The 465251-nt window shown below is 43.4% G+C and overlaps 28 protein-coding genes and 2 long non-coding RNA genes across 52 annotated transcripts; 14 read left to right on the top strand and 16 right to left on the bottom strand.

The window, feature by feature from the left end:
* Positions 1-3949: 3949 nt before the first annotated feature.
* pax1b (paired box 1b) lies at positions 3950-10863 on the bottom strand. The gene is made up of 5 exons (XM_086143188.1): positions 10826-10863; positions 9286-9888; positions 7641-7768; positions 6512-6740; positions 3950-4337 (listed from the first exon to the last, which is right to left on the bottom strand). Exons 1-5 carry the CDS (start codon positions 10827-10829, stop codon positions 4273-4275), a joined length of 1029 nt encoding a protein of 342 aa, XP_085999314.1. The 5' UTR covers positions 10830-10863; the 3' UTR covers positions 3950-4272.
* Positions 10864-28390: 17527 nt separating this feature from the next.
* nkx2.4b (NK2 homeobox 4b) lies at positions 28391-30800 on the top strand. Its single transcript, XM_086143101.1, has 2 exons — positions 28391-29149; positions 29829-30800. The coding sequence occupies exons 1-2, from the start codon at positions 28651-28653 to the stop codon at positions 30455-30457; spliced, it is 1128 nt and encodes a 375-aa protein (XP_085999227.1). The 5' UTR covers positions 28391-28650; the 3' UTR covers positions 30458-30800.
* Positions 30801-31087: 287 nt separating this feature from the next.
* Positions 31088-66552, bottom strand: xrn2 (5'-3' exoribonuclease 2). Its single transcript, XM_086143100.1, has 31 exons — positions 66355-66552; positions 65652-65779; positions 64932-65043; positions 64412-64523; positions 59797-59855; positions 59617-59706; positions 59236-59308; positions 59066-59116; positions 58815-58972; positions 58227-58301; positions 57875-58008; positions 57433-57490; positions 57185-57292; positions 56559-56603; positions 55805-55936; positions 55520-55564; positions 52761-52855; positions 51186-51321; positions 46740-46847; positions 46327-46416; positions 45842-45914; positions 45455-45538; positions 45202-45299; positions 44646-44725; positions 44446-44502; positions 43620-43688; positions 42303-42431; positions 40369-40484; positions 35360-35423; positions 33161-33395; positions 31088-31503 (listed from the first exon to the last, which is right to left on the bottom strand). The coding sequence occupies exons 1-31, from the start codon at positions 66427-66429 to the stop codon at positions 31441-31443; spliced, it is 2952 nt and encodes a 983-aa protein (XP_085999226.1). The 5' UTR covers positions 66430-66552; the 3' UTR covers positions 31088-31440.
* Positions 66553-91158: 24606 nt separating this feature from the next.
* LOC147213248 (uncharacterized) lies at positions 91159-93476 on the bottom strand. Of its 3 annotated transcripts, none has more exons than XM_086143155.1 (3): positions 93368-93476; positions 92243-92422; positions 91159-92093 (listed from the first exon to the last, which is right to left on the bottom strand). In XM_086143155.1, the coding sequence occupies exons 1-3, from the start codon at positions 93368-93370 to the stop codon at positions 91767-91769; spliced, it is 510 nt and encodes a 169-aa protein (XP_085999281.1). In that variant the 5' UTR covers positions 93371-93476; the 3' UTR covers positions 91159-91766. The 3 variants fall into 3 exon arrangements, with proteins under 3 accessions (XP_085999281.1, XP_085999282.1, XP_085999280.1); XM_086143156.1 differs by having other exon boundaries at positions 91159-92021; positions 92243-92473; positions 93368-93457; XM_086143154.1 differs by having other exon boundaries at positions 92243-92473; positions 93368-93457.
* Positions 93477-93998: 522 nt separating this feature from the next.
* LOC147213249 (uncharacterized) lies at positions 93999-102479 on the bottom strand. The gene is made up of 7 exons (XM_086143158.1): positions 102161-102479; positions 98401-98807; positions 97597-97650; positions 97351-97480; positions 96865-96977; positions 95425-95592; positions 93999-95307 (listed from the first exon to the last, which is right to left on the bottom strand). Exons 1-7 carry the CDS (start codon positions 102402-102404, stop codon positions 95059-95061), a joined length of 1365 nt encoding a protein of 454 aa, XP_085999284.1. The 5' UTR covers positions 102405-102479; the 3' UTR covers positions 93999-95058.
* A 52382-nt stretch (positions 102480-154861) lies between these two features.
* insm1a (insulinoma-associated 1a) lies at positions 154862-157867 on the bottom strand. The gene has a single exon (XM_086143143.1). It carries the CDS (start codon positions 157739-157741, stop codon positions 156260-156262), a length of 1482 nt encoding a protein of 493 aa, XP_085999269.1. The 5' UTR covers positions 157742-157867; the 3' UTR covers positions 154862-156259.
* Positions 157868-162372: 4505 nt separating this feature from the next.
* On the bottom strand, positions 162373-204391 carry cfap61 (cilia and flagella associated protein 61). The gene is made up of 24 exons (XM_086143017.1): positions 204249-204391; positions 203412-203562; positions 202499-202575; positions 202259-202326; positions 202064-202184; positions 201359-201491; positions 196727-196837; positions 196370-196464; positions 195464-195503; positions 194184-194320; positions 193967-194093; positions 189954-190031; positions 188615-188821; positions 185787-185915; positions 183153-183280; positions 174400-174489; positions 174117-174285; positions 172778-172955; positions 170223-170515; positions 169470-169797; positions 166475-166563; positions 166187-166386; positions 162960-163041; positions 162373-162531 (listed from the first exon to the last, which is right to left on the bottom strand). The coding sequence occupies exons 1-24, from the start codon at positions 204389-204391 to the stop codon at positions 162373-162375; spliced, it is 3333 nt and encodes a 1110-aa protein (XP_085999143.1).
* Positions 204392-205693: 1302 nt separating this feature from the next.
* On the top strand, positions 205694-213847 carry crnkl1 (crooked neck pre-mRNA splicing factor 1). The gene is made up of 14 exons (XM_086143086.1): positions 205694-205860; positions 206945-207097; positions 207559-207650; positions 207781-207939; positions 208094-208260; positions 209755-209933; positions 210020-210190; positions 210293-210484; positions 210664-210723; positions 210930-211010; positions 211913-212152; positions 212658-212759; positions 212880-213128; positions 213433-213847. The coding sequence occupies exons 1-14, from the start codon at positions 205813-205815 to the stop codon at positions 213829-213831; spliced, it is 2292 nt and encodes a 763-aa protein (XP_085999212.1). The 5' UTR covers positions 205694-205812; the 3' UTR covers positions 213832-213847.
* A 78-nt stretch (positions 213848-213925) lies between these two features.
* naa20 (N-alpha-acetyltransferase 20, NatB catalytic subunit) lies at positions 213926-218146 on the bottom strand. Its single transcript, XM_086143087.1, has 6 exons — positions 218067-218146; positions 217406-217430; positions 217118-217208; positions 216777-216912; positions 214749-214894; positions 213926-214176 (listed from the first exon to the last, which is right to left on the bottom strand). The coding sequence occupies exons 1-6, from the start codon at positions 218117-218119 to the stop codon at positions 214091-214093; spliced, it is 537 nt and encodes a 178-aa protein (XP_085999213.1). The 5' UTR covers positions 218120-218146; the 3' UTR covers positions 213926-214090.
* Positions 218147-219969: 1823 nt separating this feature from the next.
* On the top strand, positions 219970-237390 carry cd109 (CD109 molecule). Its single transcript, XM_086143018.1, has 32 exons — positions 219970-220129; positions 220223-220251; positions 220635-220871; positions 221338-221463; positions 221740-221779; positions 221983-222064; positions 222151-222244; positions 222438-222567; positions 223277-223386; positions 223669-223737; positions 224420-224521; positions 224673-224735; positions 225268-225441; positions 226185-226337; positions 227292-227378; positions 227726-227795; positions 227908-228016; positions 228815-228932; positions 230312-230425; positions 231238-231456; positions 231928-232060; positions 232420-232596; positions 232819-232900; positions 233027-233255; positions 233673-233844; positions 234322-234512; positions 234612-234767; positions 234879-234944; positions 235028-235164; positions 235896-236052; positions 236143-236245; positions 236340-237390. The coding sequence occupies exons 1-32, from the start codon at positions 219970-219972 to the stop codon at positions 236528-236530; spliced, it is 4080 nt and encodes a 1359-aa protein (XP_085999144.1). The 3' UTR covers positions 236531-237390.
* A 259-nt stretch (positions 237391-237649) lies between these two features.
* lyset (lysosomal enzyme trafficking factor) lies at positions 237650-240789 on the top strand. Its single transcript, XM_086143109.1, has 2 exons — positions 237650-237766; positions 239334-240789. Exon 2 carries the CDS (start codon positions 239342-239344, stop codon positions 239729-239731), a length of 390 nt encoding a protein of 129 aa, XP_085999235.1. The 5' UTR covers positions 237650-237766; positions 239334-239341; the 3' UTR covers positions 239732-240789.
* A 270-nt stretch (positions 240790-241059) lies between these two features.
* Positions 241060-253841, top strand: ubr7 (ubiquitin protein ligase E3 component n-recognin 7). Of its 6 annotated transcripts, XM_086143106.1 has the most exons (14): positions 241060-241158; positions 242957-243107; positions 243884-244017; positions 247895-247955; positions 248598-248693; positions 248766-248819; positions 248910-249015; positions 249093-249178; positions 249640-249804; positions 249898-250063; positions 250143-250204; positions 250767-250829; positions 250911-252892; positions 253572-253841. In XM_086143106.1, the coding sequence occupies exons 1-13, from the start codon at positions 241103-241105 to the stop codon at positions 252888-252890; spliced, it is 3180 nt and encodes a 1059-aa protein (XP_085999232.1). In that variant the 5' UTR covers positions 241060-241102; the 3' UTR covers positions 252891-252892; positions 253572-253841. The 6 variants fall into 6 exon arrangements, with proteins under 6 accessions (XP_085999232.1, XP_085999229.1, XP_085999230.1 ...); XM_086143103.1 differs by having other exon boundaries at positions 250767-252892; XM_086143104.1 differs by having other exon boundaries at positions 250767-252892; positions 253528-253601.
* Positions 253572-255068, top strand: LOC147213257 (cytochrome c oxidase subunit 8A, mitochondrial). Of its 2 annotated transcripts, none has more exons than XM_086143112.1 (3): positions 253572-253904; positions 254012-254416; positions 254777-255068. In XM_086143112.1, the coding sequence occupies exons 2-3, from the start codon at positions 254288-254290 to the stop codon at positions 254888-254890; spliced, it is 243 nt and encodes an 80-aa protein (XP_085999238.1). In that variant the 5' UTR covers positions 253572-253904; positions 254012-254287; the 3' UTR covers positions 254891-255068. The 2 variants fall into 2 exon arrangements, with proteins under 2 accessions (XP_085999238.1, XP_085999236.1); XM_086143110.1 differs by having other exon boundaries at positions 253691-253904; positions 254015-254416.
* A 4648-nt stretch (positions 255069-259716) lies between these two features.
* asb2a.1 (ankyrin repeat and SOCS box containing 2a, tandem duplicate 1) lies at positions 259717-270524 on the top strand. Its single transcript, XM_086143354.1, has 10 exons — positions 259717-259828; positions 260845-261117; positions 265357-265467; positions 265622-265791; positions 265863-266018; positions 266313-266558; positions 267586-267757; positions 268821-269403; positions 269823-269976; positions 270086-270524. Exons 2-10 carry the CDS (start codon positions 260852-260854, stop codon positions 270223-270225), a joined length of 1998 nt encoding a protein of 665 aa, XP_085999480.1. The 5' UTR covers positions 259717-259828; positions 260845-260851; the 3' UTR covers positions 270226-270524.
* A 1537-nt stretch (positions 270525-272061) lies between these two features.
* ppp4r4 (protein phosphatase 4, regulatory subunit 4) lies at positions 272062-288488 on the top strand. The gene is made up of 25 exons (XM_086143427.1): positions 272062-272566; positions 279630-279703; positions 279858-279960; positions 280049-280196; positions 280278-280351; positions 280483-280589; positions 280714-280821; positions 280915-281036; positions 281118-281240; positions 281970-282109; positions 282229-282348; positions 282805-282882; positions 283028-283111; positions 283404-283577; positions 283670-283775; positions 283942-284089; positions 284177-284321; positions 286149-286187; positions 286278-286349; positions 286429-286492; positions 286601-286678; positions 286836-286926; positions 287047-287108; positions 287213-287648; positions 288197-288488. Exons 1-25 carry the CDS (start codon positions 272459-272461, stop codon positions 288240-288242), a joined length of 2850 nt encoding a protein of 949 aa, XP_085999553.1. The 5' UTR covers positions 272062-272458; the 3' UTR covers positions 288243-288488.
* Positions 288489-288716: 228 nt separating this feature from the next.
* LOC147213260 (protein Z-dependent protease inhibitor-like) lies at positions 288717-295777 on the bottom strand. 2 transcript variants are annotated; one of them, XM_086143428.1, is made up of 6 exons: positions 295650-295777; positions 291464-291765; positions 291095-291388; positions 290727-291000; positions 290493-290640; positions 288717-289863 (listed from the first exon to the last, which is right to left on the bottom strand). In XM_086143428.1, exons 1-6 carry the CDS (start codon positions 295658-295660, stop codon positions 289678-289680), a joined length of 1215 nt encoding a protein of 404 aa, XP_085999554.1. In that variant the 5' UTR covers positions 295661-295777; the 3' UTR covers positions 288717-289677. The 2 variants fall into 2 exon arrangements, with proteins under 2 accessions (XP_085999554.1, XP_085999555.1); XM_086143429.1 differs by having other exon boundaries at positions 291464-291768; positions 295650-295752.
* Positions 295778-295989: 212 nt separating this feature from the next.
* On the bottom strand, positions 295990-301890 carry xrcc3 (X-ray repair complementing 3). Its single transcript, XM_086143430.1, has 7 exons — positions 301695-301890; positions 298107-298244; positions 297486-297683; positions 297267-297421; positions 296844-297056; positions 296735-296772; positions 295990-296644 (listed from the first exon to the last, which is right to left on the bottom strand). Exons 1-7 carry the CDS (start codon positions 301747-301749, stop codon positions 296401-296403), a joined length of 1041 nt encoding a protein of 346 aa, XP_085999556.1. The 5' UTR covers positions 301750-301890; the 3' UTR covers positions 295990-296400.
* A 272-nt stretch (positions 301891-302162) lies between these two features.
* Positions 302163-323012, top strand: brf1b (BRF1 general transcription factor IIIB subunit b). Its single transcript, XM_086143432.1, has 19 exons — positions 302163-302352; positions 303438-303626; positions 311285-311365; positions 311562-311735; positions 311819-311850; positions 312198-312270; positions 318301-318450; positions 318545-318638; positions 318728-318854; positions 318944-318983; positions 319523-319618; positions 319756-320052; positions 320135-320199; positions 320290-320371; positions 320491-320543; positions 320681-320955; positions 321081-321132; positions 321225-321405; positions 321488-323012. Exons 2-19 carry the CDS (start codon positions 303443-303445, stop codon positions 321523-321525), a joined length of 2094 nt encoding a protein of 697 aa, XP_085999558.1. The 5' UTR covers positions 302163-302352; positions 303438-303442; the 3' UTR covers positions 321526-323012.
* On the bottom strand, positions 304001-309792 carry LOC147213263 (uncharacterized). Its single transcript, XM_086143378.1, has 14 exons — positions 309631-309792; positions 309451-309528; positions 309158-309328; positions 308840-308936; positions 308530-308753; positions 308063-308228; positions 307646-307851; positions 307358-307475; positions 307054-307262; positions 306770-306887; positions 306452-306621; positions 306279-306376; positions 306086-306201; positions 304001-304020 (listed from the first exon to the last, which is right to left on the bottom strand). Exons 1-14 carry the CDS (start codon positions 309736-309738, stop codon positions 304001-304003), a joined length of 1899 nt encoding a protein of 632 aa, XP_085999504.1. The 5' UTR covers positions 309739-309792.
* Positions 312453-318588, bottom strand: LOC147213264 (BTB/POZ domain-containing protein 6-B). 3 transcript variants are annotated; one of them, XM_086143434.1, is made up of 5 exons: positions 318511-318588; positions 315459-315727; positions 315280-315370; positions 314435-314553; positions 312453-313937 (listed from the first exon to the last, which is right to left on the bottom strand). In XM_086143434.1, the coding sequence occupies exons 2-5, from the start codon at positions 315653-315655 to the stop codon at positions 312905-312907; spliced, it is 1440 nt and encodes a 479-aa protein (XP_085999560.1). In that variant the 5' UTR covers positions 315656-315727; positions 318511-318588; the 3' UTR covers positions 312453-312904. The 3 variants fall into 3 exon arrangements, with proteins under 3 accessions (XP_085999560.1, XP_085999561.1, XP_085999559.1); XM_086143435.1 differs by lacking the exon at positions 318511-318588 and adding an exon at positions 316708-316967 and having other exon boundaries at positions 315280-315342; XM_086143433.1 differs by lacking the exon at positions 318511-318588 and adding an exon at positions 316708-316963.
* Positions 321677-326189, bottom strand: LOC147213265 (activator of 90 kDa heat shock protein ATPase homolog 1-like). 2 transcript variants are annotated; one of them, XM_086143437.1, is made up of 10 exons: positions 326054-326189; positions 324955-325145; positions 324709-324791; positions 324514-324631; positions 324343-324434; positions 324115-324252; positions 323897-323998; positions 323755-323806; positions 323475-323673; positions 321677-323360 (listed from the first exon to the last, which is right to left on the bottom strand). In XM_086143437.1, the coding sequence occupies exons 1-9, from the start codon at positions 326131-326133 to the stop codon at positions 323516-323518; spliced, it is 1014 nt and encodes a 337-aa protein (XP_085999563.1). In that variant the 5' UTR covers positions 326134-326189; the 3' UTR covers positions 321677-323360; positions 323475-323515. The 2 variants fall into 2 exon arrangements, with proteins under 2 accessions (XP_085999563.1, XP_085999562.1); XM_086143436.1 differs by having other exon boundaries at positions 321677-323673.
* A 1373-nt stretch (positions 326190-327562) lies between these two features.
* Positions 327563-335235, top strand: vipas39 (VPS33B interacting protein, apical-basolateral polarity regulator, spe-39 homolog). Of its 3 annotated transcripts, none has more exons than XR_015104517.1 (19): positions 327563-327897; positions 329086-329188; positions 329268-329405; positions 329489-329527; positions 329618-329682; positions 329768-329824; positions 330405-330497; positions 330585-330618; positions 330747-330849; positions 331204-331231; positions 331410-331483; positions 331759-331834; positions 332093-332227; positions 332670-332711; positions 332793-332969; positions 333160-333249; positions 333361-333465; positions 333547-333695; positions 334532-335235. XR_015104517.1 is itself a non-coding variant. In XM_086143183.1 (18 exons), exons 1-18 carry the CDS (start codon positions 327805-327807, stop codon positions 333565-333567), a joined length of 1473 nt encoding a protein of 490 aa, XP_085999309.1. In that variant the 5' UTR covers positions 327563-327804; the 3' UTR covers positions 333568-334424. The 3 variants fall into 3 exon arrangements, 1 of the variants encoding a protein (XP_085999309.1); XR_015104516.1 differs by having other exon boundaries at positions 333547-333818; positions 334532-335234; XM_086143183.1 differs by lacking the exon at positions 334532-335235 and having other exon boundaries at positions 333547-334424.
* Positions 335236-337527: 2292 nt separating this feature from the next.
* Positions 337528-342250, top strand: LOC147213267 (putative G protein-coupled receptor 132). The gene is made up of 2 exons (XM_086143314.1): positions 337528-337634; positions 340597-342250. The coding sequence occupies exon 2, from the start codon at positions 340675-340677 to the stop codon at positions 341749-341751; it is 1077 nt and encodes a 358-aa protein (XP_085999440.1). The 5' UTR covers positions 337528-337634; positions 340597-340674; the 3' UTR covers positions 341752-342250.
* Positions 342251-345173: 2923 nt separating this feature from the next.
* On the bottom strand, positions 345174-379962 carry cdc42bpb (CDC42 binding protein kinase beta (DMPK-like)). 6 transcript variants are annotated; one of them, XM_086143438.1, is made up of 40 exons: positions 379659-379962; positions 377244-377335; positions 373981-374064; positions 373654-373749; positions 372210-372358; positions 371670-371763; positions 370455-370655; positions 369238-369486; positions 365662-365896; positions 365474-365581; positions 365254-365387; positions 364088-364330; positions 362275-362385; positions 361934-362178; positions 361481-361586; positions 361263-361387; positions 361075-361180; positions 360799-360861; positions 359761-359909; positions 359512-359609; positions 358577-358656; positions 358395-358439; positions 357430-357507; positions 357257-357328; positions 356164-356269; positions 355846-355982; positions 350796-350935; positions 350629-350710; positions 350320-350536; positions 350023-350085; positions 349659-349900; positions 349222-349576; positions 348340-348437; positions 348166-348250; positions 347964-348081; positions 347769-347886; positions 347332-347553; positions 346708-346816; positions 346225-346283; positions 345174-345984 (listed from the first exon to the last, which is right to left on the bottom strand). In XM_086143438.1, exons 1-40 carry the CDS (start codon positions 379825-379827, stop codon positions 345883-345885), a joined length of 5385 nt encoding a protein of 1794 aa, XP_085999564.1. In that variant the 5' UTR covers positions 379828-379962; the 3' UTR covers positions 345174-345882. The 6 variants fall into 6 exon arrangements, with proteins under 6 accessions (XP_085999564.1, XP_085999566.1, XP_085999565.1 ...); XM_086143440.1 differs by lacking the exon at positions 360799-360861; XM_086143439.1 differs by lacking the exon at positions 358395-358439.
* Positions 379963-383613: 3651 nt separating this feature from the next.
* Positions 383614-384050, bottom strand: LOC147213269 (uncharacterized). Its single transcript, XR_015104527.1, has 3 exons — positions 384022-384050; positions 383862-383940; positions 383614-383753 (listed from the first exon to the last, which is right to left on the bottom strand). It is a non-coding gene; the product is annotated as an uncharacterized LOC147213269 (long non-coding RNA).
* LOC147213270 (uncharacterized) lies at positions 383830-395779 on the top strand. 2 transcript variants are annotated; one of them, XR_015104526.1, is made up of 5 exons: positions 383830-383946; positions 384428-384496; positions 390876-392579; positions 394083-394243; positions 394328-395774. It is a non-coding gene; the product is annotated as an uncharacterized LOC147213270 (long non-coding RNA). The 2 variants fall into 2 exon arrangements; XR_015104525.1 differs by having other exon boundaries at positions 390876-394243; positions 394328-395779.
* On the bottom strand, positions 395743-399414 carry LOC147213271 (hairy/enhancer-of-split related with YRPW motif protein 2-like). Its single transcript, XM_086143369.1, has 5 exons — positions 399075-399414; positions 398119-398209; positions 397964-398047; positions 397104-397182; positions 395743-396673 (listed from the first exon to the last, which is right to left on the bottom strand). Exons 1-5 carry the CDS (start codon positions 399149-399151, stop codon positions 396240-396242), a joined length of 765 nt encoding a protein of 254 aa, XP_085999495.1. The 5' UTR covers positions 399152-399414; the 3' UTR covers positions 395743-396239.
* Positions 399415-408105: 8691 nt separating this feature from the next.
* On the top strand, positions 408106-435717 carry pex7 (peroxisomal biogenesis factor 7). Of its 2 annotated transcripts, none has more exons than XM_086143136.1 (11): positions 408106-408222; positions 408671-408792; positions 409304-409361; positions 409977-410127; positions 410253-410330; positions 410458-410566; positions 415705-415811; positions 421442-421555; positions 422711-422766; positions 431159-431258; positions 435535-435717. In XM_086143136.1, exons 2-11 carry the CDS (start codon positions 408684-408686, stop codon positions 435604-435606), a joined length of 954 nt encoding a protein of 317 aa, XP_085999262.1. In that variant the 5' UTR covers positions 408106-408222; positions 408671-408683; the 3' UTR covers positions 435607-435717. The 2 variants fall into 2 exon arrangements, with proteins under 2 accessions (XP_085999262.1, XP_085999261.1); XM_086143135.1 differs by having other exon boundaries at positions 408108-408265; positions 435535-435716.
* A 2231-nt stretch (positions 435718-437948) lies between these two features.
* slc35d3 (solute carrier family 35 member D3) lies at positions 437949-445193 on the top strand. Its single transcript, XM_086143152.1, has 4 exons — positions 437949-438439; positions 440128-440338; positions 440612-440769; positions 441687-445193. The coding sequence occupies exons 1-4, from the start codon at positions 438215-438217 to the stop codon at positions 442395-442397; spliced, it is 1305 nt and encodes a 434-aa protein (XP_085999278.1). The 5' UTR covers positions 437949-438214; the 3' UTR covers positions 442398-445193.
* A 9104-nt stretch (positions 445194-454297) lies between these two features.
* Positions 454298-462879, bottom strand: LOC147213274 (beta-taxilin-like). 2 transcript variants are annotated; one of them, XM_086143078.1, is made up of 11 exons: positions 462738-462879; positions 461385-461526; positions 461241-461310; positions 460771-460856; positions 458611-458697; positions 458195-458389; positions 457951-458070; positions 456884-456958; positions 455679-455771; positions 455490-455585; positions 454298-455378 (listed from the first exon to the last, which is right to left on the bottom strand). In XM_086143078.1, exons 2-11 carry the CDS (start codon positions 461514-461516, stop codon positions 454500-454502), a joined length of 1833 nt encoding a protein of 610 aa, XP_085999204.1. In that variant the 5' UTR covers positions 461517-461526; positions 462738-462879; the 3' UTR covers positions 454298-454499. The 2 variants fall into 2 exon arrangements, with proteins under 2 accessions (XP_085999204.1, XP_085999203.1); XM_086143077.1 differs by lacking the exon at positions 456884-456958 and adding an exon at positions 456984-457058.
* Positions 462880-465251: the final 2372 nt, after the last annotated feature.

The raw sequence follows: 465251 nt of genomic DNA on the forward strand, positions 1-465251 counted from the left end.
CCTCGGAGCGGCGAGCTGTTTAAATCTCCTCTGGTGTCCCTGAGAGCCATCGATCACCCGCCGTGTGACCCGGCTTCCTCTGCTGGGAGCTTTTAACGTGCACAAGTATTTTGCCGTGACCTGTGTGGTCCAGCATGAAAGTGGGTGAAAGGTGAGAGACTTAACAGTCCGCCAGCAGGTTGGTGGTCAAAATAAAATATGCTCCGTTGTAAAATACCTAACAATCGCTTTTACTATAGGCTTTTGTATCATTATTCTCCTGATGTTATTTAAAAAAATGTTTGTTCCTCTGATTTTTACAGTTGCAGCATGTTCCGTGCTAACCTCCTGCCATGTTGCCAGTAGTGATTTGCTTATTTTCAAATAATTTCATGCTGATTTTGCAGGGATTTCGTGCTCATTTGTAGGTCAATTCTTTGCTGAATTGAAGTCATTCTTGCAAAACTTTGGAAATACATTTAAATGAGTCAATCTAGCTCACATTATTGCATATTTTGCATCCCGGAAATTCAAAGTGGAGCTAAAAATTAGATATCCAAAGAAGTATTTGCCGAATGATTATTGCATTATTGATTAAGCATTACCAGTAATCGATTTCTCTGTATTCCAAGAAAGTACAAAAACACACATTAGTTATTTCTCTAGAAACAGGTTTTCTGACGGGCTGTGATTTGACAGTTTAGAAAAGGATCTGGTCAGCCTGTCTGCAGTTGATTTTTCAGGTTTTGTATGCACACGCCACACACACACACACACACACACACACACACACACATATCGCAATGAAGTAAATTACACCAATAAATATATTGGTTTTATATATATATATTTGTATATATTTGTATATATACATATATATGTATAAATATGCATATGTACACATATATACACACGTATACACACACACACACACATATATGTGTGTGTGTGTGTGTGTGTATATATACGTGTGTCTGTGTGTGTACATATATATGTATACACACATTTATGTGTGTGTGTATATATATATTCATTCATTTTTCATCTACACGGAGTTCACCCTGGACTTGTTGCCAGTCAACTGCAGGGTTGCATGAAGACACATACAACCTTCCTCTCATTCTCATACATACATACATATATACACAAAGACACATATAATATAAATATATATACTGTATAAACTTTTTGAAATGAGCTTATTTCTTATTTCATATGTTACATATATATATATATATATATATATATATATACATATATATACATATATATTTTTTTTTTATTTATTTATTTTCAAAAGATTTTAGATTTGTATCAGTTTTATTATTTCAGGCTGATACTTTGATTAGATTTGACTATTTCATGGAGACTTCCTGAATAAATTTGACCTTGTGGAGGTAATCAAAAACATTTTTGCTGTTAATTAAAACACATATATGTATATGTGTATGGGCTCTGACTTGGCTGATAAGAGATGTTGCGGCTCATCTCACCCTGCTGGAGATTTGAAAAGGAAGAAGAGCGTGCAGACGATGAAGGCTGTGAAGCCTTTATTTTGAAAGATTGTCACACAGCAAAGAGAAATCAAGCTTCTGCTCAGCACTGATTAATTTTCAACTGCATTTTCAGTGAGGTCAGAATTTTCAGCAATGATGTCAGACTTTAATATGTCAACGGTGTGATGCGTTCAGGGCCCAAAGGGAAAGGTCCATATTGTAACCCCTCACCCCTACTTTTCCTCGGCTACATGGCTCTAAAAGCCTCTCAGATTTAAAGCTTAGGTCAAATGCTGTGGGGGATTTATCTTTTATTTTTGGGAAAGTCTAAAGTCAGATTAATTACATTATTCAGTAATTTTCTGCCAGTGAAAAAATGAACAAACGTTCAAGCGTTTTTTTTCCGAGAATTTTTTTGAGTGATTTAATAGTTAAATCCTTGTTTATTTTGGGTAATCATTCAAATTATGTTATTCTTTTTTTTTTAAGTCATTACCAGCTTATTTTTAAGCAATTATCTGCTTTTTGTGAGACAAACTATAATTTGCAAATAGTCTGATTTACTTTTGCATGATCTGATTTGTTTAATAAGATAATGATAATTTGCTCCTCTGCTATGTGAATTATATTGTAGAAAGAAAAAAAATGTTTTCTTTAGCCTTTTAGCCTTTTCAGATGTCAGATCCGGCGGGTGGAGGTGGTGACTGCAGGAGACCGTGAAGTGAAATTCTGTCACGCCATCATTGATGTGCAGCCTTTGTTAAAATACCTATTGCTGTAGCAGAAATTAAACTTTCAAGAAACTACAAATTCAATGGATATATACTGGCTAACAGCCAAGTAACATAGCTCATCCATCACAAATAAGGTGGCAGAGCCGTCCAGATCTGCATCGAAAGTCATGCATCACATCATCTGCGTTATTTTGTCAAGTTGTCTAACTATTGGAAATGGGGGCCGCCCTCGACCCATATGATTACACTCGCCACTAAAGAGTAACATTGAACTACCAATAATCAGGTGGCATGGTGATCAGCGCCTCACAGCAAAAAGGTTCCTGATTGGATTCTGACTGGAGGCCTTTCCGGGGATATCCGTTGTCCTCCCACAGTCCAAGATATGCAGTAGGTCCATGGGAGGATTGCCCAAATGTGTATTAAATGGTTGTATGTCTCTATGAGTGGCCCTGTGATCCATCCAGGGTGAACGCCACCTCTCGTCCAATGACACCCCGAGTGCAAGGTAAGCGGCACAGATAATGAATGCATGAAAATGATGAATCAAAAAGGTCAAGCTTTATCTGAAAGGTCAAGCCTTAGCTGAGAACATAAATCAAAGAAAAATAAATTCTTACCCTTGAAAGACTTTGCTTTCAGTCTGAAATTTCTTGCAGATGTTGGTGCAGTTCTTAAAAATTTCTTACATAATAAGTTGATGCCATTGCCCAAAAGACCAAATAGTGAATTTGCTTGGGAAAACTAGGAATTAGAAATGTTGAAAACTGTAGTAGCTTAAATGTTGTAAGATATATATTTTTAAACAAAGAATACAGGGAGGTTAATAGTGGGAGGACGAGGGGTTAATCTGCTTTTGGAAGAGACGTTTTTTTCGCTCTCAGATCATCTCTCTCTTTTTTTTGCAGCTGGGGGAATGTTTTGCTCAAGCTCCTAAAGTGACAGATCATCAGCCTCTTGTGGAGAAACCCCCTGAATTTCATTTACAACAACAAATGTCTTCTGCGTGAAATCCAAAATATCTACCATAAAAGCGACACGGCAAATTGAACATATTTGTAATATTGGTTTCTCATGTCAAGCGGTCATAATTGTCAGTAAAATGCTCAAAAAAAGGGAAAGAAATTTGTATGCATGAAATGAAAGTGATGATGAATTATAAATATAAAACAAGGATCAAGAAGTGAGAAGAAAACTATCTTTAATTTTAAGATAATTAATCATAACAATATCAGTAATAATATTGATCCATTCATTCATTATCTGCCGTATATAGACAAACAACCATTCACCATTCACATGTGTCAATCATACATCTGGGCATTTTTTCATAATAATGCTTATAATTGCCATTTTTGTTATTATAATAAGTTATAATTATCTAATTATTAATCATCAGCACCATTATTATTAATAGTAGTAGTAGTCATAGTCGTTTGAGGTTGTCTTGCTACTTTTGTTCTGTTTGTTTTTTAAATTGAAGTTGGTGGAGTCAAAAATAAAGGAAAGGCTGATTGAGGCTGGTTCCATTATTTCGAAGGAAACGATTGTCCCTGTGTTCTGATTTCAAATTAATTTGGCAGACATTTTTAAAAATGTATGCTTCTCTTATTTTCACAGACCGTTACATTTGTCACAAAAGAGATTTATCAAGTTTCACACAAATATGAAATATTTGTAACCGATCTCAAAAGATCATTGAAGCTCATCATAGTTCACACTAACTCACAACTATGGGCCACAAAGTGCTTTATTAAGCACAGTTACATAGAAATACTTACAGCGAGGTCCAAATTTTCAGGGATAAAACAGATTCAGCTTGGTTACAATGTTCATTTTCAAAAAGAAATAAACACTTAAATACAAGAAATGTCTGTTTTGTTTTTGCACAGAAAAGGATTTTGTCTAGTCCTTCCTGCCCGACTTCTCTTAAGCATCACACCTTCCTTCTTCAGGTCTTCATCTTTGGGTCAAGCGGCAGAAAAGGTCCCTTTGTCGACTCGACCTCCTCCTGCAAATAAATCCCTGCGGTCTTTAAACGTCACGTTGCGTCCCCGGCATCATCACGAGGCTGTAAAGAGTCTGTGAGCTCCCGGCTGGTGTTTGTTCAGCAGGCTCTTCCTGTCGTCTGCAGAAATGGACGACAAACAACAAAGGGACGATTTATCTAAAAAGGTTAGGGGCTCCAAACTTGAACCGACAACCAAACTACAAGATCAGATCAGAAGAATGGTCGGAATTGTTCTGCTTAGAGGAAAGACCAAAGAAAATAGCAATTATTATATCTATATTTACGAACACTGCCCCCTTTTTTTCTCTCCTGTTCTTTTTCTCACATATCCAACATCATCACGGAGACGTGTCACACATCAATGTTTTACAGTGTCTAAAACAGAAGCCAAATAATCTCTACGTCAAATCTTCATTTCATCATTGTAGGCCATTTTAAGCTCATCATGACAACGCCTGTGTTGCTGCTGCAAAAAAAAAGGATGGAAAATAACCCGCACCCACCCACTCACCCAAGATGTGGGTGTTTTTTGTTTTTTTTTATAACCCAAAACATAGGATGTATCATATGTGGTTTATCTTGCAGGTCAGTTTCTAAAGTTTGTAATTTTCATCCTGGAAAAAAAAAAAACATCAACGTTCCCCTTCAGGTCCCAGACTCCAAAAGAAATATAAAAAAAAAAAAAAAAAAACCCAACATCTCAAATTGTCAGCTCTGGACTTGGAGAAAATTGCTGGAGCCGAAGGAATACTCCATCGGTTTGACTCCATCGTTCCTGTAGGAACCACTTCAGAAGGGATGACAGTGATTTATCTGGTTTGGGCACTCGCTTGAGTCCACGGACCTCCGCCAGGTCCCAGCAGCCCTTTCATTTCATCAGCCACGACCCATAACTGTCTGGCCCCGGGCCCGGATGGACGGCCAGGCCATGTGGACGTAAACATTGATTCCATGGAGATAAACTGAGAGGGTATTTTGGCAAAAATACGATGCCTAGAAGAATTATATTCATTTTAAACACTCTAAAAAGGTATAGTATAAAAGCAGAAGTGTAGTGAAAAAAAAGAAAAAAATTGCAGTTGAAATTGGAAAATTGGTGAAGACGCCCCGATTGTAACAACGGACACTGAGCTGCTTTTTGACATGAGGTTGCGATCGAACAGGAATTGGTCTCAGTCTATATTGCAGCACTTTCTCACACACACACACACACACTCACACACACACACACACACACACACACACACACACACACACACACACACACACACACACACACACACACACACACACACACACACACACACACACACACACACACCTTGCAGTTTCAAAGCACTTTAAACCTACTCGCATCCATCCGTTCACACACTGAAGGCTGCAGAGCTGCCATGCAAGGTGCTAACTGGGCCATTGGAAGCAACCGTGCGTGTTTCCCGAGGACACTTCAACATGAAGACACGAATAGCCGGGGATCCAAAACCCCCGACCTTACCGTCGGAGAGATGCCCTGTACACCGACTGAGCCACGGCTTCCTTTTCATTCCATACGGAAATGACTTGCCTGATTTTTAACCGGTTTTGTCACCATGGTTACACAACATTCATTACGTTTTTTTGTTTTTTTTGGGGGGGGGGCGGGGGTTTCTAAACACGTGACAAAAACTCATCCTACGCTTGCCCTGATGCAGACGCACATTTTAATGTGTGCATTGTGTTTTATCCAAAGTTATGGGAAGCGCAGTCTGGCCCCCTCCTAAAAAAATATGGTGAATAAAAAAACGAGGAGTTGGTGGCTCTTCTTGCCATGGTTACTTGAACATTAGTGAAACTCATCCTGGTCAGGATGGAGACTATTGGGGTTTGTGAGAAGCTGCAGGAGGAATGGTCTCCCAAAAATATAACAACATGGTTTCGGCGACTGCTGTTGCCATAGTGACTCACTATGTCACTAAAAGTTCCTGTATGACACGTGAAGCAGTGGGAGATGCAGCTCAAATCCACTTGTCTTTGTCACTATGGGTATTCTTAAACGATCCTGTGGTCATTTGTGTTGACGTGGTTGTTGACACGGAAAACAGCGCACTGGTTTTAGAAAGGACATTTGGGGGCTTATGAAAAGTCGAGGTTGGGGAATAGGTGCCATGTGCAGGTAAACGGTTGCTATGGATACGCCAACAGCTCAGGAGAGAGCTGAGGGACAACCTGCTGGGAAAATTTCCTTCTTCCACAAGATCACGCCACATGGAAGGCTAGCCCTTTGCTTTTACCATCGTGTCAGGTTTTCTCACCTTCCCTCGCTGCCAGTTTGAACGTGGTTTGTAGATTTGCGGCTTCCGGCAGGGGTGCGGCGCCGGGCTGAGCCAGGCCAGGGGCCAGACTGTGGGCCAGACCGGGGCCCTGAGGCTGCCAGTGTGGTCCGTGGGTCACATAGCTGGCCGTCGGGCCTCCGTACACGCTGTACTGACTTGGAGGAGAATACGCACATGCCGAGACGTAACCGGGCAGACAGGACGAAGACTGAGGAAAATTAAGGAAAGGAATCCATAAAAACTTGATCTCTGATCACGTCAAATTTAACCATTTGAAATGTGTTTTTAGAAAAAAAAAAAAAGATGTAAAAAAAAAAAACAGGATTATTTGTTTCTTCCTGAAGATCAACGGTTTTAATTTATGTGGTAGAAAGGGAAAACACCCCCCAAAAAACAACAATAAAGTTGAATCCTAAAGTTTTCAGAGGTTTGGAAAATGAGATGTCAGTTAAAAAAAAAAAAAAAAAAAAAAAGAAACATCAATAAATCAAAGGCATCTCTATTTTAATTATAGTACCATAAATGATAAAGTCAAAAACATCACAGGGCCAAATATAGAGACCACAACCATTCACTCACGTCACGGAGCTGCACAACCACGCACTCTCCTATTTGCACGTCTGGACAATTTAGGGTCTCTAGTGAACCTCCTGAAACCCATGCAGGCAAAGGGAGAACACGGAGGCTCCACACAGACAGGCCCCTCTGTTGGGATTAAGCCTCCTGGCTGTGAGGGAGAAGCGCTAGTCACTAACGCCATCTTTTATAGATGATCGAAAAACAACAAAAAAAATGGAAACCAGAAATGTTTTTTATTTTTAAACTGTGTCTTATCTACCTCTGCATTAGGGTCTGTAGCAGTTGTTTCCACACTGACTGAAGTTATGTGTTTTAACTGCCACTAGTGGTGCTAATTTTAAAGAAGTCCTCGAAAGAGGACAAGAGTCGGTCACAGAAATATCTGAAATGAAAACGACTTAGCGAGTTTTTGTTTATTGTTGTTGTTGTTGCATGGAAATCTGGTCGAAATACAAAAATCTTAACTTGAAAATTGGCAACAAATCAACAAGATTTGAGAGAAAACTAAGGAACGTCCAGCATCATCTACCTGCTGGGGGTATTTGAGGTCCGACTCGTTGATTTTATTGGTGCTGTTGATCCCGGGAGGAAAGGCCCGGCCACCCGATCCGGTCCAGTCCTCCACTTTGGCTGCAGATCCGTCGGAGCCTGAGAGAGCTGAGGAACACCGCAGACCGAGATTAATCCTGGGTTGACATCTAGATTTAACTTGAGAAAAAAGGTGTCTTTTTACCTGACAAGGTTATAAAATTGACGGAAAACAAAGTGGATTTTGGTTAAAGTCGCCGGTGAAAAAACAGCCATCGCCCAAAGGCTCCTGGATTTATGGATTTGAAATTATAAATCAATAAACATCGAGGCCCCTTGAGACAATTTCTTGTCCAGATTCTCTTTGGGTGAGGGTAAAATTTTCATGACCTACCGTCATTTAAATGTTTTCATCACGTTCAGTTACATGAATCAGAGAATAGATATTTGAAGTTAAAGATGTTTGAAATATAGTCAAACATTAATGACAGTTTTCATCTGTCATTAATTGAAAGATGCTTTCATATATATATATATACATATATATATATAAGTGTATATATATATATATATAAAAGTATATATATACTTATATACTTATTTCATATAAGTATGAAATATATTTATATCATATTTCTATATAAATAAGAAATATATATATTATATATAAGGAAATGAAATTAAACCATGCAAGGACAAATCAAATGCAATAATGATTATAATAATTTAAAAAATGAAAACGCTACTGTTTTAAAGGTTTTTGTCAGCTTTGAATTTCTATCTATGAGAAAGCATTTCATATTATTCTCATTTTCACACAGCAGTGTTGAATAGATGGGGGGGAATGTCGAAAATAAACAAAAAATGGAGTGAAAATGACATTCAAGCTGTCCATGAGAAGTTGGTAGAGATGAATTTTTAGCAAAGATTGAAAAAAAGTAAATGGAATTGAAGTGGAAAATGGAGGACATGCACCCACCAGCTTTTACAGAGGGAAAAAAAGAAGAAAGTGAACATATTAAAAAAAGGAATTCCTTCTGTGTGTGTGTGCAAAAAAAGAAAAAAACAGAGGGAAAGAAGGGAAAGAAGAGAAAAGAAAACAGGAGATGAAAGAAAAACAAGAAATTCATTCCAAAGACCGTTTGTGGAAATAATCTACAATAAACAGATGGGGAAATAAATTAAAATTGCAATCAACGAAAGAAAAGATATAGTCTAGAAAAGAAAAAAAACTGAACATAAAGAAAAGAAAGGAAAAGAAGTGAACATTTAAAAAAGAAGTTAAAGTTAAAGTGTCTTAAAAAGCTGCTGGGACAGAAGAAATGACAGTGAAATGAAAAAGAAGAAAATCCCAGACTTATAAAAGAAGACGATGACAGAAGCGATGTGACAATAAAGGAGCCGGAGGGGATGATGACGAAATTAAAATTGCAATCAATAAAATAAGATATCAAATAAGAGAAGAAGAAACGGGGATAGAAGAAAAGAGGGGGAGATAAATGATAAAGAATAAAATTAACCAAAGAACAAGTCGAAAAACAAAAAACAGAAAAAGATATGAAAATAAAGACGGGGGGGGGGGGTCATTAAGAAACGAAAATTGCATTAAAAAATGGAAAAAAGAAGACTAGTGACGTGACACCAACCCGCCGGGTCCATGAAGGCCCGGATGTCCAGGATGTTCCAGCCGCGGGTCAGACCCATCGGGCCGCCGGGGCCCCCGGGGCCGCCGCCCCCGGCCCGGGGCTCCGGGTACGCGCAGCGCTGATAAACATGTCCGTAGGGCAGCTGAGGCGGGACCGGCTTGCCGCCGTCGTAGGCTCCGGGGCCGTGCCCGGGCCCAGCCTGAGCTCCGGCGCCGGTCCGGTTCCGCAGGATCCGGCTGATGGAGCTCACCGACGGCACGTTGTACTTGTCACAGACGCCGTCGGACAGCAGCCGGTCCCGGATCTCCCAGGCGAAGATCCCCGGGTCACCGAGCTTGTAACGTCGGATGCTCTTGACCACGGCAGGCGTGGTGACGCGCGGCTTGCTGCCGCCGATGGCCCCAGGCAGCACGGAGCCGGTGTCGTTGTACCGCGCCAGGATCTTGGATACGCAGCCGTGGGAGACGCGCAGCTGGCGGCTGATGTCGCAGGGCCGCATCCCGAGCTGCGCAAGCTCCACAATGCGCAGGCGCACCGGGGTGGGTAGCGGCCGGCCGTTCACGAACACGCCGCCAAGCTGGTTCACCTCCCCGTAGCTCTGCTCTGCACCGGGAACACCGGAGCCGCCGAGTCACACACACACTCACTGACTTGTTTCTTTTTTTTTTTTTTACATTATTTTGAAGAACCGAAAAAGTATTTAAAAAGAATATTTTTTTTCTTTTCACTTTCCAAACTGTTTCCATCTACTTTTATAAAACTGAATGAGGCTGTTCCAAAATATTTTCATTGCCAATAAGATGAATGTATCTACCAGGACAAAATGACAATCTAAATGAACTGATCCCAGCTTAAATCTTGTTTTTTCTTGTTTCTTATCCATTAAAACTAAATTTATCAACAATAAAAAAATGGAAAAAAAAACAACTCACCATTTTCCCTCTTTCAATTGTATTATTGACTAAGCGCCTTTTATTTGGTCGTTTTTTTCACTCCAATGACGCTCAGAAAGCTATATTATTTTTATCAATTGTTCTGTTTATTGCTCATTATATTGACATTTCTCTTATTTTTTCTGACCTGTGATGCAAAATCTAGTGATCTAGGGAAACACAATTGAGGTTGTCAGTCAAAAATTTTAAAAATAGTTAAACACTGAATGTGTCAAATGTTTGAGGTCAACTCAGTGTAAAAAAATGCACTGAGTTGAAAACAAATTCAAGCGAAAAAAAAAATCTAAAATAAAATCCATCCTTTCCCCATTTCCATCAGGCTTTTAACTACATTTATTTCAGTTAATTTGTAATTTCATTTGATGTGACGCAGATCATTTTGTTTTTGATCCTTAAAATCATTTCTGCTAATTGGATGTTTCATTTCCAACGCAAAAACAGATGAAAATGTGATTACAACTAAAACCGTTCACTTTTTTTCTTTTTCAGTTTTCAGTTTGTAACTTTAGGATTCACAACAAAAAAACAAAAACAAAATGCCTCACAAATGTTGCCTGCACTTGCTGTCCGTAAACGCTGGTGCTCACCCATCAGCTGATGTGCTGTACGTCCCGCTGCTCCTCGCTCAGCCCTTCGACTGCTGCTCCTCTCCTCTGCTCCTCCTCACCTCCTCACCTCCTCTCCTCCCCTCTTCCCCTCTTTCTCTCCCCCTTGCATCACTTCCTGTCTGGGGGGGGGGGGTGATCATCTGGCGTGAGCAGCGGCAAGAAGACTGACGACTCATGAAGGCACCGTCTCCCCCTTTCCCAGACACACAGCCTGCCAGGTGACCTGTTTCAGGCCTCATTCCCCTGGGTTATGACCTTTGGATGGGTTCTGATAATCCCAGAGGATTACAGTGAGATTTGGCAGGTGGAGAAACTTTATAGAGGTTTTGTTCGGCTGCTGTTAGTCACTGTCAATAATCGATCAAACTATCAACAAGCCCCCTAAGCCCCCTGAACACTTTGGGAGAGGAGGAAGCTGTGTAGCATCAGATGGCTGCATGGACAGAGATGGATTGTAGAGAGAGAGAACCTCACCACCAAATAATGGACCATCAAGCAGGATTTCAACCAGCATGTGGGTTTTTGTGTTAAAATGTCATATTTTGAACGCAAAATCCCGGGATCGACCCTCGGCTTACCCTCTGACCCTGTGCTTTGTTCCTCAACACTAATTCTGATATGTAGACATATTCCAGATATTATTTTGGCACCAGGAATATGATCCCGCATCACTGAATTTCAAAATTGAAAAAAGTATTCCCCCCATTTGGCTAATTATCCAAATAAATAAATAAATAAATAAATAAATAAATAAATAAACAAACAAATAAATAAATCTGAAAATCTTTTTGAACCAATATTGAACACGTGTATGACATAACTATGCCTTTCTTCCCTCTCTCTCTTTCTAAATTTTTGGGTGATTTTTTTGAAAGTCACTTTTTTGCTGAAGTAATTATTTTGTAATTGAATTTTTTTTTATTTCAGATTGATTTCTTTCAAAAACATAGACCTTTTACCAATAAGAAATAGACATGAAAGTTATTGCAACGTTTTCCAGAAGTGAGCAGAACTTTAGTAGAAGGAATATAGGTGAATAAAGAATAACTACATGTGTCATCTTTAAAATTTTGCTTTTTCTTGTGAGAATAGTTATGATGCAAGGATTGGAGTGTGTTGAGACTCAGGTGTTGGCCGGTAGAGGGCAGTAAATCCGGGGAAAAGACAAACTCAATCGCCTAAAATCTACCTGCTGATAAATATAACGCCCACTTTAAAGATCCCTCAAACAATACATAAAATCTAGATTGATGTTGCTTTGAAGAGAATGGAAAAAGAAAAACACAAAATGTAAAACACAATTAATAAAAGAGGGGCCAGTAGTAGAATGATAAACATTTAAATTCTCCTGTGTGTGTGTGTGACATTGATGATGATGAAAAATGATAAAGGTGTTTCCCACAAATGTGCAATATATGAGTTTGATCCAATTGTGTCGAATGATATATAGAAACTAGGTTTTAAAAAGAAAAATGTTTTGGTCTATCAGTGAGGACACTATAGGCCAAAACCTCATACATTAATGAATCAATTCATTCATTCATCTATACCGTATCAATACTGTGTTATGGTTGCAGTGGGGCTGTAACTGGGTGCGAAGCAGGCCTCTACCTCTGTGAGAGAGGCCTGCCTCAAATTGAGACATACAACCATTCGCTTTCTCATTCACAAACATACAACTATTCCCTCATTCACTCGTCATGTAGCGACATACAGCCATTCACTCTGTGATTCACGTTAGGGTCATTTATAGTCTTAAACTGACCAACTGCATGGCATGATTTTGGATTGTGGATGAACCTGGAGGAAACCCATACCAACGCGTGGAGAACATGCAAACCCCGCGCAGAAAGCCAATCCCCCTTGTCGGAATTGAACCGGAGATCATGGAGGCAAGCGAAGTCCGAACCACCGCACCGCCCTCCTGCTGTAATCATAAGTTCTGTCAATAAATAAACAAATAAATAAATTAAAAAATATATATGTATTTTTCAATTCATCAAAAAGTGAATTTATTAAAAAATGAATTTTAAAATATTTTCAGTAACCATTTAGCCATTGGATATTTTCAAGACAGTTTTATAAAATGTACCACTAATTCTGTGGCCTTTTTCAATCAGCAAAAATGACTTTAATACAATGTCGCCTCCCTTTGGACAACATGCTGTATTACATTTTTCCGTCCGCTGATTGAACTTCTCATATTTTGCTTAACCTAACTTTGCTTAAAAAAATCCGAAGAAATTGAAACGACATTTAATTTATACAATTTATCATCCAGGATAATCAAGTCCTCTTCATGTCTCACAAAATTATAATTATTCCTTAGATTAAAATGGAGCAGCTCTTTCGAACAGACAACATTAAACAACTTAAATGATGGATTGAAAAGATCAAATATCGATTCATTATCAAAAATTGATATCGTAATTCTAATTTATAAAAATATCAAGAGCAAATTAATTATTATTTAATCAATTTACCGTAATAAGGAAGAGAAAATTTAATCATAATCCTAGAATCTGCCCTCAAATTTCTCCTTTGAAGCCTTTAAGATTCAAATCATTCAAAAAAATTGATTGAAATTATGTAAATATTGCTTTTTTCTTATCAAATTGAAAATCAAATCCTAAACGTGTTCGCAGTCCCTGGTGTGGCCAGCAGGAGACAGTCACAATCCAAGATAGAGGAGGCGAAGCTACATCCAAAAACCTCCTCAGCATCTTCATTTTGTCAGCAGTGATGAAATGATATTCAAAAATACTCAAAAAAATATTTTTGACACAATAAAGAAATGGATTTGAAAACAAACAAACGTGCTAGGCTTTTTTTAATTTTTATAAAATAGAACTTGATTAAGTTAGGTGAATGAGTTTAATGAATAAGTCTTACTTCCTCTATTAACTTTAATTCTACCCAAAATTTCATCTTTCCTTTGGGTGAAACATGTCTAAACAGTGAAGCTGCATTTGCCAAAAAAAGATAGAAAAATGAATAAACAAAGAAAGAAACGAGGCAAATGTGCATGTTTTTTAAGTTTCTTGCTGAAAGAATTTGTTGTTTTATTTCTTTTTTAAATGCTATCTTTTACATTCATTTTCATATTTTTCATATATTTAAAAACTTTGTTTATTAATAAAGTGTGTTTTTTTACTTAACATTACAACAAGAGGTAGGTTTTTTTTACTACATTACTTTTGATTATCTCAGGAAGTCACACTTTGATTTTTTTTTTTTGTTAATGCCGTTTGAATTTTAAGATATTAATGTGGGTATATCTCTGTCCCTTTCTCCCACTCTCTCTTTTTCTGTGTGTGTGTGTGGTCGGTCATGAATATAGAAATCTAATGAAAGCAACGGTTGGAATACCATGACAACTCCCAGCAGCTTCACATGTATTCCTAGCAGTTTGTGTGTGCGTGCATGCATGTGCATGTGTGTGTCAGGCCATTATAAAGTGCTCAGGGGGAATAAATGGGATAAATGCGGAGGCTGTGCAGCCTTTGTCGCTTTAGACTTGTCGTGTGTTTGTTTGCAGAGTCTGACCACCCAGCAGGATCCGACACACACACATGCACCCATGCACGCACACAACTTATGTCACACACATCACAGATACAAGACTAAAAACATCCAAACTAAACCAACAATTTGATTCTGCCATCACACGTTCTTAAAAATGTGAAAATTCTTCATGGTGTTCTGTGTGTGTGGAAAAAAAACAGCTATGAAAGTAAGACTGAAGTGTGTTTCTTGCTCACAGAGTTTCAGTCTTTTGAGGGATTTTCTAAGGAAGAGACACACAAGCCAGGGAGGAAAAAGGATCAGTGCAAGAATCAAAACAATCAAAAAAGAAGAAGATGAAGAAAAAGAAAAAGAAAAAGAAGAATTGAAATGCAATAGATTCAGAGGAACGGTCTCACCTCTCATATGGAACAGTCAGTATGGGTTTGGTCTTGTTTATTAATGGCATGAATAAAAGAAGACAACTAAATTGGTCAGAAATCCTGGCTTGGAGAAAGAAGGTTCCTGGTTTGATATTGAAGGGAGTTGTTTTCATGTGGACTTTGTATACTTGTGTCTGGATTTCTTCCATTTATTTCCTCCTGCAATATAGTTTTGATTAATGTTCACTCCAGCCTGTTCCAGTGAACTTCTGCTGGGCTACAGGGGTTTGCTGTTTTTTTTCAGCTCAGGGGAAATAGACCAGAACAATTCGTGAAATCTCAGGCAGGAAGTCAAATCAGAGTCCTGATCAGGACCTTCGTAATGAAGGTTCTTTCGGCAATGTGATCTGGAGGAACCTCCAGGTTTTGAAGGACAATCTACAGGTTCATCTTAAAATAGTCACGTCAAGCGCCTTCTAAAATTCACACATTTTTTTCAATGGAGTTTTGTATGTAAAATGATTAATAACATACCATAAATAAGCATTTTTAATTAGTAATTCTTGCATTACAAGTGGGGCAAAATAAATGTATCCTCATTTCCATCTTTATGTAATTAAGACACATGGTGAGTATTATATTGTTTGAAATTGAATAAATGCACTTCTTTTACATACTTTCCTTGTAGTTATACCACTTTTTTCAACTAAATGAGGATTGGAAAAGGAAATAAAAATAGCATTCGACATAATCCACAACATTATGGGTGTCACATTTATCTTAAAAAAGGTTAATTATTCCAATACTTAACTGGTCCTCTTTCACTTACTAGTGTGTAAAATGATTTAACTTTTTTGTTTTCCTGCAGCACTTCGGCATGATATTCCTGATGCTGCATTCTTTTTTTTCTTTTTTTTTGTCCTCGCTTAAGTTAAGACAGACTTCGATGATCCCACACTTGTCACAGCAGCACATCAAATAGTGCAAATAGTATGAATAGTAAAAAATTGTAAAAAAAAGTATACGAGGAAGGATAAAGATAAAAATGAACAAAGCCATGTACAATATAAACAACGTTTATCACTTTCACATTTCCACAGATAAACAAAATAATACTATAAGCGTGCACATTAGCAGTAAAGTGCACAATAAACAAATGAACATTAGACAGCGTAAAAATAATCAAGCCTAAAACCTTAAATCTATAAATATATGAAATCTGAGCATAGAGTAGCAGCAGTTATCTGTGCACAAAAGTCTTTACAACTCCCATGCAGACAGCAGAGGTGGCGGTAGTGCAAAATAGGGATTGAGGAAATGCATCTTGGGACGCTGGTGAGCATCAGTCCTGTGCTACAGGCAGAAAAAGTGTTGCATATTCATGCGGTGTGTAAATGTATTTCATTATAATAAAGCCTTTATTAACGCCTCTTCTGCAGGAACCGTTAGAATGAATGGAAACGAGTCTCCGCTCCGCTCTCAGCCTCTTGACTCCCGGGACCCCGCCTCCACCTCCGTCCTTTTTAACGAGTCGACCGGGACGCGTGGCGCACTTGCTGCGCGTCCATCCACCGGTAGTCTACCTCTCATGCCGCTGCACCTCCGGTCCTCCCGTTAACCCCCCGCCTCCAGCCCCGTGCATGGACACGACCCTCCCCGCTCCTCCATGGCTTTCGGCGCCAAGAGCAAAACGGGCTTCTCGGTGCGGGATATCCTGGACCTCCCGGACCCCGCCGGTAAGTTTGGCTCCTCCGGAACCGAGGAGGAGGACGCGGAAGAGGCCGTCGCTGCCGCGGGGCGGATGTTCGGTGGGAGACGGACGAGCGAGCGCGGAGGCTGGTGGAGCCACGGATCCGGTGACCTGCGCCTGTCAGGTGAGGAGATCTGTTTGCACCGATTAAATCAAACCCGGAAGCCCCCCCCCCCCATTTCAGCCTTAATCGTCCACATTCCATGTATTGTCATTTTTCTCAAATAAAATAAAAAATCATCGGCGTTTACTTATTAGAAAATAAATAAAATACACCGATAAATTCGAATACAACATTTATCGAAGATAGATATTTTGCTTATTGGGCATCTATCCTTTTTAGAGTTTAAAATAATGAAACCAAACATTTTACAGATGTGAGTCTGAGTTAAGGGTTATTCCAATCTGCTTAACCCTTGTGTTGTCTTGCGGGTCAAAAGTGACCCACTGCCATGTTTAGCTGTTGAAAAAACACCTTAACCTATTTTTTTTCAAACTTGAAATTTTATGACTTTTTCTAAAGAGACCCCATGATTAGAAAAAGTGATACTTCCTCTTTGTTTATGTTTCCATGTGGGCTGTACACCACTAGAGTACAAAGATGGTCTTACGGGTCATTTTTGACCCATAGGACAAGGGGAGTAAACACAATATTAAGATCGCACAAGGGTTAAATAAAGCCAATTGATGATTTAAAATGACTTCTTTTTTTTTTTAAATGGTCCTCTAAGTAATCAGGCTACCAGTTATCAGATTTACTTTCCCTAAGCCAATTGATTATTTAAAATGACTTTCTTTTTTTTTTTTCTTCAAAATGGTCCTTTAAATCTGATAACAGGTAGTCTGATTATTTACTTTCCCTACCTCCGTCTCCCTTGCAGTGAACGGTCTCCCCCTGCAGCCGCGCACAGAGCCCGGATGCCCGGCCGCGTCTCCGGCGTCTGAGAGCGGCGCGGCGGAGAAGAACCGCGGCCGGAAGCGGCGGGTCCTTTTCTCCAAATCCCAGACCTTCGAGCTGGAGCGCCGCTTCCGGCAGCAGCGTTACCTGTCTGCCCCGGAGCGAGAGCACCTGGCCGGGCTGATCCACCTCACCCCGAACCAGGTCAAGATCTGGTTCCAGAACCACCGGTACAAGATGAAGCGAGCCCGGGCGGAGCCGGTGCTCGAAGCGCTGCAGCTGCTTCCGGCGCGTCGCGTCGCCATCCCGGTGTTGATGCGCGACGGGAAGCAGGGCGACCAGTTGACGGCGCAGGAGCTGGAGGTGACGCTCCGGTCCGGGTTCGGCGTTCCCCTGTGCGGCATGTCCCCGCTGCTGCGGCCCGCCTTTGGCCCGGGGCCGCCCGGCATCTGCCTGCCAAACCCGGGGCCTCAGCCGCTGGCGTCCATGTTCCAGTGGGGCTGGTGAGGCGCTTTCGGAAGAGACTGTCCGCCACTTCCGGCCCGAACTTGAACTTCCGGCCCGACTTCCGTGAAAAATCCGATACAGATTTTTTTCTTTTCTTTTCTTTTCTTTTCTTTTCTTTTCTTTTCTTTTCTTTTCTTTTCTTTTCTTTTCTTTTCTAAACAAGTCTCAAAAGGAGAAAAAGTTGAAGCACTTTTACAAAATAAAAAAAAAAATAAACAACGACAACACATTTACTTTGTCTTGTTCCGGTTGTGAATCATTTAAATACTTTAAATCTTACCGATTAAATCCATATAGCTATTTTTTAATCAGCGGGCAAAAGACGTTCGATCCTTGATATGACTTTAAAAAAAGACTTCTGGAGTTTGTGACGTTTTTATTTGTGATTTTTTTCTGAGGAAAAAAATTTTGGTGTGTTTTATAAATATATTTATATTGTTGCTCGTTTTACTGGTTTTGTAATAAACTGGATATTTATGGCAGTGTAAATGTTTCATTTCTTTCTGAATATTCAGATTTGTTTATTTATTGACGCTTGCGTTGAGTTTATAATGCAGATTGAGTATTTCATTCCTGAGGTTAAGGTTTAGAGCGTTTTTTTTTTTTAACTTGACATTTATTTCTAATATATTTGTGGCCTGTGATGTGATAACTATCCCCCTTTGTGCTTGTGTCCTCGCCTGACAGTCCAAGGACTGAGTGACAGACGCAGGATTTAGGAGCTCGGAGGGCGTGACCCCTCACGGGTCTCAAAAAAACTCCAGCAGCGACAATCCAGAAGGGATTAGTCATTTTCTTTAATCCTCTGTTTTCTTTGTACGTACATTTATGTATTGTTGTATGTATGTTGATGTTGACAAAATCCCCAGAAATACAATGTGGTTTTTTTTTTGTTTTTTGTTTTTTCCAAAAAAAGAATCAGCACCAAATCTGGAAGGAAGGGAAGGTTTCATTCTAAGATTTGTTTTCAGTAAAACCCAAAATATAAAGAAAAAACAGGGTTATTGGTTTTAAGTAATAGATGAGAAAGTTATGCGGGACCTGAGAGGCGACTAGGCTTTTTACCCGACAACCGAATATTTACACAGTAAATTCGCAATGAACATATAGAGAGTGTACATTAAATACACCGGAAAGTGTTAAATGAAAAACCTGTTAATAAAAAAATAATAACTTTAATTGGCATTTTTTACAAATTGAATAAATCATATCCACCAGGTCACTTTCAAGAACCTCTGCATAAATTATTTTGTTCTATAAATAGATAAATACATAAATAAATAAATCAACACAAACATGCAAATTGACTGTTGATCACTACCAATTGTTGATTTGATTTTATATCATGAATTATAATATTTGACAGACTCCCTTGAGCTTTGGAGCTCAGTAAATAAACATTGCAGTGAGACATGACGACCATCACTCGTCAAGGTAACACGGTGACACGTATTATAACTACCATACATACAATGAGAAGTCAACTTTAACTAAAAAGTAGTATTGATGATGTGTTCAATGAATATGTGATAATCAATTAACACGAGGTGGGATTATGATTAGAAAAAAACAAACAAAATAAAAGACTATTTGAATTTGAGCTCATTTGAATTGTTGCTTTGTCAGTTTGTTTGACCTGATAAATACATTTGGTCTTGAGTGCAGAACAAGATATCCAATGTTTCTATTCCATTCTACAATGTTTAATTAATGTCATTAAGACATTTAAATCATTTAATCAAAGTCATGTGATCAGATTAAGTAACTGAGGCCTTCTTATTGGTCATTTAAGTCTCCAACTGGATTAAAAACTGCAGGATTAAGAATGTGAACATCCTGCACGTTGTTCGTTTCTATAATAGTCAACACTTTGAGTCAATGAAAATGACGTGTACATTTCAAAATCTGCACAGGATTTAGTTGTTTAACTATTGATAAATCAAACCACTGACAATTTAATACATATAAGTATGTGATATGCTCTTGTTTACATAAATATATAAACATATACATACCTCATACACAGCAAGTGTTGGATACAGTGTCATAAAAACAAATACATATAAAGTGTAAAAATGTACATCAGGGGACAAATACAATGAGATAAAATACATTAAGGGGTAAATATCTGAGCCATGAGAGGAAAACTGAATTTTAATGAAAATGCAATTCATGTTTTATACAGGCTCCTGGTTACAGATGTAAGTCCTCTACCCGCCACTAGAGGGCGTGTGAAGAATAGAAATGAACAGGCTCAAGACCTTCGAGGGCAAATTGACAAGATTTTTTTCAACAATTTCTATTTCTTTTCTAGACTAATGAATAATAAGACAATTATAATCAGATTATAAAGTATGTGTTAAGGATCTAGCCCCGCATGAATTCTCGTTAGGAAGCATGTCGATGTGTCCTAGGCCAAGACGCCGAACCCCAAGTTGCGCCCAATGGCCTGTTTAGTGCCTTGCATGGCAGCTCTGCAACATCAATGTGTGAATATTTGAATGGCTGAATGCACTCCAGCATGAAGCACTTTGAAACCGCAAAGTGTGAAAGCTCTATATACTTCTTTCAACACAACTTTGACCTCTTGTTTAGCATATAGAGGTAATATAGCGTCTACTAGTGGTAGCAACAATGAGCAACAGGATACATTTAAAACTATTCCTGATGAAAAAAAATTACCGACTTCCCTTATTTGAGCATTTCATCTGAGTAGTTTGGTCTGTACCAATTTGATCATCAGATAGTAATTGCAGCAAAGTGTTTGCATGTGTGTGTGCGTGTGTGTGTGTGTGTATATGTGTGTGTGTGTGTGTGTGTGTGTGTGTGTGTTTGTGAGAGAGAGTGCATTAGTGCAGGAGGATGTTAAAGGGTTTGCGTCACAGCGGTGAGGAAATTGCAGCTTTGTATTGTTTCGTCCACTGTGAGTGAACAGAAGAAAGAGGACAAGTAGAGTCATGTATTGAATCTTTGGTTTTAATAAATTTACAATTTCTACATCAAATTAAGAGCCAGTTCAGAGTGGCTGAATTTAATCCCATAAACCAGTAATACCGCCTTTAAATGTATGGTTTGAAATAACATTCTAAATATATGTATGAGTATTTTTTTTCCAATTTTCTGTCTTTTTAAAAAAAATCTGCTCATTATCTTAAACATTGTCATTTAATTTTCATTTAATTTTCAGTCATTTGTAATTTTTTCCTCTATATTTTGGAGAAAAATTCAACCAATGTTTCAGCAAAGGGAAGATTAAATTGGAGGAAGAGGGAGGGGATTAAGTGTCAACACGATATTTATCGACTAACACTGGAATCGTTTTAAATGATGAAGATGAGAATGAGGGTTTGTATTCGGCCAAAGAAGCCAAGGAACCTCAATGATTCTTTGCAATTTTCTCAGTCAAAGACGCAGAAAATGTTTGTCTCTTTCATCAGTTTGAGCTTACCAGCCTCAAGGGTTTATCAACCCTTAAAATACAAATCTAATTAAATTATTTGAATACTATTTCGGCTCATTGGTAAAATCAATTACTCTAATCTATTTTAGCCACCTTCACTATCGTGTAGAGGGTAACTGGTAGTTAGCGTTAGCATGTAGCGCCACACCATGGCTGCACACTAACTTTTTTTTTATTATGATAGGAAAGCCAAATCTTGTTTTTAAATTTCCTCTTAGAGTTCAGATTCATGTGTTTAATGCAGTATTGTAATAGCAAGATGTCGTTTTGGGTAAATCCCGTTTCACTTTGTTGCAGTTCTGCTATGTGACACTTGAGGGAGCTCAGTTACCATCATTTGTCCTGGTTGACAAAACGTTGATCTAATAAATACGCAAAGTGCAAGCGTGTGACCAAATCAAAAACTGTAAAAATAACAAACAACAAACAAGATACGATGCAAGAACAATTTCATAATTTCTGATGAGAATATCAATCCATAATTAAATAATCTATTTGTTTTAGGTCAAATTAAGCCCAGATGCAGACTTCTACTACAACCAGCACTGACTACTTAAGATCATAATAAAAATAATAATAAGAGGAATTATTCTTATTGCTTATGAAGAGGGTCCTAGGGATCCTGGAACTGATCCCTGCCGTCCCTGCTGGGCAAGAGGCGGGGTACACCCTGGACCATTCGCCAGTCGATCGCAGGGCCATATATGGAGACAATTCACTCTCGCATTGACACATCTCTGCAATTTTATAATTTTCCCATGTTTTTGGACTGTGGGAGGAAACTGGAGAAACCAACAAACATCCGAAATCCACGCAGAAAGGCCTGTTTTGGATGGAAGCCCCAACTATAAATTATATATATATATATATATGTATAGACGCTGCTTAAAAAACAAAAGGGTACAGTAAAATAACCATTCCAAGATCTGAATGAATGAATTTTTTGTATTTAATACTTTGTTTTTACATAGTTGAATGTGCTGACAACAAAATCACACAAAAATGATCAATGGAAATCAAATCTATGAACCCATGAGGTCTGGATTTGGAGTCACACTCAACAGTAAAGAGGAAAAATACATGACAGTCTGATCCAGCTTGGATGTAATGTCCATAAAACAAATCAAAATGAATCAGTGTTGCTTCCTAAATGACAGTTTGATTTCACTGAAGTGTATTGACTTGGGGTTACATTGTGTTGCTGAAGTATTCCCTTTATTTTTTGAGCAGCACATATATGAATATAAGTTATTTCTTTAAATATGTGTGTAAATATGTGTGTGTGTGTGTGTGTGTGTGTGTGTGTGTGTGTGTGTATGTGTGTGTGTGTGAATATATATATATTCTCCTTGAGATTGTCTGGTTTCCTCCCCAAAGTCCAAAAAAAAAATAAATGTGTGAATAAGAGGATGAATTGTTGAATATCAATGATGTGTGCATGAAAGCACAAATAATTTTTACAAAATTGAAAATAATGATAATAAAAATAACATCATCAATATTAATGATAATAATGATGAGTAATGCATATTAGAGTAATGATACTAATACTACTTCAATTATTATTCTTATTATCAATATTAGTATTATTATCATTGATACTACAACTAACAATAATGATACGTATATATATGTTACAATATACAACTACTATATTGTTGTTGTGATTATTATTATTATTATCAACATCATTATAAATGTTATAACTATGCCACTTTATAACTGGGGACATACTATAAACTGTATAGAACATAAGAATTGTAAATATATTGGTAATATATTGAGTTACATAAAGAGTTGAATGATCATAGAAATAAATTTGAAATCTCTTCAACCTGGAAACGTTGAAGTGCTGATTTGCTTTAGAAAGTTGTATTTTACTGATGCAACACTATGTAAACATTTGAAAATAATTACTTGGCAATGAAAACTGTCAGCATTTAACCATCTTGCAACATTTACAGTAAACATTCCAGATCAACAGCTTTTACATGACAGTGATTTAGCATGTTGGCTACATCCATGCTGGAAGGCATTGTAGCCACATGGTGACGCTGCAGAGCCTCAGACACACACACACACACACACACACACACACACACACACACACACAAGCACACATGCATAGCCACAAAAATGCACAAATACACATGCAACTCCATGTATGTGTATGAGAACACACACAAACCTGCCCTCTCCTTTACGCATATTACTCTAAACGGAGTCCTTCACCTGGTCACCATGACAATACAGTCCCACAAGGCATGCCACCCCCTTCCCACCCCCGGACACACCTACTTTCAATGTTCTCGTGTCTGTCTGAGTGTGTGTCTCTGACGCCGAGGCGACAGCAGTCTAACCGGGTGATTTCTGGAAACCACTTCAGCACCCTGTGACCTTTGACCCCTCAGTGACCTGTGACCAGGCGGAGAGGGAGCGTCTCTGCCTCCTGGTTAAGGAGCGCAAAGTCTGACGGGAGGAGACTTCTCCTGTTGCCAAGGACGACAACAGAAGGCCAGGGGGGGACTCAGAAAATGTGAAGTATAATTTAAATGAGCAGCTTGATTTAAATTAACATTCAAGGTTTCAGATTGTGATCATCTATTCTATTCTATTCTGGATCCTGAGGGATTTTGTTTTAGTCGCCTCTCATGGAACGACTGAAGCTAAATGGGAAAATAACAACAACAAAATGACATTGATGAACATGAAGTACTTCTGCAAAAAACAAACATCCTCATTTATGGACGGAACATTTATTCGACTGAAAAAAACAGGAAAATCAGTTCTAGAGTTCTAATTAACTAGATTGGAGAGAAATCCTGGATCATCGTAAATCAATCAGAGGCAGAAAAGACTCCCCAGTTGTTAATGGAATTTGAAATCGGAAATTATTGATCTTCAAATTAACTGTCAGTAAGAGCTGGATTATAATCAGATTACAATCCAGCCTCCCCATTGAGGACTTAGTTTTCCGCTGAAAGGGGGGGGTTAGGAGCCAGATGGTCTCGACGCCCCCCCCCCCCCCCATGCCCCCCCCATGTTCAAGAGGGCTTTGAGGAGAAGCAGCTGCTCGACCTGACGCTCCTGAGGGTCTGCAGGCAGCCAATCAGAGCCCACCATGATAGTAGAGACCTAGGAGGTTATAAATAGAAGCCGAGGTGAGCTACCCCCCCAAAGGTACGCGCGCACGCGCGCACACACACACACACACACACACACACACACACACACACACACACACACATCACACCCCTCCCTCTTGTCAAAGACGCCACAGGTGCTTCAGGCTCTGAGCAGCACCTTCATCATCCGAAGAAAACAGTATTAAATAAAATAGAATTTAATAAAAATAACCTTTTTCATTTTCACCAAATTATGTTGAAAAAACAAAGAAAATATAAAATGCTATCAAAGAAAATGAACCAGAAATACGAAGAAATCCCTGGTGAGGAGGACTATCACACGATTTTAAAGAAAGAAAAAGTATGGAGAAAATATTCAAGGCTGAAAATTATAAGAAAAATTATAAGAAAGCATATGTTGGAATTTTTTTATCACAATTTTTAGGCTGTTTCTTTCTGACCAGATTCAATCGAATTTGTTTGTAAATCAGCTCCTTAAATAGCTCTGAAAACAGACTAAAGGGTCGATAGCGTCCTTTTTTTTCCTCTGAAGCATCTTATTGAGTCGGATGGTCGAGGTCGAGGCCGACGATCTGCGCCAAGACGTAGCTGAAGGAGGACGATGCTCCGCTGCGGTCGTCTATTTCCTGCAGCTAGAAAAAAGAAAGGGAAAGAAAAAATAAGTTGTTTCATGTTTTCAAACTAAGATTGAAAAGCACATAAAATTATACAAACAAGAATTCAGAGATAAAGGAAGGAGTTTAGAATAAAATCTACAATTAATAGAGGGTATTCTGATGATAATCAGAGGGTCAAAAATTACATTAAAGATCAACAATGAGAAAGGAGGAGTCTAAAAATCAGAGAATCATTTCTGATCAATGATAAGAAACAACAAATCGACAATAAACAAACCCTTGATTTTACAGATAAATCAATTTATTGTTTCATTAAAATAGGTTTAAAAATGACATTGGTGCGGTAAATTCTGTCCTTTGGTAAAAAAAAAACCAAAACAATGTTTTCATTGATGTCTATTATTCTGAAGTCATGCGGGGCACAAATTAAATAGTATTGAGAAACTGTTATAACAAAGAGTAGACCGGATAATGGTTAAATATTTATTTATTCTCGAAATGTTAAAAGCAAACAGGGAATATTCAAGGTGAATTGGAGCTGCAGTTCATCCGGTTGCCTCTAGTTGGCGCTGTTTCTTCTCACTTGCATCCCGGACTTGAAGCGCTGGGTGACTCTCTTGTGCCACATCTGGTGAAAGCTGGTATGACAGGTGGTGTGGCAGGACAGATGGTCCTGCTAGCAGGGGTTTTCTTGAGTAGACTAAATGTGTTGTTTTCACGTTCAGTTTTAGGCTTTAAATTGTAGACTATTACATTGTGAACTGCACTGTTAAATAGAACTTCCTGCACGAAGCTACACAAATATCACATGGATTGAAAACAAGAAATTGGAAGAGGAAAAAACATATTTCCTGTCAAATTAAATGTAAGTTATTTATATATGTATATATATGGAAAATTTAAATCCATAAAACATATAATATAAGTTGAATTGTTTTTTGTTTATATTCGGATGTTTGTTATTGCGTCAGTTGTAGCAGCTAATAGTATTGTCATTATTGTTTATGAGACATCTTTATGATTTATTTATTTATGATTTACCAATGGGGGGAGGATAATCTGTCACATATATTTCTACTAACACATATATGTTATAGAATAAACTCTAAAGAATTCTATCAAATTTACATTTAGGTCACGTCTACATGAAAAGATATTTAAAGACATTCAAACTTAAAATAAAAATCTCTGAGTTTGTTGACATTGACGTTAATATATTAACAGGATAAAAGTAGATTTAACATTCAAACAGAACCTTTGGGAATAATTGTAAAAATATAAACTCGAAAGATTTTCAATTTAAGATTTGAGATATCCTTTTTTTAGACGTTAGTATAAACAACAAAACGAAGAGGCCGGATTCAGACATTGATGTAATAAAAACCCATTTCCTTTTTTTCTTTTCAGCTCTGGATTTATTGTTTCCGTTTGTGACCTCTCCCTCTCTCGGAAATCCTCTTCAAATTTCACAATAAACAAAAACATTCTCATCAGAAAGAGCTGGAAATAAAATCGGGAGAAAAGTTAAAACAATAAATGATCAAAAGAAACGAGCAGAATAAAAAGTCCATCAATAATAATTCAGGTCAAAAAAACTGAAAACAAGAGTGAAATCCTTCCGGTTTGTTAAAATACACACTTCCGATCTCCAGATCTTTTTTTTTCTTTTCAATCTCACCTAATCGATATCCGAACGTGTCACCTCATTTAAAAATATAGTCCTAAAGTAAAGAGGAGAAAAGTGACGCCATCGATTGTTAATGAGCGATGAAACCTCGCGGGTCTCAAAGGTTAAAAAAGTTAAACGATTTTCATTTTTAAAAAAATAAATATTAAAATCAAATGAGTTAATTGAATCCTTCTGACACTTTGGGTTGTATCGGCAATGGAAAAGTTAAAGCCCGCTTCTCTCTATCAAATCTTTAAATCCGCCAAATCAGTGGGCAAACACTTGGAAATCCGTTAAATCGCCATCAAACCCCCTCCGGTGCCGCGGGGCCTCCGGTTAATCCCACGCCGGGTCCCGGGGGTGTCCCTTTGCGATGAGCTCCCCAGGCGGCCCGGGGCTCGTCCGGTTCCTCCGCTCCCTCCGGTTCTCCCGTGACCCCCCGCCCCAGCGTCTCCCCGCCCCCTCCACGGCCGTCGGTCACCGGGGAAGCGGCGGAGAGACGGCCGTCCGTTATAACGCGCCGGCGGGAATGTGGCGCCCGAGTGCCGGTGACGCAGCAGGTCAGCAGGTGATTGGCTGCTCGGACTCCCCGGTGGCGGGAAATGAAAGGAAAACTCTGACTTCGGTGTAACGAACACCTGCGGGAATGTAAACCGGGTAAAAAAAAATTTCATCCTCGAATAACCCAGAATATTTTATAGTAAAAATCATCAAAACCATTTAGGTTCGATTCATTCAAATTGTGTAATTCCGAGTCAATTACATAAAAATATCTGTCATAAAACTGCTATTATTCTCATTTATTTATCAAATCAACGATAAGTGAAATCTTATAAGGTTTAAATAATGACATTGATATTTTTCCGATGCAATCAATTATAAATAACAACAAATACATTAACAGAATTGGAAAAATACGACTTACTGGTTAAACATTTTACAGTTATAAAATGGAAAAATATGAAATAAAAGAACCCTCTTGTTAATGTTTCCTTACTGCTGAAAACAGTTCGAGGGGAAATTAAGTTAAAGTGTTAATGTGTCGGGGAAAATAATTGCAAATCTGCTTAAACAGAATAACAACTTTATTGAAGTGATCAATACATTTGATCACATTGAGAGGGATAATCCTGTTTCGCGACATGAAAATAGAGAAAAGTAAATAAAGAAGGAAGAATATCCAATTTGTCAATCCTTTGTTTTCACTGAGCTGAACACAAAGTTGACCAGTTCAGAGATTAAAAAAATAATATGTACATAATTTGCAAATAGAAAGTCCAAATGTTTCATTTAAAATCCTCTTCAAAGAAACTGCCGATCAAGAACAATTAACAGTAACAGGTTGGAGCCAATCCGATCGATCACCGCTTCCGAAGTTTTTGCGAAAATGATTTTTTTTAAATACGACAACAAAAAAAAACCCAACTTTAAGACAGAAAACAGGGAAGAAAAAAATAGTTCGGGCAAAAAATAAAGTCGATGTTTTTTCTTCTTAACAAATCGTTAATCTTCGGGTATCGATCGGTCAATTGGACATGTGACTTCTCGTCCGGGATGGCGGATGCTCAGGTGCTTCTGTATTGTTTTCGATTGTCAGGCGGAAAGGGAGTTTGGAGGAGTCGGAGGAGCGAGGCGGCAGGAAGGAGACCCGCGTCCCCCCCGGTCTCCGGTGATCGTTGGCTGCGGAGGCGCGTCGCCCCGCCCCTCCGTGCGCGGGGAGTCCGGCGGGATTAAGGGGCCGCCGCGCCTCCTCCCGCAGCCCGATCCTCCGGACTCAGTCCCCGGGAGTCACACCCAGCAGGACGCCGGCGGGCGGGAGGAGGGGGGGACGCTGACCGACCACACCGGAGCTCATCCTGGCGCAACCGACATGTCCTTCAGCCCCAAACACTCCACCCCCTTCTCCGTCACTGACATCCTGAGCCCGATGGAGGACGGCTACCGGAGGTTCGGCGCCATGGACGCCGCCGCGGGGAGCCTCGGGCCCCCGCTGAGTTCCTACCGGCAGCCGCAGGTCTCCCCGGTCGGGATGATGCAGCATCAACCCCCGCAGCCCCCACAGCAGCAGCCGCAGCAGCAGCACCACCACCACCCGCCGCCTCACCTCCACCACCACCACCATCACCACCACCACCTGTCCGCCTCCTCGTCCACCTCCGCGGCGGCCGGTAACACAGCGGCCCTGGGCCCCGGCGGCGGCTCGTACCACGTGTCTCACGGCATGCCGCAGTTCTCCGGCCCGGTCAGTTTCTGTAACGAGCTGCCGTCCTACCAGGACACCGTGCGGGGCGGAGGAGCTGTGGCGGCGGCCGCGGCAGCCGCGGCGGCGGCGGCCTGGTACGGCGCCCCGGAGCCCCGGTATCAGACGAGTAAGAACCGGAACGTCATATCTTGAAATGTAGAGGGAAAGTTAAATATGTGGTTAAAAAACTTGTTTCAATTTAAAGCTTTTCTCCCACTTTTCTTCAATACCTGTTTAAATGACGCCTGTCATTTCAATTCATTTTTTAAATTTAAAGCTTTTTTTCCCACTTTTAATTTGACATACAATAGAAAAATACATTTTGAAATGACGTCAGTAATTTTCATTTTTTTGAATACAACTTTTCCACTTTAAATTTGAAATATGATAAAAACCGTACATTTTTTTATTACATCTAGAATTTCCTTTTTTTTAGATTCAAAGCGATTTTTCGTTTTTTAATCCCAAATACAATCCTGTGAGTTTCACTTTTCTACTTTCCTCAAAAAAAACTGTGATAATTGCGTCAAATAGTTATTGTTTTTGTTCGTTGATTTAAATTGAGTTTTAAGGCCTGAAGTTGAAAACTTTTTTTTTCTTAGGCTTTTATCGATCGTGTTAAATTAATTTCATGGCCGTCAAATGTAGTCGGTATGTTCGTGGAAATCATGTTTTGCTTTGAAACTATTAAACATGAAGTAAACGAATGAATAATATATGTTTGTCCTATAATGGAACCGCTTCAGCTCTAATCGAACTAATAGGGACAATCGATCATCGCTGTTATTTTTTTCCCCTCCTGTCAGTTTCCCGGTTCGTGTCTCCGTCCTCCGGGATGAATGTCCCCGGGATGGTCGGCGGCCTGTCCGGGATGGACTCCTCCGCCAAGTCGGTGGTGACTCTCCACGCCGCGCCGCGCCGGAAGCGGCGGGTTCTCTTCTCGCAGGCGCAGGTTTACGAGCTGGAGCGCCGCTTCAAGCAGCAGCGGTACCTGTCGGCCCCGGAGCGGGAGCACCTCGCCGGGCTGATCCACCTCACCCCGAACCAGGTCAAGATCTGGTTCCAGAACCACCGATACAAACTGAAGCGGCAGGTGAAGGACAAGGCGGCGCAGCAGCAACAGCATCAGGACGGCGGCCTGTGCGCCGTCTCCCGCCGCTCGTCTTCCGCCTCCCCGGTTCTCGCCAAGAACAAGACATGCCGGAGCGACACCGGGGCCGGGCACGGCGGGCCCGCGGGTGCCATGACGGTGTCACCGCTGCCACCGCCGCCGCAGATGAGCCAGCTGTCACCGGCGGAGGGTCTGGGGGAACTGTCGCCGAGCCCGCCGGTCGGTCTCCACGGGCACGTCAACATGGCGCAGACGGACGCGGCGTTGCTCGAGTACACGACCGGCGTGATCGGGTCCAGCCTGCTCTACGGGAGGACGTGGTGACCGGAGCCGCGCAACCGGAACGTGCGCTGCCCTTCGAAGGTCGTGCCGGTGGAGGTTTTTTTTTTTTTTTTTTTGCAAGCTTCTGGTTTGGACACGTACCTTTTGGACCATGGAAGGAACCGGCCGAACTTATTCAGTCAGGTGAAAAAAAAAAACAAAAAAACAATCCGGTCCTTGTTTCCATCTTTTTTTTTTAAACCCACATGACACTTACAGCGACCGGAAGCTGCAGCTCGTACTTCCGGACAGTTTAAATTATTTCAGGTGTGCGCAGCGGCGGGTTCCGGTTCGTAAAGGAAAAAAAAAAGTTCTAAAACCGGAAAACCAGTTCGTTCGTTCGTTGACTTTTTTATTACCGCTGATTTGAAATGTGAAAACATTTTTTTTTGCTTTATTTCCATTTTGGAAAAGTATGAAGGGTTTAGATTTTGTTCCCTAGTTTTCTAGATGTGTTTCTAAACTATTTAATTTAGAAAATAAAATTAAGGAGCGCCAATTGATACATCCACCCGTAATATCCAGGAAGCAAAACAGACCATTAACAAATAAATTATATTTAAGGTAAATGTGTGGAAATAAATGAATAAATGGAGCCTTTTCCCAGATGATGGAGAGAACAATCAAAATATATGATGTCACTGATGCTTTTATTTCACGTTTTCTCTAAAATCAGACAAGTTTGGAGATTCCTCTCAAAAATACACAGACCTTGATTTTAACCATGACTCACTTCTTTTACTTTTTTGTCTCCTCTAACAAATTTTACAATTTAGAAACTTAAAAATCACAAGTTGCATAAGAACGTTTGTTTTTTTAGAGATTAAAAAGGAGGGAGAAACCAAAAAAAAAGGAAAAAAAAACTTTCCGTTGGACAAGACGATGATGAAATTATAAGAAAAAGGAAAAATAACAAAACGACGATTATGTTTCTGTAGAAAGTGACACCCCAAAGTCCAGGGGAGTGCAAGGGGGGTTGTTTGGATTCAGTTCCAGTGGTACCTCCTCGAAGGGGGAGGCAGGGGGAAGCCTCGGCTTGAGCCATAGCCCTGAAACAAACACACACACATACACACACAATTTACTGAACCACTGGTAAACCAAAATCAATCAGTCCCTATTCACCCCAGCAAATGGGTTTAAAACCTTTAAATTGTTGTCTTGAATGTTGTCTTGTTTTATTTCAATTAATCAATTCACCAGATAAAATAATGGAATACACATTGGTGAGAAAAAATTGAAGTTCAGTCATCCAAAGCTGAAACGTCAAGAGTATAAAAAAAATACAGGAAATCATATTTTTTCCTGATTTTATTCTTATTTGTTATTGATATATTTTGAAAGTACATCTTTTCCTCACAGCAGCTTCATTAAAGGGTTAATTCACACATATCACAAGTGGAACAAACAAGTCGACCACCTCGTACCATCATTTGTGTGAACACACACAAAAATATTTGATTGTCTGTGTCAATTGAAAATGGTTAAGTAATGTAATTATTAAGACAGTTACAATGGAGGCTCTTTCTAGAAGAGGATTTATTTAAAAACTAACCAAACATTTTCTTGGAGACTGAATGCTAAAAAGACATCACTGAGGTTTGGAGGAAAATGTGATCAATTAAACATAGTAATTGCTTAGGTTGGGTGGGGCCAAACAAAACTCAACATGACTGTTCAATACATCTTGAAATGGATTAAACACTAAATTAGGAGAATAAAATATTGAATATATTCAAGACAAAAAAACTTGATTGTTCACTTTAAACTGTCGACCAAAGGCTCATTTCAAAATGCAGTTCAGTCCAGTTTCTAGACCACTGTCCTCAAACCGTTTCTCCTGAGCAAACAGGAAATAATTGCTTTTTATGTTTGAATGTAATAAATACAAATACAGTGATCTGCATGTCGGACAGAAGGGGATCAACCTCATTTTTACTGATTGACTTCCAGGACATTTTCACTAACAGGGTTCCGATGTGCTTTATATCTTCTGACATGTTTTTTTTTTTTTTGGAATCAATTGATCAACACATTGATTACTGGATGGAAAACACTTCCTTTTTTGGACCAGAATTAAATTATTATAAATCAATAACTTAAATGTGTTAATCCTGAAACTACAGGATAAACATTAATTTGATCAATTACCTTACTGTTCGATTTAATCATTTAAATCTCTCTTTTGGGAGATTTTTTTTAACTTCCTTTTTTCCCCCACCAATTTATCTCCATGAATGGATAATTGAGTTTTCCATTATGAAGTGGAGAAAGAGAAGCTCATTGGGTTTGGGAACTTGAGAACCTTGGAAAACAAAAGTATTTTAAACTGTGAGCAGTAATATCGCAGGACAAGTCCAAGTTTATGAATTTTTCAAGAATGTGAGGGAAATGTGTTCACCTTTTAAATAACACCACCTTATTTTCATGAATTACTGTTTCCAGCTGACAATGTTGGAAACTGCAGAGGAAAAAAAATCCTTTGCTCTTTAGGCAGTGATTCGGCAGGGTCATTTTTACTTTCAAGGATTTCCGGGACCTGAGGAAAGTTTTTTATTTAAACCATGTGATATCAGTGTGATCTCAGGTTCACTGCGGTTTCACAGGTTTTCCAGGAAACACCCTGGACCTGCTTGAATTGTTCAAAATCAGGCCTTAAAAAGTAGATTCCTCGTCACAGATTAGCAAGTAGCTATTGAGCCTTACCTGGTGCTGCTGGTCCCGACGGTCATCACGGCGATCCTGCCAGTTGTCTCGCCGCTGGTCATAGCGCTGCTGCTGTGGCTGATGGTGGTGGTGATGGTAGCCTCCTGGATTGCTGCCACCTGCACGCCCACGGCTCAAGTTTTGCTGGTAGGCCAACTGTTGGGACTGCAAGGCCCGATCCCAGCTGTGACTGCCCTGGTACTGCTGAGGCTGCTGCTGCTGTTGTTGTTGTGACCTGTGTACCCCCCCCCACACACACACACACACACACCCACACCCGCACACGCACACACACACACACACACACACACACACGCACACGCACACACACACACCCACAAACGACTTAATACAGTCCATGCCTTTAATTGTAAGTGTGTGTATATTCATCATTAAAAAGGTATAACTTTACTAAATATGGTAAAAGAAAGCAATTCCTATGATTACTTTTTTCAAAATCTCTGTAAAATCCAATAATTTAATAAACGCTGGTAATGTTTTGTTTATGAATTGAATGAGATTGAAAATAATTATAGAGTAATAATCTGATTATGTTAAACAAATTAATATTCAGAATTAAAACAACTTGATTTTTATTACATTAACAACAGACACTGTTATGGTATTGTTTTGTCTGATTATTATGACAAAAAGTTATTACCGATGACAAAATTGATACAACCGTTTCAGTCAACATGAGAACATTAGAAATGAAACTGTAATAACTGGCCAGTAACTCAAACTTGTCAAACAAATAATGCAATATTATATCAATGCAATTTCATTCTAAAAACACTAAAATTGCAAATGTTTATTTGTTGCTTATTTTAAGCTGTAAGCAGCAAAATTGTCAGATTTAAGTACTCGAGTCTCTGTGCAAAGCCGGCCATATTGGCGGCCATGTTGAATCTGGCTGGGACGTCCTGTCCAGCTGAGATGGAGAATCCCAAGTTTTCAAATTATATAGTTCAGATTATGTCTACGGATGGACATTACATCTGCGCATTAACAATAGTTTTGGAAAAAAAAAAATTACTTCATGGTTTATATAGATATATCAAATAAATTTATCAGGTGATTGTGCCATTTACTAAGCGTTTTTGTTTTTAAATCGTGGGCCTGTCATTTTTAACAATAGCAAATATAAAAATTACCTGAAAACCCAACCTGACCATAAGATTTTAGATAAAAAAGTAACGTGAATATTGGGAAATTCTTTGAAACGTTCCTTTAAATGTAAATTGAAAGAAGTTGAGGCATTAAAAAAAAGAAAAAATTGAAACCCTCGAAAAATAATGAAATATATTTTTTAAGGTCAGCCAATTGATGACGGCATCTTTGATTTAGAACACTGTTAGTGAAAGGGGCTTATATACGCACACACACAGTCGGGGACAACATCTTTCAACACCAGTCACATATTTTGGTCGATACGGATAGTTAGGGAGAAAAGCAAAAAGTGCGTCTGTATATCGTGACCCCAATTCCAAATGGGGACCCTGAAAAGTCCCTTCGTGGGGAGGAGAAACCACAGGCCTCCCTCATTACCAAACCGTGCTGTTACCCCCCCCCCAGGTTTGGGTCCTGAGTAGGTAAAGAAACAGTTTTCACTTGCAGCTAATAACCAGTGACCTCGGGGTGATGGCGAGCCACAATGGGCCAGAGAAGTTGAAGCGGGAGACTTGATTAGGACTTTGAAGAGGCCGGAATCAGTGGCAGGTCCGAGAGGCCCGACCACTGCCAGCATTAGTCAAGCCTCATTAAGTTCCACAAACCTCCTCGAGAGAAATTTGGATTTAAAGTGATGGAGGGGGATGTGGAGGGGGAGTGAAAAATTAATTCAGCAGCAGGATAAGGTTGGTGGGGAGTCAGTCAAAAATGCAGCATCAGAAAAAAAAAAAAGATCAGACCTTGATATGTTTTATTCTCACAAATATCTATATATTTTAAATCACATTGACTGAAAGAAAAAGATAAAAGGCCACGATACAATTTGACTCTTCAGTGCAGTGGAAAAACCTTGAGGGGAAAAAAAAATGAGGCATGGTATTTTCTACTTTGTTACTTTTTCTTTTTTTATATGCCAGACTTTTAGCTGCGTTTCCCAATCAAGCAGTAAATGTGAGGTGTGAGTGCTAGCACACAAGGTGTGTGTATGTCTGTGTGTGTATTGAGGGGTTGGGGGGGACGGGGGCTCACCTTGGGAACGTTGGATGGTGCTGGAAGGATGGAGGCCCCCCCAGGAGACTGTTCTGCCTGGGATCTGGAGGGAACAAAAGACAACAAAAGACAGAACGTTCACAAGTGTTTCCTTCTGCTGAGACTAGCTTAAACCACCAGCCGGATGGGATGAGTTTTTTTTTTTTTTTTTTTTTCAAGCAGACCTGGAGACTCCGAGCGAGTTTAACTACATCTCAGTGTTTTCTCCATGTGTCGCCAGTGTCTTCTCTCCCCTATTAGGTTATAATCATAATCACGGAGAATTTAGATGAGAATTGTAAACAGGGATGATTCAAAAATTAGCCAGAAATTATTTGAAAATTGAGCAGCAACTCAGTTCTAAGTTAATAAAGTTAAAACCAATTAAAAAGTTCTCTAGATATTTTGTAAAGACATTACCTTGCACCTAAAAAGAAATTGTACACAAATCAATACAAAATTATATACAAATCACCAGATTTCAATTTACAAATGAAGAATTAATAATAAAATAGAACAGAGTAGTCTTCTCCTCTAAATACTTTTAATAATAAACAGTATAATTTGTGATGGATGGTTTTGATGCAGTATTTGTGACATGAATACTCTGCGTTCATGTTTTGATTAAAACAAAGTAGAATCAAACACTTCAGTCTCACGACATGTAACAATACGAGTGACATGTCAGGGGGGAGGGAAAGCCAAATGTTTACACCTTGGACTGGAGGGGGTTGAATAGTCATCATGTGACTGAAAGTGGTCAAATAATTCCTGTGGAATGATTTAAAGAGCCGCCGTTAAATGCACGTATTAACGTAGAAAAAACAAAAAACACCCGATACTATTTCATTTACTCCATGAGAGCAGAGAGAATCAGCTGTTGTCATATAACTGACCAGTTCTTGGGGGTGTGTGGGGTGGAGGTGGTGGTGGGGATTTGCATTTTTTGTTCAGAAAATGAAATAAGCATTCAGCCGCCGGCATTGTGGACGGCTCGAGTGCCCCGGTTCCATTGCTGCCAGCTCTTCACAAAGACACACTTAAAATAAGAAAAAAGAAAAAAAAAAAAAAAAAAAAAGGAGGAGCTGACAGCTTCTTCCAGATTCGCTGTTGCCAAGGCAATGACAAGCTGCTAACTGCAGTCTTGTTTGTTTATAGGGGCAGACCTGCCGAAAGGCTGGGGGGGGGTTCCACTGATACCTGACTGGAAACTAATGAGCCGAACATCAACCTGCTTGTTTTTTTGTGGTTTACCTAAAATATGACTATCACAATAATTTCATGTTCACACAAACTGCGAAAAGTTAAGAAAACCTTATGATGACGACGACACAGCGTCATAAAACACACTGATATCTGTGGGGTCAAGTGGAGTCAAGGAGAGGATGATGATGAGGAAAAAAAAAAAAAAATGATGGTTATGCTATATGGTCTGGTGCAAACTGAATAACCAAACTGTTTGTGGGTTTGCTGTGTGTGTGTGTGTGTGTGTGTGTGTGTGTGTGTGTGTGTGTGTGTGTCGGGGGGGGGGGTATGGTGACTAATGACAGGCAATGCTTAGTGTAATCATTGTCACTTATGACACTTTACCAAGGGAAGATTGTTTTAGAGCTACAGATTGTGATGGAAGTAAAAAAACAAACAAAAAAAACGAAGGGGATATTCTTGAGGTGTTTAAGTGAATCAAAACTCATTGTTACATTTAGTGACATTTCCTGAAAACACTAAAACAAGCTCAGATCAGAGGAGTAGCAACAATGACATCTCCCAGAACAGTCACAATGATCAGTAACATTTACCAAAACCACCCGCCCCCCCAAAAAAAACATACAACATTAGCTAAACCTGCTAATCGACAGCGTTACCCTCTCATGATTTGGGTAATATGTTGCAAGTGTGACTACTAAGATTATTCTTATGTGTAAAGTAACTCATTGGTTTAATAGATAACTCATTATTCCGATTTCACTTTCCACAGGTGTTCTGTGAGTGTCGCTGTGTGTATTGGTAGTATTACAGTAGCTGTGTGCACTTGCGGTGTATAAATGTATGTATATAGTGTATAGAGTACGTTTGGGTCCTCTGTTGGTGTTGCAGAGGTAGACTTTCAGACTTGTGAGGCAAAAGCAACACAGGAGAAGCGATTAGTGGCATTTGCTGTAATTTTTTTGTATCTATTCCCTGGTAATTTTCTCTAAAACAAAACAAAGCAAAACTGCATATTTTTCTTCTGCTTATTAACACCTTTGACAATATTTTATGACAAGAATAATAACTAAAATGGCAGGATGGAAAAAAAAAAGCCTCGACAAATTAAATGGGAGGTCGAGTAGGGAATATTCCCCCGTTCTCCGCTGACCACTGTGGAAAGTAGTAAAGCCACACAATTAGCAGCAAGCAGGCGGACTGCTGTCGCCACACCATCACTTTATTATTGTCTTTCATTTTTCATGTTTGATTATCTCCTCCGCCAACAAACTTGGAGTGGACCACCCAGTTGGGCTCCAATTATAACTCCGAAACAGTCTGGCCTCCTTTCCCTCCGAGCCAGCAACAACTCAAAAGACAGAATTTACAAGTGGACATCTGTCAATCACCTTAATTAACGATGATCCCAACATGTATGGACCCTCGGTCTGCGGCGGACAAAGGCCGACAAAGGATTACGCCTTAAATCCTTAAAACGCGCTGTGGCCACTGCATTAAAGCGGGGATTACAAACGCGCTAAACAACTAAACGTCTCTCTCCAACTCTTTTCAATTAGTTCGGCGACTATTTGACTCAGATCCCGTCCAGCTGGATTTGGATCCAGCACCGCAAAGGAAGAGACTATAACTTTGCTGTTTGGGGCACAAAGCAGAGCTAGAATCCACATTGGTGTTTGGGGATTCAGATCAACCCCATGGAAGGTTCAACTGCAAAATCAAAAAAATAGATATGGGGCAAATTAACCCCTCTGCCCCACACTCCAGAATAATAAATATTGTTTTGTAAAAGATAATTTTCAAAAAAATTTCCATTGGCCAACACACACACACACATTGAGGATTTCTCAGTTTGGGAGTTTGAACAGTAACTTTCTCTCTCCAGTTCAAACGGGACTTGTTGAAATCCCTCCCCATCGCCACCACCGTTGGCAGTCGGACCGGCAGCTGCTGCGCGGGGCCTTTGTGTTTTCTTGTTATCCTGAAGAGGCTGCCGAGTCTTTGAGGCTTATCAGCCGCTGGATGAAAGTCTTGCCTTGCTGCCCCAGTTAAAATTTGGTGTCAGGAAAATAATGGTCACCAGCAGAGCCTCCCCCGGTTGGTTATTAAAATCCAGCTGGCGGGCCTGCGGCGCACAAAGTTGCCAGGCGTGTTTCCGGGGTGTTGTGTTGATACATCACCGCGGGAGGCTGCGGCACCGCCAAAGTGGGAAGTTAACTTTGGTTTCAGGGCTTGAAAGCAGTGTCGTACTTGCAATCAAACATGGGGATTTTATCGCCAGGGGCCACCGCGCCCCACCACAGCCACTTGACAGGCTCATCACTGAGCTGGTCCTCCCACAGTGCTGAGGAACCCCTGCCCAGAAACACAAAAGCCCAGTGGAGCAGGGCCTCCCCTAAGAGAAAGCTATCCGGACAAAGTGAGCCTCCAAACCAACAGCACATGGCCCGCTCAGCTCAATAATAACATTTCAGCAGACGCCAGCGTTTGCCTTCGCTTGCCACTGTCAGTGTCAAACACATTCATTTAAAATTCAATTTTGCACAGCACGCTAAAAAGAAAAAGCCAAAAGGCTTGAACCATAAGCACCCCCCCCCCAAAAAAAAAAACACAATCAGTACAAGCCAAATTGTCCATAAATGCTACTCTCTGTGGTGACAAGACCATTTTGTATACTTTTGCCACCTGCCATGATGAAGATTATAAACCAGCCAGAACCTGGGGTGGGAGACAAGACCTCGGTTTGCTCTTGATAATTCCCCCCCTTTTTTTTCTCCCTACAAATGATATAAAAAAAGCAGTGATGTAATAGGAAAAAAAAGGGCGTTCTTAGCTGCTAATTGGAAAGTTTAACACCAAGGACGAGTGGCAGAGGGGGGGAGGGGAAGGTCTGCTGCTGCCACTATCCAGGCAGGGGGAAAAAAAAAGAAAAACCCAAATTTGCATCAAGTGCCACCGAGATAACCGCTACTCCCCCACAATGCTATCAACCTGCAGACGAGATCATTCATCGACTTGCAAATTGGTACATCAAAGCAAACCTGGAAGATGGCGAGGACCCGGACACGTGACGGCGAGCATAATGCTGTGGTGCCTCATCATGTGATCTGTATATCAACTGTATGGTGAGGAAAAAAAATCTGCATTTTTCATCCGATATGATGTCAAATTTCAACCTTTTGAGACTATATGTTTTCATGTGTAATTTTTATTCTTTTCAAAAAAAAAAAGAATAAAAATTAAACCAACACATTGAATAGACCTGAGCTGGGCTTGTGTATAAATGAACTGGGCACCCTGATCGACTCTGATTTTTAGTAATTATCCATTTCCAGGCTGTCAGAGAACCTTGTTACACTCAACCGGAACCTGTATAGGCCCTGGGGTCTCGGGGTCGGGATGGTTTCAACATCCCTCAATCATCAGAAATCTAAAAAAAGTTCACCCAGGAGCAGTGGCTGACCTCCACTCTCCATTGAAAGAAGCGGTTTAATTACTTAAATTCAAGGCAAAGGGCCCAATTTGAGCCAGAAAGTTCCTGTGTGACCCTGGCGTTTTGGCAGAAACTTTTGAGACTCAAGGTTTCCCCCGCAGTGAAATTGTTGAAATCTTGTCAAATCTTCAAATTCAATCTTTTTGGAAAGCTGCATGGGTTGAAATTAAGATGTTTTTATTACTGGACATGTGCTTTTGAGAGAAGACTTTATAAAAAAATAAAAGTAAAAAAAAAGAAGAAAATCACTCCTCCCCCATCCAGCAAAATGACTGTTTGCACAGTGTGTCACCGATGTGTGTTCTCTTACGTTGGTAGGGCTGTTGTCTGCCGCCACCGCTGCGGTAGTTTCCTTGGCTGTAGCTGCTGGGCGGCGGCGTGCTGCTGTACTGTCCTCCGCCATGTTGGCTCCTGTTTAGACTGTGACTGAAAAAAGACATGAGGTGGCTGTCAACATCTGGCACAGTCCAACAACAAACGTCCTCCAGTTTGGGAACCAGTCCCGTTTTCTCACCATCCCTACGTCCTTTTTCTTCCAATCAAGGACAGTTCAGTTTCTAAATTTCTGGTAAAAAATTTTTTGACAAAGTTTTTTTTTTGCCAAAACTGTACTGTACATTCAGGATCTGTTAATAAAAAGATTCTTTTTTCACACTCCTTTACTGCAGGTGCCTTGAAAGGTACAATGCCAGTAATTTCTAATTCATTTTCAAGTAATTTCTCAGCATTTTTCAGTTAAATTTAACACATTTTTCAGGTATTTTCTCAATACTCCTCAATATCGAACACATTTTGAGGCTAATTTCCAAGAGTCTTGCAGTATGTTCTTGCATTTTAGTGTGACAAATATAAAACCTTTCAGCAGTGACAAATAAATCAGTCATTTTTGTCCGTTCTGTTTAAAGTTAAACCAGAGGACATGAGGGTCAACAGGTCAGTCTAGCCAATCAGAGAAAACATAGCACCCCCTAGAGTTTTGAATCAAAATTGTGAAAAATTCATCATACTAATTATATATACTGTAGTGCTATTCTTTGGATAAACACTACATTTTAGGCCTTAGCAAAAATTAATCATGTTTGAGGATGACAATATTTATTATCAAAATGTAAGGGGTAGATCATCTTCAAGAGATAAATTCTCATTCAACAGACATTTTTAAATAGTGGTTAATTCCAATATAATGATCATTCTGAAACTTTTTCCTAATCTTTCCCTCCCTTTTTCAGTGTATTTTTTGCATGAAATTTCTTTGACAAAAGTATTTCGATCATAATTTGCTTCACGATTAATAATTTAGGCTTGCTAGAAAAATAATCATGTTGTATCTAATCTATTCTGTTGTGTAACCATTTTTTGAAAATCTAATTATAGCACAAAGCAAGTGGATGACATAACGTGTGATTTCTCATGTTCTGTTGATTTCATTGCTATTTATCCCATCAACATTAAGTCTTTTGGAAAAAAAAAATGTGTGTGACATTGGAAAAGAAAAAAGAAACCAGTGCATTTTAGCAATGAGAATGTGATGTAGGAAAAAAAAGAAGAAACCAGTGCATTTTAATCCAGTTTGTTAACACTCAGTTAATGAGCGCAAGTTATCCGTAAGAAAGAAAATCAAAAATGAGCCTTCCTAATCCTCAATTAAGCTGCCCCCCCAAGTTGGCCCCCAGCGTTCAGCTCATTGGGCTGCTGTGATTCTACTGCCACAAAACAAAAACAGCCTTTTCTTCTTGTTTTCTCAGTTTTCTTGGAGCACCTGCCCATTTGGCCCCAAAAAGCCACATAACTGCTGGAATTAGCGAATTAAAGGCTCAGTTTAGTCTCTGCAAAAAATCGTAAATTTGCTATGTTGCATAATTAATTCCCTGACATGCTACTGTCAGATGCGGCCAGATGTTCAATCATTCCCATTCCCTTGATGATAATACAACACTGTGGAGGAGGGATGGGTGGGATCAATCAGGGAGCGATGGATAATGGAGACAGTCCTGTTTGCTCTGAACACCGACTCACAGCAGAATCAGCTGTCATTGCTTCTCTCACTCATGCACACACGCATGCACACACGCACACAGGAATGCAGGTGTGGTTTACATTTTCATCTGTGATGCTGTTTTGACAAGACGTGGAAATGGATTATTTATCCCATTCTATCATAGGAAATTGGTACTATTTGTCACTATTTGTCACTACTATTAGTGCTTGTGTCTATCAGGAAATGGTGTCTGTATCCAGTCTCACCCCAGAGCCCTGAAGCCCGAGTGGTCCAGGTGAGCCTGCTGCCTGTGGGGGTTGAAGCCCAGCTGGGGCCTCCAAGGCTCCCGGCGCCCATGCTCGTAGTCTTCTGGCTTCAGGACCTTACTTGGGATCCTGTTGAAATGGATGTTAAAAAAAAAAGCGACGATTTAACCATGGAGGTGGTGAACCTCTATTGGCTAGTGAATTAAAATAAATAAATAAATAAATAAATTAAACCCCCCCCCCCCCCCCCCCCCCCCCAAAAAAAAAAAAAAAAATTTAATTAATTAATTAATTAATTAATACTATATTACCATTTTACTTTCAATTACTATTAACAACTAATTACTATCATTACAATTACTAATACAATTAAATAAATCGTCTTTGGAACCAAACATTCCTGGTTGGATTCTTGGGTCCTTCGAGTGTGTCGTAGTGTTGTTGGGTAAGACACTGAACCCCTAACTGCTTCCCTGGCACTGATTAATGGCAGCCTACCGCTTATGATTCATCCATGATGGGTTAAATGCAGAGAACGAATTTCCCCACGAGGGATTGATAAAGTTTAAATTATAATTTAATAATTAAATTAATATTATTAAAGGCAGATTTCTTAATTGAAATCATCTTTAAATGGATTTGTGCATGAAAATCGGTCAAAAAATAAAAAGACGCTACCATCTGCAGATTAATGCTCATTAATTGTGGACATTAGAAAAAACTATAAAACAAGTTGAATCAGTCTCAGTTGTTTTGTGTTTGACTTGTTACTTAACTTCAAAAGATTAAAAAAAAAAGGTATAAGAATAAAGACACACTAGCCTTGTAAATATTAACTGCCACTGCTTACCTGTCAAACCTTTTGACTATTAAATATACTGGATATCATTCAGTTTTACTATTTCAAAGTCTTTTAGCTATTAAAACATTTCAATTATCTAAGGAATTATTGTAATAAAATGTAGCTAAAATTGCTTGAAAAATTTGGACTTCACGTATTATATTTTTTTCCAGGAGTGTTTGGGAAAATCTTTCCAGTTTCAACATTTTTTTTTTTCTTTTTAATGTTCAATAAAATCCACTGACTGATGTATTTTACATTTACAAAATAATGTCACCTAAACAAGTGACAGCTAATGAGACCATTAAGTTTAAGCAGGTCTCTGAGCTGATTCACTGAGATAATAGAAGAACCTGATCTGACCGTCTAATAACCAGGACAAGTACATTTTCCAAAAGGACTCAATTGATATATTGAAGTCAGAAACTAGAGGGAAAAAAAAAGAAAGAAAGAAAGGAAAAAAAAAAAAGCCTCACTTGGCTCCGGGAAGAAGGCGTGCCTTGAACACAAAGCCGTCTGGGTACAGAGGGTCCTTGAACCTCACTCTGGATGAACGAGGACCAGTTATTAGATCACATGGTTTTACATGACTGGATTTATAAAGACAACATGGGGGGTGAAAAGATTCGAAGAGGGGCAGGGATTCAAATGTGGAATTGTTTAAAATATACTTTATGTCCTTCATAGTTCTCAACATGTTACTCAAAGCCTTTTTAATACTTGATGACAGAGTTATGGTTTTGGTTAAAAGGAGCAGACGCACGCATATCTGAAAAAATGTAAATCCACCCCCTCTGTCCAGCTTGAAGCAGCCAGAACGAACATCCACAACAACGCAGTTTACACAAGTCCGCAGAATCATCATTTCTGAATTTTGTGAATCTTTACTTAGTAATGTAAAATGAGATTCATAGTTTTGTCTCTGCAGAGAGGGGAGGAAAAAAGCTCAAATGTTTGAATTCATATCCAATATGTTCTGATACTGTTGTGCTTTTTTTTTAATGGAAATTATTAAAATTGACATGCTTCCATAATCATTGGAAAAACATCCGACGGATTGAGAAGCAGCAAATCACTATTAAAACTCCATTCATTGCGGGAAAATCAGCAAGAAGTTTTTAAATATGAGAAACGTGCTAGAGTCACTGAGAATCATTGAAAAATATCAGAAGATATTTACTTGGTGATGGAAAAAACTAAATTAAGACAAAATCATTTAAGTTACATTAATGTATTTAGGGGATTTATGAATAAAAGGATATTTATTTTGACTAAGTGATCTCTTTACTTTTGAGTTCTTACCCAATGGAATGGTTCTCTGAAATATCATGCAGCATGGGGATGGGCGAGATCACGGTCCTAGAGAGCAAAGGTCAAACAACAGTGAGTGGATGAGCGGGTCAGTCGACACGCTGGACCGACCGCCTTTGGCAGGTTTGGGGGGGGGTGGGACAACATGGGCCAGAATGTGCGAGAGGGAGGAGGAGGCGGGCGTTCCTTACTTATCTGGTAGAATAGGGTCGTCATCAAGATTTAAAGTACCTTGGATTCCATGGCAGAGCTCGACAGGGATCTCAGTGCCCTGGGGTGGATAGAGGTCAGAGGTCAGACTCTCATTTCATCTGGAGCCGAGGCATAGTCAGTTCTTAGCTGTGGAGCATCTAGCCATGGTTGTAGAAATTCTTTTTTTGGTCCCGTTTCAGTGGAAGTTATCAAAAAGGCTGGCTTATCTGGTTACAGATGGGTTCAGTATCACCTTTGGAATTCAAATATTCGTTAGAAATACTAAGCTTTGGCCTGTTTTTAGTTACATTACATTACATTACAGTCATTTGGCAGACACTTTTATCCAAAGCGACTTAGTCATTTTCAGTCATTCTTGCTTGGGTTTTTTTCCCCTTTGCCAAGACATGCACTTAATTTATTAATTTATTTTAACCATTTTTCTCACTTCCTTGGTGCTGTAACTTTTGTTGTAATTATTTTCATCTCATCATGACAAAAAAGGAAACAAATATTTTCCACAAATGAGTTTTAAAATTCAAATGTGTGAGTTACCTCATGAGTTTCTGCACGGTAAAGTTCGTGAACAAAGTCAAACAGTGGGTGAGACTTTGCCATGAACATCATGTCGCTTCCCAGGCTATTTCTTTTCTCTGTGACAAAAACAGAAGTAAAAACACACCAGGAGGTCGTCAGATGAACGAATAATGTAGGACCAGGACAAACTCTATGCACAACCTTTCCAAATTACTAATTTTCTGTCTCCTCTGCTGTGTGGTTGCACAACTAATAAAGGAGGGGTTCTCACCTTCCTCAGGGGTGAGATCTGGATAAACTTCTTTAAGAGCTGACCTCAGGCGACGCTCGTCCACAAATGGCAAAAGGGCCACACCTAGAATACACACATTCACAACATTTTTCTAAAAATGAAAACAGGATATATGCATTAGGGATGTGCTGATGGGAGGAATTTATAAATCAATCTAATTTTAAAAAATCTAAGAAAATTTAAAAAAAAAGGTAAATTAACAAATTTACCTTTGGAATTCAAACGGATATGTATATTTTTAAAAACTAGACAAATTTAAGCAGTAATAACTTACTTAACTCAAATACGAGTGCGTTGGTCCAATTGACAGTTTTCTGGGTAAGAAATCAAAATATTCATTTATGGTCTTGAATTGCAATGACTCACCCTGCCAGGCGTATTTCTTCCCGTTGAGATCAATAGCAAAGTCGTCAGGGTAGAAGTCGATGATGGAGGAGTCCTGCAACAGAAAACCAAGAGGATGTTCTTGTAACTGCGGCGTTGACATACTTCCAGATGAAAATGCAGATTCATTAAACTCAAGATCCAGCCTCTCCAATTCAGAACAGGTCTATAGAGTACCCAATAAATTCTAGATTGCTGCTCTGGATTATAGATTGTGCTGGAGGTGTCCAAAATGAAAACATCAACATTATGGTACATGATAGGAAGAATCTTCAGATTAATACAGAGCTTTGGTCAGAAATAATAAAATCTGACTTTTTCAGGGCTTTATTCTGCAGATGACATCTTCAATGACTGCAATCCTTTACTGTGTTTTAATACAGCAGGTGACAGATATGACACTATAGCTCCTGAACTTCAGCACATTAATTGAATAATATAATGATGATAATAAAAATCAAACTTACAGGGCTGCACATGAGGTTTCGCCATGTTGGTGGCAGGAAGTTGCCACTTGCAGCAGGAAACACTCCCATCAGTTGCTCAAGGGGCTTGAACTGCAAAGGAGACACACTTACACGTTTACCAAATTTGATGTGGGAATATATTTGTGTGTTGGTGTGAGAAACGTCAAGATGATTGTCTTTGTTTCTTTGCACACTTTAACATGACTAAGGCCATGTCACTGTTTGCTTATAAGAGGTCACTGTCTCTTGTTATGATGAACTACACTGACGTTGTATAAAATGTAGAAATTAAGCGGGGTTTCCACAGTCAAGGGGAAATGGTATAAGAGATGGAGCGATATGTTCAATGGTTTTATTCCAGTGGCGAAACAAAAAAGGCCAGATGACTGAGGGAAGTTTCAATCAAATCTTACCGGTTTGGTTTCCTTCTCGAAGTCATTGAACATGCCTTGAATGTCCTTGAAGTCAGAGGCAAAGGGTGCGTAGTGAAACGGGAAGTACCACTTCCAGGAGGCGCAGCCCTGTTGGTCAAAGAGAAGACATGATTTCTCCATGAACACGGTTACATAATTTTCTGGAGTTCAAACACTCTTCTTCTTCTTCTTCTTCTTCTCCTTCTTTCGGCTTTTCCCTTCAGGGGTCGCAACAGGGAATCAACCTTCTCCATTTAACTCTATTCTCTGTATCCTCCTCTCTCACACCAACTACCTTCATATCCTCTCTCACTACATCCATAAATCTTCTCCTCAAGCACTATCTGTCCAAATTTGTTCATCCTTAGGTTTAATGTCTTCATGAGGAAGGAAAAACTAAAAATTCAGCAATTTTTGGAATTTATCCAGTTCGTTTTATAAAATATTTTATCCTTGTATTTGCCTCATTCTTTTCAGGAAAAGCTCCATGCTTTGGTTTGTAATGTAAACCTTTTAACCCAATTTAAAGGTACTATATGATTAAAAATCTGACATGAGGACAAAACAACTTATTTTCCTTGTGGCCTCCTTCAGGGGTCGCCCAATCGAACAGTCTGCCTCAACTCTCCTCTGCAGCCTCTTCTCTCATCAACTAATTTCAAGTCCTCTGACTATATCCATAAATCTCCTCTTCAGTCTTCCTCAAAACGTCCTGCCTGGCAGTTCCAACCTCAGCATCCTTCTACCCTTTTATTTGCTATCCGTTGCTTTGTAAATTTCCAAACCACCTCAGAACCCATTTACAGAACAATGTTTTTGGTCAAAAAAGCAAAGCTTTAGTTGCCTTTTCACTCTCCATCGACAGAAGCATGTCATTTGCACTACCTGAAAACAAAAAAATCCTAAAACGCTTACCAAAGTTGAGAGATTTGAAAGCTCCTCTGCCTCCATGTAGACCACGAAATGCAAAACAGGCATTCGCACTGAGGTTGCAGTCAATTGCCATGCAGGGGTGGGTGGACCATCACAATAATGGCCCTGAGACAGGAAGTGTCTCTACGCATGGAACAATTTGAAAACTTCGAATGAGAACAAAACAGACCATTGGCTTGTAAACTGGGCCTCAGTCTAGCCTCTCTGACCTCATCTCCAAAACATCTCAGGTGTGCTGTCCCTCTGATGGATTCATTCTGATCCAATCCATCCTCCTGGCAAACATTTCTTCTAAAGCAGGGGTGTAAAACTCAAGGCCCGTGGGCTGGATTAGGACCGTGAACAGGTTTAATCTGGCTCGCAAAGCTAAAAAATACCAGGTTTGAGGAGTGAATTGAACAATAGGTATGTAACAGTAGTTCATATGTCTTGATTTTACCCATCCAGCCCACCTTGGAATAGATTTTCCTCTGTGTTGCCCCTAAGCTAAAATGAGTTTGACATCCCTGTTCTAAAGAGTTGACCTTAAGAACTTTAAATTCTCCACCTTCTTTATCTACGCACACACACACTGTAATCCTGCAGCGAACCTCTGTTCCTCCTTTCCAGAGCATACCTCCGGCTCTCTAGATTTAGTTCCTCCTGTTCTCTGCTTTCACTAAAGGTTACCATGCCATCTGCAAACATCATTGTCCATGGTAATCTCTGTCTGCCTGTGTATAACCATGGCAAATAAACAGGGGCTCAGATATGAGCCCTGATGCACTCCCACCTACACCCTGAACCCCTCCATCACACCTAAACTGTGTCTTGTCGCTCTCATACCTGCCCAAACCCCCTCATACAGTACCAAAATACCTCTATCTGAACCCTGTCAGACACTTCTCAATCCACAAATGGCATAACGCAGCCTCCTCTGATCTTTTTTGTACTTTTCTATCAACATGTTCCGAACAAAGTACTTGTTCTTGGGATGAGGCCATACTGCTACTCTCAAATACTCCACCTGTTTGCTGCTTCCTCCACTCTTGTAAATTACCCGATGTTCCTGTCTCTTCTGGAAGAAAGTATTCACAACAGCCAATTTGCATCCTTTTTGAAAAGTCTACCACCATCTGTTACTGTGTATTCCTATCCTGGGTAGCAAATCCTGCACTCCCTTGTCATTTGCACAGACATTGTCCATTGAAGCCTGTGCCAATTACCACTCTCTCGCTTCTGATGATATTCTGGATCACTTGCTCTAACTCACTCTGGAATTTATTCTCCCTTGCTCACATACATCCTATCCCCGAAGGGCAACACTGAACATCACAACTATAGATTCAGACTCAGTCCATCTGACACTCTTTGCACCTCCAGAACATTTCAAACAAACTCCTTCAAGACAACCCCTACTCCATTTCTGTTCCCAGCAATACCATAACACTTTATCAAGCTCCCAAACTTTGACACCTTTCTACCTGGTCTCCTCGACAAAATATATCCACCTTCCCCCTTTGCATCACATCAACCCAAAATACAGCTTTCCCAGTCTTATTCCCAATATTCAAAGTCCCGACTCTAAGTTCCAGCCTCTTGCCTTTCCTCTTCTCTTATTAAAACGCAGATTTAATCGAAAGGAAATTTCGATTGAAATTGAAACAAAGAAGGCTTTTCTTTGCCCTTTTTGGCAAAAACGTCCTCTTTACGCACGAAGCTTAAAATCCAATCTATTTGCAATGCTGACATTTAGAAAACTCCATAGGCCTGAATTCTGATCAGACACCATTTCAAAATACAAGGCAAATTCCTTTTTCCTTTGAAAGAAAAAAAAAAAAAAGCTAAATCAGCTTCTTTCATCAAAACCACTATCGTTGTTAGGAGGACAACCAAGGGGGAAGCAGATGGAAAACACCTTCTGTTTTTCATGTATGCCTGCATGTGTTTGACATTTGTCAAAGCAATATCAGTTTTATAATGAAATATTCCAAAATATTCCCTGTGATTGTCAATTGACAAAATCAAAGAATCCTTGTAATTTTTGATGTGTTTCTTTCCCTTTTTTTTTTTACTGTTTAAGGAGCATAAGGAAGAGGTGAAAAACAAATTTTTTCAAATATTTGACAGAAAAGGTTTCCAAACATTCAGTTCAATGTTAAAAGTGGAGGGGTGTCTTTTTCTAAATGAACTATGGTTGGTGTCCAGCTAGGCAGACTGCTGCTGCCTAAGGAAGACAAAATATAATTATAGGATGGATAGTCAAACCCTTGTCAGGGGCAAGAGACACCAGGGAGGGTAAAACTGATTCACGGGACAAAGTGTGAGTCACGTCTCTGTGTTTTGGATAAAACCGTCCCTTGCCGCCCGCCGGCGTGTGCGTGATTGTAGCAACGATGGCAGAAGGAAGCGTGAATGTGTGGCAGCCAAGAGCAGACACGTCCCCCGGGAGGCACCCATTAATGAATCCCCCACCAGCCTCCCCCGCGAGCCGTCAGTGAGCGTCAGAACAAATCCCACCAGTGCTCAGCTGGAGAGGACCCTCTACTGATTATTTCATTTCAGATTAAGAACAATATTTTACAACAATAAAACAATTTAGGGTCTAATCACACACAAACAGTGATGAAGACACCTAGGGCAGTGGGACGAAGGCGGAACTCGGCCGCTACTTGACATTTCACAGCAGGGGGAGGAGAAAAAAATAGTTTATACCATCCACTTCTTTTATATGATAGAGGGAACTCAGGCGATGTGGAGATGTTAACACAGTTTAAAATGAAATTTGAAAGAAAAAAAACAACAAACTTTGATGACGAAGATGATTAACTGTGATGGAGTCCCTTTCAATTACAGTCCAATTAAATCCAAATTAGTAGTTTCATCACTGAAATTATCAATGTGGCTGCCATTAATTAGGTTCAGTCAAGTAAATGTTTCTATAAATGTCATGAATGTAATGCAGAATCAATTTCAATTCACTGGAGAAGTACAAAAGTATCACATTCAAGTAAAATCTGATCTCAGGATCATTGACTATTGAAAAAAATGAGATGAAAAACACATTCGCAAACACATTTCCTTAAGATGGTTAAGTCTTTTTCTGATTTAGATCTAGAGTCGACATGAAGTGCATTTAAAAAACGATAACGGCATCTCAATCTTACAGAGACAGCGATCAACATGCTGCAGTAAAAACTCTAACATTAACATTCAGACAACTTTTGTAAGTTATATTTAATATTTAAAATATTTAAATTTAAGTAATATTTAATATTTCTAATTTAATATTTAATACTAGAGGACATGCAGGCATTTTATGGTTTGAAATGGGGCGGTGAGGAGATTGGGGTTGAACTCAAGAGCGCATGGGTTGACATAAGCTGTGTGCAGTCTTGTTTGACGAAGAAAGCCTGCAAGGTCATCGGACACTTAAAACGCTCCATCAAGCTGGGTGATTCAAACCTGTCAGCAGGTCAGTCAGCCCGAACCTGTGGGTCAGGTAAAAGTTGTGTGGTGAAAAGGGTCACAAACCTGGTAATAATAGCGCAGCACCCAGCACAGACCCTCCACGTAGGACTTGACCACCTTCTGCCGGAACTCCTCGTCTGTCTCGTCAACGTCGAACTTGTTCTTGTAGTATCTCTGCTTCCAGCCCTGCTCCCAAAGCCTGCAGGACCCGTGCACAGCACATAGATATTTGGCATCACTGATAACTCGACAGCATGGAGTCAGAAAAGAAAACGGGCAGCGGCTCCTGTTTTAGCTCCTCAACTGAATCTTACGTTTACTGTGAAGATTGTGCATCAATTCCTAAAATTTACTCAAGTTTCTTATCATTACTTTATTAAAAGCTCTTCATCCACTATTGATTTCTGATTTGAGTCTTTATTTCTTAAACTTTACCATTTTCTTTATGGTCACTGTTAGTTTTTGTTTGCCAGTTGTTTGATTTCAAATATTTATTACCATCTATTTATAGGACTGCAATTATGATTACAATTTTTACCATCAATATAAGTGCATTCATTTAATATTTTTCTGTTTTAATGTTATGACACTGTAAGCTTGAAAAACAGTAAAAGCTATAATTCAAGGAACCAAAAACATTTTTTTCTTGAACAAAAAAAAAAAATCAATACAAATCCTCAAGCTGAAACAGACTGGAACATCTTCTTTGCTGCTAAAGAACACTTTAATGGCTTTGACTTCTGGGGAGATTTGGGTTGGCACTGTTGTTCTGCACACATAATCAGGGCCGTCCAGCATCTGTGCGCTGGATTGGAGGAGCGGCCCGCCGGGAGCGCAGGCTCCTGAGAGGAAAGCCTCCATGAATACCAATTTACCCTGGCGGATTTAGCAGCTTTGCTGAGCGCGTCACAGAGGAATGTACTTGAATATTCCTGCTTTCCATATCAATCACGCACAAGGAGCTGGAGATGTGTGTGTGAGTGTGTGCGTGCGTGCAAGTTACACAGCTTGTGCTGAAGCTTTGTATTAATTACTGCATCTTCCAGCTTTCATTTTAAAACAGATCCATCCTCATGGTTATATTGTGCACTGGTTAGATGATGAAGAATGAGCAACTGTAGAAAACACTATATAATTTTTTTTAATGACTAAATAACTTTATTTTCCGTTAGCATGTTGAAATTGATTATATTAGTTACAATTTTCATTATAACCATCATCTTTCAGTATTCTTATTTTCACTGTTAGAATTCTGACAATGATTATTAGTTTCATTTTTTATTATCGTTAAAAAAATGATATGCATATATTGGGGGCGACACAGTAATCAAGAATTCCTCCTGATTTTTCCAGATGTGACCTGTTTGTTGTTTGTCAAGCAGTCATCAATGCTGAATAGTTTGTAAAGCGCACATTGATGTCCGAAAAGACCTTCTCCAAGAGGTTTCTAGCAGTAGAAATGCACCATAAAGACCAAAGCACACACTTCCGATCTCACTCTTCAAGGAAGAGTACGGGTTTAGCGACAGCTGGTCGGAAACCCCTGGGATCAGTCAAATTAGTCATGACCAGGTTCTTTCTAGCTACTATAGCATCAATGCCCTCCGACACCACCCCAAGTCCCACTTGAATGTCTACCTGACGTTGTCCTCTGGTTCTGGTTCGTCGTCACTGTCTTCGGCTTTCCTCTTCATGCCCCTGGAGTCAGAGCTGTTGCTGGGTCCCGCAGATGACTGAGGGCGGCCATGAAAACACACAGCCAATGGCGAGACGAACAGAGACGCGGAGATGAGAGGTTTTTTGGGGGGAAAAGGACCGTAAAATAGTGTCTGAAAACAGTTTCGAGTTTGTAAAGCCTCCATCTTAACCATGACTTGTCTGAAGATGCAGCAACTTTTAAAACTGCTGCGCCTCTGTGTGTTCTCTATCTCTGTTTTTCATTGCCAATCGAGGCTTGGAGTCCATCGGCTACTTTACTCTTTGCTGTGATATATATTGATATATCCTTGCGCACACCCACACACAATTATGATAATTATTGCCAATACAATAGTTGTGGGAGAATCTTTAAGCAGATTTACTTTCAAATATTTCTTCTGGAATATAATATTTCGATCATTTGAATGAAATTTGGTGATTTTAGTTATTGAACCCAATCCTTAAAAATAATTACAATAAATTTTCGTCTTCTTTTCTTTTCAGCTTTTCCCTTCTGGGGTTGCCACAGCGAATCAACTTCCTCCATCTAACCCTGTTCTGTGACCTAACATCAACATACTTCATGTCCTCTTTCACCACATTCATAAATCTTCTCTTTGGTTTTCCTCTAGTCCCCCTGCCTAGCGGCTCTAACCTCAGCATCCTACCCTTTTTTACCGCCTTCCACCTCTATGTCCACCTTCCCTCCTCTGTACATGTCCAAACCATCTCGGCCTGGCCTTATCTCCAAACCATCTAACATGCACTGTCCCTTTGATGGACGCATTCCCAATTCTATCCATCCCTGTCACTCCCAAAGAGAGCCTCAACATCTTCATCCAGCTCTGCCTCCTGTCTTCTCTCAAACGCTATAGACAAACCACACATCATTATTGGTCGCACTACTGTCTTGTACACCTTTCCTTCCATTGTGGCTGATAATCTTTTATCAGACATAATTGATTGTTATATCATAAACATGAATATAATTAAACATGACTGGCCATCTAGGTGCTGTACGATGAGAAGAGATAAAAGTAGGACGCACATGGAAAAAAAAAAAACGCACATCCATTCATTTATTCTACCTATGCTGCATGAAGGACATTATGGAGCAGCAGGCTTCCAATTAACCTACAACATGATTTTGGCTGGTGGGAGGAAAATGGAGCACCACGAGAAAACCCATGTAGACATTGGGGGAACAAACTCCACACAAAAAGAACCCCTTTCGGGTTCAAACTGGGTACGTTTTTGGGGTGTAACTACGGACCGAAAAAGGAAAGGAAAACAAAAACTCAACCCCACCACTCAGGAATCCTATGCGTAGTAGGTATCCAGCTTTCCCTGCCCGATGTCAAGAGGCAGACTGTTCCCAATGTCGGTGCATGAAAAGAAAAGGCCCTCTTGCCAACAGTCTTTTTTTTTGGTTTTGGAACTTGTGGAAACAAAAAAAGGCTAAAACCCTGGGAGCGGAATGTAGGTCCAGGCACTCCCATGGACTACTCAGGAGGTGAGGAGGGAAACCTTAAAGTCTGCTCTGGCCCAGACAGGAAGAAGCCAGTATAGCAAGGCCAGCATCAGAGTGTAATCTATTTGATATCATTATGTTTATAAAAAAAGAAAGAAAGGTTTTTGATCAATTACCACACAATACAGCATTACTCAAGATTTGTTGCGATTTACTTTCGCTTTTGGCAGTAAACTCTGGCCAAAAAGAAAAGCTTTCTTGAAATGTTATCTAATAGGATGTTTGTTCATTTTCATTTGTTAAGACTATCAGCAGCATGCATTTGCTAGAAGACAATATCTGCCACAAGGTTGGAGTTTCACCCTCCTGTTTCAAAGCTAAACTGCTCTCCTCATTCATGTGCTAATGTATCGCTGAATCCTATTGGCTGATATATTTAATGCTATAAATGAAGGGGGCACTTAAATGCTTTACGGAGGAGATAAAAAGGAGGTACACTGAAGTGAAAAGGCAGTGTTCAAGTCGCGCACCCATGCATGCACGCACGCATGCACGCACGCACGCACGCACGCACGCACGCACACACACACACACACACACAGCTTATTTTGAAATAAGAAAATCTGAATTTTTCACTTCGTGTAGAATTAGGTTTAACAGAAACTGGCCCTTCGAGGTTGGTGGTCAACTCATTGTATGTCTCCAAAGCAAAGAGGAGTCGATGCACAGAGACAGCGTTCCATTTCCAAATGGCAGCACTTATCTGGTATAAGATACTTAATGCACTTAAACTGTTACTATTCCCAGCCAGGGGGAAAAAAAAACAGTTCAGTTATTGTATAAACATTGTCAAGAAATACTTTTCATTCTATATTAATATACATATCTTTTAAAACATCTAATACTGCTTAGCAAGGACATTTAATGGTGTCTTTGGTGAGTCACATCACTAAATCCGGGCCACACAGCACCTTCAGGGACGTCAAGTGGTTGATTTACTGCCTGTTTTCATTATCATTTCACAGAACAAACCTAGTTTTTGACCTAAACCCTTGACCTGAATAATAACTAGCATTCAAATTGTCCAGGAACCTTCAAACATTTATTGAAAACTCCTTTCATCTTAAACAGTCAGTAGCATGTATCCCTTTCACTACCCCAATGTGCTCCTGTGTGTCCAGGAAAACATCTGCTTTCACTGCGATTCTGTTTTTCAATGACAACTTACCTCGCTCCCATTTCTCATTAGAGCCTTCAGAGACTGAGCAGCATCCTGCATGGAGAAATAAATACAAATTCAAATAAAGACCACATTTTCTGCAGGATATTGCCAAAAAATCTGTATGAATTGAACTAAAATTAGGTAAATATGTAATCATATTAAAAATGTCAGGTTGGTGCTGATGTCACACATTAAATGTATATTTTTGATTCAGATGTCGTTTTCATTATCCACAAAATGTTTTAAACCCTGCTTGGGAGGGTGGGGGAATGTCCACTGAGCCACCCACACCTTGTTGTCTTGCATCCTCATGTCGTAGGCCTGCTGCCGGGCATTCTGAACGGGCTCCGGCATGCCTCGTCTGCCCAGGGCGTGGGGGGCGAACTGGCCAGAGGTTAGGTAGGCGGGTCCTTGCTGCTGCACCTAGAGACATAGAAGAGGACAAAGATGCACCGCAATTGCTTCTCTAGTATGTACAAAAATAATTTAAAAAAATAATAAAAACTGTTAAAATTCAAACGGCCAAATTGTGTGGATTTGGGAGGAGATGGAGACTGGAGACTGACTGGGACCTTAAATACTTTGCAACCAAAAGGAGAGCACTCACAGGACTTCACTGATGCTTGTGCACCCGGGGGAAAACGCAGCTTCAAAAAGAAAACTGTATTGGCCTTTCAGCTGCTGATACTGAAGTTTGAGATTTTACAGTTTCTGCTGTTTTTTTTGGTTTGTGTATGTGTGCGCGCTGCCAATGAAATGAGGCACTTTGAGGTATAGAATTTTTTTGAATTAAATTATTGAAAAATTGTTTTGCCGCATGTAAAATTATCTTTTACAAAGCAAGAGAATATAAAAAAAAGAAGTACTTCATTTAATCTTTAAAAAAGTTAAATTATCTTCACTTAAAAGTGTTATCATAACTAATCTGTTGTATTTCACGAAGATAGAACAGATATAGATATCTGTTACAAGTCATGGAGTCTCACATCCTGGCGGCATTCGTCCACCTTCACCAGACAAATGCAGCATCATGTGCTTGACTCACCTTCATCCTCTTCCGTTTCTCTTTCATCCTCCTTTTGAAGCTGTCCTGCATGACGGAAAACACATCAATTGACGCAGTTCAAACACAATATTCAGTAAACTATTTCTTATTCAATTGTGGCCCAGACACACTGTTTTTATCATTTATGGTGTTGTTCCTCAAAATTTGTGTGAGGGAAAAAAAATCCTGACAATGAGAAGGAAGAATATTTTGTTGTGGCTGAAGTCCCCTAGTCTCGCTCAGCAGGGGGAGGGGGGGACACATATTTTACTAAAATGTATTGAAAATGTTTACAATGCCCTAGAAACTTGTTCAGAAGTACCTATTTAATTCATTTAAAAGGACCTAGAATCAGTTAAATACCCCCAAAATCCCCATTTTTATTTGAAAAAGAGAAAAAAAATGAATGATGCGATGTCAAGCCCCTCAGGGTCCTTAGACTGGGATAGAAACTAATGAGAATTCAAGTAAGGAATAATTCCCGTGAGATATTTTAACCATAAATTTACATCAAACCAGCTTAGAAAGTATGATTTCAGGAACAAAGAAGCAGGGATAACAAGAAATAGCTGGTTTCAGTGAGGCCCTGACCGGCATCTGTGGCTAACACTCAGTATTCTATTTACCTCATCTTCCTTGCGTTTTTTGAAAATGTTATCCTCCGCGACGCCCACCGCCTGCATGATCATCTCCACACGCTCCAGCTTCACATAACCGTTCTCTGTCAAGTAACCCTGACAGCACGCACATAAACACACACGTCAGAGGATGTTCAAGCCGTTAGCACCGAAAGCTATAATTTGTGTGTCTTCAGCAGGTCAGTGGACAAGGAGAATGATCTGTTACAGGCAAGGTCATGTAACCTTGGACTTACTCCGGTTTTGTGCACGACATCTTTGTAGATGCCGACCAGTCGATCAATGGCTCCCTCTCTGAAACACACCATAATTGGATCATTAGGAATGAAGTGCAATACAAAGTCCTGCTGTCAAAACAACACTTTCATAGACAGAGTGATCTGGACTTACAGCAGAATATAGGCGCTGCATTTAAACTGTATCCTTTCCCATGTTAAGTCAAGGATCACTCGACTCAAATGATACATACACTTAAGGTAAACGTCTTTTTTTTAATTCAGCTGCTACAGGCTTGGCTAAAACAACCTTTTGTTGAAAGTACTTGACATTGGAACACTTAGGGAACGCTGGGATGAGGTGAACTTTGAAAGTATTTTTAAATAATTCATTGGGGGCAGGGCAGGCAAAACACAGAGTGCCAAGCAAGAGAGGTTGTGGTGAGCCAAAGGGAAACTCCACCTGATCTCTAAGGACGGCAAGTGTGGGAGGAAGTCGTTTCCCACGAAGAAGCACATGAAGACCCAGTCGTCGACACTTCTCTCAAAGTCGAAGGTAAATGGGAGGCTGGCCATGGTCAGCTCCCGGGACAGATACTGGAAAGATGATTGACAGTCAGACATGGAATGCTTACTTTACAACTTATCACTTCACCTGTCCATCATCCCCTATTATCGACCACCATGCTCTCATTCCCGCTTTTAATATAGTTTAGTTAAAATTACTCAGAACTGGCGTCAGCTGACTTGACTGTGTCAAGGACAGAAATTGCTCCATAGCAGATTTAAAACATAGGTAATAGAACAGGCCTTACCTCTCGCAGCACGCAGAGTCTGATGAAGATGAACTCCTGCTCAGACGGCGGAACGGTGTCTGCAAACTCATCATGCTGAGAGGGAATGAGGGATGGTGAGAGCAGGGATCGTCTCATTTACACAACATCTGACACACAGCCAAATTTGAAATTGAAAGAAAGTAGATCCTGACTCATTTTGGAATCACATAGGTCATTACATAGGTTATTTTAAAAAAATCCAATATTACGTTATTTAGATTACAAGAAATCACGATCCTATCGTCTTTAGATGAAGTACCTAAGCACTGTCAGTAAAATGTATCTGCAGAATCTAACATACAAATTAGTGTTAGTAGTGAATTGTTCAAATTGATTTAGAGTTTAAGTAACATACAGGAGATATGACCATGTTAAACATGATAAGGCTACACTAAAGCTGGACGTCATTCATTCAAATTTCAAAATTGATAAATCAGCTAATATTGCGTTACAGTCAAGTGTCGGAGTCAAACTCAGTGTGACAGTCAATATTCTACAGGTCTGGAACTTTAATCTGTCAGGCAGTCTACTACAGTCTCACAGTCAAACTGTAGCATGGAGTCTCACCTGCCCCTGTTTCTCTCTGGTCAGCCCCTCGCAGTCCTTGATTTCGTGTCCCATCTGACCACACAGAGCGCAGGGACGGGTCTTGTTGGGTTTGAATTCCTCTCGGATGATGGTGAAGTTGGGCTCGTGGGTCGCAAGGCCCAGCATGATCAGGTCAGCTGATCCACCGCCATGCAGACAGAAACCATGTTGATCGAGCAGGGCGCACATAGAACTGTATATTTAATCTGTGAGTGAATTGAGACACCTACCGTCAGCTCCACACAGGCAGTGGTGAGTGTTGGGGTCGTGGTTGGGTTGAGCTTTCAAAAGAAAAGAATGTCAGTACAAACAGTTCAGTTTGATTGATTCTTTCCAATCTATAACCTTTAACAGGTTTATCCTGTAATTTTCTGTAATGGTAAAAATAAAGCAGCACCACCTCTCTGTCTCCTGATAAAGTCCATGATCTTGTGTTCTCCTTCACCTGGAACACTGGCATCTGACAGGAACACCTGGATTGGAGGGAGAACAGCATCTAATCCAAAGGAGATACCTGAGCAGTGCGGTTTCGCAATTTCCCGATCCTGTTCTCAATATACTGTATACCATTAATGATTTTACGGCGAACTCCCTGACATTCTTTTTCAGGGTACTTGAGCAGATTTATTTGAAAGGTAACTTCTGATGATTTTTGATGTTGATTAATATTGCCGTTTGATTTTCTTACGTTTTTAGACATGAATGTAATGAATTCAAAAATTTAAAAACAGCAATATAAAAATGAATACTTCTGGGCCTGCAGCAGCAGAGGGAAACTCACTGTTATGTTTTTCCATCCCGGGTCATTGCTGAGTCTGTCAGCGACATAATATCGGAGACACTGCGCCAGGTTGTCCATGAATTCTGTGCCCTGGAGGAAAAACAAGTTGAAGCCCATGGTCAAAGAGGACACTTTGGTACACAAAGTGCTCTAGGTTTATGCAAAACATACTCAACTCACCGGAGTGATACAGTTGCTGTCAAATCTCTCCTTAATCTCCTCTGGGGGAAGGTAACCTCCTGTGTGTGAAAAAAAGACGAGGAGCAAAGTTGGCTGATCAAAACGTAAAAACACAGCTAATCACCCTATCGCAGAGGAAGAATGCCACCAATTAAACTGTTAATAAGTTTCTATGCTGATTTTAATATGGCATTCTGTGTTTAATCCAAACCTTCAGATTCTCTGCTGCTTCAAATAGCCAGAATGCTTTTAAAGTTGCTGGTCAGGGGGTTAAGAGCGCTGACAGAAGAACAAGCCTTTTCTCTCTCTCAAACAATCACTACACTTCAGGTGAATGAAAACACGGTTGGAGTCGGATTTGATCGCTGCACAAACATATCCAGGGGGCGAGCAGCAATGCTCCTTTTGTAAAAATGGAACTTTCAAAAGTAGAAAAAACAGGCAGCAACCTCTATTGTGTTCTGAGGCCAGGCACCATCCATGCAATTCTGCATAAAAGCTCTCAAGTGGCAATGTGTATTTGGTGCCCTGGAGCTCAGAAAAAAAATGCTTCTGCATAGAGGGAAAATAAGCCTTTGACAAAAAAATATAAAAGGCAGCACTGTATAAATCACCAATGTCATCAAATATATTATGTCGATAATCCAGGAAAAAGGGTAAAATCATTACCTGGTGTATGCAGAGTTACATTTTCATTTAGATAAAACCCAGAAGGTAATGCAGCCACAGGGCGGCACTGGCCTGTGTCTCTAAAAGCCTGCCTTGGGGGGCACGGAGCAGTGTCTCCCTGTGCCGGTCCCAAGCCCAGATAAATGCAGAGGGGTTGCGTCAGGAAGGGCATCCGGCGTAAAACTTTTGCCAAAACTAAACATGCGAGTCAACCCATACGATACCATTCCGGATCGGTCGCGGACCGGGTTAACAACGACCGCCATTGGTACTGATGACCTACAGGGTACTAATGGAAATTGGGTGACTGTGGGTCGAAGAACAAGAACACGAAGAAGAGGAGGAGTGCGTGTTCAGAAGCAGAGAGAGAGGAGGAAAGGAAAGAGCCTGGGACTGAGAGTAGGGACTCTGAATATTGGGACTATGACAGGAAAAGGTAGAGAGTTGGTCGACATGATGCAGAGAAGGAAGGTGGATATACTCTGTGTCCAGGAGACCAGGTGGAAAGGTAGTAAGGCTAGAAAGCTTCGGAGCAGGCTTTAAGTTGTACTATTATGGTACTGGCAAGAAGAGAAATGGAGTAGGAGTTATCTTGAAGGAGGAGTTTGTAAGGAACGTCCTAGAGGTGAAAAGAATGTCAGATAGACTCATGAGTCTGAAATTGGAAATTGAAGGTGTGATGTTCAATGTTGTTAGTGGCTATGCCCCGCAGGTGGGATGGGAATCTGAAGAGAAGAAGTTCTGGAATGAGTTGGATGAAGTGATGCAGAATTTTCCCAGAAATGAGAGAGTGGTTATTGGTGCAGACTTCAATGGACATTTTGGTGAAGGCAATAGAGGGGATGAAGAAGCGATGGGCAGATTTGGTATCCAGGATAGGAATGCAGAGGGACAGATGGTGGTGGATTTTGCAAAAAGGATGGAAATGGCTGTAGTGAATACCTTTTTCCAGAAAAAACAGGAACATAGGGTAACTTATAAGAGCGGAGGTAGGAGCACGCAGGTAGAGTAAATCTTGTATAGACGAGGTAACCTGAAAGAGATCAGCGACTGCAAAGTAGTTGTAAGTGAGAGTGTAGCCAGACAGCATAGGATGGTGGTTTGTAGGATGGCTCTGGTGACAAGGAAGATGAAGAGGACAAAGGCAGAGCAGAGGACAAAATGGTGGAAGCTGATGAATGTGGAAAATGAAAGAGAGGCAAGGGTAGAAGAGGTGACTATTGTAGACCACAAAGTAGCAAAAATTAGTAAAAATTAAGTGAGGAAGGCATTGAAAAGGATGAAGAGTGGAAAAGCAGTTGGTCCTGATGATATACCTGTGGAGGTGTGGAAGTGTCTAGGAGAGGCAGCGGTAGATTTTCTGACATGATTATTCAACAGGATCTTAGACAGTGAGAAGATGCCTGAAGAATGGAGACAAAATGTGATGGTGCCTATTTTTAAGAATACAGGGGATGTGCAGAATTTTGGCAACTATAGAGGGATAAAGTTGATGAGCCATACAATGAAGTTATGGGAAAGAGTAGTGGAAACTAGACTGAGAGCAGAAGTCAGCATCTGTGAACAGCAGTATGGCTTTATGCCTAGAAATAGTACTACAGATGCAGTATTTGTGTTGAGAATGCTAATAGAAAAGTACAGAGAAGGCCAGAGGGAGCTGCATTGTGTTTTTGTAGATCTAGAAAAGGCATATGACAGGGTGCCAAGAGGGGAGCTCTGGTATTGTATGAGGAAGTCTGGAGTGGCAGAGAAGTATGTTAGACTGGTGCAGGACATGTATGCTAGCTGTGAGACACTGGTATGGTGTGCTGTAGGGGTAACAGAGAAGTTCAAGGTGGAGGTGGGACTCCATCAGGGATCAGCTCTGAGTCCCTTCTTGTTCGCAATGGTGATGGATAGGCTGACAGATGAGGTCAGACAGGAATCCCCATGGACCATGATGTTTGCGGATGACATTGTGATCTGTAGTGAGAGCAGACAACAGGTAGAGGAAAATCTAGAGAGGTGGAGGTATGCTCTGGAAAGGAGAGGAATGAAAGTTAGTCGCAGCAAGACAGAATATATGTGTGTGAATGAGGGGAACTCGGGCGGAACGGTGAGGCTACAGGGAGTGGAGATCAAGAAGCTGGAGGATTTCAGGTACTTAGGGTCAACAGTCCAGAGCAACGGAGAGTGCGGAAAAGAGGTGAAGAGGCGGGTCCAAGCAGGTTGGAATGGGTGGAGAAAAGTGTCAGGGGTAACATGTGATAGAAGACTTTCGGCCAGAATAAAAGGAAAGGTGTACAAGACAGTGGTGAGACCAGCGATGATGTATGGACTAGAAACTGTTACAATGACAAAAAGACAGCAAGCAGAACTACAGGTTGCAGAGATGAAGATACTATGGTTCTCTTTGGGAGTGACCAGGATGGATAGGATCAGGAATGAGTCTATCAGAGGGACGGCACATGTTCAATGTTTTGGAGAGAAGGTCAGAGAAGCCAGACTGAGATGGTTCAGTCATGTACAGATGAGGGATAGTTAATATATTTGTAGACGGATGCTGGAATTGGAGCTGCCAGGCAAGAGGTCTCGAGGAAGACCAAAGAGAAGATTTATGGACGTAGTGAGAGAGGGTATGAAGGTAGTTGGTGTGAGAGAGGAAGATACAGAGAATAAGGTTAGATGGAGAAAGTTGACTCGCTGTGGCGACCCCTGACGGGAAAAGCCGAAAGAAGAAGAAGAAGAAAACCTAGGAGGTGATCAATCACAAAGGATCAGTTACATTATGTTAAAATGAACAGGACAAATTACAGAATAAAATTGATGGGAAAAAATATGATAAAATCTGATATACAGTCTCTTGGCGCTGTAGGGATTGATATAGTGACCTTGAATTACAGCAGGGATTTTATAACTGAAAAAGGTGTACAGGTGTTGATAAATTACAACTGCATTGGTTGGAATTGATCACTGATCATCAAATCAATGCAATCTTTAAATAAATAAATAGAAGAAAAACAAAGCAATTCCCTTAAAAATGAAAAGCTGAATTGTTTTCTTTGGGTTAAAAGCTTTCAAATTGACAAGATTCCAAATATGTTGAACCCCTTCAAATGGAAGTGCTTTTCCCCCAGATGCTCTGGTAAATAACCAGGAAATATTTTTGTTGTTTTCCAGGTTTTTATTTGCCTCATGTTTGTCTGTCAAGTTGATCCTGTCTTCACCTGGTGTTCCAGGACACATTAAAACCCTGTGAATGGATTGCTTCAGAGCTCTCTCTTACAAATTAGACAAAAGGAATGTTACAGTTATTCAGATTAAGCTGAACTTGCTGTATGTAATACGCACCCTTTTCAGGACAGACAAGCAATAAAAAAAATTCCCTATAAACAGATAAGTTAAATTGAGAATTCAATTCACTCTGATGTCCTGTTTAAACTCATCCTTAACTCAATTTAAGTAAAATATATCTGATTTGATAGATTTAAAAGCATTATCATGATTTCTGAGAGTTAAGTCAAATGAATTATTCCTGTTTATTTACAACAATCCAGAAAGGTTTACAACTAGACCTGGTCAGAAAAATCTGCAGCAGGTGTGAGTGACAAAAAATGTCATCAATAGAAATATAACAATTTCACTGTGATGAGTAAAATCTACTAAATGGCGGGGGTCAAAAAGAAATCTGACATGCTTCTGCAGAGGCATATAGTCACTGACAATCAAGCCGAGAGCAAATAAGTGAACCAAAGCAGCAGGGTAACAAGTGACAGGAATGAGAAGGAAAAACAACAGCTGCTTTTCGACGTCTGGGATAAAAACACTTCCTCCTTTTCCTTTTGGAAATAGAAATGTACATAGATAAGTACCCCTGTATGATTGCATATACATACGCAAAAACACACGTCTACCCAAACGCATGCACACGTCTTCTACCAAGCAAGTTAAGTGGAAATGCACAAACCTTTCTGGAGAATCTCCTCCCTGATGCGATGCTTCTCCTCCACCAACTCCACTCCCTCTTTGGAGGCTCTGAACCGCCGAGAGCGCTGCTGGTTCATTTTGGCACGGGGAGCCTTGACAAGAGGCAGAGGAGTCAGAGCAGGGCAGAAGTAGAGGAGTCAAAGGACAAAGAATCACTGTTACTTTTGTTCAAGACTGCAAAAGAAAACCCAGGATAAACCCAAATGTTTGTAGAGCTATATTTAGTGACAGAAATATTCAAAGAAACTGTGTGAGTAATAGTATAGTTTTACTACTGTGAATACTGAGACATAAAAATCATGCCTGCATTCATCTAAAATCTCAGATTATCAAACTCAGTTTGGGGATTGACAAAAAAGAACAAGTTTTCATAATGTGAAGCTGAATTTTCAGTGGTTGAATTAGTTGAATTAATATTTAAGAAATGTAATGTATGTTATTTCAGCCTTAGAACCAATCTTCCCATAATAGCATAATAGCAGTAGCTGAATGTGACTTACCACTCCATCAATGGCCATATAAAGAACCCGCCGAGGACGCACAATGTTGAACAGGCGGTCAATGTACTCAAAAATGGCGACCATCATCTCATCTTCGTTTTTTGGAGCTGGTCTGTGGTAGCAGAGTTCAGGAAATGAAGTGGAAAGACATTGATAAGCTCTGATGACTACTTGAGTGTGTACTCGTCTCAGCCTGCAATTAAAAGAATATCCTCTTCCATAAGACTCTAGAGTGCCTCTTGCGCAGAGAGATGAAGCTGATATATATTTTACTGTACAATTAATCTGTTGCTTATTATTCCCGACAAACAATTTATGTGTTTCAAATACTATCAGACAGACTAAAACTGTTTTCTTTCAAACTCAAAAAATGTGAATATCATTTAACTGCCCATGTAAAAGATCTCAAACTTCTTAAAATTGATAAAAACAAACAAAAAAAAAAAAGGTTGTCAGTCATGTAATTTCCATCCCTAACTAAGGATGATGATATACATGGGTATAAAAAAAAATCTTTGCAAACTTGATTGTGTTTTTTAACTTGCTATGGTAGAATTATTAAACATGATGTTTGTTACAATCTCCTTCTGGATTCTTGACACTTTTATTTAGTCTAACAGTCCAACACTCAATTAACAAAAATCATGTGATGACAAAATCAGAACCTTAAAATACACAGCAGCTGTTTATAATGTCCAAACAAAAAGAGTAGTTTCCTACTTGTCCTCTGGATGAGTACAGGGGTGAATTATCCCATTCATGTCCAAGTACAAGTTGTCGAATTCCACCTCATTGGGGTTTGGCTTGGTGGTATCAACAGGTATCCGGACTCCATTGCACTCTTTGCCCTGCAAACACACACACATACATCTGATAGTATACACCCATTTATTCAATCACAGTTTGCACCCTAAGCTTCTGCATTAACGCGTGTGTAAAAACAAAACATTCACTGAAAAAAATCAATATGAAAATTCGGAATAACCTGGACCAAAATCCTATTGGAACTAAGTTTCGATTAATCTTTTCGGCATCTTCAGCGATTTATGTCCTTAACACATAGTTTTGGAGGGAGAGTGCAGAAAGGTTTTTATAGGATATGTGACACAGTTCGTTAAACATGAAAATTGTTTAAATCCGCGCGGCCGTGAGATTTGTTTGAACTCGTGGACAAGGAGGGAAACATAACCTCTCTGTTTGTTTACAGTTTGACCACAAGTAGACGGAACTTCGGTAGTTTCCAGCTATTTACTTTTGAAAGAGCAGGACCATGAAAACACGGGGAAAATTACATTCTTATCGACCAGCTGAATAAGGACCATCATGTTTACATTGAACGCGTATTAAAAAGCACGCAAAAGATTACAATAATAAGAATTTCAATCTGATAGCTACGTTGCTAGCAAGCAAGCTAACCGCTTACCTTCTCCTCCACGCAGTGAACAATAATGGAAGGATATTTTCGGCTAAGCCAGCGGAAAAATGCAGGGACTCCCATCTCCAGCCAATGTCTTTTTTATTTTAAGTTTGCTTCACGTGAATCTGCGTAGAAAAGAAATAAAACAGCTCTTTTAAAACACGAGGTAAGATAGAAATTAGCTACAATGGCGACTGGCCATTGTGGACTTCTTCCAGTTCAAACTAACGGCTTCCGGAGCTTGTTTTACGGTCAAGCGGGACTACAGCGCCTACTATGGCCAAACACGGCACTAGAGGCGCTAAAGGTAATCTATGAAGGATTATTTATTTATATTTTCACACATTGAAGACAGTTACTCGAAATGTGCAAAACATTTCGGTCTTAAATAAATCTTCTTTTCCTTGTTCTTTCAGGGGTCGCCACAGCGAATCAACCTTCTCCATCCAACCCTATTCTCTGTATCCTCCTCTCTCACACCAACTACCTTCATATCCTCCCTCACTACATCCATAAATCTCCTTGGTCGTCCTCGAGACTTCCTGACTGGCAGCTCGAATTCCAGCATCGGTCTACCAATATATTCACTATCCCTCCTCTGTCCATGATCCAACCATCTCAGGCTGGCTTCTCTGACCTTCTCTCAAAAACATCTAACATGAGCCGTCCCTCTGATAGACTCATTCCTGATCCTATCCATCCTGGTCACTCCCAAAGAGAACCATAGCATCTCCATCTCTGCAACCTGTAGCTCTGCCTGCTGTCTTTTTGTCATTGGAACTGTTTCTAGTCCATACAGCATCGCTGGTCTCACCACTGTCTTGTACACCTTTCCTTTCATTCTGGCTGGTAGTTTTCCATCATATAGTACCCATGACACTTTTCTCCTCTCCTTTCCAGAGCATACCTCCACCTCTCTAGATTTTTCTCAACCTGTTCTCTGCTCTCACTGGAGATCACAACGGCATCTGCAAACATCATGGTACATGGAGATTCCTGTCTAACCTCATCTGTCAGCTGGTCCATCACCACTGCAAACAAGAAGGGGCTCAGAGCTGATCCCTGATGGAGTCCCACCTCCACCTTGAACTTCTCTGTTACCCCTACAGCACACCATACCAGTGTCTCACAGCTAGCATACATGTCCTGCACCAGTCTAACATACTTCTCTGCCACTCCAGATTTCTTCATACAATTCCAGAGTTCCTGTCTTTACACCCTGTCAAATGCTTTTTCTAGGTCTACAAAAGCGCAATAGAGCTCCCTCTGACCTTCTCTGTACTGCTCTATAAGGATTCTTTAAGAAAATACTGCATCTGTAGTGCTCTTTCTCGGCATGGAACCATACTGCTGTTCACAAATGTCTACTTAAGCGCTCAGTCTAGTTTCCACCACTCTTTCCTGTAGCTTCATTGCATGGCTCATCAGGTTTATTCCTCTAAAGTTACCGCAATTCTGCACATCCCACTTTTTCGTCACATCACTGCTGCCTCTCCTAGACACTTCCATACCTCCACAGGTATATTATCAGGTATATCATCATTCTTCATCCTTTTCAATGCCTTCCTCACTTGACTTTTACCAATCTCTGCTACTTTGGCCTCTACAATAGTCGCCTCTCTTAATTTTCTTCATTCATCAGCTCTTCAAAGTACCGTAATTTCCGGACTATTGAGCACACATCAATATAAGCCGCACCGGTTAGCCGATCTCTATCTCGGGCTTCCTGCTGCACACTAAAACCGTCAAAGTCGTCTTCTTCGGTGTCAGAGTTGAACGGACTCAGATTTTCACGGTCATTTCAGTGGTCCAATGTGATGACGATAAACGTTTTAGCGGCGTGAAGCTTGTTAGCGCCACCCCACCCAAAAAAGTTCATATATTAGCCGCATCGTTGTTTATGTGAAAAAAGTCGTGGCTTATCGTCCGGAAATTATGGTACTCTTTCCATTCTTCCCATCATTCTTCTAGCATCTGTCAATACATTTCCCTCTCTATTCCCTTTGGACCTGCTGTCCATCCTTTCCATCTCTATCTCTCTGTTTCGCCAACCGTTCTCCTCAGTTCCCCTCAGTGTCCCACTTCTTTTCTAACTGCTTTCTCTCCTTATTTTGCTTGTCTGCTAATAATGTGTGGAAACAACACTTTGGCCCCAGTTTCATGTCCATTGGTTAACTTTGGTAACTTCTGTTTGTTTGTTAGATTTTTTTTTTCTAAAATCAGATCTGAAACATTTTCTCATATGAAAAATCAAGCATGCAATTGGAGAAAAGATGGATCCATTAATTTAGGAAAGCACATTTTAGAATAAAACCTTTTTTTTTAAAAAAAGAGAGGTAATTCAAAACATGTCATTGCACTTTTAGGAATCAATTTTATTTTTGATAGATCTAATTGGGTCCATCAAGCTGACACATAAGCATATATTTTACATAACAATAATTTATGCCTTTACTTATTTTTTATACAGAATACTAATGTTATAATTATCATTATCGCAATGACAACTTCCAAAGAGTTTGAGCCCCTTTAACAATGCGGCTGTAACTTTAAAAAAACCCATTCCCTGTAATTGTTTGTCTGAAAACCTCCATCATCTCTCCTCTAGTCTTATGTAATGTCCCTTTAATGGCTCCTCTCTACCCCATGGCCTCTCACTTCCCCTGCACCATCATATTTAAGGTGAATTAACTTTTTTCCCCTCCTCTCGTCTTTGTGGATCACACAGCGGGGGTGTGGATAAGCGATGTGTGTGTGTGTGTTTTTGTGTGTTTGTGTGTGTCATAGGGGGTCTGATATCAACACCCGCGTATTATTACTGCAAAGAGCTGCTGATGGAAAACACTTGGCCTGTTTCAACGGGCCATTTCAATAAACATTTATGCTGGAGCTGCTGCAGGTAATAGGATGCAACAGACTCTTCAGTGTTTGTGCACAGAAGGGTGAAGGGTAGACAGGGAGTGGGGAGTGGGGTGGGGAGGAAGGGTTGTTAGCTGATGCAAATGGATCCAGTACACACCAACTAACTGGTGAAATCTGGCTAAAAAGATTTTTTTACCAAAGCTCAGGAATGTGATCCCCCACCACTGCATGATGCATTTTTGCCTTAGCTGCACAGTATACTAAATAAAGAGATGTGCCTTCAATAAAAAAAAAAAAAAACTTTATTTAAAAAATAAAATACCCTTAAAAATGTCAGGAAAAGATTTTAGTAAACATTCCCAAAGAAAATCAACAAGAAATGTCACTTAAATTCACTATCCAACCTGTGATCTGGCAGCTTCACATGATTTTTGTATTACACTGATAATTATTATTGCCTTCAACTGTCTTCAGGCTCCTTTCGAGAAAGATCCTGCCTGTTAAATAAGTATTTGATGAAATAAAGAATTTTCAACCTCATGTTTCTTTTCAAGGCTCCATCACGTTTTTCTCGCGTCAACAATATTCAGACAAAGGAGGAAACCAGTAAAAACCCATAAGTTCACCCACTGGATCCCAGCTCCTTCACTGAAACAAAATGAAAGAGGGGGAGCGCCCTCAACTGGTTGGCAACCATAACGTCAGTGTGTGGAGAGGAAGAGCGAGAGAGAGATCATCTTCATCCATGAAGCCAAAATATCAACTGAAAAATCTAGTTGGGCTCATATTTAATTACATATAAAAATCTGCTCCTGCTTCAATGATCTCCTCAGAATCATGGTATTATAGCAGTGGTGCTGTCTGAGGACGTCTGTAGTGGCAGAGAAGTATGCTAGATTGGTGCAGGACATGTATGCTAGCCATGAAACAGCGCTGAGATGTGCTGTCGGTGTGGAGGTGGGACTACATTGGGGGTCAGCTCTGAGCCCTTTCTTGTTTACAGTGGTGATTGACAGGCTGACAGCTTAGGTAAGTTAGGATTCACCCTTGGACATTGTGATCTGCAGTGAGAGCTGGGCGCAGGTGGAGGAACATCTAGAGAGGCGGAGTCTGAATGAAGAGGAATGAAGGTCAGCTGCAGCAAGACAGAATACACATGTGTGAATGAGAGGAACCCTAGTGGTGAGGCCACTGGCAATAGAGATAAAGAAGGTGGAGGATTTTAAGCACCCAGGGTCAACAGTCCAGAGCAATGGAAGTGGATAGTCAAGAGTATCATACAGAATGAAAGAAAAGATGTCCATGACAGTGGTGGGACCAATAATCTTGTCTGGTTTAGAGACGTGGCATTGAGAAAGAGACAGGAGGGACAGTTGGAGGTGAAGATGTTGAGGTTCTCATTGGGAATGAAGAGGGTGGATAGTTTCAGGAATGAGTCCATCGAGGGGACAGCACATATTAGATGTTTTGGAGATAAAGAGCAGGGACTATTGAGTAAAGGCGAAGAGGGATGCTTCGGTTTGAACTGCCAGACAGGGGGTCCAGAGGACGACTGAAGAGAAGATTAATGGATGGAGTAAGAGAGTACATAAGATTAGTTGGTGTGAAAGAAGAGGATGCAGAGGAGAGGGTTCTATAGAGGAAGATGACTGACCTGAAGGGAGCAGTCGAAAAGAAAAGATGACAAGTGTTCTATTTCCTGTGTTCTAATTTCCAAATAAAAACCACCTATCCCCTATGAAGGCTGACCTAATTTCTTTGAAAAAAATCTAATTGGGAAGATTGTGCCAGGAAAACTGAAACAAACAGCCAAAACACTTTTTACAAATATATACATATATTCGGAAGGATTGCGGAGATGAAGGCGAATTCCAACTTTTATTGGCCTAACACTGGACGTTGGACCTGTGGAGGCACTGCTGGGGTGCTGGAAGAAGAGTGACCTTGACGGGGAACCTGGAAAGGAAACACAACTTTGCCAGCCACCCTGTGTGCTGGTTTCAGCTGATCCAGCGTAACACACTCCCTACGCCTGCTCATATCCAGCACAAAACTTTTAATGCCTGTCTCAAGAACCTGAAATGGCTGATTGTATGGGGGTTAACAAGACGAGCATCATGTCACACAAACAGAGCCGACATGAGCTCTGCGGGGACAAAAGGCTGTGAAAAACAGCCTGGAACCCTGACGCCGGTGGGCAAGAGATTCACAGCCTAACGGAGTGGAGGAGCAGATCGCTTGGGCAAAAATCCCCCTGGGACTCGAAGCAGCTGAACAAGAACCATCTCGGTTGGCGAAGTGTTAAACTTGTCTTTAGGAGCTGAATGTAACCCCAGCAGAACCCACAGTAAATGGTTCAGCCAGGTGCCATGTGAGAGCGCAGCACGCAGTGCTGCCTTGAGGGACCAGTGGAACCGTTCACACAAACTGTCGGCTTGAGGGTGGTACAGCTTAGAATAATAAGAATAACTTTATTTATCCCAAAGGAAATTGTTGTGCCAGAGTTTCAAGTAAAACATAACAATAGTAGGAAGGAGGGAGAATAAGAAATACAAATAAAATATAAAGTGTCAAATTTAAGGCTATAAAGTATTTTAAGGTCTTAAGTATTAGTATGATTCACCTTCACCCCAATTGACCCCGCAACAGTTCGTGCTGACCAGAGCGCCGACATGAACTGTGGACCCCTGTCCCAAGAGATGTCTGATGGGCGACCCAGGAAGAAAGAAAGCCCCGAGTGTCACAACTCCTCGGGTCCCCGGGCAAGCTGCACAGCAATCATCCTCCGCACCTGGTGGCCACCCCACACCAGGAAACAATTCCACAAACCAGGCCAGAGTATAAAGGTGGACCCAAGGCTTCAGACATTGTCTGATCTCATTAGAATGAGAAGTTTGTGTTGTCTTCAATTCAACTTGTGTAGAACGGCCCAGACTGATAACTCATTAAACCACCTGCAATTCTAGGTACCTGTGTCTGTCCTCCTGGGAGTAAACCGTAACAGAAGATCAGACCTGGTATGGAGCCCACAAGCGCTTCCACACCTCAGCCTCCTCAGGTCATCCATGCTGCCCCGACGGCAAGCCCGGCCACCTACTCCGGCTCCCTAGAAAGCTGTAAGAGATTTCTACTCCAATGCTCTCTGATGTTTGAGATGCAGCCTGCTCGGTTCCCCACAGAGAAGTCAAAAATTGCCTACATCATCTCCCTCCTGCCGGGCAAGGCACTCCAGTGGGCTGAAGTGATCTGGAATTCCCCAGGCATGGTGACCGCCACGGCGCAGAGCTTTGTAGAACACTTCCTAGAAGTCTTCAGCCTTCCCGATGGGGATTCCTCCCTTCAGGCCCAGCTTTACAACCTCCACCAGGGAAAAGGGTCCATCACTGAGTACGCCTTGCAGTTCCAGACGCTAGCGGCCGCCAGTGGATGGAACGAGCCAGCCCTTCTGACAAAGTTTCAACAAGGCCTGAACCCCACCTTGCGCCTCCACTTGGTGGTGTAGGACTCCATGGGGCTGGAGAGGTTCATCCAGCTAGCAATCCGAGTATCGCATCAGAGGGAGGCCTGTTTCTCTAGCTCTGGAAGGTCTACCACTGCCACAGGGCCATCCTTGAACCATCCAGAGCAAGCAGAAGAGGCCAAGGAGTTGGATGCCCTCCCATTATCAACCGCCTCTACTGTGGAGATAAGGATCACCGGATCTCATGCTGCCCCATGAGACCTCCAAGTCCCTGGTGGGTGCAGAGACTTCCCCTGACGTCCATTTAACACAGTGGACTATCTCAGCCAAGCTTTGTGTGTCTGACTCTACCCACCTTGTGCGTGCTCTGAGACTCTGGGTCGGCAGGGAACTTCATCTCCGGTGCACTCTGCCGACAGCTGCAAATTCCCCAGATCCCATGTTCCCCCACCTTCATCGTACAATCAGTGATGGGGAAAACCTCTCTCCCAGGCAAGTCAACTAAGACCTCTTCCCTTCAGCTTAGAAAAGGGGTTCTACATGTTGAGGACATTTAGTTTCATGTCCTGGAGGAATCACAGATAGATCTTGTGTCAGGCAGACCTTGGTTGATGGCGCATGAGCCTGCAGTTTCCTAGGCCACTGGGGAAATCCTGCGCTGGGGTGAGATCTGCAAGGAGAAATGTTTTCCCCAGCTCCCTCTAACTAGAGTAGTGCCTCTCAATGCCACGTCAGTGGAAAGCCTCAAACAAGACCACTTGGCCCAGATCCCCTCTCAGTATACTGTCTTCAGCCCCCAACGGGCCACTGCACTGCCTCCACATCGTCCCTGGGACTGTTCGATAGATCTACTTCCAGGCCATTCTCTGCCAAACGGAAAGATCTACCTTCTCTCTCTTCCAGAACAAGCAGTGGTGGAGCCTGGATGAGGAAATCTGGGACGATCTATACAAGTCGAGTTGACGACAACACAAACTTCTCATTCTAACGAGATCAGACGATGTCTGAAGCCTTGGGTCCACCCTTATACTCTGGCCTGGTTAGTGGAATTGTTTCCTGGTGTGGCGTGGCCACCAGATGCGGAGGATAATTGAGATGAGAACAACTTTATTAATCCCGAAGGAAATTGTTGTGCCAGAGTTTCAAGCAAAAACATAACAGTAATAGACAATAGTGGAAAGGAGGAAGTATAAGAAATATAATGAAATATAAATTGTCTTAGCTATTAGCAGTGACTACAAAATTTACAAAATTGCTGTGCAGCTTGCCCGGGGACCCGAGGAGTCGTGACAGTGTTTTCCACTCATCACCTCTTCTGATGCGCACCAGGTTATAGGCGCTCCAGAGGTCCAGTTTGGTGAATATTTTGGAACCCCGGAGGGACTCCAAGGCACCTGGCACTAAGGGCAGGGGATATCTGAACTTGACGGTGGCCTGGTTCAAGATCCGGTAGTCCACACAGGGCCTTAATCCTCCATCCTTCTTTGCGATGAAGAAGAATGGCGAGGCAGCAGGAGCTTTCGATGGTCGGATATAGCCCTGGCGGAGGGATTCCTCTATATAGGTCGACATGGGCTGCAGACCCTGGGGTTGCTGTGCCTCCTCTCCTGGACGAGGATCCCATCTACGCAGTACGCCAGATACTCCAATCTCGATGCCGCCAGGGTCAACTGGAGTACCTGGTCAACTGGGAGGGGTACGGGCCAGAGGAATGCTCCTGGGTCCGCCGCAAGGACATCCTGGACCCAGGGCTGTTGGAGGAGTTCCATAGCGCCCATCCTGGTCAACCGGCTCCGCATCCCCGCGGTTGTCCCCATCGCCGTGAGCCCTCGTCCAAGGAGGAGGAGGCTGGAGGGGGGGTACTGTCACGACTCCTCGGGTCCCCGGGCAAGCTGCACAGCAATCACGGCAATTATCCTCCGCTCCTGGTGGCCACCCCACACCAGGAAACAATTCCACTAACCAGGCCAGAGTATAAAGGCGGACCCAAGGCTTCAGACATCGTCTGATCTCATTAGAATGAGAAGTTTGTGTTGTCTTCAACTCGACTTGTGTAGAACGTCCCAGACTGATAACTCATTAAACCACCTGCAATTCTACATACCTGTGTCTGTCCTCCTGGGAGTAAACCGTAACACCGAGCCACGTCCGAGGTCATCATGGAGGTCAGCGGGATAGCTACCGGCCACCTGATGGTTTGATCAGCCATGGTGAGCAGGCGTATAAAACCCTGCGAAGGAGGTAGAGGGCCCACCAAGTCGACATGAACATGGTCAAAGCGCCTGGCCATAATTGGAAACGGTCCGAGGGGCACCCAGACGTGCTGATGAATCTGCTGTCCCCCTTGATGTCCTTACGGATGACAAACTTTGAACTCATCAACTTCAAGAATGCCTGAATTCCCAGGTGTGAGAGGGAGTGAACAGAGTCCAAAACACACCAATGCCAGGCCACTGGAATCTTGGGTGGGGAAGGCCGGTGGAGATGTCACAGAGGGGAGGACTACCTTCCCGAACGACCACATTCTCCGCCAGTGCGCATTGATTACAGGGCGACGACATCTGGGTCACTGGCCTGGTTGGCGTCCATAGCTGAGAAATCCACCCTGATGTGCACAGGGCATACGTGATATGCAATCAGCAACAGGGTTCCACTTCCCACCCATATGCTGAATGTCCATTGTGAACTCCAAAATGGCTTTAAGGTGACACTGATGGCGAGCACAAGACAGCTTGGTCACTTTGGAAATGGCGAAAGTCAGTGGCTTGTGATCCACATAAGCCTTGAAGGAGCAGCCTTCCAATAGGAACTGGAAATGATGCGTCGCGGGGTGCAGGGCCAGCAAGCCCTGTCAGCCCCATCAAAAACACTACTTGCACTTGCAATCCCACAGTTTTTGGCTAAAGAATGGAAGAGCTGCGACACATTTGCCACTTGCTGTTCAACCACAGCTCCAACTGCAATGCCAGATGCATCAGTTGTGAATGCTATAGACGCTGTGGGTGCTTGATGGCTGAGGAAGGCAGCGTTAGCCAGGGCGTGCTTACCCCCATCAAAAGCTTGGACTCATTCAGAGTTTAGTTGACTGTCGCCCTACTTCTTGAGCTGCAAAGCCCCATAAAGTGGCTGAAGGAGCTGGGCAGCGTGAGGGTGGTAAAAGTTCACCATGTCCAAGAACTCTTGAGATGCCTTGATAGAGGCCAGGTGGGGAAATTCTGGCATCATTTGCACCTTCGAAGGCAATGGGACCATGCCTTGTGGTGAAATGTGATGACCCAAGAAGTCAATCACCGGGAGTCCAAACTGACACTTATCCAAGTTGACTATGGGGCCATGTTCATCCAACCAATGGGAAAACCTGTGTCACGTGCTCAAGGTGCTCATCAGTTGTCAGGCTGGCGACCGGTATGTCGCCAAGATAGACAAATGGGAAAGAAAGGTCATTCAACACTGAGTCCATGAGCCTCTCAAAGGTTTGAGGCTCTTCTCAAGCCAAAAGCCATGCGCAGGAATTCGAAAAGCACAAATAGGGTGATCACAGCGGTCTTGGGCACGTTCTAAGCGCGCTAGGGCACCTGGTGATAAACATGCACCAGGTCTACCTTGGAGAAGATGGTGATGCCCAACAGCTGTATGGAGAAGCCCTAAATGGGAGGGTTTGCATAGCAGTCATTCTCAGCGATGTTGCTCAACGGTGAAAGCCATCACAATGATGCCATGACCCAAAGACCTTGGGGATCATGTGGAGCAGGGAGGCCCACAGGCTGTAGGACTGCCACACTATTCCCAAGTGCTTCATGGGGGCGTACCTTAGCTGTGGCGAGCCTTATCTGTGGCCAGTTTAACCTCGTCAAGCCCGTATGAAAGCTGGCTGTCCCACCCTGGTGATAAACCCACAGTGTTTCGTAAACATGGTGGAAAAGGTAGGTGTAGTGAGCGACAGAAAATCCGCGACCAAATGTTAAAAAAACATCCCCTGATGCTAAAAAGTTAGCATGTGCTAGCAGCCCAGCTCCCTCTGCCATACATGGAAAGTGGCAAAAGACACAGCGTCAATTAAACAACAGTGTGTCACATCCATGAGCGGCAGAAAGTCCACACTGATGATGGGGACAGTGATGGAGGCGATCACACAGTCCCTACCAAAATGGCGGCCATGGAAAAAAACAGACACTGACCTTGAGCTGAAAGTCACAATAGACGAACTGTTAGTCGTGCTTGGTAGCGGGACTCCACCTCTGGCCTGTATGTCTGCGAGGAAGCAGGCTCCTCTGAGAGTCTACAACAAGGTGCCACTCAAACGCCAGCCTTGGGTCTCCTTGGTGCCTTGAAGGAGCACAGTGGGATGTGGTGCTGCTCCTTGCTGCCGAACCATTGGAAAAAGCAAAGGGTTGGTCCTGCGTTGCTTCTGGACAGTCACTCCGGCCACCACAGCTTGATCCATGTCTCCTGGCACCCTCTGCAGGGGCGACAGCATGGTGCTCCTCAAGTCCATGGCAGTCCCGTTGCCCAAACTGGACAGGGACTGCACCTCCAGAGCAGAAGCTATTTGAAGGTGGCGTATTTACCGTGTTGTGGTGGGTTGCGCAACAGCTGCCAAACTCGTCTTGTGGACCGTCAGTCCAGCACAGTGACTTCAAGGAAGTACCTGCCGTTGTCCGAGACAAGTCCACATAGGTGAAACAGCACTTTAGCATGTTGAAACCAGGAGGCAAGTTCAATCTGCCAGAACTTCGGGAGAATCAAAGCCGCAGCCGCAGCCGGCTGTGGGAGTTGGGACAACCTGGCTGAAACGCAGTTACACACTTGGGCCGAGTCAGACATGTCCAGAACGGGATCACCAATGTGATGTGAAAAGAAAGGATTGCAGAGACGAATGTGAGTTCTAACTTTATTCCTTAAACACAGACACCAAACTGACAGTGACCTTCCATGGACCATAATGCCCCCGGCCTGAACCACACCCCGGTCCCCAGTCCTGTGGGGTGAGAGGCTACCTCCCTGAGTATCTGTCACTCTATAGACATTTTGAGTTCTCTACACTTGAAGCTTACCATGTCTCAACTTTGACTTGTTTTTAGTGCCCTTTAGTGGCAGTAAAAGGGAACGACACCACTCATAGAAATGAAACAACCCGTGCAGCAGATTCTGATGTTGAAATGGACAATAAAGAAAGGTCAGTTCTAAAGTTTTGATTTTTTTTTTATTAACATTTGTTGTTTTGAATTACAAAAAATGAGAAGTGATTTGAATGAAAACCTAATTGACGAAAACCACTTTGACCACCTGCGGTGCCATAGAGCCTGGTGGCATCCTTTAACTATCATACAGTAAAATTAATTGTCCCCATATGAGTACATTTTCTTTCTTGCTGTTGTGAAAACCACCCAACATTTGAAGACTTTTAATTAATTTCTATTCTTATCCAGGTCCTATTATTCTCAAATAGCTTAACATTGCTTAGAAACACATTCCAGTGTAAAGCTGGACTCTTGGGGGGGCAACCCATAAACCGATGGTATGTTCTCAAATACTGGAAGAAGTCCAGCAAAACAGCATTTCTTCTCAAACAGATTTGTCAAACAGATTTGTCACCTTTTAAAATCAATGATCAACAATTTATATCAAATAAATTACCTAAACCAGTGAGTAGCTGCCTGAAATCATCAAAATTTTGCTGACAGATGCTTTAAAAAGTTTCTGGAAAGGTTACTGATAAATGACCTGAGAGAAATCATTAATATCTTAACAAGAATCCAGTAGGTAATTGACTCAAAGTCAATTTTTACACTATGAAATATAAGGAATTCTATTTTTGTGCGTCTCCTACGACTCAGAAAAAGTTGTATGAGTGCAGAAGCTGTAACTGTTTAAAATGTGCGATGATTCAGACTAGAAAAGAGAGCGTTAGCCTGCTTTTGTTGTTGTTTCCTGAGAGGACGGCGTGGCACATCGCCATTGTCACGCCTTGAAAATGCAGTTTGTCCTTTAGCCCAGACCAGCATACTGTATATACACCTAGGTGTTTGAGGCCGTGAATGAACGACACATGAAGGACAAAGACAAACTCGTCTTCTTCTTTTTTTTTTTTACATCTTTCGAGAAATTCATCTGTCGTCTCATGCAAATGAAGACACAGCTAAACATGTTAGTGGCGTGTTGCTGGCAACTTTGATCGGTGGCCCCCTTTAGTGAGCACATGAAAAGCCCGGCATGATGTCGTGGGCTAATAATGCACCAATTTGTGTCTCCAACGTTGTGTCCTCGGCATGAATGTCTTCACTTCTGAGTCGCTTTCCGCCCATCGTGGGATTGCCGCCTTCAGACGAAAAGACACGACAGGTTTCTTGCTCTTTATCCCGACGATGGCGCGCTTGCAGGCTTGTGTTTTGCTCCTCGTTTGTTTCCATTTTTCAATCCAGGAGCTCACCGCTTTTCCCTGCAACTGTTTCCTGGAGTTGTCAGGGGGTTGAGAGATCATCGGAATTAAATCTGCTGCCCTTATTTCCACAGCCAATAGATTAACCAGGTGGAAAAATAACCAACCAAACGGACACAGTTTGATCCAGGGTAATACAATATGTACACATTTCCTCCTGGTGCGGTCTATACAAATATCCACCTGTGAAATATGCAAAGATTCGCAAATAATATATACCAAATATTTCCTTGGGAAATATTTGAAAATATGTATCCAGAGTAACAAATACAAATATCCCCCTGCTTTAATAGAATATCCACCAAGAGAAAAATATACATACATCCGCCTGATGTAATACAAAATAGGATCCATCTGCTAACATATAAAGATATCCAGCTGGACATATGTGCAAGAAAAAAACTGTAAAAAACACAAATATCCACATGTAATATTAACAAAGCTCCATATGTGAAATCATCCACCCGGTGTATCATATACAAATATCCCCATACAGTAATAAATGTCCAAATTTCAACGTCCTTTTATATATAAACATTTCAATCTGGTAACATATAAAATATCCAGATGGTTTGATATCTTAAAATGGCCAGGTGGTAATATATGCAAGTATCAAACTGTAATAAACGCAAATAGCTACATGTGATATATACACATTTCTATATGGTGTAATATATACAATAATCCAATTGTTGAAATATATACAAATATCCTCCTGGTGTACCACATACCAATATCCACTGAGATACATATTCAATATGGAATATGTATAAATATCTACCTGGTGTAACATAAACAAATATCTGCCTGCTGTGACATATACAAATTTCCACCTATGAAATATGAAAGATCTTCATGTACTACATAAAAATATAAACCTGGTGTAATATATAACAATATCCAACTGGTGTAATTTATACAAATATCCACATTATGCCCTGTATGAAAAAATCTATCTGGTGTAATAAATACAAGTATCCACATGTAATATATCCAAATATCCATGTAGTGTAACATATTGCTATATCCACCTTGTGTGATGTGTACATACATCCACCTGGTGTATTGTAAAAGAAGTATCATATACTTATCATATCCTATAGTACCATATGCTATAGGGACATAATACAAATATCCATCTGGTGTCATATATACAGAGCTTGATACACTCCTTTTCCCATTTGCAAAGCATGTAGGGGTCATTTTGCATGACAAAATTATTTGATACATCAGAAAAACAGAACTTAATATTTGGTACAGAAACCTTCAACTGTCCGTCAGTAAATAGTTGTGCGTTACATACATCATGAGAAGATATTGGAATGAGGGTTCAGGTCTAGAGACTGGCCAGGCCACTCCAGGATCTTGAGATGCTTCTTACGGAGCCACTCCTTGGTTCCCCTGGCTGTGTGTTTCGGACCGTCCTCATGCTGGAAGACCCAGTCACGACCCACCTTCAAGGCTCTTACTGAGGGAAGGAGGTTGTCGGCCAAGATCTCGCGATCCATTACCCGATCCATTGCCACCCTCAATACGGTGCCGTCGTCCTGTTCCCTTCGCAGAAAAGCATCCCCAAAGAATGACATTTCCACCTCCCTGCTTCACGGTGTTCTCGGGGTTGTACTCATCCTTCTTCCTCCAAACACGGCGAGTGGAGTTTAAACCAAAAAGCTGGCTTAATATATCCACCTGGTAATATATCTAAATATCCAAATGTGATATATACAAATATCCACATTCAGTATGTGCACAAGTGCCCATCTTGTGTAATATATCCGAATAGCCACGCGTAATATAAACAAACATCCACCAATATTATACCGCCTGGTGATATATATATGTAGATTCCCACCTTTTATGATATATAAAATTATACATTTGGTAATATATACAAATATCCACTGATTGTACACCAATGGGTGTAAAATTTTCAATGAGCCACCTGGTAACGTATGCAAATATCCACTTACGTCACACTACCTGGTTTCATATACATGTACAAGTATATGAATATCCATTTAGATATCTATATAAATATCACCTGTAATATATTCATCTATCCATCTGGTGACACCTTGAAATATTTACAAATACCTACCTGCAATATATAAAAATTGTTACTTGTCATACGTACAAATATTCTCCTCTAATACATATGAGTATCCACCTAGTGCGTTTTGATAAAATCGATATGATTTTAGCATTGCAGGGAATAGTATATTTTTTTAGAAGCTAAAAACTGGTGACATTATGTCATAGTGACCTTTGATGTTTGACCTTCATTCTAATATTTATTCTTTAGTCCGAGTAGATGTTTCATCCACATGCAAATACTGACTCCTTTCAGATAGAAGGACGAGCTGAGAGGTCCTGTGTCTTTCCCTCACGTGTTCATCCAGTCGGTTTATTGTTTTTGTCGATCGACGGCCAACGAAAGTCAGCCGAATCTGTCCAATTGGGGCAAAGCCCCACAAACACTCTAGGAGAGAAAATGCTTTAATTGAGATAAATTATCGTGATTAAGGCGTCACTTGAATGCTGCAGATGTCCCCTTGGACAGTGGGGGTTGGGGGTCCTTACCTCCGCGTACAACGAGAACCCCGGCCACGACCCTCCATTTGCATCCAGAATGAAGAGGGTCTCAATTATTGTTAGTGGCAGTTCAGACGTTTTTTCTCATCAGTGACACTCAGTTCAAACACAAAATGGCCATAAATGTTTGACTTGTTTAGGTTAAAATGTAGCGCCGGTGCCAAATTCACAGCATTTATTCTCCCTTGAAATGAAGTGCATTTTTTTAAAGAGATGAAAACTGAAAAGTGATAAATGTGTCACAAGACTTCATTGTTTGTCACCAAAATCTTTTAAATTAAATGAAGCTGATTTAACCCTGGTTAAATGTCAGTTTCATTTAAAAAAAAAAAAATTACAACTAGAGGTGTCAGAAAATAATTCCACACTGGATCCTCTTTTATTGGAAGTGCATGCATTTATTCTTTTCAAATTAAATAAACCCAACCCAGTGTCATCAGCTGTTTGTCGCACATCGTATGGTGAAATTAAAATAAATGAACAAAATGTTTTGACTTGTAAACCAGGAGGATTTTAAGGCACACAAAGCCCTGATTCTACACACAGAAAACAAATACTTTTGTTTTTACTTTTAACAGCCTCACAAAAAGAGGGTTCCTGGTTCGATTACTGGGGTTCTTTTTTTTTTTTTTTTTTTTTGGTGGAGTACCATGACCGCATAATAAGCAGTATCGATAATGAATGAATAAATTAATGAATGGAATTGCAAATATGACCTTCATAATTTCAAACCTACTAAATATCCCCCAAAAATCATTCCTTCCCGAGGGCGCAATATGCATTCAATTCATCTGAACTCCCCATGGAGGAGCACCCCTTTTTTTTTTGGTTCCCGTCTGAGAACTCTCGGGAAAACGTGCACAGAATGAAGCCCTGGATTGGACATCCAACCTGAGTGTCAACCAAAATGACTCCATCGAGCCCTTCAATCTTGGATTCTTTTTCTTTGAGCACTCAAGAACCTGAATCTTGGGAGTCCACATGCAGAGATGTCTAGCCGACCCCAGATTGTGGATGCGGCGCGGCCAATTGTGATCCAGATAGGACTTGAACTGTGAGCTTTTTTCTAAGAATTTTACAATTTTCCAGCAGTTTATCTTTTTTTTTTTATCTTTTAAAAGTTCTTCTCTCGTTATTGTCGCTATGTTTCATGACCAGTTGTACATTGACGAACTGACCATTTGTTCAACCCCTTCTCGCCTCCCTCTCCTTCGAACCTTGACAAGCGATATGAAAATGTGCCGCATTTACTTGCATTAATCTACTAAACATTTTCATGTACCGGACAATGTCGACTTTTTCAGTTGTCTTTCGAAACGTGCTCCAAATAAAGACATAAAAACGGTGTTTCCGAGGCAGAAAATAATCCTTTGTTATCTTCCTCTCCTGTTAATACGAGATGCTGGAGCACTAACAGATGCCGTGCCAACCTTCTCTGACACTTCTGGACTCCGGCTGCCTCCTGGTGGGGAAATCTGCATCACTTGGCATTTTGTTACACGTCAGCAAAATGTATCTTATTTTAATGTAACTCGAAATTATTTCTAAAAAAAATATAAAAATTGTAAAAAACACTCACAAATCATTCCATTTAATGACAGAAAAATTGGTTGTAAATTACAGAACATACCGATATTGAATTAGAATTTGGGTTCGTGTTTAAGGATCTGTAGGAGACGTGAAGAACGGACACATAGCTCCCCCTGTTCACTCAGTTTTTAATCTTATTTTTCTCCCACAACAGAAAAATCAGAAAGAAAATGACGGTTAAAAATGGCGCCACCCTTGTTTCACTTGCCGTCACTTCCTGTGACGACGCCCGGCGCTCCCCCCCCCCCCCCCCCCCCCCCCCCCCCCCGCTGTGAAAAATCACCCGTTTAGAGTTTGCTGTCATTTACTCGGATAAAGGAGTCCACTGATGTGCAAAACAAACTTTCCGGGCCTCGACGCTCCGTCTCGACCCGGATTTGCACACCGACCGAGTGTTTGCTGTTCCCTTGTTGTTTCTGTGTCTCAGAAATATAAAAAGAAACTTGTGGCGACTTCAGCCTTCACTCGCCTTTTTCATCCCAGTCTTATTTGCCCATCTTTCCGTCTCACACTGCGACGTTCAAACGGCGCCGCTCGTCATTAGACCGGGAGATCACTCGCTGCCACATGAAAGCTCGATCATGATCAGTGGTGGACGGTGGTGGCGGCGGCGGCGACACTCCCCCCCCGGTGGGAGATCCGCCAAAGCCTGCGGTCAACGCCTCTTCACTTGTCCCCTCTCAAATAGGAGGCTGTTTAGCCGCAGATTTACAAATGACCCGGTGTTAGAAGTGAGGCCGGGGAGGTGTGTGTGTGTGTGTTGGCGGGCGTGTGCGGCGACACGGCTCATTACTGGGACTGATAATACAACGGGAGGGGAGGGCGGGCTGAGGTATAACGGCGAGGAGGAGAACTCCCCTGTTGGGAAATAGAGCGATCGGCACAGACATCACACTCCTGCTGGAGGGTGAGGATCACCTGAGTAGGAAGTGACCTGTTGCCTTAAAACAGGGCTTGTTTATTTGGAGGTGACCCCGCGGGAGCAAAGCAGAGGCGGAGGCGCAAACACATCCACGGACCGACTTGTTTCCTGTTGACGGCGGTGATTGACAGGTGGGGCCGTCGCAGGAAGCGGACTCTACCGAAACCGGAAGTCAGGATTCGTAAGGGCGTCGAAACGGCAATCACGTCAACGGAGGGGCCCGTCAACTTCCTGTTTTCTCACCTGAAAGGTTGTTAAAACGTGATGAGTCTCACGCTTGTCGTGATTGACAGGTGTGAGACGTGTCATTAAACAAGATCACGATGACGTGTATCTCATCGAGTTGATTAAATTTGGCGTACAGGCAAAATTTCCCTCAAATCTTACAGGATAACGTGTGAAGTTCAAAAAGGGTTGGATTCAACTCATGCCTCCAGATCAGACGACGGAACATGGACGGCGGCAAAGCAGACATCGTACCTGACACACAGTAGCTTGAAAGTCAAGTCTCTGAATCTCAGTGAAAGAATGTAATTGGCCTTTCGCAGCGGGAGGCCGAAGCGCCCGGGAACATTAATAAACAACTAACATCTTCTTATTTTTCCCTCTGCATCGTTTCAAATGAGGATGTTGTTGTTTTTGCTCTGCACCTAAATGTTTAATCATCTCAGTGACACACAATCCAGATCAAAAGCCACATCACAGATGTGAAATATCTCTTTCTCTTTTTTTTTTTCCCCTATAAGCCCAGTCAAGACTAACTGCCTCCCAGGAGGGAGGGAGTGATTGGGGAGGCAGGGGCAAGACCACCAACGCTATTCGGCCTCCATGCTGCGTCCACAGAGCAAAACAAAAAGCACAAAGCGGCAGCGGCGGGTCTTTGTAGACGGCCTTTAATTTGGCGGCTGCTGCCGTCGACACCGACGCCACTGGGATGTCAACGTGGAACCCGCGGCTGCTTTCGCGTTACTTGTGTGTTTGGCTCGGGAACCGGCGCGAAAACAAAAGAACAAAAGTGCCCCTTTGGTTTTTTGAATCCATCCATTGCTTGTTAGATTCTTCATGTAATAATAAAATTGATACAAGGAAAGTTACCTGTTTTTCCGTCCCAGAAAAGGGTCTTACTTGATATTTACATGCGATTGTTTTGTCTGATGTTTTTATGGTGTTTACCTTTCATTGTTTTATGAATTATTTTAATTTTTAATGCTACCCAAGCAATGAAGCGGTTGATTTGGATTCACTTAGAATTTTTGTTCTGTTTTTTACAACACAAGTCTTCTAATCAAATGTAGATTGAACTTTAAACCAATTTTTTGTTTGGATTATTGAAAAAGTCTCCAAATATTAATCACAAAACTTGGAATAGCACCATTACAAGTAAACATTTAAAATAATGAAATCGAGATGATGAAACTGACAATCTTGAGACAGTACTAATTTATAAATCATCAGTTTATTTTGCCGAATTAATTCATTTTATTCATTCTTGTGTTACAGTCAGACCTTACAGTTTACATGTTCAAATGGCCGGCACCAATCAATCAGTTTATCAGCTGTTTACCTCCAGAACACGAGAAATTGTAATTGCAACAGCTTTAAAAGTAACCCTGAACAATAAAACAATGAATGATACTAAATATTGACTGTAAAATTGTATAATTTCAGTGCTAAAGTATCATTAATAAAGTAGAAGTGCTTAAAAACACCATTTCTGCTGAAGTTGAACAAATATATATTGTGGCGGACACAAAGGGGTGTGGTCTCTCACCCCACGGGACTAACAGTCGGGGCGCATGGTTAAGCTGGGTATATTTGGATGATTCCGCATGTTAAAGCTCCAGTTGTATTTTGTTGGTGTTTCAAATTAAAGAACCGAACTCCTCTACGCCTCTTCCATTATTTCATCGTTGAAACACCACATTGGTGACCCCCGAACTGGGCATGTCTGAATCAGGTGACGTTTGCAATTCATCTTCATCTATGGCGCCCCATCCAGCTCAGCCGGACCCGACCATCCGGCTGCTGGAGTTTTGGCAGAGTGCCCCGGCCGCTTGGTTCCAACACGCAGAGGCGATTTTCCAACTGTGGGGAGTTTTATCAGAGGATGCCAGGTATTTTTTCGTCGTCGCAGACCACGACCCTCTGTGGCGCGGCAGGTATGCCATGTTGAAGGAGTTCCTACTCCAGAGGTACGAGCTCTCCGCTACGGAGCGGGCGGACAGGCTAACCTGCCGTTGTCGGATCTTATGGAGAACATGTTGTCGCTGCTGGGATCCGACAACGGCAGGTTTCTTTCTTTACATGTTTGTCTGTGTCAACTGCTGGCTCCTGCACGCGCAATTCTGGCGAACTCCCAATGTTTAGCCGCCAGCGACAACGAATTTCTTCGTATGGCCTTCGGGTTGAAGGGGGCCGCCCAGACCTTTCAACGGCTCATGAACTCGGTGCTGCGTGATCTCCCGTTCGTTTTCGTTTACCTTTATGACATTCTGGTAGCCAGCCCGTCGGCCAATGTGCACCTGGAGCACCTAACTCAGCTTTTCCGCCGCCTAGCCGAGCATGGCCTAATTATCAACCCGGCTAAGTGTCAGTTTGGTCTTTCGTCGATTGATTTCTTAGGGCACTGCATTTCACCACAGGGCGCAGTTCTGTTGCGGTGACTGATTTCCCGCATCCGGTGTCAGTCAAAGCGCTGCAGGAGTTCGCAGGCATGGTCAATTTTTACAACCATTTCCTCCCTTGTGCTGCTCACCTCCTTCAGCCACTGTATGAAGCTTTGCGTTCCCGATGTGCAAAAGACGAGGTTGACTGGACTCCGGAACGGGTTCAGGCTTTTGACGAGGCTAAGCGCGCCCTGGTGAATGAGGCCCTCCTCGCCCATCCTGCGCCCATGGCGCTGATAGTATTGACAACTGATGCGTCTGATGTGGCAGTGGGGGCTGTGGTCGAACAGTGGGTGGCAGATACTTGGCAGCCTCTTGCCTTCTTTAGCCGCAAAACTGAGGGACAGCGAATGCAAATAGAGTGTTTTCGACAGGGAGTTGTTGGCCCTGCATCTGGCTACGCGGCACTTCCGTTTTCTTCTGGAGGGTCGCTCCTTCAGGTGTATGGGGATCACAAGCCGTTGACTATCACCATCTCGAGAGTTGCCGAGCCGTGGTCTGCCGCCAGCAGCGACACCTTGCAGCTATTTCCGAGTTCACTACGGACATTAGGCATGTGGCTGGGAAGTTCAACCCTGTAGCAGTTTGCTTGTCACGGGTTCTCGTCTGTCATGTGCACGCCGGGATCGATTTTGCAGCTATGGCCGCCGACCAGCCCAGTGACACGGATGTCCTCGCCCTGCAGTCGTCGAGTACGGGTCTCGTGGTGGATGAGGTGGCTGTTCAGGAAGGTCGCCCTGCCCTACTCTGCGATGTCTCTTCTGGCCGGCCCCGACCAGTGGTCCCTGAGGTTTGGTGGCGTCGGGTTTTCGACTCTGTGCACTCACTCTCACACCCGGGAGTCCGTGCATCAGTGAAACTTCTGTGTGCCAAGTTTGTTTGGCTCGGCATTCGTAGTGATGTGAAAGAGTAGGCTGCCGCGTGTGTGGCATGCCAGTGCGCCAAGGTTCATCGGCACTTAAGAGCACCCCCTTACGGCGTTCCCGATTCCGGCCAGGCGTTTTGACTATGTCCATGTTGACCTGGTGGGCCCTCTATCCCCTTTGCAGGGTTTTACCCACCTACTCACCATCATGGATAGGACTACTAGGTGGCCGGAGGTGGTCCCGTTGTCCTCCACGGCTGCTGCAGACGTGTCTCAAGCATTTCTGTCTTCTTGGGTTGACCGTTTTGGTACCCCATCAGATATCACTTCGGACAGGGTTCCGCAGTTCGTGTCGTCACACTGGTCAGCGTTGGCTGGGTCTTTGAGGACGACGGTGCACCGTACCGCGGCGCAGCACCCTCAGACTAACGACTTGTGCGAGAGGTTTCACTGGTCCCTGAAGGTGGCTTTGCGTGCTGCACTCTCAGGCGACAATTGGATGGACCGTTTGCCATGGGTCTTGCCAGGGTTACGCTCAGCTCCTAAGGATGACCTCGCCCACTGAACTGTTGCTCTGTCAGCCATTCGGTGTGCCAGGGGAGTTTTTGCTTGAGAGTTCTGCTCCACTTTCCCGGCCGTTTGCACCCCTAGATTCGCGTTTTCTGGGCCCGGCCCACCACTGTTTCCCGCGGCCTTTTGTGCCAGCGGAGCTCATGTCGGCTCGTTTCATGTTCGTTTGGCATGGCACTCACCACTGGCCACTGCAACCCCCATATGATGGGCCGTTCTGGGTGCATGAGGCAGGTACCAAGGGTTTTGTGTTAGACATGGGCGGGTGTAGGGAGCGTGTCACGCTGGATCGGTTGTAACACAGGGTGGCAGGTGAAGATGTGTCCCCTTTCCAGGTACCCCCCTGGGGCCACCCCCCGTCCAAGCCTGCGGCAACGCCCCTGCAAACCCAGCATCCGGCGCCTCCTGTTGTCGTGCCCAAGGGACGTCAGAGCCGTTTCGGCAGACTCATCAGGACTCCCGTGCGGGGCTAGTTGTGTTTCCTGAGTCCCTTCTGGGTGTTCGAGGGGGGGGGCTGTGTGGCGGACACAAAGGGGCGTGGTCTCTCACCCCACGGGACTAACAGTCGGGGCGCTTAGTTAAGCCGGGTATATTCAGATGATTCCGGATGTTCAAGTTCCAGTTGTATTTTGTTGGTGTTTCAAATTAAAGAACCAAACTCCTCTACGCCTCCGCCATTATTTCATTGTTGAAACGCCACAATATATATATTTCAAATTTAAATCTCCATGTGATGAATATTATCTTTGAAAACATCAGAATGTTTCTGTCTGAATGGAATGTCATTTATTTTAAATTCATTATATCTTCATTTACTTTGTGCTCTGCTGAAACTCAAGTCAATCACTTGGTATGTGTTTTGCTGAACAGCACGCGCATGTGAGTGTGCGTGTGTGTGTATTTGTGTTCATGACAGTAAGCCATTTAATAGTAAAATAACGGTTTAGACCCCATATTATTTTAGTGGGCTGGAACTTTTTGCAGTGGCATATGAACTTACATTCCCACAGGAGGCCAAGTTGTGGTGTAATACTCGGGGTCTGAATCCTCTCAGGTTCAACAGCCAAAATACACTCACCGGCCACTTTATTAGGTACACCATGCTAGTAACGGGTTGGACCCCCTTTTGCCTTCAGAACTACCTCAATTCTTTGTGGCATAGATTCAACAAGGTGCTGGAAGCATTCCTCAGAGAGTTTCATCATTGACATGATGGCATCACACAGTTGGCGCAGATTTGTTGGCTGCACATCCATGATGCGAATCTCCCGTTCCACCACATCCCAAAGATGCTCTATTGAATTGAGATCTGGTGACTGTAGAGGCCATTTGAATACAGTGAACTCATTGTTATGTTCAAGAAACCAGTTTGAGATGATTCCAGCTTTATGACATGGCGCATTATCTTGCTGAAAGGAGTGGCACCCGGCGTGGTCTTCTGCTGCTGTAGCCAATCTGCCTCAAAGTTCAACGTACTGTGCGTTCAGAGATGCTCTTCTACCTACCTTGGTTGTAACCGGTGGTTATTTGAGTCACTGTTGCCTTTCTATCAGCTCGAACCAGTCTGGCCATTCTCCTCTGACCTCTGGCATCAACAAGGCATTTCCGCTCACAGAACTGCCGCTCACTGGATATTTTTTCTTTTTCGGACCATTCTCTGTAAACCCTAGAGATGGTTGAGTGTGACAATCACAGTAGATCAGCAGTTTCTGAAATACTCAGACCAGCAACCATGCCATCTGGCACCAACAACCATGCCACGTTAAAAGTCACTCAAATCACCTTTCTTCCCCATACTGATGCTCGGTTTGAACTGCAGGAGATTGTCTTGACCATGTCTACATGCCTAAATGCACTGAGTAGCCGCCATGTGATTGGCTGATTAGAAATTAAGTGTTAATGAGCAGTTGGACAGGTGTACCTAATAAAGTGGTCGGTGAGTGTAAATCTTTTATATCAATTGTCTATTTACATATAATTTCTCAATACCTGAATTTATTTGTTTGACATGGTTTGTTTCCATTGATATTTACACTTTAAATGGTTAAATTTTCCATAAAAAATAGATTAAAATAAAATAATGTTGACATTAGAGCTAGGGTCCTTTTTTTGTTTGGTTCATTTTCAAGACATTTGCTATGAAATACATTTGGGATTTTTAAAACATCTGGGAAAAAATAAAGTATTTAATACAAATTTTACATTTGATTTTTTTTTCAAAGCTAGTGAACAGACTCAGATTAACTGTGTTAGCACGCTAAATATTCCGTGGTCTCATTTTAGCCATGTTAGCATGTTAATACGCAGCCGTCTAAGACTAAATGCGTGCTGGCATGTTAATCCAAAGTGGTTTCAGGCTAGCTGTGTTAGTGTGCTAACATTCAGGGTTCCAGTGTTTCGCTGTGTGTGAGCACGCCACCGCAGTTAACAGCTTGCTATCCGTTTCAAAATAGTCCCTGATGGGAAAAACAGCTTTTCGCTTAGTTTGAAAATAGACAGTGACAAATACTGTAAAACTATTAGGGCTGGCAGTAAAACTTATCTGAACTTATTGTTCATCAAGATTAGTTCATGTACATGATTCCTTTGATTAAAAAAAATTAATGAAATCAATAAATGAACAAATGCCCCAAAACCCACTTGTTTTTCAATCAAAAAAAGATAAGCATGGATACATATATATAGTATATCACTGTATAATACTGTAAATTAATCTGATTAAAAGTTTTGACCTCCCTAATAAGTATATATGAAGACAAATATTGTTGAGAATATGTCAAAGATTTCTGGATGTGACCATCTGCTTGTCGCGCCTGCTGTGGAAAAAGGAAAGAGGCACTTCACGGAGTTTGACAAATTTATTTTCTCTGATGATTCAAAGCACTGATACAAACCTGACCTTCTGTCTCCGGAAACATCTGAATCACCAGTTATCATCTCATGCATGCGTTAACACCTGCCTTCCTATCTCTTCCCCGGTAGCCCCACCCCCATAGACCTTTTTAAAACAACACCCTGGATTTGAGCTGCAATTAAAAGCCTTAAGTCAGATTCCATCAAAAGGCTCTAAACACCCCCACACCTCCTGCAGCGCCGCCTTTCTCCGTCTAATCCTGGAGGAGGGGGTCTGTCTTTGTTCTGTCCGACCAGGGACTCAGAGGCCGCGGCTCAGTTTAACATCTATTAACAGGGACTGCCGATCTAAATGGCCGGCGCGGAGCAGGGGAGGGACCCGGACACACAGATGGAGGAGGGGTTTAAAAATAATGAATGACAGGTTTTTTTGTTATTCTCCTGAAAGATGTCAATATATATATAAAGACGTATTTCCTTCGCTATGGTCTAATGTAGAGCTGAACAGCATATTGGTTATACTGGATATTGAAAAATGTAGGGAAAATGGAAAATTATGGATTCATTTAGCAGGATTAAATAATTTTTTAAAGGTTGGTTCATTCCTCCACAGGTCGAGTCCGGACCACCAGCTCGGGGAAGCCCGTCCTGTGGTCCGGCTCCCGGCTGAATTGCAGCTCGGGCGCCTCGCCGACCACCACCTCCGCCGTGGTGAAGATCTCCATCCCCCCCAGGACGTGACCTCCCACCGTCTTCCCCTCAGCGTCTGCCAGGCAGACGTGCAGGTGGGCTTCGGGGTTCAGTGTCCCCACCAGGGAGACAATCTCAAAGCGTCCAGCGAGCTCGAAGACCCTCTGCGGAGAGAGACAGCGGAAGGTGAAGTGAGGGCGGTGCCTTGCAGGTTTCTTGGATGAACCCAAGCAAAGCTGAAAAAAATATATAAAATATATATTTTAAAATAATATGTCTATTTAGGGCGGCACAGTGGCACAAGTTAAGTGGAAAAAAAAAATTGGAAAATAAATAAAAGTAGAGGATTCATGATCAACTGTTCCACTGATGATCAAACAGTTACCTCATTTGTGCTGGTAGCCGTGGCATTGGCCAGCCGCAGCGTCGCCTTGGTAACGCTGCCCACACAGGTGAGGATGAACGGGGCCCTGAGCCTCCTCTCCTTCGCAAACTGCTGCAGGGACGCCAGCAGCTCCTGACCGGGGCCGAAGCGGACGGCGTGGACCCGCAGGGAAGAGGAGCTCTGGGGAGGGAGGGGGTTCGGTTCCCTTACACTGCAATTAATTTTATCCCCCTGTTTTTACAAATGAATTAAAGTAATAACTGAAAATCAGTCTGAATTGGCCCAGAAACAAATCAAACTGGCCTTTTTTCACAGTTTTCTAAAACTTATCTTTTTTTTTGGATCAAATTTGAGATTTTGCCTATCATATTGTTTTTGGAACATATTCTGCCTTTTTAAAAAAAATAACTAAATAAACAAAGAAGTTTATTCCCCTTGGTGTGATATTTTGCACTCGTTGGGTTATTCTTCCTTCATTTCCAACCCGTGTGTCCGCAACTCCCGATTGAAGGACTCGTGTTTTGTCCTGTGTGTGTGTGTGTGTGTGTGTGTGTGTGTGTGTGTGTGTGGTCCATTCAGCTTTATAACAGGATCAGGGTCTTTAACCAAACAGAAGCGCGACCTCTGACCCCACGTGGGGGGGCAGAGCCACGTGATGCAACATTAATGAAGCTCCTGCTGATCCTGAACTTTAACAAAACAGCTGGTGTCACATTACTTTACATGTATTCACTCTATCTTGCTGTGTGTGTGTTTCAACTGTAACAGATTATTTCAACAGAAACGTGACAATTCATGAAAAGACTTGGATGTGCGTTCGTGGTTTTACAGATAAAAGAGGATCGTAATGTTTCCTTTTTAATCTGGACTAAGAGTTTGAGTGAATCTAGCTTCTAAATAAAATAACTTTGGACATTTAATGAAATCTTACAGCTCCAAAGTCCATAAACAGTGTTAGGCTATTTAAAAATTTCTTGGAAACAGTGAATTCTGACAGTTAAGACAGGTTGAAGGGCTTTCCCGAACGCTTGAAACGAACAGATGAGTTTCTCTGCCCGTTTGCTTTTCACTTCTTTCATTTTATCATCTGATGTCTTAAAAAAAGAAGTGTCTTTTAAAACTTACCATTTTTTGCGGCGGAAGGTCTGCGGAGGCCTTAAAATCAAAACCACGAGTTAAACATTCGCTGAACTTTTGGTCTGAAGGTAAACAAGGACATCTGGTTCCCCTGGCGGGTTTTATTACTGGTGCTGTACTGTCACCCAGCGGCCCAAGCAGGGAACTGCAGTTCATGTCTACCTGAAGTGAGAGGATATTTGACAAAATATTTTGCACGTCGTTCGGATAAATTATATTTGTAAATATAAAATATACAAATAATCAATGAGATTAATTTTGCTGAAATAAGAAACATGTAGTTTCTAATTAATCTGCATTTAGACCTTATTCTGTGTCACCCGATCTAAGTGAAACAATTTAATCTGAAGATTAATAACTCATGTTTCTGTGTTTTGACAATATAAAAAGTAATCTAGTGAATTTTGCGGATGTTTGAATGAGTGGTTCCACTTTGAAAGGGTTTATTTTGGTGGGGATTTTGAGATCCAGTGTCTGGAAAAAATCCACTGAAAACTGCGGAGGATCTTTCTCAATAAAAGTTGACCTGAACATGGGGATTTTTTTCCTATTTTACTAACTGTAAAAGACCTGGATCTTTTATTTATCTTCAAAGTGATTTCATGTTGCGATAAACATGTTTAGAATAAAAATTCATTTATTTTTGCATTTGGTCAAAAAAAAGGCATAAAACACAGATTATTGAATTAAAAAAAAAGATGAAACCACAGTAGTCAAACCATTTTTTTTTCTTTGCCTTCAAAGAAATTGAAAGTACAAAAAAATTTACAATTCTAAAAAAAAGCAAAAAAAACCAAAGTGCTTGAAATATAATAAAGATCACAGACACAAGAGTAAAGAATGTAACCCTGATGCTCCGTGATATGAAGTTCATAAACGCAACAAAGGCAACTTCACAAGATTTCAAGTTCAGTCTATTTTAAAAGTGATGTTTCAGTTTTTTGAATCAAATAATCCCATTAATGTTCACCATTTGCGGGGTCTCAAACTGAGTCCCATTGCTTGACAGAGATGTTGTCATGACAACAGCTGGTCTCCGCCAGTACAAATGTTCTCCACTTATACAGCGCTTTCATAACTTGCGATTCAAAAGCGCTTTATGCTTGGGAGCATTTGCACACGCACACGCCAAAAAAAAAAACAACCAAAAAAACAGGTTACACTTTTAGCTGATTTTAGATATTTATTAGTAATAATTTTTATGGTATTTCAAATTGTATTTTCTTTTAATTTTTTGAGCATTTCTAGCTGTTTTTTTACTTGTTATCTCCCACATTTACCTCCTTTCACCCATTAGGTCATACATGATCTAATGTTTTTTAAAACATCACTCCAACCTGAAATAGCTCAACAAAAATAAACCTGCCACTTTTCTTACAAGTATTTGTACATGACATTGATTTTTTTTTTCCAGAATCTGCTGATGTTTTTTTAAAGTCTGGTTTCTTCTATTGATAAAAGTTCATCGGACACAATCCAAAGACTTCATGTCATTAATGTAGGAGAGTAAAAATCTCGAGAGGTATTTGTTAAGGTGCATTTCAAGAGCGCCCTGATATAAAACTTGACGATTTTTTTTTCTTTTTTTTAATCACTAAATCGTCCCCTCTCATTTAATAGAGAGCCACTCTGGAGGCGGATAAAACGCCCTTGGGGTCAAGCGACCGCCGCGGCAGCCGTCAGAGGGCTGAGCAGGTCCGGACCACCAGCTCTGGGAAGCCCGTCCTGTGGTCCAGCTCCCGGCTGAAGTGCAGCTCGGCTGCCTCGCCGACCACCACCTCCGCTGTGGTGAAGACCTCCATCCCCCCAAGCAGGTGACCCCCCACTGTCTTCCCTTCCACGTCCGCCAGGCAGACGTGCAGGTGGGCTTCGGGGTTCAGTGTCCCCACCAGGGACAGGATCTCAAACTGCCCGCTGAGCTCGATCACCTGACGGAGGAGGAGACTCGTTACTTAATCAAAGTGTTGCTCATCTGAGTTGACTATTTCCGTATTTGTTGCTTTTTTGCCGCCTTTTTTTTCACAATATGCGTCCACATTTCTCACCTCGTCCACGAGCCGCAGCGTCGCCTTGGTGACGCTGCCCACACAAGTGAGGATAAACGGCGCCCTGAGCCTCCTCTCCTCCACAAACTGCTGAAGAGACTTCAGCAGCTCCTGGCCGGGGCCGAAACGGACGGCGTGGACCCGCACGGACGAGCCGCCCAGTGAACCCTGGGAGGAAACGCTCACCATCATCATATTCCCTTCTTTTCTTTCGGCCATGAACATATTAAAGGGAACCTAACCTGGGATGACTTAAATGGCATTTATACACTTTACTATGTGTGTCGTACTAGAATATGTCGTTAAAAAGGCACAAAGAATTCTTATTTCTTTAAATATCCTAATTTTTAAACACATATTCTAACCCACATTGTTTTACGAGAGCAATGCATGCTGGGTTGATGATGTATGGAAGTTGCTTGTGTTTCGTCTTGTGTACCTTTGGCTTGGTACGGTATATAGGGCAATAATGCCACAGGATGCTGCTTTTGGGTGCAATTTCCAGCCCTTGGGGAAAAAGGGACTGATGCTAGGCTACGCAGCTTTCCAACGTACAAGAAAAGAAGAAAGGAGTTGGAAATTCGTTGTGAACGTAATCAACTTCCTAAGGATCCGCTTCTCTCCCAATGCATTCAGCTGAGCTGAGCTTCTGAAAGCGCTCACAGGTGATGCTAGTTTTAAACACACGCTAAAGTCAAACGTTGTGCCTACAGTTTTCTTTCAACTGTAGGAAAGGACTTCAGGAAACGAGTGAAGCCCGCTGGTAAAAACGCTACGGGCAGGAGACGTTGGACGTTCTCCTGCGAGGATGTGAACAGCCTCCTTTTGGAGAAGGAGCATCTGATGACAAAAGACGATCACGGAGGAAGCTGACGGCGAGTCACCAGGTCGGTCGATGCAGCGGTCATCAAGTAGACAGTGAACTCAGGAAAAAAAATGGAGCTCCTTACAACAGCTGGTTTCTCTCTGTTAGCATAGCAACACAGTTGGCGCACGCACACCGGCAACTTTTGCCAACTTTTGTCTCTTAGCATCTTTATTCACCATCATTTTGTAGCTCATTTGGACTCCTATCTTCAGCGTTATTCTTCTCGCTCACATCTCTCCCAGGTCAAAATGGGAAGGGTTGCTGAGAAGACACGTTTTTGCACCAAGCGGTAAAACAAACAGGACCGTACCCTGCGCTAACTCGTGACTTCATGACCCAGACAGTGTCATAAACAACAATCGCGGCCTACGAGTGAATTCTTTATCTTTCGCAATTTTATACAAAATACATACATTTTCTTAGTGTCTTTATGCTGCCGGTACAAATATCATCACATAGGACAATATTGTCTTGGTACCTGCGGATCCCTTAAAGTATATCACAAGAATCATAATAACAAATCAATAAGAAATGATCCAAAAATAAACAAATGCTGACCTTCTCACACTCACCGTCTTGGGAGCGACGTCCGGTGGCCTGCAGGGACTCCGAGGGGCCGGCTCTTTGTCCTGTTTCTGACGGGAATGAGCGTAATCGTGATCCCAGGGTTCGCCGCCGCTCGCATCTGTCGAATTAATTAATGATTTTGTTAATGTTATTATATGTTGTCACACAGACAGGAAGATTTGTCGTAAGTTTCACTGTACATATATAATGGATTATATTGACCAGGGCAAATTGTAGCTGTCTTTGTGGACGTAGCCGGGTCTTAATGTGAGCTGTCAGCTGTCAATCATGGCTTCATAGAGTGACTTTAAAAGAAATGATCTTGAAAAATATCAAAGGAATGTCATCATTCAAAACTTACATTAAAGTCAGCATAAACTCACCATAACACTGAAAACATTTTTTTCAAATATGTAGATAAGAGTATGTAAATTATTGAAATGATATTGCTGCTTTAGTTTGACGCTGAGCTTAGAATCTATTAAGAGGACCTTGAAAGACGGCTGTCTGTTTGTCCGCTGGCCTCGGTGTCTTCGGGTCAAAGGTCACCAATGTCTTTTTGCATCCCTTCCCATTATGAGCGTTTTGCTGTTCCTCTGGTTTTTCTGTGTTTCCAGTAACCTGGAGACGTCATTAAAACAAAATAACACAACGTACACCGGTGCTATGCTGCCTCCCTTTTGTTATAGATAAGCAATTACACAGTCACTTAGGTACAATGAAAGAGGATTCATCACCTTAATAGGATGAAGCACCGTTTTCTTCTTCTCATTTAACTGACGACATTTGACCTAAAAGACATGATACATTAGCTGTTATTTGTAGGACTGATTGCAGCTCCTGATGCTTTTCAAGTCATTCTTTTTAAACAAGTGAATCAATTTCAGATGTTTAATATTTGGTAATTTTCTAAGTGAATATCTTGGCTAATTTTTTATTTTGACTTGTTCGTACATCATCTTCACCAAAACTGCACCACTTGCTGGGCTCTTCCAACAACGCAGACGTCCCGAATGGAGGATTCCTACTGCTGGAATAACTTTCCCATGTGACCAATCCAACCTCCTGACAAGAATTTAAAATTATAATAAACATTCCTATTTTCCCTCTATTATGACCTTTAAAGAATCTTCCCCTTTGTCACTTATATTGTTTTTATTTGTATTTTTTGTACATTTCATGTACGTTTTATTATAAAACTGTATTTTGTGACTATGTATATGTTGTCGAGTAATGCGCCTTAAATAAACTGTATTCTTATTATTATCATTATTTGCTAATTAAAATATAAGCATATGAATACTTTATGGATTAACTAAATTTTTTGTCTCAATGCCAAGGTCTTACTTCTGGTCTTACTTCCCAAGTTTCTTATGATTTTGTATTTTAGCATCGGTTGTATTTGATTTTTTTTATTACTCAAGTAATTCAGTAATTTTCCCCCTTCATGCAATGAAGAAGTTTCTTGTCTTTTTTCATCTTGTAGTTTTTGTTTAATTTTATCAATTTTTTCAGGTCCAGCCCCAACCCCTGTCACTCACGTCCAGCTCATTCGTCAGGTGACTGTTCTCCTCCAGCAGACGGTTGATCTTATCAAGCTGAGGGTCGCTCAATAGACGCTCCTCGGTGCCGGAACCTCCGGGAGATCCTGCGGGAACAGTGAAACGCCAGACGCCGCTGTCCACTTCCTGTCCAGCAATGTTCTCCGCTTCCTCCCGCTCAGCCACCGCCTTCTCCAGCCCCTTCGCCAGCTCATCCGCTGCCGCTCTCTCGTCCACCTCAATTCTCATTGGTTCCTTGCCTTCCTGTCCCGCCGTCTTCTGCCTCAGGTGCCTCCTGATCCGCCGGGCGAACCTGTCCCTGTCCCGCACCTTCACCTCACTGTGGCCCAGGTGCAAAGACGGACTCCAGTCCGGGTGGGTGTCCAGCATCTCGTATGCTGGCTGGCCTGGAGAGAAAAGAAGCTGAGATCAGGGGGCCGGAGGTTCAGAGGTTATTGTGACATTTAAGAACTACTTCTTTCGTTTATCATAAAAAAACACTGGCTAGAACTTCAGATAGGACGTTCGATTTTCATCGGAGTGCTGCAGAAAAAACGAGTTGGATTAAGAAGAATAATACATTTTATTCAAGGCCCCTAACTCAACACTCAAGGAGACTGAATAGTCATATGCAAATACACAAAAAAAAACTTAAAACAAACATTAAAAAAAAAATTGTGACAAAGCGGTAAAAAAAAAAAAAAAAAAAAAAAAGACTACCAAAAAAACCTTGAACTGATTTACAGGAACTTGAAAACACAGCTATCAGACATTTTCCAGGTCATCTTTAAATAGTCTTCTGGAGAAAGGGGAAGATACCAGAGCAATGGCGATGGGGCGAAGGAGTATGGATTCCGAAGGAAGAAGGCTCCACCTGGCTTGATCAGTTCCGCATCATCTCCCTCCTATGCGTTGAGTCAAAGATCTTCTTCAGCACTATCGCCAAGAGACTGGGCTCATACCTGGCTAGAAACACCTACATCGACACATCAGTTCAGAAAGGTGGCGTGTCAGGAATGCCAGGCTGTGTGGAGCACACAGGGGTAGTGACACAGCTAATCCGGGAGGCTAGAGAGCTGAGGGGCAATTTGTCAGTGTTATGGCTCGACCAGGCCAATGCATTGGGCTCCATACCCCATAAGTTAGTCCAGCTCACTCTGGCGAAACATCATGTGCCAAGCAGATGTAGAGACCTCATCGCTGACTACTACAACAACTTCAGCATGAGGGTTTTCTTCAGGAGCAATTTCATCCAGCTAGCACAAGGTGGAGATTGGCATCATCACAGGGTGTACCATCTCTGTGACGCTATTCTCCCTGGCCATGAATATGCTCACCAAGTCTGCTGAGCCAGAGTGCAGAGGGCCCCTGATGAGCTCTGGACAACGACAGCCACCCATTAGGGCATTTATGGATGACCTAACAGTTACCACAGAATCAGTTCCGGGATGTCGGTGGATTCTGAAGGGGCTGGAGAAGATGATGGTGTGGGCCTGGATGAGCTTCAAACCTGCCAAATCTAGGTCGATGGTGCTCAGGAAAGGGAAGGTAGAAGACAAGTTCCGCTTCAACATCGCAGGTGCAGCTATTCCTACAATCTCAGAGAGGCCAGTCAAGAGTCTGGGCAAGATGTTTGACAGCTCTCTCAAAGATGCAGCATCCATAAAGACAGCTTGCGTTGAGTTGGATGTCTGGTTGAAGTCTGTGGACAAGTCCGGTCAACCTGGAAAATTCAAGGCTTGGGTCTACCAGCACGGCATCCTCCCTAGGATCCTGTGGCCGCTCCTCATCTATGCCGTCCCACTCTCCACAGTAGAAACCCTGGAGAGGAAAGTCAGTAGCCACCTCCGGAGATGGCTGGGGTTACCAAAGAGCCTGAGCAGCATTGCTCTCTATGGGCGCAACAACAAACTGCAGCTGCCCTTCAAGTCCTTGGAGGAGGAGTTCAAGGTAGCCCGAGCCAGAGAGGTGGTGCTGTACAGGGATTCCAGTGATCCGAAAGTGGCTAATGCTGGAACGGTAAGGACAGGCAGGAAGTGGAAGGCAGAAGAGGCTGTGCAAACAGCTGAAGCTAGGCTGCGCCATAGGACTCTGGTGGGAGTCGTCACACGGGGCAGAGCTGGCCTAGGTTCCTTCGCAAACCCCCCAAATGAACACCAGGGGGAAGGAGAGGAGGCGCCTGGTACAAGAGGAGGTGAGAGCAGCTGTGGAGGAATCAAGATCTTGCAAGGCGGTGGGCATGAGACAGCAGGGAGCCTGGACAAGATGGGAAAATGCGCTTGAGAGGAAAGTTACCTGGACGGAGATCTGGAAAGCTGAGCCCCATCGCATCAAATTTCTTGTCCAGGTCGTGTATGATGTGCTGCCCAGTCCATCGAACCTGCATACTTGGGGCTTAGCGGAGTCGCCAGCCTGCCCATTGTGTTCCAAGAGAGGCACCTTAGAACACGTCCTCAGCTGCTGCACCACAGCATTAGGAGAAGGGCGCTACCGATGGAGGCATGATCAAGTCCTGAAGACCATCGCTGAGGCACTCAGCACAGGGTTGGTTTGGGCAAAGCAGTTCAGCCCTGCCAAGAAATCCATTGGCTTTGTCAGGGCCGGGGAGCAGGCGGCCACAGCTAAAAGAACACCGTCAGGCATCCTGACATCTGCAAGAGACTGGCAGCTGCTAGTGGACCTTGGAAAACAGCTTAAGTTCCCTAGCCATATTGCAACCACCACCCTCCGTCCTGACATTGTCCTTGTATCAGAGGCCACCAAGCAAATGATAATGCTGGAGTTGACCGTCCCGTGGGAAGACCGCCTGGAAGACCGCCTGGAAGACGCTTTTGAGAGGAAGCTCTCCAAGTACACGGGACTGGTCAGGGAGTGCCAGCCAGCAGGATGGAGGGCAAAATGCTTTCCAGTGGAAGTGGGCTGCAGTGGATTTGCAGCCCGGTCCTATGCCAGCGCTCTGGGTTGTCTGGGCATTGTCGGGCAGCATAGGAGAAGAGCCATCCGCAATACCACCGAAGCGGCAGAGAGGGCCTCAAGATGGCTGTGGCTCAAGAGAGGAGAGCCATGGAGTCATGGTAGCTAGCGTGCCAACTGGACACAAGCCAGGGCCTGATCAGCCCTGGCTGGGTCACCTGGATAAAGGTGTATGATGTTGAAAGACCCGAAACACCCAATGATCCCAGGAACATCACTGAGGATGTGTCCAGGTGCATTAGTAGATGTATTTACACAGGTCTCTTATTTCTTGTTGGACTTCCACTAAATCCTTTCATAATAATTCTAATTTTTTTTAGACTGATTACTTGTCAATTTCTCACTGATCAGTTACATCCTACATGACTTTTATCTTTGCACTATTTACGTCTAGCTGAAACAGTATGATTATCATTTATTTAGTGCTACCTATCTGGCTTCATTTTAACTAAATTGCCTTACTGTTTATATGACAAGAAACACTATGAATCTTACTTACAGGTCTTATGTTGTTGATTTTCAAGATAAAAAAAAACAAATACGTAGCTAAATTCTTATGTTTATTATCATGTATATAAATTCATTATATGTAATTACTGTGATATCATTTACCTCTTTTTGATTTTTTCATCATTATCTCACACACACACACACACACACACACACACACACACACACACACACACACACACAGTTTATATTGAGTGAGTGGACAGAAGCAGGTGTGCGCGTTGGGGGGTGGCGTAAACCGTTTTTCCCGTCAGTAAACGGCGCGAGAAGAACTAACCGGTGTGAAAATGCAGAGAACACACTTTCATGGAGGCGGTGATCCGGTGGACGGTGATGTCCTTCCTGCCCACGGCGGCGACCCACGCCGTTCGCCGCCGGCAAGTCAGCTCCTCCACCTGCTGCCCTTCGTGTTTCTTCCACGTCGGGAAGGCGAAGAACCGTATTCCGTTGTGCAGCTTCCGCCCGGCGCGGTCGTGGGAGCGGCTATGACAGTTCCGGACGCAACAGCACTGACCCACCATGGCGCCGGTACCGGGGGCGACACACACAGAAACACGCCCCTCTCCGCCTCTTAAGATGGCGCCGCGTCCAGCAGTCTGGCCGTTACGTGGAGACTGCGCATGCGCGAGTGTCATCTTCCGGATTCCTTCTTCTTTTGTGGGTTTATTAGCTTAATTTTAAACATTAGCGCCCCACTGGTGTCCCGACTCCGTTAATGCAGCTTCAGGGTCTCCCTGCTCCGGTCCCAAGACCGGATAAATGCAGAGGGCTGCATCAGGAAGGGCATCCGGAGTAAAACTTTTGCCAAAACCAAACAAGCGACTATAGGGATAACAGAGAAGTTCAAGGTGAAGGTGGGACTCCACCAGGGATCAGCTCTGAGTCCCCTCTTGTTTGCAGTGGTGATGGACAGACTGACAGATGAGGTCAGACAGGAATCTCCATGGACCATGATGTTTGCAGATGACATTGTGATCTGTAGTGAGAGCAGACAACAGGTAGAGGAAAATCTAGAGAGGTGGAGGTATGCTCTGGAAAGGAGAGGAATGAAAGTTAGTCGCAGCAAGACAGAACACATGTGTGTGAACGAGAGGAACTCGGGTGGAGCGGTGAGGCTACAGGAAGAGGAGATCAAGAAGCTGGAGGATTTCAGGTACTTAGGGTCAACAGTCCAGAGCAACGGAGAGTGCGGAAAAGAGGTGAAGAGACGGGTCCAAGCAGGTTGGAATGGGTGGAGAAAAGTGTCAGGGGTACTATGTGATAGAAGACTATCGGCCAGAATAAAAGGAAAGGTGTACAAGACAGTGGTGAGACCAGCGATGATGTATGGACTAGAAACTGTTACAATGACCAAAAGACAGCAGGCAGAACTAGAGGTTGCAGAGATGAAGATGTTGAGGTTCTCTTTGGGAGTGACCAGGATGGATAGGATCAGGAATGAGTCTATCAGAGGGACGGCACATGTCCGATGTTTTGGAGAGAAGGTCAGAGAAGCCAGACTGAGATGGTTCGGTCATGTACAGAGAAGAGATAGTGAATATATTGGTAGACGGATGCTGGAATTGGAGCTGCCAGGCAAGAGGTCTCGAGGAAGACCAAAGAGAAGATTTATGGACGTAGTGAGAGAGGATATGAAGGTAGTTGGTGTGAGAGAGGAAGATACAGAGAATAGGGTTAGATGGAGAAAGTTGACTCGCTGTGGCGACCCCTGACGGGAAAAGCCGAAAGAAGAAGAAGAAGATATATATATATATATATTGAATGGTTATGTGTCTAAAACATTATTGAAACGATTATTTAAACGATGTACAAGTTGAAAATATATGGATATTCTCTGGTGTCCGTTCAGGAGCCATTTAATTTCAGTGATATGAGCACCGTATTATCCGGACCATAAGTCGCTGTTTTTTTCATAGTCTGGCCAGGGGTGCGACTTATACTCTGGAGCGACTTATTTGTGAAATAATTGAGCTCTCTTGCTCTGATGTGTGTATGTCTGTGTCTGCGTGTGTGTCTTTAATATAACAGCGATCGTCACACACACACACGCCAACCAATCAAAATTCAGTGGGGGCAGGTCATGGCAGAAGTGCGTTGTGAAAAAAGAAGCTACCAGCGATCTCTGTACCTATGAAAATTAATCATTTCAACATTTGCGCTAACTTATAAAAACAACTGAGAAGGGCTGAACAAAAATGGCACCGCAAAGAAAATCATATTCTGCAGGTTACAAGCTGGAAGTAGTGAAATATGCAGCCGAAAATGATGATCGAGCAGCAGAGAGAAAGTTTGAAGTTAGTGAGAAACTTCCAAGGGACTGGGGAAAAGCGGAGGTTACTCTTGCTGAAATGAAGAAAACTAAAAAAGCTAATCGCGGGCTAAAAGGCACGTTGAACAACGTGCTGCCGGTAGAGGCTTGTCAACAGGACAGTTGCGTCTGCCAAGGAGATGAGTATAAATGACTTTGCGGAAGGACCCTCCTGGTGTTACCGCTTCATGCAACGCAATTGCCTCTCTATCAGAGCAAGGACGCCATCCTGTCGGGATTCAGAAAGGCTGGAATAATTGGAACTGCAAGTGACGATGACTCTGACATAAGCGACGTACCGGAAGCGGAAGCGGCGCATTGTCTACCTTCGGAGTTGGCGGAGTTGTTCAGAAGTGACACGGAAGAAGATTTCGTTGGATTTAGTGATTAAGAGTGACACAGATTGTTTGGTTGTAGCATGTGCTATATTCTATCCTTATTCGAATGACTCTTACCCTAATATGTTACGTTAACATATCCTACCAGGCACGCTCTCAGTTCGTTGTTTATGCGTCATTTAGGCTATACTTGTTCAGCCTGTTATTCTCTATTCTATTTTCATTTTAAATTGCCTTTCAACATGAAATGTCTATTCTTGGTGTTGGATTTTATTAAATAAATTTCCCCCCCAAAATATGCGACTTATACTCCAGTGCGACTTATGGATGTTTTTTTCGTTCTTTATTATGCATTTTTGGCCGGTGCGACTTGTACTCCGGAGCGATGTATAGTCCCGAAAATAAGGTAAATGAATTTACTTTTCAAATTTAATTTTTTCTTACTTTTCTGTGTTAAAGATATTATAATTTTTTTTTAATGATTTTACGCCAAATCTTGACTTCTCAGGAGCTGCGGCATCAGACGAGTGCCAGTAGGCGGAGGCCAGCCACAAGCGCGCCACCCGGCTGCTGCAGACGGAGCTGCAGGACAGCAGGGCTCGGCTGGATAAGAAGAACACCATCCTGACCCTGTGGGACAAACTGTGGGAATCTGAGGTGAGTGGAGGACCCCCACCTCCCTCACACACACATCACTCTCATTGTCGTTGTGTGGCAGAAACACATCTTACTGGGTTCGTCCGAGCTGCCGAACCTCCAGGAGAAACTCCTGATAATGGAGGTGAAGCTGAGCACGGCGGACGACAGCCACCAGCATGAGTGAGACACCCTGAGATTTATCCTTAAAATACTAAAGGACCCTGAAAGTCACTGATGTGTGTGTGCGTGTATGTATATATGTATGTGTGTGTGTGTGTGTGTGTGTGTGTGTGTGTGTGTGTGTGTGTGTGTGTGTGTGTGTGTGTGTCCGTTCACCCGTCCGTCCATCGCCAGGATCCAGAGGCCGACCATAGTTCTGAAGGAAATGGAAGAGCTGGTGAGGAAGCTGGAGGAGACTCTGAGGAACTCCCAGCAGGAAGGGGAAGGGTCGTGTAAGTTGCTATTCTTTTTTTTTTTTTTTTTTTATATTTTAAGAATCCGATCACACCTGTCCCGTGTGTGAAAACCTGCTCACTGTGCATTTTCAGTCCTGCAAGGCAAAGACCTTCACGCCAGGCTGACCAAGCCCCGGGGTCAGGTCAGCAGCAGCGCGCTGGAGGAGAAGGTCAGAAGCCTTTGGCTCAAAATAACCGAGCTGGAGAGGTGAGTCGTGGGCGGGGGGTCCTTATAACCATGGCTTCCTTTCTCATTTAGGCTTCATTTTTAAGGGACTTTTTTGCCAAAAAAAAGGCCAGTTGAATCAAAACCACCAGTAAATAATAATAATTTATAATAATCAATACATGCAGGGGTCGCCACAGCGAATCAACCTTCTCCATCTAACCCTATTCTCTATATCCTCCTCTCTCACATCACCTACCTTCATATCTTCTCTCACTACGTCCACAAATTTTCTCCTGAGTCTTCCTCGAGACCTGCTGACTGGCAGCTCCAATTCCAGCATCCGTCTACCAATATATTCACTCTACCTTCTCTATACGTGACCCAACCATCTCAGAGCCAACTCAGGGGCTCAGAGCTGATCCCTGATGGAGTCCCACCTCCACCTTGAACGTCTCCGTTACCCCTACAGCACACCGCACCACTGTGTCGCAGCTAGCACACATGTCCTGCACCAGTCCCTCTATAGTTGCCGCAATTCCGCACATCCCCATTATTCTTGAAAATGGGCACCATCACCATTCTTCAGGCATCTTCTCACTCTCGAAGAACCTGTTGAATAATCTCGTCACACTCTACCGCTGCCTCTCCCAGACACTGCCACACCTCCACAGGTATATCATCAAGACCCACCGCCTTTCTGCCCTCATCCGATTCAATGTCTTCCTCACTTCACATTGACTAATCTCTGCTACTTTGTGGTCTACAATAGTAGACCTCCTACCCTTGCTTCGCTTTCATTTTCCACATTCATCAACTCTTCGAAGTACTCTTTCCATCCTCCCATCACTCTTCTAGCATCTGTCAATACATTTCCTTCTCTCTCTATCCTTAATCACCCGGATCTATTGTACACCCTTTCCATCTTTATCTCTCTGTTTCGCCAACGTGTATAGATCATTCTCTCCCTCCTTACTATCCAACCGAACATACAGGTCATCGTACACCCTTTGTTTTGCCTTTGCTACCTCTATCTGTGCCTTACGTTGTATCTCCCTGTACTCCGGTCTGTTCTCTTCAGTCCTCTCAGTATCCGACTTCTTTTTCGCTAACTGCTTTCTCTGTATATACACTTCCTCATTCCACCATCAAGTCTCCTTATCTACTTTCCTTCCAGGTGACACACCAAGTACTCTCCTACCTGTCCCCCTGATAACACTAGCTGTTGTTGTCCAATCATCTGGAAACGCTCCCTGACCACCCAGAGTCTTCCTCAACTCCTCCCTGAAAGCCACACACCACTCCTCCCTTTTCAGTTTCCACCACTTTGTCCTCTGCTCTGCCTTTATCCTCTTGATCTTCCTTGTCACCAGAGTCATCTTACAAACCACCATCCTATGCTGTCTGGCTACACTCTCACCTACAACTACTTTGCAGTCACTGATCTCTTTCAGGTTACTTCATCTATACAAGATGCAGTCTACCTGCATGCTCCTACCTCCACTCTTATAAGTTACCCCATGTTCCTGTTTTTTGTAGTAAAAAGTGTTTAGTACAGCCATTTCCATCCTTTTTGCAAAATCTACCACCATCTGTCCCTCTGCGTTCCTATCCTGTATACCAAATCTGCCCATCACTTCTTCATCATCCCCTCCATTGCCTTCACCAACATGTCCATTGAAGTCTGCACAAAAGACCGCTCTCTCATCTCTGAGGATATTCTGGATCACGTCTAACTGAGTCAAGAACTTCTCCTTCTCCTCAAACTCACATCCCACCTGCGGGTCATAGCCACTAAAAACATTGAGCATCACATTTTCAATTTTTGATTTCAGATTCATAAGTCTATCTAACATTCTTTTCATCTCCAGAACATTCCTAACAAACAACTCCTTCAAGATAACTCCTACTCCATTCCTCTTCTTGTCAGTACCATAATAGTACAACTTAAAGCCTGCTTTTAGCTTCTAGCCTTTCCACCTGGTCTCCTGGACACACAGTATATCCACCTTCCTTCTCTCCATCATGTCGACCAACTCTACCTTTTCCTGTCATAGTCCCAATATTCAAAGTCCCTACTCTCAGTCCCAGACTCTTGCCTTTCCTCTTCTCTCTTTGCTTCTGAACACGCCTTCCTCCTCTTCTTCTTCGACCTACAGTAGCCGCGCTTCATTGGTCCCTCAAAGGTCATCGGTACCAATGACGGTCGTTGTTAACCCGGGCCTCAACCGATCCGGTATTATGATTGTTTTGCATGTTTGGTTTTGGCAAAAGTTTTATGCCGGATGCCCTTCCTGACACAACCCTCTGTATTTATCAGGGCTTGGGACCAGCTCAGGGAGACACCGGACACACTGTTAGTTATATTAGAAGTTATAATAGAAATTCGAGTCAGTAAAGAGAATCCAGTTGACTGTCGCTACTGAGTGGGATGCTCCCAGAATAGCAATTTGACCAGCTATGCTGAAAGAAGAACCCAAACTTTAAATTTCTACCCATTCAAAAGTTGCTAAAAGTAATTATCAAATTGTTATGACTAATTGTTATAACTGTCATTTAAAATATCATATGCACCTGACGAGGATTTGAGAAAAACAAGGCAAGTCCTATCAAAACTACAACTTTTACCACTTCTTTTCATGGTAATAATGGAAATTATAATGATGAAAATGAAACAATAAAAACAGTAAGACTACAGATAAGACTCTATTGGCCAGCTGAGTAAACTAAAACAAACAGAAGAGAAATATAAAATAAAGGTAAAACAGGTTTCTCTATACAGACTGCATGCAAACAAAGACATTCCTTTATTCACCACTAGATAGCAACATAGGTCATCATATCCAACCGCCTTCAACGACAACCTTCATTTTCAGAATCAGGTTTTGACTCACATTTATTGGCCAAGTGTCTTTACACATAAAAGAACTTGGCTTTAGTTTTCCTATAAGTTTCACCAGATTATGGACATACAATAAAATATTTTCCTAATTATTCTAGAATCAACAGTACATTAACAAAAATATCAACCCAGTGTGACCTGTATATTTCATGCTTATCTTTGAGTGATTTCTTAAAGATGTGCATGCAGCTTCAGAGGCGATAACATGCCGGTCTTCCGCTCATCACATGCAGCAATGGATCTCAAATATGCGGTTAATGACATTTAGGTGAGCTCATGAATCTGTTCGCCCGGCAAAGTAATCCCATCATTTGCTTCGTAAGGTTGACGCACCCCTGGCCCCAGGACGATGACACATCCAGATGGGTCCTGCTTGATTGTTCTTGCTAGTTTTACAGAAGGGAAATACCAGGTTTGGCTTAAATGACAAGTTGGTTAAACTTGGTTCAGTTTAAAAGTGTCTTTTTTTTGGCAACAAAACAGTGCAGCTGGTTCAAAACACAGCATTCCCTGATGCCAGTTTTCCACACATCACCCCCGACTGATCTGGATAGCTTAAAAAAAGCCATTTGATGAAAATAGTCTGAGGTCATTTGCTAATGCGCTGACAGTTGATGATTTTTGGGGGTTTGAGTAAACATGAACTGATGAATCTTAAGTCTACCATTTTCTTGTGTTATAATTAGCAGATGGAATACGGTGGCGGTGTCTCGCAGCCCTTGGGAGACAATCTGGTACATGCTCTGCCCATTTGCTCTATGAGAGATTCCCTTGTTGTCGTCGCCCAGATTATTGTGAGGTTACAGCGTGTGCAACGGAGCTTCAAGCCGCTGATCAGATTATTCATTCGCTGCAGGCCGATTTCAAGTCCACAGGCGTCACACTTCAAGCTCTGATGGAAAAGAGTGGCTTAGACATGAATTGGAGAACAAAATTGAATCTATACTAGGTGAAATAATGAAATCTGAGGTTACAAATCTGAGGTTAGATGGAAGCTCAAGAACTGTTTGAATTGTCACAGTTGATGGTTTGAAAATTGTTTTTTTTTCCCAGATGATTCTCACAAACGGTTACTAAACTCTTTTGTAGCTGATGTTAAAAAATGACAACAATCAAAACAAATATAAAAATTCAAGAATATAACTAATAAACTTTCCAACATTTCAGAAAAATGTAATTAAAAAAAAATCAGTTTTTGCATTTCCTGTTTCCTGCATTTGCTCATGCATTCAGTGGAACACACACATATGGACAAAGGCAAGCACGCACACACACACACACACACATGCACAAACTCAAACACACAAACACACACGCACACACTACTTAATTAGGTTGGATTCTGTTCAACAAGCTCATCACCTCTGGGGCTCTTGCTGCCTCCTGCCGCAAATGTCTATCCGCTGCTCCCTCCTCCTGAAAACATCAAATTAAATCCAAATATAGAGGTTGACTGCGGCGTCTGACCGCTGACCCTAACCCTAACCAATGAAAAGAGATGATGGGAAATTAAAGCTTTCACAAGTGATTTTTTTTTTCTTGTAATTTGCAAGGTTCATTTTCAAGCAGAAACATGGGATGTAGTGGAATGGAATATTTCTCTCACTGGCCAAAGGCTGAAATGTTTTCACACTTTGAGTGTGAGTAGTGTGTTTGTGTGTGTTTATGCGTGCCTCCGTATTTTTGTGTGTGTGTGTGTGTGTGTGTGTGTGTGTGTGTGTGTGTGTGTGTGTGTGACTCCACAGTGTTTTTGTCCAAGATGCGACAAAGCAGCATGTTGGAATGACATGTATGAACATGTTTGTGCCACAGGCAGCTGCATGTGTCAGGTGCCACCAGGGAAGTGTGTGTGTGTGTGTGTGTGTGTGTGTGTATGTGATGCAATTACAATGTGTACGAGGATTTGCTAGAGATATTTGCCCAACAGTGGCACTCAAACGATGGTGCCACTGCAGTGCCTAAACTCCCCTTGTGGCACAAAGTGAAATTGCAGAAGAAACAAATCCAATACTTTAATACCTTGAAATACGAGTTGAAATCGTTCTGTGACTTAGCTTGTAACACAATTTGCTCGTGTATGGAATTCAATCTCCATTAAAATGAAATTTAATGATAACAAGCTGTTCCAGCCCCCCAAAATTCATGACGATTTTTTTTTTCTTTCCTGTTTTAAATTAGAAAAAACTTACTCGTGATGTACTTAATGCTACAATGTATTATTAAATTAAATTTGCACACTATGCTACACTTCATCATGTTTTTCAAAGATTTTGTGCTTTATATCCAAAGACATCATCCTTTTGTTCTTCTCAGCACTGCCCTTGCACACAATTTCTTAAGACCCATGGTTAAAACTAAGAATTTTTCCAAACAACCCTCTCTGCCTCCAATAAGGCTTTAGTGATCGTTTGTCAACCAGGCTTCCTGGTTGACAATCCACAACCAATAGATGAGCTCTGACAAAACTGGAGTTTTGTTGTGGTACATCATCATAAGACTGAAAGATCATGTCCATGACAAAAATCAGACATGTTTGATATTATCATAAACTCAACTACGAAAAGACTGATGTTAAACAGCTCAGATTACTATACCAGATTACATAACGGTTGAGATGACGGGAGCACGCTGCGACTCAATGAAAAGTCCTATAATTTCTATCTGACTTTCAATTTTTAGTTTGCAACTGTGAAAATCTTTTGTCGTTAGCCCAGCATTAGATAAGTTTGTGCACTTCTAAGAATCATTTTTAGGAACTCGGCTGTTTTTTTTTGTACATTCAGACAGCATTGGAAAATGCTGGACAATGGATCCCAGAATCACTTTAGCTCCTTCTACGAAGCAGGGTCTTTTATGGTTCAGTAGGAACTCGGGACTTGCATGGTGAATGGTAGAACTTGTACACCACACCCATTACCAGATACTTCTTGTGGATCGCGTAGCGCCATATTTAAGAAATAGTTGGTAAATATACTATCGTGGTCGCTGGTCAGCTGTTTTCTTACGACTTGACACAATGAACAGAACCAGCGAGAAATGGACCAACCAGGAGGTCCAAGCTCTTCGGATCTTCTGTGCCTAAAGGGATTTCCAGGGCTCGCAGCGGAACATAAACATTTTGGCCAAATTAAGTACAGAGTAAGCTATCGGCAGGGTTTTTCCTCAAGTCAAAGCAGTGCAGGGAGAAATATAAAAACACCCAAACCCATTTGATAGATCGTGGTTATTATCATATGGTTATTAACAGGAATGCTCTGGCAATCTCGCCCTTCATGTTGTCCATGTAATCCTCCTCTTACACCCCTTGGTTTGTTTAATAGCGAGGCATTTGAGGGGACGTCATGGATGCTTGGGTCACACCAGTCCCTGCCTCGGACGTGAGAAGGGGAGATCCAAGAATGAAATTCAAGCCAGACAGTTGTCAGACCTGCGCTTTTAGAAATGTTTTGTCCCAAAGCGGCTTTTGTTGGACTCCCATTATAATCTGTTCTACTGTTTCTGTGTATAAACTGTTTTTCTGTTTTTCATACTGAGCATGTTAAGGAGCTGTAAACCAAATCTTTTTGTACCATTCAACTTGTACCCTGCAATGATGATGAAGAAGATTCTATACTATCTTATTCCATGTTTAGGCACAACATTATGTCTATTTGCAAGGATTTCACCTCACTTGTCTCTCACTGATGTCTTTGCTCTGTTTTCTGATGCGGCCCCAGTTCACAGGAAGTGGCTCAAACTGGGCAGGAAGTAAAACACAAAAAGGGAGTAGATTTTCAAAATAAAATAAACAGGGCTCCTACTAAAATTTACCATCTGACAATAAACTTTGGAACGACAGACACAGATCCAGATGGATTTTCACCCAAGAAAAAGTCAAAACTGAGCATCGTCGTGATGTTGTTTTCCCAAAAAACATACACAGTACACAACAAAAAACACAAGTTATGAAAAAATATCTCTATAGTCATGCTGGAAAAAATAACCAACAAATGATTTAAGAAATCAATAAAACTTAGCAAGGGATTGCTCTAAATTAGCATTTTATTTTAACATTCTAAATTAGCATTTTGTTTTATCATTTGAAAAAAAAAGGGTGACGAAACCCTCACTGGGTGAAGTTTTGCAGAGCAGAAGTCGTTGATCTGGTTTCCAAGGAAACATTAATTTTTTTCAAACTTGGGGAAAACATTTTTTGGGAGGAAAAATTATGCCTTTTTTGTCCAGTCCGGATGTTATTTCATGAATATTGAGTAAAAGCAGCTTTTACAGACATTTTTCCATCATGCTTTTAATCCAAAAATGCCGCTGCTCTGAAAGCTTCAATTTCGCCCCAATTTCTTTTTTTTACTCTCACACTTCTTTTTTCTAGTGCGGGTGTTTTTTTTCTTTTTTTACGAGCAGAGTAATTTCCCCGGTAATACTTGCTGCTCTCAGACTATTTGCAGCGGTGCTTTGGAAGGAGAGTTGGCCCACGTCGGATCCCTGTCCGGATTAAAGAACGGAATTAAGGAGTGCTGACCTTTTGTTATCACAGAGTCATCCTCCAAGCCGTCTGAAATCAATAGAGGGCTCTGTGGGCTTTTGCGCATCCATCCACTCTCAGAGATCAATCCCCTCCCTCCGCCCTGCTCCGTGAAAATCCACTCCTGGCTTCAGAGGGAGCTCCAGGGGAGGCGGGGGGTGGGGGTGGGGGGCTTTTAGGGTGAAATTATGTGCTGGTTCTTGGGGAAGTAATGTGTTGACTTCACAGCTGCCTTCCCTTCCCCCTGGTCGTCCCCTGGAATTGGCTTTTGGACTTGATGCAGCTGAAGGACCCCCGCCCTCCATCCCGCCCCTGAAAAACACTTCCATCGAAGCATGCGGTCAAGATCGACTTTTTTAGCGGGGTCAGAGCCCGGCGATCCGCGGCCTCCTTTGCCTCAGGCTGAGCTGAGGGAGCAAATCCAGCAGATGAGAAAAATCCAGCATGAAAAAGTCTCCCATTATTGTGGAAAAAAAGTGAAAAGTGAAAATATGTCATAGAAAATTGAAAAAAAAACATGACTTGAAGTTGCATTTGAAATTGAAATATATGAAAATGTGAATATTAAGCATAAGCTGATGTGAGCTAGAAATGGGAACAAACAATTACATTTATGTCAAGGGTTCAGGAATCAACACACTCTTTGTAAAAATACAGGATAGATACTTTTAAAATGCAGTATTTTTTGTTACGTCGGATGAATTGATTGAAACTTAAAAAGCATTGAAAGGCTCAAATCTTTTGATTAAAAAAAATCTCTTTTATTTAGAGATGAAGGCAAGTTTGACACCCGACATGCCAGCACTGTGCACTTGCAGCTCTTTGTGGTTTGCAGGATGCAGGACACAGTGTTGACAGACACACAAACACACACACACGCGCACACACACACACACAAACACACACACATGCTGCCCCCCTCGGCCTGCCTCTCCCCTCCCTGCTTTCCCCGTTGCCTGGTTTAAAGCTAATCCCATTATCAGTGAGGCGGCCTGACGCTGATGTGGCTCACTAACTGACCAGCTGCTCCGAGTCTGGCCACCTCACACGTACTGCAAGAAGTGTGTTTTTTTTTTTCATCCTCTCCTATTTGGTCCCTGAAAGGACATCGAACAGGGATTCAATTCAAAATCAGTTTAAAATTAATGCAAAAGCGGAAGATCCGGTTGCTGAGGACAAAAATCTGCAAAAATGTGGATTTTTTTTATGGTCATCTATCATGCCAGGTGGCCCTGTTGTGATGATGTAGCCACTGCGGCTGTGATTTAGGTCCAAATCATGTTTTCCTTAACCTGCCCAGGCTTAGTTTTTTTCATTTATCAGGATGATATGTTATATATAAACAAATTGTTTTGGCCAAAACCAATTACTTCAATGTACAGTAGAACCTTGGCTCACAAACAGGCTGGCCTACCAACAGAGCTTTCAATCAATTTTGAACTGAACTGCGACCAAGCCATCGGTGCACTAACCCACAAACAACCAAGCTCACAGGCTTCCCGTGTTGTAGCGTAGCAGCAGTCATGTGTGGAACTCTGCATTATTTACATTGTTGTGTTATATCACTTTTTTTTTTCAATAAGGTAGCCGTCAAAATGGCTCCCAAAGATATTAAAAGTGCCATTGCTAGTCGTGTAAAGGAGAAGTTAAGACAGCTCTTTGGAGCTTGTTGGTGTCAGATGCAAGAAAGCTTTACTTTTGCTGATTTAGTGAAGAAGAAGTGCAAGAAAGAAGAGAGAGAACACCAGAAACACAGTCATAATTAAGGTTATCTTTAATTCCTTTCTGTATTTTTGTCACAAATAAACCCATCAAAAGTTTCAAAAGAGTATGTTTTTGGGGCTGAGAACAGATCAGTGAGATTTACATTGATTTCAATGGGAAATGTTGATTTTGTTGTTCAGAAGGAAAAGGATTTTAAATCTGCAAGCCGAGGCTCTACTGTTAATGTAACATTAGGATGCAGAGATCAGTAGATCTCCGCAAAGAATAAAGAGCCATAATTCAGTCCCGGGTGGATTTTTTTCACCTAATTCTGTCATTTTTTGCAGCGTGCTCTGGCACTGAGGCCCAGCAGCCCGGCTGTCCATCAGCCATGACATTGGCTCTGCCGCTGCCCTCAAGCCTGAGGCGTCGGGTCCCTCTTGAAAGGCAGCGTTGGAGTTCCAGGACGCAACACAATGAGTGACCAAGAGCGTCTCTAATCCAGCTTCCCCAACAATGGGATAAGGCTGCGGCAGGTAATGGATTCCTGGAAGCTGGCGATGTTTCTCTGTGCTCGATGTGACGAAAAAGTCACACGTTTGACCAATTAGATCTACCATTTATGGGTGACGTCGTGGCAGATATGATCTAAAATGAAATGATAATAACAATTTGATAACACAAAGAATGCCCCAATACAACACAACGCTCCAACAGGTGGGATAATGGAGATGCTCCCATAACTTTAGCAACGTGGTAGCATGCATCCTGCTATATAACAGCAAAAAAAAAGTGTTTTTTGGAGTTTAAATAAAATAAAAATAAAAAACAACCCACGGCACAGTAGCAAATAAAAATGTTAAAAAAATGAAACTCCATAGCCTACATGAACAATATAGTAATTCTTGTCAAATTATCTTCAATAAAAATCAAATAAACACAAAGAAAAAAGGTATTTTGGGATCTTTTCTATTTCTTGTTTCAACTAAAAAGTGCAATTAACAATATAAAGTCAATCTTTTAAAAGTGTCTTGAATAGGACTCAAGAGAGTCTTGTATGATCTTTCATATTTTTATCTTCTAATTGTCAAACCTGGGCCTGTTTGGATGAGCATCGGTCGGATATCCTGGCGGAAATTGAAGAAGCACACACATGAAGCTGTTCCTCATCGGCTCTCAGTCTCTCTCTGTTTTTAATTTTTATCGCACTTAGACCGGAGAGGCTCAGCTCGCACAGATATGTCTTGAGGAACGGGAACAAGGTCAAATAAGCTGCGTATGCCAGAACTGGGAACCGCTTGGCATCAGCCAACCAAAAAAACGGTCTAAAAGTTTAAACTACTATTTTGTGTCAATTCTTTTAATTTGAGTTTTCAAATGTTCACCCATTGTCTCGTACAATGCAGCAATTCGGTGTTTCAAGGTTGCCACTTTCCACATGTTGTTACCAAATTTGCACCTTTGGAAGGAATCCCATTATTTTATCTGTGCATTTTGTGTGTTTAGTTCCTCCGGTAAATGAAAAATGTCAGGTATGCCCTGGCACACCACTTGTCACGTGCAAGCAGCTTTTGCGGAATTGGACCTTTTCATTTGTCAGAAACATTCCGACTTCCTTAGGTTCCTTTATATGAGCGCAACATTTGGGTTTCCTTTCCTTCACGCTGTTCATTAAGCTGTTGGAGTGTCTGACTGTGGCCACAGCTCCACCAGTGCAGACACACGCAGTGCAGTTTTCATTGTCCTTTTTCAACATGTCTTGAAAATTTCCTCTCCTGTTATTTTTTCCGGCAATGCTGTGCAAAATAGGAAGAATTCTCTACGTCCATAAAACAAACATTGGCCAAGAGTTGAGCGTGTCCCACTACTATCAGTAGACTCATCAAGTTGCAAAGCAACCCACTGATATGGATTTTCTCCAAAACCATGCTTTCGCCATGCGCTGACATGTCATCGATACATCTGGAAATTGTGTTATCTGAGAGCTGGACTATTTCTTTAACCTCTTCAGGTCCGAGTATCTCATTTACATTGACTTTGCAGGCGGAAAGACTTCTTCGATTTAGCTCCGGGGAGCTAGCTTGACAAGCCCTTTCGTCTACTTTTGTGGTTTGTCTCATGCAAGTTGCCTGTACTTTGAATTCTTGTTTTGAAGTGAAGGGTTTTTCGTTTGGAGATGGCATTAGAGCCTACTTGGGACGAGTGGCGGTTCCCCGAAAAAATTATTGACTGAGGTGATCTGGTAAAAGTAAGAGAGGATGAGCCAATTGTTACAATTTGCCTTGTCAAAAAAATACAAAGCAATACAACTTGTAATCAATAGGTAGCCAGATAAACACAAAGACATTCCCTCCAGCTACATACAAGGAAGGCGCAGCTGAGATTGTTCACAAGTGACATTTTCTGCGTTGAGCATTCATTCAAAGATGTATTGTCAGTTTACATTCAGAAACACAAGTGTGAAGAGAGAAGCCTGTTTGTTCGATGAAAGTTGGCATGAGCAAGTCTGAGCAGGTTACGTCACACAGTATGTGTGAGCCCCCCTGGAACTGGTAAGCATGGAAGCACCTGGGTTTTGAAAACACGCTAGGGCGGTGCATCGCCTAGATAGGCTTGATGAACTAACGGCCCCTGCTCGGGACCACAGCACTGTTGGATAACTTGTATCCCCTGATGAAAGTAATTCCAAATGAAAATGGCTCGCACAAGAGACTTTGCTCGAGGCCGCCGCATTTGGTTTCTTTTGGCCTCCGTTCATACCAGGGCCTTCATCCGGCTAGGATTTTTGTTCAGGGCCCAGTTCAGATTTAACATTATTCCTCTTGTAAAAGTTCTCAACGCCACTGTAACCGACTACCCTCGCATCCATGCGTCACTTATTATCTTGTCTCAAAGCATGAGGCGATTGGCTACCTGCTGCTACCTACTTATGAGGCTATTACATGATTACCCTACTGGTCACTAGACACCACAGACATGCCACAACGGTGTATTATTTGGAGATCATAATTAATTCATTTTCAAAAATTGCTTTTTGGGTCAAATAAGGAAAATTGAACATTTCCTCAGTGAAAAACGCTGAGGTAGAGGACATAAATTGAAAAGTGACCTTTACCTTCAGTGTTTGGACACGAACAGTTCACTGTCATTTGGATAAATTTCTTTTAGGGCAATTCAAAAAGATTTAAGGGTTTTCCCGAGCAAAATCCATAGCCTGCATTGCAATTTAAGGGTACCCTTTAAACCCTTAAGTGTGATCCATGCCACCCAAAACTCATCATTTTTAGTATATTAAAATGAGAAACTATGCAAAATTACTTACAAATTCACGCATTCATTCAGGGTCGCGAGGGATTTTAAAATCAGAAAATGAACACGGATTAATAGTCCAATTTATTCTTTCACCCTTCAAGGATCATCCATCAAATGTATTATCTGTACCATTGTGTGTTTCTTCAAGTCTACATTTTTACACCATTGATTTCTCAGAAATAAAATTCTACAAAAATTTTGATAAAGGACGTTTTTGAAGCTCATGACCCCAAATGTAATTAAACAGCAAAATTCTCAAAAAATTGCTATCTAACCCTAAAGCTGTCTTTTTGTTTCTTCAATAATAAACTTACGATCGGTTGTAGAACCAGATGGACGAGTGGCGTCTCTGTCGGGAGTCTCTGCAGTGACCTCACGCCTCTTCCAGGCTCTAAACCAAACACTGATTAATAATTTATGGATCGTCCCATTATGGCACTTTACACAGTTCAAAGGCTCAACATTTGCATCCCGATTTGCTCACTCGGGTATGGAGACACGTTCAGCCTTTTTTGCATCACTATTTCTTGTATAAATGGAATTTGGATGCTCTGTCTTCACATCAGCGGATAAAGAAGATTAAAGTGCGGGGCATCCTACAATCCTCCCCACCACATACAAACGCACACACACACAGGAGGCTTTGATGTGTCACATGAAGCTTCTGAAGGGAGGCATGAAATACAGTCAAAATGCACGATACAAAGAAAACCCTCCATCTTTATCGCTAGATGAGAGAAGCACGTGTCGCATGATGCGGGAGATATTTTTTCTATGCTTGAATTTTTTTTTTACTGTATCATTGCCAATTACAAGAATGACATTTTCTATTTTTTGTAATTCATAATTGTCCAATCAGTGAGCAAAAAAAAGTCACTGCTCTGAAATTGTGATATAATTTTGCTTACCTGTAAAACTTGTCAGTAATGAGGATCATTGTGTCTTTTTAGATGATAGTATTCTTCTTATATCAGGATTATGATCCAAGATTAAATGTCAAAGTACAGAAAGGTGATAAGCAAGACACATAACTGTTACGGGTGATTCAAAGACTCAGGTGCGGAGCAACAACACATGAGCAGGACTCAGAAATTAGTAATAAATATTTAATGACTGCCAAAATGCAAACAGCAATGGAGCCAAAAAGAACTGAATAAGGAACAAAGGGCAACTAGCAACACTAGTGAACAGGTCAACTAAAGGCAGCTAGAAAATCTAGTGAACAGGCGAACAAACTGAAGGTGACTAGCTTTAACGCTAGTGAACAGACCTAAGTGGCGATACAAACAAACGTTATCAATTATCGAACGGGCTACGAACAAACAGGCGAACGAACGAACTAGCAAATTTAGTAAGGCAAGGATTCCTAATCTAAACAAACCTACGGTACTCAACTGGTGGGAAAGCAGTGAGTCAAGCAGGGGGTTCCAGGCAGGCAGAGCACAGTGTGTGGCGGCGGAGTTGGATGACGGTGTAGCAGACGGGTGGAATGATCCAGGGGTTCTGACGGACAGAAGCTGAGCTGGCGAGGGGGAACTAACAAATCTAGTAGGTGAACAGTCCAGGTGGTTGCATGTGTGACCCCAGTGGTCATAGTTGTGGAATGTAACATTCCGGCAATTAGACATCCAGTGTGTGCGTCTTTTAAGCTGCACAAGAAGGGTGTGGCCAATCAGCTGCACCTTGTTTGCTGATAGTCAGTTGCTTCCACCTGTCTGCCTCACCGCCACACACCGTCACACGCCCACCTGGAATCAGAGAAGGGGGGGAGAGAGGAACAGGGAAAACACAACAGACGTTGCTTCTAGCAAACATTCCTAGTGGACGTAACACATAACAAAATTAAAGTTACATTAGAAATCAATTTATTGTTATGCTGTCATATTATCAGACTCACTACATTTCATAACAGATTCCCTGACTCTACTACGAATCACAACTAATTGATAGTATGAGAGAGATAAACGCAAAAATGCAATGTTCACATGTCGTGATGGACTTAATGAGTGTATTTTATGATAAAATAATGTTCTGTCGATATACGTTTTGCTGTCCTTCGTGTCATATTTATCAGATGTTAATCTGACATGCTATACATGCTAGCACATTAGCCCTTCTGATGCTTTCTGCTCACTTTACTGGCATGCCTGACACAAAATTGACATACACAAAAATGAAACAACCCAACAAACTTTGGAACTTGAAATACTTTGAGAAAATCTATTAAAAAACTGCTTTAAATGTGTTTTTGCCTCCTGGGTTTCTTGAACTCTAGTGTAGTGTCAATGAGATCAAACGTCAAGATAATCTAGATGGGATTAGCTTGACTTGAGACATGTTGCAGGACTCAAAGCCAAAGCGGAACATCTCGTTCAAATCCCACAATCCCTGCTGACTCATTTACGAGAGATGACCTGAGTTTTACATTCGAAAAAATGACAGAAATATTTAATGCATGTTACAGTTTACTATAACACTGTGGTTCTATACTTTGGTAACATAATTTCAGTTGTAACTTCACAGGTTGCTATTTTTTTTTCTCCCACGTTTGATATTTTGCCTAACAACGTTCTCATCAAATGTAACTTTTTTTCTCACAAATCAAGACTTTTCTCCTAATGTTATTTTTTATTATTGAATTGTGGCATTATGCACAAATCTATTTTCTGCTGGTCCTTAGCAAAAAATAAAGTCATTGGCATAAATTGCTTGAATGTGAAGAAAGAATCATCAAAAAGGCTAATTTTCAGTTAACTCATTCAAATTATTGATGTATTTTCCTGTGGGAGAACTGAGGCATCTTCCCTTCACAGACTGAATAGAAGCACACTAAAACTATTTCCAATAAACAAAAGAAACAAGTCATCAGGGCCAAAGCAACAGGAGGCAAACGGAGCGACGCACCATTAGCATCCTGCTGAAAGGAGCATTAAATGTCACCACACACATCTGCTTTTCCCGCTTCTCACAAATGACTATTGATCGCATTTCAGGATGAATTCATGCCCCTTTTTTCATCTTTTTTTTTGTGGAGTGCTACAGCGCCTTTGGGTAAACAAAAGTGGCCGTCGGTCTCGGCCGCCGCCCCTGCTGCCATCACTTGTTTTTGTGAATCCCTCGCCATCTCCAGCATCGGGGGCAGAAATGTACAGTCTCATTTCAATTGGTCTCCATCTGTTTTGTCTATGCATGAAAAGGTCTATTATGATCCTCTGCTCTTTGTACAAATGGACTACTAAGCGGATAGGGACCCCCCACCCCAACCTCCCTCGCAACACACACACACCGCCAGCCAACCCCCCCCCCCCGAAACATTAGATTCCAAGAAGCTCGTCTGCTTTAATTACCCCGCGCTGGCGGAGGGATCTTAATTTTAATGAGTTCTAAAATGCACCACGCATCAGATTTGCTGCAAGAAAGGAGACGAGGTTCTTTATTAACCCTACGATGACTAGTTAATGTGATTGAAGTGGAACCACCTGGCTTGTGGGATGGGGGGGGCGAGGGGGGTTTTGCTGTATCGTCAGCTGCCACTGAAGGCCGGAGAATGGGTGGGTGGGGGTAGGGGAGGCGGAGGAGGAGGAAGACCAGGTGCTGCACTCCAGCCTCTTAATTGTTGCCATGTAATAGCTTGCTTCAGTGCACAGTACGGCTTGGGGCTAGGATTTAAAAAAAGGCTGTTGCTGCTGATGCTGCTGAAAACAGAAGTCAATCTTTTCACTACACGCACGCATGCACGCACACATAGTGCTCATCTTTTAAGCCCTTCCAGTGTAACGAAGACACATGGTCTTTCAGCGGTTCGCTGCCAAAAATTGTGGCACAGCCCATTTCTGCAATCCCCCTCTAAAACCGACCAATGGACTTTTTACGGTTCAGAATGGGTAAGAGTGAAGAAATTTGAACACGGGTTTTCACATTTTCTGAAAAAGATGTATTAAGCAAAGATAGATGGTAAGAGCGGGGATGAATGTGGAAAATGGAAAATGCAGTCCTGATGGGTGGGCTGGTGTTGAGGGAAAAAAAACAAAACAAAAAAACACAAAACCAAATCTGTATTGAAAAAATATACACCTGAAAACTAAAAAAAAAAAAAATGAAATGAGGGATCTAAGAGAAATTTGTAAGAAAATAAAAATGGGAAGATTTTAAAAAATAAGTATCTGGGAGTATTTTAAAAATCTTGAAAAATGGTTAATTTGAAAGCGTCACATTTTTTTAAATTGAAGAAAAGAGTGGAAAAGCAAAAGTAACATCAAGTTACCTTTTGCTTAAAGTTGCATTGCTTGTAGAATAAGCTTGCCTGAGAGATAGCCTCACAAATAATAAATAAAGACTTGTCTCCATTGTAAAGGCCCGCCAGCAAAGAGTTCCAGGGTTCGATCCCTTGAAGCTGGAATGCGAGATTCCATTTTCCTGAGACTCCTGGCAGAAACCTGGCGAAGGGGACTGGGGAGGAGGGGATGAAAGGAGGCCAGTCCCACTGCTGGAGGGGGTTATCTGAGGTGAGCAGCCGCCGGCCCTGACAAAGAAGAGGATCAGGAGCTGCTGGACGGAGCAGAGTGTCAGTCCTCAGTCTCGGGAGGAGCGGGCGGATAATTCCCCATCTTCACGGCGTCTGAACATGTGGAGAAAATAAATATTTTCTTCTAATGCTAAAGCTGCATGTCAATGCCGGATTGAGGAGGAGAGATGGTTTCCTCCATTTTTTTTGGGGGGGGGGTCTAACTGACTTCTTCGTTATTTGTTGCTGATATTAAATCAGATCTTGTCTGTTTTGGGGAGTTATTTCTATGTTTTTTTCATATCTATAGAGATTAATGATGCAACCTCAGGGGGGCACAGGCCAGTGTCTCTCTGAGTCGGTCTCAAGCCTGGGGGTTGTATCTGGAAGGGCATCCGACATAAAACTTGTACCAAAACCAAAGATGTGAATTAAACCTAAGAATCTCATGCTGGATTGGTCGAGGCCCGGGTTAACAACAACCACCATTGGTGCCGATGACCTATAGGGTACCAGTGGAAATTGGGCTACTGTACATCGAAGAAGGAGAGGAGGAAGGCATGTTTGGAAGCAGAGAGAGAAGAAGAAAGACAGAAGTCTGGGACTAAGAGTAAGGACTTTGAACATTGGGACATTGACAGGAAGAGGTAGCGAGTTGGTTGAGCTGATGCAGAGAAGGAAGGTGGATATACTGTGTGTCCAGGAGACCAGGTGGGAAGGTAGTAAGGCTGGAAGCTTAGTAGCAGCTTTAAGTTGTACTATCAAGGTACTGACAGGGAGATAAATGGAGTAGGAGTTATCTTGAGGGAGGAGTTTGTAAGGAATGTTCTGGAGATGAAAAGAATTTCATACAGACTTGTGAGTCTGAAACTGGAAATTGAAGGTGTGATGCTCAATGTTGTTAGTGGCTATGCCCCGCAGGTGGGATGTGAGTTTGAGGAGGAGGAGTTCTGGAAAGAGCTAGATGAAGTGATGCAGAATTTTCCCAGAAATGAGAGAGTGGTCCTTGGTGCAGACTTCAATGGACATGTTGGTGAAGGCAATAGAGGGGATAAAGAAGTGATGGGCAGATTTGGTATCCCGCATAGAAATGCAGAGGGACAGATGGGGGTAGACTTTGCATAAAGGATGGAAATGGCTGTAGTGAAAAATTTTTTTTCCAGAAAAGACAAGAACATAGGGTAACTTATAAGTGCAGAGGTAGGGGCACGCCGGTAGACTACATCTTGTATTGATGAGGTCATCTGAAAGTGATCAGTGACTGCAAAGTAGTGGTAGGTGGGAACATAGCCAGACAGCATAGGATGGTGCTTTGTAGGATGACTGGTGACAAGGAAGATCAAGAGGACAAAGGCAGAGCAGAGGACAAAGTGGTGGAACCTGAAAAGGGAGAAGTGGTGCATGGTTTTCAGAAAGGAGTTTAGAAAGGCTCTGGGTGATCGGGGAGAGCTTGCAGATGATTGGACAACAACGGCTAGTGTTATCAGGGAGCCAGGTAGGAGAGTACTTGGTCTGTCATCTGGAAGGAAAGTAGATAAGGAGACTTGGTGGTGGAATGAGGAAGTGCAGGATGTTAGAGAGTGATCCTAATTCATGCTGGTCTAAGTTGAAGCCTGTAAAGAGGAGACCGAGGTTATCACAAGAAATAACACAGACAAGTGACTATTCTTTTGAGCTCTGCAGAGGGGGAGACTCAGTGCGCTCTTTGGAGGCAAGAACCAGAGAATTCCACGGAGTCCCTCCTTGCTCGGCCTTTTATCGTGTGAATGTGTATTGGTGTAGTTGACAAGATCATATACAGGGAGAGGGTAAATCCTGTTTACATCCAGGGGGGTAGGTTCCTTATCAGGGGGTAGGTTCCCATTTGCTTTGCAGTCATTTGGCAGACTCTTACATCCAAAGCGACTTACATTGGAGGTGCCGGGGATTGAACCCAGGACCTCATGCATGCGCTCTACCACTGAGCTGCAACACCTTTATGCTTATTTGAATTTACGATCACGGGGGTAGATTCCTGTTTAAGGACAAAGGCCATTTGTGCTCACACGTCTGGCTGTCTTCATGTGAGTAGTCGAAATAACATAGCTATGAATATCGAGAAAAAACTCTAACAATTCCCTCCTGTTTATGAGACTATGAACAATGTTAAACACTTCATCATCATCACACTATGTTGGTACAAAGTTTAGAGATAACACTTCATACAACATCATCGTCGTCTTCCACAGTCGAATTATTATAGTTATCTTTTTCTAAATCACTCATAGGCAGTTGCTCATATGTTCGTCCAGTGTAGTGAGTCCTTGGTTGGGTCTGCACTGCTATCATCACCATCTGGACAAAGGCTACGGAAGCCATTTTAGCAATCATGCTTCACAAACAAGGAATAATGCTCATAGTAAACAAACAAAACAGGATAAGAATCACAATTACAGGTGTAAGGCATTTTAGAATTATTTGCCACCAAGTTCCGTTCACAATCCATCCAAGAGGGTCAAACTGTGAAAATGGTGTTAAAGTATCACTGCCCTCTTTACCCTCCAGCTGTTTCTTCACCATTTTGAGATAGGCCCTTCTTTCTCGTCAGTCTTGTCATCGTTTGTCTCTGCCTTCTCCTGCTGGGTTGGGTTCTCTTGCTTTGTCGGCTTATCCTGGATCCCTCCAACCTAGACGGCCAGGGATCTGGTGGTTTCTTCACTGACACAGCCAATGCCTTGAGACGAGTAAGACTATCCTTTTTACTTCCCTTTGTAGTCAGCCTTCCCCACTAGCCAGTGTTGGTGGGATCAACAGGAGTATCTTACAGTGGGATTGATGAGCCCAAGTGGATCGTTCCGCAATTTTCATTGCGGTTGGTGTGGTCAGAAGTACTTGGAAGGGTCCTCCCCAGCGTGCTGAACTCCATCAGCTTCTCTTTATGACGTTCACGAAGATCCAATCACCAACTTGGACCTTCACCTGTGGAGCAGTTTGAGATTCGGGCAGATCATTTGCGTCCGTTACATCTCGTTGTCTTTGTGTTTTTCTACTTTTTCTACTATGTATTCCACTATGGATTCTTCTGTGTGGGCCTTCTCTAGGTCTGGATGTGTCATCGGTACCCTGAATGATCTACCATGTATTATTTCAAAAGGATATTGTGGATCTGGAAACCCTCCTTTCTTTGGCCTTAAGTTTGCTTGAGCATTATGTTTAATGCATGTTGTACATTGTGCACGAAAATGTCTTAAATTGGAATTTAGGTAAATAGTATAGAAGTGTTGTGACATAAGTACCTCCATCCCTCCTGTTGACACATGGCAAGGTCCATGAGTAAAAAAAGAGCTGCTGCTTTAGATAATGATTTCGGTAGGATGGGTTTTTCATTTATCACCAATATTCCATTGAAGTCTGTTGCTCCTCTCTTGAGCCAGGATCGTCTTTCAGCAGCTGACGCATTCTCCTGAGCATCCTTTCGTATGTCATTGTCAATTAATGATGGTGTGGAAGGTGTTTGTTTTGCTGCTTTCTTTGCTATTTTGTCAGCAAAGGTATTTCCTTTTGTAACACCATCTGTTCCTGATTGATTTTATTACTGCTAATTTTTGTGGGAGCAGAATAGCTTCTAGTAGTTCTTCTTCTCCTTCATCCTCATCTGAATGAGGTGGAGTGCGTTCACTTGGTAAGGGTGCACGCTCCTCACTTCACCCATCTCTTCGGTCATTTCCTCCTTGTCTGTTTTGCCCACACTGTCGTGACCAGTGGCCTGTTTTACAACAATGCCAGCATGTCATCTCTCTGTCTCAGATGGACCGCCCCCCCCATTGCACCTTGTGGCATCTCCTGTGGTGGGGGTTGCTGCAGCACAGCTTTGACAACTGTTTCATTATGTTCTTTTTGTACGAACATAGTTTCTTTGCTCTGATCTCTTATTTGTTCTTTTTATTCTTTTGTATACTTTGTGTTCGTATAGTGGCTTGTTCTATCAATTTTTCAACTTTTTTTACTTTGTCAAACTTTTTGTTGCTGTTTTTCTTATTTTTGCATTTTTTGTGTTCATCTATAAGTTTGTCTCGTATTATCTTTAATGATGCCAATCTTAATTTTTCATCCCAGTTGTATTTCTTTTTCCATTTTCTTACATATTTTACATTATCTGGATCCAATCCGTGCATGTATTTCCCATCCCCTTCAAGGCTTTTTTCATTTTTACTACTGGAAGAGTTTCCCATTTTACACTACAGGTTGTTGTGGTTAACGATCAGTCACAATGTTCACAGAGATCATCGACTGTGGACAGAAGTATAAACCATCACAATCACACACATGTATCAGTCACAGACACACAAACACACACACACACACACAACCCAGTCACTCTGCTGTACTTTCTTTTAGTGGACAAAAGTATAAACCATATCTACTTTCTTTTAGTGGACAAAAGTATAAACCATATCTACTTTCTTTAGCAGAAAAAAGTATAAACCATACTCAGTCTGATAATTTTGTGTTTCCTCCTCGGCCTCCTTGGTCCGGTCAGATCCCGTCTATCCAGCAATGGCAGGTGTAAGGAGGAAGTTCTAACCACCGGCCAGATAGAGAATTCACTCTCCGGGTCTTTCTCTCAGATCACTAGATCTGGCCGTCAACGGGCTTCGGCGTGTCCTCCTCCACCGGCCACTCGTTGGATGTGTTGGGATCCGGGTCACGGCACCAAGTTTTGTTAGAGAGTGATCCTAATTCATGCTGGTCTAAGTTGAAGCCTGTAAAGAGGAGACCGAGGTTATCACAAGAAATAACACAGACAAGTGACTATTCTTTTGAATAGGAGTATATACAGAGAAAGTAGTTAGCAAAGAAGAAGTGGGACACTGAGTAGACTGAAGAGAACAGACAGGAGTACAGGGAGATAAAGAGTAAGGTAATGATAGAGGTTTGCAAAGGCAGAACAAGGGGTGTACAATGACTTGTATGCTCGTGAGAGTAAGGTAAAGATAGATGTAGCAAAGGCAGAACAAGGGGCGTACAATGACTTGTATGCTCGGTTGGACAGTAAGGAGGGAGAGAATGATCAATACAGAATGGTAAAACAGAGAGATGGAGATTGAAATATTGTACAGCAGGTCAGTGTGATTACGGATAGAGAGGCTGTATATTGGAAGATACTAGATGAGTGAGGGGAAGAATAGACCGAGTACTTAGAAGAGCTGATGAATGTGGAAAATGAGAGAGACGCAAGGGTAGAAGAGGTAACTGTTGTAGACCACAAAGTTCCAGCGATTGGTAAATGTGAAGCGAGGAAAGCATTGAATCAGATGAGAGTGGAAAGGCAGTCGGTCCTGATGATATACCTGTGGAGGTATGGAAGTGTCTAGGAGGGGAAGCGGTAGCGTTTCTGACTAGATTATTCAACAGGATTTTAGAAAGTGATGCCTGAGGAATGGAGAAGTGTGACGGTGCCCATTTTTTTAAGTATAAGGGGGATTGCAGCAAGGAATAAAGTTGATGAGCCATACAATGAAATTATGGGAAATAGCAGTGGAAACTGGACTGAGAGCAGAAGTCAGCATTTGTGAGTAGCAGTATGGCTTCATGTCTAGAAAGAGTTACAGATGCAGTATTTGCTTTGAGAATGCTAATAGAGAAGTACAGAGAAGGCCAGAGGGAGCTGCATTGCACTTTTGTAGACCTAGAAAAAGCATATGACAGGGTGCCAAGTGGGGAGCTCTGGTATTGTGTGAGGAAGTCTGGAGTGGCAGAGAAGTATGTTAAACTGGTGCAGGACATGTATGCTAGCTGTCAGACAGCGGTGAGGCGTGCTGTAGGTGTAATAGAATCAAAGGAAAGATGTAAAAGACAGTGGGAAGACCAGCAACGCTGTATGGTCTGGAAACAGTGACAATGACCAAAAGACTGGCGGGAGAGCCAGAGGTTGCAGAGATGAAGATGTTGAGGTACTCTTTAGGAGTGATGAGGATGGATAGGAATAGGAATGGGTCTATCAAAGGGACTGCACATTAGATGTTTTGGAGAGAAGATCAGAGAAGCCAGACTGAGATGGTTGGGTCATGTACAGAGGAGGGATAGTGAATATATTGGTAGACGGATGCTGGAATTGGAGCTGCCAGGCAGGAGGTCAAGAGGAAGACCAGAGAGAAAATTAATGTGCGTAGTGAGAGGATATGAAGGTTGTTGGTGTGAGCTGAGGACACAGAGAATAGGGTTAGATGGAGAAGGTAGATTTGCTGTGGCGACCCCTTAAGGGAAAAGCCAAAAGGAAAAGAAGAAGCATTTATTGCGATTAATGTTTCTCTTTTTTTTTTTTGGTAATGTATTGAAACTGCTTGCTAATTTTTTGTGGGTTTTTTTTTCCCTTTTGGTAGAGATTTCTAGAACTCCACCTTAGACTCCCTCAATTGAGCCCTGACATTTTTAGATATTAGATTAACTGACCTGTTGATGTATATATTATTAAATCAGACAGGGAACAGGAAACAATGAAAACAGTCGTACTTTTTAGCAAAGTCATTTTACAATGACAATCTTTTTTGTGGTCTGTAGGTGTAATAAACGAAGTGAAATTATATGTTTGTTTGTTTTTTTTCCTCAAAGTGCAATACATTGCCCATTCAGAGGACGTGGCTATATATTTTTTGATTTGAGTGAATGTGGGATACGTAACCCTTTCTGTTCAATGACAATAATGACGTTTAATGGCTTTTTTTTGAAAATTGCATTTCTCTTTTTTGGCCCCTGCAAAGAACAGTACCGCAGTGGTTGATGCCACACCCAAAGGTTTTCACCGAAGGAGCCGATCCTCCTGTGGCCCCTCGTCTCCGACGCTAAGTGGATCTGGATAATTAGCCCTGATGCAGCTGCTGCAGGAGGAGGATCATCAGGAAGGGGCTTGGGGACCACCGGCCTCCCTGCCGCCCCCTTGGCTGCCAGGTAACCGTCCGCAGAGTCCACACCACCTGATCTCCGGCGGGACCCGAGGAGCCGGGAGGAGCCAGATTATTCTACTCAGACACAACAACACGGGGAAGATTTGTTTTTAAGCTTCGTAAGATTGAGTCAACAGGTGAAATATCTCCCAAACAGTGGTGATCGGAAATACTTAAAAAAAAAGCAAGAAAGCAAGAAAACCGACTCATTGTCACTTTTAAGAAAAAAGTTTTCATAACAGAAATATGTTGATGCATTCTTCCTGTTTGAAATAACTGAAAGGGTAGGGTTTGATCATCGTGAACCAGTGCCTAGGAGTGAAAAGCAATAAATTCAAACGATTCAGGTGGAAAGATAAATATCTATAGCAACCGAGTTCAGTGGAAGAACATATTATATTATATTTTCATATTATATATTGTATTATATTTACTCTTATTCAAATAAAGTTCTTCAAAGTATTATGACAGAAGAGTAATCATAATAATAATAACAAATAATACATATAAATGAATGAATAATAAAATAATAGTATATAATTTCTATAATAAAAATTATACAATCGAAGGAGTGACATTCGAGTCACATTGAGTCAAATAAAGTTAGTTGAAAAAGTTGTGATTTTAAGTGTAAGTGGTTGAATTAACTTTACACTTTTGACCAAACTCATCATCATCCATCGTTTCGGGGACCTTCGACTGTGATGGAATATTTTGACCGTCAGTGGACCCCTAATACTCACTAAATAATACCCAAAGATCTACCAGCTTTTTTTTTACAAGGGCGGGATGGAAACGTAACCAAAGGACGACAACAGCAGCGAAGCAGAAAATCTGGGCCCTCAGGTATGAGCATTTTTGTTTTTTTTTCTTGCCCAAAATCCACAGACGCATGCATCGGCTGCTCGTCGGTCCGATTCTCCGCCAGCCCGTCCTCATCCGGCCGGTGCTCAGCTGCCCTTCGAGGGAGAGAATGTATCTGTAAAACGTCTCAGTGAGCCGTCGCTCCATTTGACAGCCCTCGGGGAGAACAAAGGCCCGGCACTAATAGGGCGCGGATCAACCGCCTGCTTTCCTATTGAGCGAAGGTGCCAAGACACTCAGGCTTTTAACGCTCGGAGATGCCCGACATCGGGTGCCGGGGGACCGTCTTCAAAGCTTAATGCTGGGTGAGTCATCCCACCTCCCCGTCTCATAATAAGTCCCCCTCCGAATCCGCTCCCTTTGGTTATTTATTTGCTGTTGTGTTTTAACCCATCTGAGCAAGTGTTAACGATCAAAAAAAATTGTCGGGTTTGACGACCTTAAAGAGCAGCTAAACGCGGGACAGCGGTGTTTTGGGGTTTCGGCAACGGGGGAGAGGATGGAAGGGGAGGGGAGGGTTGCGAAGCCATCTGTGACCCCAGCACCCCGCCAAACTAGCAGGCCCCATATGGTGGGCCTGGTTCTGTCGGGTGTTGTCCTCTTGTTGCTGTTTTGTTGTTGTTATTTATTTACAGGATGAGATGAGCGGAGAGAGAGCCAGGAGCAGCTTATACTGGAGAGTAGAGGGGTTTTTAACACGCTGTCTGATGATTTGGCAGTCACATGGTATCCAGCGGAGCGCCGGTCCAGCCAGAGGACAGAGGGGAAGCGGTGGACGGGCCATCTGTGGGACAGACATGGTAGACATTACCAGCTTGGCTGTTGGCTCCAGAGAGCGATGGCTGATATTCATCCTGCTCAGATCCAAGATTTGTTGGTTTGCACCTCGATTTCTTTCAAACGTAGATTTGTGAATATATCCATAAACGTCCCGTGCCACTTATCAATGTTTTTCAAGCCTTATTTGGTATTTGGGTCAAATCTTTTAATAATCGTGTAAAGAGAACATCCCTAAAAACGTTATTTTGTTCTGTTTCACATCCAGCTCATAAGTTAAATTATTCATTTTCTCTATAATTTATCCCTCATGTGATGAGGGCGGGGGTGGTGACACCAGTTCCAACTGTCATTGGGCAAGAGGAGGGATTAAACCCCCAGCAGTCAAACACAGAGACATTCATTCAGTCACTCCATCATTCACACCTACAGACAAGTCTAGGTTACCCACTGACTCACTTAGCAGGATAAATAGAAAGATGTATGTAAAATAGATTTATTCATTTATTCATATGACTCGACGATACTCCCATAAAGACAAGCCGTGGTTATGATGTGCTGAAGGGAGAAATAAAAATGACACACATTTGATAAAATCTGGTAGCTTGTTTGACATCTTGGAAATTAAACCAACAATGATTAGCTAAATAGCTGAAGGCTAACAGACTCTTACACTTCCACTGCATAGCCTGGGGCGGTGTCTGACTGCCTCAGTGTGATTCAAATAGAGACCTCATTTTATAAGATGCAGGCGCACCTCTGTGAAGGATCAAAATAAAGGATCAAAATATGTTGCTAATATAATGTGTGATAAAAACAAACAATGTAAATACAAGGTCCTTCTGACTTGAAATAATCCCAGTACGTTGTATCTTACGAGGTTCATGTTGATCAAGTAAAATGAGATTATCATCCACAAAGAAAATGCCATAAAAAGCAAACGTGTTATTAGCTTTCTGCGCAGAAAAAGAGACTGTTCTCAAAAGTAGCAGGGTGAAGAAGCAGCAGGAGAGCAGAGGACTACAGCATCCCACCGGAAATATTTTCAGAAACACATGTTGTATTGGTCACTCCATCGTCTGATAATCAGGTCGTCATCTGCAAAGAAAGCATGAAGAAAGCCGGACTGTTTTACGGTCAAAGCTCCTATTAGACACACTAGATTTCGCACTGAGTCAACAAGATTGAGTCACTCTTTTTAAGAGAGCAAAGTGTTCTCATCAACAGCATCACCATCAACATCACCATCCGCAGCAGGACGAAGCAGCACCAGGAGAGGAGAATGCTGATGTAGAGTGAGAGAATGTCCCGAAGGTTCAATTACAGCCTCCGCCACAGGTCCTCTCAGCCTTCATTAGCAGCCTGGTGCAGCAGACGCTTCCTCCACAGACCTGATGGGCTTGTTGCTTTGTGTCCAACCTTGGGGACGCGCCTCACCTCTCCCCTCTAATGATTGCACAAAAAGCTTTCCCAGAGCCAAGATGCGCCCCCACGTGCTGTTATGTGCCTCGTTAATACAGCGGGGAGGGTCTAGCTTGCCCCTGCTGTCTCGGAGCCGCCTCGGCACGCCACTGTCCCGCCGCTCCCGCCAGGATAGTTAACTAGACGCCTGAGCGGCATCAACATGCCCGAGCAGGGCGGAGGCGGATAGGGAGGACAGTACCGTGTTTACAAAGAGTAACTACGATGTCACAGTTCTAAGTGAAAGTGACATAAATCCCGTCGTTCCTCGAGGAGTTCTTTCTGACTCCCTGTGGTCACATTATATTCTCGCAATACTAATAATGCAAAAATATTTTAGTTGAAGACAAAACTAAACACGATAAACCAAAAATAATAGATTGGAAGCAAGGGATGGGAACACTGGAGAAGCCACCAAACAGGAGACAGGTGAATTGTGGAAAAAGGAGCTGAGTGGACAACGATAGAAAGGATTAGGGATGGACAGACAAGGATTAAGATCTAGTCCAGCGGTCGGGTACCTATGGCTCGTGAGCCATGTATGGCTCTTCTGGTGACGGCATATGGCTCCCGGACAATTGTTGAAAAAGATGAAAGAGTTGAAAAAGAATAAATCAGTTTGGAACTGATTTTAAAATACTTGTGATATTTCTTCATAATACTGTGTCATTTTAAAGTAAACAGAAATTAGTTTTGAAGATATATATCACAGGTCACCCGTCGGTCGGGTCCGGAACCAATGGCTTCCGAGCACGTCCGGGTCATCGTAAAGGTTTATCAGATAGCCAACCAGTTTATCTGCGTCAACCCTCCTAACGGAAAAGATGACGGAGAGAAGGAAAGAGGTCACATTAAAAGTAAGACATATTTAATTTATTATCTGTTAAAAATAATAAATGGCTCTCGAGGAAATATATTTAGAAATATTTGGCTTTTATGGCTCTCCCAGTCAAAAAGGTTCCCGACCCCTGATCTAGTCCAATCTGATCACACGGGAGGAAAACAAAACAAAATGGAGTGGGACACAAACTGTCAAAACTGAAAAAGCAAAGTGTGATAAACCAATGCAGCTGCCACAAAAATGGAATGCACTGGAACCTTGACCTACGGTTGCACCGTCTTATGAATTTCCGAGATGCGAGTCGTCTCTCGGACTTACGAGCGAACAGATGAGCATTTGATACCGACGTGGCTACCACTGTCCTTGAAGAGACATTTGAAAATAGGCAGACGCTGCTCTGGCCCCTAGGTAGCCCAGTGAAAATCATTGAAAACCATGAGCGAGGTGTGTGTGTTGTCAACTTGTTGATGAAGAGCTGGAGAAGGTGTCCATGAGCAACATCTTGAAGAAGGCCCCAAACCTTTACAGGGATTTGGGGCAGGAGACGGTGGGAACGTCAATGGACGAGGCCTCGTCGTTTGCAGCCAGTCGGGGATGCTTTGATAGTTTCAAAAAGGTCCGGTATTTCATGCTAAATTATGTTTAGCAGCAAAGTGTCGCACAGCGTGCAAGTTAAATTTAGCAATAAATTGTAGCATTAAATGTGTAGCGAGTAAGTTAAGCTAAGCGATAGAGCAACAAATGAAATAGTCGGCCAAACTCCCCCGACAATCTCCTCTGTTGTCGTTCGATCTTCCAAATAAATACTCTTAATAAAACCAGCTTATACCTTCACATTCCTTTTTATTATTTATTGCTATTTTGTATAACACAACAGAATCAAGGGACTGGAAGGGAATTTATAGTGTCTCAATTCATCTCAATGGGGAAATTGAATTTGATATATGAGGAAAGTGAGTTATGACCTTGGTCTAAGAACAGATTAAACTCAGAAGTCAAGGTGTGACTGTGTTCTAGCAGGGGGGCCAAACCCAACTACAAGTTCGACAGCAGTCAGAGAAACAGTCTGAGTGACGGACGACATGTGCAGTTCCGCGGTTTGGCCACTCGGAGTACCGTTGCGCAGCTCTTCCTGTGTCCTGCCTCCTTCATGCGCCCGTGATTGAGGCAAACTGGAGGCAGTTGGGTTTTTTCAATGCTCAATAACCCAATATGGTCAACACTGAGGATTAGCTACTTCCAAAAATGATTTAGGTCTGAACAAACATCTATGAGGAATAAGGAAAGCAAAATCAAAATTATGCAGAAAATACAAACTACCGTATGCCATGAATTCTGACACATTTGAACGAAAATATATTTTTCTGACTTTTCCGACTTTCCTGTTGCTCATGAATGAAATGTTGATTGTATAAGATATACAAGTGATTTTTTTTTTCTGGAGTTGTCCTTAAAGATGCTTTTCACCGACAGATATTGTCTCCCCTTTAGTTTCTGATCCAAATTGGTATAATGAGCCATTTAAAAAAAGGCACATTTCCATTCTTGCTGAATATCATCCCTGAGAAATGTGGCAATGAAACTCACATTTAACAATAATAGGGCCACATCTCAACATCAGTGGCGTCTTAATTTCCTAAACCCTGGATGCAGATGAAAATTTAATCTGCCCACTTAGTTGCGGTAATGGAGATGGAAATTAGATTATGCCATATCTCAATGCAGAGCCATCTGGAACAAAATCACCGCCACCGCCACCCCCCCCGCTCACTTCCCGGGCTTCACACCCCAACCCCCTGCCTTCACGGCAAAATAAGAGTGAATCAGGCTTAAACCACCTGATTGTGAAGGAGGATTTTCACCTCCTGGTCAGCTGGATGCGCAGGAGAGATGGGAGGAAGTGCCCCCACCACTTATCTAATGACCTTCAGTTGTCCCCATCATTAATCTGACTCCACTCTACTGACACTACAAAGAGTTAAACCAGCCCCCCCGACTCACACACACACACACACACACACACACACACACACAAACACACACACACACACCTCCAGCAGTGTGATTCCTTGAGTGTAAAAAAACGCTTTGTGTTGGAGGGTCTCCCACAAGATCTGCAAATCTGAAATGATGACTTCTTCGCCCAGATGTGTGAGAGTGGATGAAAATTGAGATTAAACTGCATTTAGATTAATCTGAAACACTTTTTAGACGTCTTAAAGAGATGGGGCGAACAACACAATTGGGGAACGAACTACCGTGATCGGCATGTTTCCATGTGGAGAGATTGATAGTGCACGCTTAAGCTGCACATACATTAAGAATTTGGAAAAGACTCGTGGAAATCTACCATCCCACAGCTATATATAAGGACTAGTTTTATAATGAGATTTTACAGAGACTGTGAGTTTTACAGGGTCACTATTAACAAGATATACAACTAGATAATCAGCCTCTGCTATTTCAGTCCATTGCTCGATACATTGGAGAGATTACATTGTCCAAGCTGGGCTGTTCTGCTCACAGCACCACCATCCGCTTCTCTTTCTGAAAGTCCTTTGCCGTTTCCGTTCATCCATACCGCCAACAAATACTGTTTCTGCCACCAATATCGCTCAGGTCATTGTTTTTCTACCAGGTTTCCTGTTTCCGGTTTTGTTAAAACTCATCTATTGGTTGTGGATTGTGTTATGTCACTGTAAAGACTGAAATACTTACAATGATTTCATATGCTGTCGTAAGCCCAAAACTAGCAAAAGACCAATCTAACAGCTCAGATTACCATCTTAAACTTAACGGCCATGATGATGGGTGCGCCCCACAACGCCAGAAAGACTCAAGTCAAACTCATCAAATTTCCTTCCGACTCAGAATTTAGTCTCCGACGATGAAAATTGTTAGATGTAAACACAGCATTAGTTTGCGCCACCAGCAAATGTGTTTGCCTCACAACATAATAATAATAATAACAATAAAATAACAATAAAATAATAATAATAATAATAATTATTATTATTATTATTGTTCATCCTTTATTAATCCCTATGGGGAAATTGGTTCCCTGCAATGAAGCCATCATGGATGAACCATGAGCTGCCATCCGCCAGCGTCAGGGAGCAGATAGTGGTTCAGTGTTTTGCTCAACAAAACTTCAACACCCTGGGAGGAGCCGGACATCCAACCAGGAATGTTCAATATAAAATGCTGTAATGTATAAGTTAGCGGACGCTATGGCACAGAGAGCTGTTCAAAAGTCATGAACGTGTCTCCAGGACGAAAAGTGATGTTGATGTGGGTCACTGAAGGACCGACTCCCACCACAAACCCTGTTCTAGCCCGCTCTCGAACCCACGGGACGCTAGGCTAACAACGAAAAGACATTTTCATGAATCATGATATGATAATTCTGTCTGATAATTCAGTTGAGACAGAAGGCTGCCAGAGTTGAGCGGATCTGTCCGCAGGGCAGTTGTTCCTCGCCATTGTCGGCAGGCGCTTGCTCATGGGGAATGTTTGTTTTTTTGTAAGTCATAGTGTTGTCCAGACCTGTTCTGTCATGTGTCATGAGAAAACGGCACTGTGTTAAAAAATAAACTCTCACTTAAAACAACAATTCTGTAGATTTACCTGACACGGACCGCACTGTTTACAAACGCTACTATTTATTGTAAATCCAAAATCCTATCTCCCGTCATGCAACGCATATTTGAAAATCGATCACTGTGGAATCTTCCCACACGTCAACGTGGGACACCGCCCCCCCCGTTCCTTTCTTCTATCGCAAAACAGATTTTTCTCAGCGGGTAGCCGCAGCAGGCCACGCCACGCCACGCCACGCCGCCCCCTTCCCCGGGAATAGCTTCATATTTACGGGGCCAATTATCTCTCTGGGGGAGGGCTGGCGTGACGGCGTGCCTCCCCAGCCTGTTACAGGAAGGTCAGCGGCGTTGATGAGGGCTAATTAGGCAACTGGAGCTGGAGAGGCGGTTGAGTGCGAGTCGCCACTTTACTAATCAGGGGATGTGTCTCTCATCTCGAAACCAAGGACACATCTTGCTCCTCAGACAAGACGAGGCATTTTTTTAACCTCCCCACCCACTCTTGAGCGCGGTGCTTGACCCGTGTCGCAAACACTTACAAAAAAGTCTCTGGTGGAATCTTCTCTTCTCCCCCCCTCCCCCTCCCCAAGGACAATTCAAAGTCTAAGCGAAATGGAAATCACGTCCGACAATAAATTATGGTTCTCAGAGATAAATGCGGTGGACGATAATGACCTGCCGGGGACGCAGGCGGTCGTCCCCGTACCTCTGAGATGAAAGGTGTCTCGTCATGGTCCGCCATCGCGGTAATCTGAGTGCCTGCAGAGCTCCATTAGGGCAATGAAACAAGTTGTCAAACTGTGAGGCAGGAGAGGGTTAATCCAGCAGCAGCCGCTGGGTGAAAGGCCTCAGCTGCCGCCGCTCAGACCCTTTCAAACCCTCCTGTCACTTTATGGGGGACTTCAGGCGGCCCTGCGTCCATGACCCTTATTGATTCAGTTCTCCACGTGTGCACGCACACACACGTCTGCACGCAGACACATGTCTGCACACAAACACACAGACACACAGACACACAGACACACACACACACACACACACACACACACACACACACACACACACACTCACAAGCTGTCTGTCTCCAAAGAACTCGAGCCCTGCAGCTACAGCACTGGGGTGCTGTAATGTTTCAATTACTGATAGCTGTCATTGTTTGGGCGTGACAAGAGCGCTCCGTTTGCAACCTCAGCGTCCGCCTTCTTCACCCATGCATTCTAGAAGTCTTCATCTGAAAGCATCTCTTTCATCGCGTTTTAGCGTGCAGTTCCTAACCTGGGTTAAGCACCACGGCGACAGATGTGGGAATATGAATATTGAGACAGAGGAGCTTTTTTTCTCCCCCATCCTCACTAAAGTCTTATTATGTGTTTTTTTTTCACTCCCCCGCCCCCATCTAGGGAGCTGCTTTTACTTCTCAGTACACGGACTCATTTAAAACAAACATGCAAAAATACATTGCATTTCACAAAGGGTTAAAACACTATGTTTATAAGTGTTGAATTTATTATTAGAGAAATACTATTAGCATGTTGCAATGGGTTTATTGGCATCAGAATATTCAGAAGGAATACTATAGATTTCTGATTTAATATTCTAATTTATATTCTTATTATTCTATTTATTCTTTGCAAATGACAGCTATCAGAATTCTAATTCAACATAGAGTTCAATATGGAATTCCACTTTAAAGAAGAATTCTGTTTTTTTTTCCAAATTGGAAATATAGAATAAGAGCGTTTTTTCATCGGCTTATTACACAGTACATTTTTAAGTACGGAAGAAAAAAAAGTGAAAGGAATCTAAGATGAAGGAAATGCATCTCTGGGTTTTTTTTAATAAAAGATGAAAATAATTGAAAGGGCCAGAAGACAAATAACAAAGAAAATAATAATAAAAAAAAAAAAAGACGTGGGAAGGGCGAATCAGACAATGTTTTTGCATTTGCCTCCGCACTTTCGCCTTTTCCTCATTTTTGATTTCTTTATCAGACTTCATTTCAGGGAAATGTTTATGTAAGAGAGCCAGCATTGCCAAAAAACGCTTGTCAATATCCACACAAAAAAAAAATGTCCTCTACTCATTTCTTCAAAGGGGTCAAAGGTCGCAGCCAGCCAGCTGAGGATTCAGGGGTAATTTTGCTTGAGGACACCAAGCGGGGGACGTCTAAGTCCACGCTTCGTATTTACGTTCCACATTTCCCGCACAGCTTTTTCTCTGAAAACGTGGATCAATACACAGCCACTCCGGGGAGCGTGCCTCCCCTCCTTCCTCCTAATCTGCGGAACGTACTGCCCACTCGTCAGCCGGCGGCTCATTTCTGTGAAACCAAATCTGAAAAAGCCGGAGTTTTAACCCAATTACTGTGCACAAACACACACACACACAGACACACACACACACACACCACAAACACACACACACAGAGGCATCCGGGGTAACTGCAGGTTCACCTGTTGTTATTTTTATAAAACGTGTGTCAGAAATACTGAGGATAGAGCTTTTGTCTTGTTATGTGAGTCATAGAATAAAAGCAATCCCATAATGCATTCACTGAAATGCCAGCAATCTTTTTTTTTGTTGTTGTGGAGTGGGTGTCAATTATTCGGTGCGGCTGTTTGAAAACTCCTAATTTCGTATAATTAGCGGGAAATGTCGTGGCTCTGCCCGTTGTTGTGCGGATGCATGGTTGTTGTCACGAGGCTGCGGTTGCCATGGCAGCCGAACCGTCGTGACCCTGATCCCGTCCTTAAACGATGAAACCGTTGCAGCCGGGAGCGACAAAATCAACAGGACGACCGTTTCTTCTGACGGAGATTCATCATTTTTCAAAATGAAACAAGTTGATAAAATCAAATCCTTACATGTATTTGCTAAATGCTAAATTCAGCAATTTGTGCTAGGGCGGTTTGTGCCTCATTTTGTCTTAACTTAAAGCATTTTATGCGGTATAAAGGTCACTCTGGACTTCCTGCTACCCTCTCAGCTTCTCCCCTCCGCTCCCCTCGCCTCCTGGAGGCTCAGGTGTTCCTCAGCTCGGCCTTGCCGATGTTTCTTTCAGAGATTCGTCACGCCCCCGCCGGGCTGCTGCGCCGGCGCGTGGCGGCCCCCGCCGAGGAGGTGCTGCGACTCTGGCCCCCGCCAGACGGCAGCTCGGCCCCGCCAGCCTGCCGCTGTCAGCCGGGGGCCTGGGTGTCACCGTCGGCCCTGGCAACCGCGGCCAACCCCATGGGCCCCGCCCCCGCCCCGCCCAATCGGACGACAAGAATAGGCGGGCGCACCCTCCCCTCCCTGCACTCGGCAGGCTTTTCATTAGTGGCAGTCATCAGGAGGAGAGGCGGATGAGCCTCACACACACACACACACACACACACACACACACACACACACACACACACTCAGCTGTGTCTGAGCCTGTGCGTATTGATCAGTGATTAAAGTCCAGGCGTGTTGTGAAGGTCACAACGCCATCAATGGGGCAAACAAGCCAATCAAGGAGAACCTGGCCGCTTCACCCTGGCGCCCCATTCCTAATGACACACTTCTGTCTCCATTATGTTTTTTAACCTCGTCCAACATCATTTAACCTTACGGTTAAAACACCCCTTGTCATTGATGCAGAACGGACCCGGCGGTTTTCAATTGTGAAATAACAAATGATTGAAAATATGAACAGGTATCGATTGTAAATTCTTTTAATTTATTGATTGCCGCACAATAACGACACCGGACAGACAGATTGCCGGGGGGCCTCTCCCACTGCTGGCGGTTTAAAACAAATGGTTAAATATTAACGGAACAGCTTCTGCCATTGTGACCGGATGCAAAGCATCATGGGACTTCAGATCCGATAATATGAAGAAGGAGCGTCTGGTTTCCTCTGGAGAATATGCATCTTCCATCACTGTCACTGAGGTTGAACATTTGCTGTGTTCTCATGTAACCTTGCTTATGTTTTTAAGATTTAAACATTTTTACAATATTGTTTTTTTAACTTTTTAAACTTGTCACTTTTATGGTTTTGGTTTAATTGTTTCTTTGAATCCATATTTTGGGTATGTACGTTGTCCTTGAGTGTTTGATAGGGCGACTCAAATAAAATGTATGATTATTAAAAGTTGATAGCCAAGGTTAACAGGAGCTGCTGAGAATTCAGTTATAATTCGTTCCAGATTGAGATAGCCCACAAATCCAAATGTTCAAAATGTTGTAATGTACAAGAAAAACAGGTTTTTATAAGTGGTAACGCCAAGATACATTTTCATCAGCTGAGCCAATGTGATCCAGGGCTTTAGGTTAATTTTGGACGTGTGTGTGTGTGTGTGTGTGTGTGTGTGTGTGTGTGTGTGTGTGTGTGTCTGTGTGTCTGTGTGTCTGTGTGTCTGTGTGTGTGTGTGTCCAGCAGACTGGCACTGGCAGAGGGGATCCACCCTCATTTACATAATTATGCCCCCGCTTCCTGCAGAGGCGAGGACAGGAGCTGCTGTGACCTCTGACGACCTTTTCTTCAGCTGCAGCTCGGGGCTGCTCGGGGACCGGAGCACATTATACAGCCAAGAACTCGACCTGGACCCCAACTGTGTCCCCGGGACCCCTCCTCATCCCCGCCCCACCCAAATCTTCTCCCGGCCCGCCTTGGACTGCAGGGGAAAAAAAAATCAGCACTTTGGGTTACTCATGTTTTACAAAACTGTATTTAAAGACAGAACATGAAACAGGATTTTATTCTAATTAATAAGTCAAAGTGCAAGGAGACTTTTTTTTTCTCGTGGCAAAAAATGTAAAAAAAAAATTCTTTTTTTTTAAAGTACAGCAAATTCATTCAATAAGTTGAAAAATAATGTCTATGAAAAGGACTGCTCTTAATCGGTCAGGTTATTTTGTCCACCCAGCACCTGACTTTAAGATCTAATGAACCCATCCAAGCTTGTGTCTGGACTCAATGACATGAAGCAGGAATGAAACAAAAGACAGTGAACAGAGATCAGCGAACGTTTGTGCAACACATGACACCACTTCAAGAGTCACTTGACATTTTCACCGACACCCATTCAAAAAAACATGTGAACACGAGCAGTTGGAAATTCTGAATCTACTCTTCTCTTCATCCTTTCTTGGCCAACCTCTTTCTCCTTGGGTTTTGGACTCAGGAGTTGATCAGCGGCATGTTTAAAACTTTTTTTTTTTAAACTTTCTCCTGGAGCGAGCAGAAAGTGCAGTAAAAGAACCACCGGTTCTTGGCTTATTGGGAAAACCCAGTTGGTAAGTTAGTTTCCAGCCTGATCTCAACTTAAAACCATTCCAATTCCCTAAAAAGAAGATCCAACTTGGTGGGAAACTAGGTAAAACTGTAATACGTGTAACAGGAAACACATCAATAGCCTGCAAAACATCATTAACAAAGAGTACAATCAGACGACCAATGTTAATTCATATGCAAAAGGATTATGGTCCAATCAAAAGTGACAGAGGGAAAAACATAAGGAACAAAATTACTCAATGAATGAATTCAAATCCAAAAAAATGCGCCAGAAAAAGGTTATTAAGAATGAATGTAGATGGTAATTGACAAAACACGCAAACAATGTAGCCTGTTTTTTTTTGCCTCATTTGTTAATTTATCAAGAAATGTGTATTGATGTTTGAGTTTTCTAATAGATATCAATTGATTCAACAATAATTTCATTTTTTTTTTTTAATTCTTATTGCAAATTTGGCATGCTGTCAAGCTTGTAGCATAATGCAGCCACAGGGCGGCACTGGCCTGTGTCTCTCCAAGCCTGCCTTGGGGGGGCACGGAGCAGTGTCTCCCTGTGCTTGTCCCAAGCCCGAATAAATGCAGAGGGTTGCGTCAGGAAGGGCATCCGGCGTAAAACTTTTGCCAAACCAAACATGCGAGTCAACCATAACTATACCATACCGGATCGGTCGCGGACCGGGTTAACAACGACCGCCATTGGTACTGATGACCTACAGGGTACTAATGGAAATTGGGCTACTGTGGGTCGAAGAACAAGAACACGAAGAAGAGGAGGAGTGCGTGTTCAGAAGCAGAGAGAGAGGAGGAAAGGAAAGAGCCTGGGACTGAGAGTAGGGACTTTGAATATTGGGACTATGACAGGAAAAGGTAGAGAGTTGGTCGACATGATGCAGAGAAGGAAGGTGGATATACTGTGTCCAGGAGACCAGGTGGAAAGGTAGGAAGGCTAGAAGCTTAGGAGCAGGCTTTAAGATGTATTATTATGGTACTGACAAGAAGAGAAATGGAGTAGGAGTTATCTTGAAGGAGGAGTTTGTAAGGAACGTCCTAGAGGTGTAAAGAATGTCAGATAGACTTATGAGTCTGAAATGGGAAATTGAAGGTGTGATGCTCAATGTTGTTAGTGGCTATGCCCCGCAGGTGGGATGTGAATCTGAAGAGGAGGAGAAGTTGGATGAAGTGATGCAGAATTTTCCCAGAAATGAGAGAGTGGTAATTGGTGCAGACTTCAATGGACATGTTGGTGAAGGCAATAGAGGGGATGAAGAAGTGATGGGCAGATTTGGTATCCAGGATAGGAATGCAGAGGGACAGATGGTGGTAGATTTTGCAAAAAGGATGGAAATGGCTGTAGTGAATACCTTTTTCCAGAAAAGACAGGAGCATAGGGTAACTTATAAGAGCGAAGGTAGGAGCACGCAGGTAGACTACATCTTGTATAGAAGAGGTAACCTGAAAGAGATCAGTGACTGCAAAGTAGTTGTAGGTGAGAGTGTAGCCAGACAGCATAGGATGGTTGTTTGTTTGAGAAGGCCAGAGGGAGCTGCATTGTGTTTTTGTAGACCCAGAAAAAGCATATGACAGGGTTCTAAGAGAGGAGCTCTCTTGAGAAAGTTGAGAAAGTTGGAGCAAGTTGACTCGCTGTGGCGACCCCTGATGGGAAAAGCCGAAAGAAGAAGAAGAAGAAGAAGAAGAAGTCAAGCTTGTAGCATGCAGACTCATTCTTGTATTAATCGATCTGTGAATGGCCGAAGTTCACTGAGTTTTCAGTCGAGATTTTGAGACGTCCTTCTGGGACCTGACCCCCCGGGCCTGTCTCCTGTTACCTCTCATGATTTATTTTATATTTTCCTCACTTCGGAAACACGATGCTAGCCAACACCTTGGCTCCCCCATCACTGGATGGAACTCCTGTCAATCAAATATTTCTTCATTTTGACTGAGCGCATTTGATAAAAGCTCGATTAGTAAAATTGTTCATGCAATATTTAAAAAAAAAAAAAAAAAAAAGGATTCGTATTCAAAAGCAGCCCAATTTTCATATCCAGCTTTCAACTTTAAAATCAAAAGAAGCTCTATTTGGAAACATTGATGGTGACAATGCTAATGCTAATGTAGCTGAAATCCAGTAGCTAACATTTGAGGGATGAATGGAAGGTACTGAATTTGAGATCTGGTTATTATAATTTTGGGGGGAAGAAATACTTCACGGCATCATCACATCACACCGCCAAAAACAAACAACGTCAGGATTTCTAACATTTTTCTTCATTTTTTATAAAAAGCAAAAAGTTGCTCATTTTGGTTAGCCTGGTACGGTTTAGTCTTTGAATCTAAGGCGTGAAATTTTGTCCGTGAGATTCCTTTGTAGGCAGGTCATCGTGTCCCGTCTCGTCTCTGCTGCCGCATCCCGTTTGCTTGTTATCTATCCTCCAGCTCTGGTTCTGCGGAGAACAAACACACGGATGCTAAACAGGCGGGTTTGGAGAGGCTTGGTTGTTGCTCATTAGAAATTCATTCTGAACAGCTTGTTATTATTTTTGGCCCCTGGATGTGTGAATAGATTTACAAGCATTAGGGCCGAGGCATTGTGTGGGGCATGTGTGGAGGAGGTCCTGGCCTCTTTGTGTTCGCCAGCCTGGGCCCTCAAATCAGCTGCCCCCCCCCCCCCCCCCCCCGCCCCCCACCCGACCTCTCACACACACACAAACACACACACACACACACACACAGCATCAGCGCTGGCCCCACCCATTACCTCGGCCCTCTGAACAAAAGCTTACAGAAAACTGATTCTCTCTCTCTCTCTCTCTCTCTCTCTCTCTTTTTTGATGGGCTTTTAAGGAATTACAGAACAGGGCAGACGTGTGTTTTCAACGATGGCAGATGCAGAAATCACCAGAACAATGCCACGATAGCGGTAATGAAGGCGGTTTTCTACTAAAGAAATAAAAAAGGTACCTCAGCCGGAGACATGAGGAATTTGAGGCTTGTGTATCGGATAATATTAAAATATGGTAAATGTTCTCTGGGGTTAATCCTTTGCTCACGTTATTTGTAATTAGGAAAGGATGGGACACACTCACACGCAATATTTAATGATTTCGTAAATCGTCATAGAGTTTCGCATGTTTAAATGTCAAGTTAGCTACTTGCTAGCTCTGGCGGGAGACCTTTTAGATCACCATAAGAAATAATTTGTTGTTAATGTCACTGAATGACACATTGTGATAAACTAATTTTCTTTCATAGGACAGCAAATGTTTGGTCAGGATTATTGGTTCCCGATCACACCGTCACAGTGGAAATCTAAAAAACACAACCGTTGTTGTACATCCAAGTCACCACGCCTGATTTCCCCCATGGCTGCAGAGAATCACCAGGGAAACATAGATTACTGCTAACCATACCTTTCTGTGATTTAACACAAAGCACCCCCTTATATTTTTTGCTTACGCTATTGTTTGATTTGAGTACATAAGAAAGCATGCTCCTTTCAAACCTTGTCAAATGTCACTGTCCACATATTTCCCATGCGTACTTTACGTTGTCGATTTTACATCCACTAGAGGGCAGTGCAGAGTTCACGTCCACGTTCCGTGCAGCGTTTTGAACGTGACAACTGTGGAGAAGCTGGTGCCAATCCATGTTCTGAGGAGATTCTAAAAAGAGCGGCGATGGGAATTGGGATGTTTTGTAAATCCAAAATAATTGATGGTCGCTTTATAACATATTTCGCAGCCCCGCGCAGTTTCTTCGCCAATCCGTGCACGACGTCACACACGTGATGAACGTAGAGGACAGATGGCTGACTCTGGTCTCTGAAGCTGCAAAGCTGCACTGCCTTCTACTGGCCTGGCATGTCCACTGCACTATTTTGAAAGGTGTGTTTTTCTTTTAAACATTGCTTTGTTTGGTTTTTTTAAGGGAAGACAATGTGTGGACAAAGCCTGAAACTAAACGTGAACATTATTTTGTTTGTTCTGTTGTTTTGATAAATTAATAAATGAGTCCTCACTCCGGATCCAGTTGTCCTCGAAAATCAACTGTCTATATGTTACTTTTCTGTTTGTGAAGAAACCCAGCTTCAGGCTCCGCTCCAATTGCGGAGGAAGATTTCAGCATCAATAAGGGGGCCAGTTAAGCTAACAAACAGAAAAAAAAACAAAACAAGTCATCTGTCAAGGACTATAGACCGAAAGCAAATAAAACCAAACTATGAGAGCGAGCCGGGAGCTGATTGGACGTGAAGGACTGATTAATCAACAGGTCAAAAGTGATTGCGGACAGAAAGCCGAGGCTGAAAATAGACAAGGACCAACATATACCCAGCCAAAAAACATTAAAAAGATTTAGGATTGATACAGATGACTCCTGTGGTTTCTGTGTTTTACATGTGGAACCTATTATTTTTATAATTGTTACTATTTCTTGTACTCACAACTACTTTTGGTTAGATGTACTCGCCTTAATCGAGAGGAGAACTGGATTCTCACTGCAACTGCAGGATGAGGACATTTTTCTTTCCTATGAAGACCGCACCAAGGAAAAGGACTTTGTTTCTTTTGTACAACTTGTGCTGCTCTTGGGGAAAATTTCACAAAAGGAAATGGATGAATAACAGACCTCACTTCACAGTGGTTCTTCAGGAAGCAGATCAGTACAGCAGCACTAGAAATGGCCTTCAGAACCAGAAGGCGGTACGAACAAATTTTATTTTGGAAACATTTATTTGAATATTTGGGTGCATGTGTATCAGCATAGAAAGTATTTCAGTTGTACTCTTTAGACGGCTGTGTGATTTTTGTATCTATGTATATTTTTGCGTTTCCACTGGCTAAACAGATTTGTTGTGAATACTGATTTGTGAATAAAAAAAAATAAAATAAAAATAAAAAATAAATATATATATATATATATATATATATATATGTGTGTGTGTGTATATACATACGGACTTCAGAACCCAAAGGCAGTTAAACCCAACAAAAAATAAAAAATAAATAGACAAGGACAGGAAGTAGTGGTGGACATGAATACAAAGTAAAGCATGATGACACGTATATTTTCAAAATAATAGCAGATTAACTCAGAAAATATCAAAGGCAGAGGCAAAAGCTAGGACAATAAAAGCGGAGAAAATAATCCAACAATACAAATTAGCAACAAACAGAGTCTAACCACCTGAAGCCAGAATGCTAACACAAATATGATTTGAGCAGTGACTCTGGGAAAAAAAAAGGCAGAAAAATTCAAATGCAAGGCGAAAAGTATTCCAGCGGGTCAGCTTTAATTAGCTTTCCCCGCTCCGAGAACCTTCTGCGTCAACAAGGCGATTAGGGCTGTAGCGAGGCCCCTCTAATCAGGGGGCGATGGGTATCACAGCCAGCTGTAGCCTGATCTGCAAAGCCGATCATCTCCCGTCTCCGAATGCGGACGCGAAGACACACGGTGCAGCTTTGTATTCTAAACAAACAGCTAAGTGTTTTTTCTTCTTGCACGATGTGATATTATACATGTTTCAAATCCACTTCAGGCGGTTCCTCTCAATCACATCCTCGTTTTGATGTAAATTATGGCCTTATTGCTACCGCCCCCCCGCATCCCCTGAATCTTTATTTCCAGTCTGGATTTAAACTCATGACCTTCTCAACACGCTCTCTGGCTGTAAAAACCACCACGTCGATGAGGTGGAGGCGAAGCATATAATACTTGCGGCTGTGCCGTGTGGGAAGTGTTTTTATGATTCATTCAGATTATCCAAATATTGGAATTTGCTCCATTAATGAACACAAGCAGAGACTGGATGATGATCCGTTTGGTATTTATTCCAGTCATTTATCTCGCTAATCTGTAAATCATCGTTTGCTGTCAGCTAATTCACTGCGTTTTTGGGGCTGACAAAATTCAAGAAATCGGTCAGATTTCAATATAATATATTCATGAAAGTACGTGAAAAGAACCAAGAGTTGGAAAACTATGATGCATAATCCATTACAGATATATGAACAGAAAATTCTCGGAACATAACCAAGACATTCTCAGAAGAAACCACCTTTTGTCATTCTTAAGTACAATTTCCCCAAACATGTCAAGAAATTATGTAAAACTCAGAATAATAGTAAATAAGGATTTAACATACTGTCAGATTTAGTGTGAAATTACCTAAAACTGGGGAAGAAATAACCAAACTTAAACAAATATACATGAAATTAACTGTAAATGGAAACAATTGGATTTAAAGGAGAGCCTAATCCCTGGATTGTGACTGACAGGAGAAAGACTGTAACATTGAAGAGTAAATTAAACAAGCGGCAGATTTTATCACTTCACAAACAGCCCGACATGCAGGGGAACAAAACCGGCAGCAGGTCTGGACTCTCTTCCCTGCCCAGCTCGTCTCCACTTGTTGATGGGAGGCGGCTGACAGCAGCACCTGCTGCCTGATGGGAAGAAGAAAAAAAAGCCCCGGGGTTTGTTTGATTTGCCTCTGCGATGTTTGTTCTCCCTGCTCATGCTTTCTCTTCTTTGTCCCGCCGTCTTTGTTTGAGTGTTGGAGATAAGAGGACGCTCGTGCAGCAGCTGAAGGCTGAGGAGGAGGAGGAGGAGGAGGAGGAGGAGGTGGAAGTAGAAGAAGAAGAAGCTATAAAGGGTGCAATGTCACTCAGTTGACATTTCCAGCCTGGAGACTAAACAGAAAGTGAGACTCTCAGTCTCGCTTAATTTACACATTTATTACAGTAAAGAATGTAAAAACAAAACAATAAAATGTGTCATAGATGAGACAAGAATTCAATATGATATGAGTGAATAGGTTCAATGGATGGATTAATGCAGCCACAGGGCGGCACTGGCCTGTGTCTCTCCAAGCCTGCCTTGGGGGGGCACGGAGCAGTGTCTCTCTGTGCTGGTCCCAAGCCTGGATAAATGCAGAGGGTTGCGTCAGGAAGGGCATCCGGCGTAAAACTTTTGCCAAAACCAAACATGCGAGTCAACCATAACTATACCATACCGGATCGGTCGCGGACCGGGTTAACAACGACCGCCATTGGTACTGATGACCTACAGGGTACTAATGGAAATTGGGCTACTGTAGGTCGAAGAACAAGAACAAGAAGAAGAGGAGGAGTGCGTGTTCGGAAGCAGAGAGAGAGGAGGAAAGGAAAGAGTCTGGGACTGAGAGTAGGGACTCTGAATATTGGGACTATGACAGGAAAAGGTAGAGAGTTGGTCGACATGACGCAGAGAAGGAAGGTGGATATACTGTGTGTCCAGGAGACCAGGTGGAAAGGTAGTAAGGCTAGAAGCTTAAGAGCAGGCTTTAAGTTGTACTATTATGGTACTGACAGGAAGAGAAATGGAGTAGGAGTTATCTTGAAGGAGGAGTTTGTAAGGAACGTCCTAGAGGCTTCATGCCTAGGAAGAGTACTACAGATGCAGTATTTGCATTGAGAATGCTAATAGAAAAGTACAGAGAAGGTCAGAGGGAGCTGCATTGTGTTTTTGTAGACCTAGAAAAAGCATATGACAGGGTTCTAAGAGAGGAGCTCTGGTATTGTATGAGGAAGTCTGGAGTGGCAGAGAAGTATGTTAGACTGGTGCAGGACATGTATGCTAGCTGTGAGACATTGGTACGGTGTGCTGTAGGGGTAACGGAGAAGTTCAAGGTGGAGGTGGGACTCCGTCAGGGATCAGCTCTGAGCCCCTTCTTGTTCGCAATGGTGATGGATAGGCTGACAGATGAGGTTAGAAAGGAATCCCCCATGGACCATGACGTTTGCGGATGACATTATGATCTGTAGTGAGAGCAGACAACAGGTAGAGGAAAATCTAGAGAGGTGGAGGTATGCTCTGGAAAGGAGAGGAATGAAAGTTAGTCGCAGCAAGACAGAATATATGTGTGTGAATGAGAGGAACTCAGGTGGAACGGTGAGGCTACAGGGAGTGGAGATCAAGAAGCTGGAGGATTTCAGGTACTTAGGGTCAACAGTCCAGAGCAACGGAGAGTGTGGAAAAGGGGTGAAGAGACGGGTCCAAGCAGGTTGGAATGGGTGGAGAAAAGTGTCAGGGGTTCTATGTGATAGAAGACTTTCAGCCAGAATAAAAGGAAAGGTGTACAAGACAGTGGTGAGACCAGCGATGATGTATGGACTAGAAACTGTTACAATGACTAAAAGACAGCAGGCAGAACTAGAGGTGTCAGAGATGAAGATGTTGAGGTTCTCTTTGGGAGTGACCAGAATGGATAGGATCAGGAATGAGTCTATCAGAGGAACAGCACATGTTAGATGTTTTGGAGAGAAGGTCAGAGAAGCCAGACTGAAATGGTTCGGTCATGTACAGAGGAGGGATAGAGAATATATTGGTAGACGGATGCTGGAATTGGAGCTGCCAGGCAAGAGGTCTCGAGGAAGACCAAAGAGAAGATTTATGGACGAGGTGAGAGAGGATATGAAGGTAGTTGGTGTGAGAGAGGAGGATACGAAGAATAGGGTTAGATGGAGAAAGTTGACTCGCTGTGGCGAGCCCTGAGGGGAAAAGCCGAAAGAAGAAGAAGAAGGTTCAATGGATGGATTACATGAATAGATTAAATGGATGGATGGATGGATGGATGGATGGATGGATGGATGGATGGATGGATGGATGGATGGATGGATGGATGGATGGATGGATGGATGGATGGATGGATGAAGGAGCTTCTGGTAACTATAGTCCAAATACATAAAACTTCTGTATTTGAAACGGATTTTCTCATGTTGCTGCAGTTAAACACAGGACATAAGACAGAGTCCATCATGTGCTGCAGGTAAACAAAGACATGCAAGGACACACACACACACACACACACACAATAACACACACACACACACATACACACACACACACACAGACACACACACACACACACACACACACACGCAAACGCACACACACACACACTCGCGTTTGCCTGTTCTTCACTAACGTGGTTACAGAGCAGTGGACATCACATTAAAGGCCACAAATCCAATCAGGCTGTGTCACTTTCACGTTAGATAGCCGCTTGTCTGACATGAAGGAAACACAGCAGCTGAAGTGACGAGGAAACAGACATCTATTGTGGATGGAGCCTGTCCATCATCTGCCCCAGCAGCGGATTCACTTAACTCTTAACCCTTCAGTGTCCTGATCAGGCTCCGAGTGGAACAGTGCCTGAGCCCACATGTATGCTAGCTGTGAGACATTGGTGCGGTGTGCTGTAGGGGTAAAAGAGAAGTTCAAGGTGGAGGTGGGACTCCATCAGAGATCAGCACTGAGCCCCTTCTTGTTCGCAATGGTGATGGAATGGCTGACAGATGAGGTTAGACAGGAATCCCCATGCACCATAATGTTTGCGGATGACATTGTGATCTGCAGTGAGAGCAGTAAACAGGAAGAGGAAAATCTAGAGAGGTGGAGGTATGCTCTGGAAAGGAGAGGAATGAAAGTTAGTCGCAGCAACAGAATACAGCATACAGAATATATGTGTGTGAATGAGTGGAACTCGGGTGGAACGGTGAGGCAACAGGGAGTGGAGATCAAGAAGCTGGAGGATTTCAGGTACTTGGGGTCAACAGTCCAGAGCAACGGAGAGTGCGGAAAAGAGGTGAAGAGACGGGTCCAAGCAGGTTGTCAGGGGTTCTATGTGATAGAAGACTATCGGCCAGAATGAAAGGATAGGTGTACAAGACAGTGGTGAGACAGCATTCCTGTATGGCCTAGAAACTGTCACAATGACCAAAAGACAGCAGGCAGAACTAGAGGTTACAGAGATGAAGATGTTGAGGTTCTCTCTGGGAGTGACCAGGATGGATAGGATCAGGAATTAGTCTATCAGAGGAACAGCACATGTTAGATGTTTTGGAGAGAAGGTCAGAGAAGCCAGACTGAAATGGTTCGGTCATGTACAGAGGAGGGATAGAGAATATATTGGTAGACGGATGCTGGAATTGGAGCTGCAAGGCAAGCGGTCTCGAGGGAGACCAAAGAGAAGATTTATGGACGTGGTGAGAGAGGATATGAAGGTAGTTGGTGTGAGAGAGGAGGATACGGAGAATAGGGTTAGATGGAGAAAGTTGACTTGCTGTGGCGACCCCTGAGGGGAAAAGCCGAAAGAAGAAGAAGAAGAAGAAGAAGAAAAAGAAGAAGAAGAAGAAGAAGAAGAAGAAGAAGAAGAAGAAGAAGAAGAAGAAGAAGAAGAAGAAGAAGAAGAAGGAGAAGCAGAAGAAGAAGAAGAGGCAGCTGTCGTATTCGCTTCAACACTATACACCCAAAACAGCTAGAATTACAATTATCATGATTTCAGTTACGGATATATGATGTGAGAAAAAGTGCTTCTAAAAATTAAACTGAAAAGGTTAAAATCAATATCCAGACATTGGATTTTAAAATGATTTAAACCTGCCGTGCAAAAAAATTTGATCATTAAATTTCAATTATATCATACAAATTATTGATATTAATTGATAGTATCAATTTTATTTAGGATGATCAACCCTAAATGTGGCTGAGCAACTATTGCAGAGTCGAAGGCTGATGCTATGCGATTGCTCGCAGCTAGCCTCCTCCTGTGATGCTAATGCTAGCAGCTACCTCCCATTCCGTCAGTTTTTACCATGGCTAACAGCTAAATTAGCATGACACGACAAAGAATGATCATCCAAGTCTGTTTTTCAACAGTTTTACATTTTCGATTTGAGTGTAAAAAGATAACTATTTACTTGTGGTTAGCTGAACAATGTCCTTGGCAAACCGAGGGATGACAGGGTCCGACGTAATTTCCTGATTCAGTTTTTCTCAGAAAACAAAACTTTAGAATGAAAGTGTCTCTCCATTCATTGTGAAGGCTCAGATACATTAAATATATTTTTTTCTTGTTTATTTACGGTGATATTGTCATTTACTTTGAAAGTATTGTATAAAAATTCCATGGCAATTGTATTCACATCAATTTCCATATGTAACTGTGTATTAGAGTGTGTGGGAGCTTACATGATGCTTCATTACGTCTTTTTTGTGCGAATTGAAGGTAAAATTGTATTTATTGTTTACCTTTAGTTTACAGGACTGAGCAGGTGCTGCTTTATTTCAGTGGAAATTTTGCTGGGTCTGTGTGTGTCTCCATGCATGTGTGTGTGTGTGTGTGTGTGTGTGTGTGTGTGTGTGTGTGTGTGTGTGTGAGTGAGTTTTTTTTGTTATCTGAAGCTCTTATCTGCAGGCTGCTCACCAGCTGGCTTACACCTGTCAGACACACTGTATGTGTGTGTGTGTGTGTGTGTGTGTGTGTGTGTGTGTGTGTGTGTGTGTGTGTGTGTGTGTGTGTGTGTGTGTGCGTGTGCAAGTGAATGTTCAAGGACAAAGGGTTCATATCCAGATGTTGCGATTTTAATTATCAACATCATGAAATGCTTAAACAAAGAGAAGATGCTTTTTTTGTGTGCTTCAGATGTGAGGCAAGATTGGAGAAAAACAGCGTACAAGTAAGAAATTTGGTCAAATTAATGAGAAATTACTTAAAAAGTAGCATGGTCAAATCTTTTTAACAAAAAAATAAGTCAGAGTAAAGATGCAACAGAAAACATCAGGTAGACAATTCAATAAAAAAAAAAGCCCCAAAATACCTAAATTAACATTTTAAGATCTTTAGTTGCATGGAGATTCAACTTTAATTCAATAATGGCGATTCAACAAAAGTAAAGAAATAACTTTAGAAAGTGTTTTTAGAAAGTGACTAGGAATAAGGAATTAGGAAATAGTTAATCAGTCAACTGATGGTCAATTGATTGACAGTCCAGTATTTTAAGTCTACGTTTTCAACTTGTCATTTGATTTCAACCATCATTATGATGAAATCTGTGTGTTCAGGTCACCCAATAAACAAATTTACATTCTTGATATTTTTTAAGACATATATCTGCCTTTTTATTTTCCCGGCTATCTAAATATGATTTCTGGATTCTTCTCTCACAAACACTGTTCCTATTGTCATTTAAAATTAACTTTTTTTAAAATATAATTTCTGATCATATTTTTCAACCTTCCTCAAAGTATATACTTCCACAATAGATATGCATATACAGTATATATTTATTAAGAGAGAAAGATATTTTTTAATAAAGTAGCTTGTTGCTTTTTTTGAAGACATTTTTTCAATTAAAAGTAAGAAAAAAAATATGTTTTTAATTTTTTTTTTAGTTTATGCTGATATTTAATTTGCTTATTTAAATATCTTTATTGTCAATCAGTGTAAAGTCTTGTGCATGACTGTGACCAGTGCTTCTCATGCAGGATCTGAGTTTCAGCTGCTGAAACACATCTGTATGACCTCTGGAATCCCATGGAAGGACAAAAAAGTGAGTGAGAATGAGAGAAAGAGATCGCTCTGTTTCTCAGTTTGGTTTTTATTATTTTTGGACATTTAGCAAAATACTGCAGAAACATCCAAAGCAGTATAAGAGCCCAGAGTTACAAAAACAAAATACATATAAAAATAAATAAATTCAACTCATGATTGCATTCGGTCATAACAATAGTAATAATAATAATAATGATAATAATAATAAAAATAACGATGAGGCTGATAAAAAGTCACTGATTGCTATAATATCACTTGAAACACATCGTTCAGACAATCGATATGTAAACCGAAAAAATAATTTTGGCTACGTTCGTGAAAAGAGCACAGCGAGGAAAGACCAAAAAAAAACAAAAACACACAAGTTTCGACATCACAGACCAATAACTTACACAAATAATTTAATAAATACATAAATAAATAAGGAAAAAAACAGGTCGTCAATTGGATATACTGTAACATGATAATACGAGAAGGCTTTGTGGGGGTAACAAATAATATTCAGACACCCATTATTTGATAAATAAATGATTAAAAAAACAACAACAATCAGTTCAGTTTAAGGCAGTTTTACAGCAGTTTCTATTCCAAAGGCATTACCGGCTACACTATTTTTACTTTATTTATCTTTTATTCAGGTTACAGCTACTGATCCACAGAATCATGAGCTCTAGTTTTAAAGCTAATCGAACTGATGAGATTCTTTTTTTTCCAGGCCTGTGATTCCTCTTTTATCCTTTTTTTTTTTTTTTTTTTTTACTTTTTTTTTATTTAAATTCCTCAGCTACAGGTCATCCCCTCTCTTAGGTCTAGAAGCTAATAGCACTTGTGCAGAGTCGCTAGAAAAATAAATTAACAGTCTAACGCTTTTGTTGACATTGGTGGTGGTATAACTATGAGATCCTTTAATGTGGTGGTGGGTGGAATGGGAGCTGCTGATGTGCCCTTGAGCAAGGCACTGGAACCCTGTCGGCTGCAGGGTGGGGATGGGGGTGGGGGCCGACCGACCTCTGGCAAGGGCGCCTTTTACTTATAATACCCTTTTTGAGTTTCACTGCAAACGTGGCCCTTTGTCGACTCCGACCAGGGGAGGAGGAAGAGGAGATCAGTGTTGGTGTTTCCACTATAATTAGACAAAACAGTTTCAAAATGAGAAAACAAAAAAAAAAAAAAACGTTTTTCTCTCCTCGTATCAAAGATATTGGGGAGAAAATCAAATTACATTAAAATATGCCAAAAAATGGGATTTAGATTATTTCTTTTCATTGACTAGTGTCAAAATGTTGAACGGGGGCAAGCGAAAGTGCAATTTCTTTGCTCTGATTTGATTCAAAGTTGGGATTTCAAAATCCACTTAGGTTGGGCATCTGGTGCAGTGAACTCTCGGACCGGGGCTACCGGACGGGGGGGCGGTGGAGGTACCGGGGATCAGCAGGCTGGGCGGAGCGGCATCTGCAGCAGGATCACCTGCCGGTTCTCGGACGGGTGGCACTTGTTGATGTGCCTGGTAAGTCCCGGCGAGCTGTACAGGAGGGCGGGGCAGTATTTGCAGGGGTACACCTGAGAGGAGTGCAGGAGCCGGACGTGCCGCTCCTGGCTGTCCCGACCAGAAAAGTTCTCCCCGCACACCGGACACACGTGACACGCGGAAGCGCTCAGGTTGAGCGGCGCCGCGCTCGGTTCGCACACCTTCCCGTCCCGGTCGTCCGCCGGCCGCGGGGAACCGTGCTGCGAAGCTGTGTGCTTCCGCAGGTAGGCTTGGCGCTTGAACTTTTTCCCACATTGGCTGCAGTCATATAGTCCCTCATCGGAACCGGACTCGGACAGCCCGGGACTCGGCGTGTCCCTGTCGCTAGAATCCTTCCCGTCCTCCGCGGGCGCTTTCCCCGCCACCGGCACCGCCACCGCGGCTCCGGCCGCGGTCTTGTCGCCCTCCCCCGCCGGCGCCCCGGAGGCAGACGCGCTCGGCGGTTTAGGCTTGTGCCAGCGCCGGTGAGAGGCGAGGTTCGCAGGGCAGCTGAACACCTTGTCGCACTCAGGGCACCGGTACTCGACCCGGACTATCCGGGAGCACTTGTGCTGCGCCAGGGCGAACGGGTCGGCGTACGCCTCCCGGCACAGCTGGCACACGAACTCGCCCAGCGGGATGTTGTCCGCGCCGGGCGGCGCCGGCGGCCGCAGGGGCTTCTGGTCCACCGGCGCCTCCTTGATCTTGAGCCCGAGCACCGGGGACGTGGTGACGTCGTCCTCGAAGTGCAGCTTTCGGATGGCTTTGGTTTTCTTGGATGGCGGTTTGCTTTTGCGCTCCGTGTCCCCGGACGGCCTCTTGCCGGCGTCGGCGCGGCTGCTGTTGCTGGAGGCGATTTTCAAATCCACCGGGGCGAACAGGTGCTCCAGGCCGGAAAGCGCGGCCGGCGTGGGGAACGACTCGGCGGACACCGGCGAGCCCAGACTGAACCGGCGCTCCAGGTAGGACCGATCCTGGTCGCGGCTCACCGGGCGGGTGGGACTGTACAGCGCCTGGCACACCGCCTCCGGGTTCCCGAACTGAACCGGCTTGGCGCCCCGCTCCGGAGCCGCGGCCGCCGCTTCGGAGGTGGGCGTGCGGGCGCGCTGCATAGGGGCAGCGGCCGCGGAGGGCGGCGGCGGCGGCGGCGGCGGCGGAGGAGGAGCATCGCCCGGCTCCGCTTCCTCTTCGTCGGAGCGGACCCGGTAGGACACCGGGTTTGGCTTCTTGTTCCGTTTCACCAGAAACCCCCGCGGCATGTCGAATGCACTTTTTTTGTCCCTTTTGCTAATGAAGAAAAAAAAAAAAAAAACACTTTCAGCCGCGCGGTGACAAAACCATCTGCGGTGCGTCGGGTCGCCTTCCTCCCGGTATCGATCCTCCGGTCTCCTCCCGTGGAGCATTCATCGCCAAATAGCTGCACTCTTTTTAAGGCGACATGATGACATTGTTCCCGTCCACCCACCCCACTCCCACCCAACCCACGGACCCCCTTCCCTCCCTCTTACCCACACACACACACACACACACACACACACACACACACACACACACACACTTCCTGCCATGTTGCCTCATCCCCGGCCAATCAGAGGGGACCCCCACACCCTCCCGTGGATTCAGGGGGGAGTGGGTGTGGGAAGATGGAGAGGCCGGTGGAGAGGGGGTGGAGGGAGGGGCTCGCAGATTGCAAAGCAGATGTACCTGAGGGTTTTATTGTGTTGCCCCCCTCCCTCCTCCCCATCCCCTCTTCCCTCCCTCTGCACTCTCTCCTCCTCATCCTCCTCTTCCTCCCCCCGCATGTCTCGACCCGGGCACACGCCGGGAGCCTCCTGCTTTTACGGTCTGATGGGTTTCTATAGAAATCTTACACGTGCCTCGGCTTTGCGTGTCTTTTCCCCCCGGGTGGGGCGATAGGGGGCGGTGTGGGGGTGGGAGGTGTTTGGGGGGAGTAGGGGTAAATTTGTCAGGGGGACGGAGACATCCGTCGAATGTAACGGCACCGTGTCCGGATGACTCGACAGCAGTGCAGTTGGAGAAGGGAAAGGAGGCAGGACCCCCCCCCCCCCCCGGATGTAAAGCAGGCTGCTGTCATTGTTGTTAGTATAAGTTAGGAGAATATATGTTTAAATGATCAGTCTAAGTAAAATAAAATAAAAAGTAAAAAAGAGAAATCATATTTAGTAATATTGATAATAATATAAATATATGAACAAACAAACATACTGATATATATACACACACACACACACACACACACATATATACATATATATATAAACTGGTGAGGGGGAGGCCATTATTTTAATAAATAAATTAGTTTCTAGTTTTTTAAGTGTTTTTATTTGTTTCAAGTTAGGAGCATATATGTGTGTGTGTTTATAATGATAATGTTTTTTAAAGAGTAATATTGTTTTTATCTATATTTGTATATATATATATATATATATATATATATATATATATATATATATATAAGCTGTTGGTGGAGGGGAAGAAAGCCAAATAAGAGATTATGTTTGTGAAAAAAAAGGGGGTGAAAAAATGATAAGAAGTATCGCACATAAGAAAAAAGACTATAATTAACTGGATTTGGACTGTTTTTTCGTGTGATAACAATTAACCGATAGTATTCTTATGTTTTAACAAAGTGGTTATAAAATAAAAAGTACTATATTTATGTTCCCTGTTATGTAAAAAAGTGTAATAACATGAAAACGCTTATCATTTATTGCTTTGACATTATTCCAACTTTATTATAGCAATTTGTTTCATAAAATGCACAATTCTTGATTACACCAATGTTAAAATAAAACAGTAAAAAAATTAAATTGTGTTATTATCGGAAAGTATCAGAATTATATATTGCAAAACCCACATATGAACGTTTCTTTGTCATAACTTTAAAATAAATTTTATTAAGTGAAAAACATTTTCTTACACAATAAGAACTGACTGTAACTTCTTGCTATGAAGTCGTTATTATGTTTTAATAAATGAAAATATTGTTTTCAACATTTCTATGTCGAAAACATCTACGAAAACATCTACATCTACGAAGTGGTTTCTTACTGTATATTGTGTCACGAAAATGAGTTTTTATACCATTAAAAAGGATCCTGTTCTAACAAAAATGCTTCTCATTATAAAATGAAAAACCTGTATTAGGTTAAATCATTTTGTTTGTTTGTTATGAACGTAATAAATATGCAATTACAACATTAGGACTTGTTACAACAACAAATTGAGACAGTGAACAGGTTGTTTGTTGTTTTGTTTTTTTTTGTGTGAGTATGTGTGGGGGACGCTGGACCAAACAGGAGTAGCCCTAAAAGAGTGCCCTGTGGCGCGTGCGCCGGCATGACAGTTAAAACCCTGCGCAACTTCGTGCGTGCGCACACAATGACAAGCACGGAGGAAGAGGTTCCCTGCTTTGCATCACAATGGCCCTGCTTGTGCAAGCTGCAAACCCGCCGTGATTGAAAAGGAAATTGCACAGTAGAGAAGGGAGGGTGTGTGTGTTGGGGGCGGGGGGTTAGGAGGGATGGGGGGGGCGGCAGGGGGAGCGAGGGCCTCTCAAAAAGCAATCTGGCCCCAAGATACCGTCGGCGCGTGCTGCGCGTAATCATTGCATCCCCCCCTTTCTTCATTTGTCGTCTCAAAATGGGACAAACCAAGATTATCCAGGAGTTAAAAAACATCGACCCCCGCCCACCCCAGTGTCCTGCAGGTCAGCCCGTCTGCTGCGGCCGTGATTGGACATTCCTACTGCACGCTCTTGGGTTTTGTTTTTGTCCCCAAAACAGAAGGACCAAGATGGCGTTTGGTGCCACCTTCGACTTTGACAAACACCCGCCTCCAGTATGGCCTTTAATTAAAATCCTCAAGAAGATGTAAAATTATTTCACATGTGAGTGAAGATTGTGTGTGAGCTCGTGTTTCGGATCTGCGGGGCTCAGGACGGCGAAAGGGTTAAAGTCAGGCTTTGAGGAGGAGAAGATGCTGTTAAGCGTCTGACTGGATCTTTTGGACACCAGCTGTTTGTGGCGAGGAGATGCTGACATATGCTGTTGTGTGTGCGGTTATTTCACCCGACGGGCTCCGGCTCAAGCCTCATTAGCATACAGCTGTAGAGTGACACCTCCACCCCTCAACCCCAACCGCCCCCCTCCACATCCACTTTCATGGGCAGCCGCTGCGGGGCATCCGATTGGTCACGGGGGCTATGGAGTCACGGAGGGTGGAAGGAGAGACTACAAGGGAAAATGTTGTTGGCTTGAAATCCATCGGTCACCGTTTGACATGTCCGTCTGGGAGCCCCCTTCCGCCCAGACGTTTTTAAGAGAAATTCTGAATTTTAGAGCGCTAAATGGGTATTAATTTGGTCATAATTAAGAGCAAAATGGATAAAAGTTCATACAGATTACTGTCGGATAAAAAAATCACATTTTAGTTTTTTAGCTGTAAAATGAACTGATAAGAGAATTTGATTTTCAGAAAAACAATACTTGGAAATTTGCCTGTCTTTGTGTGTGTGTGTGTGTGTGTGTGTGTGTGTGTGTTTGTGTGTGTATACATATGTCTAAATTTAAAGCTTTAATCCAGATAAATTAATTTATGTGATTAAGATGTTAACACGGTTAGTGCATAGACAAGATGCAAAAGCTGCTTTCACACGGAACAATTATAAAACACAGTTCTAAGAAATGTCCAGCTTGAATTATGTTCCAGGAGCTCTCCTTCTCCAGGGGAACCTTTTCAGTTTTGCATTCCCAGATGCGGTAAGGGACCACAGTAGGGACTGAAGTGTTGTTTCTTTTCTCCCTGCATCAGTGTGTTTAAAACCCTGCCGTTAGATAACTACTTATTTTTTGCCAAAATGTTTGCGTTACACTGCAAGCCCTCCATCCCTCGTTGGCATAGCAGGCCAGAAGAGCTTGGACCTCTTGGTGGCCCATTCCTTGTGGCTCTGTATATTTTTTCTGAAAAAACAACTGACTTGTGACCACAGTAGTTTTTAAAAAACGCGAGTTCTATCAATCGCCAAGCACTTGCGTCATACGAGTCCCAACGGACCCTTAAAAAGACCCTGCCCCGAAGTAAAAGCTTAATTGATTCTAGGAACTGACGGCCACGGTCCCACGGTCTGAAAGCATGAAGAAGTAGCTGAGTTCCTGAAAAGGTTCTAGGCTCTGCAAAAAGTCTTTAACGGCTAAACACTGAAAATCCCACAATTCCAGACATTGAGGTGGATTGATGCTCCCACGCTGTCTGATGGAAGTACCAACTCAATCAAGATGAGACATCTAAACGTCATCAGACTCTCAGTGGGATGTTTGAATCTAAAAATCCCGAAGACCAGACGATCCGCCAGCAAAAAGTAATTGTCACCCTCTGCAGGAAGTAGTCTTCCTCGTCGGGGATTCCTCTGCCAGGACGTTCACAACTGCGACGCCCAGCTTGCGCTAATTCCTCAGAGAACTTAAATAAGTTAGTCAGTCTCAGCAGCTAGCTAAAAGAAGGCCACATTAATATGGATATTTGTTTGGTTTGAAAGAAAAAGAAAGAATAATGTTGCTGGTAAATATGTTGTGGTTGTTGTGTGTATTTATTTATTTTCATCTTTCAATCTGGACATCATATTTTTTTTCAGTAAAAAAACGTATAAGGTGCATATGTATCATCTTGGTGTGAGTCATTTTGCCCCCACAATATTAAGAACAAATAGGTGTTGATCAATTAATCTAAATTAATCCACAGCGTTTGCACGATTAATCGGTTGCTTGACAACCAAGTGAAAACTGTTTTGAAATGGTAATATGTGACTTTTAATGCTCAAACAGTATAAACTCCAATACTAATGTTAATCTAAGATTTTTTTATTTACTTTTTTCTATTCTCTGGATTGTGACGTTTTAGCCGAGAAAAGAAACCGGCTGGTGTTTCTCAGCTCAATTTATTGAACCTTTTTCAGGAAAAGTCCATCGCAGAAACATTTGCGCCTGTCTTTCTCACAATGACCACACCTGTGAAGTCACAGCTGTCCCGGTGTGGCAAACATGGGCAGCAGGTTGCGGTTGTAGGCCAGATATTTGACAGCGTTGCTCCTCAGAGTGGCCCGACGTGCCAGGTCCTCCAGTCCGTGCTGAGGGACCAGCTTCGTCTCCTTGTCGTCGCTCGGCCGCACCTGACCCTCCGACTTACTGTCCTGCCAGGAACATAAAGAGACTGAACTTTAACTGGCTGTGTAGATGTTCGTCTATAATCCCTTGAGAAGATTTTTTAAACAGCGTTTGGACAGTTTTATTGCACTGTTATGGGAAGAGTGACACACGATGATCAAAACCCGTCGGAATTAAACCGTTAGGACAATATTCAGTTTGAAAATGGTTCAGATGCTGCAAATGCCGAAAAAAAACAGGTTTTTATCTGCTGAAGAGGGAAATGATGGAAGAGCTACGGTATCCGAGAGTGTTGAGGCGCAATGACAGGTCACTACAGCAATTTAAACATCACAAGGACAGAGAAATAAAGGCACTTATCAGATATAAAGTGATGAATGGATGATTAAAATGGAAATTAAACACAAGAAAGGATGGGAAAACAAACCTCAGGCAGGGCGGAGCTAATCTGTAGGAGCTCTTGCTCGAAGTCAGAGAATCGGTCGTGGAAGATGGCCAAACACCAGCTCTGTCTGAAGAAACTAGCAGGAAGAAATCAGACACACACACACTCAGGACTTGCACATCTGTGTGGGACAAATCGAATGAATAGTGGAGACAATTCACATCTCCGCAAAGATGTATGGGGTTTATTTGCATCACTTTGTTGTGAACCATTTCATTTTACGTCTTAAAATGATTTTCCCTCCTGATGTCTCGGTAATAGGAAAACAATTTCCCCCCCAAAATTGCCAAATCAAATGGACATAGATGTCTTTTTCTGTCGGTTGACTGTTTCCTGTCACACCGATTACTCTTTCTCAACACCCACACTGGCCTCTGCCTCCCTTGTTTTTGTTAATGGCAGCGAAGGACAGGAAGTGACATCATCTTTGTACACCAACTGCAACTCACTGCGCCAAATCACGTTTTCTGATAACCGACATGGTAGCTTTCTCACTCCTTCGAGGAGCCCTATTTCGACGAAAAATGTTGGGGGACACGGGTACGTTTTTTAAGGCTTCAGTTTTGAATACAAGACTTTTAATATGTCTTGTGCACGTTTTTAAAACTTAGATTTGGCACTGAGACACCAGGTTGTGCAAGAGCACCATAATCCAATTTTTTTAAAATACATGTTAACAAAAATGCAAATGCATTCAATATTAGAATATTAACATTTCCTCAAGAGGGTAACTGAAAAATCAACCACTAGTTTTTCTTGAGACACTAAAGTCTCAATTTAATTAAAAGCCCAATGCTGTGTTTTTTTCAATGTGGACAGTGAGGTGATAAATAGCCTTCACACTGTCTGTGAACTGGCCCTTTAAATGAAATATCATTGTCTGTAAAACCCTGTAAGGGGAAACGCACACACATGCACGCAAGCAACATGAACGGAGGCGGCGGCTGAATAACCCCCAGCCGTCTCCTGGTCAATCAATTATTTTAACTGCTTAGGATGCCCCGTCAGCGTCCACAATGACTTTACGAGTCAGCTGACCGAGCGCCATGACAAGGGCTGGGTCTCCGGTGGGGGGGCAAGGGGGCAGGGCATATGATGGAGGGTGTGTGTGTGTGTGTGTGTGTGTGGGGTGGGGGTGGGGGGGGAGGGAGTTGGGGGGGTTTGGCTTTGTCCCGACGCGGACTCGCCACAAAGACAGATTGGGTAGCTGCATAAACAGATTAGGAGGCAGGGGGACGTGGGGTGGGTGGGTGGGGTCACAATGGCTGTCCATGTCTGGGGGTCATTTGTATTGAAACCTCAGAAGCAGGTCACCCGCTGTTTGACAAACACGCATGCACACACACACACACACACACACACACACACACACACACACACACACACACACACACACTTAGCAAAGTCACATGAGTAAACAGAGAAAACATGAGGACAAAAGACATCGATGTCCTGAATGCCTCCCTGAAGCATCCTTCATGTCCACGTGCGAGGTTATGGGATGGTCCCCCACCTCCCACTTCTTAATGTTCTCTCTCAAGACTCAAAAGCTACCATTTAAATAGAACAAGTTTACAATTTTAAACTTTTACACCTGCCATCTGTTTACCCCCCTTGCAGCCATATTTACATCTATCTGGGACGCCTGCTGGTGACAGCCCCGACTTGTTGCCCCTGATGTAAACATCCAGGCCTCAAACTTTCCCCCCGTCAACAAAAAAGGCACGACAGCTGAAGAAAGGTCACTTACCTGAGAGAGGCCATCAGAAGTAAATAAACCATCAAAATATACAACTTTTTTTTGGTAAAACACTGAGCAGTATCGGAATGCATTGTTAGTATAAGACACATCAAACACAGGAAGAGCCCCTATAATATCCCATGACCTGGGCGAGATGAAAGAAGAAGAGGCCCCAGAATGGGACCTTAAAGAACCCCACTGGTTATATTTTTCCACTCAGATTACACTTTTAAGCCCATTAGGACCAACATGGCTTGAAGCCAGAGCTCAGAATTCATTGAAGACCTCTTTCGATCCCTCTACTTTCATACTATCCAATTATGCTCATTATTTATTGTTTTGTCCCGACTACCTTATGGCTTTCTCCTCAATGAACACCCTAGCAATGTATATGGCTTCACCGTGGACAGTAAAGTAAAAATTCTTGCGGAATACCTATTCGAGGCCAAAACATGGCTCTACAACCACGTCTACAACAATATGATGATATCCATTTAATATCTTTACAATTATTCTCTGACAGAAGTCGGTCTGCCTGGCTGTCCAAACAAAATCATCATCAAAACAAACATTTTCATCAAGATGGCTGCAGCTCACTGATGTCTCTGACAGTAGCCATATTTGGACAGAAAATTTCTGAGAACACAGTGCTCAGAAAATGTTCAGCTGGAATAATTTTCAAGTTCCTACCCGCCTAGAGGGGAACCTTTTAGTTTTGTATTTGCAAAGGCAGTAAGGGACTAGTTTGATGCAAGCATCTGTGCTGTATACCTTAAACGCTAGACTCAAAAGTAAGGAAGAGAAGGACAATATGGACAATGAGGAGAGTGAAGCTGCCACAGCATACGCGTTCTCTATGGCGGGAAACATAACCAAGGGACTGCCAAATGGGTTGATGTGTTCTCCCCTGCACTGCTTTGCCTTGTGAAAAGCACGCCATTAGCTAACTCCGTACTTATTTTGGTGAAAATGTTATGTTCTGCTGTGAGCTGTACAAACCCTTCCCCGGAGTAGCAGGTAAGAAGAGTTTGGACGTCTTCGTTGGTTCTCGCTGCCATTGTCCATTATTGTTGCGAGTCTCAAGAAAACAGCTGACCATTGACCACAGTAGTTCTTTAAAAATGGCGGTCCCCAAACAGTATCTGATAATGGGCGCTGCGTATGAGTTCCATCAAGCACTACATCGCAGGAGTTCCTATGGAAATGTAAAAAGACCCAGCCTCTTAGAAGAAGCTAAAAAAGTTCTGGGAACCGAGGTCCACGGTCCAATGCTGTCCAAAAGCACAAAAAAACAGCCTAGTTCTTGAAAAGGTTCTGGCAACTGCAAAAAGTTCCCATTGTGAAAGCACCTAATGTCAGAAACCGTGATGTAATTTTTTTAGCATGGTTCAGTCACTTCCTGTCAGGATTTCCCAAATGTTCGACTTGATAACTAAATATGGATTTCCCGTCATCATTAGGCCATCCCATGGTTCCTCACCTGTACAGGTCATGGATCAGGCCCTGATGGTACCGCAGCATCAGCTGGCCCAGCAGCTGCTCATGCTTCCCAAACAGACTCAGGTAGTTGCAGACGGGAAGGGGCTTGAGCGACAGGCAGGTCAGAGTCTCTACCCGCTCGTACGAGTCCAGGTGCAAGCAGAAGTAGTTCCCGGTCTCCACTCGCCCCGTCACGATGTCGTGCTGTTTCAGATGGACAAAAAAAATGGTCGGGCCAATAAAACAGTGGATTGGCTTGGCTTGAGTCCACAAGTCAGAGAGCATACATACGTACATGTTTAACCCCGGGAGGCGACTGGTTGGAGGCAGATGGTTTGGTGACGTGCAGGTAGTTGAATCCCCCCGGCAGCTTCCCTCCTGAGGGTAGGCGGAAAACTCGTGACCCAATGCGTCTTATCCTGTCCTGTGTGCTTGCACTCACCTCACGTTACCTCTCCAGTCTCAAGGAGCGGGAGGTGTTACTGTTCCGAAAACCGTTTGTGTGAAAACATTATCACTCTTAAGAGTGCTTGTGTTCTCCGTGAGGGCGGCAAATAAGAAAATGGTTAGTTGTAGGTAGGAGTGATGTTGCCCAAACCAGTCAAGTAACTGTCATCTAAATCTGTGGTCTTAACCTGACCATTGGTGTTGTTGGCTGAACTCCTGACCAGTTTTGTTGTCTAATCTAAAGCAACACAAGGGGCCATGACGATGTTTTTAAAAAATAAAGAAAACAAGCAGAGGCTGAGTCAACAAGCAAAATAAATAAGATGATTGATAAAGTAAGTCCTCTTTTCTTGGATGGACTTGCAGTACGCCAATTTGTTTCTTCACTTCACTGCCTCTCCTATTTCTTCCCCTTCAGGCTGCACCCTTCAGGGGTTGCTGCAGCAAATCATCCCCCTCCATTTAACCCTCTCCTCTGCATCCCCTGCTCTCACACCAACTAGCTTCATCCCTCTACTGGTATACCCGGGGTCAGATCACAGAAGCAGAGAGGCCCAGACCTCCCTCTCTCTGGCCACTAGGTTGGGCTCTTCCGGCGGGATCGCAAGGCGTTCCCAGGCCAGCCTAGAGACATGGTCTCTAGCCACTATGCCACTACGGACAGCTCATGTCCATAGGTGAGGGTGGCAACGTAGATCCATCGATAGAGCTCCGGCTTCTGGCTCAGCTCGTTCTTCCCCATCACAGACCAATGTCTTGCTCCATCCCTACCCCCACACTCAGAACTCGAGACATTTGAACTCCTCTACTTGGGGCAAGACCTCATCCCCAACCAAGAGGGGACACTCCACCTGCTTCTGACTGAGAATCATGGCCTCAGATTCGGAGGGGCCGATCCTTCACATTGGGCTGTAAATCACTTCAGCGAGAGCTGGAGATCGCGGACTGATCAAGCCAACAGAACCACAACACCTGAAAGAGCAGAGATCTAATCCTGAAGCTACCAAAACTGGAACTTTATACCCTGTCCACGCCCGGTCCGCTGTTCCACAAACTATCTCCATGTCTTCTTTCACTTTGTCCATGAATCCTCTCTTTAGGCCTCCTGCCAACCTCCAGCATCCTCCTACCTTGATCCGACACATGACGCCTGAAAGCTACTTTCAGTGATTTCATCAGTTGTCGAGGCTTTCATTTTGGGATATTGATAATAATACAGTGGCTCTCTTTGTGTTTTGTCTGTTTTATATCCGAACCATCAGATTCTGTCTGTTGGCTGGACAAACAGGAAATCTGAAGATGACCTTGTACTTCAGCATGTTATTGCGGTAAATCCTCTCTATTGTCTGACATTTTCAAGCTACGCATGTCAGTAATTACAATTTTTAAAAAAAGAATGTCAGTTTGTATTGAACTGGGTCAAATCAAATTAAGCGGTGCCTTGACAATGGGAAGAAATTAAAAAAAAAGTGCAATTTCAGAGCCGAAGAAAGCAGCGGTTCCGGCACAATGGCAGACACACCGGCATCCATCCACAGAGAGAAAACAGAGCAGAGGCAATGAACAGCGATGGGAGGCGGCGATATGGCATCTCCTATTCCCCTGCCAGGGGAGATACACACCCGCCACACTGATGTAACCCGAGCAGCCGGCCTTGGTTTGCCGTTGAATGCGCAACGGCGGCAAGCAAGCAAACAAACACACAAAAAAGGGCCATTGTCGTGCTCACAATAACTTGGACGCGCGGCGGCCACAAGGATGGCGGCGTTCCGGGAAAATAAAACATCTGCGGAGCACGGGCGGTCCCCGACGAAGGGACCAGACACGACCATGGGTGCGAAGGAATGATCCATTGAAAGACAGATGTTCGATTTGAAGAAAACATTTTAAAGAAAATTAAAGACTCATAAATATAAATGTTTTTTTTTTAAGTGTTTTTAAATGAATAATGAGATCAGAAAATACATTCCTTTGTGATTTGAAGTCTGTTAGATTTAAAGTGAGAATTCAATCTTAAAGTGCTGTTAAATGTAAATTCAGATCAGAAAATGCACTGCTTTGTGAATTTAAGTCCGTATGTTAAATTTAAAGAAACAAAAAAACAAAAAAAGGTTGAGTCACGGAAAAAGGTGAGTTTAGGACGACTCAACGGGAAAATGTTTTTGTAACTGAGGAACAAAGATTGAAAATAAAAAAAATGTGTGTGTTTTTAAATGAAAAATTGGAACAGAAAATACATTCCTTTGTGATTTTAAGTCCATCAATGTGGATTCAAGTTACTTTTTTTAAAATACTGTTCCTCAGATGTGTACATTTCTGCCTATTCATTCTTGTCCTTGTATTTCTGGTGAACTTCCTGTTCACCTCCTGATTATTTAAATGTATTTCTTTATGATCGTCAAACATTTCAGGGGAATTCTTTAATACCTTTTTTGGTGCTCATTTAATGGAATTTCTTCATTTTTTCAGGAATTTTTTCGATTCATTTCATCATAAGACTTAAGCAATTTTTCATGATTTTCATATACTTGAAAATTTAAAATTAATGTTTTGCTCATTTTTAAAGGGTAAGGAGCCAGCAATTTACTGTCACAACCTCCCCATATTTAATATCAATATCATAATTGCCTCTCATGCAATAAATCTCCCCTAAACAGATGAAACTGAATAATTTTGGTTTGAAATGAAGAGAAAATAACCGGCAGCCCTTCGCAATGACGTGTGACATCATTACAAGTACATACAAGACAGATAACTGGTTCGATTGGTGCGCGTGTGGCGGCCATATTTGTCAAGCAAATTTTCCGCAACAAAACAGGGCAAAACCTGGAACGGACCTTGGATCTTGGCGTGTTTGTAAAGAGGCACCAGGTGATTCATTTCGGGAGTCAACTCATCGGCAGGCTCCAGCGTTGGGTCGAAGAGCGGCAGGATGGTGGCTGCCAGGTCCTGACCCACCTCCTTGGAGTTGAAGTTGCCATGGGACCACTCGTCGCTATAGTAGCTGCGGGAGAATTTGGTGAGGGGCCCGGCTCCGTAGATGGCCGGGTCACTGGTGCTGAAGGCAGAGTTTATGACCAGCCTCCGATCAAAGACCAGGAAGGAGTTGTTGATGCTGCTGAAAGTGTCGTAGTCGACGCCTTTGTTGGAGAGGTTGATGAACACCTGGGAGGCAAAAACAGCAAAACATCAAAAAATAATGAAAAAAGAAACATGAATATAAGAATACATTTAACAAATAAAGTAAAATAAATTGCAAAAAATATGTTGGCAAAGAACACATTATATGATAACATCAGATCCCTGGGGGTCTGGCATTTTTGACAAGAAATGATTTCCATTAAGTTTCCTTGCCCAAGAAATCGAAGGTTATTTCCTCTCTTATACAAATTTCCCAATTTTAATCACTTGGAAAGGGTTTTCCAATTTGGTGTCTGAAACAATGTACATTATTCTGCTCATATAAAAAAATACAAAAACATCATCTATCTTCCAGTAGCCAAATTAACTTCCTAGTGAGACGGCCTGATACTCTGGCTGTCGACCACCATTATTTCAGGTCTTAAAGGCTGGCAGGAAGTCGGACTCACGCCGCACGGCAGGTGGAGGGGCTTGGAGTCGGTGCTAAAAGACGCAGACGTTAGGGGATCGGGATTCTCGCCATGGTTCATCTGTGCCAGCAGGCAGCGGCGGTGGACATGGACCCCTGCATCCTTCATGGTGGCGGTCACCGCCCTCTCCACGGCCTGGTCTCCCAGGCGCAGTGCGCCGGGCTCACAAGGGGGGAGCACAAGGTGGACGCGAGACCCCTGGATGCCGAGGCCGAGGAGCGTCTCCACCGTGGTGAAGACGTCGATGCTGTTTCCGTAGACAATGGCGTTTTCTGGAGGAAATAGAGATGGGAAGCACGTGTTCATATCCGTTCTGCTAAAAATAATCCCTCAGACTAGTGTGGCGGCGGTACAGCAGCAGCTCTGGGGGAGATAACAACAACTGACTGGGTTTTAGTAGTCAAACCACTTCCCGATTTCATTGAATTAATGTGTATATAACAGTGACATGCAGATCTCATGAAAAAAGTTGGTGCGGTGGTTCGCACTTGCGCCTTGTGGCAAAAGGTCACTGGTTAGATTCCGACTGGTGGGCTTTCAGTGTGGCGTTACCATGTTTTCCTTGTGTCTGCGCAGGTTTCCCCCCGGTGTCCACAAACCTGCCCTGATGTGTCAGTGAGAGATTGGACAGTTGCCCGTCGATATAAAATGTGTGAACGAGTGAATCTTCGTATGTTGATATGATGAGTGACTGAGAGTATGAATGGTTATTACATGTCTCAATATGACATATGAACAAGAGAGTGAATGGTTGTCTATATATGACTTGTTAATGAGAGAGTTATTTGTTGTATGTTTTCTTGCCATAAGCTTCTTGTTGTAGCAACTGGACTTGAATTTCTTTACTTGAGGACACTGCAGCCCTCATCTGAGAGTCGTCTTCAGTTCATGTTCTGTTTCTTCAGGTTCTTTCGTTTCTCCAGAATTGAAGAAGCCTATGGGACCGGCCCGGCTGCTACGAGAGGATTTGGACAAGAATTCACCATGCACCGGATGACCGGGAACCTCCACAGACATTGTTTTTTCTGTCTTTATATGACATGTGAATGAGTGAGTGAATGTTCATTTGTTGATATGATGTGTGAATGACAGAGTGAATGTTTGTCTCTAGCGTGAATGAATGAATAACAGTGAGCATTGACGTTTTCAGTGACGTTACTGTGACGTTCTCAGAGCTCCAAATTCTATTACTTGGTCAGTGTCTCTGTCCGCGGTGCTGAAAGGCTCAGGCCTGCTGCCTGAAGCCTCCAGACTGACAGGAAACGGTCGTCACTACCTCAGCATGTGGCCTATAAGCTCACATATTTCTATTTTTATTCCACAAGGAAGGGAAATAACTTGAGGACCTCAAAGAGTGAAAAAAGGCAGGTGTCAAATTTTCCTTCATTCTTTTAAGAAAAATCTCACAGGTACAGAGGCGCCTAATTTTCACCTGCAAGCTGTCTGAATTACTTTACAAAGAGGATTTGACAAAAAAGACAAGAAGGAGCTCAAAATAAATGCAAAGATGATAATGATGATGGTGATGATGATAATGACCGAGATGACTGTGATAACTGTCACCTTAAATGGTTCCACGAGAAACGGCGTTTTAAATCTGAGAAGATTAGTGAAACCCAATGAGAACATTGAATAGTAGGGGAAAACAAAAAATGCTGAAAGAATTCAGGTGTAGTATTATAAATAACCAGACTTAAATCAGACTTAAAACTCTGAAAACTAGTTTTAGATGTGAGCGGGTGTGAGATAAGATGTCTTTTCTGAATCTTTTCAAGGTCTTCTCCGGTACGTGTCGCTTTCAATTCGTCCCTTTCTTTCTGTTACTGGGAAACATTTTAATAAAGACGCTATCATCTTCCACCCCATGCAGAACATCTTTGCAGCACTGAGCAGCTCCTTCAACCCAAGTGAGTGAGGGAGGGATTTCACAGGTCCTTCCTTCCTGCTGCTTTTTGGCTGTTTGACACCCTGTTCTGCTCTCAGTAGACCCCTTTCATTCATTCTTTAATTCATCCATTAATTCAATTCACCCACACACCCATAGGTGTTGCTGCTGTAATCATTGTACACTGCTAGTTGCCTCTTATGCACATGATGATACTGATAATATGTTTTTTTATATTCTTTATTTTTTTTTGTGGTATTTATATATCTTAGTAATATCCACTTTCTGCTGTGTGAAAATTGAAATTTCCCCACGTTGGGATGATTAAAGGGGATCCGTTAATTTGTACGAACAAAATAAAAAAAACACTGCCACACCCTTCCTTAAGAGAGTGGATTCATTTTTTGTTTATTGTTTGTTTTGAAAAACCTGAGAAAGCAGGTTACATGATGATGTTGGTCGTGTTGGCTGAATGGAGGCTGTTAATGAGTTGCTAATTATAGCGAAGCACTTCAATGCTAACAGGCTTCATGATGGCAAACGGCTGCAGATTCATCGTAGGTGTTGCACATGTCTGATTCATCATAGGTGTTGCACATGTCTGTGCACAGGCATGGCCACGTACGGTCCCGGCGTCCATCTCACTTACCCCTGCGTTTGACAAAATTATTCTTGAGCCAGCGGCGAGCCTCCTTGCAGTCGTGCAGGTCATTGAGGGTGAAGAGATTGGATGGCACCAGTCCAGAGTAACGGCTAGGAGAGGGTGGAGCCTGCAGCTGGCTGCTGGAGATGGGCAGGGTCAGATCCACGCCGGTGGGACATGGAAGCTGAGAGGACGTGGCGTATGAGTACCGTCAAAAGTGAAAGCGGCTGGGCAAATTACAATGACGGACAAAGAGGTTGGCCGCTCGACACAACCAGAGAGGGTCTGCAAGGCTAATTCAGGGCCACGGTCCGAGGCGACGTGCTGCTCGGCCGCTGCATGGTTAGCTTATCGGGACAAAACCGCTTGATTGGGCTTTGTGAGTGTTTACTGGTATCTTGGCTCCAACCTCCAGCCATGGCTGCACTGAGTGACACCGGTACATTTTCTTCAAACATCAATGGAGAGAAAGCGACGTTTATCGTAAATTAATAATGACGCATGCCTTGAATGAGATCCTCAGGGCTCCGTCTAAAACCTTCTGATTAATATGTTTAGGTATAGATAAAACCCCCAATCTATTTCCCGAACTGCTGTTTGGCAGCAGCAGTTGAGGAAAAACGTGCAAACTCTGTAGTTGCTTATGAGGCGGCTCGGCAGATTCACTTTGTATGTGAGGGAGACGACATAGGACCGTTTAGGTTCAGGCAAAACGTTCAGGCAGCTAAGGCAGAGCTAGGGAGTTGATGACTGACCTGAATGAGCAGACGGTTATCCTAGCATATAGTTAGCACAGGCTACACCTGGAAATGTTATGGTCTGGGATATAGGGGATGGTCGAGTTTATCGAAAGTAAGTAAGCAGCTAGTTATACTGAGATGGCAGCGGATGTCGAGCAGCGAGGTTTGATAACCGGGGTACGGCCTGTAGAAGTGGGCTGCCATGGTTTTTAGCATGGTAGCCAGGGAGGTAGCTAAGGTAGGATTGATTGATTGTAGATTGGCCATGTAGCATGGAAGGGGGTGTTTCCAGGACGCTGGATTTCGTTAGCCTTCTTTTGGGTTTTGTATTTTAACTTAACGGAACATTGGTGAAGGAAGTCGCCCACTCGAAAACCCCAACAGCATGCTTCAAACTAGATAATTGGTGATATATTGGTGATTGGTGATGTATATTGTTTGTTAGCTTGCTTGTTGTTTTACTGCAGCGCTGGTTAGCTTCTTTATAATCTGAATTGGGCTTCTAGATGTGTTCTACGTTGGATATTGACACAAGGGACAGTAACATCTTGTCCTGTGTATTAATGAATAATTTTAATTGTTCCTGTGAATGTAGGGTACTCCACCTGGTACTGCAATCCCGTGCAGAGGACAAGGTGGTCGTAAGGAACCTTCCCGCCGCTGGACAGCAAGAGGTGCTTGGACTTCCTGTTGATCCCGACCATCTTGCCCGTGATCATGGTGACGTAGGAGTGCAGAGGCATCTGTGCCAGGTCACCGCTGGTGTAGGCGTGACTGAAGGACAAAGAGCGCTCGCCTTAAACAACCTCCCGTACAACCTCCCGCTGCTAAAAACTGAGATACCACTACACGCCCCTCTTTAGTGATGTCATCACAGCCCCCGCTCACCTCGTGGACAGAAAATTGCCCTTGCAGTCGTGGTCGCCAGGGAAACCGTGCGTCGAGACGAGGGAGAGATTGTTGAACCTCAGGTGAGGGCTGCGGAACAAGCGACATCAACAACATGAGGGCGCCTACACAGATCATTTATTAAACACAATGCTCATAGAGGGCCCAAGAGGGAGGGGAAGGATGCTCTTTTTGACGCACAAACTTTTATTATTTTGACTCAATAGTATAAATACAATTAATCTGAAGTGTCACAACTGAATTCTCTATTTTCTGCACCACAAACACACTGATGTAGCTGACTAACTACGAGCTGCTGCTTCGGCTGCTGAACGTAAACTTTGGGTAAAACTGTGGTCCAAGCCCAGCCGGAACTCCATTCAAAAAACAAGAAATTTAAGAGGAATTTGATCGTCATCGTGGCTCCTATTCATCGTACTGTTGAATTGTGCATTGTGATGTTGAATTTTCATGCGGTGCAGCTGGTTGTCAAAGGTATCTGAATTGTCAGGGGAATCGTTTGAATTACCCAAAATACACTGCTCAAAAAAATAAAGGGAGCACTTAAAAAACACATCCTAGATCTAAATGAATGAAATATTCTTATGAAATACTTTGCTCTTTACACAGTTGAATGTGCTGACAACAAAATCACACAAAAATGATCAATGGAAATCAATTGTATCAACCCATGGAGGTCTGGATTAGGAATCACACTCAAAATTAAAGTGTAAAAACAAACTCCAGGCTGATTCAACTTTGATGTAATGTCCTTAAAACAAGTCAAAATGAATCTGTGTTGCTTCCTGAGTGGACACTATGATTTCACAGAAGTGTGATTGACTTGGAGTTACATTGTGTTGTTCAAGTGTTCCCTTTATTTTTTTGAGCAGTCTTTAATTAAGAGTCTAGTGTCATTCTCTATTATTTTCAACAGGAAAAAAATGCAATCCCAAACTGAAACAAAACTTATCATGCAATACTGACCATAAACACTCCATGAAAAACAAAGATTATTTTAAAAATTCTTTTCTTCCAAGTAATTATTTAGGAAACTGAACATATGACTCTTTTTTTTTGATGCATTGATTTTTTCTAGCCCTCCTGACACTCTTCTTGTATGTCGGTAAGAATTTAATATCCTTGAAATCCACTAAATAAAATCCGGTTGAGGAACATTTATACCCCAGTGAAACATTTGTAGCCCTGAAAGCATCCCAGGTGGGTCTTCTGACTGCGAGTTTTCGGTCTGTGTAAAAAAAAAAAAAAAAAACGCTGTTTGTGATGCAAATGGATTCCTTTGTTTGCAGCCCGCAGGGCGTCATTCAGCCGATAAGAAGAGCGCCAGCCTTTGGTAAACCAGCAGCCTGTTCTCATCTCACGGTGTCCGGCCTTATCAAGCCCGGGTCTCTGATCGCCTCCTGCACCCTCTCCCCCGCCTCTCCTTATCACTGCATCTCGACAAATTAACGACCGCGAAATTATCGCCACAAATCTGCAGCGCCGGGCCCCTGGCACTCTGCAGGAGCCAATCTTATATTTCACTCAGCTAAGATGACACGCATGCAGAGTGAAAGGAGACGTAATTATACATCCCTCACGCTTTAGGTTATATCTGCGACTGGATGATTATTTATCCTGGAATAACAGAGCTGGTCAAGTGAACTCACCATGTATCATACAAACACAGTAACTCCTATTCACTTGTTTTATTTTAAAATATTGTAAGGAGTACAACACATGCAGTATTTGCTTTAAGTATGCTGGTAGAGAAGTACAGAGAAGGTCAGAGAGAGCTGCATTGTGCCTTCGTAGACCAAGAAAAAGCATACGACAGGGTGTTGAGAAAGGAACTCTGACGTTGTATGAGGAAGCCTGGAGTGGCAGAGGAGTATGTTACAATTGTGCAGTACATGTGTGCGAGCTGGGGGGACAGTGGTGGGTGCAGAGTACTGTAGGCATGACAAAGAGTTTCAGGTGGGACTACATCAGAGATCAGCTCTGAGGCCCTTCTTGTTTGTAATGGTGATGGACAGGCTGACAGATGAGGTTAGACCGGAATCTCAATGTACCATGATGTTTGCAGATGACCTTGTGATCGGTAGTGAGAGCAGAGAACAGGTGATGGAATATCTAGACAGGTGGAGGTATCTAAAAGAACCTAAATATGCATAAAATAAGCTTAAAAACTGGTATATGCTGCTTGTAAATTTGGTTCTGGAATCGGTGCCTCAAATGTTCAGTATGGCATGAAAAATAGCAATACTGCAAATAATTTAATTTTCTTTGAATGTTGAATTTGTAATGACAAGAAACAGAAAAACTTTCTTTGGACATTCTACTTTAATATATAAGTTTATATAAAGTTTATATGCATATATAAAACAAATATAAACATCACATTTTAACATTTTGTATACATTTCTTCAGGATGCATTCATCACCTTGTTCAAAATAAAGAATTTGGTCAAACTACATCCAGTTAAAAAGAAGACTGGTTAATAGAATAAATAATTGTATATATTCATTACTGAAATTATCTTTCTGTGTGGACTTTGCATGTTCTCCCCGTGTCTGCATGGGTTTCCTCTAGTTTCCTCCCACATTCTAAAAACATGCAGCAGGTTAATTGGAAAAATTTGGGAAAATTGCCCCAAATGAGTGAGCGAGTGAATGTTGTGTGTCTTTGTATGTTGCCCTGCGCTTGACTGGAGACCAGTCCAGGGTGAACCCCGCCTCTCGCCCCATGACAGCTGGGATAGGCTCCGGCATCTCCTGCAACCCTGAGTGGAGGACAAGTGGCGGAAGATGGATGGATGGATGGATGGATGGATGGATGGATGGATAATACTAATACTAGTAATTCAGCCCGCAACAAAAATAAGAAGGAGTGATGTCTTATAAAGTTATTATTTGAAATTTAATAGATACCTCACATATATTTCTGCCAAATCTATTCAATATAGTCCATTTTTGGCAGAGGGATTAATCCTATTTTGGTTTGTGTGTGTGATGGCATCTTATTGTGACGTGTTTGAGCTCCTCCTACTTTCATTCTATAGATTATTTCAACCGAGACGCAGGACTTTACATGAATGCAAAAAATGAGACTAAATCAATTGTGATAGGTGTGACGAAAATACAGATGATGTTCCTTGGAGTCCAAAGGTTGCTAATGTAATTATTTGTTTCCTGATGAATTACATCACTCCCTAGGAATGACACTGAAAGGCAATAAGAAACCTGATTGGTTGTCATTTCTCAGCGACTGACCTTGTTTCTGCCGATAGGAACAAGCAGATAAAACAACAATCGACAGTCGGACAATGAATGCTGTCAAACTTTTCCTCTGTAATCTTCGCCAGAAGGTGGATTTATGCCGCAAACGGCAAGGCATTAATGCGCATCATTGATACCTCCAATGCTAATGAGTCAGCTGCGGCTGTGGATTTTCCGCGTTATCAGCCGGTGACAGACGGCTACCATGACCCCGCAGCCTGACCGCGGCGAGCTGAGAGTCGGGCCACTGCAGAGCTCTTTATCTGTCTGACCCCGTCCCAGCCAGTAATGGGGCTAGGGGGTGGGTTGGGGTTGGGACGTTTGGGCAGGGCTGATAAAGCGGGCCCCAGCAGGCCGACACTGACCCATCATTCACCTTCTCAATGCCTCACTATTAGTCCAGCGGACACTAACTGCCTCATTAGTCAAGTCATTAGTGACAGCAAACACAGATCGTTGCTGAAGGGGTGGGTGGGGGGGCTGCGGAGTGGCTAATTAAAGAAAGGGGGGCCAGCGTTGACCCAGCTGAATGCCAAGCAGCTGCCATGCCAGCCTCACCAGCTCCATTGGCCCCCTCGGTCGGCACAATGTGAGCCCAGCCCCCACCCCATTCCCGGTTGCCCGGCAGCTATCGCCTTGCCTCTGAATCAGCCGCACCGCGCGCCTTCTTATTTGCCCGGAGCTGTTAATCGCACAAAAGCGAAGGACGAAAGCAAACATGTAAGACGGCCTGACCCGGAGTCAAGTGACATTTCCAGAGATTGGATTCCTGGAATAGAGGACGATAAAGGAGTGAAAGGGGAGCTTCATTGTGCGACTTCTCGCTTCGGGTCCAGAGTGTGTGCGGATACTGTGATTTCTGCATGGGTAGACAAACACCGCTTCTGCGATACCTTACAAAGGAACAGCTTAATTGGTCTTTCCAGGATTGTCATCCCAGCGGCAAAATCTCTGTTACTTTGCATGATTGTCACACCGTACATCCTGTCAGCTCCTGTGTTACAATGTGTGAGGGTGCGATAGCGGGACACAGGCTAATTAAAACCCTTTTTTTCTCCCTCGAATCAAAATTGAAAAAAAAGCACACTCTTTTCCGTCACTGTGGTCTGCGCCGAAAATTGGCCCCGCGATACGTTTTAATCTCGACACCTGAATCAATAGCACTCTCCTGCTTTCCCCCTTGACAGGCTGATCTTTGACCATATATCAACCAACCTTAAACAGCTGTAAATTGCTAATTTAACTGCCACAAACTGAAAAGAAGCTACTTTTTTGGTGTTTCAGTGTGAACGTGGTCTTGCTCATTGTCCCAAATGACGGCAACGGTGACAGTTTTCGAAAATGGAAAGCTAATGCAGCGAGCTACCAAGCAATCACCAGCCATTATCAATCAACCTAGCAGTTAGCTTAGCCTTAGTAGTAGCCATTATCGATCAACTTTATACAGCTGTTAGAATTTTACTGCCACAAACTGAAAATGAGAAGCTAGGTTTTTGGCGTTTCAGTGTGACTGTGGTCTTGCTCGTTGCCTTCAATGACGGCAACGGTGACAGTTTCCAAGATGGAAAGCTAACACATTCTCATTCTGGGGGAGATTCTGCATTAGCTTAGCCATAGTAGTAGCCATTATTACTCAACCTTAAACAGCCATGCTAACTTTACAGCCACAAACTGAAAATTAGAAGCAAGATATTTCACGGCCTTGCTCATTGTCCCAAATGATGCCAACGGTGACAGTTTCCAAGATGGAAAGCTAATGCAGCTAGCTAGCCACACAATCTCATTCTGGAGCAGATGCTGCATTAGCTTAGCCATAGTAGTAGCCAAGTGAGCTATCCAAGCAACTTATCAGCCATTATCAAACAACCTTAGCTATAACGTAGCCTTAGTAGCAGCCATTATCAATCAACCTTGGACTGCCCTGCTAATTTTACTGCCACAAATGGAAAATCAGAAGCTAGCTTTTTGATATTTCATTGTGAACGCAGTCTTGCTCGTCATCCTAAATTATGGCAACAGTCACAGCTTCCAAGATGGAAAGCTAGTGCAGCTAGCTAGCCACACAATCTGGTCCTTGGGGAGATGATGTGTTAGCTTAGCCATAGTAACAGCCATTATTAATCAACCTTGGATAGCCATGCTAATTTACTGACAAAAATGGAAAATCAGAAGCTCGGCTTTTGGTGGTCCTGTGTGAACGCATCTGCGAGACGCCCTGGTATTTTGAAAGAAAGTCAAATGCAGAACTCCCACCAAGTCCTCTTAGGCCTAGCCCACAGGTCTGGCACACTGTCAATTGGCGGAATCTGACAAACACAACAACAACAATGAAGAACAGTATGGTGGCAGGGGCAGCGTGAGGAGTGTGCAATGTGAGGATCGAGCCTCTGCAACAAGGTCCACAGCAGTGACGTGCAGTCGGTAGAGGCAGGTGAGGCTGGGCCTTTCCTGGCATCATGGAAAGAAAAAAATGTAAAATGAAAAAATAAATTAAATGGTTAGATTTATTCAGTGATTTTTATTATAAAGTTATTTGCCACCAAAAGTCACCATTTTTGGTGTTTTTTTTTATAAAAATCACTGAAAAAAAATCCCATTTAGCGTTTAGATATGAAGAAGAGACGTGCGGTGACGTGGCAGCCAGCGGAGCCCTCTATGGATTGCGCAATGATTCTGCTAACTGTGCTGCCATGCTATGCGGCTGAAACTGTATTGCTTTTTCTGTGGATGTCACTGTTAAAATTTTCAAACACCTCAAGCACTAATATATGAACTAAATTTCCATACTTTAGCTGATGTGTATGATTTTTTTCGTTAACAACTGTAACGTGTTTCTCGTACCGAGCGATCATAAAGTGGCAGCGAAGACACACTAAGTGACGGGGCCTCATGGTAGGGGGCTGATACCAGGGATCCTTTTTACTACTCGGCTAAAGAATAATAGAATTTGCAATAGCAAGCTACTGTAAACAGTTAGCAAGTCAAGTGCAGCTATCCAGTTATTTTTTCCTCTTGCTTGGCTTTATTTCCAAAATGGAGGATTACATAGTTAAACTGAAAGTATTTTCTAAACTGGACTTTCAGTCAAAGCAGGAGATGATTAGTAAGGGAAGACCGACGCCGGTGCTAACAGATTTGCTTCAGACTACAAGACAGAAGACTCGGCCTTTTCAAACAGAGTGGTACACACGAAAAAGGTGGCTGTGTGGATGTCCAGTAAGAAAGCGCCTTTTCTGCTTTTCTTGCATTCTTTTCTTAACTTCTGACAATGTCTGCAGTCAAATGGGATATTGTGACCTGAAGAATCCGCAAAGAAGCCTAATCAAACATGAGCGGTCAGCCACTCACATTCAAAGACAAATCGCACTAAAAACATTCGGGATATCCAGGATAGATTTGGCTTTGAATAAACAGCAAAGACTCAACATCAGCATCCACAATGCTAAGGTGAAGGAAACCAAAGATTCATTCTCTGCACTGAAAAGACTAAAAACATACAATCGGAACAGGACCGATCAAAGACGGCAGTGATTTCTATTGAGACAGACAGACTTTTAAAACTGGAGAAAGACAAGGACGATTTCTCAGAGCAAGTTACCGATGCTTTTCTTCAGAAGGAGCAGCGCCTGGTCTTCATTTATAAGTAAAGGTAAGAGATAGTAAAAAAATTTTTTAAATATACTTTTTTCTATGCAACAGTTTGTATATGTAAAGAATGCTGATATGATATTTTAAACAAAACACATTAACTGCTGCCAATAAAATGGTGAATAATGGTGATGACGTCAGTGCCTCACCAGCCATGAACCTCACCGCACGTCACTGGTCTACAGCGCTGTGCTTTCATTTCCACCCACCATCTATCTGTACACAACTTTTGGCCTTTGGGAATTTGTTGCGATGGTATCGCCATCTTTTGCAGCCAAGGCTCTTCTCGGTGCAAAATATTTAGATATATTTATCAGCCATTTCCTGATAAATGAATATATTTAAAATAAATATATCTATCAGCTATTTGCATGGGTTTTTCACCTTAGATGTGTTACATACATTTTCATACTTCATCCTTTCATCCTTTCATCCTCAACCTTCATGCACCAGCAGACACATGGGAATGACAACCCTTTGGCTTTGCCGCATCAACCACGCTCACTTTAAATTTCTGACCAATCAGTATCAAATTTCTACACTCAACCAGGGGAACCTTTTAGTTTAGCAATCTCACAGGCGGCAAGGGACGACGGTACGGGCCGATGTGATACAAGCATCTGCGACGTGTACCTCAAGTGCCACACTCAAAATCACTGTGGAGAAGCTGTGGAGAAGAGGATGACGACCAAGACAGCAATGAGAGTCAAGTTGCCACAGTGTTCATGTTCTACACGGCGGGAATAATAACCTTGGATCAAATAGGTTGAAGTGTTTTTATTTTCTCCCTGCACTGCTTCACCATGTGAAAACCCCCGCCACTAGCTGACTGCAAAGTTATTTCAACCCAAAACTTTGTTTCAGAAGAGCTTAGACCTCTCCGTCGGGGACAAGAAAGACGCTGACCAGTGACCACTATATTTTTATCGTGGATTTATATGATTGATTTTCTTTTTTTTTCTATTATGTTAGTCTTTAGGAAATAAAGGGATGAAAATGTGAGTCAGCTTGTGTTTGAACAGCACATTTACCTGATAATAAAGTCTTTTTTGCGAAAACAACAGCGGTTTTATGTTACTGCGACGGCACATTTTGGGGGTGTTTTCTTTTTTTCCACCAGATCAACTCACAGCTGGGTCTCATCTTTCAGGCAGATTTGTTGACAAAAGGTAGGTCACATGACTTTGGTCAGTTATAATCAATCAACACAAAGCAGCAGGTTGATTTTCCGCATGTTTGGCCCCTGGGAACCTGGAGACGACAAGGTGCATACACAACGCACAGATGGTGTGTCAGAGGGGTTAACGGGGGGCCAATAAGTGCCCCAGGACCTCTTGTAGCCTCTATTAGAGGACGTGTTGCCTTAAAAATAATCCAAACACATACAAACTCCCATAACACTCTTCGACTTTGTGACCTCTTTAAAGTTAACGCCCAAGAAGAAGTCACATCTTGTCAATCAAATCACTTTCTATTTCACGGGCACAGAATATCTGGACGTAGTAGCCACAAATTAACATTGACGAGTTTTAGCTTGAAATAAATAAAATGCGGGAACATGTTTTATATTTCAGGACCATGAATTAATTCATCTTTGATATTATGTCCAGAAAGACACTGGGATGGGAACAGCTATAGTCCAGAGGCACACGTTATTTAAGATTAGGGATGAGTAATGTCCTGTGGCAAAGGATTAAATCAAAAATGGTGTGTGTGTGTGTGTGTGTGTAGGGCGGGGGGGGAGCAGTCAATAGCAAAACCCAGCTGCTAACAACGCATTATGGGAAATGTGTAACACATCGGGTGGAAAGAGTCGACAGGCTCACCAGAAACAAAGCACCTCCAGGAAAGATAATCCAGTGTCGGACGCGCCAACCACCACAATCCTGGCATTTACGGTGACCTTCGGCTCCATGGTCAACTTCCTGCTGACCAGGCTGAGAGCGAACGGCGCCTGAGAGAGCAGACGAAAGACTTGGTCACATCTGAGCTTGAGACGCAGACAAGTTTATTTTTTGTTTGTTTGCCAAAAAAATTGAGTTTGAATGACAATAAAACACTGCAACAATATGAGCAAATAATGAATGCGTAATTACAAGGGATGTCCGGGCACAAATTCAAGGATGAATCCTAGAAAACACGATACCGGCATGAGTAGTGAACACAGCACATATGGAACCTGTGACCTGACGATTACCGATCACTTTCCCACAGTCATTACATCCCAGTGCCGGTGGGACTGGCACCCCCACCTCTGATCTGCAGCAGCTAATGGCTCCTTCATCATCTATAATTAGGCAGATTGGCTCCACAATGCACCTTGTTGGATGAAAAATGCGTCAAGTGAAAAAAAGAGGGGAAACCCGAGGGTGTAATTAACCTTTGTGTAATATTCAAATAATTTCTAGTGGGTCCTGGTCTGCCGGACATCTGCCGCTTACAAGACAGCCTCTGGTTTGGACTGTGGCAACAGCGCCGCTGGGGAGCCTGTCATTAAAACATGGCTTCTGGCGTGAAGAAAAGAAGTCATCCGATGCACAGAAAGTAAATAAAATAAATAAGTAAGATAAAATGCTTCCTGGCAAAGATCGGATGAATTTGTAGTCATTAGATGTAAATGATCAAAATCATAAAATTAAACAAGTCAAATCTTGCAGCTGAAATGAAGGTCGTTTATCTGATAGGCCACGATATATTTAAGGACATGTTGACAAGTGGAACATCTTGATGACAGAATAATCAAATTGCGGGAACGGGTAATATTAAAACATTTTTGCTGAAAAAGCCGCCCTCGAGACGATCCACGGATGGATAGAAGCAGTGTTAGCTGGGGAGCCTTGACACTGGACATCGCTGGAGGTATGAAAACGGCAAAAATCCTGCAGGAGATTGTAGGTAAACAACTGCGGCAGCCTCTCAGCTTTTTCCTGGGAAGCATGTCTCACCTCCCAGAACGCCATGTAACCCGATGCCTCGGCCACAGAACAGGTGCTCCGGATTGGATTAATCGTACCGAGGCTACCAACACGCTCATCTGCACCACAGTCTGGAAATTCTGTCTGGGAGGTGTGTGTGTGTGTGTGTGTGTGTGTGTGTGTGTGTGTGTGTGTGTGTGTGTGTGTGTGTGTGTGAGAGAGTGTGCGCGCGCGTGCGCACACGTGTGTGTGTTGCTAGAGTGAAAAAAGTGTCCCCAAGCACAGTTAAAGTACAAGGCATTAGATACATCATAATCAGTGAGGCCTGAAAGGTGAAACTCTGGGAACAACACATTCATTCACTCATTTATTCGCTTATTCACCAATTATCTATAATGTTTATCCTGCGGCAGGATTGCACGACGGCTGGAGCCTATCTCAGTTGTTTATTGGCTGAGAGGCTTAGTTCATCCTGTCTGATCATCAGTCACAGGGACACGTACAAAACTCACAACCATTCGTTTATTCATTCCCATGTCATACAGATGTCATACGCCATATAGAGACATACAACCAACTGTTCATTCACGTCATATTGAGATGCAACCGTTCACTCCCTCGTGCATCATATACACATACAGCCTTCACTCACTCATTCAAGTCAGATAAAGAAACAAAACCATTCATTCACTCATTTACACGTTCTCAATTAAAGAATTAAGTATAGCGGAGAACCCGGGCAAATCCACGCAAACACAGTGAGAAAAAGCAAACGCCACCTTGACGGAAATACAGGGACATTCTCGCGACAAGGCGGAAGTGCTGACCACTGCGTGAAGGAACTTTGTCCATGAGACCCGAACAAAATTTTGGACACGGAAAACTTTCAAAACTCAAATTTTCTGGCGTGAGCAAAGGTCAATGTCAAGGTCACCAAGTGTGTTTGTGTGTCAGTGAGTCTTTCATAGGTAAATCTTCAAACTGTGCATACTTCAATGTATACTGCTCTTAATGAATGCTTTAATATACCTTTTAATAAAGCCTTTGACCGAGTGAATCTCTCAGTATGAAAATGGGTACATGTGAAGGGTGTGAAGGGAGAGAACAAAGCAAGAATTTTATGGCACTGTCTGAATAATCATAATGTTACAATGTATATGACAATAAGAAATCGTGAATTTTGAATAATGTAAGGTAGCCAGATGGTAAGCTAGTAATGTATTAGGCGAGAGAGTGAGTCAGCGAGTCAGTCAATCAATCACTCAGTAAGTCAGTTGGTGAAATGTTAGCACGGAAGTCACGGCACTGAGTTCTAAACCAAAAGTAGCTCTGAGACAAAGTGAGCAGGTCAGCCAGTGGAGAAATAGGGAGGTAAGTGAATAAATGACAAATGAGTAAACAGTCGTGATGTCGATAGAAGTCGCTATCTGTCAATCAGACTGTCTGGTTTTTGACACGCTGCCATCTAGTGGTCCCAGCAACACCCCGCACCGCTCCCTCAGCTCATCTCCATCTCCTCCGCCCGCCAGCTGCCACTCGGCCCACCTGCTCCTCTGTGATCCGCCTGGAAGGCACGTTGATGCCAAGCTCCTCCAGCGGGTAGATGATCTGGCACCGCGGGCGAACGGGGACAGCGCAGTCTAGGACGAAATCCAGATGACAGATGCAGGAATTCTGAGAGGGGGGAGAAAAAAAGAAGAGAGAGCGAGGTCTCGTGAAGGCCATTTACGGACAGGGGACGAGTGAGAAGTGATAAGAAGAGGTCGGCCGAAGCGAGGTGTGACGCTGGGGACGTGACGTGACTGCGCAGCAGCGCTCCGAGGCCCCGCGCGGAGCTAATTCTCCACTTTCCACCGCAACTGTGCGTCAGCGCCTGTGGCCTGGGGCCTGTTTTGCGAAGGTTAATTAGCAGAGGAAGGGGAGGCCACCACACGATGAGGAAATGTCTTAATATAGCATGGAGGTGGAGCTGGCGGCGTCGGCGGCACCTGCTGCCCTCACCTCCGGGGGGTACGGGCGCTGTAAGAAATGCCCCACTTTACCATGAAATGCATTGGATTTACACATAAAGCTTTAAATCAGGGGCGTCAAACATACGGCCCGCGGGCCGGAACCGGCCCACAAAGGGGTTCAACCAGACCCACAGGATAATTTGAAAGTGAAAAAATGCATAAAAGACAAGGATTTTTTTTTTTGATTAAATGCAATTCAAGAACTTTCCGCTGGGGGCGCACTCCTTTGGTCAGAGTAGATGACAATCCGCATCACAGATGGACAAATCAGAAGACGTTTCAATGCACCACCTGCTGCTTGTTATGACGTTTTTTCTACCCTGTTCTCTACCTCCCCACTATGCCCTCACCAGCCAAAATGTCGTTATCAAAACAGAGAAAAGTAGTTAAAGAGTGTAGAATTTTCAAAGCGGTCCACTTTCACCCATAGCCGAGAAATCAGTGAAGCAGCGGTAAAAGCCAGCTAACTAATTGCTAAGGAAAATGTACAATTTAATGTTAGTCAGCAGCTTCACTACAAACGAGTATGATGGAATTGTACTGTTCATGCAACTCCATACATTTTCAGTATGTATTGTATGTTTATGCATGTTTCATGTATGAGGTTTACACATTGACAGGACAGGTGAATACTCTCATCCTTACACATTTAATAGCACCCTTTTTAGTTTGGAGGGTGTGGGCAGGGATTCAATTTAGATTTATATGCACATGTGTAAATGGTTTAAAAATCCCTTTCTTTATAAGTCTCATTTAATCTTAAAGTGCATATACTATATTTTTCAATACCAATTACTTGTTAAAGTTTTGTGCCTTTGTACGATCTGTGGGATTGCATGATCACATGATTGCAATGCATACATGTGAATGGTAGAAGTAAATTGCACTTTTGTCTAAGGAAATATGAGGTGTTTCATGAAATGTTTTTGGTAAAGGATTGTTCATTAAATTCCAAGATTCTCCTAATCTCCTTGTACTTCTTTACACCAAAACAGTGGAAAGATATGATATTTTGGTTATTTATTGCTGAGTATACTATTATTTTAAAGGTCCGGCCCACTTGACATCTACCTAGGCTGTATGTGGCCCGCGATGAGAAATGAGTTTGACACCCTGCTTTAAAGGGATCCCCAGCTGTTTACGGGGCAATGCTGTCTGGGTAGTGACGTCAAAAGGTGGGCACTTGGCAAGGTCTCGTTCATTTTGCCTGACGGTGATACAGCTGTTTTGTGCAACATTTAAACCTGAGAGACCTGAGTGAGGAGAATAACGGCAAAGACAGAAGTCAAAATGAGCTTCGAAATGAAGATGAGCAAAGACGCAAAGAGACAAGAGTTGGCAAAAATCGCCGGTGTGCGTGCGGCAACTCCGTTGCTGTGGTAACAGAAAGAGCGACTGTTGTAAGGAGCTCCGCTCATCAACTGTTCACTGTAGACTTACGTACCACTGGAGAACATCCAGCGTCTCCTGCATTCTTACCGTATACACCGTATTGTACTAAGCAAAAGTTAACGCTAGCGGAAATCTGAGTTACCACGAGCAACCTCCATACGTCATCAACCTAGCATGCATTGCAATAGTGTGTTAAATGTGTTAAAAATTGCGATTTTCAAAGAAAAACGGAATTCTTTGTACCTTTTTAACAATACATATACCTATTAGTCATCCCAGGTCAAGGGAAAGTTAACACTAGCGACCTCCATGTGTCATCAACCTAGCATGCATCGCGCTAGTAAAACAATGGCGGTGCCCCGGGTTAAAATTTGTGATAAAAAATGGCGGAGGAATTCTTTGTGCCCTTTAACAACACATATGCCTATTAGTCCTCCCAGGTGGAGTTCCCTTTGATAAACCCACCGGCGCCTGCTTGACCGGTGGCGTCTGAGACGAAGACCCCTGCCGCCCAGACGAAATGACAAAAGAAATATCTGGATTTTTATCTCTGAGATACAGATCAGACGGTGGACAGGACCTGGAAACATTATCTTTTTTCGCTTCTGTGTCCGAACCTTGGATTTAAATGAACACTGTGCGTTTTCTTTCAAAATCCAACATTAAGTTTCAGAAGATATTGATTTGTCCCAGAGCCCGAGCGAAAATTCATTCAGGGAGATTCTTTAGTTAGTTTTCAAAACTCACACAAATATTCGAAAAAGCTTTTGCCTAAAATCTGTCAAGAAATGACCTTGAAATTCAACTTTAAAATCAACAATTGTCCAAAAACTCAGAAAAGAAATTAAAAAACTGTCAAGAAATTAGCGAAAATTGACAGGTATATCTTGCAGTGTGTGTGACCAAAGAGGCTGGATGGGGCCCTGGAGGCTAGGGGCCCCCCAACCCTTCATCGAGCTAACGCCCCACCTCCTGGCCGCATCCAGGCGGGAAGCCGCGGTGATAGAGGCACGACTTGTGCGCCAGCCGGAGGACATCCTTGAACACGTGTGTGCTGAAGTGCTGGAAGAACGGCGCCAGAACCAAGTGGCGGATCTGAGCGTGCTCCTCGTAGCGATGGTGGCTGAAGTAGATGAAGTTCTCAATGTTGTAGTGACCGCGGATGTATTCCATGTCCTAATGGAGGGGGGGGCAGGGTGTCAGTGACCTCTTTTAACAACACGGAAAAAAAAAAACAATAGTCTCCTGCATTTTTCCATATTTTTAAATTTCCCATTTTCAGATATTTTTTGTTAAATACATTTCTGGTATTTTTGGCCATCGAGTCCTTATTACTATTTTTATATTAGGGCATTTTCTTGCTACTTTTCAGATTTTTAATTTGTCATTACATTTTTTTAAATTTTATTTTCTATCTCATTTCACTCTTGGGGATGTTTCCAAGTTATTTGTTGCTGTCATGGTTTTCACATACCTAACTTTCCCTCCATTTCAAACCATTTCTTGGCAAGTTTTTGGTGCTGGACGATTTTTTAAAAGTCTTGCATTCATTATCTATACGTTTTTTTCCCGCACTCGCAGTTGCTGGCATGCTAGAGTGTACCCCGGCACACTGAGACATACAACCATTCACTCTTTTACTCACACGTTAATATCGGCACCCTCCTGGAATAATTGCCGGAGTCGTTTTTTCACATTTTTTGGACAACACAAATAGCTCAACCATATGTTATTTAAGGAATTGGTTGAGGCAAATTATCTTAAGGTGATGAATGATATAGAGACATACCATTCACCTCCTCATTCACATCATATAGACAAATAACCATTCACTCACTGATTCACATATTTAGGCTATTTCGAGTCTCTAATTGACCTGCATGTTTTTGGACTGTGGAAGGAAACTGGAATGGCCACAGGAAACATGGCGAGAACATGGATGCAGAATCCAACCATGAACCTTTTGCTGTGAGGCAGAAGCACTAACCGCTGCACCACCTTCTGCTGAAATGTCTTAAAATTATTCTGAAAGATTCGGTCAGTGTCTAACAAATTTACATTTAGCTTTTTTCTGTCACTTGCTTCCCGTTCATTTCTGTCAGGCTTTTGTTTTGAGTTTCCTTCGATATTTCACCATTTTAATTCTTATTATCAGGTACTTAAGGTGTAATAATATTATTACATTTTTTTCTTTAAGCCTCTTAATGGTAAGCTTAACTTTTCTGATCACTGATCAATACTGTGCACGCAGAGGCTTCTGCTGTTCCCCGGTGAACAAACATGGCTTAGGAGGAGACTAAACACCCACCTGCTCGTCCCTGATGATCAATATCCCCACCACCTCCTCATCTGCCTGGGCGATGAAGGCCTGCAATGCCAACCCCTCCTACACACACACACACACACACACACACACATACACACACACACACACACACACACACACACACAGCATTCAGGTGTGAGTGTGTGTGTGTGAGAGAGAGAGAGAGAGAGAGAGAGAGAGTCTGGTGCCACAAAATGAACATCAAGTGGCTCCTTTCTCATTTGGAGAAGTAATTATCGGTTTTGGAGCGACAGCAGTGACAGCTGGCCGCGGGGCCGAGAAGAAAAATCTGTTCAACTGAAATCTCGGCAATCTGTTAGCTGGCGTCGGGTGACAATCGACTCCAAGTCCAAGAGCCAGAACTTCACACTGCTGGTTCCCTCCTCTGACAACATCACACACACTCTGGATTAGAGGTGAACCAGTCAAAGCTGCAGGGTTGCTACACGTACAGGTGTCACTTCAATGTCACATCAAGGAAATTGTTTTGTTTATTTTCATGTTTGTTCCCCTCGCTCTGCGTGGAGTGATAATCTCTATTTCTTATTTCTGCTACATGTTTTTTATTGATCAGGAATTGAAAATAAGGGAGAAGACTTGTGGCAACTATAGAGGGATTAAGTTGATGACACCATGGAAAAAAGGGTAGTGGAAACTAGACTGAGAGCAGAAGTTTGCATTTGTGAACAGCGGTATGGTTTTATACCTAGAAAGAGTACAACAGATGCAGTATTTGTTTTAAGAATACTGGTAAGAAGTACAGAGAAGATCAGAGAGAGCTGTATTGTACCTTTGTAGATCTTGAACAAGCATACAACTAGGTGCCAAGGGAGGAACTATGGTATTGTATGAGGAAGTCTGGAGTGCCAGAGAAGTATGTTAGACTGGTGCAGGACATGTATGCAAGATGTGAGGAGTGCTGTTGTTGTGACAGAGAAGTTCAACATGGAGGTGGGACTACATCAGGGATCAACTCTTGAGCCCCTGATGGTTGGCAGTGGTGATGGAGAGGCCAACAGATGAGGTTAGACAGGAATCTCCATGGATCATGATGTTTGCAGAGGACAATATGATATGTAGTGAGAGCATGGAACAGGTGGAGGGAAATCTAGAAAGGTGGACGTATGCTCTGGAAAGGGAGGAATAAAGGTAACAGCAGGGCAGAATATATGTGTATGAGAATAAGTGGAACCCAAGTGGTACAGTGGGGCTACAGGGAGTGGAGATAAAGAAGGTATAGGAGAGTACTTTAGGAACAACATCCAGAACAACAGAGAGTGTGGAGAAGAGGTAAAGACATGAGTTCAAGCAGGTTGGAATGGTTGGGGAAAAATGTCTGGAGTAATGTGTGATAGAAGACTGTCAGCCAGAATGAAAGTAAATGTGTATAAGACAGTTGTGGAACCAGTGATGCTGTATGGTATGGAGACAATGGCATTGAGGAAAAGACAGGAGGCAGAACTGTAGGGGGAAAATGCTAGATCACAGTCACCCATTCACGTATGCTCATATTCTCAACGTGCTAAACAGGCCATCAGGAGCAACTTAGGGTCCAGTGTCTTGCCCAAGGACACATCAGCATCCAACCTTCCAACTGGGTTGCCACCTGCTCAACCAACTGAGCTATGGTTGCCCCAAGTATGGTAATAATAACATTAAGAGGAAGCAGAGCCAGAGTCTCTCTGAGCCGGTCCCAAGCCTCGATTGATGCAGAGGGTTGCGTCAGGAAGGGCGTTGGGCGTAAAACTTTGCCAAAACAAAACATGCAAATCAAACCTAAGAATCTCATACCGAGGCCCGAGTTAACAACGACTGCCATTGGTACAGATGACCTACAGGGAACCAATGGACATTGGACTACTGTGAGTTGAAGAAGGAGAGGAGGAAGGCGTGTTTGGAAGCAGAGACAGAAGAGGAAAGGCGAGAGTCTGGAACTTGGAGTAGGGACTTTGAATATCAGGACTATGACAGGTAAAGGTAGAGAGTTGGTCGACATGATGCAGAGAAGAAAGGTGGATATACAGTGTGTCCAGGACACCAGATGGAAAGGCAGTAAGGCTAGAAGCTTAGGAGCAGGCTTTAAGTTGTGCTATTATGGCACTGACAAGAAGAGAAATGGAGTAGGAGTTATCTTGAAGGAGGAGTTTGTTAGGAACGTCCTAGAGGTGAAAAGAATGTCAGATAGACTTATAAGTCTGAAATTGGAAATTGAAGGTGTGATGCTCAATGTTGTTAGTGGCTATGCCCTGCAGGTGGGATGTGAGTTTGAGGAGAAGGAGAGGTTCATGAATGAGTTAGAAGAAGTAATGTAGAATATCCCCAGAAATGACAGAGGGGCAATTGGTACAGACTTCAATGGATATGTTGGTCAAGGCAGTAGAAGGGATGAAGAAGTGATGAGCAGATTTGGTATACATGACAGGAACACAGAGGGACAGATGGTGGTAGATTTTGCAAAACAGATGGAAATAGCTGCAATGAACACTATTTTCCAGAAAAGACACAAACATAGGGTAACTTGTAAGAGCGGAGGTAGGAGCACGCAGGTAGACTCCATCTTGTGTTGACGAGGGAACTTGAAAGAGGTCAGTGACTGCAAAGTAGTTGAAGGTGAGAATGTAGCCAGACAGCATAGGATGCTGGTTTGTAGGATGACTCTGGTCACAAGGAAGATCAACAGGACAAAGACAGTGCTGAGGACAAAGTGGTGGAAGCAGAAAAGACAGGAGTCTTGTATGGTTTTCAGGGAGGAGTTGAGAAAGGCTCTGGGTGATCAGGGAGAGTTCACAGCAGCTAATGTGATCAGGGAGACAGGTAGGAGAGCACCTGGTGTGTCACCTGGATGGAAAGTAGAGAAGGAGACTTGGTGGTGGAATGAGGAAGTGCAGGAATATATACAGAGAAAGTGGTTAGTATAAAGTATATAACAGGGTGCCAAGAAAGGAACTCTGGTATTCTATGAGGAAGTCTGAAGTAGCAGAGAGGTATGTTAGACAGGACATGTATGCTAGCTGTAAGACACTGGTATGGTGTGCTGTAGGGGTAACAGAGAAGTTCAAGGTGGAGGTGGGACTCCACCAGGGATCAGCTCTGAACCCCTTCTTGTTTGCAGTGATGATGGACAGGCTGACAGATGAGGTTAGACAGGAATCTCCATGGACCATGATGTTTGCAGATGACATTGTGATCTGCAGTGAGAGCAGAGAACAGGTTGAGGAAAATATAGAGAGGTGGAGGTATGCTCTGGAAAGGAGAGGAATGAAAGTTAGTCTCAGCAAGACAGAATATGTGTGTGTGTGAATGAGAGGAACTCAGGAGGAACGGCTACAGGGAGTGGAGATCAAGAAGTTGGAAGATTTCAGGTACTTGGGGTCAACTGTCCATAGCAACGGAGACAGCGGAAAAGAGGTGATGCAGGTTGAAATGGGTGGAAAAAAGTCTCAGGGGTACAGTCCGATAGAAGACCATCAGCCAGAATGAAAGGAAAAGTGTACAAGATGGTGGTGAGACCAGCGATGCTGTACGGTCTAGAAACACTGACAACGACCAGAAGACAGGAGGCACAGCTGGAGGTTGCAGAGATGAAGATGCTAAGGTTCTCTTTGGGAGTGACCAGGATGAATAGGATCAGAGGAACAGCACATGTTAGATGTTTTGGAGAGAAGGTCAGAGAAGCCAGGCTGAGATGGTTGGGTCATGTACAGAGGAGGGATAGTGAATGTACTGGTAGATGGATGCTGGAATTGGAGCTGCCAGGCAGGAGGTCTCGAGGAAGACCAAAGGGAAGATTTAGGGATGCAGTGTGAGGATATGAAGGTAGCTGTTGTGAGAGAGGAGGATTCAGAGAATAGGCTTAGATGGAGAAGGTTGATTTGCTGTGGCTACCCCTTGGGAGAAAAGCCGAAAGGAGAAGAAGAAGAGGACGAAGAAAAAGACAGTGGTGTCAGTGGTTCCACAAGGGACTATTTTCTTTCTACTGGAGGCGGCGGACTGACTGTGTCCCTGCGGTACTCGAAGAAAAGGTCCAGGTCCTGCAACAGGAAGTGGTTCAGTCTTACGTTCTTCACCAGCTCGCAAACAGCGGGCCGATCCGACGACACAGCCGTCCTCATCATCACAGACCTGCGGCAGACATCACACCATCAGAGGGTCGGCGCCAGCTATCAGCCACTTCCTGTCTGAACACGAACACACACATACACACACACACACCTGAGACCAGCACGGTGGAAAAGGTAAAGTTCAAAGGCCAGTGAGCTGCTGCATCGCGGTGCCACCCGGAGGAAGCTCTGCAGAAGTGGGAACTCGGGCGAGGACGTCGGGACGGTGATGATGCAGAAGTCCAGGTCCTGAGGGACACCAGGGAAACATTGGGAGACTTGTGACAATCCCCGGTCACACACACACACACACACACACACACACACACACACACACACACATACAACTGTAATTTCCGGACTGTTAACCGTTAATTTTTTTTACATGCTTTGTACACTGCAGCTTCAACAATGATGCGACTAATTTTGGGATTTTTGCGGGGATTTTTTTCGAGGTAACAAGCTTCATGCTGCTAAAATATTTAGCCTCGTCTTATCGGACCAATGAAATAAACACCACATAAACACCACAAAACACACACATGTGGTTAACGTAAGTGACGTTGAGTGCGATGACGAAAGAGAGACCAAGGAAATGTGTGAAAGAGGAATTCCGAGGCTGTTTTAATTCCGACACTGAAGATGACATTGTAGTGGCTTCAGTACTCACGCAACTATATTTTTTATTTTTTTAACCAGGTGCGTTACGGGCACTGTTTGTAAAAAAGCATTTATGATACGTATTGAATTAAAAGTTAAAAAAAAAATTCTGTGGAACAGCTCTGTGTAAATATCTCATGTTATAAATGGACACTTGCGGTTTATACACACATGCGCCCTCATATTCAGGTGCACTCAATAGTCCGAAAATTACAGTAAACGCAACTGACAAGAAGAATTAAAAACATTCTCTTGTTTTTTTTTTAAATTGACAATTTTCTTTAACCAAACAAGCCTGATTGTGAGTGGAAAAAAAAGGAAAAGTATTTCAGGCTTGTAATTCACAGATTTTGAACTTTTTGTTAGTCCCACATTTGTTTTTGCCAACTTAATCCCATTTATGTGTGTTTTGCACTTCCATGTCATAAATCTTTCAGCTTTTAGAAAATGTGTTTGAAAATATTACCAATCTGTAATTACATGAAAAAGACACTACAGATGCTATAACATAATTATTACATTATTTTTTTTAATCTTATTTATTTGCAAATTTCTCTTTTTCTTTTGCTGTTCAACACTTGTTTTACCTGATGAAGTTGCTGAATTTAAAAACCTGTTGTTGAAGTGTCTGACTTTTTCGTTGAAGCCTTTTATTTTGAAAATGTGAAGGAATTCAACCTTTATTTTTTAACAATGTAAACATCTGAAACCCTGTCGAGATTTAAAACTCACCGGGAAGAATTTAAATATGTAAGGAATAAAGTCCACCGATCTGGAAGAGAAGAAGAGGGAGAGGAAGCAGTGAGGCGGTATTGGGGCTGCCAGGACGTCAATCAGCGAGTGGGGGAACAACTGGCGTCTCAGTCTGCCACTGCTTCCAACGCTTCGCAAGCTGTCGCTTCCATCGCACCTCTCATTAATAACGTGTTCGTCCCCGGCAGGAAGCCGTTCACCTCCTCGCTCGCCAGCAGCTGGGCGGCACGACGGCGGCAGCGGAAGCCAACAAACTGTCAGAGAAAGCAACTGACCGAAGGGGGGAAGTATTTTGGGGAGGGGCACCGCCATCATGGAGGCCACTGGAAACTTTAAAAGATTCTAAAGGTTTCAATACATAAACAACCCTTTATGATCGCAAAGTGAGAGATGTGATCTTTCCCAATTTATTTAATACATTTGAGAATTTGATCTCGCACATTGACGACTTTGTCTACATTTTCAAATTATAAATGCATTTTCTACTTGTTTATGCAACTTTTTTCTAATTTTAAATTCACGGTCAAAGTCACTGATAATTGAGCTAGTGGAATGATGGATGATACTTTTTTTAATTTATGGGATAAGACTGAAGGACCTGAGTGGCAAATCTATGCGAAAAAATGCACAAAAATATGATTTTTGTCATTTTTATTCTTTTTTCAATCTGTTTTTCCAGAGGGAAGGGAGCTGGAACTTCCCATCTCTGATCTATACAATTGAGTGAAGCATCATAAGAGGTCACTTTCTGGCTCAGCTGTTCTTTCTTGTTTATCCATTGATTGTTCATTGGCTGCTCCATGGCCTTGACGTGAACACACAGGGCTTTATTTTTGACCTGAAAAGGAAATTTCGTGGTGGTATGATAAGAGATACTCTCCTCACCTGGTCTCAAAGCTCTTGTCAATGACAAAGAACTGGATGCAGAAAGCGTTGGGTTTCTCCATTAACTCCCCGGCTCCCGTGGACCATAGCGCCCCCTGCTGACAGGGGGTGAAAATGATTCGCTAAAGATGCTGTTTTTTGGTGGAAAAAAAAGAAAAAACATCTTCAGGTCTCTGTGCTGTTGCCTAGTGTGGTTAAGAGGACGATATGAGCCAAAAACATGGGAAAATAATCTTCCATTTTACAAATTTGTACAATTTTATTCACCTGAGAGGCCGACGGCCAGGCTTCTTCTTCTTCCTCATTATCGTCCCCTTCCTCTCCGCCTCCTCTTTCCCTAGGGCTCGGAGGTTGTACCGCACTCCTCTTGTACAATGTGTCAAAGTTGCTCAGGTCGAAGCTCTCCTGCAGCCGCTTCACGTCCACCTCGGCCGTGACGCTGATGAAACCCGTGACAAACCCCTCGCTCTGGGGTAGAGAGGAGTCATGAGGCGGCCATCACACACCCACGTTGAAATACAATCACCACAGGAAATAGGATTTTACTTAAGTTTAAAAAAAATCCATCTGAGAAAATTTGGCAAGTAAAAGTCGAAAGGTAGTTGGTTTGAAAAAATAACATGCAATTATTTTATGGTGCGTGGTGTCATGCACAATACAAAGAAAAGGAAAACACATTTAATACAAAGTGTAAAGTTTGCATTTTGCTCTGGGGACTCAATTACGCCCTAGTGGCTGAAGGATGCTGTAACGAAATGAAGTTACAATAGAAACTCTGCTTACGAATGTCCCTAATCATGAACAAAACAGTCTACAAACAGTTTTTGATCAAACTTTGAATTGAGTCTCGGTGCACGAACACAAACAACTCACAGGCTCTCTGCATTGTGGCGTTTTGGTGTAGTGGCAGTCGCACTTAACGTTATTTACATCATTCATCGTTGTATTCTCCAATTATAGCACTCATTTTTCCTTTTTTCTCAATTTGATAGCCCTCATTAAGGCTTCCAAAAAAGTTAAATGAAGAAAGAAATATTAGATAAACATGAGAGCGGTGTTGGTATTACTGCGACATGGCCAGGTAAACCATCTGTAAAATCTTGAAGACCAAAGATGCACTAAAAACAACTGCAGTGGCTAAAGCGGTGACTACGTTAATGAAGCAAAGGTCTCAGGTCTTGGAAGAAGGAGAATCTCACCATCCCGCCCCCCTTAGCACAGACATGGTCACCACCAGCCCCCACTCCCGCTGTCCACAAATAGCCCCCCCCCTCCAACCTCCAACTACATCTATGGGAACATGAACAAACACACAACCGCTACTCCCCTCCTGCCCATCAACAGTTTCCTCAGTCAGAATCACCTCACATCAACCCCCCATCCCCCCAAATACTGCCACAGACACTCCCCTCCACCCTCTAACCTACCTCATTCTCACCTCTTGCCAGGTGCAGAGGGAGTTCTTCAGGTTGAAGCAGAGCAAAGCCAGTGGGCTGGACAACATCTGCCCAAGGGTCCTCAAGGTGTGTGCTGGGCAGCTCACTGGGGTCTTCCAGCACCTCTTCAACCTCTCTATGAGCTTGCTGAAGGTGCCTGACCTCTGGAAAACCTGCATTGTCCCAGTACCCAAGAAGGGGCATCCAAGTGCTCTCAATGACTACAGGTCAGTTGTACTAACGTCACTTGTCATGAAGTTGTTCGAGAGGATTGTACTCCAGCACCTGAAAGACCGGCTATCTGCTTCCCTAGACCCTCTGCAGTTTGCGCACAGACAGCACTTGGGTGTGGAGGATGCGATCACCTTCCTCAATCATAGGGCCCTATCCCAGCTGAAGGGTACATGTCACCTTCTTTGACTTCTACAGTGCCTTCAACAGCATCCAACCCATCCTCCTCAAGGACAAGCTGCTGAATACGCAACTTCACCCTGACACCGCGCCTGAATCCTGCACTACTTCACATGGACGGCCGCAGTTTGTCAGGGCGGACGGCTGTGTTTCTGAGGCCGTGGCGTGCAGCACAGGAGTGCCCCAAGGTACTGTCCTGTCTCCATTCCTCTTCACCCTCTTCACCTCCGACTTCTGGTACAACTCAGATTCCTGCTACCTCCAGAAGTTCTCAGATGACTCTTCAATCATTGGATGCATCAACTATGATAACGACGAGGAGTACAGAGGTCTGATCGCAAGTTTTGCTGAGTGGAGAAGCCAGAACCACCTCCTACTCAACATCTCCAAGACCAGGGAGGTAGTTGTGGACTTCAGGAGGAATCGAAGAAGACAGGTACCGATCACCATCCAAGGTGAAGAGGTGGAAATAGTGGACTTGTACAAGTACCCTGGGGTCCACATTAACAATAAAGTGGACTGGTCACACATCATTGATGCACTCTACAGGAAGGGTTGAGTAAGATGTTCTTTCTGAGGAGTCTGATGTCACCGGTGCACTCTTCTACAGTATAGTGTGCTGTTGGGGCAGTGCCAGGACTGGGTGAGGTCAATAGCCCAGCCTCAACAAGATAGTGAGGAAAGCCCGCTGGGTGGTGGGACTGAAACTGGACCATCTTCAATCGATGGCAGCTGGGAGGGTGAAGGACAAACTGGGAGCTATCCTGGACAACACTTCTCAGCCCCTGCACCATGAGCTGTGGCTGATGGGCAGCTCCTTCAGCCAAAGGTTCATCCCACCCCGGTGCAGAACCAAACGTGTCATACACACCTTTGTGCCCACGGCCATCAGACTGTGCAACAGCAGTCCAGATGGCACACAACTCTGACCGGCCTGAGTGCACCTGTGCTGCCTCCTTAACCTCACTACCTCACCCTACTCACTACCTCACCAATTCACATGCCATGCCCTCACTCTGCTGTTTTTCTTATCCTTGTTGGTTCCAGCCTGCACACATCCTGCCTATTTTTGTTTACTTATTTTATTCTTGTCATTGCTATTGTTGTTTAGTTCTGGTTGAGTATTTTTCACCCTTACTGTTCCATTAAGATTTTCCATTATTATCCTGGATGTTGTTGCTGTTGTTCTCACTGCTGCTTATTTATTCATGGATGTCTTGCTATCGTCTGCTTTCTAACTATTTGTATTTATATTCATGTTTATTTATCTATTTATTTTAATTTTTGACATTATAACTGTTACACTGCTGTGACAAAGGAATTTCTCCTATGGGGATCAATAACGTTTATTTTATTTTATCTAGAAAAGTTATTGTTAGTTTGGAGTGATTAAGATGGCTTGCTGGAAATAGCATTATCGAGGGTCTATGCCAGAAGGCTTAACTCTGTGAAAGAAACACAAAGTACAAGTCCCAGAGAGAGGAGAAAGACCACCAGAGACACATTAATAATTAAGACTATCTTAAATCCCTGTCTGTATTTCACCATAATAAACCCATAAAAAAATTTCAAAAAGGGGGGGGATCAATGGGATTTACATTGATCTCTAGCAATATATGCACTATCCTTCCTCTGCATATATCCAAACTCTCTCAATCTGGCCTGGACTTTATCTCCAAAACATCTAAAATGAGCTGTTACATCTGAGGGACTTCATTCTCGTCACTTCCAAGAGAGAACCATGTACATCTCTGCGACCTCCTGCTCTATCTCCTGTCCTTTCCTTAGTGCCCCAGTCTCTGATCAAGACAGCGTCACTGGTCTCATCACCGTCTTGTACACCTTTCCGTTTATTCCGGCTGGCTCTTTTATCACACATTACTCCTGACACTTCAGCCTTTCCAATGTACTTCAAACAGTCTCTTCACCTCTTTTCCACCCTTTCATATCACAATGTCATCTGCAAACAACTACCGTATTTTCCACACTAAAAGGCGCCCCTAAAAGCCTTTAATCTTCTCAAAACCAACAGTGCGCCTTATAATCCGGTCGCCTGATGGTGCGGAAAATACGGTACATATCACAAAATGACAATAATACTCACAATGATAGAGAAAAACTTCAAGACCACGAATTGTAAAAAATACAGAAAACCCAGAGTTGCAAATGACTGCAATTAATAAAATAAAGAAAATAATAAAGATAGAAATAAAATTGTATTGTCTTCTGTAATACCTTAAACTGCAGAAAGAGGAAAATTAATGTGCATTTGACAAAAACTGCTTGAAATCTGCTTGAAAGAGTTAACCAAACACATGATCCAGATAAAATTATCGTTAAAATTTATAAAACAAAATTACCCCAAAAATTAACCTGAAAAATTGGTGATACTAGATTCTGTTTTCATTCTAACATGACATTGCCAGTCTGATTGTAACATGTTCATGTTAAAAGACAAATTTCATGCTTGTTCAAACTTAGAAGTTGTGGAAAAAAAAGTGGTTGCGGGATGGGAAAGAGTCCAACGCCCTGCACCAACGAAGCCGGAGTACCAGGCCGACGTCCGTCCTCAAACACTCGACACACTTAGACAAACCGCCCAGAATGCTTCAGATGTCTGGACACAGGGTGCAGAGTGAGAGCACGTCTTGGCCTGGAGTCAGCGCCTATCTGCCATATGCTGCCGCGAACACATGTCAGCCGGCCGGTTGAGGGTGGGGTGGGGTGGGCGGTGGTGGTTGGAGAAGGTCTGTCATCCCCTGGGAGCACCCCCTCCCACACACACACACACACACACACATACACACAGCTCCCATCGGGGTTTCCATCGTTCAGTGCTGCCATTACAGTTTTCCACTTAGTGACAGTTTCACAATAAAGACCGAGTGAATCCATTCATTCAATCATAGATGAACTTCTTTCAGTTAAACATCTGCTGTGAGGCCTTTCAAACCCCAGGGCTCAAGACAGCGGCACGGTTTTAAGAATTAACGAGAAAATTGAAATGAACCCAAATTTAATTTGAAATTAAATTGCACCATAAAAAACAAAAACAAAAATTGTATGTAAGAAAGTATTAAAGGATATGCACAAAATTGCTGTTGCAGTTTCTGGAGGAGGCTGAGTTTTCTAAAAATTTTACCTCGCAAACGGCGGCGTGGTTTTCCTCATCCTGAGACTCGATGAGCTCCGTCAGGAAGTTTGGTTGGTCGATGACAGAAAGGAAGGTCGTCTGCTGTGCAAACATGCGCATGACGTCATCGTGGTCTTCAACCCTAAGGTTCAAACAGGGTTTTTTCAGCTTAAAATCAAAAAAACTTATTCATCCAAAATTTGCAATAAGTTGGTTTGAAAAAAGCTGAGCTTTTAGTCAATGCGCTTTAATTTATTCCCCAGTTGATTATGTAAGGGTCCCTTTGCAGGTAAAGTGTAACTTATTAAAAAAAAATGCCAGTCTGCCCGGGTAGAATAATAAAAAATAAATCAGTAAACAAAAAACAATGAACATTTTGCAAAAACGTAGTAAAAATCATTTTTATTGTGTTTATTGTCTTACGTGTTTATAAGGAGAGACTTATCATTTGACCGACGGGCTGTTTGTCAACCGACTATGACTCTCTACTGCCCCCCAGTGGCCAAACTGAGCTAAAGACCTAAACCTGGAGCAACAAGCGCCTCGTCCACGAAATCCTGGTGGGAGTACCAACTGTGTGACTCTCAGGAAGTACTCTCTCTTTTACAGAAACCATTTTCCAGGAATTTTCCAACTGATTTAACAGACGCTAATATGTTCCATCTAATTGCTGGGTCATTTTGGGGTCATTTCTTGCAGATGTGCTGGACTCACCTGGCAGGACGCACATGAACTCGAGGGAAAAGATTGTGTCTGTAGCAGATAAGAGCAGAACATGGAGGTCTGGGGTTGGTCAGGGGCTGCAGGGGCTCAAACATTTCTCCCAGTGCAGGATCTTGAAGAGAAAATGACACGTTTATTTCTTTTCGGGTTAAATGAATTAAATGCTGAATAAGGGGTCAATGTCACCTGAGACTTTGGTGTTTGAGCAGATCAGGAAGACGAACTCCAGCTCCACAGTGACACAAAACACAGCCCTGCAGAAATTATTCACGCAGAAACAGGGGAAATATTCCTCTGCAGAGGCCTCACTTCCACATCATATTCATAGTCCAACAAACATTAACCAACCCCACAGGTACAATGATTAAAAAAGAGCTAATTCTCACATGTTTCAATTAGGTGATGTTTGGCATTGTTCTGTTATACCTCATTATCTCCTTTAAAGCTGCAGTGGAGAAGCCTGGCTTTGCCACAAACAGGTGGAGGAAGAGGGTGTTCACAGGCTGCAGAGGATTTAAACATTAGGCTTGAAATCTAATTCCAGGAATGCAAATCAAAAGTAATAACAGGAGAAGGAAAAGTTTCATATCGTAAAAAAGGACAATGGCATTGAGGGGGGATACCATAACATAGCAAAATACAGAAATTGAAATACATCCACTTATATGAAGTACAGAGTCACAGTCATAAGAGTTCAGCCTATGGTTTATGAAAAAAAAACAAAAAACTTCAAGTCAAATACCAAGTTTCTTTCGGAGATGTAAAAATCCAGTGTCAAAATATCAATTTTTTCATTCTTTTTATAATTTTTTCCCTATTTTTTGGGGCTCTTGTTAAGTTTATACTTAATTCTTTGTTAAAAACTTCTTCAGCGTCAAAATCCTTTTAAACAAAGCAATGTTGCACATATTTTTATAAATCAAGTTGATGATGAGGATATTCCAAAAAGCAAACTACTGCAATACATGTCCTTCATACAATTCATACATACGCTTTGAAACTGCAAATTGAGTGTGTGGTATCAGGCCAGGCTGCTCCTGAAAGGCACTGTGACTGACCAGGACTTCACAGTGTGTCCTCCATGCCATCAAAGATTGTGTGTGTGTGTGTGCATGTGTGTGTGTGTGTGTGTGTGTGTGTGTGTGTGTGTGTGTGTGTGTGTGTGTGTGTGTGTGTGAGAGAGAGAGAGAGAGAGAGAGAGAGAGAGAGAGAGAGAGAGAGAGAGAGAGAGAGAGAGAGAGCAGCGCGCGTGTGTGTGTGTGTCCTGTATGACTTAATAGAGGGTGAGATTTTGTGTTTCATAAAGTAAGAGTTTGTTTGAGTATCAATGGATGCCCACCGTGCATGCATCTGTGCTGAAGTGTGTGTGAAGGAAAGGTTCCCACTGGTCCTGGTCCACCATATCTCCCCCAGGGAAGTCAAAGAAGGAGGCGTGAGCCAAAATGTCGTCCTGCTCGTTGGCCACCGTCACGGCCAGGTTGGCCTTCTCCCTGGAAGAAACAAGGGCCAGAGAAACAGGCAGACATGTCACTTCTGAGGGATTTTAAAAGTAATTATTTTGGTAATTTTTAGGTAATTTCTTAGATTTAGTTCAGATCATTACAGCTTGAGGCAAGTTCTTACTGTTTTGGTCATTAAATCAATAATTTGTAGTGGTGTTAATATCATACAGCAAACTGTACCCCCTTGAAAAATAAAATAATAAAATATTTCTTCTTTTTAATTTTTCCAAAAAAGGGGGCATGATTGAGAGGAAGATGAATGGTTGCAAGCCATCAGGAATGGCATAAGCCGACCACCCGTAATGTGAAAGACTGGTGGACAGCATGCTAATATGCATGAAAACTGTGGCAAATATTGATTTCTGTTGAAACATCTAGCAATATGATTTTTTTTTTGCACTATCTAAGGTCTGAAAACAGTGGACCTCTAGGTATTTTGACCATTTTTCATTTTCTGAAATAAATGCTCTAAATGACTGTATTTTTATTTGGAGTTTGGGAGTTATGGTGTCAGTAACTTATAGAATAAAACAAAGATATTAATTTTACTCAAACATATACCTAGAAATGACAAAATCTTGTTTTTTTTTTCTACCAAAGCTGCATACATACACATACAAATAAACACACTGCATGTAAATATAAAATATGAATTTATTTCGTCTTTTTCTCACAGAAGGTGGATGACATTGATCCGGCCGAAGACCTCCACAGCTCCGAGGTCGATGAGGTCGCTGATCCCCTGAGCATCCGCGGATTCGCTCCTCCGGACGCTCACGGTTTGAACTTGGCCGTCGGCAGAAGTGATGGTTCTCATCTCCACCGTATCGGTCAACCACATTCAGTCTTCGGCTAAAACTAGATCACTAGAAAGATAGATAGATTGATTGATTGATTGTTTGATAGAGAATATTAAATGTATCCGGTATATTTCACAAGACTACACTTATAGACATACTCACATATAGTCAAAAAGATCGTATAGACAAATAAAAGGGAAGAAATATACATTTGCAAGAATCCTACTGTGAAATGGCATTGGAAAAAGTGCATACAGATATAAGACTATGCAGATGTGCAATATGAATCCAATGTGCAATGTTTTTGTTACTGCCTCCACAGGAGAAAGTAATTTTCCGCTCTCTGCCGATCGGGGGAAACACTGAACAGAGATATTGCAGACGGGAGAAAATACTTCCTCCGGTAGTCATTGTTACAGCGGAGTTGAATGAGGCTCGGGCTGGGAAAACCTCTGCCGCTTTTGAGGTAGGTGTGCAGTTTTTGCAGCATCTTCCTCTGGGCAGTCTATAGCACAGAGCCAGCCTTCTTAATAAAGATGGTTTGAAATCTCTGTGTCCCCAGCTCTGATGCTGCTTCCCTGACAAACCACCGCAAAGCACAGATGCACTTGTTACCAAAGACTGGTAGAACATGTGCAGCATCTTGTTGAATACATAGAAGGACTTCAGCTTCTTCAAAAAATAAGAGTCTGCTTTGTCCTTTTCCTTACACAGCCTTAGTGTTGCACCACTAGTCCATTTTACCATCAAGGTGGACTCCCGAGGTACTTGCACTCCTCCATCACCTGCACATGGTGATTTTCCTCAAGAGTGCAGAGTAACCAAAAACGTGGGTTCAAATAAGACAGGACTGTCACTTACCTTGTTTTCTTTTCGAGACAACTTTTCTTGTTTGTTTGTTTGTTTTCTGTGTGTGATGACATCACAAGGGTCCGCTTTGTGACGTCACATGTCACATTTTTCGCAGCCAAACCAAAGTCGAACATGAAATTTCATCAGATATCGTGCGTTTCTGACGCCGGTGGCCGAGCTGGCCAAGGCGGAAAATTGTGTCACTATGGCAACGGGACGCCGTACGTCACCGACCTGTACAATGTTGCTGCAAACCCGCCGATGCAAAGCGCAGTGGTTTAGGATTGAATTTTGAAGTTTTAAAAAAAGGTTACTTTAGTTGCCCTGTTTTTTGTGTGTGAATGGAACCGCTAAGTGGCAAAAACAGAATGATATCTCCGTCAGAAAGCTGGAAATTCTGGAAGTGCGGTCTTGAAACTGCCTGTGCGGATCCGAAGCAACCGAAGTTTCGCTCCGACGCGCGGGGCATGCCGGGCACTGACATGGTGGCTCTCGTTGGCTACACATAACGTGTCGGCGCCTCCCGCGATTTTCACAATTGTCCAGCGATTCAGTAAGATTTTGAAAGGATTGTTTCGTCGGCAATATGGCGTCCACGGCTGCGGGGAAACAGCGGATTCCAAAGGTTGCGAAGGTAAGAGTCCCGGACAGCTACACCCGCTGGGGCTAAGCTAATGCTAACAGCTAGTGCTAAAGTTAGGAGACGAAGGTTCCCAAGATGGAGAACGCTTGTCGACTAACCAAGCTTAGCAGATAAAAACGTGTAATAATTTTACTTCGTCTTACCAATACTTTGAACATGAATGTTCAAATTAAGCTTTAAAGCTAATTAAATTTGAGCCTAATCCCACGTTTTCATTTCTCCACAATGCTCTCCTTCATTTTTTTTTACATCCCTTGTTTTGTTTTTACACTGATGTAACGCATTATGTCACTTATTTTAATCTTATTTACAAGTTAAATACTCAAGTTACTTTCAAGAGTGAGAACAACTAATTATATGTCCAAATTGCATATATAGCTGGTTGAACAGGGTGATTAAGTCTCAGAAAGTGCTTATGTTCAACATAAATTATCATACATATAAGAATTCATAGATTATTTTACATTTAGTAAATTAAGTCTTCTCTGGATGAGTTGGAATAAAATCCAGTTGATGAATTGCAGAAGTTGCAGGATGTGCTCAAAGTCAGGAAGTAGAACAGAAGCTAATTAAAAGTTTTCTGATAATTCTGAATTATTTCAAAAAATCATTAGTGAATTAATACTAAATGTAGCACAATGTTTTATTTATTGAAGAAATCAACTGTATACTGTGTAGAGAGGGAGTCGCTTTAACTTTAACTAACTGCAATTACAGCGGCAATCTTTTTACATCATTATTTTATTCATTTATTCATTATCATTTTATTATCATTTTAAATGCCGCCAGTGGTTTTGCTTTCGATGCAGAATGATATGTTGACACATTTTGTCTTTAACAAAAATTGCTTAATTCACATAATCCCGAAAATAGTTTGACTTTGATAGAAAAGGTTATAAATACTGTGAAGTAACCTTGAAGTCGAAATGTTAGTCACCAATCAAAATTCAAAGAAATAACTGCAAACATCATCTCGGCCCATATAGTCAAATATGCCTTTTCACAGCAGGGTACTGAGAAGAAAAATTCTAAGTGAGGGACCGACATTTTAATCCTCCTTTCTGTTGTGTTGCAGGTGAAGAATAAAGCTCCAGCCGAGGTCCAGATCACCGCTGAGCAGCTGTTGCGGGAAGCCAAAGAGAGAGAGCTCGAGCTCCTGCCGCCGCCACCCAAGCAGAAGATCACTGACAAGGAGGAACTCAATGACTACAAACTGAGGAAGAGAAAGGTGGGCAGCTAAAGCTGGCGATGTCTTTTACACCAATATAGTATTTGGCTCAGCTCTTGCTTTATTTTTGTTATCTAGTTTCCAACAACTGACTTTGTACTAGAAGAAATTGGAAACACCCCTAACTCCAGGGTCTGTAGGTATATCTCAGAATCTCTCCTGGTTTTGGAAAACCACACATTGGTTCTTCAACACCTCAAAAGAGTTCACCTCCAGCACAATGAAGAAAAGCCTATATTCAAAATGTAGAGCGATATTTTGGATCTAAACGTCAGTATAAAAACCTGTCATTTTTGTATCCCCGTTGGATTCTTTTTAATGAATAAGATTTATTTTCTTTAGTTTGAGACACTTAGCAGAAACTAATGGAAAATTGTGACTTTTTAATGATGGTTGTGGGTGCAGTAAATGCTCAAGAAAAGAAGCATTAGGTAGATATCCTTTTTTTCTGTAATTTCCAGGGATTTGAGGACAACATCCGGAAAAATCGCACCATCATTAGCAACTGGATTAAATACGCACAATGGGAAGAAAGTCTGAAGGAGGTTCAGAGGTACTTTATTAATTAAATTCAATTTAATTCTGCCATATTTTGAGTGATTTTCAGATTAACTTGAATCGAAAATATGTATCCCTGGTTGAAGTCTTGAGTTTTCCTTGATGGCCGATGATTTTGTTTTCAGATCTCGCTCTATTTACGAGCGAGCGCTGGATGTCGACCACCGCAACATCACCCTGTGGCTGAAATACGCCGAGATGGAGATGAAGAACCGGCAGGTCAACCACGCCCGCAACATCTGGGACCGAGCCATCACCATCCTGCCCCGAGTCAACCAGTTCTGGTACCACTTTTACATTTACTCTCATACTCTAAAGGAACAGATGAGTCAATGACATTTTCAGAAAGTAGAGAAGAGGTGAAAACAGGGAAGTCCTTCAAAGATGTAGGTGAGATGTTGCCTTCAGTCAGTGACCTTTGACCCCTCTCGCTGTCAGGTACAAGTACACATACATGGAGGAGATGCTGGGGAATGTTGCTGGCTGCAGGCAGGTGTTCGAACGTTGGATGGAATGGGAGCCCGACGAACAGGCCTGGCACTCGTACATCAACTTTGAGCTGCGCTACAAAGTTGTGGACAAAGCTCGCTCCATCTACGAGAGATATATCCTACTGCTGGTCTTCCCGTATGTCAGTGAAATCAAACTTGAAGAAAAGTCTCAAATTCAAAGAGGGGGAAAAGGGGGATAGCTTTTTGAATCTAATGGAATTCTTTTCTTTTGACTTTCAACAAAACAAGGATGAATAACTTAGAGTAAAGCAGTAACAGATGGAACAGTAAGTCATTTAGAAGGAAATATAACAGGGCCAAGTATCACTTAGTGTCCTGCTATTTTCTGCTAATTTTTTTTAGGAATTCTGATTAATTCAAACATTTTTTTCTTAGTTTTGGGGACTTTTTTTCTCTGGATTTGTTGATGTTATCTTCATACATTTAAACATCAAATATGGCGACCAACTAATATAGGCTTGAAAAAAAAACAAAGTAGTGTCTGACTTCCTCTGCTATTATAGGTTCTCATAATTCTTGGTTGCCAATATGATGTTTTTTTCCACAGTTTTATCTTTTGTTTTCATGGTTCTGTTTCTAAACCCTGGTATGTCAGTCCCATCAAAAACACAGGTAAAAACGCTCTACTGTTGATGTGTTTGTTGAACATCCATCCATCTTCCCCCCCTTATCCAGAGTTGGGTCGCAGGGGCAGCAGTTGAAGCAGTGAGGCCCCGACCTCCCTCTCCCCCGCCACATGGTCCAACTCCTCTGGGGGGACCCCGAGGTCCCGAGGTCCCCCCAGGCCAGCCTTAAGGCCTAGTCTCCCTAGCATGTCCTGGGTCTTCCCTGTGGTCTCCTCCCAGATGGACATGCCCAAAATACCTCCCCCGGGAGGCGTCTCGGAGGCATCCTGACCAGATGTCCGAGCCATCTCATATGACTCTTCTCTATGCAAAAGAGCAGCAGCTCTACTCTTAGCTCCTCCCGGATGAACAAACTTCTCACCCTACCTCTTAGGGAGAGTCCGGCCACCCTGAGGAGATAACTCATTTCGGCAGCTTGTATCCGCCGTCTCGTTCTTTCGGTCACTACCCACAGCCCATGACCATAGGTGAGGGTGTGAACGTAGATCGGCCAGTAAACTGCAAGCTTTGCCTTCTGGCTCAGCTCTCTCTTCACCACAATAGACCGGTGCAGAGTTGGCATCACTGCAGACGCCGCACTGATCCGCCTGTTGATCTCCCGCTCCATCCTCCCCTCAGTCGTGCGCAAGACCCAGAGATACTTGAACTGCTCCACTTGGGGCAGGACCTCTTCCCTGACCGGAGTGTGCATTCCACCCGTTTCCAGTTGAGCACTGTGGTCTCTGAGGTGCTGATCCTCATTCTAGCCACTTCATACCCTGCCACGAACAGCCTCAGTGAGCTGGAGATCATGGCTTGATGAGGCCAACAGAACCACATCATCTGCATCTGTTTGTTGAACGAGAAGTACCAAATATGGTGGTCACAGTATAAAGCTGTGGCTGACCTAATATATTATTCCCTCAAAATGACATTTCAGTAGCATGTGTTTAAAAAAAAAAAATCCTTAACAGCCCTGCACTCGTCATGGTCCACCCCGAAGTGAAGAACTGGATCAAATATGCCCGTTTCGAAGAGAAGCACGGCTACATTGCTCACAGCCGGAAGGTGTACGAGAGAGCGGTGGAGTTCTTCGGAGAGATGCATATCGATGAAAACCTCTTTGTGGCCTTCGCCAGGTTTGAGGAAATACAGAAAGAGGTTTGTGACTCCAAATGAGTGTTTTTCATCTGTTTCTCCAAGAAAATTCAACAGTTTCCCTTTTTTGTTTCTGAAACCCTTTTCAGTTCGAACGTGTTCGGGTGATCTACAAGTATGCCCTGGATAAAATCCCCAAGCACCAGGCTCAGGAGCTCTTCAAGAACTACACCATGTTTGAGAAAAAGTTCGGAGACCGAAGGGGGATTGAAGACGTCATCGTGAGCAAACGGAGGTTCCAGTACGAGGAGGAAGTCAAGGTAAGGACCACGGGAATGAAGGAATTTAGATGAAGACTGTTACTTTTAAAAGTTTGCGTGGGTTTTTTGTCCGATGGAGTCATCCCCTACTGGCGCTTTCAGGCGAACCCGCACAACTATGACGCCTGGTTTGACTACCTCCGCCTGGTGGAGAGCGACGCTGATCCCGACACGGTCCGGGAGATTTACGAGAGAGCCATTGCCAACATCCCGCCCATTCAGGAGAAGAGGCATTGGAGACGTTACATCTACTTGTGGATCAACTACGCACTGTATGAAGAACTGGAGGTCATGGTGAGCTTTAGTGCTCACTGAAGCAGAAACACAAACACATCCATAGCTTGTTGCTTACATTCCTTCCTTACTGGTTCCTTGGATTTAAAGTTTTTGTTCTTTTTTTTAATGCACACTTCATTTCTCTCCGCACCAAAGATGTCTTGTCTTCCTCACGATTGTGGTATATTTCCTGACAGGATGTAGAGAGAACAAGGCAGGTGTATCAGGCTTGTTTGGATCTCATCCCTCACAAAAAGGTACCTTAGTACTCTAGTCCCAGTCACAATAATCAAATTAGCCAATGCTTTGGTCGATTGTATTTAGATGAATGTGCTTTATATTGAGTGAGATGGATACCAGGAGAGGTCAAGAGTTCATCATCTGAAAGATGGACTTTTCTGCAACACAACAAACAGCAAGCAATGTGTGTTCCTGCACCAACTGCCTTCTCTCTCTTTCTCAGTTCACCTTTGCAAAAATTTGGCTGCTCTCTAGTCAGTTTGAGATCCGACAGAAGAACCTGCAGGGCGCCAGGAAAATTATGGTAAGATTCACTATCATTTACTTCTAAAAGCAGTTCCGGGTTGGGGGTCATCATTTCAGAGTTAAGCCCTTTGCTGTTTTTAAAGGAACTTGGTCATTTCTTCATGCATTCGGACGACATATGAACCAGAGACTGTGGACCTCAGTCCCTAGAACCAGATGAGCTTCTACTCCGAGGCAGTCTTTTTACTGTTCCATAGGAACTCGGTGATTGGTATAACTCATAAGCCACGTCCATTACCAAATATTTTTTGTGGAGCGCAATTTTTAAAAACAATTGTGGTCACGGGTCAGCTGTTTTCTTGTGGCAAAATGGACAGAGCCAAGGAGAATGGACAGACAAAGGTCCGAGGTCCTCTGGCCTGCCATGTACGTGGCGAAGCAGTGTACGAAGCAGTGGCGGAAGAGAGTAAAAACACATAAAACCAGTTTATACTCCATGTTTATTGTTCCCGCCATGCAGACCATGAACGCTATGGCAACTTGGTTCTCCGTGTTGTCCATGTCTTCTAAGGTAGACAAGCTAGATGCTTGAGTCACACCCGTCCCTACTATGGTCCCTCATTACCAGTGCAAATGCAAAGACAAGTAGCTCTTAGAACGAAATTCAATCTGGACAGTTCTTAGAACTTACCTGTCCGAAAGCAGCTATAGTCAGGGTTGGATCTTTGGTGCAGTCCTACTCAACAGCTAACAGCCAGATGGAGTTTTTTGATTGACAGGTGAAAAGCAAGTGCAGTTAGTTACACGCCCCTTCCAAACTGTCCAAGTATGAAAACATCCAGTGTTAAAAAAGTCAAACTCCCGCCTTCAACTAACAAAGAAGTCGTGTCTCCGACATGTTGAAAATCTGGAAAGTGTGTCACTGTCTTCATCTCCACTTCCTGCTGCTTCCCATCGCAGGGCACGGCCATTGGAAAATGTCCGAAGAACAAGCTGCTTAAGGGCTACATCGAGCTTGAGCTGCAGCTGCGAGAGTTCGACCGTTGCCGAAAGCTGTACGAGAAGTACTTGGAGTTCAGTCCAGAAAACTGCATCACATGGAACAAGTTTGCGGAGCTGGAGACCATCCTGGGCGACATTGAGCGAGCCCGCGCCATCTACGAGTTGGCTATCGGACAGCCGCGGCTTGACATGCCCGAGGTAACAAAGCAGACCTTGATTATTTAGAGTCGAGCCAATATACAAACTAGGAGCTTCACACTGTGGAAGATATTAGTTTGATTGTAGGAAATGAAAGTCAGTGGAAGCATCATCAACAGCTGGTGGTGGAAAAAGAACATTTTTTCTGTCAGGTCCAAATTTGGGTGGTGCGTCTTTTTATTGAAACACATTTGCTGAAATTTCGACAAAAGTTCAGGAAATATTTCTGATACAGGTTTCTAGTGGATCTCTTGCATCCTCAGTGATACCATGTGACCTTTAGGCGAAGTTAAGTCAATGACGCCGCCATAATCCACGGCACTGATGGGCGTCCTGATGGGGTTCATGCCACATGTTGTTCCTTTAATAACATTCTGGGACTAATAAAAAGTTCTAGATTCTGTCAGACAAAAGCTTGAAGTCATCCCTTAACCCCACAGCCGATAAGCTGCACGTTCTGATGGATGCGCTCACATTTTCACCCGCTGTCTCTTCTTGTCACCAGAATCTGTGGAAGTCTTACATCGACTTCGAGATCGAGCAGGAGGAGTTTGAAAATGCCAGGAACCTTTACAGAAGGCTGCTGCAGCGCACCCAGCACGTCAAGGTGAGAGCCGCAGCCCACCCTCGATGAACAAAATAGAGACGTTCACCAAAAAGCTTGCTAACTAAAAAAAAAACTGTTGTTTTAAAGCTGATGAAATTCAATTTGATGACCTCCTCCCAGGTTTGGATCAGCTATGCCAGGTTTGAGTTGTCACTGGAGAGCGAGGAGCGGCTGCCAAAGTGCCGGCAGATCTACGAGGAGGCCAACAAGAGCATGAGGAGCTGCGAGGAGAAAGAGGAGCGGCTGCAGCTGCTGATGTCCTGGAAGGACTTCGAGACAGAGTTTGGTTCCGACTCCACCAGAGAGAGAGTCCAAAAGCTGATGCCCGAGAAGGTGAAGAAGAGGAGGAAGGTGACGGCCGAGGATGGGGTAAGTGCACTCTCATCAGCTGCTGTTTTTATTGGTCATTGGGACGGACCATGAGATATTGATTTCTAACCGGAATCATATTAATATAACATGAAAAGCTTTACTGGCATGTTTTTCACACGAGCAGATAATGACATTTATCGAAAAAAAGAACTGTCTTTATCACCCAGTCCTAAAATTAAATCACATCCTTGAGAATAGCCAGCTTTCAGGATGTGAGTTCTTTGAAGAACCAGGAATGGACAGATGCACCCAACAGTAAATGAAAATACCAACAATAATTTTGTTCTGTTGCTTTCCACAGACGGACGAGGGCTGGGAGGAATACTACGACTACATCTTCCCTGAAGACGCAGCCAATCAGCCCAACCTCAAGCTGCTCGCCATTGCCAAGATGTGGAAACGGCGTCAAATGGGGGATGAAGACAAGGCGTCAGAGAACAAACAAATGGAGGAAGAGTCGGCAGCAGCATCCTCAGCGGCAACCCCTCCTTCAGAAAGCCAACAAGACAAAGACTCTGACGGAGATAACGTGGCCGAAACGGGGAAGAAGTCAGAAAACTATGACGATCGGGATGATGAGGGCAGCAGAAGTAGTAGTAGCAGCAGCAGCAGCAGCAGCAGCAGCAGCAGCAGTGACAGTGAGGATAATGATGGTGGAGAGGATGCTGATAAGAAGAGCAAAGACAAGGATAAAGATTAAACTTCAGCAAAATTGACTTTTCCTCCTCTTTTTTTCTTACAAAAACAGTTGTATCATGTTTTCATTCATAAATAACTGAAATTCACATGGTCTTCTGTTTCTTAAGCAAATGTTTATTTAGAATTTACAGGATCAATCCGGGTCGCTGTGTTTTTAAGACGCTCAGTGACTCTCTGACAGATGAAGAGGGTGAGAAGCTTCTGGAATAGTGAACTATGTACACAGGAGGCGATGGAGCGTCAGAGAGTCACATCTGCTGTTATTCGATGTCTTCTGGTCGTACAGGGTGAGGCAGCGGGATGATGGACTTCTTTTCTGCATCTCTGGACAGAGCTTTTCTCATGTCTGCAGTGGCAAAGACAGGTCAGGTTTAACACCAGGGACCGGATTTCCAGAAAAAGAAGACAAATCAACAAATCGCTGATTTAGAGAGGGTGGGGTCTTATTTTTTTGATGGTTATGACAAGTGTTAGTCCAAATCCTCAAATAATTTGTTCTTTTTTGTTTGACAGTTTATATGTGACATTACAAAGTGAAATTCAAACCAGCAAGAATTCCTATTCAAGACAAGTAGCTTTTGTTCTCAGTAGCATTAACTTACCATGACAATACCTTGTCTGAACTTTAGAATACATCTTATTTTATTAATAAATAAAAAATATACATATTTATATTTTGGATACTTCTGTACTCCGTCCTCCCTTTTAATTACCGATAATGTAATTTTTGCAATTTTCACATTTCCGCTCTTACCAAATGAGCATTACAGGTGTTTAGATAACCTCTTGCTCATGAGTTTAATTTGCTTGATGGAACACTCACACTTTTCAAGGAAAAAAATATGAGCAATGAGATAAAAAAAAAATCTTGTTTTACTGGGCTGTCCCCATCAAGCACTTTAATTCAAAAGGCCTCACCATAGGCATCCTCGTCTGGCTCCCCGTTGCTGGCAGAGTAATACTCGATCACGGTCCTGTAGACACTGTAGCCTAGACGTTTATACATGTTGACCGCCACCTGGTTGGACACTCGCACAAAGAGATCCACGAAGAAGCCACCCTTCCTGCCAACCCAGCCACGAGAAAAAAGGTTATGTCATTGTGACGATAGGTAGCTGAGAAGCTGAGAACATTTTTGAGAAAGTGAAACCTTTCAATTCTTGACGCTTGTGATGAAAGTCTGATAAAAACAACCTCAAAATATTGGATGAAAATGTTGGCTCTCAGTAGACATTTACTTCAACTTTTCACAGGAAATTTGTCCAAAAAGATATTTTTGAATGAAACAAAATTAGTTCCATCAAATCGTTTTTTTTTTTTTATGTACAAATCCATCACAATTACTTCCATATGTAATTAATGTAACAATTTTTAAGTGGCAAAAAAAATCAAGTTGATTCTAAATTTCCAGCAAAATCCTTTGGTTTTACAGATATAAGACCTGTATTTTTCAGCATCAAGCTTAAGGTGTCAGCCTTAAATATGTGTTTTTATATTTTTTACATTTTATTTAATATTTCCAACCTGTCAAACTCAAAACGTATATATATATATATATATACACACACATATATATATATACATATATATACACACACACACACACACACACACACACTCACCAGCCACTTTATTAGGTACACCATACTAGTAACGGGTTGGACCCCCTTTTGCCTTCAGAACTGCCTCAATTCTTCGTGGCATGGATTCAACAAGGTGCTGGAAGAGAGTTTGGTCCATATTGACATGATGGCATCACACAGTTGGCGCAGATTTGTTGGCTGCACATCCATGATGCGAATCTCCTGCTCCACCACATCTCAAAGATGCTCTATTGGATTGAGATCTTGTGACTGCGGAGGCCATTTGAGTACAGTGAACTCATTGTCATGTTCAAGAAACCAGTCTGAGATGATTCCAGCTTTATGACATGGTGCATTATCCTGCTGAAAGTAGCCATCAGAAGTTGGGTACATTGTGGTCATAAAGGGATGGACATGGTCAGCAACAATACTCAGGTAGGCTGTGGCGTTGCAACGATGCTCAATTGATACCAAGGGGCCCAAAGAGTGCCAAGAAAATATTCCCCACACCATTACACCACCATCACCAGCCTGAACCGTTGATACAAGGCAGGATGGATCCATGCTTTCATGTTGTTGACACCAGATTCTGACCCTACCATCCGAATGTCGCAGCAGAAATCCAGACTCAGTAGACCAGGCAACGTTTTTCCAATCCTCTATTGTCAAATTTCGATGAGCTTGTGCAAATTGTAGCCTCAGTTTCCTGTTCTTAGCTGAAAGGAGTGGCACCCGGCGTGGTCTTCTGCTGCTGTAGCCCATCTGCCTCAAAGTTCGACGTACTGTGCGTTCAGAGATGCTCTTCTGCCTACCTTGGTTGTAATGGGTGGTTATTTGAGTCCCTGTTGCCTTTCTATCAGCTCGAACCAGTCTGGCCATTCTCCTTTGACCTTTGGCATCAACAAGGCATTTCTGCCCACAGAACTGCCGCTCACAGGATATTTTTTCTTTTTCGGACCATTCTCTGTAAACCCTAGAGATGGTTGTGCGTGAAAATCCCAGTAGATCAGCAGTTTCTGAAATACTCAGACCAGCCCTTCTGGCACCAACAACCATGCCACGTTCACAGTCACTCAAATCACCTTTCTTCCCCGTGGTGATGCTTGGTTTGAACTGCAGGAGATTGTCTTGACCATGTCTACATGCCTAAATGCACTGAGTTGCCGCCATGTGACCGCCCCATAACGAGCTGTTGGACAGATGTACCTAATAAAGTGGCAGGTGAGTGTATATATATATGGCGTTTCATGTTCTTCATGAAAGAGAAATGTTTCGGTGACCAAAAATGAGAAAAGCTTCCATGGAGTCATTCGTATGCATGTCAGTGTTTCTATGACACATGGCAGCAGATGAGGCAACCCACCTCTCCGATATTTCCTCCAGCATCTCCATCAATTTGGCTGCCAGGCCGAGTCGTCTGAATTCCGGAGCCACGGATACAGCGGTGACGTGACCGTGCCACTCCTCCCTTGCCACAGATCCCTCCGCCTTCCCCATGACTGCAAGTCGCCAAGAAGTTCAAGTTCTTAAAATCTTTGACAATACTAGAAGCGTCATTTTAAACAGGAATTCAGTCTCCGGTGTTCTTGTAATAGTCTCTGCCCACTTCCAACAAGTTTCTCAGTCCTTTTCAGTCACAAGCTAATAATTTTCTAAATATATTTGAAAAAAATATATTGAAAGAAATGAATATGAGGCACTCACTGTATCCCATCAGTTCCCCCCCAGGTGCCTCAGCCACAATGAAATACTCGGGCCAGTGAGCAAGGTACTGCAGATAGAACGGGATCCCATACTGGCAGTGTCAAAGGTCAAAGAAAACTAGGGCCAATAAATGTGTCAAGACCATTTAATATTTTAAACATCATTCCGTTTGTTACATCAGGCTGTGAAATATTACTGTACAGATGTATTTGACCAACAATTTCATACAACAGATCACATGATAGAAGATAAAATGAAAAAAATAATCTACTGAAACGTAAAGGATACGGTTTCTGTTAGAGGGTCCAGGTTGCTGTTGAAAAAATATTGTAAATATTATTGCGTATGTGTACAACCCAAACAGTATTAAACAAGACAAAAAAAGGACTAGAGTTACCAAAAAAATGTAATCTTCAAAGTAAAGACAAAGCCAGCATGAATGAAATACCTAAAAACAAGTATCACGCTAATTATTATAGCAAGTTTTTATTTGGCCAAACCCCCTATTATTTATATTTGTAAGGAACATCAGTGTGCCATCAAGCGCTGCCGTCAAACCTTTCGATTAACGTGCCTCGCTAACGTGGGTTTTAATTGAAGGTTAGCATTTGTTAGCTAAACTAGAAAGCCAATTCTGCAATTTTACTTAAATCAAAGTAGGCTGACAAAATAAATGTATGCCGTTTTGTTCAGTATAGCAAACAGGGCCGGGTGTAAGAGAGCTTATCTACATTTTTTGGCTTATTTGACAGGAACGTAAACTACTTAAATTTATGAATAGAGTTTGGCCCATCCTCCCTGTTAGCCGAGGAAAGGGAGTCACACCACTCAGCCTGTTGCCGTCGCGAAAACACTAAAAAACGTCGTGACATCGTGTTTAAGGGCCAAACACTCCGGCAATAACATTCAAATCAAGAATGGGCAGTAAAACCGTTGAGATTTTACTCACATGTTATTGAATTTAAACAAATCATCGCAAGTAAATGGCCTTAATGTTGTCATTGTGGATTGTAGCTCAATGTCCTTTGACTCAGGAAAAGGAAAAGATGAGGCAAAGCTAAATCGGCTGGTAGCGCCCCCTGCTGATATGGAGGTATTACGTTGACTCTGGTCTCAGCAATTTGATCATTATCCTACAAGTGAAATTGCGTTCGATTGTTTTAAATTAAGGTATCAATTGCCGTGTAAACCAAATGATACACAATATTTCTTGTCAGCCTTATGTTAGACATAGTGTAGCACCTTTTAGTCAAGTCTAGCACGGCTTTGCTATGTATTAGCTTTGATGAAAGGACACATTTGTTAACATCTATTAACACCTTTCCCCTGTAACTAAGATTTTCAGTATTGATATTCTGATAAAAATGTGTAAAGAAAACATTTAAATGGAGGGGGGGGAGCCGATGCTATCTTTTTATCATCAAGTCATCCGCCACATTAACATTAGCCTAGCCTGACCACTTGCTAGCCTTGTGCAGTTGAAGTAAGTGTTATGATAACACTAACAGCAGTGAGAGTCACAACAACAACAACAATAATGATAAGTTGTGTATTTAGTTCTTCTCTAATTAATCAATGTTCAACGTATATTCCCCTCACTTTTATAAATGTTTTACGGCTGTGAGAAAGGAGGATACAGAGGATAGGGTTAGATGGAAAAGGTTAATTCGCTGTGGCGACCCCTGAAGGGACAGTAAAATAACTTGCTAATTTTCAAAAACAAACAACTTCTTGAGTGATATAAATTTTTGTGTAATGACGTCTCAGTAGGGACATTTTCGTGTATATTAGTTATGGTAAAATTTGATAAAAAGAGCAATGCAAATTTCCAGTTGGCCCCATTTTCAATTTACAATTCCCCTGTAGCCTTCAGCGGCTTCAATGCATTTTCTATTGCTTCTTTTGGATTACTTCATAGAATCACAGTTATGCAGTAAGTAAATGACTCGTGGAATTTGTCACATTTGATTCCTCCTTCAAATGAAAGGATCTTCCAGGGGCGAGTTTGTTGCGTAAACCAACCCAGGCTCATTCATCACAGGGGGATGTGTTGGGTGGGGTCCATAGTTCTTAAGAGACCTCCTTCCTGCCCTGAGCAACAAGTGGATGCATCTCAGCTCATTTTGAGATGGAGGGTCTTCAGGTGTGGATCCTCTTTGGGCTGATCACGTTTACCGCTGCCCAGCAAACCTCTGACAGGTAGATGCCACAGGACACTGCCTTTTTTACATACTCACACCGTTAAATAATCCTTTTTTGTTATTGTCAACATTTTCACATTCACACTTGTAGTCTGGGATATTTTACACATAGCAAGAATATATATAGGTCAAGTATGTGTCTCAGTCATATGGTCTTCTATCATTTATGTAAGTTAAGTTAAGTGTAAACTATTGACATTTTTTGCACAACGAGCCGCTAGTTGATTTCTTTACGATTTATTTCTCCTTGCTGATCTATAAGCAATTTGCTGCTTGATTTTTGGTGAGTGCTTGCTGTCCTTCTTGAAAAATCTTCCGTTTGGTTTTAGTGACTTTTAGATTTTATTATTAGAATCATTCAGTATTTTACGTTTTTTTTTCTTTTCTCCAGGTACTTCTGATGATTTCGTAAAAGTTTTATTGTTAATTACCAGTTTTTGGGATTGGTCTTCATTGTATTTATACAATTTTATGTCAAATTTAACATATTAACTTTGGGCAATTAAGGGAATTCTAATGCTGGAGTTACCATTTAATTAATTAAATTTATTTTTTAAATCAGAGAATTCATCCATGGGTCTGAAAGGGCGCTGTGCTGCTCTGCTTAACCTGCTCAGTATGTTTGTGTTGTTCTAATTCTCCAGCCGGGATATGAAGCCCTTCTACCTGGTGCTGGTTCCCGGAGAGGTCCTGCCTGGCGTCCCCCTATCCGTGTCGGTTAGCGTGAGGAATATCGCCACGGTCACTCTAAAGGCTCGAATTATTCACAACAACCATAGCTTGGCATCTGTGACAGAGAGGATACCAGCAGGTGAAACTTCTGACTCTCCTAAACAGCATATATGAACTGAAATACTATTAGTATTAAATAATTCAACCCTTATATCAATTTCTCTGATTAAAGATGCAACTGGTCAGCTGACTTTCCCGCCTGTAAGTATCATGAAAGTCTGGATTGTGCTTTATTTTATTTGGATTAAAAAGTTGGTGTATCATTTTCAGCTTCGCATGTAACAAGTCACTACTCATTTGATCCTTTCCAGGACTGAATTTCTTTTTTTCTTTTTTTTTCATTTATGACTAAGTCTTTTTAAAATGTTCCTTTTTGAACTTGTTTAATGTTTAGCCTTTCATTTAAACCATACATGTGTGATAATTACCATAAACAATCAACTGGTGACCATTTTTATTTAATTTCTCATTTTATTTCTTATCTTGCATACCCATACAAATACCTTGTATATTAATTTATTTTTCCATTTTACAAAGTGTTATTTACAAATGACAAATAATAAATTCACAATGCACTCTTGCAGATAAATGTAACGGAGTCCAGCTTCTGGCATCCTTACATGCTGGAGGTCAAAGGTTACCTGGGGAGCAGGGAGGTTTTTTTCAACTCAACGTACCTAAACTTCATCCCCGGAGGCGTCACCACCTTCATCCAGATGGACAAAAAAAACTACCTGCCCGGGCAGTGGGTTAAAATCCGGACCGTCTCATTCCGGCCCGATGGCAAGCCAAATATGAGCCCAGCTGACATCTACGTCAAGGTGATATTCCGTCCTCCTGTTTATACTGAGCCTGGTATCTATGTATTCTAGGACAATATATTGAGATTTTTACAGTAATTGGATAAGCGAAATTCTGTGTTATGGAAAAATTGTGATGTAGTTTTATGACACCCCATCCTTGTTTTTGTTTGCCGATTCTTTAATCAATTATCACATTGTTTTCATCAATTCACAGTTCACCTAATGATTAACAAAATCACAGCCAGGGGTAAATGGCAGAAACCCCTTTAAAAATAAGTATTACATTGGTAGCTATTACAAAGACATTGTTCAAAATACATTTTTTTTTTGCTTACAAATTCAATTCATTATTCATATTCTATACATTCACCTCGAGTAAGTAACTGTCATGCAGCAGAGAGTGGCCTGTTTTTACAGCAAAGATCTATTACTGTGTCAAAGAAATATCTGCGATGGAAAAATAGCTGTTCTCTCACTTGTGCAGGATCCCAGGGGAACCGTGCTCAGACAGTGGAAGTCCGCGGATGCCTCCCTTTGGATAATTTCCAAAGAGTTCCAGCTGTCTGAGAACCCACCGCTTGGTCAGTGGACTGTGGTGGTCATCTTTGACGTGAGTATTCTGTGTATAACGCTTTCTGTGCATTTTCTTAAAACTGTATTTTCATATTTTAATTTGCATGAACTATCCAGCATTTCACGTCATTCTTCATATGTATTGTGTTATATCTTTATTCTAATGATGTGAAAAGTCTCAACATCTCCATGTATCATAACAAACAAGTGTCGTACATAGAAAAGTTACCAACTGTAATGTCAAGCTTACATCCACGATAAAATCAAAATCGAACCTTTCAAGTTAATTAATTACCCTTTCTTTAAATTCCAGGACATTTCCACCGAGAAATGTTTCAATGTGTCTCAATACAGTAAGTTGATCCTCCCTCACCTTAATATACACGGCAAAATAAGTTGCCTTAAATAACAAAAGCCACTGTTGGACCTGTGTGTCATTTATTTATTTGAACAACATTTCTTAGCCAACTAGATTAAAAAAGCAATAAACAAGAAAAATTATTTTCAATATAAGAACACGCTGTAAATCCTTGTGTTTTGTGTATGTGTGTTGCAGTGATGCCAAAGTACATGGTTGCCATTAAAGTGCCAAAGGTCATATTTCGGGAGGAAACTCTGTGGGGCTCTGTCACCGCAGAGTGAGAGCAACACTCGCGAACATGTTTGTATCATAACTAGTCGAGTCGTCAGCCTCAGGTTTAGTCCTCTCTTATGTCCTCCTCAGGTACATGCACGGAAAACATGTCGAAGGGTACGTCAATTTAACATTCGTTCATCGGTATCACGGAATCGAAGACACCTACGCAGAACACAAAAAGGTGCGTTCAAGAGATTCTACCTGAACTTAGCATCATGTCAACTGCTGAAGAAGCGAAGAGGAAAATAGCGTGTCACTATGTTCGAAGTACAAACATGGCTGCCATCAGAAAGCCGGTTGGCTCTATGTTGATCAGTGAAGGACATGAAAAGAGCTTTACTGTGAAACATGGATCCTGTGCTTGTTTGCTCCAGATCGACGGTGAAGTCGACTTCAAGTTTGAGGTTCCTGAGCTCCATCAAATGAATAGAATGGTTTTCTCCGACAGATATATGGATGAAGAATGTGTCACCATCACTGCTCACGTAACTGAAGCTTTGACAGGTAGACTGTCCAAGGGGCAAAATGACTAGAAATTAAAAAGGGTTTCAGCTTTAATTTGTGGGGGTCAGTTTCTTCGTTAATTGTCTTTTAAACATTTATATTATTTTTCATTTGGTTGTTTGCAGTGACTACATTGAGTACAGATCAGGAAGTCACCTAGAATTCAGCCAGGAGTCTTTAAGATCCTTTAAAACAATTTAAAATCTGAGAAAATTACGTAAGATGCTAAGACATTGCCCAAAAGAAATCAACAGCAAATTTGGCAGGGGAAAAAAAATCTGTGAAAAATGAGAAAAGATGACTAAAAATCAACAATTATTACAACAATCAACAATTATAAAAATGTTCAACAAAGACCAGAAAATCAGGATGAAATTACCAAATAAAACTGAAGCATCACAAAATACCTACAGGTTGAAAGAAATAGCTTCAAAAATTATAAAGTATATTATGTGAAAAAGGTGCTATAAATTGTGTAAATTCTGAAAGGGATTGCCTGAGAATAAGCCCAGGGAAAAGCCTAAATGAACAAACATCCTTACAAGCAAGACTGAATCGAATCCAGCAATAAATCATTTACGCACAGGGAAGGTAAGCGATAGCTGGAATCTGAAAACCCCTTAGGGCGCAATCAAGATTTTGAAATCTAAACTGATGCTACAGAGGGTTGAACCTGACATTGCTTTAATTTTCTTCATCCATGTTTCAGGTCTTGCATACAAAAGCACAGCCAATGTGTATTTGGCAAAATACAGATATAACATTTACTTTACCAGCTATCCACGAATACTGAGGCCTGAGTTGGACTTCACTGCCATGGTAAGACAAGAAACTTCCTTTCTAAATCATACAGTGTAGGGGAGACTACCTCAAACAGTCTAGCTATTAAAAAAAACTCTTTCGATATAACATAAAGGGGGCAAGATGCAAGCAATTACAAGTTTTTTTTAGGAGACACTTTTTATTTATTTATTTACTTACTTTCCCCACATGCTGAAACACAAAGTCCTTTTAGTCGTTGCACAGTAGTTTATCAACCTTGTCCTCAACCTGATTATGTCCTTCTGAAGACGTTGTTCTGACATATTTCTTATATTGCAGTTGAAATTATCCACATACAACGGGCAGCCATTGACACCAGAGGATCAAACAAAGACAGTTAAAGTGTCAGTGATGCAGCAGAAACAAAGTCCATGGAACTGGCAGGAGGACATCGGAGAGACAATCATCCTTCGGCAATGGAACATGTCGAATGCTTTCCCAACAGACCCCCTCAGTTCTTACAGTCCAGAAAAAATGGATACCCAAGATATGGAGTTTCCTGTCCCAGCAGATGGCGTGATACCTATCCACGTCCAGATCCTGAAAGATACCGCAACTCTCACTATTGATGTAAGAAATCTAAAAGAAGTTAGGTAGAAAGTGGAAGCATGCAAACTGGTCTTCTTCATCTCAATATATTTGAACTCATTTTGATGAACTAAATGTTAGTCAGAGTATCATCCGCATAGAGGGACAACATGGAGTCATGTCTACCATTTGTTTTGTTTTGTTTTTTTTTGTTGTTAGGTTTTTTTTAATTTTTTTTAAAGTTTTTAATCTCAATTCCATTTAAATAGCAACTCCATTTATATTCACTTTATGTTGACTTCATGTACCCATGTTCACTTTATGTACCCATGTGGATTTAGTCAAATAGCTGCAAGCATTAATTCCTAAATCAAGCTAAAATGATGGAAAGTGGAAATTGCCATTTGGGAACCTTTCTAAATTTCTCACTCAACAGTAAACAATGAAAAGTAGAAGGGGAAAAAAGTTCAAACTTTATTTTTCAACAGCACTTCTTTTTCAGGTCTCTTTCGAGGACAGCCAAAACACTCTACAGTGCTACAGAGGCTACACGTCACACACACACTCCTACTTGCAGATCCTCAAACCCTTGGAACCTGCAGAGGTAAATGTCATTTCTCACAACCTGCAAAGTGTATTCTTGCAGGAAAGGAAATCTCCTATGAATGGCTGAAGTATTTTGGTCCAAATAAGGGAGATAACGACATGCTTGAGTAATGTCGCCCTCCTGGAAGTCCTCTTTTATTTCCCCACAGGTTGGTTCACCTCTCAGGCTTAAAATAGGGAGGAATTTTCCACTTACCTGGTTTCATTATGTGGTAGGTACATGATTATTGATTATTACATTAAATTTGGCTTTTTTGGCCTTTGTTGTGTCTTGACTGTCTCTCTCACTTTGTGGTTGCGTATGTCTCTCCCTATTGTGGCCAGCAAATGTCTGTGTTTTTCTTCCTTTTGAGCATATCCAAAGGAAAGATAAATGTGTCTTCAACTCTATGGCTTCTAAATTGAAATAGAAAAGTTACAATTTTTTGCATTTCTCTCAAAATACTTACTCAAAGCATCTGGACAGAACGGCAGAGAAAACTCACACCATCAAAATTACAACACAAGCGAAAAATGAGATTTCAGGACAAGTACTTAAATTAGAGAACAAAAGTAAGAGCACAGTACACGTCAAAATGAAAACAGTGCAAGAACCAGTGCAAGAGAACCTCAAGTTTAGGTTCATTGGAAACCAGCTGGCTGTAGAAACATCTTCGGTGTTCTGGGACAAATTCATATTGGGACAGATCTGCCATTTAGATATGATCTCTCAGACTCATTTGGTCTGTTTTTGTCACTGTGAAGGTGAAGTCCAGGGGGCAGATCGTTTTTGCCGGCAGGGCCTATGGTGACCTCCTCTTGATGCCAAAACCAAACTGGGCTCCCATCGTCTGCATTGTTGTCTTCTTCGTGCATGAAAACGGAGAAATCATCAATGACAGTATTCTGTTGCCTGTGATCCATTCTACAAAAAACGAGGTGACTCAGATGTTCGCTGTTTTTTTGAAAAAAAAAAAGTAATCACACAGACGCTCAGTTGTCCTTTGTTACATTCTGTTTTTCATTTCAATGGATTAACTTGATCAACCAAATTCAAGTTGTTGTTTCATCATAGAGCCGGGGAAGGGTCCAATGAAGCGCTTGTGTTTTGTCAGTGTACTCTTGGTAACCATAGACACATGGTATGATTTAACTTGTTTTACTACTGTCAGATGTTACTGGTCATCTGTCAGATGAAAAAATGTTCTAGTGGCACTGAGCTTGTGTTAAACGGACAAAGGTACACCCTGTTGCTGATTTAATAAAAAGCTGGATTTCCTGTCAAGTCACAGTCCCATATGACTTGTTTTAGTATCGTAGTTTACAATGGCAGGATTGTTCTAGAAAGACCACATCAAATCTATGAAAACTTAAACACTCTCCAGACTTCATGTTACCAGACTATACAACAAAGAAAAGTACAACTGATGTTGCATTCCCCTTAGTTTGGACCTTCAGATGTCTCAGTTTGACGTGAAACACAATTTATCAAACCAATATGCGTCGAGCACAAAAACAAAGCATGTGGCTGTGACAGGGCCAAGACGGATATCTTTGGTGCATTCACAAAAACCAAATTGTGGACGGGTCAAGAAAAACCCGAACCTTGCTTGGACTGTGTGGTGTGAACATACTGCTGGTGCACTGTTAGTGCGTACGACTCACTGGTCTGTAACTGACAGGTGTATCTGAGCTGGAGTGAAACTACGAAGAAGCCCGGCGACAAGGTCACACTGAGGGTGTCGGCGCCGGAGCCATCATCCATGGTCGGAATCTTGGTGGTTAGCGAGTCAGCGCGAATGAAGGGTTCTCGGAATGATGTCACAGAGGAGATGGTGAGAACAACAGCTTCACTTGAGTGAATCATTTCTGTATGAAATGTGTGATTTCAATTACTATATATAGCTGCATCATTCTAACACAGAAACAGAAATAAGACAATCAGGTTAATTTAGAAGACTCAACTGTTCACAGGAGCCTGCGAAACCTTTTGATCTGTCTGATAGATCCAGATCACCCTGACCTTGACGGTCTGAGTGTGGAGAAACATACAAAAATATACAAAATGGTCAGAGTACAAGATTAACCCCAACTTTAAACATCAATCTCCTTAGAACATGGCCTAGTGGAAACAAGCGAACCTCCAGGACTGAAGCCATGTTGTGTTTTTCACCTGCACCACAGCACAGGACAGAGAGTTAGGCTTTTTTGCTCTCAATGCTCCATTTTATCAACTGACGTTCCCAGAGGCCATGGCTCAAAAACATTAATCCACAGCATCTGACCTGATGGATCTTGAGATTTGTAATTTTGAATGACCTGGTGTTTTTTTTAATTAAATCTCAGTCTTCCGCTACTGACCCCTTCTGTGATTATAACCTGCGACTTGGTATAAGAAAAAAAAGAGCCAAAAAAAATGTCAACAATCAACCCCCAAGATTTTTGTTAAGATAACTGCTGAATATGTAACACACCCTGTGGTTAGTGTTCTGATCAGCAAATACAGGAGTCTTTCAAAAGTCTCCAGGGTCTTATACAGCAGTAATTTCCAGTCATAAGCTCTCACGCCCATATTTGTTCTGGAAGAGGTCTTCTATGGTTACAAAATGTAACCTGGTCTGCCGCGCCCACGTCTGTGTGTCTTCATAGGGACTCCATGAATGGTTTTATTGCGAGTCTGTCAAACAGGTTTTGGACAATAACTATTCTCTGGTTGTTCCAGGATGTTCTGTCCGTCTTTGTTGGCTGAAATAGTAGCAGCCATGACAATGCAGGTGTTGCTTTCACAGATGAAGGAGGAGATGATGAATTTGGACAAGCTTGGCGCAGACTACTTTGATTGGCCTGGATTGGGAGATCCGTATTCCATTTTCAAGGTTTGACATTGCCATGCCTGCATTAGGTTGTCATCCTTTACTACTTCGTGGAGTCATTTGTACCCAAGCCCAAGACTGTGTCATTAAAGCTCCACAACTCAATGATATTCAGCTAAATGTCTCTCAAATGTAACGAAACTTAAGGCCCATTGGAGAGCTTTATCTAATATGTGAAAACCTTTTTCTTGACCAACTTTTGCTTAAGGTCTTAACCTTGTCTAATGTAAATCCAACCTGTTTCCTTAGACATGGCCAGGACTGCTAAGTAAATTAAGTTATGAGTCCCAGGCCATAGTTCCAGTTGAACAGAGTAAAATAAGAGTCATGTCTGCCATGTTTCTGTCCAGTTATGTAACCTAATACCGCTGACCGATGCCATATTACCCATGATGAACCACCTGCCCAAACCGGAGTATCGTAAGTTTAAAGAAGGCAATGTTAATTGAAGGATTGGTACTGTGGTCATGTAGTGTATCCATCAAAACTACCCGATGATAATGTATATCCTGTCCATATTCTTCCACCGCAGTGGAGAAGAATCCAACTCAAAACAGGCCAGGCAGTGTAAATATGGAGGAAGGATCTGAGTCGCACTGGAATTTCCCCGAGACGTGGATTTGGAGTGCGGCAGACACGGGGTGAAGTAACACAAACAGCAACCAATACGGTGATCCCACAGAGACCATGTGTGTCGGGCAAAATTTCAGAAATCCAAGAACAGAGTCCCTCTGTAAACTAGTTATAGATTTATTTCCAAAGTCATCACGACTCGAGAAAAGGTCAGCCTTGGATGTGTGAAGGGACCTGGTCCAGGAGTTTAAAGGTTATTTCCAAGTGGCCCATCAGTGGCAATGTGCAAAATATTACTTGTATTGAGAAGTTAAGTGTTCCTAAAATGAGGGTTGAGACACATTCACTCCCAAGAGCTGCAAAGGCTGTAGGAGGATTTTCAAAATTCAACTGTAATGTCAATGATCAGATATAAATTTCTTTTGCCAAACACGCTTACAAAACATCACGAAATTATTACTAATATCTTCAACTGTTTTGTTTTGTTGATTTTCCAGTAAAAATCATACCATTGAAACAATTGATACTCATATTTTCCTTCTCTCAATTTTATCTTGAAACCTTTGGAAAATTCTCCACCACTATAGGATGAAATTTGTAAAAATCAACACCAACAGGAGGTCAAAGGATTTTTCGCTTGTCCTGCTCACGCTGTTTCCAGCTCTTTGACATCAACCCCTGTTTTTCTTATTATGTTCACAAAGTTTTCAAAACAGCAATCTGGTGACGTAGAAATATGAACTGACTGCAATCGCCTATGATGGAATAACATGCTAGTTCCTCTGAGAGAATATAAACAAAGAATCAAAATGTCCTTTCGTATACATGTGAAATCTCTTTCTTGAGCTCCCCAAATGTCCCTCCAGTGAAGCTGACACAGTGGAAATTAGTGCAATCGTACCGGACGCCATCACAACCTGGACGGCAACTGCTTTTGCTGTGTCTGAAAACCTGGGCCTGGTCTTCTGCCAGAAGCCTGCAGAGGTACCGATGTCCCCTCCGGTGACCCCTCCAATGGTGCTTGAAAGTCTGTGAGCGCTTGAAAATTTCATATATTTTTCCATGAATGCAAGCTAAAACATCTTCTGATTTCAAAACTACTAAAAGAATATCAAGAAAATCCTTGGAGACCCTGTTTTATTGAAGCCTACTTTAGTGAAGTCTACTCACACAGGCAAGCTGGTAAAGGTTACAAAGAAAGGCTAAAAAGTCTCAAAAGAATTCAGACTCCACCAAGCCACAGTTGCTCAGATTCTGCACAAATATTACCCTACCCAGAAGTGGCTGACCGACAAAGATAACGAGGGCTCACACAGGACCCCCAGGGTACCCCCTGAACATTGTTCATCTAGAGTTTGCCAAAGATCACGTGGACTATCAGAAGGATACTTGAGGAATGTTTTGTGGATGGATGAAAGCAAAATAGAACTTTTTGGCTTCGATGATAAGTATTGCATTTGGAGAAAAATAAACTGCATTCCAGTATCAGAACCTTATCCAATTTGTGAATCATGGTGGTTGGAGTGTTGTGGTTGTGGAGTCTGGACAACTCGCCATCATTGATGGAACAATGAATTCTGAACGGCATCAGAGAATTCCACTGGAAAATGTAAAAGATGTCGGCCCATGTAGTAAGACAACAATTCTGAAGCAAAGAATGGTTAAGGGAGAGTAAAGTAAATGCTCTAGAATGGCCAGTCAAAGTCCTGATCTTAATCATTTTCGAAATGTTGTGGAAAGACCTAAAAGCAAGCAATTCATGTCAGGAAAATCACCAACATTCAGGAGTTGAAGCTGTTCTGTACAGAGGGATGGGCTGAAATTCCTCTCAGTTGACATGCAAGTTGCAGTTGTTGCTGCACATGGGGGGGGGGGGGGGGTCACACCATGTACCAAGAGTATGGTTCATGTATTTTGGCCACATGTCGCAGATAAGTTATTGCATAATTTTTCTGGTAAACGTTACTGAATATAATTTTGTTTAACTAGATTTTCCTTATCTACTCTCAGGACTTCTTTGAGAACCAGGGAATGCTTTACATCACATTAGTCCAAAAAAATGGAAAATTCTCAAAGGTTCACAAACTCTCAACCACCACTGTTCTATCATGGGATGTTTAAAAAAAAAACCCTGTTGATGTTTTGTGTAGAAATGCAGTCAGAGGGTGTTTTCATAGCTGACTGTTCAAATGTCATCCAAATGGGTAGTGTTTAGATTGCCTGTTTTTAAATATTTTGATTGTAACAAGGTTCATTTTATACTCTTGACATCCAAAAATTTCCCTCAACCAGTTTTTTTTTTTGCCAATCTGATGTAACACACTCAAGAAGGTATTAATTCATGCCATGTCAACTTCCCACAGCTCACAGTCTTCCAGGACCTCGTACTGTCCTTGAACCTTCCAGCCTGCGTTATTCGGGGGGAGGAGTTCCTTCTGGAGGTGATTCTCTTCAACAACCTGCATCAAGACCTTCAGGTCAGTTGCTTTGTCCTTCCTCTTAAACAAGTGGTTTAGGGTTTTCTTGTTCTCATTCTTCCAGTTTCTCCAAAGTTATTTTGTCTCTCAGCAGGATTAGCAAAACCTCCCCAGCCATTTTTTTGAAACCTGTAGAAATGCCCTTTTGTGTTTTCAGTTTGAATCTTAGCTCTTTCTTCATGAAGTGAACTCTGAAACCACATTGTGAAACCTTAGATAGCTTTCTTTACCTCCTCTGTTAAGTACTTTTCTCACGGTGTGCGAATGTTTTCCCTCTATTTTTTGCAGTCCATTATTTCCCTTTTTTATAAATATAACCATACACACACACACACACACACACACACACACACACACACACACACACACACACACACACACACACACACACACACACACACACACACACACGCACACACACACAGAGTCTTGCAACTGGACTACACAGGCACGCATCTCAATGCACAAACACCTGCCCTGACTCAAATGCATTTCATTGTGCACCAGCAGAAGGACACAATGGTTGCCCGCTATCGGATGACCTGTGTGCATTTTGTGTACTGATGTGGTTCACGGGTTAGTGAGTTACTGGAGGTGTCAGGTTGCTTGAATCCAGTGTCGCTGTGGTTTCAGCTTTTTTCTTTCACATCATGGGAAACATCATAAAAACAAACAAAACAACATTCTGTAATCTGAAAAGACCTCATCAAAGCCTCATAGAGTGTTTGTGTTTTAATATCTTCAATAGTACGCTGCTTTTGGGTTCTCTGTATCACGCAATCTGGGTGGTTCCCCCCCTTTCTCTGTTTAAGGTCATGGTTATTGTTGCGGATAATGACACCTTTGAGTTCATCTTCCCGGACAACAAGGGGGTCTCCATGCCCAGCGTTCGCAAGGTGTCAGTTGGGAGTCAGAGCGCAACCTCAGTGCTCGTCCCCATCAGGCCACTGATCATCGGGAAGATTCCCATATCCGTCAAAGCCATGTCGTCCATGGGGTCTGACCACGTCCACGCCACTGTTCTCGTCAAGGTGCTCTTAGGAACTCATGCAGGGAATTAGATAACATGCAATTGGGACAACTTAATGTCTATTTCAACACTGAAATCTTGGGGTTTACCAGATATTTAAGTGTTTTATTTCAGTGTTGAGATCATATTTGTCAGGAATCTTAAATACAAAACATTAAATTGGTCTTCTTCCCCTCTTGGCCATGTGGAGACATTCCTCTGATTTAAAAAGAATGTCCCACAACGTGGCCTTGAATCATTTGAAATTATATAAATAATCATATTTGAAATGAGATATTGGTTTGAATAAACAAAATTATATCATGATAAAACTTAATTGATGGTGATGGAGGGGAGTTACATGATAGGTGAAGATATTTGCCATTGGATTTCACCCACTTGATAAATTAAGGTTGAAATTAATTTTTAAGCGGCACTGATGCACTGCCTTTCACTCAGAATGTTTCCATCTCTGATTGGCTGTCCTCTTCAGGGTGAAGGCATCGAGCAGTCATTCTCTGCTTCTCTGCTGCTCAACGATTCGTCCTCTCATTTCGGAGAAATCCCGTTCTCCTTCCCAGATAACGTTGTGCCGGGGACCTGGACAGCTTCGGTATCAGTTGTCGGTATGTAAACATCCGTCCATCCATCGTCTGCCACTTGTCCTGCATTCAGGGCTGTGGGGGATGCTGAAGCCTATCCCAGTTGTCATCGAGTGGGAAGCGGATTACACCTTGGAATGGTCGCCAGTCATCGCGGGGCCACATGTACAGAAATTTTCCCAATTTTTTCCAATTTCCAATTCCTGCTGCATGGTTTTGGTCAACACAGAGGGAAAATGCCACTTTTCACTGTTTCCATTCATCTGTTTTGCTCTCACAAAGCCCCGAGTGTTATTAAATTCTCATTATCTGTAAACCAAAGCACGATGCAACAGACCAGGCTCGCTCCATCGGTGTTAACGCTGGTTTCCATGGTAATGCAGGCGACATCCTCGTCCCGTCCATCAGCGGCTTGGACTCGCTCATTCAGATGCCTTATGGATGTGGGGAACAAAACATGATCAACTTCGCTCCAAACATCTATGTGCTGCAGTATCTGATGGCGAGCGGACAGGCTGACCCAGCCGTCACCGAGAAAGCCACTGACTACATGATGAAGGGTAGAGGGGCCTTGAAACCGCTCACTTCTGACATCAAATATACATTGTTGTTTTTTTTTTTCTTTAATTTTGCAAGCTTAAAACTGAAAAAGTTTCATTTTAGCCTGCATAGTTTTCTTCCCAAAACTCCATTTTTGTAAATGTTTTTTCCAAACCAAACACATCAAGATGCAAGAGCGGCTCAAGATCAGCTCACTTCACAATTTCAATTTATCTCACCAGGTTACGAGCGAGAGCTCTCCTACCAGCGATTAGATGGATCCTTCAGTGCTTTTGGAGAGAGGGACTCATCTGGAAGCACTTGGTATCTTAAACCCCACATAGAAAATCCACTCCTAAAAGTCTATGTTTAGCTTTACAACCAAAGTCAGCTCCTATGTTATATATGTCTGTTTTCTTGAGGATGATTGTCATAGTCTCATGTCTACAGGCTGTCAGCGTTCGTGCTCAGGTGTTTCCTACAGGCGCGGCCCTTCATTGCCATCGATGTCATGGTGCTGGACAGAGCGGCCGCCTGGCTGGCCCGCCAGCAGGGGCCCGATGGGAGGTTCGAGGAGCCGGGCCGCGTCATTCACACTTCCCTCCAAGGCGGCCTGGACGGCCCCGCCTCCCTCACGGCATTTGCCCTCATAGCCTTGCTGGAGGACAACAACATCAGGGTGAAGCATGACAAAGAGCCTTCGTCAAGCAGATGAATTTATACACTAAAATATCCTCACTTCCCCAAAACACAAAACCCAAGTCTCGTATCTATCTCCAGCCACACGCAGCTGTTATTGGACACATTTTTCTGTACATTAAGAAACTCTTCTGCAATTCCATATTCAACCTACTGTAGCAATGATATCATATTGTAAGGTCTCTAGATTCCCAACCCTAAATGTCCACACAGCATGAAATATGTACAATATTCCGTTGGCTTTGAATTGAATGTGTGAGTTTAACATCAGTTTGGCTTTTGTTTTCAATATCAATATCAAATTACTCTGCAAAAACCCACTGACCTCTGGCTTCTTCAATAACTATACCGAACCAGAAATATCAATATTGTTAATGTAAATTTCTCTGCCTGTCAGGCTCGATACGATGGTCAGGTGTCTGCAGCCCTGGCATTTCTGGAGACCAGCGTGGCCCTGGGTGTCACCAGCAACTATAGCCTCAGCCTCATCAGCTACGCTCTCGCGCTAGATGGAAGCTCCACTGCCGAAGAGGCCCTGGTGGCACTATTGGGACGGGCCGACATGATAGGTACAAAAAAACATTTTAGTGCTGGTTTTTGAAAAGTACAAGTCAACTGAAATGTTGTTACACCATTATTTACGATGCAAGTAATACAGGGGGTTGAAGTGCATGGCGACATCTGCAGTATTTATGCTGGAGGTTAAGACAGGGGTCCTGCTTAGGACTCCGGGTCTGACTTCTGATGCCATTCAGTATTTTTCCATGTCAAAGTAATTATACGACCAAGATAAAGTGGCAGGGAAAAGGATGTAAACAACAGTGAAGGGATTTCAGAATAGAATGAAGGGGATTTTACCCAGAATCATGAACAAAAAAAAAGGGTTTTGTTCAAAAAAAATCAACCAACTTTGCAGACATTAAATTGATATATCGAATTTGATTAAATTGGCACCTGACATGCAAAAGCATAAAAACGAAAGATTAAATTTTTTTCCTTTTTTTAACTTACCCGATGAATAATCCCCTCCCCCTTCCTCCGAGAAGACGGCGTGCCAATGTGGTCGTCCCTGAGTGGCGGCCTGACAGCCTCGTGGCAGCCTAGCTCTGCAGACATCGAGATGGCGGCCTACGTCCTGCTTGCTCTCCACAGGGTGGGCCACGTCGCTGAGGGCCTCCCGCTCATGCAGTGGCTCAGCCAGCAGCGAAACCACAACGGAGGATTTGGAAGCACCCAGGTACGAACATCACACAGTTCTCATAGTGTATCAAGTACTCTGTATGCTTTCCTCTCCGTTTGCCGAGGCATTCAGATTCTGACTCTTGCTCCTGCTCAGGACACAATAGTGGCTCTGCAGGGCTTGTCCACGTTTGCAGCCCTGAGCACGTCAGCCAACTATGACCACCGCGTCACAGTCAACACTGACCCTTTCACCACCATCGCCACCTTCCACCTCCACCAGGACAACCACCTGCTGCTGCAGATGCAACAGGTGCATCTGTTGCATACAGCTTAGACGGCCGCATTCTACCAAACTCAGCAGTCTGAAAACGACTTTTGATCATGTGCAAAAATGTAACCTATCCATCTTTACATGTTTCAGTTCGTACCAAGAGAGGATATGAACATCAAGATAACTACGGAGGGCACAGGACTCGTCCTGTTTCAGGTACTTGAGCCGCCCTATTATATATTATGTATCTACACATACATGACCAGGTTCTTTGTTGACGGTGTTGTTTCCTCCTGCAGCTGAATGTGTTTTACAATGTAGAGAGTGAAGGCCTGATGAGACGTAAAAGAGACACCCATGAGCAGGAAGCGTTTCACCTTCACATTGAGCTGTCCGACACGGAAATGAGTCCAGCGCACCTGTACATCTGCAGCAGGTCACCCACATATACGTGTTTACATGTAACAGGTTTAGCTTGAATGAAGCTGTTACTATCTATGACCTTTCATGAGAAGGAAGAATACGTAAGTAAGAAGTATTGAATTAAAAAACCCTCTTGAAGTAGAGCGCGATTTGTTGAGAATAATCCTTTTGAGACATGTGCTGTATCTGAAAAAAAAGCGTGACTTCCAATTCATATTTTTGAAATATTCAATATTCAATTCATAGATACAAAATTATACAGATCTATCACCCACCCCCCCCCCCCGCCCCCGACACAAAGGTCCTATGAAGTGATCTGGTTCCCATTGTAAATTCGCATAATAGTGACAAATTACAACAAACAAAAGCAATTTTCAGTGTCATTCTTCACACACAATAAAACAATGTAATTCCATCTGGTCTTCACATCGGTACATGTATAAAATCAAGGTACTCGACCCGCTTTAATTAATATTCAGATATATCATAAGTATGAATAATATTGATACTAATACTACTACAACTATTGATAATCTTCATGATTATTATTAATGTGAATACTTGATGATGATACACTATATGTCACTCCCTAAAATACAGGAATCAGCTTTAAGAATGCTTCAAGAATTAAGATATGTCTGTTGGTTCAAAACGAATAGTTTATTATTATCCAGCTGGTTTATTTCACTCCTTGATTAAAATGTCCTTGTCCCAGTGATGTGTAGAAGTTGTTTGTTTGTGCAGTCTATCTGAAGGTCTGGGACTGGAGGCAACCGGGATGGCCATCATGGAGGTGGGCCTGCTCAGCGGCCTTAGCCTGTTGCCTGACGGCGTCCAGCTGGATGGATTTGTGAAGAGAGTGGAGACCAAGGCCGGGAAAGTAATCCTGTACCTGGACTCTGTGAGTTTCTGTGGGAAAGCGTTGCACAAACTCACAAGACATTGTGCATGTCGTTTCTGGCTGACAGGTGAATAATGCTTGCATTTCCAGGTGACTTTGGATGAAATGTGCGTCCTGGTTCACCTGGTTGAGGAGTTTAAAGTTGCCCAAGTCCGTGAAGCAACCGTTCTCATCTACGATTATTATGAGCCAAGTGAGAGAAAATTTAAACATCTAGTTTGTTATTTTCAAAAAAACTTTTATAAGAAGAACACCCCACACTGATTCTTCTGTCTGTCCATCCTTAGGGCGAAGGACGTTTAAAACGTATGAATCAGAAGCAAGAGGCCAAATGACAATGTGCTCCTTCTGCGGCCACGACTGCAACCAGTGCAAACCTCAGGAGCAGATTTACATCAATTCCGCGCCACTCGGGACATGCCGGGTCCTGCTGTCTTGTCTTCTGCCTTCTCTTCTCCTCATCCTCATCTTTTTGTAAATGAATACACCAGGAGGCATGAATGTTCCTCGTGTTCAACTGCTCTATAGTCTCAGGGAAGCCTGCTTTTAACTGCGTTTCATGTATGGCATCTGGAAGCAACACAAAAATTACCGAATAGAATATTCCAGAGTAGCGGGAAGAGGATTTAGAGATAGATGTTGAATGTCAAACATTTATTCACCCTGTAACTTGGTTGGAAAGTGACTTTAGAATTTCTATTTTTTGATAACTTGGTTGATTTTAGAGGATAAGGCTTTTTTTCAACGAATGACAAAAATTAAAAGTCTTTTTTTTCTAAAAAATTTGGCTATGGTTTCCTTTTTTGTCTTTCATGGTCATGTTTGGATCATTTAGGGTGTTTCAATATGAAACCACATCTCTTGGTATGGGTTTATTTGCACATGAAAAATTAAGTATATCTGACCACGCTATTATATTTTGGTGGGAAATATAATCTTTATTTTACTCCCTTGCTTTTAACTCCACATTCATCGAAAGCTGCCGTTACTATTTAATAGTAAATCTGAAAAGAAGATAGAATTTAGACTACATGATTGATAAAATACACTGAATACTTATTTAGAAAACAACACATTACTGAAATCATTGTCAACCTGCATTAAAAATAAATGTAGCATTTTATTCTCATAAGTTTAACACCTAAAGCACATCAAATTCAATATACTATATAAATGTGTACTTACCGTAAATGTCCTTTTTTTTATTTTTTTATTTTCTTAAAGTTACATAATATGATCAGGACAGCTGATGATTTGCAGATCAGAGAGCAAAATAAAAGTAACATAAAGATATGTATGACTTTTCACTCTTGACAAAATTTTGAAGATGAAAACAATGCACTCAAAAATATAATCATATTGTATTTACAAGCCTTTATTATATCGGTCTTTGAATCAAGAAATCATAAATAAACAGAAAAAAATGCAACATTGTCAAAACGTCTGTAGTTGTACTTGTACTCTACTTTGTACTTGACATACTTGTTTGCTGAAAAGTATTAAGAAATAAATCATCTGAAGAGGATCCTTGTCAAGAGCGTGTAGCACCACCGTTTGGCCAGTAGCGGGCGAAGCCCCATTTTAACCCAGTTACGTCATCCGGGTGTGTCATGTGACTAAACAGGAAGGAAAGCGACGAGCCTCCCGGAACCTCCGGGTTTCGGAAGGAGCGAGAAACAGGATTTTTACTTTGCAAATATCTGCGCGAAGAAAGGTGAGCGCGGTGGAAATGCGTCGTTCGGCCGGTTAGCGGCCGCTGACGGGTCTCATTGGAGAAACAAGACGGCGGGCAAGATGGAGGCCAAAGGTTTAAGGGTTTGAAGACCGAAGGATGGCTGCGCCGGTGTTTGTAGTCCGTGCCAACGCAGATAGTTAGAATTCAAATAGGAAGTGAGCGGCCTTGTCAAGCTACTCACGCTGTCGGGCAACACAGTTTTAAATTAATGTTGTTTTTTTTCAATTAGATGACGTTAGAATTTGGTTAAATACGATTTTACGTGGTCCGGAATTCGTGTGCACTGTACAAGACCTTGTTTGTCGGGACAGGGGTTTTAAATATTTAGTCACAACCAGGAAAATCAACATTCACTTTGTGTTCAATGTTTGCCGGAAGTGCAGTCACTCCAATATTATTTGTAGTTATTTGATTGCAAGTTTCCTTGGAATAAGTTTCCTTGCAAGTGCTTTCACTTTCTAGGATTACTTATTTTAATTTGCAGGTAGTTGTGCTTGCTTTGCTGTAGATATTTCTAGATCAGGGATGGTCAAACTTTTTGGGCCACATTTTAATTTGTCTAAACTTTAGCCTCAAGTACAACCTGAAGTCTATCGTGTCTAAGTGAAGTCTATTTCCATTTTCCTTCCGTTTAGCTATAAATTCCTAAATCAATAAAAAAAAACTAATCTATGGATTTAAAGGAAATCAAAAAGCGGTGGCGGTTTTATTGTGGAAATTGTCAGGATGGTGTCAGGTGTTCATGGGCTTCATGGTAATCTGAAGTTCCCCAGTGGTGATCAATAAAGATATAATTATTATTTAGTTGTTTGGAACCAGAGCAGCATCTTCCCTCCAGCTGTCCAAGGGTTTGAAGTTTGTCTTGTTCCAGACTTTTGTGACTTTTGCAGTTCCCTCTGTGAAAAATCTGACATTGTCACTTTCCGCTTTTGTTGGCAGCTTATTTATTATGAAGGGGGAATCATTTGTTAGGTCAGGTCTATGAAAGAGGGACATGACATGAGAAAAGGCCCGCTGCGGGTGCGGTGTGTCATCTGGTGGTACGAATTAAGGATCACGGAAAATATAAGTGAAGCGAGCCCTGTGTGACCAGCGGACTGTAGTTTGTTAATGTTCTATGGTTGCCAGTTGATCGCAGGGCCACACATATTAAGTAATTTCTTGTCAATTATCAGGAGGCTGTTTGCAAATGTTGCTACTGCTTTTAAAATGATTGATATACCAGTGATTTAAGGACTGGGAACATTTTTGATCCTGGTTGTTTCGCCAGCTGCACCTCTTCAACCAAAGCCACTTTTTGATATCATGATCTACTTGGAAACCAACCTCAGTTAAAATGTTGCACAAAAATTACTTCAATTGCAATGTAAAATCACTTGAACTTTGGCATGCTCGTTTGTTTCCTGCATGTTTGAGAACTGAGGAGAAAATGGCAGGAAGACATTATTCTTTCCTCACCAGTGTGGAGAATTTAATAGACAATCTGTTGATTATTGTTTTCCAGTCAGAAGGATGCACTGATGACCAATTGATTATTGTTTTACAGTATGGAGGATGATGAACTTCCGTCAGCGGATGGGATGGCTGGGCGTGTTTCTCTACCTGCTGCTCAGTTTGCTGCTGGTTTATTACGTGTTTGACGTCCAGCGCTTCAGTTTGGAGCACATACAGAGCCCAGGGACCATCCCGTCAGCTCTGCCCCCTGCTTCCAGCTGGAGCCAGAACATACGAGCTCAACTGCCACCGCTCCCTGTCTGGATGTGGGCATCGGTCTTCCTGCTGCCGTACCTGCAGGTTTTTCTCTTCTTGTTCTCCTGCACCAGAGCTGACCCTCACGCCATCGGCTACTGCGTCCTGCCTTTCTGCCTCGCCCTCCTCTGCAGCCGCCGCAACAGTGCTGCCAAGCCGTCCAGTCAAAGCCGCCCACCGCTCATCCACACTTAATTGGGCGAAGGGGGGCATACAGCAGCGAGCTTGAAGTGTGAATAATGGCAATGTCTTTTCCTGGGTGCCTTTTAATAGTTCAAACACTTGACAAATTCAAATCCACTGCTCTGCTTGATCCATCTGTTTCATACTGCACTGAGGCTGGGCTGTCGCGCTGACATTTGCCCTCAGCGTGGACGGCCAGGTAGGAAAGACTCACGTTGTCAACTGTGTGGGAACCACCTGCTCTCGGCATAGACAGTCAGGTACGAAAGGCTCTTGTGGGAACACCTGCCCACAGGGAGGACAGCCACATCCAGTAATCATATTACTGAAGGAATCTGTCAATCATTGTCCTCCCTTTTATTTGACTGCACGTCCCAGAAAATCCTGCAGTGACTGGCTTGTGAGGCTGCTTAAATGAGATTCGATAGCACAGTTGCTTTTTTTGCCCACGAATTAGATTACAGTAACTGTAACATCAGGATTATCTGTGACTGTGATATGTTATTTAATACTTTTTTATGAGTCATATGACACACACACTGGTTACCATGATAACTTTATTGCATCAATAAAATGAAAAAAAAAACAGACAATGAGACATTACAATCGTATACAGATGATAAGTGTTTTAATGTCACAGAAAGACAATGTTTGGGATAGCAGATTGTGGATCTTCGTGAGAGACAGCATTCGTTTTGCCGAAAGAAAAGATCCTGATGAAGAAAAAGATGAAACAGCAATTTCCAGTCCAACGCTGCATTTCACTGTATCAGGCCGACACTCGCTGAACTCGGCCGTCAGTCCTCAGGTGCTTTAATGGCAGCAGCTTTCCTGTGCCCGGTTTCACCTTTTGGACTTTTTGGAAGGAGGTTGAATTTCTGAGTTCTGTGGATCTTCTGTATCTTTGTCGTCTTCGTCACTGTTCTCTTCATCTCCTGCAGCAGGTAACACACAAAAAGAAATAAGTCATAAATTTGGACCTGGGGGGGACTTTATTCTGACACAGGACCTCTGCAAAACCTAGCAGAGGCACCCGAAATCTTCACAATTAAAACTGGTTTTGACACTAATTGTAAATCTATTTTTTTGATCTTGTGAAATTACTATTGACATTTCAATCCTGATTGGTCTGCATTAATCTTGGAGTAACTTATAAACACGTTAAACTTTGCAAAAAGGACTGAGTGCCAAGATCTTTCGCTCTCGCCATTTCACGTTTAATCACAATTATTTTTCATTTACTCACCTTTTATTTTGCACCCAAATATTTGTGTGAAGACCTCATATTCTTTAGGTGTGAATACATGTGCGCTGAATGGATGAACGCATGCACACAAGTCTATACAAGTTGCTGATCAAACCCTTTGCGCCCGGATACAGGATATGATCCTGGTGTCAAGCTCACGGAGGAATATCTGTTCTCAAGGGGGGCAGGACGGGTAAGACATAATTATGGCAAAATGACAGTTTTTGTCTTTGATAAATTGTAACAAATTTTTATGCTTTGCAAATTAATTTTGCGGGCTGTACGTTGACACCCTTTTAGAGGACCCCTAAAATTACTAATAGACAGCATCATCCCAGTCTCACTGTCATTCTAAAACTCGGTGTGTAGCCTGTCAGAGTAGTTAGCCGCAGTGCTAACCTCCAGTTGCGTTTCCGTTGGCTCTTTCCTTGTCCACCAGCTCGCTGAGAAGCGACGAAACGTCTCGTGATATCTGCTGAATCCCGCCAATTAAAGACACAAGATTGTTCTCCGCTTTAACGCTTATCTTCTGGATTCGACCGTCTCGAAACTTAAGCTCTCCCGCTACTACCGCCACGTTCGCCATGTTTTTTACGACACCGTGTACGTCATCGCGTGATCTCCGCTGCCTACGTAAAAGATTACACTATTTAATTTGGTTCTATTATGTTTTTATCATTTCATATGTCAAATGTTTACTTTATTCATATGTATGTCGAATTAATTATTTTTAAAGATAAATTCTCAGTCTTGAAAGCGACAACATGTGACCCAAGATTGCCGCCAAACAACCTGCGGAAGTAAAACGGAAGTTTTCGTTACGGTTAGCAGCGGCTAGGCGTTTCGACTCAGGAGCGTCTCATCTGATAATCGATCGTAGCGAATTGTTGACTTCTTTTGGAGGAGTTGTGGTGTTGAAAGGCTGAGAAGACGGCGTAAATTTGCTTTGATACATTCCCGACCGAAGTCCGTCTCGGTAAGCGCATCGTGTTCACGGAGCTATAATAGTTAGCCTTAAAATGCAGCAGCTGCGGGATTCACTTGATGTTTACGACGAAAGCTCGATGAAGCTAACAGGAGCGTGGCTACCGGACAGAAAGGAACAGTTAAGGGATAGCTTTCCAAATTATCGGTAAAGGATTGGATAGTCCGGACAGCCTGCTGCACTAGGGATAAAGGTGGAATTAGTTGTAAATCTATTCCAAAACTGCCTTGACTGCTTCTGTTTATTAGTTTTACTGGGATAGAAACACAATTAGTCAGACGGAATAGTGAAAACAGACGGTGTTTTAAAAATGTTTTCGGGTTATTCATGTCACCCTATATTCAATTTTCTCGCGTTTGGACTGTGCTTTTGTCGAGAAGAAATAGATCCAATATATGTACAGTGTATTAATTGTTATTCACAAAAATGCATCAATTTTGTGGTAATTATGTCTTATCGGTTTCTTTTATAACATACCGGTCATGTGTTTCAAAAAAAAATTAAAAAAAATTAAAAATCAATACAATTGTTACTGGCATACGAATCAACCACGTAAATTGACTTAATATTTGTATTTGGGGTGTGTCTGTTGTTGTGTTTTTATTAAAAGAACAACAAAACTATTACCAGCTTACATTTCAACTGTATCAAGTTGATGTAATATTTGTAATTTGAGTTTTTATCTATAATGGTTTCTTAAATATAGATAAACAACAACATTTTTGCTTGCATACGTTTCATCCGTATAAAGTTGATAAAATATTTGTATTTGGGGTTTGTCTGTTATTATTTCTGTTGTCCTTTTCATTTTGTAATTTTTTTAAGAAGCAAAAATCCCAGGTTACAAAATTACTGGTAAAATTTCCGTGGACAAAGTGTGGTATGTTTTGTTTGTGTCTCTGAAAGTTTGTCTGACTTTTTGTTGTTTATTATCCATCATTGATCAGTTAGCAGTGTTTACAGTGTGTGTGTGTGTGTGTGTGTGTGTGTGTGTGTGTGTTCCAAGACTTATCGGGGCAATAATGTCTGAGGACAAGGTGGTGTCAGAGGAACAGATAGTGTCTCTCGTAGACGTCCTGCAGGAGGATGAAGAGCTGGAGGAAGAAGCTTCGGCCGTGTTGGCCGGAAGTGACTCAGATCACTGCTCGTACCCTCAGGTAGGAATCACCAGGTCTCATGCTTGTGACATGTATAATGATAATTAAAATGTTTAAAAAAAACAAGTAGTATCAAAACACACAATGATATTTTTCATGAAAGCAACATGTAAGTTCTGAAGATTTCTATTTGATTCAGCACCGAGCTGCAATTGATATTAGATGTCAGTTTAATTGTACGAGTGTTGTTTATCTCAGCTCAATATTATGATATTGACAAGTGTAACAATGCATGTTTCAATTATAATTTGATATTGACCTGTGAATAAATTACAAAAACTTTTTTTCTTTTATCAGACATCATCAGTAAATCAGGGAGGGAACTATTGGGAAATTAGCAGGAACATTGATTTTTATGTTAAGTTAACAGTTAATTTCATATGACCGTAACAACATGATTTTTGTTGTCGTGATCATAATTTTTTTTTTCCTGCTGTCAACGACTCTGAACCTTAAAGACAATCACACACCCTCCACCTCTCATATACTGGAACTAGCACAAAGTCTGCACTTTATTCACAATACCCCTTTTTTGCTGCTTTCATCTATTTTTATGCTGTCGTCTATTTTTATTCTACTGTGTACATACTTTGTATATTTATTTACTTTATTTAAAATTTTTGTGCCTCTTTCTTATGTGTGCCTCTAGCCAGGAGTCCCTACAGAATTTCGTTATGCTTGCATAATGACAATAAATACTCTTGAGTCTTGATTACAAAGAATGAACCAACCCTCTGAAAATGTGTGTGCGTGTGTGCATGCGTGCTTGCGTGCAGGGATATGTGAAGCGTCAGGCCTTGTACGCCTGTAACACCTGCACACCGAAGGGCGGCGAAGCAGCAGGCGTGTGTCTGGCGTGTTCCTACAAATGCCACGAAGGGCATGACCTTTTTGAGCTCTACACCAAAAGGTAATGACTCACCCACTCAGAATCAGAAGTACTTTGTCGATCCTGGGGGAAATTTCATGATCCCAGATGCTCCATATGGAAAGAAATGAAAATAAATTAAATAAGATGAGATGACCAGAAATAAATAATTCAAGATAATAAAATAAAAGCGGTGTCAGGGTTTCAGATGAATAAGCTACAAGAACAAAATGCCTCCAGATGGATAGAGAGATGAGACAGAGTTCTGTTAGTGCCTGATCTGATCTGATTGCCACAGGCACTTTTGGTGGCCTCGGTCTACTCCTGAGCGAACTCCTGTAATTGGTCAACATGTCATGGAGTGGGTGAGAAGTGTTTTTCATCTTGGACATTCTCCTCTCAGACACCACTGTCAGAGAGTCTGACTCCAACCCCATAAACTTGCTGGCCTTTCAGATTAGTGTATGAAGTCTGTTGGTGTCAGCCAGCCCTCAGGATGCTGTCCCAGTATACACAGCGTAAAAAGATGCTGCTGGCCATGAGAGACTCCCACATTATCCTGAGCATTGCCTGGCAGATGTTGAAGGACCTCAGCTGGCTCAGGAAGTAGAGATGGCTCTGTTAGAGTTTTTTTGTCCAGTTCACTTGCTGTCAGTGTGCATGCTCGGTTATGTGGAGGTAGTCCTCCACAATGTCCCTATCAACTCAGTGGAATGAAGCCAGGATAGCAGGATATTTGGGCCTTCTAAAATCCACAATCAACTTCTTTGTCTTAGGTGCGTTAAACTGCAGATGGTTCTGCTGACACCAAATAGACAACGCAACAGCCCAGTAAGAACATGTCTCATAGCGCTCCTGGATGGTCCAGATGGGCATAGGCTTGGTTCAGCAGGTACATGGTGGCATTGTCCACCCCGAGGTAGAGCTGATACACAAATCACAGGAAGTGAGATGTGGTCTCCCCACAGGCCATTGCTGATCCAGGATGAGCCTTTCAGGTGTCCTCAATGGGTGGGAGATCAATGCCACAGGCCTCAAGTCCCGGGCGAAACTAGACGTGTCATCTTGGGATCCGGGACTACACGAGATGTTTTTCGCAGCAAGGGAAACAAGGGAAACTCTATAAACCGAAGCTACCCATACATACAGAAGAATTTAAAGAGATTTAGAAAAGCTGTGGAAAACTATCATCTCAAACCTAGTCTCACTAGACTGGTTTTTAGAGTTTGAAGTCTAGTCTCAGAACAAGATTTTACAAATACTTCGAATCTGACATGGTCACCGTGTAGAAGACTACAACAGGATTCTTTCAGCATTTTTTTTCCCCTAGCATGCAATGTTTTCACAGGGTGTTTGCAGAGCCTCTGCTATTTTAGTCCATCTTTTTTCCTTCTCCACTCGTTGGAGAAGTGGACCGCGAGCATGGAAGCTGGGCTGTTCTGCCCACAGCTCCACAATCAACTCCTCTTTCTTGACGCTCCATTCTTCCGGGACGTCTTTCGCCGTTCCCGTTCATCCATACCGCCAACAAATACCGTCTCTGCCGCCAATACCTCTCTGGTGATTGTTTGTCTACCAGGTTTCCTTTTTCCGTTTTTGTTAAAGCTCATCTATTGGTTGTTGATTGTGTTATGTGACCATAAAGACTTGCAATATTACCCAATACTTTTGGTATTGTTGCGAGCCCAAGACTAAGAAAAGGCCAATCAGAATACCACGTTATACGTGACTACCGAGGTGACAGTTTTGAGTCCGCAGCCGTGAAAATCGTCAAGTGTAAACCCAATGTTAGGCTCATCTTGAAAATCCACCGAAGGAAACAAGCAAGCTGGGTTGCACAGGCCCTTAAGAACACGGGGGCCCCTGCACACCTGCTTGGTAGGAGTTTGCTCGCTGTCTCCGTCCTCGGTAGAGGAGGGGTGATAGGACTGGGGGCTCTGTAATGGTTTGCCCCACATCACTTTTGCCGGCTCAGAAAGCCGTCTTCTCGGAGTCGAGGAGTTTTGATGTCACCGGTCAGGCAAGATGTGTTGCTAGCACAACAACGGTCTGAGCGAGCTGGAAGAATGGAGTCAGTGCGGCACGTGAGATATTCAGTGATGCACTCGCTGAGCCTGTTGACCAGTCCCTTGCCTCAAAACAACCCTGGAGTGTCTCAAAGGTATCCTCCATCCACCACCTAGCAGTCCTAGTGGACACAGGCTGCCTCTTCACTGGTACATAGCAGATGGAGGAGCCGCACACATCTGTAGCGTTTGCATACAGAAGGTCTAGAATTGACCTCTAGAACTGAGGAAGCCTCTCGGATGAGAGGTGAAGAAAATCAAGTCCAGTTGCTACGAGAAAGTCTAGATTTCTCTCCTTGTGTGGTGCAGGACACATATTGTGTAAAGTTGGGAAGGGTATTGTCCAAAGCAACATGTTGAGTCTGTTGTGGAGAGCACGGTATTCTAAGAGTCAAGATTTTTATTGTCCTATATGTTGTAAGAATACGGTGATTCAGTCAGTGCAGTGAAATTCTTACTTTGTTCATTGCCTTCACACAAGAAAAATAGCAATAGACAATAACGCTAGATTACACACAACAGGATGGGTGAAAGCTTACAAAGACGTATTAAAAAACAGTCCAAGAAGTAAATTATTGCACAGTTATAATTTAAGCAAGTAATAATTACCGTTATAAATTAGGGGGAGTAATGTGACTTGTACACTGCACGTCTCTTTGCCATCAGGCGGACGCTATGGGAATCTGAGAGCAAGTACAGAGGTGTGACTAGCTTATGTCGCGGATGTGAAATGTCCTTTGTGGGCCCTCCCGCTGACCCTCAATCCGTAAAGGTGATGGGACAGCTGCTCCAGCCACGGAGCTGGTGGTGACGCTGTGCTTCTGTAAAAGATGCAGATGAATTTCCTGGAGACAGCAAATTACCTCAGCCTCTGCTGTGACTTCTTAAGGAGCTGCTGCGTGTTTGAATTATGAGTTCTGTGCGGATGTAGTTTGGTTTTAAGACAACAAGGTTTTATCACCTCGAAACGGTGTAAAATCCCGGGTTGGGTGTGTTCTCATCATTGATGCCCTTGTGGAGCAGAGATTCAGAGATTGACTTCGTGACAATGCGGTCAGTTCATCGAACTTGCTTCCCAGAGATCGTACATTTCCGATAATGACAGACGGAAGCCACGGCTTATATCTTCACCGCCGCTCTTTTCCTTCTCCTTTGTCCTCCACCTCTGCATCCGCGTTGTGAGGTTCCTCCCTCCAGATATAAGCCGGACCATCCACAGTCCTGGTTATCAGTCGCCCAGTCTCAGAGATTCAGCCAATCGCCGGAGTAGCCAAAGTGCACATGGAGCTGCTGCGCTTCTGTCCCACGGAAAAGTCGAAAACCTCTCTCAACCAGCACATCGAGAGGGCAATCTGAGCACAAAAATAAAAAAAAGATCGAGAGACACAGTAAAAGAAAGTAAAGTAAAAACTGTAGGACATATCTGTTGATCCAAGATGGCGGGGCGCTCGGATACAACAGCTTTGTACTTTCCGGTTTCCAATCTTATTCTGTCTTGCATTGATCATAAAGGCAATTCTGATTCTGAATCTTATGCTAGTTTACACATAGTTGAACTTTATGTGTCAGTGCTTTGGTGCCTTCATGCTAGTTTGATCCAGGACATTATTGGACAAAAACAGTTGGGGGGTGCAACATATTTACACACAAAATCCCAGATTTTCCGAATCCCAGGGGGAGGTCACTGTGACCGTCATGAGCTTAAGCCATTTGTTTAAATAAAACCAATGTAAACTGTGGGAACCTGACTTTCCCCCCAATGTGTGTATTTATTTTCATTTATTATTATTATTATTTTTACTTTGTCCCCCCCACCGCCACCCTGCACATTGATGTATGTTTGTCTCCCGCAGGAACTTCCGCTGTGACTGCGGAAACGGCAAGTTCACAGACCAGCAGTGTAAACTCTTCCCTGTGAGTGGATGCAGTAGCAGTGTAAACTCCCTTGTCTGAATTTGGCGTTTTCAAGGCGGTCGCTTAACTGCTTGGAAATTTTAAGTTACCCATTTCATCACGAAGCAAAGTTGTCACTGCACGCATGATTTGCAGAATAGTGCAAACAGTGTTGTTGCAGCAAAGTTTGCATCATGAAAGCTATTCCATGTGTAGCCAGTCGACCCACATCACCACTTGTGCGGTGAAGCAGATGCCATATTCCAATTGGTCTATTAACTCAAAAACACAGATGATACCCGAATGATCATCTGTGCTCCTGCAGTGTTCAAGAGCCACCAACAGGTGGTAGCAGCATCCAGCCGGCAGAAAAAGCTAAGCAGTTATTTGAATTCAGCCAGACATCAAACCAAAATGACAAAAAATAACCTGAGAATTGCTTTTAAATGTTGATATTTGAGGGAAAAAAACAATCTAAATATTAGAAAGAAAAAAAAACAACAATTTGCATTACATAACCTAAACATAAATGTATTCTAAAGCTAATATTACTTTATTTCAATTTCATTTTTTAATGACTCTCCCTGCTCTCTCCGTGTGTATGTGTGTCTGTCTGTCTGTCTGTCTGTCTGTCTGTCTGTCTGTCTGTCTGTGTGTGTGTAGGACAAAGACGAGGTCAACAGTCTGAACAACTACAGCCACAACTTTTTCGGCATGTACTGCACATGTGAGAGACCCTACCCCGACCCGGACGACCAGGTGAGAGCCGCTGCGCCGCCGCTCGCCACGTCTGTCGTCACGCTGCGTCTCACCGGCTGATTGTGTTTCCAGGAGGAGGACGTTATGATTCAGTGTGTGGTGTGCGAGGACTGGCTGCACGGCAGGGTGAGTTCACCGACATCCGATCGCGAAGTGGAGGCTGGAATGACCCTGAGAAATGTTTTGTTGAACCTTTGACCTCTCCCACCTGCACAGCACCTTGGCTGTTTGGTTCCAGACTGCGTGGAGCTGCAGGAAATGATCTGCGAGTCCTGCATGAATAAAAGCCCCCTCCTTTGGACGTACGCCGCCCACCTGGCAGGTAAGCACGCGTTCTCCGCCGGTTCATGGGTTTGGGTTGTCACACTCAGTTAACGGACGACACGCTTTCCCGTGCAGTTCCACGCACCGCGGGGGAAGTCGTGGTGAAGGAGGAGCCAGAAGACGAGAGGGAGGTGAACCCCGCCCTTAATGGCCCCGAGGAGGTGAGACGGCAGACCAGGTGTAACAGTAAAAGCTGGCCATGCTCACACTTATATAAACTGAACTTTTTTTTTCATTCATTGATTTTTATGTTTTTTGTTTTTTTGATTAAATAAACTCTCAGTTTTTGTATATTTACATACATGTATTTGCTACTTTGCAACCATCAGCTAAATTTATGTCTATTAATAGAATCTCTTTTACATTTTCACATGTTTGTTCACATGTGTACCCATTTCATTCATTGTTGACATTATTGTCTTCATTCAGAATGATCTCTTGTCATTTCTCCTTTTTGGATTTGCATTTTTGTCCCAGTTAGTTTTCAACTGCTCACGCTTAATGTTTCGCAGCGCCCCCTAGTGGCCACATTATTTTGTTTGCCACCGAGTGTGAAAATACCGTAACTTGACGATAATTGATATCCATTCCAATCAAATAAACGTTCAAACTTTTGGATCAGACCGATGACGTGACAGAGCCGAGCTGCAAGCGAAGTCGCCGGGAGACGGAGCCTAGCTGTCATCTGAAGGAGCTTCAGGCACTGAACCTGAAGCGGGAGGAGTCGGGCGCCGTGTTCTGGCCGTCTGGGTGGCGCCGTAAGCTTTGCTCCTGCAGTAGCTGCGAGGTACGTCCAACCTCCGCGGCGGCCAAAGCCTTGATGATGTCACCGAAGAGATCGGACCGACTTTTTGTTTACGAAAAGCATCTGTGCGCGCAGTGCAGTCTGACCAGCGCCGGTCTGTCCTTCCTCCTCGACGAGTCGGACACCGTCCTCGCCTACGAGAATAAGGGCAAGTCCAACGAGCAGAGCCAGCAGGGTCACGACCCCCTGATGTCGGCGCTTGACAACCTGAACCGTGTCCAGCAGTTGGAGATCATCCACGGTAACCTAACTCAAGCCCACCGGCCGCGTCCTCCACGTTGAAGGATGGGGGGTTCTAAGATGTGTCTCTTGTCCGTCAGGATACAACGACATGAAAACAGAGCTGAAGGACTTCCTGCAAGGGTTCGCCGCTGAAGGAAAGGTGAGTTGAACTCTCAGCTCCGGGTGCGGGGTTGGGGGTGGGGATTAAATCTTGAGATGTGCGGTCAGGGGAGGCATCGTGAAAAATGCAAAACTAATAACGTTAACATAAGTATTTGATCCATGATCTGCGTTCCAAATGTATTTTCTGTATGATTCCACTCGTTTTTTTTGACACCTTCTCAAGTTAAAATCGCTGACTTTGTGCGTTTCCCGATCAAATAAAGAGCAGAAACCCGAGGCGCGGCAGCGATTGGCCGAGGCGCTCTTCTGGACGTGCAGTCCCTCACAAACTGGGTTTCGTGGCGCGTATCCACATAATGTTTGCAGAAATATTTATTTTTCGCACCCACCAAGACTTTCTACAGCCTGTGCAATGTGTTTGATTTAAGTGTGTGACAGAATTATTCTTGCTGATCAGACAATAAATCTGAAAAGTCACGAGGTGAGGCAGACTGTACTCTGCCGCAACCTGAAGGGGGCGTGCGTGAGCTGCTAGCTAAAGTCAGCAAGTACGCTAGGTTTTGTGTATTTTTACGCTCTGCTTCGTCTTGACTCCCCAGGTGGAGGATTATATTACTAAGCTTCAAAATTTCTCAAAACTGGACTCTCAGTCAAAACAGAAGGTAATAACCGACGGAAGACCGATGCCGGAGCTAAAAGGGTTGCTTCAAACCACGAGACAGAAGATCACTCGCTCTTTTCAGACTGAATGGTACACCCGGAAAGACTGGCTGTGCGGCTGCCCCGCAAGAAACCGCCTTTACTGCTTCCCTTGCCTTTTGTTCTCGAACTGTGATCTCGTCTGGACCAAAACGGGATACTGCGACATGAAAAATTTGACCAGGAGCCTCGTCAAACACGAAAGATCAACCGCTCACATTCAAAGCCAGATCGCTTTGAAAACTTTCGAAACCCCAAGGATTGATTTTGCATTGAATGAGCAACGGAGGCTAAATGTTAGCATACACAATGCAGAGGTGAAGGAAAACCGTGAGGTTTTAAGAGACCTCATTAACGCGATCTGCTTCCTGGCCAAACAGGAAGTGGCGTCTCGCGGTGACGTCGCGAGGGCATGTTACTCTGACCGAGGCGACTATGCAGAGCTGCTTCACGCCTTTGCCGAGAAAGACGAGAGGTTAGCTAGACATTTGAAAGCATCTTCTGTGTTTTCTGGCCCGTTGAACGGAATTCAGTACAATTTAATCGAAGCAGTCAGTGACGTGATAAGAAACGATATAAAAAAAGAGATCAATGCTGCCTCGTTCGTCGCCGTGGAAGTGGACGAGACGACCGATGTTGCAAACGAATCGTGGATTTCTGTCATTTTGCGCTACGTGGTGTTAAAAAGTGACGCCTGGGAAGCGAAGGAGACGTTTCTAGGCCTTGGTGAGGTAGGGGACGATGGAGGAGCCCCCACCGTAGCCGCGTTCATCTTGGGGATGTTGGAGGAGTACAAATGTGTGCAAAAGTTAGTTGCCCAAACGTACGACGGGGCTGCCGTGACGGCAGCGGAGCTCGACGCGGTGCAAGCCAAGGTTAAAGAGGCAGCGCCGGAGGCCATCCTTTGCCACTGCTACGCGCACAATCTGAGCCTGGTGCTGAGGCAATCCGCGAACCGCGTGCCGGAGTGTCTGACTTTTTTTAAAACGCTCGAGGGCCTGGGGACATTTTTCAGCAAGTCCACGAAACGCACCCACGCGTTGGATGATGTCGCGATGCGCCGTCTGCCTGCGGGATGGAGCTCAAACTCCCGCTTGCTGCAGACGGCAAGTGCGTACTGGTCAGATCTGCGCGCCGTATTCCGTAGAATTAGCCAAAATCCTGGCAGCTGGGATAACGACACGCTAATGATGGCTGAGGGATACAATCGGTGGCTGTCGAAAACATCGACGTGGTTCCTAATCATGGCCTACGAGGGCATTTTCGCCGAAACCGATGCCCTTTCCAATGTACTGTGGAGCAAAGCCATGGACGCTGGGAGCTGTCGCTCGCGAATCCAAGATGCGGCCGCGGCAATCGGACACATGCGACAGGAGTTCGACGCGTTCTACGTGAGGTACGAGCAGAAATGCGCCGCACTCGGCCTGACGGATAGCGGAAGCGGGCAGTCGGTCCGAGACGAGAGGAAACGGGTGTTTTTTGACATCCTGGACGACGTCGGCGCTCAAATGAGAGCGAGGTTCGACCACTTCAGTGAGCTGGCTTTCCTCGGTTTGGTCGACTGCGGCAAGTTTCGCGAAATGTCGCAGCGTTTCGACGACGCCAAACTTCAGAGCCTTTCCAAATACGAGCGGTTCTTCGATTTAGCGAGACTAAAGGCCGACCTCGTCGGACTGTACAGCTCGCAGACGGTAAGGGACGCGTGTAAATCTCCTGGACAGCTTCTCAGCTTTTTGGCCCAGAAGGATCTGATACAGACGGTTCCGGAGGCGACAAAGTTACTGCAGCTGGCTCTCACTATGCCAGCCACAGCAGCGTCGCCGGAGAGGTCGTTCTCTGCACTGAAAAGGCTGAAATCATACAGTCGGAATAGGACGCAGGACGGACGACCTTCCTCTTTGGCTATTATCGCCGTTGAGGCCGAGAGGCTTTTAAAACTAAAAGAGAATAAGGAGGACTTTTACAAGAAAGTAACAGAGCTTTTCGTGGAGAAGGATCGGCGCCCGGACTTCATATACCAATAAAGGTAGGACGGCAAATGGTTTTCAGTTTGATTAAAACAAAAAGTATTAAAAAAGAATTTTAAATGGACCTCAATTGAATTACTCTCTTCTTTTTCTTGTTACACTCTTCATGAGCAACCTGTATTAAAATCGATAGAAGCGGCAGAATTGAAAGCTAAAACATTACACAGAAAGATTAAAATTGAAATTGTGTCGAACGCGACGCGATACTTTTTTATTTGTTCAGAACACAAATTTTCTCCATCCGTTTGTGCCTTGCTGCTATAAAAGAAACGTTCTTTCTGGGCCAAATATGTATACGGTGGTGTGTGAGTGTGATATGAGATATGAGACCATTTGTGGATATGCACGCTGCCAGGGGAATAGGGTGTAAGATACTCTTCAAATTGTAAATCTGATTCCAAGGGAGTCAGTGCTTGACCGGCTACGAACCTCACCGCACGTTACCGGATTAAATGGATCGACCGAACTCGATGGAACCAAATCCATGTCATTCTCTGTTCTTTCGCCTTGAAATTCCTTTTCGCTAATCGACTGCTTCTATAGTTTACAGCATTGAATTTTCTATCTCCATTTTTTTTATTTTCATTTTTTTTTTTGACATTTTATTCATAAACCTCAACCGATTCACCAACAGATCAAAGTTGTCCTTTTCTCAAAACATTGGACACCATTTCTCAGGTTGTGACGCCCGAGGACATCCGACAGTTCTTTGAGCAGCAGCAAAGTCGCAATCGAAGACGAGTGGACGCCGGACGCTTCTACTCCCCCTGATGACCTCTGACTCCCTGGCCGCGGCCGGCCCATCTTCCGCCATCAAGATGTCGTGCGTCGGTGACCTGATGTGGATTTTACGGACATTGTAAAGCTCCTGTTGATGTTGGCATCATGAACGTCTTTGTGTTTCCCTTTTTAATGAAAAAATAAAACCGATTGATAAAAATTAACAAAGCGTCATACTTGGGATCCCTCGACTCCAAGGATTTGCAAATATAAAGATGTAACCGACTTAAGGTGAGTTTGTGTCATTTTTTTTTTTTTGTTCATCTTCACGTCATTAAATCGTTATTCTAAGTTCTTAACGTGTTGTGTGCCTGTGTGCGTGTCTTCTGATGTGTTAGCAGATCCACAGCCGAGCGTCCGTCGTCAGGTCTGTTTCTCCACTTCAAACATGTTTCCATCACATCATCCTATCGTCTGCAGATCAAATCTAATCAGGGGGATTGTTCTCTGCAGCTGCTTGACTATTCACTGACCCTCCCTTTCCTTTCCCTCCTCCTACTGCTGGCTGCTCCCCCCCGTCCTCCTCCCCGAGCGTTGGAGCAGCCAGAAGGCGCACGAGACATCCACATCCAGCGGAGAGAGAAGGCAGGTGTCTGCTTAGCCTGCAGGTGACAATGGCGAGCGGCATCCTCAGGATGGTCAGCGGCGTCCCCATGGCGTCTCTTGCCCGGCCGAAGGAGATACTGAAGGAGACCAAGTCGAGGATCTACAGCAAGCCTCCCAAGAACCGTATCGGGGCAGGGGTAAGAAAAGATGACCGCTCGCTGCAAACTGGCGGAATGCTTGTGGACACGGTGTCTAAAATAATCAACTTAAGGTTCTATTCAAATTTGCTTCTTTCCACTTTTCCCTTAGTTCACAAGTCTAAGACAAAACTTTTTATTACTCAAGAAAAAAACTTTTTTGGTAAATTTATCAGTATCGTAACGTGTGTGTATACATTTTTTTTCAATGAAATTTTTTTGTAAACCTGATGCTGAAGTCAGAATTACGAATTAAGAGATGTTTTAACCCTTAACCATGTGAAATATTTGGACACACACACCATTGATGGCAGGTAATTGTGACGGTCAGCTCTGATCGCTCGCTCTCTTCCCCGACAGCAAAGTTTCTTCGTCATGTCAGTGTTCGCGGTGGCCATGTTGGCTCCTGCCGCCTGGATCCTCCACCACCTGCCCGAGTATCGGCAGCGTTGCCACCAGACACCCAGGACCTGAGTACCACCTTCACCTTCCTCCTCCTCCATCATCAGCTGGCGGTCAGCCTTCACTCCAGCCTTGCAAATTCCAACCTATAAATATACCAGAAGACGAACTTGCACCTGAACTTTCAGATTAAAATCAATTCTTTCTGTAGTTCTGTAGTTCCTGTAACATTAAAATACTATTATCAGCAGATTCTGGCATTTTTCATTTTTTTTTCCACTCGGCAGCACGTCTCCTACCTGTGATTCAAACATTGTCCCTTTTTTATGCTCCAATTCTACATGATGTTTTAAAAAAATATATATAATACCAAGAAACTCAAAAGAAGAAATGAATCAGACTTCTTATTTAATGTCTATAGTATGGAGCCTCTACGGGAAACTATTCGAAACTAGATGAGCATTTAAAATATCTCTATGTATATATATATATATATTTAGACTTGGATAAACTGCACAGCAGTATTGGCAACACAGGAGCAGCAACTCAATGCAAAGCAAAATCCAGCTTGTGATGCTGAAATTCTGTCACGATCAAAAATCAGACTTTGTTTTTAGCAGGTTATCCAGTTAACCATGTTCGGGTTTGGCTTCTGAGGACATCGGAGAACATGAATCACCAAACAGGAAGAGGCGATGTGCACTTGGAGTTTGTGTGTTTGTCTTCGAGGAGGAATGCAGCGGCGTTTACTGATTTAATCACTTCCTGTTTGACCGAAAAAACGATTCCCACAGAGATCAAAACCTCTTCACCAAGAGGACGGGCGTCTTCTTCGTTGTCTTCGTCCCCGTGTCAGTTTTTGGTTTCTCAAATGCCCTGAAGTTCAGCTCAGGGATGACTCGGGGCTTCGGTTCACTCCATCTGACTCTTTTGGACAGCCGTGATATAAAAAAGTTTCATTTTTTGATCTTTTTCAACCAGTGGGGAGAACAAGCATTAGATACACTGCTGATTTTTCAACTTTTCCCACTTGCAAAGCATGTCGAGGTCTGTCATTTTTATCATAGGTTTATCTGTAACTGACGGAATCTTAAAACAACAATCCAGAAAAACACGTATGATTTTTAAGTCATTCTTTTTATTGCATGGCAAAAGTATTTGATACATCTGAAAAACAGAGCTCAATATTTGGTAAAGAAACCTTTGTTGGCAATTACAGAGATCAGATGTTTCCTGTAGTTCTTGAGCAGGTTTGCACTGCAGGAGGGATGTTGGCCCACACCTCCACACAGATCTTCTCCAGATCCTTCAGGTTTCGGGGCAGTCGCTGTGCAATTTGGACTTTCAGCTCCCTCCAAAGATTTTCTATAGGGTTCAGGTGTGGAGACTAGCCAGGCCACTCCAGGATCTTGAGATGCTTCTTACGGAGCCACTCCTTCGTTGCCCCGGCTGTGTGTTTCAGGTCGTCGCCATGCTGAAAGATTTGGCCACGACCCATCTTCAAGGCTCTCACTGCAGGAAGGAGGTTGTTGGCCAAGATCTCGTGATCCATGGCCCCGTCATCCTCCCCTCAATCAGATAAGATAAGATAAGATAAGATAAGAACAACTTTATTAATCCCGAAGGAAATTGTTGAAATACGGTGCAGTCGAACTGTTCCCTCCGCAGAAAAGCATCACCAAAGAATGATTTTTCCACCTCCATGCTTTGCGGTTGGGATGGTGTCTTCTGGATCATCCAGATGGTCGCTGGCAAACTCCAGACATTCTGGCTTGAGCAGGGGGACCTTATGTATACTGCAAGATTTGAACCCATGACAACGCAGTGTGTTACTGATGGTTTTCTTCGAGACTGTGGTCCCAGCTCTCTTCAGGTCATTGACCGGGTCCAGCCGTGGAGTTCTGGGCTGATCCCTCAACTTCCTCCTGGAATTATAAATGATATAAAAATATGAATAAAGGTAACCATTATTCAGGCTCCCTTCTTTTGCTTTTGCTAATTTCTCCTGTTATGTAAAAAAGAACAGGAAAAGGGCTTTCATATGAACAACTGTGTGATATCACTCTAAGACATGAGTTAAATGCACCGAAGGTGCTCAGATATGAGTGAAAAAGACAAAACTAGTATCAAGACCAGACTGTCCAAGAAGATCAACATCCAGTATCAGCGGTTCTCATTCTGGGCCAAAAAAACTGATTTGACTCTCAGAAAAGTTAACAAAATGTAAAAAACTTTTAGTTGTTTTTAAAACTTTAAATTCTGGTGCTTTTATACATGTTAAAATAGATTTCTTGTTATCCACTCATCAAGTGGATAACAAGACAAAGAAAAGAATAATTCCTTTTGGTCCAACTATCTTTCAAATACTTGCGGAGCCTCATCTCACTCTTTATTATAAAACTGGTCTTACCATCCACCCATCCATCTTTTGCCGCTTATCCTGCACTCAGGGTCGTGGGAGATGATGGAGCCTATTTTTTTTCCAATAAACCTGCTGCATGCTTTTGGACCATGGGAGGAAATTTTATTTTATTTTATTTTATTTTATTTTATTTTATTTTATTTTATTTTATTTTATTTTATTTTATTTTCCTGCAGTTTACTGTCCAATCAGCAAGAATAATTCTGTCACAAACTTATAGGAAAGACATTACACAGGCTGCGGAAAATCATGGCATAAATAATAAATCTTTTTAGAAACGTTATATTGACATGCTGAGAAATAGAAATGTGCCTCGGAGCCCGGTTTGAGAGGGCTTGCACTTGCAGAGGTGAGGTTAGGCTTGCCGCTTCCTCTGCTTCTGCTCTCACTACAGATCACAATGTCATCTGCAACCATAAAGGTCCATGGAGATTCCTGTCTCACCTCATCTGTCAGCCTGTCCATCACAACTGCAAACAAGAAGGGGCTTAGAGCTTTGTCCTCTTGATCTTCCGTGTGACCAGTCATCCTACAAACCACCATCCTATGCTGTCTGGCTACACTCTCACCTACAACTACTTTGCAGTCATTGATCTCTTTCAGGTTACCCCGTCTATACAAGATGTAGTCTACCTGCGTGCTCCTACCGCTGCTCTTATAAGTTACCCTATGTTCCTGTCTTTTCTTGAAAAAAGTGTTCAGTACAGCAATTTCCATCCTTTTTGTAAAATCTACCACTATCTGTCCCTCTGTGCTCCTATCCTGTATTCCAAATCTGCCCATCACTTCTTCATCCCCTTTATTGCCTTCACCAACATGTTCATTGAAGTCTGTACCAATTACCACTCTCTCATTTCTGGGGATGTTCTGCATCACTTCATCTAACTCCCTGCAGAAGTCCTTCTCCTCAAACTCACATCCCACCTGCGGGTCATAGCCACTAAGAACAATGAGCGTCACACCTTCACTCTCTATTTTCAGACTCATCAGTCTATCTGACATTCTTTTCACCTCTAGGACGTTCCTAACAAACTCCTCCTTCAAGATAACTCTTACTCCATTTCTCTTCTTGTCAGTACCATGATAGTACAGCTTAAAGCCGGCTCCTAAGCTTCTCGCCTTACTACCTTTCCACCTGGTCTCCTGGACACACAGTATATACATTTTCCTTCTCTGCATCACATCAACCAACTCTCCAGCTTTTCCTGTCTTCGTCCCAACATTCGGGGTCCCCACTCTCAGCCTCAGACTCCCCTTGCATTTATTCAGGCTCGGGCCGGCTCAGAGAGACACTGGCTTGTGCCCCCTGAGGCTACATTTCAGTGGATTTGCACCGTCTTGTACTGTTTGCAGAGTCTTCTCTATGAGTCACTTTGCACTGTCATGTCTGGGGTCTATATTACACCGTATTGTAGGATTTTATCTTGTATATATAAATAAAGCTCACTGTTTGCACTGAAAGGAGAAGCTCTCCAATCTGATTGTACATTGACTATAATGCCAGTCAAGTGCATTTTAATGTTTTCCATAAATATTGACGAAGAGAGGGGCTTAAACAGAACCCTGTGGCACCTCCTTGTGGATGGTAACATAACCGGACCACGGACCATCACATTTGGCGCTCTGAGTCATGTTTCTGAGACAGCAGGCTTGGAGAGTCGACCTTTTTAAAATATGGTCAACAATGTTGACCTTATTTTTCGACAAAAGCAGTAAAAAGTGACACACAATAAAAAGTGACACACAATATTATTTTATGTCAAGTTCAACAATGACATCATTGACCTCCTTCATTGTAGCCGTGATAGAGTCATGTTTTTGTTTTTTTCTTACCCCTCCCTCCTTCTCCATCATAAGAGCGTCTAGAATTTTGGCTGATGAAATATTAGATATCAGTCATAATTATCACTGTATTATCAATCCATTGTTGAAATACATGTTTATTATTAATGTGTTCCTTGTGTTCATTTTTTGTTTTAGATAAGATAAGATAAGAACAACTTTATTAATCCCGAAGGAAATTGTTGTGCCAGACTTACAGAAAATATAACAGTAATAAATAATAAAAAGAAAAGGCAGAATTAGAAATAAAATAAACTATAAACTATAAAGTGTCTCAGTGAAACTATAAAGTGTCTTAGTAAACAATTGATAAAACTATAAGTGTCTTAGAAACAAGTGAGGTAAGGAGTGCACAATAGTATGATAAAGGAAAATTTGTCGTGTACTGTTGTGAAATGAAATATTGCACAGTTTCGTTTATATTTGTTGTATTTTTGTTGTATATCACTTTCTTCTGATATGTTCTACCTATTATTTTTTTTTGCAGAGGGCCTTGAGCAAAAGGTGAGTTTGTGAGTCTGCAGATTTATTTTGTTTTTCCAAACAGTGTGACTTCACATGTAACCCAATAGCATGTCACGGAGGTCAGCAGCTGATACAGCAGGTGCTTAAAATAACTCTCCGGTCAGTCTGAGTAGACAACCGCCTCCATAACACGCAGACAGACCCAAGACTGGATGCACGTGTGCAGCTGAGAGGAAAGTGGATTCTCTTTCAAAAGGATAGAAAAAGAAAACAAGAAAAGGGTGAGATTTTTTTCCTCGTTCGTCACATCCTGGTTTGGCGGAGTTTGACCTTTCAGCAGTTGTCATGGTTTGTCGGGAAGCTTTTCTAGTTAAAATGGTGTCACCGGGTGAGACGTTAGCCAGGGGTTTATTTATGAAAACAATTCAAAGCGGCCTGTTGGCGCCCCCCGTCACCCTGAGGTGACAACATATATTCACAAATATATAACACAAATTCAGATAAGAAGTCCCTGATAGTTCAGAGAGTCTCAGGTGAATATTCAAACACAATAGAAATTTCATGCAATTTACAATACAATACATTTTAAATGTTAACTGCAAATTAAGGCATTTTGATTGGTTTTCTAATTTTTGCTTATCAATTTGCTTTTATACTTTCCAACAAACATTTGTGTCATGTCTCGTATATTGATCAGTCTGGATTCGATTTATTTTGTGTATTCTATAGAAAGATATTTCCAATTATGAGATGATTCCTCTCAAATCTCATGATAGTTTTCAATTGATAAATGGCATCTTTCCGGTCAGGTCATTTCTTTCAAACGTATGAATTGTCAATGGAAAAACCTGTATTTAAAAAAACGGGAAAAGGGATTTGCAATTGTTCAAAGTAAGACAGGATAATAACTTGGGACTGGTTGTTATGAATTGATATTGTTGGACAATATAATCTATATGTAAAAATGTCACACAGCTCCATCATAAAAATAGTGACCATATGCTAAGATTTTACAATACACTGTATATATACGATATTTAGATTTAGTAAACCCAGAATTATGGGGTTTGATAAGGAGGTCTGTTATTTCTCACACAGAAGGGCCACCTTTCTTATTATTCGTAAATGAACAGGTTTGATGCCCAACAATGCCTTTGCAATTACCAATTGTTTAGAGAATTCTCGTGAGGTCATGTAAGATGCATAGAGCAGAGCACAGGTGAGGTCATGAGGTCATATAAGTTTCAGCTTTTGATCAAAAGTTTTGCAATCAGTATAATGTGCTCCAACTCTGCAGCTCCATCATGGCCAGCACCAGCGTCTCCACACTGGCCTTCGAGGATTACTCTCTCTACAGTAACCTGAGCGACGACGAGCTGATGCAGCTCGCCATCGAGCGCAGCCTGACCGAAACGCAATGCAGTGCCGCCGCTCCCACCCCGACTCCACGGCAGCCAGCGGTGGACAGAAACCCCACGACAAGCTCTCAGACCAGCGTGCAATACAGCTCCCATAATCCACCTGCGCACTACAGCTCCCCGAACCCCCCAAGCGAAAAGCCTCCTGATCCGTACGTACCTGCTGTTTGTTCAGCGCTTTTTATACCTTTATTCTGGAAAGAAGTGGCCCGTTACCAATGATGATAAGGACGATTGTACTCGGGGGACCCCGAAGGGAGTCAGCATGGGGGTCCTGGTTCTCCACAGTCCAAATACTTGCATACTTGGTTAACTGAAACCTTCAAATTACGCACGTCTCCATCGTGAGGCAACATCAGAATAAACATCTCGGCAAAAACGGAGCATATTGGTACCTTCAAGATCTTGTAGGCGCTACTCATCTCTTTTTTAATATCAATAAACCATCAGGCCACAAGAAAGATAAAATTTGTTTGGATTCATTTCATTTATTTTCATTTTTGATAATCACGACGACTACTAGTATTTACAAGAACAACAACAACAACAACAACAACAACAGCAGCAGAGCAACAATGACAATAATAAAGTAATATCAATAAAAATTCATTTACACAATGCACTAAGAATAAGAATAAGAATAAGAATAAGAATAAGAATAAGAATAAGAATAAGAATAAGAATAAGAATAAGAATAAGAATAAGTACTATTTGTAGAATTTTATTGTACAGGGAAACACATTTCCTGACTGCACATGAAAATATACACTTTGGATCTTGCATTTTTTACAATACTAATACTAATACTAATACTAATACTAATACTAATACTAATACTAATACTAATACTAATACTAATACTAGTATTAATACTAATACTAATCTTCTTCTTCTTCTTCTTTCGGCTTTTCCCGTCAGGGGTCGCCACAGCGAGTCAACTTTCTCCATCTAACCCTATTCTCTGTATCTTCCTCTCTCACACCAACTACCTTCATATCCTCTCTCACTACGTCCATAAATTTTCTCTTTGGTCTTCCTGGAGACCTCTTGCCTGGCAGCTCCAATTCCAGCATCCGTCTACCAATACATTCTCTATCCCTCCTCTGTACATGACCCAACCATCTCAGTCTGGCCTCTCTGACCTTCTCTCCAAAACATCTAACATGTGCTGTTCTTCTGATAGACTCATTCCTGATCCTATCCATCCTGGTCACTCCCAAAGAGAACCTCAACATCTTCATCTCTGCAACCTCTAGTTCTGCCTGCTGTCTTTTAGTCATTGTAACAGTTTCTAGTCCATACATCATCGCTGGTCTCACCACTGTCTTGTACACCTTTCCTTTTATTCTGGCCGAAAGTCTTCTATCACATAGTACCCCTGACACTTTTCTCCACCCATTCCAACCTGCTTGGACCCGTCTCTTCACCTCTTTTCCGCACTCTCCGTTGCTCTGGACTGTTGACCCTAAGTACCTGAAATCCTCCAGCTTCTTGATCTCCACTCGCTGTAGCCTCACCGCACCACCCGAGTTCCTCTCATTCACACACATATATTCTGGCTTGCTGAGACTAACTTTCATTCCTCTCCTTTCCAGAGCATACCTCCACCTCTCTAGATTTTCCTCTACCTGTTTTCTGCTCTCACTACAGATCACAATGTCATCCGCAAACATCATGGTCCATGGGGATTCCTGTCTAACCTCATCTGTCAGTCTATCCATCACCATTGCGAACAAGAAGGGGCTCAGAGCTGATCCCTGATGGAGTCCCACCTCCACCTTGAACTTCTTGGTTACCCCTACAGCACACCGTACCAGTGTCTCACAGCTAGCATACATGTCCTGCACCAGTCTAACATACTTCTCTGCCACTCCAGACTTCCTCATACAATACCAGAGCTCCTCTCTTGGCACCCTGTCATATGCTTTTTCTAGGTCTACAAAAACGCAATGCAACTCCCTCTGGCCTTCTCTGTACTTTTCTATTAGCATTCTCAACGCAAATACTGCATCTGTAGTACTCTTTCTAGGCATGAAGCCATACTGCTGTTCACAAATGCTGACTTCTGCTCTCAGTCTAGTTTCCACCACTCTTTCCCATAACTTCATTGTATGGCTCATCAACTTAATCCCTCTATAGTTTCCAGAATTCTGCACATCCCCTTTATTCTTAAAAATAGGCACCATCACACTTTGTCTCCATTCTTCAGGCATCTTCTCACTCTCTAAGATCCTGTTGAATAATCTAGTCAGGAAATCTACCGCTGCCTCTCCTAGACACTTCCACACCTCCACAGGTATATCATCAGGACCAACTGCTTTTCCACTCTTCATCCTCTTCAATGCCTTCCTCACTTCACTTTTACTAATTTTTACTACTTTGTGGTCTACAATAATCACCTCTTCTACCATTCATCAGCTCTTCAAAGTAATCTTTCCATCTTCCCATCACTATTCTAGCATCTGTCAATACATTCCCCTCTCTGTCCTTAATCACCGGGACCTGTTGTACATCCTTTCCATCTTTATCTCTCTGTTTCGCCAACCTGTATAGATCATTCTCACCCTCCTTACTATCCAACCGAGCATACAAGTCATCGTACGGCCTTTGTTTTGCCTTTGCTACCTCTATCTTTACCTTTCGCCGCATCTCCCTGAACTCCTGTCTGTTCTCTTCAGTCCTCTCAGTATCCCACTTCTTTTTTGCTAACTGCTTTCTCTGTATATACACTTCCTCATTCCACCACCAAGTCTCCTTATCTACTTTCCTTCCAGAAGACACACCAAGTACTCTTCTACCTGTCTCCCTGATAACACTAGCTGTTGTTGTCCAATCATCTGGAAGCTCACCCTGACCACCCAGACCCTTTCTCAATTCCTCCCTGAAAACCATGCAACACTCCTCCCTTTTCAGCTTCCACCATTTTGTCCTCTGCTCTGCCTTTGTCCTCTTCATCTTCCTTGTCACCAGAGTCATCCTACAAACCACCATCCTATGCTGTCTGGCTACACTCTCACCTACAACTACTTTGCAGTCACTGATTTCTCTCAGGTTACCCCGTCTATACAAGATGTAGTCTACCTGCGTGCTCCTACCTCCGCTCTTATAAGTTACCCCATGTTCCTGTTTTTCCTGGAAAAAAGTGTTCACTACAGCCATTTCCATCCTTTTTGCAAAATCCACCACCATCTGTCCCTCTGCATTCCTATCCTGGATACCAAATCTGCTCATCACTTCTTCATCCCCTCTATTGCCTTCACCAACATGTCCATTGAAGTCTGCACCAATGACCACTCTCTCATTTCTGGGAATATTCTGCATCACTTCATCTAACTCATTCCAGAACTTCTCCTTCTCTTCAGATTCACATCCCACCTGCGGGGCATAGCCACTAACAACATTGAACATCACACCTTCAATTTCCAGTTTCAGACTCATAAGTCTATCTGACATTCTTTTCACCTCTAGGACGTTCCTAACAAACTCCTCCTTCAAGATAACTCCTACTCCATTTCTCTTCTTGTCAGTACCATAATAGTACAACTTAAAGCCTGCTCCTAAGCTTCTAGCCTTCCTACCTTTCCACCTGGTCTCCTGGACACACAGTATATCCACCTTCCTTCTCTGCATCATGTCGACCAACTCTCTACCTTTTCCTGTCATAGTCCCAATATTCAAAGTCCCTACTCTCAGTCCCAGGCTCTTTCCTTTCCTCCTCTCTTTCTGCTTCCGAACACGCACTCCTCCTCTTCTTCTTGTTCTTGTTCTTCGACCCACAGTAGCCCAATTTCCATTAGTACCCTGTAGGTCATCAGTACCAATGGCGGTCGTTGTTAACCCGGTCCGCGACCGATCCGGTATGGTATAGTTATGGTTGACTCGCATATTTGGTTTTGGCAAAAGTTTTACGCCGGATGCCCTCCCCGACGCAACCCTCTGCATTTATCCGGTCTTGGGACCGGCACAGGGAGACACTGCCCCGTGTCCCCCCAAGGCAGGCTTGGAGAGGCACGGGCCAGTGCCGCCCTGAGGCTGCATTTATCAATACTAATACTAATACTAATACCTGTTAATATTAATTATTGTTATGATGATGTTACAATAATACCACTTCTTCTTCTTATTATTATTAGTAGTAGTAGTAGTAGTATTTGTAGTATTTCTTGTTATGTATTGTTATTATTACTTTTACTATTATTGTTGTTGTTTTTGTTATTATCATTATTATTATTATTGTTATTATTAATATTATTATAATTTCTTATTATATATTATTATTATTATCATTGTTATCATTATTATTATTATTATCTTCATTATCATTTTAAGCATCAAGATAAGCTATGATTTGATTGGCTTGCACTCAGTTCTTTTATTTGTTACTGTGACAGGAAAACATTCAATGGGACGATCAGTTGCTTCATCACCGGCTCCGGGAAGAGGATGGTGGCTTTTCGCAAGCATGACGGCACCCTGGTCCACGTGGCCCCGGAGAAGGAGGAGTAAGTTGGGTTCTGTGACTTTGTTAACAACAGATGAGGTCAGAGGAACCAGGTCAGACAGGTCAAAAGAGCGAGCTCGAGGGAAACGGCGAGGACAGAAGAACCAGGCCGGATTGCAAATCTGCTCAGACATGTGACCGTTTTTTTGCCGCAGGGAGGAGGAGCCGCTGTTCAGAGCGATCCGGCTCGGTGAGGCCAGCAGAGTACGAGCCCTGGTGATGCGTCCAGGGACAAACCTGATGCTGCCAAACGGGCCGGGCTGGCTGGCTCTTCACCAGGCGGCGTGGTACGGTCAGGAGCGCTGCCTGAAAGTCCTGCTTTCAGGTAATCTCAACTCTGACCCCGGCCGAGGGTCGCGATCGAACAAATAAAAAAACGCACGTTTGTTTGAACAGCTCAGCCGGGGATGGTAAACAAGCAGACATCGCACGGTGAGACGGCGCTGGTCCTCGCCATCCGCGCCGAACACCTGGAATCCGCTCGGGTGCTGCTGGAAAACGGAGCCGACCCTGAAATCCCCGACAAGGATCGAGAGACACCTCTCTATAAAGGTATCAAGATGGGAAATTGGCAAGGATTAGAATCAGAAGTTCTGGATCCGGCACCCCACTCGCTCATCCGAGGACCCGGTTACACAGGACTGAGTGTTTCAAAGTGTACACATTTTACAAAGTCTCAGATTGGCCCATAAAATAATGGTGTCTTCTTGTCTTTTCCTTCTGTTTTTGAAAGACACAATCAATTAGAGTATATAAGCAGATGAAAGCGTAGAGCCGAAATGAAATAAACAACAAATTTGTTCAATTTTTGGTGTGAGGTTTATGCCAAACGTTTATGCCATTTAGCCTGCGAAAAGAACAGCGCCGCCCTGGTGGCACTGCTGCTGAATCACGGCGTGGCGGTCAACACCCAGTGTCACCTTGGATGGACCGCCCTGCAGGAGGCCGTGTGCCGGAACAACGTCGAAATCTGCGAGATGTTACTGAAGGCCGGCGCCAAGCACAACCTCAACAACATGTACGGCATCTCGCCGATGTTCACTGCGGCTCAGAGCGGACAGTTAGCCACGCTACGCCTCCTGCTCAAACACGGTATGCACAGGGAAAACACAAATAGGAGTACTCTTATAGCTAAAAGTCCTGTGCCTCAGTAATTCCTTAACTTGCTGCTAACTGCCATCTCTATCCACCTAAGCTTTATGCTAACTACAGTTTTTGAGCATAGCTAACTATCGCCTCTGGTTGTAACTTTTGTCTGATAATTATTTACTGATATACCTCTGATAGCAAATCTCAACTTCTAACCCTGAACTTCTATTTTTCTCTTCTAGTCCTGAACATTATACAGTAGCTCACTGGCAGTTCTCATGGATTTTTTTTCCTGCTAACCGTTAGCTGATGCTCCAAACTGCTACATTTCACTGCTCCCTAACATCCACCTAACAGCAGCTAACTGGCTGTCTTTCTTCGTCTCTTTCCATCAGCAGCTTCTTTAAACCCCAAAAGCTGACTGGAAATTCGAATGGTTGTGTCATAAAGCAAACTGCAGCTGCTATCTTATGCTCACCAATACTGTATCTACTGCGTATAACTTTATACCAAATAGTTACCACTGAGCCCCTTGCCACGACCTGCTACGGTTTCTAAAAGCTTTTTAAAAGCTACCAAGCTATTTGTTGTTGCTAACCCCTTATCTGGGTAGAGTTCTGTAGTTGTTTTTTTTTAATTAAGAAAAAAATTGCATTTCCTCCTCTCATCCGAAGTTGACCCTGAATGATGGCATCGTAATCTACAATAACACTTAGACAGTATGATAAATTTCTAATCTGTTGGGTGTTTTTTTTATGGGGGGCCCACTCTGTTCTACTTCTGGATTCCCAGAGGGGCATCTAGAAATGATGCCTTGTGCTCATTCCCATTTCAGCTCCCAGACGTAATGAAAGCACTGACAAAAATATGTCTGTGGTCTTAAGAGCGATATGAGCATGCTCGAGAACTTTGCATTGATGATCTCAGGACTCCCGTGATGGAGTTTATTGGAAAGTATGATGATCATCGAATCCAGTAGAGTTATAAAGGTTAGAAATTGCTTGTTATCCCCAGATGTGTCTCTCTCCAGGTGCGGACATCAACAGCGAGGCCGGCGATGGAGCCACGGCGCTTTACGAAGCCGCTAAAAATGGACACGAAGAAGTTGTTGAGCTCCTCCTATCCCAGAGAGCCGACGCCAACAAACCAGGCAAAACTGGATTATTACCCCTTCACATCGCCGCCCAGCGAGGAAGTGACACGTAGGCACGCCCATCACTCACAAAGACAAAACAGATCCGTTTATCTTGACGTTCAGAATTACCTTGACTTACGAGTTTTATTCATTCGTGACCAAGCTTGTAACTCAATTTGCTCGTATATCAAATAAAATCTCCATTAAATTGAAATGAAAGGATTTTGATCCATTCCAGCCCCCCGCTTTTGTTACGTGTTTTTAGAGACAACTTTATAAATAACAAACGATCTACAAAAAACGACAATACGTAATTAAGGAGAATGTAAAAGTTCTCCTTAATAGTAAAATGTTTTATGTAGTGCAGTGGTCATTTGGATCATTTGATACTGATCTTATTTCGAAAAATGGTTGTTTCCGCCTTCATCTTACTGCTGCACTTAATATTGTAATAACCTTATATAAAGTGTAATGGTTGTAATCAGATTACATACTGTGAGGTGACAAAAGTTTTTTATTATTGGAACCCCCCCGCCGAAACATTTTCATGCATAAAACACTTACAAATTTAATGCTACAATTTGATAAACTGTGCAAACTATGCTACATGTAATGTAGCGGCGGAGTGAATGTTGGTCCTCTTTATAAAAAAAGGGCCGAGATGATGCTCTCCATAACTGTATCTTACTGACAACGACTTCTCCATCTCTTCACAGACAAGTCGACAATGACAAGATGCACACCTCGGTCATGTTTTTCGACAATATTCACCGGGCTAGCTACCTACTGTCTTGAAACGCCACGTCAGTGTAAAACTTCCATCCCGCTCGCTCGTATCTCAAATTTAGGCTTGTATCACGAAGCCAAAAAAAAAAATCGACCGAGCGACGGCTCGTGTCTCCGTTCATAAGATTCATAAGAAGCACTCGTAAGTCAAGGTTGCGCTGTATTACCCGACACAGACCCTTCGTGCAATGACTCAAATTCCTGGTCTTAAAGGCCTGAAACCAGACCCGACCTCTGACATATACCTGAACTTGGACTTGGCATCGGCCTTGAACTTGAACCTCGAGCGGCAGCGCGGGGCAAATTCTGAACACCGCTTTCCGTCTTTAACTTTCCTTTTCCAGAATCGTATCCATGCTGATCACGGCGACCAGCAAAGCCAGAATCCGCCGGACCGGCATCAGCCCGCTCCATATAGCCGCTGAGCGTAACCGTGACGACGTATTGGAGACTCTGATCGAGGCGGGGTTCGACGTCAACGCTCAGCTATCTGAAGAGCGATCCAGACTCTACGAGGACCGCCGGAGCACCGCACTCTACTTTGCAGTCATGAACAACAACGTCGACACCACTCGAATGTTGCTCGCCGCCGGCGCCGACCCCAACCTAGACGTGTTCAGGCCTCTGATGGTGGCGGCGAGGATGGGCTGCATCGAGACCGTCACGCTGCTGGTGGAACACGGAGCGGATGTCAACGCCGCCATCCCCACACACCCCACCGCCTTTCCTGCCGTATATATGTTTTCCATGAAATACCTGCCCATGTTCAAATACCTGCTGGACAACGGAGGAGACGCCCTGTCCTGTTTCAGCTGCGTGTACGGCAACAAGCTGCATCCACCAATCAGAACCACTCGATCTCAGAGGGTCGACGTCCAATACGGCGGACGAGAACAGCCGGAGGACAACCAGGGGACAAGCGTTCAGGTGACCTTAATCTGTCCGATGACCCGAACATGTCTGACGATGACGTCGCACCTGCGTTTTTTCTGACTGACAGCTCCCGGATTGATTGACAGCTGTGTGATTGATTGGCAACAGTGATTGGCTGAATGAGCGTAACCGTGAGCTGTGATGGTTGTCAAATCTGTGTACAAGTAATAACTCTGTGGTCGGTTGACGTCGGCGTCACCGAGAGCTACGTGCCGGACTGACTGACGGTTCTGCGGCGGCACAAATGCCAAATCAATAACTTTGTAGCACGACTGTGATCAATTGACGGCCCTGTGATTGACCGCCATTTTGGTTATTGATTGGCCGACATCTCTGTGACTGATTGATCGATCGATCAGTATGATTGCCGATCGACGATTGAAACGATAACCGTCGCTGTGCTTGATGGACAGTTCTGCGAGATGATCTCCGTCCCCACCATCTGTCGGTGGGCAGGGCCGATCATCGATGTCCTGTTGGACTACGTCGGTCATGTCGCCCTGTGTTCCAGACTGATGGAGCATCTGGACAGCTACTCTGACTGGAGCGCCATCAAGGAGAAAGCAGGTGAGTATGTGACCGATCGAACAGTAAAATTGATACATCGATAGGCAATAAACTATTTTTGATTCACTGAGAATATTCCAGTAACCTAGAAGTGCCTCCTGTCTTGTAGCTCCTCCCCGGCCGCTGCTGCAGCTCTGCAGACTGAGGATCTCGGAGCTGGTCGGACGCCGGCGCCTGACGAAGCTGCCGCTGCCTGGAGGTCTGATCCGCTTCTTGCAACATCAAGAGGGATCCATAGACTTGGACTGATTATTGATTATTGGCAGTCGGTAGACCTGTGGACTTTTCCGACACACGGGATTGTGAACAGACTGATTCAAAGTGTGTTTTTTGCATCAATTTGCATCATGAGGTTTTCACTGGTTTTTCCTTATTGCGGAGTAACTGATTTTCTCAATGTGAGTTGTTTGATTTCAAGGAAGTGTCAGTAATCCCAAATACATTTGCTTAAATTATTATTGAAAGCTTCCTAATGCCTCATCTAGCCAATGTCTGTTTTTATATGTCACGGTCCGAAAGCATTAAATAAATTATTTTAATATTGCCGACAACTTTCCTTTATTTCATTTTTGATCTCATCTAATTAAAGAGGAAGAGCTTCTGTGTGAATATTTGGTATTTTAATACCTTACTCTATTAATATTAGTTCTAAGGCCATGGAACAAGGATATTGTTGTGGTTGTATTTTCCTTTTCTGTTTCTGAATGCAGGTTCTGCAACCAATTATCAATTCTTTCATCAATCTGTTTTTTTTCTGTTTGCTTGAATTGTTATTGTCCTTTTTAATTATTATTAGTTCAATAGTCAAAGATATCGTCATCAGTCCCGCGGGTCACGTGACGCAAGACTTTGAATAACGTTTAGTCACACAGTCAGGTTTCCATGGAAACTAGTTTAGCTGCTGCAGGGTATGGGCCAGAGTTCTGGTCCAGTTTCTGTGCGGTTCTTATCCGTTTTTTCCTGTTCTGGGTCGGTTTCATCTTTTTTTTCTGTCCCGATTTTCCAACTCATTCTTCAGCAGGTCAGTCTGTTAAAGCCTATAAAAAGCGAAAAAAAAACAACTGAAGCGCCACTTCTACCAAACTCCCTTCAATTTTTTACCAATTTTATAGATCTGCACTCACGTCAAACGTCAAGACTGATAGAGTTTTTGAGACGACACCTTTCATTTGCATAGCTTGCTATGACAAATTCTGCTTTTAAAAAATAAACCAAGGCTATTTCTAATATTTCAAACAATTCAAAACGTCAACTTTGATCATGCTTGGCACTTCTTATCTTTGACACCATCCGGGCGGTCCAGGGTTAAGCAAGACCGTCATTTCGTTTTGTTTTACGGCATGTTTGCGCGCACAGTTCCGGCCGACATGCGGGAACTGAACCCACGTTTAATAGATTTTCATAAAAAGAGCAGGTGTTAATCGGGGTTCGGAGGGAAACTCGAAAGTCAGAATAGGACGAAATCTTAACGCAATTCAGTGCGACGTTCCATCTGCAAAGGTGCAGAAGGAAAAAAAAACGGCAGTGGACTAACTCGTGACGTGTTCATCGTCCACGCCGTTTCAGTTTTTATTTTATTTTATTTTATTTTATTTTTTAATGTTTCCACGAGTACAGAGATATCGATTCTGCAGTGACGGGACACAGCTCCACGAAAGCGAGCAGGATTTCAATATATATTCATCTATATGTGTGTGTGTATGTGTGTATATGTGTGTGTGTATATGTGTATGTGTGTATATGTGTGTGTGTGTATATGTGTGTGTGTATGTGTGTGTGTGTATATGTGTGTGTGTGTGTGTGTGTGTGTGTGTGTATGTGTGTGTGTATATGTGTGTGTGTGTGTGAGGTCTTTGTTTTGTAGCCTCGCCGAATCCGAAAGCGATATTTCCTGCGTTTTATTACCCCTGGATTTTTACTTTTGACGCTTTCTTTACCCCGCAGTTAGAACATCATCTTCCACGCAGTCGATTTCTCGACGGAGTCTGTCTTTACGTCACCCCCTCCTCCCCCTTCTCCTCCTCCTCCACCGCCGCCCCCGGAATCGGCTGACAGTTGGCTTCTGCTGCCTCCCTTTCAACGAGCCGGGACACTTATTCAACAGATGTGCCACGGCAAAGTGAAGATTTCACGGGCAAAGGCGCCTGCTTCGCGGAGCCGGTGTGCGCCGAAGAGAAGACCAGGCCGTGCTTTTATAAAAAGTGTTTCGCCTTCACTTCTTACTGGTTTAGTTCAACGCGGGGCGCGTAAGTGCTAAATATTTTTTATTTTAAACGGACTCTGGCGTGACATTCACTCCTCCCCGCACAGAACGAGCAGGGATCGCCTTGGAAACGGGTAGTGACAGCCCCCCCTCCCCTCCATCCCTACACACACATTCACTACACCACCTCCTCCCACTCCACCTCCTCTCTATCCTTCTGGCATCAAGGATGGTCGCCTCTCACATCTACCATTAAGGAACCCGGTATCAAACTGGGACATGTTCTCCAGCAGGATGACCGGCAACCCGTCCAGCCTGGTGTGCGCGCAGCTGGAGGAGCTGCAGGAACTCGCCTTCATCGAGAGGCCGATCCGCAGGAGCCTCAAGGTATTTGATCGCTTTTAATCACTATTATTATTCGACCAAGCTTCTTGAAGCAGCTGCACGGTAGCGGGAGAAGAGGAGGGGGGGTGATGGGCGATGACGACGAGGCTCGGGATCTGACACGCATGAGATGGAGGAGGAAGATGAGCAGCCTCCATGCAGGAAGCGGAGGGGAAACCCGCAGCATGACGCAGTTTGTGTCTGTTCGTCCTGCGGGAGTCGTGGGGGGGTGGGTGGGTGGGTGGGAGGTAGGGGGTGGACAGACGGAGGGACTCGGCATCATCCTCCTCCTCCTCCTCCTCCGCGTCTCTGTGTCACCGATCAATCAATATCATTGCTGTCAAACACGCTTTTCATGACCACGCAGGAGATGTTGAGGCGCCGTCAATCAAACCAAATCTGGATGGGCCTCCTTTTTCTGATCATTTCTAATGACACCCCAAGCGGCATCCTAATCGATGACTGGATCAGAGGACGAAAAATGGCAATATTCCTTTCAAATGTGGTAGTGGTTTCATATAACTGTGTTATAAAGCAGGGGTTCTCAAACTTTTTGCGTGTTCCCAGCTCCACTTCTGAACCCTTTATCCAAATATCTTTTGGGGTTTATGTTGAGATACCGGTGAAAGACAAATATACATATGGTAATGATTTGAATTGACATCAAATTCATAGTTTTACATTTGAATTGCATATTATCCATCTAATTCACTTGTAAAGTTGCATTTGTTTAAAACAGATTATGATTTAAAACACTGAATAATATGATCATTTTGTAAATATGTATTTTTAGATGTATTAAGGTCATCAAAAATGCATGTTCACATTCGATTATACTGAAAATGCAATTCGGGGACTCATGATTCATATCATTCTGTTTTGTGTTTTTTTTTTTGTATTATTTCCATAATTATTCTGCATTTTTTGCAACAAAAGTAATAAAGTGGGACCCCCTGAGGGACCCACGAGTACCGCCGGGTTTCCTTAAACCTCGCTGAGAAACGTCCAATATTTTTTTCAATTCATCAACAGATTTTCATAAATAATTTATGGATCATCCCTAAGTCTGGCAACATATACTCATGCCAATTTCTTAATACCCCCGTCAAATCATTTGGATATTTCACTGATCAATGAATCTTTCCGTGCGTGAATCAATTATTTTCCCTGAACCCTGAGAAGAAAAGAATCGTCTTTTTAAAAAAAATGAATTGATAATTGAACGAAGGATGAACCTCTCATGAATACGAATTATTTTAATCTGCCCAAACGACATACCTCTGAATTGATTTACCCCTTTCATTTAGTGTAATATGGTATAATTAATGGTTCCAAATTCACTTCTATCCTGGAGGGACGAGTCTCCTCGCTCTCAGACGATGAAGATTTCCCCGCATGAGTCATAAAGCCTCTGCGTTTCATGATGAAGCTGTTGATGTCACATGTTCTGAAGTTGCTCGTTGGGCGGGTCCTGGTCGTGATGTCGATGACGTGAGGGGGCCTGGTCTGCGGGGTTTTCTGATGGGAGAGACCCCTGCGTCATGATGACGCACGCACACACACCCTTCTCATCCTACACACACACACACACACACTTGCAGCACGCAGACAGAGTTGAAAGATTAAATCCATCCGGTAAGATGTGACTCCTGCATGTGGGTGTGTGTGCATGTGTGTGTTTATATATTTGTGTTTTTGTGTATGTGTGTGTGTTTATATGTATTTTTTGGAGTTGTGTGTGCATGCTTACCTGGATGGCTGCATACATACAAATATGTATACATGCACACATATGTGGATATATACACACACACACACACACACACACACACACACAGTCACACGCACACACACACATACACACACATATTTGTATATTGTATATTGATAGTTTCCCATGTTGAAGTTGTGCTGCTCTAAATGTTGTGTGAGTTGTATTTATACCGTCTTTTACAATGTTTAAAGAATTCATTCATTTTTATTTTTTTTTCATAATTGGTTCCAGGTGACTGAATGTTTCCTGACCAGCAGATTGATAGCAATTTTTTTTGAACTGCCGAGCGAATCCGAGAGACTGCAATGGCTATAAGATTTACTAAATTTTACATCTTTATTGTTTCAATTTGCTGACGTGTGTTTGTGTGGACACATTGAAGACGTTTGTTTTTTTTTTTGGTCCTTCTCTCTGTACTTAATTCACTTAATTCATTTTACATATTTTACTGACCTGCATTTGAAGAGGAGCTATCTGACAGTCCATCTGTGTGCGCTCTTGGAGGTCACACATGAAGCTAGAATAAAGCCAGTAAAATTGGAAGAAAAAAAACATTATTTGTGTCGGGCTCAGAGTCCATGGCTTCTTCTAGACACTCGCCAACCACTGCAGGTGTGAGAGCTCCAGCTGAAGCTGAGGCATTATATTCAAGAGCCATATTTCTTCTAAAGGACCTTTGGAAGTCTTAGAACTGGAGAAGATTGTGTTTGCTGGAAACTCAAAGGCTGTGGAGTTCTATTGAGGCAGCAGTGGGAGTGAACGGTGAGGACGGACGCAGTTTAAGAAGAATTATCTCTCCACAGGAGGCAAGACAGCGGACAAGACAGCACTGCTCCACAAGGTGCTACGTCAACTCCTGCGCCTCAAACTAGGAGAGCTTTTGGAGCTTTGGAGCTTTGGAGGCTTCCTGGTCTCAGTTACCTTGAGCTACCACCAACTTGCGAGACAGATGGCTTTCTGTTGGTTCGAGCTACAAAGAAGAACATGGAGTCTCTTTTCCTGCATTTTGTCCATCGCCAGGTAAAAGCCAGAAATGAGCCCAGCTTCTTTCTGGAGACTATCATTATCACTCATAACTACAGTTCAAGACCTACAATGAGGCCTGATGGTGGCCGGAATGCCATTTCCATCCGGAAGACCAATGTTCTTGCAACGCCAATCTTTTAAATGAACACAGAAATCACGTTACACATGCTGGAATGACAATGAAGCGCCTTGAATTGCGAACAAGGAAAGAGAACAAGTAAATGGCCCCTGTAACACACCGTTTGCACAGGTGTGTTACAGGGGTCTAAAGCTTAGTAGGACTAAAGCTCTGGTGAATGGGCGTCCTTCCTCGATACCACCAAGCCAGAATTACACCAAAGGGAAAGGTGTATGGTGATCTATCGTCAAAGAAGTGGTCTCTTACAATGTCCCTTGGCCAAACTTGGGCACAATGTAGTCAATAGAACGGTGAATGAAGATAAACCAACCTTATCCATTAAAGTTGAAGCTTTCATGAGATAGCTACTCGGCCCGGCCCTTCCAGGGGGATCACAAGGTGTTCCCAGACCAGCCTAGAGACATAGTCCCTCCAGCTTGTGCAGGCTCTTTCCAGGAGCCTTCTCCCAGTTGGACATGCCCAGAACACCCCACCAGGGGGGCATTCTGATCACATGAAGCCACCTCATCACATGGAGGAGGTTACCACTCCTCTAAGCCCCTCCCGGATGGTCCAACTCCTCACCCTATTTCTAAGGGAGACCCCAGACACCTTGTAGAGAAAACTCCTTTTGGATTCTTTTATCCGTGACCTTGTTCTTCTAGTCACGGCCCACAGCTCAGGACCTTAGTTGAGGGTAGGAATGTAGATGGACCGGTAAATTGAGAGTTTCACCTTTTGGCTCAGCTCCTTCTTTACCAACACAGACCGACACGGAGTCTACATCATTGCTGACGCCGCACCAATTCACCTGTTGATCTCCCACTCCTTCCTTCCCTCACCCGTAAACAAGACCCAGAGACACTTGAACTCCTCCGTAAGAGGCAAGACCTCTTCCTCAACCTCAACGGGTATTCCACCTTTTTCCAGCTAAGAACCACGGTCTCGAATTTGGAGGTCCTGATCCTCATCCCGAACTGCAGCAAAGTATCACCCAAGTCAAGTCTTCTAAATAATGTCATGAGACCATAGCCACTGTCATGCCTGTTGTCTCTGACACACACTATGCACAAGAATACAGAAATGAAAGAGCAATTTGTAGCCTCTTTGCAGAAGCTTTTTAAACATGGGCATGCTGAACAAGCAGGCCCACCAAATGAAAATGAGGATTACCAGTATCTACCTATGTTTCAGATGTACTATCCTCAAAAGCCATATTAGACATGAGATGTTTTTGACTCAAACGCCCAAAGGCAGGTGTCTCCTCTTAGTCCTTGACTTGAATAACTGGCTCTTAGTACTGTTAGGATTCAGAAAAATGACAGCAGATATCTTGCAGGTGTTTTATGGCCTCTTGTTCAGAGCTGACCTTAGGAATTGTCCCATAGTTCTTTGGCACATGGATAATGATCTGCCTCAAGAGATAATCAAGTACCACCTGCATGTCCACATGTTTGGAAGTAGCCCCTCTCCCCACAGTGGTCTTGATAGAGCTCCTCTGGTTGGTGCTCTACCACACAGGGAGCTGACATGCTATTTGGTCCTCGCTAGGATGTATTTTTGTCCCCTCGCTTTAAGGAACTGCAGCAATGGACGTGCTAAAGTGAACAGAGTCAGTCAAAGAATTGCTTCGCACAGCGTTGCAGTCAGGCATGGCTTTTCTCCCGGAGACCTCGCTAAAGTCTGAAACACATAGCCCCAAGTGGTGATCTTCTGGAACTATGGCGGTTCAAGTTTTGCTGTAAGACAAAAACTGATACCATTACATCCAGTAAACACACAGAAAGCGACAAGCTATTTACTCATGGTGGAGTTCTTTCCACAGCAAGCAGCCTCTTTGGTCCTTTGGGTTTTTTCAGTAACAATTCAGTTGGGGTCGTTCCTGGGAAGTGTGTCCCTCACCCAGAAACCACAGTTCCTAGACTTGAACTATGTGGTGCTGAGGGATCTCTAGAAATGGCGGAACATGTCTTGGAGGAGCTCGATTTTGAGTCAGATACTGTTGGGTGCAGCAAAGTTACGTCAGGATGCATTCACAATTACTCGAAACTGTCCTTTTTTGTATTCGCACAAATGTCTCCCCATGTTTGATATGGACATAAATGGCTTTATGTGCCTACGGTTAGAAATCCAGCTGAGCTTTTCACCAAGTCTGCATCGCAGCTTCTCCTCCCTTTATGAATTATTTGACCTTACTTCCGTCATAAAGCTGAAGAATTTGAAACACAGATGTCAAGACAGGTGCCCTGAAACTGATATACCTATTAATGCAACACAAGGTAAACTTTGTTCTGAGCGATATGAGCCTCTTACAAGTTAACTTGGGAATCTTTGCCAAGGGCAGTTTCATGGTTGATCCGCCAAGATAGATCTTATTTGCTAGACGTAGGTGAGTGTGAAGGGTGGTATTGTTGCAACAAATTCCCATTGGTAAAACTCCCAATGAGTTGCAAACACCCAAGCTTGTAATACTTTAGTCAATTCAATGTGGTACTTATCCGGCTGAGTATCTTTCTTGAGTCCTGATAATGTCCATCTTTCTCCAGAGCACGGAAGCTATTTTCCTGCTTTTACATACGTAGACTCAGATGTTTTTAGTCTGCAGGGAGTAATCACAAGGCACACTAGAGTTGGCTCTGCACATAGCAAAAGATGGACCGTACATTTTACTTGTATAAGATCTGTGCTTGTAGATGACATTGAGTAGCTGGATTCTTCCTCTTGTATCAATGCCCTGCAAGGGTGGGCTGCAGTAAAGGGTCTCGCCAAAAAAAATTGTTTAAACCTGTTCTGAATTTGGCATGGGACAAAGCTAGTAATGGTCAAACCGCCATGAGAGCGTATATTCAAGACAACAGCTGTACATAGTAATTGGATCCAGCACATGCATCACACCTGGAACAAGTGTCAAAGCAAAGAAAAAAAACAATCCCAGTCTAGATCTAAGTTTGCTGAGGTGATGCAGGTTTATTGGAGTTCCAGGTTATGGAAAGTCTACTGACGCAGAGTGGGTCTGAGACCAGAGACTGACCCAGAATGCATGGCCAGAGAGCAGATATACCTTTGACTCAAGTGTTCATGAATAGATGGTATTGTGGATGTATCAGACAAGGGCAACTTTGCTCAGGAGGGTGAACTCAGGAAGGGGCTCCCAGACATGGTCAGAGACAAAGGAACGAAAAGACACTCAGGTATTATTAGCAAGGCTCTGATCAGGGGAGAGAAGATGGGAAGCTTAAACAAAGGAGACTCAGATCGGCTTGGGGAAGGGAGACAGGAGAAAACAACAACATATGGCTGGATGTGCCACAGACGTGTCAGGACAAATGGTCCTTCAAAGATAATGTATGTTGTACATTTGAACTTTCTTCTTCACTGGACTCTATGGGACTGCAAACTGGAGTGCTTTGCACCCTGATGGCAGAAGTGTCTGCAATAATCAATGCTTTGTCATTAGCATTTGTCATTTTGCCTCAGATCCTTTTTCTCTCGCATTGTGTTGACGCCTGCAACTCTTCTGACCCAGAAGCAAGCTGGGCCTGCTTCAACTGGATGCTTCAATCAAAAAGATCTCTTTTGAAGTGCCAATGGAAACAGGCTAACCAAGCAAATTAGTTTTGGTCCCAGGGAGACATGACTTTCTCCAATCACTGCAACTGAGATGGACATGGCAGTCAGCAAACCAGAGTCAGCAAATTAGGGACGCGGTGTTATTGACAAAGAATCAGTCACCCGGCAATGAGTGGCCCTTAAAATGTTGTTGCAGTAAGCGATGCAAAGGTTCATAAGACCGAAGTTGAGACAATCGTGGAAGACAAGACAAAAGGACTAAAGGACAGTTCAAGGTCAAGTGAGGACAATGAAGTCGCCGACGTATTCTGAATGTCATGGTGACCTCTGATTGATAATGTTTCAAGAATTCATTCCTGAAGTTCTCTCATTTTCAAAATTGGAGCTCTGGAGCTTTTGTTCAGAATGTGGATGCCCACCCGAAGATTGATGGTCAATTTTTTTTTGGACTGCGGAGTGTAATCTGAGAGACTAGCATTTTTTACATTTACATAAATATCAATTCCATCTGACGACCTAGTTTGTGCTTTTTGCCGTTTTTTTCTTAACACCAAAATGTCTGTTTGTTCTGTCGGTAGACAGCAGAGGAGATCGATCAGTTGACGGTGGATGAAGACCTGAATGACATCGAGAGAGCCGTTTACCTGCTCAGGTAAGATCAGGAAGACTCTGTTCTCTCTCATTGTGCATGTTTAACTGAGGAAATCTTTTTAGATTTGAGCAAACCTAAGCTGAGCTCAGTGCAGAAGTGACTGGTGCTGCCTTGTATTGCTTAAAATCCCGCTTCGTGCTGTTCTGTATTTCAGTGTGGGCCAGGAGGTTCAGAGAGTGAGCGTCATCAGTAACCTGCCGAGTCTCGTCCGCCAGAATCCAGCCGAGACATTCCGCAGAGTCGTCCCGAAGGTTCGGGTAGGTACTCACGCCCATCTAGTATGTGTCGTGACATTAACCCGGGTGTGTTTTAAAGGTAACCTGTCTTTCTGTATGTCTTTTTCAGGAGGTTCTTAATGGAGCAGGAGCTGAAATTCAGCTAGCAGCTGCCTCATCGTTCTTAACCATTCTGCAGGACGACATTATCTTGATCCACACCCACACCTACTCCATCCTGAAGACCGTCCTGCTCCATCTTAACCACCGAGATGCAGGTAATAGAATCAGAGACTTATAGGTAATGTGCCTAAATCCCAGGCAGACAGTCTCAGCAGGGTATCGTGTGTCATTGACAGTGGTGAGCAGTGCCTGGCTAGAGACTCTGCTTTCTGCAATCAACACACTGCCAAAGGAGACCATCAAGCAGGAGGTACCAGGATTTAGGGTCAATCCTTTGTACCAGAACTCTTGATTTGAATTCGATTTCAATCATCCGCGAGGGGTAGACGCGTCTCCGTCTACTGCTCAGTTTGTCTTGTCCCCCCTGGGCTGTCTTTCCAGGTGTTGAACCCTCTCCTCTATCAGTCCCAGCTGTCACACTCTCTCCAGTCCCGCCTGGCCAATTGTCACATCTTGGGGAAGGTCTCTTGCAAGTTCGACTCCCACGTGTGAGCCAGACTCTTCCTTTAGCCACCGCACATGATACACGTGAATTCAAATGTGTTCTTTTTGGTCCACAAACAGGTTATGACGGCTGGTCTTATGAACTACCTTGTCTCGCTTTTCCATCAGAGTGAAAAAGGAGCTGCTGCCTTTGGCCCGTTCACTCTGTCAGGACCCGGAGTTTGAGGTTCGTGCCTGCATGTGCCGTCAGCTGGAGAATATCGCCAGGGCAACCAGGTAAAAGCGACAGAAAGCCGGAGACAGGCAAACACAAACCAAATGTGCGTGGGTGTGTGGTGCGAGAAGGTGTGTCTTCTATGCGTCCTTCAGGGTCGATGACACTGGGATGGAGCTTCTTCCCGAGCTGGTGGAACTCGCCGAAGACGAGGACGGCAGCGTCCGTCTGGCTGCCTTTGACACCATCATCAGTCTGATGGAGATGATTGACAGTGGTGAGTCCTCAGTGGAAGGACATCCCATTAAGGTGCATACCAGCGTGTTCAAATAATGCCCTCTTTTTCTCTACCCCCAAGACAACAGACTCCATGTGGTGGTTCCTTTGGTGATGTCGGTGTGTGAGTCATCATCACAGGCAGACGAAGCTGTTTTGGCCTCCTTGTCCTTCCAGTTTGGTAAACTCTGCAGCGGTCTGGCAGGTGAGGCTAATCTATGATGTCACTCAGCAGAGAAAGTAGATCATCCTGTGTGTAAAGACCCCTGGTATTCTACATTACGATTGGCGAGAAGGACTTACCTTATTCAGTCAACTCTGCTGTTGGCCACTGCATCTCCTATAAGGATCATCCAAGACAAAGTTATTCCAGGCAAAGTTATGATTCAGGTAATGGAAAGGCAACACTGGGGGACAAGAGCTGTGCCATCATGGGAGGGACCAGAAGTAAATTCCTCAAAACTCTAGAAGTAATTAGATGCCCATGTTGGAGCTTCAAGGATTATTATTATTTTGACTATGGTTTGCTTTTAGATGATAGAGACCAGAATTGTGTTACTGGAACATAGTCTGAAACAGGGTCTGACATGGTCTCAAAGGGGAGTAGAGAAGGTAGATGTGTTTATAGTTGGACCTTGGATACCGGAAGACAGCTCTTGAGGTTCTATGCCGTCCCAGTGGTGTCTTTGCCTACTTGAAACCAAGTATTTGGAATTTTAGTGAACAGCGTCCTGGTTTTAACAGCAAGTCTGCTTCGAGTGAAAGACTTGTAGGAGTATTAAAGGATCTCGGTATCAAAGTCTCTGTATCCATGAGGAGGGAGCAAACCGCTTCTACTCTGTAGAAATTGGGAGAAAGTGGCATTTAGTCTTCACTGGTTGCTGTTATCTGTCTGACTGTTTTTTTTCCCCTGACGAGTCCTTGCTGCGTCCAGGCTCCCTGTCGGAGGAGCAGAAGGGCTGCTTGCTCCAAAGATTCAAGTTGCTATGCCTTGCCGGCCTGCAGGCCGAGGGAAATCAGGCCGAAAGCAACGAGATGACGTTGGTCCGCTGCAACTGCTGCTACAACCTGCCGGTAAGCGTCGCGCTGCAAATACTCGACAACACAAAGTAGCTCCCACAAATACACAGACACACTGATATAGATGACAATCAAACACTCAGGGTAGGTGTGCTTTGGCTCTTTCTCTCCAGACAATGGTGACATTTGCAGACTCGGCCCATTTCCTGTCTGAACTCTATCCGTCTTTCTCCAGTCTCTGTTGTGACCCGGAGGTCAGCGTTCGGCGAAGTGCCGCTGCAAGTTTCCACCAGGTTTGATACGAAATCTAAACCTGCTGTTTATTTCCTGTCAAAGCGGGACAAATTAGACCTACATCTTCCTAGACATTTAACACAGGGAAAACACTTGTCGACCTGACAGTTAGAGCACCTTCTCAAACAAAGATTCATTGGTTCTATTGCACAAACTTCTATTATCTAATGGAAATTCTATATCTCTAATTAACTCAACTGGAAACCAATGTTGAGCAGGCACTTAGTCTGATGGTATTTTTAATCCCGGAAATGGAGCAACAAGGACTTTTAACTAAATCAGGAATAAATGGAGCTTTAAGAAGAAAGATTGTCTTCAGAGCTTCAGGATGAGAGCACGTCCGATGTACTGTAGCAATACGGTATACAATAAATTCCGACGTAGCGGAACAGCAGTATTCCAGTGGTACTTAATGGCGCCTCCTCTTCTGCCAATTGCCCCCTCCCTCATGTCAGGTGGTGAAGCTGCTCGGTTCAAATGCCCCACTTGTCCACAAAGAGCTTTTGGTCCTCCTGCAGGACGACGCTCTAGAGGTAAGAGGTTGTATGCTCAACCAGTCGGGATGAACTTTCCTCTGAAGTCGTGGTTTAAACGCAACCAGTAGAATTCATTCACGCGCGCTTTATTTTATTTTATTTTCTCCAATTTTCTCTGAAGTTTGTTGTCTTTCTTATCGAGGTGTTGGATGCTCTGATGAATCACCTGGAGGACACGTTGGAGGTGGTTTTGTCCAGAGGAGAGACCCTGACACTGGAAAACAAAGTGAGGAAAATTACACTTCATCAAATTCCTGTTTCATGTGTTCTCTGCGTTTCTTCATGTACTCCTGCAGTTTGCTGTACATTGATCTTTTTTTTTTTTATGTGCATGGGTTCCCTTGACTTCCTGTAGTTTCTGTTGTTCTTCTATGTCGTTTTTGGTTTTATTTTTGTGTCGGTCTCTTCCTGATGGTTCCTTTTTGTTCCTCCATCTGTTCCACCGTTGCTACCGATAACTCCTGGGTTTCCACTGTTTTTTTCTGATTTCTTTCTTTCTTTTCCGTGTACCTTGTGAGGTGCCAGAGCTGCTGTCAGCTCTGCTGCTAGCAGAGCAGAAGGTGGGATGTTCCTTGCGGTGGCGACTGCATGAGAAGCTGCTGCAGCGCTACAGCTGCCTGGCCAGACTGCTACCTGGAGAGCTGCTCCACCAGAGCTTCTCGCCACGGATCTTCACCATCCTCACAACCAACGTGAGCGCTGGCGCAGTGCGACAAATACGAAGCACCCGGGGAGTAACGGAGTAATGGAGAGGTAATGTCTCCTCTGGTCGCCACCCTTGCAGAAAGTGTTGCCGGTGCAGAAAGAGGCAGCTCGTACATTTTGCACGTTCCTGCGCTACAACCGCAAACAGGAGCAACGTCAAGAGATGATGGAGCGGCTGATCCAAGGTCAGAAGTCTCTGGTCCTACTATCTCAGGTGCTCTGTATATTCTGTGATTTCACACACAACCAGGTGATAACATCAACAATTCCATCAACTACAATGTTCAGCCGAATCAAATGGTGTGACAACAGTAGTACCTTTTAAAGACCGTTTCCTATTTGGATTCCCAGATCTGGCTCAAGGGCGGAGCTACTGGAATCGCCTCCGGTTCCTGGACGTGTGTGAAACGGCGACTGAAATCTTCTCCAAGAAGTATTTCAACAAACTCTTCCTGATCCCAGCGCTGGAGCTGGTGCATGATCCCGTTGCCAATGTCAGGTAGCTGTTACCGCTGATGCAGCTCAAAACAGTCTCTGACGCGGATTAGATCAAACATTCTTGTCCACTCGGTTGCTCGTCCATCAGGTACAAGCTCTGCCAGTTGTTGCCCAGGTTGCATTCGTCGCTTCGCCTGCCTGCCGACAAACACCTCCTGCAGCAGCTTGATTTTTGCATCCAGAAACTCCTCTGCACAGAGAAAGACAAGGACGTGGTGGCCACCATCCGCAAGGTAACACCTTGACCATCCACAGACGTCAGATAGACACCTGTCAGACCCCGCGGTTCAGGAGACCAGAGCCCTCATTCATCAACTGTGCATCAAAAAAGGCGACGCTTACGTCTAAAAACTTAGTGTGCGTGGCCACAAAAAATACGTACCTATCAACATGCATCCTAACATGCGGACACCTGTCGTACCCACACTTGTAAGTGATCCCACCTGTACGAAACACTTGTACACGTGCATATTTAGCCTCTTTTGCATTCAGAAACCCCCCCGACTGACCATATATGGACGCGGCAGTCACTTTAAGAATGCGGGAATTGACTTTTTGTCCCTCCCGAAATCATGGCAAAGAAGGGGAAGAAGAGCAATTTCATCGACACAGAGATTGAGGTTCTTGTAGGGGAACTTGAAATTAACTGCAAAGTACCGTTTGGAAGATTGAATGCAAGTGTGACAAACAAAAGAAAAAAATCAATATGGGAGAAGAAATTAATTTGGTTGGATGAGAAGATCAAGAAGTGTCAGAAATAAAAAAAGAAACGGTGTAACATAAAAGTTGCCAAAAAGCATGTCACGGCTCACAGATCGCCAAAAAGATGTTATTATAACCATACCAAGCTCAGAAAATACACACCAATGGGCCAGGTATCCTCGACAGGTCCTGCTTGAAGGCCCTACCCACTGAGCTTTTCTGCATTCCTCCAAGTAGATCTCAGATTATTTGTGCATGGATTCAATAATATCCTTTCCTGTTCACGTAGCTGAATTCATTGTGTGATGGTGGTTGATAAATGAAGGCCTAGTGATAGAAGAATCCAGAATATGGTCAGAGGGCACTGCAGAGCTGTGAATGAAGGCAGATACCACTTCAGAGGAGGCTCTGGGGCAGTTCGATGTAAACTTAGCCACAGCGTCTTCCCTACTTTCAAGCATCTTTTCTGTTTGCATCAAACAAAATGTCCTCTACCAAAATACTACATTATCTGTATATATATGTATTATTTCTAGGTTTACAATGTAAGAGTACTGCAGGCTCATGACTTGCTTTCAGAATGTTGATAGAGATGCACAGAGAAGGTCAGGGGGAGCTGCACGCTGCCTTTGTACATCAAGAAAACAAATACAACAGCGTTTCAAAGGAGCATCTATGGTAATGTCTACCAAAGTCTTGGCGGGCAGAGATGTGTCTTAGAGTGGCGCAGGACACGTATGAGTGCTGTGACAAGAATTAGAGGTGGAGGTTTGGTTGCATCAGGGATCAGCTTTGATGCCGTACTTGTTTGCAGTGGTGATGGACAGGCTGACAGATGACGTTAGAGAGAACTATGACCTTTGTAGATGACTATATGATATGTAGTGAGGACAGGGAGAAGGTGGAGGAGAAGAGGTGAATGCTGTATGGTTGAAAGACAGAGATGTTAAAGTTCTGTTTAGGAGTGTCAAAGATGGATAGGATCAGGAATGAGTCTATCACAGGGACAGCACATGTTAAATGTTCTTGGAGATTGTACCAAGTACGGATAGTGAATATATTGTAGTTGGAACTGCCAGGCAGGAGGCCAAGAAGTAGACCAAAGAGGAAGATCTATGGATGGAGTGAAAGAAGACATTAAGTAGGTCGGTGTGAGAAGAGGATCCAGAGCAAATGGGGTGAGATGGAGGAAATTGGTTTGTTGCGGACAAGACGTCAAAGATTTCAGACTTTAACAAGACTTTGCTGGCGGGAGTCTCACATATTTAAAGACGTATACATTTTTTCTTCTTGACCCAACTAGTTGGTTCATGATTATGTCTTTGTTGTATATTAACCGTGTTCATCCTGTCTTTCAGACAGTGTTGGAACTGGATAAACTGGACCTCACAGAGCCTGTAAGCATCTACCTGAGCAGCAGAAGTTACAGCTGGTGGCTCGGTTCTCACCCCAGTAACCACCGCCGGTCGTTCTTTGTATGTTGGCAGTTTCACAAGCGGCAGGAGAAGGACTTATTGGACCAGAAGAAAGAAAAAGAGGAGACTCTGCTGCTGGAAATGGTAAGTCTCAAACCGCCAGTTCGTCAGCTGTCTGAATCGCTGCCCGGTGGTATTTACAAGACGTCGCCTATTTTGCCAGGAGCAGCTGGAGCGCCAGCAGAGTGAAGGAAAACTAAACTCTGAAAAACATACAGACAGAAAACGTGAGGGAATTTTTTTTATTTTATCTCTTTATTTTTACAAAATTGATGTTGGGTCATGAGAATGCGCCCCTGCCTGTCGTGAGTCTGTCGTCTGTCCTCGCTTTCCAGGGAGAGACAGTAAGACCAGTCTGTCTGCGACCAAATCTATGTCCATGTCTTCATCTGGTGTTGCCGTGTCCTCATCTGGTAAGACGGAAGAGTCATGGAAAGCCCAACAGACCAATTACCAGTTTGGAACTTTTTTTTTGTCGGGCTCACAGTGAAAAACTTTTCTTTTATAGGCATGATCATGTTTTGCGGTTGTCATGTTTGTGATAATTGCATTTCCTCTTCCTCGATGAAGGTAAAGAGATGAGGAGGGGCAAACTGTCACGGAGCCGGTCCCTCAGCAGTCAGCCAACAAGCTCCAAATCAGCCAGCTCAGACCGATCTCAGTAAGACCCAATTTAACTTTCACGGACCTAACCTTCATTATGGACACGACATGTTGATTTACATGCACAAAAAACTTGGTCAGACAATGTTGTTTATTTTGTTCTGGTTGGGTGTCTCAGGAAGGTGAAAGATCTGAGTGCTTCGTCTGGAGCCGGGAAGTCGTCGATGCTGCAGAGTAAAGGTACCACCCATTTGCAAACACCTGACAATTGCAAAACACCAGGAAATTGGCGGAAACGGCGTACTGTGTCGCCGTCTCGCTCACGTGTCACCTCCTCTGTCCAGAGAACTCCCTGCGGACCTCCCACTTCACCATGGCAACGCTGTCTCAAACGCAGTCCACCACCTCCATGCCCGTCCTGATCCGGAGCAACACCGCCAACCACTTGGACAGGACCGCCTCACTGGAGCATCGAAGCAGCACACTGGACCAGAGAGACCGCCGGACCCCCACCATGGACCACCAGAACAATATGATGGAGCAGAGATCCAGTAATGTAGACCACAGGGAGCACAGGAGCAGCACCATGGACCACAGGGACCAAAGAACCAGTACCCTAGACCATAGAGACCATAGAGACCATAGGACCAGTACCCTGGACCACAGAACTAGTACCATGGATCATAGAGACCATAGAACCAGCACCTTAGACCAGCGCAGTAAATCGATAGAGCAGCGTGGAGGCCCGGTGAAGGAGGGCCAGTCCAGGAAGCTCTCGGTGTAAGTTCCTGCATTTGCTCTTCTTCTATTGACCTCTCGGTGGGGTTTTTCAGGTTGTCACCTTGAGCCAGCTGCGAGGATCCTTGGCCAGGTGTCTGATGGGTAGTTCACTTGAGGCTGTCAGTAAACCATGATAATCTGGTCTAAGTAACCATCTGGAATTTCTCCGTCCGACGTTTTTCGATTCCTCTGTCTGAGCTTCAAAACTCTGGCTTATCCCAGTTAAAACTGGATCGGATTGTATTTATTTTTCAGGTTGATCTTAGTTCTGATTTAGTTCAGTTTTTTTACTCTTTTAACTCGGTTTACACTTCATTTCGAAACCAAACCAAACCTTAGCCCAGAATAATCATGTTTCCAGTTTAATCCCAAATCCCAGATTTAGCTCATTTTATGTCCATCACTTTCTCCCGGCTTATCTTTGTTAAACACGCCATTTTTTAAACTCTACATTTATTCCATTCGACTCTACACCATTGAAAACATCACTCTATATTTCATTTTCGAAATGATTCGTAACCTGTGTCCATCTTTGTTTCTGCCGACAGAAATCGGAAGTCAAACTCTTTCAGCATACAGTCGGGACGAGAGTGACGACAATAACGTCATTATACATACACCAAGCCATCAGCCAGTCAACAGTCAGGGAGCGGTTTCTATGGAGACAGCAGCTTCAGAAGACTTCAGGACATTACCCACAGAGCAAAAGGACGTCCATCTCTGCCTTAAGTAACTAACAAATGACTGTAGAGATGGAATTCCCTTTGTATCCACTGAGCACTATGTGTCCTAATGATCTCATCCTGTCACCTGATTGGTCCAGTAAACTCCACCTGCAACCTGTTGGTGTGTTCTGATTGGTTGGCAGTGACATCTTATAAATGGCAGATAAATGCTGACATAGCACATCCTTTTTGACTGACCAGTGGCAAAATTATTCATTAAAAACAAACAACATGTGCATTTTAAATGAGCTGCAGCTTTGGGTTTTCTTCTGATCCCATCCCTCGGTGTGTGAGAAGCCTAATAACCGGCTTCAACTGAGTCACGTATACACCCAGGCCGGTATGAAATGTAAAAGTTCATTTATTTTTGATTGGCAGGTCCGATGCCTCCGGTGGGCTTGTTTTACGAGCAAATACGAACACACAGGAGCGGTCATCTATTGTTAGGATATCAGACATTCAGCATAAATGTATATAGGATGGATTAAACACAAAGTGTAATGAAACACTTTAAATCAAAGTACAGTGAGTGAGGGGTCTCGGCATCAGGGTTATTCAGGTCTTATTATGAAGTAATAATAGGATACGTGTATGATCATGCTGAACTCAAAAGTGTTGTTCCTCTCCGGCAGTGTGCACAGGCCAGCACCCGCAAGTGACATCAGACATTAAAATAAATGATGTGAAGGACTTTTGTCGACATCCTAAATTCTTCCCCGTGCTCCTGTAGCTTCTATGCCAGCTTGGACAACTGTCACTGACTGGATTTTGAAACATTCTGCCTTTTTTTTTAATATGAAATTTTGTAATTCAGTTTATTTTGAGTATGCCTTGATATCAATAGCGATGCTTGTGTCGTCGCCATCACGGCGCCACCCCTTATTCAGCGGAGGGGTTGCGAATTCTCTAGTTTTCTAGGCACCGCGGAAGCGCAGGATGGCCACCAAAATCGCGAATAACGGAGGAAAGTTATAATCGGGGCAACGGCTGGGAGTCAAGAGGCGCTCAGATCTCGACAAACCAGAGATCACAACCAAGGTTAGCCAAGACTCTCGGAAGTGTTAAAAGTCATTTATACTATTATTTGTTTTATCAGTGACACTACATTTTCCACCCTTGGTCTCCTGACGCTCCATGTGCTGTTGGACACTTTTCAAAATCGAATTAAATCGCAATCGTAAATTCTGAACGGATGTCGCTCACTGGTGCTAGCATGTTGGCCGCTTTCCCGACAATTTCCAGAATGGATTAGCGTACGGAACAATACAAGACGGTCTGGCGAGGTGTAAGTCGGCAGCTCGGTTCTACTTCTTGGTTGGGTCAACCACTCGGCCCATCAGCAGCACGCTGCTGCTCGTCTGCTGGTAGACAACGAAGAGGAAGGGTCTGTTGATAGTGAGCCGTGGGGGAGGAGTGGAGAAGGTCACGTCGCCTCCCGGGACGTCGCCACTGCTGCTCTCGTCTGCCGTGAAGAGAGCCTTGTGGAACACCTGTGGGGGACGGGTGAGGGTCAAAGGTCATCCATCGCCATTGTCCCGCAATCAATAAATGGAGAATATTTTTTAAATGTTGGGCACAGTGATAAAAAATTAATTGAAGTCAAACAAAAACAAAAATTTTACAAATATGCAGAAATTTCAGAAACAGTTGTTTAGGGTTAGTAAAAAAGTATGTTAAATTAACTCAATAATTTTGCTCATACACAGGTGATCAGTAAATTTTTAGGGTATTGTATACACTACAATAATATATTCAGTATCTTTTGCAATATAATAATTCTTGCATTATATCAATTTATAGTCACTTCCATCAATTACTATTAGTCAATAATTCCAGATAATTAGCAATAAATCAGAGGTATATCTAAATATACGGGAATGAAAAAATTAAATGAGGGAGATTTTCAGGTTTTAGGATCTAAAATGATGTTAAAACGTGTCAGGTTGGTGACAGAGCAAATTTGAAAATAAATAAATAAATAAATACAGTCTTCAGTTATATTCGGTCAACTTGGTGTTAATTCCCTTTACATTAAATGTTGTTACACATTCCCTCATCTCTTCGCTTGGACATGAGTTTTCTCCATATTGATTTGTTTGGCTTCAGTCATTTACGTCACCTGCGTCAGCTTGGGACCTGCAGCCCCGCCCATGTTGCTGAGGTCGGCGCCCTCGTGAAACACCTGGATGATGTCGAGCGTCTTCAGAACGTCGCTGAGGGAGTAAGCGCGCTCCAGCAGGAAGCGAGGGAGCTGCACCTCCAACTTCCTGTTGGTGCAGCGTCGACAAAAACAATGGGGAAGTAAGAAACACGATGGAGCGTTGGACAAAAGGACAGGCAGAGGGGAACTCACGTCTTCTTCAGCTGCGCGATCCAGGCCTTAATTTTATCTGCACTCACTTCCTCCTCGATGGAGACGATGTCCACGTTTTCGTCGGGAAACACAATCAACATGGCTGCCCCGTCCGTCATAGGCAGCTTCAACACGCCAGCTTTCAGCGAGCGGTCGTAGGCGAGGAAGTACTTGTCGGCCCGGAACATCATGGGCACCACGACGACATGGTACTTGTCCACGTAGAAACGCTCGTCTCGGGTTGAACTTGTGTTAAAGGCTGGGTTGAAGCGTGCTGACAGAGACAGAGGAAACTCGACTTCAACTCCCAATGCTTCACATCTGAAGCATTGAAACAGTATAAACGGAGGGGCAATGGTATAACATACTCTGGTAGGAAGCAGTGGTGGCAAGCAGCACCTGGGTCTGGGGGTCCAGGTTGCTCACCATGTTCTGACCGGAGTCTCCGATCTGGTCCTGAGCCCAGGCGTTAATGGCGTCGGCGGCTTCTGCCGGCACCGTGTAGGTCGCCGTCCGAACGCTCCCCCCGTACTTGCTGTTAACCAATTCTGAGTAGGCGGGCGACACCTGGATGCTCTGGTCGGGGAAGACGGCCAAACCCTGCTTCAGGTTAACGGCTCCGCTTCCCTGTGTGACGACGGCCTTCAGACTGTGGGACACATCTGAGAGGGGGAATCCAGTTTTACTCCACTATTCTAACTCTACCAATGAGAAGGAAGCAAAGGGTTCTGAGCCACCTGGGAGGGTCTGAGGATCGAGGCCGGTGAGACTGAGACCCTGAAGCAGCTGGTCACGGGTTGGCCCATTGGTGGCGCTCAGCAACGCAGACATGGCGACAGACAGTGTGAACAGAGACAGAAAGACATTGTCATCAGTACGCTTGGCAACGGCCCGATAGAGCCGAGCCCCGAAGTCTGCATTCCTGTTGCTCAGATCCTGGACTGACGTGTCGATGGCGGGCTGACAGCAGACCAGGCTCAGGAGGAAGAGTGTGCCGATCGCAGAAACACAAATGGTGGGAGTCATGGTCCGCTGCCCCCTGCTGGAAGCAACAGAAACCAGATACGTGTTTTAAAGGAACATGGCAAATTTAGGTTGGTAGGTAAGTATTTTATTATTTTTCCAGCAGCATACCAAAAAAAAGTTAAATAATGAAATAAAATCAAGCAAAGCGATGGCATCTAATAAAGTATTCATAAACATTTGAATGTAGTCTCAGTGAGGCACAAGCCAGTGTCTTTCTGATATGGGCCGAAGCCAAGATAAATACAGAGGATGTACATGCTTTATTAGATGATGTAGTCTGGAGATGAGGAGTGGTAGGTGAGAGTGTGGCTAGACAGCGTAGGATGGTGGTTTGGAGAATGAATCTGGTAACAAAGAAGAGGACAAAGGCAGAGCAGAGCCCGAAGTGGTGGAAGCTGAAAAGGGAGGAGTGTTGTAGAGTTTTCAGGAAGGAGTTGAGAAAGGGTCTGGGTGGTCAGGGTGAGCTTACAGATGATTGGACAACAACAGCTAGAGTTATCAGGGAGACAGGTAGGGGAGTACTTGGTGTGTCATCTGGAAGGAAAGTAAATAAGGAGACTTGGTGGTGGAATGAGGAGGTGCAGGAGTGCATACAGAGAAAGTGGTTTGCAAAAGAGAAGTGAGCTACTGAGAGGACTGAAGAGAACAGACAGGAGTACAGGGAGATACAACGTAACGTAAGGATAAAGGTAGCAAAGGCAAAAAAAAGGGGTGTACGATGACTTGTATGCTCGGCAGGACAGCAATAAGGGTGAGAATAATCTATACAGGTTGGCAACACAGAGATAACGATGGAAATGACGTACAGCTAGTTCAGCTGACTAAGGATAGAGGGAAATGTATTTGCAGGTGCCAAATGAGTGATGGGTAAATGGAAAGAGTACTTTAAAGAGCTGATGAATGAGGAAAATGAAAGACAGCAAAGGGTAGAAGAGGGACAATCGTGGACGACGGAATAACAGAGATTAGTAAAAGTGAAGTGAGGAAAGCATTGAAGAGTGGAAAGGCAGAGGGTCCTGATGATATACCTGTGGAGGTGTGGAAGTGTCTAGGAGAGGCAGTGGTAGAGTTTCTGACTAGATTATTCAACAGGATCTTAGAAAGTGAGAAGATCCCTGAGAGTAGAGACAAAGTGTGATGGTGCCCATTTTAAGAATGAGGGGGAGGTGCAGAACTGTTGTAACTATAGCAGTATAAAGTTAGTGAACCCTACAATGAAGATGTGGGAAAGAAAAGACAAAACTAGACTGAGAGCGTAAGTCAGCATTTGTGAGCAGCAGTATGGCTTAATGCCTAGAAAGAGTACTAAAGATGCAGTATTTTTTTTTTTTGAGAATTACTGTTGAAATATTCTGATTTTCAAGTGAAGAAAATCAAGTCCAATTGCCAAGACAAGAAGATTTTTGACAAGAAAAACACGTTTGCTGAGCTAGTTCCCATAGCACAGTGAATGGTAGCCTATGGTAGCCAATCAGTAAGCGATAGCACGCTGGTGCAGTGATGGAGTTTACAGGTTCTACCCATGCCTGTGTGGGCGTCCTCAGGGTTCCTCCCACAGTCCAAAAAGATTAAATGAATTGAGATTGTTTGCTTATATTTGTGGCCCTGTAATCAAACTGCCTTTCGCCCAGTGACAGCTGGGCAAAAGCATTATTACAACCCAAGATAAGCGGCAGATAATGGATGGATGGTATCAGTTAGCGTACTGCATCGACAGGCATCAAATACAGTGGCGGGCCGTGCATTTTACACCGAGGCCTTCAGTTGTGCTCCAAATCAATCCACCCCCCAAACATTAGTTTATGGTGATAAAAAAAAAAAATTATGCAGAAATGCAGTATAAAGAGGGGTGCATCGCAGATAGAGAACTCGTGTAGTGTTAAAATTCACCTGCGAGAGCGCATCATGTGCAGCCCCCCCACAGGTAGATTCCTTTGACTTTGACCCGGCCTGGCAACAGATTATGGCTGAATTGTGATTGGTTAACATGAAAATGTATGTGTGAAAGCAGCACAACCAGGAGAAAAGCTATGAAAGGAAGTGAACAGACCACTTGGAATTATTTACTAAGTATTCATGGACGAAATATAATTAACGTGTGTGATTCAGATATTTTTTTAGGCCAGCAGAGAAGGCCTTGCAGGCCCTGACGCCCCACCACTGATCAAATACTGCTGAATAATACTGAGAGGACTGAAGAGAACAGACAGGAGTTCAGGGAGGTGTGGCGAAAGGTAAAGATAGAGGTAGCAAAGGCAAAACAAAGGGCTTATGATGACTTGTATGCTCGGTTGGATAGTAAGGAGGGTGAGAATGATCTATACAGGTTGGCGAAACAGAGAGATAAAGATGGAAAGGATGTACAACAGGTCCGGGTGATTAAGGACAGAGAGGGGAATGTATTGACAGATGCTAGAAGAGTGATGGGAAGATGGAAAGAATACTTTGAGAAAGAGAAAAGTGTCAGGGGTACTATGTGATAGAAGACTTTCAGCCAGAATAAAAGGAAAGGTGTACAAGACAGTGGTGAGACCAGCGATGATGTATGGACTAGAAACAATGACCAAAAGACAGCAGGCAGAACTAGAGGTTGCAGAGATGAAGATGTTGAGGTTCTCTTTGGGAGTGACCAAGATGGATAGGATCAGGAATGAGTCTATCAGAGGGACGGCACATGTACGATGTTTTGGAGAGAAGGTCAGAGAAGCCAGACTGAGATGGTTCAGTCATGTACAGAGAAGAGATAGTGAATATATTGGTAGACGGATGCTGGAATTGGAGCTGCCAGGCAAGAGGTCTCGAGGAAGACCAAAGAGAAGATTTATGGACGTAGTGAGAGAGGATATGAAGGTACTTGGTGTGAGAGAGGAAGATACAGAGAATAGAGTTAGATGGAGAAAGTTGACTCGCTGTGGCGACCCCTGACGGGAAAAGCCGAAAGAAGAAGAAGAAGAAGAAAGAATGCTGAAATTCCAAAATAACATTAGGACCCTTACACTCTGATGAATGAATTGAAAGGATGGGAAATGGAAAAAAAAAGCTTTTGATCGCAGTGATCGTAGACAGAACCTCCATCAGGAGAGGGTTCGAACTTTGACGAACCTCATGCCTTTGGGGACGTCCCCCAACACAATACATGGATCAAAAGCAATGGGGAAATAATCTTTAACTGAATCTTTGAAGACATTAATTCCTGCCCAGTTACAGCTCACAACAGGAGGCCAAGAAAACATTTTATGCAGTTTATTTATAAACATATTAAGGAAAGAGTAGATGACATACAGCACTTATGACGCTTCTATCTTGCTCTATTTTTAGGATTTTACATTGTTTTACGTTGTAGGCTTTTTGAGCCTTGCGGGCACCCGTGTTTGAATGAGGAAGTAGCTACACCAAGGAGAAATGGGATAATTGCTGCGAGATAAACTCGCACAATTCTGTAGTTCATATAAACACACGACGATTACTGCATATCATATTACAAGGTTCACCATCCGCTCACATGACAGTTGAGGCAACTCTCCAAAACGTGCAGTTATAGAGCCTGTCAAGACAAACCTGCTGTCAGTAAAGAATCGACGCACTGCCGATCATCATTGACCTATCGATGACATCACAGCAGTCCCTGTCTGCAAGTCCACGCCCGAAAATATCACATGACGTCACACATCTATTTGCAGTTCTTTGACAGAATGCATCTTTTAATTGGAAAGAATTCATGCAATCTGATCAATGTTCCTCAGTTCCTACCGATGTCCCCAGGCATCTCGTCTGTTGGATGCTGGCCCATGACGCAGGCTATTGATCACTAATAACCTTGATTATGAGGGTAATATCAATAAGAAGTGGAGATGGACGGGAGTCAAACTAAAACCCGTTTAAAGTAATCGCACAAACCTTAAGGACATGTCTTCACGCTCTCCTTCGACGATTTCAATCGGAGAAAAACAAACCACGTCTAGCGGCTGCGACGTTATTTGAGCATCACCGTCAAGCTCCAAATCCGTAGCGGAAGTAACGACTGCTGTTTCCGGTGCTTTCTTTCAAAATAAAGCAACTACTGTAACGGCGGATACGACCGGCAGGACTACTACATTTCTAACCCTATTAACCACAATTAAATGCATGTTTTAGGGATACCTTAAAACTTAATAGAACAATAATAGCTGTCTCTAATCTGATTGGTTGTGTTTTTTTCTGTATAAAAAAATAAATATGAAGCAAAATTATAAAAGCGTTACATTTATTCCTTTTTATTTTTTAGTCACTGACCAAACCAACTGTCCAGGTTCATGAGTAGTCACTTGAAGATTCGGCTCCTTCTCATGCAAAATGCTATCAGACCCAAGAAGAACCTGGTCATGAAAATGAAAAATATAATTACATGTAGATAAGGAATGAAATCTATTACATTCAACTTAAATGATGTTTAATACAGCAAATGAAGGATAATGCGTGATTTAAGAGTCAAAACATGAATCAGCGCCTCAACGATTTAATAAAAACGTCTAATAATAATGCTTTACCGGATCAGTTTCTGTGTCAGATTAAAAGACCTTTGCTTGAAAATGTTACCTTACAAAATAAAAGGACAGACAGCCGGTCATTGTTTTGAAGTCCGTAGAAGACCTCCTATGCACAAAAAATTTCACCAGTTCCTTATTTGTGAGGTCACGTCAGAGCCCGCCAGCCCTCGGACGCCCTCCGCCCACACCGCTGCGTCTTGTCCGTCTCTGGCCAAGTGAGGCGCAAACACCACCTCCAGCCTGCGGATGGTACTGCACTGATCACCCCACGTGACTGTCCCCTGCAGTCGATGCATCATGAGCCGAACCATCACCCGATTGGCCCAGGCCAACCCCAGAGCTGGAGACACGCTGGAGGACAGAGGGCTGAGGACCAGACAGACAAATGTCACACAAACCACTCCCCAGATGGAGTCAAACATACTTATTTGATTTGATTTAAAGTGTGTCTTATACCCCAAGTCGTCATCTGAGTTGCTGAAGACATCAGCCACCTGGAAGACACCCAGACTTAAACTTGGCGATGACAAGCGGTGGAAGATGTGAAAGTGTGTCTGAGTGTCACCTGGTTGATGCAGAGGACGGGTGTGTTGAACTCCTGGCTCAGACGATGTAGGGTGGAGGACACAGCCAACAGTTGTCTCGTCCTCTCCTGCCAATCGCTGCCCTCAAATTCGGACCTGAGGAGAGACGCCACCGAGTCCAAAACTACAAAACGGACCAGGCGGCGAGCAAAGAGGAGGGGGACACGACGGGACAGGCAAGTCTGCAGGGACACCTGAGACGGGACGAAAAAAAATAAGCCTGTGTGTGGTCAGGACATGGACATCTGGCTCAGAATGACAGACGCATTCCTCTGGATGGATGTATTCCTCTTAACATTTCATCATTAACCTCTATTGTTTCCATTATGAACTCTTATCAACACTCCACTATACTCTTCAACTAAATTCAAATCAAATGAGCTGGGTAGACCATCTCTACTGACCAGATCGGCGGCATGCTCGACGTAAATGCGATCGCTGAAGCGCAGACCTTTGATCACGTCTGGGGGGACATCAGGCCGAAAACGTGACTGACTTCTAATCAGCTGCTGCAGGCGTCTGCTGGGGAATCTGTCTTCTGTACAGATGAACACAGCTCCTGGAAAAGAGACGGTTATTGCCTCTCTGGCCAATCGATCTCTACCGGGCAGAAATCAACTGACCTGAGTCCAGGCCTCTGTGCTGCGGCGGGTACTGGACAGACAGACAGATCTGCAGGGCCAGCTGGGTCTTCCCTGCGCCGCTCTCCCCTGATAGCTCAGTGATGCCCCCACCAGGAAGACCCCCTCTGAGTATCTGGTCCAGCAGAGAGCAGCCCACGCTGAGTCTGACGCTGGACTTGTCATTAAGAAGAAGTACGGCTGAAGACAGAAAGACACAGCACACTTTGACGTCCTGCCTTATTTGTACACACTTTTGGTGCCTGGATTGGATCATGAAACAAATATGTTATATTTCCAATACGAGCATTTTGCTAAATTACTCTTTCAATTAAATCTGTCCCACCTCGCTAAAATCTGACTTCCCGTTCCTAAAACATACTGTTGAAGACAGAGCTCGAAAAAACAAACAAACATTTATTTACAACACTCAATTAATACTCCTGCTGGAAAAGGTACCGGAGTGGACATGTAAGAAAACATATTTTAAAATGTAAACAGAGAACAGTTATTTCTTATAATGCACTCACACAGTCTAAAGCTTAGTAATAATACAGTGAAATTGTATGTGTAACCCCCATCCATGTGTCTTTCCCATTAACCAGCGTTAATAATTGATCTGACCTGGGCTCGGGGGGCTTCGTCTGCAGGCGATGGCGGCAGTATTCAGCAGTTGTTGGGCGTCAGAGCGGGACAGCCTGGTGAGTCTCTGCAGGTCCGGACCAGAGAGGCACAACACATCCCTTAAGGATTTTACTTCAGCTAGAGGAGGGAAAGCAAGGTAACAATTTTAACACAAAGAGAACAGTAACTGCAATAATAGAAACAACAGAAACAACAATAACTCCTGTAACTGAATAGTTATCACAAAAATGACCGTCGAGATTAAAAAATTCTGTGAAAAAAGCAAAAAAACAGAGATACGCTAAGTTTTAACATCTGCCTTGAAATAAAATCTTTAGAACAAGTTATGGAAATACCTGAATACAATAACTATTTTGACAATATATGTTTCATTTTGTAATTATATATTTTTTTACTCTTACTACTATTCCTTTCTATTCTAGTACAAGCATAATAGTGAAATTCTGGAACCTAGTCCTGGTCTTTTTCTCTTTGAGATTTACCTATATTATTTTTAGTTTTCTAATTTCCCATCCATTTTATACAGTATATTTTTCTCTATTGCAGACATCATGTTGACATTCTGGGAATTGGCCCTTGTGTTTTTCTTCTTCTTCTTCTTCTTCTTCTTCTTCTTCTTCTTCTTCCGGCTTTTCCCGTCAGGGGTCGCCACAGCGAGTCAACTTTCTCCATCTAACTCTATTCTCTGTATCTTCCTCTCTCACACCAAGTACCTTCATATCATCCCTCACTACGTCCATAAATCTTCTCTTTGGTCTTCCTCGAGACCTCTTGCCTGGCAGCTCCAACTCCAGCATCCGTCTACCAATATATTCTCTATCCCTCCTCTGCACATGACCGAACCATCTCAGTCTGGCTTCTCTGACCTTCTCTCCAAAACATCTAACATGTGCTGTTCCTCTGATAGACTAATTCCTGATCCTATCCATCCTGGTCACTCCCAAAGAGAACCTCAACATCTTCATCCCTGCAACCTCTAGTTCTGCCTGCTGTCTTATGGTCATTGTAACAGTTTCTAGTCCATACATCATCGCTGGTCTCGCCACTGTCTTGTACACCTTTCCTTTTATTCTGGCCGATAGTCTTCTATCACATAGCACCCCTGACACTTTTCTCCACCCATTCCAACCTGCTTGGACCCGTCTCTTCACCTCTTTTCAGCACTCTCCGTTGCTCTGGACTGTTGACCCTAAGTACCTGAAATCCTCCAGCTTCTTGATCTCCACTCCCTGTAGCCTCACCGTTCCACCCAAGTTCCTCTCATTCACACACATATATTCTGTCTTGCTGCGACTAACTTTCATTCCTCTCCTTTCCAGAGCATACCTCCACCTCTCTAGATTTTCCTCTACCTGTTGTCTGCTCTCACTACAGATCACAATGTCATCCGCAAACATCATGGTCCATGGGGATTCCTGTCTAACCTCATCTGTCAGTCTATCCATCACCATTGCGAACAAGAAGGGGCTCAGAGCTGATCCCCGATGGAGTCCCACCTCCACCTTGAACTTTTCTGTTACCCCTACAGCACATCGTACCAGTGTCTCACAGCTAGCATACATGTCCTGTACCAGTCTGACATACTTCTCTGCCTCTCCAGACTTCCTCATACAATACCAGAGCTCCTCTCTTGGCACCCTGTCATATGCTTTTTCTAGGTCTACAAAAACACAATGCAGCTCCCTCTGACCTTCTCTGTACTTTTCTATTAGCATTCTCAACGCAAATACTGCATCTGTGGTACTCTTCCTAAGCATGAAGCCATACTGCTGTTCACAGATGCTGACTTCTGCTCTCAGTCTAGTTTCCATTACTCTTTCCCATAACTTCATTGTATGGCTCATCAACTTTATCCCTCTGTAGTTGCCACAATTCTGCACATCCCCTTTATTCTTAAAAATAGGCACCATCACACTTTGTCTCCATTCTTCAGGCATCTTCTCATTCTCGAAGATCCTGTTGAATAATCCTTTCCATCTTTATCTCTCTGTTTCCCCAACCTGTATAGATCATTCTCACCCTCCTTACTATCCAACCGAGCATACAAGTCATCACAAGCCCTTTGTTTTGCCTTTGCTACCTCTATCTTTACCTTTCGCCGCATCTCCCTGAACTCCTGTCTGTTCTCTTCAGTCCTCTCTGTATTCCACTTCTTCTTCGCTAACCACTTTCTCTGTATATACTCCTGCACTTCCTCATTCCACCACCAAGTCTCCTTATCTACTTTCCTTCCAGATGACACACCAAGTACTCTTCTACCTGTCTCCCTGATAACACTAGCTGTTGTTGTCCAATCATCTGGAAGCTCGCCCTGACCACCCAGACCCTTTCTCAACTCCTCCCTGAAAACCATGCAACACTCCTCCCTTTTCAGCTTCCACCACTTTGTCCTCTGCTCTGCCTTTGTCCTCTTCATCTTCCTTGTCACCAGAGTCATCCTACAAACCACCATCCTATGCTGTCTGGCTACACTCTCACTTATAACTACTTTGCAGTCACTGATCTCTTTCAGGTTACCTCGTCTATACAAGATGTAGTCTACCTGGGTGCTCCTACCGCCGCCCTTATAAGTTACCCTATGTTCCTGTTTTTTCTGGAAAAAGGTGTTCACTACAGCCATTTCCATCCTTTTTGCAAAATCCACCACCATCTGTCCCTCTGCATTCCTATCATGGATACCAAATCTGCCCATCACTTCTTCATCCCCTCCTCTCTCTCTGCTTCCGAACATGCACTCCTCCTCTTCTTCTTGTTCTTGTTCTTCGACCCACAGTAGCCCAATTTCCATTAGTACCTTGTAGGTCATCAGTACCAATGGCGGTCGTTGTTAACCCGGTCTGCGACCGATCCGGTATGGTATAGTTTTGGTTGACTAGCAAGTTTGGTTTTGGCAAAAGTTCTACGCCGGATGCCCTTCCTGACGCAACCCTCTGCATTTATGTGTTTTTCTATTTCAATTTAATCTCTTAATTCATGCCACATTGACCTCTGATTTTGCAGTGTGCGTTACACAACACAATTAACCTTTTCAATTAATGAATCAAAAAAACTGAATTATAATCAATTATACAATTTAAAAACCCTACATAAAATGTCCTCCAGGTTTATAAAACCAGTGACTGTGTAGCCCTGCTAATAGAGACAAACAATATTTATAAAATACGGTAACAAAAGTTGTAAAGTTGGACTAAACCCAGGTGAATATTTGTCTCGAAAAGTTTGTTTTATGATTCACCTCATATGGTGTTACTTATTTTGATACACAGTAATAAATAAACACTTGAGGCTCGAATCAAACTGCATACCAAACTGCAAATCCAGCAAAGAATATGTACACTTGCCAGTTCGCTCACGTTTTATTCTAATCATAGAGCTCGACGAAAACTAGCTATACAGAATACTCAGTAAACTCGATTTATCTATACTATAAGCCGATCTCCGAACTGACACTAAAAGATTCAGAATTTATGATGAAATGTGCTTTGAATTTGTCAAGAATTACACTGGCCTACGGTCAAGTATCAAAGTACGATAAATATCAATGAAGTCCGGAGGTGTCTCTTTTACCTCTCTTCACAGCAGCGATGATCCTCGGGTTGAGCTCCAGCTGGTCCCAGTCCATCTCCACACTGCAGACATATTGTATCCCCCACTGATTTCCTCTAAATAAACGCCTGGGATACGTTTCGTGTCATCCTTTAAAATATCTTTATCTTGAGGTTATTTTATTTATTTTCCGTCCCGCTTCAGCCACCCGCCTCAAGTGATTCGTCATCGGGCATCGCCAGTCGCAACCAATATCCAGGATTTATGGGGGGAGGGATTCAAACTACTGTTTAAAAATACTTTTGTATGAGCCGCTAAAACTTCAAAATCCTGATTTAAGTGTTGGACATAGATTATTAAGTTGTTCATTGTGTAATGTGGCTATCTATATACATATATATTAAGTTTCATTTCGACATAGTTCATTGTAATTCCTGGTCGTCTTGAGCTAATGAATGACGTCAGTCTTATGCGCCACATAGAGGCAAAAAACGACAATATTTACGAAACTCTTTGATGAACAATCCTTTTTTCAGTATCAACATTTTAAATTTATTGGACACTGGGAGAGATGGGCTTAAACAGGATAACAAAACTGAAAAAACAAACGGTGTTTGGGTGTTTTTTTTAACCACCAATCTGGACTTTAATTTCACCTAAGAAGTGCGTTTCTGTTGTGGTAAGTTCAACTGGTTTCTGTATATTAACTGGATCGACAAGTGAATAGTTAATGTTAGAAAAGTTATTTCCTGAAGCCTGCTAGCTGATAATTACTGGGAATTTGATGTGGTTGGCTAACCGAATTGTATTATACAGCTTTAAATAAATGTAAATAGTGAACCGTGTTTTGGTACAAATTTGGCAATGAAGTGCTATATTAACCTTCCAATGTGCTCGTATGTCGGTTTAACATGTTTTGCTAATTATCATGGATTAAAGTCAAGATCTAGTAGACTACGGTTATCGTGCAGATGGAATATAAAACTGCCCAAGCTTTATTTCATTAAACAAATCAAAACTAGTTCTCCAGAATACACAAGATTCCATAAAACGCAAAATAGAATTTCCTATGCATAGTTGACTTGAAAACACCATATTTGCCACAGTGTAACAATTAAAAAGACAGCAACATCAAAATACGAATGATGAAACAAAAGGCATATAAAATTAAGGTTGAACAGTTTTTTTTTTGTTTTTTTTTAATTCACCCACTGTAGCCAGTTCAGTCTGAGTTGTAGATACCTGCTGATAAATTGAATGAATTTCTATGACTGGACCCCTCTAGAGGAATGATAGCAAAGAGCTTGGACAATGAACAAGATCCTGAAATTACCTTTTATGGGTGAACCATACATTTCCAAACGTATTCATTTTTATGAAAAGGGCTAAGAATGAGGACTTGTTTAATTAGTACAACAGCTTTGGTATAAGGTCAGCCTTTATCTTGCCAAGTTTTGGATATGGAAATGTAGTCCTAACATGCAGGGTTGGGTTCACAAGCTTTCTCACCTCACTCCTTGCAGTAATAAATTTCTAACATAATGATCAGTGTTCCAGCAGCCTCGCATGTCCACAAATCACTCCTGGCCATCATCAGCGCCAGGCATTTTCTTTATTACATTATAAATGCCCCTTTAAGATGACAGTTTTATGCTAAATCTCATTTTATAAATCCTTAAAGGCTTTGAGATCACATCCTGCAACACCTAAAAGTTCAATGTCAAGCTGTAAGTTATCCTCTAACTCTGTGATCTCTGACCTTAGCCACCATGAGTTCCAGGCTGTGCAAGACCTGCGGGGGGTCCGACATCGATGTGGACCAGGCTCGGGGCAGCGCTGTGTGTACTAGCTGCGGTTCAGTCCTCGAGGATAACATCATTGTCTCGGAGGTCCAGTTCGTGGAGGGAAGTGGAGGTGCATCATCTGCAGTGGGACAGTTTGTCTCTGCTGATGGTGAGTCTGCCTTTATATACTCCTATCGATCACTATGAAAGAATTGGCACCTCTGTTGGCAGTTTACACCAGACAACTTTAACTTTGTGTTCAACAGGCCTCTGCTCTGATTTCAAAACTCTAATGCTCGATGGCTCTACTGGATCATCTGAAATACTTTAGGTGTAAAGAGTGGCAAAGTGTAAAAAATGTATTTTCAGATCAGTTTCATTATGAAGATTTTTTCCCATGCCCCCCCCCAACAAAAAGGACCAGTTTTCCACCAATGACAGTTCAGGTTTTATTACTAAGATTTTTTGAACATTAATAATTTGTTCTGAATAGAGTGCAGCAAAATCAATTTCACACTTTAGCACACAAGATTATTTTGCTCTTCACTGGCTGCTCCATCTACCTGAAGGAGGAAAAACAGTCAGTAACGGGATTAAAAATTCTCAGTTACTTTAGATTTAACGTTTATAAGCCAAACCCAGTGGTTGCAGTGTTTTGTCAAGAACTAGATCTGAAATATCCAGGTCTCTAATGCTCCTGTTGGAAATTTGTAGCATCTTTGTTGTACATGTTTGAGTACAAATGAACACATTACTGTTTTGGATAATCACCTTATTACAGACTTCTTTGCAATGATTACAGTGTTCTTGTCCAGTCATTGTTTGCCTTCATGTCAGTACGAGGTGGAACTGTCAACCAGAGCAAGATTCTTGTATGTGTGAAAACACTTGTGTAAAGCAGATTCTTCTTTTGAAAACAGAAAAAGGTTGTTTTGCTTCAGTGGTATAATGTCATCATTGCAACTTCTATTGCTTAATCCCATCTGAGAAAGCAAAACTGTAGCTCACAGTGCAATAACAGATTTTATGGGGGGGGGGGGGTTAGTGCATGGGAGAGAATGCCCTATGAATTTGGCCACTGTGTGTGAGAAATGAAAGGCACACAGCTGAAAGATGTCAGGTTTTGTCCTGGCCTCTAACAATTTGTGAGAGAATAATCTTTTGAATAAAAAAATTGTGCCAGATTATCATTCTCTTGCACTAATGTTTGATGGCTTTGCTTCAGGTATTGGGCCGAATTTAAAACCCAATTCTAATGTGAAATGGCACCTACTGAAAGACAAATACAGGACTTCGTTCTGCTGTCTGTCTTGGTTCTGACCCAGGACACCTCAATTGATGGAGAAGTCTAACTGATAAGACACTTATGTCATGATGGTAGATTGACATCTGCAGTTTCTGCCTCTGCAACCAGACAGATCTCAGATTAAAAAAATAAAAAGTGTACTGCTCTTACCTGCTGATTATCCTCCACTGTTCTTTCTCAAAACGCAACCTGGACCATGTTTTGGGGTTTTGAGACCGGCAGATCCAGCTTCTGTACATGCCCTTGAAGTTCGTGTGATGTCTCTTCTCTCCCGTCAGAGAAAGCCATTGGATCAGTGTCGGTCCTGGAATAACTGACGCTTTTTGGCTCTCCTTGTTGCCTCTTGATTTTCTTGCTAAGACTTTGTCTAGAATTAGCCAGTCTCACAGGTTTAACTCTGACATTTTTTACACCAGACTTAACAGTATGGATATTCCTTCGGTTAGGTCTGCCAGTTTCATTATAATCGTTGCTGACATGCTGTAATTTATACAGTGTGTCTTCCGAGTCTGGGTTCTTAAGATTGGTATCAGCAGTGACATGGTTCTTGTGCTCATGTACATTTTTAAATTCCCTGCTGTGCTTGGCTGGTATGTGGACAACTGCAACATGCTGACTAGTTTGGAAAGGTTCATGTTCAACCTGTTGTCCATTTGTGTCACCAATTTGATCCGGTCTGGATTTGTACTGCATCGACTGATCCAATCGGTCTTTGTTCTGTGGTACTGGAGGTTCAGTGGTACTTCCCCAGTCATCGTCTAACTGTTGGGAAACTACAGTAGTACTCCCTAAGGAATGTAAACTTAAGGCTGTGTCATCAGTAAGGTCTGCATAGTTTCCTCTCATGTCTAAAAACTGAAAGTTTGGTGTGTTGATGTGTGGCAGCTGAAGGCTGCTTTGTGAAGGATCATATCCTGAATGAGAGTTGTGTAGTATATTCATTGAAGGCATTGGCGGCTCAATCACATATGGTTCCTCACTGTGGGACATGCGAGTCCGTTGAGCCTGTTGAGAGAGCCGGGGAGAGGCAGCAGCTTTCTCTTTGTTTGGAGAAGAGGGAGACAACTTGTGTTGCCTTCCTGATACGGAGATGAATCGGCTTGGTCCTGGTTTGGGCCGAGGAATGGTGCCAGGGAAAGACAGGACTCTTGATGCTTGGGAAGTTTCCTGAACTGGTTTCGGCAGACTGTCGACTGCATCTACAGAGCCCTGATTTATGCAGTCAGGTGCTGCTGATTTTTTGGTATCTGTTTGTAAATGAAGACACTTTCAAGTTTGCACTCAAAACAGCACTCCAATAGATAAGAATGACATGGACTGACCTTTAAGGCTTCCAAAGACATCAACTGATCCAAATCCGGGAGTCTGCGAAGCAAACGTTCGCCCCACAGCCAGTCTGTTGATCGCACTAAGCGGATAGAAGCATCTTACCGTCAACCTGTTCAAAAACCAAGATCTTGTCATCTCTCTTGACAGACTGTTGCATGACATAACGTGTTCATATTTCTACTTTACTTGAACTGAGAATCTCTGAAGATAGTGTTAGGACCATCATAAATCATCTGTCTGTCGTGGAGGATCTCATTCTCATACACCACATATGTGTCACCAACCTGTTGAAACTCCATTTGAATAGCCTGCACAATTAAACATTGTTAATCTACAGCTATATAAAGCCTGGGCCATACCATGTTTCTGGTTCCACAGGAGTCTGGCCTGAACTCAAACAGAACTCTGGTTCCATCTGTCTGTCTGGGTTTACACTTTGGATCCAACAAAGTGGTTCTGTCTGGTTGCACCATGGGCCAGGTGGTGTCTGGTGTTGTCACCACTGTCATAGTTCCATCTGCAGAACAGACTTAACATAGATTTACAAAATTAAGGTCAAATCATGTTTAGGTTTTACTCTGTGTTGAGCATCAGCTACAGAACATTTGTAACCTTGCTAAATTGTTTAATTTTGAATACTTAAATGTTCTATCTTCAAAAACGGTCATGCAAATTACCAATCATGTCCTCCGTTTTGAAGAGGCATCGTTTGGAGGTGGATGTCTGAACCTCCAGGGTTTTGGAGTCTCTGAGGATAAGTGTAAATGTACCATAAAAGTTGGACAGATTGATGTCCTGTAACAAGAAAAAAAATAGCATGTTTTTGCTCATGATTATATGACTTAGTTTGATATCAGTGATAAGAATCATGTTTATATGCCTGTGAAAGACATTGAAATATGACTGGTTTAGGTCCAGCATATTGAGGAGTGTATCTATCAGGATCCAGAATAGTACTTGCGTCATAGGTATATCCGACAGATGACACAGGGACTTCCAGGGTGGTTTCTAGGCCGTTCTCGTAAAGACGATACCCCCTTTGATCAGCTAGCTGGTCAGTTAGCGGCTCTTGGTCGACTCCCACCTCCCAGATACTCTCAGCACGAGGGGGTCTAATCACACTGAAGGTGATTCCTTTTTCTAAACACTGAGCAGTGATCTTTGGTGGAACTTAGAAGAAAATGTTCCAGTTAACATTTGACAAAACTGGTGGATTTCAGGCCTTAGATTTTCAAGGGGTAGAAGTGCTGCAAATGTGTACTCACATGCATTGAATATTCGTACTGTGCTTAGGGCGTTATGATAGTAGGACTCTCTCTGGGACATGATGGTTAAAGTGAAGTTTATGTCAATGGAGTACTGCACCACACCTTCACCCATGTACTGTGAAAAAGAAAATGACAAACTTAGAGGCAGCATAAGCATAAATTAAAAAAAGATTCTGTCTTGAGTTAAACATGGACATTGGATTGTTAACCTGCACAATAACTGGCCACCAGGAGCCATTGACTTTACCTTTTGAAAGCATTCATGGCAACCAGTAGAGTGCTTACCATCCAGTGGACCACAGGGTCCTCAAAAGGCAGTTGGAGCTCATATCCTCGGCTGCCGTTGGCATGAGTAATAGGGCTGATGCTAGTGCCGTGTTCAGGTGTCTCCATAGTTAGCACCTTCCCGTTGACAGAAAGGGCCTCTAATTCAACATCTGCAGGAATATTTCCCAAGTAGACCTTGAAGACTTGCTCTTTACCAACTGTTCCTACAAGTGGAGGTAGCGAGATACATTTTACTGGTCCATAGATCATATTTATAATTTATCGATGACTGTTTAGCTTGAAGATTAAAATAGAAGTGCCTTGATTTTGAATGTTATTCTATGATGGGAGGGTTTATTGCATAACTGCAGAAATCAAAGCAGAAAAATTCATGATGTGGCGGAGACCTTCAGTGTTCTGAAGGAGAAAACGTACGGTCAAGGGTGAACGGTGGCCGGCAGAGAAATGGTGTGTCAAGCACCCTGCTCATGCGGTGTCTGGTGTCGACCCTGCTGCCATCCCCGTACAGCTGGGAGAAGACATGCTCGTATAGCAGGAAGATGACATACATCTCCTTGTACATGTTGTTCTCCACCAAACTCTGGGGAATAAAAAGAAAGTTATACCTAAGGATTGTCTGGTTGATGAGGTGGTTAAATACTTATGAAATGAGTTTTTAAGGTTGATCATAATAGCTCCTAATAATCAGAAACACTTTATTGATCCCAGAGGAAATTCTGTACAAGGATCCATATTGACAAAAAATGGCATCCTATGAGGGTCCACAAGCAATGGAAAGTAAACCTAGAGGTGCAGATGCTGAAAATGTTGGTAATTTTCCACCATTAATGCTTTTTCAAACACTTGTCCCAGTCTGAAATTTGGATGTGATCAAAAAGTACCTTTCTGTAACCACCTAGGGCCCCAAACGGGACCCCTACTTGGACACGGCCTTCTTTCTGGATCAGACTGAAGCCTCGAGTCCTGGAAGTGGCCTCGTCTAATAGCACACCTTCAACCCCCAGAGTTTGGCTGCGAATGTCATACGAGGCACCCTCATCTACCAGGGGTGTCAGGACTTTGGGAATGTTCCAGAGCAGTCGACCACCATCCAAAGAACCGGAATCTGATCGTTGAGTGACATAATGATCAGCATAGTACAATATAAGACATACCAGTTTAAGGTCAAGGATGGTTTGTCAATGAACATACTGACTGTACAGGCCACAGATATATCAATCATTGAAATGATCAACTTCTGTTTGTAGTAGAGAAAACATTGGACAACGTCCACTGGGATACCATCCACCTGGAAAATAAAAAATGACCTTTACGAACAAATAACATGCTGGTTGTAACTGAAGTTGATGTAACATTGATGTCAAAAATCAATTCTTCTCAAGTGACATTTAAGTCGTGACTTAAGACTTCTTGCCAAAACAAAAGCTTAAAAGAGAAGCAGCCAGGTAAACCCACGCAAGGTTGTGTGTCTGTAGCCTGGTGGGCAGATCACACTATCTGGTTACATACCGTCATCACTTCCCCTTGCGGTGAACTGTAAGGAGAGCGAAACACCAGCCTGTTGGTGGTGGCAGTCAGACTGTAGCCTCGCCTCTCGGCCTCACCAATTGACATAGTGGTCACCTCTTCAGAACCTTGCTGGAACATCAGCTGCCAAGCGGCGCTTGAGGTCTTCTGAGCCTATAAAATCACAATCAAATACCCAAAGGTTGGGTCAGTGCTTGAATTTCCGATCCAGTGATGGTACAAGGGTCTTAAATCTAACCTACGCTTGGCCTTAGGAACCCTGAGCAAGACTTTACCTGAGAGAAGGCAGATCGCTGCACCTGTCCTGTATGGACTGGCTGAGCTCCACATGAAGGCTCTCTGTTGACAGTCACCTAGTGGATGTGATACAAGGATCATTTAAGACTTGGGAAAACAATCAGCTATTTCAAGACTTCATCAATCTGAAGTGGAGATTGAGTCCAGTGGGTCCTGACCTCCATGTAATCCTCTTCACAGATGATCTCTCTGTGGGTCCAGCTCAGACCAGAGCAGACAGCTGAAACTTCATGGCTCACCCACCCTGTGCTACGGTCACTCACCATAACATTAAACCTGAAGTTGAACGTCTGGTCATTCTAGGGGAGAAAAAAAACAACAAAAAAAGATAACCTCTCAACTTGGTGCATGGTCAGGACTCAAGTTTTAATCCAAAGACAACTTGGCCAAAGACCGGTTGTGGAGCTACCCGATTATTGGTGAAGCAGGAGTAGTATGAAGCCCTGAAGGTGGTGAAGCCATCAAGCTTGAAGGTACTGACAGTGTACCCACAACGTGAGGCCAGCTGCTCGCTGATTGAGTGGACGCCATTTTCATCTGCAGGATGAGGTCAGGAAGAACGTGACAAGCTGAGAGCTTGAGAACTGAGCTGAGAACTCGGCTCAAACTAGCTGATGTTGTCCCTTGTGATGGATCATTCCTTAACAAAATCACCCCCAAAAATTCAGAACAGTTTAAACCATATTTTTTGTCTTTGAGGCAAGTCATACTTTCATCTTGATGTCAAGGTGCACTGAGGCAAATGTGAGCCATTTTTGCTGTGTGTGTGTGTTGGAGTTATCCTAGAATACACTTAAAATGCACATTTGCCCAATAGGTCACATTTAACTGACCTATTGCTTCAAATTGCGGCGTCTGTTCCGACGCCACATGGATCCACAGGTATCGATCCCGACACTCCCACTGAACGATGTTGGCGACTGCAACAAAAAAAACTAGATAAGTCAGACATGTTAAAACCGACGTGAATGTAGTTCTGAAAATGTTTGAGTGGGCAAAAATCAGTCTGAAGTGCAGTGGAGCAGATTAACCTTCCTGTTGTCCAAATGATAACTTGATGCATATAAAAACAAATCTGAAAAAGAGGGAGGGGAGATTAAACAGTTTGTTACAATCAATACATCTACTCTTTTTTTCAGGACTATTTGTATGTTTTTTTTTGGAATGGGAATCCCAGGGTTTATACCAAAATTTTTAAAAAATAATATATATCAAGTGAAAGATGTGTATCAGTTGGGAGTTTATTGGAACTCACCCAATGACAAGGGCAGCTGTGTTCATGCTGAAGCTGCCAGAATTCGTGTTTCCAAACAGGGAAAAACTCCTCATGCATGGCCAGGTGAGCTAATCAACCTGACCAGGAAAAGAAGCCGGCAGAGCCAGCTGACACAGATTCAGTCTTGATTGCAGTCAGAGTCTGAGTGCTACCATATTCAGAATTATTTCAAAATCTGAAATTATCTGCTATGCTTACAAAGTCAATGTGAGATTATGTGGTCTTTATTGAAAATGTAATATTTTCTGAAAGCAAGATAGCAACTTCTGCCCCAATATGTCCCAGAATTTTGTGTTAATTTCAAAATTGTATTTAGATGTCTTTTTTGAACTGATTACTTTCATTATTAAAAATGATGTTTTTTTATTGAAAACTGTATCACAAGTCTTAGATGTAACAATTATTAACATCTGACTTCAGTCCAAACATTGTAGCTCCTGTGTATTTGATATCTTATGAAGCAAAGTAATGCTGCACTGTAATGATGATAATATTAAAGAAAAAAGCTTGAATTGACTCATATTGTTGTCTCTCAGGTCCAGTTAAGGCTCCTCTTCTTGGTTCTGGTTTCCACACCAGTGTCGGTAAAGAGTCCAGAGCCCAGACACTGCTGAGTGGTGAGTATCTTTATCCTCATCTTCATCACTGTTCAACTCACCAGATGATTAACCATGTCAAATGTCCACTTTAAAAAGACTGTAAGGGATGTGATTTATTCAATTTTTTGCTGTTAAGGATGTTTATTTTTATATATTACATGATCATATATGTAGCTTCTGAGATTAGTGATTTCAAACTTGTGTGTGTGTGCAGGGAAGCGTCAGATCCATCACCTGGGCAGCCAGCTGCAGCTCAACCAGCACTGCCTGGACACGGCCTTCAACTTCTTCAAGATGGTTGTCAGCAGACATCTGACCCGTGGACGCAAGATGGAGCACGTCATCGCTGCTTGCCTCTACCTTGTGTGCCGTACAGAGGGAACGCCACGTATCCTAGCAACTGTTCTCCATGCGTGATGTTGACTAATGCTATTTGAAGCAGATACTGGTTCTCCTTAACTCAGCGTTAAGACATGTTGCTGGACCTGAGTGACTTGCTGCAGGTACGATTTGCCACTTTTCTCCTTCTGTTCATGTTCTTTACTGAACTCTGATGGCATAAGATGGAACATCTGCTTGCATAGATTAACCAATATTTATCTAGTTATCTAGCAATTTGAATAGCTGAAGTGCAAAAACATACAAAAAAAAATAACAACCCAAAAAGGACTTAACTTAAAAATGCTTATACTTCATATGTCATAGACCCAATAAATACCTACTTGTCTTAGTTGTATGAATGCTGCCATTAATATACTAGCTTCTAGTATTTGGGATTTCATCAATGTAGTATTGAACTGATTACAAAAAGGTTTATTTAAATGGTGAATCTTCAATTTGTTGCATTCAGGTGAACGTTTATATCCTGGGAAAAACCTTCCTACTGTTGGCCCGCGAGCTCTGCATCAACGCTCCCGCCATCGGTGAGATTCACGTCCTACATTTTTGTCTTTTAAATTCATGCTACTTGAGTAGCAAGTGAGTTCTATTAAATCTTTCTTAAAAATGTAAAAAAAACAACCAAACAAACACACAAAAGTAATATGAGGAAACTAATAAATGTGCAGCTCTGATGGCACACATGAATCAAACCAGAGGAAAAGAGTTTGATTAAAATCAGTTTAATGACCTAATGAGTTTAAGATGGAGGCAACAAGCCAATAAACGTGTAAAACTCTGCAATTCAACTTTAAACCCCAAACTCAGACACAATCTGAGGAATTAGAAAACACAACTAAAGGTAGCGTTTTTACATTTAAGTTCAAGTGTAGCACATCTTCAAACATAAAATCAAATATGTCAAGGTCAAGAAGTTTCTGGAACTCTTAAATTCACAATGAAACCTGAGTGAAGCTCAGAGACAGGAATGAAGACTTTTTGTCAAGATTGTTGGACATTGTTGTTTATACATTCGAAACTGCGGTTCTGAAGAATTACAAGCAGCAAAACTTCATCTTCTTCTAATTTCAACTTTCACGTTCAGTCATTTCTGACGGAGCAAACAGCCACTTAGCTTCCACTTCACTGGACAATCAGAGGGTCAGGAGGATCGGACCTTCAGCAGTAGAAGACCAGTTCTGGGATCTGCCCGCCCTGCACCCCTGTCCCGTTGGTACTGTCAGAAGAACACTGAAACTGGAAGGTCACTTTCCCACACTGTACCTCTGTCATGCCCTCCTGACCAAAGTAGCTCAGTTCATTACCATCCAGGACAGCGCTGACTGTGTAAAAGATGTCCGGTTCAACCTGGACCGGGTGTTCAAACCACACAGGGAAGGTGCTGCTCGATCCGTCTGACAAGAATTTAGTGAGGTGCTGTGCCAGAACAGTTCCCTGCCTCTTCAGCTCTATCTTCACACTATACTCCGCCTTACCACCACTGGAGCCGTAGAGTCCCAGACCAGCAATGAAAATCCTCTTGTCCACAGCAAACTGGATGCTGTCACAGCGCCCCCTGTAGCGCCACTGGTTGCTGCGGTAGGCTGAGGACTGGAAACGGTGGCACCTCTGTGGCGCCAGTCCAGCCCGTTTAACAAGCGGAAACTCCAGTCTTGGTTTGCTGGAGGCGGTGAACCATAGGAAGATGTCGTTGGTCTCGCTGAGCGTCAGGACCTCTGACTGCGCGGCCCCATCAGCAAACTCCTGCAGCGTCATGGTGGGAACGCGGACCAGGTACAGAGCCTTTCCTAGCACCAATCGCTGGTTCCTGGGAGTTCCCGCCAGGCTCTGTCGCCGGCACTCCGCCTCTGCCCACCTCAGCACTGCCTGGAAGACCACAACCTCGCGAACGTTGAGGGTTTCTCTCTGCAAAATGATCTCCAGTGTCGGTGGGTCGATTTCACAGAAGCTGTCAGAGCGAAGCGCCAGCTCTGCCTGGGCGTCGATCACCTCCCAGCAGCGCTGGGTCAGCTGCGGCTCCTCAAAGAGACGGCTCTGGGAGAGCAGGACGCAGGCATTCTTTGCCTCCAAGCTCGTCTCTAGGAAGGCAACACAGGCCTTCGCCAAAGCTGGAACGATGTATTTCTTTGCGGCATAGAGCGTAGCAAGCACGGTGTCAGCCTCCAGCTGGATCTCGTCGCTGTACATGTACCTGAGACAGATCACAAGTCAGACTACGGTTTTCTAACACACTACAAGTCGTCATTTCAAAATGAAGAACATCTTTGACTGAAACAGTAAGAAGTCCATAGTTTTAAAATCAGGTAAATTATTTTTTACAAATAGAATCAGCGTTCCTTTATAAAACCTAAGATGTGAGTTTATTTTATCACAGCAAATTCAGGATTATTTTTCAAATGGAGAATACCATGTGAACAGTGGTATGGGGGGGGGGGGCATCTCTTACTTTTGCAAAAAAACAAAATTTTGTCACAAAGCCTATCTACACTTAAGGTTTGAGTGTGTTTGTGGAGGGGTTCATGTCCTCCCACTTAGTGAGTCACAAGTCTCTGCCGAAAGTATTTTGAGGGTCAGGATCTGAAAAGCTTGGGAAACCTCTGCTGGTCTATCTGGGCTCCTCTTTTATTCAAATATTCATGCTCAATCTTTGAAGGAATACTTTTAGACTGATAGAAGACAATGACTCACTTTAACAGAATGAGGAAAGCAGATGGATCCACATCAGGGATCTGGATCTCAGATTGCCCCTCTGCCAGGTCTCCGTAGAACATGGCCTCAAACACAGAGCTGCCCACCGCAAGGACATACTAAAACAAATCAGAACCATGAGAACTGCTCTGGAAGTCGACAGTCAGCAGAAAAAAACTCTGAACTTTACTGGGACCCAAATACTATGTTGTGGCAGTGACAGGGTTGAATGCAGATGAGAGCCTGTGTCCCACAGGTGATGCTATTGTGTGGTTTGTCCAACAGAGGGCGCCTGTCATCTATAAGAGGCAGGTAGAAAACCTGCACCTTTGAGTTTCCATCAGCATATCCTGTCGGCCTGAACTTGCAAGGCACATCATCAATGCTGGAGGTTACTACCAAACTTTAAAATAACAAATGGGTGGAAACAGAATAACTAAAAATGGAATGGTGCACCTGGAACTGAGGTGCAAACTTCAATTTTTATAATAACAATATGAATAGACAATATGTTTTTTTTATTGGCATGATGTACTTGGTTGTTTCAGGGAAGTCTGGCATATTACACAACTAAGAAAACTATATTCATTTGTTGCCGGACTTAATTTGTTTGAGAGCAAAAACACCCAAAAAGGGAGTTGGCAATCTGTAAAAGTAGAATAAAAGGCTATCTAGCATTTTTAATTTTCACTTGATAAAACTTTGACCCACCTCAACATAAACATAACAAAAATCTTTGTGTTGTTTTTTTTGACCAAAAAAGGGTGTTGTTGCGTATTCATCAAGTCACAGAAAAACAGAAACATGCCATCATATACATCCAGTCTATCAATTACTCTCCATACCTTGTGAGCAGGAACCCTCTGAGTTTCTCCCGGAGGACCAACGATGAAGTGAACATCTGCCATCTGCTCGTTGTTGAACATCAGAGCATTTCTGGAAGATCGTCAGCACTTTTTACTGCCTCACAAGGTCTAAGTGTTGACATTCTTGCGACACCAAGCTTGTAGCCAAGTCGTCTCACCTTTCCCGCAGCGTCGCGTGGGCTTCAAGCCGTCCGTCTCTTTCCTCTATGAAGTCGTCTGTGCTTGTGAGTAGCTCAGCTGCGTCGTAGACTTCTGTGGCTTCAGCCCGCAGCTGGAGGTCACTCAGCTGGATGAAACTTTTCTTGGCCTCAATCAGCTCCACTTGCTCACTGTGGGGGAAAACTTCAGCCGCCATCTTCACATTCTTCTTCTTCTGTTTACTTTCAGAGTTATTGGGGTCATGACTTCACTACGTGATGGACGCCTCCTGTCAGAAACCAGAGAGCATTATACAAATCCGGGGGATTATAATTCAGATTACTTTAGACTTTAATCCACACAATGTCGGTCATTAGTTGTAAAATACAAAAATAATTTTCACTAATAGACACATAATCTCATGAAGCACCATCTGTTGAATGAGACAAAAGATAGAAGCAGCAATTCCATCAGTTTGTCCTTTTTGAAAAACTTGTGATACCAAAATATGCTCAAATTGTAACTTTCTTTCATGCCATTCCTTTCAATTTGACTAATATAATTTTTTCATCGCCTAAAAACCAAAAGGCACACAGATCATTACCATGGCTCTGCCTTGTTTTGATGTGATTTCTGCAGACAAGCATTGTTCATGCTATCTGAGTCTTGGCAAAAGTGCTCTTTTTTTTTACACTTATTGAACAAGAATATTATTGACAGTGTAAATTTGATGGTGCAAAACACTCCTGTGATTGGAAACAAAAGATGTACGCTGAGGATTTGTGCAAAGGTCGCATGCAAAGCTGGACAGATCTCATTTTTATTTTAATTAGTTTTTAGCCTGTGTGTGTGTGTTAGTACCTCGATGCATCTATTTGGGAAATCGACATGGTTTTCGTAATGATATTTTGTTTTAGGTTAAATGATCCGTGGGCGGCTCATGTTTCTTACAGACACGAATCATAATGACGTCACGTAACGATCTAATGTTTTCATGCGTGACACCATTTATACGGTGACAGTTTGACGGGTCGTTTATCCGTGATGGCACAGTTTATTCGTGCAGACGTTCACTAAATATCGCTCACATTTTATTGAGACGAGTATTTTTATTCGTAATTGTGTCCTCGATTGTTCCCTGGTGTGGTTTTTAGCTTGATTCCGTTAACTCGTCGAGGTCGACGACCGAGGAAGAAACTCTACCGAGCGGCAAGCAATTTTCTCGTCGACTTGTTTCTTTTTTGCCGATAGTCGTTAACGTGTTTTTACCTTTTTGAGTTCCGCCAGCGTTTTTTTCGGCCGTGAACGATTTGCACATTACAAGAGCGGCTTGTGTTTGCGCCGCCATTTTACATTCTACCACTGAGATTTTTCCCCTAACCCCGCCTCTTCTTCGTGGCCTAATCAATAATCCTGCGGGGCTGAAGACTTACGAGTGCAATGCTGCCCCCCAGCGGCCTGACAAGCTCACTCAATATGTGTTTCTGCAAAACATTCATTAATACCATTACTGTTTAAATTGTTGATTAGTTGATTAGATAAGTGGATCAAAAAACTAGTAGGAAAAGGATCGAACAAAAGAAAAATGTTTGCTTTTAGACTTTGTTGATTTGGTATCCTCCCAATTGTCCAAAAACATGCAGCAGGTTAATTGGGAAAATGAGTAAGTGAATGGTTGTTTGTCTGTATATGTGGCCCTGCGAATGACTGGTGTAGCCCACCTCTCGCCCCATGACAGCTGGGATGGGCTCCACCATCCCCCGCGACCCTGATTGCAGGATAAGTGGTAGAAGATTGATGGATGAATTATTTGTTCCATTTAAAAGAAGAATGACAACAACTTTTCTGATTTCAGCTTCTTAACTGCGATTTTTTTTTTCTTTGGGTGGTGGTACCCTGTAGGTTTCAACTAAATAGTGATCTCACTGTATCACTGTATCATTAGGCCAGGGGTCGGCAACCCGCAGCTCCGGAGCCGCATGCGGCTCTTTAATCATTACACTGTGGCTCCGAGTGGCTTGGGAAGATAAATTATAAATATTTAATTGAAGTATATTTCATCTATGTTAATTCCTTTTTTCAACTTTTAGTTCTAAGTTGGAAGATTATTGTGATCTTGAAATATTAAATAAAATTATATTTATTATTTTTCGCCGCTCAAAATAATGTCACCCTCGCGGCAGCCGGTATACCCGCCAGCCGGTAAAGTCCCGATTTGCAGATGCTGTGCGCAGAAGTTCAGGAGCAGAATTCCCATAAACCAGGTAAAAGAAATATTTATGAAGATATTTTGCAAATATTTATTTTTTATTGTTTACTGACAGTGTTTTTTTTATCCCGATTTATTTTTAAAATTCAGGTTAACGCTCCGCTACACGCTCTGAAAGCCCAAAGCTGAAAATGAGTTCATTACATAAATAAAATTTAATTTTCTCTGTAATACTTGTGAATTTCAGAAGCAACACACCACACACTTATTTATACAAAGTGTAAAGGTAATAAAAAGCAATATATACAGTGGTACCTTAATGTTAGACGTCAAAAAGTAATTGCGGCTCCCAGTGTTTTCTTTTCCGAGGAAACCGGGTCCAAATGGTTCTTTGGGTGTTATGGGTTGCCGACCCCTGCATTAGGCCATTGTTTTAACCAACTTGTGTTTTCTCACAAGATCCTTTAAAAAAAAAGTACCGGTGAAAATCACAAGGATCCCGATTTCCGTCATAAAACTTCTCTTATTTCTCAACAGATAATGTGAAAATCTAAACACAGGCTTCTAAAAACTAACTTAATAAACTTTATCCATTTACTGTTAATGATTTATATTTATACGCATATTTGTGTCGTGTGTCCTTCCCCCCCAAGATCCATGTCTTCTAATTCCTCGCTTCGCTCACATGTTGGAGTTTGGGGCCAAGACTCACGATGTCTCCATGACGGCTCTTCGTCTTGTCCAGAGGATGAAGAGAGACTGGATGCACACTGGCCGGCGGCCCTCCGGACTCTGTGGCGCCGGTACAAAGTCACGACCCGACCGCCAGTGTCATCGTCAGTCACCAACAACTGATTACCTACTGTTGTTTTCTTTCCTCTTCTTCCTCGTCCTCAGCTCTCCTGGTTGCGGCTCGCATGCACAAGTTCCGTCGTACGGTGAGGGATGTGATCAGCGTGGTGAAGGTTTGTCAGGCGACTCTCAGGAAGAGGTCAGAACCTCAGGAACTAAATGACCGCAGATCATTACACGTTCCCAGACAAGAGAAATACCGAGCCAAAAGCCTTTTGTCCCTTGCAGGTTGACCGAGTTTGAGGACACGCCCACCAGTCAGCTGACTATCGACGAATTCATGAGAGTGGATCTGGAGCAGGAATGTGACCCTCCGTCTTTCACTGCCGCCCAGCACAAGGCCAAGATGGTGCAGGTAGACCAGCCGTTTCTCTGACCGGATGCTGAAAATGACATTGCAACCATCCAAGTTGTTCTAACTCTTGCTATGGTCTTTCCCTGCAGCTGGAGCAGGAACTCACCAGGAAGCTTAATGAGGTCGAAGGTCAGTTTCTGAACTCTTCTAAAGGAATAATTCAAGGGTGATAACGGGTAATACTGAGGACATTTCGTCAGCTATTAGATGATGAATTTCGTCCACTTTGAAGGGTTCCCATGGGGATCATCGAGGACACCGGAGAGAATGATAAAGGAATTATTTGTAATATTCCAGAAGTCTCATAGGTGTCATTTAGCGTGCACGACTTCAGAAGGTACTAATGGGGCCATTAAGACTCTTCAGATGATCCTCAACATTCATGCAGGACAAACAGATGGCCATTTAGGACTTTCTGGAGGATACACATGAAATCATTAAGCATTACAGATGAAGTAAATCCATTTGCTAATAATCTAAATTCTCCTATCCTCCCAACTTCTTTGTTCCTTGTTATCCTGAGAGTCCTCACCGGGGAGATATGATGTGTTGTGTTGTGTTGTTTTCAAATGTACGATGCTTAGCATCAACTGAATGACAAAGAGGTTGCTGACCAACTTCAGAGTTCAGTGGGCCGCTTGTTGAGCCTTGGTGTTTTGTGTCATCAGGAGAGATCACCTGCTACCAAGACGAGATCGAGACCGAGCTGGAGAAGAGCCGGCCCAAACTGAAAGGAATCTATGCCGCCTATGCCAAAGAAATTGGTATGTTCTGAAACCCATCACAGCAAGTGCTTCCACATGACGGGTCCTTGGTGTTAGGGATTTTTTTTACAACATCTTTGTGCTAAAGCTGGCAGGTAACAAATCCTCTAAATGCCCTCTGTCCTCTTGCTTTTCAGACCCTCAGGACGAGGACAGCCTCTGCGAGGTGGAGGTGGAGGCTGAAGAGGATGAGGAGCTGCAAGCTGCAACACAACACCTAACGCAGGACTTCCTGTCTCATGTGATCCAAGAGGAGGAGGAGCATGGCAAAAAGCCAGGCAGCATCACCGGCAAGTCAGAGGCAGAACCGCCGTTAGAGGGCGAGGAACCACCTGCAGTTGTCATCTTTGAGAAGCTACCAAGTGCAGCCAGTCTGAGCATCCAGGAGACCTTCCTAGCCTTCAGCAAGTCAGATGCAGAGGACAAGCTGTCAGGTAAGAAGAATACACTTCAGTGACATTATCGATGCATCGTAGCGTTTGGCAGTTCTGGTGACGGTTTATAATTCCACAAAAGGAGATGAAGGTTCAGAAGGTGGAGAACTGGATCTGGAAGGCATCGATGACGGAGAGATTGACAAGGTCAGTCCATAGATGATTGACACCGCGGTCCGATGAGAAGCTTCAAGGTTCGGGCAGCAAGCGGTTGTTTGACTCTGACCTCCTCTGCAGTACATCCTGAGTGAGAAGGAGGTTCAGGTGAAGACAATGCTGTGGATGCAACAAAATGAAGAGTATCTGAAAGAGCAGAAAGGTCAGACTTAATTTGCAAGGCCATGTCCTGAGAGGGGCCGTGGAGCCTTGAAGCATTTCCTGGGTGTCTTGATCAAAATGTGAAATGATGCCTTTGTTGATGATCTGATGTCTTTTCAGAAAAAGAGGAAAGGATAAGAAAGGAGAAAGAACAGGGGACATATAAGGAGAAGGTGAGTGCTTTTAAGCACAGGGTCTCCCAGTCTAGGACCCAGGGGCGGCTTAGTTCGATAAAGCCAGCTTATGAGACACATTTGAGTCGGATGCAAAATGAAGCTTTGACTTCTGCCCAATCTGCGACCTCTTCTAGCCCAAAAAGTCTAAAAAGAAGAAGGAGGCGATCCTGGCGTCCACAGCGAGCGAAGCAATTGAAAAGATGCTGGAGAAGAAGAAGATCTCCAGTAAGATAAATTACGATGTGCTGAGAGACCTGAACAGCCGCGGGAACGGGAGCGGCGGGGGCAGCAGCCCCAGCAGGACTTCCGCCGACTCCATCAAAAACGAGAGAAAAAAACTCAGCCGCCGCCGCAGGAAGGCCAGCAGCGACGTGGACCTGGCGGCCACCGCCAGCATGATGGGGAAGAGGTACGGTCTGGAGGTCATGATCATTAGACAGCAGTGGTTAGAATGCGACATGCAGAACATTGTGATTGTTTCTTTATTTTCTGGGGTGAGAATTCTACTTCCTGTTATCTGTCCTTCTGTCACAGACTCCGACCCCTTCTGTCCTCCACATCGCAGAAGAAGAAAGCGCCCCCCCAGGTAAGTCAGCAGACCCACCTCCACCCCTTACTTCCCTGTCCTCTGCATGTCAGAACACAGTTGCGTTCAAATAAATCTCCTCCGTTTCTCAGGTTGAAACAGCTGTCACTACAACAACGCAGGTGAAGAAAAAAACGACCGAGGCGGCTGACGAGCCGACCCCCGGCCCCGAACCAGACAGCAGCACAGCCGCTGTCATGGAGGAGGAGGAGGAAGAGGAGGAGGAGGCGGAGGTAGAGGAGGAGTGTGTCAGCGCTTTGCAGCTTGTGGGAGGTCTGTTCATGCTTTTACAGTGAAAATCCAGCGTGTAATCACAGCTCACTGATCAATTAAATGATTGATTTGTCTCTTCCAGACTATGGCTGCGAGGCAGAGGAGGAGGAAGTCTTCTAGTTTCGCTCCAATGACCTTTGACCCCCTGTGAAAGGAAACTTAAGGTTCCGTCCAGTTTTCAGAGGCAGCTCACATTAGCGTTAGAAGGATCAATGAAAAAGTGTCAGTGATCAGTTGCATCTAAACACAAAAACGTCAGAGTAGAAAAATATAAGTAAAATGGTTTTATTTTACTTTTTTAAACAAATGTGGCATGTTTGAGTCTGTGAATAGATTCTTAAGCACTGAAGACACATGTTGTTCATACTGTAAAATGACGTGTAGTATTTAGTTACAGGTGTTTTTCTACTTTATGGTGATTTAAATTGATGTAAATATGAAAACAGTCTCTCCCACTTTCCTGGAAATCCAGATATTCATGAAATCTTGTAATACAGGGGTTCTCAAAGTGTTATTGCTGGTATGCTAGCCACATTATGCTAGTATTATATCTTCTCCTTTCGGCTTTTCCCTTCAGGGGTCGCCACAGCGAATCACCACACTATTCCCTTTTCTTCTCTGCATCATGTTGACTAACCGTTCTCCTTTTCCTGTCATAGTCCCTATATTCAAAGTCCCTACTCTCAGTCCCAGACTCTTGCCTTTCCTCTTCTCTCTCTGCTTCTGAACACACCTTCCTCCTCTCCTTCTTTGACCCACCGTAGCCTAGTTTCCATTGGTTCCCTGTAGGTCATCAGTACCAATGGCGGTCATTGTTAACCCGGGCCTCGACCTATCCGGTATGATCTGATTATTATGGTATATTTGCATGTTTGGTTTTGGCAAAAGTTTTACGCTGGATGCCCTTCCTGACACTAGCCTCTGCATTTATCGGGCTTGGGACCCGGCTCTGGGAGACACTGCCCCATGCCACCCCAAGGCTGGCTCGGGGAGACACAGGCCAGTGTCGCAGCTGCATTATGCTAGTATCATATATTATTTATATATTAAAAAAAACAAGGCCCTGAAGAGGAGATAACTTTAAACACAATAATCAGATTAACTGGTCTATTCTCCAATCAGATTGGAGAATAGACCAGTTAACAATGATTTTATGTAGCGTGTCTTTGCCCTAATGTTTGCTAAAACCTTTGTGAAAATCTGAACGAAAAGAAAATAATTGCAAAAATATATTTGATAAAAATTATATATATTTTTTTAGATCAGTGACAAAGCTCAAAATTTTATGTTTTAAAATAGTTCTTAACCTTCCATAAGCATATTAGTAAAAACAAAATGAACAATTCCTCATTTTGCCAAGAAAGGATCCCTGGAGTCGGCCCTGACCCCATTTGGAGATCTCCTGCATTAGAAGACGTGAAGAATTCTGGATATTTCATTGTTTTGTAGCAGTTTCCTATCGTTTGTCTAATGTTTTCATAATTTATGGTACATTGTGTCAATTTTTAACTGAGGTATGTAATTTGTCCTCAAAGTTGTAAAAAGTGAATCATGAAAAACAAAACAAAACAAAACAAAAAAATCAGATAACAAAAAACATCCTGCGTGAATTTCTTCCTCGCTCCCGCAGAGAAACTGTTTGTGATCTATGACTAGATGTGTGCATTTCCACAGAGTCCGTTTTTGAGATTTGAGGGCCAAGGGCCTCAGAATGAGTGTGGAGTACAACACTCTCCGCCTGAATTCAAGTGAAAAATAGATTTTAAGCTATTGTTTTTGGTTTGCGTTGAAGCAAGATATCAACTCCTCTTCATGAAATGTGGTCGGGAGAACTACATTTCGGACCTCTGCTATTTTTTACATACTGCCGAAGATGGATGGTCCAACTCACAACTTGTCTTCCTCTCCAAAATCAAAACAGACTCCAGAGCATGAGTTAGTTACAGCATCCTTCCCTGGAGACACATCAGACATGCTATCATTGTAGCTTCCTCTCTGGATTTTTCTCTGTTGCTATTTCAATTTGGAAAAAAAACAGGTGCAAAGTAGAAATACAGAGATGGACTGACAGCCGGTCGGTTGAACGTCATCGTTCACAGTGTGGTGGATGTCAGTATCCGAATGTCTGTTTGATGGCCTGGAAGTAGCAGCGGTTCCAGCCCTCCCTGGTGGAATCCTCCTCATCCAATGGTACTCCTTTACACTGCATCCTCAGCTCTGTCTGGTCTCCTTGGTCCTCTAGTGCCAGGCTGATGAATGCATAGTGCTCTATTGGGAAACGACCAAAACAAAAGGTAACCTCAAAAGTATCACTATACCAGAGCGCAACATCACGGCAGGAAAACGCACCACTTGGCCACGTCCTGAATCGCCACCTCATCTCGATCCGTTGGTCTGGCACCTGCAGGGGAGGAGCAGCGCTGTGGTTACAACTTGACCTCCTTCAGAGTTCAACCTAACATTGAGGTGTCTGACTGGCTGAAGGTCTGACCAAATTTGTGAACTCTCCATTGATGCTACCGTCGAGCAACTGGAACTTTCCTCCATGACGGCCGTCCACTGTGGCCCGACAGCGAGTGAAAACCTGCACAAACTACATGGATGGATACAGTTACCAGTTGAAACCTGTTGTGGTACTTCTGGTACTACAGTACTACAGAGTTGTCTGTTAAAATACACGCATGGACCTGCTGTGATTTGGTTTTGTACCTCCTGGTTGATGAAGGTCCTGTACAGTTCATCGGCTGATGTCATGAAGGTTTCCGTCAGAGAGATGCTACAGGTCGAAATATGGACGCCCGTCGAGCTGGGGTTGGGACCAGAGGAGCACTTTGGGGCTGAGCTGATCTAGAGAACACAGAAATATCAAGTTGAATCGCCACGAAACTCGAAATGAACTTGACTAAGAATGAAAAACCTTCACTGCCTTAACTTTACCTGGGTTTTGCTGGTTTTGACCTGGTTTTTCTTGTCCAGTGCAGGTGGTGCTAGTCCACCGGCAGTGGGGAGGATCATACCCTGGCTGAACTCTGGAAGAACAGATTTTATTATCAGTTCAAGTCATTTTTACACCCTTGATCGACTGATTTCGCCCAACTGAAAACAGACCTGATCTCAGTTGGTTGACATATTCCCCTAGAACCCTCTTGACCTCCTCAATGCCCTTCTTCTTCATGAGGTCAAGCAGCGGCGTGTTGGGTTGGTCTTTGCAGAGGGACACTGTGATCTGGACCAATCAAAGCACAGCAATCGATACTGATATCAATACATTTACCAGAGCGTTCAGGGGAGTCGCTGACTCACATCGAGGTCATCCGTGTCGTTTTCATCTGACAAGTTGGACACCTCAATGTTTCCTCTGTACTTCAGGCCATTGCTCGACGTCCCTGAAAGCAGAAATCAGCCACACTCACAACCCTGGAAGAAGAGATCACCTGAATTGAAGCGTGACGTCACTGCTGGGGATGTTATTAGTCTGACCCGTAAAGTTTTATGGGGTTTTTGTGGTAAAATGACATCATCGGTGTCGTCGGGTGTGACATCACTGACCCAGCCAGCTGGCTCTGAGCTGCCACTCATAGAAGAAGATGAGTTTTCCCTTGCGGTTGTTGATAGAGGCCTCCCCTTCCAGTTTCGGGATATCGGTCACCTGACAGACGCCCTCTGACCCTTGCACACGGACTTCCAGCAGCAGCTGACGTAGATGCTCCGATGACCAGTTTGTGACATTGCGTTCTGTCCTGAGACACAGGACAAGACCTGTCATGCTAGTGAAATAACGACCCCTTGTGGACAGAATGTCCCAATCGCCTTTTGTGATACTACAGTGCAGTTTGAATTATTCACACCTTGTACTTTATCCCATGAACTTTCGACTTAATTTTGTCATTAGTAGAAACTGTTTATGTGGCATAAAAAAAATGATATCACTGAAGCCGATCAAGATACTGAAGTGAACGAGAAACAATGACTTATCAAGGTTTAAGGCTGAAACGTCTTCCGTATTTTGAATTTGATATGCATGCAAATTTCAAATCTACACCCCCGATGTAGCCGCATGCTGTCGGGAAGAAACTAGTGGCGAAAATATCTGGACCTGCTTAATCAGCTGGAAGGTCATGTAACACACATAAACACAGACACAGACAAACACACACACACACACACACACACACACATACACACACTCCAGTCCTAAAATAACTTCCTCAGATAGTTTTAGAGTCGCCTTCTATCGCTGCACTGACCCTCAAACTGATGAGTCAATATAGAAAATCATGGTTGTGGTCATTTCTATGGTTATGAGGTTACCCATTGGCATTCTATTAGTTTATTTTATTTTTTTTAGAATAAAGATAGGAATATGCCCACTGGCTTTGACATCCTGGCATGACACAAAATAAGAGCTGATTAAAACTCTGACTGTGCAGTGTTTCAGTTCACATCATTGATACACACACTTAAATTGTTTTGACAGTTTCCTAACACTTCTTATTCAACATTTACACAGAAACAAATGTCTTTGCTCTCCAGGGTAGTTTTTAACAGAAATATAATCTCAGACTGGAGAAGAAGCTTAAATGAGCTGGTCTACCTCCTCAAATCAAATGTGTTATTTTAACTCTATTAGGAGACAACTAAAACAGACCAGTGCCAGTTGTTGACGTTCGTGGCGTCAGCTCGCTCCTCTACGATCCAGCGAGGATCTCCTTCCCCCCATTTAGCCATAAGTACTGGTACAACTCACTGCTCCTATTTCCACAGTGTGTGTTCTACTACTTTACTGCACCATCTGTTGTCCTGCAAGCGTGCTGGGGCCCAAACTGCATCAGCTGTCACTCTGACAATTTCCCCTGAATGACTTTCAAAATAAAATGAAATATATAATTGTCTTCATATCTATTATATGTACAAAACCTTCTTAAAGTTGATGTGGTTTGTTCTGTCATCATTGTCTTTATTCGATTTCCCAGACCCAAAAAAGTAAACACTGCAAAAGTATAGCAAAGGCAAATCATTTCCAGACAATTTATATTACAGGGTGGAATAAATGTACAAGTGTTTTAAATCTCACCAGTGTACATTCATCAGCAGTAATACTGTAATGTTTAACAGATTATTGAAGTCTTAATAATTAATTGCAAAATCAAAATCAAGCAAAAATAATATCAAATGTATTTCTGTCAGGTCATGGTTGTCAGATTGACAATTTGGGGGTTTCATTACATATGCACATTTGCACATCAAACAGGCACAAAAAATGTTTGGACCAACTGTAATTCAAATAGTTTCTCTGCCTTAACAAATAAAAAAATACATTGAGTTTAAACTTAAATTACATCGAATTGGTGACATTTCACATTTCTACAATGGTTAAAAGGAGATTTTTGGGGACTATATTTGGGGACTATATGAGATGATGAGATGAGAACAACTTTATTTATCCCGAAGGAAATTGTTGTGCCAGAGTTTCAAGCAAAAACATAACAATAATAGATAATAGTAGGAAGGCGGGAGAATAAGAAATACAATAAATTATAAAGTGTCAAGGTTAAGGCTATCAAGTGTTTTAAGGTCTTAAGTACAAAGATTTGAAGATTCCCTGCGGCTGAGGGAAGAGGAATTAAAAAGTCTCATAGCTTCAGGTAGGAAAGACCTCCTGTAGCGTTCAGTGGAGCTCCTTGGTGGTATTAATCTACGACTGAAGGAGCTCTGACAGGATGTCAGTGTGGAATGCAGGGGGTGATGGACGTTGTCCATGATGCTGAGGAGCTTCCTCAGCATCCTTCTCTCTGAGACCTGCACAATAGACTCCAGCTCCACTCCCAAGACCGACCCAGCTCTCCTGATGAGCTTGTTGAGTCTGTTGGTGTCAGCTGTCTTGAGCCTGCTGCCCCAGCACACAACAGCGTAGAAGATGACGCTGGACACCACCGAGTGGTAAAACATCTGCAGTATATACAGTATAATACAGTATTTTTAGTCCAAGCACGTTGGTAGGTTAAGAAAACTGACATGCTTGATTTAAAAATGACTAGAAACCATTTCATTGTGGAGGTGATTTCAGAAGAGCGGCCTGAGTGCGTGTGACTACATCTCCCAGCAGGCACCGCGCAGCCGGACGGATGTTCTCCAGCCTCCTTCCGGAAGTGAAGCCGCATCAACAGCTGACGGGTGTTCGGGTGTTCGGCTGTTCGGCTGTTCGGGTGTTCGGGTGGTCGGATTGTGCCTCTGCGCGCGTGTGAGTGTCCGTGCGCGTCACCGAACCGTTTGCATTTTCTTTCTCGCGCTGTGACGTCACGAAGAGGTCAAACTCCGTCAGCAGTTCGGATGCTAGCCGGCTAGCTGCGTTCGCCTGTGCGGTCCCCTCTGCTCACAGCGAGGATAAAGTCGGTCTAAATGATAAAGAGCAAAGCAGACGAGGATGAATACTGGAACACCTCAAAGTTTAAAGCGTTCACCTTCGACGACGAAGACGACGAGTACAGCGGGGTGAGAGTGAGCGCCGAACATTACTGACGAGTGAGCAGATTTATTGACAGTGATGACAACCGATGACATCGTGAGCATTTTTTGAACGATAAATCGGCACTTCAGATGTTAGATGTCATATAAAATCTATATAGAGACGCAAATATCCTTTCAAGTTAGGTTATATTACTGTTAGAGAATCTCCTAAATTACAAACTAAGCCCATAGCTTCTGGGAGTATGTTCACCCTCGGATTGGGCATTGCAACTACATTTTGACTTTTCAAATGTTCAGGGTCTCTTCTTCTCTTGACCTGTCCTTCACTAGTGCATCATCTTCCGGAAAAAAAAACTGAAGAGAAAAAGCGTCGGATTTAGAGGAAAGAGTTTGCGACAAAGTATATTCTTGAACTTATTTGCAGTCAGAGGTTATGTCAGTTTATAAGGACATTGATGAACATCAGATTACGATGACAAAAAAAAAACATGACTAGCATCACTGTTGTCATTGAATTAATAAATTGTAAGTTGCTTTTTCTATTGGGGTCTCATCAAGTCAGATTATATTCATAGAGCACCAAATCCCAACACGGTTGCCTCGTGATGCTGTACATGTAGGGCAGGCCAGGGACCATACTTTTTAGACTGTTTTACAGAAACCCAACATTTCCCCTTTGAGCAAGCACTTGCAACTATGGCGTGGGAAAAACAGCTTTTAACAGTCCAGAAACCTTAGTCACATCTGAGCTCAATGTGGGCGGCCTTCCGTCTTGACTGGAAAGATGAGATAGAAAGAAAGTGTGTGACTGAGACAAGGAGGTATTAAGGCTGTGAGGGACAGGCAAAGGTGATCTCATACTGATATTAGCACAAGTGCTAACAATTGCAAGTTTACAACTGACATGATACAATAATAGCTTAAATGTCCATGAAAGAAATGACAGTGATGCCAGGCAGGACCACCTCAGTAGATCAACCTGGAACCTGCGAAATGAGAGAACCCAAAGTCTCAGGAGAAGATGTTACCATCATCCACTGATGCCAGGACATAAGTGCAGACAGAAGAGGTGGTTGGCCATCCCCGATCTTCACATTAATTTTAGGTTGTCCGAGATGAGTCCGTGAAGCAGTTACTGGTAAACAGTCAGCTCTGGTATGTCGGTCAGACCTGGGAGGTATTTAGTAAGTGACTGTATGTTTGTGTCCTTAGCTGAAAGAGTCGAAGCAGGCCGTGAACAGCATCCGCCACCTTGTGGACGACGACTATGAGGACGATGTGGAGAGGGTCAGCTGGAGTGGAGAGCCCGTGGGAAGTAAGATGTTTTTATTTTTGTTGTTACTGTTATCCTAAGCATCCGCTACTGTGATTGGCCACATCACCTGTCTCCTCAGGCATATCGTGGTCCGTCAAGGAGACTGCAGCGTCTGGTCAGAGGGCAGAGAGGGAGCCCACCTTCCCCAAGATCAACACGGGTGGACTGACACTCAGCAAGAGTAACTCCGGATACTCCCTGAGCTCGCTGTTCAAAGGTGAGATGCGTAAAAGCTGAATGTATTATTCACATGAACAACACTTGTAAGACAGAACCACTGTCTGTTTTATTTCTCTGCAGGAAAAGCCAAAGGAGGAAACTTCCAATCCTTCACAGAAAGTTAGCCTAAAAAAACACATTGAAATAATGACTCCACGGATTTATTGATTGATTGATTGTATTAACGAAAGAATCATTTATGCCTTCCAGCACTTGGGGACTCGACCGCCAGAATTTATGCCCCCGAGCTCCGGAAACCTAAATCGGAATACAAGGTGACCACCAAAGTTGCGGTCGTGCTGTCATTATGTAGCACTGAATCCATTATTTACTAATGGTGATGTCATGCTTCGGTGTCAGGATTTCATCGGCGATTGGTCCCCTGAGATGACGGTCCAGAGAATGCAGCAGGGGAAGGTAGGTCAGCCCTTCAACGGGAGACACAGCCACACCTACAGCTGATAATGCAGCCTTTTTTTTTTTTTTAACTTAACATTCTGTTCATATTTGTGTTTACGTTCTGCACAGTCTGATTGATGTTTTTCTTACTGGATAAAAAAAAGAAGATGGTGCTAAAACATTTGTTTGACACATTCTGAAGGTGTTTCATGGTGAGAGGTTTGCAACCCATGTCATCTTAGTTTTCCACTGAAGGTCACATTTGTTTGACACATTCTGAAGGTGTTTCATGGTGAGAGGTTTGCAACCCATGTCATCTTAGTTTTCCACTGAAGGTCACAGAGGCATTTAGACACATTTACCTATGTTTAACCACCCACTGTTGCGTTCATACATTTTCTTTTTTTTACTTGTGAGTGACGCTGACTGGGAGTACTATTTAAACGGGCATGTCTTGATCTAAATCTGGTTTAATTAAGTTACACCCGGATTATTATCGTTGTACTTTTCCCTTCCTGTAGTAGTTTCATATATTTTTTATGCCGTACTTCTGTCCTCCATGATAGTATTTCAGTCACCTGCCACATCTGTGTTTTAGGCTGTGTCCCTGGAGAAGTTTCGTTCGCTGCAGGACAAGCTATTGCTGCTGGATTACGCCGTCAGCGCGCACGACGGGAACGTCATCACTGCTGTAACTTCACTGATGAATTATTTCAAGGCAAACTTTATTATCTGACAGCTTTTCCTAACAAACGACTGTCCGGTCGCCTGCTTTCAGGTTTTAATTTACCTAAAACGGACTCTGAGTAAAGGTGAGGAAACTGGCTTGGAATCCAGATCACTTGTTACCAAAGCAGATGATATACATTGTGTTTTTTTTGTTTTGCTGGACCAGAATGGGTTTGGGTCGGTAACAGCACCTGCCTTTGCTGCTCCTCAGAGGTTCTGTTTCGGGAGCTTGAGTCCAGACAGACGGCTTTGAGGCATTTCATCCACTATCTGACGGAAACCAAAGACCAGAGGCTGCTGCTGGAGTTACTGAGGTGTTTTTCTTTGCTACCTTGAATGATACGTGTCGGTTTAAAGAGAAAAAAAAATCCCCCACGACTGGTGAGGAAACTACAGATGTTCAGCATCAGTTTTACTTGGGACAGGAGTTTCAGTTTGTCAAGCTGCTGTAATACACTTTCTCTCTCGTCTCCATTGCAACATTTACTTTGCTAATGTTGGACAAGTAATGGCTTTTCCTAATTCTCAAGTACCGAAACAAGTCACCATGGACACCAGTTAGTTAAGGCTCCCCCATTTAGAATTTGTTTATCCATGACCTTTGTATCAATCTTTAAGTCTGTCTGGTTATTCAAAAATTTTGACTTGGGACTGTCGCTTCTTCACAGAGCCCTGGGAAGGACTGAGGATGTAGCAGTAAGTAGTGCACACAATGCCATGGTAACACAAAAACTGTCATAGTTCTTTTTGAGAAACGCCGTCATTTTGCCATAGTATCTGCATCGTGGCGAGTAAAACTACTCTTAAGCAGTGTCGTTTGCAAAAACACATTCAGCAGGCGGCCTGATGTTGTTGTCTGTATCCATGGCAACAGTTGCTTCAATACAAAGAGCACGTGGGCATCGCTGATGAGAACAAGAGGCGAGACTTCTTGAAGAGCTGCCTTAGGTGAGACACCTGGGGTGTCACTTTCCCAGCCGCACAGTGACAACTGTTGCTGTTGTTTTGAAATTAGTAATGTGGTAACTGCCGAAATTGGCTAGCCCTTTTTTTTGCTACTCCCTTTTCTACTAATTGTCCTGTGTACTTCCCCTATGAATCATATTAGCCCATCCCCCCTGGGAACTCACCCCCCACCAATGATGATGTAAATTTCAAAAGAATAATCAGAACTTGACCAGAGACTGAAAATAATCTTGTTGGATTTGTTTGTGTGTTTCCAGTCTTCCATTTTCCCCCGAGGACTCCTCCCACATCCAGGACCACTACACGTTGCTGGAACGTCAAATCATCATCGAGGTCCGCACCATCTGGAACCACTAACAAACCGACTTGCGATGCCTTTCAGTGGTATTCTGTGACTTTTCTCACCTGACGCTGTTTTGTAGCTTGCTTTCACCCTCATACTGAGCTTGCAGAGAAGGGGTAAACCACATCAGGATGTTGTTCACTATGCTTGTGTTTATCTGTTAATCCTGCTCCTGGCTGTGGATAGTTTTTACTATCGTTTTGCACTGACTTGCAACTCTGCGTAACCTCATTTTCCACTGTTGCTAGGCAACAGACAAACAAGCGGAGCGCGCAGGGAAGACGGAGATCTTTCAGAAGTTTCCTAGAAAGGCATCAATCCTCAACATGCCTCTGATCACCACCCTGTACTACTGCTGCTTCTACCACTACAATGAGTCCGAGGTTAGCTGCCGTGACATCCGCTGGAATATCTTGTCAGATTAATCAAACAGGAGTTATTAAACCATATAAAGTTGGACCGCATAGAGCAACATCTAATCATAATAAACAATTGTTTTTTACTGCAGTTATTAATATAATCTGGAGACTGAATCATATCAAGTAAGTCAGTTTGGGTAAAATGTAGTGATCGAAATAGGATGACCAAACTAGATTTCAACCAGAATACTCATATTACAGGGACAGGTTTGAACTCAAGTACAGTATATGGATCATTTTAGATGAAACAGATTATTTAAGAGCGATTACTTTAAGAGAATCTTAACCAGTTTACTTAAACTTGGTGTAGGATGGATGGAATTCAAGTGAGTTAGTCGAATGCAACGTCATAGAGAAGGCACAGTGACAAAACAAGATCTGTTGCTGGTGTGTGTTTTCTGCGCAGGGCACCTTCAGCAGTCCAGCCAATGTCCGTCAGACCTTTAAGGTGAGAGCCACTCTCGTCGAGTTCTTAAAAAGACGACTGTCACCCGGTAGTTCACTGACCCTGTTGCCCGCTGACGGCCAGATTTCGGAGAAGCAGTACTTCGTGACGGCGCTGGCAGCCAGGGCAAAGCTGAAGGCCTGGCTGGATGTGGACGCTCTCTTCACCAGCAGGAACTGGCTGGGCTTCACCAGGAAGAAGTCTCCGCTCAGTTTCCAGCGAGTGGTCGACATCCTGCAGAAAAACTCCGCCCCCACGCAGGTGAAGGATGGGGCTGAACGCACGCAAGGTTTCGATTGACAGGCGAAGTGTTTGACTGTTTGCTGTAGTATTATTCAACATGTGCAACAGATTGATTACATGGACAGGAGAAGCATTTCATCAGCATCACCGACACGGGAAATGCTTAATTCATAGCAGCGTTCGATGAACAGATGGTTTGGATTGACAGGTGCTGCAGGACTACGTGGGTCTGGTTGACGACGCAGACCTAAGGATCAGTTTGGCCCAGAAACATAAATGTCACGACATTATTATTAATGTGAGTTTTCCTTATATATTTCCACATCTAACAATGGCTATAAAGCTCTGAGCTTAAATCTGGTACGCTTCCTCTTTTGTTGCCATGACACCTGGCATGTCCTTTGAACAGACATACCGCGACTTGAAGGACCGGCAGCAGTTGCTCGCATACCGGGGGAAGGTGGAGAGAGGATCGGTGGAGGAGAGGAAAATTGACGACGTTCTCAACAACGTGGTGAGGGAAGGGGGGGGGGGATCTCAGCCGTCCTTTCTTGCATCATGTGACCAACAAAAACTTTTTCTTCATCTCTTACAGCAAATCAGATGGAAGAACTGAAGATCCACAGCAAAGAAATCAGTGAAAGAATTTTATTTTGAGAACAAGCTGCCTTCAAAGTGACACCAGGAATGTCAGGGCAGCAGCACTCCATGCTGTCTTAACGGTCACAGAAATGAGGCAACAAGGTGGGCAGGGCTCATTTACCTCCTTGCTCATCGCTAAGCTTGAGAAAATTATGAACGATAAGTTCATCCATCCATATTTAAAAGCACATATGTACTGGTGACCAGCGCAGGCGGGAACAGCAGGTCAGTTCGTCATGTTTCCACTGGTACTGATCAGGCATCCCAATATGGGGATTTGAACACAAGAAATGTGGCACAGCATTATATTTTGAGTTTTACTTATTTCAAATTTATATACCTTTTTGTATGTTTTGCTGTCATTTTATTTATTGTTTGGGGCAAGCTTGTCAATTTACTCAAGAAAATCTATGAATCAGAAGGAATCAAGAAAGTGGGGAATGTTTGAAAAAAATTCAAATTAGTCACCTTTTTTGTTTTAAACCACCACTATCAGCAAATTTTATTGGTCTGATCTGTGATGTTGAATCACAGTTCCTGCTTTTAAGTGCTTACGAAAGGCAACCACATTGTGGTGTATGGGTTGAGCAGTGGGGTTCAGAGGATGAAAAGTCTTTATTAAAATGTGGTATTCCTACTCTTTTTTTTTTTTTTCACAAAGTTTAAAATTAATAAAATGTTAATTTCTTTTGTCTCAGTGCTTCACAATATGATGGCAATGGCCTTGTATGTTTTCTCCATTTGGGAATGAATGTTGAAAGTACAAGTTAAAGTATTATCAGATGGAGGAAAATGTAGGTAAATAAAAAATATGTAATTCTATCAATAAAATGTGCTTGTTTAATTTTTTAATTAACCTAATTTTTAATTGCCCAGTTTTTTTTTGAGGAAGCGCATAAGGGAACCCAGTGCTGATCGCCCCGCTGTGTCTCTTGCAGGTGGACATCTACTGCTTTTCCGATCATGTGCGCTGGCATTGTTTCCACCCCAACTTCAACAGTTTGTTCAATGTTAGACATTTTAAATATTAATTGAACAATTGAAATAATTTCCCCCCCGAAGAACTTGGCTGGTTCCTGTCTTCCAGTTGTTGCATCAGCTGCAGAATGCGACCAGGTTGTGAAGTTTGTTAGCGTGTGTTCTTGTAGCTAATAGGTAGCAAATACGGCTTCCCTCCGAACAAAACCTGAAAGTAACGAAATATGACGTCTCTTTCCTCGCAATAATGGAATACGTACATCTTGAGACCAAAGGTAAACTAATATAAAGTTATTTAAGTACTTGGCACACCGGGGAATGCTGTTGTCGTGTACACAGGCAGTTTTGGCTAAATGTTCAATGCTAACTATCGTTCTCACTCACAAACACTAAGCTCGTTGCATTTCGCAGCAAATGTGAAACAAGGAAGTTGCCATTTAGAGCCTTCTTTACTATCGCAGAGAAGCTTGTGGTCGTATACGCAGGTTCCGGATTAGATGTTGAGTGGGTGTAACCCACAGTGTAAATTTTAGTCTCTTCCCTTTTTAACTGCAACAACTAACCGCCACTACCACTACTACCTCACTACTAGACAGCTACTTCTACCCTATAATGAATGTTGTAACAAACTGCAAGGAATGCTTCATAGATACATGTCTTTGTTATTAATACAATAAACAGCTCCTTCAATGTTTTCAAAATACAGTGTTATTACAATAATGATACAATTCTTACTTATTCCTTTGTTAAAATATTAGAAAAGAGAGCCTTAGGCATCGAGACTGCCGGCAATGCTGATCATGATATGCTTCGATCCATCTTCGAACGTGGGATAAAGCAGGGTTCTCGTCCTGCTGGAGCTGTTTCCGAAATCGGGGGTTGTGGAAGGAACCTGGGAATCCCCTGCACTGCTATCTGAGGGGTCATCAGCGGACAGGTGTCACGCAGGGCTACATCTACTGGAGTCCCCTTGTCCCGCTCCTTCACACTTCGCCAGTGCCGACACCGTTCCTCCTTGCAAGGCTGCCAGGACAGTGCATCAATGCTGGTGTGGTGGCAGTAGTGGATTCCAACATCGTAGTCCAGCATCGTCTCCAGCCAGTCGCCGTTTTGGCTCTTTAAAGTTAAGAAGTCGTTCGATATGTAAGGGTCACTACATTGGAAGGACTTTTGTCCATTGAGGTACGGGCTGAAGTGGGTGGAGGGCCAGGACAACACCCACCCGCGGGAGACTCAGTAGTTCCTCTCTGGGTGGTTCTTCCCTTGCTTCCCTTACAGATTACTGGCATGTGCACCCATGAAGGGTAACGCGGGATCAGGATAGGCCAAGACGGGGGCCTTGACGAGTGCCGACCAGAAATGGGAGAAAGCACTGGTGCCGTCCTCACCTCACTGAAATGTCAGCATATGTAGGGTTCTGGCGATGGTAGCAAAGTCCCTGAAGGATGGACAGTAGTTGGAGGCCAGGCCCAGGAAGCCCCACGGGTCACCAACATTGTGGGGAACCGGCCAGTCCCTCATGGCCGATATCTTAACCGGGTCAGTGATTACCCAAGCTTTGCTCACAACAGAACACAAGAAGGATGTCTCCTGGATCAGCCGGACAAAAGGCGAGGAAGACATCTTTAAGGTTGTCCAGCGCACACTGGTAGTCTGCAGCGCGGTCAAGGAGGTCATCCAAATAGACCACACACCGCCTCCGTTAGGCGTTCAAAAGTGGCGGAGGCATTGCAAAGCCCAAAGGGCAGCACTAAACTGCCACGGCCCTTGGCTTATGAAGAACGCGGTCAAGGGGTGAGACTCCGGTGCCAGCTCCACCTGGCCGGAGCCACCCCAGAGGTTGAGTGAGCTGAACCAGCAGGACCAAGGGACGTTGTCCAGCAAGAGTAGCAATCCTTGAGAGTGACTCGTTTCATATGTGATCGACAACACAGAAGCGCCGGGATTCATCCATTTGAGTGAAGGTGGAAGTGTGGGTTCATCCATCAGTTATGATGCCAGCTGCGGCGCTGGAACTCCCCGGTGCGTGCGTTGAGCAGTGGCATGCGATGTGGCCTGGCTTCCTGTGCTACTCTTTGTCGTAGTTGCCGGCGAGACTTGGCCTGTCACTCCCTTGTCGTCACTCATCACGATGGGCTTTTTCTCTCACGCTGGGAGCAAGTTCTCCTGCTTCCAGGTCCCGCTGGTTGCAGCCCAGCTCTTCCTGCCCGGCAGTGCTGAAGCTGGGGTATCCTTGCCGTGCCTGGACCTGGAGATCCACAGTGTAGACACCCAAGCTCTCGCTTCCTCTTGTTCACATAGCTTGCCCGGGGAATCTTCAGGATAACGGGAGCCAAAATGCTGCCGTATTGCTCGTCTTGTGGACTGCCAGCTGGTCTACGAGAATCTGTAAAGCTCTGCTTTCCAAGGCTAGAGCAACACGGGTCTCCAACATCTGCAAAGTCCTCAGAAGGACTCTGCGTCGTAGCCTTGCAGTGATTTCTTTCAGTTCTCCAAACATTGCAGCCATTTGTATCCCACATCTGATGCCAGTGCGGTGAGCCAGGGTTGATAGACTGACTTTTAAAAGCATAATGCTCTTTAATGAATACAAAGGTTAAAAACTATCCAACTAACAAGATGTGAAACCTCCACGTTCTGCACTCCCATCGTGCCAAAGTATAGCACTAGCTAGTGCATCCGGGCCAGCAAAGTTCCGACTGCCGCAGCAAAGGATGTAGGGAAGACTCCGCTGCAAGTCTCCCCTCAACACCTCACAATGTTATTGCTATGATAAATGTAATAAAACTAATTGTCGCTGTTTGAAATGATAAAAAATGATCATTTTAAACTGCGAGCGACGTGATATTCCAAAGGCAGAATGTACTTGGGTTCACAGATCAGGAAATTGACCTGTAATTCCACCCAGTTGCCACACGATGACAGTGCCTAGAGCAGGAAGTCCTGAAAGGAGCACATGTTTACTTAAGAAGGTGGTGGGGGTTTTGATGAGACGTTTTCACCCCAGAACCAGAAGAAAGGAGGTGCACTGCAAGGAAGCACACAGACAATGCACGAGACCCAGTAAGTGTTTTTTATTTTCATTTCAATAACAAATGAATGATCCATTCAAGAATCCTGTTATAACATGATAGTAGATGCATGTTTTCCCTGATGTTTCCATGATGTGCCGTTAGAACAATGATAAATCTGTTCATCAGATATTCATTCAGAAAATCTCTTGGTGTCTTTGGACCTTATTGAAAATGATTAAGTTTATTTTCTTTTATTTTCTTTTATGTAGAATCCTGACAATTGGTCAACTGGAGGAAGGAACATTATCTAATCATTTTAAATAGTTTTTTCTTTCTTCTTGGTATTTGACATATTTTCACATGTTGCTTCTCTAATATTGGCTTTGTTTTATAGGAATTGTTTACTTTACCATAAACTGGTAATTATGAGAAACAACTGAACACTTTGTATACAAGTATGCAATCATGATGCTGTTGTCAAAATGTCAATAATCAATCTATCAAACTTAACTATAACCTGACAATGGCACTGTAAGATGTCTCTATATTTAGAATTTTTATAAATTGTGTTTCTTTTTTGTTGCCTAAATATTCCAAGAGATTTTAAAAATAGCATCGGAAAAATGTAAAATTGAAGGGGAGACATGTATGAATTGACAATTTTACATTTTTGTGATTTTTGAAATTGTACTCATATTAAAATAAAATACAAAATTTGTCACACAACAAAAGAGAAGTTAGAGATCAGAAGTGTTATTAACATTTAGGCTTTTGGTTTGCATTGATGGAATCCCAAGGAAACTATTTTTAAAACCTACATTCTTTGTGTGCGTGTTAGTCAAGCAGCTGCATAGATGAATAAATATTTTAATGTTAGTGAGTTCTGCACATATCACCTCATATACATTGCATTCATATATACGACATTATCCCCCAAATTCATCCGATATTTTCATTCATAATATACTAAGTTAACCAGGTCAGTGATCAATTATTCAACCACGCCCTGGCCTCGTGATGCATCTGCAATTATTGATGATACAGCAGCGGGAACAGCCAATCAGAGCCCGGATCCTTTCGACGCCATCTGATTGTCGTGGAAGATTTTCGTCTGAAGACAAAAACAAGAAAGATAAAAAACACAAAGGGTCGTGAAAAATGGATGAAGCAGACGCTAAACTGTTCACTCTGTAGTGATAGCATATATATTGAAAAGAAAAGAGCGTGTTCTATTTGTTGAGCAAAAAGATCTGAAAATTCAGTAGTTATTTGAATAGAACCAGCAAAACAATAGCAAGTATTAAATATTTCTCACTTTCATGAAATTATTTGGCATACAATTTAGTTCTATATTTTTTCTTTAAACCATCCTATTTGCTTTTATTTAATAACATTACTTGCGGATGAAAATAACATCTTTTTTCTATAAATGTTTTTTCTTTGTTAAAGACCAGCTTCCCATGAGCAAAATAACCTTGACTCTGAGTGAAAACCCCTAGCTCGCCCCAGGTCATTACACATTCAAAGGGGAAATGAAACTGACGCTGCCTCACAGTTTGATATTTGTCATAGAAATGTGTCGGGTAATTCTCGTTACTGTTGGTAAAAAATATGTTGAAGCTGTCTGAAGTAGTGGGGGATTTACAGCTCTTTTGGCTCACCTACCAATGAAGAGTTACTACTGGGATTCCTTGTAGGTCCATATCTCACCGTAGCTATCGAAAATCAATGATTTGTGTATTGAAAACCCCTTTTGCGTTCATTGTATTTATGAGAAGCCTGATTTTGTGCATTTATTCTGTTACAAAACCTTTTGTTTAATATATTTACTTTTATATTTATATTTAAACTTTTTTTAATTGCACAAATTAACAAAAAACTAAGATCAAATCCATAGACCAGAGCTCGAACCAATCTCAAGCAATGAAAAAGAGAGGAGCCCTGGTATTGTATGAGAAAGTCTGGAGTGGCAGAGAAGTATGTTAGACTGGTGCAGGACATGTATGCTAGCTGTAAGACAGCGGTGCGGTGTGCTGTAGGGGTAACAGAGAAGTTCTAAGTCGAGATGGGACTCCACCAGGGATCAGCTCTGAGCCCCTTGTTGTTTGCAGTGGTGATGGACCAGCTGACAGATGAGGTTAGACAGGAATCTCCATGGATCATGATGTTTGCAGATGACATTGTAATCTGTAGTGAGAGCAGAGAACAGGTTGAGGAAAGTCTAGAGAGGTGAGGTATGCTCTGGAAAGGAATGAAGGTTAGTCACAGCAAGACAAATTATATGTGTGTGAATGGGAGGAACTCGGGTGGAACTGTGAGGCTACAAGGAATGGAGATCAAGAAGTTGGAGGATTTCAGGTATTTGGGATCAACATTTTAGAGTGGAAAAGAGGGGAAGAGACGGGTTCAATCGGGTTGAAATGGGTTGAGAAAAGTGTCAGGGGTACTGTGCAATAGAAGACTACTAGCCAGAATGAAAGGAAAAGTGTACAAGACAGTGGTGAGACAAGTGATGCTGTATGGCCTAGAAACAGTTCCCATGACAAAAAGACAGGAAGCAGAACTAGAGGTTGCAGAGATGAAGATGTTGAATTTCTCTTTGGGAGTGACCAGGATGGATTGGATCAGGAATGAGTCTATCAGAGGAACAGCACGTTCGATGTTTTTGAGAGAAGGTCAGAGAAGCCAGACTGAGATGGTTCGGTCATGTACAGAGGAGGGATAGTTAATATATTTGTAGACGGATGCTGGAATTGGAGCTGCCAGGCAAGAGGTCTCGAGGAAGACCAAAGAGAAGATTTATGGACGTAGTGAGAGAGGATATGAAGGTAGTTGGTGTGAGAGAGGAGGATACGGAGAATAGGGTTAGATGGAGAAAGTTGATTCGCTGTGGCGACCCCTGACGGGAAAAGCCGAAAGAAGAAGAAGAAGATTTTCCATTAAAAGACTCGGTGGGATCAATTTTATTCGGAAACAGTCCCGTGTCCCTGATTTTGTTTTTTTCTCCGCAGACAACCTGTGCTCGAATACAACGGGTCGTTTGTGTCTCACAGACAAACTGATCGTGAATCCGCTTGGCTGCTGACACAATGCATCCACATCCTGTGACGGAGGCCCTTTTTCCACCCAGTAACGAGACAGGGGACACGTGTGATCTGCCGTACAACGAAGTCCGCCTGCCGCTGGTTTTCCTTTACAGCTGCGTCTTTGTTATCGGGCTGCCCGCTAACTTGCTGACCGTCTACCTGACGTGGCTGCAGCTGCACCGGAAGAACGTGCTGGGCGTTTACCTGTGGAGTCTGTCACTGTGTGACCTTACCTACCTGGGCACGTTGCCGCTGTGGGCCCTTTACGTCAGCAGGGGTCACCTGTGGCCTTGGAGTTCGGCCACCTGCAAGGTCACGAGTTACATTTTCTTCAACAACATGTACATCAGCATCTTCTTGCTTTGTTGCATCTCCTGTGACCGCTACTTGGCGGTGGTTTACAGCATCGAGTCCCGCGGCCTGCGCAGGCAGCGGCTGGCCTTCGGTGTTACCTTCACCATCGTGGCGGTGGTCGCCACCGGCCACCTCCCCGTGTTCACGATGCAGGAGGGCGCCGAGGGCGATCGACGCTGCTTCGAGCCGAGCCAGAGTAGCGTCAAGGTGATGGGCTTCTACTACGCCCGCTTCGGGATCGGTTTCTTGGTCCCGCTGCTGCTCCTGGTGGCCACCAACCATGGCATCATGGTGAACGTGCGGCGCAGCACGGGCCTGCGAACGGACCAGAAGGTCCGTGTCTGCAGGCTGGCCACGGCCGTCGTGCTGCTCTTCCTGATCTGCTTTGCCCCGTACCACATCATTTTGCTGATCCGGGCGGTCGCCTTCCACTCCATGCGAGAAGAGAATGGCTGCAAATTTGAGAGCACCATGTACACTCCGTACACCATCTCGCTGGGGCTCTCCACCATCAACAGCGCAGCAAATCCCATCCTCTATGTCCTGTCAAGCGACAACATCCGCAAGGAGCTGCCCTGGCGCCAGGCGGGGTTCTATCACCAAGCCAGGCGGGGGACGCCCTCTGACAGCAGCAATAACAAACCCCAGGCCGCCAAGAACTCCATGGACCTTTCAGCCACTGTTGACGCTGACAGGCACGAGGCGGGAAAACCTCTAGGGTCCTGATGGGCATTTTTCTCTGTCCATCAAGTTCAAGTAAAAAAAAAAAAAAAATTAAAAAAAAAAAATTTCCAAGCGGGAGGAACAACAGTTTAGCTCTTCTGATCGAACTGCAAAAATGTGTGATAAAGTGTAGTCAGACTATTGTCACATTCACCAGGTAAAATTTTTTTTAAAATTTCACTTTAGGTTGAGAGTCACAGGTCATTTGTCAGTTACAAGCTGACAAACAGGAACTGCGGGATCATAACTTCTTCATAACTTCACCTTTTCACAAGTGATGTCTTTTACACCAGCGATGTCTTTCCTGTAAATAACAGTCTATATTTGTTTCTATGCCAATGACTGTGCTGTTTGTTGCCAAGAGAACAAAAATTATTGTTCTCGTTTTAGAACTGGAGTTTAGAACTCCTTCTGTCTCTAGCTGTCTTAGTACACATGTGTTTCAAACACACATTTTAAATAAACAAAATCCTGTCACACAGCAAATCTGTATGACAATTTTTGCTGGACTGAATCTTTGGGTTGCACTTGAGGTACATGTGTGTTTATATTTATTGATATAAATTGTTTTCTTTCATCCTTCCTCAAGTCGGCATATTATTTTTGTAGAGGGGTTTGGATGACTCAGTGATCCTGGGAGCAAAGCCCCCCTCTGGAGCCAGTAGATGGCGAACACCCGATGACGGGGCCTGCACCCAAGGGGCTTGGCCATGTACGGCCAAAAAGGTTAACGTGGGTCCCCCTTCCCTTGGGCTCACAAGCCTATTGGAAGGGCCGAGGGGGTCAGGTGTATCGTGAGCCAGGTTGTAGCCAAAGTTGGGGACCCTCAGCTGCATAAGCTGGCGTTAGGGACATGCAATGTCCAATGACTGGTGGAGAAACCTGAGCGAATAAGCGAGGCTGAGAGGTTCTAGCTAGATACAAATAAGATCCGAAAAAGATACAAAAAAAGCGCCGGGCATGTGTGGAAATACTAATTACTCCCTAACACAGCAGTGACGTGCGGTGAGGTTCATGGCTGGTGAGGCACTGACGTCAACACAGCACGTCTCTTCTTCATATCCAAACGATAAATGTGAATTTTTTCTAGTGATTTTCAAAAAAAATAACTAAAAATGGTGACGCTATGTGGAAAATAACTTTATAGTACAAATCACTGAATAAATATCACCATTTAATTTATTTTTTCATTTTGCATTTTTTTCTTTCTGTGATGACAGGTGAGGCCCGGCCTCCCCTGCCTCTACTGACTGCACGTCACTGCAACAAAGCCCCTGTACCTTGGGGTTTAACCCCATGGGTGAAAGGGTAGCCTCCCTCCACCTTCCGGTCGCAGGGACAGGTTCTGACTGTTGTTTGTGCCCATGGACCAAACAGCAGTTCAGACTACCCACCCTGTCTGGGGTCTTCAGAGGGGCTGCTAGAGAGGCCCCCTACCAGGGACTCCCTTGTTCTACTGGGAGTCTTCAATGCTCTGTGGGCAGCATCAGTGAGACCTGGAAGGGCATGCTTGGGATGAGCGCCCCCCCCCCCCCAGATTTGAACCCGAGTGGTTTTGTGTTACTGACTGCAGCGTTTGTCATGCGGCTGCATGTTCTGGACACCTGGATGAAGAGAGGGGCGGAACTGTCAACTGATTACATCTGGAGGGAGATAGCTCCGACGGTAGGGGAGGATGCCAAACAGACCAGGCAGACCCAAACGTATTGTGATGGTACGTCCCCTGTCAGAAACAGTTTCAACTCCCTCCTCCGGCCTCTATTACATCCCAGGGGAGGTAAGGGACACTCAGTGTGAGTGGGACCAGTCCTTATTCTGTGCCTCAGTTGTTGAGGCAACAGACAGAAGCTGTGGATGTAAGGTTCTGTAAGGGCTGTAGGCGCCTGTTGTGGCAGTAACCTTTGAATCAATCGGTGACAACCTGTGGTGATGGATGCTTTCAAACTGAAGGAGTCGTCTTGGGCCTTTCTGGCCTGTGGGGTTCCGGTGGCAGCTGACAGGTACTGCTTTGGTGGTCCCAAAGGCAAAAATTCGCGTTTGGTAAGACCATGGAGAACGACTTCTAGAGGGCTGCTCAAAATGGGGAAGCAGTACACCATCAATGGTAGGGATGGTATGCTTCTGACCTTGTGGATTGGTGGAAAAAATACTTCCAAATTGTCAGTCCTAATGGCAAGCCTTCCGATGGGGAAGCAGAGTTAGGGGACTCTGTGCTTGTCCCCTCCTATTTCTGGGGCTGAAGTGTCTGAGATAGTCAAAAAGCTCTTTAAGACTGGCTATTGCAGCGCTGTCTTGGCTAACATGCCTCTGCAGCATTGCATGTATGGCGGGGGGAATGCCTCTGGGTTGGCAGACTGGGGGTGGTCAATCCCTGCTTAAAGACATGGATCGGCGAGTGTGCTCCAAGTTTAGAGGGATTCTTCTCTGCCTCCCTGGAAAAGGTCTTCTCGGTGGTGCCAGGTGCCTCCGCGTGGTTGAATCTTGGATTCTGCCAGTCCTTTCAGTTAATAACATCGTTTATTTTGCTCTGATGACTGGAGTCAAATCAGCTGATAAGGAAGCGGGAAAATTGTTACACTTAAGCAAAAAAAAATACACTCAACTTTGTAATAAATATCAAAATTAAAAACAAAAATTGGAGAATCAATGAAAAAAACAAGATAGCCATATTTCTTGAGCATGCTTGTTCCGGAAAAGCACGTCAAAGAAACAAAACTGTTTTAACCGGAAGGTTATTGGTTAACAGGAATTGGGAAAAATGGGATAGAAAGCTTGAAATTTTAATTGTCTTGTTTTCAAAATCCTCTGATCTGATTCGTACTCATCTCCATTGATTGGCTGCTTGCTTGGATAGAGACATAGAGAGCATAGAGACAGGGACCAGGCACGCCCATTCATTAATCACTGATGAACCTGTCAGACAAAACTGAGAGCTCGTGAATCTTTAATGACCCCATGACCTGAATTCTGCCCCCCGACTCATGGTGAACAAACATCGTCACGCCGTCACATGTTGATGTATTTCAATTCTACTTTCAACACAATCCTTGATTCCTTTGAGAAAAAAAAGTGCATCCTGCACTTCATTAATTGCAAAGGAATCACAAATCACAAATTATTTATAAAAAATCAATTACTGTCAACCAGTCTTACTCAAAAGACCTGATTACTCTGAAAATGGGCAGAATTTTACAATAAATTCAAAAATATTGTTTTCCAATTCGGCGGCGCCTTTAACAATTAGTAGATTGTAAATATTACAATGGGAATACTAACAAACTGACAAACAGAATTTCATCGCTTCCTTAATGGAAAACCTCAATTTGAGCTACTGCAAAATCAACACATATACTAGTAGAAGACAAAAAAAAAGTCTGGGACTGAGGGTTTAACTGATTTTTCGACACAGAACCAAAAACAAAACAGACCAAACCATTAGATTCTTTTATTATTTCTGTTTGTCATTGTTACAAAGATTCTTTAACTGGTGATTTTGGAAGAAACAAAGCAGTAGTGTTCAGGACCGCAACCCTCCGTCTGAGCCGTGAGGTCAGAGGGTGGGGCCGGGGGCGCAAAGGGAAAAGATCTTCACTGACACAAAATCAAAGGAGTTTTTCTCATCTTCTTCTTCTTTTTCTTCTTCTTCTTCTTCTTCTACAACAACAATGTGCAACTTTAACAAACAAAAAACTTTGAAATGAATACAGTGTTTTTTTCCTCCATCAGGTTGAGACATCCTGTCTGCCAGAGCTTGGAAGCCAACAGGAAGTTAGCCACAGCAGCTCTGAAGCTAACACCTGCTAAAGCTCCATAGTTAAAACTGGAAATGATTTTTAATAAAGTAGTAGTGATAGACAGCAGCAGCGTGGTCCCACAGGTCAAAAGTCAAACACACGGCAGCCATCAGCAGCGTTTCCTAGCAACAACACAGGCTTAAAAACCAGGAGTTGGGGAAGGAGGGGAGGGCAGAGGGGGGCATCCAAGCGGGTAAAATCCCCCCCCAAATTAAAAAAAAGCAGGTAGCTCAGACTCACGCTGCCACGATAAAATCAATGTAAAGTCTAAATCCAGTCTGCAGCCTGATTGGTTCGTCTGCCAGCTGAGCCCGCCCCTCTCAAGGCAGTGGGCGGAGCCTCATGGCTCACTGTCCAGGGTGAGCTGGCTGCGGTGCGGGGAGTTCGGGCTGGGAGGGCTGCTGGGGTTAGAGCTGTTGGAGGGGGTGGAGTGAGAGTCCGGCTGTAAGACACAATAGCAGATAAGCGGTCGATCAATCGACGTGTCAGTGAGCAATCGGAGGATATGCACAGAGGGGTCCGGAAGCTGGACATAGGACAAACTTGGACAAGTAGGGGATTTAAATCAGTTGTGGTGGTGGGAGTGGGGGGGGGGGGTTGGGGGGGGGGGGTGGGGGTGTAGTTTCAGGGAAACAATTGGAATCTGGGACTCCAAGAGGGTCTCGAGTCGAGCGTCCCTCACCTCTCGGTCCAGGTCCTGGTCCAGTTCAGACACGCGAGACGCAGCTCCCCCGCCGAAATCTGAACCAATAGAAAACATAGAACAATGTAAAAAAACTAGCAAACAAAAACAAAAACTGACACGGCTAACTTGGCCACTCGCGGACGACAGGCCGCGATGACCTCATCGTCCGACTTGCAGTTCCGTGCCGCACTCTCAACGAGTGGCACGCTAAAGTACTGGCCGGCAAATTGGGAGAAAGCGTTGAAACACAGAGCCGCTTCCGGAACGAAAAGCCGCTGTGTCCAGATGGAGGTCTCCTCCCCCCTGGACCCGACACCTGCCGTCTCGGCCCCTTGCAGTTTCTCTCCACCACCAATATTGCTTGACAATTCAGCCAATACAATACCTGCTCTGATGTCATCATCGTCGTCCGAATCCCAGACAGTAAAAACAGACTTCCTTTGTAAGGATACGTGTGTGTGTTTGTGTGTGTCTCTTCACCTGATGCTGTGCGGGTGATGTGTGTCTTGCTCCTTTGTTGTCGGGAGATGCTGGACAGTGGGCGAGCCTTTTCCTTGATTGGGTCGTCCTGAGAGGAAGGCAACACACCCTGCACGCGCACGCACGCACACACACGCACACACACACACACACACACACACACACACACACACAGAATGCATCAAAAGGCTGAAATGAGGATTCATAACCTATTTGTTTTTATTGTGGCTGCCAAATAGAAAAAAATGATTTGTGGAAAATGTTGGAAACGTGTAACTAGAACTCTATAAGCCTGAATGAGTGCATCCGCACCAAGAACAGGAGGTTATTAACAGGGTATTATTATTATTATTAAAATTCTAAATTAATAAAGAAACTATTTCTGGCATAAACAGAGAAGATAAAAGTTTGAACTTATAAGTCACTGAAAGCTCATTTGGGGGAAGGTCTCCAGATCAACGGGTGATATTTCAATTCCAAGAGATTGCGCAGGGATGGCTGCGGGAGCGACTGGCGGTTGCTTCCGCGGAAAACAATGCGGCGTTGCAGAGAAAGGGGTGGAGGATGCTGGGAGGGCGGGGGAGGTGGGGGCACACAGAGACAGCGAGAGAGAAGCTGGCCTACCCTTCCCAGAGAGGAGGTGGAGGGAGAGGAAGAGGAGGAGGAAGGCTGCAGGAGGCTCTGCTGGGAGGAAGAGGCATCCTTCTGCAAGAAGGCGCCGGCCGATGCCGACGTCATGTGATAGACGTGTTCAAAGTTGGAGGGTGAGGAGATGAGGGTGTGACGGGAGGAGGAGGAGGAGGGGGAGGGAGACGGGGACGGGGAGAGGGAGGCAACATCACCAACCTAAAAAAACCAGAGGGCGGGGCAGGGAGGGGGAGCAGGAGGAGAGAAGAGAGGATGTCAGTGTGATGACCGTCGGAGGGGAGGTGGAAGAGGGGAGGAGGAGGAGGAGGAGTGCATGCTCACAAGAGGGAGAAAAAAAAACATAACATGCCGACGAGCGAGAGGAAGAGGAACATGCAGGGGGGAGCCAGGAAGATTTGGCGGGCGATGTTTACCAGAGGGAGATCCATTAGGACTTGCATGCCGTCTCCCGGTCCCATGTGAGCCACGTGGTTGAAGTTGGTCGGATTGGAGATCATCTTGGACCTCAGCTCGGGGTCCCTGAGCATCTCCCTGCAACGCACGCATTCAACATCAGCGGACAGTTTCAGCGGCCCCAGCAGGCGGCCGTCATCAGACCCGCACACAACCTTCGCTGCTGGAGCCGCTCCTCCTCGGGGACTTTGAACAGAAACTTCCTCTTGCTGCGAGTTCGGACCATCTGTTTCCTGCTGTGGTCGGAAGTCTCTGGGATGGTGAGGTCTCCCTCTGGTGAGACACACACACACACACATTGGGTTCAGAATACATCCCAGCCGATCCTAGGGGACGGCGCCAAGTTGTGGTTCTCACCCGATGAGGCGTTGGTGAAGTAAATAAGACGAGGGGGTTCTGAGCTCAGCAGGTTTATCGTCCCTTCAACATTCAAAGGTCTGATCTGGGGGGGCAGGGGGGGGGACGGGACGCATGAGGGAAAAAAAATCGGACTTGGCAGATTCCGGGCTGAGGCCGAGCGACTCCTCCTACCTTGCGCAGGGAAATAGTCTGAACCCACTCGGTTGTGTGAATGTCAAACACGTCGACTCCGTATTCGCTGTATACGGTCAGGTGGGACGAGTTGGAGCCTGGCGGGAGAGACACGGGAAGAAATGTAAGAAACAAGGACTTCGGCAGCGGGCGGTTCCGGACGGAACCAGGCTCTGGGGTTCTGGGGGTTCTGTGGTTCTGCGCATGTACACCTGGCTCGAGTACATGCACAGTAAAATCTATAATTCTACCATAACGATGCTAAACGTATATGCAATTATAAATATATTGAGTATTCTTTATTGCTCTTGTTCTAGGTCTGCAGCAGGTTCCAAAAGAAAGACAACACTTTGTGGCACTGACATGGTAAGCTGCTGCTGCCGCCGCAAAGCATTAAAAAGTGCTGAAGTTATGCCTTTTGCGGCAAAGGCCATCCGGACAACCAAAAAAACGGGTTTTAGTTTCTCCACCATTTTCTGCCACTTCCTCGTTTCGCTTCTTCGGAATAAGAACGGTATTCTGACGTTTGTGGGAAAAAGTCCTCTACCTGTTGCACGTGGGGATTGTAGGTTTTTGGGTTTAAACTTGCTCCAGCTACCCCCCAATCATTTTTATATCCAATCTGCAGCTTAGTGAAAATAAAGTGGAGGCTAATTAGCCTAGCAGCTAGGCAATCAGATTTCACACTGCTATGTCAATCAAGCGACAGACCCCATAGTGTGGGTAGACGGTGGCCGATCATCCCTTTCCCTTCCTTTCCGTGCCGTGGGATCCACCGACACCACCTTTGTGATTGACTGGTAGGTCGCGATCGACGTTAACGGGAACCCCTGATTGATGCATGGAGTGGGGGCCATGATTGTGGTAATATCGACAACTTACTGCATGCAAGTGGCGTGGCGGGCCACATCAGCTCCTGGGTTCGGGAGCGGCGTCCCTGCCCGTCGACGAAGATGCCAAGTGAGCTGAAGCAGAGCAGCAGCTCGTTGGAGCTGACCTCCAGGGCGTGCAGGGCGTCCAGCGGTTGCTGGGCCAGGAAAGCCAGCGAGGGGTCGGCCGGGCTCACGAGGCTGATGGGTGACGACTCCGCCTGCAGGGCGAGCAGGGCGAAACCCGCCGGATAGCCGACGCACAGCCGCTCTCGGACCATCCCTAACCACTGGACCACCCCCGGAGCCCGCACCTCCCACAGCTTCTTATGGTAAGGCTTTGCGCGGGTGATCTCGAAACAAAACACCTTGAAGGCGCACAAAGACGATTGGAGCGTCAGAGTACTGTCAAGCAGAGAAGTGCCCCCCCCCCCAAATGCGGCATCTGACCTGGCGTTTGACAGCAGCCAGCAGGCAGGCGGGACCCCCGGGCCTCAGCACCCCAGTGGTCAGCACCTGGCAGCCTTTGGTTTCCGTCAGCTTGTCGTCAAACAAGGACTCGCCGCCCTCCAGCACACTCCAGGACTGAAGGTGGACGTGGCGGTTTCGACCGCACAGCAGAGCGATGATCTTCTCTTTCGGGATCAACTCGATCTGGTAGACCTTTTTGCTGTCCGTCGCTCGCACGATCACTGCGAAAGTTGACATGGGATTTTTTTTTCCTTTTTGGCACTTTCGCTCGCATTTCTATGGATTTACGGGAATAAAATGAATGTTTCCCCACACGATTCTGGATTAAACGAAACAAACTCACCATCTCGGGTCACCTCCACCACAAACAGGCCGTCTTCCGTTCCCAGGGCGATCCTTTCGCGATCTGTAAGAATTGAAAAGATTTACAGTGAAACCTGCGACCGTATATCCTCGGACCAGGTAACCATGGAGACAACCAACAACAATATAGACAGTCGAAAAATCACCTACACCTATACCTTTTCTATAGCCTTCTCAAACAACTTTTCAAAAACTTGGGCTTTTTCTCATACGACTATTATCCAGAATTCAGAATGTGTTAAAAAACTACTGCAATCTGCTTGGGTGGGATACTGACCAATCACAGCGGCGGACAGCGTGGTTTTGATGATGGGCAGTGAAGCGTCGTAGGCCTCGTGCAGGATGTGGACCTGGCGGCTCTTGAGCGAGTTCTTCGTCAAGATGCTCCTCAGGCCCTCCAGGACGCGGACCCACTTCTTTTTCTCCAACTCGCTCTCCGCCAGCACGAGCAGAGATACCGAGCACAGCGAGGAGCTCAGTTGCGACGAGGTCACCTGATCGCGAGAGGGAACAGCGGAAGGTCAGGAGCCCTGGGGGGAGTCAAGCGTCGCACTGAGAGCATCCGCTGGAGGAGGGGCCTCCCTACCCTGAAAATGCAGGGGATGTCCTTCTTGGTGGCGTGGATGACATCTGATGCCAAGACGGAGCTGACGGTGAACTCCTCGTCTCTACAGAGCAGCATATTAGAAGGCCGTTCAAGTCAAAGATACTTGTGAATGGAAAAATGATCAATAAGTAACTTGGGGGAGTTACCTGAGGTCGAGGACCAGACTGGCCATCACCCCTGGCTGGGTGGACTTCCCCTCCGGGATGTCGTAGAGAAAGAGCTTGCAGTCGGAGACCACGGCGTAGGCTCGTTGCCAGCCCTTCTTGACGCCGCTCGGCTTCGGGATCTTGACAGGAAGACAATGTTGATGTTGTTATCCCTGAGGTATCACCTGCACTTCCACACAGAATACTGCTACCCAGTAAGTGCTGTGACTAGGTGGGTCTGTATCTGCACCACTGCTGTCCTGCTATTAGTGTCTGCATACTGTATGCACAGCAAGAACTAACCTCTTAGTATTATGTACACTACACTGCAACCCTGTCTGCACTGTGTCTGCACTGCACTGCAATAATAATCCATTAGTGCTTCACATATTGAGCCATCCTAGTGTCTCTACCGTATTTGTATCAAACTGATATCCTGTCAGTGCCGAATCTCTCCGAAGCAACTAACTCATCAGTAGTTTTTTTTTAACCCCACTGTGTGTGGTGTGAAAACGATATAATGTCATTAAATGGTGTATATTTTTTCTTTCTAAATTCCTAAATAGTTACCTTTGAACCTAGTAAGCCATTGTGAGTGTTTGTGCTGCACTCTAGTGGCAGGTTTTAACACTCTTCCATGTCATTGGTCGGTAGGAAGGTAGGTAGGTAGCTGGGTACCTTGTTACTGACTGACTGCAAAACGCCAGCAAGCTTTGAGGTGACAGAGCAAAAGCTACATTCCTATCGGATTTACTGTCAATGGGGATAAGAAGGCGCTGACTCCGCTGTGCTTGACATGCTGGGAAAAATCTATCCACTGGTGCCATGGTGCCACGACACCCCATCTTGAAACCAAAGACTGAATGAATGGTGGCTTTTTTTGATTGCCCCCGTGAACACATGGAAAATGAGAGAGCCCTTAAAGCTAGCTATCAAGCTGTTGAACTCGTAACCAAATCAAAAAAGCCACACACTGACGCAGAGACATCATCAGTACATGCCGCAAATCCTGAGCGAGATGCTGGGTGACCCTGACCAGGCGTGTGGAAAATTATCGATTCAAAGATGCATCGAGATGCTTAATCGGATGATCTGGAATCGATGCAGTTAAGTCACATAATTGACTTTTGAACTAAAAATAAAAGATTGATGGTTGAATATCCCATTTCTGGCAGGACAATACACTATTAAAGTTCAAGTTGCACTATGAATGAAGGACACGCACGAACACAGTAAAAAAAAAAAAAAAAAAAAAAAGCACAAAATACAACATGACAGAGGAACAAAGCAGCAACGACAAAAGCGTAATGAAAAAAAATCACGCAAATCAAAGGAGGATTTCCAGGAACATTTTGTTTTTTATTACCGTTAAGTCCAAGGGAGGCGTCAACTGGACGAAACCCCCACTATGAGTAAAACTTGCAATGCAAAAATAAAGTACTGCAGTAACGCCACAAATATTAGGAACCGCATTCACTGACAGCACGTTGAGCTAATGTGAGCCTCAGCAATCTAAAAGAAAAAATAGAAAACTAGGGACCCAACCCAACCTAACAGATGATCAACAAATCGTTGAGAAAGCTACCAATTAAGTCAGAGAGCCCAGAGGAAAACTTAGCAATTGGATCTTTCATGGCAAAGGACTCAGGGCCTTAGCGTCATCAAGAACACCGGTAGTGCTGGCATTGTACAGGGAGGCAAAAGCCCAGGTGGTGGATGAATCACCTGAGGTTCATTGCTTAAGAAAGCCAGTGTTTGATTATATAGGAGATATAGAATGCAATGCATCGAGACGAATCGTATAATTGAAACCGTAATTGAATTGTGAGGGCAGTGAATATGTGCAGCCCTAACCCTGTTGCAGTTAACATGGTTAACACGATTGCTTGGCATAATGACGCCACGTCTGCGGACAACGACAAAGCATTGTACTGGAAAAGAAACGCACCGGAGGGAAGTTTGCATTGTAACTTGACAAGTCGTTGGACATTAATGAGCTCTACTAATGGGAAATGTGCATTTTGTGGATGAAGATGCAATCACTTTTGCGGGGGTTTGACAGCATACACAGGTGAGGAAACTGGATGATATACCACCCCACAACGTATCTATGTGAGCTGAGCTTTTGAAACATGTCTGCTTCTTCTTCTCCTTTCGGCTTTTCCCTTCAGGGGTCACCCCAGCGAATCAACCCTCTCCATCCAACCCTATTTTCTGTATCCTCCTCTTTCACACCAACTACCTTCATACCCTCTCTCACTACATCCATGAAACTTCTCTTTGGTCTTCCTCGAGACCTCCTGCCTGGCAGCTCCAATTCCAGCATCCGTCTACCAATATATTCACAATACCTCTTTGTACATGACCGAACCATCTCAGTCTGGCTTCTCTGACCTTCTCTCCAAAACATCTAACATGTGCCGTTCCTCTGGTAGACTCATTCCTGATCCTATCCGTCCGAGTCACTCCCAAAGAGAACCTAAGCATTTTCATCTCTGCAACCTTTAGCTCTGCCTCCTGTCTTTTCGCCATGGGAACTGTTTCTAGGCCATACAGCATCACTGGTCTCACCACTGTCTTGTACACCTTTCCTTTCATTCTGGCTGATAGTCTTCTATTGCACAGTACCCCTGACACTTTTCTCAACCCATTTCAACCTGGTTGGCCCTGTCTCTTCACCTCTTTTCCACTCAAGTACCTGAAATCCTCCAACTTCTTGATCTCCACTCCCTGTAGCCTCACCGTTCCACCCGAGTTCCTCCCATTCTCACACATATATTCTGTCTTGCTGTGACTAACCTTCATTCCTTTCCAGAGCATACCTCACCTCTCTAGACTTTCCTCAACCTGTTCTCTGCTCTCACTACAGATTACAATGTCATCTGCAAGCATCATGATCCATGGAGATTCCTATCTAACCTCATCTGTCAGCCTGTCCATCACCACTGCAAACAACAAGGGGCTCAGAGCTGATCCCTGGTGGCGTCCCATCTCGACTTTGAACTTCTCTTTTACCCCTGAAGCACACTGTACCAATGTCTCACAGCTAGCATACATGTCCTGCACCAGTCTAACATACTTCTCTGCCACTCCAGATTTCCTCATACAATACCAGAGCTCCTCTCTTGGCACCCTGTCATATGCTTTTTCTAGGTCTACAAAAATACAATAGAGCTTCCTCTGGCCTTCTCTGTACTTCTCTATTAGCATTCCCAAAGCAAATACTGCCTCTGTAGAACTCTTTCTAGGCATGAAGCCATATTGCTGTTCACAAATGCTGACTTCTGCTGTCAGTCTGGTTTCCACCACTCTTTCCCTTAACGTCATTGTATGGCTCATCAACTTTATCCTTCTACAGTTGCCACAATTCTGCATATCCCCCTTATTCTTAAAAATGGGCACCATCACTCTTTGTCTCCTTCCTACTATTATCTATTACTGTTATGTTTTTGCTTGAAACTCTGGCACAACAATTTCCTTCGGGATAAATAAAGTTGTTCTCATCTCATCTCTCATTCTTCAGGCATCGTCTCCCTCTCCAAGATCCTGTTGAATAATGGAGTCAGAAACTCTACCGCCACCTCTCCTAGACACTTCCACACCTCCACAGGTATATCATCAGGACCAACTGCAATCCACTCTTCATCCTCTCTGATGCCTTCCTCACTTCACTTTTACTAATTTGTGCTACTTTTTGGTCTACAATAGTTACGTCTTCTACCCTTGCCTCTCTTTCATTTTCCACATTCATCAGCTCTTCAAAGTGCTCTTTCCCACTCTTCTAGCATCTGTCAATACATTTCCCTCTATCCTTAATCAGCCGGACCTGTTGTACATCCTTTCCATCTTTATCTCTCTGTTTTGCCAACCTGTATAGATCATTCTCACCCTCCTTACTATCCAACCGAGCACACAGGTCATCATAAGCCCTTTGTTTTGCCTTTGCTACCTCTATCTTTACCTTTCGCCGCATCTCCCTGAACTCCTGTCTGTTCTCTTCAGTCCTCTCAGTATCCCACTTCTTCTTTGCTAACCACTTTCTCTGTATATACTCCTGCACTTCCTCATTCCACCACCAAGTCTCCTTATCTACTTTCCTTCCAGATGACACACCAAGTACTCTTCTACCTGTCTCCCTGATAACACTAGCTGTTGTTGTCCAATCATCTGGGAGCTCACCCTGACCACTCAGAGCCTTTCTCAACTCCTCCCTGAAAACCATGCAACACTCCTCCCTTTTCAGCTTCCACCACTTTGTCCTCTTGATCTTCCTTGTCTCTAGAGTCATCCTACAAACCACCATCCTATGCTGTCTGGCTACACTCTCACCTACAACTACTTTGCAGTCACTGATCTCTTTCAGGTTACCTCGTCAACACAAGATGTAGTCTACCTGCGTGCTCCTACCTCCGCTCTTATAAGTTACCCTATGCTCCTGTTTTTTCTGGAAAAAGGTGTTCACTACAGCCATTTCCATCCTTTTTGCAAAATCTACCACCATCTGTCCCTCTGCGTTCCTGTCCTGTATACCAAATCTGCCAATCACTTCTTCATCCCCTCTATTGCCTTCACCAACATGTCCATTGAAGTCTGCACCAATTACCACTCTCTCATTTCTGGGAATATTCAGCATCACTTACTCTAACTCATTCCAGAACTTCTCCTTCTCTTCAAATTCACATCCCACCTGCGGGGCATAGCCACTTCCCTTCACTCTTCTAGCATCCGTCAATACATTTCCCTCTCAATCTTTAATCACCCACACCTGAAACATGACTGCTACGAAGACTAAAAACAAAGTCACTGAGAGCGGTTCAGGAAAAACCCGTTGTGTGTGTGTGTGTGCCTTTCTGCAATTCCTAGTATAAATTAATCAAAAAATGTTCTTTATATATGCTATAGTAGGCTTCAGAGAGTCATTCTGTGACATTTCTGGTTGGTAGTATACCGTGGGAATTTCTTAATGTAAAAAAAAAAAAAGAAAAAGAAAAGAAAAACACAATGGCACCTTCACAACAAAAAAAGTTGTAAAACAATCATTACTACATACCCGGACGTAACCCTTGTAAGCGGTGCCGATGCCTCTCTGAACGTCGATGCCCTGTGGCCGCTTGGCTTGCTCAGCCGGGATTTGACAGACCAGGGGGGCATAGTCTTTACAGGACACGTGACAGATGAAGGAGCAGACTGGGGAGAGACCAAGGCATCGGTCAACAGCCTTCCAGGTTGAGAAGCTGCGGTGTTAAAACTCTGTGATGTGCGTTGAAGCCAGCTTTTTAGCTCTTGCAGCGGCTACTGGTTTTTCATTGGCAAATCTCAAGCCCTGGGTGAGGATGTGGTAAAATATGGCTGCTGTTGCTGTTGTTACCTTCGCAGGCGTATCCCTGTCGGACGAGTCCAACCATTAGGGAGGTGCAATGTGTGCATTGCGTTGGACTGGAGAACGTCTTGATGCTCAGCTGGTGAGCTTTGGGCTGTGGAGAAAAAAACTTTTTTTATTCACCTAAAATACAACATAGCTCGTATTCTGAGTGCGGGCTATTTTTTTGGATGCAAGTCTCTTATTACAGTGGAAACTTGGCCAGTGAATGCAGTTAATCACAAACAAATGAACAGTTTTACAGAAATTTTGAATTGTCACGCAAAGATTTGTGCATGAACACACTAACAAAGTTGCAGGCTTTCTGTCGTGTGATGCGTTGTTTACGTTGTTCTATTCTCCTTTTAATAGGCTTCTTTGTGCTTTTTGCATTAAATTAGCCCTCACTACGGCTCCTAGAGAGTGAAAAGTGCTAGTGATAGTGTCTCATAGGTGAGAAGTTGTTGTTGATGTGCTGCAGCTTGGCTTGCTTGAGCTTAAATATGCTGCGATCGTCAGGGCAGAAAGGTGCCCAGAGCCCTCCCTTCCATTCATCCCAGCACTCTGGCAGCTGATTGTCTCTTATCCAGGAGCTTGTGCATCATTTAAGCTCCCCCTCCTGTGCCCCGTGCATGAGGAGTAGACGGGTTGTGAGGAGGCATGCCTCTGGCCAGCTGGATGTATCAATCAACACCCCCAGCCCAACCCTGCACAATGGGGTTCACATTTACATTTCAAAGGGAAAAATCAAATTGGTTCACGAATGGAGCCAACATTTTTGGTATCAGCACATATCCTGCACCTTGTATCTCGTACCCAAAAACCAACAGATCATTTTCAAACATCATCCATCAGGCTCGTAGTTGGTGTGAGGGAACAGGATACAGAAAATGGGTTTCGATGGAGGAAGCCGATTTGCAGAAGAAGAGGGCCCCTTCACTAACCAATAATGGTATCATTTAATAATAAAAAAACAACAACACAAATCTACGAACCAAGTTACTTCAATGTATTTTCAATGTATTTTCGTGTTTCATAACATAATCATTGAAAGTTTAGAATCTCCCACAGCCGTACGTGACGTGACAGAGCCCTGACGTACCTTTAAGGTGGTCAGCGACGGGCTATGGTAGGTGGGCGAGGGGCTGGCCGGAACTGAAGCTGCTTTGACCTCCTGCGGACACACCACGAGTATGTCTCAACCGCTTGAAGGAGCGGCCACGAAATCCTTCAAATTTATCAATCTCATCACCGAGGAAGGGCAATGTTACTGACCTCATGCTCCGGGGTGGTGGAGGGTGAGGGGGGTGTGGTCTCTGACTTCTGGGGTGTAGTAGAGTCCGTCTCGGTGGTCTAAAGGTCAACCAGAGAGAATGTACAAACAAACAAAGAGGACAAACAAAGGTTGACTGCTGATCAACCGCCTCATGATGCTGGCAGCACCGCTTCTCAAAATGTGAAGTGTCCAAAGGGCACAGAGATGATTTACACTTTTGTCAATGAAATGTGAACACGGGCGTCTAGTGCACAAACATCTGACACACTGATCTGTGGGGACAGGTAACACCTCTGAATGACGGGGGCACATGTTCTGACAGGTGACAGTGATGACATGGAGGTTCCATGCTCCCTTGATCGATGACACCGAATTGCCCCTCCGTTTATAACTGGCTGCGTCGCCGCCGCAACCATTTACAAGCGGAGTTAGGAAGCTTAAAACGACTCATGTCCGATCCCTGTGTGCTCAAGTGTCAAGTCGAGGCTGATATTTGAGGAAAAGAAAGGCGCTCCTTGACGAATGACAGGGCACGGAGACTGTGTTAGCTACTGTTAGCATGTGGTTAGCACTACAAGGGCAAGAATGATTGAAACTCCATGGATAGAGGAGAAATTATAAGATTTCACCCAGGAATTGCGGCACCTCATTCCACGGGGGGAAGATACAACCGCTGTCTTCACAGCTTTTGAGGTGGACAAATATAGAGGGTGGATAGGTTGTGCTGGGCTCGGCATCTCCGGAAAAAGACTTGTGTAAAGCAAAAGGACAGTCTTTTAGGTGAAGTCTGATACGAAAAGGAGGGTGACTCAAACTATCTCCCCTCTACGACCAACACCAAGCACAACATCAACGGGTATGATTAAGGTTAGACGTAAGAATCGACTACTAGCTTCCCTGGTGGACTGCAGATAAGGGTGTAGGTATGCGGAGTATCGTGGGGTAACCTGACGGGTGGACTTACTTCTTCCCAGACAGCAAGCAAGGAGGAGGCGGAGGATAGTGATGCCTCCATGTTTTAGAGAGAAACAAAACAACAACTTCAGACAAAACACCGGAGTTTTTTCTTATCATCATGTGACCCACTGCCTGGTTCAGCCTCGGTGCCGATCGGCTCAGGAGGCGAAATGTAGACACGTGACTCACTCTGAATGTGAGGTCAGGAGCCAACGGGGATGTGTTGAAATATTCGAAGATGGAGTCCTGGAAGTCTGGAAGCTTTAAACCTAAATTCATACAGAAGGGAAGAAAAAAAGGTCAAGTTTAGAGGTTGTTTTCAATTGGTTGTGTAGAAGCCACGTGAGAGGTATTAGTGCGCCAGATACTACGTGCCAGTTACCAGATAAGTAGTGCTAAATGCTACTCGCTTTACATTTCCAATTGAAGGATAGCTACAATCTGATGAATGCTAATGGAGAGACCAGGGATTGACCTCTGCTGCAACTCCCTGTGGCTTCAGAAAAATTGATAATGAGTATTTAACTTTATTTAAAGTTCATTAGTGTTTTCTCAACACAATTCTAAATTCAAAGATTATGGTGATCTTGTAACATTAAATTGCAACCTGTATACATTTTTTTGTTGCTCAAAATATGCTTCACGAAAGCCGTTGGCGTGCCTTACAGCCCTAACGTGCAGATGTTGTTTGCTGAGCTTCAGGGGCAAAAATCAAATTAACTAGATAAAATAAATATCACAATTGGCAATTAGTTAATGAATACGTTTTACGTTGTTCAGTAAAATGTTGTTTTTTTTTTCAATTCAGGTTGACCTCTGACTGCACACAGAAACAGAAGGTATTTTTAGTTTGCTTCAGGTTGGCAATTTAAGTTTTTTAAGTTTTTTCTTTCATAAATACAAGAAGGAATCACACAGACAATGTGTGTTTTATTTGAAAGTAACCTTCAACCCAGCGTCTTTATTTTATTTTAATAGTTTCTGGATTTATCTCTATTTTAGACGTCTAAAGAATGTCATGGTTCCCAGTGTTCTCTTTCTTTTCTGTCGAAAACTGGTCCAAATGGCTCTTTGTTGTGTTTAACATTATCCCTGGCTTGATTCGTGTCGCGATGTGGTCCCACCTTTGTCGGAGCGCGATCGGTTGTCCTCTATTTCCTTCTTCAGATTCTCCATCTGATCGACCATATCTCTGCTTCTCTCTTCGGACTCCTTCAGCTTACTGGAGAAAAACAGGACGATCGAGTCAGACCAGGGCGAATGAATGATGAACGGGGCATGAGTTCGATGGGGACAAGCTATTAAGGGCAACAAGGTGGGACATTCAAGTGGAGATCTCAGAATCAGCAGTAAGCAGACATATGGCCTCTGACCTCTCCAGAGCGATGTTGGAAGCCTTGACTTTGCGTAGCTCCTCTTGAACCAGCTGTTTAGCTCTGATCTCTGCGTCCAGAGCCGACTGAAGCTCCAGGCGGGCCGACATGTCCAACTTCTGACTGCGACGGACCTTCCACAGGGGGTCCTGCAGAGGGACGGTCGGGAGAACAATTAGTGGCGGACATAAAGGTCTGTATCTAACAGACATCTGTTCATCAATTCAAGACGGAGCGGGCAGCCCATAAGCAGTCGACCCTCTGACCTCCAGTCTAATTGAGCCATGCTCTGCTGACGCCAACATTCGAACACATTATTATGTTATGTGAAATAATTCACCCATCCAGTGAAAATTGTGGCTAACATGATTGAGCTACTCCAGGACGACTCAAAAAAAAAGAAAAAAATCACTCAACCCCTGTAATTCCCACATTACTCATGAAAAGCCCTTAATCAGAGAACTTTTGTTTGTCCCAGACGGGACAAACAAATTGTCCCAGTGGGGCCATTGGAGGGCACATGGGGTAGCATAGCATCTTAGAGCAGATCAAACATTAAAAAAAAAAATATATATATATATATATATATATATAAGATAATATTGAGCAAGTCCTCAAAATAAAGGTAAATAAAATAAGATGATAATAAGCTCATATTGAAATAATAACTGAAGTGAATCCCAACATCTGTAAATAAACTACACATCTGCAAATCTTGAGCAGCCCTGCAATTCTCTTCACAGGCCCTTAAATACTCAAAGACCACTGGCAAGCCCTCAAAAGACCCTCCGAACTACCTAGACAGCCCCTAGAACTACCTTCAAGGACCGCTCAAGGGTCCTCAGAGGTCCCTGCGACCACCTCCGAGAAATTTAAAATCCCATCAAGAACACTAGGCACCCCTGAAACAACCTCCTTAATGGCCCGTGGACATACTAAGCAGGATGACGAGCATGCGAGCTGATAGCCATGCATGACTCTTGAACCCATTCTCGGATGAGGCCAGGAGTTTTCATCAGATTCCGCTATCAAACTCACCCTCCTGTCTCCACCAATAGGAGGCCAGGGCTTCTTAGGGGGCGTGGCTGCTCCTGACTCTGACTGAGGCAACAAGTTAAAAACAAATTTTAGGGAGTGCCTACGAAACGTTGTCAGGACATGGTGTTCGTTCACTTGAAATTGTTCCAGTTGTTCAGATGAAACCATCATACTGAATAAAAGGCTTCGCAGTCCTGCAGAATTTATGCCATTATTCTGTGGGAAAAAAATGTGTCTGCGTGTGTGCGTGCGCATTTTTGTGCACTCATTGATTACCAAAGGTCTAGTTCCCAGGCTGGAGCTTCGGAGTGTTTCCAGCTCCTCGGTCATCTTGGTGGCCAGAGCCTGAAGATAACCTCGTGCATCCTTCTCATCGCTCACCCTGGTAACAGATTGAACTGGTGAGGAGACGGCCCCCCCTTGTGGGCACCCTGCAACAGCGCGGCTGAAACAACCAGACTCACCACTGGATGATCTCAGCGATCTGAGCCTCCCAGTGAGCGACACTCTCCTTCTTCGACGACAGATCCTGAAGTTCGTCTTCCAGCTGACGATTCTGGGCCGTCAGCTTGTCCACAAAGGAGCACAGCTGATGGGGAGAGTAGAAGCAGCTTTACCACAAGCTGTAAAAACGCATCATCAGCTTTGGTAAATGCTCAGTATTTAGAAGTTAGCGGGTCACCTTGTCAGTTTCAGTCAACAGTTTTCGGTTTTCTCCCGTCAGGAGGTTTTTCTCCCGCTCGTGTTTCTCTTTCATGGCAGCGACGACTTCGTCCATCTCGGTTTGTCTGCAGAAACACAAGCGCCGGCGGCGCCCAAATAAGACATCAGTCACAGAGAGACTAAACAGGGCAAGACTGTGCTGTTTAGTCCTGAAGCTCCTCCACGCACACTTCAGGGCTATTTCAGAACTCACATGACCCACTTGTTCTCGGTGGTTCAGACCCACCTGAACAATTTCGTCTAAGTGGTTCCAGACCTACTTTTAATTCTACATGTTCCTCAGGTGCCGCCTGACCCTCATTTTATACCTGGTGAGTAACTCTTCTTGCCCTCCTGTTGTGGCTGCCTCAAAACCTCCAGTAGTTCAGGATTAGCCACCCTCCCCTCTTGTTCTAAGGGGTTCAAATCTCACCTGTCCCTCTTGTCTTTGTCCAGCTTGTCCCTCAACTGCAGCAGCTCCTTGTTGGCAGCAAGCTGCGCCCCCTCCGACTCGTGCAGGTCTTTGCGCAGGTTCTTGAGCTCTGAGGAGTGGGTGGAGTCTCTCCTCAGCAGCTCTTCCTCGTAGAACAGAACCTTCTTGTCCAGCTCTGCCTTCAGCCGGGAAAGCTCCTGCTGAGACTCCACCCCTCCCGCTGCTGTGCCGCGACCCTGCATAGACTGAGACCAGAACCACAGTGAGACTCTGAACATACCTCCTCACTACTGCCGGACAATTGCAGGGGGTGGGGGGTTACAAAATCCGAGGCTTCTGACCTTCAGGTTCTCCAGCTCAGTCTCCAGTTGCTTAGAGTAAACCTCGCTGTGCTCTTTCAGCTTTTTCTCCTTTGACGCCTCTGCCTTGGCATCATCCAGCTGAGCCTCCAACTGAGAAACGGGCAAGAACTTTTATTGTGACAATTTAAAATGGACAATTACCGTGGACGCCAAACAAACGCGACTTGACCGGAAGGACTATTCTAAAATCTGATACAGAAACTGAATGTGAAATATGCGAATACCTTTATTGAAATCAACTTTTAGCTGAAGTAATACCCACAACTTCAGAGTTATTACATACCCGATTAGTGACATGAAATGCAGACACTGCTCTAATTTTGACTGAAAATGTATGTAGCTCGCAAAAGACTGACTAAACTCTTCCTGCCAGATATGAACGTCTCTCTCTCTAGTGGTGAAGAGGAACAAACGAACCGCAATAAGCCATTCCTTTGCTGCTCCATCCAAGGAGTCACCATGACAAATCATCTGCCGCCACCTAACCCTGCATCCTCTTCTCTCACGCAACAAACTTTATGTCCTCTTCCACTAGATAAATCCTTAAATCTCCTCTTTGGTCTTCCTCTAGGCCTCCTGATTGGACATTTCAACTTCTGCGTCCTCCGACCAATGTGTTAACTACCCCTCCTCAGTACATATCCAAACCATCTCAGTCACAATGACTTTAGCTCCAAAATATCTAATGTGTTCGGTCCCTCTGATGAACTGTGTCTAACCTTCATTCCTCTTGTTTCCAGAGCATACCTCCACCTTTCTAGTTTTTCCTCTACCTGTTCTCTGCTCTCACTCCAAATCGCAACGTTATCTGCAAACATCAGGGCCCATGGTGATTCCTGCCCAACGTCATCTGTCAGCCTGTCCATCACTATTGCGAACAAGGAAGGTGTCAGAGCTGATCCCTGATGCAGTCCCAACTCCATATTGAGCACCTCTGTCGCACCTACAACATACATGTCTTGCACCAGTCTGACATACACACCGGTCTAACTACTATATACGGACTTCCTCAATTTCCCCTTTCGCCACCACAGTAATACTTGATACAGTCTGCTAGTCAACTTAAAAGGTTTTGGTTATCGGTAATGATGTAAGTGAATACATAATACTTAACGGTGTCTTCTATTTACATTTCTTTCCAAAACAGTACTCCCCTTGTTTATCGGGGTTTACAGCCCAGAGCCGCGATAAACGGCCAGCCCAGATCCACGAAGAGGCAAACTACAGAGGCAAAGCTCCTCCCGAGCTTTAAGATATCAAGAGGTTGCACTTTTTCTACAATGGTGTGCGTCTTCCTCTGCCGCTTAAGTACAGTGCCAGATACCTTAGAAGGTGCAGAATGTTTGGGGGTCATAGTAGGGGTCAAAATAAAGTGAAAACGTTGTACACTGTAGTGTAACAGTACGAGTCACAATCACATGTCGAAGTGAAACTGACTAGTTGTGATGCTGAATGCATGCTATGGCCAGGAGATGCAGAGAATGATGCTATAATGGCAGAGCGAATCAGGGCCCGGGATACAGAACACCATACTGTAGTTGGTCGCCACCCAAGAAAATGCTTCTTATACCATAAAAAAAATTGAAATAATAAATATATTATAGTGGCTGCAAAATATAGTGACTAAGTCCATCCGGACAAGTCCGTCGCCATATAGCGGGTCACCTGTATCGCAAATTTTGAAACATTTATTTAATGTCAAAATTTTATTGTACTGTTATTGTAATTGCTCTTCTTTTCCTTCAATGTTCAATTTTCAATGGCGGCCCACTTCCTCTCAGGAATCCCTCACCTCCTTGCGGCTTTTCTCCATCTTGCGGATCTCCTGTCTCATGGTGTCCATCTTCTGCAGGAGCCCGTCCGTCTCCTCCTCCTTGTCCCGGAGTTGCCGTGACAAGCGCTGCTTTGAGGAGCGCAGCTCGGCCATCCTCTCCGACAGCTCGGAGAACTCCTGCAGGGCTAACCGCCGCTGGGAGTGCGCCTCCTTCAGCTCCTTGGCCTGGTTCCTCAGGCGGTCCAGAGATTCCACCAATTGCTGCAATTCATTTTTATAAAATCGGCAAAAGGAAATATGAATTTTTGAGGCTCCTTTCACCACTCTTAGGTCAGTTAGGAGTTGGTATACATGCAAAAAAACAACAAAAATTTCTCTCTTGCATGACTGACGAAGCAAAGGAAACATATCAGAATCTGCCAAAAGGTAATATCATGCTTGGGTATTTTGTATATTGAACATTAGCATCCATACACTTGCAAAAAGACTACAGGAACAAGTTGTTTTTTGGTCAATGGAGAAGATAAGTCTGCAAATCATTGTGTGGAATAGACAGCATAAAAACCTATAAGGGCTCTTTCGCAATTCTCTTATGGACTTTGAAATGATAAATTGGAAAAATGTCCACAGAGGGAAGATTATGAATTGGATAAGGATGTACGATGTTCATAGAGGTAAAAAGGTCCATTCCATCTATTTTTATTTTTATTTTGATCAAGCAGAAGCGTAATACTGAAGGAAAAATCCTAATATGAGCTTCAGGCTTTTTGTTTGTAATGTACGCATGTAAGTAAAATCAGTTTTTAAATCCAACTTTTTGGCCTTTTTCAGTTCGAAATACACATAAAATCAGATGGACAAAAAGAGATCAGACTGTCTTGGAGTCAGTCAGCTGACTTTGGCCACCTTTAAACTTTAGTTTGATCTAAATAATGCACATTGGGTCTCAAAAATGCATCTGGAATAGGTATGATAAAAATATGTCCAAAGATGGATTCATCACAGCCAGAGAATGGGCCGTACCTCTTGCAGCAGTTGTATGAGGCAAAAAAAATCTAGGGTGCATCCACACCCTCAAGAGGCTTGAACAAACTTTTGACGTTAAAAAAAAATGTTGTAATGAACAATTTTTCCGCAGAGAGAAAAAAAAAACGAGACGGTGCAAACAATGTCAGAGTCGTCACCTTGTGAACGTCATCCTTCTCCTGTCTCAGGGTCTTCACCTGTCTGTCTAAGGTCTTCAGTTTGGAGGCAGAGCTCTCGTAGTCCTGTCTGAGTGTGACCGCCTCCTCCAGTTGATGTTCCAGCCTATCAGAGTCTGAGGAGCAGATGGGTTCAAATACCAAGCGTCTGTCACCGCCGCCTGCTCAAAGCCAATAAAACTGCTGCGTCTTGTCTTCCCACCTGCCAGCTTCTTCTTGAGCCGCTCGATTTCCTCGTTTAGCTTCTTGATCTCTTTGTCCCGGCTCAGTGTCCCTCCCCGTGCCGGAGCCTGCAGGGCCTGAGTCGACTCTACAGACACGGAGGTCAGAGGTCGTCGTTGCGACATCGAATCGAGGGAAATCAAGTCATTGCCGGATTTTAAGTCCCACCTTGTAGTTTTCGGTTCAGCTCCTGTTTCTCCTGCTCCAGGCGACGGATCCTCTTCTCAAAGGCCTCAACCTCCTGTCCCCCTCCGCTGCCCTCCTCGGCAGCCTGTCGGAGGCTGAGGCCCAACCGGCTGACGGAGCCTCGGTCGGAGAAGCAGCTCTCAGTGGTGTAGGTGAAGCCCACAAAGGGAAGGTGTTGTCCAGTGAAACCAGTGTGATACACTGGTGGACTGATGTCCTGTTGAAAAAAAAAAACAAAAAAAAACAAAAACAACTTTGTCAGACAGGTTTTATCTTCATAGATTCGGCATGTGGTATAATCACTGCTAGAAATTCTTTTAAAGGTGGTACACTTGGGCAAAAATGCAAAAACATTAATAAATATCACCCATTCATTTACAATCATAGTGAAATGGGAAATGTGATGTCAGTCAGTAAAAAGAAAATCTATTAATTTCCAGAGCGGAGGGGGTAAAAATTAGAGTTACAGCGGAAAAAAACCCAAAACATCCCCTCTTGTATTACTTATCAGCTATTACTGCTGTCAGCATTCTCTCAGATATACATCTGACGGGAAAATATGGCTGGAAGTAGCCACATATAATCTCGACATCAATAAATGTTCAGACTAAAAAGGCCATCTTTTTTCCATTTGCAACCTTGACAGCTGGTGCTGCAGCACATCAGTCTGACGCACCATCTATCTCATTTGTTCCACAGCAGTTAATGGAAATATCCCCTGAATCGTATTTTATTTGTGCAAACATTCCAAAATATTTCATATTCCGCAAGAGAAATTTACGAGAAATGACGACGGCCTGCGGTGATTCGATGAACAGGCACGGTAAACACCCAGAACGTCTTGGGCTGTTTGTTCTATCAATGCAAAACATTTTGCCTAAAAAAATAGGGGTTCAAAAAGTGTAGACCGTATGAATATCACTCATCTTTTAATGAAATCTTTTCCATGAGACTGTTACCTGTACAAACAAGGCGGCGAGCATGCAGGAATGTTTAATTTTATATCTTTAAAGAATAATCCCTTCATTGAAAGAAACCACATCATGTTAAGCCAAGTGATTTTTTTTTTTAATAGCAGAAAAAATATTTTCAAAAAAGGTACCACAGCGCACTGTTGCACTGTGGATCCAATCTGCTGGAGTGAAGTTTACTCGGCTAAGTTTAAGTTGCTCTGGGTTGTTTTCCGGATCAGACGAGACGTTAGGGTCTGTCGTGTCGGATTTGTCGCGGGCCGACCATCAGTCACCGAAGGTGTTTTGGTTTCGAGACTCCCGAACCTGTCCTCCGCTGAGATATGAAGTCTGTTTAGTTGACCGTGAAGTGTTCGCCAAAGGCGGGCTGGGGGAGGGGCACCAGCGCTAAACTCATCCTGTACATGGATGAGCGTTTCAACTGCTGTATTTCAGATTTGAAAGCGTACTGTTCTGCACTGCCTTACTGTTGCTATAAAATCAAATGATCTGTTAATATGACAATCCAGTCACTGATATGGACCGCTTTTAAGTCACATATAACAGATGTATTTCCTTTGCGACAAGAGCCGTGATTACACATTCCCTAGCCCTCTGCACTTAGCTAGCCCTAAGGGGAATAATAACAGGCTAAGGCCTGTTATTATTCCTCTTGCAGGGCCTTTATAGTGTCACTCAGATCATCGTAGTCTTTCTGCAGAATGGTTTGTTGCTTCTTGATGGCATCCTTCTCTGCCGTCTGTTTCTTTTTCAGCTGTTCGATTTGCTCATTCAGGACCTTGATTTGCTTTTTCAGGTCCTTGATCAATCGCCGCAGCTGACTGTTTTGTGCTTTGAGGGTGTCGTGTTTTCCTATCAGGGAGTCGAACTTTAACTGGAGACGCTTCTTCTGTGCGCTCTTGGAGAGCATGGCCTGGACCTGAAGGTCCTCGACCGTTTTGAGCAGTTCCATGATTTGTTCTTGAAGATTCTCCTGGGTTTTTTTGAGCTCACGGTTGACTTGTTCAAGCTCCTTGTTCGCCCTGCTTTTTCGCTTGTGTATGGATTGCCAAATTTGTTCCTGAAGATCTGCGATAGTTCTAAGTAGGTCTTCGCCTGTGGTCTGGAGCTCAGAGTTGGCTCTGCGGAGGTTGTCATTTTCAAATTTGAGGGCAATTATGTTTGGGCCTTTGATCAGGGCGTCGCTTTCGCCTTCAAGGTCCGCGTTCTCACCCATACTCGCTCTTGTTTACCGCAAATCCAATCCGGGACCGCACTATCTGACACCATACCCCCTAAAATAAATTCCTTTCTCTTGTGATGTGACTGAAGGCTGTCATGATCCCAACCGAACTATCGCAGACAACCCCGTGACATCACGCGCAAAGTCCGGCAAACGCGCACAAAGATTACACAGGAGTAGCGCCCGGCTGCGCGCGATGCAACAATATCAAAACCATTTACGCACAACTTGACCGTACAGAGGAACCAGTGATGTTACATAGTTGCAAGAGGGGGCGGCTGTGATTTCACATATGGGAGGTTGAAGGCAGGGACTGTGTGAAGGCCAGATGTCACATAGCAAGCAATATGACATCATTTCCAAAGGAACGCTGCAATATTATTATCGCAATTTATATCGCAAATGTGAGAAACTGATGTCACAAGGCGGGGCTGCAGGCGTGCACTAATGGCAGTTGACAAACGCCGAATAGCAACCCAGGCAAAACTCTAGGACCAGGCGACAAACCGCAACATCTCTGTTCTCTGTTGATGTGCGTACTTTTGAGAAAGGAGGCTACGTGGGGTCTCACGGGTAATGCAACACGATCAACAAAAAAAATTAAGAGAGGATGACTGCGGGAGACACAGCCCCCATTCACGTCCATTAAAGCTCATTAATGTCACATGACGAAAAAAATCACCAGCCCTTCGGCTCGGTCTTTGGCTCAGGAGTCTTTCCCCACGGCATCATTTTCAGCACTCAGCTAGTTGAGTGGGGGGAAAAAGCCAACAAAACTCGCAGCGCTTCTAGACTTGATGTTATCGGGCCACGTCTATCAAATAAACGTACTTAAACAAGTAATTCAATCACAGCTTTTCAAACCCATGTGTTCTACAATGTGACACTATGAACACGTGCTTCGGGGCTTCTGCGCTGCAGAACACAGTGATGTTTCTGTTCCTGGGTCGAACCTGTAGCGCCCAGTTAACAGCGAAGCTGTCAAAATGCAAGCGAGCCCATTGCAGGCCGGGCACATAACAACAAAACTGCAGTATTTGCGAATAGTACCGATGCAATATGAAATCCTGTGAACTTAAAACTGTGTTGTTTGCATAGCTTTTGACCACATGTCATCACAACGGGATCGTATTAGGGTTTTTTTTCCACCTTAACAATTTTGGTTATCAATTAGCTGAAGTGAAATCAGCCAAAATAATGCAAGGGGCTGACAAAGAGTGGTCTCTATAAAACCCAGGAATGTGTCTGCCTGAGCGAACTTGCACCGAATATCGCGAGTGATCGACAGATTTAGCAGCAATTGTCGGTCACCGTCGATGCGCTTAAGTATGGGAGTTGTGATTTATTATGACAAGCCGTCATTACCGGGTTCTTTAGAACGTCATCATCCACGTCAAAGTTGGAGGTGTCGGTGGGCGAGGACACGTCAGGAATGTAGGGGGCCTCGGCGGAGCGGATGTTGTCCCAGTCGATCCCGCTAAAGAAGGGGTGGCTCTTGAAGTCGGAGATACCGTTCAGACCGAGCCGGCATTCCCTCGAGCAAAGGAGCCGCTGGATCAGATCCTTTGCGTCTTCGGACACGTCGGTCACGTGGGAGGGAAACTGGAAGCGGTCCTGAAAGGAAGCCATATAGAGCTAAGTCAGGACATCAGAGAGCGAGAGAGACAACAAGGCAGACCGAGAGAAATAATGAGACAGTGAATGGAGGACATCGCTGTCCACTGAGGGAGAGGGGGTTTCATATTTAGAAAAGCCGAAGTAGGGCGAGAGTCTGGAGACAAACAGTCGACCTGGAAACGCCGGGCGGAGGACTACCCGAAACATCTAAGACGCGGCCGTGACAGCGTCAAGTTACCAGCACTTTCTGACTGAAAACTCTCGAATACAAAGGAACCTGCGCTGCTCTGCCGGGGGTCTCAGCAAAATAAGCAACTGTTTGATTTCACTTCCACTTAATTGCTCAAAATATGTTTGGATCACAACCTGTCTTTCTAATTTTAGAGCTGAGTCGCTTGCCTGATATGATCAAGGTCCATTGTCAAATGTTTACAAACAGCAAAATGAGAAAGCACTTTTCCTGAGGAAAAAAAGAATCACTTTAACTTAGGAGATAATGCATTTTCAGATCACATTTCTGTGTTTAACTGCTTCTTAAGGGCATCTGAAATAAAAATAAGTATCAGTTTCCTTATTGGAAAACTGACTTCAGTTCGGAGGAGGGTTAGGGTTCATCTTGGAGAACCTCTAAATGACTCACTTTCCTTTCACGATACCTATGAAGATAGTGAACATCAACATTGTAAAATTTTGCAGTTGATTTTTGTAGATGAGATGCCAACTTTTTTTCCCTTCAAAAGTCAAAGAACCTATCTCCGACACAACTAAGCACTTGACAAAAAAGAAATGCCCAAAAACAAGGAAGAAGTCACACTTATTATACCTTCAATTATCCTCATAATTTTGTGTCTGACTTGTGATGCTCCAGACCTGAGCTGATATCTGATCTACAATGTAGGTCACCCGGGTTAAAAACGCACTCCACTCTGGGGTCAGAGGTGAGTGCGGCCTCACTTAGTGCTGACCTCGTGGTTCATGATTTTGCCATATGTTTCCACCAGTGATTCCGCATAGAATGGCGTCTCTCCGTAGAGCATCTCGTACACGCAGACCCCGAGGGACCACCAGTCGCACTCTGGACCATAGCGGCCCATCCCATCCTCCATCGCCTGCAGGATCTCTGGTGAGATGTAGTCAGGAGTGCCCACCGCCACGGATGATTGTACCTGGCCCAACAAACACAGGGACACTATTTACCGGACTCACATACCTCACTCTACCCAAACAGAAAATACAGTGATCCCTTGTTTATCACGGGGGTTACATTCCAGAACCAGCCACTTTAACAAAATTCTGGGAAGTAGAAACAATTTTTTAATTTTATCATTTAAAGCTTCATTAAGAACCATTTTGCATGCGATCGCATGTGGGTGTGAAATGGACATGGCAAGATGCTGAATGCACACAATGCGCAGGAGATGCAGAAAATAATGAGCCAAGCATACCCCTGGATAAAGACCACCATGCTCTGATTGGAAATGCTAATTTTACCATAAGCGATAATTGAAAAGATGGATATCTAAAAAAGAAAATGAAGAATTTGAAGTCCAGCTGCCACTGAAAAGTTTTTGGATTGGATTTTTTTCTGACCTGGATAACTGAGAACCTCCACAGGCATATAAAAATACATTTACACATGCAAAAACCTGTAGTATGGTGAAAAATCCAGATTTTTAATCGACAATTAATAACGATTCAAAACATTGCATTTTTTTTACTATACCATTGCGTTTTCATATTTCATCGTGGAAATGAAAAATTAGCAATTACAGTGAGACTGCGTAAGGTGAATTGCCATTTTGCGAGGGACTTCTGTATACTGGATTCATTAATTTTCTGACCCTTTTTTTAAGCATCTCAGCATGTTGTTTAATCCTGCTCTCCACTCTTGACATAAAAAGGAAAATACTTCCTCTGCTGGAGGGAGTGAGCTACCGTCTATCTTATCTGCACTTTTCCTGTGTTACCATATATGGATCATGGCAAACAGGGAAATTTCCCAAAGAGTTGGTGTGTTCCTTTTACAGCCCTGACCCCAATTATGAAGCTAATCTGACAGTCGAGACAGGAATTCTAAGATCGGTGTAGTTCAAGTTTGCTGATAAATGGCTCCTTGTTATCTTCATGAGTGTCACCTCAGTATGTGTGTGTGTTTGCGTGTGTACGTGCACTGGAGTTACCGTGCCGTCCTCCATCATACGCAGACAGGATCCGAAGTCGGCGAGGCGGATGTGGCCATTAACGTCCAGCAGGACGTTGTCCGGCTTGATGTCCCTGTAATACAAACACTCCGGATGAACATGTCATGAATCATTAAATACATGATCTGATAATATATAAACATGCAGGTTGCCAAGGAAACAGAGTAAACTTATGAGCCCACTTCCAGCAGTAAGAACTATCAAGTTATGCTGGCATGCTGTGTTTTTTTTTTTTTTTTTTTTTTTTGCTCCCTTTTCTTCCTGAGCAGGGAGAGGAACCAGCGATCCGGCCAAGTTTCAGTTTCTGTGCAGGAAGGATGGTGAAGGGGCTATGCTGGCCGGACAGGACATAACTACATTTCCCAGAGGACACTGCTTCCAGGAAGGCCGACTTCCTGCCTTTCTCTCCGGCTCTCACACACGCACGCTTTCAAACACAAGGTAGCTGTGACAAAGACATGAAGTCCACAGCAGAGAGACCCAATTCAGTAGGGTTACTCATGCCATTAGCCCCAGTACCTGTGGATGTAGTGCTGCTGGTGGATGGAATGGATGGCCAGTACCATCTCGGCCACGTAGAACTTCGCCATGTCCTCTGGCAAACGATCCTCAAACTTGCTGAGGAGAGTCAGGAGGTCTCCCCCGACATAGTAGTCCATCACCAGGTACTGTGCGAGAGGAGGTGCGTTACGACAACATCAGCAGGCGTCACCGCTGTCACTGCCGAATGGCTGACGGTTTGCTTCAGGTGTTCGGGAAACGCCAAGAACGTCTTGTAGACTGAAGTTGGTGCCAACATTTTGGTGGTAAGGTGGGGAGGACTAACTGAACTGTTCCATATGGATATGGGTCCAACGAAAATACGATTCCCTATTTGCGTGACATAACGACTGGGAACACCACAAATGACCAAAATTCTCCCCAATTTTGGGACATCACTTTCATCTTCGTTCCATAAACACGTCACCTGGTCGTTGTGGACAGCGGAATAATGACCAAGGAGCAACAGGTCAACGCCCTGCACCGATCATCTCTCAGAGAAATGTTTTTCTGTGTCGCTTTGGTCTTTGCACGTCGGAAACTATCACTACCTCCAGCGGTGTGCCTCAGGGTTCCGTTTTGGATAGTTTATTAATTAGTTTATGATATTCGACCATACTTCTCCCCTGAGCCTGATAATACAATCGCAGAGTCACTGTATTGCACGGCTTTCTTATTTGCACAAGAACACTGACTGTCAAAAAAACTTTTTACAACCTCAACACAGATAAGATGATGGTTCTTATCACACAATAGCCCCGGCTCCAGAAGTCATTCCAAGAATAAGTTCCCTGGCCCAGCTCCCCAATCCAGTCCAAAAAAAAAGCGATTTCATAATTTACTCAGGCTGCATTTTGACCATTATCTTACAATTAATGTGTTTATTACTTTGTGATGAAAAACAGTGATTGCAGTCTGAGCTGTCCGGGGTTGGAGTCGATTATTCATCCGTTTTGAGTTGTTGCGCCAGAACAACCTAAACTCCCTCTTTATCAGAACGAAGCCCCAACACAGCAGGAAGACACGGCCATGTAATGGCTGCGGTGTTTCTAGCGTTCACCTACAGGGACCAAGATGCCCAAGCACCTGAAGAAATCTATTTTTTATTCCTATATGGGTCAAATCAGCTCTATGCCTAAAAAGGAACCCGATGACCCATCTGTTCAAACTCACACTGTCTTACGTGAACAAGTCTTTTTGTTCCGCGTCGGTCTCGATGGAATTTTCTATCTCGAGGCTTTTAAATGTTTTATATCACTGTCACTTTTATTGGTAGCTCTTTCATTGATGTCCCGTTCTTGTTTTGTTTCTATGATCTTTCTGGGGCCATTTCGGTTCGATGAAATGTGTCGCATTTTAAAAAAAATTATTAATGAGCAGAGCAAAAAGCGGTTAGCTGCCAAGGGTGCTTGGTAGTACTCACCAGGTAGTTTTCATCCTGGAAAGCATAGTGCAGGGTCGTGATCCACTGGCTGTCGCCCTTCACCAGGACATCGCGTTCTTCTCTGAAACAAGCCGTCTGCAAAGTACACATTCGCGCACAGTGGTGAGAAGCAACACTTTTGTTTTTGCCACTAGCCTACGGGTTCAAAATCTAACTGTTACCAGACGTGCAGAACTTTCTCTTGTTCTCAACCGACAATCTAGCCAACCTTTTACACTCTCACATCTAGAAATATTGTGGTGTGTGTCACTAATCTGACCCTCAATTTAAATAGTTTTAATGTTTGTTTTTTGGTCACATATGTACCTCGGCTCTCTTTAACATTTCCCACTTGTTGAGGATCTTCATGGCATAAACCCTCTCTGTGTGCTTCATCTTCACCACGGCAACCTGGGAGAGAGAGAGAGAGAGAGAGAAAAAAGAGAGGGGAGGGCTGAGAGAGTTTATATTTACAGAGACACGGAAAGTGGAGTGAAAAATTCGACAGTTCAAGTCAGAAATATTCCTGTACTGCACAAAAGTGCGCAGCGATGGAATGGGGCGGAGGCATTCCCACCGCCAAAATGGTGCCGGACAAGCTCACTCGAAAGACAAACGCGAGTGTTTACACGTCGTACCTTTGTTGCAGGATTCCTGAACGCTAAATATGGGGGGGGGGGGGACTGTGCCAGTAACTAAACCAGTGCCAGTAATTGTAAGAGTGACAGGAGCAGCAACAGCATCGAGCCAGCGACACTAGCGATTTAGCCCCATTTCAAACCCGACGCTGATCAGATGCCCGGGTTAAAGTCAAGCCGTAAACAAGGTTAAAAATGGAACGAAAATGTTAAGTAATCTCACAGATGGCGGGATGCTCGTGCAGGCTTACATTATCCAGGTTAAATTTGAGCTATAAAAAAGCGTACCAATGTGAGGCTTGGAGTCAAGCTAACGACAGGCTTAAAATCAGGCAAATACCAAGCGGCGACCCGGGTCTTTATTAGGATGCAAACCGGGTCAAATAAATTGGAAAACCATGTTAGAATAAAGGCTTCGAACCAGGATACGTAAAAAGGAGATAAATAAATAATGCATATTTTATAATCTGGCTGCAACCCACAAAAAAAAGTCACTTTCAAAGGGAAACTTGCCTGGGAAGACTAATTGGCATAAATATGCTTTACTGTTTGTCTCATATTAGGATGTGTTGTAGAAAAAAAGCACGAAGAATTGTTATTTCTTTAAAAAAAATAATAAATAAAATGGCAATTTATACCGCATGTTTTGACCGCGGGGTGCTGCCATTGATTTACGAGCGCAATGCATGCAGTGTTGATGAAGTATGGTGGTTGCTCATGTTAACTTCAGCTATCCGCTAGTGTTCATTTTTGCTTGGCACATTACAGTTTAAACGGGAAAAATGCCACATTGTGCTGCTTTTGGGTGTAATTTCCAGTCTGAGGGAAACAAAGGGACTGATGCTAGTCTACACGGCTTTCCAAAGGAAAAAAAGAGAAGAAGTGGGAAATTGCTTGCGGACGTACACAACTTCCTAAGGATCTGCTGAGTTGCTCTCACCGCTTCTCTCTGGATGCATTTGACGCATTTAGCCGAGCTAAGCTTCTGAAAGCACTCACGGACGCCGCTAGGTTTAAACAGACGCTAAAGCCAAATGCCGTGCCTACGAAATTCTTTCACGGGTATACAAAAGGTCTTCGGGAAACGAGTGAAGCCCACTGTAAGAAACGTCACAGGGAGGAGACGCTGGATGCTCTGTGAGGATTACAACAACCGCATCTGAGGATGAGAGACGGGGAACCGGCACAATCGCGGAGGAAGCCGACGACAAGTCAGCCGGTCAGTCGGCACGGTGGTCCATAAGTCTACAGTAAAAGGTCGATGACAAAAAGTGGAGCTCCTTACAGCAGACCCTCTCTCTCTGTAAGCATAAAAACACACACACCAGCAACTATTGCTGACTCTTGCCTCTTAGTTTGTCTCCATTTTGAAGCTGATTTGGACTTCTGTCTAGTGTTATCCTCCTCGCTCACATCTCTCTTGGAGCAAATGGGAAGGGTTGCACGGATGGGTTTGCACCGTATGTTAAATGAACCGGACCAAGCCAAAGGCCAACCTTGTGACGTCACTACCCAGACAGGATTGCGACGAACAACAAAGGTGGCCAACGAGTTAAAAGTTGTTTTTTTTAACAATTTCGTAGAAACTAAGATATGGTTAGAGATTCTAATGCCGTTTTTATGGAGCTGGTACAAATGTTGATAGAATAGGAAAATGTCTTGGTAACCGGGGATCCCTTGAGAGACGATCCGTTATTTTTCAGTAAAATATGGCCCAAAATCCGATTCCACGAAATGTCATTGACGATCGAGACTCTGGGTAGAAGGTTGGCACAAATGCAACAACAGCGACCCTGCTGGATGCGGCGGTGATGCAAGATCCCGATCCGATACGGCATCTCCAGCTACCCGTTTAAACATGTAGCAAACACTCCTGCAGGTATGTGAGCTTTCAGAAATTGGATTGGCCAACGCATCTGCACAGGACCAGACTGATTAACTATACCCGTGATGCAATGTGGTCGCCGCTGCTGCTGACCTGCTCCAACCTCTCGAGCTCTGCGGGTTTGTGAGGACCGAGCCTGCTTTTTTTTGGCCCTCGAAGGAGCAGACAGACACCGCTGCGTGTTTCTATCCTAAGGCGGCAGGCAGGTGTGGCTGGTACACACCTTTCCTCTGGTATGCAGACAACACACACACACACACAGACACACAAATCCGTGCTCACACACACACACACACACACATACACACACACACACATGCAGGCAATGGCGGTGTTTTAAGAATCTGCTGGTGAGGGAAAAATTTTCAGCAGCTCTGTCATGAAAAACAATACAGCCCCAGAGCCTCTGTGAAGGTGCCGCTCCATGTTCATCCCGATCCTCTGATATTTTCAGTCTGTTGGAAAACACTTCTGAACAAACACTTCTGTCCACATTCTGCTGTTTTACATTACATTTATTCAAAAGCGATAGGGGTTCTAGTCGAGGGTTGGGTTTCCAGGGACAAGGCTCAGGTTCAGATCGAAGGGAAGATTCTGCTTTCGGGTTGCTGATCACCGCCAGGTTGGACTGAAAGTGGGCTCACTGGGAGTTGGGTTCATAACATTAGTTAAGTTTGGAGAACAAGTTGGATTCTGGGAAAGAAAAACTGTTCTCAAAGTAAGTTGGGTTGGTGTTGAGGACAACCGAGGCACAGTCAGGGCAAGAATCGTGTTCAGGTCTCATCAGTATTTAGAGTAACGGATGGGTTTGGGTTCCTTTAGTCGGTACCAATGAGAGACCGGAATGCAGGAAGACACTCGGGTTCAGGAGAGAAGTCAGCGTCAGGTCACGGCGGTGGTTGGTGGTCAAGTCAAAGTCCAAGTCCAAGTCAGAGAAGAACAGAAGTACCGTTCAGGGTGCCAGTCCAGCTCCGATGACAACAAGAGGTGGTGTGGGGTTGGAGTTGGGTGATGCAGAGGTCAAAGGTCACTACCAGCATGGGAGGAAGAAAAAAGGAACCTCTTACCTCCCCAAAAGCTCCTCGGCCGATAACCTTCAGCATCTCGAAGTCGTCTCTGTGGAGCCGCATGTCCTTCACCGTGGTGGTGAACGGTTTCACTGAGAACAACGCAACAATCAGCGTCACTATCTTACTGTGAGAACGTTATTCCTTTAACGCGATCGAAGTGACGCGAATAGTATTTATATACCAGCCGGTTAACATCATGGTCTTGCTCTTACTATTTTTTGTCCATTTTGTAAACTCTCATTGGTTTTCAGAGAATTTCTCAAAATAAACAGTCGTCGAAAAACTAAATTTGACGTGAACAGCGCAGTCCTGATTGACATCTGTGTCATTTTGTCATTTCGAGGTGTCTGCAGTCAACCTGCCTGCAGGAGAGAAGTTGAGTGTTGCCATTCGATCCCTGTCACTTTGTCGCGTTGCTTAGGACTCATTAATTACACATTAGTTACTCAACTGTACTCTGACGCTTCCTCAAACATTCAAATAAAGGAAAAGTCTAAAGGTTGCAAGTAATTGGAAATTCAAACTAATATTTCCTGGATTTCCTCCGGTGCTTTAGTGATTTTTTTTTTTCCAACGCCACTCCCAGAAATGTTCTTGCTCATTGTCAGATACTTTGTCAAAATCCAGTGATTTTTTTTCAAACCCATATAAAGAGTAAATTATATTATCAAGTAATATCTTGACAGTGTTTCATTTATTTTCTTGAATTTTCAGCTCCTGCCATTGTAATTCTCAGGGAATTCAATGCATGGTTATGTCATCTCACCTCATATTCTTGATAAAAAAAATAAAAAAACCTTGGCAATGTTTTCAATTTAGATGTTTCCCATGATTCTGAGCGGTAATCAATACTGTGGGCTATAGGACCCTGTAAAACTCTCAGCTCTAGATGCATCTTTAATTTATTTGACTCAGTTTTATCTGGGTCACTCACACACGACGATATCACACCTGATCAAAAAGCCCTCAGTAAACCTCCAGTCAAATCTGCGGATATTATCTGTTCATGAATAAATCGTGATGTTGGCAGATGATCGATCGATAGACTCTGCACCAAGGGACTGCAATAATCCATCAATTGATTGATTAGTCCTCACAAGAATAATGATTAGATACCAGGATGTCTATTTCTGAAAAAGGCTGGGGATGTATTTGATTTAAAAATGGAGAAAATTAAAAATAACTGCTGACAAAAGCCGGACAACATTGACACCTCACTGTCCGAACAACCGGCGTCACGGTTCCAGATGACCCATTTGTTATTTATGAATTAAATATTTCAACACCGGTCGGTGTAGCTGGAACATCAGTCAAAAGGTTTCCAACACTCAGCTTTACTCTTTTGAGAATTCAGACATTAAAAAAGTATAATCATGTTTTTTGGTTGATATTTCCCTTGTTGATGCTATCATACAATTAGTACCCAGTGCTCTTGGTTTTGTTTCTTGGCCCAGTTTTACAAACGTTCTTTAAATCTGCATGAAAATACAGACAGTCTTGTTTTGCGATGACAGATCAACACCAATGCATAAATCTAACGCATCAACATTTTGATCTAGTCAAAGATTTGATCAGTTTGTGGGGTCTATGCTATCAGACGTTGATGTTAGGTTGAGTCGTGACGTCGCTTTGTCTTTTACTTGATAACCGACCAAAATGCAAACATCAACAGGCCCTTTGGTGTCATCTCGGGTTTCAAGGTGTGCATTGGATTTTCTCTTTTCAGACAGTAACGCCTTTACACCGCTAAACTGACATCTTCCTTCAAGGAAGTATGACACAGACCCTTCAGTTTCAACTATAAACATCTCCTGCTTCCAGTCAACAAAGCGAGGAAGAGATAACACACACATTTCAAAATTGGATTTCTGTTTTCCTGATCTGAACCCTGCAAATATATAATATAAATATACTTTTCAGGTTTTTATGCCGTTCAAACTCGATCATCCTTTCACCTCGGTACCAGCAGATTGTATCTGCATGTGCTTTCTTCTATACTTTGTTTGTTTACGGTGCACGTTGCTGTTAATGCTCTATTATTAATCTGTTAAGCTCATGTCACTACGGGAAAGTGAGAGGTGATACTGATACAGTTAGTTCATGTGAAGAAATTGACAATAAAGCTAGGTTTGATTTTTGGATTTTGACAAGGTTCTCCTGGGTGCCTGCAGAACCCTGAGGATGACTGGATCGGGTGCACAAAGAGGTTGTTGGTGGTGGTGGGTGGGGGTGGGGGTGGGGTGGAGTGGAGTGCTGGTGAGGGGGGGGGGGTCACTGAAACTTTAGTGGATCGAGATCCGGGATCGGGATCTGGATCTACAGAGCTTCAGAACCCGGATCCAGGAGCGGTTCGCGTTGTGCGCCGGTCACAGACAGGAAGGGACGGACAGCCCGGTTCGGTGGGGGTCTTACCCCACTCCAGGAAGTCCGAGACGTGCTTCTCCCTCTTCAGCGGGGAGTTGGAGCACTCGGTGTGGACGCAGAGCAGCAGGTCCAGCAGCGTCTCCACGCTCAGACATCCGGACGCCTTCTGCTCCAGCAGCTGCTCCTCCAGCCGCTTCAGGCGGACCTGAGCCGACATCCTGACCCCGGAACGGTCGTCGTCGTCACAGCCGCCGCCAACAGTCCGAGCGCTAGCCACCGTTTCCTGCCGAGCTCCGCCTGCTAACCTCCGCTAGCCGCCTGTTCGTTAGCTCCGGGAAAACATTCCCGACATTTTGACTCGTTCTGGTTGTCGGTGTGTCTCCGCAGGTTCCCGTCAATCCGTCGTGTTCGGTGAGCCGTTCAGCCTGCGGGGCCCGAGTCCGTCCGTCCTCCGCATCGGCTTTTAATCCCGGGTAAATCTGGACTTTCCTCTCAGAAATCGGGGATGTCGGTCAGACCGTCGACTCTCGGCTTAGCCGCCGCTGTTCCATGTCCGCGCTTCGGCGTATCAGCTTCGCACCATTGTCCGGGACCTCCTGCGGCGGCGGTCACGTTAACGCGAACCCCCGCCGAACCGCGCTCGGAGGGCGTGTTGGAGGGATTACCGAGGGGCTTTTTCGGCCCTTTCCAGGCGCGCTGCCGGTGTGGCTGAGCAGCAGGAATATGGCTGAATCCAGATAGGATCATCCGAAGCAATCTCACGACACTGAGGCACACTTCCGCCCATTGGGACTTTCGCAATAAAAGCACAAACACTAGCTTGCACTCCTAGAGGGGTCTAGGAGTGCACTCCTAGGGGGGTCTGCAGGCCCATTGAATTTCATGCTTTTTAATGCCGCTTTAAACACATTTCATGCCCACGTCCAACTATAGATAGGTTTATTTATAATAATGTCAATCATTTACATATGGAATAGATTTTGCACAGCAGCAGATATGTGCATATGACTTTCAGAATCACATGGATTTAAAATGTACATGATTATTAATGCATATTTATTTGTTTCCTTTTCGCTCTGGTGTTGTAACTTCTTGGACAACAGCAGTAAACAATACCCAGGTAAAGGATTCTGCTCGTCCAATATCACCCCGATCACCCCGCTATTCAAATCAAAAACTCCCAATGTTTATATAACCTCAACAAAATCAATCTTGATTACAAATTTCAATGTTATTTCCCATCAAGTGTATTCAAATGCCTCTAGACTTCAGAATGCCATGCTTTTCAATCCACTTTAAGGCTTAATTTTTGCAAAGCCTGTTTGATGACTATAGTACTTTTTAGCAGCCTACAGAAACCGTGATTTCATGATTAGTCATATTCAATTACACACTGATATTCATCTACTATAAATATAATCAGACTGTTCAGAGCAGTAAGCACATAAAAACTTTTTCTACATGTAGCACAGTGCTGATACTGCTCACAAGCATCCCAAATTAGTCTTTTTTTCACTGCCCCACCACCTCCATCCCTATTTTGAACTACCTCCATCTCTATTTCCCACTCTTATTCATTCAATGTTTATATTTATATTGCAGCAATACATTCCTCGGGAGACCTTTCTCATTATCACTCCATTTTTAGTACCCAGGTCTCCTACTGGACACCTGTCCTTTCCATAATCATTCCCTACACAAGGCATTTCCTCTGTTTCTTTCCACACTTTTATATTTTGTTTTCCGGTCTTTATATTGTGCACAGTCTCTTGTTCATTTGTATCTATATCTTTTATTTGCATATTCTTCTCTATTATCACTATATGCACACCTTTTCACAATGTAATTCTGCTGTTATAATCGAATTGGGATCACTAAGGTCTTGCTTATCTTATATTATGCTTGTCAGATGGTCTTGATTTGTCTACCATCTGCACTTACATGAATCTGTTAATAAAGCTTTTACTATTGCAAATATATGATGTCATTATGTGCAAAGTGCTATTTTTTCCTCCTTGTATTGTCAAGGTGACCCTTACTGTTGATTAGCATTTCTTAATTTTTTGCTTTGACTTTGTTGTGCTGCCGTCACACAATTTCTCCAGTTAAATTTTCATGAATTAGTAAATGAGGATTATTAATTGTCATTGTTGGTTAAATGTAATGTTGTTCCCCCCACCTCATTTAAAACCAATTAGAAACCTATTAGTTTATTAATAATAATAAAATAAGAATATACATGATGGGTGACAAAAATAGACAAAACCCCCACAACACTTTGCCTCTATAATCTTTACCTTTTTTTCTTGTACTCTGTACACACTGTGTCGGTTTATATTCGCAATTATATGGCTTGGATCCGTGATGCATAATTCAGTTATTCTTTCTGTAGTTGGACGCTAATGAGTCAAGTCACTACGGTCTGGAATACGAAAAATGATTTTATTTTGAAAAGTAACGCAATCCATCTCGGAAGTTGGTCTCAGTTCATGCACAATAGCTTGACGCATCAGTATGTCTTTCCCAGAGGAACACGGACGCCCCGCCTTCCCGCACCGGAAACTCTCTGGATGCATGACATCATGAGGTTATTGACAGGAGCCAGGAGAGGACTGGTACCAGCTCCCTCCACAGCACAGGGCCAGCGGGGTGTGACATCACATTTCGACGTCATCGCTGTGATCACGGAACAACACAAGGAAAAGCATCTCAGTTTCAGTTAAGCCGCTCGGATTTCAAACAAACAAACGAACAAACAAACAAAAAAAAAAACAACTTGTAAACATGTTGATTAAATCAGGAGCTTCCAGCTTCTGCCTCTTGGTATCGTCATGGCAATGGCCTTTACCGGCTCAGAATTTTCCCCAAACTGCTTTGATAAAATGTGATCGCTTTTCTTTTGGGGGAAACAAAACAGAGCGGAAATATTCCTTTGACTAAAGCGTTTTTTTAATCTCAGAATGAAGCAGAGATGAAGCGAGGAGAACGTAATGAGATGGTGAGAGAATAAAGAAGTAAAGAAAGATCTTTTGAAAGATTGGAGGTGAGAAGCGAAGGAGATAAGAGGACCTGATGACAGGAAGGAGGCCTCTGGGAGTCAAAGGGCCGAAGCTAGGGAATTGGCAAGAAGTTGAAAGTATGAAGAGGCTAGGAAAGGAAGATAAAGAGGGAGTTCAGGAGAAGAGGGGAGGAGAGTAGAATGGGAGACATGGGGAAGGAAGGGAAGGTAAAGCCGGGATTCAGTAGAAGGGGCAGGAGAGGCTCATAGAGGGCTCGGTGTGAAGAGACAAGGAAGCTCAGAGGGGGAGTGAAAAAAAGAGGACAGGATGAGACATAAAGAAGAGCACACAAAAGTAGGTGACACAGATGTGAGAGAGAGACGAGGCGAAACCCCAGAATAACGGACAGGAAGTGACTAAGGCGTCAGGAAATAAGAGTAACAAACGCTGGGTAACAATGAAAAGGGAGGGAGAGGCGAGGAGGAGGAGTTGGGCAGATAAGAAATGTGGAGGAAACGTTTTGTGGAAAAGAAAAATCAATGAATGTATTGAGGAGGATTACAGGACAAATGGCCGCGTTCTATTCATCTCTCTGGCTTCCACAGCGGGACGGACTGAAGGTCGGGAGCGGTCAGCGCCTCCTAGCGGACGGACGGTGGGAGAGCATGTGACCTTCAGCCTCTAGATTACATTTTAGAGCATTAAAGCAGCTTCTCTGTTTTGATGATGTAACAAAGCGATTCCATGTGACACAGATACGTAAGACTATCCCGCATCTCTGCACTTATTGTGTCCGATGTGCCGACTATTTACACTCTTGACTCGCAAAATTGCTTTTGATGTCGTCTTTTTTCGTGCCCGCTCCACCTTCTTCCTTCTTCTATTGATCGTCATCATCTATTGTTCAATTGGATTGTAAGACAACATATTTAAATAGGTAAAAACAAACAAATAAAAAATGTCTTTTGCAATATATTATTGATATAACCTCGCCCAAAAAAAAGACCAGAAAGTACAAGTTGTCTCCGCTATGTGGCGGAAACATGCCGTGTTGGTGTGACCGCCGGTCCAGGTGCAGGGTCGGTCTTCAGGGTCCAGAACCCCCCCCTCGCTCGCGGGTTCCTGCAGAGCCGTCGGACCCCCACTGGAGGGGATAAGTGGACACGCTGCAGCTGGGATTTCCATCTCATTACCGGACGATTAGCTGTAAGAAGATTATTGGAGACACAGCGGCTCCTCTTACTCCACTTACTCCTCTCCCGGCCGCCATGCAGCTCCTCAGCTCTGTGTCAGAACCAAAGCTGGTCCAGAGTGAAGCCGTCATGCTGGACCTGAAGGTAAAAATCATCCAGGTTAATTTCATCTTTTTCTGTGACCCTTTTCCTGTTATTTTTTGGGTCAATCTGACCCACATGTACGACGGCTCTCACTTTTCTTCCCCCAATCCCACGTGACCATCAAACGGGCCAGAAGGTTGGCTAATTCACTGCATCCGCCCAATTCTGGCCTTTTCAAACTGGAGGGCCGGGGGTCACACGTACGTGTCTCAGCGACCTCAAAGAAAATAGGGATCATTTAATTTAATGTTAATTTCTCAGTATTTCAAACAAATGGAATCTGACAGCATCTCTGCTCTCACTTTTACATTTCATTTTCATATCCAGTAAAACGTAGTCTCTCGCTTGGTAAATCTAACCACTAACTCAAGAACCGTGTCCCGGAATCCTATGAACTCTTTTGGTTTCGATGCCGCGTTTCTCTCCTTTTTTTTTCCTGGCTCTTATTCCAGAATTGATTTTCCACTTGTTTTCCCTGAAGTCTTTTTCAGAAATACTGAGTAAGTTCTGAGCCTGGAACCAAAACAAGCAGTCAGGACGTTGATTCAAGGTGAGAGCTCATCTGTTTTCCAGTCTACTTTCATCAGCCTCTGGTTATTGAGGTTTAACTCCCTCATTTTTACCCCCAGAAAAGTTTTCGTTTATGATTTCAGAAAATGCTTATAAATGATAGTTTTAAGACCTGGAGCAAAGAAAAATAAATAAATAAAATGAAATGTAAATCAGCAAGCAGAAGGATCGAGGCTATAAAACTTTAACATTGTTACTATAAAAGTAAAAAGCAGGATAGAGTAAAAGAACTACAATCCCCAAAACCCTTGTGTCTCAGCATGAATCCTCATATGCGTTGCGGAGGATACTTTTCTCAACTTTCAACACTCTTTCTTTCTTAATTACACAATCTTGAGACAAACAAATGTATACTTACAGTTTTATAATAAATGCAATTTCAACAGTGGCAGTCAATTTGCTAGCTGACATTAGCGAGTGGCCACCAAGCTCAACCAATCAGACACGCTGATGTTGCTTTTTGGGATTCTGGGTAATGTAGTACTTCCATGTAACATATATTGCTTTATAGAGTTGGTGTTTTTTTTTTTTTAATTTGCTTTATTTTTTATTAAAAAAAAAAAAAAACAAGTTTATAAAATAATCCACATGGGAAAAAATAGAATGTTTTCTTGTTTAGTTTAGTTTTCTTGTTTAACATAAATCTCTTGCTAACTTGATGTGGCAGCCATATTGGAATAGTGATGGAACAGTTCACATTCTCAACTGTTTGTCGCATGTTTTGTTGCAGGATGTTTTTCTTCCTGTTTTAGCAAAGTGTAACACTGTGAGTTTGCAATGGAGCCCGTTTATTTGTTTGCATCTGCGTAGATCGATGATCATAATATTAACTTTTGAGTTCACATTTTTAGATGGAATCTTTTACACTTGGTTGAAAATGTGTTAAATTAACATAAACAGTTAACTTATTTCAGACACATTGTTGCGTTTAAGTTTGCAGCTTCTTTGTTTTCCATGTTTCGGAAGGAATTCACAAGTTTGCCTTGTTTGAATCGTCTTTTATTTTCTTCTTCACAGCTCCGGGAATCAACATCGGTTAGCCATGGGACATGTACAGTACAGAGTGAGGGAAAAATTCCCGCCAGCACCGCCATACCAAAAAAAAAACACTGACATAAAAGTTAACGTCAAGTTAGCTGAACAGTCACGAAAAACTAAAACAAGTCCCAAACCTTGTCATAAAGTGCCATACATTTCCTGAGAGTAGATACAAATACAACATATGTATACTAGAATGTAAACTCAAATAAAACTAATGAGATCACCTATCTCAACACCCCCTCTTGATCTCAACATCCAAAAAAAAAAACTTTGGACATTTTAATTTCCAAAGAACCACTTTTTGAATTTTTCTATTTTTACCTTTGTCATGGGTTTTGTCAAGATGTCTGCCAACATGTCCTCTGATGGACAATAGATAAGATTTATTTTACCCTCACTGAGTGCTTCACGAATGAAATGATATTTTACATCAATGTGTTTTGACCTTTGTCTGTTTACAGGATTCTTACTCAGAGCGATGGCCCCCTGATTGTCTCAGTAGATTGTTGTGCAACTGTACATTTTGTTGTCCATACCGTTGAACAGTTGAGACAGGTACATGTTTTATTGTGCAGTGGTGGCTAGGCCGATGTATTCAGCCTCACATGTTGACAGGGCCACTGTGGGCTGTTTCTTTGACTTCCATGCAATGGCTGGGCCTTGTTTTGTTAAACTGAAACAGTAGCCTGTAGTGCTACGTCTGTCTTCTACAGATGATGCTCAGTCTGAATCACTGTAAGCTATCAGGTTCAAATCCTCCTTATTTTTCTTGAAACTTAGTTCATAATCAGCTGTCCCCTTCAAATACCTCAGAACATGTTTTGCAGCTACTAAGTTTTCTACTTTTGGCATTGCCAGATTCTGTGATAGTTTGCTCACTATCCAGCTGATATCAGGTCTGGTGCAAGTCATGGCATAAATAAGACTGCCTACAATCTCACGATATTCTTTGGGGTCGACAGGTTCACTTTGCTCATTTTCATCAGCTACAGGGATGCCCTCTATTTTTTGCTCACTTGGAGTAGATCTTGCTTTACATTCTGACATTCCAAATCTCTCTAGCATTTTTAGGATGTACTTTGTCTGGTTCATTTTGATTTCATCCCCCTTTTGTTCAAATTGTATGCCCAAAAAAACATGATAGCTTCCCCAGGTCTTTCATGTTGAACTTGAATTTCATGTTCTGTTTAAATGTGCTGAGTGCATCACTGCTGCTTGCTGCAATAATTAAATCATCTACCCAAATTATTACAATGATTTGTGTCACCATTTTCCATCTGTTTTCTGTACACACAGTGGTCAGAGAGATTTCTCACAAAGTTGTCCTGTTCTAAATGGTCATTAAGGAGTTCATACCAGTTTCTTCCTGATTGTTTCAGGCCATAAAGAGATTTCTTTAATCTATACACTAGTTTCTCTCCTGTTTCTGACATCATTTCAAACCCTTCTGGTTGTTCCAAGAAAATCTCCTCATGTATAGGAGCATGTAAATATGCCGTCTTAACATCCATCTGATGGACAATGAGGTTATTTTGTACGGCTATCTGCATTAGTGCCCGCACTGATGTAATGTTAGCTGTCGGTGCAAAAGTTTCATAGTAGTCTATGCCTTCTGTTTGATTGTAACCCTTAGCTACATATCTGGCCTTAAATATTTGTCCTCCTTCAGCATTTTCTTTAAGGGCAAATACCCATTTTCCTCCAAATACTTTTCTCCCTTCAGGTAAAGTTGTCAGTTCAAATGTGTCATTCTGTTTAAGCGAGTCAATCTCTTCCCTCATGGCACAATTCCACCCGGGTGCCAGCGGTGACTTCAGTGCTTCACTATAATTCTGTGGGACTCCGCACACAGTCCTGTAACAGTAATCAATAGTTGTATGATTTTTATCATTGTTAATATAGTCTGTCTGATAATCCTCTAAATACCTTGGAGCGACCTTTTCTCGTCTACGATAGCGACTGGTTCGATTATATCTGGGTTTTATGTCTGACCTCGTCTCTTTTTCATTTTGGACATTTTCTGCTGTTTCTTCGTCATGTGACACATCTGCGTTAGTACTCTCATCCTTATTTTGTATATGGTTGTCTGTTTTATTTTCACTTTGTGACACATCAGTACTGGTTTCATCTGTAGATTCTGTGCCTTCGTATCCCTGGATTTCTGTCTCATAATCATCAGTTTGTGTTTGTTGTTCAATTCTTCCCTTTTTGATAAATTTCACCAGTCTCTGTTTTGACACTTTTTCTGTAAGTGGATTATAGACCAGGCATGAAGGGCTTTTCTTACTGTATCCCACAAATATTCCTCTTTCACATCTGGGATCTAATTTCTTAGTGCCATGTTTGTATGCATAACACTCAGTTCCGAATATCCACATTTTTGAGAGATTTGGCTTTCTCCCTGTTAACATGAAGTATGGAGTATTTTTGAGTCTGTCATTGTAACATCTATTTCGAATATGGGCAGCGGTCTGGACAGCATAAGGCCACAAAACCTTTGGTAATCCTTTTTCTATTAGCATACACCTTGTCATTTCAAAAAGGGTCCTCCATTGTCTTTCTGCTGTCCCATTTTGATGGGGAGAGTATGGGGATGATGTTTCATGTCTTATGCCCTTCTCCCTTAGAAGAGATTGAAAAGCATTTCCTGTGTATTCAGTCCCGTTGTCTGACCTGATACATTTGACACGACCATACGATGCGCTGTCAGCTAGGAACTTCTCTGTTGCTAATGTAGCTTCACTCTTGTATTTGAGAAAATAGACAAATACTGCCCCTGAATAATCATCTGTGAATGAAATGACATACTTATGCCCTTCTTGACCAGCTGGTTCAATCGGGCCTGATAAGTCAGTGTGTACCATTTTTAGGGGTGCATCAGCTTTTGCATCAGCTTGCCTGTTTCTGCTATTTGTGAATTTTCCCTCCGTGCATACGTTACAGTCTACCTTGGTCTGACCTGTAATCTTCATACCCTCTACTAAGTTTGGTCATTTTAATACATCTTTTACATTGCAGTGTCCTATAATCACATGCCATGTTTTGACATCATTTATCCCTGGACATCATGTCATTTACTGTATCGTCATAAAGTTGTTGATAATTTACCGTTATTATGTAGTAGAGTCTGTCACATTCCTCAATGCTGAAAATTTTTGCTTCTTTGGTTATGAGTCTGTTCTCTCCTTCTTTGAATATCACGCTGGCTCCATCAGCTGTGGCTGCCTTCACCGATATGAAGTCCTGAGGATATGATGGGATGAATAAGGCTCCCCTTAAGGTTACCAGGACAGGTTTTCCTTCAATGTCCTGGAGTAACACTTCTGCATCACCTCTTTTTAGAGCCACTTTGTTTCTTCTGGTCCCGTCTGCTAGCTCCATGTAATGTTTGTTTGGGTTGAAAAACTCATCAAATCTTGTGAATTTGTCTTCTTGTGTTATGATGTGTGATGTAGCGCCACAGTCTACCATCAGTCCATTTTTTCTGATATTTTCCGGAGGGACTTTTTGACTGACCTTGAATACAAAAGTTTGCTTGGATTTTCTTCTGCATGTCTCATCGGTGTGGGTTGTGCTTCTGTGATAGCTGCACCATTTTGGCCCTGATTTTTGGTGACAAGCTTTTGCCATATGGCCACGGTTTCCACATCCATAGCAGATCACCGTTGACATGTCCACTTTCATTACATTGTCTGATTTGGTTTTGCTGTCAAACTTTTCAGTCTCTTCATAACTTCTTAGTTTACTCTTGAAATGAATAAACGTAATTTCTTCACTGCTCTGAGTTACGTGAATGACGAAGGGCTTGTACGGTTCTGGAAGCCCTTTCATAACCATAGCGATCATCAGCTCATCACTTATCACCTGTTTTGTGTTTCTCAGAGCGGTGACTACCTTTTCTGCTCTGATAATGTAATCTGTTATTGTTTCGTCGGGTTCCTTCTTGAGTGAGCATAGTTCGCCGTACAGGGAAATAATTCTGGGCTTCCCCTGGCTGGCGTAATGATCCCGTAATATTTTCAAAGCTTTTCGACCGTCATCTGCGGCTTCCCTCGTTACCAATGATAGACTTTTATCATCGAGGAACTGGATAAGCTCAGCGTAGCATTCTGCATTTTTATCTGGGTCGGGCTCAACAGTTGAAAGTATTGTCTCTTTCAAACCTTCGAGTCGCATGTGTCCCAGAAACTTTACTTCCCAAAGCTCGTAGTTGTTTTCGTCTCCATCGAAAACCAAACGTTGCCATCTTCCTCCTTTTGTTCGTAGCCTGGGCCCATAACCTGTTGCGTTTAAGTTTGCAGCTTCTTCGTTTTCCATGTTTCGGAAGGAATTCACAAGTTTGCCTTGTTTGAATCGTCTTTTATTTTCTTCTTCACAGCTCCGGGAATCAACATCGGTTAGCCATGGGACATGTACAGTACAGAGTGAGGGAAAAATTCCCGCCAGCACCGCTATACCAAAAAAAAAAAAACACTGGCGTAAAAGTTAACGTCAAGTTAGCTGAACAGTCGCGAAAAACTAAAACAAGTTCCAAACCTTGTCATAAAGTGCCATACATTTCCTGAGAGTAGATACAAATACAACATATGTATACTAGAATGTAAACTCAAATAAAACTAATGAGATCACCTATCTCAACACACATCACAGCAAGACTTACCACGCATTACTTTTTCTTTCAAAATAGTTTTACTTGAATGCACCTAAATGTAGCTCTAACAGGGAAAACAACTTTACATTTGAAAGATTATTTTCTCTCCCGCTTCTAAGGCAGTTCCCCCCGTCCTTTTGCTTTAAAGAGGAAAAAGGAAAACGATAGAAACCCTTCAAAACCTATAATAGATCAGAAAACCCAAAACAATCAACTAAACAGTTTTTCTCATTTTCGCAGAGACACATTAAATGAAATGTAATTTTAACATATTTATGAATAGACAAATTGAAAGTTCCTTCTTGCAGGATGTGTGCAAATGATTTTCATTATAAGTCTGACTGTGATTCGCTGAGAGGCTTTATTTGGTACTTTGAAAGTTGCCATAAAATAAAAGTCAATATTACCAGTAATATGTTGCAAGCTAAAAGCATTATAAAAAATATTGAGGATCCAGCCTATGAATCACCTTGTTAAAGCTTGCTATGTTGCCTTTTAAAAGGAATACTGCCACTGGAAGGTGTGCCTCTTCGGCAGAAACCCTGGAGAGGGAGCGGGAGGTCGTCTTGGGAGAATATCAGTGTCTCCAGCTTCTCACCAAACTCACAAGTGGTGAACGTTGAACAACTGACCTTGTGATGCGTGACTTGTGCCTCTCTCTACACAGACTCCACTCTGCTCCCCCTAACATTGAGATGACCTTTGAACCCCACCGCTCCCGCAGAGGCCACACCCTGGCGGTGTCCTGTAGACACGTCACCCAAAATACCTCGCTAAGCTGCTTATGATGCTCTGCCACGAGCCATCGCTGACCAGCCGCCTCCAGCTGGCTCCTTCCCGCTTCGTCTCAAAGTGCTCGGTCCAACGCCAACCAACTCCAGTCAGTCAAGTTCAGATCTCCTCCTATAAACACACTCGCACTATCCAATCCGGTCCACACTATTTTCTTATTTTATTGTTTTTTGATGTACCTGGCTGCTATGACAATTTCATCTAATTGTCATCTGTCTGTCCGTCCATCATGCATTCATGCAAAACTTCACATCACCACTCGCTATACTGTTGAGATTTTATTTATTTATTTATTTATTTATTTATTTTTTGTAAAAGAACACCTAAAACAGTTTATGACTTAAACTTCCATCTTGCACTAAAAAACGCACTTTTTAGATCTTTTGAGTACATCTGACTTTAGCTGCAAATTTTATTGAAATTTTACTGATTGATTGGTTTTGTAAATAAAAAATGCAGAATTGTTCAGGAACAGAGTTTGTGTTCGATCAGAACCGGCGTTACCGAGGTGTTTTCGTGAAGCATTGAACTCCTCATTGGCTGAACTACGAAGGCTTCCTGTCATGTGACTAATCTCTCCTTCACTCCACCTTTTTTACCATGAGAACCTTTCTGTTTATTAAAGTGAAATTAACCTAGCCTTTCCTGACACTCTCTTACTATTTCGCCTGGTAAAGCTCCCCATCAGGGCGGCCTATGATGTCCTGCCTTCTCCTGCAAATCTAAACCAGAGATATGGCAAAGACCCTACATGCTCAAGCCCAGCAACATTGAAGCATATCCTAGTGGGATGCAAGACCAGCCTCACCCAAGGCCGTTATACCTGGCGACACAACCAGGTACTAAAATGTCTTGCAGCGGTGCTGGAAACTCGCTGGAGGAGCGTGAACGCCCTTCCTCCCCCGTTGTCCCATTGGCACACAACTCCATTTGTGCGGGAGGGGCAAGCCAGCCTCGCCCCCACGAGAACTGACCTTGGGCAACTGGGCAGTGCACGGGATTGGAAGCTGCTAGCGGACCTGGACAAGAAACTTTGCTTCCCAGCTGAGGTCGCATTCACCAACCTGCGACCAGACCTCGTTCTGTGGTCATCGTCACTCAGGCTCGTCCACATCATAGAGCTCACGGTGCCCTGGGAGGGTGCAGTGGAGGAGGCCTATGAACGGAAGAAGCTGAGATATGCTGAACTCGTTGTAGATGCTCAGCAACATGGCTGGAAAGCGAAGGTTGGTCCAGTGGAAGTAGGCTGCAGAGGTTTCATAGCCACGTCAACATCTAGGCTACTCAGGGAGATGGGAGTAAAAGGACGCGCCCACAGACAGACAGTCAAGGACTTCTCCAGGGCTGCTGAAAATGAGAGCCAGTGGCTGTGGCTGAAGAGAAGAGATCCAACGTGGGCCTTCAAGTGAGCCGATGGCATCTAGGGAGTGAACCTGGGATGCTGGGATTCACTGCTGAACCCTCTGGAGATGTCGTGGACCAATCAGCGAAAAAAATCCATGAAGGAGGGTGCTTACTTGACAACCCGAAGGAGGCCATCGCTAACTTGAAACCCCACAGAGTCTCATCGGTGCCTTAGGTATGCTTTCATCAAGGGATATTAACACCTAGTCCTACACAACAGATCTTACTAATTGTTTTCGTCTTATCAGAGTCTCTATTTCCTTGACTGAGGATCTATTATGAATATTATTTGTAATAAATGATCAATACTACCTTCAGCCATACTCTTTGGTTTTTAGTGTAGATAAATGTAATCTTGACTCCATAAATGCTGTATCAGTAATTGTGTCTTTTGTTAAACCTTGTGTTATTTGCATTATTTATAATAGACCATTTTTAAATTCAACGTTTCTCTCTGCAGACTATAATAATATAATAGTACAATTTGGATGTTTCCTGGACATCAGGAAATACCCATGAGTGGGACTTTTTAATTTCCATGACAATTTACAAAAGTATAATGCTTATATTTTCCCCCCAGGGTTCTAATGAATGCCCCATCAGTCATTGGGAGATTATAAAAAGCGTAATTGTTCCCTCTTCTTTACTCCATCTTTTAAAGGAGTTGATGGATGTAATGATGATGTAGACGATTTGATTGGGTGTTTATTGGTTTATGAGTCACTTGACCACCCGGTTTGATGTCCAAAATGTGTCTGAATAGCAAATCAGCATCTCTGAAAGCAGAGCGAGAGCCGGAGTGTTCCATCCTTCAATATCCGACACCTTCTTTTTTTTGATTGTGTTTATAGCTAGCCAGCCCTTGGCTATGCAGCCATCGGCATGATGATGCACTTCACTTTTCCTATTCTATGTCCCCTTATCAGTGCATGATAGTTTACTCATATCTTCCTCCCCCACTCTTGGAGGTTCCCATGGGGCGTGATTTGATCTACCGCAACATCTCTCCAGGCTACAGACAACCTGTATGCCATTTTGGTTCCAGGTAAAAAAAAATCTAATGTCGCACAGGATATTCTACCTGTGTCTGTGAAACATGGAGGTTTTGTGATCACATCTCAAGGTCGCTTGCATGGTCGCAATAATGAAATACTGTACAAAATATTATCAATGGTAATGGTCAGGAGGGCTAAAAACACTTGAGTGCACAATCTTAAACCAACTCTCTACCCTCAACGAAACAACCTCCTGGACCCTCTTCAGTCAGGGTTCAGGGTAGGTCACTCGACAGAGACGACCCTCCTTGCGATGTCACGATCACCGCAGGAAGCGAGAGCGGCCTCTCTCTTGTCTGTGCTCATACTTATTGACTTGTCAGCCGTGTTCGACACAGTCGACCACCAGATCCCTGTCTCCACCCTCAAGGGTCTGGGTGTCAGAGGCCCTGCACTCTCCCTGTTGGCATCCTACCTGACAGTTCGTTCCTACCAGGGAACATGGCGGGGGGCTGTGTCCGAACCAGGTAGACTATCTACCAGTGTTCCATGAGATTCAGTTCTAGGCCCTCTCGTCTTCTCCCTGTACACAACATTGCTTGGTTCTGTCATTTTCTCACATGGCTTCTCTTACCAGCGCTATGCCGACGATACACAGCTGATCCTGTCCTTCCCTCCGTCAGACACACAAGTGGAAACCCGAATTGAGGCTCACCTGTCTGACACCTCAGACTGGATGGCAACTAACCATCTGAAGTACAACCTAGACAAGACTGAGCTGCTCTTTCTGCCAGGGAAAGGTTGTCCGCGCAGAGACCTGGCCATCACCATCGACAACATCGTGGTAAGGCCGACCCTGACTGCAAGAAATCCTAGAAAACCAACTGTCATTTTCAGCCAACGTTGCAGTCGTTGTATGTTCCTGCAGATTCCTCCTCTACAACATCAGGAGGATCTGCAGATTCCTCACAGAGGACATGGCGCAGATACTCATCCAGGCTCTAGTCATCTCTCGTTTGGACTACCCTAACTCCCTCCTTGCCGGCGCCCCAGCGGTGACCATCAGGCCTCTGAAGCTCATTCAGAAAGTGGCAGCCCGCCTGGTGTTCAACCGTCTCAAATTCTCCCACACAACTCCCCTTCTTATGTCCCTACACTGCCGGTAGTCGCCCGCTACAATTTCAAGACCCTGGTGCACGCCTACCGGGCAGTGAATGGGACAGCCCCGTCTTATCCCCAGGATATGGTCAAGCCACATGTCCCCTCCGAACTGCCACCTCTCGGCGAGCGTCCACCCCATCACTCAGAGCCCCTGGCCGCCGGTCGAACCGGTCTTGGCTCTTTTCGGTCTCGGCTCCTCAGTGGTGGAACAAACTCCCGAAAAAGGTCAGAACAGCAGGGGCGCATACCTCTTCACCAAGCGCTACCCTACTAGTTGCACTTAGCCCCCAACCCCCCCAGCATGAAAAAAAAGGATGTATGTATATGGTTCTGAGATTTTTGGTTTGACTTCCGACTACTGGTACTTCGGCTCATCGGTGACTGATTGCACTTCTTGTCAGTGGCTTTGGATAAAAGCGTCTGCCAAATGACTGGAATGTAATGTAATGGCTCAACAGCGGCTGTACTTCCTGAGGAGGTTTGGCATGTCACCTAAGATCCTCAACAACTTCAACAGCTGCATTGTTGAGAGCATCCTGACCAGCTGCAGCATCGCGCTCTGGACCGCAGACGCCTGCAGCGAGTGGTAAAGACCGCTGAGAGGATCAACAGGAGAGCCGACTCCATCGCCATGGACCACGCCCACCCCCGACATGGATTGTCCACACTCCTACCCTTAGGCCGGAGGTACAGGAATGTGAAATGAAGAACGACACGATTAAAGAACTCGTTCTACCTGACCCCCGTCAGACACTTCTTAAACAGCTGACGCTCATTCTTCTCCTTGCACATGTAAAGTTACTGCACCTCATTTGCGCTCATCCTTGCACCTGCACTTTGTGACTTGCACAGTAAGCTGCACTCCAACATCTTATTGCAGTGTATTTTACTCACTGTTCGATTGCAATGTTCACATTCATATTGTTAATCACATTTATGACGTTGTGTACACTCTTCTACCAGCACATATACCAATGCGCTGCGGACAGCAGAGCAGGAATTTCACTGTGCAGGGAAACACTTTTCTACACCGTACATGTGACTATAAACGCTTTGAATCTCAAATCTAAGCTTAGGATTACATTTATTTTTTATAAAACATTGATGGATAAATCTGCTTCATATTCATTGATCGATTTGAGGACAAATTGGATTCTTGTATTTATCAGATTTTTTCAATTTTTTGGGGGGGTAATCTCTCTGCTTATTTCATCTGACTTATTTCATCTGACTATATAGGGGAAGGTGTCTTTATGTGAATTTTCTACCAAGCAATTGAAATGACAGGAAGTTAGACGTTTGCTTTTTGTATTCAGTATTTATCCAAAAATGATAAAATGTTCCTAAATATAAAGCATCAATCATAGCCATCACATCTCATGTGAAATCAACAGTGTAAGCTATCATATATTAGGATTATAAAGTATTATATTAACAACATTTTTAATAAAGAATCAGTGGACTGATTATAATTATAAATTAAAGCTACAAACCACTATTTGCGTTTAGTAAAGGTGAGGAAAAGGAGAGGTTTTTCTGAATTTTGAGAAAAATGAGAATGTCAATGGAGGGGCATGTTTGAGCTGGACAGTTGAAAAGATGCAAACAGGAGAATGGCTGAATGTGTGTGTGTGTATGTGTGTGTGTGTGTGTGTGTGTGGTTGTGTGTGTTGGGGGCGTCAAAGCGCTCCCACCTCGTCCCCCCAGGGTCTGTAGGGCTTCACAATCCTGCTGGAGGGGCTCTGGGAGGAGGAGATGGGCTGGAGAGCAGGTACAGCAATGGGAAACAACTGCGTGGAGGTGGAGAGGAAGGAGGCGGAGGAGGGGGAGCAGGTGGAGCTTCCTGTGGGGTCTTGAGGGATGAGTCCATACGGAGGGATTGCCCAGTGGGGTGTGAGGTGCTGATGAACTGGCAGTTGTGATGCTGTGGTAAAGCTGGCAGCGGTGGCGTGGCGCTGCGAGGCGCAGGATGTCAGGTGGGACAGAAGGCGGGAGCGAAGGGGCTCCAGGCAGTCCAGACCCTCCACGGACAGGAAGCGCGAAACCTCCCACATGCACTCACGGAAACCCAGAGACAGGAAGTCCATCGCTAATGCCTGAGCGTCCCACGCACCTGAGGACACATGACTGACTGAGGTCAGAGGTCATGCGCTGAACGACGTACACACACACACACACAAACATACATCCAGGTCAGAGGTCATGCAATCGACACCCACACATCACCACCCACTCTGAGATCAGCGATCTTGCAGTCAGCACACACACACACACACACACACACACACACACACACACACACACACACACAAACACACACACACACACAGATGTCCATAGGTCACAATCTCTATCAGTCATCTCATTCAACATCTCATATTTCATTAAATTACAATATTGTTGATCACATTTGCATATATTGATTCATTGCCTTTGAACCGTTGGCGCTAAAACATTTTGTCTGATCCCATTTGATTTTATTCGATTTCTTCTCAATCAGATTTTAATCTCATTATCAATCGATGGATTCCACTTCCTTTTACCGTTTCCTCGCGCCCGCAGCATCTTGAGATGATCCACTGTCATCTGAAGGATCTCTGCCTTTTCCAGTTTCGCTGAAGCCTGAGGGAAGACGGCCAACATCACCATCGATAAACATATCGATCGGATCAATCCGACAGTACTCGCACTCATTCAATAAGCCCAGATGTTACTTTGAGGGCGGCACAATTTACTTTCGACTTCTTGTTGCCTTTTTTCTTAAAACTGATATGTGGTATTTGATATAATGCTATGTAAGAGTGTGCAAGATTAGTGGGATAGTTAATAAATTAAATTAATAATAAATGATAATAATAAATAACTGAATTCTGTCAATTATAATGTATCATCAATATCAACATCAGTATCTATATTTAAACCGAGCCTAAATAAAAGCAGAGTTCGTATTTTCCACATTTGTGTTTGAAATGAGAAATCGTGTTCCTCCGCTGACATTGCAGCGGAAAATAGACGCTTCTCCGGGTTTGTCAAAAAAAAAGGTCAGTATGTGATTTAAGTTTGGGAGTGAGAACACCTGGGAAATACAGTCAAATATTTCCAATAAATGATTAAAATAAATTAAAAATTAATGAATTCATAAATTAAATAAAAAAGATTTAACAATTAATTAACAATAAATTAAATCTGTAAATCATCAAACAAAAACAAATGACTCACAGAATAAAATGCTGCATAAACAACAACTTTAAAAAAAAAAAAGGGCCGAATTTGGTGTAACATGCCGAATCACTTTGTTTCACGTCGACTAGTTTGTTTCAAGACGGTCTTTTATTTTGTATTTTTGTCGGTAGAGCGGTCGTCCCGTTCAACTGGAAGGTTGGCGGTTCAGTGGTTGAGCCACCTGCTTCTCCACGGCGGGAGGGACGAGTCTCCTTAACTCCGACAAGCTGCTGTTGATCCTGTCCCTCCGGCGCTTCTCGATGATCTGAAAATCGAGCAAAAATCACCGATGTGTCGACAGGGATCGGTCCCTCGGCTACGGGAGGTCGGCCTTACCCCTCTGCGCCTCTTCCTCGCCACAATCTGCGTCGTCGTCGTCATCGTCGTAGTTGGAGAGTCATATCTCGGGAAAGACGACTCCATTTGGCTGAAACAAGATAGGATACCGTCACTTGCATTTCATGATTTTTTTCTGTTTTGGGATATCTTAAAACTATATTTCTGTAGAAACAGGCAAAACAATTCTGTCTTTTCACATCCTGTTAGCTCACATTGAAACACTTGTTATAATATGATGTATAACAGTAGTCATTTATGATATTTTGTTAACTTCATTATTAAGTCATTCATTTGTTTATTATCTATACCGCTTATCCTTTTCATATACACAGATACAAACATTCACACAGCATCTTCTTCTTCTCTTTTGGGCTTTTCCCTTCAGGGGTCGCCACAGGGAATCAACCTTCTCCATCTAACCTTGTATCCTCCCATTCACACACCTTATGGGAACATAAAATTCACACATCTGTCAATTTCGAGTTTCTAATGAACCCGCTGCATGTTTTTGGGACTTTGGGAGGAGACCGGAAAACCCAGGACCCTTGGATGTCTCGTTATTTTGTCAACTTGATTCGAATGTAATGATTTATATACACATATCTATAGATATATGATTGAAAAGCATCAAAACGGTTCATCGAGGACAACCTGACTCAAGAAAATTCCACCACTGAATTGAAACCTGGGGAATTAAAATGTCCTAGACTTACAGCATTGGTTTCTTGATGAGTTTTGCCTTTCTTAAATATAGCTCATTAATGTTTTTCCTGAATGACTCATTATATCATGTTGCGCGGACACTTAAATAATAAGAAACCCAAACTTTGTATGGACAGTCCATCAGTGTTTAAAATGTGATTTTTTTCAATGCAAATAATGTATTTAGCTTTTTTGCATCTCATCGTTCATTCCAGGATTGTGATTATATTATTATATGTAGATCTACTCACGCAGGATTGACGTCGCTGGCCACGTCCGTGGGGTCCCCGCTGTCCCCGGGGCTGCTGTCCTCGCACAGCCGCTTCATGGCGCCTCGGAGCCGGCAGGGAGGTGCAGGCTCGTCCGGGAAGTCAACCCCTACTGTTCCGGGGCTTCTCTCAGAAAAAACCACGCTGATTCGACTAGACTAAAAATTGCGGGAAAGTAAATCCGGTTGGTTTTAATACAACTTCTTTTTTTCTGTCGCGGTTTGACGCCTCAGAGGTCAGCGGATCCCCGGGGGCTCCTGGTGCTCAGTGACCGGGGAGGGAGGCCCGAACGGCGGCCGCAGACTGGACTGGTGACCGCGGAGTGCCCTGGTCCTCCTGTCGGAGCTTTCTCACGGAGCCACACACACACACACACACACACACACACACACACACACACACACACACACACACACACACACACACACACACACGCGCGCACGCAAATGCATCCACACACGCACGCACACACGCACGCACGCACGCAAACGCATCCACACACGCACACACACACACACACACACACACACGCACACGCGCACGCACGCACAAATAATTAGATTAATAATAATAAATGAATAAATAAAAGCCAAACAAGTCTGAACTATTAAATATGGGAAAAAGTAGGAAAGTAGAATTGAATTAAATACATTTTAGTTTTATTTTATTTTTAGTTTAAATAACTCAAGTGCACCAAGACCTAGAATGCAGTATAAGGGTTTGTTGAAAAGGAATAAATTATTTTATTTAATTTACTTTATTCTATTTAATTTAATTTTATTTCTAGCCCGGACAGACAGAGGTGCCTACTGGCCTGGGGTGGGGGCACACATCTCTCCGTCTTGGAGTCTTTGTGGGGACCAGGACTTTCGTCCTTTCAGAGACGAAGAGGAGGAAGAAGAAATGAAGGAAGGAAGAACGAAAGAAACGAGAATTTGGACAATTTTGATTTACCCTTCATTGGTTGATTGTATGATTGCATTTTACAGATTGTCTTTTTTCCTCATGGATTTAGGACGTTTTAATAGAAAAATGTGACAAACTTAAAGATCGAGATTAAGTGAGGAGCTTGAGTATGTGTGTGTATGTGTGTGTGTATGTGTGTGTGTATGTGTGTGTGTGTGTGTGTGTGTGTGTGTGTGTGTGTGTGTGTTGATGACTTCACAGGTTTATGAGTGTCGGGGGGGTCACAGAGGACAAGCAGGGTTATCCTATAGCAGGACGCCGAGTGTCCCGAGACCAATATCTGTGAGTTGAGGTTAATTTCTGGCAGGGGGGACGGAAATCCTCATGGACCATGAGAACGTGTGTGTGTGTGTGTGTGTGTGTGTGTGTGTGTGTGTGCAAGTGTGTGTGCAAGTGTGTGTGCAAGTGTGTGTGTTTAGAGAGAGAGAATGGGAGGAAGTTGTGTATTATTCTCAATTCTACGCAGCCCGCTACCCGTCCGTCGGTACGACGCCTTAGACCTTGCACGCACACGCACACACACACACACACACACACACACAACACACACACACACACACACACACACACACACACACACACACACACACACTCACACTCACACACCCCACATTATGGTGTTCTGATTTAGGTGTTAGGTTTAAATAAGATGTTTTATAAAGTATGGCACAGATATCTCTGCTAGCCATCTCTAAACGAAGGTTGCCACGGGGATTAATTGACACAAGCATACGCACTTCAGCTCCTGGTATTGGTGGATTTGGACCGGTGATGAAGATGAAGGAGTTAGTGGTAAACATGTGAAGGTGTGAAGCCAGATGTGAGTTCAGTATATTCTGTATGTAAACACAATGGAGGAAACGTACACTTGAAACAACACACACTGTGATACACAGTAACACACACCCACGGTGGAACAGTCTACTTCCTGGTGTTAGGAACACCTTGATTCTTTAATGTAAAGTGGAAGACCTACTTTTTTGTCGCTGCATGTAAGTCCTGAATGGTGTTTGTGTGGGTTTTTGATTTTTTTTAACCCCTTTCCCCAGGCAGCGTTGTTAGCACATCCATCTCATGCAAGAGGGTCGTTTTTCTGTATATGCGGCCCTGTGGTCACCTAGCAACCAGTCCAGGGTGAACCCCCGTATCATGCCCAGCATCTGTTGGGATAGATTCCAGCACCGCTGTGACCCTAAGCTCAAAATAAGCAGTTACGATAAATGAATAAGTGAATATATTTATTTACAATTATCATTATTAAAAATGTAAACAATGAGTTTGAGTTCCAGAGCCTTAAGACATTTGTTATACTGTTAAAAATCAAAGATTGAGCATGTTATGTGCAGAATTTAAATACAGTCTTTCATATATTAAATTTTGAAATTTTGAAATATGGAAATTTTCTCCCTTCAGATAATCTTATAATCTCATTATTATTATAATTATTAACATAATTATCATCATGTTATGATTCTTGATTTAATAATAAAAAAATCATAATTCAAAGAAGTGATGCAACGTCAAGGCAGTTACTGCACTGAGTCTGTGTGTGTGTGTGTGTGTGTGTGTGTGTGTGTGTGTGTGTGTGTGTGTGTGTGTGTGTGTGGGCGCAAGTGTCACCAACACTTCAACACATTCGGCGTTTCGACGACAGGTATGCTTCAGGATCTGGACTTCAACTTTGACACACGCGCAGCGCACTGTTTGTTTGAAGTGTGCGTGTTAAGTGTGTGTATGTGAGCCAAGTGTTTGTGAAGTGTGTGTGCTCAGTGTGTGCGGACGTGTCGGACGATAAGAGCCTCAGACCTCTTCTACCCCCTCCCCTTCTTCTTCGTCTTCTTCTTCTGCGATAAAGTGAAGGCCTCCACTCGCCTCCAAACCTCGGCCAGAGATTCAAAATGTAATTAATTAAGTGAATAAATTATTATTATTCTGAAGACAGACAAGAAAAGATATATCACTGTTTTAAATAGTCTTTGAAAACGTAATATTGTAAATATTTGCTATTTTGAAACCAGATGTTTTTATGCTGTTTGATTATAAAAAAAAATCATATAAAATAATAAATATAACAAAACATTTAAAAATTCTGGTTATCTTTTTTTTATCTGTTTATTTTCAAAGAGAAAACTCAGCCGTTCCTTTATCATCTGACGACGGCTACTCGACCTTATTTAGCGGAGACGGCATGAAGGTCGGAGGTCAAGTGGCTGCTGAAATCGCGGACGATAGCCGACGGCTCCTCGGAATGTCGAGAGACGGTACGGGAATCGCGTCCAAAAACCGCCCAGGATGCTTGGCGTGTTTTCACACCTCGGTGGCGAACGGACGGCTAAAATCCCGAACGGCCCCCGACGGGGGGGTCAGCTGACGGGAAGGAAGCCGAGAGCTCCGCACCTGCAGCCCTGACGCTCCCAGAGGACAACTCGCAGGTTTCCTTTCATAGCAACAATGGACTATTATACCTCTTTATGGTGCACATTCATACAGTCTGCGAGAGTGTATTAAGCACGTGTGTGTTTGGGTTTATTAGGGAGCAAATGGATGTGTGTATCTATGTCTATCTCTGTGTGTGTATGTGCGTGTGTGTGTGTGTGTGTGTGTGTGTGTGTCTTTGGTCACCTTTTAAATGTTCATTCATATCCATTTTTTTTTTTTTTTTTAAAAGATGATTAAAAGGTCCTGTAATTCTTCCTTTTAGTTTGTAAAGATTTTCTCATGGCTGAGACATTGCTTTATACCCGGAACCCTCTGCAACACTGATTTTTGCATGCAAGATGCATTTTTGTTAGTTTTGGTCAAGATCGTGAAAATTTGTGCGTCATTTTTACTGCATTTTTACTGTAACATACTTTGCATTTGTGTGAAACTGCGGCGCAAACTAACAAATTATTCAACGATTGAATCTGTCAGTGACATCAAGCATCATCAGGTCACATCAGTATTACCGCTTTTATAGGCTTTTATGGGTGTGATGTGTAAATTGTGTCTAAATGGATCATCGCGGCCTTTTGCTCGCACAAAGAATTCAAAAATTTTTCAAAGGAAGCCCAAAGTATGGAAAAATAACAGAAAAAAACTTTATGTTTCTGGGAAAGAAACCGGATTGAATCCAAACTTGTGTCAAACGATATTTGTGAGTATTTGTTTGTGGTTTTTTGAGTGCATGCACACCGAGTGTGCGCACACACACACACACACACACACAGAGTATAGTTTACTATCAGCTGACTGAATGTGGAGGCTGCTGCTTGTTCCCACACCCACTCTCCCTCTTTAGAATTCACCTCAAATGTCAACACAGAAACATTCACACACACACACACACACACACGCACACACACACACACACACGCACACACACGTGCACACATTGGGCCAGAGTCCCCGGAGGACTCACAGGGTCAGAAGGTGAAGGCTTGGCAGTGCAGAGCTTCATCTTTGTGAGAGAAGAAGAACCTTCTACTGAGTTTCCCATCAAATTGTAGCTTTATCATCTTTTTTCAATTATTACTCGTCGACGCTCGGTAAAGATCGGACTGACTTCTTTTTTAGGTGTTTTGTTTTCTGCCGTTTTCTGCCGAGGATTTGTGTGCGTCTGCATGAGAGGCGGCCATTGTTGTTTACAGAGCGAGGGTTCCTCTGAGATCTCGCCTCCCGATTGTCAAACCCCGGCCTGAAACTTCAGGAGGAAGGCGGCGTACAGACGAAACGCCCGACTATTTTCTGACTCACTTTGAAACAAACCTGCATGTGCGATCAAGTGGGTTGCTCTTTAGTGCTGCTGTTGCTTCTCTCAGGAACATTTGAACTTATCACATCACATTTCACCCAACAGAATATTAAACCGTTATTTCCAAATAAAATGAACTTGTGAAAGTCAACTTCATTGTCAATATAGCCATATGTTCACACATACAGAGTGAAATAGGGTTACTCTAAGATCCAGAGTTCAAAAGTACATTGAAAATCAAAATCAAATCAAATATTAAAAATGTGTCGTTGGTCCGTGACCACGTGGGTTGACACCGAACTTGATTAATGAATATGTTTCATCGCTGTTAATTCCCTTTCGAAATCCAGTTCGGTGTCACTTTCACCCATCTTCATTTAATCATCAACAAACAACAAGCCCCCTCTATCGCCTGCAAGCGATAAAACTGCATCACTGCAGCCACAATTTTTTCCCACCAGTCTCCCAGGACGTTTGACCTGACTTCTGCACCCCTGCAGCCGTCTGATCCCCCCCACACACACACACACACTCACACACTCGCTCACCCTGCCGCAACACACAAGCAGCGATTGTAGAGGAAACACACACACGCGATCCCATAATTTAAATGATGTCAGGTTACATCATTTTGGTATGATTACTGACTCTTCAGACATTTAAGGATAGGTTCTGACGGAGCCCTGTATGCTTGTGTGTGTTGGTGTTTGTCTGCGTATGCATGACTGGAAAATCTGCATTTAGCCACAGTGACCTTTGACACCTGCTCCTGGATTTCCCCAGAATGGCTGTGTTTTATATTCGACGGACATTATTCCCTTTTTTGCAATGAAAATCCGACCGTGGCTCTTGTTTTGTCATTTTTGAGCTTTGTTAAATCTTTCTTCTTCTTCTTCTTCTTCTTTCCGCTTTTCCCTTCACGGGTCGCCACAGTGAGTCAACTTTCTCCATCTAACCCTATTCTCTGTATCTTCCTCTCTCACACCAACTACCTTCATATCCTCTCTCACTACGTCCATAAATCTTCTCTTTGGTCTTCCTCTAGACCTCTTGCCTGGCGGACCAATTCCAGCATCCGTCTACCAATATATTCTCTATCCCTCCTCTGTACATGACCGAACCATCTCAGTCTGGCTTCTCTGTTTTTGCCAAAACCAGACATGTGAGTCAACCATAACTAAACCATACCGGATCGGTCGCGGACCAGATTAACAAAGACCGCCATTGGTACTGATGACCTACAGGGTACTAATGGAAATTGGGCTACTCTGGGTCGAAGAACAAGAACAAGAAGACGAGGAGTGGGTGTTTGGAAGCAGAGAGAGAGGAGGAAAGGAAAGAACCTGGGACTGAGAGTAGGGACTCTGAATATTGGGTCTATGACAGGAAAAGGTAGAGTTGGTCGACATGATGCAGAGAAGGAAGGTGGATATACTGTGTGTCCAGGAGACCAGGTGGAAAGGTAGTAAGGCTAGAAGCTTAAGAGCAGGCTTTAAGCTGTACTATTATGGTACTGACAAGAAGAGAAATGGTATAGGAGTTATCTTGAAGGAGGAGTTTGTTAGGAACGTCCTAGAGGTGAAAAGAATGTCAGATAGACTTATGAGTCTGAAATTGGAAATTGAAGGTGTGATGCTCAATGTTGTTTGTGGCTATGCCCCACAGGTGGGATGTGAATCTGAAGAGAAGGAGAAGTTCTGGAATGAATTGGATGAAGTGATGCAGAATATTCCCAGAAATGAGAGAGAGGTAATTGGTGCAGACTTCAATGGACATGTTGGTGAAGGCAATAGAGGGGATGAAGAAGTGATGGGCAGATTTGGTATCCAGGATAGGAATGCAGAGGGACAGATGGTGGTAGATTTTGCAAAACTATTGGAAATGGCTGTAGTGAACACCTTTTTCCAGAAAAAACAGGAACATAGGGTAACTTATAAGAGCGGAGGTAGGAGCACGCAGGTAGACTACATCTTGTATAGACGAGGTAACCTGAAAGAGATTAGTGACTGCAAAGTAGTTGTTGGTGAGAGTGTAGCCAGACAGCATAGGATGGTGGTTTGTAGGATGACTCTGGTGACAAGGAAGATGAATAGGACAAAGGCAGAGCAGAGGACAAAATGGTGGAAGCTGAAAAGGGAGGAGTGTTGCATGGTTTTCAGGGAGGAGTTGAGAAAGGGTCTGGGTGGTCAGGGTGAGCTTCCAGATGATTGGACAACAACAGCTAGTGTTATCAGGGAGACAGGTAGAAGAGTACTTGGTGTGTCATCTGGAAGGAAAGTAGATAAGGAGACTTGGTGGTGGAATGAGGAAGTGCAGGAGTGTATACAGAGAAAGCGGTTAGTGAAGAAGAAGTGGGATACTGAGAGGACTGAAGAGAACAGACAGGAGTTCAGGGAGATGCGGCGAAAGGTAAAGATAGAGGTAGCAAAGGCAAAACAAAGGCCGTACGATGACTTGTATGCTCGGTTGGATAGTAAGGAGGGTGAGAATGATCTATACAGGTTGGCGAAACAGAGAGATAAAGATGGAAAGGATGTACAACAGGTCTGGGTGATTAAGGACAGAGAGGGAATGGTATTGACAGATGCTAAAAGAGTGATGGGAAGATGGAAAGAGTACTTTGAAGAGATGAATGTGGAAAATAAAAGAGAGGCAAGGGTAGAAAGAGGTGACCATTGTGGACCACAAAGTAGCACAAATTAGTAAAAGTGAAGTGAGGAAGGCATTGAAGAGGATGACAAGTTGAAAAGCAGTTGGTCCTGATGATATACCTGTGGAGGTGTGGAAGTGTCTAGGAGAGGCAGCGGTAGATTTTCTGACTAGATTATTCAACAGGATCCGAGAGAGTGAGAAGATGCCTGAAGAATGGAGACAAAGTGTGATGGTGCCTATTTTTAAGAATAAAGGGGATGTGCAGAATTGTGGCAACTATAGAGGGACAAAGTTGATGAGCCATAGAATGAAGTTATGGGAAAGAGTAGTGGAAACTAGACTGAGAGCAGAAGTCAGCATTTGTGAACTGCAGTATGGCTTCATGCCTAGGAAGAGTACTACAGATGCAGTATTTGCGTTGAGAATGCTAATAGAAAAGTACAGAGAAGGCCAGAGGGAGTTGCATTGTGTTTTTGTAGACCTAGAAAAAGCATATGACAGGGTGCCAAGAGAGGAGCTCTGGTATTGTATAAGGAAGTCTGGAGTGGCAGAGAAGTATGTTAGACTGGTGCAGGACATGTATGCTAGCTGTGAGACACTGGTACGGTGTGCTATAGGGGTAACAGAGAAGTTCGAGGTGGAGGTGGGACTCCATCAGGGATCAGCTCTGGGCCCCTTCTTGTTCGCAATGGTGATGGATAGGCTGACAGATGAGGCTAGACAGGAATCCCCATGGACCATGATGTTTGCAGATGACATTGTGATCTGTAGTGAGAGCAGACAACAGGTAGAGGAAAATCTAGAGAGGTGGAGGTATGCTCTGGAAACGAGAGGAATGAAAGTTAGTCGCAGCAAGACAGAATATATGTGTGTGAATGAGAGGAACTTGGGTGGAACGGTGAGGCTACAGGGAGTGGAGATCAAGAAGCTGGAGGATTTCAGGTACTTAGGGTCAACAGTCCAGAGCAACGGAGAGTGTGGAAAAGAGGTGAAGAGACGGGTCCAAACAGGTTAGAATGGGTGGAGAAAAGTGTCAGGGGTACTATGTGATAGAAGACTATCAGCCAGAATAAAAGGAAAGGTGTACAAGACAATGGTGAGACCAGCGATGATGTATGGACTAGAAACTGTTACAATGACCAAAAGACAGCAGGCAGAACTAGAGGTTGCAGAGATGAAGATGTTGAGGTTCTCTTTGGGAGTGACCAGGATGGAGAGGATCAGGAATGAGTCTATCAGAGGAACAGCACATGTTAGATGTTTTGGAGAGAAGGTCAGAGAGGCCAGACTGAGATGGTTGGGTCATGTACAGAGGAGGGATAGAGAATATATTGGTAGACGGATGCTGGAATTGGAGCTGCCAGGCAAGAGGTCTCGAGGAAGACCAAAGAGAAGATTTATGGACGTAGTGAGAGAGGATATGAAGGTAGTTGGTGTGAGAGAGGAAGATACAGAGAATAGGCTTAGATGGAGAAAGTTGACTCACTGTGGCGACCTTTGACGGGAAAAGCCGAAAGAAGAAGAAGAAGAAGTCATACGGCCTATTTTATAATAATATTTCGAAATAGGATGTATGTCAGAAGTATTCTCCCCTCCCACCAGGTGGGAACGCTCTAACCCCGACCTTGTAAGTGGCACAACGCGAAGTAGCAGAAGAAGAAGAAGAAGCCGAGGAGGAAGAAGAAGAAGAAGAAGACGAACCAAAACACGGAAGTGGCGCGGGATCTCGCCGTCCTCCTGCTGCAGGGGATTTCGCACCGAGACGTCCGATGGTTCCGGGTAAACAGACGAGAAACTTCGTAACTTAAACGAAGTAAACTTCGTGAGTGTCGTTATATGTCAGCGAAATGACTGTCGGGGGCTAGCTGCCATGCTAACGTCCGTTTAGCACTGAAAAGTTTTATGGTGTTTTCTTTTTTAAATAGTGTGACACTTTTTGTGCTTTTGCAATAAATTTTGTTTTCAAAATGTCCCTTTATGACGTTTTTTTTTTTCAAATGTCTCCTTTGGTTTTGTTTTTTTTTAAAAACCCTAAATTTCTGGATCAGGAAACTGTTTTCCATGCAACATCACTGGAAATATGCTGAAAAAAAACTAAAAACACAAACAACCCAACTAAAATCAAACATCACAGGGTATCTAAAAGTAGAGAAATGTGTCAACTAGTTGCAATAATTTCCACTATCTTTTCTTAATATTATTATGTAATGTTTGTGTTTGTGTGCAGAAAGCGTCTGAAGATGGTGAAGGTGTTCCACAGCTCTGGTCGTCATGGTTACGCTGTGGAAGTGTCTCCATTTCTTCCAAGCAGAGTGGCCTGTGCTGCCTCACAGTACTATGGTATTGCAGGTCAGTGCGGGCATGAAAGCACGACTTAGTAAGAGTCAATACACTGGACTCATTGCAGGTCAACATGGGTGTTCAAGTCACTGCAGGTTAGCAGCAGTGAATAAGACTAGGTATAGATTTATACAAGTTAGCATGGGTATGTAAGCCCTCCCAGGTCAGCGTGAGTTTATCAAACTCGGTGCAGGTTAATACAAGTCAGCATGAGCTAATCAGAGTCAACACAGATCAGTATATTTTCATCGTCAGTGAGTCAGTTTGACTTAGAGCAGGTTAGTGTTAGTCAGCAAGAGTGTTCAAGTCACTGTAGGTTAGCATGAGTTAATTAGCCTCAGGATAGGTTCGTGCAAATCACTACTGTTCAGTCCTACTTGGTACAACTCAATGCAGGTTATTACAAGTAAACGTGAGCCAACACGGGTTAGCGTAAGTCAGTTGAGTCACCAGAGAAGTCCAGGGTATTGTATTACACACGTGTCAGTCTGCAGATGACTGTTAGGTGTCTGTGCTGCAGGCTGCGGGTCGCTGCTGGTCCTGGATCAGACCGAGGAGAAACTGTCTCTCTTCCGAAGGTGAAGCTTTTACCTCTACTTCCTTCGCGAGTTCACATTACCGTGCACAGCATTTCTCCATTCTGGTTACAGTTCGGATCAGAACTTTGCTGGTTTCATGGAATGGCCGATATAACAGACATGCACAGTGAGGGTCATTTGTAGCCCTTCGTGTTTGTGTGCACTCCCATCAGCTTTTCAATTGACATCAACCACCCATCTAGATTGGGAGGAAATTTTGAATTGAGTGTGATAGGGAATATTCGATTTTTTTTTTTTTTTATTTCAGCAGTTTTTTTCTGGTCATTTCTATTCATGTAGAGAATGTTTCTGAGGTTTTAAATCATGATATTGGAATATTAAGTCCCAAATCAAACGACAGACACATTTACACGTTTAAACACTCTTGAATAAATATTCAATGCACTCTGTCAAACGTCGATGCTGCTAGAACAAAGATATGGCATTGCAGTTTCAGGCAAGCTTGGACCGAAAACAATATCAATGATTTCAGTTTGTCATTTATTTCTCAACAAATATACATGTTTGTAATATTCATTTGGAAATGTATTAAATCACCGAACTCAATAGATAATAATAGATGTGTGTGTGTGTGTGTGTGTGTGTGTGTGCCAGTTGGGAATGGGGGGACGGTCTCTTCGACGTGACATGGAGTGAAGTTAATGAACACGTCCTGGTTGCTGGGGGGGGAGACGGCAGCCTGCAGCTCTGGGACACAGCCAATCAGGGCGCTCCGTTGAGGGTGGCCAAGGAACACACACAGGAGGTGTGTGTCCACACACACACACACACACACACACACACACACACACACACACACGCACACACACAGGACATGTGCACACAGGAAGGTTTATGTGTGTGTGTGTGTGTGTGTGTGTGTGTGTGCAGGTATACTCGGTGGATTGGAGTCAGACCCGCTCAGAGAACCTTATCGTCTCAGGGTCGTGGGATCAAACTGCTAAAGTGGTGAGTGCTTATTTATTTCCTGGAAATCAACAACAAATCCTGGAAAATGACCCCCCCCAAAAAAATCAAAAAACTTCCAAGAATCAATAGGAGTTATTTTTGATTATTGATTAATCTCTCCCCGCAGTGGGACCCCACCATCAGCCAATCGCTAATCACTCTCAGGGGTCACGAGGGGGTCATCTACAGCACCGTGTGGTCACCTCATATCCCAGGATGCTTTGCTTCAGCCTCAGGTGGGTCTGCAGACTCACACACAAACACACACACACACAAGCATACATACACACATAAATGACCAAAGATAACACAAGTCTAAACCGGTGATCATATGTGTCCAGTGACCCGTCCACTTTGTTCCATTGAACAATCAATTTTTGGCCTGTTTTTCTGACTATAAGGTGATTAAAACCAGGAGGAAAATATTTTTCAGGAAACATTAATTGTTGTTCAAAACAATAAAAAATACAGAACACAGAAATTTATTTATAGATAAAACGCCTTTGATTCTATTTAGTATCATAGACCAAATTCTTCAATCGATGACAATTTTTTTTTAACATTATCGGATGCATTGTACCATCTCGCCACGAGATGGCAGTATATCCGCGTAACCGCTGGATTGGATTCAACACCGTGAAGAGATTCTGTCAGGGATCCGGATGTCCCACACATTCATCATATATGTGACATTGGATTGAATAATTCATGTTTTCCAAAATTAGAAGCATATATTTTTTGGTTAATTTGGTCTATGGTTCTCAGGAAATGAATAAGAAGCTGTGGAAGTTGACAGATAACCACGAATGAGGAAGAAATCCTCAAACTTGTTTAAAATGTGAAACGTTGAAATTAAGTGATATTTTTAAGGTAGTGGATAGATACTTAGCCAGAAAAATCTTATAAGGGGGGATAAAATGTTAGAACACAGTGATGGAATTGGCATTTAAGATTGTAAACTACTATGAATCAGTATCTTTACTATCCTAAAGGTGTAATTAGTTGTCATTTGACTTTTTTGAATTATTATATTAAATTATTCAATATTTGATGAAAACATTTCTTTTTCTCTTTTTTTTTCACCTGCCAATTATGTATTTATGTAATGTATTTAACTCCTAACTTCCCCCCATGTGACTAAACACAGCCAATCAGCTGCCAGACAGCTACCTTACATAAATGACATTAACGAACGAGTTGGAGTTTGTGAGATCAGATGATCACAGAGCGTTTTGCCTCCAGTGTGTGTGTGTGTGTGTGTGTGTGTGTGTGTGTGTGTGTGTGTGTGTGTGTGTGTGTGTGTGTGTGTGTGTGTGTGTGTGTGTGTGTTAAAGTTATCACGAAATCATGTTTTTACCGAAAGACACTGTCCTGCCGTTAATGAAGTTTGTTCCATGAGACCTGGTGTCACATCTGTTTCCATAAGTGATGTTTGAGTGTGTATGTGTGCGTGCATGTGCATGTGTGTGTGTGTCTCACTGTATACTCCTTGCCCGGGGGAACATTGTGTCTCGGTTGTTTTCCATTTTGAAGTGGTTTGTGCTCGAGGTGTAAACACTTGAAACAGGTGAACACACACACATGCAAACGGTTGCCAGAAAACTGTTTACGCTCTGCTTTATTCTTCCTCTTTGAAAACATTACTAGTATTACTCTTGTTTGTGGTTCTCATGTTGTTTCCTGCAAAAATTTACAAAATATCCCAGTCACCAATGTCTTTATTATTAATAATCCCCCATGCAACACTTAAAAAGCCATCCATCTGTTAGTTTTCTCACCAAAACAACTTATTTTACGGTGCATATGGATCTACGATGAAGGGTGTTGCAGTCTCAGAGGATACAGTGACTCGGAGCCGCAGTAAAAACCTTCCACCTGAGAATAAAAGCAGCTCAGGCTGTATGGTCGCAGAGTCAGGATTGGTGCGTTGACCGCCCTCGCTGCCTGGCCTGGCGTGGGACCAGGATGCGTCCGGCGCCCGCGGCTGTCCCGATAAGGAGCAGGTGGCTCGCCTCGGTCCTGACAGCCAATCACGAGCGTCTGTGTGGAAGCAGCTTCCCTGCTATCGACGCTAAACCTTTTCTCTCCAGTCGCCCACGTGCCGCCACTGCCGAAGTGCCGGCGCTGAGAGTGTGGCGGAACACGGAGAACGTCTTTATGTAAAAGGAGAGCGTGATGAGGGGGGATTAGCCGCAGGAGACGCCTCCGGCGATAAACCCGTGTCAGCGGCGTCACACGCGCCCTTGTCGACTTGAGAAGCAGCAGCTGCACCTGTAATTCATCCCCGAGCTGCCGCTTCCACGTCTGTGCCCCTGGCTCTCGACCGCCACCCCCATCCAGGCGCAGCGAGCGGTTGACGGTCTCCCGGAGACGACTCATGCCGGTACAGAGATAGGATTTGTCTCCATGACGGAGCTGAAAGCAGATGCTGATCCGCAGTCGAGGTATCTCGCAACACGAGTGACAGCGACGGCAGGAAATCTGCCCCCGACAAGCATGTTGATCTTCTGGGGTCAAGACCCAGTGTCACGGGCCACACACACACACACACACACACACACACACGAGCACAAGTTGACAGTAGCTGTGAATGTCCAATGAATCACTGAGACACTCACATGGAAGTCAATCCTTGCAGGCTTCTGTAGCTGCAGAGTCCAAAGGGTTAAGCTCTACCTCAAAATGTGTGAAACCGAGCCCAAGTCACATGGGTTAAAAGCTGTGTGTGTGTGTGTGTGTGTGTGTGTGTGTGTGTGTGTGTGTGTGTGTGTGTGTGTGTGTGTGTGTGTGTGTGTGTGTGTGTGTGTGTGTGTGTGAGAATCTGCTGATACAGCAGAGTTGAGAGGTGTAACTGAGCGAGACCCCGTTACTGAAGTCCCAACTGCCTGCAGACCCATGAACATACCCGCAGCCACACACACACACACACACACACACACACACACACACATATACAGGCTCCCTCAAAGCTTTCCTGGCGCATTAGATAGCTAAAGTGAAATTCAGTTACGCTTGTGGTTGCAGGACAGTCCTGAAGAAATAGTCCCCAGGACCTTTAAAGTGAATTATTCTTATTTCTATTTATTTTATCCTCAATACTGTATTACTTATCATTTTTTTGTCCTAATACTTTAGTCTATTTTTTACATTTTATTCTGTATTATTAGGGTCCATTATCTGGTAATATTTTGCTAAATTCATTTCATTAAAACTATGCTTTCCAGCTGATTCCCAGTAATTATATTGTTAATATTATTGTTGTTGTTATTATTGATCTAATGTGTCCAGGAGTACCAGGATAAGAGGTCAACAACTGATTACTGACACATCCCTCAAAAATATTTGAATCTCAGGAGAGAGATTTAAGAGAGAAAAAAAGTCTGAAGATCACAATCTTAAAAACAAACAAGGATAGTGAGGACATTTTTTCTATTTTTAGCTATTGATACTTTTTTTTTCCTTTATCACTTTGTCTTTTTTATTTTTCATTGTCTTATTTTTATTGTTTCTTTTAAATCTGTATTTTGTCTACATGTATATGTAGGGTGCCCTTGAATGTCTTAAATGAAATGTAATATTATTGTTATTATTATTATTGTTATTCAAATAGTGAACCTGAGAGTTAGCAGGTTCTGTTCCTGAGATGTTTTAACAGATTGTTTTCCTCGAGTCAGTCATCCATTTCTTCAGGTGGCTGTTCTCTATTTAATTTTGTTTTATTTTAATGTTAATTATCTTTTCTTAATTTCACTTTGTAAATCAAAGTCTAGAACTCAATGGCAACGCATGGGAATCCTCTGAGCCTCCTCTCTTTCGGTTTTTATGAATCTTTGTGTGGATTCTGTGCCGGGGAATCATCCCTAGTTTCTACCTGGAAACCACCCATGCCGTGAGAAACACTTGCTAACCTGCCAAAGAAAAAGCAACCAAGTAACCTTTAAGGTTGAAAATGACTCGAGACCAACACAACTCCGACATCCAACATCTGTGTTATCCCTGAAGGAGTCATGTGGTTTCTGCTGCTGGTTTGGTCTCCATCCTTCAGCTCTTTGGCTCTGTTTTCCTTTCTGTAGGTGCTTTCGCATTGTAGGAACTTTTTACAGTTCCTGGAACCTTTAAAGGAACTGTTTCTTGCTGCATTGGGACAGCAGAGGAACCAGGCACCGTGGACCTCAGTTCATGGAACCATTTTAGCTTCTACTCCAAGGCAGGGTCTCTTTACGTTGCCATAGCAACTCATGTGACATAGGTAATAAGGGGAAATCATAATCCACGCCCTTGCAAATAATTGTGGTCACCTGTCGATTGTTTTCTCGGGACAATTGACAGAACCAGCGAGAAATGGACTGCTGAAGAGGTCCAAGCTCCTCCGGACTGACCTTTCTTGCCAAATAAGTGTGGAGTTAGCCAACACTGGGCTTTGTTGATACAGCGAAGAAGTGCAGGGAAAAGATAAAAACGCTGTAACCCATCTCATAGTCCATGGTTATTATTCCCACCATGCAGAACCTGAATGCAGCTTTGCTCTCCATGTTTCTCTTCCGATTAGTTTTTGAGCTTGGCGCTTTGGTGCAGACACTTGCCTCCCTTATTGCCTGTGCTAATTCAAAACTAAAAGGAGGGTAGCACCTGGAACAAAATTGGAGCTGGATAGTACTGAGAACTTTTTGGCCTCAAAGTGGTATTGTGTCCCACTGTACTCAGGGAAACAGAGCCAATTTGGAGTGGAGTCACGAGAGACGGAGTTGATACTAGGACTGACCAACGCCTGCCAAGGCACAGTCAACAATGACGTGTTTAAGCAATGTTTTAAAAAAAAGGTGATGTCAACCATGACCCCTATCCTCCCGGTTCCTCCGCCGTCCTCACTGCAGCACGTTCCGCGCCTATTTTACTGGCAGACGGACCTTATTTATGTGAAAACGTAATTGTCGTCTGGGATCCGGGCGAGAGGACGACGTCTGCGGATGGGCACGAAGGTCAGACGTGCCAACCCGCCCTCACCAAGGAGGAAAGCAATTAGAGTTCCGAACCTGCCGACACTACAGGAGGAACAGAAAGTAAAAGTGCAGCGGGACGGTTGTCGCAGTGGGTTGGCAGACGTACAGCTACACACACACACACACACACACAAATACTCCCGGGTGCACACACATAGCAAAAGCCGGTCAGGACCAGTAGTAGTTTCCCCTCAATTAACCTACATGTCTGCATTAGAGCGTTGTTCTAAAGAACTCTGCAGGCGTTCCTCTCAGAACACGCCTGGCAGAATATCACCTCATTGGAACAAATTATTTATCTTGCCATTTAACTGATATTACAGGGATTTCGGATGTTTGACATGTATCTTATTCCATTGTGTGTCTCCTTATAGGTGACGGGACACTGAGACTCTGGGACGTGAAGGCCGCCGCCTGTCGATTGGCCATCGCCGCCCACCAGGCTGAGATCCTGAGCTGCGATTGGTGCAAATACGACCAGGTGGCTGCGACGGTTGAAATTTATTTTCCCTGCTCCGCCTCAGACTAGCTGCGACAGTAGACTTGGCTAGATTCAGAGTAGGTGGGGACTTGACTGAAAAATATGGAATGAATTAAGAGACTTGAAATCAATCATATTTCATGTTTGTTTCCCCATCAGCATGCTGGGGTAAAGCTAATATTACCGACCTATGCGCGAGTACAGTGCTATCACAACCAACTGCAGGCTTGTACAAAGCTAATATAAATGACCTGCATGCTAGGATCATGCTAACATAACCCACCTGCATGCGAGTGCTAACCTACTATCGCCGAGCTGTACAGTAGTTCAAAGCTAATGTAACTAACCTGTGTGATAGTAGAAAGCAAGCTGTGTGCTAGTACAAGGCTAATATAACCGACCTGTATGCTAATACAAAGCTAATATAACCAACATGTATGCTACTACAAAGCTAATATTACAACTTGTGTGCTAGTACGAAGCTAATATAACTGACCTGCTTGCTAGTACAAGGCTAATATTATGTCAGTGAAACACAGTGCGAATCTTCTTCTTTTTCTTTTGGCTTTTCCTGTCAGGGCTCGCCACAGCGAGTCAACTTTCTCCATCTAACCCTATTCTCTGTATCTACCTCTCTCACACCAACTACCTTCATATCCTCTCTCACTACGTCCATACATCTTCTCTTTGGTCTTCCTCGAGACCTCTTGCCTGGCAGCTCCAATTCCAGCATCCGTCTGCCAATATATTCACTATCCCTCCTCTGTACATGATCCAACCATCTCAGGCTGGCTTCTCTGACCTTCTCTCAAAAACATCTAACATGAGCCGTCCCTCTGATAGACTCATTCCTGATCCTATCCATCCTGGTCACTCCCAAAGAGAACCTCAACATCTTCATCTCTGCAACCTCTAGTTCTGCCTGCTGTCTTTTGGTCATCGTAACAGTTTCTAGTCCATACATCATCGCTGGTCTCACCACTGTCTTGTACACCTTTCCTTTTATTCTGGCTGATAGTCTTCTATCACATAGTACCCCTGACACTTTTCTCCACCCATTCTAACCTGCTTGGACCCGTCTCTTCACCTCTTTTCCACACTCTCCGTTGCTCTGGACTGTTGACCCTAAGTACCTGAAATCCTCCAGCTTCTTGATCTCCACTCCCTGTAGCCTCACCGTTCCACCTGAGTTCCCCTCATTCACACACATATATTCTGTCTCGCTGTGACTAACTTTCATTCCTCTCCTTTCCAGAGCATACCTCCACCTCTCTAGATTTTCCTCTACCTGTTGTCTGCTCTCACTACAGTTCACAATGTCATCTGCAAACATCATGGTCCATGGGGATTACTGTCTAACCTCATCTGTCAGCCTATCCATCACCATTGCGAACAAGAAGGGGCCCAGAGCTGATCCCTGATGGAGTCCCACCTCCACCTCGAACTTCTCTGTTACCCCTACAGCACACCGTACCAGTGTCTCACAGCTAGCATACATGTCCTGCACCAGTCTAACATACTTCTCTGCCACTCCAGACTTCCTCATACAATACCAGAGCTCCTCTCTTGGCACCCTGTCATATGCCTTTTCTAGGTCTACAAAAACACAATGCAGCTCCCTCTGACCTTCTCTGTACTTTTCTATTCGCATTCTCAACGCTAATACTGCATCTGTAGTACTCTTCCTAGGCATGAAGCCATACTGCTGTTCACAAATGCTGACTTCTGCTCTCAGTCTAGTTTCCACTACTCTTTCCCATAACTTCATTCTATGGCTCATCAACTTTGTCGCTCTATAGTTGCCACAATTCTGCACATCCCCTTTATTCTTAAAAATATGCACCATCACACGTCGTCTCCATTCTTCAGGCATCTTCTCACTCTCTAAGATCCTGTTTAATAATCTAGTCAGAAAATCTACCGCTGCCTCTCCTAGACACTTCCATACCTCCACAGGTATATCATCAGGACCAACTGCTTTTCAACTTGTCATCCTCTTCAATGCCTTCCTCACTTCACTTTTACTAATTTGTGCTACTTTGTGGTCTACAATAGTCACCTCTTCTACCCTTGCCTCTCTTTCATTTTCCACATTCATCAGCTCTTCAAAGTACTCTTTCCATCTTGCCATCACTCTTCTAGCATCAGTCAATACATTTCCCTCTCTGTCCTTAATTACCCAGACCTGTTGTATAGATCATTCTCACCCTCCTTACTATCTAACCGAGCATACAAGTCATCGTATGGCTTTTGTTTTGCCTTTGCTACCTCTATCTTTACCTTTCACCGCATCTCCCTGAACTCCTGTCTGTTCTCTTCAGTCCTCTCAGTATCCCACTTCTTCTTTGCTAACTGCTTTCTCTGTATATACTCCTGCACTTCCTCATTCCACCACCAAGTCTCTTAATATACTTTCCTTCCAGATGACACACCAAGTACTCTTCTATCCGTCTCCCTGATAACACTAGCTGTTGTTGTTCAATCACCTGGAAGCTCACCCTGACTACCCAGACCCTTTCTCAACTTCTCCCTGAAATCCATGCAACACTCCTCCCTTTTCAGCTTCCACCACTTTGTCCTCTGCTCTGCCTTTGTCCTCTTCATCTTCCTTGTCACTAGTCATCCTACAAACCACCATCCTACTGTACTTATTGTACTTATTGTACTTATTATACTTATTGTACCTTTTGTACTTAAGACCTTAAAACACTTGATAGCCTTAACCTTGACAATTTATATTTCATTGTATTTCTTATTCTCCCTCCTTCCTATTATTATCTATTACTGTTATGTTTTTGCTTGAAACTCTGGCACGACAATTTCCTTCAGGAAAAATAAAGTTGTTCTCATCTCATCTCATCTCATCTCATCTCATCTCATCTCATCCCATCTCATCTATGCTGTCTGGCTACACTCTCACCTACAACTACTTTACAGTCACTGATCTCTTTCAGGTTACCCCGTCTATACAAGATGTAGTCTACCTGCGTGCTCCTACCTCCGCTCTTATAAGTTACCCTATGTTCCTGTTTTTTCTGGAAAAAGGTGTTCACTACAGCCATTTTCAATATTTTTGCAAAATCTACCACCATCTGTCCCTCTGCATTCCTATCCTGGATACCAAATCTGCCCATCACTTCTTCATCCCCTCTATTGCCTTCACCAACATGTCCATTGAAGTCTGCACCAATTACCTCTCTCATTTCTGGGAATATTCTGCATCGCTTCATCTAACTCATTCCAGAACTTCTCCTTCTCTTCAGATTCACATCCCACCTGTGGGGCATAGCCACTAACAACATTGAGCATCACACCTTCAATTTCCAATTTCAGACTCATAAGTCTATCTGACATTCTTTTCACCTCTAGGACGTTCTTAACAAACTCCTCCTTCAAGATAGCTCCTACTCCATTTCTCCTCCTGTCATTACCATGATAGTACAACTTAAAGCCTGCTCCTAAGCTTCTAGCCCTACTACCTTTCCACCTGGTCTCCTGGACACACAGTATATCCACCTTCCTCTGCATCATGTTGACCAACTTTCTACCTCTTCCTGTCATAGTCCCAATATTCAAAGTCCCTACTCTCAGTCCCAGGTTCTTTCCTTTCCTCCTCTCTCTCTGCTTCCGAACACGCACTCCTCCTCTTCTTCTTGTTCTTCGACCCACAGTAGCCCAATTTCCATTAGTACCCTGTAGGTCATCAGTACCAATGGCGGTTGTTGTTAACCTGTTCGGTGGCCGATATGGTATAGTTTTGGTTGACTCGCATATTTGGTTTTGGCAAAAGTTTTACGCCGGATGCCCTTCCCGACACAACCCTCTACATTTATCCGGGCTTGGGACTGGCACAGGGAGACACTAGCCCGTGCCCCTCAAAGGCAGGCTTGGCGAGACATGGGCCAGTGCCGCCCTGAGGCTGCATTCCAGTGTGAATGAAAGTGTGATTAAAACATACATTTTTGTTCTTAATTACCGTATTTTTCTGACTATACGTCGCTCCGGATTAGAAGTTGCTCCAGCCAAAAATGCATAATAAAGAAAGAAAAAAAAACATATATAAGTCGCACTGGAGTATAAGTCACATTATTTTTGGGGGGAGGGGGGGGATTTATTTAATAAAATCCAACACCAAGAATAGACATTTCATCTTGAAAGTCAATTTAAAACGAAAATAGAGTAGAGAAAAACAGGCTGAACAAGTATAGCTTATATGATGCATAAACAACGAACCGAGAACGTTTTTGGTAGGCTATGTTAACGTAACATATTACGGTAAGAGTCATTCAAATAACGATAGCATATAGCACATGCTACAACCAAACAATCTGTGTCACTCTTAATCACTAAATCCAACGAAATCTTCTTCGGTGTCACATCTGAACAACTCCGCCAGCTCCGAAGGTAAACAATGTGCCGCTTCCTCATCTACTGGTACGTCGCTTACGTCAGTCATCGTCACTTGCAGTTCCAATGATTCCAGCCTTTCTGAATCCTGGCAGGATGGCGTCCTTGCTCTGATAGAGCGGCGAATGCGTTGCATGAAGCGTTAACACCAGGAAGGTCCTCTCGCAAAGTCAATTATATTCATCTCCTTGGCAGACGCAACTGTCCTGTTGACAAGCCTCTACCGGCAGCACGTTGTTCAAGCACCCAAGTGTGAACTCGTTCCGCTAGCCGTGGCCAGCTAGCTTTTAGCCCACGATTAGCTTTTTTAGTTTTCTTCATTTCAGTAAGAGTAATCTCTGCTTTTCACCAGTCCCTCACAAGTTTCTCTCTATCTTCAAACTTTCTCTCTGCTGCTCGCCATTTTCGGCTGCATATTTCACTACTTCCAGCTTGTAACCTGCAGAATATGATTTTCTTTTCTGTGCCATTTTTGTTCAGCCCTTCTCAGTTGTTTTTATAAGTTAGCGCGAATGTTGAAATGATCGATTTTTAAAGGTACAGAAATCGCTGGTAGCTTCTTTTTCCACAACGCTCTTCTGCCATGACCTGCCCCCACTGAATTTTGATTGGTTGCCGTGTGTGTGTGACAACCGCTGTTATACTAAAGACACGCACGCAGACACAGACACACACACATCAGAGCAAGAGAGCTCAATTATTTCAGACATAAGTCACTCCAGAGTATAAGTCGCACCCCCGGCAAAACTATGAAAAAAACTGCGACTTATTGTCTGAAAAATACGGTGATTGAAATGAACCGCTAAAGTTCGAGCCCCCATTCAGATGTTTAGAAGAAGACGTGGGTCATAAGTTTTGTATAGAAGTTTTGGATTGAAATATATTTAAACTGTAGGGATTTGGTTCAAAGTTTTAAAAAATTCTTGGTAGAAGAAGGGAAAAATTATGTGAATAGTAATTTTCCAACATCTCCAGGCGGTTTAAATTAATGATTTACATATTTAAAGGGTTTATTTTAATATTTATGTTTATTTTTACAGTAGATATTAATTTATATAGAGCTGTATTTAATCTATTTTGGCGCCTTTTCTACATGGAGTTCTATACTTTTGGCATAGATTTTGTAATAGTTCATGTTGAACGATGACTCACTGTGTGTGTGTATGCGTGTGTGTGTGCGTGTGCGCGTGCGTGGGTGTGTGTGTGTGCATGATTGTGCTCAGAATATCGTGGCTACAGCTTCTGTCGACCGAAGTGTTTGTGTCTGGGATCTCAGAAACGTCCGGCAGCCCGTCAGTCAACTGTTGGGGCACGCCTACGCTGTGCGCAGAGTCAAGGTACCCACACACACACACGCACACACACACACACACACACGCACACACACAGCCACAAACACAAGCACATTGCCATAAATCCACTGTTCTCATAGATGAGTGTGTGTTTCTGACAGCATCAAAACACCCACATAAATGCGCCTAATGAGCCACACACACGCGAACATACACAGACACACACATACCCACACTTGTTTGGACATCATTACAAGGACGGACCCTGAGATGCCGCATCCTGTCCTCCCCAAACCCCCCCAAAGATCACGTTTCATTTTGTCACTGGAAATTTTTCTACATTATAACTATTTACTTTATTGAATTTGGGATTCCATATACTCTTAATCCATCTATTCTTTTTCTTTCTCACAGTAGTCTTTAAGCATTATATTTTTAGGTACTATTTTTTGGGTTGTTTTCAGGTAATTTACCTAGCAAATCAAGACATTCTGTTTATCGTTTTCTGGTATTACCGGATAAATCGTCTAAAGTTTCTTGCTAATTTTTCGGGCTGATTTTAAGCACTCACAAATGGTGTTCGGTTAGAATAGTATGATAATAGCTGTGTAAATACATCTTGTAGACAAATTATAATTATGAATTACAATTATAAACCAGATCATCATCAAATATTATTCAGGTCTGATATTAGGGATGCAGGACCAGCCGCTGTTTTCTGTATCCTCAGTATCTGCAGATGTTAGAAAGTAAAACAGCTGCGTTTGAAAGAGGAGGAGGAGGGAGTCCGGTGTCTGACCCCCTGTCAGACATGGAGAAGTAAATGGAGGAGATCATTATAGAGTCTCAGCGGAGCCTTCAGTGTTTCTGCTGAGCAACTAGAAAAGCTGAAAGTGTCTAATCAGGAGCTGAAGGGCCGGTTTCAGTGCCCTCAGTGGACGTGGCTCGCTAACATTTAGCCCCCATTTTCCTTTTCCCATTTTTTCCATATTTTAGATATTTTAATTGAATTTTCAGGGAACCGCTTTGAGAAACAGGTGTGTCAAAATCTGCAGCACACTCAGTTTTGACTCATTCTAATCACAATCCATTTATCAGCATTGAGGACGCGGAGGGTCACGTGACTCCGCGACCTGGACGCTCTTGAAGCCAACCACGGAGCCGCCCCCCTCACCCTCTTCTGTTTCGCTCTCCTTACAGTTTTCTCCCTTCTGTCGGACTGTGTTGGCGTCCTGCTCCTACGACTTCACCGTGAGGTGAGTCCATGATGTCATCACTTCATGGCGCCATTGCTTTGAAAGCAATTTTTGATGTTTGAAAACACATCTGACATTCCCCCTCGTGGTGCGCTGCTGCATGTTGATTTCATGCAGGATCCAGAGGTTGAGATCAAATGACTTATTTCAGGCTTTTATCAGGGCTTGGACTTTGACGAGTTAATTTTGAATAATTAATTCCAAAAAATAACGCATCTTAATTGTGCTTTCATTTGCACCACCGAGCGTCTCTCAATGCCCGAGTTCTTGGGGGACAGCTCACACCGAAGCACCGTGGACTTTATGTGGAAAGGAGTTTGCGGAACACAGGAGCATCTCCACCCTCTGTTAGCACCTCATTGCTAAACATGCTAGAGCTAGCATGCAGTAATATTAGCGTTGTGCTTGAGCACAGCTTGGTAATGTCAGTATTGTACTCGCGCACACGTTGGTAATATTAGCATTGCACTAGCGCTCATGTCACTAATGCTGACTTTGCTGTGGAAAATAATGTTATTGCTAAATTTGTTAAAGAAAGCAAAGTATCGCCAGTCAGCTCTCATAATCAGAAACAAAAGTTCAAGTCCAGATGGATCGCCATCTTGCTTCTCCTCGGTAGAAGATCAGCGCAGACAGGAGGCGCTGCTGATCATTTCAGTTGATGAGAATTACAAATATGCCACCCACAAAGACAACGTCCAAACCAATCCAGCAGCTGGATGACGATAAAGGGACGTAAAGCAGGTCATGATGTAGAGATACAGATGTGTTTTCTGCACTTGTCTATTGGTCTGTGTCATAGACAGATGGGGAAACAAACAAGACTGTAATGGTAAAGCTCATGTATGCTGATTCAGTCAACAAACAAACGTACAAAATATTTCTAAACAATTCATTTTGATGAATTAAAAAGTCTTTTAATCGAGCGCCATCATAAGTTTTTATCAAAGATAAAAGGCCGGTTTTGGTTCCTCCCCCTTCTTATCCAGTGAAGCCTCCGTGTTCCGCTGACGGAGATCAAATCTGCACGACTGATGCCTCAGAGGTTTTTACTTCACTGCTATGTTTGCCGAAAGCTGAACCTGGTCAAATAGAAGTATTGTTCTTTAAATATTGTGCTTTTAGGGAATATAAGGGGGCAGGGATTTTTCTTTAGCAAAGTATTTGTTTTGGTTCCCGGGCCCACCCTAGCCTATCAAAGTAGCCTCAGGCAGCCCTATTTTAATTAATCAATTGATTTTTAAATTCTTGTCCATTTCCTCTCGTTAAAGTCGAGGGTCAAAGGTCAGCAGGGGTCTTGTTCTGTACAGATCGCTGAGACACAAACTATCGTGCTAATTCATGTGTTAGCGCTGGGGTTAAATAATTAGCCTGATTAGCGGAAAAGAGGGAGACGACACGGACAACGTGGAGAGCAAAGCCGCCTCAGCGTTCATATTCGGCGTGGCGGGAGTTGCAAACATATGGGTGAAGTGTTTTTATTTTCTCCCTGCACTGCTTCGCTGTGTGAAGAACCCTGCCGTTAGCTAACGCTGTACTTATTTTGGCGAAAATGTTAATGCTTCGCTGTGAGCCCCGGAAAGCGATTGTGTAATTTTATTGAAAAGCTTCTATAAAGGAAAGGCATTAATGTCAGTTGACAAAAGCAGCGATCGTCTGCTTTAACACGAAGTTTAAGAGACAAAGACTCATTTTTTTCTCCGAGCCCTTTGTGAAATCCAGAAGGAGGAAAGTCTGAAACTTTGTAAAATGTTAGGAGACAAACTGCTGAGGGTTTAAAATTTCGTTTAGCTCTTTTATGACCAATATTATGAAGATGAAGAGGAGGAGTGGCGCTCTGTGAAAGAAACCATGTTTTCCACACCACTGCGTCTTGTCCATTCGTCCATGAAACTGCTGACGAATAAATTCATGTATGTATGTATGTATATATATATATATATATATATATATATATATATATGTATCTGAATTTCAGATAGATCCTGAAAGACTTGAGGTGTGTTTTCCAATGTCCACATAACCTTACCTTTGCCGATTTAATAATAGGACATCGATTTGCAGGTTGCTGTGGCGTGACTGAGCTGCCAAGGGCAGTAGGGGTCAAAGGTCAACCCGTACATGTTCATTAATGGATGTAGCGTTTTTTGCAGATGGGATTGCAGAATAAATGGCAAAATTTCTTCCGAGATTGGTGATGTTGCAGGAGATGGCAAGGGAAAGACAGAAAAGTGGATTTAGCGAGACAGGAGTCGGCGCTGTGCGTGGGAGCAACATGTGGGTGGACATCTTGGCGAGAGTGTCCTGATTTCAGGAGAAGATCCTGTGGAGGAGGGAAAACGAGGTGTTTCCCCAGCATGAAGCGTCACAGGGAGACAGAGCTGCAGGTTACCAACTCTAATACAAAATAAAAGCAATGGCAGGCCTTTACAAGATATTTATTACCTCTATTACCTCTATATTTATGTCCGCATCAGCGCCAATCATATATGATAGTGCCAGCCGTGATCCCATCCTGCGCTTCGGATGTTATTGATTTCCGTTTTCCTCTCTTTTAATCTATGCGTCTGGATTCTCACCTCAATTTGAAGTAAATGAAGTGTGTGTACGTGTGCGCGCGTGTGCACCTTGCTTTTAGAATGTCATCCATTCATCATCGTTCTAATGGTCCGAAGCGGTTCAGTCGACAGTCACTGCAGTAGGAATTTGCATAAAGTGACACGCGGCACACACCCAGGTGCTGCTGCATGTGCTATTTGGGATGCACTGGATACCCGAGTACTGGTTCGAAAATTGAGGTATTAAATTCACCTTGCGTTGATCTGCTCGTACGCTGTGTGAAGTTTTGACATGAAGCCAGATCAACATATTCACTCTCACTCTCCCGCTCCCTCTCACATATCTGACCTTTTCAATAGAGGGTCAGATATACTGTAGGTGGCAGAGTAGTACAACTGGACAGGAGACAGTCCCGGTACTAACTATCATATTGAGACAGCAGGTAGTACCTCTGGTGGATACTTTGGTGATAGTGCTCCTGGATGGCAGGTAGCACCTTTGCTAACTGTTACCACGATGGACACTAGTTGGTGAGGCACCAGGATGTATTTCTGCTAGATGTTGTTTCAGCACCAGTACACCTGAACAGCAGTTACTTGTTCTGCTAGCTGTTACTTTGATGCAAGTTCACCCAGACAGCAGGTGGTACCTTTACTAAATGTCATCTTGATACTAGTACAAACAGACAGCGGGTAGCACCTCTGCTAGCCGTTACCTTGATTGACATTAGTACACCTGGACAGGAGGTAGCGCCTCTGCTGGCTGTTACCTTGTTGGACGTTGGTACACCTGGACAGCAGATAGCGCCTCTGCTGGCTGTTACCTTGGTAGAAGTTCACCTCGACAGCAGGTGGTCCTCAGCTAGCTGTTAGCTTGATGGATATTAGTACATCGGGACAGCGCGAAGTGACTCTGCTAGCTGTTACCTTGATAGAAGTTCACCTCAACAGCAGGCGGTACCTTTGCTAGCTGTTGTCTTGATATTAATCCAGTGCACTGGGACATCAGGTAGCACGTCTGCTAACTATTACCGTGGTTGACATTAGTACAGCAGGTAGCACCTCTTCTAGATGTTACCTTGACACTACTACAGGACATCAGGTCGCACTTCTGGTAGCTGTTACTTTATACTAGTACACCTGGACAGCAGGTGTTACCTTTGAGATTTTTCTGGTTGTGAACACAAACAGTAATGAGAGAGAGGGAGCGGGAGAGTGAGAGTGAATATGTTGATCTGGCTTCATGTCAAAAGCTTGTGTTTTATTGATCAGAGCTTTTATTGGCTCAGATACACTGCTGAGTGCTGCTTTCATTATAACACACACCCACACAAACACAAACAGACAGGCCTGAATCAACCAATATAATCTGTTTGTCCACTAACAGAACAGTGAATGAAATGTCCTAACTTCCTGCTCCACGCCTCTGCGGATGCTAACGAGGAGTAGCTCAACCTTTCAGCTTCTTTCATCTTTATTTGAATCTTCATGTCTCTATTAACCGAGATAATCCTTTCACTGCCGCTGCTTCTGCTGCCGCTCTTATCTTCAAACGCTGATTGTGTGTGTGTGTGTGTGTGTGTGTGTGTGTGTGTGTGTGTGTGTGAGAGAGAGAGAGAGGTAGTGTGTAATTATTTTCAGAAGCACGTGATCACCTTATTAACTGTAGCTTGAAGTCCTTCCTACCCTGGCAAGAATCTTGTTTTTTGAAGGATTTTTCTCGTCTAGCTGATCTTAAGTGTACAGTTCATTTGCAACTTAATTTAATTTAATTAATTTAGTTTAGGTGCAGTTGTACTTGCAGAAACCTTTCATTCGGTAAACCGGTGCCTGGACTGACATGTGGCGGACATCCTGTTTCTGTTGGATTATTTGAAGAGCTCGAAATAAAGCTGGACTTGGCGAGCTCGTCCCTTTTCTTTACATTTCCCATTGAATGACATCCCTGTCTCTTTGTTCTGTCTCTTCCTCCCTGTATCTCGGGGGCCTTTATGCCTTCCTTCTCCTGGCCCTCAGTGAGTCACCGAATCGTAATAGTGGCACGCACAAAGCCAGCAGGTGAATGGACGCGTTCGCACAATGACTACACAATACAAGCCAAATAATTAGCCGCCATGGAAACTGGAGACAAAAGCTCGGTTTGTTCATAATAAGGTCGCATATCCGTGTATTTGACTAGCAGGGACGTCACCTGCTCCCATTGTCGCGTCCACATCCTCCACACCTGTGGGCGTACACAACTAGCGCACCTGTGGGCATACAGTGTATTTCGGCAATAAGACTCATCTGTAAACAGGAGGCATTTCACTAATCCTGTAGAGTCGATGCACAACTTCAGCGGTGTGTGTGAGGGGTTGAAGGCTGGCCATCCTGTCGGATTCAGAAGGAGAGCCGCTGGACTTCACAGTGCTGAAAAAGTTACTGCTGGTTCTGGTAGAGAGGTGTCAGAACACAAAGTCCATCACACTTGTTGTGTGTCATGGTGTCCTTGTTGACCCCGGTCCACCATTTAAAGATCTTGCAATGGTCCTCAGAGCATTCAAGGATGGTTCTATAGGAAGAGGACCAATCAGCAGAGACAGTGTGGCGCTTCTGATTATGTCCTTTTTAGACACCTTGGGTCGTGCTGTTCATGAGGGTGTCACTTTGACAGGTACCACCTTCCTGAACGCTGTTACAGACCGAGTCTTGCCTTCAAGTAAAAAAGTTTTTCATGTTTGCTGACGTAAAGTTCAGTAATGGTTCAGGAGCAGCCTGAAGAATCATTTTCAAGGAGTTTAAGTTGGACCCCAAATTCCCCAAATCCTAGTCCAGTCAAAGAATTGTGGGACATGATGGACATACAAGTCTGAGATATTGATCCTACTGGACTTAAGGTCTCTGTGTACTCCCAAAAGCGAGGACTTTTTTTTTCTAATAGTGTCCAAGAGCTATCGAGAGATTGGCCTGAATTTAAAGTGGGTGAGGTTAATGCCAAAAAAAAGCATGAGGCTTGTCATTCCCGCTTTTCAGCTGGTGCAGAAGGCTATATGCTGACGGATGGTTTTGAGGATGAGAGTGCTGTAACAAGCTGTGGGGTTCGTTCTTCAGAAAAGACAAGGCGGGATTATTGTTCTGGCAGCCTTTTATTATGTACATGCCTAATGCAGGAAAACAGCCGAAGCCAATTCAGCTGGCCATCTACTTCACTTGAGGATTTGACACTAATTAACATTTGACAACATAACATAGACATAGCTGACCTCGACATAGCAAACCCCTTTTCAGCAGTTCTAACGGTCCTTCAGTCTACATCCCACATCCTCATAGTCTTGTTGAAAATTCATAGAACACATTAGTGAGGTATGTCAAGCTAGCAAATGGCCAGAAATTGTCAGAAAGAGGCTCCCGAACATCTGCCGCACAAAATGGCGATACCTCTGTGGCAGATTCTCATCCGCGAACTACAGCATCTACTGCTAATGTACCAGATACCACGGTAGGGGTCGGTGAGTTGTCACAACAGGCTTTGTTACACCGGAGAAACTTCTTGCAGTTCCTGTTAAGGAACCTGTTCCTGTTAAGAATACAAAATAGTTGTCGAAATGAATCTTAATAATGATCATGATAAAACACCATGGGCTGCTGGGTGTGAAGTTTGTCCAGAGTGTCTGACTGAAGGCTCAGTGAAATCTTCAGTCATTTCCTGAGCCGTCGGGTCACTTTGTCCCTTCCGTCTCACAGACGCCTCTCCGTCTGTCTCCTCTGACGCTCTCATGCTTCTGATCTTAGCTGTCAACTCCTGGATGGATATTCTGGTGATTTTACATCCCCCATCCCTCCAGCCCCTGCATTTTAAAAATCGAAATTTTACGAGTGGCCTCGTAACTAGGTTTCTTCCCAATTGTTGAAAGGTTGTTTTTTATTTTCTGTCTTTGTCAAATACTTTGGGCTTATATGAAACTGTGATCTACTTGAAGAGTTAAGATTTATGTGAATTAATTTGATAATAATATGAGAAAAACTAAAGCATGGTGGCGCAACGATAAGCACTTCTGCCAGCAAGAAAGACGGTCCCTGGTTCAGTTTGGACAGGGTGGCTCTCCGTGTGGCGTCTCCATGTTGTCCTCGTGTCTGCAAGGGTTACGTTTGGGTTTTCTGGTTTCCTCCCAAAGGGGGGAAACATGGAGGAAGTCCATTGGACGCCCTATACATGTGAATTAGGGAATGAATGGTTGTATGTCTCTTGATGGCATTTGATTCGAGAGCGACTTTTTGTATGTCTCTATATGACGTGTGAATTAAAGGGTTTTAATGTACTGCATTTTTCTCAGTTAATAACAAATAATTAACCAAAAAAAGCCCTCAATCTTCATCAGTCTTTCTCAGTTGAATATAGTTGAGAAAAACTCTCCATACAGTATATTTAGGTTCATGTCATGTTTCTATAGCAACTGTAGTCTGTGGAAAGGGGTCGAATGATACACGCTGATGCCTCTGGATCCCCCCGGTGATCTGATGGTCTGGGCGCGTCCCGGCAGCCTGACATCCACGGCCACACACACCCAGGCGTGGAAGCCCCGTGTGACCAACCAGTCCGACAGGATACAGATTCACTGAGACGCCCGAGGACTCGAGCAGCGGCCGCAATCAAACTGATTGAACCTCTGTTTCTGTGTGTGCGTGTGTGTGTGTGTGTGTGTGCGCGCGCGCGTGCGTGTGTGTGCGTGTGCGTGTGTGTGTGTGTGCAGGCTCGTGTCTCTGTCTGCGTCCAAAGCCCTGACACAGCACACTCCCCCTCCATTCATCCACTTTGCAAATGTAATTAAATCATTTTCAGAGGGAACACTGCAGCTCCATTAGACCACACACACACACACACACACACACACACACACACACACACGAAACCATTAAAATACAAAAAAATGTGACAGCACTTCTGGTGTCAAATTTAGATGATTTGTTCCTCAGGTTTTTCTTTTGCTGTATTTATTTCTCATGCATTTCAAACAATTCTGTATAGTCTTTTTTTTTCTTTTTGCTATTTTTAGCTTTATCCCATTTTCATTCAGTTGATTTACAAATCAAGGAGATTTGCAGGAAAAATTATACAAAAAATCTATTCCAAATCTAAATCTTTCAATTCTAATCTTGAAGAAAATTGAACCAGATTCTTAGATGCTTGCAAATAAGCTCTATTTATGTTTTATTATTTGCATGTCTTTATTAGTTCATTGAAGTGAAAACTGATCCAAACCATGATATTTCATAATTTAATGTCTTCACTGTATTGGAATAACCTGGCAAGGACTTAACCACACACACACACACACACACACACACACACACACACGCAGTGAATGATGAGCGCCTGGGGAGACTCGGCCATTGAAATGTATTATATATCGACTGAGTTGTTAGTGTAAATCACTTTCCTCTGTGAGGGTGTGTGTGTTTTACTATCCTAATGAACAGAAGGAAATTATTTCTGGCTGAAACTCAGACCTTACGGAGAAGTTTGGCTCCGGCGTTGCAGCACTCCAAGCAGATTAAACCGCAGCCAGCTGATACCTGTGGTGATCACGACCCTGCTATTGATGCTATATCCCAGGCGGATCTCTTCCAATGTCCAAATTTTTTTTATGAAATATAAAATAGGTATATATTTTGTATGTGGATCCCTGCAGGACAATAAGAGGGGTAATAAATTCCGTGTAACTTTATTTCAGCTGTAATATCAGGCTAGCGGTTAGCTCATTGCACTAAAGCGCGCTAGGACAAACAAAAATGTCGGAATTTTCATGCTGACTGGGCCTCGCTGACTTTGAGTTCGACATCGTCCCTGTCTGCAGGTTCTGGGATTTCGACAGTGAGCGCCCCCTGCTGGACACCCTGGAGCATCACTCCGAGTTCGTATGCGGGTTGGACTTCAGTTTGCACGTCCCGAACCAGGTGACGAACACTCACACAACCAGCCGACACACACACCTGAAAGACTAGCTTACACACTCACACCCGCATGACCAGGTGACACACACACCTGAACGATTCGCTGACACACACTCAACGTTGGACAACCAGCTGACGCACATTCACACCTGCAGGACCAGCTGACACACTCACACTTGGACAACCAGCTAACACACACTCGCACTTGGAGAACCTGCCGCTGCTGAACACTCACACCTACAGGACCAGCTGACATACACACACCTTAACGACTAACTGACACACACTCACACCTGGACAACTAGCTGATATACACCCCTGAGCGACTAGCTGACACACACTCATTCCTGCGCAGTCAGCTGACACACACACTTGCGTGACCAGCTGACTCACACAAAGTTGGATACCAGGAAACACACCTCTCATGCCCATGAACAGAATTACGTGCTAGCAGGAAGCTAATTAACAATATCCTTCTTACAATTACTGGATTAACAATGTTAGAATAATTAATTTCATGCTCGTTGATTATCAGTGTGAACAGTTCGTTCAGAGCTTTTTTACAGAATGGCTACCTCGGTAGGGTTTTGTCAAAAGACGGAGTGAGATCAGACAAAGGAGGATGAAATGTTGGATATGAGGAGCAGGAGACGGGAGACGGACAGAAATGTGGTCTTTTAATAGGCCGATCAGCCGGAACAGGATGTTCATGTCTGACTTGTGTCAGGAGGTTTGAGCGTTGCGAGGCTGAAAAGGCCACTTCACGTCTCCGGGGGTTTCTTCATCGGCTGATTTGCTGCGTGGTTTCGCGACTTGCAAACTTCCAAACGGCTCAGGGAGAGTTTCCGTATCCAGAAAAGCCCCGAAGGAAGGTGCGGTTTTCGTGTTTTGCATCACTCACCTCCGCATTTCTTCTCCAACCCCAGAGGAAACGCTTAACCCCGTTTTTTATTTATGGTTCCTGACGCCCGGGGCTGGGCCATCACCAGCAAAGACTTCATCACCGTCCTTCTCAGAGCTTATTCAGTCTCCAAACTCACAACAGTCCCCTTTTCTCATTGAGGGAACTTTTTGCAGTTCAAAGAACTTTTTCAGGAACTACATTCTTGGTGCATCTGGATAGCAGGGGAGCCGGGGGCCGGGGGCCTCGGGTCTTAGAGCCATTATCGCTCCTACTCCCAGGCAGGGTCATTTTGCGCTTCCATAGGAACTCGTGTGACGTAGGCGATTGGTGCAAATCAAGCCGAGCGCTTCTTGCAAACTGTGGAGCGCCGTTTTTTGTGGTCACAAGATCACTATTTCAAAAACAAACAAGGACTGTGAATTCTTTTTTTCTTATCAATATGTTACTTTCATTTTTGAACTTTTACCATTTTGTCACTTTTATTGTTTTTTTTTTTCATTTGATTATTTGTTGGGTCTTTTTAAGCTTCCGTAGGAACTCACATGAAATAGGCACTTGATGAGTAGTGGCACCCCTTACAAGATCCTTTTTTTTCGGACTGAAGGCTGCTATTTTAAACTGGTTGGCTTTTCTCTTGCGAGAAATGGACTGGCAAAGAAGTCCGAGCTTTTCTGGCCTGGTATGCCACAGAGGGCTTTCCAGGGCTTGGAGAGCTTAGCCCCAAAACTTAGCCCCAAAATTAGCCTCGAGTTAGCTAACGGCTGGATTCTTCACATGGTGAAGCAGTGCAGGGAGAAGACAAAAACGGTTTAAGTCACCTGATAGTTGGTGGTTATTACTCCATGAACGCTTCGCTCTCTGTTTTTGTTCACGTCGCCTTCCTCCTCTTTTCCGGTGGTTTGTTTTTGAGTCTGGCGCTCAAAGTGGACGTCCCTCCTGTGGTCCCTTTCTGCCTGTGGGAAAGTAAAAACTAAAAAAAAAAAGTTCACCTGGAGCGACATTTTAGCTGGACAGTTCCCAGGACTATAGTTCTTTCTCTGTTCGAAAGCGAACAACAACAAACACCAGAAATCACATCTTTCTGTCCTGTGTGCCACCTCATCCCAGCGTCCCCCGTCTCCATGGTAACATACATTGTGAAGAAGTGGGATGCCCACTTTTCTTTCCCCCCCATAATATTTCACAGCCCCAAATGACTTTCTCTATTTTTGAAGCTCATTTGTTTCTCTTCAAGTAAAGCTGAATATTTTTATTTTTCATGTTAATATCAGACACTATTTTTCACTCCCCATTAAACTAAATGTACCTAGAAATCAGCAGGAAATGATCAATGAGCAATATTAAAATAATCTCAATAGATTTGATAAAATAGTGGGGATCTATAATCTATAATTAGTTTTAAAACCCAGCGAGAGGAGTCAGATAGCAAGGCGCTCAGAGGTCACTGCTCTTCCTCTCCTCTTCCTCCTCCGTGGCTGATCTCGTCTCCCCGTCTTCCCCTCGGTTCATTATCTTCTCTAACACCGGTATGTGATGGATCACCTCTGAAAACGACCAAAACACACACACGCACACACACACAGCTCCTCCTGATGTGTGGGTGCCTGCGTTCGAGCACGTGTAGGTCACCGTCGTTGCTATGGATGGTCGTCGAGGCACAGCGCTCCAAATGTTTTTCAGTCTGGAAGAAAAATAAAGCAAAAAACGTTCACGTTTGACCTGCTTTTTTTCCTCATGCCGTCAGGTTCCGGGCTACTGAACTCTGGAGGAGCTGGAATTTGTGGGGGGGGGGGATTTGTCGGGGGGGAAACGGAAAAGGACGGGTGAACTGTCCGGGAGAATGGCTGCGGCAGCAGGGGTGGCAGAGTCCATAGGTATCTCATAGACAGAAATAGGAGGATCGGTTGTCTTTATTAATGAGGGACTGGAAAGATAATGCAATATGTAGGACAGTGGTCCCAAAGCCCTGGATCGTTTGGTACCGGTCCACAAAGAAAATCTTTCTTGGTATAAATTATAGTTTTTCATTGGACCTTCTGGATCGTATTTTGAAAAACAACCTTCTCCGCCTTCGCCTTACTGCCGCATTTAATATTGAAGCTGCCTAATGTAACGTGTAATCATTGTATTCAGATTCAATACTGTGAACCGGCAAAAGATTTTATAATTTGAAACATTTTCATGCATCACTCTGGTCGCTGGTACAAAAAAGGTTGGGGAACGCCGATCGAGGGCCGGGAGTCTAAACCTGGTGGAGTTGTCAACGCTGATAGAAAAGTGGAGAGATGGAAAAGGTGGAGGTTGTATCCATGTGGAGTTTGAGGATGTTGGAGGAGAACCATGCAAGGGAGGGAAGTGGAGGAGTGGAGTTGGGTTTCCGATAGAAGGACGATGTCGTCTGCATCATGTGATCTAAAACCCATACGTCAATGAAACAGGTGTTTTTCTCGTCTCAGTCCGTCACGTGATTGAAGATCAGACGCTTTTTTTTTGCGTCTCTTTTTCAGTTTGTGACAACTGTGAGAGTAAAACCAGTGCAGGATCTCACTGGACCAGAGCATGTTATTCCATGTAATAACAACATATTATGGGATGAGGCGGTGTGTCATTAGCGGTGAAGGGAGGGTGTAATTCCAGGTATGTCGTCATGAAGCTTTACGCTCGGACTTGATGCGAAGACAAACAAGAGCCAAGACTGCGGAAGAGATGGGGTCAGGGACAGTTTGCTTGTTGTGTGTGTGTGTTTGTGTGTGTGTGTGTGTGTGTGTGTGTGTGTGTGTGTGTGTGTGTGTCCAAGGAGAGACAACATTATGGAAAGTTGAAAGTGTCGGAGGTTCAAGGCTTCTTTGAATGTTCCACACAGTGGAGATGAATGAAGACACAGTAGTGAACGAAGAACGACGGTTCTGGGACACGACGCAGCTGTTATCGCCGTTAGGTCGTCGTGGTAACGCCGGTGTGACTGACATCCGGGAGTAGGTGGAGGGGGATTGCTCCTCCCTGCACTAGCTGTCATGTCGCTTTTACCGTGACTACACAACGCCTTTTTTTTTTACCAAAGTGTCCCCATGTTTTTGAGGAATCTGAAAAAATTTCAGGTGCCGTTTGTCTTTTCCAATCATCGATTATTTTTTAATTTTTTAATACAATTTTAATATTTTGATATACCGTTTTTCAAGAGATTGCATTTTATTGAAGAAATCTGATTGGATCTCACAACTGTGTGAGTGTGTTCGGTGGCTTCATGTCAGCAAACACACACACACACACACCACACAACAGGTGACAGGTTTCACACAGTCAGATACCGTTGTCATGGAAACGCTCGCTCTGCCTGAACACACGCCTGTGTTTGTTGTGTTTCTCCCCCCGCAGGTAGTTGACTGTTCCTGGGACGAGACAGTGAAGATCTACACTCCTGCCTGTCAGACTGCAGCCACAGTGTAGACACACACACACACACACACACACACACACACACACACACACACACACACGCAGACACACCCACTACTTTCTTTTTTTTTGTCAAAAATAAATTAAAATAAAAATCTCTTTAAAGTAACATCCCGTCTTTTCCCTTCGCTGGTTTGTTATCGAAAGGTAATCCGGGAACAGGAAGTGGAACTGAGAAACAGGAAATGACCTCAGAACGACACCCCTCTCTTTTTTCAATAAGAGGAATTTCTTTTGTAATTCTCCAACCCTTTAGCATGAGCGATTATGATGATGATGATGATGATGAATGTCCCTTGTTTCAGTCCGAGCCAATCACAGCTGTCCCGCTGATGATGCGTGAAGGTTCCTCCGTCCTCCAGCCAATCAGGCTCCTCCTGTCTCTCCCACTTCCTCCTCTCGCAGATGTCGAATGCCGGCTCCGTTAATGTTGAATTAAAAACGGGTACCGCGTTTAAAGGTCCGAAAGTATGATGATGTTGGGGGGGAGAGTCTTGAATCTGACTCCACTGTAGGGACAACATTTCCCAAAACTTTTTTAATTATTGATTGTCTGAGCGTCCGTTAATGAAGGACTTGGGAGGCGGGAGGCGGCGTTTGAAGTCCCGTGATGACGAGCTGCATGTTAATGGGGAACCTCCGATTGTTCCCCTCGGCTTAGTGTTTTAACTGAAATTACTCGGGCTAATCTCCGTCACCTTTAGTTTGTGGAATAATGGAACCTCTTCCCCCCGCAGAGACGCGCCCCGGTCTAAATCCGCGGCCCGCCCTAATCTCCTCCCGCTTGAAAGACTTTCCGTCTCGGCGTGTTAATTGGAAGCTAATGGTCGGCGCTCGATAACGCCGGATCTCCCCGCCCTCCCACCCGTGGCCTCTGAGCTGATTTCCCGATGAAGTATTTCAATTAAAATGTTGTCCGGAGCTATTTCCACAGCTCTGAGGAGCCGCCGGTCCCTGATAACCAGGAGGCGGAAAGACGGACAGGTCTAGTCGACGGCCATGATGGCCGACGTCCAAGCCTCTAATCTGCAGGGGAAATGTCTGCAGTCAGACGTGAGCGTCCAAAAGACCTTTTCTTCTTCTTCTTCATCTTCTTTTTCTTCTTCTTCTGGCCTTTTCTTTAAACTGCTTCAGTCACATCCGACACCCGGAGAGAAATGTTTCCTTGAAATTGAACCGCGACGCACTCAAGACTCCCTTCTTTTACGGATAAATTGAGTCCTTGGACAGAATCTTCGGTCCCGTTGCGCAAAACCTTAAAAAAGGAAGAACGAGGAAAACGCCTTCGTCAACGGCACAAAAGTCGGCCATTTTGAGCTGCTAAGATTAATTGATGCCGTATAATTTGGGATAGTTCATTCATTCCTTAAATCGACAACTCATCCGAGATAAATTATCGAGACAAATTCACTCATTCATGTCATACAGAATTAAATTCTTTTTTTCAGTCTCAGAAAAACAAAACTTAAAGCAGATTATAATGATTTATTCCTCCGTGTTCCCCTCTGAGCTTCTGGCCAGGGGTTCGGAGGCTCCTGATGTTTCTGAAGATTTTGCGATCGTTGTCTCATCAGCCTGTTGAAAATTACAGCTTTTTTTTTTTCACGTTTGCACGCGCTCAATTTTAGCCGCGACCGGAATGCAGGTCACCGCAACGTCGCCCTGGGGTTGCATGACCCTCCGATGGAAACCCGTTAACCCCGTTCCCTTGGTAACGTCTCAGCCCGAGTCTGTTGTCAATTCACTGTTTGACGGGATGATCGTGCAAACGATTCCCGCGTTTAGATATAAAGTGTTACCATGGTAACGGTGTCCCCCGCTGTGCTAGCCCTGTTTTATGGCGCGTTTGTCTCGCCTGATTTTGATTCGCGAGGCGACAAGATCGACCCCTCAATCAGACGTATGCCTAAAACTCTTCAGAAGGGAAGGTCTTTCGTCCAGGTCGTTTTGGCTCGACCAATCAGCTATCCCGCTCTTCCTACCCCCCCCCCTCCCCCACGCCCCCTCAGGTGTCCCCTTTCCGCTCGCTTTCCCGGGTCGCTTTTTCTTTTTCCTTTTTTTTTTTTTTTTTTTATTTCCCGGGAACCTTTCGGCTGTCGCTTTAAATTTACGACGCGAAACATCAGTTGTTGGATTCCTGCCCGGTGCCCCCCTCCGAACCCCCACCCACCCACCCAACCAACCAACCCCCGCCCACCAACCTCCCCCAACCGACAATTCACTAAATGAAGTCTCTCTCTCTTTCTCTCTCTCTCCTCCCCTCTTACCCCTCCACCTCTCTCAAACAGCCTCTGCGGCAGAATGTCATATTTCAGCGAGAGTCTCCCGGAGGACGAGCTTTTCTCCTGCGCTTTCTGAACTCCGGGGGGGGCGGGAGGCGGGGGATTCCCTGCTTCTCCACCTCCTCCTATTTTTTTCCCTCATCCACGGCTTCATCTGAAAGTTACCGGAGGATTTTTAAGCGCCTAAAAAAAAAAAAAAAAAGAAGACAAAACAAAGTGCAAGAAGAAGGAGGAAGAGAAATGTGTGATCGCTCAGAGAGCAGGAGGTGAAAGTGGTGCGTCTATTCCTCATCCTCATCTTCCTCCCCTGACCGGCCATGGAGGTGTTCAGGAGCCGTCTGCTGGGCATCACGGTGGCCGTGGCCCACGGCGTCTTCTCGGGTTCCCTCAACATCCTGCTCAAGTTCCTCATCAGCAACTTCCACTTCGGCTTCCTGACGCTGCTGCAGTTCCTCACCAGCGTCACGGCGGCTCTCAGCCTGGAGACCCTGCGGCGCCTCGGCAGGGTCTCCGTGCCCCCCTTCAGCATCCAGCTCTCCAAGGTAAGGGGAGGAGAGGAGGGGGGGCCACTAACTTCAGGGAAATCCAATGTGGTGGTGTTTGATTGAAATAAAAGTAGATTTTTAATCCTGCGGGTGGGGGAGGGTAAGAAACCTTTTTAAATTCAGCAATATTTAAGCAAGTGGGTTTTAATAATCACACCCGGGCTTTATTCCCCCCCTGACGATTAGGTGAAAAGTCACCGATTCCAATAATCGATGTGATTATTAATCCGATTAATCACATGTTTAATCCGATTAGTCATGTTTAATCACTTTAATCATTTCTAATTCGATGCTTCTATTTTGCATTACTTGTATTTATTGCACATTTATTGTTGCTGTTCATTTTATACCAATATATGCTGCCTGGACAATTGAATTTCCTCATTGTAGGATCAATAAAGTCTGTCTTATCTTGCCTTCAATTTTCACACATGCACATACACACACAAGTTCTGAGAGCCACGCAAAAATGTAAAATGTAATATTTATTTGTCCCCCGCTAAAATTCAGCTGTTTCTGAATCCAGGTTTAGGTTGAACTATTTTTATTGGTTGATTTGTATGATTCTTATCTATCTATCTATCTATCTATCTATCTATCTATCTATCTATCTATCTGTCTATCTGTCTATCTATCTATCTATCTATCTATCTATCTATCTATCTGTCTATCTGTCTATCTGTCCGTCCGGACAGAGCTGATTGACCCAGAGGCAGAATGATTCACAGGTCATTTACTTTATCGGCTAGCGATTGATCGGCGGGCGCCAGGCCAATGTCTTAATACATCAAAATGACCTGACTTTTCAGTTGGGGGCGGGGGGTTAAAGGTGAACCCCTGCGACCTTTGACCTCCGGCAGCACCAAAGCTCAAAGCTAAAAGTAAAACCCAGAAAAAAGAAGTTTGAACCTGTTTAGATGAATCTTTACTGCCAGTTATATATTGTTGTATCGTCATTGTTAAACAAATAACTTTGAAATAGAGTGGAGTGTTTGAAGCCATGCTTGTCATATACGTGCACGCCCTCCAGGACCCCAAACCCCCCCGTCCACGGGAAGCCTGACCCCCCTGGGACTGGGACGGGGACTGCTGCCTTGTCGGCCTCCAGCAGAAACCAGAGTTGTGTTTTATTTGACTTTTATCCTGTTGAAATGGAATTGCATTTTCAGTCTTTTCTCCTCCCTTCAGGATATTTAGATACACACACACCTAAAATATCAAACACTTCCCTTTTTTGTCAAAAACTCTGGTGAAAAGTGAGAATACAGAAGTTGGTGTTCCCTGCAGCTTTTGCTTCAATAACGGCTGATCAAGGGTGCGTTTCTGAGGGTTAAAATTGTGTGTCGCCGCGGAAACCTGCATCGTCGCCGCCCTGGAGGATGGAAAACACAAAAGGTGCCTCCCTGCAGGAGACCTGGAAACAATCCCTCTTCACTGAATAGATATAAAAAAAAAAAAAACATCTGACACCCAATGATTATTGATTTTCTTCGGCCTCATTGGAGCCAATCACCGGTGCGTGCCCCAGTGCTAAGTGCGTCACTAAGGTGTTTATTTTTTTGTGTTTCATGCTAGATTTAAGTGCTCAGATAGGTTACGGTGGTACTGTGAGTCTCCCAGCGTGAAAGAGTTAAAAGCATTTTTCATTGATTTCATTTAATTTTCCTTTTTTTTTTTGCGTACAGGAGTTCGGCCCAGTGTGCATCCTCTCCACACTGCAGTCGACGCTGACCCTTTGGTCGCTGCGCGGCCTCAGCCTACCCATGTACGTGGTCTTCAAACGCTGCCTGCCGCTGTTCACGCTCAGCATCGGCGTGTGCATCCTGAAGAACGGCGTCCCGTCCGCCGGCGTGGTGACCGCCGTGCTCATCACCACTGGGGGCGCCGCGTTGGCTGGTAAGCACAAACTACGAAAAAGCTCCCGTCGGAGATTCACCCTCATCGGTTTCACCACCTTCTGATAAAATGGCCTTTTTTTTTTTTTTTTTTTGCATTTCCTTAAAGATCCCCAGAGCCACGAACAAACAGATAATTCACTTCCTGAATCCGTCTGTGTTTTTCTCCGAGTTGTTTCTAATGGGCAAATTCATCTTTCGGGGGTTTTAATCTCACTGCTAATCTACTTCCCCTGCATCCCCGGTGGGTGTAATCCCCCTCCCCTCCCCTCAGGCGCCGGCGACCTCACCGGCGACCCCTTTGGTTACGTCACCGGCGTGCTGGCGGTCATCATCCACGCCTCCTACCTCGTTCTGATCCAGAAGACCAGCCTGGACAGCGAGCACGGCCCACTCACCGCACAGTACACCATCGCCGTCATGGCGACGCCGGTGAGCAGAGTTGACCCGGAGCTGAGGAGTCCGTCCCGCCGCCGACCATATTCTGAATCAGATCTGGAGCGTCTTGTTTTCACGACCAGCAGAGGTGGCGCTCGGCCCTCGCGGCCTCCCGGTGGTCAAATGTGGAACTGCGGGTGCGCGTCGACCAACGCGGTCATAAACTGATGTGCGATCTGGAGACATTTCCAGAAGAGACTTTAAATTAAAATATTGTAATCACATTCTAGAAACTGGGGCATAAACCAGACGTTTGTGGAGGAACAAACAGCCACCAACTGAAAGTCCAACTTTTGCGTATAACGTGTGACTGATGTTTGCTGTTTTCTAACGCAGCGTTAGCACAGCGAGAAGGTCCCTGGCTCTATACAATATGTGAATTAATGAGTGAATGGCTGTATGTCTAGATAAAATGTATTTGTAGTGAACTGTTGTATGTCTTTATGTGAATGGTTTTGTGTCTATACATAACGTGAATGAAAGAGTCTATATTGTGTACGAATGAACGAGTGAATGCCTGTATATGATGTGTGAATGAGACAGATAAATAGTTGTGTGTCTTTATTATATGTTAATGAGTGAATGAATAGTTTGGTGTCTGCATATAACATGAGTGTATGGTTGCATGTCTATATGACATGTGAATGAACGAGGGAATTATTTTGTGTCTCACAAAATAGCGTGAATAATGAGTGAATGGTTGCATGGCTGTGAATGAAGGAGTGAATGTCTCCGTATGCGGGATACATGGTATAGAGAATGAATGAATGAATAGTTGAATAATACAGGACATTTAGCACATTTTTCCCAGGTATTTGCTTTCTAAGCCTTTATGAACAGACGTTTGCGGATGTTTATGTACCTCAGCTGACGTTGCTCTGTTCTCTGGCTGATTTGTATCCGTTCCCCAGGTGCTGTTGGTTTGCTCCATCATCTCCATGGACGCCGTCACCATGTGGTCGTACGCCGGCTGGCAGGACCCGCGCATCCTGCTCATCTTCATACTGTGTATCCTCATCGGCTGCGCCATGAACTTCACCACGCTGCACTGCACCTACATCAACTCCGCCGTCACCACCAGCTTCGTTGGCGTGGTCAAGAGCATCGCCACCATCACCGTCGGCATGCTGTGCTTCAACGACGTGGCGCCAACCGGCCTGTTCATCGGTGGCGTCGTGGTGAACACCGTCGGCTCCATCACCTACTGCGTGGTCAAATACTTCGAAACCAAGAAGAAGAGCTCGTATGAAGATTTGGAGGAGGCGGGGAAAGACGGGTCGCCGTCCGGCGAGCCTTACCTAGAAAAAACGGCAGTGAACGGCGGAGGGCCCGCCGCCGGGGACGACCCGGGACAGGTGGAGGCGGGAGAAGGTGAGACGACGGAGGCGCCGGGCGGCGGCGTGGCGAACGGCGGGCTGAGAACAGGAGACACGGGCGTGAACCCGCGGGTCATGACGGAGGCGGAGCTGCTGGAGATGCAGCGGGAGCACCTGCACAGGGAAACTGCCGCCGTCGGCACGGAGGCCAGAGACAGCTACCTCGGCGTGTGGCGCTCCATCAGACACCTGCAGTTCATGAAGAAAGACCCCCTGGTGGACAACATGGAGCAGCAGAGTCCGTGAGGACTGGACCCGGATGTGGACCTGGACCGGCAAAAGGAGGAGAAGACAAAACTTCAGCGAGGAACCGTCTCCGTGGCGGCGGGGGGTTAGCATGCTTCAGTTTGAACCCCCCGCCTCTGTCAGCAAGCCGGTAAACCAACAGCAGGTCTTGAAGAAGACAATCCACGTCCTATCGGGGTATCGGCGTACACGCCTCGCCTCGGTCGTCTCGTGGTTCGGGTCTAGTCCCTTCTCTTTGTCAGCATGTTTCTCGCTGCGCCGATGCTAAATCATCTTCGTCCAACCAGCAACTCGGCCGGGGCGCGATCGAGCGCGGCCCCCTCGATGCCGACCCATCTCCTCAGGGAGGGTCTGAGAAGGGTTTCGTCCATCAGGTGCAGATAAATATCATCTAATCACAAAAATAACTCAACGCAACGCAGCTTTTTGTAAAAATAAGTGCCCCGCCCCCTCTCAACACGGATACCGCTTCCTGTTCTCGTCCCCCCTCATGCTGACTCATGCTGAGACTAGTGCGGCAGGTGCTGCGGTGCCAACCTCTTTTTGGATCCGCTTTATCGGCCCCTTGTTGTTTGCTTGCCATCGGATTTCAGCCGCAGGGAGTTTTTCGAGAAATCAGCCAGGGTTTTGTTTGTTTCGGAAATTTAGCGCCAGGTCCAGTTTACGGACAAACCTGTTTTAGCTTGTTACACCCAGAGGGATACACTTCCTCCTATCTGGCCACCAGGGGGCGCCGCCACTGTTAAACTGCAGTTTTCCTCTAGAGTCAACCGATGATGATGAGTTCTCTCTAATTTCCGGGTTTAGTGAACTTTCTTTTAAATGTTTCTTTTTTCGCAACAGTCACATGTTCATTCATTCATTCGTTCAGGACTCGGGATTGCAGGGATACCGGAAGCCGTCCCAACTGTCATTGGGCGAGTTGCAGGGTACACCTCGACCACGGGGGGCATGCGCACAGCGGAGGCGTACGACTATTCACCCTCTCAATCACACCGGTCAGTCTGTGGTCTCCACTATGGTCACCTCCTGCATGTTTTTGGACTGGGGGAGGAAATCGGAGAACCCGTAGGGAACACAAGCAGACACGGGTAATATTTTTTCTTTATAATTTCTCATTAAAATGGATTAAACAATGAACCGGGAAGTAAAAAGATATGAAGAACGGCGGGTCTGTGCTAGCAACTGAGGCTTTTTGGTTTTTGGCAGGGATTGTGTTGCTTCTGTCCATGATGTTAATGTTTCAAAGTCTGTCTGTAAAAATCTGCCCACAAAGTGTGAACAATCGGCCTCGACTGTCGGGGTGAACCTCGGGGGGAGACGTTAATAAAATCACTGAGACGTGAGGAGGCCGATTAGAACAACCTCCCACTTCTGCATGCTGCGCGTCGGAAGAAATGTCCGGACAGTTTGAATCAAACGCTCCGTGACCAGAATTGCAGACGCCATCTTTGTTTTGGGGGAAAAAAAAAAACAACTGCTTGATTGGACAGCGGCAATTGGTTGGATGTGTGTTCTGACGTTCTGACAACAACTTCATTTAGAATCCGATCTTTGGCTGTCCGCAATTTACAATCCAACGTCTTCCGAACTTCTGACGCAGCCGATCATCGTTTACCGAAGTTCAAGGCACTGAGAGGTGGTTTTAGGCACTGATGATCCAAAATCATTACTTATTCATAATTTGAGACTGAGAAAAAATTCGGAATATTTCCTGAATCTTTTACCGTAATCGCTGTCAAACTGACTACTTCAAAATCCTGCTAATTTATTTTTTGTTGATCTGAAGAGCTGTAGGAGTCTGAATCCTCTGACGGGACGTTTAAAAAAAACCATCATAGAGGGCAAACAGGAAGTGATGTCACAAGGCCGAAGGCGGGGTGAAGCAGGAGGCACTTCAAACAGATGTATTGATCGATATTGATTTCTCCCCTCCTCGGTCCCCAAACTTCATTTAACGCTAGAAGAGCTGTGAAGTAGCCAGGAGGCAGTGTGTGTGTGTGTGTGTGTGTGTGTGATGGAGAAATGAAGCTCAACCAGTTGGATGGGTGTGATGTCAGAGGTGAAAACGAGTTTGGGGAAGGTGTCGGTGCTCCCCTTTGTAACGTTAAGGGTGACATACATGCACACACACACACACACACAAACTTCGATTCCATGCCACATTTTAACTATTTTACATTTTTATTTTTTTTAATCAAAACACACTTTAGGTTATTTTCTGCTTGTATTTTCATGTGCCAGTGTAGCTCTACTTCTGACCAGTAGGGGGCGCTTGACCAACCTGCCATTTACCGGATCGACTGATCAACTGTGTTAAACTTCCAGAATTTGATTAAGGTGCCGTAATTATTCGAAGGTTACTTGAAAACCTAGCAGAATGTCGGTATTTCTAAAATTACGTGCAAAAATTACTTTTTTTTTCTTGAATGCGGTTTGGAAGGAGGGGACGGGGCTTGAATAAAAAAAGGCTAATAAATTGTTCATTATACTTAAAAAAAAACATGTAAGAGATTTATACTGAGCTCTTCTCAAGATATTTGATATTCTGCAGCGGTTCTGTGAATGTGGTGTTTTGCATCGTGACGGAGAGGCAGCATGTTGGATGGGAAAAATAAACCCTCATGAGCTCTGCTGTCTGTCTGTCAGTGTCTCTGGGAAAAATAAAATGGAGAAAAAAGAGTGGTGGTCACTTGTTTAATGAGAAAACATACCTCTCTAAAAAAAATAAGCAGATTCATTCTTTCATTATCCATTCTACTTCTTCTGCAGTCAGGGTCACACTGATTTATCTTTCGCTTGGGGTGTTTAAAACCCCACATATCTTCTGTTGCTTTGTAAGGCATCTCTGAGTTTCCCAAAAGGCACATTAAAATTACAATGTAATATTATTATTATCATTAATAGTAGTAGTAGTAGTAGTAGCAGTAGTAGTTGTAGCCATACAACCAACCATTATCTACCGCTTATTCTGCACTCAGGGTTGCAGGGATGTTCTTATAATTTTTATTTGATAATCATAATAATGATAATGTACATACACACATGATTGAATGAAGTGTCCGTTAATGTGATATTCTGTAGGAAAATGACAATATTTTTCATAATTTAGTATCAATATTTTTTCAACATGCGGAAGCATGTGGATAAATAAAATGACATGTTGTATTTCCACAATATCACCCTTCTGCCATTTATGTTGTTTTTTGCAAATTCTGGACAATTTTCAAATGGTTTTAAACAAGCAGTTTGAAGCAGTTTAATATTTACTTAACTAGTTTATTTAATTCAAAATTACTTTTCTATCTTAATATTTGTCAGCAGACCCTTATATATTGTGAATTAATATTGAGTGTTGTTGAATAAAATGTCATCCAGAAGTTACTGGAATTTGAATTAAGACTTAATAATGAATGAATGAATGGTAGGATTTATTGGTAAGGGTGTCATTGTTCAAACGTCTGCTGAATGTCACTCTGAAAAGTTGATTGATCATTGATTATTGTGAAGCGGTGGCTTCAGTTTTTACATGAAAATATTCCAGAGCTTTTATTTAAAAGTAAGCGTCAAATTATCACCTTCATACATCTTTTGGAGCGAGTGTGTGTGTGACAATTGAAGCCAGTTGTGTGAGAACGCATGTGTGTATGCCTGTGTGTGTTTGTGTGTGTTTGTGTGTGTGTGTTTTAATCTCCAGGCAACATGAAATTGAAAAATAAATTGAAAATGTATATAATGGCGACGGGCTACTTGTTTACGGAGGAGTTTCTATGGCGACAAGGATCACTGTACAAAACCACTCATAAAGTCTCATTGTGAGGCATTGTGGTGTGTGTGTGTGTGTAAAGTGTGTGTGTTTGAGAAAGAGAAAGAAAGGGAGACGTAAAAAAGAAATAATTGTCATTTGGAGTGTGTGTGTTTAAGAGGTTAAGATATAATTAGAGGTAGAGAAATAGTTTTTAATCTGGGAGTCTGTGTAAGATTTGCAGTGTGTGTGTGTGTGTCCAAGTGTTTCAACGTCATGGCTTTTCTTGTCCTCCCAGATAAAAGCATTTTTTTAAATCAGTTTTAATTGGTGTTTGGGCTTTAGCATTCGTTCATTGATGCTGAGAAATGGGAATGACGTGTGTGTGAGTGTGTTTAATAAAAAAAATAATTAAAACAAATCACTTCATTATATTTGATTTATATGCATGAAATGGAAACTTTATGTAAGCAAAAAGACAACTAGACAGAAGATTATGAGCAGGCTGCAAGGGACTGAAACAAAATAAATGAATGAACGAGCGAACGATAAGCGAATCGACCTCCAACAAACCCTATTCTCTGTATGCTCCTCTCTCACACCAACTAACTTCATGCCCTCTTTTACTACATCCATAAATCTTCTCTTTGGTCATCCTCTAGACCTCCTGCCTGGCAGCTCCATTTCCAGCATCCATCTACCAATATATTCACTCCGCCTCCTCTGTACATGACCCCACCATCTCAGTCTGGCTTCTCTGACGGACTCACTGCTTATCCTATCCATCCTGGTCACTTCCAAAGAGAACCTCAACATCTTCATCTCTGCGACCTCCAGCTCTGCTTCCTGTCTACTCCTCAATCCCAATGTCTTTAACCCGTACAGCATTTCTGATCTCACCACTGTCTTGTACACCTTTCCTTTCACTCTGGGTGATACTCTATCTCACATCCCCCCCGACACTTTTCTTCACCCATTCCAACCTGCTTGAACCCATTTCTTCACCTCTTCTCCACACTCTCCATTGCACAGGACTGTTGACAAGTACTTCAAATCCTCCACCTTCTTGATCTCCACTCCCTGTGGCCTTACCTATCCACTAGGGTCCCTCGCATTCATATATATACTTTGTCTTGATATGACTAACTTGAACTTCTCAGTCACACCAACAGCCCACCGCACCATTCTCACATCTTGCATACATGTCCTGCACCAGTCTAACATACTTTTCTGCCGCTCAAGACTTGCTCATACAATACCATAGTTCCTCTCTCTGCCCCCTGTCGTATGCTTTTCAGTTCTACATGGGCACAATGCAGCTCCCTCTGATCTTCTCTGTACTTCTCTACCAGCATTCTTAAAACAAACACTGCATCTCTTGTACTTTTTCCAGGTATTAAGCTATACTGCTGCTCATAAATGCTGACTTTTGCTCTCAATCTAGTTTCCAGCCCAAGAAGGGTCTCGGAGCTGATCCCTGATGTAGCCCCACCTCCACCTTGAACTTCTCTGTCACACCTAGAGCACTCCTCACCACTCTCACATTTTGCATACATGTCCTGCACCAGTCTAACATATTCCCTGCCACTCCAGACTTCGTCATATACTACCAAATTAATAAACTTAGTAAGGACCATTATATTGGTAACAGCATAAATGTAGGTTAACTTTGAACATTCATTGTACATATAGTTCAGTAAACAGGTGTTTTATAGTTAGCCAAGTCTAAAAAAACTACTGGAGTGTCATCATTGACATTCATTGAGCCAATTGTCTCCACCTGTTTTTCTCCTCCCCTCGTGATTGTTTCCGCCTGTTCCCCATTCCAGCCGAGTGTATAAAAGTAAAAGTGAATTGGTTGCTGGGTGGTTTGTTTTGATTTTTTTTTTTTCTTGTGGTCGTCGTCGTCGGTTTTTGGACAATGATTCCCATGTATTTAGCATTTTCCTTTGGCTTCTTATTAAATCCAGTTAAGATTTGCCCCCTTTCGTCTTGTGATGTTTGTCATCAGGAGAGGAGGAAGTGGAGCATCAGGGCATCATGACTGAAGAAAAGTAAACCATAAAAATGAAAAATTCAATTCATCTCCACTGTCTCTGTAATACACTGTATGACTGACAGGTTACCGTCCAGGTTAAATCATGCCTCTCTTTCCCTAAAGTTATGAACAATTTTCACCTGATTGCCCAAGTGCAAGTTTTTTTTTTTTACCTAATTTGTTCTCAAAATATAAATAAATGGACATTGAGCGAGATCATATTAAGTCTGATGCATAGGGAGTAATAGATATAATGGCTGTAAAATTAATCAATTATATGTAGCAGTGAATAAATCATTAAAATTATATACTAAATAATATGAACAAAACTGCCAAAAAGAGTTTATATATGATGTGTGTGTGTGTCTGTGTGCGTATGAATAAATGAAACAAAATCAGGATTTGATGTAGTTTGTGATGAAAATATGTCTAGATGTTTGATTGACAGTTATTTGAATGTTGCAGCTCATTTTTTACACGTCACAAATGATATCAGATCAGAAATACACAATCTGATGGGAGCAAATCTGCTGTTCAGTAGAAACCACTTCAGATCATTTAGAGAAGAGGAAGATCAATGACTGAGACTGAAGTGTTTGATTTTATCACATGCTTCCAGCGCTGTGTGTTTGTGTGTGTGTGTGTGTGTGTGTGTGGCTGATGGAGTTTCTCACAGCTCAGTGATCAGACAATGATGTGTGTCAGGACTGATGCTTACCACTATAATGAACACACACAGATTATTTATTTTGCTTTCACATCAACGATTTTCACAAAGTCTTTCCAAAATGGTGCTGGGGGTGAGGATGATTGCAAGGGCAGAAGATCGGATTTATAATATATGATGCCATTTTTTTTTTTTTTTCGGTTTTCTCAGTGAGCCCTGAGTTGGAGGTCTTCTTTGCCCTCCCGCTGTTCCCTTCAGGGGTCGCCACAGCAACTCTACCTCCTCCATCTAACCCTATTCTCTTTAGCCTCTACTCTCACACCAACTAACTTCATGTCCTCTTTTATTCCATCCATAGATCTTCTCTTTGGCTCTCCTTTAGACCGCCTGCCTGGCAGTTCCAACCCCAGCCCCTTTCTACCTGTATATTCGCTATCCCTCCTCCGTACAAGACCAAACCATCTCAATCTGGCTTTTTCAACCTTCTCTCCAAAACCTCTAACAGGTGCTGTCCCTCTGATGGACTCATTCCTGATCCTATCCATCCTGGTCACTCCCAAAGAGAATCTCAACATCTTCATCTCTGTGACCTCCAGCTCTGACTCCTGTCTTTTCTTCAGTGCCACTGTCTCCAAGCCATACAGCATCACTGGTCTCACCACTGTCGTGTACACCTTTCCTTTCATTCTGGCTGATAATCTTCTATCTCACATCACCCCTGACACCTTTCTTCACCCGTTCCAACCTGCTTGAACCCATTTCTTCACCTCCTCTCCACACCCTCCATAACTCAGGACTGTTGACAAGTACTTAAAATCCTCCACCTTCTTGAACTCAGCTCCATGTCGCCTCACGTGTTCAATGAGGGTCTCTCTCATTCATACTTATTCTTTCTTGATATGACTAACCTTCATTCCTCTCCTTTCCAGAGCATACCTCCACCTCTCTAGCTTTTCCTCCACCTGCTCCCTGCTCTGGCTACAGATCATAATGCCATCTGTGGGCTGCATCAACGGAGGCCAGGAGGAGCACAGGAGAGTGGTGGACAGGTTTGTGGAGTGGTGTGGACTGAACCACCTGCAGCTCAATGCGTCTAAGACAAAGGGGCTAGTCGAGGATTTCAGGAAACAAAGGACCCACCTGAATCAGGTCACCATCAGGGGTACAGAAGTTGACATTGTGGACACCTACAAGTACCTGGGTGTCCACTTGGACAATAAACTGGACTGGACTTTGAACACCAATGCCATCTTTAAGAAGGGTCAGAGCCGCCTGTTCTTCCTCAGGAGGCTCAGATCTCTCAACTTCTGCAGGACCATGCTGAAGATGTTTTACCACTTGGTGGTGTCCAGCATCATATTCTACGCTGTTGTGTGCCGGGGCAGCAGGCTCAAGACAGCTGACATCAACAGACTCAACAAGCTCATCAGGAGAGCTGGATCTGTCCTGGGAGTGGAGCTGGAGTCTGTTGTGCAGGTGTCAGAGAGGAGGATGCTGAGGAAGCTCCTCGGCATCATGGCCAACGTCCATCACCCCCTGCATGCCACACTGACATCCTGTCAGAGCTCTTTCAGTCGTAGACTGATACCACCAAGGAGCTCCACTGAACGCCACATGAGGTCTTTCCTACCTGAGGCTATCAGACTTTTTAATTCCTCTCCCTTCAGCTGCAGGGAATCTTCAAATCTTTGCACTTAAGACCTTAAAACACTTTATAGCCTTGACTTTGACACTTTATAGTTTTATTTGTATTTCTTATCCCCCCCCCCTTTTTTTTTTCAATTTTTTTACTGCTTATACAATTTCCTGCTACTATTTATTATTGTTATGTTTTACTTGAAACTCTGGAATAACAATTTCCTTCGGGATAAATAAAGTTGTTCTTATTCTTATCTGCAAACATCACAGTTCATGGATAACCCGTCTAACCTCATCTGCTAGCCAGTGCATCACCACTGCAAACAAGAAGAGGCTCAGAGCTGATCCCTGATGAAGTTCCACCTCTACCTTGAACTTTTATCACAGCTACAGCACACCTCACCACTGTCTCCCAGTTAGCATACATGTCCTGTACCTCTCGGGCATACTTACACATCTCCCTTATTGTCAAAATGGGCATCATCACACATCTCAATTTCCCAGGCATCTTCTCACTCTCGAAGATATTATTGAATATGCTAACCAGAAACTCTACGGCTGCCTCTCTTCCACACTTCCACACCTCCACAGATATATCATCAGGACCAACTACTTCCCCCCTCTTCATTCTCTTCAATGCCCTCCTCACTTCACTTTTACTAATCTCTGCTACTCTGTGGTCCACAATAGTCACCTATTTTACCCTTCCCTCTCTTTCATTTTCCTCATCATCAGGTCTTCAAAATACCCTTTCCATCTTCCCATCACTCTTCCAGCATCTGTCCTTAATCACCCGATCTTGTTTTACATCCTTTCCATCTCTATCTCTCTGGTTTGCCAACCTGTATAGATCATTCTCTCCTTCCTTATTGTCCAACCTAGCACACAAGTCATCGTACACCCTTGTTTTCCCTTTGCTACCTCTATCTTTACCTTGTGCTGCATCTCTCAGTACTCCTGTCTGTTCTCCTCAATCTTCTCAGTATGTCACATCTTCCTGGCTAACCTCTTCCTCTGTATATACTCCTGCACCTCCTTATTTCCCTTCCAAGTTTCTTCATCTACTTTTCTTCCAGCACAACACACCAAGTACTCTCCTATCTGTCTCCTTGATCTCATTAGCGGTGGTTGTCCAATCATCTGGAAGCTCTCCCTGACCACCCAGAGCCTTTCTCAACTCCTCCCTGAAAACCATACAACACTCCTTCCTTTTCAGCTGTCACCACTTTCTCCTCTGCTCTGCCTTTGTCCTTTTGATTGTCCTTGTCACCAGAGTCATCCTACAAACCACCATCCTATGCTGACTGGCTATACTCTGAACTGCCACTATTTTTCAGTAACTGTTCTCCCTCAGAATACGTTGTCTTGTTGTAGAAATTTTTCATGTACCTCTGTAACTTTACTATTCTGTGAGATACTGGTTATTATCTAAACTCATGTCTCCATGAAGAGGGAGACCAACAAGCCAAAACGATAGCATGTGCTCAGCTTCAAAGGAGGTGTCCTTGCTTGATCAAATGTCTGTCCTCCAGACAAGGTGTCCTCCAAACAATGTCCTTCTCTGTCTCGTACAAAGAAAACAAGTAGACACATCTCCTGACTGATGGAATGTGTCCGTCAAAATGGCACCTCCTCCCTCACTGTGGCTCCAGACACGTTCCCTGACTGTCCTTCAAGGTGGTTTCTCCTCTCTATGCTTAAAACCCAGTTCCGCTGTATGTTCTTTGTACTCTCCTGCAGACTACTCTGTGCTCTGCATGACTTGTACCTTTTGAGGCCTCAAAATAAACATCCAAAGACCATTCTGACCATTCTTTGTTATTCACCAACTTTTTTAAAGAAGCCTCCAAAAAGTTCCACAACAGTATTTACAACATGAAGTCTACCTGCGTGCTTCTACCTCTGCTCTTATAAGTTATCCTTTCTTCTTGCCGATTCTGGAAAAAAGTGTTCACTACAGCCATTTCCATCCTTTGTGCAAAGTCCACCATCATCTGTCCCTCTGTGTTCCTATCCTAGAAACCAAATCTGCCCATCACTTCTTCATCCCCTGTATTGCCTGCATCAACGTGTCGATTGAAGTCTGCACCTATTACCGCTCTCTTACCTCTGTGGATGTTCTGCATCACTTCTGTTAAATATCAGGCTTTAATATTAAAAAAAAAAACAAGTCAATAGGGCCTGACAAGGAACAAGGTTCAGCCTTCTTCTTGGACAAAGATTGCACAACACAGTTGTGTGGCGCCCATTGCCTCGTCCACTGAGGCCAGCAGGGAGGGCAACAGTCGGCGACAGAACGGTGGACAAGTTCTTCAGTAAGTGAGTCGTTATTATTGCTTTATTTCTGAAATAGAAAAGGACGATTGGATTGCACAGATTCGCTGGGTGATCCTTTTTGCATTTTTACGTGACAACCGTCATGTCAGCGAAGGCATCACGCATTCTGGTGGCGGAGGGGGGGGGGGTCTCCGGAGGGGCCGCGGGTCCGACTCCCTGTTTCTACAGTTTAATCCTGCAGATACGACGGCCAGTCACTTCTGACGGGATTTGCGGGCGGAAGCCCATCAGCCAACGCTGTTGGAACCTCAGACTATAAACCTCTGCGTGGCCGATGTTCCCCAAGCACTGGCGGGAGGTCGGATAAATTGCAGCTGGGAGATTCTGGGACTTTGTGAACCAGAAAAATAAACCCACTTGATTTCCCAGGATGGAGCTGCTGATCCCTCCGATTTGTCGTCTCTTTCTTCTCTTCAGATGCAAATAACATCTAACTTCCAGTTCTGGAACTTTTTATTTATTCATTTTTTTTCTTCATTTCAGTAAACCTTGGTTTTTCCCAAAAGATGCAGGAACCCTGAACCTCCAAAGCAACTGCTAAACCTCTTGGTTTCTCCCTTCATTATCACAGAACATCTGAAGAACCTTCTGTTTTGCCACTTGACCAAAAATCCCAAACCTGGCTAGATAAAGTCAAAAGTTGCTTTTGGACAGAAAAAGTTATAAGAACGGTCCAGCTCAAATTTTGGTTCCAGGAACCAACCCCCTCCAGGGGAACCTTTTTAGTTTTGTATTGTCACAGGCAGTAAGGGTGCATCTTTGGCGTCATACTCAAAAACAACCCCCGTGAAGAAGAGGAAGAAAAAACGCCACTGTAAACTAATTCCGTACTTATTTTGGCCAAATTGTTGATGTTCCTCTGCAAGCCCTGGAAACCCCTCAGAAATTGGACCTCTTTGTCATCCCCTTTTTTGTCGGCTCTGTCTGTTTTGTCACAAGAAAACTGTCTAATGAGTTCTACGAAGCGCCTACGTTTCCCATGAATGTGTAAAAAGCCCCTGCCTCGGAGTAGGAGCTAAAATGACTCCAAGAACTGAACTAAGGTCCTAGTTCCTCTTCTACCTGATTGCATGATGAAAACATCGAGTTCCTGAAAAGGTGCCAAGAACTGCAAAAAGGGAAAAAGGGAGAAAGACCAAGAGGCATTTGCCTTAAAGGCCAGTACAGCCGCTCCTGTTATTGGTATCATTTGAAAAGCGCTGTCTCAACCTACTGGCTATAAGTTGATGTTGCAACCCGGACGTGAACAAGTATGCAGACGAGCAGTGCTGCCATGTGGCGATGATGCTGCACTGCAGCCACTCTATCATTTCTCATGTTTAGAATCAGATTTACGTTTTCAGGACAAACTTTGACAAATGGCATCAAAATAGGATTCAAAACGATTCGGAATTTCTATTGTATTTTATTTGCAAACTATAGGACTTTCTTTAACTGCACTATTTTATTCAAATAGAGAATGACAGGAATCAGAGTTAAAGAAGGACCGCTTTATTCGAACCGTTATATTCTGCAGTTTCAGTCAACTCCGGATACAAAGATCAGGTCACGAACATGTTGGGACCGGATTCTTCTTCTTCGCCAAGTCGGCCCATTTCAGCTTTATCCCCTGTGGCGCCAGAAAGAGTCGAGATTCTAACCTTTACAAAAGACTCACACACACAAACACACACAACCTCAAGACGCATTCTTGTTGTTTCTCTTCTTCTTTTTCTTCGGCGCTTCCTTCTTGGAGGGGGGAGCGTCCGGACGCGCAGCTGGTGCTTCTACCGTCACCTTGGCTGGTTCTACCGGTGTCACTGGTGCAGCTGGTTCTGCATGATCCGCCGGTTCCTCCGGTTCTGCCGGTCTGGCATGGGTCTCTGGTTGTACTGTGATTGCCGGGGTCGTCGGTTCTTCTAGGGTCAGTGGTTCTGCTGAAACTGCCGGTTCTTCTGGGCTAATGTGGATCGGAGCCACCTGGATTTCTGTGGTTACCGGTTTGACCGCGGGGATGTCGGACATCTCGATCTCTGGCTCTGGCTCTTCAGGAACCTTCCCCGCTTGTGTCTCGCTTCCCTCCGGTTCCGTCGGCGTCGGTTCCGAAAGCGTCTTCCTAGCGTTGACGTTTTCCTGGGCGCCAACCGTGTCCGACTCCTCTTTGGCTTGTTTGGTTCTGAAGTGGGCGAAGGACGAAGCTACCGCGTCTTCTTCCGGGTTCAGATCTTCAGCTGCCTCCTCATCGTCGGACGGTTTCTCCAGCAGGGAGATGGCAAACTCCTGCAGCTTAGCCTGCTCCTCCTTCAGACGAGCCATGTCCTGGGTGAGGACCAAGTCGTCCTCCATCAGCTCCTGCACTTCCTGGGCCTCCAGGGCGGGGCGGGGCTTGTCGTCGACCTCGGGGTCGTCGCCCAGGTCGGTGATGCCGAGGAGTTTCGGCAGGCCGGCGTTCACGTGACGGACCTCTCTGATCTTGTCGTACAGAACCTTCCTCTCGTCCTGCAGAGCTCGACACAACCGTTCCAGCTTCTGGATCTTCAGCACGAAGATGTCGTACTCTTTGGTCTTCTCTGTCCTCTGGTGGAGAGGAAGAGGGGCGGGAGGGAGGAGACGATATGGTGAAAACCAAGCAGGAGGCGACCGCTCTTTCATCAAACTATTGATTATAAACCATTCATAAAGGAGCACCTCCTGGATCATGTCTGTCAGAGCCTTGTTGCAGTTCTCGAACCTCGTCTTCCACACGTTGGACTCTTTCTCCAGTTTCTTCATTTTCTCAGACATCTGTAGGGTCAACGTCAGGTTGGTGAGACCAAACCCTATGAAATGCCAAATTCACGAAAAAAAAAGCCAAAACAAAGTATAAACAAACTGTACATTGTCCATCTCCTTCTTGAAGCGCGCATAGATTAGGTTGCTCTTCGCCAGCGTCTCCTGGAATTCGTCAAACTTCTGGGAGTAGAGAGTCAGCTGGCGGGAGACGGAGATAAAAACAACAGTGTCAGTAAACTGTACCCGTTCCGGGACGTAGACCGGACCGGAAACAACACTCACACAGGCACACAACAGCTTTTCATTTCAAAATAAAATACAACATCCCACCGAAATCAAACAGAGGAGGCAGACATTTTTTTTCTCAGAGCCGCTGAATGCTTCACACCTTCAGGAGAAAAGTCTCTCCATATTTACATATTGCTGTTTGTCCAGGTGTGAATGTGCCTCAGGGGTCGATATGCGATTTTGATTGTTAAAAGTGATTTCATCGTGATTCGGATAAGACTACGGAGCAATGGCGGATTTGGTCTGGGTTCAAAATGGTCCCGGTGTGATTGGGGTTCAGGTGTGTTCATGATCCGGGTATGAATGTAGTCCAGCTGTGACTGTGCTGCAGGGGAGTTTGTGGCTCAGGTGGATATGTGGTTCTTATGTGATTCCAGTGCAGGTGGGATTTTGGTCCGCGTGAATATTTGGTCTAGGTGTGATTGTAGTCCATGTATAACTGTGGTCCAGGTTGACATGTGATCAGGGTCTGATTGTGGTCCAGATGTGATTTTGGTCCAGGTGTGAATATGGTCTAGGTGTGAATTTTGTCCAGGTGTGATTATGGACTCTTTGTATTTGCAGTCCATGTATGAATGTGGTCCGGGTTTTTTTGTAGTTGCGGTGCGGTTGCGGCCCATGTGTTAATAGTATCCAGGTGTGATTACGATCCAGGTTGACATTGGGTCTACGTTCCAGGTGTGAATGTGGTCTTGTTGTCGTTTGCGGGACATACAGTATGTGAATGCGGTCCAGGTGTGAACGGAATCCATGTGCGGTTGCAACCCAGGTGTGAATGTTGTCCAGATGTGTACATGACTCATGCACGACTGATCCGGGTGTGATCGTCGTCCAGGTGTGAATGTGGTCCGGGTGTGCACATGGACTATGTATGAGTGCGATCCGGGGGTGATTGTAGTCCAAGTGTGGGTCTGAATGTAGTCACGGAGTAAATGTGGCCCGGATTCGAATGTTTTCCATTCGAATGTGACCCCGGTTTCTCTGCCGCCCAGGTGCGAACGTGGGCTCTGGCTGATATTCACCTGCGGCTGCATGACGGCCACCTGCTCAGCGAGTGTTTTCGCCTGCAGCTTCCATTCGGCCGCCTGAACCAGTAACTGGTCAAAGAGAAAGCAGAGTTACCTTCTTCTTCATGGCCAGCTCCTGCTCCTTCATAGCGAAGCATTTCTTTGTTTTGTCAATAGCCTCCCTAAGCAACTACAGTGACAGAGACAATGGAGCCCGTCAGTCACACAGTCACTTATTGATCAACACCATTACACCGATGTTAATTCACGCTGACAACATTTCTTGAACAATAACAGTTTATCAATATTCAATTTCCGTATGCTGAGATGAAGTGGCCCCGAGATGCAAAACCTGTCGGCGTGACTTAAAAAACGAAGGGTTTATTGAATTTTTGATTTCAAATCTGGTGTCAGAACTGTGTTGTGAAATCTAAAAAACATTTTAAATGCATCAAGACAATTTTACGTTTTTTCAGAAATACTTTGAAAGATATTTAAAAGGACCTCCTGTTTCTTAGGTGTTTTTAAGGCTAAAATATTGCACTCCAAATATGCAACCCTCTGTTTACATTTTAGCTCTCCAAAATTTTTGTTTAAAAATCTAAAAATTTTACATTTAAGCTCTGTCCCTTATTGATTTTTTTTTTCTTTTGTGTGGTGACGACAGATTGCAGAAGTCAGGAATGTATTCAATTATTTAAAAAAAATTGTGCTGAAAGTTATAACATAACATCATAGGAATAGAATCAGAATATGAAAAAAAAAGATATTTAAATGTTAAAAATTGGGCTCAATGAGCCTTTACAGGAACGTCACCCCAAGATCGATTTATCTGTTTTGTTTTGGACATTTCCAAGTCGCTAATAAAGCTGTTTTATAATTGCCAACATGGCCGCCACCTTCCTGTTGCAGCCAAATTGGATAATGCTCTGTTTTGGCATGTCAAGGCCACTGTACTTTATGCTTATGTATGAACTGAGACACACCAAGATGAAATGATAAGCTTCATGAATAATTTGAGCGGTTATTTTGCCTCCTTTTGTCCTCCGTAGCCCGGTCATCGGCGGCGTGGGGGGACTCACGTATTCCTTCTCGCGCTTGTGTTTCTCGCCGGCGTCGACCAGCAGGGCCTCGGCCTGCTGCAGCTTGGCCTCGCTCAGCTTCAGCTGCAGGTCGCGATGGCGGTTGAGCTTTTCCAGATTCTGACGTGGAAAAACAAAATGCCGGTAGTTCGCCAGGTTTGAGCGCCGTTTTTGACAAAAGGGAAACCCCGTTATTCCGTCCGCTAGTTAAAAACGGCCGACCGACATTGACCTTTGACCTCACCTCCTCCCTGTGCTCACACTGGCTCATCAGACTTTCCAGTTTCTCTGTCAGGCTGCTGTTCTCACGGCACAGCTTGGTGTTGCGGAGGCTGTGCTGCTCGATTTGCTCCTGGATCTCCGTCAGCACCGTCTGGAAGTGGGAAGTCATGTCGGTCCGTCTTTCTTCCTCCTCCTTGCAGCGACGCAGCGTCTCCTCCTGGTGGGAGCGGAGTTACATTCTCGAGTGAGACGTCGAAATTGATTCCTTTTCGACTCATTTTTTATTTATTTATTTTCGATTAAATCCCATCTCTTTTTAGAGACCTTTTTACTTATTTTTCATTTAATTTCCTCCTACGTTTTTTTTTTGTTTCAATTTTCTCACTATAAAGCAGATAAGGCACTTTTATAAAATCATAACGGCCTTAAGGTACGAACCCTGAGTGTGTTGTAGTGTAACTGAAGGTCTTTGCAGAGCGATTCCAGAGCAGCGCGGGCTGCTACACTGCTACGCTGAGAAGCGGCCTGCAGACGCACACAGATGCAACATTTCACAGTATATTTGTGTGAAAATGGAGTTTAAACAGTGAAGTTGAATACCGATGAACAATTCATTCATTATCTAAATCAGGGGTGTCCAACTGATTTTCAGCAAGGACACAACAGCATCATGGTTGCCCTCAAAGGGCAGAATGTAAACATAACAGTATAAATGGAACCAAATGTAATGTTAAATAAATGTACTACTACTTCTTAATGTTAAATAACTCTGAATTTATTACTCATTCAAATCCAAAATGTTACATATGTATTTGCATTGCTGTAAATAAAAAATGGTTTACTCGCTTTCACTGCTGCAGTGTTTTTGTGAACACATGCTGCCGCCATCGTAGTTTGGCTTTTAATTCTTGGACAATTTGTTGTTTTCCTGGAAGGCTAACTTTAGCATGCTTAGCTCCGTGTATGGCGTCGAAATGCCGACGTCTATTTTACTCTTTGACAACCGACGCCGCCTCATAACACAACAGACATACTGCTTTATCTCCTTGAAGCACAAACATGTATTGGCCTTCCCATCTTTCGTATAACAACCTTCCTTTTGCATCAACTTTTTTCTTCCTAGACATTTACGGATCATTGGTGTTTCTCAATTCCACTTGTTGGAAATGATACACTGCGATCTAATGGCGGGATGCCGTCACTCCACGAGTAACATGATCGGCATAAATTCAAGGAAATTTATTTTAAGACAATCAGACCTTATAAAATGTTCTTGCGGGCCACGTTGATTGATGGGCAGGCTACATTTGGCCCGTGCGCCTTGAGTTTGGAGTTTGACACATGATCTAATATATACTGCTCAAAAAAATAAAGGGAACACTTGAACAACACACTGTAACTCCAAGTCAATCACACTTCTGTGAAATCATAGTGTCCACTCAGGAAGCAACACAGATTCATTTTGACTTGTTTTAAGGACATTACATCAAAGTTGGATCAGCCTGGAGTTTGTTTTTACACTTTAATTTTGAGTGTGATTCCTAATCCAGAACTCCATGGGTTGATACAATTGATTTCCATTGATCATTTTTGTGTGATTTTGTTGTCAGCACATTCAACTGTGTAAAGACCAAAGTATTTCATAAGAATATTTCATTCATTTAGATCTAGGATGTGTTTTTTAAGTGTTCCCTTTATTTTTTTTTGCAGTGTATATTGCTTGTCCTGCACTCAGGGCTGCAGGGGGCTGCGGTCTATCCCAGGACATTCAACCTTTCACTCTTTCATTCACATCAAGTACAACTGTTCACCCTCTCATTCACTCGTCATAACCATTCACTCTTTCACTCATCCATCCATCTGTCGCCTAGAACTGGATCGCGTCACAGAGAGTCTCTCCAGCGTGTCCTGGATCTTCCCCGCGGCCTCCTCCCCGGTTATCATGCCCAGACCACCTCACCAGGGAGGCGTCCGAACCAGTAGCCTCATCTAACTTCTCTCCACGCGGAGGAGCAACGACTCTGCTCTGAGCCTTTCCGGATGGCCGAGCTCCTCGGCTCTTCTATCTCTAAGGCAACCCTGCGGAGAAAGCTCGTTTCTGGATCCGCGACCTCGTTCTTTGGGACAACAGGCGAGTGCAGGAACGTAGATCGACTTGTAAAGCGAGAACTTGGCTTTTTAGCTCAGCTCCTCTTCACCAGGACAGGCTGGTTCAGAGCCTGCGTCACAAGACCCCGAGATACCTGAACTTCCGAATTGGTCTCAAATTGGTCGAATCGGTCCTGAATTTGGAGGTGCTGATTAACCCAACCGCTTCCTGTTAAGCCGCCAAACCGGATCCCCTCAGCACCCTGGCTGCGCCTTGGAATTCTGTCTTAGTACATTCACTCTTTCATTCACGCATCGTCTAGAGACATAAAACCATTCACCCTCTCTTTCGTGTGTTTGGGCAGTTTAGGACCTCCGATGAAGCTCCTGCACGGGGAGGCACACTGTTGGAAATCAAATCAGGGACCTTCTTGCTGTGCGTCTCAATTCATTCATTCATTGGTGAATTAGATAAAGTCACAGCACACGAATAAAGAATTTGAGTTTCACCAGCTGCACGTGTTTCCGGATGAGATGCTGCAGTTTCTCCTCGGGGGTCGACAGTTTGCTGAGGCTCGACATGATGAGCGACGTTTCTGCAGTGGAGACGTCACACCGGTCAGACCGTACGGAGGGTCAGGGGTGACAAAATCAATGAATGGATGCTCCGATGAAATTTGTGGTGATTTGAATTTCCTTTTGCATTTTTTTTCCATATTTCATCAAGATTTGTATTGATTCCATTGATTTGGATGCAATTCTAACTCATGCATGTTTATTTTGAGGTGCTTTTATTTGTTTCTTTTATCAAATATTTCTTTATTTGTTTCACTTTTTCTTTGAAATTAAATATCCATTGAATTGGATTTTTTTTTCAATCAGCTCTTTTGACTCAAAGTTGTCTTATGTTGAGATTTCATCAAAATGTTCAGATGTCAATAATCATTTAATTTTTTTTCAAGCCGCAGATTCAAACCCACCTGCCTCCAAGTAACCAGCGACATCATCGGCCGCCGCCGCCTCCGTCAGTTTCTCGCCGTCCGTCGGATTCTGTGACACAAATGGCGTCAAACTCGGCGTCCAAAAACACATCTCGACAGGAAACGGGAAGCGGTGAGACTGACCTGGTGCTTCTGGACGATGTCGTCCAGACGCCGGCTGAACTCGGCCATCGGGTCTTCGAAGTCGGCAGAGGACGGCGAGGCCGGGTCGGTCTGCGGGGGGACGAGCACCTCGGCCGACACCACGCTGTCCATTGTCACGGGTCTGCCAGAAAAGACACGCTTTAGATAACAGAAACACGCACTTGTCCTGACATCTTAATACAGTTAGGAAATTAGATTTATTAACTTAGATAAAAAACAGAAATGACATGAAAACAACAGAGGATTTTTTTCAAATATAGAAATGTTTGGCCCCCCTGGGCACAACCCTGACATTTCCTTTTTCCTGAATTGATTTCTTATTTCTTATTTCTTACGAATACATTGTTTGTTATTATTATTATTATCATTATCATTATTATTATCATTATTATTATTATTATTATTATTATTATTGTTATTATTATTATTATCATTATTATCGTTATTATCATTATTATCATCATTATTATTATTATTATTATTATTATTATTATTATTATTATTATTATTATTGTTGTTGTTGTCACATTCCGTTGGTGATGATTGACCTTTGACCACTGACATCTGACACTTACTGTCACTTTAAACAGCAACACAACGGCTGCTGCTATGTACTTAAAAATAGTACACACTCACACACACACACACACACACACACACACACACCTGTTGTTTTCTCTATTCCGAGTGCATCCTAATATGGTCTGACTGTCGAACTGCACACGCATATACTATATGCATCCACAATGTGTGTGTGTGTGTGTGTGTGTGTGTGTGTGTGTGTGTGTGTGTGTGTGTGTGTGTGTGTGTGTGTGTATAAGTCTCCTCCCACTAGGTTCAACATCCAATCATTGAATGTTGAACCTTGTCAAAATAAAAGACTCGTCATGTTGTTTTTATATGACGGTAGTGTGTTTGTGTGTTTGTGTGTGTGTGTGTGTGTGTGTGTGTGTGTGTGAAAAATCACAAGACTTTTTATAAATTAGAAATAAAATTGTCTTCCAAACAGTATAAAAGAAAAGGTTGGACAATATTTTTAGCCGTGACGAAGTAGCTTGTTGTCTAATGGCAGCCATATTGGAAACTTTTTTCAGTGACTGAGCGTTATAAGATAATGTTATTCAATTGTCATTTTTATTAACCTTATCCAGAAACACCAAACTCGGAGAATTATAAAAAGAAAAAAAAACAGTTAGTGCGATAGTTTCTCAAAAAATACAAATTTTTGAAAATATCTCGCAAATTATCATCGGCCAAAAACCGTGGAGCTCGAAGGTTAAAAAGATGCCAAGTTTATGTCGGTAGAAGAATCAAGAGGAAAATAATTCTTACCAGGAACCGGCGAGGGAACAGAGTGAAGACGGGACAGAGGGAGTGGGAGGAACGACAGGCGTTGGAAGAGGGGGGGGTGGAGCTGGAGCCGGCCCCCGAAATAACCCTCTGACGCCTGAAGCTCCTCCTGCGGGTTCAAACTCGCAGAGTGAAAAAACGGAGAGGGATCATCTGAAAGTCAAAATACTCAAACAAATTTACACAATCTTCTTCTTTTCCTTTGGGTTTTTCCCTTCAGGGGTCGCCACAGCCTATCAACCTTTTCCATCTAACCCTATTCTCTGTATCCTCGCACATCAACTACCTTCATATCCTCTTTCTCTACGTCCATAAATCTTCTCTTTGGTCTTCCTCTCGACCTCCAATTCCAGCATCCGCCACCCCATTTATTCACTCTCCCTCCTCTGTACATGACCCAACCATTTGTCGCTTCTCTGACCTTCTCTCCAAAACATCAAGAATCGAGATTTTTCATAGTCATTGTGTTGGCAGGGTGAAATTTTGGAGCTCTGAGAGATCTAACGTGTGCGGTCCCTCTGATGGACTCATTGCTGATCCTTTCCATCCTGGTCATTCCCAAAGAGAACCTCAACATCTTCATCTCTGTGACCTCCAGCTCTGCCACATGTCTTTTCTTCAGTGCCACTGTCTCCAAGCCATACAGCATCACTGGTCTCACAACTGTCGTGTACAGCTTTCCTCTCATTCACCCAAATATTCTGTCTTGCTACCCTTCATTCATCTCCTTTCCAGAGCATACCTCCACCTCCAGATTGTCCTCCACCCGCTCCCTGCTCTCGCAATGTCATCTGCAAACATTGCAGTTCATAGATAACCCTGTCTCATAGATAAAGTAGTTATAGTTCATAGATAACCTCATCTGTCAGCCTGTCCATCACCACTCCAAACATGAAGGGGCTCAGAGCTGATCCGTGATGGAGTCCCACCTCCACCTTGAACTTCTCTGTTACCCCTACAGCACAATTCACCACTGTCTCACAGCTAGCATACATGTCCTGCACCAGTCTAACATACTTCTCTGCCATTCCAGATTTCCTCATACAAGAGCAGAGTTCCTCTCAGCACCCTGTCATATGCTTTTTCTAGGTCTACAAAAACACAATGCAGCTCCATCTGACCTCCTCTCTACTTCTCTTTCAGCATTCTTAAAGCAAATACAGCATCTGTAGAACTTTTTAGGCATGAAGCCATACTGCTGCACAAAAAGATGACTTCTGCTCGCAGTCTAGTTTCCACTACTCTTTGCCATAACTTCGTTGTATGGCTCATCAACTTTATCCCTCTAAATTTACTGCAATCTTCTGCACATCTTCTTTATTCTCAAAAATGGGCTACATCACTCTTTTTCTCCATTCCTCAGGCATCTTCTCACTCTCTAAAATCCTGTTGAATTATCTAGCCAGAAACTCCACCTCTCCTAGACAAACAAATATACGCAATATTTTTCAAAGAATTAAAATGAATACAATTTCCTTTTTTAATCATTAAAGTTTCTATTTTTGCCATTATAAATACATCATAGAGGCACAAGGACATGACATGGCGGCTTTTGTCCCTCTTTAGCGGACAAAGAGGGGACGACACTTATTACTTTTTATTTCTGTCTCTGTCAGAGTTTAGGTTTATTGATTTTCTTAGTGGTAGTAGTACTAGTAGTAGTAGTAGTAGTAGTACTACCACCGTAGGTCGTTCAAAAGTTTGACTGCTGACTGGTCAGGTGCGAGTTGTGATTGGCTGCCCCACGGGTTACTCAGAATTTCTTTATTCGCCGAGTAATTTTGCATATACAAGGGATTTGCTTTGGTTGATGGCGCTAAACAGACAAACATGCAACTGGCATTAAATAAGTGAAACATAAAGTGAGATCAGGGTGATTGTTGGGCAAACTGGTAAGTTGTGCAAAGCAGAACAAGGTAGTGCAGTAGAGGGATCGGGACAGCGTCAACGGGGGACGTTATTGATGAGGCAGGCTGCCGATGGGATGGAACTGTTTTTGTGGCGGCTAGTTTTGGTCCTGATGGACCGCGATCTCCTGTAAGGAGGCAGTGGTTGGTTGAACCTCTGTCCTGGGTGAGAGGGGCCGGACAGGATCGTGCTCGCAGGTCTTGGAGGCGCACAGAGCCTCCGAGGTGAGGATGCACTCCATGAGGGAGGTGTAGAAGTGCACCATCATCGTCTTTGGCGGGTTAAACTTCTTTCACTGCCTCAGGAAGAACATCCTCCCGTGAAGGTTTTGGGTATTTGTCGCTCTCTAGGACCCAAACAGTTGAAGTTGGTCACTTCCTGATTTTCACTTGAAGCATTTTAATGTTTTCTGGGCTATTAAGCTCGGGGTCCGAGATCAAAAATCCGTCTTGCTCCAGACGAGTCCACAACCGGGAGGATCCTCAGCTTTTCACCGACTGTAAACAACCATTCACTTTCTAATTCACCAGCATTGAATTTCACCCACTTTTAAACATCCATCTCTAAAACTTAATTTGAATGCAAACT

This window comes from Fistularia commersonii, chromosome 36 (genome assembly GCF_037954325.1).
Source record: "Fistularia commersonii isolate RoL2024-O1a breed Wild chromosome 36, RoL_Fcom_v1.0, whole genome shotgun sequence".
NCBI lineage: Eukaryota > Metazoa > Chordata > Actinopteri > Syngnathiformes > Fistulariidae > Fistularia > Fistularia commersonii.

What these genes read in the sequence shown, in the direction of transcription:
- xrcc3 (XM_086143430.1), bottom strand. Translation starts at nt 301,749, where the DNA reads ATGGACTGGGACCAGCTGGAGCTCAACCCGAGGATCATCGCTGCTGTG. An exon ending in CATCGCTGCTGTGAAGAGAG is followed by an intron (nt 298,245 to 301,694) that starts GTAAAAGAGACA and finishes TCCCTCCTCTAG; the next exon opens with CTGAAGTAAAATCCTTAAGG. An exon ending in GCACAGAGGCCTGGACTCAG is followed by an intron (nt 297,422 to 297,485) that starts GTCAGTTGATTT and finishes TCTCTTTTCCAG; the next exon opens with GAGCTGTGTTCATCTGTACA.
- lyset (XM_086143109.1), top strand. Translation starts at nt 239,342, where the DNA reads ATGATGAACTTCCGTCAGCGGATGGGATGGCTGGGCGTGTTTCTCTAC.
- LOC147213274 (XM_086143078.1), bottom strand. Translation starts at nt 461,516, where the DNA reads ATGGACAGCGTGGTGTCGGCCGAGGTGCTCGTCCCCCCGCAGACCGAC. An exon ending in TCCGGAAACACGTGCAGCTG is followed by an intron (nt 458,698 to 460,770) that starts GTGAAACTCAAA and finishes GTGCGTCTGCAG; the next exon opens with GCCGCTTCTCAGCGTAGCAG. An exon ending in AGTGTGAGCACAGGGAGGAG is followed by an intron (nt 458,071 to 458,194) that starts GTGAGGTCAAAG and finishes TTTCCACGTCAG; the next exon opens with AATCTGGAAAAGCTCAACCG.
- LOC147213271 (XM_086143369.1), bottom strand. Translation starts at nt 399,151, where the DNA reads ATGAAGCGGCTGTGCGAGGACAGCAGCCCCGGGGACAGCGGGGACCCC. An exon ending in GCCAGCGACGTCAATCCTGC is followed by an intron (nt 398,210 to 399,074) that starts GTGAGTAGATCT and finishes ATCTTGTTTCAG; the next exon opens with CCAAATGGAGTCGTCTTTCC. An exon ending in GCTGCGGGCGCGAGGAAACG is followed by an intron (nt 396,674 to 397,103) that starts GTAAAAGGAAGT and finishes ATGTGTCCTCAG; the next exon opens with GTGCGTGGGACGCTCAGGCA.
- LOC147213263 (XM_086143378.1), bottom strand. Translation starts at nt 309,738, where the DNA reads ATGGTGAGTGACCGTAGCACAGGGTGGGTGAGCCATGAAGTTTCAGCT. An exon ending in AGTACGAATATTCAATGCAT is followed by an intron (nt 307,263 to 307,357) that starts GTGAGTACACAT and finishes TTTTCTTCTAAG; the next exon opens with TTCCACCAAAGATCACTGCT. An exon ending in CTGTCGGATATACCTATGAC is followed by an intron (nt 306,888 to 307,053) that starts GCAAGTACTATT and finishes TTCTTGTTACAG; the next exon opens with GACATCAATCTGTCCAACTT.
- ppp4r4 (XM_086143427.1), top strand. Translation starts at nt 272,459, where the DNA reads ATGTTCTCCAGCAGGATGACCGGCAACCCGTCCAGCCTGGTGTGCGCG. An exon ending in AGGAGACCATCAAGCAGGAG is followed by an intron (nt 280,352 to 280,482) that starts GTACCAGGATTT and finishes CTGTCTTTCCAG; the next exon opens with GTGTTGAACCCTCTCCTCTA. An exon ending in ACTGCTGCTACAACCTGCCG is followed by an intron (nt 282,110 to 282,228) that starts GTAAGCGTCGCG and finishes CTTTCTCTCCAG; the next exon opens with ACAATGGTGACATTTGCAGA.
- ubr7 (XM_086143103.1), top strand. Translation starts at nt 241,103, where the DNA reads ATGATCCTGGTGTCAAGCTCACGGAGGAATATCTGTTCTCAAGGGGGG. An exon ending in TCTCAAGGGGGGCAGGACGG is followed by an intron (nt 241,159 to 242,956) that starts GTAAGACATAAT and finishes GTGTGTTCCAAG; the next exon opens with ACTTATCGGGGCAATAATGT. An exon ending in GGTTCGCCGCTGAAGGAAAG is followed by an intron (nt 250,205 to 250,766) that starts GTGAGTTGAACT and finishes TTGACTCCCCAG; the next exon opens with GTGGAGGATTATATTACTAA.
- LOC147213267 (XM_086143314.1), top strand. Translation starts at nt 340,675, where the DNA reads ATGCATCCACATCCTGTGACGGAGGCCCTTTTTCCACCCAGTAACGAG.
- LOC147213248 (XM_086143154.1), bottom strand. An exon ending in CGGCTACCAGCACAAATGAG is followed by an intron (nt 92,094 to 92,242) that starts GTAACTGTTTGA and finishes TATTTTTTTCAG; the next exon opens with CTTTGCTTGGGTTCATCCAA.
- asb2a.1 (XM_086143354.1), top strand. Translation starts at nt 260,852, where the DNA reads ATGGCCAGCACCAGCGTCTCCACACTGGCCTTCGAGGATTACTCTCTC. An exon ending in GTGGCCCCGGAGAAGGAGGA is followed by an intron (nt 265,468 to 265,621) that starts GTAAGTTGGGTT and finishes TTTTTGCCGCAG; the next exon opens with GGAGGAGGAGCCGCTGTTCA. An exon ending in AGAGACACCTCTCTATAAAG is followed by an intron (nt 266,019 to 266,312) that starts GTATCAAGATGG and finishes TATGCCATTTAG; the next exon opens with CCTGCGAAAAGAACAGCGCC.
- brf1b (XM_086143432.1), top strand. Translation starts at nt 303,443, where the DNA reads ATGAGTTCCAGGCTGTGCAAGACCTGCGGGGGGTCCGACATCGATGTG. An exon ending in ACCTGAGTGACTTGCTGCAG is followed by an intron (nt 311,851 to 312,197) that starts GTACGATTTGCC and finishes TGTTGCATTCAG; the next exon opens with GTGAACGTTTATATCCTGGG. An exon ending in CAGGCGACTCTCAGGAAGAG is followed by an intron (nt 318,639 to 318,727) that starts GTCAGAACCTCA and finishes TGTCCCTTGCAG; the next exon opens with GTTGACCGAGTTTGAGGACA.
- pex7 (XM_086143136.1), top strand. Translation starts at nt 408,684, where the DNA reads ATGGTGAAGGTGTTCCACAGCTCTGGTCGTCATGGTTACGCTGTGGAA. An exon ending in AAACTGTCTCTCTTCCGAAG is followed by an intron (nt 409,362 to 409,976) that starts GTGAAGCTTTTA and finishes TGTGTGTGCCAG; the next exon opens with TTGGGAATGGGGGGACGGTC. An exon ending in GGGATCAAACTGCTAAAGTG is followed by an intron (nt 410,331 to 410,457) that starts GTGAGTGCTTAT and finishes CTCTCCCCGCAG; the next exon opens with TGGGACCCCACCATCAGCCA.
- slc35d3 (XM_086143152.1), top strand. Translation starts at nt 438,215, where the DNA reads ATGGAGGTGTTCAGGAGCCGTCTGCTGGGCATCACGGTGGCCGTGGCC. An exon ending in TCAGCATCCAGCTCTCCAAG is followed by an intron (nt 438,440 to 440,127) that starts GTAAGGGGAGGA and finishes TTTTGCGTACAG; the next exon opens with GAGTTCGGCCCAGTGTGCAT. An exon ending in TGGGGGCGCCGCGTTGGCTG is followed by an intron (nt 440,339 to 440,611) that starts GTAAGCACAAAC and finishes CCCTCCCCTCAG; the next exon opens with GCGCCGGCGACCTCACCGGC.
- crnkl1 (XM_086143086.1), top strand. Translation starts at nt 205,813, where the DNA reads ATGGCGTCCACGGCTGCGGGGAAACAGCGGATTCCAAAGGTTGCGAAG. An exon ending in ACAAACTGAGGAAGAGAAAG is followed by an intron (nt 207,098 to 207,558) that starts GTGGGCAGCTAA and finishes TGTAATTTCCAG; the next exon opens with GGATTTGAGGACAACATCCG. An exon ending in AGGGCGCCAGGAAAATTATG is followed by an intron (nt 211,011 to 211,912) that starts GTAAGATTCACT and finishes TTCCCATCGCAG; the next exon opens with GGCACGGCCATTGGAAAATG.
- LOC147213249 (XM_086143158.1), bottom strand. Translation starts at nt 102,404, where the DNA reads ATGGTGGGTCAGTGCTGTTGCGTCCGGAACTGTCATAGCCGCTCCCAC. An exon ending in ACCTGACGAATGAGCTGGAC is followed by an intron (nt 97,651 to 98,400) that starts GTGAGTGACAGG and finishes CATGTCTTTTAG; the next exon opens with GTCAAATGTCGTCAGTTAAA. An exon ending in CGGACGTCGCTCCCAAGACG is followed by an intron (nt 95,593 to 96,864) that starts GTGAGTGTGAGA and finishes GTTTCCTCCCAG; the next exon opens with GGTTCACTGGGCGGCTCGTC.
- nkx2.4b (XM_086143101.1), top strand. Translation starts at nt 28,651, where the DNA reads ATGTCCTTCAGCCCCAAACACTCCACCCCCTTCTCCGTCACTGACATC. An exon ending in GGAGCCCCGGTATCAGACGA is followed by an intron (nt 29,150 to 29,828) that starts GTAAGAACCGGA and finishes CCCTCCTGTCAG; the next exon opens with TTTCCCGGTTCGTGTCTCCG.
- cdc42bpb (XM_086143438.1), bottom strand. Translation starts at nt 379,827, where the DNA reads ATGTCGGCTCAGGTCCGCCTGAAGCGGCTGGAGGAGCAGCTGCTGGAG. An exon ending in AAATGTTAAAGAGAGCCGAG is followed by an intron (nt 373,750 to 373,980) that starts GTACATATGTGA and finishes TGTACTTTGCAG; the next exon opens with ACGGCTTGTTTCAGAGAAGA. An exon ending in GCTGTCCGCCGCTGTGATTG is followed by an intron (nt 350,086 to 350,319) that starts GTCAGTATCCCA and finishes CAATTCTTACAG; the next exon opens with ATCGCGAAAGGATCGCCCTG.
- cfap61 (XM_086143017.1), bottom strand. Translation starts at nt 204,391, where the DNA reads ATGAGAACCATCACTTCTGCCGACGGCCAAGTTCAAACCGTGAGCGTC. An exon ending in GCTTTAAAGGAGATAATGAG is followed by an intron (nt 202,327 to 202,498) that starts GTATAACAGAAC and finishes TAATTTCTGCAG; the next exon opens with GGCTGTGTTTTGTGTCACTG. An exon ending in TAATTTTGTCAAACGCAGGG is followed by an intron (nt 170,516 to 172,777) that starts GTAAGTGAGATG and finishes TATTTCCTCCAG; the next exon opens with AAAACGCCATTGTCTACGGA.
- pax1b (XM_086143188.1), bottom strand. An exon ending in GGCCTTCATGGACCCGGCGG is followed by an intron (nt 7,769 to 9,285) that starts GTTGGTGTCACG and finishes GGTGTTCCTCAG; the next exon opens with CTCTCTCAGGCTCCGACGGA. An exon ending in ACCTCAAATACCCCCAGCAG is followed by an intron (nt 6,741 to 7,640) that starts GTAGATGATGCT and finishes AATTTTCCTCAG; the next exon opens with TCTTCGTCCTGTCTGCCCGG.
- cd109 (XM_086143018.1), top strand. Translation starts at nt 219,970, where the DNA reads ATGAAGCCCTTCTACCTGGTGCTGGTTCCCGGAGAGGTCCTGCCTGGC. An exon ending in CCTACGCAGAACACAAAAAG is followed by an intron (nt 222,245 to 222,437) that starts GTGCGTTCAAGA and finishes TGTTTGCTCCAG; the next exon opens with ATCGACGGTGAAGTCGACTT. An exon ending in AGTTGGACTTCACTGCCATG is followed by an intron (nt 223,387 to 223,668) that starts GTAAGACAAGAA and finishes CTTATATTGCAG; the next exon opens with TTGAAATTATCCACATACAA.
- insm1a (XM_086143143.1), bottom strand. Translation starts at nt 157,741, where the DNA reads ATGCTCCACGGGAGGAGACCGGAGGATCGATACCGGGAGGAAGGCGAC.
- xrn2 (XM_086143100.1), bottom strand. Translation starts at nt 66,429, where the DNA reads ATGGGAGTCCCTGCATTTTTCCGCTGGCTTAGCCGAAAATATCCTTCC. An exon ending in GAACCAGAGGACAACGTCAG is followed by an intron (nt 51,322 to 52,760) that starts GTAGACATTCAA and finishes CGGGTCCTGCAG; the next exon opens with GCTTTGGGAGCAGGGCTGGA. An exon ending in CGCCTTCTTCCCGGAGCCAA is followed by an intron (nt 42,432 to 43,619) that starts GTGAGGCTTTTT and finishes CCATTTCAACAG; the next exon opens with GATCCCAAGTAAGGTCCTGA.
- vipas39 (XM_086143183.1), top strand. Translation starts at nt 327,805, where the DNA reads ATGATAAAGAGCAAAGCAGACGAGGATGAATACTGGAACACCTCAAAG. An exon ending in CTGCTGCTGGAGTTACTGAG is followed by an intron (nt 330,850 to 331,203) that starts GTGTTTTTCTTT and finishes GCTTCTTCACAG; the next exon opens with AGCCCTGGGAAGGACTGAGG. An exon ending in TTCTTGAAGAGCTGCCTTAG is followed by an intron (nt 331,484 to 331,758) that starts GTGAGACACCTG and finishes GTGTGTTTCCAG; the next exon opens with TCTTCCATTTTCCCCCGAGG.
- LOC147213264 (XM_086143434.1), bottom strand. Translation starts at nt 315,655, where the DNA reads ATGGCGGCTGAAGTTTTCCCCCACAGTGAGCAAGTGGAGCTGATTGAG. An exon ending in CACGCGACGCTGCGGGAAAG is followed by an intron (nt 315,371 to 315,458) that starts GTGAGACGACTT and finishes ACGATCTTCCAG; the next exon opens with AAATGCTCTGATGTTCAACA. An exon ending in GCTTTCCTCATTCTGTTAAA is followed by an intron (nt 313,938 to 314,434) that starts GTGAGTCATTGT and finishes GATCTGTCTCAG; the next exon opens with GTACATGTACAGCGACGAGA.
- naa20 (XM_086143087.1), bottom strand. Translation starts at nt 218,119, where the DNA reads ATGACAACATTAAGGCCATTTACTTGCGATGATTTGTTTAAATTCAAT. An exon ending in TTGTTTAAATTCAATAACAT is followed by an intron (nt 217,431 to 218,066) that starts GTGAGTAAAATC and finishes TTTTTTCAACAG; the next exon opens with CAACCTGGACCCTCTAACAG. An exon ending in TGGACCCTCTAACAGAAACC is followed by an intron (nt 217,209 to 217,405) that starts GTATCCTTTACG and finishes TGACACTGCCAG; the next exon opens with TATGGGATCCCGTTCTATCT.
- LOC147213257 (XM_086143112.1), top strand. Translation starts at nt 254,288, where the DNA reads ATGGCGAGCGGCATCCTCAGGATGGTCAGCGGCGTCCCCATGGCGTCT. An exon ending in AGAACCGTATCGGGGCAGGG is followed by an intron (nt 254,417 to 254,776) that starts GTAAGAAAAGAT and finishes CTTCCCCGACAG; the next exon opens with CAAAGTTTCTTCGTCATGTC.
- LOC147213265 (XM_086143437.1), bottom strand. Translation starts at nt 326,133, where the DNA reads ATGGCTAAATGGGGGGAAGGAGATCCTCGCTGGATCGTAGAGGAGCGA. An exon ending in AACGTCAACAACTGGCACTG is followed by an intron (nt 325,146 to 326,053) that starts GTCTGTTTTAGT and finishes CCTGTGTCTCAG; the next exon opens with GACAGAACGCAATGTCACAA. An exon ending in ACGACACGGATGACCTCGAT is followed by an intron (nt 324,632 to 324,708) that starts GTGAGTCAGCGA and finishes TGATTGGTCCAG; the next exon opens with ATCACAGTGTCCCTCTGCAA.
- LOC147213260 (XM_086143429.1), bottom strand. An exon ending in CGATCCTCAGACCCTCCCAG is followed by an intron (nt 291,389 to 291,463) that starts GTGGCTCAGAAC and finishes TCCCCCTCTCAG; the next exon opens with ATGTGTCCCACAGTCTGAAG. An exon ending in CAGGTCCCAAGCTGACGCAG is followed by an intron (nt 289,864 to 290,492) that starts GTGACGTAAATG and finishes CGTCCCCCACAG; the next exon opens with GTGTTCCACAAGGCTCTCTT.